Consider the following 574,799-nt stretch of genomic DNA (forward strand, 5'->3'; position numbering starts at 1 on the left):
TCTCACTTTATTGGCTGAGGGAGCCGGCGTACAGCTTCCAGGTCATGTGGCCAGCATGACCAAGCCGCTTCTGGCGAACCAGAGCAGCGCACGGAAACCCCATTTACCTTCCCGCCGGAGTGGTACCTATTTATCTGCTTGCACTTTGACGTGCTTTCAAACTGCTAGGTTGGCAGGAGAAGGGACTGAGCAACGGGAGCTCACCCCGTCATGGGGATTCGAACCGCGACCTTCTGACCAGCAATTCCTAGGCTCTGTGGTTTAACCCACACCACCACCCACGTCCCTTTGCCTCTTTGGAGGGTATCAAATATCACCTGCAAGGGAATGTGGTTCTCAAGGTGAAAAAGACTCTCTGCCCCTGTGTTCGAGGATCCACAATGGATCTCCTTTAGCACATTTTCTTCTTTCCTCTCTTGGTTCCTTCTTTTCTCCCCTCTCTTTTTCAAAGAGTGCATTAAAAAAAAAAGTTCTTTAATTTTATTATTTTTCACATAAAGTCCCCTGAGTACCCACGGGGGGGGGGGGGGGGGGAGTAGGGCACAACAGAGACAAATGCACACATCAAATCAGCCCTGCTTCTCTATCCACAAGACAGGATGAACTGGTTCGCCTCCCCCAATTAATTAATTAATAACGGCTGTTTGCAAGTTTCAGCAAAAAAAATGGGGCGGGGGGCGGGGGGCAAAGCTTCACATATCTGCAGTAATCTAAAGTTTCAGTTCATGAACCAGCTAGAATGGCCGTTATCAAAGATTCCTGGTAGACATTTTCCTGACAATAACTGGGCATCCTTCCCAGCCTTTTTTTTTTTTTAATGGCAGGGGCGGGGGGGGCGGTTGAGTGTGGAGTGGTGAGCTCTATTGTGAAGCAAACACCCAGCACCCTCTACTGGGGGAAAATAATCCTGCTCTTCGAAGCACCAAATTGCTACAATTACCCAAAAGATTCTGTTGCCAAGGAAACCATGCGTTCTGCTTTTTATCGTGTTATGAACATTTACTTTGGCGGTGTTACTCCTCTGCGTCTCAGACTCCAGAGCAGGGCTGAAGGATGGGGGGGGGGGGAATGAGTAACAGAGCTGAGCTGCTGCTGTGACTTCCAGGCTCAAAGACGCCATGCGCACACATGCACGCAGGCACACAAATCCTTAAGGGATTCCCAGGGATTTAGGGTGGCTTCTCAAAGAGTCTTTTTTTTTTTTTTTTTTGCACTGGAGTACACAGAGATGCAGGTATAAAATACAGGCAACACTATGTTGTTCTATTAATTATTATTATTTTAATTTATTGTTGCTTGCCAAATAAGTCTCCAGGTGACTTGTAAAATTTTAGGAGCATGCAAGGACACATAGGACAGAACCAATAAAGCTATATAACAGCCAAATATATATATATAATCAGTGCACGACAACATCACCATAATCAATCAAATTCCTGGGAGAGGAAATCAGGTTTTACCCAGTACTGAAATGATGTTAATGATGGCACCAGGCAGACTTCACTAGTTGTGAAGGACTTGTAGATATTGTCCATCAGTGGTCCTTTTTTAAAATGTGCAGAGGCAAGTACTATTTTTATTTATTTAGCTTACACACACACACACACACACACACACACACACCTTATCAGGAGGTCCATTCAGTATGACGTACAAACTTGGGGCAGATCTACACTCATGGTTTATAACGTTAAGGAAAATTTAAAGAACGCTTTTCATAACGCAGATAGACATATGACATTTTGCTTACAATGTTAATAATGTGTTATTAAAATGTGACATCAGAGGGTGCTGCAGGAACCAGCATCAGGGAAACTGCATTGATATGGACAAAACGAGATAAGGAACATTTTTTAATTTCCCAGTATGCCCTGTGACATTTTAGAACGATCATCTAATATTGTTCTAATAACATTAAAAAAAGATCAGTGTAGATCCAATCTTTAGTGTGGTGGCATCTAACCTTTGGAACTCCTTGTCATTACATATCAGACAAGTACCAACTCTCATTATCCTGTCAATGCCTGTTGAAGGCCTTCCTTTTCCTTTTCATCCCAACCTATAAATGTATTGGATTTGAAATTGGTTTTATATATGTTTCAATTGTTAGATCACTTCAGAATGTTTTATGGGAACTGATTCATAAATTTCTGTTCGTGTGTGTGTACGTGCTGCCCCACAAGACAATGTCATTTTTAAGCAGCTTACAAAATTAAAAGACAAAAGACAAATGTAACTGCAGCGTAGCAGCAATCAAAATACAACAATAGCCAACAAGTAGTGGCCATAGAGCTCCTTGGAAAGAAGCTTTGACTGCTAAACCACTCTGTAAATTGTAGCTTCAGGAAGGCAGCAGGGCTCACCTACCAACTCTCAGCGCTCTTAACAAACTTCAGCTCCCAGAATTCTTTGCGGGAAGTAATGCCTGTTTAAAATGGTATTATCGTGCTTTAAATGCATGGTTGGAATGTTGCCTGAGCCCGACAGTGTTCCTAATTTGGCCCGCAAGGCCATTTTCCCGAGAAACATAGGGCAGATCCACATGTATTTAAGGCACATCCGACACACTTTTAAAGCACATGACTTCCCCCCAAAGAATCGTGGGGACTGTAGTTTGTTAAGGGTACTAGGAATTGTAGCTTTGTGTTGGTAGACTGCAGTGCCCATAGTTCTGTGGGGGGAAGTCATGTGGTTTAAATGTGCATTGAATGCACTTTAACTACTGTATTTTTTGCTCTATAAGACTCACTTTTTCCCTCCTAAAAAGTAAGGGGAAATGTGTGTGCGTCTTATGGAGCGAATGCAGGCTGGGCAGCTATCCCAGAAGCCAGAACAGCAAGAGGGATTGCTGCTTTCACTGTGCAGCGATCCCTCTTGCTGTTCTGGCTTCTGAGATTCAGAATATTTTTTTTCTTGTTTTCCTCCTCCAAAAACTAGGTGTGTCTTGTGGTACGGTGCATCTTATAGAGCGAAAAATACGGTATATGGTGTGGATCTGCCCTTAGAGGGATTGGTCGCAATTTGAATTAATATGTGAACATTATATATAGCTAAATCCTGGAATGGCCGGATTGTGCAGCAATTCCCCTGCCCCCCATAACAACTAACCGCCGATGGCTATGGTCTGCCTCCACTGCCAGAGGCTGTATGCTTCGAAATACTAATCGCTGGAAACCACAGGTGGGGAAAGTACTTTTTGCATTCCAGCCCTGTTTGTAGGCTTCCCACAGGCATTTGGATGGCCACTGTGAGAACAACACACTGGACCACATGCGTCATGGGTCCCATGGAGACATCTTGGCAGGATTTGTCAGAGCGGGAGGAGGACTGGGATGAGAATGTGGAATTGGATCCTTGAGGAGGGGCCTGGAAGGTTGGAAGATTCTGATCCGGATCCAGATTGAAGGGCTGAGCAGACTTATCAGGAGAGAAGCCCACCTTGGACACCCGGAGTGTTATGTCACAGCAGACTGACGTGAATGCCTCCTATCAGCTAAGAGCCCTCTCTCCTGGAGAGGTGCCTGGAATAGATAAAATATTGGTACAGTGGTACCTTGGTTCTCAAAGTTAATCCGTTCCAGAAGTCCATTCCAAAACCAAAGCGTTCCCAAACCAAGGCGCGCTTTCCCATGGAAAGTAATGCAAAATGGATTAATCCGTTGCAGACTTTTAAAAACAACCCCTAAAACAGCAATTTAACATGAATTTTACTATCTAACGAGACCACTGATCCATAAAATGAAAGCAATAAACAATGTACTGCAGTCACACAGTCAATCAATCAGTAGCTGAACTGGGTTCCACACAGTCACAAAAACAAAACAAAAAAGCCGCAAAAAAACCCCCGGCAAAATAAATAGCCAAAACCTCAGGGTAACACTCAAAACGGAAGTGTGGCACTCAAAACTGAAGGGTGGCACTCAAAACAGAGCACGTTCAGCTTCCGAAAAAGGTTCGCAAACCAGAACACTTCTGGGTTTGCAGTGTTTGGGTTCCAAGTTGTCTGAGTACCAAGGCGTTTGAGAACTGAGGTTCCACTGTATGTCTCTATGTGACTCTCAGGAATTTGGCTGCTCTTCCTCCCCAGGCCACATTCCCTTACTGGCCTTGCTCTGTGGCCTTCTTGAATGCCTTTGCCTGGCCAGGATATAATAATGGCTCTTGTTAAGGGGAACAAAATCCATGGATGGAGGCTACAGAGGTGTGGGTGGAGAAACCTCTGACTTTGCATGGCTGAGATGTAGCCTACTGTGCAGAGCAGTCATAGCCCCTGTCCTACCGACTTTGTGCCTCTGGCCTCATCCACCACTGGTATGTGGGCCCCCTAGAAGATTGTTCACCAGGGAGTGTGGCCCTCAAGCTATAAAGGGACTCTCACATGGTCAAGCCAGTTCCAGGATCCTCTGTCTGCAGTCCTCTCTCTAGCATTCTTTGGCCTAAGTCTGTTTTAACTGCTCTTCCCACCAGTCTGCTGAACCAGAGATATTTTTTTTTCTACCTGAAAGGCAGCTAATGAGTTACAACAGGGCCAGGCACACAGTGTGAGATTCACAAGCAGGATCTCTTTCTGATAAGCGGAGGGATGGGTTTGAGAACTTAGCAGAATGGCCCAGCCAAGCCAACGGTCCCAAATCGATTCTTTCATGTGAGAAGTGCCTTGTGTCGCATGGGATGTCTTTATCGCTTGGGAGGGAAAGATCAAAACGACCAAGGCATGAAGCGTGCTAATAAGCACAGGCACTTAAATGCTTGCTCTGTCCTTCTGCCCAGCAGGTATTCATTTAAGCCAGCTGTCACGCTGACCTTCATTCTCTTACGGAAGGGTTTATGTCATGGGATAATGTGAAATTTAACGTCAGATGGTGATTCTGAGGCAATTTCAAGCTAACAAGGAGAAACGGAGCTCAGTATCTGGAGCTGTCACTCAAGTATATGCAGGGAGAGCTCTTACTAGCCCAGTGACTGACTGAACAATATAGCACACCCCACCACAAGGAAGGAAGGAGGAGATATGAAGCTACTGCTTCCATTCACCAGGCTACATGTGTATCTAAGGTAAACAATGGGATGCGGGTAGCATTGTGGTCTAAACCACTGAGCCTCTTGGGCTTGCCGATCTGAAGGTTGGTGTTTCGAATCCCCACGATGGAGTAATTATTATTATTATTATTATTATTATTATTATTATTAATATAATTTGTTATTAGTGGTTTTTTTAACATATCATTTTCAACAGTAATTAAACATACTTTTACATCTTATTCAAATTTTTGACTTCCATCAATCCTGTCTGAAAATTTCCCAATCTAATCTCTCAGTATGCATTTCTTATCTTCCCTATTACATTTCAAACTCATAACCAATATCTCTATCTTTTTATACTTTGTAACTGTCAGGGAACTGCCATCAGGGCCGGAGGGAGACAACGAGCTCCGGAGGGGTCCCAGAGAGCGTCCCGGGATGGGGAGAGGCAGCCCATCTTCTGGGGAAGAGAATCAGCGTAGCACCAGTGGAGAAGGGGGACAGATGGGGGAATCGGCGAGGCGGTCCCATGACTCCTTGCCAGGGACCAGCGGGGAGAGTAAGGGTCCTCCGCTGCCTACACCCTCCTTGCGCAGAAGGCTTCCGCGCAGGGAGAGTAGGAGGAGACTAGGCGTCAAAGAGCTTCTTTGCTGGAAGAAATTCAAGAAACGCCCACTGACGGATTCTGCCAGCGATTGAGACAGCCACGAGTGAGTGGCTGTCCAGACAGAAAAGGTTCACTCAGGCAACCCAGCCAGGTGTTGCACCGGTTTACGCACGAGCAACCCCCAGAACCACTACAGTAACCCTTCGTATATTTCTCCTTACAAAACTTCTTGTAGTCCTACTAGCGTAATTTGTTGATTATAGTTGCTCTTCAAATAATTCATATACATCTTCCAATCTTCTGTAAATCTCTGGTCCCGCAGGTTTTGAATCCTTCCTATCATTTTGTCCAATTCTGCATGGTCCATTAATTTCGTCTGCCATTCTTCTTTCGTCGGAATTTCTTCTTGTTTCCATTTCTGGCCTAATAATACTCTTGCTGCAGTTGTTGCATATAAAAACAATTTAACATCTTGCCTATTAATGTCCTGACCTATAATTTATGATTTATACCCCGTCCATCTGGGGAGTGAGCTCCTGTTGCTCTGTCCTATTTCCTGCCAACCTAGCAGAAAGCACGCCAGTGCAAGTAGATTAATAGATACCGCTATGGCGGGAAGTTAAACGGCGTTTCTGTGTGCTCTGGTTTCTGTCATGGTGTCCCGTTGCACCAGAAGCGGTTTAGTCATGCTGGCCACATGACCTGGAAAGCTGTCTGTGGACAGACGCCGGCTCCCTTGGCCTGAAAGCGAGATGAGTGCCGCAACCCCATAATCGCCTTTGACTGGAATTAACCGTCCAGGGGTCCTTTACCTTTACCTAAGATAAACATGCGGACTTCCCTCCCGCCTCAGGATCACAATGTATATTCTTGCCCTCCGCACTGAAAAATGGTGAAATGCCTTCCTCCAGTTCTCTGCCAATGGGATAGTAAGTTTGGAAGGGGGCATCTTGCAACCCAAAGAAAATGTAGAGGGAAATCAACTTCTTTTAGAAAACGAGGACAGCCCCGAGGAAAACTAATTCATGTGCGGATGAATCACTACTGAACTTTGCCAGGGAGGAGATGTACTCATGAGAGATGTATGAGCTTACTCAAGACAAGAGTCATCTGTAACTTCTGATTGCAGGAGCTCTGTGCTGGCTCTTGTAAGCTACGCCTAAATTCTCTCTAAGCGAAAGGAGGACTTTGATCAAAACACTCCACACGTTTGACATAACGAGGGGTCTCTGCAGAGTGCCATTAGCCATATAAAAGCAATTGAAGGGAGTTTCACAGGGACTCAGATTGTAGACTGATGCTGCTACTGTCACAGTCTCAGAGGAAATCATGGTTTCTCTTAATTAGCAACAAAGAATCGCAACCGCAAGGACAACATCAAAACATGATTCAGAAAAGATGTAAAGCGCCCGTTCGTCTGCTAATCCTGAGTACCAAGCTCCTGTGCCCAATGCAGGAACAGATGGAAGTAGAACTCTATCCTTTGGTCTTAAATCGTTGTTTCTGATGCTAAAGGGGCAACCAAAATTATCAAGGGACTGGAGCAACTACCCTATCAGGAAAAGTTACAATCTTTGGGGCTATTTTGGTTGGGGGGGGGAGCGAGTCAAGGAAGGCACAACTAGAGAAGGGGGAGAAATTTGATTCAGTTTGCATTCAAGAGCAAAACTACTTAATATCACTTTCCAAAACCATATGCCAGGGTTTCCCAAACTTTGATCTCTAGCTGTTTTTGGACTGCAGTTCCCATCATCCCTGACTACTGGTCCTGTCAACTGAGAATGGTCGGAACCGTAGTCCAAAAACAGCTGGAGACCCAAGTTTGGGAAACCCTGGCGTACGTGAACCGAAACACAGCTGCGCTTTGAAATTCACACTTGAAATTTGGCAAAGCAGTTTTCCTGTCAAGTAACGTGGACAAAAATGCACATACTAGGGTAAATTGTGCATAAAAGTTTATATATTCATGAAAGTTGCATCCAGAAATGGAATACATTCAGGAAATTATCAGAAAAATTAGCTGGTCATGAGGACTTAAATTGCAAACCAATGTGGAAATGTGGGGGAATGAACTTAAAAGTGAAGAAATGAGAAATAGAGAGAAAACAAAATGGACAGACTCGCCTAACTTAGACAGTGATGGATGTGCATAAAATTGTGCATGACACAGTGAAAGTGGATAGGGAGGTGCTTTTCTCCCTCTCTCCTAATGCTAGAGCCCAGGGTCATCCAATGAAGCTGAAGGGTTGGAGATTCGGAACAGATGAAAGGAGGTACGTCCTTACACAGCGCAAAGTTAAACTATGGAATTTAATCACAAGAGATGTAGTGATGGCCATTCATGGATGGGTGAAAAGAGGATTAGACCATTTCATGGTTGAGGCTATCAACGGCTACAGTGGTACCTCGGGTTACATACGCTTCAGGTTACAGACTCCGCTAACCCAGAAATAGTGCTTCAGGTTAAGAACTTTGCTTCAGGATGAGAAAAGAAATCGTGCTCTGGCGGCACGGCGGCAGCAGGAGGCCCCATTAGCTAAAGTGGTGCTTCAGGTTAAGAACAGTTTCAGGTTAAGTACAGACCTCTGGAACGAATTAAGTACTTAACCTGAGGCACCACTGTACTGGTTACTTCCAGTATCAGAGGCAATACACTTCTGAATACCAGTCGCTGAGCATCATGAACGGGAAAGTGCTATTGTGATCATGTGCAGCTTCTGAATTTTCCACCAGCATCTGGTTGACCCAGCAGGACTCTTTCTATGTCCTTAACCAAATTTCTAGTTTAAATTTCAGCTAGTGAACAAGACATAGAGAGGAGTAAAAAACAACGGGTTGGATCCACTCTGAGGCATACTTAGAACTAGAGGTGGGGGGTGAAATTTGATTAAGTTTACTTTTAAAGGCAAACCTACAGAATCCACACTTTCTGAAACAACGCATGCACTGAAACAAAACCATCTTTCAAAATGTGCACTTCATACAAGTGATGTGTACAAAAATGCATTCATATGGGTAAAGTGTGCATATGAATGCATGGTAACATACAAAAACACATGATATACGGGGATATTACTTTGCAAAAAAAAAATGTGTGTCTTAGGCAAAATTGCATAGAAAAATGTGTTTATTGGGAGCAATTTGTACTAAAATACCAACAAATTTGCATAAGGATTTTTTTTAAAAAAAAACACACACACACACACACAGATTGCTGCAGAAACACAGAGACCTGAATTTAAGACTGGAAAAATGAGAAACTGAAACTACCCCAAACTGACAGATCCATCCCTACTTAGAATTTAGATACTTGTTGAAATTGAGAGTCTGCATAAGTCATGCTGATTTCAATGAGTGTGCTCTAAACAAAACGAAGCCTAGATCCAATCCGGTGAAAAAAGCTTCCCTCGCTGTGTTATCCTGCAAGAGGTCCAGAAGCAAAGACCCTGTCACAAACGAGGAGGGACCCAAGCTGTCTCCAACTCATATTTCTTGCCTCAGCTCATTGTAGAAGAACTTCTTCCATTCCTCCACCATGTGGTGACTATTTTGGAACATGTCGCCAGTGCCCCACTGCCTCTGCCTCCGAGGCAGATATAGGAAGCAGAGGGAACTATGGAACTGGGATCCAAATTGTTGCAGAATAGGTGAGCAAGGGAATAAAAGGTAAAGGGACCCCTGACCACTAGGTCCAGTCGTGACCGACTCTGGGGTTGCGTGCTCATCTCGCTCTATAGGCCGAGGGAGCCGGCGTTTGTCCGCAGACAGCTTCTGGGTCATATGGCCAGCATGACTAAGCCACTTCTGGTGAACCAGAGCAGCGCACGGAAACGCCGTTTACCTTCCCGCCGGAGCGGTACCTATTTATCTACTTGCACTTTGACATGCTTTCGTACTGCTAAGTTGGCAGGAGGAGCAAGGGAATACAGGGTCCCAAATTAGCGTGTGGTACCTCTAGCTCCCATGTTTCATGAAGAGAAGTAAGGGAGGGTAGCAACGTATGTACCTGTCACACTCGGAAGGGGTACCAAGCAGGTGGGGGGGGTCCTTCTCAGAGTGAAGCATTCTGGGTGAGTTAACCAGGAAACTGCCTGAGATGCTACCTTGCCTCCATGGCTAGAAGTGCTTCACTGTCTTGGCCACTTTGAATACCTTTCTCTGAACAAAATGTGGAGCTGGGCTTTGGCAGTACTCAAAGTGTGGCCATATTGTGGATCTGTACAAGGGCATGATGATATGGTCAAGTTTATTTGTGATAAGTGCCAGATTTACGTATAAGCTAAACAAGCTATAGCTCAGGGCCACACTAACTTAAAGGTAAAGGGACCCCTGACCATTAGGTCCAGTCGTGGGGTTGCGACGCTCATCTCACTTTATTGGCCGAGGGAGCCGGAGCACAGCTTCCTGGTCATGTGGCCAGCATGACTAAGCTGCTTCTGGTAAACCAGAGCAGTGCACAGAAACACTGTTTACCTTCCCGCCAGAGTGGTACCTATTTATCTACTTGCACTTTGACGTGCTTTCGAACTGCTAGGTTGGCAGGAGCAGGGACCGAGCAATGGGAGCTCACCCCGTCGCAGGGATTCGAACCACCGACCTTCTGATCAGCAAGTCCTAGGCTCTGTGGTTTAACCCACAGCGCCACCCGCATCCCTCCCACTCTCTTAGGAACCCCCCCAAAAAAATAAAAGATAAAAACTGGATGTACATTTCCAAAATATAAGATAAAAAACAAATAAAATAAAACCTACATACAGCAACAGTGTGTTGTGTTGTGTAGGCTCCTATGATGTAAGTAATGGGCCCTGCCTGCTAGCCTGCTCCCTAAAATATCACTGGTTTGCTTCTTTCTATATAGAGGGTGCCTACATTCTGCATGGACTGGTTGTATGGCAACATGTGCAAATATGTTTAGATACCTATTAGGTCCATAAATTACCATATAGCATATATTCAACACAAAAAACAGCAACCATTTGTGTTGACAAAGGACAGCTGGACATATAAAGGGCCCCATTACCTTCAGTAGTTTAGGGCCTCATCAAACCTAAATCCAGCCTTGTTTGTGATCCCTTTTCTAATAATCCCTGGAATGGAATCCACTTTTGTCACAGCTGCTGCACTCTGGGGCTGACATTTTCATTGAACTAATCATCACAACCCCAATATCTATCTATCTATCTATCTATCTATCTATCTATCTATCTATCATCTATCTATCTATCCGGTTGGCAGCCCAAGAAACAGGGCCTTTTCAGTGTTGGCCCTGTCCCTGCAGTAGTCCCATGACATGTGCAGGGTGTGCATTTTGCTCCCTTCCTAGTGGTTTTAAAATGGGTTTTTAAGTCTTGGCTATTCCAGCCCTTTTAACTGAATAATGTTATTGAGATAATCATAACGGCTGGTATTGTTCAATGGCTATTGTTTTATGCTTTCCATTGCTTTATATTTTAAATTCATTTCATGCTTTTAATTGTGAACCATCCTGGGAGAACCCTTGACCCTGAAAGGTGGTATTGGTGTTGCTGGTCTCATACCGTAGAACATTCTTCCAGCAGAGATTCAATAACCCTCATTTATAACTTTCAGACATCTCTCAAATACCCTTTTATGCTGACAGGCCTTTGCAGCTGTTTCAATTGATATGGCAGTCTAGATATACTGTTAGAAATAAATCTAAATAAATAAATAGGGACAAAACTTGGTATTTACCACATATCGTACTGCACAAAGGCTCAAATTAAGACTGAAACCCTAAAAAACACCCGACTGAGTTCCCTTAGGCACCTTCTCCACATATAATCTAGACTTCACAAGTTGGTTTTTTTTAATGTTGATTCTTTAAAAAAGAAAATACTATGATAATTTAACAACATGGGCATGAATGTAGAAATTAACATGTTTTGAGAGTGAGAGAAAATTGCTGCACGAGGGACATCTGTGCTTGTCATTTTGAGTTTTTATAATGCAGATTTGCTTGTTCGTAAGAGAGCAGAAAATATTATTTCCACAGAGAATTAGGACTGCACGAGGGGGGGCGTCTAAATTCCCTTAGAAAGAATAGATGCCGTGCTTTCTTTCTTTAAAAAAAAATGTTTAGGGGTACTCTCGTTTTCCTACTCATATTGAAATACGGCCCCACAATGAGGCCAAACTTAGATTCACAAAATGTTTAGGAGTACATGTACCCCTGCATACCCCCCCCCACACACACAGAAAAAAACACTGAATAGATGTAAAATTTCTGCATGCCATCCCCGCTTTATTTTCGTCCCTTTCCATTTTGTTCCTCTCCTTTTTTGCACACACACCCAGATTCCCATTCTCTGTTTTAGATCATGAGCCTTTGGACAAGGAATATTTATACAACACTATTGCCTGCCACAAGCCCCTGAGACAGGCAGGCTGCAAATCTCAATGACTAAATATTCCCACATGGAGCACTTAGGATTCAAGATATATAAACAAAATAATTTGTTCCCTGCTGCAGAGAGATTCTTGGGAACTCTAGACATAATACAAAACTCTCACACACCTTTCTGAAAATTATGGCAAATTAGCACCAAAGCCAGTCTCATGGGTCTAGAGAAGTGTAACTAACTGGAGATAGCACTGGAAACGGATAGTCACACCCAGCCTCGCTCCCTCACATTTGGGTGAAACAGGATACATCCTTCCCCTCCTCTCTCTCTCTCTCTCTCTCTCTCTCTCTCTCTCACACACACACACACTCCTGGGTATTTACAGACCCTTTACAATCACAATCACAGGCACAGATGGAGGAACCGCAGCAAAGGACTCATAGCAGACATCCCAACAGTTGCTCAATGCTCTTTTCCCTCACAAGCGTCAGCCCAAACAGCACTGAGAGCTATGACTGGCACATGAAACCTTTTTCCTGTGGGCCTCTCCAGGTACGGATGTGAAAAGGCACCGTTTCCCATTCTGTCCTGTCAGTGGCGTAGCGTGGGGGGTGCAGGGGGGGCCGGCCGCACCGGGCGCAACATCTGGGGTTAGGGCAAATCCACGGGTTAGGGGGCGCAAATCCACGGGTTAGGGGGCGCAAATTACTTGCCTTGCCCCGGGTGCTGACAACCCACGCTACGCCACTGTGTCCTGTATTCATCACATGCAGCGTCGTTTCCATTCAGCTGCGATTTGTCTTCCCACCAAAATCTATGTTGAAGTTCTCTGCGGTCTGCTCAGGACCACAGATGGTTTTAATTTCTCCAGCTTTCCTTTCTTTGCGTATTTCCCACCACAGCATGGGCACCTAGTTCACAGATTTTGCTGAAGTCCAGTTATACAGTGGTACTTCGGGTTAAGAACTTAATGTGTTCTGGAGATCCGTTCTTAACCTGAAACTGTTCTTAACCCGAGGTACCACTTTAGCTAATGGGGCCTCCTGCTGCAGCGTCTGTAACCTGAAGCGCCTGTAACTCTAAGTACCACTGTATTGTTTTATGTTATAGTGCTACCTAGTGCTTCTGAGATCTGGCCAGCTCACTCCTTCAGAATTCTTGACTGAATAGCATTATTAGGCCATACTGACTAGAATTCATTTAATAACCAAATATTCCTCAGCGGTCTCTTCCTCCCCCCCCCCTTCCTTATTGACCTTTCCCATTCTTCATCCCCTTTCAAGCTACAATCCATGCACATGTACCTGGAAGCAAGTCTAATTGAACTCAATGGGACATAGCGTAAACATGCATAGGAGAATACTGTAAATGTCTCTTCACAGCTTTCTTACTTTACAAAGATTTGTTATTTTTGCCTTCTCTTTAGAGATCAGTCTTCCAAGTAGAAGTATGGTCCTTGCATATCTTTGTCTTTCTGTTGCTTCTAATATTAAAACATTTCTTCTAATATTGAAAAGATTTATAAAATATTGCCTGCTCATTGCAACTAATCTGTATCTGTGGCATGAGCATTTTGTTTTGACATGTTGCATATACTGTACTAATCTACTGATATTGGAAAGGGTGGGAAGACAAGGGAACATTGTAGGATGTTCCTAGCCAGGAACATAATAACCTCAGCTGAATCCTTGTTGGGCAATGCACCTAATCCGTTTCATGCTCATTGCATGTCACACACCAGGCACAGTTCTCTTCCTTGGCTGAATGTGTCGTTATGAATACAGTACTTCTTTTGGAAGCAGGGGACAGGGAAAACAATAGGTGACCAAACAGTCCGAACTCTTCACATGCATGCATGCTTCCTATATATAGGTGATAACTTGCAGAAAGAATAACCAGGGTGTCTAATGGGTAGAAATATTGTTAGAAACTCTCTGTATTATGAATAAAACAGTTATCGTTATTGTAGGGAGGGTGGTTGAAGTGATGGCATATTGCCTCACCTGTCAAGAGACCCATGTAGCTTTTACCGGTATATAGGGACACAATGTTTTAAGGACAGGAAGGATGTGGTGGGGAGTTTATATGGAGGATAAGTAGCAGACAATGAAAGTTATATGCTGTGGAGTATATCAGTTTATAAGCTCCCCAATGTCATTCTTATTAATCTTATTCCATGGTGCACCAAGAACCAATGTGATCTATCTGCTCCCCCCACCACCGCCACCAAAACACATTAAGGTCCCAGTTAATTCTTTCTATATTCTGGGGAAATGCAGAAAGCTGTTGTTGTTGATGAAGATGAGTTGTTATTGTTGTTGCTACTACTATTACAGTGGTACCTCGGGTTAAGAACTTAATTATTTCTGAAGGTCCGTTCTTAACCTGAAACTGTGTTCTTAACCTGAGGTACTTTAGCTAATAGGGCCTCCCGCTGCACTGCTACCGTGCAATTTCTGTTGTCATCCTGAAGCAAAGCTCTTAACCCATGATACTACTTCCAGGTTAGCAGAGTCTGTAACCTGAAGCGTCTGTAACCTGAAGTGGCTGTAACCCGAGGTACCACTGTACTATTATTATTAACAGAGGCAAACATTTCTGATAAGGTATGTTTCCAAATTAGTACTGAATCAGCCTTGCTGATATGATCCTAAGGAAAGGAAAGCAATAGAAGAGAATAAATGGACAGAAATCTGAAATAGCAATATTCCAAAACCAGTGGGGGACATTTTAACCTCCTGGACACTGTAACTGACCTTAAGCTGCCTATTCTGGAACAAAGGGAACTTCAAAAGGAGACAAAGTGAAACCGCCAAATTGCAATTCATCAAGACATCCAGTGAACTGAATTAAGAGGATAAATTTCCTAACACTATAGTGTTGGTTCTCCACTGCTAGAAAGTCTGTGCTATCAACAGCTATTTTTCCTTCTTCTTTAATTAACAACTTTCCTGCATTTCCTTTCCTTCTGGTCCTCACCGTTTTACCATCTCCTTTCCCCATCTGCGACTCAGGATAAGCCCATTTCTCCCTCTCACCCACGTCCCAAAACGTGTATGAATTAGAACATCTAATTTCCCAGGAATGAGGAACCAGAAAATTACTATTACTGTTACTATTGTTATTATTCATCCTAAATTCCCAGGGCAGAACTATCCTAAGTTCCCAGCACAACAATACAGGAGGGCAGGGTATTATTGGGTTATTGCTTTTATTTTTATTTTATATACTGTTGGTCTTTTTATGTGAACCGCCCTGAGACCCCCGGGGCAGGGTCAGATTTAGGTTTGATGAGACCCTAAGCTACTGAAGGTAATGGGGCCCTTTATCTGTCCAGCTTCCTTTGTCAACAACATATGGTCACTGTTTTTTGTGCTGAATATATGCTATATGGTAACTTATGGACCCAATAGGTATCTAAAGCCATTTGCACATAACAAAATATTTACATCATAGGAGCCTAAACAACAGAAAACACACTTGCTGTATGTAGGGTTTTTTTTTTCCTTTATTTTTTTTCGGGGGCCCCCAAGAGGGGCCCTAAGCTATAACTTGTTTAGCTTATACGTAAATAATAATAATAATAATAATAATAATAATAATAATAATAATAGTTTATTATTTATAAAAGTCTGGTAGTTGTTGTTCTCTTTGACATCTGATGGGAGGGCGTTCCACAGGGAGGGCGCCACTACCAAGCACTGAGTGGGTTATTGCTTTTATTTTTTATTTTATATACTGTGATCTTTTTATGTGACCCGCCCTGAGACCTCCGGGTATAGGGCGGTATATAAATTCAAACAACAACGCTACGTTAAAAAGCGAATGCAGCCGGGAAAGCAGAATTATCTGTGCGGCGCGATGGGAGGGTTGGAATTGTGTGTGTTTGTGTTGGGCCTATTTAACTGCCTCTTGTTTTGTGTGAGGCGGAGACGCGGCGGCGGAGAGGCTGTCGCGGCGGCGGCGGCGGCGGCCTTTTGAGGAGGGAAACGGCGCGGAGAGGCCGCGGACTGATGGTGCCGCCGCCGGGGTTGCAGGCGAGGCTCCTTCTCATCTCGGCTGTCGTCGTCTCAGCGCTGTGAAGCAGCGGCGCTGCTCCCGCCACCCGGCGCGAGGCGGAGGCGGAGGATGTCTGGGCTCTTTCCCGCTTCCCCTGACAGGCCGGGGCTCCCCGGCTCGTCCTGAGGCGGCAGGGGGCGGCGCTGCTGGGCCGAGCGAGGCTGGGCCGGGCGGGCTCCTTCCTTCCCTCCCTCATCCCCCCCACCCCCTTCCCCACCATCACCACCTCCCTGCGCTTCGGAACATGGCGGCGGCGATAACGGTGGCGAGGGAGTGAGAGGAGGGAGCCCCGGCGGCCGCAGGTGAGCAGCAGCGAAGAGGCCGCGGCGGCGGCGGCGGCGACGCTTCCAAGCGGGGAGGCCGCCTCGGCCTGGAACCTGCCAGCAGCGGGGCTTCGGAGCCGGGCACGGCCTGGCTGCCCCGCGAGGGGTTGGGGAGAGGGGCGCTGTGCTCCCCGCAGCCCAGCAAAGGCCCGGGCCCTCCAGGGGCAGCCGAGCCCATCCTGGCGGAGTGACAGCGAGCGGCCCATAGCGCTGCCTGCCGCACGCATCGTGGGCCCTGATTTTTCCCCTTCCTTGGGGTGATGCCTCCTGACCCCGCGGGCCTGCTGGGTGGGGTGCAGCGCCTCCTTGTCTGGTGGGTGCTGCTCGCTCGCTTTAACAGGGTGGTGTTGTTGTTGTGGTTGTTGTTGTGGCCGCTCATTGTTAGAATTATTATTCCAAAATCCCCTCCCCCCCCCGTTATACGAAGCCTGCTCCTCTATTCCTTCGCCTTCCTCTCTCTTCTCCAACCCCCCCCCCCCCCGCCATCTCTGGAGCATCCTCTGGCACACGAGTCTAATTAATTCATATGGAATTGGCTGCCATATGATGTGGCACTTTGTGTGTGTGGCCAAATCTATGGAGGAAGATAGATCCGGTCGATTTATCGAGGGCTGTTAGTCATGGTAAAACGGAGCCTCTGTGTTTAGAGGCAGTATACCTTTGAAATAACACGTGCTGGGGGAGGAGGGGGGAGAGCATATCAGCGGGCAGGATAGCTGCCTTCCTGACCTGCTGAAGGCTTCCTGGAGGCATCTGGCAGGATAGTTGTTGGAAACAGCAGGCATGCCGACTACTTTTCCATATTTAAGATGCCTGCCTTGCTTCTTAAGTTCTGATCCAATGTTTTGATATCTTTCACCCCTGCCCTTTCCTTCCCTTCTTTATCTCCTTTACCTGGGAATCCTCCCTTATCAGTCTTTTGGCTCTTCCAAAATAAAAGTTTACAGGAGGCTGTTAAACACACACTTTGGACTAACCCCCCCCCCCCTACTTCTCTTCTACTTTAATCCAGAATAACTCTATATTGAGTTGGGACTTGGGTGTTACCTGCACTTTTTCATTTGCTTCACTGTTTCCCCTTGATTGCTTTGAATCTGTAAAAGTGACTGAGGTTGTCACATGAGGTCATTTGTGGATTTTATTACCAGATTGGTTTTAATTATTGTTGTTTTGAAATGTGTTGAATTATTGATAGACGAACTTAGTCTGAACTTTTTCCATCCTCCACTATTATCCAGATGTCCTCTCTTAGCAATGTCTCACATTCAGATCCTAAACATAATGTCAGGTGGGGATGTATGTTCTGTTGGAATGAAATAAGTTTAATATATAAAAAGTTTCTATATAAAGTATATGGCATCAGGATAGTTTATAGAAATTAGGAAATAGCATAAAATAGCATAGTGTATTGTGTTATGAACAAATGTTGAATATAAATATATATCATTTGGTCTCTAATGTGTGTATATATTGCTTTGGTTGTTGGTATATATCTGTCATTCTTGCAGTTTTGAAAACTGAATGCACAAATAAACTTAAGGGGTTTCATCTTTCTACTTTGAGTGTAGTTCTATGTTACAAGTTACAACTTAAAAAACAAAAAAACATGACAGACATTTTGATAAACTGCCGTATTCCCTTCTGGGGAACGGGTTCAAGTTCAAAGTGAACTTTCTAAGCACATTACTAGTTAAATCTCTGAAGTAAATGAGACTTGCTTTCCGCAATCATTTTAGGAGTGAGGATGAATTATATTAAATGCTACCTGCAGAAAGTCCTGTACTATACTTGTCTGCATACTGCAGTCAGTTGATAGGCTTGCTGTAGCTGTTGCTTTGATTATTGATGCTTGGTCTGTCATGGTGATTGTTCACTCATCAGTAAACTCTAGAATTTTGTCTAGCCTGTCAGAAAAGGATGCATATAGTCTCTCCTCTAAAGGATTAAAATCTGGGCTAAACACATGTATTCGGGAAAACAAGGAGGGACCTAGCCATCTAAATGAGGCAATTTCATGTTGCTGAAATGGAGGCCATACAGATGATAGTGGCCCAGTTTGCATATTAACTCTAAGCCTAACTATGGCTTAGCAAATGCAAGCAAGCTTGTGGGTACCCAGAACAAAAATCTCATCTACTTCTATCCTCCCTAGGTCCTGCTGGTGCTGTGCTACCCACAGCTAAGCTAAGGCCTGACTTAGCATTGTGTGTGAACCTAGGTTTGTCTCACTCCAAACAAACCATGTGCTGTAACCAGTGTTAGAAATTGAGATGTGAAAGCTAGGAGCTGAATGGCACCTAAACCTAGGTTGAGGGCGCAACAACAGAATGTCTAGGTGTGCTCTTTTTATAACAAGAATACAAAGCTGAAAATGAATGAACTGTAGCTAAAATATTGTGTTCATTTTTCACATGGTCTAGTTCTTCCTCTGCACCCCCCCCCTAATATTCTTAAGAGGGTCTCTTCTCCAGTCTTCAGAGATTAGCTGAAGGTGGGGAGGCAGAAAAAGGTCCTCCTTTCCTTCCACACTGCAGTTTTAATCTGAAATCTTAGGCGCAGTACTGTGCCCAGAGCTCAGAAACTGTTCGTGCTGATGAAATTCCCTGTCGCAAAATGCGCCTAGAACAATGGGAGTTTCAAACACTGGCTGTAACCAAGGTTTGATATTGGTTTATCACTCATTGTTTGTTTGGCTCAGCATTACCTGCAAACAAGGCAAATATATTGTGTTGTTCAGTAGATTATAACTGAAATGCTAGGATATGCAACATACTACTGAATCATCTTTTGATGTACAGATGCACAGTAGCCAATATGTGACATAGTAAAGATTGTGTTTTGGGAAACATTTGGCACAGAGTAGAAATGTAACATATGTATGTACCAACGCCCCATTTTTATTTATTTTTTTTAAATTAAACTAACTAAAAAGCATCCTCAAAAGTCTGCAGTCTTGTCTGGAGAATAATCACCCTTTCCCTGCTGGTAATTTTGCCACTTAAAACTGGCCCCCTCCACTGCTTCCCCCTTCCAAATTCTAGATGCCTTTTTATAAGAATAAATGTATACTTGGCCTGAAGGCATGTGATGCAGCTGCCTTGTGAAGCTATGCAGGCCTGGGTCTAGGCAGTGTCTGGAAGGGAGACTGCCTGGGAACCTTATATATGCTGCATTGTGTTATATGTGGAAGAAAGATGGGGTAATAAATAAATAAAAATGTGCAACCGTCCATTAAGAAAGAGGAAGGAAAATTGTTCTTCTAGTTTACCAGATACAGTACTATAAGAAATAGTTTTAAATAAAGACCAGTTTAAGATAAGCATTAGCAAAAGCTATTTAAAGGTCTATCAACTCTAGAATAATTGTGAAATTGTCATCCTTTGGAGGTTTCAAAGAAAAGCTGTGGTTTTACCTGTGGGTAATTTTTCTGAAGAAAAGTGTTTGGGCTTAAGCTTTTCTAGAATATGGAAATGTTACCCCTCTATCCGCGATACTTGGAAACTGACCAAGTTTCCTTATGGCAAGAAAGTTTATTTATGCCTAGAGGTGTTGATTTTAAAATACAGTTGACTCACATCTTGCACACATTTAACTTGCGCGATTGCAGCTTTATATCCTTGGCAACTGGCCAGCTGAAAATGCATCCAAGGCGGGTAGCTTAAAAACTTAAAGAGCTTTTAAAATTCACAAACTTGCTTACCGCTTGCAAGATCTAGGACAGCCCCACAAGATCTCACAAGAGCCTCCAGAGTCTGCACAAGAGCTTGCCCTTTGTTTCAGCTCAGTGGCAAAAAGAGGAAAGTGATGTGGCAAACAGAAGTATGGAGGAGCTCTTTGAAGGAAGCTTCCGTTGGAAAGTGCAATTGAAATATGCTTCTTGTAAAATGAAACTTTGTCTTGGTATTTTCTTGCAAATATACCATTATACATGGTATGGAAGAAGTACATAGCGAGAACTTTTTGTTCCTTGCTCGTAACAGGAGAATTGGTAGTCAGTCGCCCAGTGAAATTGATTGGCAATAGGTTCAAGTGGGTAGTAACCAGGTTGGGCCAATGGAGGGGGTTGGCCCCAGTTGAAATCCTGGTTGGAATTCCACCAACCCACCTCCTGTGCCTGCTATCCACAATGGGAGAAAAGCTTACATTGGTACCAATGAGAGCAGGTGTGAAGGTGCAATTCTAAAAAACACAAAAAAACCAAACTAAAAAAACCCCTCTTCTCTTGCCACAGTCCTGATTCAGCTTAGCTTCCCCGAACTGGCTGTTGGCTTGTTTCCTCTAGCAAAAGGACACACAAGGGCAAACAATAAATGTTGCATGGTGCATCTATTTTGGCCCTGTATCCTATAGTTCACAAGCCAAGTTCAAAAAATGTAAATGTATCACTTTACAGTGTGCTGCCACTTGTGCCTTAGGGGTAGTTTTGCCTTTGATCTGCTGACTAGAGCAATATAGCACCACCAGAGAGAGTGGGTGTGTGAGAGAGGGAGACATTTTATCCCATGGCCACTTACAGTGCCTATGCCACTTATGGAACCCAGCCTGCAAGCTTCCCACTCTTACCTAGAAAGGGAAGCTTAAAGAAATATTAGATTGACTTGTTAAAAGCAAGGCTGTTGTAATGGTATATTTGACCATCAATTGTTTTTTGTCTTTTTGTATCATAGGAAGTGGATGTGGTTTCCTCTTTCAAGAGCAGCCACTTGAGATGCTGGTGAAGGCCACCTTTCTGGTTTGTATATATCCTTATGATGGACTTTGCAGAGGTGCTTAGTGCTTTGGGAGTACCTTCTTCCTTATGTTCCTCCTCTTTGAGTTCTAGGAGGGAAAACCTATTGGCATTCTCATAATCTATTAGTAGTGTGGCCAGCACTGAAAAATTGTTTTCACTGGTGGCCTCCAAACTATGAAATCAGTTGCTAAATTCAGCATAACAGATTCAGGAGATTGGCCCCTTTAAAACAAGTTGCCAAGATCTTTCTCTTTTGGCAAGCCTTTTATAACTACAGTATTGTTTCAGCATCACCTCTCTGTTTTTCATCTGCAACTTTTATAATACCCCACTACTATTTCTGTAATTTTAATAGTTCTTTGTTTTTCTTTATTTGTAACCTGCATTGAGAACAATTGTTGAAAAATGGCTCCATGATCTCCATAATCAGAGTGAGAATTTCCACAATTGTCATTTTATTGTTCTTGTTTGATAAGGGAACATGGGGAAACACTTTTCTTCATCTCAGAACAAGGCAAAGTTGTAAGACCTGTTCTCACAGGATATTCATAACTGTGCAACAGTATATGCAGGAGAGGCAGTATATCAACTTTAGAACTTAGTGACTTTTAACTCTCTTAATTATTTCTACAGTATTACTGAAAATGGTCAGTGATCATGGTGCCTGTTAGACATCAGAATTATAAATTCGCACAAACTCTCTGAGGTTACTCCCTCTACTTTGCTAAAGTTGGCACTTCTACATTCACCCAAAATGTTGGCTCCTGCTCTAGTTTGCTCTTGCATCTACAGTAGCAAAGCAGTCCAGAATCCTTTCATGCTGTGGTTTTTCTGGCATGTCACTGTAACCATGCAAGTATATGTGGCTGTTAGCTCTTCTCCCATTCAAAAATACAGTCTGTTCTATGGTTAGAACATCTGACACTGTGCCAGATACTACAAGAGACTCCCTCTCCTTTGTGATAACGCTATCTGAGAAACTACTCCAGTTTATAAATTGCTGGAAATGTTTGCTGCTCTCCTGTTGAACATGCTGAGAGCATAGTGTAGCATTTTCCCCAGAGTGTTAATGATGCCTTCAGTGTTTAGAAGGATGTCAATAAATGTTTGGGGAGGTGGGGGTTAAAGAGTTGATCCTGTGAGTACACATACCAATTGCTGGTGTAGGAAACCAGTTCCCTTAGAAGCTTCTTAGTCCTATGATTTATGCTTGGTCTCTCACAGTATATTCTGGGACATTAAAGATAAGACTTTTAGAGACAAGCCAATAACTTCCTTCGTATGCCTTGTAATCGTCTTCAGCTGACTTACAGGTCTAGGATCCTTCTTTTGCCTGTATATTCAGAAATGTCTCCCCTCTTTGCAGTAGCTTGTTCCTATCTCCTACCATCTCCTGCTTAGCAGGCTTGATTCCAGCTTGAAGAGCGCGCAGCCAGGTGACTTCTCAGTAGACAGGGAACTTATGCTCCCTGGTCACTGCCTCGTGGCATTTCTGTTAGCTCAGATCCTTTCTGGGCTGACTGCCAGAAGGTCTTTGCCCTGTTCTCCCCTTCCAGTGTCCCCTGCTGTTTTGCTCTTTTAAGAGGAAGCCAGTAGCCAGAAAGTAGGCTCCATGTGCATGGATGTTTTTCAGCTCAGAAGAGCTTACTGGAAGGTAAATATTCCCTGCAGTAAAGATGGGTTGCCTGCAATATAGAGGGGTGTTTACTATGGGACTTTGTCTCTATGTATTCTGCTTATTTTTTGGAAAAACTGTAAGAACACTTGAGGAAGGTGAGTTGGGGCAGGGGTGTTTTGGCCAAAGGCTAGAAGCAAGAGTAGTTTTTGAGAGCGGTAACACTTTCTATATTATAGCCACACTATAGTTATCTCATGGTTACTTCTTGCAAAGCAGGTTTTTCAAACAACACAAAAGTAAAATGATTGCACATGTTTAAGTTGCAAGCCCTCTTTCAAATCATTTTCATCTCTTGCTGGGGGGAAACAACTGTTCTCCTGCCACAATTAATTTTAACTTAGTACAAAATAACTTTACGATTAGTTAGCATTCTGTTCACTTGCCTGGGATGGGAGTAAGTCCTCTGGGACTTAGCATGACTTTTATTTCTAAATAAATTAGCACTGCAGCAGGTTGTAAATGTCTCTAACAGAGATCCACTAAGTGGGCACAAAATATTTTGTGTAATAAAACACAAATGGCTGGTGACTATAATTGTGCTAGCTTTATTTTTTCCCCCCTCCTAATTATTGTAACTATCAGGTCTGTTTGCTTCTTAAACAAACTCCAAGAGCAAAACCTTTCTTGGGATCAAATATAAAAAAAGCAGACATAGGATGTTCTTTTGAATTTATTATGTTATCAATTATACCTGTAAACTTAAAAGTTTGATGTTTATGGTGAAAGCAGTTGTTGAAGTAAACTGTCAGCATTTCATTAGTGAGTTGGTCCCTTGGCTGTTTCATAAAGTTGTCAGTTTATTTTTATTACACACCTTGAAGTCTCACTGGAAATCATGCAAATCTCAACTTTTTGTTGCAATGCTGCATTTCTGGCACTCATAACTTGAAAGCATTATTGCAATGAACTCAACCCTTAGAAAATGAGGGAGTTACAGTATATTACAATAATGATTTATTTTTAACAGAATAAATTATTTTTAAGTTGGCCACAATATTTTTGAGATATAAGTTGGTTAGAAAACATAATCACTCTTGATATGCCATCCCACTCTTCTAACTAAAAGGAGCCTTATGGTTTCCCACAGGCCAAAGGACCTGGGCTAAAACAGCTATCTGCAGTCTCCACTTTCTAGATCCATCTGTCCAGATAGGAATGGAACCAATGAAGAGTGGTATTGCGTGTTCCCATCAAAGCCAGGAAACCCAGAAGGGTATCATGGCTGATGGTATCAAAAGATCTCGAAGTAGAGTAGAGTACAGTTCTCTATCCATCTCTTGGCACAGATTATTCATTAGGATAACCTTTGCACTTTTTGTTCCAAAACCAGGCCCGAAAGCAGACTATAATGAATCCGAATCAGGTTAATTTAGGAAATCATGGAGCTGAGATTACTTATTTTCCTGTATATTGGTTGCGAAAAAGTCATGAAGTTCCTAAGAGGATGTAATATTTCATCTCTTTCCCCCCCTAGATAAATTCAGATTAGAAAAGCGGAGCCAGTTCCAGGGTGAGGACCTGTAAGAGGCAATATAATGCGGAAACCAAGCCCTCAGAAAGGTAAGCAGTAATCCTCAAACAAGGAAAGCCCATGTAACTGGTTCATTGATATATCCTTAAATATATTAATGGAGCCAGATATGAAAGCTATAGATGCTTTTTCAACCATCTGGACAAGCAAAATTATGGACAACATTTGGAAACCGGGTCCATAAAACTACCTCAGATTTCTGTGGAGAGATGAAATTAAAAGACATGCATATCCCATTTTGTTTTCTTCTTTCACACCAACAGATCTGTACATAAATTCATCCTTTTTCTTTCTTTTGTGAGTGTGTTCAGGGCTGCTTCAGACCAGACAGAACTAATTACACCATGATTCATTATGCATGATGAATGCATGCATGTGTCTCAGTGCAGTGGGGCCCACTCTGAAGTAAATCTCCATGGGATTTTCAACTTTATTGTGAAAGACCCTTCAAACATGGGATATGTAACAAATGTCTATCTACCCAAAGAATATTCACTGCATAGGCTGGGCAGATCTCATTACCAAAAGCCTTATTTCTACATTTATAATGGAGCATTTCATTCAGATGTTAGCACAACCTCTCAGCCATACAGTGTGATGAGTTGTTTTTCTTCAGATGCGTACATATATCCTCAAAACCAAACTTTTGTACATGATGATAAACAAGTACAACGTAGTTTGGTAACCTGACATTAGGAGCTGGGGATGCATGCACAATGAATTATCATTACACTGAGACTTGAGTAATACACAGGTGAAGGAGGAATGTTACCTTGAATTCTTACCAAACTTTTTGCACTTTTCATTTTCATTATCTGAATAGTTTTTTTGAGATGCAAATAGAGCAGTTCTCAGTGAGCAAGTACACAGCATATAGCCCCTTCCAAGATTGAGGTGTGTATAGCATGAGTGGGGAACCTTTTGAGCTGCATGGGCCAAATCCTTACCAGGATCACCCTGGTGGACCAAATTTGGCAAGTGGGTAGGGCCTCCCACTTGTCAGCCACCTGAAATCATGTGTAAGGTACTTGAAGCTGGGACCTCAAAGAGCCTCGCAAAGTGCTGCTAAAAGGGGAGGGTTTCTTTCTTCATCTTAGCCAGGGGTTGAATGGAATCCCCTGCTAAAACAATGATAGAAAAAGTCTCAATTTCAGCATGGGATCCTGATGCACACCAGTTGCTGAATCAAATAAGGGGGGCAGCCTCAGAATCTCCCATTAAAGGGTGAGTGTTCCCATCATTTTAGCATGGGATCCCATGCAAGTTTTCATGGAAACCTTTGCGAAAATAATGAGGAGAAACTCTTAGCAGGGGATTGCAATGCCAACCCCTTCCTGAATCAGGTAGGATTTGCATGGAATCCTGCAAAAGTGAACAGGATTTAACCTCATCAACTAATGAGCAGGCTTAAAATCTGCTCAGATTGGATACACAGTGCTGGGAACAGGGACACCCTGCTAGCACAGGATTTAACCCCACCCTGGTGCCTATCAGGTGACCACATTAGTGATGGCAGTGGTGGGTGAGTGTGATTTGAGTAAAAAAGCGTTTCGGGCCAACTTGTACTCCCTGGAGAGGACTCAGTCTTTTGTAAACATACTCCCATAGACCTCAGAAGCACTTAATGAACAATTTTAATCCTGATTGTGGGACAGAGCAGGGGATTAACTAGCACATCCTTGGCATGGGTGGAAGGTGGAGGCACTACCTTCTGATTTTCTGATCCACAGCTGTTGGCACCCCACCTTTCAATACTCCCTTTCTGCTGGCTGCCTCTTGCAGGAGAATACCTGGCAGTAGCTTGCCATCTGAGTGGGCAAGTTGGGTCTGCACTGTGGCTGAGCTCCCTCTTCAGCACCACCACCCCCAGCAAACCCCAGTGTCACTCCTCCTCTCCAGTGGAGACTTAACAGAGGAGAGACTATGCAGTATCCTCATCCACCCCATTCAACATCAGGAGGGTTTGGATTGCACTGCTCACTGGTATATATCTAAGGAAGTAATGGCTTGGTCAAGCTTAAGTTGGACAGCGGTAAGATTATTTTGTATGTTGCCTTGGCCACTGACATTGCAACGTAGTTGTAGCTGATACTGCACTTAGTTTGACTATGTTGCTTCGTGGTAGGAAGTGTTTTGGCTTCCATCAGCATAGACTCCACTTTTCTGCACACACACAGATGAACTTTCTGCCCATAATTACTTTTTAAGGGAGCCTAGCTTGCCATTCTGTTTACAGCTAGGCCAGCTGAAGGAAGCTCTTCTGAGCCTGTGTTGCTGCTTTGGCACCATCTGCTTATACTCCCAGCATGGTGCAAGCCGGTGCTGTGTTGGCAGATGCATCCTTCCCTTTAATGAGGCATGAAACCAACAACCAGCCTACCTCATGGCACTTTTCTCTAGTGACTATAATATTTTCTCCAACTGCAAGGCAAATTGTGATTGTGTCTGTGGCATATGCATTTAAGGCAGATTTTTCTTTGCAGCTGAATTAGCCTTTTTCTCCCTGACTCTGAGCAGTTGACTAGCAATTTTGATATAAAGGAAAGAAGGAAAGAAATCCAGCTAAGAAGGTAGTATCTGATTCTTCTTTCTATTCAAATATGCCATACAAAGTGCAAGGATTGTTCCAGGAAATTCCTTGTCTGATTTACAGTGGTGCTGCTACTCCTTCTCTCTCTACCACCCCACTTCTTTCAGGTTGTTTTTGCACCTCTAGTTGTTCATCTTACAGAAGTTAGTCCCTCTCTAGCACCACTTGTCCTTTTAATAGTGTGAAAGTAAATGGAGGAAAACAGAAGCCTATGTGAGCATGCTGAGAGGCAGCTGGAGAACTTGATAATAGTGATGCTGGTTGATTAGTCTGCAGCGTGGTTGTCTGGTCTTTGATTTCAGCCTTCTGTTCAGCTGATTATTTTCTTCATGGAATCTGTATCCTCCAGCCACTGCTACCATTGTGACCTCTGGTTATGAATATTATGCAATATGCTTCAAAAGCAGCACCTGTGCTTTTAGCCAGGCCGTTTCCTGTCAGTGCAATTGGCTTTCTAGAAAGCAGTTGAAGGTGTATTTGTTTTCTCTAATGGAATTATTTTATCAGTAGCTGTCGTGCACTTCCTGTGTGTCTTTAGCTCCCTGTTTTTCTTCTTTTTTTCATCTATTGGACCCTAACAAAGCTTTGTCTATATAAAAATTTAATGAAAAATTAGATTCCACTCTCTAAGGAATCCTAGAGAGTGTTTAGCAATCCTATTTGTGTTTACTCTGAAGTAAGTCCTATTGACTTAGGAGTGAGGAGATGGAACAACAAGCATCATTAAGGCATGTTTTGTAAATATTTATTTATATGCATTTTTAATAATTATGGCCCCTGGCCCCACAACTTACATTTCTACCATATAAGTATCAGAATCACTTTTGAATTATTTCTTGTTACTTTAGAAAAGGAACTTCTCCCCACAACCCTTTGGGCCAAAACAAATGTTGTTTGCCATTATGCGGTTTATTTATCTTCCAAAGATCTCAAGGTGATGTACATATTTCTCCTGCACCCCATTTCATCCTCACAACAACTCTGTGAGGTAGGTTAGGCTAAGAGATGGTGACTAGCCCAAGGTCACCCAGTGAGCTTCATGGCTGAGTGGGGATTCGAACCCTGGTCTCCCAGGCTGACCTTTATTTCTTTAAAAAACAGCTAGTGTGGTTAGAGAGTGAGCTGGTTTGGGAACATGGCATGGGAAGATGGGCTAAGGTATTGTCCCTGACATGGTGCTGATAGTAATTGCCTTCCCCACTATACCTGCTGTTCATAGTGGGAGGAAAACATCCATTGGTGCCAATAGCAGACCTAGTGGGGTTTGTCCCCCCTGGTCGCCCCTGCCCCCCACTACTTATTGAAGAAAAATCAGCTTCACAAGGGAATATCGTATGACAAATATTGCTTCCACTTTGGCCCTCTTTTACTGCTTAGTGCAGGAGTGGGGAACCTTAACCCAGGGGCCCATTGCAGTTTCTAGGCCTGTCTCTGTTTGGCCCTTGGGACTTTTCCCAGGCCTCACACCCTCCCACACGTCACACACTCCTTGAATGCCTTTGCTGGTTGGAATGTGTCCTTGAATTGTGATAACTCCTCTTGCTTGCCTGGAAGAAGGATGGAGGGGTGTGTATTTGTGTAGAAATCTCTGACTTTTGTATGGCTGGAATGTAACCCTAAAAGTCCCATCCATTGCTCTGCTCATTATTGCATCTGACCCCAAACACCACTGGTATGCGGCACTCAGAAGGTTGCCCATGAAAGAATGTGGCCCTCAGGCTCAGATAAAAGTGGGGAATGAAAATAACTTGATAGTGCTATTTACTAATGTGTGCTGTATATTTTGTATTAACAAGGTTGGAGGATATGTGATAAATCATAATAAATGTGGTAGTCTTTAAGGTGTCTCAACTGTTTATAAGGAAAACAGTTGAAATAGAAGCTGTTTTTTCAATTTTATCCCCCCCCCCCCATTCCCCCTGATTTTGCAACACCATTACTAGCATTTCAAGCACTTTTTCATGTTCTAGATGACAGTCAGTCTCCACAACTCTCCTGGCAATCCAGTTTGCTATTTGGCTCACAATGAAACTTCTGTTAATGTTTCAGCATCTTCATCAAGTGCTCAGAAGTTTGTGTTGGCTATATTGATTGATCAAGGCCTCACTTGATAAATTACTTAAGTCTCTTAATTCTGTTCTCTCCCCATCCCCTGACACACCACTCTCCTATTTCTGTGTGAATTACCAGAGGCTGCACAGGGAGGAGGACTGTAGGGTTACAAACTAGATACAGCAAAGTGGCATCCTGTTTTCATCAGCTTGCATCCTGTCACATCAGAAGGATATTGACTTGGCCATTTGGACATGGGCATGGAGCTTTTTCTTCAGTTCTCAGCAGTGTCTTTGCTGTGTTTTGCAGCTGGCAGGGATCAGACAAATAAGCAGAAACTAAGGAAAATAAATTTTCCCACTGACTGTTGTGACCTTTGTGGAAAAGGGCAGATCTCCTAATTTGAGGTTGGCCTCTGAAACTCAATATTTTAAACATCTCATTATATGTTAGCATGCAGTTGGTTTCATTATACTTCTAGCATAATTAGTTTGAAGGGAATTTTGGTCCAAACAGTGACACTTATACATTGAAGGGTAAATCTGCTTGCGGTTGACCAAGAAACAGTAGGCAACATGGAGCATAGTTTCTTGCTGATGAAGGAAAAGCTCTATGTGAGGTTATTCTCTCTCTTTGGTCTTAGCAATAGACTGGAAAGATGGCAAAAAGCACAAGTATGGGTGCCTGTCAGAACCTCCGTCTCAGTACCAAGGTATGAATCAGATCCACATTCTTTTCTGTTCCCCTTTGTTAGAAGAGCAGCTAGTGAGTTTTCTTCTGACCACAAAAGTGAAGGAATATAGAGAAGGTAATATAAACTTTTAATGGGTCATGTCAACATGTGAAGCTGTCATATATTGAGTCAGATCATTGGTCTTTCTTGCCTCAAGGTCTCAGGCAGCCCTCTTCCCTAATCCATTTTCCCGAAATCTTTTAAATAGAGATGCCAAGGATTCAGTCAGAGCAAATACCCGGCCAGTGAGCTATTACTCCTAAATCAAACCAAGTTGAAGGAGGGATATCAGCTTTTTAGTCCTAAAGAGCTTTGCACAGAGCAGCTGTGCAAAATTTGATAATTCTAGATCTGTTTGCATCTTCTTTATTAGCATACCTGATTATGCTGTAATTGCAGTGGGGCCCTTCTCTGCAAATAGTTTGTGAGAATGCATCCTTGCAGCACAGGTACATAGGACTGGTTCACGCATACATGTATGTCTCTGGTTGACTTGGAACTGAACTTACAGAGTAACTCCATCAAGAAGCAGTGTGTCTGAGGTGATACAAAATATTTGAGACTTGATGGATTTAGGATAGCTTGTTCACATGTGGAGGTCTCCATTTGATGTTGCAGTTATCATGTGGAACATGGCATATGTGAACCAGCCTAAAGAGGGATTTTCTTTGGTTGCTCCACAACAACATGGAATCTTGCTGTCCAAGATCATCCTCAATGTCTGGCATCCAAGGCACTGAAACACACACTGTTCAAAACCTAGATTTCAGTGAATATCAGCAGCGGAATCCCTCAGTGACAAAAGGCTAACTTGTGGCTAACTTTGAAGACACAGACAAGTCAAAGAGCTCCTAATTAATTTGCTGGTTATCGTGGCTTCACTCTGCTTTGTCCAAAGGCAGTAGTTCTGTCACGGTGGGACCTTTTTCAGTATAATCACTGTGGTGTGTTTCTGCTACCACTGTACCTCTGCATGCATGCTGCCTTTCTGTATAAATGCGATTAAACTTAATGAGTTACACTTCAGTGTTTCTGTGCTCAAACTCCTATGAGGATTCACAGTCTTTCAATCCCATGCAAGAGCATGATATGGCCTACAGCTTGTGCAGAATATGTGGCTTCTGAGGAAATAAAGGCAGCAGCAAAAAAACATCAATTGACAGGAATAAAAGCACCAACAAAATCAGTTTAAAGGTACCAGGTGAACAGGCCTAGAGACCACATGATTAGCAAGTTAAAATGGCTGCACCAGCCGTGCCAATTTTCCTAATTGGCTTTGCCAGTGTACCATCCAACTGCCATGATAAAGAATTAGTATTTTGTTCCTTTATTTCTCTGGTAATTATCAACAGAGGGGATTGTTATTGCCTGGTGAAAATCTAGTTTGCCTGAATGAGTTATAATATGAGTTATAAATTGCCTCAAACCTAGGTGCTTTCCAAAAATTAAAAGCATGAGTCATCCTCTGCCTGCACTCTTACAATCTCTTGAGATAAGAAGGGTGATAAATAAGGCAGAAAATGAAGTTGAAGGAAGAAATGGAGGGAAATCACTAGCTTATCTTGTACAGGCAATCCTTTTGGCTAACAACTCACAGTTAATGCCAACCTGGGACACTCTTGGATCAGTGAATAACAGAGTAAAGTTTAGCAAATGCAAACCCATTATCACTGAGTGGGGAAGAAAGCCCTTGACTTTTTAAAAATCAAATTAGTTGGTTAGCAGGTGATTTGAAAGACCTCTGCCTGAGATCCCAGAGAACTGTTGCCAGGCAGAGTAGACAATACTGGACTATATAGATCAGGGGTTGTCAACCAGATCCCTACCGCCCACTAGTAGGCGTTGCAGGATTTCAGGTGGGCACTAGGGGGTTCTACAGTACAAACTAAATCCTCCTTCCATCGAGCACTGGTGGGCGGTAAGGAAATTTTACCATAAAGAAAGATGCATTAGTGGGCGGTAGGTAAAAAAAGGTTGACTACCCCAGATATAGATAGACAAGTGGTCTGACCTGTTATAAAGTAGCTTCCTTTCCTGTGTATCGGCTGTTCTGCATAGCGAGTCACTGTAACATTAATGTACAATTGGTTTCTTCCATTAAATTAACTTTGCTCTCATCTCATAGTATGCCACCCTCCATGTGGCTCTGTGTGGACAAGTCCTCAGGAAAAAGGGGACCTATACAAAATAAGATGGACAGTTTATCAAAATACCATGAGGCTATCACATGAAACAAAATAGCATTCTGCTAATTGTTTAGTGGGCTAAAACAGGTTTTCTGCATTGTAAAGACATGTTCTAGTTGTACTGTGGTGCTCCATACCAGAGATGGGCCATTACTAAATGTAAAAAAGTAAAAGGGATTAGTTTCTTTGGTTTCTTTACCTAGGAATTGCTGGCAGGTGAAATGTGGGCATAATCTGTCTACAGTAGTGTGGCATGTGCAAGCAGTTTAAAAAGCTATTATGCCACTTGCAGGCCAGTTACTGTGTAAGACATACAGATAAAGGCTGCAATCTTGAATATTCTCTCTTGAAAGATAGGGCCCTAAATTGGTAGACTTCACTTTTTACAAAACATGCTTAGGATTGCATGTAAGAATCCTAGCATTTAAAATAAAAAAGAAAGGATCCCCCTCCGACTCTGTACTATATTTGTTCTGTTACATCTGAATAACCAAGAAGACCTCTGTTTTCACTGTATTGGGCAATAAAAAGGGAAGACTTTAGAGAGGTGCTGCTCAAACTAGCAGCTAGTTGTGTGTGTTAAGTTCCCTCCCTCTCAATCCTTAACATCTAGTTGCTGTGTTCACTGTTCTGACATCTGCGTGGCATTCATTTCTTTGACACTGGCTGCAGCAGCCAATGATATATGGAGGTTATAACTGGATATATGGAGGTTGTTCGAATGATGCCAGGGCCCTGAGTAAGTTATGAACAATTTGGACTTCACATTAAAAAGTGGAAAAGGGAAGGAATTTGACCGTGGCTGCTATTTTGGACTGGAGTTTCCTGTTCCTTATAACATGTAGCTGTGCCCTCTCCAGCTTGGCTGACTGACTTTGTCAGCTACTAAGTGTATGAGTCATCTTGAGGTCTCTTTGGCTTCTTAAGGCATGGAGAAAACCTTAAGAATGTTGAGAGAATAATGTAAAAGTGCTGCATGCAGTTCTACAACTGAAGCAAATGAACCATACTGTATGTCAGCTGCTGTGTGTGCCTGTGGGAGATGGAGCAAGATATAACTGCAGTTATATCCCTGGTCTTCAATTGGGGGATTGAAACCCACTAGTGGGTTGTGTCCTGATCCAAGCTAGGTCACAACAGGAGTGCTAGCACCATGCAAATATATGGTAAAAGATGCTTGTTTGAGTTAAAAGTGCGTCCTGGGTCTGAAAAGCTTGAAGATACGTGCAATACATGAATAGATACATAGACTAGGATTCAGGTACAAAGCTTTTGTGGTTGACTTTAGACTTAATTTAAGTTTCTATACCACAATTGGTAATTCTGTACTCTCAGCCCAAACAATTCATTGTGATCTTTTGAACTTGAAATTGTTATCATTGTGCAATTCATTTTGATCAGCTCCCCTGCCTAATAGCTAATACATTTATAGGTATTTCATTAAAGTTCTTATAAAGACTGGTCATTTTCCAGAATTATTCTCAAAAGTTCCATTGCAGTCTTTTTTTTCTTCTCCTTTACACAGGTCACTTTGCCTGGGATAGATACTTGAAAGAAACATGCTCCATCCCTGCTCCTGCCCATTGCTTCAAGCAGGTAATGGAGCATTCCATGTTGTAAAAGAGTTGGGATGAAGGGGTCAGCTTCTAGACAGCTCATGGACAAGTGTGGAATAAACTCCTGTACCTTCTCTTTGTGGGGGAAGAGCAACCGATGCAGGTACCCGGTTGTAAAATATATAACAGAACAGAGCTTTTTAAATAAAGGTGCAGTCACATGACCTTTAAGGTTGGTGAAATAGCTCAGGAACCTTTGTTCACAGGTAGGTTTGAACAGGAACATTAGATTTCTCCCTGCTTGGACTATGTATGTATCTGGATCATTGCATGTGCTGACATTAGTTTCCTTTAGGTCTAAAGTTAAAATAAACATTTGTTGTAGTTCCTTGAGTTATGAGATGATTGTTTGGGCATCATCTTTGGCTACAATTTTAAAATGCTTTCTAATGAAAGTGTCTGCCTTATAGGTGAAGCCTAGACAAAAATATGTGAATTTTGAAGGTAGCATAGTGCCTGGGTTTGATTTGCTAGCAAATTGGGTCGGTAGGAAATGGAGGTCCAAGAGTACAGTAGGACTCCAAGCCAAGTTTTAAGTATTGTTGAATGCACACTATCCCAGGTTTGATCCTTGACATGTGCAATTAAATTGGATTAATTTGGAGATAATTTGAAAGAACTCTGTCTGATAGCCAGATGCGTCAGCTTGCCTGCACGATTTAGGGGGCTGGCGACGTGCTGACATCACTAGTGTGTGAGGTGCTGATGTGCTGTGCGCACACCACACAGCTTGCGCAAGTGATGCAAAATACTGATGGGACCCAGCCCCCTCCTTGAAAATTTCAGGGGGAGCTTGTCCCGTTTGCCCCTTCTAGATGTTGATAGCCCAAAAAACTACCAAGGCAACCAAAGAACCTTTTGGCACCTTAACAGCCAACAAATTTCATTATGGCATAAGATTTTGTGGACTGAAGCCCACTTTGTCAGGTGCAAGATGAAAAGCTGCTGCCAGTCAAAGTAAGCAATAGTGGGCTAGATGGACTCAGAAAAGTCAGCGTCCAATGAACCCAAGAGTGCCTGATCAAGGAGATAAGCATAGTGCTGTGATGTGCAAGCTCAGGGTTAAGGACCATTAACAAAGCATGACAGGTTGACTTGAGCTCATTTAGATTTTTTAATAGACATAAACTTCTTAATCAAAAGGTTCTCTAAGCAATGTACTATACATAAAACAATATAAAACAATTATCAACAATCCACAGATAAAATCAACAAAATTTTAATAGAAAATGTTAAATTATAAGTGGATAGACTTGTTTAACTAAAAAGGGTTTTAGCAGGCATCTTGAACAGAATGGCAAAGGTGCCTGCCTAATGTTAATTCTGAAATATAGGTGCTGCCACAGAGAAGGCTTTCCATTTCTCTTGAATGGAAAGACAGCGGTGTTTTATTTCAAAAGCAAAAATAATGGGAAAAGAAGAGAATTTTGGGGTTTAGTGGCTGTAAATGAACATTTTGGAGGAGAATTTTTACCATGTTGATGACTGAATTTCTTTGACTTGTTCCTTACCCTTGCTTCTCTTTCATTGCCTACTGTGACATCCAGTTCTAATATGCTCTTGGCATTCAGGTGCTGGGAACAATTCAGGGAATAAGGAGGAGGTTTGGGAGGGAAGAAAAATGTATCACTCAAGTCACGCTGAAAGCCTTGTTCTCCTCAGTCGTACACCCCACCTTCCAATGAATTCAAGATCAGCATGAAGCTAGAAGCCCAGGACCCCAGGAACACCACTTCCACTTGTATTGCTACTGTGGTGGGATTGACAGGTGCCCGCCTCCGATTGCGCCTGGATGGCAGTGATAATAAGAATGACTTCTGGCGTCTGGTGGATTCTGCAGAAATCCAGCCTATTGGCAACTGTGAAAAGAATGGAGGGATGTTGCAGCCTCCTTTAGGTGAGTTGAAACCTTGTTTGCCCCAAGGGCTACATTTATGCTATAATCATGTCTTCTAGATTCCAAGTGATCAAAAGAGCTTTGGAATTGCAGTAAACAGTGATATGACATCTGAATATATGAAGTGCTCTGGAGAAGGGAGGCTTACTTAGAGGTATCTACTGTATGCTCCACTCATGTTTCTTCCCTGCCTGGTTTCCTCTAGGCCATGGGTAGACAAACTAAGGCCTGGGGGCCAGATCCGGCCCAATCACCTTCTAAATCCGGCCCACGGACGGTCCGGGAATCAGCGTGTTTGTGTCCTTTTATTTAAAATGCATCTCTGGGCCTGCCTGGTGTTTTTACATGAGTAGAAAGTGTGCTTTTATTTAAAATGCATCTCTGGGTTATTTGCAGGGCATAAGAATTCGTTCATTTCCCCCCAAAAAATATAGTCTAGCCCCCCCCCCCAAGGTCTGAGGGACAGTGGACCGGCCCCCTGCTGAAAAAGTTTGCTCACCCCTGCCCTAGCACTTGTTACTGACCACAGGTAGCCATGCTAGTGGCTCTGCATCTCTGAATTAAGAGCAGATTTAAATGTGCAGGAGGACCCGTAATACACTCTTCTGTACAAGTGTGCCTGAGGCTGTACAGGGCAGATCACTTGCTTTACTGTAGTTCACTGTCAAAAGTGACAGCAGCTGAAGTTTTCAGGAAAGTTCTTCTAATTTCCCAGCAGAATGGGTCCACAATGGATTACAATAAGAGGGTTGTGTTAGCTGTGATGTCATGATTAAGCCCACTATAAAACACCAGTTTACATTCTTAAAATACTATTGCATTTATTTCCAAGTTTTGCTTATGTTACCTATTAGAAAATCTTGGTATACTCAAGTAGTTGCATCAACAAAAAGTCCAACCAATAGTATGGTGCAAACTAAGCTTCCTTAGACTCTCTCAAGAGAAATATTCCTTGATTTTCAGTACATTTGCTAAATGTTATGATGAAGACATCAAGGTACCTTCATGATGGAAGGATGGAGAGAACTGAAAGCTGCTACTACGCTTTTTATGGCCTCCACCTCTGTTTGTTGCAGGGTTTCGACTGAATGCTTCTTCTTGGCCCATGTTTCTCCTGAAGACTCTGAATGGAGCAGAAATGGCGCCTGTTAGGATTTTCCACAAGGTATAGCCATTGTTCTGAAGACAATGTAGCTAGCTTTGATGTGCTTATGAGTTTGGTTCTCCATTTGCCTGGAAGGAGTGGGGGTTGAGGCTTTGTTCCACTCCTCCTCATTAACAGTACTTCTGTTCAGAGAATATAGATAGCAAGACTCTTAAGTTTCTGAAAGAATGGAAGTGAATGTTTGTATGAAGTCCCTAAGTTTGATGTGGTGGTGTCATGAATGGCACACTTAATAACTTAACAGGTGGGGGAGGGAGGTATGTTGGCCAAAGAGGTAAGTCACAGAAGGATTGGGTCTAGTCAGAAGGCAAAGGGGGATCAGATTTGGGGCAGGAGCAAGATGGGATAAGAGCAATATGAACATGAGCACAGATGGAAAGTAGGGATGTGAAACGGCAAGATTGAAAATTATATTTGTGGAGAGTAAAAGGGAGAAAATAATTCAGCAAAAGGTTGGCAGCAGGGCATCACAAGGTATGCCAGAGGACCAAGGTTTGACAGGATGGTGTAGGGGGCTAGAACTCTCAATGTCCCCATTTAGACATAACATTGAACTCTAGTTCAGTGTTTCCCAACCCTGGGTCTCCAGCTGCTTTTGGACTACAACTCCCATCATCCCTAGCTAGCAGTACCAGTGGTCAGGGCTGGTGGGAAATGTAGTCCAAAAACAGCTAGAGACCAAAGGTTGGGAAACACTGCTCTAGTTGTTTTTATACTGGGTGTAATCTTTCCCTGGTTACTGTAACGCTGGGGTGGTAAATATGTTGCATTCCAGAAGTTATTGGGGATCCCATATCTTTCCCAGCTAGCATGACCAGTGGTCAGGGATGTTAGGAGTTGTAGTACAGCAATATCTGGAGGACCTCAGGTTCCAGTGAACCAGGTTAATGTGTGATGCACAGAGTGCTACTCCTGCTACTGCATTGCACTATGTGCTTTCCCTCCCCCAGTAGTGTTCCATACAGCCCTCCTTTGTTATTCTTAACCAACCCTTCATCAGGGTAACTTGGCTTGGACTTAGGAAAGACAAGTGTATGAACTGCAGTTAGCAACTTCCTGGATTAAGCTCCCAATTTGAAAGCTAAATTGACAGTAGAAAATGAATGAAGGTACTGTTGTTTGAACGTAGAATTTAACCAGGTTTAAGAAAAATAAGCCAAAGTTCAACATTCCATCTGAACCTGGCCTGTGATGCAATTAAGTTCTATAAATTAGCCCACCAGTAGCCTTTATCTGATTCCTTGTGCAGCAGCTGCTGGGAAACAAGGGCTAATGGGTGCACTTCTAAGTCAGCAGAATAGGTCTGTAAAGTAAGCTGTGTGTGTACATGCACACATATGCGTATTAATAGAGTTGCATCTGGTCCTTTTTCTTGTACCTTCCCCCTCCTAGGAGCCACCATCTCCATCCCAGAATTTCTTTAAGATGGGGATGAAACTGGAGGCTGTAGATAGGAAAAACCCACATTTCATCTGCCCTGCCACCATTGGTGAGGTGCGGGGTTCTGAGGTCCTCATCACTTTTGATGGCTGGAGGGGAGCCTTTGATTACTGGTGCCGTTACGATTCTCGCGACATCTTTCCAGTTGGTTGGTGTTCACTGACCGGTGACAACTTGCAGCCCCCTGGAACGAAAGGTAAGAGTCCTATCAAAGCATTACTACATTTCACCCCTGAAATGGGTAATAGTTGGCTATGGACTGGCAACATATCATTGTGCTCATATCTTTGATGGAGGGTTATGTATTTTGGTTTAACATAGTTTTTAAAAAGTGAGCTAATACTTTGTTCGTGTTGTCTTTTGCACTCTCTGTTGCGGCATTGGATTCTGTGGACGTTTATCAAATGGGATGCTTTGAAATCTTCCCAGTATAGTCATGGTTGTGGTGGAAGCTATGTCAAGCACAAAAATATTTTGCCATGTCTCTGTGCTTTCTCTCTCTCTTTAAGCATGTTGCAGCTTATATTCTCCATAGATCCTTCTCGTTAAGGCTGGCTCCTCACAGCAGCTTCCCATAATATTGATTGTACATTACTGCAGTGAACTTTTGAAGCAATAGTTTGTAAATCTTGGCTTGGCTCAATCAGCCATTGTTTGTGGTAGTTATCAGCCTATTCCCTGCATCCTCTTAAAATGTGCAGAGAACATTGGCAGAGTGCATGAGTGCATGTGTCTTGCATTGCACTTTGGAGTAGGCAGAAGTAGTGCAGATATCTCCCTCCTGTCCTCCAAGTCCTTGGGCAAACATGGGGGAAGGCTGGTCAAATGAGCTTCAGAGAAAGCTGAAGCTTGGGTTATCTGCAATTTCAGATAACTTGGGGGAGAGGATCTGTGTGCTGTTGATGCCCTGACAAGGGCAGGTGAGTGATGGCAGAGGGCCTGAAGCATTCTTTCCTAGCGATTTGTGGAATCCTGGCTGGAAGCATGCCCAAAAAAGGATTGTACAGGACCATGCATAACTGTCTTCTTGTTCTATGCTGTCTTTACCAACCCTAATAATCCCATTAACTGTTCAGACTAGAGAATGCCAACATAGGAATTGCCCCTACAGTTACTTGTGCTTGTCAACTCTTCTGAACCAGAAGTTCAAGGGTGTTCTCTTCTCTTCCAAACTGGGCAGTGCTTCAAGAAAAATGCAGCTCTTTGTATATCAATGAGCTCTGTTTTAATTGTGAAAATACATCTGGTATCAGTTGAAAGGTGTGCTCAATGTTGCTTTGTTACTGCCCCCCCACCCCGCCCTTGATTTATATTCTGGGTTTCTAAGGGAATATCTGCTCCAGAGATGGGGAACTGAATCTGGGTGGTGGGTCAGACATGGCTGGTGGGCCAACCCTTTGGGAAAATTTGCAGCCTGCAAAGTGTTCCACAAGAACAGTATTTTTTGCCCTATAGGACACACTTTTCCCCCTCCAAAAATGAAGGGGAAATGTGTGTGCATCCTATGGGGCAAATGCAGGCTTTCGCTGAAGCCTGGAGAGCGAGAGGGGTCGGTGCGCACCGACCCCTCTCGCTCTGCAGGCTTCGCGGACCTCTCCGCAAGCAGCGGGAGCACTTCCACTGCTTGCGGAGAGTTGCCTGCATGCCGAAGCCTGCGTGCGCTGAGCTCAGCACGTCCAGGCTTCGCGGACCTCTCCGCAAGCAGCGGGAGCCAGCGCTGGGCTCCCACGGCTTGCAGAGAGCTGCCTGTTTGGGGGCTGGGGCGGGGGAAGCTTGGGCCTCCCCCGCCCCAGCCCCGCACCTGGGGGGGGGATAATTTTTTCTCCTTTATTTCCCCCCCAAAAAACTAGGTGCGCCTTATGGGACAGTGCATCCTATAGGGCGAAAAATACGGTAATTGTTTGTCAGATCTTGCAGAGTCCTTGCAGAGTGCTTTGCAATGGACTCCACAAGACCTGACAATTAAAGACCACATGACTGAGCCACTGCATGGCGTGTCACAAGACCTGATGATCAGCAGATTGTCAGATCTCCTGAAGCCCCTTGCTAAGCAGTGTGCAAAACCTATCAGTTGATTTTGGGGGCTTGCAAAGTCCTTCACACAAGGTTTTGAAGGTGGCTGCAAACCCCTTTTGACTATATGTCCCATACCAGAAGTTGCATGACATTGGGTGTAGGGCACGTGGGTGTAGTTTGGCCAAAATGGCCTTGCACACCAAATGGGAAGGCATGATGGGCCTTATTAGACCCATGGGCTGGTGGTTCCCCACTTCTACATCCTTTCCCAGACCATGTCAGTTTCTGGATCATGGAACCCAGCATACTACCAGTGGCTACTCCAGTCAGAGGCAGTATGCTAGCAAATGCAAGCTGGTGGAAACAGCAGGAGGGGAGAGTGCTCTGGGGCTCAGGTCCTGCTTTCCAAAGGCATCTTGTTGGCCACTGTGAGAAAAGGAAACTGGACTAGATGAGCCATTGGCCTGATCCAGCAGATTCTTATTATGTTCTTACGGAGAACATTTATTTCCTATACGCTAGGGCTACCTCAAATCCACATATGACTCCTCTCAAAGCTTCAGCTATTGCTTTAAGAGCTAATATTCCAGTAGCTAAGATATTAAAAATATAATGGCTAGAAAGCATGGGTTCTCAAGGGTTCTGGAGTTCTATATATGTGAACTTAATTTAACTATTTATGTTCTCAGCCCATCCCAATAACTTGACTTAGGTGTAAAAAAAAATCGAGTATTTTTGCTTCTTTAGCACTAGAGGGAGCAGAGTATCCACCTGTCCATCTTCCGCTCACGGGAGCCACCAACTTCAGATACATAGGCTGCATTCAGGTGTGGGATTTATTACGTTAGTTTTACTGATTATAATGCTAGTACTTCTGTTCTGGTTCCTGGTGTTCCTTTTATAGTGCATTACCTGTTGCATTATGGAACTGTGGCTATGATCAACATGCCACCATGTCATGCTATATTTCATTCACACCAGTATCTGTGGTTGTCACAACTAATATCGCCACTCTCCCACTCTTTCTATGCATATGCGCTTCTGTTCCCCTGTGATTCATCATGTAGTATGCCAAAATACCTGCCAAAATTTCATTACATGAGCAGTGGGGCATGATCTCTAAAAACTGCAGGAATCTTACAAGTCCAAACTCCCGTGATTTTCCAGGTTGCCAAGATTGCAAGCAGATTTTTTTCCCCCCTGGAAATAATTAACATGGAAATGAATGCTAAACATGGGCTAGATTTCTAGAATTGGCTTTTACATTGTGTGAAAGGTCATATAAAATGCCATTGTGTGAAATGCATAATTAACAGGTAAGGAAACATCAAGAAGATGGAGTCATATAGTAACCAAGTAGATAACTTTCTGTATCATCTAGGTGGAGGCTTTTATGTCCAGGGCCAATGTGTAAGTCTTTGTGATCCTAGTTCCTGATCCTAGTTCCTAGTTCCTGATCGTGTGTGCTTGTGTGTTTGCATGTATAATAACTACTAGGTTCTCCATTTAAGAAAATTCTGAAATTTCTGGAAAGTATTAGAAACCTCTGATCAGAAAGTCTGAAGAATGACTAAAGGATTTTACTAAGTCCATGTAGTTTCATCCTTGCTTCTGTCATCTAGTGGTGCATATCGTTTATTGGTACATAGCAAGGCACTTGCTAAATATTTAGAACATAGTCTTCTCTGACATTTAGGAGAATATTTGAAACCATTTGATCCCTTCAGAACCACTGGATCCCTTCAGAACATGATCCCAGTTATCCTCCTTCTCTCTTAATATGTAGCTAGTTTTGTCGGGTGGTCATTTTCAGAAAGAAGGGAGTCTGTCAACCCAACACCTCAATACCCATCTTTCAAAGTGGCCCATTATGGCAGCTGATGGCCCCCTTACACCCCTCTTGCATTGGCAGCTCTGGGCCTCATGGAGTTCTAATCATTTTTGGCCTGTGGCCACCGAATTCTAATCCCACCCACCAAACCCCTTACACCAAATTTACAATATTTTACACAAGGTTTTTGTCTGCATCAGTATATTTTCTTTACACGCCCTTATCTCTGGTGATACGCAAGTCATCTTTCTTTGTACATTTTTAATTGCCCATGGTGAAAGTTTCCAGCTCACAGAAATGGCATTGGACAATAGTGATAAAGAGAAGAAATCTGATGTAGCATGTGATCATCTGTGCTGTCTTGCACAGAGGCCTGTCTTGTCTTACATAGGGGATGGGGGGGGCGATTATAAGCAAACAATGATGAAATTAAAACAGTCACCTAAGGCAAGTGGTGGTGGTTGTCAGGTTTTCTGACATTTTTACCATTAACCTCCTAAAAGATTAAAAGGATAAAGAGTAACATTCACAGAGTTTCTGAATATTTGCCATATACACCATTGGACCACATCATAAAGCTTTACTTTTGGGAGTTAACATGACAATCTTAAACCCTAGTGGAACTGGACAGCACTAATGGTTATTATTGTATCTGTCTTGTTTTAATCTGTGAAAGCCGTGTTGAGTCCCAATTTGAGGAAAAGTTGGGAAATAAATAATATTACCATTACAATAATGGAGAGGAAGTTTCTTGGATACAGCAGCCGAGTGGCAGGACTGCAAGAGTTAACTGTCCTTGGGCAGACTGTGAGCCAGAGGCAGTCTTCCACTTTATCAGGAGATCTGGAATGCAGAGGAGTGGAGTTTCTGCCTTGGCACTATCCCAGCTGGCAGGAACGCACTAAGATCTTGCCAAGCAAAGGAGACCTAAGAAAGGATGCACTCCCTTCATTGCTGTGCCAAGGGCGATGAACGTTACTGTGGGTACAGCAGAGATCATAATTGCAGACGCTTGCCCCAGTTTCCTTTGTTCCCGTTAATGCAGTCAGCCTTTTCAACACAACTTTACTCTGCTCAGCAGGCAAGCAAAAGTTAATCGTTTTTAAGTTGCCATGGAGATGCGTTAAGTGGCACCATACATTCTTCTTGTATTTGTCAGCCATTTTTTTCCAAACAATTGTGTACAGATTAAGTGCCCGGCAAGCTTTACTTCATTTGCCTGGAAGGGAGAACAGCTTCAGGTAGAAATTAAGGAAAGTGGGATCTCTGTAAGAAGACCTGTAAGCGTCTACACCACCTCTTCCATTTAGGGTAGCGTGCCTTCAGTTGGACTACTAGGAGGTGAATAAGTCGAAGTGACACTGTAGAATTGCCTCTGACGGAAAGGTAACAGATTTTGACATTTGTTTTTAGTTGTATTTCTAGTGTTCATTGCATGTGTCCTCTTTCAAGCAGAATCTTGGGGGCTGGCTGACTTATGTGGGAGCAAAAGATTCAGTGTTGGGAGTTAAGTTGTTCTTTAGTCCTTCCTAGAAAGAGAATATCATTTCTAGGCATTTGGCTTGCAGCTGAATACGAGTGGGAATTCTGTGAACAGGCAGCTTTCCAAACCTTGTGGGCAACCTGTTGTCAGACTGTTTTGTACTGTACCCACTGACTACTTCAGAGAGTTAAGTCCTTGGACAGTGTTAGAATGACAGAGGGTATGGGTGTGTTTAAAATATTTTTATGCTGCCTTTCAGGGAAACTTCCACAGTAGTTTACAAAACGAAATACAAAATTAAAATACAATAAATTACAACATGCTTAAAGTAATACAGTTTAAAATAAGGGAGAACAGAAATGTCTTTAGCTGGTACTGACAGGATGTTGGCATCAGGGTGGCTTCTCTTGCAGTGGAATTCCACAAAGCAGGCTCTGCTCTTTAGTTGCTACCTGCCTTATCTTGACTGGTAGGGAAACTTGGAGCAGAGTCTCTAAAACAAACTCAAGGTTTGTATACAAGCAAGTGTCCGCTTAGGTACCTGGGTCCTAAGCTGTCTGGGGTTTTAGGACTAAGAAGCAGCACTTTAAATTTGTTTGGAAACAGACTGTAGCCATTTGAGTTATGAGTGGTTGCAATCAGCTGCCCAACATTCTTTAAAGTCAACCCTACATATATTGCATTACAGTAGGTGGTCCAAGATAGACAATGAAAAACTGTGGCCAGGCAGTCTCTGTCCAGCAAAGGCAACCAGCCTAAGCTTAAAAGGGGGGGGGCTGCTTGGCACAGAAGCTACTCAGGCCTTCAGTGTCAAAAGTTGGATCAAGGAGCCAGATCTGGAGTGAAAACTTTATCCATCTCTTTGAACAAACTACTTACCTAACTGCAGAACCACCATCTTGCCTGGATCAAGCTCCTTTGTTTGGCCCTCATCCAGCCCTCTGTGAGTGTGAGCAAAGGCAGAATTAGGGCTAGATATCATCAACATGTTGATAGCACCTCACCTCAAATCCCCAGGTGACCAAGGTTTCATATAGATATCAAAAAGCATGGGAGACTAGATGGAACCTGCAGAACCCCACAAACACCCTGAGGCTGAGAAGTAGTTCCCAGGCATAAACTTAAATCAGTGTTCCCATGGCACACTATGCCTCTTAACTCCCAACCCCGAGAGCCTATCCAGAAGTATGCTGTGGTCAGTGGTATGGAAAGACTAGAGGTCCAGAAGAATTAGTGAGATCTGACACCTCTGTCCTTCTCCTGTGTTGGAAAGGCACCTCTCCCAGCAGCTTGCTAAACTGCTGGGTGAAGGACCTCTCCACCCCTCCATATTAAACTTCACTGCAGGTGTGCTGGCGGGGGGCAGGTGCTTTGCACCTCACCTCTGCTAATAAGCGGCTTGCCTGGGCCAGCCGACTGTTCTTCATGCTGTAGTTGGTTTGGCTGCCACTGACTACAAAGCATCCGGAAACACTGCTAACTTCAAAACAAGTATTGTCAATAAACAAGCCAGATTCTCGAGTAGTGCAAAAGGATGGGGTCGTCGTACTTAGCACTAATTTCCATGATTCCCTTATATGTTGGAGGGAGGAACAGGTTTTTCATAACTTGCCTCTTTTTGAGCAGCAGAAAGGTTAGGAGATATAAAAATGCAGGATCTTGTAATAATCAGTAAAAGGAAGCCAACATTTAGTGCTGTAACCTTAAAGAAGCAGAAAGAAACCTCATGAGAATAATTGGAAAGGCATATGATAAGGTTGCTCAAAATGCAGCTAATAAAACAGGATTATATGAGAGTATCTTATCCCTAAAGTATGCTTCACAAATGATCCTGTCTCAGGGTTAGGGGGGGTGCTAACATAAGAAGAGACCTATTGGATCAGGCCAGAGACCTATCTAGACATGCATTTTGTTCTCATGGCGGCCAAATTGATGCCTTCGGAAATGTGCAAGCAGATGTGAATGCCAAAGCACTCTTGCTGCTTGTGATTTCCAGCAACTGATATTCAGAGCCATATTGCCTGCAACAGCATGCTACCTCCAAAATAGATGTTATGGCTAGTGAGCATAGGTCGCCCTGTCCTCCATGAATTTGTCTAGTGCTGTTTTAAAGCCATCCAATTTGGTAGTCATCTTTGCATGTTGTGGGAGCGAATTCCAAAGCTTTAATTGCACACTGTGTGAAGAAGTACAGTTCTGATCTTCCAGCATTCAGCTTCATTAATTAGCCCCAAGTTATAGTATTTGGGGGAGTAGAATAGTCCCCATCCACATTTGCCACCATAACTTTGCACACCTCTGTCATGTCTTCCCTTGCCTTTCCTTTTTTGAAAACTAAAAAGCCCTGAATGTTGTGAATTTTCCTCACAGGGAAATTGCTCAAGCCCCATGATGATTTTGATAGCTCTTTTGTGAACCTTTTCCAGTTCTACAATGTACTCTCTCTCTTTTGTTAATGTTGGAACTGCTTAGTAGGTGAACATTTGGGGGCAAGGTTCTCTGGTTTCCCCTTGTGATTTTCATTTCAGAAGAGCTTTTATGTTCCAAGCAGTCCTCTTGGAAGCTATAGCACCTCTGAACAACTATCTTAGAAAATACCATATTCTTGGATTAGTGGCAATTTAAACAAAATAAAGTTTTTCTGTAAATAAACATACAGTTTTCTTGGAAAGGAAATACTTGATTTTTTGTTGTGATTTATGTCTAGTCTTGCATAGACTTTGTTGTGATTTATGTCTAGTCAAGGTTATAGATTGCACTGGAGTTTCCGTATGGGCTGTATGGAACTTCATGAAAGAGTAGTTGAAACGGTCTCATTTTTCTTAGATTGCGTCCAAGAGCCTTTTTTATGAGCAAACTGCCACAGAAAATGACTTTTAGATGGCTGCCAATAGGAACTGAACTTTCGCCTGGCCTTTGAGGCAGATTTCGAGCGTTAGCAGTATATTGGACATGGCCCTTGGAACTGTCTTGGGGCTTATCTAAATTGCAATTTATCCCAGTTCAGATTGTACAATGTTGGCTTGCACCACACCCATATATTGGCTTGAAGCAATGTATAGTGACATATCTCATGCTGCAAGTCTAAATCACCCTCTTTAAAAGAAAATCACATAAAAATGTAGCATATGCAGCCAGAACAGCAAAGTCTGGTTACCTCTTAAAATGTGGTGTTGCAGAAGCTTTCTTGGGTCACGTGTAACAAAGTGGGCTGTGGCCCATGAGAACTTCTGCTCACTGTTTTTTTAAGGTGCCACCAGACTGCGTTTGCCGCAACCGATTAAGACTGCAGGTCCATACTCACATACCTGGGAGTGTGCCTCATTGATCTCTGCTTCCAGTGGATCTTACTTCTGAGTAGACAAGCACATAGGAAGTTGCCTCATAGCAAGGCAAGTCATTGATCCACCTAACTAGTATTGTCTAAACTGACTGACAGCAACCCCCCAGGGTTTCAGGCTGGAGTTTTTAACCTCAGGATGTCAGGGATTGAACCTGTTACCTTTTGCATATCAGGCAAGTGCTCTAGCACTGAGTCACGGCTCTTCTGTTGAGTGTACAGTTGAATACGCAGGTGTCCATGAAAGTGTTTTTGCATAAGGCTATGTTGGTACCTGATGGTCTTCTCTCTCCTTTTTTTGTGGTAGTGGTGATTCCAAAGAGCCCATTCCCCCCTGTGCCTGATGTGATCTCTGAAAAGGGCAGCATGCACAGTGGCACAAAGACTCTCCTGGAACATCAGCCTGGACAAAGGGGACGCAAACCTGGTCGTAAGCGAGGCCGGACGCCCAAGGCTCTGACCAACCACTCCACTCCAACCCCCTCCAAAGCTGTGGAGCCTTTGAAATTCCCCAAGAAGAGGGGACCAAAGCCTGGCAGTAAGGTGTGTATTCATGACTTTACAGTTAGTGTGTGCTTCTTCAACTAGGAGCAGTTCTACTTAGGTACCTTTCAAAAACTATTCAAGCAAATAGATCTGTAGAATCAGGGATTGGGGGCGGGTCATAGTTTGGTTGTTGATCACATGATTTCTTGAACATCTTACGTTCATTTCCATTTAAAAGCATCCAGTATCAAGTAATGGGAATGTCATCATATGAGAGACCCCAGAGTGCTGGGCTAAATGCACAAGTAGTCCAATTCAACTTTCCATCCTCAGTACTGTTTCAGGCTGGCTAGAGGTGCAACTGAGGTCTGAAAGTACCCATTTCATTTCTAAAGTGAAGGTGTTGGTCTGACCAGTACCTGGTTGGGAGGTTGCTTTTGATCTCTTCAGAGGTGGGCAGGATGGAAAAGTAACAATCTAATAAAGTTCGTCATTTTAAATTACCTGTCCCATTATCATTTGTAACTGAATTGTTCAGACCCCCTTAAAGGTAAAGGGGCCCCTGACCATTAGGTCCAGTCGTGGCCAACTCTGGGGTTACGGCGCTCATCTCGCTTTATTGGACGAAGGAGCCGGCGTACAGCTTCCAGGTCATGTGGCCAGCATGACTAAGCTGCTTATGGCGAACCAGAGCAGCACACGGAAATGCCGTTTACCTTCCCACCAGAGCGGTACCTATTAATCTACTTGCGCTTTGACGTGCTTTTGAACTGCTAGGTTGGCAGGAGCAGGGACCGAGCAACGGGAGCTCACCCCGTTGCGGGGATTCGAACCACCGGCCTTCTGATCAGCAAGTCCTAGGCTCTGTGGTTTAACCCACAGCTCCACCCGTGTCCCTTACTTGTTGCTATTATCTCAAGTTATCCCCACCCCCACCCCCAAGCACCATTTCCTCCTGGCTTCCTTGAGATTAGGTCCTCAGTGCGATGTTATCCACTTTGTTTTTTGTCCTTTTGCCTGTTTAGAATGATTTTTTTATTTAAAGTTTATTAATATTATCTCTTTCCTTTTTTTTTTTTTTTTTTTGCAGAGAAAACCTCGAACTTTACTAAATCCAGCACCAACCTCCCCTACAACAAGTACTCCCGAACCTGACACTAGTACAGTACCACAAGATGCAGCAACCATCCCTAGCTCTGCTATGCAGGCCCCTACAGGTGCGGAATGCATTTCATCCTCTTTCTTGGGTGCAGTATTTCTTTATGGGGGCAGGTATTACAAGGCAGTTTTTTTAAGGTAATATACAAACTAAAGCAGGTAATACATATATATGACCCCTTCCATTTCTGTCTATACTGGTGGAGGGAGTGGAAGACTTAAGAGGGGGAAATTGCTCAGTTTCATTTTACAGTCACATTTTTAAAATTACTGTTCTGTGATGAGAGCCTTTTGATGCAGCATCATAATCGGTCCTCCAGGACTGAGACCAGCCAGATAACTGGCCCTTTGGGTAAAAGGGTTTGGGAACTGTCTAACTCTGCAAGGAAGCCATTCAGAACATCACGTGATAGTTTTCAGTGGAGCAGACCTACCAAATTAGTAACTGCGCAGTCAATTACAGGCAAACCGGAGTCCAGTTATTAAAGGCTTCTGCCTTTCCCCCTCACAGTTTGCATCTACTTGAATAAAAATGGTAGCACTGGGCCTCACCTGGACAAAAAGAAAGTCCAGCAGCTGCCTGACCATTTTGGACCAGCTCGAGCATCTGTGGTGCTGCAGCAGGCAGTCCAAGCTTGCATTGATTGTGCTTATCATCAGCATACGGTCTTCTCCTTCCTGAAGCAAGGCCATGGAGGCGAGATCATTTCAGGTAAGGAGCCAGCCCTGTTTGTCTGCCTGCCCTACTCTGTTCTGAACAGTGTCCTCCAGGGGAACACTTCTACAAGCTACAGCCCAGTCGCCGTGTTCTCAAGACTATCTCAATGTATGCAAGAAAAGACAGTCAACTGCAATGTGGCTCCATTGGCTTCATTAGGCCAATGTACCCCACTCTTGCTGGGGTACATTGCAAGTATTTAAAGCAGTAAAACTTGCACCAAGAGGTATGTTGCTGTTTTTTCCCTTTGAGGCAGTAGGAATTCCTTTTCTTCCCACATTCCTGTGCAGTCTCTCTTGAAGTTGGTGGATCTACTTTCTTATTTTATACTTAATCATGAATGTCTACAGCAGTTATTCCAGGGGGTGTCGGCAAAGTGAAACAATGAAAGGAGTCAGTGGCAGGGTTTGATTAAACACATCCAACTAAGAAAACAAGTTCAAAGGTCAAGAAACAATAATATGAAATGTAATTGAGTGTAAGCTGTAATTATGAAAGAAAATTCGGTATAAAATTGATAAGAAAATAAGAGCATTTAGGTATAAGATCATAAAAATAAGACAACAATTAAGCAGAAGTAGTAAATATTTTAAGAACCTGAAGGGGAAGTTGAGGGAAGTCATGGAAAGGTTTTTTTTAATATGATAAATGTTATATTCTGTTAATAGGCTGAATATTGTAAAATTCAATAAAAAAATTATTAAAAAAACAACAATGAAAGGAGAAGGCTAGTTTCTCACAAAAACTGAGGAGAATTGTGCCTTCACATTTTGCCTTATAACTCAAGCTTTACAAAAGCTTTAAAAAGAAGAAGCAGAAGAAAGAAATCTGGGAATCTGGAAGTTATGGTTCACCTGGGAGAGGGAACCTCCCCGTCCCCCCATGGATGCTCATGTACTTACTTTACTTATAGATCACCTTTCATCCAAACAGGATCACAGGGTGGTTTGCAATGCAGTAATAAAGCAATAAAAATATAATCCATAAAACCATCAGCCACTGAACATTAAATAAAACCAGGTGTTTACTTGATTTCATTCAACCTGAAAATCTAAAATAATCAATCCAATTAAAAGCCGACCCCTGATGGAATCAGTTCTATTAGTTCAAAAAGTAAATTGGAATACTGTCATTGGGTGGTATTCAATTAAGTTTTCAAGTCTAGACATGTTGAAATTAATAGACCTAATTTAGCTGTGTTCACTAATTTCAATGGATCTGAGTAAAACTTATTTGAATGCCACCCATTGTATTTACTCATCTAAGCCATGGTAAATTCATCTACAGTTGCTGCAACTTCACATTCTGAAGGTGTTTGTAACCCTCAAAAAGCAAGTTTTAAATATTTGTGTTTGATATTTCAGAAGGCAGTTGTTCTCATAAGTATTTTGCGAAACCCATCTCTCTGCTTTCCATGCAGACAATGCTCCAGAGGTAGGTAGGTAGGTAGGTAGGTAGGTAGGTAGGTAAAATCTGCAGTTATTTCATAAAGATTGCTGCTTCCATAGTTGCTAGCTTGTGCTTAGTCTAGTGGAAGCCAGGAAAAGTTGTGGTTCTAGTCATTCAGTAAACTGAATTGCAGGAGGGGTCTATGTGATCCAGCAATCCCAGACAACCTGTTAGACTTTTATAATTTGTCTTTGTTCTCTTTCCTCCGCCAGCTGTGTTTGATCATGAGCAGCATACTCTGACCTTACCAGCAGTCAACAGCATCACCTATGTCCTCCGCTTCCTTGAGAAACTCTGCCACAACCTACGTAGCGACAACCTCTTTGGGAACCAGCCATTTACTCAGCATCATGTGCAGCACTCACGCGAGTACGACCACGACAGGTACCTACCAGGTAGGAGTTGGGGCTAAGAGTTGTTCCAGTATATCTCTGCAGATTGAGAAGGTTTTACCAAACAAAATGCAATAGCGCAGATATATTTATTCTCTGGGCAAATGCCTTTTGGGGTGTGTGATTTTTCTTGGGTTCATTCTGCCTGCAGGCTGCCTCTTTTGTACACTACTCCAAAATTTGAAACGAAAGTTTCATTAAACTTTTTATTTCCCCTGACAAAGAACTGGAAAGGTTTAAGAGCACTTCCTTTGTAAGCAGGGCTGTGTGGGCTGTGTGATGAGACACCTCAGATTCTGTGCTCTGAATACATTGTGGTAAACCTATAAACGTAGTGGTGGCCTTAGATTACTGTGAAGCATTACAAGGGTTTGAATGGTTTTCCTATGGATCTGCTACTCTCTGGATCCCCAAAACACCCATCGCCCATTGAGAAACTAGGTCTTTTGCTGAATGGTGCTTGCAGTCTGCATAACAAGAGCCACCCGGAAGTGTTACATTAGACAAGTTCTGCTGGCCAGTCACCATGTCTCGGAACTGCCATGGTAATTCATTGGTTACTTGGAAAGGTGGAGATAGAGGTTACTGTCAGATAGATAGATAGATAGATAGATAGATAGATAGATAGATAGATAGATAGATAGATATGCAGGAACTGGGGGGGGGGAAGCAAGGCTTAGGGCTATACATAATTAATTGTTCTTTTCCCTCTGCTAATTGTCCCATATGTCACTGGGTGGTTTCTATCTTTAGGAATTTGACACATAGGAGTCAGCACTGTGCAAAAGAAAATGTGCTAATGATATAATAGATGAGCTGTATCTATTTCTGTGGGTTTGAACACTCGTTTTTATCAGGTTGCACCTTTCCACTGTTCAGAAATGTCATACATAGTGAACTAATTTCACACTTTTAGTCATGTTCACTGAAACTAAGACACCCAGGTTCCCTACAGTCCGCCAATATATTTTAGAACCATTTTGAAAAGCACCGTCCAGCACATGTACTGCCACACCTGCAGTTGTAAAGGAGTAGAGCTGTGTGTCATCAGCATATTGCTGACAATGTACTCCAAAACTCCTAGGTCTCTGTGGTCTATTAAAACAGGGCTGTGAAAATTTTGAGCCTTGATTGAAAATGTTCAGCAGTTTCACATTCAGAAGAACTGAAGTAATATCATTTCTTTTCCTAAATTGCACACATGCTTAAAAGGTAAAATAATGGCTTGAGAACAGTATGTGAAGTGCCACTGTCCCTTTCATAAGCCTTCCTTTATTGAATGGACCAAAGTGCTGGCAGGTATTAATTATTTTGAACCAACTAGAGTCCAAAACAATGGTGCAGTTCTGCAGCTCTGATGTCTGTTGACTGAGGTACGAGCTTCCACGCATAGTGGAAGTTCTGGTGATCTTGGGCATGGCTGATTCCCAAGGAAGACTCTGATCCTAAGCAGGGCTTGTTCTCTCTTTCTAGACAGGAGCATTTCGTTAGATGGCTCTCTACTGGGACCAGGACGGGGTGCAAAGAGATATTTACAAGATTCCCCTCCATACAGTGCTCTCTCCCCCAAGTTACCAAAGAATGACCATCACCCTTTGGAAGGTGAGCACAGCATCTTTTTCCCAGCCTGGCTGTTAATATTAATTATGAATCAGCAGCATAGGTTGATGAAGATGTAGGAAGACATATAGCAGCTCCAAATCTAGCATGCTTCTATCCTGGTCATTCATTGTTTAAGGTAGCTTTTGCCAACTTGGTGGTCTCCAGATACTTTAGATTACAGCTTCCACCCCCCACCAGCATGGCTGTTCTGATTGAGACTGATGGGAGTTGTAGTTCAAAACATCTGAAGAACATCAGGTTGGCAAAGGTTGATTTAGGGCTATCAAGACAGTAACTTCCTGCCCTTTCTATGTCTATTCTTGAATCTACAATTAGGATTGAAGGAAGTGTTTCAGGGGAAGGGAAGTACCTCCCTTCCGCACCTTCCAGTGCTGGATTGAACAGCCTGCTTGGTCCCTGTTAGTTGTGTGCACCATTGAGGGGTGAAGCAACCCAACCCCACTCCTGGCCCCCCAGACTTTTCTGACCAGCTCTTCCTGAATTTTGAGAAAGTCAAGACAGGGGAAAGGGGAGTTTCTTTCCATCCCTTCAAGCAATCACTACATTTCCTGAAGCCTTCTGCTTTTTCTTGTACACAGTACAATTATCCAGTTGTCTTCAGACAATCCAAATGCAATGTTTACAACATGACTTTTTTCCACAATAAGTTTCGTTTGGCGTCATGCTTTGAAGCTGGAAATCTTCCTTAGCTCTATACCATCTTGTTCCTCACAGCAAATGCATGCAAGTATGAAGCTGCTGGTCTTTGACTTGCAAAGAGCTTTATAATCCTTGAGTAGCAATTGGAGCTGAATCTACTGTAACCCCTTATGATTATTCTAGCTTTTATTATTATATAGTTTTGATGGTTTTAAAAGTGTATTAGAAAGATTCATTGAGAACAGGCCTATCCGTATGTTCAGAAGTAACATACTGCTGAATGCCAGTTGCTAGGGAACAATAGCACAAGAGGGCTATTGCCTTCATGTCCTGCCTATGGGCTTCCTGGACAGTGATGGGCACAATTGACCCTTGTTATGACCCAGCTGGCATCTTATGGAAGTTTCTTTCTCTTTCTGGCAAGAGTTGGCACTGTAGGTGGGAGACCGTCTGTAATGTCCTGTTGAGTGTCCCACATCTGCCACCCCACTGGTATTGTTCCCCAGGTATACTGCCCATGGAACAATATTCCTGAAAACATTGTTCAGCTCAATGATGCTGTGGGATTATCAATACAGTAGAGGGGGCGGGGCTGGGGCGGTCCAGATGTTATGGGACTCCAGCTCCTGTCAGCCCGTCAACATGACCAGTGGTAAAGGATGATGGGAGTTGTGGTCCAACTACATATGGAGGACCAGTGGTTCCACACTCATGCAGTAGAGAATGGACAAGGCCCTTCTACCTTTTTTTTCCAGTCTGCAGTCCAAGTTTAACCCATTCAAGAGTCTGCTAGGGATTATTCACGAATGCAGATACTGAGCCGGTAGCACTCTCAGTAAACTTCATTTCTCATGATAGGATTTGCCAGGAAAAGCAGTCAGACAGAGGGTGGAATTCTGCATTACACTCTTCAGTCATTCAGTCTGCACAAGCATTTCAAGTTGCCAGATGGAACAATTCCACCTCACTATCCTCACCCCACCCCCATGTTGTTCTGGGGGTTCTCCCAAACACTACCCTGAACTCATTGCAGGGACACATGGGGCGGGGGGGGGGGAGCCCTGTTGCGCAAACAGAGGTCCTTGCACAAGGCTGCCACATACATAACTGGTACAGTGAATCCAGCCCAGATGCTGAGGGATCATTTGGACCGCACTTTGTGTACACCGAGTTTAGTAGCAAAAAGCTTGGAGTACAGAAAGATCACTTTTTTATCATTGTGGTAAAGGTTTCCCTCTGTCACCTGTAGTATTGTCTCCCCCACCCATCTGCCCACAGGATTTAGTTTAAAACTCTCCATATCAGGTTTGCAAGACTCTTAACAAGCACATACTTACCAACCACTGTGAGGTGTAACCCATCTCTTGCCAGAAGTCCTTCCTCAAGGAAGTGGAGACCATGGTCAAGAAGCTAAACCTTTCCTGATGACACCACCTGTGCAGCCAGAGGTTTACTTCTAGTATTGTCCTTTCCCTGACCCATGACCGTCAACAGGAAGGAGTGATGAAAAAACCGCCTGTGCCCTATGGCCCTTCAGCGTCCTACCCCAAGTTTTATAGTCCCTTGCTGAATGTCAAAGGCTGTGTGTGGCAGTATCGCTTGTACCCAAATGAATCAGAAGGAAAAAGTTGTGTTCAGTGGGCTTATCAAACTCAGCAACCTCTGTCACATTGTGAATTGTTGTGCCTGGAAAACAGCACACCTCCCAGGACATCCTGTTATCTCTGCACACTGCTGCCTCTGTCCGCCTCAGTAGGGAGTCACCCACCACCACCACGTCTCTTCCTCTTCTGGGGAATGGCAGGAATTGTTCCGAACGCTGTGCCTTCCACAGCCCCTGGAAGATTGACTCGAAGGGGATGCGGCCCTTGAGCTGGAAAGAGTTCTCTTCCCTACCCCTGCTATCTTTTTTTATGATGGTCAAACTAAATGAACATGAAATGTAAGTAGCAATAAGTTTGGATTAGTGAATGAAACTGGTAGAGAAGGGGAGGCCACCAAAAGGACTGGAACTCAGTTGTGAGCAAAGTGATTACCCCTCCTCCTTTCCTTTGTTCTTTTCCTGACGTTCTGTCTGGGCAGAAGCTGGCTGCTTCTGCAGTTTGGATGTTCTGGGCACTTTGCAGCATTGCAGCTGGTGGCTGCACTTCTCTCATTAGTTGGTTGTATGTCTTCCAGGTGAAACGTTTGTTTTGAGTGATGGCCTGCCAGGTCCCTTGGAGCCACGCCTAGACCCCATGGACTCCGCCTTGAATGCTGTCAGTGCATCCAGTCCCAGCAGGAATTCAAGAGACTACAGACTTCAAGGATACAGGCACCTTCACCAGCCCTCCAGTCTTTCACAGTGCAGTACCTCTGCCTTGCATAGACTTAGTGCTGGGGGTAAGGGCAATTAGAACAACTCTTCTCTCTAATGAAGTATCCCTAGCTCCATTCTTGTTTCCATGCAATGTATTATTTCCCATGCATGATGGAAGAGAAGGGGGGCAACTAGTGACATGCACCATTGTTCACATGAAAGTGGCTCTGTGCAAACTAACACTGACAAAACAGGTGGCAGTCTTTTGAAAAACGACCATCTGGAAAAATCATGAGCCCTGCAGTATCCTGTCATGCCAGGACACAAATGTGTTTGGGTTTTGTTGATTTGTTTCTGTTGTTCCTTCTAGGCTCTGACAGATACCTTGCTCCTCGAGACACCTCACGGTTGGGCAGCCGAGACCCATCTGGCTGGACAGTGGAAGATGTCATGCAGTTTGTGAGGGAAGCTGACCCACAACTGGGACCCCATGCAGACCTCTTCCGAAAGCATGTAAATATAACCAACACCATGGGTGATTTGTGGGGTGGGGTGTCTCTTTCATGGTCACTCTCTCCTCCTGCTGCAAGAATCATGGCACAAGCACTCACAGCCACCATGAGGCAGTCTTTAACAAAGAAGCCTTACTTTTTACCAAACTTCTTTTGTACCAAGTTCCTTTCCGCTTGGGGAGCTTTGGTCCTTGTCTAGTCAGAGGAAGCAAAGCTCCAGCAGGGTGGATGTGCTTGATCATCAGATGTAGAGCAAAGACCAAAGCACAAGAGATAATCTCTGCTGCATGTGTCTCACTGAAGGCACCGCAGGCTCAGCTTCACAAGTATTGTATGACAGCCATCTTGGTTTGCACGTCTTGTGCAGATCTGTGCAACTGCCCTATTGAAAGCAACATACCTGACTGGGCAAGAGTGCCAGCTTTTGCACAGTTAAAATGTTGTGTGTATACATATTGGAAACTGGTTTGCATCTTTTGTAGCTTTAGTTATTGAAAGCAGTTAATTGGTAATGAAATAATGGTATTTGCATATCCCTCCACATTCCCGCTTCAATGTCTGAAAAAGATGCACAAATTTTATTATATATTGAGCCATTTCAGTGAGGGAGTAGTGCAATAAGCGGGAGATGTTTTATGTAGAATGGAGGAACTGGGGGGAAAGTGAGACTGTGAAGTAGGAACATTCCTGGTGGCACTGAGTTGGCAACTGAGCCCAGGAATAGTGATCTATTTTTTTGAACTGAGTGCAGCCCTCTCATTTCCATTCTCTGTGCACCTTTTAGCAGGTGACTAATAGCTGGGATCTAATAAGGATCTGTCTGTTTCCCCTGAGGCCTCTTGGGATTTCACATATTTGGTTCAAGGAATAAACAAAACATCCTCAGCATAGATTGGAGGGGAGAGTTGAGGCAAGACTTGTTCCCACAGTACATAAAAGGCTCCCATGAAATCTCACTCCCCCCCCCCCCAAGTCTGGTGATAGCATCATCTTAGATTTCATTTTTATTCATGTGAGTATGTGCTGGTGAAGCAAACCTATACAGTTCAAGAAGGGGAGGGAGATGAGGTAAAATGCTGGTGGCGGGCACTGTCAGGAGAGAGAGAGAAAGCAGGCAAAGTTGACACTAGCTGATAGCCAGCATGAAACCTTGTCTGGGCTTTCAGTTGTGGCTCCCTGACAATCTCTCCTTTCAACCCAACAATGCAATTCAGCCTTTAAAGTATTTGGGCAAGACTGAAAAAGATATCCAGTGACTTACAGAAGTTGTCTTCCCTGTTTTTAGCAAAAGCAGAATTGTGCCAAACGACTTCTGTGCTTGCAGAATTTGGATTTATGTATATGCAAAAAGGGCATAACTGCCTTTGGTGGAGAGCAATTGGGTTGTGGGGAGGAACAAAAAATTGCTACAGGTCAGATTTCCCCCAAATAGCTATACTGGCTTTAGACAGGGAAGACCACCCTTTTCATCTTTTGGAATAGGAATAGAATGGGTGTCCTTCCAGATGTTATTGACTTCAATTTCCATCAGTTTGCAAAATCAGGTACGATGGGAAATGGGAGTCCCATCACTTGTTGCCCGTGCCTGCTTTAAACAATTGTAGTGTTGGCAGCAGGGCTGGAGCCGGAACATAGAAACATAGGAAGCTGCCTTATATTTATTCAAACCATTGGTCCATCTAGCCTAGTTTTGTCAACTCTGACTGGCAGCAGCTCTCCGAGGTCTTTGGCAAAGAGCAGTGTTACCTATCACCTGCTGAGCCTTTTAACTAGAAAGACCATGGATTGTACCTGGGACATTCTGCATGCAAAACATGTCCTCTACCACCAAGCTATTGCCCCACTTTGTTGCTAGCCTGCAACAACACTGTGTATATCTAGATGTGCAGCCACATAGTCTCAATATCCTACTGCAGGAGTGGGGAATGTGTGGCCCTCCAGAAGTTGTTGGACTCCATTCCCTCAGCCATGATGATCACTGCTCAGGGATGATGGGAGTTGTAGTCCAGTAACATCTGGCGGGCCACACATTCCCCAGGCCTGCTTTAAAGGTTGTATAGCTGAGATTTTGGTATGTGCTGCTTGTTATGCCATAGTGCCTTACAGCTTTGAAAAAGCAGCGCCTGGAACAAGTTCCATCTTCTATACAAGTAACCAGTCCACCAGCCCAACCATAGCATTATCTCAAACTAGTGCTAGCCCCACCTGTCTCTTTAAAGTTTTGCTTCTGGCCATGTTGAGGCATTATCTTGCTGTGAGAGGCTTGGCCAGACAAATGTGGTTCTCTCTGTTCTGTGTTTCCAGGAGATTGACGGCAAGGCCTTGCTCTTGTTGCGCAGCGATATGATGATGAAGTACATGGGCTTGAAGCTTGGGCCAGCACTGAAACTCACCTACCACATTGACAAGTTAAAGCAGGGCAAGTTCTGAAAAAGAATCCTCCTGGTGCAGTCTTGGCCAAAGTGGCGCTCTCAACTCCCCACGCAGGCAGGTATGCGTGCCTACATTCCTTGCCCGACACATCTCAGCACTATGAGGACACCTTCGCCAGCAGACAGGAGGTGGTTTCCTGGAGGAAGACCCTGGGCACCCCTATCAATCAAATGAGACTTGGCTTGTTGGTACAAAGGGATGAATGCTTCCTCTATTTTCTGCTGAAGGCGTTTTGGGACCGCAGTCCAACTTGTAAGGAAGAATATGCTTCTCCCTGTGTGTGTATGTGTGTGGCACTCTGGCAGAGCCACACTCATGTCGGATATGGTTGTTTTGGACCTTCTTACTTTTCAGATGCCCTGCCTTCTTTTGCTGCCGCCCTCAAGAATCCCCTTCATGCCTTATGAAGAGTACGGTTTGGACTCGAAAGTTGGCAGTGCCAGGCGGTGTTCCCTTTTTCTGTGCCATACAGGACAGATTGACTGCGAGAATGCAGCTCTGGCATATGACGAACAGTTGCTGCTAACCAGATTGTTTACTCCCTTGGGTGACAGGGGTGGGTGGGTAAGGCAGAGGACACACCACCCTACCATCTCTTCACTTGGTGCTGTTACAGCCTTTTCCTCCATGGAAGACTCAAGCTAGCAGTTTTACTGAGTTGCTGGCATGTGGGCAGAAAGCTCTAATATTTATTTGGAACAAGGAGGAGAAGGTGATTATGGTAGGGCACAGCAGTGGATCTGTGTTGATATCGCCATGTAGCTCTCTAAGTGAGCTGGGAAGAATGGAGAGGGAGAAAAACGTAGGTTCCCTTATCCTAGTGTCGCAGGGCACACAGCTGAACAACTCAAGCTCCCCCCCCCCGCCCCCCGATCCGGAAATGTTTTTTCTACTTGCTATGGGAATAGCAACTGTTTTAACCTTTTTCCTGAGGAATCAAATGTTTCTTATTCTACAACGGTACCGTTCAAATTACCCCTCCAGTCTGTCAGAGCTGTTCAGTTGTAGCTACCTGACCAAGTGTGTGGGATAGCAGATGGATGGGAAACAGGTATATTTAGATGGTTTGTCCTTCCCAAACTCAAATTGGGAACATGAATTGTTTTGTTTGTATGTATTCTGAAAAACGTTTTAATGTATTTATTTTTAATGGCACTTGGGCAGTGGCCTGCGTTGTCTCATAGTAGAGGGCGTTTTTTTTTTGTTTTTGTTTTTTTGCTGCTGGCCAATGAGAATGAGAAAAGAAGGTGGTTAAGCTGGTGCCCCAAAGCTCTGCCCCTCTCCGGGTCCTAGACTGAAACCTCCTTTGCTTTGAGAAAGCAAAGTAGTGTGTGTGTTTCCTTTCCTCCACTTTCTGGAGAGTAGCCTTAGCAACTTACCCTTTGGGATGAGGACAAATGGACCTTGAGATTCAGTTGTGCTTGGCTGTTTCCTGCCCTAAACTAATAAAGTGAGGAAGGGCAGCTTTAAGGTGCATCTCCTTGTAGGCACTTCTCTCTTCCTAACTTGCTACCCTTCAGTGGATGCCAGGCTCTTGCGGAAGAGTGGTTTCAGACTAGCCCAGAGAGATTAGAGACAGCCTAAATTGATAATGCAAAAAAACAAACAAACCCCAAGCAATGAAAATTCATAGGCAATAAGCCACTTCTAGGAAGGAGCCAGAGCTCACTGCAGTGCAATGGGGTATTAGTGTGACTCGGCCGATGTTTTGGGTTGTCTGGTGTAGCTCTCTTTGGTGGGAGGGGGGTGGTTACCTCTGTCTGCCATCGCTGCCTGGCTGCAGAATACCATTTCTGTGAGCACTGCCTGCTGCAGGTAACGGGGGGCAAGGGGCTGCCAATATTCTTTTCTGCACTTATTCTGTTGATTTTGTTTATAAATAAAAGAGTGGGGGGAAATAGGATAGGTGGAGCTGTGCTGTGATTCTCCGCTGATTGATTACATGAACAACTTAAGACACTGCAAAAGAGTGGGGCCAGGGATTCATCCATCCTAAATCAGTACTGGGTCTCTAGGCTTATCAGGAAAAGCTGAGAGAAACATCATTCCATCCCCACACCCTTAACAACAGAGTCTGAGATGGAGGCAGTAGAGACCACTACCAGGTTTTCCACTTGCAACCCTGTTTTTCTCATTCCCTACAAGAGAATCTTCCATTTACACATTAAATGCATTTAAATATGATCTAGCACAACTGAAATGCATACACAGGTAAGGGTTAGGGTACCTTTTGTATGTATGGTAGGCAGCTTTCCAGCCATGCAAAATTCGAAAAGAGATTTCTGCACATGCACTGTTCAATTTTCAATCCAGTTAAAACCAAAAGCATATCACTCTTCAGTGACACATTCCAGCTGGGCAAAAACACTCAAGGAGGCCATGGATCATGAAAAGGTGTGACCTGGGGAGAGTGTCAAGGACCAGTGGGAACAGACTGGAGTGCTGCATTTAACCCCTAAGACTTGGGTTCCCTACCACTGACACACCCTCAGTTGCTGCAGTCCGGGCATTTGCTCCCTGCAATTCTAATGCCTTCCTATTGCTGGTATCTTGAAACTTTGCTGTGGTATTTAAGCAGTTGTGTCCATCTTCCTTTAGGTGAGCAAGTACTGCTTGTCCACAGGAAGTATAGGCCTCCTCCTTCATTGTGGGATCCAACTGAACACAGGTTAGAACTGCAAGTAGCAAGGGCATCTATGACCTCACAATTTAAGCTCTATTAAAGAGACTCAGAGGAGACAGGCCAAAGAAGGGCCTACCTGGAAGCAGCAGGGCTTCTGAACAACAACAAAAATCTGTTCAGTCCAGCATGAGCACCACCTCCTTCCATGGTAACTTGATTTTTGAGGATGCTGCAGAGGGTAGGGAAACAGAAGTTATCCTTGGGCAAAAAATTAACTCTGGCAGACGTTTATAAATGGATAGAGAGAATGTTCTGCCTCTCATACATTGGTAGAACTTAGTATCCAATCAAGCTAATTTGCAATCAGTAGGGATAATTCTCAACATCATTTATACTGAAAGATACTGTAATGGCCACTTGCTGGGGTGGCTTTTTCAAAAGGATTAGCCATTGATGGGCACAGACCTTGTCTCCATGAATATTAGCCACTGTAGGTAAATAAAACCTCTTGGTACAGGAGCAGCATGCAGCCAGGGACCACATGCTGAAGATTAATAATGGCACCTGCTCTTGTGAGCTTCTAAGTGCATCTTCTGGCCACTTTGGGAATTAGAGTGCTATATATGAACCTTGGGTTGAACCCAGCAAGGCAATTATGTTCTTAAGTCTCATTGACCTACTCATAAAGAGAGGGCCAAGGAAAAGCAACCGCCTACTGGCAGATTGCAGTCCTTGCCTCCAGATGACATAGTGACTGCTAGAAGCAAAATTCAAGTTTATTGTGGGTTCTTTTCCCCCGTAGGCTTTGAAACCATGCCAAGGCCTTTTCCGCCACAGTTCCTGTAGCTCCCTGTTTCTTCATCAACCACAGAAACAAGCCAGAAACTAGTGACCATACATCAGTCATGTGCTAAGTAATAAGAGTAAGTTCAGCATAGAATTAGCAAGGCAGTCTGGCCTCCTGTACACCAGCCAGCATATACCCCAATGAGGGACAAGAGCAACTACCACCAGTCCCGCTTCTAGAATTTTTCAGACCATTTTTTAGGTCTGCAAATGGAAGCAACAACCGTTCCAGAGATCATAGTAGAATGTGCATTACCAGTTGGCAATGTTGACCAAGCCACAGAGCAGTCTTTGACAGATGCGAAAGCTGAGGAGGAGGTAGAAGAAGATGAAGATTCTGGGCAGCCACGTCCCTATGTTCTCTACGTTGGCAACCTGAACCCCAAGTATTCCCGCGAAGTTCTCTGCAGCATGCTCAAGGACATCTTGGGCATGGCTAGCGTCACCCTCCAGAGACACAACATTGAAGTGGTAAAGAAACGCAGGCAAGCCTATGCCTTTGTCCAGGTAGCCACAGACTCCAGCTTGGAGCATGTCATAAAGCAGCTGCTACTTGCCTCTGAGTCAGAGTCGGAGCTTACCAAGGAGCTTGTGAAGAAAGGGAAGAATCTCATTGTGGGACATGGCAAAACGTTTGCATTTCATGCCAAAGGTAACAGAGAGGTAAGGCTCCAGCAATGGGAACACTGAAAGAAAATAATAATAATTTATACCCCGCCCGTCCGACTGGGTTTCCTACAAAAGAGAATATTCATTAGACCTTCAGAATACTGTACATTTCTCGATACTGATCCAAGCAGTGAAAGGAAATAAATTAATCACCTACATTCCTGCCCCCATTTTTTTGATAGTTTCTGTAGTCAGACATCTAAGGCAAACACCCCAGATTTCACTTTCAAACTTCCAATGACTGTTTAATAATCGCCCAGGTCAACTTGTTTCATTACTAGATACACGCATTTCCTCTAGCTCAGCCCCTACCAGAGTCAGACCCTATTGCCTCCTTTTGCATGTCTCAGATGATGAGTTGTCTATCTCCCAGCATCAGTGTGAGACAGGAAGGGAGAGGGTTGTTAAAGGGGTTTGTAGGTCATAGCCATCATCTAAATGGCTCCCTAGTTTAAATGACGCTACCTCCCCCCACCCCCGAAGAATTGTATTTGCTATAGCCCATCTCCATGGCATTTGCCCTTACCTGTTTTTCCTTGTCATGTCTGCAGAGTGACTCTGTTGGCAGCAGCTCAGAAACTTTTCTGGGAGGGCAAGGGTATGAGAGAAGCAGGAAGTTGATTCTAAACGAACACCATCTCAACCGCATCAGAAAGTTTCCTCAATACTCCTGTATGGCAGAACGGCCGGAGGCCTTTCTGAGCGGCACCCGCTCAGACAGTGCCATTGTCCAGAGAGCGATCGTAGGGAAAGAGTGCCTATTCTATGGAGCTTCTATGGGCAGCGAAACCCGGAACGTGGAATTCAAACGTGGAAGTGGGGAATATCTGGCAGGTACCCTAAAACATCATGTGCGGAAGTATATGTGCGCATTTCTCAACAGTGAAGGTGGTAGCCTTTTTGTGGGGGTTGAGGATAACGGCATGGTACGTGGAGTCAGGTGTGACCACAAAGATGAAGACAGGATCCGGCTGCTCATAGATGCTCTTTTGAAAGGCTTCAAACCGCAGGTTTTCCCATCGGACTACACACTGAGCTTCATCCCAGTTATCAAAGCCGAAGACACTGGCATCTTCCTGAAAGTTATTCGACTAAGTGTTCATCCTCCAAAGCAGAACAAGCCTCTCCTTTATGAAACAGACCAAGGGGAAGTATACATGCGACGAGAAGGTAGTATTCAGGGCCCCCTTACTGGTAGCGCCATTCAAGAGTGGTGCCGGCAGGTAATTTTCAGTTTTTGCAGAGCCTAGCAGGATTGAAATCTACTGGTCTATCTCCAAATGATATGCAAGGCTTCCCCAATTGCTTTAACAATTGTTACCATTGTTAAATGGGGGGAAGGGCCATAGGTCAGTGATAACCATTTGCCTTGCATGCATGCTCAACTCCTGACATCTCCCCTGCCTGCAACCCTGAAGAGCAGCTACCAGCTAGTGTAGAGAATACTGAAGGGTGAACCAATGGTCTGATTCAGTATAAAGCACTTTGCTGTGTTCTACAACAAAAATGCTTTCTTCCCCCCCACCCCCCCTTCCTCAATTAGGCTGCTGAAATGAAAGGCAGAGAGGAAATCCCTAAGTGGATTTTTGTGTGTCACTTTGGGTCTGGATTTTGATACGTGGCAGCAGAGTGGGGGAGTTTTTATTTTGTCAAAATTATTTGCAACTTGGCTCAATAGGCATAGGGAAAGTTTAGCCACAAACGGGCACCTTCACTGCTTTCTTCAGAAAATGTTACACTGGAGCTAGGGGAGAATAAGAACTGACTTGTGAACTGCCCTGAGGGTATAGGGCAGTATATAAATTTAATAATAAATAATAATGACCTTTAAAACATTTAAGACCAAATTACTTTCCATTGGTTATCAGTGAGGAAGTGGACCTTGTAAAAATAGATGCCTCAAAATATGGATTCTACTATGGAAAAAATTATAAAACCTTTTGATCAGCTTCCCACTTAGTTCTAGCCCCAAAAAGCATTATTGACTAATTCTATCCCTGGTGGACTGACATTGTGGCAGCCATAGCAGGCAGATGCAATAAATCACATTATCTGCTGTCTTTGGCCTTTGATTGCTATTCTTTGCTTGATGATGCACACCGTAGCTATCACTTACTGCTGCATTTGAACCAAGCCAAACAGCCTGGCCTGAAATACATACTGCCAATTCCCTCAAATCTATTCACCCTTCTAGCAAAACTCACTGCCAGAGATCAATTTTGGACAAAAAGGTAATTTGGCAGCAGCTGCAAATATCTGAAAGGAAATAACTCCTGCTTTTTATAAATCTCCAGAAATGGACAGAGGAGATCAAGAAGTTGGAGGTGAAAGTAGAAAGCTTGCTGAAGGAGAAGGAAGCCTTCCAGCAACAAAATACCAGCAATGCTACCTGCTGTTTTTTCATGTGACAGCTAAACACCACCACAAGCCAACCAGTTACAAAACCTGCACACAAAGGAAATGTAGTCCAATAAAGAGCTTGCGTCTAACAGGTTTCTTGTATTTGTAGGTGGTTCGCAGGAAGAATTCTGGAGCCATGACTGGGTCTTATTCCTAAGTTGGGTACCTTCTTCAAGGCTATTGGAGAGCATTATTCTCCTTTGGCATCAAGACTGCACATTAACATTTTAACTCTGAATGGCACCACTGGATTTTGCTTCCTATGGAAAAATGCCATACATGGTGGTAAAGCTATGAAATAGTGGGAGGGAAATTTTGTGTATTAGCAATCTCTATAGATAATTAGCCCTTGCTTTCCAAAACACCATTTTTCTTCAACTACTTATCCAGGAAGTTGCTGACGTAACCCATTAGCAGGAAGGAGAAACAGGTATGAAGTAGACACCATCTTACAGCAAGATGGTGAAGGGGGCGAGTGTAAAATGAGTCCTCAAGTTTGATAGATAATCAGAACAGACACACAGATTGTGTTCCCCAAGTTTTATTAAACTCAGAAGTGTTTAGATATGCGGTACATTTTTTTAGTAACAGTTTCTCGTAGCTTGCTGGAAAGGCAGTTTACAGCCTACACTGGAAAAGGGGAGATTACAAACACTTGTTTCATGCAGCTCCCGCCTTTTGCAGAAGCCTAGCGTCGCCCTTTTCCTCTTCTTTGGGATGGAGTAAATATATTGCTGAGCACAGGCCACATATTGCATATGTGTCACATGACAAGTTCCCAGCAGTGTGGGGCCTCAGACTTTTTAGTCCAAGGCAAGTCTCTCAATGAGAGTTGCAAAGGCAGCTTCTGAAAAGTCACTTTCTTGTACACATGGCCCCCTTGATGCAAGGAGTTATGGCAGTCCAGGAAGCAGGACAAAAACAAAAACTGCCCATCGCAAGCTTCTAAAAGGGGTGTGGTGTTATACTCTATTTTAATTATATCACTGCAGCATAATACGACTTGTATAGGATTAGAATTAACCAAATACCCTAAGATTTGACCAGCAGGAAGAGGAATCTCCTGGAACAAAGGTTCAATGGTGGCACCAAATCTCACCACTTTGCTTCTCAATATGTGTCAAGTTATTCCCTCTTTGTGGCACCTCTCTTCCCACAATCCACCAAGAGAGTAAATACTGTAATTTAAACCAACCACAATGGAAGTGAACAGAAAGCCTAGACACATATACTCCTTGGCAACACTGACCATTTACACTGGTGTATCAAGGCTCTTCAGAAATCCAGAATTTGTCCCCCTCTTTGCTCTGCTTCTGAAGTTCTTGTTTTTAAGCTCACCATCGTGCACGGGTGAGCACCACTGTGTCAGCTTCTCAGAATACAAAATAAGTTTAAATGAACAAAAGAAGTGTGCCATGATTTTTCAAAAAACAATTAACGTGACGTGATTTAAGAGACTCCAGCAGTTCAACTATTGCATCAAAGGAATGAAGGATCTTCTGAATATTAGGCATATCTGGAATGGTGGGGAGGAGGGTAGATAAAAGAGACAAAAGGATTATTTTTTTAATAAAAGAAATGCATTTGTTTTAGTATATTTACATCACAGGTGAGAAACCTCAGGCCCAGAAACCACCCAAGTCTCTCCCATCTGGCCCTTGGGAGTCTCCCCAAGCCACACACCATCCTTAGCCACCCCTTTCACTGCTCATGCTCCATACTTTCTCGAGTATTTTTGCCTGGCTGGAAACTCCTTGAACTCTGACTGCCTCTTGTCTGAATGGAGGATACTCTCTCTGTGTGTATAAGTGCTAACTAGTCAAATGTATGTTTCCTTCTGACACCACCCACCACTGACATGGCCCCCAAACAGTTACTCAGAAGGGAATGTGGCCCAATTTACATGCTAGCTTTCTTTTAGTAGCATAAAATGTTTGCCGATTTCTCTCCTGACACATCTTTACAGAACAGGTTAGTCACTGAGAGGTAGTGATTGACATCACCCAGAGAACTTCATGGCAAACTGTGGATTTGAATCCCTGTCTCTTTAGTCTGGCACTTTAACCACTACACCACACTGCTTTTCCTTTCCACAAAAGGGCCCAAGGCAATGTAACTGGAAATGTCACTGCTATCAAGGCACACTAGCCAGGTTCAACACGTAGATCTCATGGTATATTTAGCTTTGCCTGTATTTGTGCACTATGCTCTGAGATGCCACTCCTCCCAATCTGAAAGCACTAAGACCAGACAATTTTTTCCCCATGGTTAAGAAACGCCCAGAGATTTGGCCCAAATTCACAACTGGGAGAGATGAAAGAAAGATAATTTGAAAGTTCAGATCATGAAAGGACAGCATTACCAGCAATCACTCATGATTCACCGCAGTGAATTTCAGTTCTGTGATCTCAGAGTCTGGTGAACTACTTCCGCTTCTGTCGCTGTAGGTATCCCTGTAACATTCAGACCATTAGAAAGATAAGCACTTCTACACACTGGCTCTGGTTCATTAGTTACAAATGCAAGTTCATCTAAATGATCTAGCCAGTCAGGAACTACAGCCTATGACAGACTTCCACAAAGCAGCCTAGCTGGTCCTTCTCAGAAAATCTGGCAGTGACAACAGCAACATTTTAATTTCTCACAGTGCCCCACAGCATCTGACCTAGTGTCACTCTAGGGTACAGAATGAAATAAATATGGTTTTCGGACCCGTCACTTAACTGGGGGTGGAAGGGGGGGCAGAGACATCAGTGCTGGTGGGCCTTGCTGGGCCACCAGAGTCCCAACAGCTGCTCTAGGATATCAGGTGCTGACACCAGGCCTGTTTTCCAGCCTTTGAGGATTATTATACATCCAATTTGTGGCTTGTATTGTTCTTTAAAATAGCCCAATTGGTTAAAAAGGCATGGCCCTTCTTAGTGCAGAGGGCAGGCACTGACCAGGTGACATTAAGGATTCTTGCAGCCTTTTATTCTAGGGGCAACTTCAAGTGCTGGGCAGACTAGCAATAAAGGATACCATGTGCGGCATACAAAGGGGGGGGGAGCATGCATTTTGCCAGAGGAAATATACAGGAGACTGCCACATCTCTAGAACACACACCAAAATGCAGGGGAGATGAATGGACTTCCTCCTTCGCTATGTTGAACAGAAAATGTAAGCCTTGTGCACATCCCCTTGCAGCTTCTCCGAGACAAAGCTCCTAGAGAGTGCAATTCTGAGTCTGGCAAAACTCCACAAGCCTTTGGCAGGCAGTACTATAGTGCCAGACTACACTGGGATGGAAAGCGGGGAGAGATTGTTTGGTAGCAATTTCTTTGTAAGTGGAATGATACCAGAAGACTGGCCTTAATCATGACAAAGAGCATTTAGGACACTGATACCCAAAATATGTGTCAGCAGTATTCTCCACTACTTAACGAACAGTATACTGATGTCAGCTGCAACAAAAGATAAAAGCAGACCAATTTTCCTAAGGAGGGAGATTAAGCCAGAGACTAATGAGCCACAGTAGAAGCACAACTCCCTACACTTTCATTCTACAAAGGCATTACTGATATTGTAGGCCCAAGTTCAAGGAAGGAAGATACAATACAGCCTTAAGGTTTTTATGCCTAACAGAAATAGGAGACAGCCTTTCATTGGTGCACCATGCTGAACAGAAAACACTGCCAAGCCGGCAGTTATACCACGAGCCAAGACACTCAAGCTGAACTTACCTGGGGGAGAGTCTGCATCCTTTCTGTAGATAATGTGTGAGCCTCCCTGCAGAAGCCAGGAGGAGGCCGAAGTAAGGAGGAGATGGCTTTATAGGTCTGGAGAGGAACTCTGGATGAAACTGAACACCGACAAAAAATGGATGCTCTAGGAGAGAAGGTGGTAACATGCTTTGTTTCTGAAGCCCTCTCAATCGGCAAGGCCAGGCCAAAGTACATAGGCAATATAAAGCTTTTCTGATTACCATCATCCATCTCTCTGCTGCATCTACTAACTATTGCGGTACTTGCCATTCATTCTCCCCATCCAAGGAAGCAAGAGTCCCTCTTTCCATATTTGTTGTTGCCTAAGACAACAATGTCAGTCTCCCAGCTACTAATTCAAGTGCTTACCTTCCAGCTCAACCACCTCCATTCGCTCTCCTTCGACATCCTGGCCCACAAATTTCAGACCGCTTTCTTCAAAGGTGTTTTTCAACTCTGGGTTTACCTGTGGAAGGGAAAGTGGTGTCATACAATCACTTCTCTTCAGAAAAGCCAATGTGGTGGCAGGGGTTGATAAATATTGCTGCATACCTCGTATCTGTGTCTGTGCCTCTCTTCCAAATAGTCACCGTCTCCATACAGTTTTCCTATCCATGGAGAAAATATGGCTGTGCTTATTACAGACTGGCTAAACACATTAACACCACACCTTCGCCTCCAAAAAATAAATTTCAGAATTCTACTGGACCACCAAAGAAGATAAAGAAGATACTTGCTGGACCAGTCTAGGCATGTCCAAAGTCTGTTTTGGGGACCTGACTGGCCCCCCAGCCATTTTTATCCAGCCCCTGTGGCAGTATATTTATTGGGGTCAAATCCTAACAAAAGCTCAACAAGTTCAATCCTAAAAAAAAAAAAAGCTCAATAACTTTGGTCGGCCCTCACGCATGTTCACTTCATCAAATCTGGCCCTCTTTAAAAAACGTTTGGGCACTCCTGATCTAAACCAACGTGCTACATCCCAGAGGCCAACCAGATGCCTCCAAGAACTTCAATGACATCAAGGCAATTGTCTCCTCCTGTCACTCCCCAGCAACTGGCATATCATCTCTGGACCTGGTTCTATTTAACCATCACGGTCAGCAGCCACAGACTGAGCTGTCTAATCCCCTTTAAAATCAAAACTACTGGCCATCACATCTTCTAGCAGTGAATTCTATAATTTACATATGCATTGTATGAAGTAGTATTTCTTGTCTACACTAAACTTGCTACCATTAAGTCCCTGTACCACCACAAAGTTTTGGTATGAAATGAGAGAAAAAGTCTCTGTTCCTGAAAAGTTTGTTCCAAGAAACTTTCCAGCTGGATCAACACATCTCTGCCATATTTATCCATTTTGTATTGCTTTTAAACTCATCTGTTATTTTTTTGTGCCGTTTTGAAACTGCTTTTATTATATGTTGTGTGCATCGCCAAGGGACATACGTGGAAGGAGACTGATCAATTAAAATAACAACAGGAGTGGGAGCCATTTAGCACAAAATCTTCCAGTACTTAACACAATAGATCATGCATTTGTACCATCACTGTTCACCAACAAGCAAAAGGAAAGTGGAATACAAAGGAGGAGAGATAACATAGGTCTAGGAAGAGCCATACTCATGACTGAGTTCTTGGTGTGAAAAACTGTCTTCCTCTTCCCAAGCCTCATGGTCCCACCCATTTGACCAGGATTATGCTCCGGCATGTCTACGATCTGAGGAAAGTAATTCAAAAGAGGACAATGGGATTGAAAAGGAATTAGAAGATAAGCATACATCAAAGGGTAGCTTTTGGCATAAGCAAAAGGCCATAAACATCAATCTTAATCATTTGTGTTCTACAAGTAGAAAACTGGTTTCATCACATTTCAATCAAGCCAAGAGATTACTTTAAAGAGTCATGGGGCTCTGTAGTGGAACGGCCTGGAATTTCCATACAAAACAGATAGTCATTCAGTTCTGTAGGTTGGCTGGGGGCGAGGAGGGAGAAGAGAGATGCAACAGACACATAGGCTCAAGGGGACCATGGGCGAGTCACTGTCTCTCAGCCTAAGCTTCCTCACAAGGCCATTGTGAGGATAAAACACGGAGAGAGAAAACCCTGTACGTCACCTTGAGCTCCTTGAAGGAAAGGTGGGCTATAAATGTCCATAAATTTTAAAAGATCAATAAAATAACATAAAAGCAGAAATATGGTGTTAACTGTAAATGATCCTACATCCTGGGCCTAGATGCATCAAATTTGACATGCCATATTGTAACATATTTGAACATTATGTCCCACATGGATAGAGAGGTCTTGCTTTCTCTCCAGGCATATGGGCCAAAACTTGTCATACCCAGAGTAAACCTACTAAAGTTAATGATTATGGTTACATTAGGACCATTAATTTCAATGGTTCGACTCTGAGTAAAACCCAATTGAAGACAACCTTGAAAGTTTTGACTTATACAGTGCAACAGAGATAGGCACCATAGCCACAATGCTCCATTCATCAATTTGTGGTTACATTCCATAAGACCATAAGGGGAGTATGTTTCACACCCCAGCCGTTTATTCTTGCCATTAATTTCTGTGCAAGCCAGCCAACGTATTTCATATTTTTGGTTCTCTATGGAAAAATGCTGAATGGTCTTGGCGTGCAAGAAGTAAAACCACCCTAGGCTCAAAAATTACATCATACTTACCACTGGATGTGTAGTTTTGGGGTCAAATTCTGTAGAGTTGGCATCTGCCAATTACAAATGTTGATCAGATACGGCTAGCAGTGCAAACCCCAATTTTCCATCAATCACTAGGTCTGCAGGATAGGTCAGCATTAACCCCAAATTGCAGGGCTGCAAGTGAGGGTTTGAGATCATGACCAAAGCATAATTTAGCTATGGGCTTATGGTTCACAGTCCAACCTTTAACTACTCACATCCCATACCATATAAGGCTTATTTTTTCAAAAAGGAGCCTCTAGGCACAAAACTCAGAAATATTAACATAACACACAGCTAAAGAATACTTTTCAGGGTGCTCATGATGTGAGTTGGGCTGTACTGGTCATGCTATCATGAATACCTGTGACCCATCCTGCAGACTTGATTCAGGGATTACGGAGACAATATGTCCCTAAAGCACTCTCAAGCTACACAGATCTTAACTATTATCCTGTGAAACTCTAAGATCAGTAGTGAATGCACTGGAAATACTGCCTCCTATTCCAGTCAGTTCAATTGAATACAACAGTTTGCATAGCAGATGTCTGTGGCTTGGAAAACAGTTACAAGGACAGAGTGAAGAAAAATGGGTGCTGTTCCCCTTTAAGGCTAGTCATTTTAAATGTCACTGGTAGTAATTTATACCAATCCACTAGAAACACCAGTCATTAGCAATCTTAAGTATTGGCACCCATAAATCCATCCCCAATGAAGTGTTTTTACATCATTGCATTTACCTTTCCAACCCAGGATATTGCGGGCGAATTCCACAACTGCTAGCTGCATTCCCAAGCAGACTCCTGCAGAAAAAGACAGCACAAGCACTCTCTTCAAGTCCCCAATAACTCTGTCATAGCAACCACTATTTGCATCAGGGGCCACATAAGCACAAAGATGACAAAAATGTTATAATGATGGGGGGGCGCTGTACAGGGGATGCTGATCTCTGCTTGTATGTCCCCCAAGCAAGCTCAAAGTCATGAAGAAAACAGATTTTGATCAGTGTAAACCAGAAACTCCTCTTGCCAGTTGCCTCTTACATTTGACAGGCTGCACAGCAACTCAATTACCTGATCCTGAGGTATTAGAGTGGATTATTGCCTAATGGTTAAAACCTCTACCTGGTGTGTAATAATAATAATAAATCATCTCTCACCTAAGAAGGGTTTTTTCTGTTTTCTTGCCCAAGAAATAGCTTGGATCTTCCCTTCCGTTCCTCGAACACCAAACCCTCCTGGAACCAAGATTCCACTGCATAAAAGGGGGGGGGGGAGAAATCCATTCAGTGACACCTGAAAGACTGTTACACTTTCATAGAATCATAGAATTGTAGAGTTGGAAGGGACATGAAGGGCCATCTAGTCCAACCCCTGCAATGCAGGAAGGTGAACAATCTGCATTCCACAAAGCTTTTCATTATTATTTTAAACTTCAAACGTCTACACAAAAACAGTACAGAGTGACTCAAAAATGCAAATTACACCACCAGGGTATACAAATTCATTCCTTTCGGGTCATATGCCCAGTGCATCTGCCAACAATCTATAGAACATGTCCATTTTTCAGCATATTAACTTTCTAACGGCTACCATTCTTCCTATATATGACATTAACTAATTTGTCCATTTCTTTCATGCATTTCATTAATCACTCTCAAGGGGCGGGAGTTTCAGAAGTTCAGCGAACACTCTTGGATCTTTTCCAAATAACTGCAAAGCAACAGCAGAAAGGCATGCTTAAAGTAAAGTATATTGTGCAGGGTTGCCTGCTGTGTCTGACCTTCAAAATCTCTTTGCTACTTAGCAGACATGCAGGTTTCCAGACAAAAGTCTCCACCAAATGTGTAGTTCCCCTCAAACAAATGTTTTACATTTATAGCTGTTGTTTAATTAGAGCAATCCTCCTGAAGCCAGGCAACTGAAGCATATAAAAGGGGACTGGCTTCAAAGGCTGAACACCATGGCTGTTTTGCTCCCCATCTCCAAAAGAGACTATTCAGAATGATTTAAGTGCTCTGCAGTATCAATCTATGTATGACAAGGGTCAGAGATGCACGTAGACATTCCTTCCAAGGAAGTGCAAACCTTCAACAGCTGCCTACAGTATCCTTGGAAATTTGGAGTGCACGACTAAAATGCAATATACACTACTTCTGATCATGTATACATGGGATAGAATTGTATACATATATTTGGTTTGTGTCCTACTCTATCTTTTTGTGGTTTTATTGTACTATATTGCCTTTGTTTTGTATCTTTTTACATAAACATTCTTTAAAAATATTTATTGGGGGGAAAGGGTGCATTAACAGCTAAAAAGTGAATCTCATTAATATACTCTGTTCCAGAATCCTGCCACCATCATCAAAGAATTATAAAGTTGAAAGAAACCATCTAGTCCAACCTCGTGCAGTGCAAGAATCTATGACCCAACATAGGTCTCGAACCACAACCCTGAGATTAAGAGTCTCATGCTCTACCAAATGAGCTATTCTTCAGAGTTATCAACTGGCATTCAGTGGCAAATTGCCTCTGAGCATGCAGGATCTATGTAACAATTGCAGTCAACTGCTATTGAAAGACCACTGGATATTAATATATAACTAGACTCTTATTTGTGGCAGTATGATTTCTTGCCGTTGAGTAACAGGATGTGTGGCATGTTGGGTTTTGTGCAACTAAGTTCTGCCCTGAGCAGACCTACTGATATTAATGAACCTAAGTTAACCTCATCTATCCATTTCCACGAGTCTACCCACTGTTTACTTGGCTCATAAGATAAAAAGGAAAACGACCACTCTAACTCTATATAAACAGGCCCAGCCAGACTAGAATACCGAGCCAACCAGGGAACAATAAAAGAAGCCTAGAATGATGCCAGTAGGAGTCACTGCGTCTCAAGGAGGAAAGCAAGGTTATGTATGCCTTACTCAGCACTGCAGAGTTTCTGCCAGGCCTCATGGTATCGAACTGGTTCTTCTTGGAGAGTAGCTGGTTCCAAGTCAGCAGAATCAATGTACTAGGAAGAAATCCATTTTTAAAAAACATGAGATTAAAGCAAAATCAGAGGTACCACTTTTTTAGCTCATTGGAGCAAAAAGCTTCTCCCCTCCCTCACTGCTAGTATTATTATTATACAACCAGATCAAACACTATCTGAAGACATTGACAAATATTTCTTTTTGTTTCCCCAAAACTACGTATGACACAACTGTTCCAATTAGTGAAGCACGGAATTTTTGCACCCATCAAAAAATACAGGTCTTGTATTGTAAAACAGATGTTATTTTTGATGGTCAATTTATTGTTCTGTTCACAAATCTTTACTGTTTGGAGCCAACAGGGCCTCCACCACCCCTCTCCAATACCCTTGGCGCTCTAGAATTGGAGGCCCAGTCTCCAGGTGCAGAATCTGCCTCGGGGTATAGTAAGAAATGCAAGAGAGAAGGATGGGTGGGATGCAAACAATCTTTTCTGAAACAATCAGATAATCCAACAGTTTGTGAAGGAAGACAGCCACATAGGCTGAAACACTTTAAGAGCCTTCCATTTAGTGGAGGGCTTCTGCCATCATGACAACTGTTGTCTTCTGTTTGCTCTGAAGCTCCAAAGATGGAGGTTTTGAGGTGTCACATTACATGCATGATCTATAGCAGCAAACCGTATCCCTCCAGACATTCTGGAACTCAAATCCCATCATCCTTCACCATTGACCATGCTGACTGAGGCTGATGATGTAGCCCAGAACTTCTGAAGGGCACCAGGCTGCCTACCCTTCCCCTGTAGTTTCTAGATCTGAATTGCTGCTTAAAGTAAACAAAACCTATATTCTGCTTAGTGACGTTCCTATCCACTTTTGTGCGGGGCAAGAGAAGAATGGATGGCCTCTTTCCCCTTCCATATATTTTATATGGCAAGCTTCCCAAAATCTTTTGTCCCCTGGAAAGTAAGAGTACCAAGCTGGGGATTCGAAACAGCATCACCATTATGCTTCTACCACCAATTATGTCCAATGGCTATGCAAGTAGCAGCAGGTTAGTAAGCTTTGTTATCCTCAGTGCTGCTTGAATGTAACATTAAATGGATTGTGTTTTTTTCTAAATACAGTAGGTTTTTGTGCATGAGTATTTTTGGGCTGGAAATATTGGCACCTTGGCTGCTGCTGAAGCACCATTCTCAAACAGGAAAGTACATCCTGTTTATTGCTGCTCTTTGCTTTAAACATGAATCCAGAGAAGACAGCGATTCTGCTGGGGCTAGTGGAAAAGCATACCTTGATCTCAAGCTTGTGATTGATAGCCAGGGCAGAATGTTCCAAAGCTTTGATGACAGAAGCATAGGAATCTGAAAACTTTGTGTATTTGCCAACAAGAGCAATAGAGCAGGTCTCCAATAAGCGATCATATCTGTGTGAACAAAACAAAAAAGCACAACACTGTATCTTCTATCTTTAACCTTTAAAAGCGCAAACTATATACTACAGTGGTACCTCACAAGACGAATGCCTCGTAAGACGAAAAACTCGCAAAACGAAAGAGTTTTTCGTTTTTTGAGTTGCTTCGCAAGATGGATTTCCCTATGGGCTTGCTTCACAAGACGAAAACATCTTGCAAGTTTGTTTCCTTTGTCTTGCAAGTTTGTTTCCTTTTTCTTAAAACCGTGCATTCACTTCGAGGAGCAACTCATAGCACGCGGTGTGGTAGCCTTTTTTGAGGTTTTTGAAGACTCTGGTGATTTTTGAAGCTTTTCCAAAGTCCGTGCTTCGCAAGACGAAAAAATCGCAAGACGAAAAAACTCGCGGAACGAATTAATTTCATCTTGCGAGGCACCACTGTATTAGCTAAAATAATTAGTTAAAAGATCAGACCTGCATGATCAAGCAGCCTCTCGCTTTGGCAGCACATATGCAATATTGTATATGTTTACAGCCCAGGCATACAAAGCCAAATGTTGAATGAATAATATGATTCAGCACGAGAATTCTCAGGCTCGTCTATATATGCAAATAATAAGATGGTAGATCCCTGAGATTGTAAAATTGATTCTACCACTACGGAATGAAGATATGGGGATAAGGGTTTTTTTTTTAGGCTTCTCTACATGAAGGCATGTCTACTGAGAAACATCCCATTGGGCTCAATGGGGCATACTCCCAGCTTGGTGGTATAGGATTGTAGCCTTAATTAAGTTTAAATCTTTCCCTTCTTAATTCCCTTTACTGGTGGTTTTTAAGCAAAGGTTGGATGGGTATCTGTCATGGATGTTTTAGTTGAGATTCCTGCATTGCAGGGGGTTGGACTAGATGACCCATGGTGTACCTTCCAGCTCTATGATTCTAAGTACTCATCCACATATTATAGCTACTTCAGTCCAGTTAAGATAAAACTATAAAGGTTAACACAGGAACTAGTATACAGCAAAATTTGCCAAGTTCTAACTTACTGTACCTGTAAAAAGATTTTTCTACAGTTTTTCTGTGAGTGAATAGTTAGGAAGAGAATCTATTCTTGCCAATATACTCTGGAGCTCAGGAGGGCTAAGGAAACAAGCTCTCCTCCTCTGCTAACACAGTAGGTCAGAATAGCACAGTTGCTTCCTACGAGCGAGCTCACCTGTCAGCCATCTCCTTCCATTTCATGAGCATTCTCCTAGGCTGCTTTTCAATGGGAAGGTCAAGCCGGTGTCGGAAATAATCAACCACCCCTTGCTCCTCTAGCAAAAGAGGTACCCGATAGATGGAAGAGACATCATGAACACAAATTACCTGTTCAATAAGAAAAAGAATACTCACTGTCACATTTATGAAGTGCATAATACACAGCTCTAGTACCTGGGAGGATTATTATTTGGGGGGGGACTTTATATGCTGTATATTGCAAAGAGAAGATTTTGCTACATGCACAGACCAGATCTATGACCTAAGTACAGTGGTACCTCCGGTTGCAAACAGGAAGTCCAGCTGTATCCCAAAGTTTTTGCAACCGGAGGACCGCTTCTGCGCACACACATGGAGGTATGACTGTACACAAATAAATGTGCCAACAGTATCAAAACACATACATTTAAACAATTTTTACCTGTTCTGGTTCTACATGACAGAACATGGAAATCTTCTCCTTTACTGAGGTATCTAGAGGCGTGGAGCATCTGCATACAATCTAGGATTGAAAACAGTAAGTTATCAAACTATACTGCACCAGGTTATAAACCTAACCTTTAGCACTTGGTAGGTTAATGAAATATGCCTTGTAGCCTTCTGCAAACAAAATGCTTCATGGCTATTTGTCGATATGGCATCATTTAAAACAACTCTCTCCACCCCATGACTTATGACATTTGAAAACTTCTATAAAACCAGCCGAGTGTGATTTGTACATGCCACAGCTAACTTACCAGATCTGGTGAGAGACCAAGACCCCGGAGTTCACGAACACTATTCTGGGTGGGTTTTGTCTTCTGTTCTCCTGTAGAGCTTGGCTAGCACACAAGCATCAAGAAATATGTATGAGAAGACAGTGTGTCAAATCTACAGCCTCCAAAGTATTATGTACTGCAGTAACATATACAGCCATCATCCAAGTTTTAGCAAATCTTACAAATCACTGAAGGAAACAGCAAGCAATAACAGCAAAATGAAGTATTTTTCACTGGTCCAGAATAATGTAAAATTGATTTTATCTGAACATCATTAGAAGACAGCTTCACATGCTATAATAAGGCTCGCTGAACAATTTAGTATTAAATGTGCCTATACTGATTAATTCCTTATCAGATGCTTTCAGGAACATGATTAAATGCTTCTATTTCGATGAGCAAAACTCACAGGAATTTGGGGTATTTTTCTATGCATACAAGTAAGGCTCCACTAAATTTATTACAATACAAATGGAAGAAGCTATCAATGTCATGGCCATATACTAAGATATATACTTACATTATTTCAGAAGCCAGTGATTTCTTAAAAAGGTACAGGTAAAGGGACCATTAGGTCCAGTCGTGGCCGACTCTGGGGTTGCGGTGCTCATCTCGCTTTATTGGCTGAAGGAACCGGCGTACAGCTTCCGGGTCATGTGGCCAGCATGATTTCTTACAGGATATTAAATACTTGAGTAATCAACTATATGCCAGCAACACTGCCACAAAAAGCTGACATAAAAAGAAATGTTTATGTGGCAGTAGCTCCTACCATTTCCGAAAGGATTTAATACTGTATATAAGATTTTGTAACCTAATTGTTATGATGACTATATCAAGTGAAGCAGTCATATTTGAGGTGCCAAAGCTGCAATATAAAGCATGTAAGAGGGGGAAGACCCACTGAACATAAGAAGTACTTCCACGTAAACCTGTACAGGACAATTCACGTAGTGCCTGGTAGATCCAGGTTACTTCTCCAGAGATAATCTATGCAATGTGATACAAACATCAACTAGTGTTTGTATTTCACAACATATGAAGATCACCTGAATTACCATATTTTACTTAATATTTTTGCCTTTATGGCTTTTTCGTTGTTGGTTTTTTAAGTACTGGTGTTCATAATACTAAAAAAAAAATATGCCAATTTCATTTCCCATTTCCAAGGACACACTTGTAATCATCTGATATGGAGCAACATCATTAAAGAACTGTAAGGTAAGACCTTACCTGTGGTACCAGACTGACATGAATATTACAAAACTTTTCCCGCTTGACTTTGAATTGAAATTGGCGGAATGCCTCGATGAAGGGCATACTTTCAATGTCTCCTACAGTTCCTCCAAGCTAAAACAGAGAGAACTAGAATTAAGCACCATACTCTGTTTTTAGAACACAAAGACAGTGTCAATGTCACTCTGTATAACTATCGACAGTTCACCTCAAAGTATGCTATGTAATAAGATGCTGGATGATGCAAGCCATAGGTTGGATCCAGACTAAATTACCTCCACTTCGATTTCATTTATTCCAATGGGTACTAAGCAATAACTAACTATCCTATCCCAGTTCTTTGAATGGAACTAAAGTTCAACTCATTCAGCCTGGATTCAAATAGAAGTGTTTCCTAACCAAGCAAGATCAACCCAGAGCAATTAGGTGTTTGACACTTTCAAATTTCCAGTTGACCCAACCAATATTTTTTCTTTTAAATTTCCTCCATATTCTGTGACTGCAAGCAAAATCTTCCCAGAAAATTAGCACTATATGTTATCTGGAGAACATATGAAAGGTTTTGCTCTCTTGGGTGGAAAGGCTACTTTAATGCAAACAAATCCTTAGGTGAACAAAGATAGAACTTGCTAAAAGGAGGGAGGGAATTGCTCTCAAATGCCCCTATCAGAATTCTAACCAGAGTACTGTATCAATATATGACATTTCCTAAAAAGATATTGGGTTGCATCCATCTACGTTTTACTCAGAGTAGACTCACTGGACTTAATAGAGCTAGGTTAATCATGTTTGTTAATTTCAACGAGTCTAATCCAAGTATGACTAAAATTAGATACAACTCTTTGGCCAAATTTGCATGTTACTCTAAAAAAATACATGGATTACTGCAAACTGATGACCAGAACAAGCTGCAGCAAATCTTGGGCTCGTATGCCACCTATCCCCCCTACTCCTCCCACACAAGGAGGAAGAGATCAGAAATTTTCACTTACACTTTTGCTTTGTTGTTTCATCCAAAATAGAAGAATACTGTTAATGTTAACTATGGTTTGTCTGAAACAAGCCAGCATGAAAAACAATGGCCAAGTGAGAAAGAGAATAAGCATCAGGCACAACATTCCTACAGCTCACCCACACTGCAGTACACTATGGTTTAGCAAGACACATCAACATTCAGCCTTTAACCTGTGGATACCAACCTCAATCACACAGACTTGAGGTTCTATGCCATCGTCATCTACTGGGATTCGTGCTTGCCTCATTACCCACTCCTGGATAGCATCTGTAATGTGGGGTACAACTGCAAAACGAGACAAGACAAGAAGAGAAGAGTTTGGAATATATTTCTCCATTTTCAAACTAAAAACAATAATAAATCCAGTATTTTAAGAGTTCACATGCTACATACCCAACACACAGAAGTACCCTATTAATCAATAGATATTTGTTGTGACTTGCACATAACATGACTAGGGGTGAAATCCTATTCCTCAGCTTATGTCTTAGTTTTAGAACCCTCTCAACATAGACTACTCTTCTTTTATATTTATTTAAAATAAGCAGACCCTGCCACTGGAAAACTGTTACCAAGAACCAGGGGCTACTATGTACCATATTTACCCAAATTTATTGCACATATTTTTTGGCCAAATTAGGGTGCGCATTGGATTTGATGGCACCAGCAAATACTTCTTTGGTTTCAAAAATTGAAATGTGCATTAAATTCGAAGGTGCATTAGATTCACGTAAATACGGTATATTTTTCTTTGATATACTTTATATATTTTCATTAATATACTGATTGAGTTCCCCTCTCAATATTCCTAATAAATACCCAGATGAAGTAGGAATTACCATAGCCTTGTCCTGTTAGAGTTCAGAACTTAACTGGTTAAGTGTTCTGAGGTGTGCGTCACTTTCTGACGTCAGCTTTAGAAGCTAAGGAGGAGCTTGTTTCCTGTACTTTCTGTTCTCTCTGTGTTTTTGAGTGAGAGACATGGCTGAAAGAAGCCCCGGTCTTTGATGCTGAAATGTTTCAATAAAGAGCTGTAAATAGACGAACCTGTCTGTGTATGCTTGCATGGAGAAAAGGAGAAAAAGACTGCTTTACACCGCTGTATGCTACTCTGCTAAGGCGTGACTGGGCGAAGCAGAATTTATTGCGCAGCTAAGAAGGAAGTGTGCTGGACGCTGTAAACGGCTGATTGAGATCGTAAACTAATCAGCGGTCACGCCTAATCGATCAAGCTGGAAGATCGATATCTCCACAGGTTATGGAGGTCAGTCAACGCTCGTAAAGCTGTCGGCTTTGAGCCACTGGAATGCTTTGAAGCTGGACGGAGGTTGGAAGCTGCGTTCCGTGAGTCTAGCCTGATGCCGGAAAGCAGAGGGAGTTTTTGCCTGCTTCTGAGAGGCAAGGGAGCTGCTGAGAGACAGAGCTAAAAGCTGAGAGCAGCTGGGCCGTTTCTCCACGGAAGGGAGAGCCGGAGGAGCTGGTGCTGAGTGAGTACAGCTTGGGGGCCCCTTGGGAGAACGGGAGAAGATGGCAGACAGCCATGAATCATGGTCCGTCCCATTCGAAAAATTCCCAGAACTGGGAAAAATGGTCCAGGAGGCTGAAGGCATGGCTGGTGGCGAAGGGGCTGTGGGAGGCTGTGCAGGCGCCCCCTTTACCCACACCGGGACCTCAAGCCACAGCGGCTGATATCCAAAATGCCCACGCCTCACAGAGACGCAATCACAAAGCTCTAGGAGCTATTGTGCTGAGCTTGGATGGCTCACAGTTGCCTTTGGTAGAGGGGCTGGAGAATGCGTGTGAAGCCTATCAAGCGTTGGAAAGGGTGCACCACAGAACCACTGCTGGGGCAAAGATACACACCACCAGACGCTTGTTTGAGATGAAGTTACGTCCTGGGGATAGCATCAGAAAGCACGTAACTGATATGATAGCTGTTTTTAATCAGCTGAGACTGTTACAAGTCAACTTTTCAGAGGAGCTGAAGGTGTACATTCTGCTCAGCTCTCTGGACAAGAGTTATGACAATCTGTGTCTAACTCTGGAGTCAATGGATCCCCAGAATTTGACTCTGAATTACGTGGCAGGACATTTGCAGGATGAAGAATTACGACGCCAGAAAGAGGGCAAAGCTGGCACCAGGAGCTCTGGGAGTAAGGGCGGAGCCAGGCCAGCGGAATGCACGGTCCAGGCCTTGTTTGTTCGTCGTTGCTACATCTGTAATTCACCAGACCATTTGCATCGCAATTGCCCCCACCGGAGCACAGAGCCAAGGCAGGATGTTGCCAAGGACACTTCCCATGGGAACCAGGCGGGTTTCCATGGCAACAAGCCTGGCCAGGCAGGAAGACGTGCAGGTGGACGTCGTGGTAAACAACAGGAAGAGTCTTATCAAGTAACTGCGAGCATGGCTTTGTTTGAGAACAGCTGTGTGGAAAATTCTGAGCTGAGCTTTGTTATTGACTCTGCAGCTAACCGCAACATGGTTCCAGAGACCCCTGCAGTCGAGATGTGGAATTGCACGGCAGTTCCAAAAGGACAGACTGTTAAGTTTGCAAATGGACAAAGAACAAATGTTTCTAAGTTTGCTAATGCCTATATTTCTGTTTTGCAGGAACAGATGGAGTTTTGTGTCGTCGCAGGGGTGCATCACTGTTTGTTATCTGTGCCTTATTTGTTGAAAAAAGGGTTCCAGGTTTGTTTTCAGGATGATGTCTGCACAATCTCCAAAGGGGAGAGGGTACTTGCCAAGGTTAAGAAGGGGCAGAATGATCTTTTCATTCTTAAAACGTCTCTTGGGGGTGAGGGGAAGGTTAAGAAAGCACAGGCGCTGCGTGCTACAATTCCCACTCATGTTCAATGTGCTTGTGTATGGCATCAGAGAACCATTCACAGCCCTGTAGAGGATTTGCAGGTTTTACCCGAGGTTGCAAAAGGGTGCAAGATTAAAAATTGTAAAAGTGCCATTAATTGTGACACATGCAAGCAGGCGAAGGTGAAAGGGTGCAGTTACCCAAAGGTGGAACGGGTAACCACTAAACCTTTTGAGCTGGTACACATAGATCTGTTCAATCCTGTGAAGGAACAGAGTCTAGGGGGAGCCAGGTATCTGCTAACGATTCAAGATGATTTTTCGCAGAACACCTGGACTCATGGTCTCAAATCCAGGGAGGATGCAGCACAGCTGATCAGGAGCAGGATTGAGGAGGTAGAACAGAGGTTCTCCACCAAGGTGAAAACAATCGTCAGTGACAGAAATGCTAGGTACACTGGTTCTGCTTTGCAGAAGTTCTTTCACAAGAAAGCGATACGTCACACAGTTACTTCTCCCCAGCAGGGGGGGGTAGCAGAGCTTAGAAGTGAAGCTCTGGTTAAGGCTGCACAAGTGATGCTGACAGAAGCTAGGTTACCTCCAAGGTTTTGGCTGGAGGCAACTAGGTGTGCATGTTTCACCTGGAATCGTGTCTACAACTCACTGGTAGGTGACACACCGTATTCTTTGTTGAATGGCAGAAAACCCCAGGTTCACTTTCTGCGAAAGTTTGGATCTCCTGCATTTGTCCCTGTGCCTAAGGCTTTGCAAGGGCCAGATGGAGCCAAAGTCCAGAAAATGATCTTCTGTGGGTATGAGCCAGAAGCTCGTGCATGGAGGTTTGCTTACCCGTCAGGTGATCAGAGTAAGGTGCTGATCAGTAAACACGCTGAGTTCTTTGAGCAGGATGAAAGGCCAAAGATTTCTGCACAGCGTGATGTTCTTTCAGAATGTCTCTCTGATCCAGAAGACAGTTCTGTTGAGGAGGAAGGAGAGGCTGAGTCTGCTGATGACGAACAGGTCACTGACCAAGGTCAGGAGCAGGATGGGGCGTCTCCACGAGTTGTTAGAAAAGGACAGCCCAAGAGTGAGCCTAGTTCTCCTGTGAGTGTAATGGAGAGGATTCGAAGACGCTTTAAGTCAGAGGGGGAATCCTGTGATGTAGAGGTCACACCTGCTGGTGACAGTGAGCCAGAGGAAACACCAGAGTTTGTGCCTAGGCGATCCAGTCGCACAACCAAAGGTATTCCACCTGAGAGGTACCAGGCCACGGGTGCGTGGGTAAGTTTCGCACAGTGCGATTCTGAGAGTTGTGAAGTTATTCCACAGATGCCTAACAGGTACGCCAAGGGAGGGCACAAGGCATTGGGGAAGGGATTGATCTCACAGGGTGTTGCTGAAGATGTTCCACAGGTCTTGTCAGAAAGCAACGCAAGAGGGGGTGTTAGAGTTCAGAACTTAACTGGTTAAGTGTTCTGAGGTGTGCGTCACTTTCTGACGTCAGCTTTAGAAGCTAAGGAGGAGCTTGTTTCCTGTACTTTCTGTTCTCTCTGTGTTTTTGAGTGAGAGACATGGCTGAAAGAAGCCCCGGTCTTTGATGCTGAAATGTTTCAATAAAGAGCTGTAAATAGACGATCCTGTCTGTGTATGCTTGCATGGAGAAAAGGAGAAAAAGACTGCTTTACACCGCTGTATGCTACTCTGCTAAGGCGTGACTGGGCGAAGCAGAATTTATTGCGCAGCTAAGAAGGAAGTGTGCTGGACGCTGTAAACGGCTGATTGAGATCGTAAACTAATCAGCGGTCACGCCTAATCGATCAAGCTGGAAGATCGATATCTCGACATGTCCCAAACACATTGTTCCCATGAAGTTGTCACTCCTGTTCCAAACAGTAGAAATACTGACAATAATATGAATCAAGGCAGAGATATTTTAGGTCAGCAAACAACATAATTTGAACTTCACAAGCCAAACCACAGCATAACAACAATTTATATATTGTCCATATATATGTATATATCAAGTGTTGTCATGCCTTATTTTTAGAATTATTTGTATACTTTTCTCAACTGTGCATGCCACCAAGAGAGTCAAGAACGAATGGGCAGAAGGGATAAATGTGAACATGCCCATCTTTGCCAGGTACAGATCAGAACGGCATTCAGCTGAAGTACACAGAGAACCAAGCATTGCCTTTGTGTTTCAAAAGGCACAAGGCCTGTCGTAATACTGGAAAGTGATATGCTGACCTCTATTAAAGCCAAGTGAACCCAGTTCCAATATCCTACCTTGAACTGTTTTCCCAAGATAGTCTCCCTTCCTTTCTTTGTTGATGACATACTGATATATCTTCCCTGTGGTCAGATTATTGTCTTTCGTGAGTCGGATATCAAGAAAGCGTTCATAGTTGCCCAGATCCAAATCCACTTCCCCTCCGTCATCCAACACAAACACTTCACCTAAAACCAAGTGACATGCATAAGTTAGACTTGCTTGAAGCAGTAACTACCTTCTTCCCTACAAATACTAACCAGTATTTCTATATTGTACCCTAAAAAAGTTGTCACCAACTCCATCTACAGCACTGGCAATTCCAAACCCTCATCCCAATGCAACAGTCAGAGTGCAATTATACACCACCATCCCTCAAAACATCCTCAGCATTATTTTATTCTTAATGTTTAAAAGTTTGCTCTTTCTCTCCATCTTACCATGCTCATAAGGAGAAAAGGTGCCTGCATCAATGTTAATGTATGGGTCAATTTTAATTGAAGTTACGTGCAAGCCACATGATTTGAGGATTGTCCCAACGCTGCTAGCAATTATTCCTTTCCCAATCCCAGAGATAACACCACCTGTTACCAGAATGTACTTCATTTGTTTTAATACCTGGAAAAGAAAAGAAAAATTAATTTGACAACACAGTAATAATAATAATAATAATAATCATCATCATCATCATCATCATCTCTGCCTAGATACTGGAACAATGGTGTTGTACTTAAATCCAAACATGGAAACATGAAAATGAAACAGAAAATGTTTTAAGTTTTTACAGAATAAATACACTAACACCACCTGCACAAAACTGTCAATGGTATGTGAAAGATCTTTTAACCAATTTATTTCTCTGAACTTTGTCCAATTAAAACTAATAAAGACAGAACAATTATACTTTAAACTTTATTTTCCATTTGGATGTTGTTGTTACACTCTAGGCTTAATTTATACATTTAATTCCATCCCCTTATTGCCTTAGGGAGCAATTCTAGACACACCTTCCTATATAGTAAGCCCCATTGAAGTCAACAGGATTTACATCTGAGTATTCTGTAATGAAGAAGGTTTTCTTATAATGTTGATTGTACTGTGTATTCTGCTGCTTTTAAAACCACTTTTTGCTTTAAACTGTTGTATGGTTTCACTGGTCATTTTGTTTCCATTTTAGATTGTATTTCTGCATTTTCACGATGTTTAATATATTTTGAAACTTACTTTGTTTTGTATTAGTTTTACCTAAGCTTTGTGTACTTTTTTGGCAGGCAGAGTAAAAATTAAACCACAACGCACCCGGCATATTGATAGCAGTCTATAAATATAATAATGTAGCTACAGTGAAAAGTAGAATAACTTGCAACAGCCAAAGCAAACCGGCAGTCCATCTAAAAATAGGATATTGACTTCCAAGTTCCCAGAATTTTAGAGACAAATTTGATACAAACTACATTGACTCTTCACAGTGCATAACAGGAACAACTGTATGCAAAACTTCTAACTCCATTTAAAAGTTAATGTAACACATTCTTTTACCTATAATTAACCTCATAAAATCCACTACTCATATTTATAGTGTATGCCTTGCTTAAAGGAACAGTGAGACAGCAAATCATAAATATGTCTTGTTCTGCGTAAGTAGGAGAACAAATCATAAAGGAAAGATAGACAGGGATGGGAGCCATCGGTCATTTATTTATGCTATTAATTTCTAATCCACCTTTGATATATATTTAAAAATTAAGGTTGCTTACAAAATAAAATTTATAATCTGAATAAAAACAAAAATAATAAAATAATAGTGTATAAACTAGCAGGAACATCCAGCAGTGCTTTCAAAAAAGGAAAATCTTCACAGATTAAAAGCCCTGGCATACAGCATGATTTTGCAGAGTTTGGGGTTGACCTCAGTAAGATCTCTGAAGAGGCATTCTGGTAGACATAATTCCTCCACTGCTGCCAGTTCAGTGTCCTCCAGCATGGAATTAGGGAGAATATAAATGTATGATAGTGGTAATGTGACTGGGTGGGGCCAAAAGGACTCTTGCATCACCATAAAATCCAGCATATTAATTGTGTCTTAAGTCACAAGCAACAGCAAACGGAATGAATAGCCTTAAAAACTAATAAATGTATCATGGCACAAGTTTCTGTGGACTACATTGCATCTGATGAAATCAACATTAGTCCACAACAGCTTATGCCATAATAAATGTGTTCAATCTTTTAAGAGCCAGATACCTTGACAACTGCTGTAAGAGACGTGGCTACTCCTGTGGGAAAAGAAATTTCCAGTGTGGCACAGTGGTTAGCTTCTTAGACTAAAACGGAGAGATATGGTTCCTCTGGATGATCCTGCATTGGTCACTTATCCATTGCAAGGATAAAATAAAAAGACATGAACCACTTACATTATCCCAGAGTCCTTGGAAGGACAGTACTGTATAGTAAAAGTGTCATAAACAAACGTATCAGCTTACACAGTCCACAGCCTACTTGCATTTGATGAAACTTACAACATAGCAATTCTGTTTGTCTATTGCAGCAAACACAGGGATGCGGGAAGTCTAAAGATTACTTCATCTGTTCATATGAAATAAAGTTTTGGAAAAGCTGCCATGGTACATTTAGTTGGAATGCATGTCATATCCAACACATTTGATGCCCCTCCAGGCACATTCCATTGTTTTTGCCCCACACACAAATATTGCAAGAAATGTAGGGGGGGGGAATTAATTGGGGCAGGGGAGGTTGGGAGGAAAGAGACCAGGGAAAGAGAAGATCGATGAGAACCAAAAAAATCTCAATCAGATAAAAGGGTAAAATATATAATCTTCATTTAAGTTTTGAAATATTACCAGCAATATCACCCCAATTTAGGGTATGGCTGGAATGCACATCATTAATAGGAACATCTTGAGGCACAGAATTCAACTGAGGATGGCATCAGAGGCCTTTCTTTAAGCAGGAGGGGCAACAAGAAAACAGAAGGAAGGGGGTGTACTCCTAATTTTTTTTTCCTTTCCTCCAAGCAAGCACACCTTTTATCCTCTCAACAACCCTGCGAGGCAGATCAGGTTGTCAGAGAAAGTAAACCTTCATGGGAGGGGGGAGGTCCGAGAATTTGAACCTGGGTCTCTGCCATTCCTAGAGCCAACACTTCAACCTCTCTAGGCCATGCTGACCAAAAACCAGCACCAACTGTGGGGCAGTTAGATAATCTGACACAACTGGGCTTCATGATGCTTCAGCTCCTTCCCTGACATGTATCTAAATACGGGGCAAAGCCACCTCTTCTGCACTGGGGGGGGGGGGAGCTCTCCTGATCCGTCTGCTGAGGGCTTTTTTTTTTTTTTAGGGGGTCGTCTCTGGACTCCAACGCCCACCCTCCCCCCCCCCAAAAAAAATCCAGCATCGCTGAGCATCTGTGGTACGCAAAGGACGGAGGCAGCCCCCTTGAAATAGAGGGACGATCCCACAGACGAGGGAGCCTATGGGGAGGGTTTGGCCGAGGGAAAGAGGCGACCCCTTTCGCTCGCCCTTCTCCTCAGCTCAGTCTAACCGCCTCCCCCCCCCCCGACTCTCCTTTCTGGCGCGGGGGGGGACCCCGACAGTTTGGCCGCCTCCTCACGCGGCAGCCTCGAAGCTCGCGCCCCGCGACCCCTCCCCAGCCACGACATGCTCGCGCGCGCGCGCGCTTTGCCCCCGCCCCTTTTAACGGCCGTTTCCCTCACCCGCGAAGCCGAGGAGGAAAAACGGCCCGCCCGCCTCGCCTGCGCCGAATCTCTCGAGGCCGGAACCGGAGGAGGGGGAAGCAGCGCCACGAGCGCGTGAAGCCGGCACCGCGCGGTTAGAACACATGGGATGGGGATGGGGGAAAGAGCAGGGAGGAAGAGGAGGAGCCAGGCGCCGGCGGGCTCCAGAACATGTATACATAGGCATATTTTCATGAGGAAGTGCGCCTGCGCAAAGCTTGGCGCGAGCACTCCGCCCGCCTTCTTCTCTGGGCCCGCTTCTGATTAGCTGGGGCTTGACAAGGGGCGGGGAGAAGGGCGGGCGGGCCGAGAATGAATGGAGTGAGTGCATGAATGAATGAATCGCCTGTGCGTTAGATGGGCGCCGAGGATGAGCCGTGGAGGCCGTACAGGCTCGCGATCGTATGCAGGTCTGTGGACGTAGGAGCCGGATCCTAGGGGACGAGGTCCTTTAAGGACTCCCAATAAAATATTTTTATATTTTCCCCAGTAGTGATGTACGGAAGTGAGAGCTGGACCATAAAGAAGGCTGATCGCCGAAGAATTGATGCTTTTGAATTATGGTGCTGGAGGAGACGTTTGAGAGTCCCATGGACTGCAAGAAGATCAAACCTATCCATTCTTAAGGAAATCAGCCCTGAGTGCTCACTGGAAGGACAGATCCTGAAGCTGAGGCTCCAATACTTTGGCCACCTCGTGAGAAGAGAAGACTCCCTGGAAAAGACCCTGATGTTGGGAAAGATTGAGGGCACCAGGAGAGGGGACGACAGAGGACAAGATGGTTGGACAGTGTTCTCGAAGCTACCAGCATGAGTTTGACCAAACTGCAGGAGGCAGTGGAAGACAGGAGTGCTTGGCGTGCTCTGGTCCAGGGGGTCACGAAGAGTCGGGCATGACTAAACGACTAAACAACAACAACAATAAAATATTTGAGGGGGCCGCGGCCCACCCCCCAAGTTGATGGGCATTGCTGCCCAAATGGTGTGCATGTGCCACATATTATGATCAGGGTGAGGCTTACCTGGGCTTCCTCCCCCCCCCAATTTTTTATTCAAGTTGGCACCCTTGTCTACAGAGACATGTGTTCTGCTGCGTTGCGCAAAGGCTTGCTTCCCAGTAAGTTGGCACAGGGTTGCTTCTGCTTTGGTTGTCTTCCTTGAAATCCTCCTGAACAACCCTTGCTCGCTGCATATTTGGCCATGCAACTGTAGCGCAGCCACCTCTAGCCTTCAGGTGTGGCCAGGCATCAGAGAGGGTACATACAGCAGAGGGAGATATGAGAAACAGGGCCCATTCCATTGACATCGCTGAGTGACAAGCTTCATTGGGCTCCTGATCATTCATGCTGGTCCTTTGCAGCAGGCTTTCCTCTTCCCTCCCCTTTTCCTTTTGTGTTGTAGCTTTTTGTTGCCATTGTTAGCCTGTACACGAGGGCTGTCTCGTTAAGCTCATGCAGTAAACATGCATTACATATAAAACAAATTGCCTTGCCCCTAAGTCAAACAGAATTACAGTATTTGGTTTTGCTAAGTTTCTATGCTGCCCATCAGTAAAGCCCCTGAGAACAGTGTACAACAAAATAACAAACAGTAACTATATAAAACATGTTCAAAATAGGAAAGGGGGGGGGGAATCTAGCCCAGTATTGTCCACCCTGATATCAGATCTGCAAAAGTGCAGCTGTCAGTTTGTTTCCAGTCATGGCGAATCTTTAACTGGAGATTGTACAGATAACAGAAAACACGGACAGTTGAAGCAGCTGACTTTCATAAGCTAGATTATTAAGAACATAGGAAACTGCCTTATATCTAGTAAAACCATTGGTCCCTCTAACCCAGTATTGTCAACTCTGACTGGCAGCAGCTCTGCAGGGTCTCAGGCAGAGAAACGTGTTACTCATCAGTTGCTTTTAGCTGAAAAAATAATGGTTTGAGCCTGGGACCTTCATGTAGAAGAACATGTCTCTATCGCTATTGCTCCTACTTTGCTGCTGATATTGTCAGCACTGTGTATATCTAAATACACAAACCCTGCAGTCTCAATACTGCACTGCTGTGGTGGGGGACCTATGGTCCTCTAGAAATTTGCCAGACTCCAACCCCCATAAGTCCCAGCCAGCATAGCCAATGGTAAGGGATGCCATCGCGGCTGCACCCCCCACGCTAGGTGCCACGGCCCCAGGACGCGTGCCACGCCCCTGCCAGCTCTCTGCGCCCCCCCCCGGCAGAGCTTGAAGCTCCGCCACTGGGTGATGGGAGTTGTAGTCCAGCCACGTTTCCTATAACCAGTGTAATCCCGTGCATATTTACTCAGAAATCAGTTCCACTGTATCCGATGGTGCTTAGCACTGCAGCCTTGTTGACAGAAATATGTTATTATTTCTTTCATATGTTGACAGAAATATGTTATTATTTCTTTCATTGTTTTACCACTGCCATCATTTCCTTCCCTCCCTCCCCCCCCCCCCCGTTGTCTGCCTAGTGTCTATTTTCAGACTGTGAAGTCTTTTGCTGCAGGGACCTGCCCTCTCGTTCTTGGTAAAACACAATGCACATAAGAAAGAGTATCAATAAACGAATAAATAATAACTATGTGTGCATATGGGAGGGAGGACTGTGGGGTCTTTTAAAATATATTTAATTTCATTTCCCAATATAACAAGAGAATAATTGACACACACACAACCCCATTAAACTGATGTGTGCCTGGAGACACTCAAGACCAGGACGAACATTTGACATACAGCTTGAAATTACTTAATTATCAATTTCAGAGGAGAACATCAAGATGTATTGGTGCATTCATGTGTTGTTGTTTTTTAAAAAAGCATAATTCCAAAATGATGGAAAGAAGCACTGGGGCCCTGGCAACTGCCTGAAGGTGTTGGATGCTGACACCAGACTCCTGATACTGTCCTAAAGCAGAGGTGGAGAATCCTTTTGGGCCAGCAAGACAGATCTTTATCTCCCTCCACCTGGGGGCTATGAAACTAATGGCGCTATGAAATTACTATGAAAGAAATGAAGCTTAAGCTTTGGGGCCCCAGAAGCAAATTTAGCCAACATTGCTTAAAATAAATTAGGTCTAGTACACTGAATTTGGGTCACACAACTCCATTTGATTATTGTGGTGTTGTAGATATTTCAACTATCTCAAAGTTTAGCAGCAGCACAGATGTTATAAAGGTGTGGTGATCTGTCCTGGAACAACCCCATTGAAGAAGATCACAATGGTTACCCACTCCTTGTTTCTGGTTGTGGTGCTATTGTTGGAATCCATCTGTCTGGAGAGACAATGGAGTGCGCCTCCTGGGGTGCAGTCCAACTCCTGGAGAATCACAGCACCTGCTGTGGCTGTAGAGATCAGTAACTTGTAGCTGCTGCTGTGTTAGCAGCACCAAAGTGACCTCTCCAGGGCACAGGCAGTGTGTATGGAGGTCCTGGGCTGCCCAGACAACAAGACCCCCCACTTGGCCTCACTGATGTCCAAAGGAAAGCAGAGCAATGCATTTGGCACCAGTTTGACAGCAGGAGTTGGTGGAAGGAGGCGTACAAGGCGCCATCCTATGCCCTCCAACATTTCTCCAATGAAAATAGGACATCCTATTCCATGACGATAATTTTACTATTTATAGCCCACACATCTTACTGGGTTGCCCCAACCACTCTGGGCAGCTTCCAACATATATAAAAACATAATAAAACATTCCTAAAAAACTTGGCAATACAGGATTGCCTTCAGGCACCTCTGGGGTCGAATAACTCCATACCCTGAACATTTCTCCAATGAAAATAGAGACATCCTAAGGAAAAGTGGGACATTCTGGGACCAAAACTGGGACGGCTTTTCTAAATCAGGGACGTTCCTGGAAAATAGGGACACTTGGAGGACCTGCCATCCAACTGAGCCTTTTCTTTTCCCGCAGATGTCCCACAAGGCAGTGAGTACCGATTATTCCTCAGGGTTTGCTCCTGAAGCCTTTCTCACAAATGAGTATGGCCACAAGGCAGCAGAGGTTTAGGATCAGAGTTTCCCTTCTCCCAGATGGGCTACCTTCCCAGGTTGACAAGCCCCTTCTGCCTTATATATGTATATACATGCATAAATATACCATAGAATAGGGGGGAATTGTACAATACATTAATATTCCATACAACGTATTGGGAACAAAAAATCAATACACCAGCCCATCCTCACATAACAGTAAGAAAAACATCAGCAATATGCAGAGAATAAACAAAGCAATGGCCCCATCTACTTCCTAGCAGATAAACATAAAAACTCCACAACAACAACACACACACAACCCCTAGTGTCGGATGGTGGCTTTAGGGTGGATGAGGGCAAATAGGTCCATAACAGATGCAAATCAGATGGAGGTATTATGGATAGGGGAAGTGATAGCTGCAAGGTCACACCACTGTGTTTGAATTAACATTTAGTAGGGCTTAAAAGTGAAAACCTTCAGACTGACCCAGAGAACAGAGCTCCTTTTATCGTAATAGGAAGACTGGTTTACATACAGAAAGTGCAAGTGTCATAATAGAAGGAATCAGAATGGTGCGCGTACAGAAACATAGAAAGGCCAGCCCTGTTACACAGAGGCGCAAACCAAAGAGGAACACTTGTCTAGGAGGTATCCATTATTCAAGTAACACAAGGCCTCTTTGTCTTGTATATAAAAGGCACTAGTGTGCATTAGGGGCTCTGCTCACTAGATGGCGGAATTAGACCATACAACATCACAAGGGAAACAACCGAACAAAGAAGTTGTCCAGCAATAACGCCTAATAACATTAGGCAACAGTGGTGCAGATGCACATTCTGCAGCTAGGAGGATTATTAGCAGGTTTAAAAAAACATTTGTCTGCAAATGCTCAAGCCCCTCCTGCAATATTTAGAGATTATGGACTGGAAACTCATAGCAGGAGCTTATCAAACTGTAATGACACCGGCATGGCTATAGAGCTGTAAAAGTAGAAGGAAATCACCTGAGGCCGTGGTTTTACAATACTGTAAAGCAGGGCAAAGACTGCCTCAAAGACTGAAACAACGCGGACCCTGCTATCATGATCTGAGGTCCTCCTTTGTGTTCCTCTTCCATAGAGGTCTGGAGGGTGGCGACACAAGAACGGGCCTTTTCTGCGGTGGCTCCCCATTTGTGGAATGCTCTCCCCAGGGAGACTTGCCTGGTACCTTCATTACATGTCTTTAGGAGCCAAGCGGAAATGTTTCTCTATAACCAGACCTTTAGCTGATTAACATTCTGTAGCCTGTTACATGTGTTTGTAGGAGAGGAGGGATTTATTAGTTTTCTTTTTGTATTTGTGTTATTTTGTATCTGTTTTGTATTTTTCTGTTGTGAACCTCCTTGTGATCTTCGGATGAAGGGTGATATATGCAAATTGAATAATGAAAATAAAATAATAACTAGCCCTGTTTCACATGGCATGACGATAGTGCACTTTGACTGTTGTTTTAATAATGTGGAATTTTAGTTCACTGTTCCTGTTAATACAGTTAACATTGTAAACCACCTAAAAGGTGAGTTAATGGGAAATTAACTAATTAAAAATAAAAACTGGATAGGATAATACATGCATGGTTACAATAGGGTCAGCTGGCCCTGCCCCAGACCTGTGCAGATTCACTCGGCTGTGTGAACAGATCCTAGCCATGTACAAAATTGTAGCCATATAGACTACAGTATGTGACCAACCAAAAAACAGGATCCCTGATTACCTATATACAATAGGGGGCCATTGAATTATGCGAAGATAAGGGGTGACCCCAGAAGATGTGCTCACATCTCTCCCCTCCGTTTCTTCTCCTCCCTCATGTACACGTCATGTTGCTTGAACAGGGCTACGGCCTTCTTGTCTCTCATTGATCCTTGTGGTGACCCTGCTGAAGTCAAAGCTTTCCATTGATCTGCCTGGTTATTATTTGTTACTTTGGTATGCATAGGCAAAGTCGGCCCTCCAGACGTTTTGGGACTACAACTCCCATGATCCCTAGCTAACAGGACCAGTGGTCAGGGATGATGAGAACTGTAGTCCCCAAACATCTGGAGGGCTGAGTTTGCCTATGCCTGACTAAGGTGAAGGGTGGTATTGAAATTTAATAAATGATGATGATGATGATGATGATGATGATGATGGTGATGATGACTCAAGTCAGCTGGGTGGGAGGCTGCCCAAATGCCATCTATACCAAATGCCATTTATTTTCCTTTTCCTCTCTCTTTTTAAAAACACAATACAGATATTTGTTCTAAAAACGCAGCGGCGCTTGCAATGCATCCAGGAAACAACAGATAAACATCTTGATTCTGCACAAAAGTAAAAGAAAAGAAAAGAAACCCCAGAGCTTATTCTAAGTCAACCTGGTTGCGGCTGCTATAGCAGTTCCACTTTGGAAGTGAACTTTCTCCAGCATAACAGATGCAGCACAACATGACAGCTCCATAAGAAACGAGTGCAGAGAGCTATCAACGAAGAGAATATTGACTCACTGGAACTGAAGTAATATTAGTGAGATCCGATGCCATTCATTGGCTGGGGGGGGGGGTGAGCGGGAGAGACGGCTCTCAGTCCCGGCGGCTGAATGATGACATTACAGCAAACCAAGCCAGCATTGTGCTTTAACTTGAGCTGACCTACTATTTATCCTGCTTACCATCTTCCACTGCAGAACAATCCCAGCCAGCCGGAGGCAATGATGCCTCAGCAGCATCTTTTGCTGTTCCAGAAGGACTGTAGAGAGATTCAGGCCCCTCCAATTGTTCTAGAAACCAGTCAGAAAGTAGCCCAGATCTGGCATGACTTAGAGGACAAAGAGTACATTCACACCGAGGCTTCTTTTTTTTTTTTTTTTCACTAAGAAAAGAAAATGGAGATGCCTTATTGACTGTAATTATCATTCACACTTCGCCAAAGAAAGCTGGTGCTGAATGGTGAGCTTCCAGCTGCAGTTGTTTGCTGTTGCTGGTTGCAGGCTCCACCAAATGACCTATTTATTCAGCACCTAGCCTCAAGTGCTTGCACAAAGCTTACGCAGAAGTTAGATGAGATCCTATCTTTATTGAGCATTCGTCCTGATTTGCTTGTGGGGCGCTCATATTTCTTCCCCACTGGTGGCTGGGGCCCACTGGGACTGATAGGGCAGAATGCAGGAGGTCCAACAGTAAGGGGTGCCAGAGCCAACTAATTCTAGTTCCCCCCCCATCCTTCTCCCTGCTGAGATCTACAAGGGACAGAGGAGGAGGAGGAGGAGGAGGAGGAGGAGGAGGAGGAGGAGGAGGAAGCTGAAAGGCAGTGCCACCACCTGGATTGGTTGTGAGTAAGAAAGCAGGCAGGTGGGAGTTGGCTGAGGGAGACCGAGGTTGGCGGCGCAGTACCCCATTCGCTTTAATTGATCAGCCTCCGAGGTTGGTGGCACAGTAATTGATCAGACTCCACTGGTAAAAAAAAGTGCTCTAAATCTAATGCCTGCTTTTTTGCCCTAGATGTTATCGAAAAGTGAATTATGTCCGAATGGATCACAAGATGGGAGTGAAGCCATTCGATACCCCAAATGCAAATGGCTACTTCCAGGGGGGTCTTGATCAAATTAACTAGCAAGCCAAATGAGCCCATGATTGAATTAGCTGGAAGGCAATGCGTCCCTTCTGCGTGTCACAGTGGTGGCTAATCCAATAGCTTAGTAAAGATCGCCAAATGTCCCCCTGAGATGCATTTGTGCTTCTAGGAAGAATGTGCATATTCTAAAAGGCCACGTCTTTGTTTCTTTGAAATGTTTCTCCCTGTACACTTCCTTCTTTGCAAACCCAGAGAGCAGCAGGAAGACCAGCTCTCTGTCATTTCTATTTTGCACACACCTAGACATGGATGGGGCATTTGGGGAGGGTGTTGTTGTTGTTGTTTAGTCGTGTCCGACTCTTCGTGACCCCATGGACCAGAGCATGCCAAGCACTCCTGTCTTCCACTGCCTCCCGCAGTTTGGTCAAACTCATGCTGGTAGCTTCGAGAACACTGTCCAACCATCTCGTCCTCTGTCATCCCCTTCTTCTTATGCCCTCCATCTTTCCCAACATCAGGGTCTTTTCCAGGGACTCTTCTCTTCTCATGAGGTGGCCAAAGTATTGGAGCCTCAGCTTCAGGGTCTGTCCTTCCAGTGAGCACTCAGGGCTGATTTCCTTCAGAATGGATAGGTTTGATCTTCTTGCAGTCCATGGGACTCTCAAGAGTCTTCTCCAGCATTTGGGGAGGGTAGCATCTGACAAAACCACAAAGCTCATTGGCTGCAAGTTGGAGCGTCCCCTGTTACTTACTTTCGGTGACAAGCAATTCATATGACTGCTTTATCCAAGTTTACCTGTGCACAACATGGTTAGGAGGAAGCCTGAGGCACCCTAAAACAAAGAGGCTGGCAGCTGAGATACAGGTATAAGTGACCCAAGGGGGGGGGTCAAGAGCCGCTCTCCGGGCAACCAGGGGTGGGCAAACCTGTCAATTACATTTCCTCACCTTGCCAATCTTAGGCTTTGTTCTCCATATTTCCAAATCAGCTTGCAATTAAAAAAAAAACCTTACGAAAATCCATTAGCATTTTAGTGCAATTTTCCCCTTTGCATGCAGGGGTTTTTTTTGCATGCAGTTTTGCCTTATATACATATTTTATGAAGCACGAGTTCCCTAATATTTATATAACATGAAGTTGTCACAGTAAGTGCCACATTTTTAATATTTTTAAGGTTCTGGTACACTGTACCATAGGGACGCAGGTGGCGCTGTGGGTTAAACCACAGAGCCTAGGACTTGCCGATCAAAAGGTCAGCGGTTCGAATCCCTGCGACAGGGTGAGCTCCCGTTGCTCGGTCCCTGCTCCTGCCAACCTAGCAGTTCGAAAGCACGTCAAAGTGCAAGTAGATAAATAGGTACCGCTCTGGTGGGAAGGTAAACGGCGTTTCCGTGCGCTGCTCTGGTTCGCCAGAAGCGGCTTAGTCATGCTGGCTACATGACCCGGAAGTGAGATGAGCGCTGCAACCCCAGAGTCGGTCACGACTGGACCTAACGGTCAGGGGTCCCTTTACCTTTACCTTTACACTGTACCATTGAGTAGCTTCAGGAAAAAAAGCACTACCTATATACAGTGGTACTTCAGGTTACATACGTTTCAGGTTACAGACTCCGCTAACCCAGAAATAGTACCTCGGGTAAGAACTTTGCTTCAGGATGAGAAAAAGAAATCATGCTCCGGTGGTGCGGCAGCAGCAGGAGGCCCCATTAGCTAAAGTGGTGCTTCAGGTTAAGAACAGTTTCAGGTTAAGAACGGACCTCCGGAACGAATTAAGTCTTGCCTGGATTCAGCAAAGCACATGGAAGAATACGAGGCAAGCAGCGATTTTTTTAAAGTTAGGGTTGGTGTTTGCTCTACACATCCAACTACACATCCATCTCCATCAGCAGGCAAATGAAAAAGGACGATCTGAGACAAGGAAATACGAAGGATTAAAATCCTTTGTTTAAGCTTCCCGCCACAGGATTCAAGGGAAATGACATCAAAGAGGTGTTCTCTCTAGGAATTCAGCTCTCTGTGAGTCTTAACCCCTTGACATACTTGTACAGTGAACATAAATTGTCATCAGAGCTGCAGATTTTCCCCACCAATTTGTAGTACACCTTCCTCACATCATTCAATTTGTATCTGAAGAAGTGTGCATGCACACGAAAGCTCATACCAAGAACTGACTTAGTTGGTCTTTAAGGTGCTACTGGAAGGAATTTGTTTTATCATTCAATTTGATTAGTTGTTCTGCGATGCTACCCCAGTGTTACTGCATTATTGCCTTGGCAGGAGCAGGGGCACACTTGTGCTACACGGCAACAAAGCGGGACAGAAGAAGTCGGAACCTTTGTGAAGAAGAAGAAGAAGAGTTTGGATTTGATATCCCGCCTTTCACTCCCCTTCAGGAGTCTCAAAGCGGCTAACATTCTCCTTTCCCTCCCCCCCCCACAACAAACACTCTGTGAGGTGAGTGGGGCTGAGAGACTTCAGAGAAGTGTGACTGGCCCAAGGTCACCCAGCAGCTGCATGTGGAGGAGCGGAGATGCGAACCCGGTTCCCCAGATTACGTGTCTACCGCTCTTAACCACTACACCACACTGTGGAATGAAATTGACGAGATTTCAGCAGGAAGCTATGGGACACTCGTCGACTGGAAACCAAGCAGTACGTCTGCCCCAAAACATTTACGGGCACAAATAGTGTTGAAAGTTGGGGGTCACCTATAACCACCCCAGATACCATCATGAGTACAAATCATCATGAATGCACAATAAAAAGAACCTCTGGAGGAGTCCAATTTAAGTGCGCAAACCCATAATATGCCATTGAAACCCCACTCTGCAAAATACTGACAGTTGTGTGGCACCCAGTGTCATGTAGCTGCCCCATAAAATGGGAGTGAATTAAGCATGGCAGCTCCCCACAAAATGCCTAGTGTGAAATCACCCTGAGGGTTAATATGACAGCTCTTGTCATATTATTTTTAACTTGAAATTTCCAGAAGCCCTCAAATAAGTTTACTTGGGGAACATATCAAGTCAGGACTTCGCTGGCAACTAGTTTAGGCAACTTTCTTTCTTTTTTCTTTTTTGCAGAATAGATGATTATTATCCTGGTCGTCTTCATCAGTCATTTATTTGTAGCTCTCTCGGCACATTGCAGCTGCTTCAGCACATTGTTAATTCCTACTTCTTTCTTTTGCAAAAAATAACAGAGCGGTTCTCTTGCAAATGACAATGCAGGGAAATGACTACAGTTGAGATATTAGCTAGAATTAACATTTGTAAAGAGGACGGAAGACAAAGGCAAATCTGGTGATGGGGAAGAAAATGAAATGGAAATAAAATCATGCTCATTATTGAGCTATAATATAGGATTGAGGCTGTGCGTCCCCCTGCATAAGAAGAAAAGCGCGAGCAGGCACCGGGCTGCCATCCATAATTTGTCCTGGAACAATTCTGTCCATGCTGAACTGAAAATGTGGAGTGGCACGATGCCTCATTCTTAAGAGGGAGATAAATCCCTTGCTGGAATGGCTTTTGCTAGCACATTGCTCAGCCCTCGGTCTCCAAAACAAGGGGGAATCAGAAACAGGCAGAAAACACCTGATTTCTGCTTCTGAAAATAGAGGAGAAATGAAGAATGCTAAGTCTGTTACAAAGGCAACAGCAGTGATCCTTCATTTTGTAACTTAAGGGTTAATTCTGTTAATGTTAAAGTCAACTAGTCAATAAGGGATAGAGGAGGTTTTTCCTTGATGTGTTTGATTGTATGTTTCCCTGCCATATACAAGGCCTGTACTGACAGTCGAAAGCTCTCTGTTCCTTTATCCTCAAATTATACACTGTTTTCATTCGGTTTGCTCAGTAAACAGCTATTGCGACTTTTCTCTCTGGACTCCATCTATGTTTTTAGTGACTTTGCTAACAAAGTCTTCTGTAAACAATGATGCTTTGTGCATCATTAGGACCTTCACCTCCCGTCACTGGTCCCATCACCTCCTGGCAAATAGAAGGGGAAGAAATGGAGGCAGGGAGAGATTTTACTTTCTTGGGCTCCATGATCACTGCAGATGGTGACAGCAGTCACGAAATTAAAAGACGCCTGCTTCTTGGGAGAAAAGTGACGACAAACCTAGACAGCATCTTAAAAAGCAGAGACATCACCTTGCTAACAAAGGCCCGTATAGTTAAAGCTATGGTTTTCCCAGTCGTGATGTATGGAAGTGAGAGCTGGACCATAAAGAAGGCTGATCGCCGAAGAATTGATGCTTTTGAATTATGGTGTTGGAGGAGACTCTTGAGAGTCCCATGGACTGCAAGAAGATCAAACCTATCCATTCTTAAGGAAATCAGTCCTGAGTGCTCACTGGAAGGATAGATCCTGAAGCTGAGGCTGCAATACTTTGGCCACCTCATGAGAAGAAAAGACTCCCTGGAAAAGACCGTGGTGTTGGGAAAGATTGAGGGGACAGGAGAAGGGGAGGACAGAGGACGAGATGGTTGGACAGTGTTCTCGAAGCTACCAACATGAGTTTGACCAAACTGCAGGAGGCAGTGGAAGACAGGAGTGCCTGGAGGGCTCTGGTCCATGGGGTCACGAAGGGTCGGACACGACTAAACAACAACAAAGGACCTTCCACTAGTGGTATCTTCATGATGGGAGCTGCTGAATGGCTCCAACTCATCTTCCAGATGTAAATATCAAAAGCCTCAGGCCATCTGGGAGGAGCTTAGCTTTAAGAAGGGGAAATGGTGACATGGCGAGCAGCTACAGTATGGGAATCTCCCATAAGGTGTGTGACTTTTGATGTTGCCTTCATGGGATGACACGGCACTGACTCTCAGCCTGTAAAAGCAGTGTTTCCCAAACTTGGATCTTCAGCTGTTTTAGACTACAACTCCCATCATCCCTAGCTAGCAAGACAGTGGTCAGGGATTATGGGAACTGTAGTCTGAAAACAGCTGGAGACCCACGTTTGGGAATCCCTGCAAGCACATGATAAAGGTAAAGGTAAAGGTACCCCTGCCCGTACGGGCCAGTCTTGACAGACTCTGGGGTTGTGCGCCCATCTCACTTAAGAGGCCAGCGCTGTCCGGAGACACTTCCGGGTCACGTGGCCAGCGTGACATCGCTGCTCTGGCGAGCCAGAGCCGCACACGGAAACGCCGTTTACCTTCCCGCTGGTAAGCGGTCCCTATTTATCTACTTGCACCCGGAGGTGCTTTCGAACTGCTAGGTTGGCAGGCGCTGGGACCGAGCAGCGGGAGCGCACCCCGCCGCAGGGATTCGAACCGCCGACCTTTCGATCGGCAAGTCCTAGGCGCTGAGGCTTTAACCCACAGCGCCACCTGCGTCCCCAAGCACATGATAGAAAGGTATAAAAATATACATGTTGTGGAGAAAGTGTGAAGAGTTGGTCTTCCACTCAGGTCCTGCTGTTGAGCTTTCCATAGGCATCTGTTTGGCAACAGTGAGAATCGGGTGCTGGACTAAACAGGACTTTGGCTTGATCCAGTAGGGCTCTTCTTACATTCTTATAACTTAAGATAGGTAAAGGTAAAGGGACCCCTGACCGTTAGGTCCAGTTGTGGCCAACTCTGGGGTTGCGGCGCTCATCTCGCTTTATTGTCCGAGGGAGCCGGCGTACAGCTTCCGGGTCATGTGCCAGCATGACTAGGCCGCTTCTGGCGAACTAGAGCAGCACACGGAAACGCTGTTTACCTTCCCGCTGGAGCGGTACCTATTTATCTACTTGCACTTTGACGTACTTTCAAACTGCTAGGTTGGCAGGAGCAGGGACCGAGCAACGGGAGCTCACCCCGTCGCAGGGATTCGAACTGCCAACCTTCTGATCAGCAAGTCCTAGGCTCTGTGGTTTAACCCACAGCGCCACCTGTGTCCCTTTTTATAACTTAAGATAGAAGCCATTTAATGTCGGAGGGAGGGAAGAGCCAGGTACAATGAACACAGTCTGTGGTTATGCTGAGCTCCATATTTTGCTGTCTGGCAGGATATCTATAGTACGGTAAACAGAACAAAGGCAAGCACCATCCCCATTTGACAAGGCCTACATTGACCTAATTAGCCTCTCTGACAACAAATAGGGCAAAATATCTGGAGTCTCTGGCTTCTTAAACAAATTTGCTCTCTCTGCATTTGATGCAGTGGCCCCCGGGACATGTTCAATGCAGGTGGCTCTCTCCTTCCTCTCCTCTCCAGTTCATGGGGTGGCAACATGCGGTCTTCTGACTTCATTAGCTTCCCTTTGGGTTGCTTTTTCCTGCATGCTCCAACCCTGTCAGTATGCTAATTGCTGCACAAAACTGTCTACAGGAATTTGTTCTGAGGACATTCCTTCGCCAGCCGCAAAGCTGAATAATCACTGGTGGAGAATGGGGAAAACATACAATAGATAGTGGAAGGGGGCAGAACACAGTGGGACTACTGAACAGCTGATCATCAAATCAGGGGCGTCTCAGAAAACTGAACAAAATAGGATGGTCTAATGATTATTATTTAACAGTGCAATTCTATACTAGAGTTATGTAGCTGAATAGACACACAGCATTTTATTCTAGAATTATTGTGTTCTAGACTCACTGACTACTTGTGGGTGTTGTTGTTTTTTACAAAGTCTCTACACAAGTAATACCCCTCCCCACCCTCTCACTATATATAAGGGTCTAGTGACTTCTGTTTCAGTGTATCTGAAGAAGTGTGCATGCACACGAAAGCTCATACCAATAACAAACTTAGTTGGTCTCTAAGGTGCTACTGGAAGGATTTTTTTGTTTGTTTGTTTCTACACAAGCTGAATTTGTTGCATAATTTTTTTTACCTCTGAAAAGAGCTTCTTGAAAAACCGGTTTCGTTCTGAAAATAAAAGCTCATTGTAAATGGATTCTGCATTACCCCACGGTGCATCTATTTGAAAACAGATTGAAGTGGTCCTAGCGATGGGTGGGTGTGTTCACAAATGCCCAATCATATTGTGGGTGGGCAGATACCAATATCACAATCACCACTTCCTTCTTCATTCAGCTGAGGCAAGTGTAGGGAGGAAAAGGCATTGATAAAACTGAATACAAAAGACATTTTGATGGGTCCCTTTGTGGGGAAGAGAGGGATAGGAATTAAATCAATTAAAATAACATAACATTATGCACAATCATATCAAGATTGCTTTTTTTCCCCCCACCATTCTATTTCCAGTTTTCAGGTGCGTAATGCAGCTAAAACAACAACCCCTACACACAAGAGGAAGGTGTCAGCAAAACTCGGGGAACCCTGAGGTTTGCAGGCACACAGTACCTTTTTTTAAAAAGGGGGTGACCCAAAATAATGTCAAACAATTGGGCGTGCTCAGTGGCCACAGAATGTTAACAGACTGCTGGTAGAGTGAAATGAAAAACCAGGTGGGGAAAATGAAATGGAATGGAGTATCAGCCCGAAGGGTACAGCTAACCATAACACTAAAAAATGGAACTAAGTGGCAGATTTCCCTTGTGTTTCATCAGTGCACATGTCAGAAATGTAGAGGAAGAAAGGAGATATGCTGAAGAGACTGCTGTGAGCTTTGCATGCTCAATGCTCTGTACATTTTTTTTAATGGAGCAATGGGTTGGTTGTGCTTTGGAAACAAGACAGGGTAATTCCAAAATACAGGGAGAAGTTGAGAGGAAGAGAATCTGGGGAGCATCCTTAATGCCAAATGTCAAATTCTTCCCTTATAAATAAATTCATAAATACACAAGGCAGCTCTCATCCTCTCCGGGGGAAGAGTAATATTAAAAGCTCCATGTTCTTGAGATTGGATCCTGCTGCCGGTAGAGAGGTAATAAAGTATGAAGACACAATGCAGAATGTTTGGGATTGGTTCCGGGCAAACCACTGCCAAAAGTTAAACTCTTAGCGCATTACCGGGGATATCAGCACTTTCCCAGGATAATGGAACATCTCGGCCCCCAAATTCCAACCCAGGAGGATGTGTATCGAAACCCTCTGTTTATAAAATGCTGACAAGGCTCTGCTATCACTCACTGTGCTGTGAAAAAAAGAAGAGCTGTAATTCACACCCCGAAGCTTGTCTTCCTCTGCTAGTGTTTATCAACATGAGTCAGTGGATATATTTGGAAGAAAGTAAGGCCCATGGCAGCCAATCCATCAAGAGACATCTGAGAAAAGGTGAGAGGGATTGAGCCTTGTTTAGGATGAAGCATAAAGGGCGGGGAGGAAGCAAATAAGAGGGTATTTTGCAGATAGCTGGGAAGACAGCCATCACACGTTAGGTTCAGGATGGACAATGGAAAATTCTTCTTCCAAAGCACTAAAAATTGCTTGTATCATGAAACAGTATCAAGAGAAAAATTGAACTGCATACCCTCCAGTATTTTTCCTAAGGAAATAGGGATGTCCTAAGGAAAAGCAGGACATTTCGGGATCAAATTGGGATGGTTTCTGTCAATCCGGGACTGTCCCTGGAAAATAGGGGAACCGTCCTTCACTGAATATCTGAGTATGCTGGTTGAGTACCACATTGTGGTTGGTTTTAGTTTACAGAATCCTATCATTACAAAAGTAGGCTTTTCCTCAGGATTTTTTACCTGTTGACAGTGTTACCTTGTGGATATCTTAATAATAATAATAATAATAATAATAATAATAATAATAATAATAATATACCCCACACATCTGGCTGGGTTTCCCCAGCCACTAAAGTCCCATTGAGTTCACTCCCAAGTCGGCCACATAGGACTTGCAGCCTTAGAACTTAATGGTGCAATCGTAGGCATGCTTGCTTGGGAGCAAAGTCCCATTTTACTCTGTGGGACTTTCTTTCTAAGTAGACATGCATGCTTCCAATGTTTATTTCTAATTTTTATTTGAACTACTCATATACAACCTAAATGCCAAAGTTTCTTAGGAGTGTACATCAAAAGTGTGTGGTTCTTTTTAATACAACGAACAAGCATGGGTGTAGCCAGGGGGGCAGTAAAATAAAATGAAATAAAAATACTTGACCAATTGTGTCACAAATAACTCAATACTGCCCCCCCAACATAAAGCCTACCCTCCCCCCAAAAAAACTAAATCCTGGTTACGCCCATGTGAATAAGATCAATTGAAATAACTTATAAATGATTTCTTTTAAACACATGCTGAAATGGAAGCATCTTTGTCCAGAGCCGGTAGTTCAATAGGGACTAGAGGATTAAAAATCAAATTTTAAAAATCTCTGTTGCACTGTTGTTTTATTGCTGTCATTTACAGATGACAATCTTGCATAGCAACACACTGTTGCGGTTTTATCAAATCTTCTCATATGCCACCCTGGGAACAGCAAATGGTGCTGAAGGTGCAGAGTGCAAATTTTGGAAATTTTATATACAAAACTGAAAGGGAAGCCCCTTTGGGGCAGACCTTTATCTCCCCCCTCCCAAGGAAGGGAATTTGCTTTGAAAGGCCACATTACTTATTTAAAAATGCCATCTTTATTTCACGCTGTGTCACAGAGCAGGCTCAGTAAGGAGCCTGAGCAATAGACTTCTGCATGCCCAAGTATTTTTATATTAGCATTTATCTTTCTCTCTCATTCATTCATTCATTCCTATATATCCCGGGCTGTTGAGATAGCTCTGACAGCCGCTCCTTTGAAGGCAGCTTTATCTCTGTTTGGAAGGACTGCACTAACAATGATCTATATTATTTCAGCAAACTTTTGATAGCGCATCCCAGGAGGCTAAGAAACAGAGTCAATATCTCTGCTCCTGGAGAAAAAGCCCCTGCCAGCTGACAATATGCTGCTAACAAAGCTGTCTGCTACTTAATAATCATGATCAGCCATGTGTGAAGGAAATCAGACAAATTCCAAGGCCTCTGTGCCCAGAGAAGATGCAAAAGGTCCAGACTTCTGCTCAAACTTGTAAGAAACCACTTGTCCTGGACTGCTTGGTTCCATCAGGATCTGGCATGATTTGGCAGCCCCAGAGAGAAGAGTAGGATGAGGAAGGAGAAGCAGCGATGGAGGGCTTTGTGTCAGGAGCTCGTCCTACACTCGAGTAGGACCATGGCAGAGACACATGCCTGACTGGCATGTTCTCTCCCTCCTGGTCAATCGTTCGGGAGCTTCAAAAGCTTTCTTCCGCCCGAACATCACAGCGACCGATGCCAACAGACATCGGCACACTTAGGAATCTGCAGAGTCTGTGCAGTTCGCGTGAAAAGACCTCAGCAACTCAGCATTTTGGCTAATCTACTTTATTTACATATAAACACACATGGAGCACTGCAACATGGCTCCCTCTTTCTCTATCATCAGACAGCAAAGAGAAAAAGAACAAAGGACAATAGTCCCACTTCATGGAACACAGTAACACAAACATCCTGTCTCCATCATTTCCCACTCTGTGGAGTCAAACATACCACGTCATGTGAAAGACAACAATCCCATGACTGCAATCATGGAGCAGGAATTCTAACACTTTGAAGGCTGAAGGATGGAGGCCCTCCACTTGTGTCTCCAAATATCTGAGAAAGGGAAGCAGATCCACTGGCTCTCTCACCATCACCCTTTCTGCAGAGCACAAAGCCTCATTGGGGAGAGGCAATGCTGGATTATCCAACAGGCAGACTAAGCAGAGCAGGGGCATAAAAAAAGAGAGAGATAATTTTTTGAAACAATTTCATGCCTGATATTTCAAAAAAGCATGGCTGCATCAAAGTAGATGGTAGAGGGAAATCAGTACTTTGTTAGACATTCTTCCACTCCACTCTCTTCCCCCGTTTTTTGTTCTCTTTTTATTACCCACTCCCACCTAAACCAGGGGGCATCCTACTGCCACAGATCAAAATAATGCAAGGAAATCAGATCCTTTCCTGTGTTGTGCATGAAATACATGCATGCACATCTCAACATTAGGGTTCCCATACATCCAGATTTTTCTGGACATAGCCGATATTCAGCCCCCCTAAGCAGTGTCTGGGCATGATAACATTTCAGCCCATGTTGATAGTGCAGATTTTGGCATTCTCATTTTTTAAAAAAGCTCAAAACTCATTTTTCTTGTTGAGATTTTGCAAAAGACTTTGTTGTTGTTGTTGTTGTTGTTGTTGATATTGTTGTTGTTGTTTTAAAAAAGAAGAAGCTCAACTCTTGTGTCCAGATTGTCACATTTTTGAAATATGGTATCACTTCAAAAAATAAGTTAATTATATGGTTTAGTATTGTTTATATTTTGAATTCCGTATGGGGAGCAAAATAATATTTTCAGTGCTAAGGGCCTCAAAAGGTTTAAATTCAGACCCAGGGAGGAGGGAGGGCTTCAATCAGCAAGTGGGAGGAGCTGAGGACTCAGAAGGACAGGACACAGTCTTGTTGCTGAGAACCAGGTGCTGACTCCATAGGTGGGATCAGACCCACTTGCCCAGGAGGGACATACATTTGAATGGTCTTATCTTTAAAAGCTCGGTGGGAGGGGGTTGACCAACATTGGGACATCTTCATTGCTTCCATTCAATCCAGCATCCTTTGCCTTACTCATGTAGTAGTAGAAGAAGAAGAGTTTGGATTTGATATCCCGCTTTATCACTACCCGAAGGAGTCTCAAAGCAGCTAACATTCTCCTTTCCCTTCCTCCCCCACAACAAATACTCTGTGAGGTGAGTGGGGCTGAGAGACTTCAGAGAAGCGTGACTAGCCTAAGGTCACCCAGCAGCTGCATGTGGAGGAGTGGAGACGCAAACCCGGTTCACCAGATTACGAGTCTACTGCTCTTAACCACTATACCACACTGATGTACTTTGGAACCATGACTTCTGGACCCAGTGCTTGTTATTAAGCCTGTACTGTTATTATCCTGAATAAAGTTCTCTTTCTCACTCTCAAGTAAGAGCCACTGTCATTGTGTTTTGGGACAGGAGAGGGACGCCACTTACTTCCACAGGATTTTTAAAAGAAGAGGTACCTACAACCTGTCTGTCTGGCTTCCATATTTGTAAGCCACCCAATAGCAATTTTTTTTTGGGGAGGGGGAGGCTTACTGTACCAGCTGGGAACCTCTGGCCCATGGGCCTCTTGAGGGCCCTCTCTGCCAATCTTGGGAAGGTGTCTTCAGGGATGGAAGCAGTCTTTGGGATATTTGAGGCCTAAAGTTTGTGTGTGAATTTACTCTGGGATACTTTCACAGCATTCCTAACCTGGCCGGGGAGCATTGGCGCAAAGTGGGGCAGAGCGGTAGATTGACCACTGTATCCTAAGCGCTGTCACTCATGCCAACCAGGGTGGAAGGCGGCGCTTTCTTTTCCTCACAGGGGGAATGGAGCAGCTTTGGATTCAGCATGGCCCCCTCTGCTCCACCCCCGCCCTTGGAGTAACGACACGGAAATATCCATCTCAATGCTCTCGACGCCAATCCATTAAAATGAATGGGAGCCTCATCATGCTTTCAATTATGCTGAGCAGCAAATCAAATTTATACCCACTGTCAGGAAGCCAGTGTGAGCCACCAGCTGCCATTATAAACTCTTGCATCTGACTCCCTGCCGTTTTATCATGACATCTTTACTCATCTGTCAGTTTTACGAACTTCATTTGCCTGCTTTTACAAAGAGGCCGCTTACTGTTTGCAGGGCCGAGGAAACATTTTCCATCTCTTGTAATTTTTTTAAATTAATTGTTTTGTAACAAACGTAACAAAGAAAGAAAAATGGGGGAAAGGGGGAAAAAGGGGGGGACATCAGCTTACTTTGAGGATACAATGACCGTCAAGACACCCACTGTAATTTAAAAAACATTTATAAGAAATGTGTTCAAATGCAGCAAGGTCCTCAGACCATTGAATATAGGCGTTTATAAGGCTGTTAGCAACAATAAAAGGTAAAGGTAAAGGGGACCCCTGACCATTAGGTCCAGTCACGGACGACTCTGGGGTTGCGGCACTCATCTCACTTTACTGGCCGAGGGAGCCGGTGTACAGCTTCCAGGTCATGCGGTCAGCATGACTAAGCTGCTTCTAGTGAACCGGAGGAGCACACGGAAACGCCGTTTACCTTCCCGCCGGAGCGGTACCTATTTATCTACTTGCACTGCGTGCTTTTGAACTGCTAGGTTGGCAGGAGCTGGGACCAAGCAACGGGAGCTCACCCCATCACGGGGATTCAAACCGCTGACCTTCTGATCGGCAAGCCCTAGGCTCTGTGGTTTAACCCACAGCGCCACCCGTGTCCCTGCAACAATAAGGGCTCACAAAATCCCCCTTTGTTGCCCTGCTGTAAATCCTCCTTTTACTTACTTATTATGCTTATAGACCACCTTTATCTTCCAAGGACCTCAAGGTGGTGTGCATGTTTCTCCCTTCTCCCCATTTTATGCTCACAGCAACCCTGTGAGGTAGGTTAGGCTAAGAGATGGTGACTGGCCCCAGGTCACCCAGTGAGCTTCATGGCTGAGTGGGGATTTGAACCCTGGCCTCCCAGTTCACTGTCCAACACTCTAATATTATTCTAATAAAAACAGCTGAAGACCCAAGTTTGGGGAACACTGTGCTAGAAGTTCCCTACCTCTGTCATAAAATAAATTGTAACTTGTTCCGGGTGCTGAGAGGGGAGAAAACCTCTCTGCCTTCTTCACACAGCGCATCCATTTTATAAATCCTTATAACAGCTTGAAAACCTGGTTGAATTATAGCAAGCCAACAGGTGATTAAAAACAGATTCAATAACTATCAGGAGCCTTGCGAAGGTGTATTTTGAACAGGCAGATGATATTACCAAGCACCTTTGCAAGATGAATTCCTATCCTGGGAGCGGTGGGTTTTCAAGGGCATTTGCATAATCTCGTTTGTTTACTGCCCCCAAGGCATATTTCCATAATCAAATAAGCACTTCCGTGATCAACTTGGTGATTTGGAATGTTTATTGTGTGTGACCACTGTAACATCTAGGCGAATGCGTTTCAACATTCGCACACCCACTCCCAATTCTACTGGAATCAGTAATCAAAATTAAATGTGATGGCATTCCTTTAACCAAGCAATCAGTCTAGGTTCTTGTTAAGGTAAGGTACCAAGTTAGTTTTGGGAGAGGATGTGGACCCCACCCAGCCAAAAATAATCACTCAAGATTCTATCAATTCATTCCCACTTCATTTTGATGCGCATAGAGCACCCAGAAGTCCTTATGTACAGTTGATTGGCCTCTATTTGAAGAATTGTCTTTTCTTGAAGTGCCTTGAAGATGTCCATGAGAGAGTAGACTGAGCAAGTCCATAGCCCAAGTGGTCACAGTATCCCCGCTACAGTGAAATGTATTTCTATTTAAACGAAAGAGGCAATTTCCCCATTTGCTTCTGTGCCAATTTTGTGCAAATCCATTCCGTGTTTTTGTCCTCTTTTGGAGTGGTACATTTGCTTATTTACGCTGATGCCTAAGTCGTGTTCTTCACAAGCAGCTTGTACATTAGGCAACATTGCATATAAAGTTGAGGTACATTAAGAGAATTTTGCACTAAAACGCTGGTGAATTTTCACAAAGGCCTTTTTTATTTTTAAATCATAAACTGATGTAGGAATGGAGAAATCAATTGAAGAGTGGAAAAATGAAAAACTGAGAGAAACTGATGCTGAAAGATTCTCCCATCCTTACTTTCAGTTTCATCTAAGGAGGCCTCTTACATTCTTAGGGCAAAAAGTATCCTGTTTCAGATGCTGACATTCTGGGTTCATCATATATTTCCAGAATGCCATGACTTGCACCTTCTTAAGCTTACAGAAAGTCAGGGGCTGCTCTCTCAGGCCATATACTTAAAGCTCACTTGGACCACTCTAACAGCCATGGCTTCCCCCAGAGACTCTTGGGAACTGCAGTTTGTTAAGGGCGGTGGCCTCACAGACCTGCAGTTCCCAGCACCATTGGCAAGCTATAGTTCCCAGGATTCCCCATGACTATTTAAGTGGTGTAAGACTGTTTCTAATGTATGATCTAAGCTGCAAGACAAAGCAAAATAAAGCCCACCCACCCCAAACTGGCTTTTGTTCTCCAACGGCAGGTGGGTAGTCACTTTTGCGTCACCAGAAAGAAGGACAAAAGGGAACGCAGATTTGCATGAAATGTGCGTCTGATGATTTGTATGTATAGATGCAAATTTAGAAATAATTACTATCATTTCAATAGAAATGCATCTCACCTGTACAGTGGTACCTCGGGTTAAGAACTTAATTCATTCCAGAGGTCCTTTCTTAACCTGAAATGGTTCTTAACCTGAGGCGCGCTTTCGCTAATGGGGCCTCCTGCTGCTGCTGTGCCGCTGGGGCGCGATTTCCGTTCTTATCCTGGGGGAAAGTTCTTAACCTGGAGCAACCACTTCCTGGGGCAAAGTTCTTAACCTGGAGCAACCACTGTACTGGAGAAGTCTTTGGCCAGGTGACTGCTGTAGGGTTGCAATATTCCAAAGCGCAAGACCCGGGGACACACACACACACAACACCCCACATTTCCGTCACTTGTCCCCTCCCTGCCTCTGACCCCTTCTCACCTTCTCCTTCCCTCCTCTCTCTTACCTTTGCTGTCTTTGGCTTCCTTCTCATGAGACGCTGCCTCTCCAGATGATGGGAGGCCAAGTGGCCCAGAGAGGGCCATGCAAGACCTGGCAGCCACCGGAAACAGCACAAGGCCGAGCACAGCCCTAGTGTGCCCCCCAAAAAACCAAAAACCCAGACATTTAATGTAAAATGCAAACATCTGACCACTGGCGCATGCTGGCTCCCCAAAAGAGGACATGTCTGGGGAAACCCAGACGTATGGCAACCCTAGTTTCTGTGCCGGCTTGTTCTTTTTTTAAAAAAAAAAATTTATTACATTTTCAATTTACAGAAAAGGAAAAAAGAACAAACCAAAAAAGAGAAAAAAGAAAAATAATCCAACTTTCAAAATGCATTTTTACGTTACTAACTGGACTTCCCCACATCTCCCTCACCCTGCGTTCTTTACAATAAACATATCAGCAAATTATTACCTTGTTTCGTATCTTGTTTATATCTTTCAAAATATTTTACTTCTAAATTTAAAGTACCTTTTGTCAATTATTTATACCTTAAAATAATACATAAAATAACTTTAAATTTCAAAACAAAACAAATTCCTTCCAGTAGCACCTTAAAGACCAACTAAGTCAGTTCTTGGTATGAGCTTTCGTGTGCATGCACACTTCTTCAGATACACAGTGTATCTGAAGAAGTGTGCATGCACACGAAAGCTCATACCAAGAACTGACTTAGTTGGTCTTTAAGGTGCTACTGGAAGGAATTTGTTTTGTTTTGACTATGGCAGACCAACACGGCTACCTATCTGTAATTTAAATTTCAACTTTTTCTTGCTTATAACTTAGGTTCTAACAGTTCTGTCTCTAATTTCGATTTTTCCACCTGGAATCCTATTTTTTTGTCCAACTTAAAAACCTCTTGAATTTGAGCATAATGAAACCAGTCTTGCACCCTATTCTTTAATTTTTCAAAGCTCTGCAGCCTCCAATTGTCTCCAGTTTTTTCTATTATTTCCCAATATTTCGGCCATCCGACCTCCATATTGGGTCTTTTTCGAACCTTGGCCTCCGCTGGTGATAACCACCTCGGGGTCTTACCTTCTAGTAAGTCTTTGTATTTTGTCCAGACCATAAATATAGCTTTCCTGACAATATGGTTTTTGAACATTTTATGAACCTTTACCTTGTCGTACCACAAATATGCATGCCATCCAAAAGCGTTATCGTGCCCTTCCAGATCTAGGACATCAGTGTTCTCAAGGAGTAACCAATCTTTCATCCAGCAGAAAGCCGCAGCTTCATAATATAACCTTAAATCTGGCAGGGCAAACCCCCCTCTCTCTTTTGCATCCGTTAGTATTTTAAATTTTATTCGGGGCTTTTTGCCCTGCCAGACAAACCTAGAAATATCTTTCTGCCACTTCCCAAAACACTCCACTCTGTCCACGATCTGTAGGGTCTGAAACAAAAATAACATCTTCGGCAATACATTCATCTTTATAGCTGCAATTCGACCCATCAAGGAAAGTTTCAATCTTGACCAAATCTCTAAATCTTTCTTAATTTCTGACCAGCATTTTTCATAATTATCTTTAAATAGATTCAAATTTTTGGCAGACAAGTTTACCCCTAGGTATTTTACCTTTTTAACAACATTTAACTCTGTCTTTTTCTGAAACCCATCTATTTCCAAAGGTGTCAAGTTTTTCTCCAGAACCTTAGTCTTTTGCTTGTTCAGTTTGAACCCCGCTACCCGACCAAATTCATAAATTAGTTCTAACACTCTCTTCGTACTAGATTCTGGCTCCTGTAATGTTAAAACCAAATCATCTGCAAAAGCTTTCAATTTAAATTGTTTCACTCCGACCTGTATTCCTTGTACCAACCGGTCTTCCCTAATCATGTTCAAAAGCACCTCCAGAACAGAAATAAATAACAGAGGGGATAGGGGGCATCCTTGTCGTGTTCCTTTTTCAATTTTAAACTCTTCTGTCACCACATTGTTTACTATCAATTTAGCTTTCTGCTCTGAGTAAATTGCCTCTATTCCATTTTCAAACCCCCGTCCCACTCCCATCCCTTCCAAATTTTTCTTCATAAACCTCCAAGAAATGTTATCAAAGGCCTTCTCCGCATCAACAAAAATTAACACTGATTTTGTATTGATGTTGGTTTGCAAAAGTTCCAAAATGTCAATAATATTCCTAGTATTATCAGACAAATGTCTTCCTGGGAGAAAGCCTGCCTGGTCCTTATGGATTACTTCATTTAATACTTTTTTAAGTCTACTTGCCAAAATGTGTGCCGGCTTGTTCTGATGCTAACCGCAGATGGGTAACTTCAAGGCTCCTCCTCTGCTTTCTTAGGAGTTTTTGTCTTTAAACTGGATCTGGGCCAGACAGCCCTCCAAGCAGAAGGCTCTGTCAAATAGAAGACTGCAGACCCTGCAAGGGTCCCTATTTTCCAGGGGCAATCCCAGATTTATAGAAGCAATCTTGGTTTCTGATTTTAACGCGGAATGTCCCGCTTTTCTTTAGGATGTCCCTTATTTTCGGAGGAGAAATGTTGGATGGTATGGGGCTGGCCTCTTTAAAGTCCATGAAATCCATAAATAAATATAAATCCTAAGGATTCATCTTCTGGTGTACTTGTAAAGACAATCAAGTTCCGCCACTCTCCAGAAAAGTGTCCTTATGTTTTGTTTCTCTTGCCTGTCATAAATTGTGTGTTAACTTTTCAATGAGGGCTTTTTAAAGGATGTATATCTATAGCTGTCTCTCTGTCTCTCCATCTCTTTATCTATATGGGGACAGGGTGTGCTTCTGCAAATTGTGGGTTTCCCCAATCTCTGCTGCGGTCTCTGTGGATGCTGCTGTTTTGGTTCCACAAGCACTGACACTCAATTCTGAAGACTGGAAATAGGAGGAATGCCTATCCCGATTCCCCATTCTGCTATTCATCTGCTTTCACCCTCTGCATCTGGCTAGTCCCAGCAGAGACCTATCCCACTGCAATGATACTCTTGTTCCATAATGCCTCATTGGGAACCTCCGTTTCTGATAGAAATGCTGTCTTGCTATGATCTCAAAATATATCTGGCAGGGCAAAAAGCCACGAATACAATTTAAGTTACTAACTGATGCGAAAGAAAGAGGTGGCTTCGCCCTGCCAGACCTGAAACTTTATTATGAAGCATCTTGTCTCTGTTGGATAAAGGATTGGATAATATTAAAAAACAATAAGTTATTGGATCTGGAAGGGTTTGACAACAGGTTTGGTTGGCACGCCTACCTATGGTTGGGAAAGAAGAAAGCTCACAAAAGTTTTGCCAATCATATCTTTAGAGGTGCCCTAATAGAAATATGGGATAGGTACCAAAATATTTTGGAACCAAATGTACCTCATTGGTTATCCCCACTGGAGGTCATGAGTGTCAAAAAGACAAACATGAGAGAGGATTGGATGACTTATGGAGACATTGTAATTAAAGAAGGGGGGAAATGGAAATTGAAGCCATATGAACAAGTCAAAAAACATGTATATGATTGGTTGCACTACTTCCAAACAAACGAAATGTTTAAAAAGGACTGCAAAGAGAGGAAATATATTGAAGGAGAGTCTAGATTTCAGAAAGAGATAATAAATAATGATTACAAGGTATTGTCCAAAATGTACAAAATGCTATTGGAATGGCAAACAAAGGACGAAGAAGTTAAATCGGTTATGATACATTGGGCCAGGGACTTTGGTTATAATATACAGCTAGCAGATTGGGAGAAGGTATGGAAGGAAAATATGAAATTCACTGCATGCATGACGATAAAGGAAAACATTATGAAAATGGTATATAGATGGTATATCACTCCCGTTAAATTAGCAAAAATGTATAAGACATGTAACAAATGTTGGAAATGTAAGGAAAGGGAAGGGTCATTTTATCATATGTGGTGGGAGTGTAAGAAAGTAAAAGGCTTCTGGGAAATGATATATAATGAGTTGAAAAAGATGTTTAAATATACGTTTGTGAAGAAACCAGAAGCCTTTTTGTTAGGAATTACAGGAAGAGAAATTAATAGAAGTGATTATAAACTTTTTCAATATGCAGTGACTGCGGCAAGAATTTTAATGGCTCAAAAATGGAAACAAGAAGAGTTACCAACATTGGAAGAATGGAGACGGAAACTGACGGACTTTGCTGAATTAGACAAACTGACAGGAAAAATTAGATACCAAAAAGATCACAAGTTCACACAGGACTGGAGAAAGTTTACGATTTATCTGGAAAATATTTGTGATGAACAGACAACGCTAGTTGGATTTAAAGAGGCTTTGTGAGGAGAAAGGGTATTGTAAGAGGGAAAAGAGCTGTAAAGATTTATTAACTGGCAATACAATTATAAAGGAAATGTGAATCAAATTTAAAATTATGAGGATTGTGGAGGGAGCGGGGGGAAGTCTAAAAGAATTTTGTATTATATTGGATACGAATGTGTTATTTAAATTTGTAAAAGAAAAATTTTCTTAAAAAATTAATAATAATAAAAAAAGAAATGCTGTCTTGCTGCTAGAAAACAGCAGGCTTGGTGGAGACATTTCCCCAGCTGAAGATGATGCCAAGAAATGGGTTGCTTTGTCAGCAGTGCCTTTTTCTCTTCCATTGTTAAAACCAGGCTAGCCTTCAGCCCCCACCCACTGGTGCCTTCCTGACTTTGATAATATAGCAGTTCTGGTGAATTTTATGCTGCTGTATGTTTGTTCTTTCGATGCCATCATAATTCCCCTTTACAATAAATCACGCCTGATGCACTTCCTTGTACTAACGTTGCTACAATTCGCTTCCTTCTTTTGGGAAGGAACTCTGGCTCAAACACACTCTTGAACTTTGCCATTTCCCTACCGTTGTTTTCTCTTCACTGACCTTCTTTTCGCTGGCAGCTCCAAGAGTTTTCTGAAGTCATAATAGTACTGTTTTGAAAAAAGGCGGACTGTGGTATATTCCACCACCAGCACCGCAGCTCAATGATGGCTTCCTTTTTGAGTCACTAGGGATGGGGGTGAAATTCGATTCTGTTTGCATTTCTCTCTCAAATCCACGCTTTCCAAAACAATGTGAGAACCGGAACGCGGCTATCCTTTGAAATCCACACGTATCTGAATCTTGCTATGCAGTTCTCCAACCAAACAATGTTTACAAAAACACATGTATTGGGGTGGGAGGTGCAAGTACATTCTCCAGATGGCTTGTAACAAGTTCGACTTTGAAGCTTCTTGATTGTTCCTATAGGTACCACTAGGAGCCATCTTCTACAGTGGGCAGGCCAGCATGATGCCCTCCAGGTATTGTTGGAGGACAATTCCCATCAGCGCCAGCCAGAATGGCCAACAGACAGGGATGATGGAAAATGAAGTTCACAAAATCGGGAGGGTGCCACATGGGCTAGCCCAGTTCTATATAATAACAATAATAACAATAATTTATTATTTATACCCTGCCTATCTGGCTGGGTTTCCCCAGCCGCCCTGGGTTGCTCCCACTAGAATATTAAAACCATGATAAAACATCAAACATTAAAAACTTCCCTAAACAGGGCTACCTTCAAATGTCTTCTAAAAGTCAGATACTTGTTTATTTCCTTGACATCTGATGGGTGGGCATTCCACTGGGCAGGTGCCACCACAGAGAAGGCCCTCTGCCTGGTTCCCTGTAATAATAATAATAATAATAATTTATTATTTATACCCCGCCCATCTGGCTGGGCATCCCCAGCCACTCTGGGCGGCTTCCATAGAAAGCAAAAATACAGTAAAATATCACACGTTAAAAACTTCCCTGAACAGGGCTGCCTTAAGATGTCTTCTGAATGTCAGGTAGTTGTTTATCGCTTTGACATCTGCTGGAAGGGCGTTCCACAGGGCGGGCGCCACTACCGAGAAGGCCCTCTGCCTGGTTTCCTGTAGCTTTGCTTCTCACAATGAGGGAACCACCAGAAGGCCCTCGGCGCTGGACCTCAGTGTCCGGGCGGAATGATGGGGGTGGAGACGCTCCTTCAGGTATACTGGACCGAGGCCATTTAGGGCTTTAAAGGTCAGCACCAACACTTTGAATTGTGCTCAGAAACGTACTGGGAGCCAATGTAGGTCTTTCAAGACCGGTGTTATATGGTCTCGGTGGCCGCCCCCAGTCACCAGTCTAGCTGTCGCATTCTCGATTAGTTGTAGTTTCCGAGTCACCTTCAAAGGTAGCCCCACGTAGAGTGCATTGCAGTAGTCCAAGCGGGAGATAACCAGAGCATGCACCACTCTGGCGAGACAGTCCGCAGGCAGATAGGGTCTCAGCCTACGTACCAGATGGAGCTGGTAAACAGCTGCCCTGGACACAGATTTGACCTGTGCCTCCATGGACAGCTGTGAGTCCAAAATGACTCCCAGGCTGCGCACCTGGTCCTTCAGGGGCACAGTTACCCCATTCAGGACCAGGGAATCCTCCACACCTGCCCGCCTCCTGTCCCCCAAAAACAGTACTTCTGTCTTGTCAGGATTCAACCTCAATCTGTTAGCCGCCATCCATCCTCCAACCGCCTCCAGACACTCACACAGGACCTTCACCGCCTTCACTGGTTCTGATTTAAAAGAGAGGTAGAGCTGGGTATCATCCGCATACTGATGAACACCCAGCCCAAACCTCCTGATGATCTCTCCCAGCGGCTGCATGTAAATGTTGAAAAGCATGGGGGAGAGGACAGAACCCTGAGGCACCCCACAAGTGAGAGCCCAGGGGTCTGAACACTCATCCCCCACCACCACTTTCTGAACACGGCCCAGGAGGAAGGAGCGGAACCACTGTATGACAGTACCCCCAGCTCCCAGCCCCTCAAGACGGTCCAGAAGGATGTTATGGTCGATGGTATCAAACGCCGCTGAGAGATCCAGCAGAACTAGGAAACAGCTCTCACCTTTGTCCCTAGCCCGCCGAAGATCATCAACCAGTGTGACCAAGGCAGTTTCAGTCCCATGATGAGGCCTGAATCCCGACTGGAAGGGATCCAAATGGTCCGCTTCTTCCAGGCGTGCCTGGAGTTGTTCGGCCACCGCTCGCTCAATCACCTTGCCCAAGAATGGAAGATTTGAGACTGGGCGATAGTTGGCCATCGTGGCCGCATCTAAAGATGGTTTTTTAAGAAGTGGTTTAATAACCGCCTCTTTCAGCGGGTCTGGGAAGGCTCCCTCACGGAGGGAAGCATTCACCACCCCACGAAGCCCATCGCCCAGTCCTTCCCGGCCAGCTTTTATAAGCCAGGATGGGCAAGGATCCAGGAGACAGGTGGTTGGCTTCACTCGTCCAAGCAGCCTGTCCACATCCTCGGAGGTAACTTCGCTTCTCGCAGGGAGGGAACCGCCAGAAGGCCCTCAGTGCTGGACCTCAGTGTCTGGGCTGAACGATGGGGGGTGGAGGTGCTCCTTCAGGTATGCTATAAGTTAAGGCAACAGTTGTACAGGGCCAACCTACCATTAGCTACATGGACACCGTTCCAACTTTCTGACACTGTAGAAGATGACTTGTCTGTTGCCTTAGCTGTTCCAGTGTTTCTTTTATTTGCCAGGGTGAGTCCAGTTATTCCCTCATATTTGTCAAAGAAGTAAAGGTATTACATAAAGCTGGTGCTTGGCAAGGGCATGAGCCAAAGACATGCAATTGGAAAATAAGATTGGAGAGGACATTAGAAGAGCATCAATCCAGGCATGGTGTGAATGGAGATGGAGGAGAGGAGGGACCAATTGCCTCTAGAATGATAGTGATGGAATACCTTCCTTCTGGAGGCACAGAAGGCCACAAGTTTCTTGGGAGTTTAATGGATATTTCTGTTAAGTTGTGGGTTGACATAGCAGACGACACAGCGATTTCTCCAAGTAGCTCTTTATTTCGTAAGCTGGAATAGAACTGACTGCAAACAGCTCAGCCGGCCTGCTTTTATAGGCAGCCGGCTGTCAACATTGTAACAACAATAGCCCAGAGTTCCCGCCTAAAATAACTGACGTGGACCTGAGTGAAAACTATTTACAGACCTGAGTGAAAACTATATACAGTATCCTCCTGCTGGCCCAGGGTGAAACTTCACTACATAACACCCCTCCCCACCGAGATAAGGTGTTAGTTACAATCGTAATGGTTTCCTTATATACAGCACTACGCGTAATGGTTCAATTAGGCACAAAAGCATATCGGTTACATTTCCCATACTTAGACCAACAGTGATACATGTCCAACAACATAGTCCTTTAAATAAGTCGGGCGCTTGGAAACTCTGCCAGACCGCCGGGGACTGGTAGCCAAGTCCGGAGGGCCACACAGTTCTTGCTGAGGCTGTGGTGCGACCCTAGGTGGCGTTGGAACCAACTCCCCTGGATCCGCTGCTGTGGGTGGAGCCTCTGCAAGTGGAGTGGTCTGAGTCTGTGGTAAGTCTGGCAGACCCTCTGAAGCGGCTTGGTTCGGCTCCACGCTGGCAGTTTGCGAGGGAGGTGTAGGTGGGGCCTCACCATCTGTACGTGTCTCTTCTGGAGCCGCAAGCGCAGTTGGGGGCACCTCGGTAGTGTCCAAGTCCCCAACCCTGCGCCTAAGCTGGTCTATGTGCCGTCGCCACAAGCGTCTGTCTTCGAGTGCCACCTGGTACGAGCGAGGTCCAGTGACTCCCACTACTGTGGCTGGCACCCAAGGAATGTCCCCCACATAGTTCCGGGCAAAGACCTGGTTTCCTGGGACAAATGACCGTGGCGCGTTGGCACAGCCTGGGGGTTCAGCCACGGCAAAGTCCGGGTGTAGCCGGTCGAGCGGCGACCTGAGGCGGCGGCCCATAAGCAGTTCAGCAGGACTCCTCCCTGTGGCCGCATGAGGGGTGATGTGTTGCACGAACAAGTATTCGGCGACCCGCTCATGCCAGTCTCCCTGGTCCAGGCGCGAGCGGTGCTTCTCTTCCATCTGGAAAACGGTGACCAAGGACAGCACCGATGCCAAAAGGTGAGGCGTCGCTGGCAAGGACCAGCGGCCTGGATTTACTGTACTGTACCAGCACACTGTCTGATGAAAGGAGAGCCTTGACCGCGTTGAAGGCCGCCGTCTCCCGATGACCCCAGGCCCAAGGCGTCTTAGTGCTAAGGAGTCGGTGAAGAGGCTCAGCCACTGTGGCTTTGTGGGGCAGGAACATGTTATAAAAGTTCAGCAGCCCCAGGAATGCCTGCAACTCCGTCTTGTTCTTTGGAGTGGGGGCCTGCTGGATAGCGCGGATCTTGGATGTGGTCGGGTGAAGGCCGGAGGCATCGATAAGATAGCCCAGGAACTCTACCTGTGGAACGGCGATCTGGCACTTCTCCCTCTTTACCTTGAGCCCGGCCTCTTGGAACCTGGTCAGCATGGCACGGAGGCGCTCGAACAGCTGCTGGTGTGAGTCTGCAGACACCAAGACGTCATCAAAATATGGTACCACGCCCGGAAGCCCTTGCAGGAGACACTCCATAAGGCTTTGGAAGATGCCAGGAGCCACACTCACCCCGAACTGCAACCGGCGGCAACGGAATGCCCCCCGGTGGGTGACGATCGTCTGGGCTTCAGCAGTGGCATCATCGACTGGCAGTTGTTGATAGGCTTGGGCAAGGTCCAGCTTAGCGAAGACCTTACCCTCACCCAGGGAATGCAGCAGGTGTTGGACAACAGGAACCGGATAAGCGTGCTGCTGAAGTGCCTTGTTGATCGTGCACTTGTAGTCAGCGCAGATTCTCACCGACTCATCTGGCTTGACAGGCGTGACGATGGGGGTTTCCCACTTGGCGTGGTCAACCGGCTCCAAAACTCCTTGGGCGATCAGTTTGTCCAGTTGTTCGTCCACCTTAGCCTTGAGAGCAAAGGGAACCCGGCGTGGCTTTAGCTTGATGGGGGCGACTTGTGGATCAAGGCTAAAGGAGATGGGCGTACCTGTATATTGCCCCAAAGTGCCGTCAAAAACCTCAGCAAAGTCTTTGACCAGACCCTCAGTCTCTGCGTTAGAGATGCAGTTGATGCCGGTGACTTCCAGGCCGAGGGCATCAAACCAGTCTAGCCCTAGGAGGCTTGGCCGCTGACCTTCGACCGCCACCAACCGGAGCAGGCCCGAAAAATCCTTGAAGGCGATCCGGAACCGGCCAACGCCTACCACGGGAATGTCGTTTCCCTGGTAGTCTCTCAGGTGTACGCGATGAGAGTCGAGTTGCCTTTTGGACACTCTGGGTACCAGTCTTTTGATGGTGCTCCATGACACGATGGACAGGGCAGACCCGGTGTCGATCTCCATGTCACATGGAGCTCCTTCAATGAGCACCGTGACGTTCAGCTTGCGTCGCGTAGGCGAGTCGGTTTGGCCAATCGTGGTTCCAGACGGGCAGCGGCAGTTGGTGAGAGCAAAACAACTTCCCTTGGCAGACTGGAGTGAAGACTTGGACTTGCGAGTCGATGAAGGGGGGGTGTCAGACGGAGCCGATCGGCAGACCTTAGCGATGTGGCCCCTTCTGGAACACTTCCTACAGATGGCGTCTCTGAATCGACAATTGGCACGGGAATGGTTGCCTCCGCAGCTGGCACATTCCGGTTGGCCCTTGGACTTCTGTTGGAACTTCCTGCGCTCCCGCTTTGTCTGGTGCACGTCATCGTCTTCACTGGAGGATGCCTCATCACTGCTGGCCTCTTCATGATGCACCGGAACTGGCTCCCTAGCAAGACGCGGGCTGCTGGACTTGCGGATCTCCTGGGCGGAGCGTTCAGCAGCTTCTGAGGCCACAGCCTCCTCAATGGCTTTCTGCAGCATGAGGTCTGGCTTGGCAAGGAGACGGCGTTGCAGATGGATGTCCCGGACCCCGCAGACGATTCGATCCATCAGGGCATCGTCTAAGTCTCGGAACTCACAGTGCATTGCAGCCTGTCGCAGGGTGGTGGTGTATTTGTTGATTGACTCCCCCTCTGCCTGGTTCCGGTGGTAGAACGCATGGCAGGCAGCAATCTTGGACGGCTTTGGTGCGTAGTGGTTGCGGAGCTTCTCTTGGATCGTGTCCCATGGTGTTGCCTGGACTGCTTCAGGCGCAACCAATGCTCGGGCCGTCTCAAACACCTCAGGCCCACAGAGGCTGAGGAATAGGCCCCGCTTTTGATCCTTTGATACTGCTGTCAGCTCGTTGGCTTGGAGGTAGCAGTCGAACCGAGCAAGGTAGGACTCCCATGATTCAGAGGCTGGCGCAAACGGCGGTAGAGGCACAAGTGAAGCCATGATTCCGATGCCGGCGTGAAGGGCGATGGATGGAACACCGTGCTCTAGCCAGAACAGTCAGCTCTGAATTGGTTCTGTCCAGTGATTTCGCTCTGGGTTGACATAGCAGACGACACAGCGATTTCTCCAAGTAGCTCTTTATTTCGTAAGCTGGAATAGAACTGACTGCAAACAGCTCAGCCGGCCTGCTTTTATAGGCAGCCGGCTGTCAACATTGTAACAACAATAGCCCAGAGTTCCCGCCTAAAATAACTGACGTGGACCTGAGTGAAAACTATTTACAGACCTGAGTGAAAACTATATACAGTATCCCCCTGCTGGCCCAGGGTGAAACTTCACTACATAACAATTTCCTTGTCTCTGTGTGTGCTGCTTCTTAGCTTTTTTGACCCTTGAGTCCATAGGCACGAAGTTCCAACCAACATGGGGGGGGGGCATCACACGCACATGACATCACATACAAGAGGCACACATTTGACAACACGCACATTGCGACACGCATCACAAGGCCCTGCGAGGCCCACCAGCACCGCAGCAAGGCCTGGCGAGGCCCTGTGAGGCCCACCACCATGAGGCCCAACCCCTCAAGACTAGAGGGACTCAGCCCCATCTGAAGAGACTTCGGGGGGGGGCTGAAGCCCTATAGACTTAGTGCCTATGCTTGAGTCTGTTTTTGTTATTTTATGATTGATGCTGACATTGCTTGTATTTTACTGATATTGCAACTACATTCTACCGTTTTAAATGATGTGATTTGCTAACTTGTATTTATTAATTCCTTTGTATTTGTTGTAGTTATATCTCAGCTTTTTCTCCATGCATCTCAAAGGTGTCTCACATAGTTCTCCTGCTCCTCATTTAATCTCCTGTGAGGAAGGTTAGGCTGAGAGGCAGTGACTGGCCCAAAGTCACCCAATGAGCTTCATGGCCAAGTGGGGAATCAAACCCTGGTCTCCCAGGTCCTAGTCCAACCCTCTAAGTACTGCACCACCACTGTAAGTGTGAGCCACTTTGAGCTCACTTCTGACAAACAGCAGTATACCAGCTAATTAAATAAACAAGCAAGCAAGCAATGCCAGAGTGAGGCAACTGCCTCAGGTGGCAGATGCTGGAGGACACAAACATCAGCCGCCCAACTGGTCCTTCTGAGCCCCCTCCAGCTCTGCATGCAACTCTGGAAGCTGGCCTGCTCTCCCAAAGCTTCAGGTGGAATAAAATTCAGCTGCCAGTCCAGTCCTTGGAGGTTTTGAAGCAGAGATTGGATGGCCATCTGTCATGGATGCTTTAGCTGAGATTCCTGCATTGCAGGGGGTTGGACTAGATGACCCTTGGGTGCCTTTCAGCTTTACGATTCTATGATTGTATGTACATGGCAACTTCTTGCCCTGAATCTCAGGCAGGACAGAATACTAGGTCAACACCCAGAAGGTTTCCAGGGACATGTGCCAGTAACACATTGTGTCCAGTCTGCCGCAAGGTGAATATGAACACCCCAAGAATTCATTAGCAATAAACATTTGCACATACTGTGCTATTGTGTTCCCTTTCTGGCTCAAAAAACAGTGTTGCCATCTGGATACGGTATGCTGGGACATTGGATTGGCAGGTAGAGGGGTACCTGGAGCTTCATTAGCAGAGTTTACAGAGAATGGCTTTTTAATAATAATAAAAGGAATCTGACGACTCAGCTGCAGGCTGTAAGATCTCACCTGCAGCAGCCCTGAGGCAAAGCAGTTCCTTGTAAGTCACTGACAGGGATTACCTTGCAGTAGCAACAGGACAAAATAGAGTAATTGGCTCCCTTCTACCTTTAATCAGGAGCCAATGGCTAGTGGATATCTCTACACCACTGATGGGCCCAGTAAGAGGATTGATGGGGTTATAAACTAGAAAGGAAGGAAGGAACCTATTGAATGCATCCACAAAGTTCTCCACCCAAGCATGAGAGCAACAGGCTAATTTAAGGGGCACAAGACACCCTGTGTGACATTCACATCTCTGTCTTTCCACACCTCAGTGTCATTGTCTGCCCCCAGCATCTACCGCCTGAGGCAGCCACCTCACAATGCCTAACAATAGCGCTGGTTCTGCATGAATTTGTGACTGTTTACCTTTTTTTTTGCTATAGTTTAGACTTTATTGAATTTTGTGGATATGATTAGGAACATGGGCCAGGGTGGGCAGAGGGTTGATGAGTGTCTTCTGGTAGATCTCTGGATTTTTCAGGTATATCATCTAGAATTTGTGATTGCTAATTACTTAACAGTTTCAACGATAAAATGATTTTCCCCCTCCCAACACACACATACACACACAATGTTGAAAAGATGTGGTGGTGATAGTCAACTCAATGTGGGTTTTAGTGTGGGAAGGCTGTGAAATCAGTTTGGTTCTGGTACACAAAATAAATTCCCAGGCTTAGAAATTTTTCATTCTAATATGGCTCATTCCCAATTGTAGGTTTTTATTCCTGTAAGACGCTCTGTGAACCCACATGGGGTTGAAAAGCAGGACAGAAATATCACAAATAAAGCATACAAATAATCTAGGGCTTGCCGATCAGAAGGTTGCGGTTCGAATCTCCGCGACGGGGTGAGCTCCCGTTTCTCAGTCCCTGCTCCTGCCAACCTAGCAGTTCGAAAGCATGTCAAAGTGCAAGTAGATAAATAGGTACCACTCCGGTGGGAAGGTAAACGGCGTTTCCGTGCGCTGCTCTGGTTCGCCAGAAGCGGCTTGGTCATGCTGGCCACATGATCCGGAAGCTGTACGCCGGCTCCCTTGGCCTATAGAGCAAGGTGAGCGCTGCAACCCCAGAGTCGTCTACGACTGGACCTAATGGTCCTTTACTTTTAATTTAAAACAGCAGGGCCAATTCAAAGCAAAAAGTCTCAGGAATAGCAGATTACCCTGCAATTCTCCAGTGGTAGACCAGAAGAAAGCTGGGTGGCTGATGAGAAAATCAAATAAGCTACACTTCTTCCCCGCCCACTCAATGGATTTAAGAAGACCAAGACCTTTTTTAAAATCTCTGCCAAGAAGAGCTAAATCAGGGCAAAGCATCTGCTTGACAAAAGTTCACCTCTCATCAGTGTGAGCTGTCCTTTCAATCCAATGATTCTTGGCTAGACTCAATACCTACTTCATGCACCAGTCACCTCTTGAAAGAATTTAACTCAGAATTTATTCAGTACAGACACTGAGGTCCAGCTCCGAGGGCCTTCTGACAGTTCCCTCACTGCGAGAAGCAAAATTACAGGGAATTACAGGCAGAGGGCCTTCTCGGCAGTGGTGCCCGCCCTGTGGAACGCTTTCCCATCAGATGTCAAGGAGATACAGAACTCCACAACTTTTAGAAGACAACTAAAGGCAGCCCTGTATTGGGAAGTTTTTAATGTTTGACATTTTATTAAGTTTTTATGTGTGTTGGAAGCTGCTCAGAGTGGCTGCAGCAACCCAGCCAGATGGGCAGGGTGTTGTTGTTGTTGTTGTTGTTGTTGTTGTTGTTGTTGTTGTTACAGGCATCTCCTGCTGACTGGAGCTGGCCCTCCCCATTTAGACGGTGAAGAATGACAAAGCACCTTGTCTTCTACCTTTTGTTATCATTCTTTGAAACAGCAAAGGCATGGGCAGGTTACCGCAACTAACCGTGAGGTGAGGGTGGACTAGATGGGATTAAAGGACTGTATCCGATTCCATAGCGGTGCGGGAGGATCCGAGAACCAAACTGCAAAAGATACTGTTGTGGTGTTTATATAATTGGCCTTGCTTATCGATGCTTTTCTAGGCGAGGACTTGCTAGGTGTTAATAATTAACCAGGATCTTGGGATGGCTAAAATAGCTGCGCCGCACGGTAGGAACACCACCTCAGTATTCAGCTTGTGCCTTTCTCGCTATTCACCTCGGTTACTGTGGCAACAGTACATCTGCTTCCACAATATCCTCCATTAATCATTTACATGCAAGGAGGAAAGGAACTTGGAGGAACCAGCCATTCCGCACCAAGTTATTTTTACTTGCCCACCCCCCAACGAGCAGCATGAATGCACATCTTCCTTTGGAAAGTTCCCTTTGCAAGACAGCGGTCACAGACTCTCCCATCTGAGGCAGACTCAAGGTGCTCCAGTCCTGGCCTTGTGGTTCCAAAGTCAGCCTGGGAATCCAGGGTTGGGGCATAGAATATGTGCATTGGGAACCACTGGGTTTGTGTGCCACTGTTGCCCCTAGTGGCAGGTCATCAGAATTACAAGTCAGAGTGACCCCTGGTGAGGGACAGGAGAGAGATTACATTCAATTTGCATTTGAAAGTTACCCAGTTCGCATTTGCCATACCTTGAAAATTCACGCTTCTCTGAATTTTGCAATGTGGTTCTCCAGCAGGTGCAAAAATACATATAATATGCTAAAGTCTGCATATGAATGCATACATTTGTGAAAATAACATACAATAACGCATTATATTGCATGAAATTGCTTTGCCAAAATCTGTATATTAGACAATGCTGCATAGAAAAAACACGTAGGAGGAATTAAAGCAAAATGCTGGTTTTTAATGAGGAACTTTTAATTAGAAATCACAAACTGATGTAGAAATGTGGGAAACTGAATTTAGGACTGGAAAAATGAGAAACTCAGAGAAACCAAAATTGACAGACTCGCTCATCCCTACCCCTGGGCAATAAAGTGTTCATATAAACATAGGAACATAGGAAGCTGTCCTATACTGAGTCAGACCATTGGCCAATGTAGTATTGTCTACACTCTCCAGTATTTTAGGTAGGGACATTCTCAGCCCACCCAGGAGATTCTGGGGCTCAAACTTGGGACCTTCTGCATGCAAAGCAGGTGTTCTCTCACTGAGCTATAGCTCTTCCCCAAGACTAAAGGGCAAACGAGAAGGCAGGATTGAGGGAAGGTCACTTCCAGACCACATGTTTACTCGGCACTCATCCTGATTTGTTTGCACAAAGTCTGCAATAAAAAATTACTGCTGCCACAATCACTGCTGCTAATAAACTCTGCGTGCTATATGTACCACAGTGTACACTATATTTTCAGATACTTGTTTGAAAAGTAGGCGAACCCATCCTTTAATATGATGCGCTCCAAGCCACAACTTATCTAAAGCCCTGTCCTCCAAACACACGTGTGCTTGGATAGAGCTGTGGTGGCTTTTAAACAATAATAAACGGCAGCTCCGAGTTGCATGATCAGCCCCTGTGCCTTCTCGCTCTGCAAACCTTCCAGCCAGTGGCTTTCAAGGATTCCCATTTATGGCAAAATTATAAAATAATTAAATGTAGTTTCCCTTCCCTGCAGCGCCATTCAACCTTTATATCAAACAGAGTCTGATGAAATACATCTGTGTTCTCCTGGTTGACTTTTTTTTTTTTTTTACATGAAATACTCCTTTTGAAAGCATTCCCATCTCTCTTTAATTTTTTTTAATGATGATGCACAAAGGCTAACAAGAAAGCTTTTGTATGAAAATATAATGCATAATGAATGTGAACTCATATCTTCGTGAAAGATTGTCAACTTAGATATGGTTTTCCATATGACCTGTTTCTCCACTAAACCCCCCTCCCCCACCCTTGATTATTGTATTTTCCTGGCTCCCGTTTCATAAACAGTGCCACCCCTTTCTTTCGCTTGCTTAAAATGAGATTTGCTTAATCTGTGACATTTCCTTTACAGACTTTATTCGCAAGCACCAGACAATCTGGCTTTTGTCAGTTTCAGATTAACCAAGCGATTGTTTTAATTATTGGAGGCATCAGCACTTCAGGAAAAAGACCTGATTCAAATTGTTCTTGTTTTACTTGAGAGAGACACAAGAGAGGGGGGAAATAAAACAAAAACACTATTGGGACACAATCAGAAAGTTGGTGCAATCAGAGATTAATTTGCATCTTTTCACGTTCCATTGTTCTGTTGCTAGTGAACTTTGACATCCCATTCCGCTACCACCCTCCTTCCCTGAAAAGGTACAGTTTTCGCCCAGTACATGCCTTCCACATACAATATGACAGCCAAAAGGTTAGGGAGGTTCCCTCCATACTATGGCCCTTCAGTGCCACTCAGACACTGCTATGCTACAGTAAGCTGAAGGCAACATTCCAACAAGGAAGAGTCATAGCTCAGTGGTAGCAGATCTGCCTTGCATGCACAAGGTCCTAGGTTCAATCCCCAGCATCTCCAGGTAGGGCTGGGAGAGAACCTGACCTGTAATCCTGTAGAGACAATACTGAGCTAGATGGACCAATAAAGCAGCTTCATATCTGCTATGGGGCTTTTCCTATGTTCTTATCCTGAACATTGCGAACCATGAGCCAGAAAGCCCCAGTTAATTCCCAGGTAAGCAATGAATCAGCTCTCCCACAGGGCTTTGGGATGTTTTCAAGAGATCTCATGGCGCTGTCCAAGTTCCTGCATGATCTCATGATCGCTGAGAAAGGTGGAGAGCTTAAAAGCTCTTTCCATGCCAGGAAAACCCTGGCAGTTCCCTCACTGCGAGAAGTGTGGTTACAGGAAACCAGACAGAGGGCCTTCTCGGTAGTGGCACCCACCCTGTGCAACGCCCTCCCATCAGATGTCAAGGAAATAAACAACCATCTGACTTTTAGAAGACATCTGAAGGCAGCCCTGTTTAGGGAAGTTTTAATGTTTGGTGTTTTATTGGTTTTTTTAAAAAAAATATTCTGTTGGAAGCCACCCAGAGTGGCTGTGGAGGCCTGGCCAGATGGGGAGAGTATAAGTAAAAAATTTTATTATTATTATTATTATTATTAAGCTTTTAAGCTCTCTGCCTTCTGCGCTTTTAATTTGTGTTATTTCAACCGGCCAATCTTCAATTGCATGAAGTTAAAATCGCACATGTTAAGCATGCCTAAGTTGTGATCATACTGTAGCTAATTCCATTAGATGCACTTAAGCTTATTTATTCTGTGGAGTGTAAGTGCTACCAACTCTGGGTCATTTTCTACATTGACTTAAGCCACCCAGTGTTCTCTAAGCCTCAGGGTTGTAGCCACCTACGTTCTACTCAGAGTAAACCCAGATGCACAAAGGCTTGCTTGCTATTCAAGTGAAGACATTGATCCAACGATGGCACGTCCATACAATTCTGTTATAAGGAAATGGGGCGGGCACAACTTAGTGTGGCAAGCGGTTCTGTCCCTTCACAAGCAATCTGGCACTCCTCCTGGAGGGTGGAAGCTGCCCCATCTGTCCACAGCTCCATTGTGAAAGACCTACACTGGCTCCCAGTACGTTTCTGAGCACAATTCACAGTGTTGGTGCTGACCTTTAAAGCCCTAAACGGCCTTGGTCCAGTATACCTGAAGGAGCGTCTCCACCTCCATCATTCTGCCCGGACACTGAAGTCCAGCACTGAGGGCCTTCTGGCGGTTCCCTCACTGAGAGAAGCCAAGTTACAGGTAACCAGGCAGAGGACCTTCTCGGTAGTGGTGCCCACCCTGTGGAACGCCCTCCCACCAGATGTCAAAGAGAAAAATAATTACCAAACTTTTAGAAGACATCTAAAGGCATCCCTGTTTAGGGAAGCTTTTAATATTTAATAAGTTATTGTATTTTAGTGTTTAGTTGGAAGCCGCCCAGAGTGGCTGGGGAAACCCAGCCAGATGGGTGGGGTATAAATAAATTATTATTATTATTATTATTATTATTATTATTATTATTATTATTATTGGACCAGGTGATGGGGCAGGTGTCACTGCCTCTTGAGATGAGGACAGGACACCACTCTGGAGATGTAGGGCTTCAGCGTCTGACAACTCTGGAGATGGAGTAGGTGGTGTGATGGGCACAATGGAAGAAGAAGAAGAGTAGAAAAGTTTGGATTTGATATCCCACTTTATCACTACCCTAAAGAGACTCAAAGCGGCTAACATTCTCCTTTACCTTCCTCCCCCACAACAAACACTCTGTGAGGTGAGTGGGGCTGAGAGACTTCAAAGAAGTGTGAATAGCCCAAGGTCACCCAGCAGCAGCATGTGGAGCAGCGGGGAAGCGAACCCGGTTCACCAGATTATGAGACTACTGCTTTTAACCAGTACACCACACTGGCTCTCTTCCACACTGGAAGCATCAGAGATGGCCTCTGACAACCATGGAGAGGAAGGTGGGGCTCTCAGCTCTCACCATGGTGACCGGAGAGGTGTGAGAGCAGGTGGAGAGAACCCCCCCCCCACCCACACACACGGACTGTCCCCAGGACCCACAACATTAGGTGCCCCTGAATCATGCAGCGACCTCCCAAGACTGTCACATGCACAAAACAGCCAAGTTCACACCAAATTCCTGCTTGGCATTCCAACGTCAGCGAAGGCTGCCACCCCCCAACTCAGGAACCCTCAGGGCAAGGATATTGTTATGTACTGAGTTGAATAGGATCCAAAATGCAGCAGTCTGATTGGTCCTAGAACAATAGGATCCAAAATGCAGCAGTCTGATTGGTCCTAGAACAACAGGATTCAGAATGCAGCAGTCTGATTGGTCCTAGAACAATGCAGCAGTATGATTGGTCCGCAGGAGCCACCCAATCCAGCTCCAGGTGGAAGTGAATCCACAACCTGATTGGCCTACAGGAGAATCCAGGAATTAGCCAATCATGTGCAGCCCATTGTGTAAATAATGTATATAAAGCAGAAATTTTGGGGGAACTTGCATTCCTCCTCACTGCTATGAGCTGAATAAAGAGCATGAAATCCACTCTTGACTCCGAGTATATTTCAGATATCTTGAGGGGCATCCAAACCGATAGAGCACAAATAGACAGACAGAGAGACAGATGGACGGGCGGATGGACGAACAAACCACTTCCCAAAATATATACGTAGAAGATAATTTTCAAAAGATTGAAATGCATCGCCGGGGGCTCTCTCAGTTCATTCTTTTCTCCCTACAATACAAGTCAGTTGAGAGAGAGGTGCTTGGTGTCATGGCTTCCAGCAGCTGCTGCTTAGTAAACGCAGAACAAGAGAAAACTCTGGCTGCAAAGAAGGGAACATCTCCCAGGGGTCACGATCTGGCTGCAGCTTTTTCAAACACAAGGACAGTTGCTCTGCTGGGGGCTTTCACTTTGTATCATTTGCAGCCCTTATCTGTTCTCTCATTGTTACCAGGCAGGAATTCAGCTGAATGCAAAAGCCACCGCTTGCTCGGGCTGTGAAAGGGTCTTCCCAGGAAGAAAAGATTGCCCTTTCCTCAGCCTCTCTCTGTTGAATAGCTCACAGCCTGGAGTCTGGAGCTGCTCAGGAATTTTAAAAAAAACCCAAAAGTTAGTGATTAAAATCAGTGTTGTTTGGATAGGTTTGGTCCACCATCTTGATTCAATATTATTATTATTATTATTATTATTATTATTATTATTATACTTGCATCCCACCTTTTCCCCAGACTGGAAACCCCAAATGGTGCATCCAATTCAATTATATCCAAACATAGATGAAAACCTGCTCCTCGATCTCAGGAACTACAGTGGTACCTCGGGTTACATACGCTTCAGGTTACAGACTCCACTAACCCAGAAATAGTGCTTCAGGTTAAGTACTTTGCTTCAGGATGAGAACGGAAATCGTGCTCCGGCGGTGCGGCGGCAGCAGGAGGCCCCATTAGCTAAGGTGGTGCTTCAGGTTAAGAACAGTTTCAGGTTAAGTACGGACCTCCGGAACGAATTAAGTACTTAACCCGAGGTACCACTGTATTGTGCAAAATTTGTTTCCGAATGTCTAGCAAACAGACGAACAACTTTCCAAAATATTTAGTAGATCTTCACAGCTCCCCCAGACAGATCTGACTCCTGTTGTTATGATTTTCTAAACCAGACATCACACAGCGAAAGAAAATTATATGGAGAGATTGGGCTATGAAAGGAAGCCAAACACAGGAGGAGGAAATGCAACGTGGTATGAATTCCACGTTAACAATGTTGATGCATGGCTCAAGTCATGTGAGAGAAACGCCTGTGTGTTTTTGAGCATCATGCACAAAAATGGTCTATGAAGCAGGTGTATTGCAAGTTCAAAAGCTAACCTTTTTGTGGGAGATGGGTTTTCCAAGGAACCCAAAACATTCCTCCGTTTCCCCATGGTCACTTTTTAAACACATATTTACCATACCCTTCCTGGTTTCTGTTTCACTGAAACCTCCTGCAAACTTCTTGCTGGGGATGTGATTAGGGATCCTACTGCAAATGTGGTGATGTCGTCGTGACACATCATTGCTTGATTTACCAGAAGGCCAAAGAAGGTCCCCATTCTTTTATTCCTAGTTATTATTTTGATACGGCTACGGTGGTCATAATTTGGCTAGAATTTTTAGAAGAATCGGGGTGGGGATTGTACATTTTGATCTGAGGCTCCCCTTCCTTCCCACATACACACCATGATTTGAGCATTGACATAATCGTATGACATGATCATGCTCTGGTTCACCAGAAGCAGCTTAGTCATGCTGGTCACATGACCCGGAAGCTGTCTGTGGACAAACGCCAGCTCCCTCGGCCTATAGAGCGAGATGAGCGCCGCAACCCCAGCGTCGTCCGCAACTGGACCTAGCAGTCAGGGGTACTTCTACCTTTATGATCGTATTACATAGCCTATTCAGAGCAATGGCAGGAAATATTGCTCTCACTCAGGATGGGCAAACCTTTTCACATATGCTTACAGATCCTCAGTCCCCATGGAAGAGGAAGAGGAAGAGGAAGAGGAAGAGGAAGAGGAAGAAGAAGAAGAAGAAGAAGAAGAAGAAGAAGAAGAAGATGAAGAAGAACAGTGGCGTAGCGTGGGTTATCAGCACCCGGGGCAAGGCAAGTAATTTGCGCCCCCTAACCCATGGATTTGCGCCCCCTAACCCGTGGATTTCCCTAACCCCCAGATGTTGCGCCCGGTGCGGCCGGCCCCCCCTGCACCCCCCACGCTACGCCACTGAAGAAGAAGAAGAAGAAGAAGAAGAAGAAGAAGAAGAAGAAGAAGAGTAGTAGTAGTAGTAGTAGTTTGGATTTGATATCCCGCCTTTCACTCCCCTTCAGGAGTCTCAAAGCGGCTAACATTCTCCTTTCCATTCCTCCCCCACAACAAACACTCTGTGAGGTGAGTGGGGCTGAGAGACTTCAGAGAAGTGTGACTATCCCAAGGTCACCCAGCAGCTGCATGTGGAGGAGCGGGGAAGCGAACCTGGTTCACCAGATTACGAGTCCACTGCTCTTAACCACTACACCACACTAGAAAGGGGAAGGGTTAAAGAACACTTATCCGTCTCGTGATTTGAGCTTCCATATACTGTGTGTATGTCCTCTAGATGATTAGCTGCTTTGTTTTCTCTCCTATGAACAGAATTAGAGTGGCGTTAACTCTTCATTGGCTGAAATGGAGCATCTCAGCCTGAAGCAAGACCTGCTGAGATCCCTGTTTGCAGCCCACAGAGCACGTGAATGGAACATGATTTCTATTCGCACACATGCAAGCTCTCTCTTGTCTGCATTGTTTTCGCAAAAACAAGACACGCAATTAATTGGGCTTTGTCCTCGCCACGTACTTCAAAAGCAAATTAAAGTGGTGGTGCGGCACTCATTCAAATAGTGCTAAAGCTGAGATTCGCCTTTGTCCCTAGGAAAAGCTGCTCTCTCCCTTCTATTTTTGATCTGCAAAGAACTTTGCACGGCGGCATTTCCAGATGCTGTACATAGGAAGCCTTTTGTGGCCACAGCTTTGCCTATGCAGCCATCCTTGTAGGTTTTAGCACACTGCAATTAAAAATGGGGAGGGGGAGAGGGGGGAAATAGCTTGAATGAAAGGAAGTTGATGGCATGCAAATATATGCAACAAATTGCTTCCACACAGATAAATGAACTCTCATTCTGGAATGCTCAATCCGGCATCCCTATTTTGTGTTAAAGCTGCTAATGGGATGAGTGCCATCGTAGCCATCTGAAAGCACATCTTTGCAGCTTAAATTGTCACCAGCACCTCCAGTTACACAAACACGATCTGTATAAGTGCTGGTTTTGACCTATAAAGCCTTAAACGGCTCAGGACTGCAATATGGCCTCTCTCCATATGAACTTGACTCCATTGACTACTGCAACACGCTCTACATGGGACTACCTTTGAAGGTGACCCAGAAACTGCAAATAATCCAGAATGCAGCAGCTAGATTGGTGACTGGGAGTGGCTGCCGAGACCATATAACCGGTCCTGAGAGATCTGCATTGGCTCCCAGTATGTTTCCAAGCACAATTCAAAGTGTTGGTGCTGACCTTTAAAGCCCTAAACGGCCTTAGCCCAGTATACCTGAAGGAGCGTCTCCACCCCCATCATTCAGCCCAGACACTGAGGTCCAGCACCGAGGGTCTTCTGGTGGTTCCTTCCCTGCGAGAAGCGAAGTTACAGGGAACCGGGCAGAGGGCCTTCTCGGTAGTGGCGCCCTCCCTGTGGAACGCCCTCCCATCCAATGTCAAGGAAATAAACAACTATCTGACTTTTAGAAGACATCTGAAGGCAGCCCTGTTTAGGGAAGCTTTTAATATTTGATGAATTATTGTATTTTAATGTTTTGCTGGAAGCCACCCAGAATTATTACTTACCCGAACCCTGAGATCACCCTCTGAGGCTCTTCTTCATGTGTCTCCTCCACAAGAGGTCTGGAGGGTGGCAACACGAGAAGTGGCCTTTTCTGCAGTGGCTACCTATTTGTGGAATGCTGTCCCCTGAGAGGTTTAGATGATGCCTTCATTATACGCCTATAGGCACCAGGCAAAATGGTTCCTTTTTAACCAGGCCTTTGGCTGACTGGCATCCAATGCCCTTTTAAAATGTGTTGGGGAGGGCAGGGTTATTGGATTGTTTCGTTTTTCTTTTTATTGTGCATTTTGTGTTATTTATTGTGATTTTATGTTGTGACCGCCCCAAGACCTGTGGGTATAGGGCAGTATACAAATTTAATAAATAAAATAATACTAATAATATAATGCCTGCCCCCAAAAAGTGAGCGATTTGTCATTTGAAGAGGAAGATGACCTTCTTAAAAAGTAGACTCAACATGGTGTACTTCTTAAGATACGATACGATACTCTTTATTCTCATTGTCCCATACAGAACAACAAAATTGAAAATTCTTCTTCCAATAGCCATTAGTGAAGAAGACCTAGTATGTGATAAGGGATCGTTCCACCTCATTTCTAGAGCCAGTGTGGTGTAATGGTTAAGAGCGGTAGTCTTGTAATCTGGGGAACCGGGTTCGATTCCCCGCTCTTCCACATGCAGCTGCTGGGTGACCTTGGGCCAGTCACACTTCTTTGAAGTCTCTCAGCCCCACTCACCTCACAGAGTGTTTGTTGTGGGGGAGGAAGGGAAAGGAGAATGTGAGCCGCTTTGAGACTCCTGAAGGGGAGTGAAAGGCGGGATATCAAATCCAAACTCTTCTTCTTCTCTTCTTCACTCTTCAGAGAAAGAAGCAAATATCCGACGAATACAGGAAGGTTAGGAATAAAAATCCAGAAGCTGTCTCATAATAGATACTATTAGACTCTTGAGAGTCCCATGGACTGCAAGAAGATCAAACCGTTCCATTCTGAAGGAAATCAGCCCTGAGTGCTCACTGGAAGGACAGATCCTGAAGCTGAGGCTCCAATACTTTGGCCACCTCATGACAAGAGAAGACTCCCTGGAAAAGACCCTGATGTTGGGAAAGATGGAGGGCACAAGGAGAAGGGGACGACAGAGGGCGAGATGGTTGGATAGTGTTCATGAAGCTACCAGCATGAGTTTGACCAAACTGCGGGAGGCAGTGGAAGACAGGAGTGCCTGGCGTGCTCTGGTCCATGGGGTCATGAAGAGTCGGACACGAGTAAATGACTAAACAACAACAACAATAGATAGTAATGGAAGGTTCTGGTCAAAGAGCAATGCAACATTGCGCAATTATTTCTCTAAAGAAAAGTGAATGTATATGAAAGCATATATTTAAATAAAGTTCCCTGCCACGTTTTACAAATGGGTAAAAAGGGGCCCTGGTTTTAGAGGCAAGTTTTTACAAAGGTGCTATAAGCATGTGCCCCACTGGACTAAATGGGACTTGCTTTTAAGAAAATGTGCATAGGTCCAGGGAACTGTTTTGCATTAGCTGGAGCCTCCAGATCAGGCCCAAGAGTAGCTAAACATGGAGTGCATTGCATTAATCAAGTATTGCGGTTATCAATGTGTGAATTACCATGGTCAGACTGTCCCTGGACTCAGCTACATTAGTCAAAAAATAGTGTTTTGAATGCACACCAGATGGCGCTGGAGAGCAAAAAAAAAATTCAGTGTGATTTTCCATAGTGTTTTTCCCCCTTTTGTTATAACAATTTGATTTCTGACTTATTTGTAGCATTTGTTTTCCTGTGTGTAGATCCACCCCCTGTCTAAACACAGCCGCAGTTAGCACACCAGCCGTAGCTGGTTAAACAGCACTCATAGCCACAGCAACAAAGATGGCTCCAAGAGCAACCCCAAACTTCAGAGAGAGAGAGAGAGAGAATGCAACCCCATCCAGAACAGAAATTTTTGATGCCAGGTGAAAATCCCTTTTTCTTTCCCCAGGCTTTTGAACCATTAAGTTTTCAATTTTAAGATCTGCTGAATAGTTTTCATGGCACCCTCAGTTACTCTGTGCTCTTTTCCTCTCTGTGGCTGCTGACATTATTTAACGCTGGGATTTTATTGTTTTTGATTCTGCAGTCATCTTGGCTGCACTGAGAGCCCTCTTCTTGGGTGACACACAGAGAGGCTGTTAATAAATTATAATGCGTAAATGTGAGTCTAGTTGGCTCCTGTGAGAAACAGGATACTGGACTGGCTCCAGCATCCTGTTTGTTCTGACCCAGCAAGGTGGTTCTTATATTCTTAAGTCACATGTAATTTGACCTCAGCAGACACACCCGTGACTTACGGAACCAGCCACCACTGGCCAAAAAAACCCCCACTCCCTCTTGCTATAATAAGAGATCCCTGCAAAATAAAACTGTACAAAAGGGGGAAATCTTTGTAATCTCTATGACTTGTGGAGGACCAAGACACTATTATGGCTGCAGGACTTAATGTAAACAGTTGCAGCCATTTAACCATACATGTGGTGGAAACAGGTTTCAAGTTACAAGAAAGGGGTTTCCGACGAAACATTCAGAAAAACAGTGAGAGCTGTTTGACAGTGAAACAGTCTCCCTCAGGAGATTGTGAACTCTCCATCCTTGGAGGTTTTAAAGCAGAAGTTGGATGGCTATTGGTCATGGATGCATTAGCTGAGATTCCTGTAGTGCAGGAATGATTCTGAAATATACTCAGAGTCGAGTGTGGTTTTTATGCTCTTTATTCGCCTCATAGTAGTGAGGAGGAATGGAAGTTCCCCCGAAATGTCTGCTTTATATACATTATTTACACAATGGGCCCCATGTGATTGGCTAATTCCGGGATTCTCCTGTACGCCAATCAGGTTGCAGATTCACTTCCACCTCGAGTTGGATTGGGTGGCTCCTGCAGACCAATCAGACTGCTGCATTCTGGATCCTATTGTTCCAGGACCAATCAGACTGCTGCAATTTGGATCCTATTCAACTCAGTACATAACAGATTCTATGATTTTATAATTCTATGTCTTGTGTGGAAGCATCATAGCTCAGTAGTAGAGCATCTGCCTGGCACATAACCACCAAATCACATGAGTTACAAAAATGAAATAGCTCATTTATTATTGTGAACTGCCCTGGGATCTTCAGATGAAGGGTTATAAAGAAATTTAATGAATAATAATAATGCAGGAAGTTCCTGGTTCAACCCCCCAGCATCTCCTGGTAGGGCTGGGAATTCCCTTGCCTCAAACTTTGGAGAGTTGCTGCCAGTCAGAGTAGAAAATGCTGAGCTAGAGAGATGGACCCATTTTCTGACTAGTTATAAGTCTTCCTATGTTCCAGTGATTCATCAAATGACCTCTGCATTGAGGTTGACTCCTAATACAGAAATCTGACTTTCCCAAGTCATGGTGAGAAAAAAGCCACAAGTGTTGCTCCCGGAGACGTCTTCCTTTCCAGAAAATTCTCTTCAACTCTGCCAGAGTAGGGCCCTCCCAGGGCATCCTGTACTGCTGGATGTGCAAGTTAATAATATACTGAAAAGGCAGGAAGAAGCACACCCATTGTGATGCAGTGCTTAGAGTGCTGGATGAGGACCTTGAAGACCAAGGGTTCAGATCCCCGCTCAGCCATGAAGCACACTTGGAAACCTAGGGCCAGTCGCTGTTTTCCTGCCTAGCACAGGGTTGTTGTAAAGATAACATGGAGACAGGGAGAACCTTGAGATTCTTGGAGGAACAGAAGGGTATGAATGTGACTGGCTGCCTACACATGGCACATTTAAGAAGAAGAAGAGTTTGGATTTGATATCCCTCTTTATCACTATCCTAAGGAGTCTCAAAGCGGCTAACCATCTCCTTTCCCTTCCTCCCCCACAACAAATACTCTGTGAGGTGAGCAAGGCTGAGAGGCTTCAGAGAAGTGTGACTGGCCCAAGGTCACCCAGCAGCTGCATGTGGAGGAGCGGGGAAGCGAACCCGGTTCACCAGATTACGAGTCTACCACTCTTAACCACTACACCACACTGGCTCTCCGGTGTGACTGTTAAAGCACATGGCTGTCCCCAAGAAATCCTGGAAACTAGTTTGTTAAGGGTGCAGGGAATTGTAAACTGCAGAATTGCCAGGATTCTTTCGGGGAAGCCACGTGGTTTGAATGTGTGGTGTGCATGCAACCATCATCACCACCTGCAAAAAGCAGCAAAGTTGAGTATTTGTTGTGTCCCAAAGCCAGGAAAGGATACACTGCCCCAACGATGCCACATCACACACATACACACACCGCCTTACTTTGCAGAGATGCCCCAAGTCACAGGTACCATTGTCCATTTGTGCACCTTGTCCCTTCCAGGAGAGGCAGGCTCTGGATTTGTGAGGTCCAACAGGCTTTTTTTCGTTGCCGCAAAGCGAACCTTTCAAAACAACTAATTTCAAAATAGTGGCGTGATTGGGTGGATGATGTGTCTGTAAGCTCATACACACTTTCGCTTCACCCATATTTCAATCGTATTTTGTTCTGATTAATTCCCCCAGGTCTGAGAGCTTTTCTCAGTGTTCCGCAGCTGTGCCTTGTGAAAATCTGATCTTGCCTGCTGAATCAGATCTTATCAGATGTGTGGAAGATCCAAAGAGAGATTTTGCTTAACTGAGGTTCAGTTCAGCAGGTAAGATCGGAATTTCGCAAGGCACAGCAGCAGAACAACAAGAAAGGATCTTGGACCAGAGGGAATTAATCCATACACAATATGATAAAATATGCGTCAAGCAGAAGTATGAATGAGCCTACAGACACATTGTTCACCCAATTACTCCAGTATTTTGAAATCAGTTGTTACAATCAGTGTAGTTTTGAAAGGTTCAGTTTGCTTTCTTGATTCAAAGTGGTGTCTAATTGTGTCCAAACAGACAAAAACCTGTTCCTTGATCTCAAGAACCATCATGCAAAATTTGGTTACAATATTTGGTTACAATTTGGCGTCCATATTCATAGCGAAGAAAATATACAGCAAATTATACAATTCATTTTAATAATTTTATGTCAATATCAAAGTCCCTTATGAAATTGTTAACTCTGCAATATTGCAAGATGAATAACATTAATCTCCCCATCACTGCTTATTTCCCAATCGTCAACAAAGAGGACTACAAATTTGGGGTTCTCACTGCCTCATTTGTTAAGACTTGTGCTAAGCATCAAGCCTTATTTATCTACATGTAATAACCTTGGCATTTCCCAGTTCTTTGTGATGATCAGACTTTGCTGCTGTTTGTAGGTTAGAGAGATCATTGGCTGATTTATCATTATTGTTTTACACACAAGAATGAAATGCTTCCAACCACATTGTTTTAGGGTCAAAAGTTAAATCACACCTACTTATTCTCTGAATATCTCTTCCGACCTGTTTCCAGGACACTTAAATATTTGGGCACAACCACTGTGATAGGCCTAAAAATTGCTGGTTGTAAGCCACATTTCCAACACATGCAATTATGCATGTTATAGGTTTTTTTCTTTTAAAATGTTTAAGCCGTCAGACGCTTGTAGGGTTTGCAGGTGTTGATGGACTCAACATCGCAGAGCATAAAGAGGGGTGTTGATGACTGACAAAACAATCCGTCTAGGATTGCCCCATTCTGACATATTACGAAAACAAGCGGTTTCCAGCGTATTGGCCTTTCCCTGGCATTCACAAAGTGCATGAGTTTGTGTGTTTCCTTCTGCCTCATTAGTGATGTCAGTGCAGGCAACCAAAGGAGTTTGGTTTCCCATTCATTAGCCTTGCTTTGTAAACTGGTATATAATTTCTGCTGTCAGGATGAGCAGTCATGCCTGCTCTTGCTCTTCTTCCAGGGAAGGGTGAGACGACCGAGAGAGGCAAGGCAGCAGAAGACTCCCTGCCAACACTCAGCTGGTGAAGGTGGGGTGGAGGGAGGTATTTATTTATTCTTGCCCATCTTCGGCAAAAGCTGAACAGCAGGCTCCTGGGCGTAATGCAATTTAGCTGACAGGGATAAGTTATGTCTCCTGCCCTCCAGGAAAAGGGAAGCAGAGGTGGAGCCCAACGCAGCTAAACATGTTTGTGCACACACAGGATTTGGTAATACAAGAATCTATGCAAACTTTGTGGGGGAATGGCTATGTTGTGTCTCCACTGTTGGAGGAAGCAAGCATTTGAATAGCCATTGCTAGGAATCACAGCTGTAGCGCACAGGTCAGGAGTTTCCCACAGGTTTCTTGGTTGGCCACTGTGAGAACAGGACGCTGGACTAGATAGGCCACTGGTCTGATCTGGCAGGACCCTTTTTCAGTTCCTGTGAAGAGGATTTGACCCAGACAGGGCCAGTCCTGGACATTTTGCTGCCTGAGGCAAAGGGCAAGATGGCAGCTCCTCCATTTCCACCTGTGCAGAATATTCCTAGACTGGCAGTTAGGGATCAGGAGAAATGTGAGTCGGTTTTGCATTTAAAGGCGAACCAATCTGATTTGCACTTTCCAGAACAATACACAAACGGAAAGACGGGCATCCTTTGACATTTGCCCTTGTCCAAATGTTCTGCAGCCAAGCGATGTGCACGAAAATGCATATACTGGGGTGATGTGTGCATGTTAGTGGAAATAGTATGCATTAGGGAAAACAGCTTTGCATAAATGCGTAGATTGGGCAATAATTGAGTTTGCAAGTGTGCACACGAGGAGGAAGTTGTCCTAAAATTCTGGTGAATTTTCATGAGGACATGAAAGAAAAATAATAATTCTGAAACTGGTGTGGTAATGTGGAAGACTGAACTTAAAATTGGAGAAAGGAAATACTAAAAGAAACTGAAATGGGCACCTATCCCTACAGCACAGCTGAATCTTAGGGCTTATCCATGCTTTTTAGGACTCAGTCAAAGGAAATGGTAATTCGGGAGCAAATGGCAATTTGAGTCTTCTCCAGATTGATGTTTGCTCCGATTTAGCACTAAAGGATTGGGAAAACCACTCAAACTCATCCTTCAAGTCACGGGGCCAGTGGAAGTGTAGACGAGCCCTTGCTCACAGAATGGTGGTCTAGATGGGCCATTGGCTTGATCCAGCAGAGCTCTTTATATGTTCTGATGGAATATGCAATGCACTTGACTCAGGAAGCCAAGGCATTTGGCCTTCAGGCCTCCTGGAGCTCAGGTGCTTCACTTGTATAACAAAAGACAGAGAGCATTCTAAACCCCTCTAATGACCTTGTTAGTAGCTGGCAGGCAGCCAATCCCTGCTGAGATAGGGCCAGTGTTGTGATTCGCTAATTGTAGCATTAAGCCGACCTATCACAGGCAGTGTGTGTGTTTTGCCTGGGCCGGTTTTAGGTGTATATATACTGGGCCATGCGCCCCTGTTTGTCATTCTTGTTCTTCTTGTTCCTGATGTTCCAACAAATCCTTTTTGAACTGAATCTCGGTCTTGGGTCATGCCTGAACCCACCTACACTTCAGTGGGAATCAGTCCCTTTCATTCTCCGAGGCTTAATCTCCAAGAGTGCTGATTCTTGCTCAAAACATTTCTCATTAGCTGCTCATTCAGGGAGCCCGGCTATTTCTGCCAGCTCAGCAGAACACATCGCACATTTTTGGCTCGGCAGCAAAAAGGCAGCCAGCTTTATTCCCTCGTATGTATCATCATGCCCTTTAGTTTCGCAATGACTAGGGGGTGTTGGTTTTACCAGGGGAGGAGGGGGTTAAGAATTTTTGTTGCTTCCTGGAAGGGAGTGTGTGGAGGGGGTCTTAATTCCTGCAAATTCTCTGCAAGCAGAATAAAATGTGGCAGTAAAAGAACCTGTGGAAATGAATTTTATTTGATGAGAAGTTGGACCTGCAAAAAAATAATGTTGCAGCATTAAAGTGCTTTCGGTCTGGTTTCCAGTTACTCCAATTTCATTCCAGGAGCAGGTTCAAATTCGTACTCTGCCATGAAGCTCATGGGGTGACTTTGGGCCAGTCACCATCTCCCAGACTAACCTACTTCACAGGTTTGTTGTGAAGAGGAAGTCTGTCAATTTAGGTTTCTCTCAGTTTCTCATTTTTCCGGCCTACAGTTCTCCACGTTTCCACATCAGTTTCTGATTATAAAAAAATAAAATCCCCATGAAAATTCACCACCATTTTAGTCGCAAAAGTTTTTATATGCAATTGTCCCAAATATGCACTACTTTGCAAACCAATTTATCCAAAATCATTTTAAATGTTATTTTTCATCACTGCTATAAGCATTTTTTATGCACACTTGACTCTAATATGTGCATTTTTGTCCAAGTGCCCTGGAGAATTCGTAGACGAGCGAATTTCAAAGATTGGTTAAGTTGCGTTTTGCATATTGCTTTGGGAAAGTGTGGATGAAGTAGGTTCACCTTTCAATGTGAACTGAATCAAATTTCTCTTCCCCCCCCCCCATCCCCAGTTGTGAAGATAAAATGTGGGAAGGGGAAGAAGCATGTTTGCCACCTTGAGCCCCTGAGAGACAAAGTGGAATATAAATGAAAATTAATTACTACATCTTAATTCATCCAGACACATTCTCTATATTGGTGCAATTTTTTAGTCATGGACCAATGCCTCTGCTCAGTCTTAAATGGAATCTTTTGGGGACTTTTCCTTGTGTAGAAAGAAATCTGCAAATTTCACCTGCTGCGCTGATACTTCCCACGTGCCCATGGATGGTGCTGTTTGAGCTACATAAACAAAAACACTCAGAGAACGGAGTGTGCTATTAGTTTAGCAATCAAAAGCTATACAGTGGTACCTCAGGTTACATATGCTTCAGGTTACACACTCCGCTAACCCAGAAATAGTGCTTCAGGTTAAGAACTTTGCTTCAGGATAAGAACAGAAATCGGGCTGCAGTGGCGCAGCGGCAGCGGGAGGTCCCATTAGCTAAAGTGGTGCTTCAGGTTAAGAACAGTTTCAGGTTAAGAACGGACCTCCGGAACGAATTAAGTACTTAACCTGAGGTACCACTGTATATATTTGAACCAACATGTGCTTTGTGGAGCAAATGTCTTGTCCTAATGGAACAACAATGCACTGATCGAATAATAACATGTGATCATGATCAACATGGTAAGGCAGGTTAAACTGACAGGTGAAAATCTCTGCCCCGAACAGATTAGGGGAGCAAAAGTAAGGGCAATACCAGATGGCTCAAACTATATACCCCCTTCAAAGAGCCTCAGCCTCATTAATATGCCTAAGGAATGCTAAGTGCATTCACAAGGACGAGTAAAAATACAAGCATGCTTCCCCAAATTATGAAACCTACATGATAGTGGAACTTGGACTACACACCTGGAATATTATGTCCAGTTCTGGGCACCACAATTTAAGAAGGATGTTGACAAGCTGAAATGTGTGCAGAGGAGGGCAACCAAGATGATCAAGGGTCTGGAAACCATGCCTTATGAGGAACAGGTTTGGGAGTTGGGTATGTTGAGCCTGGATAAGAAGAGACATGATAGCCATCTTCAGATATCTAAAGGGCTATCCCATGGAAGATGGAGCAAGTTTATTTTCTCCTGCTCTGGAGGGTAGGACCAGAACCAATGGCTTCAAGTTACAAGAAAGGAGACTCTGACTAGAACTTCTGATGGTAAGAGCTGTCTGACAGTGGAAAAGTCTCCCTCAGGAAGTGGTGGACTCTCCTTCATTGGTGGAGGAGTTTAAGCAGAAGTTGGGATGGCTATTGGTCATGGATGCTTTAGTTGAGATCCTGCATGGCAGGGGGTTGGACTAGATGACCCTTGGGGTCCCTTCCAACTCTACAATTCTATGATTCTATTATTATCTGCTGGAGGGAGCTGGAGGGGGGGGTCAGGTGAGCAGATGGGATGGTGGGGCTGCACCAACTGCAGTTCTGTGAATCACCACATGAGGCAGCTGCACACCTATCACCACATTTCCTGACAGTGAAGTGAGGCTGTGTGGTCCACATGGTCCCAAGATCGTGCTATGATCTGGTATCCAGTGGGCAGAGTTGCGCATATTTGGCTTCTACTAGACCATGAAAGGAACTGGAGCTCAAGGCGGATGGGTTCCATTTTCCTGCAGGTTGGGCTTGGCCTGGAAATGAGTATCCCGAACAGTTCAATAATAATTCTTTTAATCAAAGAATTGTGTTACTGTTCACAACAACAGCTTCAGTTTCAGGCCTTGCCCATACGGCTGAATTTAAACTGAAACCACAAATTAATGTCAGCATGTGTTTTAACAATTGCACACCACTGGGATTATGTGTAATTAGATCCTCTTAGTACAGTTTTCGGTGGGAATGGATTGCTATGAACAAAACAAATGCTTGATTTATGACTGGTTTTTCTATCAACGGCAGGAGGGCCTGCAGAAACTGCTGGCAGACCAGCTTCCTTTTAAAGGATGGGCAGCAAACACCTTCCTGTTAAGAACTAGTCAGAGGCAGATGGCACTGTGCAGGCATAGCTAACATGGTGCCTTCTAGATCGTGTTGGACTACATTTCCCATAATCCCTAAGCATGGGCCATGCTGGCTGGGGCTGATGGGAGCCTAACAGCATCTTGAGGGCACTGTGCTGGCTATCTCTGCCCTAGCCTGATCTACAGTACTATTTTAGGCAGTTTGACTCAGACGGAAGTCTGAGTTCAATGGGGCTTTCACCGCCACCCTCCTGACAGAAATGTCACCGCCACTTATTAGGGCTATAAGCATTTAGGATTTGTTTATAAGCCTTACTTCTTGAGGCTTCAAGTTAAGATTACAGACCTAAATAGTGCCATATTTAAGAAGGATATTGACAAGATGCAGCATGTGCAGAGGAGGGCAACCAAGGCGATGAAGGGGCTGGAAACTATGAGGAACAGTTGAGGGAATTGAGTATGTTTAGCTTGGAGAAGACTCTGAGGTGATCAGGCAGCCATCATCATATATTTGAAGGACTGTCACAAGGAAGATGGAGCAAGCTTGATTTCTGCTGCTCCAGATGGTAGGACCCGAACCGATGAATTCAAATTGTTGTTGTTGTTGTTGTTGTTGTTGTTTAGTCATTTAGTCATGTCCGACTCTTCGTGACCCCATGGACCAGAGCACACCAGGCACTCCTGTCTTCCACTGCCTCCCGCAGTTTGGTCAAACTCATGCTGGTAGCTTTGAGAACACTGTCCAACCATCTCGTCCTCTGTCATCCCCTTCTCCTTGTGCCCTCCATCTTTCCCAACATCAGGGTCTTTTCCAGGGAGTCTTCTCTTCTCATGAGGTGGCCAAAGTATTGCAGCCTCAGCTTCAGGATCTGTCCTTCCAGTGAGCACTCAGGGCTGATTTCCTTAAGAATGGATAGGTTTGATCTTCTTGCAGTCCATGGGACTCTCAAGAGTCTCCTCCAGCACCATGATTCAAAAGCATCAATTTTTCAGCGATCAGCCTTCTTTATGGTCCAGCTCTCACTTCCATACATCACTACTGGGAAAACCATAGCTTTAACTATACAGACCTTTGTTGGCAAGGTGATGTCTCTGCTTTTTAAGATGCTGTCTAGGTTTGTCATTGCTTTTCTCCCAAGAAGCAGGCGTCTTTTAATTTTGTGAAATCAGACTAAATAATAGGAAGAAGTTTCTGAGCTATTTGACCGTGGAACAGATGCCCCTTCATCGGGGATCTCCTTCATCAGAGGTTTGCAAACAGAGGTTGGGGGTGTCCATCTGTTGGGGATTGTGTAGGTGTGATTCCTGCATTGAAGGAGTTTGAACTGTTAGTGTCCCTCTCATCTCTACAACTCTGTTCCCTTACTTTTAGGGAACAGTGTTTTCCCTTTTCAGCTGACAGGAACCACCATCCCAGCAATGCATATAACGCTTTATTTCAACAACGTGCTCCAGGTTGCTATCCGGGGAGAAGGATGGCATCAATTATGATATTTTTCCTAAGCCACCCAACCCTTGTGTCACAATGAAAGAACAAAGTGTCCCAGAATATCAGAGCAGAAGGAAACAAACCCTCACCATGTTCCCAGATGTATTTGGGAGGTTGGCATCGCTTTCTGGTGCCTTGGACAATTGCCCACCTTTTTTCAACAGAATGCTAGCTAACCGTTCATTGTGATCATGAAAGCAGCCTTGAAAAGAGGAAAAGACAGACACCCCTATCTGGGGCAGTAACTCCAGCATCTATTTAGTTCATGCTCTTCTGCATTAGAGCTATTACAGTTCTGATGAGCAGGTTTTCACGACACAGTGTTATTTGTTATTAATTGTAACAAATAACCACTACTCCACACTGGAGAGCCAGTGTGGTGTAGTGGTTAAGAGCGGTAGTCTCGTAATCTGGTGAACCGGGTTTGCTTCCCCGCTCCTCCACATGCAGCTGCTGGGTGACCTTGGGCTAGTCACACTTCTTTGAAGTCTCTCAGCCCCACTCACCTCACAGAGTGTTTGTTGTGGGGGAGGAAGGGAAAGGAGAACGTTAGCCGCTTTGAGACTCCTTAGGGCAGTGATAAAGCGGGATATCAAATCCAAAACTCAAAACTCAAAAATGTGACAGGATGCCATGCACCTCTCTGCCACCCTTCAGAAAGTTGTGGGTGTTCAGCAAATCCAGAGATCTGCTGATATCGAGGAAAGACTTATACTAGTCATCCAAAACATGAACGAGCAGGGATGAGGAATCTGTGGCTCTCCAGATCCTGATTCCCACCAGCCGGCCATTTTTTGCACCCTAGTGGAAGGACTGGGATCACAGCAAGGCAATGTTTCTGCACCAGGGTCGTGGGTTGGAGTCCCTCGTTGGGCAAAAGACTCCTGTATTGCAGAGGGTTGGACCAGATGACCCTCGAGGTCCCTTCCAACTCTACAATTATATGATTCTTTGATTCTGGGGGTGGACAATTTCCATTTCTTTCCATTTCTCATGTTTCCAGCCTTCACTTCTCCATAGTTCTACAGCAGTGTGCTTTTTATTTTTATTATTGTTTTAAAAAATCTCATGAAAATCCTTCAGCATTTGATTGTGTTTGTATGCATTTTTGCCTAAAATACATTTTGCAAAGCAGTCTTCCTAAATTGCACGTTTGTATGTTATTTTCACTGGTATATGCATTTTATGCAAGCTTTATCCCTGTTTTAGCGACTTGGCCGGAGAATGGTGTTTCAAAATTCAGAGAACAGAAATTTCAAAGGATTGCCGTGTTCCAGTTCTTGTTTTGCAAAGTGCAAGTTAGAAATATTTACCTTTATATGTGATCTAAAACAAAAAACCTTCCCCATCTCTGCTCCGTATTCCAAACCAGCAAGGTGACCCAGAAAGAGACCATGGTCAATGGTTTCCCATGAACAGTGTTCCAAGTGACAGATTCCCAAATTAAACATTTTCTGAGTGCTATATCTCTAGATAGAACTGGGAAAGGCCCTGTATGAAGTCCTGGAGAGCTGCAATTAGCATCTACTAGGCTAGATGTGACAGGGACATGGGTGGCGCTGTGGGTTAAACCACAGAGCCTAGGGCTTGCCGATCAGAAGGTTGGCAGTTCGAATCCCCACGACGGGGTGAGCTCCTGTTGTTCGGTCCCTGCTCCTGCCCACCTAGCGGTTCGAAAGCACTCCAAAAAGTGCAAGTAGATAAATAGGTACCACTCCAGCGGGAAGGCAAACGGTGTTTCTGTGCGCTGCTCTGGTTCGCCAGAAGCGGCTTAGTCATGCTGGCCACATGACCCGGAAGCTGTACGCGGTTCCCTCGGCCAATAAAGCGAGATGAGCGCCACAACCCCAGAGTCAGCCAAGACTGGACCTAATGGTCAGGGGTCCCTTTACCTTTACCTTTAGGCTAGATGCACCAATGGTTTGACTCGAAAGAAGTCATCTTCAAAAGGCATATGTGTGAATACACCTTTTTAGAAGGGACAGCAGAAGTCCACAGTGCAGCCCTGACATTTTTGTGATTGCTTCCAGAAGGGGTTTAATATTGCAAACAGCTCATTCAGTATCACAAATACCTCTTTGTCAACAGTGTTTTTGTTTTGTTTTTTTTTAAAAAAAACTAATCAGATTTTCTGCAGAAAAGACAGATCCAAATTAAATTGGGTGGGGGGACTTGCTGGCATTTGGACGCTGCACAAAACTTGCATGCATGAGGAGTACCAATCCCTTTGAGTGCATAACCTCTATCCCTTTGCAACACATAAGCTATACCTTCGCAGGGCGCAGATCCCATAACTATGTGTGTTCATACGCAGGCGTTGTTCAGGAGTTCTGGGGCATGCACAGAGATCAGTGGGTTCAATCCTGTTCCCCCTTCTCCCCCCCCCCCGGCCACTCTCTGGACATTCATTGTACACTCCATGTTGTCCTTTAGAAATCTTCCTGGGCAGGATGCAAAATAAGAGAGGGAGGCAGGATAATGCTGGCATTAAATGAAAAGGGCAAAGTCAAAGTGCACGTTCTTAATAAAAGCTGACAGCAGAGTGGCCTCCTCCTTCCTCCGCTGCTTGGGAAGCGGCAACAGCACCCCAGGCTCCCTGGGATTCATAGGATTCTGCCTGCCTGCTGCGCGGATTGCTGCTCTGTTTGTTATTAGGCAACACGAAAGGGACATCGGTGTTAAGCACTGCCCCCAAGCCAAACACAACCTTTCCCGAGTGAAAGCGAGAGAACAGGAGGGCAGGGATTTATTGAGCCGCTGCTCTTGGGAGAGCAGGTTCTCACTATTTGCAGGTCGGGTATGCTTGTGCTGACACAGATTTCTCCATGCAGTCACGGCGCCATTCCCTAGAGATGGGCGAATCCATCCGTTTCCATTTCTCTCTTCTTCTCATTTTCTTTTCAGTCTTAAATCTTGTTCTCTGCATTTCCACATCAGCTTGCAATTTTGTTTGTTTGAAGTCCTCACGAAAAGTCATCAGCCTTGAGTGTGAATTTTTCCCTAATATCAATATGTTTGCATGCAATTTCCCTAAATGTACACCTTTTCGCAAAACATTGTCCTGTAATGCAATGCCATTTTCACTAGCATGTGCATTTTTATGCCACTAGTATATGCATTTTTGCAAACATTACTTGACAGAAGAACTGCAAGGGAAAATTCAGAGAAATGCAGATTTCAAAAGATGGCTATGTTCTGGTCTGTGTAATGATTTGGAAAGTGTGAGCTGGATAGACCTGCCTTTAAATGAGAATGGAGTTGAGTTTCTCCTCCATCTCTACCATTTCCTAATCTGATGTCATCCAGACGTTTTGAATTACAGATTACCTATAGGAGGGATCTGATCGCATGCAGGAAAATTATATTGGCACAATTAAAGTGGATTAAAGTGCTCTGGGACTCTGGTGCAACAGATTTTTTAAAAGGCTTTTTGCAGTTAGGAAAGTGATGGGGAAAATGCACTCAAATGTGTGGATAATTATAGAGTGATTGGAAGATGTGTAACCTAAGTAAAGGTAAAGGTAAAGGGACCCCTGACCATTAGGTCCAGTCGTGACCGACTCTGGGGTTGCGGCGCTCATCTCGCTTTATTGGCTGAGGGAGCCGGCATACAGCTTCCGGGTCATGTGGCCAGCATGACTAAGCCGCTTCTGGCGAACCAGAGCAGTGCATGGAAACGCTGTTTATCTTCCCGCCGGAGCGGTACCTATTTATCTACTTGCACTTTTGACGTGCATTCGAACTGCTAGGTTGGCAAGAGCAGGGACCGAGCAACGGGAACTCACCCCCTCGTGGGGATTCAAACCGCCGACCTTCTGATCGGCAAGTCCTAGGTTCTGTGGTTTAACCCACAGCGCCACCCACGTCCCCATGTGTAACCTACATGCAAGCAAATTGGAACAAATGCCAAGCAAAGGCTGGACATTGTATAACCTCACTGCCAGCTCTGTGCAAGCAAATCAGGATGACTGCTCCATAAACAGGTTGTCTGCAGGAGTACTGCAATTCTCATCAACCACAACCAGCATGTCATAGAGTTGCAGTCAGAAACATCTGGAAAACTTTAGGTTGGGGAAAGGTGTGTTGTGTTCAATGATCTTGGGAGACCAATGCTTCCATACAATCATGTTGTGCAGGTTCAACAACCTGCAAAACCAGACTTTTTTCCCAGAAAGGGAAGTAACAGGAAAATGTGCTGCACCATTGAAGCCCAAGAAGTAGATGCTCGCAGGTGGTGGTGTTTTTAAATAGCTTTTAAATACCATTGCAAATGGTTGCCCGCTTGAATTTGAAGGCCGGGGAACGCATTGAAATGAAAGCCAAGGTGCCCCAAGAGGCCAAAAGCTTTACCTTTCATATAGGCCAGAATGCTTCGAATCCGCTCCTTCAATTTAGCGCTCGATTTGAGACTTTCAACGGAGATAGGGTCGTCGTTTTTAACTCTGCTACGGGGAGAGAGCGGGATCTTCTCTTGGACCTGGGGCTATTCGTCACAGTAGCGTTCTCCTTTAACGCCCAAGATATGGTTTTGGAAGTATTCAACCGGCCAATTATTAGACTCCCAACCCCACCGGGAATGCAAGTGGTGGAGCACCTCGCTGTAACTGGTGATATTGATGTTAAATCCATCATGTTCAGCCATCTCTTTCTTGCCTCTGGAAATGGTAACTTTTTTAAATGATGACGTGATCTTCGATTCTTCCCATTAGTTCTTGCGGTGGTTAGTATGCAATGTAAGTTTCTTTTAAGAAAGCCGAAGCAGATTTAGCCATGTAAATGACTTGGGAAGTAGCAATGGGCCATATACTTGCTGACTTTTGTTACCACTGTTGCTTTTATTTTGGAATAAAGCTGCTCTTTTCTACCTCTCAAAAAAAACTAAAAAAAAAAAAACAAAACAGGAAAATGTGCTGTAAGGTGTGGGATAACAACTGCTTGATGGGAAAACAAATCGGAATCCATGCTCAACAAATCGCCAGCATCACCCTGCAAACTTTGTGCAAATTGATCAGGATGGATGCTCAATTGACAGGTCACCTGGAAGCGACCTCTGATTCATATCCCAGCAATATGTGTCTTGTGTGTAAATGAGTGGCAGAAAATACATGCCAGGTCATTCTAAGCAAGATGCCATGCCCAGACCCAGAGAGAGGGAGGGGAGAGGAGGAGTCATATTATGCTGAGACTTGTAAACAAAACAAAAATCTTTCTACCTTTTAGCGCCTGGGTTCTCTTTCCTGTAACTATTTATCTTATGTAGAATTCAGCTACTCTCCAACAACATCTCCTGCTTGCTCTCATTGTGGTGGTTTAGTTTTGTTTTTAAAGGCTGCTGCTTGTTTAGTTTCAGGCTGTTGTTTGATCAGTTCTGAAGGTGCTTCCTCCAGACAGGTGTTTACTGCAGGAACTATGCTCCTCGTGCATGCACAGTTTTTTTGCAGCATCTGCTAGGGATGGGCACACTGTCAATTCTGGTTTCTCAGTCTTCCACTCTAAAGTTCAGTTCTCTGTGTTTCATGCATCAGCATGCAATTTTTTCCGGGGGGGGGGAAAAGTCACCATTCCCGTGAGATGTTTTTAAATCATGGTATTTATTTCTATGATTGCCTCTTTTGATACAAATCATCATATGCAAAGTTTAGGCGAATCTGCATCCTCTTTTGCCCCATTTTTGGCAATGCACAAGGGCGAACCCTATCGCCATTTTAGGATTAGCGTGGCAAGCCAGTCCTGTCAGGGAACCTGACTCAAGCAGAAAGTCAGCAAAGCGAATTGTGCCCACATTTCCTTGGTACGAATTAGCATTTTCTCCAAATTGAAACCCCTTTCCTTTACCCACTCACCCGCAAAAAAAAATCCATTTCAGCAGCGATGACTCTCTCTTTCTCTCTCTCTCTCTCTCTCTCTCTCTCTCTCTCCCCCCCCCCTCTCTCTCCCTCTCTCTCTCCCTCCTTCCCTCCCTCTCTCTCCCCCATGGGCTTTCTTTAGTCCCTACAATGAAAGCTGTAACTAGTATGTGGCAGTTTGGTGAAGCTCCAGGATGTTGTTTCAGCCAACCGACTGCACCACCATTTCCTGTTTAGATGCACTAATTCTATTTGCACAGTTGCGAGGAAGCTGTTTCAGTGCGGCTCGTTACTGTCAACTGTGCGAGGAAGATCTGAAGAGAGGCAGCTCGGCTTCCGCATCTGAATTCTATACAATGTTAAAACAGCAGTTAAAACCTCTTCTGTTTGGCAAGCCACAGGTGTATCCATGGGGGTGCTCCACGTCGAACACAGCAACCCCAGCAGTGTGTGTTCCAGTTTACAAACTTTCTTTGGAACCTGAACATCCAACAGGGCTTCCGCGACTTCTGATTGGCTGCAGAGGCTACCTGCAGCCAATCGGAAGCCGTACCTTGGTTTCCTAACGTTTTGGAAGTAGAACGGACTTCCGGAGCAGATTCCATTTGACTTCCGAGGTACGACTGTAGCTCCTTGGACAAACCATTACCCTACACCTTTAGATGATGCGCCACTGATATCCTGAGGACATTTGAGGGAACAAATCTAGTGTAAAGAGTTTTTGTGGGTTTTAATATTCTCTGGCCACATTGTGTTAGTGGCACAGAAAGAATAGGTTACCACCACCGACAGCTAAGTAAAATTTGGAAGGTAGGCGAGAAGCGTCATCTTACACAGTTCGTCCAGTCAAGATAGGGTAGGCTTTTTAAAAAGGCAAATGGCTTCATTAATTTAATTTGTGGAAAACAATTACAATGTAAATATTGAGGAGTGCAATTCCCCCCCATGTGATTTATCAAAATAGTTAACACTTGTTAACATTGATAATGATAGACTTGTCATACCTTTTTTTTTAAAAAAGATCATATACTATTACTAGGAGCTGCTACCTCTGCTCACATCACTTGTCAACCCTGCCTACCTGCCAAAACCCCACTTCACCCCCTTGCCAACCCCCTTCCATTTACACCCCATCCCCTTCAAACTCCCTGTCAACAGTTCCTTCAACCTCCCCATCTGAACCTCCCCACACCTTTTCCAAATTCCACCTCATGCCCCAAACTCCCCTCTCCCTCCCTTACAGTTTGTCCCAATCCCAGGATCCCAATTGCTGCCTCCATCCTCAGGGGAGAGAGAAGGGGGATATTGGGATAGGGGCAAACTATGAAGGAGGGTGGAGTTGGGGCGAGCTGTGGGAGATGGAGATGGGCCACTGCTGCTCATGGGGGAGAGGGGAAAGAAGAGGAGGTTGCTCTCCAGCAGCTGCCCTGCTTTCCTGCCATTTTCTTCCACCTTGGTCTCTGATGCTCCTGAGGCCAAAATGGCAACATAAGTGTCAAGTGCACAGTGGCAGTAGTGTAAGACAGTTGCTTGCCTGTCCTGACTGTTCCTCTGTGGCTCATCTGGGTCACCTGCCATCCAAGTGGCTCTCTCTCCTGCCTGCCTGCATATCCCTGCCTGCTGTTCTATCTTCATGCTGCAGTTGGCTTGGCCACCTATTGGCAGCCAGGAGAACTGCAGCATGATGACTTACAAAAAATATTATATAGTAAGATATGTATGTGTATTCATATATTTGTGTAGGTGTCTAAATTTAAATTATTGAATTCTTTCAAGAAAGAAAAACCCTGACTGACTGACTTCCCTCTCCAGAGTCTGCAGAACTGTGAAGGACTAAAGTTTAGTTAATAACTACTGGTGTTTTTTATTAAGTCAGTCAAGGATTTCATGTTATTAACAATAGTCATTCTTTTTTTAAAAAAAAAATCATGCTAAGTGCGTTTAACTTCACTATGTTCTTCAGATGTTAAATATAAGCAATTTTTCTGGAAGGCTTACAGGACACACTAATCAGGAAGCAAGTCAAAAACTTTATTGTCTCTTTCCAAGAAAAACGGAACAGGAAACGACTGACCTAGAACTAGGTCCACTGCCACCTGGTGACGAAACTGTATAATGACACTGTCCACCCAACTGGCTGCCTTTCTCCAGGTCTTTGGGCATCTTTGCTGACTAATCTGAGGGCTTGTGTTGGAATCCCTGCTGTGCAGTGGTGGAGATGGAGATTTGTACTTGTATACGCAGACTGTCCCAGTATATAGCCCACCAGGTGAAGTAAGGGATTGGCTCAGACCCCAAACCACCATTTTAAACTTGGCTTTGGTTGATGGATGGCAGAGTTCTAGTAAAGTCATCATAATACATCCCACAAGACTGGAGTTTGCCCATGCTTGCTTTATAAATTACATCTTGGATCAGTCATCCTCAGAAGGCAAACTTCAGCAGTGTGTGGTAATAGTGAGAGGGGATGTTCAGGCAGTGGCCGCTGGTCTGAACATTGAGATGTTACGAGCATCTCCAAATTTTTGAGACTGTTAGAGGATACGTTAGAATAAAAGCTTGGGTTGCCAACTTCTTTTTGGTCCTGCTCCTGTGCTTTTATCAACTGCACAGTCAGAGAAGTTTGGCAGATCCACGCCTTGCTCCTTACCTCATCTCCATGCCAAGAGAAGCTTCTTACTTGCTAACCTATCTGCGTGTCAGACTGCAGTTAAAAGGCAAGGGAGCTGGGCCAGTGAGAACCATTGGCAACCCAAGGGAGGGCTCAAATACTGGGTGCTAAGCAGGCCTTGCAATCTGCTGTGTTAGGTGCTAGCTGGGCCTCAGTCCCATCCTGCTTATTAATCTGCCTGTACTTCCTTTGTGTTTAGCCTGTCTCTGCAGCTAAAAATAACACAACCAGCGGTCATAAACAGCAGCTGGTTATGAATGAAAGAGAATTATAGAGGAGATGGAAATTAGTAGAGGGTGGGGAGGAGGTTCCAACGAGAGTGAGAGAGATGCTAGCAGAGAGAAACTAGTAGCAACGTTGCAACACACCTGTCACAGCCACCCAGGTGGGTCCCAGCTCACGAGAGACCCTACTCCGTTATAGTTTACTTACAGGAAAAGTTTATTGAAGATAATTGCTTCTTTCACAGTTCAGCATTGTGGCTGTACGTCTGTCACGTTAGACCGCCGAAGTCCCCCTCTGACTCCTCCCCTCCTCCACACCAACTTAATAGCCTGGCTCTAGACCACCTCTTCCTCTCCTTTCTTTTCCGCAGGGTCTTTCTGCCCCCCTGGGTTCTCTCTTTCCGGGATTCGCCTGAGGCTGAATCCTCTGCCGCCTCCTGCCCCCTCCTTCTGGCTTTGGGGCCGGGCTCCTCCTCTGAGCTTTCCCCACTTCCGCGCGCCTCTATGTTTGAACTTGGCGCGCGTACGTTGCTTTTGACCTTTCCTTCGTCCTCTATACTGCCCCCTGTTCCACTCTCTACCCTTTCCGGCTGAACACCTTGCTCCAACCCCCTCTCTCTGTTTTCTCCTGTTCCTCCTCCCTCCGAGAGGCTGACAACTCCACCCCCTTTACTCCGTTCCGGCTGAGACCCCTCTGACAGCGTCTGTGCTTCACTGGGCTTTCTCCCCTCCTTTCCTGACTTTTCACAGCTTCTCTCTTCTCCTGCTTTTCGCCTGATCATGCTAGCTCCCTTTTGGGAATCCTCTGACTCACTGCTTAGGCTCATAGATTCCCTTCGAATTCCGTCATCTTCTTCCTCGTCTCTCTCTCCCTCCTCCCACTCGCTTTCCGTCTCCTCTGCCATCTCCTCACTTCTCCCAGAAACCCTGACAACACCCTTCCCTATTTCTTAATTTTTTCCCCACATTCATATCTTTCAAGACAAATCAAGAAGTATTATTGAACCTGAAGACCTTCACTTTTAAGGTTGCCAGCTTTTATATGGCCAGGCTCTACATACAACTGCATGGCAGGTAGAAATTCAACATGTAAAGCCCAGAGAGGTAGTGAAGTAGAAAACTTTAAACTAGGCATTCTTTCTACTAATATTATTGGTTATTATTACATTCCTTTATGCCTGTCATTAGCTGTAATCAACAGAGAGGACCTACCAGGAAAGAGGGATGAGAGCAACTTCACCAGGATGAACAAAACTCATGGAGGGGACGTTAAAAATGAAAAACAGATTTTTTATTTTACATTAGATTTTTAAAAGAAATCGTATTTATCATATCTCACTCTAACAAGTTATTTGGATGGTCAAAAAGGGAACTTGTTAAAAAAAACAATAAGGCTGCAAAGTTTAACTGATGAATCAGATTAATCAACTTAAAACCTTTTGATCAATCAACTTCAAGCATTTGATGGATTAAAAAGGTGCTTCTGATAAATCAGGCAGCAGATGTCTAAAAGAAAAATGTTCCTTAAAAAAGAAAAATGTTCCTTAAAAAAAAAAAGCGCACTTGCAAAAACCGAGTTGGCAGGCATTAAGAAGAACATTTCATCTAAAATAATGTTTGCTGTGAAGCACCTAGCATCAAAAACCAAAGTACATTTTCCCTTCAGAATTAACATTCATTTGCAAAATTATTCATGATGAATTGATTAAAACTCATACAACTAATCAGCAAAGATTTCTTTAACCAGGTGGTGGTCCTTGATTTAAAATGCCATTTATTTAAACAACCATATGAAAGTAAACACTCCTAATCCTTTAAAAACTAAATCCATCATTCTCTGCCAAATACAGTAAGTTGTTTTGTTTTTTTAAAAAAGAAGTGGTTCCTTTGTCCTGCTGATGGTCACATTCCCTTGCAGGTCATCCCATTGAGGGATGCATGCCAGCAATAAAAGTAAAGGTAAAGGTAAAGGGACCCCTGACCATTAGGTCCAGTCGTGACCGACTCTGGGGTTGCGGCGCTCATCTCGCTTTATTGGCTGAGGGAGCCAGCGTACAGCTTCCAGGTCATGTGGCCAGCATGACTAAGCCGCTTCTGGCAAACCAGAGCAGCGCATGGAAACGCCGTTTACCTTCCCGCCGGAGCGGTACCTATTTATCTACTTGCACTTTGACGTGCTTTCGAACTGCTAGGTTGGCAGGAGCTGGGACCGAGCAACGGGAGCTCACCCCGTCGTGGGGATTCAAAGCACCAACCTTCTGGTCGGCAAGCCCTAGGCTCTGTGGTTTAACCCACAGCGCCACCCGCGTCCCCAGCGCCAACCGCTTCCCCAATAGCCAGCAGCAAAAGTGGATGGGGCTAAAATCAAAACCAGGTGGAGATTAAGGTATTGCAGCATTGCAGAGCTTTCCCCTGTAGTAGCTGTGTCTACTGCCCCTGTGCTTTTCTCTCATACAAACATGACATGGCACGGAAGACAAAGCAATCCTCAGAGGAGTGGTCAGAACATCAGGAGTGGGACAGCATCAAATTAACACAGGAAGCTGCCTTAGACCGAATCACACCATTGGTCCAACTTGCTCAATATTGTCCACTCTGACTGACAGTGGCTTGCCAGGATTTCATCAGGGTTTTCTCCCAGACCTAACCGAGCCAAGGACTGAACCTGTGGCCATTAAGTTGTGGGATGTAAACACAGGAGCAGTCAATGACAACATTCCTAGAGTGTACATGTTAGAACATGGGGAGGGATGTCTGTCCAGCAAGCAGGTAAACTTCCTGGGGACGGACTTCCTCCGCATGTGACCAGAGGTGGGTGTGGCCTCACCTGTGCAGGTAATGATAAAAGCACAGGGCAGGCAGCCATTCTCTCTCTTGCCCCTCTTGCCTCTTGCCTCTCTGCCATCTTCATCTTCTGAAGGAGCAACATGCCCTCTTGGCTCCCAGCCAAGAGAGGACAGTACTATCTTGCTACAAGATAGATTCTAAGTGCATGTAACCTTTTTAAGCCTGCCTACCTTCTGGGATCATATTGTGAACAGAACGTGAGTAAACTCTTTTATACTTTTATAAAGACTGTGTCGTGTCTTGTATTTTAAGAGGGAACAAAGGGGAAATTACCAGAGTAATTATTATAGAGGTTCTAGCGAACCTGTGCAAGCGTTACCGTTGCGTACTTAAAGGGGAATGTCTATAAACTCTGCTGATATTTTGGGAACTTGTTAGCACAAGTTGGATAAGGATATAATTAGTCAATATATCCTCTCCTGCACCCCAGAACATTCCCACAAAGGGTTATGGGCCCCAGTATTGTATATTTCTGCGTATTTTTGAAGGATTGCGTTGGATTGTGATTTTGAGTTGAGTAGTATTTTTCTGAGTTAACTTCCTGGTAAGCACATGGTCCTTTGTTCCATTGTGCAGTGGGGATTAAGCAACCCCCCCCCTTCCCTCAGAGTTCACAGTGACCCAAGGCAGTGAAGATTTGTTTTGAATTTTGAGATTTTTGAGATTTTGATTTTAAAATTTTGAGAAATTTTGAAGAATTTTCAAATTTTTGGATTTTAAGATGGCTAGAGCAGCTTTTGATAGTGATGCAAAGCTAGGAATGCCTGTGCTGAATGAACACAATTTCATACACTGGAAGCAGCGCTTGATAGCATGTTTAGATTATAAGCACATTTTGGAAGCTTTAAACCCTCAACCTACGGGATCGTCTGAGGAAGCTTTAGCCAAGATAAGTGCTTGGAAACGCATGAACAGCGAAGCTAGACACATAATTTTGAGTGGACTTCGTGATGAGCAGCTATCATTAATAAATAGTACAGATGATGCATCTCAAATCTTAAGAGATATTGAGCGCGTGTATGGAGAATCTAGCATAAACTGCTTCAGAAACTTGGTGTGTAAATTAACCAGAGTGAGGATGAATTCAAAAGAGGAATTCACAGAGCACATCAACAAGTTTACTGAGATTATTCAAAGAATTGATCTGACTCCCAAAGCTTTTGATGAAGATACAAAGATAGCATTTTTGTTATCATCACTTGGACCACGCTTTAGCGCATTTGTAAGTTTGATGGATCATAGACAAGGTCTGACTTTTAAAGACTTGATTGGTTATTTAAAAGAAGAATGCAGAGATAGAGCTGAATCTCCAGTGAGAAATGCTAGAAGCAAAGACAGTAGTTATGCATCTAGGCAATTTACAAAGTCCAAAGAGATGCCTAAGAAAGTGATTTGTTTCAATTGTAACAAAGAAGGACACATTGCAAAGAATTGCAGGGCTCCTAAAGCCAAGAAACCCCACCCCTTTCAGCCAAAAGGAGAAAAGAAGGGGAAATGTGAATGCACATGGCTACTGCAAGAAAGGAATTTAACTGTCCAGAATCGTGAAAATAGACGTAATAAATGGATAATTGATTCAGGTGCCAGCTCACATTTTTCATATAAAGAGGACTATTTTAATGAGATAAATGATGAAGAAGGATCTGAAATTGAAATTGCAGATGGGAACATTGTTAAAGCAAAAGGTGCAGGTTCCATGAGGCTGAAATGCAATATAAATAATGAATGCATTGAGAACACAATCTCTAGAGTTTTGTATGTTCCAGAGCTGAGCTGCAATTTAATCAGCGTGTCCACTTTGGACAAGAAAGGTTTCCAGATCACATTTGGAAATGGAGAATGTAAAGTGACTAGAAATGGCAAAGTGTTTGCTCAAGCAAAGCTAATCAATGGTGTATATGAGCTTGATGTTTCAGAGAATCAGTCTGCAAAAGTGGCACATTCCAGCCAGAAGGATGAAGCAGATCTGGACCTATGGCACAGAAGGCTTGGACATAGAGACACCAACGTCATCCTGGATCTACAGAAAAGAGATCTTGTAAGAGGTTTGCAGGTAAAGCAGAGCAACAAAGCTCCAGCAAAGTGCATAAGCTGTATTACTGAGAAGGCTGTAAAACCTTCATTTCCACGTTGTGCAGAACAAAGAAGCAACAAAGTGCTTGACATAGTGCACACTGACATATGTGGACCCATGAATGTTCCCTCACTGGGAAAGAATAGATATATTTTAATATTTCTGGATGACTTTTCAAGATTTTGTGTTGTATATTTCCTCAAAGAGAAGAGTGAGACAGTGGACAAGCTCCAGGAATACATTGCCATGGTCAAGAATAAATTCCAAAGAGCTCCAGCTGTGCTAATGAGCGACAATGGAGGTGAGTACTGCTCAAATGAAATGCAGGCTCTCCTGGCCAAGGAAGGAATTGCACACGTAACCACAATTCCTTACACTCCACAGCAGAATGCCATAGCTGAGAGAAAGTTTAGGTCCATTATGGACATGACAAGGTGCATGCTAAAGGATGCATGTTTGCCACAGAAGCTGTGGGCCGAAGGAGTGTACACGTCGGTCTATTTGCAGAATAGACTGCCAACTAAAGGTGCAGAGCGCACACCATTTGAACTTTGGCATGGGAAAGCTCCCAATCTGTCGCACATACGTGTGTTTGGAAGTCCATGTTACTTCCACGTGCCCAAGGAACACAGACACAAGCTTGACTCCAGGGCAAAAGCAGGTATCCTTGTGGGATATGCCTCTGGAGGCAAAGGATACAGAATTATGGACTTACAAACTGGTAAGACAAATGCATACCATGCGGTTTATTTTGATGAATATGGAAAAGTAGACACTAAGAACACTGTTGTGGATTCTTCCGATAAGTCAGAAAGGACTCAAGAATTTGTATATTTCCCTTTTGAGACCCCACAAAGTAATAATCTGCCTTCAAGTGTTACAGCGCCCCCTACAGGCGACGCACCAGAAGACGCAGAGGACCAGAACCCTGGCGGCACCAGAGACGAAGATGAGGACTCAGATGGGGACATGCCTACGTTGGAGGAGGATGAGGAAGCTGATGCGGTCGCAGAACCAGAGGTCAGGCGCTCGTCCAGAACCAACAAAGGTGTCCCACCATTACGGTTGTCCTACTTTGCAGGGTCGGCGTTTCCACAAGAACCTTCCACTTGGGAAGAGATACAGGAGATGCCAGCTGCAGAAGCCAGTCTCTGGAGGAAGGCCGCGCAGGAGGAGATGGATGCACTGCATCAGAACAAGACCTGGACACTCACTGAGCTGCCTCCCGGTAAGAAGGCCATTGGCAGTAAATGGGTTTTCAAGGTTAAGAAGGGGTCAGAAGGAGAAGTGCAGCGCTACAAAGCTAGACTTGTAGCACAGGGATTTTCACAGCGTTTTGGTGAAGACTATGATGAAGTTTTTGCACCAACCGTGAGGTACAGCAGCGTAAGAATGCTTTTAAGCATTGCAGCCTCCAAGAAAATGAGAGTGAAACACATAGACATTGCAACCGCTTTTCTACATGGGCAGATTTCTGAGGAAATTTATATGAAACAGCCTAAAGGTTTTGTGAAACCACATGAGGCACATTTAGTGTGCAAACTGCAGAAAGGACTTTATGGACTTAAACAGGCTGCTAGAGCCTGGAACCAGAAGTTGCATAAAATGCTGACGCAACTTGGGTACAAGCAAGGCGACGCTGACAAGTGCTTGTACAGTAAGTCAAATAATGGACAATTCTCATATATCTTAGCTTTTGTTGATGACCTGATTATTGCCACAGCAAGTGAGAAAGACTATACACAGATAGTAAAACACCTTAGCAAAGAGGTGGAGGTCAAGGAGCTAGGAGATGTCCAGTACTACCTCGGGATCCAGGTGGAAAGAGAAGAGGACGGCTCATTTCTTCTCAGCCAAAGACAGAAGATCCACGAGCTGATTGAGCACATGCAGATGCAAGACGCACATCCAGTTGCTACACCGATGGCTACTGACTTCCTGAAGAATCAGCAGGATTCGAAGCAGTTGCCAGACAACAATGACTACAGGTCGGCGATTGGTAAACTTTTGTATTTAGTTACCACATGTAGACCTGACTTAGCAAATGCTGTGGGGATTCTTAGCAGAAAAGTGAATTCTCCCACTGAGCATGATTGGGCAGGTGTAAAGAGGGTGGTGCGATATTTGAAGGGTACCATGAATTGTAAATTAAGGTTACCAGCCGTCAGAGACCCTAAGTTGGTTGGGTATACTGATGCGGATTGGGCTGGGGATAATGCTGATTATAAATCAACAAGTGGTCATGTTTTCATGTTTGGTGATGGACCTGTTTCATGGGGCAGTTATAAACAGAGCTGTGTAGCATTATCTTCCACAGAATCAGAATACGTTGCAGCAACAGAAGCCTGCAGAGAGATCGCCTGGCTTGATCAACTCATAAAGGACTTTGGGTTGGTGAGAAAAGGGCCTGTCAGCTTGCTAGAGGACAATCAAAGTTGCCTGAAGCTGACGCAGAGTGAGAAGTTCCTGGCCAGAACAAAACACATTGGGGTTAAGTACCACTACATACGCCAGATGATCCAGGATGGACTTGTGGAACTATCCTACTGCAGCACCCAAGAGATGACTGCTGACATCCTGACGAAACCCCTACCAAGAGAGAGTTTCCAGAATCTACGTGTCAAGCTGGGACTCTGGGTGGTTGAATAAAGTTGTTTATGTTTTGTATAATGTTGTATTGCCTGAGAAGGGGTATGTGGGATGTAAACACAGGAGCAGTCAATGACAACATTCCTAGAGTGTACATGTTAGAACATGGGGAGGGATGTCTGTCCAGCAAGCAGGTAAACTTCCTGGGGACGGACTTCCTCCGCATGTGACCAGAGGTGGGTGTGGCCTCACCTGTGCAGGTAATGATAAAAGCACAGGGCAGGCAGCCATTCTCTCTCTTGCCCCTCTTGCCTCTTGCCTCTCTGCCATCTTCATCTTTTGAAGGAGCAACATGCCCTCTTGGCTCCCAGCCAAGAGAGGACAGTACTATCTTGCTACAAGATAGATTCTAAGTGCATGTAACCTTTTTAAGCCTGCCTAACTTCTGGGATCATATTGTGAACAGAACGTGAGTAAACTCTTTTATACTTTTATAAAGACTGTGTCGTGTCTTGTATTTTAAGAGGGAACAAAGGGGAAATTACCAGAGTAATTATTATAGAGGTTCTAGCGAACCTGTGCAAGCGTTACCGTTGCGTACTTAAAGGGGAATGTCTATAAACTCTGCTGATATTTTGGGAACTTGTTAGCACAAGTTGGATAAGGATATAATTAGTCAATATATCCTCTCCTGCACCCCAGAACATTCCCACATAAGTTACATTTAGAACAAACTAGAAGCACTAAAAGGTGCAACTTGAGGTCAGGCATAAGTAGAACCTCTACTTATGACCGCCTCTACTTGGGCCCGATCCAAGTCACGACTGCGGCAAACCCGGAAGTACCGGTAAATAACGGGTTTGCCGTGATTTGCACATGCACAGAAGCAGCTTCCGCCATTTACGCATGCGCAGAAGTGGCTGCTGCAGTTTGCACGTGCAAACAACGGCGCTTCTACCAGCGACCTGTTTTGCCTAAAGGATGGGCCGCTGGAACAGTTTATGGTGGCAAGTAGAGGTTCCACTGTAAAGGTAAAGGTACCCCTGACCGTTAGGTCCAGTCGTGGACGACTCTGGGGTTGTGGCACTCATCTTGCTTTATTGGCCGAGGGAGCCGGCATACAGCTTCCGGGTCATGTGGCCAGCATGACTAAGCCGCTTCTGGTGAACCAGAGCAGCGCAGGGAAACACCGTTTACCTTCCCACCGGAGCGGTACCTATTTATCTACTTGCACTTTTTGGAGTGCTTTCGAACCGCTAGGTGGGCAGGAGCAGGGACCGAACAACAGGAGCTCACCCTGTCGCGGAAAGTCGAACTGCTGACCTTCCGATTGGCAAGCCCTAGGCTCTGTGGTTTAGACCACAGCACCATCTGTGTCCCTTAGGTTCCACTGTATGTCTGTATAAATCTGGGGTCCCCAATGTGATGTTCGTAATGCCCTTAGACACCCGCAAAGGTCCTTTGAATCATAGAATCATAGAGTTGGAAGAGACCACAAGGGCCATCGAGTCCAACCCCCTGCCAAGCAGGAAATTTGCCCATCCAAGTTATTATTTTTATTTTAAAAAATAATTGAGAGGGTTGGGGAAGCCCAGCCAGATGGGCAGGGTATAAATTCTTCTTCTTCTTCTTCTTCTTCTTCTTCTTCTTCTTCTTCTTCTTCTTCTTCTTGGTTTTGTTTTGTTTTTGGTACCTGCTCTTTTTTGTGGGGGTTGCCTGTTTTTTTGTCTGTGTTTTGTTAATGGGGATGTAGATGTTTTGCCTGTTGTTTCTCTGTGGTAGAATTCTGAGCATTGCCGGGGGGGAGATTCTGTGAAATGGGTGATTGGTGGTGTCCCTGACTATTTCTTGGTTGCTTAGATTTCCTAATGTGTCCCAGGGCACAAAAATGAAACGTGGAATGAAACGTTTGCAGTGTGTTTTCACTAACCAAAAGGCCTGAAAGGAGCCAGCCATGCCCTCCTCCAGCCAGCCATTCCGCTCACATATACACACCATGTTTTGTTTTGTTTTGTTTTTCCCAGACACTCACAGCAATTGCGCAAACTCGGTCTACATAAGGTAGGGTTCTTGTGTGACCAGTGACGAGAGTAAGGCAAAAGAGCAGAGAGGCGCCTCATCTGGTTGCTGGTAAGCAGATGGAGAGTGGTGATGGGGGGGGCACTCAGAGAAGGCCCTGCAAAATCTGGCGTGGGAACTACTTACCTCACCTTCCAAGAAAAAAGATATGTGTGTGGAATTAGGCGGGTGAAAGAGGCCAGCTATGAGAATTTCCTGCCCTATTTATTTATTTTTTTAAAAAAAGAGAATTTCCTGCCCTAAAAAGAAAAGCAACAATGAGTGACGTTGGGAGAAACCTTTTCTTCTGAAGGCTATGCGATATCATCTTGGGAATGGTGCTGCAAATCTAGTTCTGCTTTCTCCGTGCAATGGAAAATGTGAGAGAGAATGTCTGCAAAGCAGAAGTGCAACGGGGCTTTCTGTTCATTCCTAGAATTCAGTTTTAGCACAAACAGAGGAAGAGGTGGCTATTGCCTCTATTTTAGCGGCCCTTGAAAGAGAAGCACAGAGACACAGACACCAAGCAGTTGACGGTTCCCAGGAAAATTGCAGCAGAGGGAGGCCCTAAGCCATACCTTCCATCCCCGTTGTGGGACCCGAGCTGTGTGTGAGTCCACCAAGTCTTTTATATGACTGAATATGGAAAGATCTGAAGCAGGTCTGACCCTACTGTTAGGCAGAGGGAGGCAGCTGCGTCGGGTGGCAGATGGGGCAAGTGATGACGAACAGAGCTGTGTGTGCCGCACCATCTGCTTTGTGCCTCCCTAAGCTAGCCTTCAGGTGCGATTGAGGATCCACCCGTCCAGTTGGCTTTTGCAGAAACAGCAGGAGCAGCCGGAAGGAAGGGCAATGTCACACATCTGGCCTCCTGTCTGTGACACCACTGCTGCTTCCCAGCTTGGAATCAGGGTCAAAGCAGTGGAGAAGTAGCCATTCTATGGGCATACTAGCAGAAGCCCAGATTGACTCTGCTGGTGACCCACACTATGCCGACTGACCTCCTGCCTTGACTTTCCCTCCCAGTAAGCAGCAACAACGCCACAGCCAGGCAGTCAGGTGCATATTGCTGTCCCTCCCCTCCAGATAATCCTGGAATGGAGAAGAAGAAGAGGAAGAAGAGTTTGGATTTGATATCCCGCTTTATCACTACCCTAAGGAGTCTCAAAGTGGCTAACATTCTCCTTTCCCTTCCTCGCCCACAACAAACACTCTGTGAGGTGAGTGAGGCTGAGAGACTTCAAAGAAGTGTGACTGGTCCAAGGTCACCCAGCAGCTGCATGTGGAGGAGCGGGGAAGCGAACCCAGTTCACCAGATTACGAGTCTACCGCTCTTAACCACTACACCACGCTGGCACATTGGAGGGAGAAGCCACCTCGTCCTTCACTTTCTGATTGTTGTGTTGGGGTTCAAGGCGAAAACAATCCCTAATTAGGCCTTCATGGTAAGAAAAACATAATCAGTTACGTATCTTTTGCAGACCAAAACCAGCAGCAGCAAACACCTTTGGGCCAGAATTCTCCAACAATTCTCCCGAGTCACATGATAGGCCCTCTGGCTTCTTGGCGTTAGCATTTTGGAAGAAGGTTGAAATGCTGTGCCCCTAATTCCCCTAGTAATGCTTTGGCCGAGTCAAAACTCTCACCTCTGTTTAAACTATTGGAGCAGGATGTGGAAAAGCTCTGTGTGCTTACTGTGTTCTTACTATGCTAAGAATAGCAGGAACATAGGCTGGGCTGAGAATAGAAGCTTGAACGGCTATGGTAGTGCTCTGAAGCATGAAAACTAGACTGTACTGCACATGTGGCCTTGAAACCTCTCGCACTGGTTCATGAACATTCCAAGTTGTCAGCAAACACACATGTCAGAATGTCTGCAGTCTGGATTCTCTGATACAAGGAAAGTTGTTCTGTTTGGCTGGGATTAAAACTTCATACAGGCCCCAACTTTTGAATTTAGAGTGAACCTGCAATGTGACAACACTTTGTTGTTGTTGTTGATTAGTCGCTTAGTTGTGTCTGACTCTTCGTGACCCCATGGACCAGAGCACGCCAGGCACTCCTGTCTTCCACTGCCTCCCACTGTTTGGTCAAACTCATGCTGGTAGCTTCAAGAACACTATCCAACCATCTCGTCCTCTGTCGTCCCCTTCTCCTTGTGCCCTCAATCTTTCCCAACATCATGGTCTTTTCCAGGGAGTCTTCTCTTCTCATGAGGTGGCCAAAGTATTGGAGCCTCAGCTTCAGCATCCGTCCTTCCAGTGAGCACTCAGAGCTGATTTCCTTCAGAATGGATAGGTTTGATCTTCTTGCAGTCCATGGGACTCTCAAGAGTCTCCTCCAGCACCATAATTCAAAAGCATCAATTCTTCAGTGATCAGCCTTCTTTATGGTCCAGCTCTCACTTCCATACATTACAACTGGGGAAACCATAGCTTTAATTATACTGAACATTATAGTTAACTATAACCTCCTGATATAATGGGCTGAGCTCCAACTCTACCCTTGAACTTTCCCTTCTCATTTTCTTTCATTTTCTGTTCATTGTACTTTCCAGCAATAAACCAGTGTACTTACTGCCCTTCAATAAAAATAAGTTTGTTGTATATGAGTAACGTGGCCCTGGACAACAGCACGTACAACTCATTGGTACCTTGCTTTTGGCCTGCACATTTATTTGCATTCTGGCCTGCACATTTATTTATACTATAAGCCATGGGCAAGGAACCTGTAGCCCACCAGATGCTGTGGGACTCCCAGCTCCCATCATCTCTGACCGTTGGCCATGTCCAGCTCGTGGCAATGAAAAAAACTTCCTAACACAATTTCTCTTATGACTTGCCCAGATATGTTTTTATTTGGTGGAGTGGGTGGGAAGTATATTCCTTTTTAGACTTCGATGATTTCTATGGCGGGCTGATTGCCCCCTCCTTTCCTGAGGGGAAGAAGAAGAAGAAGAAGAAGAAGAAGAAGAAGAAGAAGAGAGCGTTTGAACTTGATATCCCACCTTTCACTCCCCTTAAGGAGTCTCAAAGTGGCTAACAATATCTCCTTTCCCTTCCTTCCCCACAACAAACACTCTGTGAGGTGAGTGAGGCTGAGAGACTTCAAAGAAGTATGACTAGGCCAGGGCCACCCAGCAGCTGCATGTGGAGGAGCAGGGAAGCAAACCCGGTTCACCAGATTACGAGTCCACCGCTCTTAACCCCTACACCACGCTGGCTCTCGCAGATAGCACAAATGTATCTGTGAAAAACAGGTACAGTTGCTGGGCAGTGCTCTCATACTTTTCTTTACAGAGGTATATATTTTTTGCCACAGAAGCAGCGTACAAGATGCATGTGCCGCTATCATCCTTGGCTTCTCCCAGCAGCCCCTTCTCCCATTCTCTGCCTCCTGCTTAAATAGCAGCTCGCAAAAGTGGAACACCGGCTCCTCCCATTGGGAAGCCTTCCTTGATTTAGCGCATAAATTACCCTGTACCGAAACATTTGAGTAATGACAGGCAGCACTTCAACACAAAAGGTGCAATTTTGTTATATTTACTGCATTTTTAATGAACCGAGCTTTTTTCTTCTTTTGTGTGCTTTTCCAAGCAGCTTGGAACATCTCTGTTCGCAGAGGGGAATATGGGTGATAAATTTTGTTGAAAATAAAACAAGTCAAACCTGCAAAGGAAAGCGTTGCTCAAGGTTCCAATCAGCCATGACCTTCTCTGGGATATTCTTTTGTCCTGCTCAAGGTTCCGTCCAGCTTTACCCTTTTCCAGGATATTCCATTCCATTCCCCCACCCTCAACAGTCATTCAGCATGCTCAGTCCTCACTGGGCTGGTGGCCAATGCAGAACAGAGTGGCAATATTACTTTCCTTGACCTGGATACTATACTAATAATGTAAGGAAAATCAGATCCTGTCATGTGTCACAATAAATCTATGTTATGTTTTGTTTTAAAATTTTCATTTTAAGGTTTAATATTGTTTTTATTTTGGGTTACATATTGGGAGAGGCACCATAATAATAACCATCATGAACCTTCTGCTCATTTCTTTCACACAGAGAAGCTTCCAGAACCCTCATGAATTAGTTAGAATAGGAAATATCTCTACACATCAGATCAATACTTTCTGTACTAAGAAATGCAAACTGACAACCTCTTATTTGCCTTTTCATAGAATCATAGAATCATAGAATCATAGAGTTGGAAGAGACCACAAGGGCCATCGAGTCCAACCCCCTGCCAAGCAGGAAACACCATCAGAGCACTCCTGACATATGGTTGTCAAGCCTCTGCTTAAAGACCTCCAAAGAAGGAGACTCCACCACACTCCTTGGCAGCAAATTCCAATGTCGAACAGCTCTTACTGTCAGGAAGTTCTTCCTAATGTTTAGGTGGAATCTTTTTTCTTGTAGTTTGGAACCATTGCTCCGTGTCCGCTTCTCTGGAGCAGCAGAAAACAACCTTTCTCCCTCCTCTATGTGACATCCTTTTATATATTTGAACATGGCTATCATATCACCCCTTAACCTCCTCTTCTCCAGGCTAAACATGCCCAGCTCCCTTAGCCGTTCTTCATAAGGCATCGTTTCCAGGCCTTTGACCATTTTGGTTGCCCTCCTCTGGACACGCTCCAGTTTGTCAGTGTCCTTCTTGAACTGTGGTGCCCAGAACTGGACACAGTACTCCAGGTGAGGTCTGACCAGAGCAGAATACAGTGGCACTATTACTTCCCTTGATCTAGATGCAATACTCCTATTGATGCAGCCCAGAATTGCATTGGCTTTTTTAGCTGCCGCATCACACTGTTGGCTCATGTCAAGTTTGTGGTCAACCAAGACTCCTAGATCCTTTTCACATGTACTGCTCTCAAGCCAGGTGTCACTCATTTTGTATTTGTGCCTCTCATTTTTTTTTGCCCAAGTGCAATACTTTACATTTCTCCCTATTAAAATTCATCTTGTTTGTTTTGGCCCAGTTCTCTAATCTGTCAAGGTCGTTTTGAAGTGTGATCCTGTCCTCTGGGGTGTTAGCCACCCCTCCCAGTTTGGTGTCATCTGCAAATTTGATCAGGATGCCCTTGAGTCCATCATCCAAGTCATTGATAAAGATGTTGAATAAGACCGGGGCCCAAGACAGAACCCTGTGGCACCCCACTAGTCACTCTCTAAACCCCAAAGTCCCCAGCACTGACTTTTCTCTAAACCCAAAAGTCCCCAGCACTGAAATATTTCTTCACCGGTGACTTTCCCCACCCCCTTGATCATTTTGGTTGTTGTTTGCCCCGGCCGACTCAAGACCTTTTGCAGCCTGAGGCAAAAGACAAAATGAACCTCTCTCCCCTTGTGTGTACAAAAGCCAACCAGACTTGCAGCTGAATCTCACTTTGACACTGACAATGAGCAACATCTTCCACTGCCCTTGAGGGCTAACTTGGGGAGTGTTAAGTTAGGCAGCTCTTGTGACTGAGGCAGGGTAATGTGTTAATTTTCGTTTCACTCAGTGAGCAGATCAGTGTACTTCCTTCCCAGGGATATCCCATGGCCAGCCTGGGTGGACCACATAGTCCCATTTCATGAAGAACCCTGCCAACTGCAGTTCAGTGGTTCACCACACGGGGCAGCCACACACCGCTCGTGTGTGTTTTGCACAGGAAGCTGCTGACTCAGACCATTGATCCATCTAGCTCAGCACTGTCAACACTGACAGGCAGCTGCTCTCTGGAGTTTCAGAGAGGAGATATTCTCAGCCCTACCTGGAGATGCCAGGGATTGAACCCGGGGCCTTCTGCATGCAAAGCAGATTCTCTGATACAGAGTCACAACCCCAAGTGCTGGGGTATCTCATCCTCAAAGGTTTGGTAAAGGTAAAGGTACCCCTGACCATTAGGTCCAGTCGTGGCAGACTCTGGGGTTGCGGCTCTCATCTCGCTCTATAGGCCGAGGGAGCCAACGTTTGTCCTCAGACAGCTTCCAGGTCATGTGGCCAGCATGACGAAACCGCTTCTGGTGAACCAGAGCAGCGCATGGAAACGCTATTTACCTTCCCGCCAGAGTGGTACCTATTTATCTACTTGCACTGGTGTGCTTTCGAACTGCTAGGTTGGCAGGAGCTGGGACCAAACAATGGGAGCTCACCCCATCACAGGGATTCAAACCGCTGACCTTCTGATCGGCAAGCCCTAGGCTCTGTGGTTTGGAGAGGTACACAAATTCTTACTTTGAATGCTGTTGACTTTGGAAGGACACGTGTAACATTCAGAAGACCCATTAGGGTCACTGATGCATTTTGAGTCACTTTTGATCTAAGGATGGCCTCATATATCATTTTTGGTGGGCTTCTGTTTTCCTCCCATCGCTACTGACCTCTTAGGACTAAAAACTGAAAGTGGAGGCGGTGAGACAGGAGCCTTCGAGTGCTGAAACACATCCCCTCCACACATTAAAGTCCTCCACCCACCAGCGTCCCAATGGGGATTTCTCCCAAACAGCAGCTGAGGAAAAGGAGTGCTGATGTAATAATCACGTCAGCTAATGGTGGTTGTGGGGAGTGGGAGGGGGGTTGGTTCAAACTCTGCAGTCGCTAGGCTAACTTTGCATTACATTTTCTTGAAAACAGTATCAGTTCTTGTTTACCTCCGGAGAATGCAACTGAATGCAATTATGAAGCCGATACTGAAATCAGAGAGTCGGGAGAAATCCCCATTGGAGGAACAGCAAATTGTAATAAGCATTCCAATTAGACAAGGAAATATGCCCTAGCAAATCCAAAGCTGCTTCTTTCCTCTTGTCAGCTCTCGAATTTCCTCATCGCACCGAAGGATCAGTCCAAAGCCCATGAGTCATTCATCGTGACATCCTGAAAACAAGCGAGCTTCTTCCATTCGAAAATTCTGAGGAAAAGTTCTCGTTTTGAAGAAAAGGAGGGTGCGGATTTCCCAGCTGACAGACGTGAAAAAACAAACCATTCCGTCAAAACAGCATAGGTGTGTGAGAGAAAAAACAATTGGTGGTTAACTGCAAGAGAATTTCACGATGAACTAGCTGCAAAATTTCTTCCCTGTGCTTGGAAATCCACTAATTCAATCTACCACACGACAGTGCCACAAAAATACTTTTGTGGAAAGTTTCAGGGGTTTAAGGAGGAGTGCTATGTATTTACTTCTGGGGGTGTGTCTTATTTAAGGAAATTAAAGAAAATGACACCTATATTTTAAAGCCAATGCTAGCATGGTTCAAAATACATAAATAGAGGCAGATTTCTTTTCAGCCAAAATACTGGATTTGTTTTAAAAAGGGCTGCATCGTCTTCGAAGAAGCATGATTGTTGGTTTGCTCTCACACACAAGTCAACAGTTAATTCTAGTTGAAATGCTTCAGAGAATTCATCCAGAATGAGCATTCATTCTGATTTGGAGGTTAGATGACGTATCGAAGCATGTGTTGCCCCACAGCTTCCAGTGCAATTTCTCGCCACTTTCCTTACTGCAAAAAAATCAATCTTTTGGGGGTGAAGCAGGTTTGTTCCACAAGACTTCCCAATAGGCTATAATGACACAACCTGGATTTGCCTGTCTGTGGTTGAATCCCACCTGAAGATAGTCTGGAAACGCTGAACACCTCTTCTGAGATCATTTCTGTTGTGAAACACAAATGCGTCATCTAAAAACAAAGATTTTTTGTTTTTGTTTTTTTTCAGAATTCTTTCTGCTCACACGCAAGTTTATGCTAACATTAACTGATTTACGTCACATTGACACCATACATGAGGGAATGTGCCTATTGAGCTGAAAAATGCCCTCTATTCCTGCGCTACAACTAGGTAGCCATCAGTGTTTTCCCCAGGAACTGAAATTAGTGGGAAGGGTTGTTCAAATTGGGAGGGGGTGTGTGGCGATTACACAGGTTCCCCGGACGTTTGACAGTTTATTGACCCTGTGCCACCACTATGATTGCTTTCTTCGCTGCCACCAACCCGTTTCTCACGGGTATACACGGAGTCCAGTCAGTTGTTAACATTAACAAATAATCAAGTTTATTTATAGGTATGAACAAGCTTATGGTTTCAGTTAATTTTTCTTGTCAGTTTCTTAAACTTATTTCCTTAACTGTCCTATTCGTTCCTAACAACTTCAAACTGATTATCGCAACTAACTATCTGACTCCACCTAACAATTCCTCTCACTCTCTCACAACACAACTCGACCAACCCACAGACTATTCCTCCCTCTTCCTTCTTCAACTCCCAACCCTCAACTGACTTCCACAGAGCTCCCACTCTAATTCTAACTCCTCCTATCAGTTTCCACTGGCCAATCACATCACACTCATTTTAACCCTTTCCTTATGACCCACCTAGCAGGCAAACGCCACAGGGGGGAACAAAAACTATTTCAAAATCCTGGAGATTTCCTTAGGAGTACTTCAGGCCATTGCTATTTGCAGGTAGGATACAATCACATACAGGTAAATTCAGGGTGTGCAATTATACTGTATTGGGAGCTCTTGCACAAGAAGCCCACTTCTGCAAAAAAACAGCTTTTTGCAATAAGTGGCATGAAAGTGCACTGGCAAGTATGGGATAACACTTGCATGATGCAACATCATCTAACCTCCCTGCAGACAAACCAGAATGAATGCTAGTTAAACAGCCAACATCATCTGATCTCCCCGCAAAGAAATCAGGATGAATGCTCAGTAAACAGGTCACCTGGGAGCACCTTGGGATTTAAGTTCCCATTAAAGTTAGCTACTTGTACACCCTTCTTATGTTTACTTGCATGCAGGGGCAGATCTACTATGAAACTAAGGAAGCTTAAGCTGCAGGGCTCCTAATCCTGGAGGAGCCCTAGAAGTCATGTGTGTATACAGCAATTCCCTAATTCTCATCCTTCACTCATAACTTGAAAACTATAAGGCATAGGATTTTTTTATTCAGACCAGTGACTTTGACATGTGAGATAACTCAGTACAGCAAATTTAATCAAAATCTGAAGTGTAGTGGTTGATTTTAAAAAAAAAAAAATGTGGTGAGTTGTTGTGGAACAACCCTACTGAAGACCTCATTGCTAGTTGTGAAGGGCCCTCCATCACAGTTCAAGCTTCAGGGGCCCCAAAAGGTAGGTCTGCCACTGCTTGCACAACTCTGCCAGGGAACTTCTGTGGTTGTTTTATTTGTTTGTTTAAAATATTTGCACTCGGCAGTCACCCCAACAAACCCAGCAGGTACCCCATGGAATGGGGCTGGGAGGGACGAAGCTACCATAGCTGGTTTGCCACTCCTCTGGTGATTGTGCTTGCAGACAGCTGTCACCACCGGAAATGGCACCAATGGCATCTTCCTTGTGGGTGTCCAGCACGTCGACATGCGAGCATTGCTGGTTAGTCACACGAGCATTCCAGTCACCGGAGAAAGCCAACACCTGGAAGCATCCTTTAGAAGATTTCTTTCGACAGCAGCCACCAAATCCCTTGCCATGCTTACGTAATCCTGGTTGAGAAAAGAAGAAATGTGACGGTTGTGGAGCACGGTGTATTATGCAATGGATACAACCCTCCCTTGCTTTCAGAAAAATATCTGCTGCACATGGAACTTGTTGGTTAGGTTCTGATGACAAATCGAGGTGGGCAGACTGATACAACTGCCTAGTATTAGGGAAAGTCCCAAACTAGTCTTTCTTCCTACCAGGTACAAAGTACTGGTGGCAACTTCAGGGTCCCTGTCCTTCCTTCTTAGGGTCATAGCTAGATTATAATGGTGCAACTGGAGCAACTGCACTAGGAACCCTACTAGCAGGGGCCTAGACTAGTGAGTTTTAACTTTAAAAGGAGAGTGGAGGAAGGAGATAGGGGTCTCTAGCCATCCTGTGCAGAAAATTATGAAGCAAAATGTGCAGGCAACCTTCTAAGTGTGACACAGGTCATCCTTGCTGCTCATGTTTTTCAGTGGTTTTAGCTAATGAGTGAAGTCAGAGCTGTGATTGATGAGTAAGGTGCTTGGGCACCAGACATTAGGAATCCCTGGGATCATAAACAGCTTCTGTTTTCTCCTTCCCCTTGAATGCCTTCTTGCTTCTCACTGATTTTCTAGCCCTTGGAATGTCTATAGTTTCCTCTTCCTATCTTTCTAGCATCTTTCCTGTAGTGGGCTTATCAGAGATCGGGTACTCCCTACAAGCTATTTTCTGCCACTACACAACAAGGACAAATAGATGTTAGAGATTCCACCCACTCCACCCAAAATGGCAAGTGAAAAAACTGAAAATTTGTAGAGGCAGCTTAGGCATGTCTCCCTTGTTGCAGGAGCTGAAGTTCAGGCAGTCATTAAGATTTCACTGTATAACTGACAGTACATAAGTATACATGTCTACTCAGACATAAGGGTCTGCAATGAAGGGGGCTTGCTCCCAGGTAAGTGGGTACAGGAATGCAAAGTCAAATAATAAATTTAACACAATTAAATTATTCTTAATAAAACAAAAATTATTCTATAAATTTCTATAAACATGTAAAAATAATGTTAGCTATCAGAGTAGTTTCTTTTTGTTTATCAAGGTTGGGGGGGGGAGTGTGTGCTTTGCTGAGAGTTATGAAACCCCACAGTCTCCACAATATTTTTGTAGACCAAGAGAACTTACGCCATAATACTGTAAATATATCAGTCTTTAATATACCAAAATATTTATTTTCTGGTCCTTTCTGGATGAGAAGGGGAGCAATTCTAAGAACTGCACCGGAGTCCTTAACAATCTTGATCTGACTTCGCTTATGCTTTGTTATATCTAGGCTGGAATAGGACCAGGCGGCCACTCAAACAGAGAAGTGTCCCCTGCAAAACAGGACACCTTGTCATGCTGACACAGATGGGTCCAGGGTCACAAGGTTTCTGTTATGTTTTTCTGTTCGTAGATCTGTTTTGAGTGCATGCCAGTACAGTTCCTTTGCACTACCTAGAAATGTTTCTGTGAAAATCCCAGCTGTGTGAGTCAATTTGCGTCTCTCTCTCTTTTTCTGGTACATCTTAAACTGCAAAACAACACTCAAACCAGGAAGAGAGCTATTTATATCTCCCCTGGTGAGATATAGTCCATCAGAAACCCAGATACCGGTTTCCTGGAAATTTTGCCCCATGAAACAAGAAGCCAATAGCAGTCTTATCAACATCATTGACACAAACAACCTCAAAGATCAAGGCCCCGTCAGGCCTGCAAATCAACTCCTGCAGCTAAACTTGACCCGGGATGTAGCTGGAAGGCACATGAAACAGTGGAGCTCAGTGGCAGAGGAGCAGTTTTACATACGGCCACCATATGCCCAGACTTCCCCAGTTATTGCTGGGATTTCAAAGGCAGAATTGATGTCCAGGGGAAATTTCCAAAAGGTGACGCTTTGTCCTCGATCTTAGGCAAGTCAATTGGAAAATTGTGGGGATTTTTGGAGTTTCAGGGTGTCTGGGTTTTTGTTTTTTGAAATATGGCAACCCTAGTTTTACATGCATAAGGTCCCAGGTGAAATCCGCAGCATCTCCAGGTGGACCTGTGAAAGGCTGCTCTCTGAAATCTTCGAGAGCCACTGTCAAAAGAAAATACTGAGCTAGATGGACCACATTTGCACCATCCACTTCAAACATGAATTCATGAATTCAGAAGCCCCCAAAGTATTCTGGAAGCTGTTGTTTGTTAAGGGGGCTGGGAGTTGTTAGGCAACCCCTATTCCCCTCATAGAGCTACCATTGCCAGAATCCCCTGTGAAGAAGGATTGATTGTTAAAAAACACCGCTAAGATAAGTAGATCAGATGGGCATGTAACATACCGTATTTTTCGCTCTATAAGACGCACCAGACCACAAGACGCACCTAGTTTTTGGAGGAGGAAAACAAGAAAAAAAATATTCTGAATCTCAGAAGCCAGAACAGCAAGAGGGATCACTGCTCAGTGAAAGCAGCAATCCCTCTTGCTGTTCTGGCTTCTGGGATAGCTGCGCAGCCTGCATTCGCGCCATAAGACACACATACATTTCCCCTTACTTTTTAGGAGGGAAAAAGTGAGTCTTATAGAGCAAAAAATACTGTACTTCACAGAGGAACAGGGCCAGCCCAATCATTAGGTGTTCCTCTTGCCCGGTCCCCTCCACTGCCAGTGGAGGAGATTTCCGGCAAGATTTCACCAAAACAAGATGAGATCTTGCTGAGCACATGAGATCGCACCCCAAATCGGTGAGATCTCACCCAAAAGTGGTGCCTGCAATCAGAGAGATATCACTCAGACTGCGACGAAATATGTCTCTCTCGTATCAGTCTCTACAGCCACAGCAAGCGCTGTAAACTTCCAAAGGTTTGACTTTACCTCCAAAGGCACACTCCTCCATTGTCTCCTAAGACTGATGGACGGCAACAACGTACAAATGTGTGTAGAAAAAAACCTCCTCATCAGGACCAGCACTGGCTATCTAAAATATACTTAATCCATGTGTGTGCAGGGGACTATTTCCCTGTTATTTTCTTTCAACCATTAACAACCATCAGAGCTGCAACGGCAATGCAAAACACCTACCCAAATATTTGTTTTGAACATGAAGGGAGGTATCCAAAATATTCCTTGGAGTTTCCTCACCAGAGGAGTGCAGGTGTTTCAGATTGTGTCATTTATAGCTTATACTTCCACATTCCTTGGGAGGTTTTTAAGTAGAGGTTGGATGGCTACCTGCCATGGATGCTTTAGCTGAGATTGCAGGTTCCAGCTCTACAATTCTATGATCCCTATAAAAAGCACCTGGGAGGTTTGTGTGAAGTGAAAAAGGCCTGGTTCCAAAATCTACAAGGAGTCTTGCAGCACTTGATGCAAACCCTCCAACTGTCCCTATTTTCCACAGACATCCCTAATTTAGAGAAGCTGTCCCAGTTTCTGCTTTGATCCCAGAATGTACTATTTTCCCTTGTTGTTGTTGTTTAGTCGTTTAGTCGTGTCCGACTCTTCGTGACCCCATGGACCAGAGCACGCCAGGCACTCCTGTCTTCCACTGGCTCCCACAGTTTGGTCAAACTCATGTTCGTAGCTTCGAGAACACTGTCCAACCACCTCATCCTCTGTCATCCCCTTCTCCTTGTGCCCTCCATCTTTCCCAACATCAGGGTCTTTTCCAGGGAGTCTTCTCTTCTCATGAGGTGGCCAAAGTATTGCAGCCTCAGCTTCAGGATCTGTCCTTCCATTTTTCCTTAGGATGTCCCTATTTTCACTGAAGAAATCTTGGAGGCTATGGATCCAATCGCCGAGCCGTCTGAAGGCAATTCAGTATAGGGAAAGTGTTTGCCGTCCGAAGGCAATTCCGTATAGGGAAGGTGGTTTTTTTTAATGTTTAATGTTTTATTATATTTTTACATATGATGGAAGCTGCTCAGAGTGCTGAGGCAATCCAATAAGATGTGTGGGGTACAAAGAGTAAAATTATCATTATGGAATGGGATGTTCCTATTTTCATTGGAGAAATGTCGGAGGGTATGTTGAATGACATGGTCTCTCGTTCATGAAAGCTTGTGCTGTATTGAATTTGTTCGGTCTTTTAAGGTGCCACCTTGCTAGTTCTGCTGCAAAATAGACCAATTCAGTGACCCCTCTGGGAGTGTGTGGTATCAGATACACTGAAGTGCCCAGCCTTGCAAACAAAGGAAGCCAAGTTTCCTAGCCTGCAGCTATTTTCTGCTCCTACTAAGAACCCTATTATCTATCAGATTAGCAGCATTCTTGCCCCCAGAAATCAGGCATTCTTGGAGGGCCTACTGACTCTTAGCATAGGCAACTGAATACTTAAAAAGAGAGGGAGGAGTAGATTAGTCACTTTATGACCAAACAACAACAACAACAAAGCCTTCTTGACTTTCCTGGGTGAGAAGGGATAATTGGTCTCTAGTTGCAGTCATATAGCCGGGCTGCAGTGGGGTAGCCTGTTCTCAGTAATGTTGGAATTAAAACAGGGCTGTATTTCATGAGCACAAGTTCTCTCGCTTTCAAAGACAAAACGCAGTTGTGTGCAGATATCCAAAGATGCAACTCTATGCATTTACTACTACTACTACTACTACTACTACTATTATTATTATTATTATCTTGATTTTGATTAATAGCATCTCTATGCCACCCAATGGCAGTGTCCTCTGGGCGGCTTCCAAAATGGCAAAGCATTAAAATTCAATAAAAATTAGCGTGCAAGAAAAACCAGCAAACAAATTCAAACATTAGAATTCAGCGTTAAAAAAAAAAAATGTTGACGGAAATGACACGTTCTACACATGTAAAAACACACTCATTCCTGGACCGTCTGTGGGCCGGATTGAGAAGGTGATTGGGCCGCATCGGGCCCATGGGCCTTAGGTTTCCTATCCCTGGTCTATGCAATTCCCCAGTGCAGCTCATTTAGAAACTGAACATGTGCAGAGTAAGAAAGAAAGAAAAGCCAGCCCTCCTTCTCTCAGCCAGGAGCCCAGTATTGACACAAAAGAACAAGAGAAGGAACAGCCATTGATGCACATACATACACACACTGTCAATTCTACCCCTCTCCATAACAGGCCCTTCTAGGAATGTCTGGAGTTCCCCCCACAAAAAAAGAAAATCATCAAAGAGCGGCAAGCAGCCATCTGCTCAAAGGGCAGCCATCCTCCTCCTTCCTCCCCTCCCAGACAAAGGAATGAAGGACAAAAAGAAGCACACACAGCCTGCCAGGGACTGCGCCAGACAAAGGGAGCACTTTGCAGCTATTGTTTCTCAACCTCCCTCCTCTCCCGCCTCCTCCAAGTCATCCAGGGCAGGGCAGAGAACCCCAGATGCAGGCAGAGATGTGGCTTAGCCTTTGCACGAGGTGGAGTGAGGCATCTACCCCTCAGCAGGCAGATCCCAGGGTAGCGAGTGGCTGATATGTATTTCAGAGTTCCTTAGGATACCTCCATCCGGCTTTACAGCCCTACTCTGCAAGTGAGCAGACTTTGCCCCACCCACTTTTCCTTCTGGCCCCGCCTACCACTTGCATGTGGCCCCCAGAAGGATGCCTAGGAAGGAATTTGGCCCTCAGGCTGAAAAGGAGGTAGAGAGAAAGCTTCTGCTATCCCTGACCATTAGCCACAGGTTCCCCACTTGCGCTCCAGTGACTACAATGCAATGCTGTGCTCTAGTTGTTGCACTGCAATATAAGGAGCCTCACAATCAAATCTCCTTCAAGTCCGATCAGGGACGGAAAGGATGTGGTATTCATGTGGTGCCAGAATCATGGTTTCCAGAAATTCTTCTTGCTCTTCCTTGGTGCTAACCCTCAGCCTCTGCCCACTAGGCCACAGCTCCCAGAGATGGCCAAACGACACATTAGGTCATGGGTAGGCAACCTAAGGCCTGGGGGACGGATGCAGCCCAATCGCCTTCTCAATCCAGCCCACGGACAGTCTGGGAATTAGCATGTTTTTACATGAGTAGAATGTGTCTTTTTAGTTAAAATGCATCTCTGGGTTATTTGTGGGGCATAGGAATTTGTTCTTTTTTTCCCTTCAAAATATAGTCCGGCCCCCAGAAGGTCTGAGGGACAGTGGACCAGCCCACTGCTGAAAAAGTTTGCTGACCCCTGCATTAGGTTATTCAGACAATGCTGGCCCTACTGTTAGGCACAGGGAAGAAGTGTCATGAAAGGACAGCAGCAAATTATTAGGTATTTAATTTATTGTTGCTGTTTTAGTGCCAGGAACAGGGAGAGGTGCTGCCCACAATTGCACTGAGTATCTCCAGATCACTCCCTCCTCGTGGAGCTGCAGTTCCCAGAGTTTCCTAAGTAGAAGACCTGATTGCTAAACCACTCAAGGAATTGTAACTCTGGGGAGGCAATAGGGGTCTCTTAATGGCTCTCAGCCCCCTTAACAAACTACATCTCCCAGGATTCTTTGGGGGAAGCCATGACTGTTTAAAGCGGTATGATACTGGTTTAAATATATAGTGCAGATGGAGCCCTATGTGTGGGGTGTCCCCTTTGTTTTTGTTTCTTATGCATAACACTAATTTTGTTGGCAGACATTTATCTTTTTTTAAAAAATAATCTACTGTGGCACTTTCTTCTTCTCTACGTCTGTTGTCAAAACAAGCATTCTGCTAGGCACCTGTTTGACCCAGAATTAAGGAAACAAAATAAAACAAAACTGAATATACCTACAAACAATTTTTAAAAACAGCTTAAAAATATTTGCACTGTTAAACCAGTTCCACGATAAGGAGATATATTTAGGTAACTGTAATCAGTTAAGTGTTGTTATCAGTAGCTACATGTTTCTGTGCAGGCGAACAGTCCTGGAGCATGACCTCAAGCCCAGCTGGCTTCGCTTTCTGACTAGGGCAGCATGTTTGCTCACTTTCCAAACACAATCAACTTTGTTATTCCTGTTTGCTGCGCCTCTAAATAAGCTACGGTCTCCCACTCTTACTAATCCTTTTTTGCTACTTTCCCTGCTCCACTATGGACAAAAGGACTACACAAACACACACACCTTTCTTTTAATCATGCAGATGCAAAGAAATGGAAAAAAAGAACCAGCTTCTTTTCTCGGTGCCAGCCTACCTCCTCCTAAAAGCAAACGCCAAGTATTTGGGTGCCAACAATACCAAGCTACAGTACTGAAAACCATACCCCTGAAATTTGCAGATGTACCCCCAAAAAATAAAAAATGCAACCCAATTTGGCAAAAAAGTCCAGTCCGATGAGGACTGAGAATGCCCAGTAACCCTAGTCAGGTGGAAGAGAGAAAGAGACAATAGAAAAACAGGGTGGGGTTGAATAAAAACGAAGGTATTTGTGACATGTTTAGCAAAGTCCCTTAAATACACAAAGTCCATAGAGAAAAGTCTTGACAACACTCTACTGAACAAAACTGAAGGAAAACGGTATAGTCAGAGGAGGAATGAACAGCAACATTTTGTCTTTCTTGTCAATACTTGTTCTCATCATCAACCAAACATACAGGAGAAAAACTCCCTCAGAACTACGCAGCTTATCAAGGCATCTGCTACCTCAGCAAACAGCAGGTCACTCTGCTTGGTTGCTAAGCAGCACCTCCACCCACCCCCCTTTTGTCTAGCGGATGTTAATGAAATTAACCCTTCAGTTGCAAACTGAATGATCCCTGCTGTTGCACTTCCCGCACACTGTTGTAACTGCATAGATAGATAAGAGATAGATTAAAAATCCACTTTTTCAGACGTTCCCAGTGCATCTCACGTCAGTCAAAAAATGAGACGTAGGCCCTCAGGCCCTATGACTTACTATGTCAATAGACAAGAGACAAAATAGGAGGGGAGGGGAGAGTAGAAGGGGAAGGTCTAGTCTGACAATGCTGATCTTCTCTTGTTGCTGGTCTTGCTTGGACAAAGGAGCTGAAACTGACCGAGCAGCCATTGTTCCTCTGGCCAGTAGAGTGGCGGTGTGTCCTATTTTAGACAATTGGACAACTGTCTGCCTTGGGCTCATTCTCCCCCTGAAAGAGCAGGTTTGTAGTCTGGAGGTCCACCTGGATCCATCTTTGTCAGTAGAGGTCCTGGTGACCTCAGCGGCTAGCTCCTACCAGCTTCAGCTGGTAACACAGCTACAGCCATTTCTGAACCAGGATAGGCTGACCACTGCCATCCATGCATTAGTAACCCCCAAGCTGGATGGCTGCAATGCACTCCATGTGGTTGGTCCAGAAGCTGCCGCTGGTGCAAAATGTGACGGCTCAACGGCTCATTGGGGCAGGATAGCGCCGATATGTTGTCCCACTGCTGAAAGAATGGCACTGGCTTCCAATTAGCTACCAGGCTAAATTCAAGGTGCTGGTTCTGGCATGGAAACTCTTAAACAGCTTGGGACCAGAATATCTTTTCAAAAATTGTCTTACCTCTTTGATGACAGGTGAGAGCCTCATGCAGACACTATCAGCTGAACTGCCCTGAGATCTTTTGATGAAACACAATATATAAATCTAAATAATAATAGTAATAGTTACTATAATAATAATTCCATTCTGCACAATAGTGGACTTGGGCCTCTAGTGTTGTGGTACTACTCTTTGGAATTCCCTCCTCTTGAATATTATTATTATTCTTATTATTATTAATTTTATTATTTATACTCCACTCTCTCTGTTGCCTTTTTGGCACTTACTGAAGACCTTCCTCTTTCAACAAGCCTAGAGATTTTCCCCAGTCTGCATCCGTACTGGAATTATTTTTAAAGTATTTTTAAAGTATTTTGTCTTTTTGTTTGTTTGTTTGTTTGTTTGCTGGGCTCCTTTGGGAGGAAGAGTGGGATATAAATTTAATTAATTAATAATTGACTCCACCCACAAGTGGCCATTTTGCTTCACTGACAAAATTTTGCATCTTGCTCCAGTTGGTGGACCTTGGAATGCATGTAACAAAAAGGAAGGAGGTGATTCTTCTGTAAGCCCTGCAACCTATCAACTCCAGCTGTAAAGTAAAGGTAAAGGGACCCTTGACCATTAGGTCCAGTCGTGACTGACTCTGGGGTTGCGGCGCTCATCTCGCTTTATTGGCCGAGGGAGCCAGCGTACAGCTTCCGGGTCATGTGGCCAGCATGACTAAGCCGCTTCTGGCGAACCAGAGCAGCGCATGGAAACGCCGTTTACCTTCCCGCTGGAGCAGTACCTATTTATCTACTTGCACTTTTTGGAGTGCTTTCGAACTGCTAGGTGGGCAGGAGCTGGGACCAAGCAACAGGAGCTCACCCCGTCGCGGGGATTCAAACCGCCGACCTTCTGATTGGCAAGTCCTAGGCTCTGTGGTTTAACCCACAGCGCCACCCGCGTCCCATGGGGTTGGATAATAATTCTCTCCAAATCCGTACCTATCAGTAGGTACCAAGCAACAGGAGCTCACCCCATCGCGGGGATTCAAACCGCCAACCTTCTGATCAGCAAGCCCTAGGCTCTGTGGTTTAACCCACAGCGCCATTGCATCCCTGTACAGGCAGGCTAATAGCTCTGGGGAAAATAAACCTGCCAGTACTGTTCATAAGAGAAGTGGGCAGAAAGCCCGCAAATGGGAACCACGCCGGATTTTGCCAAGCAAAACTCAGAAGTCACAAACATATCAGAGCTTGCAAATGTACCCTCCTGTCCCTTTTTCTGCCTGCTTTCTACAAACACTGAAGTGATTGAGTTTTATTGGCACCGGTGTTGATAGAAAGTGAATTTCAAAGCGGCATGAATGAGTAGCCATGGAAACGGAATTTTAAGTGCACACGCGCAGGTATTTGTAACAGAAGCGCTCACCTGCCGGTCCAATCATCCAACGGAGACAACGGGCATGTCACAGCTAGCCAATCATGCCCAGGAACCCAACTTGAATGACAAGCAGCCCATAAACACATAGTATAGTGAACAGCACTCTATACAAGTGCAGGAAAGAACAGCCCCCTCAAAAAAAAAAAAAAAATCCACGTTAATGTGAAATTGGCATCTGTTGTTGAAGGCTCTCAAACAGCAAAAGGAACACGTCAGATTCATTGTGAATGATTACATTACATTATTCATTGGGAATTATTCACTCGGTTCTAAGGTAGAATTTTAAACCAGGGATTTCAGACTATTCTCGTTGCCCAAACACATATTTCTTTTTGGGGGGGTGGGGAGGGAAGGCAGGAAAAGGGATGGGGTGGTCTACCAAGAAGAGGGGAGACTGTGCCTGTTTAATCCTCTGCATCATATCTACACCAGCAAAATGCCAGTTCTTAGGAGAGTCGGAATGTGTGTGTTGGACAAAGGATTTTTTGTGCACAGGCACCCAATGGAAATCCTGTTGATTATTATTACTTACATTTTTGGACAAGGTGATGACTTCCACCTTGCCGAAAAGGGGAAATGCATCACAAAAAAATGAGGGCAAATGAGGACACGGATTGGCCGAAAATCTGCAAACCTTGGAAATAATGACTAAAATCTAAACAGAAATACAGTGCATCACACCTGAATGGGGAAGACGGTGGAATAGGGAATGGGGAAGATGTGCTAACTTCAAGGCCCCTTCCTCTCCATTCCTATGATGATCTTTAAACCAGATGTTGTTGTTTAGTCGTTTAGTTGACTGGTAGCTTCGACAGCACTGTCCAACCATCTCATCCTCGGTCGTCCCCTTCTCCTTGTGCCCTCAATCTTTCCCAACATCAGGGTCTTTTCCAGGGAGTCTTCTCTTCTCATGAGGTGGCCAAAGTATTGGAGCCTCAGCTTCAGGATCTGTCCTTCCAGTGAGCACTCAGGGCTGATTTCCTTAAGAATGGACAGGTTTGATCTTCTTGCAGTCCATGGGACTCTCAAGAGTCTCTTCCAGACCATAATTCAAAAGCATTGATTCTTCAGCGATCAGCCTTCTTTATGGTCCAGCTCTCACTTCCATACATCACTACTGGGAAAACCATAGCTTTGTTGGCAAGGTGATGTCTCTGCTAGCCATTCAAATAAAGAACTAGCCTCTGTTAATGCAGGGCACATGGTCACTTTGTCCACTTCTCCAAGCAATGAGATGTTCCAAGAGCTCTAGGCTTATCCCAGGGGTTTGTTGCCCTCTGACAGCCCTCTTCATATAGTGGACTGGCTTCTGTAATATAGGACATATTGACATCTTATTATTATTAGCATTATCCTTAGCATAATTGGAATGCTGTCAACTGCTTAACCCTGGCTGGCTGGGATCAGGAATTGTGGCAAGGAGCAATTACAAGGGGAATTGTCATCCAAGATTCGCCCAGTCAAGGGAGTGGCAGGCAATTGAGATTCCCACACTACATGGCATGACTTCATAACCTGCACAAATGAAAAGGAGGACTATCGACACCTTTCTGACCCCTCTCTTCGGCTGTGGAAGAAAGGCTAAATTATGAATAGCTGTGGTCATCAATCTTGAAGAGTAGCTGCCTCTCTGTGCACCGCAGACCTGAACGATACAGAGGTGATGCTCAGCATAAGAAGAGAAACAAATAATGAATACAGAAACTATTGCTAGGCATTACCTTGTAAACCTCTAAGCACTGATGGTACATCTCTGTTGTTGTTTCAGTGCTGGCTTTTTGGTAGCGTCCATGACTTAATAATGAAAATGATTAATAACAGCAACAACATACAACAATTTGTACAGCGCAAAAACTATTACAGCAGCAACAGCTACTGGTTATCACTAGGGATGGAATAGAAATTGGATCCAGATTTCATTTGAAGCTGAATCTATCAAATTCACAATTTCCAGAACCAAAGCACTGTGCGAACCATTCACAGATATCCTTCAGAATTCACACTTATCCCAATTTTGCTGGGCAGTACAGCAACGAATGTATACATTGGGGGGGGGATGTGCATAAAAATTAATAAATTGATGGAAGTAACACATACAAAGTGATAGGATGACACACTAGAAAGTGGGGGATAACACTTCCTTGATGCAACATTGTCTAATCTCCCTGCAAACAAATCTGGATGAATTCTCAATAAATGGGTAATGTGGAAGTGACCAGGAGTTGCTGAGCAAACTCAGGGCTCCTTCACATACTTTTTTATGATTCCTTATCTATGAATCAGACTTGGACGGTACTCAAATAGGACTCTCCTCTGACAGCTCTTTGAAACAGAGAGCTGTTCTCTGTAAAGTAGGGTACGTGGCCTTGCTACTGCATTTAGGATTGTGGCCTCTGTTTTGAACGTGGAAATTCTGCTAGACAAAATTTCATCATGAGGCACGTCAACGAGGTGACTGATGGGTTCAGTGGGGGGGGGTTTACTGGGTTGGGGGGACAAGGAATAGAGAGAGAAATTAATCACGTTGATGATGAATAGGAAACACCAGGCTAAAAACAAAGCTTCGGTTTGAGCAATGCGGAGTTGTGCAATTGTTTTGGGGTTGAATTCCTTATCTAGCTGCATGCATCACCCTTCTGCGCAAGCACGCACGGCCGCCCACCATTCAGCAAGGTTGTGCAAACCTCTGAGCTGCTCTTTCCAAAGCTTTCACAACTGAAGGCAAAGGCCCCACATGCATGTTGCACATCTTAATCAGGTGATCAGGGAATTAACCAGAGAATCCTATGGATCCTTTCGGTTACACGCCCCTGGTCTCTTTGTTTCCATTAGGCTGGTGCAGAGGGCACCTTCTGCTCCTGCATTTTTTATTTGCATCAAATTATTATTATTATTATTATTATTATTATTATTATTATTATTATTAAAATCAAATACACTGTCCTTCATTCGAAGATCCCAGGGCAGTTCACAACAGAAAAATACAAAATGAGAATATAAAATGCATAATGAAATAAGTAGGTTGTGGCTGCAACACTCAGGGAAGGGCTGTGGCTCAGTGGTAGAGTATTTGCGTGCACAAGGTCCACCCAAGTTTAATCCCCAGCTTCTCCAGGTAGGACTGGGAGAAAGTCATCTGAAACCCTGGCAAGCCACTGCCAATCACCGTATACAGTACTGAGCAAGATGGAACAGTAGTCTGAGTCGGCGACAGGCAGCTGCCTAAGTTCGCAAGCCCCAGTGAAGTGAATGGGACCTGCATTAATGGTCATTAAAAGGTAAAGAGACCCCTGACCATTAGGTCCAGTCGTGACCGACTCTGGGGTTGCGGTGCTCATCTCACTTTATTGGCCAAGGGAGCCGGCGTTTGCCCACAGACAGCTTACGGGTCATGTGGCCAGCATGACTAAGCCACTTCAGGCGAACCAGAGCAGCGCATGGAAACGCCATTTACCTTCCCGCCGGAGCGGTACCTATTTATCTACTTGCACTTTGACGTGCTTTTGAACTGCTAGGTTGGCAGGAGCAGGGACTGAGCAACGGGAGCTCACCCCGTTATGGGGATTTGAACCGCCAACCTTCTGATCAGCAAGTCCTAGGCTCTGTGGTTTAACCCACAGCGCCACCCACGTCCCTCTAATGGGCATTACTGTGCCGTTAATAAATCCCAGGCTAGAATTCCTATGAGTGTGTGGGTTTGGAACAACCTAGGAATCTCAGGGGTTTCAAGAAGGATCCGTATTTGAGGATGGGCTGTGAAGGCTTGCTCCCCTCGTGCGCATTCCAGGGCCCTCCCCAAAAGTTCAGCTTTTGTTTAAAAAAGAAGAGAAAGAAGAATCTTTGGCAACCATGGAGAAATAAGGGCAAGTATGCAGGAAGCATTCTACCCAATTGCTCATCAAGAAATGATTTAATTGTACAATTGCAATAGACTCAATATATACACACAGTATTTGGGCTGGCAAGATGTAAAGGGCCTCTCCTTGTGTATCACTAGAGGCAGTCAAGAGAATATTTTAGGGAAGAACCAGTTGAAGGGAGCCATAGCTTCATTCGTCTGGGTTGATTTACTTTCACATGGCATGGAGAAAGTATATCATCTAAATTATATAGTGCAATTATATAGGTTTCGTCACTAGGTGGCATTGACCTTAATTGCATCTGGGTGGAGTCTAGCATTTCCTGTGTCTGTTGTGTTCTTGTAGGAGAAGGTCAATAAAGTTCTTGTCTTACTTCCTGAGTGGTCTAAGCCTTTTAGGACACATAAAACACTTTTGGAAGATGAGATTATTCATGGAGCCAATAACTTTTGTCCAAACACATTCTATGTGAATGGGCATCAGTCAGAACAGACTACAAATCAAATTTACCTATGAGAGTCAGTGTGGTGTAATGGTTAAATGTTGGACTATGACCTGGGAGACCAGGGTTCGAATCCCCACACAGCTATGAAGCTCACTGGGTGACCTTTGGCCAGTCATTATCTCTCAGCCTAACCTATATCATGGGACTGTTGTGAGGATAAAATAGGGAGGGGAGAATCATATACACCACTGTGAGCTCCTTGGAGGGAAAAGTGGCATATGAATGTAATAAATCAACAAATTATGGGTTTGTCATGCACCGCATTCAAGCATGCACACCACTTATCTCCATCAAGTAACATGTAAGGCCATTTTTTAGAGGGGGTGGGTGCATGAGGGCTAATTGGCCTGGAACCCAAGCTCAACAGGAACCTCAGATTTAGACACTTGTTCATTTTTTGACATATGATAAGTTTCACACCTTGTTTTCATATGCGTCGGATCAAAGTGCGACACACTCTCTCAGCTTAAAGCTGTAAATCTAAGCAAACAAGAGATGTGATTTGGTAAAATACATACCTTCACCCTCGATAATTACTGAATTTGCCCAGAAAAGGGCTAGAAAATCATTCGTTAAATACAAAAATATTCAAATTATATATTCCTCTTTCTTTCTCGGTGCTTTATTTTGTTTTTGTGGGTTTGTATTTTATGTGCTATTGTTGTTTTAAGTGTAACTCTTTTTCTTTTTGGTGCCTTATTTTGGGGTATTGTTGTTGCTCTTACTATTACTATTGTTGTTCCTGAGGTCAGAAGCATCTCAGCCCCTGAGATTTCAGAGCCCTGGCACTGTCACACCGGCAGACCCTGGAGATTGAGGTTAATTGGTAGAGGGTGGTGGAGAAGGCTGCCCACACCCACACCCACACACACCCACACACATAGTCTATGCTATATTTTGCAGCCAGCTCTTGCTGAGCTGAAGCTTGCAAGCTACATGCACGGATGATGATGATGATGATGATGATGATGATGATGATGATGATGGACAACTGACACTCTCACCCACCTGGAGATTTAAACCCTCTGCCTGCCACCTGTAGAGGACCAGGCAAACCTGGAAACTTCAGGTCAAACCTGGAGATCTGACAACCCCAGATTATTATGGGTAGGGTCCTCAAAAGCTCTGAGAAGGACCTGTGAAAATGCATAAGAAGCTGCTTTATACTGAATCTGTCCATTAGTCCATCTAGCTCACTTTTATCTACACTGGCTAACAGTGTCTGTCAACACAGGGAGCTTTCCCCGCAAGGATCCTTGGAGATCCCAGGGACTGAATTTAGGACCTTCCGCATGCAAATGTGTGCTCTCCCCACTCTGGCTACATTGAATGTAAATGAGTTCCCAGGAACAAAACAGCAGGAAATGCCTCAGGCTGGCAGCGAAGGGAACTAGCGAAGCCGCACAAAGAGGAACTACAAGTCCAGCTTTTCTAACCTAGCCCATGTTTGCTCCAGATTCCTACCGGTTTCAGTGGGACGGACTTCCAAGTAAACAGTGTGCAGCATGAAGCAGACAGTGTGTAGCGTCCCGAACTCGTGATGTGGCAACGTGACCCACAGCCAACTCTAGGGAAGCAAAGACTGGAGCTGTTTATATCGGAAGTGCCAGGCGATCTTGGGCAGAGGCCTGCGCATTTCTCCTCGTTGTTGTTGTTCCGTCTGCTGCTGTTATTTAAAGCATTGATACCGCACCTTTCCTCGGCTGAGGCAACTGTCAACACTAAAGGAAGGCTATTTTCACCATAATAAAATAACAGTGAAACTATACTGAAACTGAAGAGGTTTTTTTTGAAAACAACAAAAAATACAAACCAGCATTAAAAATAATTTAACCAGACAGCTTCCAGAAGGTTAGAACAATTTAAAGACGGAGCAAACACCTCATGAGATGGTCATATGCCTTACTTTGCTTTTTCAGTCACCTATTATTATTATTATTATTATTATTATTATTATTATTATTATTATCCCGCCTCATTCCCAGCCCCTGGACAGCAGACTGTGCAGAGACAAATATTGGCATCCACAGGGTGGGGGGCGACAAAGGGACATTTCCCCTCACCCATGAGCCATAACCCTGATTCCTAGGTTTCGTTTTAAAAGAGAAAGCAAGTTTCTCGCATTTGTAGAACCTGAGATATGAGGCAAAATGTGCATTTCTTTTGTAAGAAGCCAGACTGCTCCCACCTTTTTATAGTATTTACTTTACCTCCCTGCCCCTCAGTGGAAAGATCCTCCAGACATTCATGGGTACACAAGTCACCTTGGTCTCAAGTTTTCCTCACTATTCTGTATTGTATTTTTATCTAAATCATAAGTTTCACCAAATCTGCATTGGTACGCATAAATGAGCACATGCAAATGTTATTCAAATCTGCATCGTCACCACCACCACCATTTTTTTGCTGATGCATTTTCTCTCTTTTTTGACAATGTTGCATAGCTATAATAGGGTTGCCCCATTTCAAATGTCAAAACTAGGACACCCCGAAAGGTGTGATGTCAGGGGGGAAAGTTGCACATATATGGAGCTGCAAATCTGGAATCTTCTGTTATTTGTTGCATTTTATTCCTACCCTTACTCCAATGAGTTCTTCTCCCTCTCCTCAACCAGGGCCAAGGCCTTTTCGGCTTTGGCCCCAACCTGGTGGAACGCTCTATTGCAGGAGACCAGGGCCCTGCGGGACTTGACATCCTTCCGCAGGGCCTGCAAGACGGAGCTGTTCCGCCTGGCCTTTGGTCCAGGCCTAGTTTGGCCCAGCTCTGTGGGACACGGGTGGCGCTGTGGGTTAAACCACAGAGCTTAGGCCTTGCCGATCAGAAGGTCGGCGGTTCGAATCCCTGCGACAGGGTGAGCTCCCATTGCTCTGTCCCTGCTCCTGCCAATCTAGCAGTTTGAAAGCATGTCAAAGTGCAAGTAGATAAATAGGTACCGCTCTGGCGGGAAGGTAAACGGCGTTTCCGTGCACTGCTGTGGTTCGCCAGAAGCGGCTTAGTCATGCTGGCCACATGACCTGGAAGCTGTACGCCAGCTCCCATGGCCAGTAAAGCGAGATGAGCGCGGCATTCCCAGAGTCGTCCGCGACTGGACCTAATGGTCAGGGGTCCCTTTACCTTTATGGGACACTGTAAGTTACCTCTTTGGCCCTTTTATCAGCTCATGTGGGACCAACATGGATAGATGGCCCTGATGAATACTTGAGGTTCCCGACCCCTATGGTTGTAATTCATGGGCAGTCATTTAATTTTATCCTGATTCTAATTTTTAAGCTGTATTTTAATCAATTGTTTGATTGTGTATTTGATATTTGATGTTAGCCGCCCTGAGCGGCTACTTACTTAGCTACTTACACTGTCCTCAAAACAATCCTGTGAGGTAGGTTATGTTGTGACGTGGGGTTTGTGATTTCAGCTCTCTTGACATAATATGCTGGAGACAGTTCTCTAGTAACGCTTCTTTATTAAAAGCAACAAGACTAAAACCTGAGGAGGGGAGAGCTACATTTATAGGGACAGGGAACTAGCTAGAAAGGATACATTTTGGAGGGAACAATATCAGGCAATCACAGTCCTGCCTTTTGGAGGCAACCAATAAGACAGAGGATCCAAATACAGCAGCTTAAATGAACCAATAGTAGCTGTACCCTCTGGAACCAAAAGGCAGTTACTTTACCCTAATGCAATTACAGACAATAATAATACAGATATAAAATCCTTTGACTCAATACACAACAGGTTAGGCAGAGGAGGAGGAGGAGGAGGGAGAGAGAGAGAGAAGTCCAAAGACAGCCAGTTAGTTTCAAGGTTGAATGTGGATGCAAACAGGGGCTCCTCATTCCTTGGCCACCAAAGTGCTTTCATTCCTTCTATTCCTGAAGTTCAAGTGTGAGTGTCAATGCTTGTGTAGCCAAGAGGGCAACAACTCTACATGGGAAGAAGGTATCAGCATGTTCTGGGAAACCCCAACACTTGCAAAAGTAGAAAAAAAATATTTAGGGGAAAACCCCTAAGACAGTTTGGAAGGAGATTTTAAAACAGTGAAGCTGATTTGCTCTAGAATCAAATAAAATCATATTAATATTTAAATTCAAGGGGGAGGGCCGCCAAAACATTCCAGTGAGCTTGCTCAGCAGTCATGACATGCTGCGTGACTCTTGGGGTGGAGTAGACAGAAAAACAGGGTGAGGGGATGGAAATGAGTGGCAAGGAGAATGTTTGGGTAAAGATTGGTAGGTTTTTAAATTCCTCCTGAAAGCCAATAAAGAGGAGGACATGCACACTTCACCCAGGAGGTTATTCCACAAATGGGGGGCTACTATCAAGAAATCCCTGTCATGGGTCAGTACCAGCCCGACGAACCCTCGTGGCAGCTCAAGCAACAGGGTCTACTGATTGCCAGTTCTGGAATTGTTGATAAATGGTTGGCCTTGCCTCTGAACCGTGTTGGGTTGCAGAAGGCCCAGCTGAGGTCCACTCAGAGCAAACAGATTGAAATCAATGGACCCAAGTTAGTCCTTTCAATGGATCTACTCTGTGTTTGACTAAACGTGGGGTACAACTCCCCTGGGTGTCGATCATTGTCAAATGTCGTGCCTCCCCATCCTCCACCACTACATGTAAGTGGACTAAAGGTAAAGGTAAAGGGACCCCTGACCGTTAGGTCCAGTCGTGAACAACTCTGGGGTTACAGCGCTCATCTTGCTTTACTGGCTAAGGGAGCCGGCATACAGCTTCCGGGTCATGTGGCCAGCATGATTAAGCCGCTTCTGGCGAAACCAGAACAGCGCACAGAAACGCCGTTTACCTTCCCACTGCTGTGGTACCTATTTATCTACTTGCACTTGGACGTGCTTTTCAACTGCTAGGTTGGCAGGAGCAGGGACCGAGCAACAGGAGCTCACCCCGTAGCGGGGATTCAAACCGCCGACCTTCTGATCGGCAAGCCCTAGGCTCTGTGGTTTAGACCACAGCGCCACCCACGTCCCTGTAAGTAGAGTATGCTTGCTCAATTTCTTCCTTTCCTGCCCATGTCTACTCCACCTGTTGTTTGAATTGCCCGTTTCAGATGGTGACCTCCTCAAGGACCTGCCTCTCCAAGTGATTCCTGCATTTTGGGGCTGGACTAGATGACCCTGGGTGTCCCTACAATTCTAGGGTTCTGTGGGTGCTCTGTGCACGGATATTGCTGCACGAACCATCATCCTCTTGGGAGCAAACCCTGGAATTCACAGATTAGGACATCAAATCTCTGTGCCAAGAGCAAGTCCAGGCATCAGGGCCGCCGGCTGGCTGTCGTTTTTTTGTTTCTGAATGCGGAGAAGCCAGGAAGTCAGAGCCCGCTGCTGTCAGAGCAGGCACCTGCTACTCTGTCCCTGATTAATGAGTGCAAAGGAAGGCCCTCCTTACCTCCTGCCCAGCCGGCCCTCTCTCACACATGCACACACACACACTCCATGCGCAGGGCACATTATCGGGTTTAAGCACATTTTTATGCAAACGACGCTGGCATTCTTTTCAAGAGGCACAAAGCAAGCCCAGACTAAGAGCCTGAATAGGGACAACACATGGATCCTGCCTCAGCTGCTCAGGCAGACAGACAGAAGTGTGGCTCCAAACAAAGAGATATGGTAATTGTGAACCGAAGAGATTTGGGAGAGGCAGAAAGGAGGGCTGAAGGAAGGGGCTGGCTGTTGTTGTTTTTTAACAACAGAGGCAAATCAGATTCCCTGTCCTCAAAGGCTGCCCATGATATCCAGGCCCCTGAGAGGCTGAGCATCAGATTCAATGGAAGAGCCATATGAAATAATTCCTTACAGAGGGGCTGGAGTAATTAGGCTATAATGAAAGGTTGTAATGTTTGGGGATTTCTAAGTTTAGGGGAGGAGGATGAGAGCTGGAGACACGACAGAAATGTCTAAAGCTATACCTTTACATCTCTGGAGGGCTCTCGTGTGAAAGATGGAGGCTTCCTGATTACTGCCTCTTTCTCTCTTGGAATTGGATTCCCCTGTTGGATTGCTGCCTGCCACACAGCTGTGGTGCACAGCCTCCTGGGACGTGCTTGCAAGGGCCTTCCCAAAGGATCTAAGCCATGAGCATGGACAAGAAGAACAACATTATTTGTTTAACTTCTACCATTATTGTTCTATTTTAAGCAGCCAGAAAGAGCAAAGTCCAGAGTCAGTATGTTTTTGTGGCTCTGCTCAGATTCCAGTACACCTTTGCTCTCGAATCAGCCCATGAAGGGGCGTTTCCTGCAGTATGTGCCAATGGATGGAGCTTCTAAATCTGCTTCCTGCATTAGGGTCAGTTCAGCTGCATAGCGGTTAGGTTGGGATAAGCAATTCCGGAAGGGCAGCCCTCCTATCTGGAGCACCCTCTAGTTTTTATTATTTTATTTTATTTTATTTTATTTTATTTTATTTTATTCTTTAACAACTCTGTGTAGTGGCCCTATAAATATTCCCATTGTACATATATGAAATCGGCAAGAACAGCTAGTGTGGAAGGTCCTGGCTTTCTGGCAGGGGAGTCACTGCTGCTTACAAGGAGGGGTGAGGTGTCCGGGAAGTCCGTGCCGTGTGCAAAGTAGACTTAAAGTGGCTTAATAGTGATTTCCTTGCCCCTTGGAACGGCTAGAACCCTGCATCAGGTAATTATGACTTTCCCAGAATTCCCAGCCCCCTTAATGAACTACAGCTCCCATGAGCCTCTCGGGGAAGTCATGTGCTTTAAATGTATGGTGCATATGCAGCCTAAGAATGCACAAGCTGAGATTCCTGTGTTGCAGGGGGTTGGACTAGATGACCCTCGGGACCCCTTCCACCTTTACAATTCTGTGATTCTACAATTCTGTGGTAACCATAGCTTTGATTCTGGCAGCCATCTGCGGGAAGACAAGTGAGATATAGGCAGGGTAGGAGCTACCATCTGAACTCAGAATGAGCCCCTATGGAAGAACATCTGGTGAGAGTTTATGTGTCTGAAAATGTTGGTAACTCAGATTAAAGGAATCAAGTGTCACTCAGACTAGCCCCAAGTCAAGATTGGGTTGTAGTAGCCACAGTAAAAGCAGGATGTGGGTGGGTGGGTGGGTGGGTGGGTGTAGATAGTGTGTTTCACTCTCATCAGTATTCTGGTAAGCCCCACACGCCATGAACAAACCTAGAGTCAGCAGATTTAGAATCAATATTGGCAGTGCTTTTTTGCTTTAAAAAAATGTTTAGAGGTACTCTCATTTTCCTGCTCATATTGAAATACTGCCCCTCAATGAGGCCAAACTTAGGTTCACAAAATGTTTAGGGGTATGCATACCCCTGCATCTCCCCAGAAAAAAGCACTGAATATTGGATTAATTGTTCAGAAGAGAGTAGCTGCTGGATAGATTGTTGAAGGAGCTAAGAGGTGGGATAGCCAAGTTGAAATTCTGCTCGACTGTCAACCTGATGGAAGTTGCAGAATCATAGAGAGTTAGGGCTGGGAAGAACCCTGCAGGGCATCTTCTTCACCAGAGCATAATTAACGGGATTTCCTGCTGCAAAATGCAGCAATGGCCACTGGCTTTAGACGGCTTTAAAATACAAATTCATGGGAGGATAAGGCTATCCATGAGTACGCACGATGCCCAAATAGATCAGTGACAGAAAGCCTCCGAATATCAGTTGCTGAGGTTTATTATTATTATTATTATTATTATTATTATTATTATCATCATCATCATCATCATCATCATCATCATCCTGCCTTTTTCCCAGACGAGGACTCAAGGTGGTTACAAATAAAAATACAAAAAACCCCAGATAAAACAGAAAAAGTTATAAACAGAGAAAAGATCATAATTAAAAGTAATTAAATGCTGATAGATTGATTTTTAAAAGAGTAGGGGAGGCAGGGAAACAGACCCATAAACAGACGTTATTATATGGATACACTTAATGGCTAAACCATCATTTTTCATACCTTTGCAGCAATAGCTATAATTTCTATCGAAATGACATATCACTCATTTATATAACTAAGCTGTCAAACAGCACTAGTGGCGGGCAAGTTGACTCTTCCGTTTAGTAACTGCTAAATTGTGCAACTTCCCCTGTTTCGCTGTACACAAGCAGTTTTCATAAGTAAGAAATAAGTAAGAAATCATAAGGTGTTTTCATTTAAAGGCATTTCCTAGGCAAATAGACTTATTCCAAGATACACGTTTTGGTTAGATTGTTGGATTGCTTTAGTTGCATCCTTGCCTATGTACCGGGATATATGCAAATATAAGAGTTTGTTATTTCTGTTTTCATTGGCCTTTCTGTTAAAATGATATGCATTTCCCCACCCCCAGAATATTATGGTGTCTCTGAGACGTGGTTTATGGCCTCTTAGGACTCACCCTCTACTTTTCAGAGTATCCCTGATGTGAGAAAAATCAAGAAGAGTGACTAGTGGGGTGCCACAGGGTTCTGTCTTGGGCCCAGTCTTATTCAACATCTTTATCAACGACTTGGATGATGGACTCAAGGGCATCCTGATCAAATTTGCAGATGACACCAAACTGGGAGGGGTGGCTAACACCCCAGAGGACAGGATCACACTTCAAAACGACCTTGACAGATTAGAGAACTGGGCCCAAACAAACAAGATGAATTTTAACAGGGAGAAATGTAAAGTATTGCACTTGGGCAAAAAAAATGAGAGGCACAAATACAAGATGGGTGACACCTGGCTTGAGAGCAGTACATGTGAAAAGGATCTAGGAGTCTTGGTTGACCACAAACTTGACATGAGCCAACAGTGTGACGCGGCAGCTAAAAAAGCCAATGCAATTCTGGGCTGCATCAATAGGAGTATAGCATCTAGATCAAGGGAAGTAATAGTGCCACTGTATTCTGCTCTGGTCAGACCTCACCTGGAGTACTGTGTCCAGTTCTGGGCACCACAGTTCAAGAAGGACACTGACAAACTGGAACGTGTCCAGAGGAGGGCAACCAAAATGGTCAAAGGCCTGGAAACGATGCCTTATGAGGAACGGCTAAGGGAGCTGGGCATGTTTAGCCTGGAGAAGAGGAGGTTAAGGGGTGATATGATAGCCATGTTCAAATATATAAAAGGATGTCACAAGGAGGAGGGAGAAAGGTTGTTTTCTGCTGCTCCAGAGAAGCGGACACGGAGTAATGGTTCCAAACTACAAGAAAGAAGATTCCACCTAAACATTAGGAAGAACTTCCTGACAGTAAGAGCTGTTCGACAGTGGAATTTGCTGCCAAGGAGTGTGGTGGAGTCTCCTTCTTTGGAGGTCTTTAAGCAGAGGCTTGACAACCATATGTCAGGAGTGCTCTGATGGTGTTTCCTGCTTGGCAGGGGGTTGGACTCGATGGCCCTTGTGGTCTCTTCCAACTCTATGATTCTATGATGCTAAGATTTGGGTGGGGGAAGACAGTGATTTGGAGAACAACATATGGACAACAGAGAATTAATGGAGATGCAGGAGAACTATATTAAACGACAATATGGATGAGCCCTTAATCCGGCCTTGGTTGGTGGCAATGATGGTGAGGAGGCAGACTCACTGAGGGAAGCAGAGCTGTGGAGGGTTTTTGGCCCACCAGACAGGTTAGCAGCATCTGAAGCAGATGGTTGGCCACTGTGGAAACAGGACGCTGGATTTCTGTCCTGAGTTAGCAGGTTGCTTCTTATGTACCCCTTATCCCCCATATTACAGATAGATGGACTGAGGCTGAAAGCTTGCAGCTTGCCAAAGGTCACCTTTGGCAGAGGCAAGATTCAGTGACTTCCTGGATTGCGGTTCACTCAGGTACTTAGCTATATTAGTTCTCTGTACAGAACTTGGTTCTCTTCTTCCCTGTGAACCATCCCTGATCGATTTCAGCTCGTTGCCCTATTTGTAGCCAAGTCCTGTCTGGAGGCAGCAAAAGGCCTTGCAATGTTTCTTGTTCAAGGCAGCTTTCATTAAAGGAGAGATCGTGGCCCGATTCTGCAGCAGCCCAGCTACTTCTTAATAATTTGTGGCACATCCACAGCCTGGAGGGAAGGTTGAGAACATACCTTCCAACATTTCTCCAATGAAAATAGGGACGTCCCACACATCTTACTGGGTTGCCCCAGCCACTCTGGGCAGCTTCCAATTTATATGAAAACATTAAACATTTAAAAAACTTCCCTGTACAGGATTGCCTTCAGACAGCTCGAGGGGGAGGGCTAGATAACTCCATATCCTTCAACATTTCTCCAAAGAAAATAGGGACATCCTACCATACCCTCCAGTATTTCTCCAATGAAAATAGGGATGTCCAGGATGAAATGAGAAACCGGGACAGCATCTCTAAATCAGGGACGTCCCTGGAAAATAGGGACACTTGGAGGGTCTGTAAGAATAGATAGCTATCTCTTTTCTAATTCACAAACACCTTCTTGGTTGGTCACCAGGAGGATGCTTTCAGTCACCACAGGTGACCAGGTAAGGGGTTGGTTTTGCTCTCATTGGGTAGCAGGTCAAAACAACAACAACCCCCAACTGCTTGCCAACAGTCTCCTAGAAAAAGAAAAGGAAAGAAACAGAAAAGAAATCTGACTTCCAGCCAGGCAGTAAAATGCCATCTGTCTCCCTGCTGGGGGTCCCATGTCTCACAGACAGACCTCTCTTTAACATTAGAGATGGAGCAAGCACATGGCAAGCAGACAGTTCAGCAATTGAATTCTGTCTGCTCCTCTGAAGCCCTTTCAAGGGGAACATGGGGGAGGAGAAAACAGGGCGGGGGGGGGGGGAGTTCTTATTCCAAAACATTTTTCCCAGCCCAGAGGATTTTTTTAAAAAAAGTTTTTGGTTGGAACATGTCACGATCAGAAAAAAAAGTTAGCAAAACACTTAAGAGGGTCCTGAAAACAAACAAGCAAAGATGACTTTGTAGACAAATAATATATCTTCAGTATATCTTCTGTGTCCACTTTTAAACACTCACTGAAAGCTTTTCTGTTTCAGCCAGGCCTTCGCAGGCAATTACGAATACATCTTTCCACTGACGTCTGCTTTTACCTTTTTTTTAATATGGTCTTTATTATATGTTTTAGGTATATAAACCACTTTGATATTTACTTTTTCTTTTTGTGACATAGTGGCATATGAATATTTTTTATAAATAAATAATAATAGCAAAGAAAATAAGGCATAAAGGACCAGCACTCACGGCAACTTATTGATAACCACAGATGATATATTTTACAGCTTACAGTTACGACACAAAAAACAATTGGAAAAATTGTACATTGGAAAATATACATGCTAATGTTTGATGTTATTCGATGTATGCCTATGAAAAGAAAGGATTAAAAAATAGGATTTTTTAAAAATAAAAAAAAATGTTTTGGATAGAGATGTAGTTCATATCTGAAGCGTCCCCCTCTGCTACCCACCCCCTCCCACTTGCGCAGAGTTACACCCCCAGGGCTCTAGCAGACGGGAGATGCTAAACTGCTGAGGCCAACAATACTGGACTTTGTACAGGAGGCTGATTGTGCAATAATGTGACTTTTCATTAGCGGGGAATCCCCGCCAACCCACCTGTTTCCTCCTTAGCTTTTATTTCTCTATTTACGTATTTGCTTGCAGAATCTCTCCAGGCCGCCCGACAACATGGTTAGTCTCTTGAGTGGCTCACAACTTCAAGTAATAAAAATATGATACTGTTTTGTTTCAAACAAACAAACAGAACTAAATTGCACGACAAAAATAAATGTCAGCATGGGAGGCAGTAGAGCGAAACTCACCGGAGAGAAAAAATAAAGCCAATTTTACCACATTACTAAAAGTACACAGGCTATTTTCTTGTTTTGCTGCTATTTAGTAACCGAGTTCTGAGTTGGATAATTTTGTTGTGGGTTTTACATTGTATTTTACTGCACTTTTTGTATACCACCCTGAGAACTGCGGCTGAAATATTACTGCTATATTATCATCGTCTGTGGCTCAAAACACTAAAGCCACAGATTTGTTAAAGGCCCAGAAGCTGGCATTACAATCAGCGAGTCTGTCTAGGAAAGGCTTTCCATAGCCATGGTGCCACTTCCAACTGATCTCCACCCATCTTGTTTTGATTGGCAGGGGTGCCCAGAGCAGGGCCTCTGAAGAGGGTCTCAGGATATGTATATGTGAAAGAAGGTGATCTTTCCGGTATCCTGACACCAAACTATTAAGGGCATTAAGGCTCAAAGCCAGCACCTTGGACTGAAAAGCCATCCTAGAAATCAGAGGAGAAATTGGCCAACAAGGTTCCCATTGTCTCCTTCTTTTACTCCCGCTCTTTAAAATGCTTCTTGAAAGGGATGTCTTTGTTGGTTAACCGTCTGTTTCTCAAGAGACATTGGAGTGAGCTTCTGGAGGGCAAAATCAAACTGCTGGAGAATCACAGCGCCCGCTGTGGCTGCAGAGACTGGTAACTCATAACTGCTGCCTCTCATGTTGTTTTTCCTGCGTTAGTAGCAACAAAGTGAGCTCTCTGGGGTGCAAGCCTAGGCAGTGTGTATGGAGGTCCTGGGCTGCCCAGATGACAAGACCCGCCCCTTGGCCTCGCTGATGTGGTCCAAAGGAAAGCAGAGCAATACACTAGCTTGGCTGTAGGAGTTGTTGGAAGGAACTATACAAGACACCACCCAACCATCCTGGGGACTTCACTCAAGATTTGTGCAGCCTTTTCTTTTCCCAAGGCAGAAGATGGAAAGGGGTATCTCAGAGGCCGTTTTCACAAGTAGTACTTAAATATAGGGCGGGGGGCATTTCACAGGCCTATATTTTGAATGTAAACTTCCTGCCTTTGGGCCTGTATTTTATGCAGGACAGTCTTCTATCTGAAGGGCTGCCCAGTCAAGTCAGACTGAAGAACCCTAAGAAGGGAGAATCCTCTTGTCACAGTCTTCCTCACTGTGGTGAGATGCCCTGGGGTTGGATAATAGTAAAGGTAAAGGGACTCCTGACCATTAGGTCCAGTCGTGACCGACTCTGGGGTTGCAGCACTCATCTCGCTTTATTGGCTGAGGGAGCCGGCGTACAACTTCCGGGTCATGTGGCCAGCATGACTAAGCCGCTTCTGGTGAACCAGAGCAGTGCACGGAAACACCGTTTATGTTCCCGCTGGAGCAGTACCTATTTATCTACTTGCACTTTGCCATGCTTTCGAACTGCTAGGTTGGCAGGAGCTGGGACCAAACAACGGGAGCTCACTCCATTGCGAGGATTCGAACAACTTGATTTAGGCACAAACAACTATAAGCATCAGTTTCATAAACACCCTTCCCTGATGGTGTGTACACACCAGAAGATCTCTATTGCCTTGTTCCACATTTTGCTTCTTATTGCCTTGTTTCTTTTCCCAGGGAGCAGTTGGCTTGTGAACTTTATTCTGTTTACAGAACGTAGCAGGCTTTCCCATCCTATGAGAACTTGGTCGGTAATAACTTGGTTTAGTCTCGCTGCAATCGCATACCGGCAAATTCAGGTTGCGCAATTATAGTTGACCGGAAGATCTGGGGCAACAAACTTGCTTCTTCCCAAAAAATTGGACTGGGGAAATGCCCTGGAAAGTACTGGATGAAATTTGCTTTGAAATCGTCTAACCTCCCAAGCTTACACCAAAGACTAGAATTGGAGAGATCTGGGTTCAAATCTCTACTGGGTGACCTTGCACCCTCCACCACCTCTCAGAACAAGTAATCTCACAGGGTTGGTGTATGTTTGCTGAGTAACCTTTTCAAATCAGCTGCATTAAGTGGAGAGATGGAGGTCTCCTTTTCAGAAAATAGACATGAACCTCTGTCAATGTGCTGCAATTTGTAAGAATTGCATGATGTGGAGAAACATGGAGAAATGGCTTGAAATCGGGTCCAGTTACTGAACAAAATGTATAATCACGCTAAGTGGTTTCATATCATGAAATGGAGAATATGTGCACATAATGGGAAATTTAGCCTAAAGAATAGGACTTACATCTCCTCCTCATACACAATAATCTAAGAAGAGTCTTGCTGGATAGAACAATACCTAGTCCCCCAACCCATCTCCCACTGCCATATTGTATTGTATTGTATTGTATTGTATTGTATTGTATTGTATTGTATTGTAATTCTATGCTGCTTTTCATCCACATAAATCACAAAGCGGTTTACAAACATAACAAGAACATAACAGAACATCACAAATATAGCGTCATATAGAATAATTAGCAAATAATCAGTAAAAAAAACTACGATCTATACAACTCTTAACAAAACAACTAAGAAAAATCTAAACTGCACGATAACAACAAAAGTCATATAAGATTCACAAGTAGGTATGGTTACTTCAGATGCATTTGAAAACCCTTCAATTGATTAGATTATCCACATATCTTCATCCCGGCACATGCCCAAGTTGAGGGAAGAAGGAAGTGGTGAATGTGATATTGGTATACAATCACCCACAACACTGTTGGACAGGTATGGATACACACACACAAACACACTGCTGGGACTACCTACAACTGTTTTCATCCATTTTCAAGTGGACACACTGCAGAGTAATGCAAAAATCAATTTGCAATGAGCTATTGTTTTCAGGATGAAACCCATTTCCCAATAAGTGTTTTTCAGGGGCAAAAAAGAGGCAACAGATTGTGTGCAGAGCATGTAGAAAAAACAAGTGTGTGGTTGCCATTTATTCTGGAACAGAGGTGTAGCATGGAGGGCTGCCAGGGCAAGCGCCCAGGTCCATGGGGGTGGGGGGGAGTGCTGCTCACGCCACACTGCAAGCCCTGCACCACTTTGCAAGGCTAGGATGATCCCAGCCTTGCAAAGTGGCTTGGGCTGGTGTCACTCCATCAATGGCAAGGGCTGAGCTGGCATGGGGGGGGGGCCTCCATTCATCCTCTACGTCCCGTCCCCCAGAGCTTGCACTCACCCTGGGCACTGGCAAACCATGCTATGCCGCTGTTCTGGAATACAATGTTGCAGGTACGCAACCTGAGTCCTATAGCACAGAGCAAAGATCTTGCAGTGGGCCCGACTGTTGGACAAAATCTGTGGTACCCAGGAGACGGGGGTGTCCAAGAAAAAAAATGTAGGTTCATCTCTTACCCCTCTGGTGTCCCTGAGTACATCCGTTTCCTTTCTCTTGTATAAAAGTCAGTGAACAGCTGCCATTCAGCCCATGGGGAAAATTAAAGCACAACACTTTGGGGAGGGGCATAGGGTTGGATTTAGCAAGAGGACACCTGCCTATACTTAACTCCCCCCCCCCACTGAAATCAAAAGGATTTAAAAGTGCCAGATTGCCTCCCACCCCCTCCCTGCTTTAATCAGTCTGATCATGTTATATTAAAAAGTTGGCTTTGCAACCTTTTGCTCAATATCTCCCTTTCTCCAGAGGCTTTTCTTCTTCTTCCAGAAATATGATTAGCTTATAGCAGGTAAGTCAAAACTGTAATTAACAAAGAAGGCATTGGGACCTTGCTTGAAGGGATGGGATGACTAAATACACCTGCAAAATTCAGCCACTATAGTTTGCAGGAGGAATAGCCTGTTGTCTGGCATAGGGCCTTGAATCTGAGTCTTGCCAAGGCACCACATAATCCCTGGCACTGCCCTCTGGATGGCCTCCCTCCTGAACTCAATGTGCCATTGTTGATTATAACTACAGCTAGGCCTGCTAATAATCTCAGGACTGTGCTGCTGAGTAGTGAGTTAATATCGCCAGGGGTCACTTACACGCCAGCATCAGGCCGTTTTGCTTAAAATACCGACAAGACGCACCCGTTTATTATAACTGGCATCAAAGCTCAAGTCTTGCAGTACGAAACCATCAAAAGGAGAGCTGGGATAAAAAGATCAGGAAAGAAACAACATACCACCCAGGGGCACCAACTATAGGGGGCTCTGGGTGCCTGAGCACCCACAATTTTTTTGTGGTGGGTGCTTAGCACCCACACTGCAGGAGCCCCGATGCAACTTCCAGCGCCTCACAAAGCCCTGGAAATCATGTCTGAGGCCTCACAAGGCCTTGGAGATGCTGTCTGAGGCCTTACGAGACCTCGGGACCTGACTTCTGTTGGCACCAGAAGTCAGGTTCCAAGGCCGGAGGGGCACGCGTGACGTCATGATGACATGTGGCAACTTGACATCATGACATCACGTGCATTGGGCACCCATAAACTGGAGCCCAAGTTGGCTCTCCTGATACCACCAAATGGTTTGTTTGTTTTTTTATGAAGGCCTAAGCTAACATCTTATAGCATCTTTAGTCATACTATCTCATTGAATTCTGTAGAGAGCTGAGTCGTGCCTTTCCAGAAAATGGGTTAGGTGTTTGTTTTTTTAACACAATGACATCTGAACCTCCAGCCCATTTGCTGGCACAAAAAACATATATATCTGGAGGAGCCGATTGGGTGGTGTCTACCCACAGAATAAGGCCAAGGAACATGGAGAGAGACCGAGTATCATTAGACTTTGACATGCCATGGACCAGCTGAATGAAGCTCACATGCACTCAGACATCTGCGTGATCCAAATCAGGATGCTTGTTTGTTTTTGTGTTTGTTTGTTTGTTTTGTCCCACACTCTCTTGGTGGCCAGCTAACTCGCCCCACAATGCTGGACCGAAAAGTGGGGCATCCTGGGATCTTTTCAGAAGCCAGGTGGCTTCTGTAATTCTGGAATGTCCCGCTTAAATCGGGACGGTTGAATGGGAAGAAGTCACAGACCACTGGACCTCCGTTTGGGAAGCCCTGCATTAGGGAAGCTGTTACTATCACTATGTTCATGCAATCTTACTTCCCCCTGCCCCGCCCCCGCTATGCAGGTTGCTGTAAATTTCCAAAATCCCCAAAACAAAGAGTATCCATAATAACAACAACTTAGGTTTATATGCAACACATTTCACCATGGTGAGAAAGATTGTGAGCAGGTTTCCTGGGTGGCTGCTCAATCTGCTGTTCAAGTACCAACTGCAGTATATGGGCAGCTTCAAGGCCCATGCTGCTCTTCCTTTCCTAGGGTTCTTTATCTTTAAAGCAGACCCTTGGACTGGACAGCTCTTTGGCTGGGGGAGTGCCCTCAAGTCAGGCAGGCGGCCTGTGCAATAGTAGTCAGCTTCCAATACGTTTCACCAGGGTAATGATTAGCCCGCGCAAAACTTGTTGTTCAAGGACTCGTCGTCAAAACAACCTTCCCTGCATTGCTTACACAGGTGCGGTTTGCACCTCAAGGACCTTTCTGGAAACCAACCTACTGTTTGTGTGATCTCATGGCCCGGGCCAGCCTAAGACATTTTGCTGCCTGAAGCGATGAGGCAAATGGCACCTCCCCTCACCCACACCCTAGTCAACGCTGGGATTCTTTAGGGGGAGTCATGTGCTTTAAATATGTGTTGTATGTGCTTTAAATGTATGTTGCGGGTCTGCCTTGTACCACTGCCTAATGCTAGGGCCGGCTCTGCACCTTATGAGTGTAGATTTGCCACCAGTAGCATTCGTTTCTCTTGCTACATAAATGGTGAGCTAGCCGTGCTGTGTTCCAGTTCATTCTTTCAGACAAAATCTGTGCATGTTTTTGAAATAGAGATGGGTAGCCTTCAAAGCACTGTCCTAAAATAATAAAATGTCTACAAAATTAAACATCTTGTTGGTATTCACCACTTGACAGCCTAATTTGGCTCGCGGGCAGGAGGTTCCCCCACCCCCGCTCTAGACCAAGAAGCTGGATTCCACATGTAACACAATTCAGGGTGTGTTGTGTTGTGTTTTATTGTGGAGGGGAAAGGACAAACCTCTCACAGCGCCTTCACACTGCAGGCAGTTTGAAATGAGATTTAACCCTGTTGCATAATCTGCAGAGAAGGAAATGCCCAGCTGAGTTTTAACACCTTATGGAAGAGCTTTGTAATGCATTCACCCAGGATGACACAAGCATGTTTTGTGTGTTTTGCACTGAGCTGCTCAAATGCTTTTCAGATTAAAGGCTTTGTTGCAGCCAGGTTGGTCCCAGCAGGCAAGAAGCACTGAGTAAGTGAAAAGGGGAGCCTCCCCCCCTTTTCCTTTTAATACTCTTGCACGAAATTAAAAGACGCCTGCTTCTTGGGAGAAAAGCAATGACAAACCTAGACAACGTCTTAAAAAGTAGAGACATCACCTTGCCGACAAAGGTCCGTATAGTTCAAGCTATGGTTTGCCCAGTAGTGATGTATGGAAGTGAGAGCTGGACCATAAAGAAGGCTGATTGCCGAAGAATTGATGCTTTTGAATTATGGTGCTGGAGGAGACTCTTGAGAATCCCATGGACTGCAAGAAGATCAAACCTCTCCATTCTTCAGGAAATCAGCCCTGAGTGCTCACTGGAAGGACAGATCCTGAAGCTGAGACTCCAATATTTTGGCTACCACATAAGAAGAGAAGACTCCCTGGAAAAGACCCTGATGTTGGGAAAGATTGAGGGCACAAGGAGAAGGGGACATCAGAGGATGAGATGGTTGGACAGTGTTCTCGAAGCTACTAACATGAGTTTGACCAAACTGCAGGAGGCAGTGGAAGACAGGAGTGCCTAGCGTGCTCTGGTCCATGGGGTCACAAAGAGTCAGACACAACTAAACGACTAAACAACAACAAAATGCATGCAGTGTGTGTCGGCTGTCAAGTCGCACAGAGTTCTTCTTCAAACTAGATAAAACCCTAAGGGGGAGGAAGTAGAGTTCCCTACTTCCCTACTTTGCATATACTGCAGATTGAATACCATTTGGCCAAAATGAAAGAAACACTGGTTCACTTGTTCTGAACCTAGGGGTGGGGGTAAATCACATGTGATAACAGCAGAACTGTATTCAGATCTCCTGATACGTTTTGGATATTAAAATAGGAGCAGGAGGCTCTAACACTGATGGGCGCAGTGGTGCCAAGAGATGATAAACTTAACCTTTCCCGTGCCTTTCCAGGTCAAAACCACCCCATGAAAACTGTTGGTCTCATGGTTGGAAAAACTACTGACACAAGCCCCCACCCTCACCCCTGAAATTGATAATAGCAGCTTCAAATGATTGTTTAAATCCAGAAAACCCACCCATCTCCTGGTCCAGTCAAAATTCACAGGCAGTTTGAAGTTAAAAAGCGAAAACCGTAGTGAGAGCTGTATGTGTATCTTCCAGTCATCTGAGCAAGATGGAGGTATACCAGTCGTAAGACGGCTTCCTTTACTTCCTTCGTTCATCCAAATTCATTCTCACATTTTCCCCAAAAATATTTGTCTTCTGTTTTAAATCTTTATTACCAGTGAGTGCCAAATGCCCTCATTTCCCAAACTGGCATGTCTGGGGTTTATTTTTACCTTCCATGTCACCAGCAGTCTAATCTCACCTTCTTAGGATAACAACTCACGGGTCTGGGAACTGAGAAAATACTGCTTTTTTTAACTTCTCGAGAGCAGCACTCCTGACAACACACAGAGCATTCCAGTTCAACTGGAAGTCAGAATATTATGGGATGGCACCAACTTCTGCTGATTCAAAGAGATCTTAAACCAAACTAACCTATGAGAAGACCATATCACGGCATCTAGTCTCTACTCTTTGTTGTATGTGTTTGTTTGTTTGTTTGTTTGTTTGTTTGTTTGTTTGTTTGTTTGTTACTAGTATTCATCTAGCTCTCTTCATATCACCAGGCAGGTTTACATAAATAATGAAATCATTAAAAATTGTTATTAGTATTAGTATTAGTATTATTAAAATGATAGAGCTAAAAGCCACAACATTGTAAAAGCAGCATAAAACCGCATCTTAAAAGCTTAAAAGCTCATGAAAATTAAAGGTCTTTGCTGAAAGGACAATAAAGTAGGTACCAATCAACTATATTTGGGGTAGGGAGAGTGTTATAAAATTGATATATAATGTGTAAGAATTAATTAATTAACTAATGGGGTGTCACAATGAAAAAAGCCTCGTCGTGGTTCCAATCTGGTCACAGACAGACACAGCTACTATTTAAAGTTTTGAGAATCACTTGATGCCAAACATATTTAACATAACATGGATGTAGCTTGAACTCTGCACCATCCACAAAGGTTGCAAACAGCTTGTATTTTTTCAGCCACTTGGTCGTTTTCATTTTGCATGACAATTTCGAAGAAGAAGAAGAAGAAATGCATCAGTAAAGAAGAGGATACAGATTTGCATCAAATTCACATGTGGTGATTTGCAGGTATAGATGCACATTGAGAAATAATTACTGTACAATAAAAAAGAAATATGACCTATCTAACTATGGCAGGGGTGACTGTGAACAAGTGACCTTGTGTGTCTGCTCTGCCTCCTGTCCAGGCAACTCCACAGCCACCATCCTCCTGCCCTCCCTAATTATCGCACTTTAACTTTAAAAAGATATTTGGACCAGACAGCCCTTCAGATCGAGGACTCTTTCAAACAGGGCACTGTCCCCTGCCAGCCCTACCAAGGAGGACACATGACCACCCTAGTTTTATTATTTTGACTTGTTACCTGCCTCTCGGGACAGGCCACAATATTTAGGAAAACAAGCAAGTATTAAAACCCATTTTAAAACAAATTACGATCTCAAGAACAGGGTAGGTCCTAAAATATGTACACCCCCCGTGTCAAAAGCCAGGATCAAAAGATATGTCTTCAACATATGGTGGTGCCAGATGCTCCTCTGCAGAGAGGGAATTCCACGACTTAGGGGCTGCCACAGAGAAGGACCTCTCTGCCCTGAGTTTCTGAGGGCAGTGGAACTACCAATAAAGTCCTTTCTGCTGATCTCAACACTGGAGAGGGGGCTATATTGAAGGAGGCAGTGGTGATGATGAGAGGACTCTACAATTCATTAAATGGGCTGCAACTGTTCTTTCCAGGACAATCCTATCACTGCTCTGGCAAGCTGCAAGGAAGGGAATGATAAGGTCTTTTTGGCGAAGATTAGCTTGATCCTTGGGAAATAAATCTGAAAGGATCGAATGGCTCCATTAATAAGGTCAATTGCCCCACCCCCCAAAACGTTATGCACTGCGGTAAACATGTTGTCAAATCCTGATCACTTCATAAGCTATTGTTACGCTGCTCAGCATGCACTAAGGTGGAGGCAGAGTATATTTTAAGTCGCCAAGTGTAGCCAAAAACCCTGGGGCTAATCTTCCATAGCAGTAGTTTGCAAACTTCCTTTTTTCACAGACCCCTTTCGGAGTTCTCCGCAGATCATTTAATAAACTTAATTTTTGTTCTGCAAATCAAAGCACATACATGTCTCATATTTTAATATGCTTCCCACTCAGTGTAATCAAGAAGCCCAGTATTGTGAAAATCACAGGCCTTGGACCAGCTGCTGAGAAGGGTTCTCTTTGGTTGGTACTTTTAAAAGGGAAAAATAGCAGCCTGCACCAAACTGCATTAGGCCCCATACCAGAGCTTGGTTATTTTGTTGATAAAAAGCAGCCCTGGTCAAAACAGCCTTGATATCCATCTTTTGAAGAAGGGAAAAAAACTCAGATGGAGGGCCAAAAACAAATATGCTCAACTGTTCTGCAACCTTTCCACAGACTACTTGCATACAGCTGGAGCATCACAACATCACAAATGACAATAACAAGAATAGGGTGGGTCTTAAAAATATATGTCTTGGGTGTCAAAGGTCAGGGTAAAAAGGTGTGTCTTCAGCATATGTAGAAAACTGAACAAGGATGGTGCTAGACTCACAGACCACCTGCCCAGACTTTATGGACCACCAGAGGCCACAGACTGAGAAAGTTTGCTGTAGGATGGACAGCTCTGTCAAAATGTGTACCAAAGGAAGCTGAATTCTATGTCCCATATAAATAATGCCAATCAAATACCATAATTTTCCGTCTATAAGATGCCCCCATGTATAAAGTAAAGGTAAAGGGACCCCTGACCATTAGGTCGAATCGTGGCCGACTCTGGGGTTGCGGTGCTCATCTTGCTTTATTGGCCAAGGGAGTCGGCGTACAGCTTCCGGGTCATGTGGCCAGCATGACTAAGCCGCTTCTGGCGAACCAGAGCAACGCACGGAAACGCCATTTTACCTTCCTGCTGGAGCAGTACCTATTTATCTACTTGCACTTTGACGTGCTTTCGAACTGCTAGGTTGGCAGGAGCAGGGACTGAGCAACGGGAGCTCCCCCCGTCACGGGGATTCGAACCGCCGACCTTCTGATCGGCAAGCCCTAGGCTCTGTGGTTTAACCCAAAGCGCCACCTGCCTCCCCGCCCCCATGTATAAGATAACCTCTATTTTTTGAGCCCAAAATTAAGAAATAAATATTTTAAACATTCCGTGTATAAGACGACCCCCAATTTTAAACATAAAAAATATGGGGAGAACATAGTCTTATACACGGAAAAATATGGTAATTCTTCATGCCTACCCTTATTTTCTATAATTTATTTATTTTTGCTGCTTTTTTGCAGGGCACAGAGCTATGCAAGCCACAACCCCCAGCCCACTAAACATTGCCCATATCTTCTCAGAACTAGAAACAGAGGATTGCTCTCTGACTGACATTCCAATAGAGGATTTCCGTCTGTAGAGCAGGGCACATGAGCAGGGTGCATCTGTGCCATACATTAAAAGCACTCTTATTCCACATTAAGCAGTCATAGCTTCCCCCAAAGAATTCTGGGAGCTGTCGTTTGTTAAGGGTGCTGAGAGTTGTTAGGAGAACTCTTATTCCCCTTAGGGAGCTGCAGTTTCCATAGTTCCCTGGAAGGAGGAACTGACTCTGAAAATTGTAGCTTGGTGTGGGGAATAGAGGCCTCCTGAAAACTCTCAGCACCCATAACAAACTGCAGTTCCCTGGCTTGTTGGGAGGAAAGCTGTGACTGTTAACGTGGAACGAGAGTGCTTTAAAAGTAGCTTGTGGATGTGGCCGTGGTCACCTGACCAGCATGTGACAAGCCAGCTGTGCTGCGTCTGGGGGTCCTCCTATTCTTTCTGGTGCTTGAACCTCTGGCTGCTACTCCAAGTCCTGCCCTGACAGCACCAACTGGCTTCCCTCTTGTTTTTCTTCCCTACATCGATGCCCGTCTGTAACTGGTAATTGTATCTTACAGGTCAAATAAGGATGATGGCAGTTCAGTAACAGAAGTCTCCTCCCTTTCCCAAGCACCAGGAACTGTGCAACGTGAACTGTTTTCATGCTCTTTCAAATGCCAATTGTGCTCAAATTGCGCAATGCATCCATGTCTCATGCTATCGAGATGTGCTCCATCAGGATGCATTCTTTGCTATCTCGCCTTGTAAACTTATTCCCTCCCTCCCCCTGTTCTTCAAGCCAGCGTCTTTATATTAATCTGCCACCTCTTGGGTATGCTTTCTGTACCAGAGGTTGTTGCCTACAAAACTGCTAGTAATGGACCCTAATTTGATGGTTTCCCCTTATTTTTATTTTTTTTTTAAACTTCTCCCTGCAGCTAAAGAAATTGGCCTGGCAGGGAGAAAATTTGTAGCCCAGATCTCTTCCTTCTCTGCTGCATTTCCTTCTTGCACAGAAGGAGGAATTGATTGTTAAAGTAAAAGGCAAGGGACCCCTGACCATTAGGTCCAGTCGTGACCAACTCTGGGGTTGCGGTGCTCATCTCGCTTTATTGGCCGAGGGAGCCGGCGTACAGCTTCCGGGTCATGTGGCCAGCATGACTAAGCAGCTTCTGGTGAACCAGAGCAGCGCACGGAAACGCCGTTTACCTTCACACCAGAGCGGTACCTATTTATCTACTTGCACTTTGACATGCTTTCGAACTGCTAGGTTGGCAGGAGCAGGGACCGAGCAACGGGAGCTCACCCCGTTGTGGGGATTCAAACCGCTGACCTTCTGTTCGGCAAGTCCTAGGCTCTGTGATTTAAACCACAGCGCCACCCGCGTCCCAGGCTTGATTGTTAAACAGCTTTGCAAATTGTAGCTCTGGGAGGGGAAAGGGGGCTTCAGCACCCTGAACAAACTACCACTCCCAGGATTCTTTGGGGGGCATTTGACTGTTCAAAGGGGCAGCATAATGCTTTAAATGTGTGGTGTGAACACAGCCTCCTGGCTGGCCAGTGTAAGTAGAGTCAGGACTCAGCCTCCTCTCAGGGTTTTCAATGACTGACAAGGTCTGCTCCACAAAGGATGTGTTTCTTTGCAGCCTGTTGCTCAGTCACCACTAGCAGAAAATGCAAATGGTGGAGGTGCCGCTCAGTGACCTCTCTCAGGTGCCATGGCACCAAGACCTTTAAGAAAAGAGATGTAGCTCAGCCATTGAGACTCCAGGTTCAATATCCAGCATCTGCAGCTAAGGGCTAGATGAGAAACCTGTCAGAAATCTCCGAGAGCCACTGCCAGTTCAGTGTGTACTAGACAATACTTGAGCTAGACAATGTCAGCGGGTGCAAGGCACTGTCCTATAGTTTTGTCACCATCCCTCTCTGATGTTCAGGTTCTGAGTGCAGTTGCTTATGTAGCCAAAACAGCATCACCACAAGAGAAGCAGGTATCTGCAGGCTGGGGGGGAACCTGAAGTCTGTAAAAGCATGGGGGGTGGAAATGTGGGGTGGGCTCCTTCAAACAGCCTAGAGAGGAGTGAGCATGCTCAGAAGGCAAGGAATGGCAGACCCTCCAAGTGTCCCTATTTTCCCTGATTTAGAGAAGCCATCCCAGTTTCTGATTTGATCCCGGAATGTCCCGCTTTTCCTTTGGTAAAGGTAAAGGGACCCCTGACAATTAGATCCAGTCGCGACCGACTCTGGGGTTGTGGTGCTCATCTTGCTTTATTGGCCGAGGGAGCTGGCGTACAGCTTCCGGGTCATGTGGCTAGCATGACTAAGCCGCTTCTGGCAAACCAGAGCAGCGCACAGAAACGTCGTTTACCTTCCCATTGGAGCGGTACCTATTTATCTACTTGCACTTTGACATACTTTCAAACTGCTAGGTTGGCAGGAGAAGGGACTGAGCAACGGGAGCTCACCCCGTCGTGGGGATTCGAACCGCTGACCTTCTGATCGGCAAGTCCTAGGTTCTGTGATTTAACTCACAGCGCCACCCGTGCCCCTCCCGCTTTTCCTTAGGATACACCTATTGGAGAAATATTGGAGAGCATGGAGTTATCCGACCAACCCACCCCACCCCCACCCCCGAGCTGTGTGAAGGCAATCCTGTATAGGGAAGTTTCTTTTTTTAAAAGTTTAATGTTTTATTATGTTTTTATATATGTTGGAAGCTGCCCAGATGTGTAGGGTATAAATAGTAAAATGATCGTCACGGAAAGGAACGTGCCTATTTTCATCGGAGAAATGTTGGAGGGGATGGAATGCTGAATGCTGGGCTTTTTTGTTGTTGTGCGGCAATAGAGTGGAATGGCTGGAATCCTGAACAGGGGTCACTCCATACTGCAACATTTTGTTATAGCCCCCCCCCCTTGTTTCCTAGATTTCTTCGGTGGCAGCGTGCAAAACCCTCACCGTTCCCTTGCAACGGGAGCGGCTCGGATCATCAGGGGCATCATCTCGCTCGGCCATGTGCTGTAAGCTGCACCCCAGACAAAGAGATCTTGTTCCGTCTCCTTTCTCCCTTTTCTTTCTCCCTCTTTCCTTTCTTTTGCCTTCATCTGAATGACAAAGGCTTCCAATTACAGTCCTCCCGGGGAATCAAACGGCAAGGCCTGCCGCTCACTTAGGCGGCTGGCAGATTAAGACAGATAAAAAGAGGGGGGTGAGGAGAGAGAGAGAGGGGGAAAGGGTGGGGGCACCAGGGGGCGATCTGTGCAAGAGTCCCCTTGGCTCTGTGCTGGGGTAAATTCATGCCCAGGAACAGCCCAGGCTAGTGATGGGGGCCAGGCAACATAAAGAACCACCAGCAACATTTACAAATGAAATCCAGGTGAAAATCCTCAGCTGTCTCCCCTGGGTGTCTTCGCAGCCGCCACCCCTGCCCAATTCACCCCCCCCCCCATTGCCGCTGCCACCTCCATTGTATCACTGAAGGGTCATAAATAATTCAGCCTTGCTCAAATATTTATGGAAATCAATTTCGTCCCCGGTCTTTCATTCCTCCTCTCTGAAACAACACCATGTCTCTCCCCCCTCCCACCCGCCCTCCTTCTGCATCTTGAGCCCATCAGAGACACCTAACACCCTTCCCTGCCAACCCGCCTTGGAACAGAACAGGCAAGCATTTGTCCCACTTGGCCTGCAAGCTTAGCCCAGCATCCTCAGAGATAACAGGGCCTTCGCAATAACAGGGCCTCTTGTCTCCTGGCAGACGTTTGTTCGGACATCTGCGGGCGCCAGTTATCCCAAGAGATCACCCTTTTCCCACAGATAAGAGATATTGATACAGATATCACTGGGGACGCATGCCCCCTCGCCGCAACACACCTTTCGGCTGTTTTGCAACTCGCCCCGTGTTTTGTGTGTTTTTCTCCCCAGTTTATACTGCACTTTTCCTTCCCCCCGTGTGAAGCGTAAAAGTGGCCAGCTACATTTAGCTTGTCCCAAAAGAGTTTTGGGGGGGGGTTGTCACAGCCTAAAGTTCTCAGGAAGACAGGAGTGCCTGGCGTTCTCTGGTCCATGGGGTCACGAAGAGTCGGACACGACTAAACAACTAAACAACGACGAAAGTTCTCAGAGTAAGGACATTGAAAGTAATGGTTAGCCCATTAATTTCAATGGATGAGTTTGGCTGATGTTGTCAGATGCCACCCCTGATCAATAAAACAAGCAGAGCATAGATCACAACAAAAGCCCTCAAGATGCCTTAGTCTATTATTATTATTATTATTATTATTATTATTATTATTATTATTATTATTAGCCACCCATCTGACTGGGTTGCCCCAGCCACTCTGGGGAGCTCCCAATAAAAGATTAAAAATGCAATAAAACACCAAACATTATAAACTTCCCTCTATGTGACTACATATTTTATTGCTATTGCAATTCATGTAACATCTGTTATTTCCTTGCTTGTGCACATGTCCCATTGACTTGGTCTGTGATTTTCGATACATGCATGGACTTAGGACAGAAAAGCTCTTTCCCCCCCACTCTTCCTCCCTGTGGAGAGTGTAACATGCACAACCGCCCTTTCATCCAATGGGAAATAAATCTTTCCCTCTATCAAGACTTCCCTGTTTACAGTATAGCCTTGCTCATGTTGACACAGATGTTAAGCCCTGCTGATGCTAATAGGACTTGCTTCTTAATGAGTTGTGTGTAGGACTACAGCTCTTTACCATCACATGATATTAACGGGGATCACATAGGAGGATCACATGCTGTGGAACACACACACACACACACACACACACACACACACGCCTTAATGAAATATCCTTTGTTGTCAAATATCGTCCTGGGAGTTGCATTGCTAGTTTGTATAGGCTGTTGCACTCCCTCAACAGAACTAAATTGGCTCAGTTCAACAACCTTAATTCAACTGGACTCTGAGTCCAAGGCTGTGTATGCACCATATATTCTCCCAAGCAATCCTGGGAACCAGGACCGGCCCACCCATGAGGTGTGGTGAGATGGCTGCCTCAGGCGGGAGGGTCCACAGGTGCAGCAGATCTGGCCACCAAGGTGTCAGGAAAGGTGATAGCAGCAATTGTGACACACTCTTTGGGAGTCTGGTTTTGCCACCTCCTTGGCAGCTCCCCCCATGGCGAATAGGGGGTGCTGCTGGTCTCCTTCCACCATTGTTCCCCACGTAGATCTTTATCCCCACCCCCCCACCCCGTTCCTGATGTAGATCTTCACTCACTCCTTCTTCCCTGGTGGGAGGGAGGGGGTGACATTTGGTTTGCCTCAAGCACCAAAATGTCTTGGGACAGCCCTGGGAACTGTAGATTGTAACAAGTACTAGGAACTGTAACTGTGTGAAGGGTAAATTACAGTTCCCAGTATTCTTTGGGGGAAACCGTGTGTTTAAATGTATAGTGTGTACACAAGCTGATTTTACTAGAACCCTGTTTCATACATGTCATTTTCTTCTTAATTTGAAAAGGGAAAAGGCAATTGCTTTGCATGCAGAAGGTCCCAGGTCCCGCCAGTCAGTATATGTATTTGGATTATTAATTAAATTTCTATACCACCCTTCAGCCGAGAATCACAAGGCAGTTTGTTTTCATATTGTAAAACAAATGTAAAATATGTTATTTATATTATATTATTATATTATATTATATTATATTATATTATATTATATTATATTATATTATATTATATTAATTATTATATATTATATTATATTATATTATATTATATTATATTATATTATATTATATTATATTATATTATATTATATTATATTATATTATATTATATTATATTATATTATATTATATTATATTATATTACATACCATAGTAACAAGCAAAAACAATTCCCCTACCCCCAGTTTATTTTATTTTTTTTAAAATGATATTTATTAAAGTTTTAAGTAACACATATAAACAAACAAACAAATCAAAAACAAGTATAAATTCAAACCATAATTTCTAATCCTAATTTCACCGACCTCCTCACACCTCCCCCTTCTGTATTCTAATCTCATTTATCTTATCAGCAAATCCATTCCCACATTTCCCATAGTTTTTATTAATTCTATTCTTTTTCCTTAAATCAATTCCCCTGCAAACCACTAATTTTTAAACCCATATCTTTTTAGCCTTCATTAATTTTGTAATGTTTATTAAGATAGTCTTTAAACTTCTTCCAATCTTCTTCCACTGTCTCTTTGTCCTGGTCTCGGATTCTGCCAGTCATCTCTGCCAGTCCCATGTCCCCTACCCCCAGTTTAAAAGGCCATAGATTGTTTAATTAGCCAAAGGCCTGGGAGAAAAGGAGTGTTTTTGCCTTGTGCCTGAAGATATGTAACGAAGGTGCCAGGCAAGCCTCCCCGGGGAGAGCATTCCACAAATGGGGAGCCACTGCAGAAAAGGCCCTGTTCTCATGTTGCTGCCCTCCAGACCTCTTGTGGAGGAGAAACACTAAGAAGCGCTCAGATATTGATTGCAGGGTCTGGATCAGTTCATTAGGGGAAAGGTGGTCCTTGGGGTACTGCTGTCCTGAGTCATTTTAAGACTTTATAAATTAAAACCAGCACTTTGAATTGGGCCTGGAAACTAATTAGTAGGCAGTTGGGCCAGGATTAGTGTTAATGCGCTCACACTCTTTGGCCCCATTGAGCAACCTGGTCACCAAATTCTGCAGCAGCTGAAGTTTCCAAACAGTCTTCACAAGCAGCTGTGTTGCAGTAATGGACAGAAGGGCACCACCAGGAGTGAAGCCTGCAGCTTAATCTGACAATACGTTGACAATCCTGAGTTAAATGGACCAATGGTCTCACTCAGTTTAAGACCACCTCCTATGTTCTTGCCTCCTAGAAGGTTTGTTTTGGTCACTGAGGGGATGATCTGCTCACCCTCCGCACCCATGCTCAATTATGATATAAAATCTCACCCAAACTGATTGGTCTTCATCTTCTTTACCCAGCCTGCCTTTCTTGACTCTTCATAAATTATTCAGCTTCCCTAAATATGCATAGGGGTCTCATTAACAACTAAGTTTGCTTATTTAAAACAACAGCATAATCAGACCTATGCTGTGTCTTTGTACTGAGAACCATGAAATATTCATGTGCTGGGAATCTGCATACACACTTATTGATTCTTTAAAGAACGTGTGTTTCACAGCTTGGGGGATGCATCTGGGTGTGTGTGTATGTTTTAGGCCTTCAAGATGTTGCTTGTAAGCCTGGATTTTGTTTTTAGACATCCAAGATTTTGCTCAGTAATCCCTGTAGGAAGGAAAGTCTGAATGCATTGTACAGAGATGTGGGCATGTATGAGTATGGAAAGAGAATATTTAGTAAAATATAGCCCACAGTTTCCACTGGCCCTGATTTGTAACACAAACCAAAAAAAGGTGTATTGCGGTGTCTTAAAGACCAATGGATCTGCAGAAGAATTCTGTGCAGTTCTAGGTAAACAAAAGGTAAAGGACCCCTGGGTGGCTAAGTCCAGTCAAAGGCAACTATGGGGTTCTGGCGCTCATCTTGCTTTCAGGCCGAGGAAGCCAGCGTTTGTCCACAGACAGCTTTCCGGGTTGTGTGGCTAGCAGGACTAAACCGCTTCTGGAGCAACGGAACACTGTGACGGAAGCCAGAGCACACAGAAATGCCATTTACCTTCCCACTGCAGTGATACCTATTTATCTGCTTGCACTGGTATGCTTTCAAACTGCTAGGTTGACAGAAGCTAAAACAAAGCAATAGGAGCTCACCCCGTTGCACAGATTCGAACTGCCGATCTTCTGATTGGCAAGCCCAAGAGGCTCAGTGGTTCCATACTGTGGGGTGTAGTGGTTAGTTAGAATGTCAGACTAGGACCTGGGAGACCAGGGTTCAAAATACCACTCGGCCATGAAACTCATTGGGTCACTTTGGGCCAGTCACCAACTCTCAGCCTAGAGAAAAGATACAAACGTAATAATAATTAGGCCCCAGGCCTAATTTCATGTGATTGGCAAAGAGGAGGAACCAGATGGAAGGGGTGGCCAAAAAGGAGAGGGAGGGTGGCAGAAAGAACAAAGAGGGGATGGCCCCACCCACTTTCAGTTCTGTCCCCACCCACTTTTGGCTTAGGCCCTGCCCACCGCCCAAAATATTAGCTTCAATGGAATACCGCCCTCAACTGAAAAACAGTTTTCCCGTCCCTGAAGTGTTTGTAGTGTACATAGTACATTCAGCTGTGTGCCTTCTTGCCTGAGAACGAAGAGAAATGAAGCGAGGAAGCTATTGTTCTAAAGGTTTTCCATAACCTCCTGTGTTCTAAGTGCCTGGCAGCGACTCTAAAGCAATGCCTATTTCAGCTCAAGGAGGCAGCCACAAAGCACTTCACTCCTTTCCCCCCATCCTGGTGCTGCCAGCAAGGCGCTCTGTGCTTCTGGATAAATGAATACATTCATTTCGGCGCCTTTCTTGCAAGCCCTTTGGGAGGCCTTGGAAAGGATAGGCAAATATTGTTTTAAACTTTGCATAAGTAGAAGTGGATTTCCTAGCCGGGCAAACATCAAATGACCCAGCTTCATGTTAATATATATTCGTGGGGACTTGCTGGAGTGTTTCCTTTCCTAGCTTTTAAGAGGGCTCGCTTGCCATGCTTTCATCTAGTCCTTTGCTCCATCGCTAAAGAGACGACATAGAGTAAAATTAGTTGCGCTTCAAGGTAAGGAGACCGCTTGCACATTGTCAAAAAGGAGTACGGCGATCTGCATAGAAGTTGCATACAGTATGCCAATCTGTACGCATAGATATAAATTTAGAAATCATTACTGTACTGTGATTTAAATAGAAATCCAAGGCATCTCACTATATTAGGGGAAATTGTGACCCATATACCTGCTGAATCTGCTGTCCATGTGCTCATTGCTGACAGGCACATTTTAGGCCCCCACTTTGCCTTCTTGGGGTTTTTAAAGTTTCAGCTGGCCTTAAATAAAGGACGCCTTCAAAAAGAGGACTGTCCTATGTAACGGACACACAGCCTCCCTGCTGTAATATGTTATGAATGGTTGTTCTTAACCCTGAGAGTCTTCATTATTATCAAGAGTCCTGTCCTCAGTAGTTCATTGGCTCCCTCTGTGTATAGGCAGCATGTGGCTTCACTGGCCAAATACGTGATTGATTGGCTTGGTGGTCTTTTCAGGGATGCTGTGGACATGTATGCTGCTTTTATATGTTCTGTTTGGGGTTTTCCTTCTCCCCTTTCCAGGTTAATCACACATTGGATGCAACCGTCATTCCAACTGCTTATCTCCCCCACCCATGCCCAACCGATGTAATTATATTATATTTTTTATTTATTAACATTCATATTTATTATTATCAGTAAAAACCATTTAAAACAGTTATTTTAAAAATTCAAAAAAATAACACCATTGCTAAGCTAAAAATATATTTAAACATTCTACATATCTGGAGAGGCTTGTTTAAACAGAAACGTTTTTAGCTGGCTCCGAAAAGTACACAGTGAAGATACCAGTCTGAAGGGAATTCCAAAATGTGGGTGCTGCCAGGGCCGGATTTAGGTTTGATGAGGCCCTAAGCTACTGAAGGTAATGGGGCCCTTTATATGTCCAGCTGTCCTTTGTCAACAACAAATTGTCACTTTTTTGTGTGTTGAATATATGCTATATGGTAATTTATGGACCTAATAGGTATCTAAAGCCATTTGCCAGTGTTGCTGTATGTCGGTTTTATTTTATTTGAATCACAGAATCATAGAGTGTGTTTTTTATCTTATATTTTGGAAATGTACATCCAGTTTTGTTTTGTTTTCAATTTTTGGGGCCCCCCCCCAAGAGAGTGGGGCCCTAAATTATAGCTTGTTTAGCTTATATGTGGGTGCTGCCACATTTGAATTCTTACAAATGTGGCGTATCAGATTCAGTGTAGAGGAGCTTAGGCCAACCTAATACATCCCAGACAATTTGGACTCCAGGTGGCCATGCAATTGTCACCTGAGGCTCTTGTCCATGTGTCCCTTCCATGGAAGTTCTGGAAAGTGGCAACACAAGAACAGAGTTTTTCAGTGGTGGCTCTCCACTCCTGGAATGCTCTCTCCATGGAAGCAAACTAGGCATCATCTTTATCTATTTTAAAATGTGAAGCAAAAACTTCCCTTTCCCCTTGGGCTTTTGGCCCTCAATTTGGAGGGTTTCAGGTATTTGTAGCCTCTTTTAATGTGGCATGATCTGTAAAAAGCTGCCTTTTAACTGTATAGCTGTTTTTAAATTGTGATTTGTTGCTTTATACTTTGTTTTAGTGTCTCACTGTTTTTGTAAGTGGCTTTTGGTCACTTTTGTGAAGAAAGAAACATACCGGTAACTATGATAATCATGTTGGCAGTGGCTGATGGGAGTTGTAGTCTAAAACACCTGGAGGGCACCAGGTTGGGAAAAGCTAGCATGTAAGATTTTCTGCTCATCGTATTTTTATCTTCTCCCACCCTAAAGGCCAAAAACAAAGACCAGTACAATGCAAACAAACAAACAAAAAACTCCACACCAAATAAATCCTAACGACAATATTAGAAGAACATTGAATACAGGAAAGAGTGAAATAGCTGGAACAATAGATCACCCAATCTACTGAGGACAAGGCAAGAAGCTTTAATCTAATTTTAGTTTCATAATAACGGGAGGCTGATTCAGGCAGGGCTAGTCAAAGACATTTTGGTGCCTGAGAATGAATAAGATGAACTGGAGCGGTGAAAGGGGAAGCTGCTGCTTCCTGGAGGTGATTCACTGCTTTGGAGAAGTTCATCTCTCCGTAGATCGCGCTGCTTCCAGTCATATCACAGCTTCCAGAATAAACTGCAATTAGCTCTCAGCTGTGAGTCAAATCAGCCTCCACAAAATGTCATCAAAGGGAGCAGACAGTTCAATGAAGCTTATGGACTTATTACATTTCTCTCCTGCCTTTCCTCTGAGGACCTCAAGGTTCTCCCCTTCGTTTTATCCTCACCACAACCCTGTGAGGTAGATCAGAGACAGTGACTGGCCCAAGATCACTCTCTGAGTTTCAAAGCCGAGTGGAGATTTGAACACTGGCCTCCCAAATCCTAGTCCAACATTCTAACCGCTATAGCACACCAGCTGGAACCTCTGGCTTATCATGATTTTCGGATGAACCTGGTCTGGGGTTCACCAGGATTTCTGAGGTGTGGCCAAACTTGACATCACTGACTTCCTTTTTTTATTTTATTTTATTTTATTTTATTTTATTTTATTTTATTTTATTTTATTTTATTTTATTTTTATTTTATTTTATTTTATTTTATTTTATTTTATTTTATTTTATATTTGTTTTAAAAGGGCAAGACCACTTTTGGGTGGGCAGCAATGCAGTCAATCTTATGTGGATACCATTATCTGTGACCCAATCAACAACTGGGTGAAACCACACAGTCCTGCTACTGGGAAGAGAACAGGGGTCTCCAAGCCAATGTTGGCACCCTTAACAAACAACATTCCCCAGGATTCTTTGGGAGAAGCCATGACTTTTTAAAGTGGCATGATATTTCTATAACTACATGGTGCAGACGGGGCATTACTAAAATAGGCAGCAGAGAACATTCCACAGTCTTCAGGAAGGGTCCAGACCCTCCAAGTGCCCCTAATTTCCAGAGACAGCCCTGGATTTACAGAAGCCGTCCTGGAGTCTGATTTAATCCTGTAATGTCCCGCTTTTCCTTGGGACGTCCCTATTTTCACCAGAGAAATGTTGGGAGGGCATGGAGTGATACAAGCCCCGAGCCAAGGAGATAAGTAACTATACAACTTTTGGAAGACATCTGAAGGCACCCCTGTATAGGGATGTTTTCAGTGTTTTATTATATTTTCATATATGTTGGAAGCCACCCACAGTGCCTGGGGCAACCCAGTCAGATCTACAGCGTATTATTATTATTATTATTATTATTATTATTATTATTATTATTGAATAGGAAGTCTCTATTTTCATTGGAGAAATGTTGGAGGGTATGGGGGTCTCTCTTCTATATATTACGTACGTAAGAGAAAACCTGCCACTAAACACACAGAATAATTGACCAAGCCCCACGCTGATCTTGTTCAGATGACTCAGTACAACAGTGGGACAGGAATTGACAAACAGACTCTTTTGAGTCATCCACACTTACACACACCAGTTTGCTTTTGTCCAGGCTGTTTATGTGTTGCTGATTTCCACAGGCGACAATAAACCACCTTTGAATCTGGCTATCTGCTCTGCTGAACAAACCCTCTGTTTGCACAGCAGAGAGGAAAGCTATTCGGTGTCAACAAAACTTTGAATGCAATTCCCCACCCCCACCCCACCCTACCTTCCTAGCTCATACAGTCATACCTCAGGTTGCGAACACTGCGGGTTGCACGTTTTTGGGTTATGGGCCACGCCAAACCTGGAAGTACTGGAACAGGTTACTTCTGGGTTTTGGCGCTCACGCATGCGCAGAAATACAAAATGATGTTGCACGCATGCACAGAAGCACCGAATCGCGTCACGCATGTGCACAGACGCGGCACTGCAGGTTGCGAACGTGCCTCCCGCACGGATCATGTTTGCAACCCGAGGTATGACTGTACTTTAAAATAAGAAATCTCACAGAGAAAAGTGTTGCAGAATTCATTTTGCAGCTGACAAATGTTGTAAACAAAATCTGCCCTTTTCCCCTTATCCAAGAGCCCGTATAGAGTCCTTATGTGGGCTCCCTATTGGTAGGAGAAAATAACAGAGGCCAACCAGAGAATATTGAGAAGCAAAGCAGCTAGTAAGCCTGATCTTTATTAAAGCAGTTGCAACAGGGTGCTCCCCTCACATGGAGGAGGACCCAGAACAAAGGTGTGCCTGCCCTTACATGACATGACATTTTAAATTCCCTGCCCTGGAGCTCAAGACCACCCCTCCATACATACATCACAGAAGGAGTGTAACCCAAGACCACCCCCCACAAACATCATACTTACTTCACAGAAAAGGTGGTCTACAACAGAAATTTGAATGTTGTTGTTTTTCCTGTCTGCCAGGTTTTCTGATAATGCCTTATCTGATTGCCTTTCCTGGTAGTCTGCCCATTCACTTGAAATGGTGATTACTAAATGCCAGTGACAAGGAAGGTTTTTTTCACCTCCTCCCTCCTTGCAGAGAAATATTTGGTCAGCTTGGGAGTCAAAATGGTTTCAGGACTGTCTTCCTGTGCTGCTTCAGACATGTGGATTATATATTTATGTACATGGTACTTGGTACATTTATGAACATTTATTATATACCCAAGACCTTAAAATTCTTATTACACAAACACCCAACCTAGAGCTCCATTTCTGCTCCAGCAATGCTCTTGTGCTTTAAGACAGGCAAAGGTTCACAACTGTGGCATTCCCACCTGTGCTGTTCTTAACTGTATACTCTGCCCACCTCAAACCACCCTCAAATTTTATTAATAGGGATATCCGTTTCCATAATGATAAGTTTACTATTTATACTCCACACTTCTTACTGGGTTGCCCCAGCCACTCTGGGCTGCTTCCAACATATATAAATACATAATAAAACATTAAACATTTTTTTTAAAAAAAAAAAATCCCTATAAAGTGGTACCTCCGGTTACAAACTTAATCCGTTCCAGAGGTCCATTTGTAAGCCAAAACTGCTAGTAACACAAGGTTCCACTGTACAGGATTGCCTTCAGACAGCTCGGTGGTCAGATAACTCCCTACCATCCAACATCTCTCCAATGAAAATAGGGAGGTCCTAAGGAAAAGTGGGACATTCCGGGATCAAATCAGAAACCGGGATGGCTTCTCTAAATCAGGGACGTCCCTGGAGAATAGGGACACTTGGAGGGTCTGGTAGAGGCAGGGCCGGCCTGTGCATGAGGCAGACTGAGGCAGCTGTTTCCAGTGGTGAAATCCAAGGGATGCTCCTGCGGGTGGCCTACAGAGAAGCAGCAGTGGCAGGTTCAGGCGATATCTTGTGAGAGCCCCGAAATTACACAGAGGCCTTGCATGACCTTCCCAAGATGTCAGTAACCATGTATAGGACAGCACCTTCCCATTTTGCCTCGGGCAGTGAAATAGGACAGGCCACCCCTGTCTACACTGCTAGAGCCCAAAGTACCAGAGAGTTCTTATTAAGAATCCCTTCCGCTGATCCACACCGAGGCAACTGGCCTGACAGGCTGCCATCGGGTGACGATACAGAGTCTGTAAGAAGTTCCCTTTGAATGAAATCAGAAGTGGATACTTTCTGGAATAGCCATCAAACTCATCCCACTCGTAACGGAAACACGTGTGGTCAAACCACTTTCTGACACTCACGTTTATCACGAGAGAGAACGTGTGCAATCGCTGAACGTGGGCCTTCCCTTCCCGTTTTTCTTCAAGGTGATTTGTGGAGAGACAGGATTGGGAAGAATATTTCTCACAGGATGGGCGCGTTTGACTGTAATTGCAGGGTCCGTATGACTTTCTGTCAGGGATCCAAACCGCCGCCTTTGCTCAACACCATCCCAGTAATGATGCCTGCCTGTCTCCCTGAGGCCTGAAATATTTGTGGCATGACAGAGCCGAATTCAACCTTTGGACCTAAACAAGAAGGTGAGGATCGGCAGCTTTCTTGGGAAAGCTGTTCAGACAGGCCCTTTTACACCATGGTCTTCTTCAAATACCCAGAGGTGCTGTTAGGTAATGTTTGACTCTCTAGATTTAAGGATAGGAACGAGGAGTGATGGGCAAGGCACAGGGTTAGACAATGAAGTGTATTACTTCACCTGAAGAGGTGTAAGCCAGCCCTGTTTTATTGGGGGGGGAGGCTTTGTGCTCATTCTGCTGAGTGGACCCCCCAGGTGCCTGCCCCAAAGCCTTGCCCTGATGCCACCCCCTCTGGTCACTCCGTTGTCCTAGGCATAGAGAATCTTCAATGGTCACCCCTCCACTATTTTAATCTTTGATTACCTTTTAAAATCTTGCAATCGTAATCCATTTCACAACTTGGATACATGATTGGCATGTGCAGTTTGTTTATGTCAGAGAAGATGATACATTTGAAGGCATGGCAATCACACACACAGGCAGGTTTTTGTGGAATGGGCACTGTTTATATCGTTGTCTAGAGATAGATAAACCAGTTTATTTCCACAATAATTTCACCCACAATCCTGTTCCATTTCTGCATGAATCATTTTTTTAATGCATATCTTATCTCAAATTACATATTGAAACGAGTGTTCTTTTCCTTTGATGCATTCAAACCACCAGGAACTGTGCCACAACTTTGAGAGAAGTGATGCTCCTCCAGGCAGTGATACAGGGAATGTGAAAACTAGGAGATAAGCAAATCCTTCTCCACACTGTAAAATGCAGGAGTGGGTGGCTCTAAACCACTGAGCCTCTTGGGCTTGCCAATCGGAAGGTTGGCGGTTCAAATCCACCTGACGGGGTGAGCTCCCATTACTCGGTCCCTGCTCCTGCCAACCTAGCAGTTTGAAAGCATACCAATGCAAGTAGATAAATAGGTACTGCTGTGGCGGGAAGGTAAATAATAATAATAATAATAATAATAATAATAATAATAATAATAATAATTTATTTATACCCCGCCCATCTGGCTGGGCTTCCCCAGCCACTCTGGGCAGCTTCCAGAAAAATATTAAAATACTGTAATACATCAGACATTAAAAGCTTCCCTAAATGGTGTTTCCGTGCGCTTTGGCATTCATCACAATGTCCTGTTAAGCCAGAAGATGTTTAGTCATGCTGGCCACATGACCCAGAAAGCTGTCTGTGGACAAACGCCACCTTCCTCAGCCTGAAGCGAGATGAGCACCACAACCCCATAGTCACCTTTGACTGGACTTAACCATCCAGGAGTCCTTTACATTTAAATGACATTTATACCCTTTAAGTGTCATGATTTCCTGGGAAATGCAGTTTACCTCTCACAGAGCTACAGTTCCTAGCATCCTTAGCAAGCCACAGTTCCCAAGATATTTTGGTGGGAAGCCACGTCTGTTCAAGCGGAACTAGGTTGTTTTAAATCTATGGTGTGCATGTAACCTAAATTTCAATCCTCACCCTGGCTCCAAAGGTGTGGAGTGGGACATTTCACATCGGAATTTGCAAAGACCCCATTCCTGAGGCACCCCTAAAAAAATTCCCACGAATTGGAGGGAAACCCCCACCAATAGAAACAGAATGTTAACTGGGCACCTCAGGTCAGTGTGCATCACACGCCATGCCCCACAAAAGCTAAATGCGACCTTCATTTTCAGAGGCAGAACTTCATTCTAGGCCAGTTGTTGGGGGACAGGAGCAAGTGCAGTCTGTTGCCTTTGTGCCCCACTTATGGGCTTCCCAGAGGCATCTGATTACCTGCTGTGGGAAAGAAGATCCTGGATTACATGGAGCTTTGATCTGATCCAGCTGAGCTCTTCTTACCTTCTTATGCCTCAGCCACCACTTTTCTCACAAAAAGCCTCAGTGTAGTGAACTGAATTCACACTCAATTTTTAATCATATCAGGGACGGTTCTTACTTTCCAATATAGCACTTTTAGGTACCTGAAACAGTACTATTGTGTGTGTTTTATTTGCGACTAATTCGACCTCTTCCATCCCAGTTAGAAGAAGAAGAGAAGAGTTTGGATTTGATATCCCGCCTTTCACTCCCCTTCAGGAGTCTCAAAGCGGCTAACATTCTCCTTTCCCTTCCTCCCCCACAACAAACACTCTGTGGGGTGAGTGGGGCTGAGAGACTTCAAAGAAGTGTGACTGGCCCAAGGTCACCCAGCAGCTGCATGTGGAGGAGCAGGGAAGCGAACCCGGTTACCCAGATTACAAGACTACCGCTCTTAACCACTACACCACACTGGCACTTAGCCATGCATCTGCTGTTGATGGGATGCTCAGAAGGCCAATTAGTAATGTACCCCAATTATTTGCTCAAATCTCTCCCTACATTATATGTGCAAAGATTGTAAATTTATACTTCTTTGCTTTGGTCACATTGGCGGATGTTAGGTACTAACCTTGGATCCTAGAACAATAAGCAAGTAGGATCCTAGAATGCAACAACTGATTGGCTTGCAGGAGAAGATCAATCAGGCTCCAGGAAGAAGTTAATCAGCCTATTAGGCTGCTAGGATCCTAGAATGCAACAACTGACTGGCCTGCAGGAAAAGACTGATCAGGCTTCAGGAGGGAAGCAGAATCAGTCAATCAGATGGGACTCATTGTGTAAAAGCCTGAGGTTTGGGGGGCAATTCAGTCACTGTTTTACAAGCTGCAATAAAGAGCATGAAATCACTACAGGACTCTGAGTATATTTCAATGGAGTTTCTCTGTTGTTTGGACAGGCTTCACCTGTTCAGTAGCTACTTTAAAATGCAAAGAAATTGTGGGAGGTTCAATCACAGATCTCGCACATCCCATATGTTTGTGGTCTGATATGCTAAGGCAGGCACCCCCAAACTTGGCCCTCCAGATGTTTTGGGACTACAACTCCCACCATCCCTAGCTAACAAGACCAGTGGTCAGGGATGATGGGAGTTGTAGTCCCAAAACATCTGGAGGGCCGAGTTTGGGGGTGCCTGTGCTAAGGACTCTAGCAAGATCTCACTCGGACTGTTAGGTTATAATCTGGAAACTGATAGGTTTCTGGAAAGGTATCAGTCTACAATTGACACCAAGCTTCCCTTACCTGGTGCCCTCCTAATGTTGTCAGACTACAACTCCCAGCAGCCCTAACCATTAGGCAAGCTGGGTGGGGCTGATGGGATTTCAACATAAAACATCTGGAGGACACCACTTGAGGGAAGGCTGATTTGGGGTCCCTCCAGACTGCCGTTTTATTGCATGTGTGCTCTGCAAAAAGTTCTGTCCTGACACAATGCTAGTACAGTAGTACCTCAGGTTACATACGCTTCAGGTTACAGACTCCGCTAACCCAGAAATAGTGCTTCAGGTTAAGAACTTTGCTTCAGGATGAGAACAGAAATTGGGCTCCGGTGGCACGGTAGCAGCTGGAGGCCCCATTAGCTAAAGTGGTGCTTCAGGTTAAGAACAGTTTCAGGTTAAGTATGGACCTCCGGAACAAATTAAGTACTTAACCTGAGGTACCACTGTACATTAGTGGCAGATTTATTCTGCTTTAGTTTGCTCTGTGACGCTCCCCCAATGCTACCGCATAATTGCTGTCTGGAGGGGATAGAGAACAATGAAAGCAGGACAAAAATAAACCAGAATGTTTGCGGTATTAAAAGTTACAGGATTTCAGCAAAGAGTTACAGGTTACGCGCTGATTGAAAGTAGTGTGACCAGCCCAAAACTTTTGCAGCACCAACAGTATTGTAAGCAGGACCGTGCAGGACCACCCCAATAGCATCATGAGCATAAATCATCATAAATGCACAAAGAAAAGGATGTCAGGGGGGAAAACAAGTGGGCTGCAGTACATTAGACAACAGGTAGGCAACTTCTATGATTAATTGCCCCTCCGTGGCTGCTTCATCTTCAGCTACAACACAGAATTTAAAATGTAGAACAAATCTTTCTACTGCAACCTGGCATCTGAGCGCCATGGGCCATGTATTGTATGTAGTTCAACAACATTTGGAGAGCCAAAGGTTACCCACACCTGGTCTAAAGGCACCTTGTTAAAGCTCACCTGGAATGGATCTGGTCAGGGATGGAATGAATAGCTATGTGGAAATCACACATATGCTGCCTTGGGTTCCACAATGGAAGAAAAGGTTGGATATATAAATGCAACAATTGCTTGAAGAAGCTATGCTTGTGAAACAAGCCTTAATTCTGAAACCTTAATCTGATGTTCCTAGTGATGGAAGAGACCTGTCTGAATGTTTCATCTGCTTTTTTGGGCTTTTTTATCCTACCCTTCCTCCAAGGAGCTCATGGCAGGACATATGCTCTTCTCCCTTTTATGTTCACAACAACCCTGTGAGGGCCAAGAGATGGTGACTGATCCATGGCCTCCCAGTAAGCTTCATGGCTGAGCCAGAGATCTTAACCCTGGCAGTAAGCTTCATGGCTGAGCCAGGGATCTTAACCCTGGAGTGTTTATTATAGCCATGTTAGGCCTTGCAAAATGAGAGCTGGTGGTGGAGCAAAGGTACAGTATGTCAGGGTCAAAAGTATGACTTAAATAGTGAAAAGAAGAAGAGGCGATGGTGTCACCTTCACTGGCTTGCGTTGCTTAATCTCTAACTTGTTTCTAGCGTGAGTTAAGAGCATTTTCCTGGTAGGGCAGAGGCTTTCTGAAGGAAAGGAGGGGAATTTGGACAGGAAACCCAGTCAATGGAATCCTGATTCATTCTTGCAACTTGCCAATAGTTCACCTGAGGAACGTGCCCAGAGGTCACCATCCCTTTATCAGCCCTTCAACAAAAAACAGGCTACAGTCATACCTCATGTTACGTCCGCTTCATGTTACGTTCTTTCAGGTTACGTCCCATGGCGACCCAGAAGTACTGGAAAGGGTTACTTCCGGGTTTCACCGCTCGCGCATGCGCAGAAGTGGCAAATCGCAACCTGTGCGTGCACAGATGTGCCGCTGCAGGTTGTGCTCTTTTCATGTTACAAACGGGCCTCCAGAATGGATCCTGTTTGCAACCAGAGGTACCACTGTATTTTGTTGTCCTCACTAACAACTAGGCATGACAAACCAGGGTAGGACCCGTACCACTGGATCCTAGTTACAAGAAAGGAGATTTTGACTAAACCTCAGGAAGAACTTTCAACAGTCTTCAACAGTCGAACGGTCTCTCTTGGGCGGTTGTGGACTCTCCTTCATTGGAAGTTTTTAAGCAGAGGTTGGATGGCCATCAGTCATGGATGATTTAGCCAAGATTCCTGCATTGCAAGGGCTTGGACCAGATGTCCCTTCCAACTCTACAATTCTATAGTTCCACGTATCAAAGCAGCGTACAGCCATTTCAAACAATCAGATTTCATTGACAGAGTAAGGCAAGAATAAATAACCAAAAGTTCAGTCTGCTAGGTCAGCTCCATCTCTGGAGAAAATACCCGGCAGCATAAAATATGTCACTAACAGAGAGCTATGGTGGTCAAGCTCTCTAACTACCACTAGTAAAATGTTGGGAGACTGTTGCAGTGTTCACTGGCGTAAGCATTCACTGTGCTTCAGAGAAGCCAACATAGGTAGAAGTAGAATTATGTTTGCCTTCACATACAAAAACAACAGCAGGGTTTGCATTGCTTTAATAACAAATAATAGGTTAATTGTAGCATATGCTTTCCTTGACTGCAGCCCAGTTCACTAGATAGATGCATGAAGTTTTAATCCTTAATTGGCAGGATATATTATAGGGGTTTGGGGGTTAGGATGTAATCTAGTGGCAATGAAATGCAAGTACAGTAGTACAGTCAATAACAGCTCTGTGTATGTTAATATAATATAACTATTCACAACAGCAGTGATTGATTATTGATGTATTTATTTATTTTAATTCTGCATTGAGGCTTCAATCCTATATACACTCACCTGAGAAGCCCCACCGAACACAATGAGACTCAGTTCTGTGTAGACATGTCTAGGGTTGTGCTGCAAAACCATTTGTAAACCACCCTTCCTCCACAAAGGTACCAGGGCGGTGAACAAAAACTGAAACGAAAACAATCAAAGCACAATACAATTAGCAATAAAAACAACAACATTATCATAGTAAAGAACAAAAGGAGACAGGTCAAACCAGCAGAACAGTCTAAATACTAATCAACTTTAAAATGCCTTGGTGGATAAATGGGTTTTGACCTGGCAAGCAGCCATAACACAGTCATCTCAGTTTTACTATAGTCATTAACACTTGTTTTGGAACAGGAGACTGTTATTGTCATTTGAGCCCAACCTACCTGAACCAAACTTATTAATTTGTTTTCATATACAAATTTCTGGATGTATGCATGTCTCAGGGAGATGCATGGAGAGTGGCAAAGTGCCTGAGCGCATGCTTGTCCTGGCTCCCACTAGACCAAGCATGTCCAACAGGTAGATTGCGATTTGGTTTTCCTAAAAAAAGCTCAACAATTTTGGGTAGATCACTGGCAGTCTTTTTACGACAGTGGGTAGATCACTGCCAGTTTTTTTATACTGTGAGTAGATCACAGTCTATTGGGAGTTGGACGTCCCTGCACTAGACGAAGAACTTGGATTGCAGTTTCTTCCCATATATTTAATGCTCAGATCAGTGCAATACATAGGCAAAACACAGTTCAAAGGTACAGCAGGTGCTACATATGGCTATGCAAGCAAAAACAATGATATAACAACAACAACCCTACAAACCCATTATAAAATAAGGAAAGGAGCTGGCACAGCTTAAGATGGCAAGTGGTTCTCATCCTGAGCCTGGGAAACCAACCTAGCACTTCTCTGAGAAGGCTGGACCAGCCTTGTCTGTTCATGCCTTCATTGGCATCTGCATGACCTAGGCGATGGAGGAAGGCAGGGTAACAACACACACCCTGGAGAGGCAGGACTGGACATGGTTTCTGATCCCTCTAGAGGTGGCAGCCCACTGGATCTCTCCCCAGAGTCATCTACGTGGGGCTACCTTTGAAGGTGACTTGGAAACTACAACCTTGGCCCAATATGCCTGAAGGAGCGTCTTCACACCCATCGTTCTGCCCGGACACTGAGGTCCAGCTCCGAGGGCCTTCTGGCTGTTCCCTCACTGCAAGAAGTGAGGTTACAGGGAACCAGGCAGAGGGCCTTCTTGGTAGTGGCACCCACCCTGTGGAACACCCTCCCATCAGAAGTCAAGGAAATAAACAACTGTCTGACTTTTAGAAGACATCTGAAGGCAGCCCTGTTTAGGGAAGTTTTTAATGTTTGATGTTTTACCGTGTTTTTAATATTCTGTTGGGAGCCGCCCAGAGTGGTTAGGGAAACTCAGCCAGATGGGCGGGGTATAAATAATAAAGTTGTTGTTGTTGCTGCTGCTGCTGCTGCTGCTGCTGCTGCTGCTGCTGCTGCTGCTACTGCTACTGCCAGGGACGCGGACTTATAAAAAATATTGGGGGGGCCCGGGAAAGCTCATGAATAATAAATAAGCTCATGAATATGCAAATAAAGTGGCGCCGCCTCCTCGTGAGCGAATAGGGGAGAGCGTGCTGCGCCTATTAATCAGCTCCAAAGGAAATTGGGTGGAGCTTTTGCTCGGGAGGGAGGGCAGGAGGCATGCAGCCCGCCCCTCCCTGTGCATTTTGGGCTGGGGGAGGGGCGGCGATGGCGCTCTGCTGGAGGGGCGCCGGAGATTATTGGGGGGGCGGAGCCCCCCCAAACGAATTTTTGAGGGGGCTCGGGCCCCCTCAAGCCCCATGGAGTCGGCGCCTATGGCTACTGCTGCTGCTGCTGTTGTTATCTGTCAGGCACTCCTCTGTCCTATCCCGGCCAGCTCCCCACACCTCAGGACCCATGACAACACATTGCAGAAACTCGCAGAGTCAAACCACATATCTCTAGTTAAATTATTTCCAGCAGTACCACAGGGATGGAGCCATGCCTGAAACTTTGCAGAGTACCTGGCAGTCAGAGCAGACAATAGTGACCCAGGTGGAGAAATTGTGTCCCTGTGTCCAACTCCAGCAGCGGGTTTGCTGATTTACTTTCTACAGATCTGTATTGCAAGGCACAGGAGATGCCACCAGTGGTCTGACTCAGAACGAAGGCAGCTTTATAACAAATTGCTGTGTGTGTACACATCCCAATGGCAGCTTCCTGTGATCTCAGCTGGGCACTGCATCACACAACCAAGTGCTCATTACAAGAAAGCGTCCTTTTGCCTTGATATACCAGTGAACACACCATAGGAAGTCAGTGTGGAGTTTGCAGACTTTAGCATGGACTGGCAAGCTTTGGGATCAGAATCTCTGGCACGTACCCACAAAAATGTTAGAGCTATCAGGGTGTGCCCAGAATAGTAAAGTTATTGGGGAATACATTGTTTTGAAATCTCAATGCAGAAGACAAGGCAGCCTTTCAAACCCTTAACATTCTCAGCTATGTTGGGGCCCTGGGTGATTGCATTTCCTAGTGATTTGCAAAATAACAGAGGGCTGTGTCTGCCGAAGGCAACAGGAATGTGCTCGGATGCTCAGCTAAGATCTCCAGCTGTGTGTTTTCCAAAGCACATTCCTCCCACCAAGATCACCTTCCCATTACAGCCTCCCAATGTGGCACCCTCTTCAGATGATGGCACCCTCTGTGAAAAGCAGTACATCACACCATCTCTTTCTTAGCCAGTGCCCATAAATCTATTTGCCTATTTAACCATCCATCCAGTCACCATTGGCATAGGATACATGACACAGTTCCATGGGTAAGACAGATAGGTCCCTGCCACAAGGATCAAACAAATCTTAAGATCATCACATTTTAGAGTTGGGGCCTTGGCGGTCTTCTAATCTGACTCCCAGTAAAATGCAGGGAGCTTCCAACTACAGCAAGGATGGGGAACCTCTGGATGTTGTTGGACTACAATTCCCATCAGCTGCAGGCCGAACGGTGAATGGCGTGGGATGATGTAGTTCAGCAGCATCTGGAGGGCCAAAGATTCCTCAGCCCTGTCCTAACATTTAGCCAAAATCTGCTTCCCCACAGCTGATTGGCAGCTTAAAAAGCCAATGCAATTCTGGGCTGCATCAATAGGAGTATAGCATCTAGATCAAGGGAAGTAATAGTGCCACTGTATTCTGCTCTGGTCAGACCTCACCTGGAGTACTGTGTCCAGTTCTGGGCACCACAGTTCAAGAAGGACACTGACAAACTGGAACGTGTCCAGAGGAGGGCAACCAAAATGGTCAAAGGCCTGGAAACGATGCCTTATGAGGAACGGCTAAGGGAGCTGGGCATGTTTAGCCTGGAGAAGAGGAGGTTAAGGGGTGATATGATAGCCATGTTCAAATATATAAAAGGATGTCACATAGAAGAGGGAGAAAGGTTGTTTTCTGCTGCTCCAGAGAAGCGGACACGGAGCAATGGTTCCAAACTACAAGAAAAAAGATTCCACCTAAACATTAGGAAGAACTTCCTGACAGTAAGAGCTGTTCGACAGTGGAATTTGCTGCCAAGGAGTGTGTTGGAGTCTCCTTCTTTGGAGGTCTTTAAGCAGAGGCTTGACAACCATATGTCAGGAGTGCTCTGATGGTGTTTCCTGCTTGGCAGGGGGTTGGACTCGATGGCCCTTGTGGTCTCTTCCAACTCTATGATTCTATGATTTCTTATTGACCAGTTTCTTACATTTATACACCACCTTTTCCTCTAAGGTGCTCCAGGCGATGTGAAGGGCTCTCCCGCTCCTCAATATCCTCAGCTTAGGCTGAGAGGCAATCATCTGCCCAAGATCACCCTGTGAGCCTCTTCAGGGCTGCTATATGTCCAGAATTTCCTGAAAATGTCCTTGATTTGTCAGTCGAATTTGGGCGTATGTTTTCTGACCACATTTTCACTTTCTGAAATTTTCTGACCACATTTTCACTTTATGAAATATGGCAACCCTAGCTTCTTGGCCAAGTGAGGATTTGAAGGTCTCCCAAGTCCTAATCTCACACCTTAACCACCACACCACACTAGCTTTCAGTTTCCACCCGCAACAAAAAGGGAATGGGAGTGGGAGGGAGGAAAAGAAGGAGGGAAAGGTGGTGAGGGAGAACGAATGTGGGGGAAATATATGTCAGGGATGGCCAACAGGTAGATTGCGATCTACTGGTAGATCGTGGCATGCCTGTGGTAGATCGTGGTAGATTATGGGACCCCTTCCACCACCCCCAGAAAACAACTTTGAGCTCCCCAAAAAAGTTCAACAACTTTGACTTCTCCGAAAAAGCTCAACAAATCTGACTTTCCTCCCAAAGCTCAACAACTTTGATTTCCCAAAATAAAAGCTCAACAACTTTAACTTTCTAAAAAAAGCCCAACAACTTTGGTCAATCCAGTGGGTGGATCACTGCCAGCTTTTTTATAGCGGGAATAGATCGCAGTTGCACAAGCCTGATATATGTCTTTAAAGCTTGATCACATTTGGAAAAGTGGGTTATAAGAATGTTTCAGTAAATAATAAAGTTGACTTTGAAGGTTTTGAACTCCACCCTTATTGGTTTTTAATGTTTTGTGTTCTGTTACAGGTTAAAACCAGCCTTCCCTAACCCAGCACCCTCTAGATGTTCTGGACCATTGTCCCTGGTCATTGGGCATGCTGGCTGAGACTGATGGTTTTGTAATCCAAAGTATCTGGGCAGCACCAGCTTGGAGAAGTCTGGTTTAAATTGATTTTTTGTGCTTTCTTTTTCTTTCCTGTTTTGTAAACTACCTTGGAGTTCCTTGTTAGGGCAGAAAGGAGGTAGGAAATTGGTTCTTACAAAGGGCAATGGACACAAGCAGTGTTATGTCTCAGTCATACACGTGCATCTAGCGAAACTACTCTTGTCTAGCTCTCCTCCCCAGAATGTCTTCTGTCCTGTTAGTCCAGTATAAAGCCTGGGATGGGCTGGCCTGCAATTAAACTGGAATACTTCTAGCAAGGATGGAGGAATGTGTCTACTCAAAGCTTGCATCTACCCGTGCAGCAGAGTGATGTGGAAATGAGAAGGCAGAATGGATTGCGCCAATTCAGATTGCAGATGGAGGATTGTTTTCTTGTATCTTAAATGCTTGCCTGTGGGAAAACTCACTGCAAGGAGAAAAAATGCACAAGGTGAAAGCTGGGACTGTTTGTTCTGATATGCTTGTTTGGTGTGCTTTTTTACCTGTAGGGTTTTTTTTGTTGTTGTTCTTTTTAAAAAATGGGAGAATATTGAAAAATTATGGGAGCATCCACACCATAGATTTAAAGCACTCTTCAACAACTAACAGTATGACTTCCCACAAAGAATCCTGGGAACCTTAGTTTGTCGTGTGTGCTGACCTCACAGAGCTACACTTCCCAGCACCCCTCGCAAAGTATATTTCCATGTATATTGTTTCCAAGTAGTGTAACAGTGCTTTAAATGTACATTGTGGTGTAGCTGCGAGCTGTATCACCCACCTGCAGTCTGAAGTGACACAGTCCATGTGTGTAGGCTAGGACAAAGATACCGCAAAGAAGGGATTCTGCAAGATCTGGTGTTCTGCACCTGGTTAGAACAGGTGTGGAGACCCTTTGGCCCTTGAGAAATTGCTAAACTACAACTCCCATCAGCCCCAGCCAGCATGGCCAATGGTGAGGGGAGTTGTAGTTTGTTCAGCAAATGTCTGGCAGTCCAAAGGTTTCCTTTACCTGGGTTGGAGTGCCAGACAGTTCAAATCATCATTCAGCCTTGAAGGTCTCTTTGGACAACTTTACGCCCATCTGCCTAACCTCAGGATTGTTTGAGGATAAAATCTGGGGAGGGAGGGAAAACCATGCACCCCACCTTGAGATTTTTTGGAGGAAAGGCAGGATAGATATTTATTTATTTATTTATTTATTTATTTATTTATTTATTTATACATACCCACTCTGGGCGGCTTCCAACAGAATATTAAAATACAATAACCTATTAAACATTAAAAGCTTCCCTAAACAGGGCTGCCTTCAGATGTCTTCTGAAAGTCTGGTAGTTGTTTTTCTCTTTGACATCTGGTGGGAGGGCGTTCCACAGGGCGGGTGCCACTACCGAGACTACCGAGAAGGCCCTCTGCCTGGTTCCCTGTAACTTGGCTTCTCGCAGCGAGGGAATCACCAGGAGGCCCTTGGCACTGGACCTCAGTGTCTGGGCAGAACGATGGGGGTGGAGACGCTCCTTCAGATATAGTGGGCCAAGGCCATTTAGGGCTTTAAAGGTCAGCACCAACACTTTGAATTGTGCTCAGAAACGTATTGGGAGCCAGTGTAGGTCTTTCAAGACAGGTGTTATATGGCAGGGGCGCCGACTTATAAAAAATATGGGGGGGGGGCGGGGGCCCATACCAACTTATAAAAAATATTGGGGGGGCCCAAGACCTCCAAACCGCTGCTGCTGGGGGAACGAAAGGGGCGAGCCCCGGGCTGCCCCGACCTTAAGTGAACCTGTGAGGGCCTGCCCTTTGCGGCAGCCGATTGGCTGCCGCCGTGGGCGGTGAATATTAATGAGCTAGGGGGAATCCCCGCTTCTTGCGGGGCTGACGCCGCCAGCCCCGCGAGATTGTTGATGGGTCGAGAGCCCGCAACCCCACCCCCTCTCTAGATCGGGAGTGGCTTTGTTTTAACTCATTACTGAATGTATTTTAAAAGGTAACTATCGTCAAACAAGGAAAATAAAAAATACCAACATAATTTTGTGATTTTACAAAGCATAATATAACTAATAATTTTCTTAAATTATTGGGGGGTGGAGCCCCCCAAATGAATTTTTGAGGGGGCTCGGGCCCCCTCAGGCCCCATGGAGTCGGCGCCTATGTTATATGGTCTCAGCGGCCGCTCCCAGTCACCAGTCTAGCTGGCGCATTCTGGATTAGTTGTAGTTTCCAGGTCACCTTCAAAGGTAGCCCCACATAGAGTGCATTACAGTAGTCCAAGCGAGAGAGAACTAGAGTATGCACCACTCTGGTGAGACAGTCTGTGGGCAGGTAGGGTCTCAGCCTGCGTACCAGGTGGAGCTGGTAGATAGCCATCCTGGACACAGAATTGACCTGTGCCTCCATGGACAGCTGTGAGTCCAAAATAACTCCCAGGCTGCCCACATGATCCTTCAGGGGGCACAGTTACCCCATTCAGGACCAGGGAGTCCTCCACACCCGCCTGCCTCCTGTCCCCCAAAAACAGTACTTCTGTCTTGTCAGGATTCAACCTCAATCTGTTAGCCGCCATCCATCCTCCAACCGCCTCCAGACATTCATATTTATTTCATTTGCAAGTCGACTGTGACAGAGCCACTTCTTAAAACTTCTTAAAACACAAGATTTATTAGCATGAGAAGAGAGGTAGCATTTGGCTGAAAGCCGGCAGTGGCATGCCTGGTGCTTTAGTTCATGCAGACTGGCATGCGGATTCTTTCCACTTCCATGCCACTTCCTGGCTGACTGATTGGACTTTATTTATGACTTATTTATGAAGTACCACAGCTCATCGTTAAAGCTATGGCATTCGATCCCACAGGAGTCAGTGATGGTAAACAAAGTTCGACTTAACCATTCCCACCTCTTCCTTCTACTGTAAAAACTCATGCATATATTTTTTTTGAAGGGTGGGGAAGTTTACAACTACTTTTGTTATGTTGTAGTTATGTATCTTTCTCATATTGCAAGCCACCTTCAGCATGCTTTGAAGCGTAGAAAGGTGGCATGCAAGTAAAATTATGCATGTGCAGAGAGTTCTGCCTCCACTATTGGAGACAGAATGCCAACTAGTATACTGGCAACTAGGAATCACAAGTTCTTACCAAGGGAAGTGGTGGGAACAAAGCACAACTCTTTGGGCTTCAGCCAAGTTGTTACTCATGCTGCACTGTTTCAACATGTGTATATGGGTTGTTGTTTTTTTTAAAAAAAGATAATTTAGCAGGGAATTTGTTGAGTCAGCAGCTGCTGCTCCTCCCTGTACATGACTTTGCTGTGTGATTCCCTTCCTCCCAACTGATACGGGAGGATTTAGAGCTGTCAGGACTTGACATAGCAAAGGGTTGGTCTACAGCTTTTTTTGGATCCTTCTCATTGATAGAAACAGTGCTAGACCTGCTTTTGCTGGGGAGTGGAGGAAATGTTTCTCAAACCAGGGCTCTCATCAACAGAGGCCCTGGCCCCTCCAGAGGTATTCCAACCACCTATTATTGTCACTCAAAAGAAACTGAACCATTTCTGCTAGGGTGTACCTACAGTGGTACCTCGGGTTAAGTACTTAATTCGTTCCGGAGGTCCGTTCTTAACCTGAAACTGTTCTTAACCTGAAGCACCACTTTAGCTAATGGGGCCTCCCACTGCCGCCACACCACCGGAGCACAATTTCTGTTCTCATCCTGAAGCAAAGTTCTTAACCTGAAGCACTATTTCTCAATTAGCGGAGTCTGTAATCTGAAGCCTATGTAACCTGAAGTGTATGTAACCTGAAGCGTATGTAACCCGAGGTACCGCTGTACTTGCTTGTGTGAACAAAGGTTTCAGAAAGCAATCTCTTGGGTCTCTATAATGGGCGGGCTAATAGATAATGAGTGATGACTTCTACCTGAGCTTGACCACAAATACAAAGTCTCTTGTTGCGGCCGTCCGAGACTGCAGTGGGCATCGCTTGGAAACACAGCTCAGTAAAGGCATTTCTTAAGGCAGCTGGTGAGAGTTTGGTCAGATAACGAGCTCTAAAATGCTCTGTTCTCAAAAGTGGGTACCAAGGGGGGAATTTGTTGTTTCTAATCAGTTGCAAGTCCCTTCTGAATTCTATCCAGAAGAGTCCATCCCTTAGTTGACATTTATTCAAGGTCAAAGCAGAGCTTAGTTCTGGAAAATAATAATAGTCTACAATATCTTGACAAGCTGCTTTCCAGAGTTGGGTATCATCCAATTCCATAAAGCACAGAGCAGGAAAAGGCTCAGTAGGCATAGTAGCATTTTTTTTTTTTTTAAAGCATTTTAACTGAGAGCAGTCTGCTCTTGCCTTAATTGTTGGCCACCTGGATTAGGTGCAATAGAACTGGAGCCAAAATAAAAACATTTTTTAATAGTTCTTCCAATTACTAAATTGAGCAGGTGGCAGTCTGCAGTGCCGATCTTCCTTTCTGCTGTGCTTAGGGAAGGAGGAAATCCCAGAGCCAGAGGAGCTTGGGGGGGAAAGACTTCACCAAAGGATGAGGAAAGGAGAGGAAATGTCACATTTGACCAGGGGTGGGAGAGTCTTTGCAGGCCAAGAACCAGCTGCTGGAAGTCTATGACCATGAGGCGCATTTACACAGGCACTTTCTTGATTCTATGAAGTTGGTGGTGTTGATGGTTATATTTCCACGAATAACAAAGGTGCATATAATGTCTTTGTTTTCAATTAATGGGACGCGGGTGGCGCTGTCGGTTAAACCACAGAGCCTAGGGCTTGCCGATCAGAAGGTCGGTGGTTCGAATCCCTGCGACAGGGTGAGCTCCCATTGCTTGGTCCCAGCTCCTGCCAACCTAGCAATTCAAAAGCACATCAAAATGCAAATAGATAAATAGTTACCGCTCTGGTGGGAAGGTAAACGGCGTTTCCGTACGCTGCTCTGGTTCCCAGAAGCGGCTTTGTCATGCTGGCCACATGACCCGGAAGCTGTACGCCGGCTCCCTCGGCCAGTAAAGCGAGATGAGCACCGCAACCCCAGAGTCATCCGCGACTGGACCTAACCGTCAGGGGTCCCTTTACCTTAACCTTTCAATTGACAGAGTCTGTTCTACATGTCAGTTACATTCAGCATGAGACATCGTTGTCATAGGCATCATAGCTATGTAGCTGGTTGATCTATTCTGAGCACATTGTTATACCATTAAAAAGAATTAGGAACCTGAGCTTGAAGTATCCCACTGGCTGCCCTCCACAACTAGCCTTTTCCTCTGTTATTGACACCATTTGTTCTCACACACCCCCAGCTGTTTCACTGAAGTGTTTTCCCAGTTGTTCGTCCCCCCCCCCACTTGCCCCCTCCTTTCCCTCTCTTTCATGTGCAGGTTTTCACTGATGCCTTTGGCTTCCAACAAAACCCCCGCAGCCCAAGCCCTGCATGCATAGACTAGCAAAGAGCAATTGTGTCACCCGGTAAAGAGTGATCTGCGACGTGGTTGGTGACGTGCTCAGTAATGCTGTGATGCCCTGCCTGTCTGAATTGCCCGCCTGTACACTGCCATGACCTGTTCTGCAAGGTGTCCTCTTATGCTGTTGCTTACTCAACACCTTAAAAAAAATGCTAGATGCACTACTACTACACCAATCCCTAGCAGAAAGTAGATAATTTAAATTTCCTTTTTTAGTGCACTTAAGTGCATGAGCAGGAAAAGGAAAATAATGCTCCAGGTTTTTTTACAAACACTATACTGTAGCTTGGAACAAGAGCTGCAGTTGTAATGGTTCTACAGCACCCAGAAGACACCAGGAGATTGTGGGTCTTTTGAGAAATCCCCAAAGTTGGGGAATCCATGCCTTGGAAGGTTAGAGTATCTCTTTTGTTGCCGGCATTCTGATGCTGTTTGAAACTGTCCACTCCAGCTTTTGATTTCTTGGCTGCTTAGCTTTTATTGTTTTAATCTGGCCATCATATTTTATTGATTCTTCTGTGTATTTCTGTTTTTTGATAATCTCATTCTTAATCAGAAATATTTGATGATTATGGATGATATCCAACTATATTGGGTGGAAACTCTATTTTAATGGGTCTATTCTGATTGACGTCGGATAGCACTTTATATTTTATTCTTTTATAATGGGGATAAGGAACTTGTGACCCTCCAGATGTTCCTGGACTGCAACTCCCATCACCCCTAGCCAGCATGGTCAGTGCTCAAGGATGATGGGAGTTGTAGTCCAGCAACATCTTGAGGGCCACAGATTCCTCATCTCTGATTTATAAGTATATTTAGAAACCAATTGGTTAAAAAAAAAAGCATAGCAGGCTCAGTTGGTTAGAGTGTGGTGCTGATAATGCCAAGGTTGCAGGTTCGATCCCTGTATGGGACATCTGCGTATTCCTGCATTGCAGGGGGTTGGACTAGATGATCCTCAGGGTCCTTTCCAATTCTATGATTCTATGACTGGAACAAATCATTAGGATATCATACAATACAGAACAAATGACCAACACTGGATAAAATTAATTCCCTACTAGGCAAAACAAGAAAAAATAATAACCAGGCGGTGCAGAATTGTAGGTGTCTATCTGATTTGGAACAGCGTCGCACAGAAACTATGCCAAAGCCTCAGTTCATGTAGAAACTAAGCAAATATGATAACATATTTGTTGTTAGTTGCTTTGGACATCTGTTCTGTAGGGGAGAAGTGAGGTGTACAATCTCCTTTAAGTAAATAAATGAACAAATAAATAAAGCAGAGTGGCAGAATTCATGTTGCTGGGGGAGATGTTCTTGCTGCATTTGTGTGCAGAGATGTTTGTTCAAAAAAAAGAAGAAAATAAATTGCACAGTGATTTAATGCACAGATTCGCTTGTGCCTGTGACCTACCTGCACAGGGAGCAGGGGAAGAGGTTTGTGAAGGGAATGGTCTGAAGGCTCATGAAGCCAACATCTTGTTGCAGCTAAGCAGGTCTGGGTCTGGTCAGTTCCTATGCCACTATGGGTTCTACAACAGAAGGGAGGCAGGATATCAGTGCAAGACAATAAATACAGTGGTACCTCAGAAATCGAACGGAATCCGCTCTAGAAGTCCGTTCGACTTCCAAAACATTCAGAAACCAAGCCACGACTTCCGATTGGCTGCAGGAAGCTCCTGCAGCCATTCGGAGGCTGTGGAAGTCACGACGGATGTTCGGGTTCCAAAGAACGTTCGCAAACCAGAACACTCATTTTGCGGGCTTTGGGAGCCAAAACATTCGACTCACAAGGCCTCTGGGATCCAAGGTACAACGGTAAAGTCTACTGGCTGCTATTGCAGCACCTAATTTTACTGCAGCCGCAGGATGGGCAATGTGGAATATTAACATGGGAAATGGTGCAATGGTATGGTTCTGGCCTACCCACCCAGTCTATCTCTTTTTAAAAAAACTACGGTTCACTCAACATCCATTTCCTAGAAGTGGACAGCCCACATAACACTCTGGCAAGTTCCCCAATACATAACTGGTTGTCTGGCAGGGAGACTGGGCAATTATAGCAGTAATTATCCATATGGCAGCCCCTGCTCCCAAGTTCTGTAGGAGGTTTGTCTGCCAACTGCTCCTGCCTTGTGTTTTTGTAGCTTGGTGAGAGTCTGGGGTGGAGTTGTCCAGGAACAAACCACAGTTAAGGAAGGCTGCTGGGTTCATACATAACACCATGCTATACTTAGTCAACATACATAGTTCATACATAACACCATGCTATACTTAGTCAACAACAAACCATGGCTTCAGGTGATTATGGTTTATTGGTAAGTCAACAACAAACCATGGCTTCAGGTGATTATGGTTTATTGGGTGTAAGCAAATCAAAGTTAAGACACTGAGCAGGGTTCACACATAGCAGTAAGCTATTGTTCAGTCAACGATAGTCCGATAAACCATGGTTTAGTGTTACGTGCAAATTCCTAGCAACCATTATCTTCGTTTTTCTGCTGATAGACCATGAACCATTATTATTATTATTATTATTATTATTATTATTATTATTATTATTATTATATTACCACCCTTCAGCCAAAGATCCCAGGGCAGCTTACAACATTAAAACACAATATTAAAAACAGTTTAAAATATCTTACAATCACAAAAATAAATCAGGTCTGAAATATGTACACCTCAAGTGTCAAAAGCCAGGGTACAGAGGTGCGTCTTCAGTGGAAGTTGTATGAAGGTGCCAGACATACCTCTGTGGGGAGAGAATTTGACATCTTTGGGGCTGCCGCCACCTGAGCCTCTGGGGGGCGGGTACTAGAAAGAGGGCTTCCTCTGCCAATCTTAGCAATGAAGTGGGCATATAGATGGTATTTCGGATATTTGGGACCCAAGTTATTTAGGGTTTTAAACACTAATGTAAGCACCTTGAATTGGGCCCAGAAATGAACAGCAGCCAATTCAACTCTTTTTAAAGCAGTGGTTATATGAGGTCTAAAGGGAACCCTACCCCAAAATCTGGCTGCCACATTTTGGACCAACTGCAGTTTCTGAGTCGTCTTCATGAGCAACTCCACGTTGAGCTTTAAGATCTGACGCAACTGAATTCCAATTGCAAAATGGGAGCAGAGCTACTCAGAAAGAATAACAACTTTGCGAGGGGGGAAAAATCAGTAAGATTCAGAAGGCGCTGGTGTTAGTTGTTTTATGATACAAATAGAGAAGTTGAGAAACCCATCGTGGTTTCTGTTTTCAGGATGGAGCACAGACACAGAGGGGGAAATGGAGACATCAGAAACTACGAAATCTGCCCAGAGAATCTAGCAGCCTCTCAGCAGAGCCGAACATGAAGCACTGGCCAGACTAGAAGCTTAGTTATAATGGCAGACCTTGCTGCGATCCTACACTCTCTTAGCTGGGAGTAAGCCCCATTAAACTCAAATGGGGCTTCTCAGGTGAACATGTGTAAAACTCTCAGGTGAACATGTGTAAGACTTCACTGAAAATGGTCAAGGCGTCTTAAAATGTAGGGACAGTGTACCATCTTCTCCTTGTCCCAGGCTCGCTTAAAATATAACTTTTGTCATAGGAAAATTGGTTCCCTGAATTAAATCTGGGTTGGGGACCAGGAACAGAGCTACATAATACAAAGTACAGTGGTACCTCGGGTTACATACACTTTTGGTTACAGACTCCGCTAACCCAGAAATAGTACCTCGGGTTAAGAACTTTGCTTCAGAATGAGAACAGAAATCGTGCTCCGGCAGCAGCGGGAGGCCCCATTAGCTAAAGTGGTGCTTCAGGTTAAGAACAGTTTCAGGTTAAGAACGGACCTCCGGAACAAATTAAGTATTTAACCCGAGGTACCACTGTACACCCAACACACATCACTCCCCAGCCCCAGCCCAATAATCCTGGAAACTGTGGTTTGATAAGGATTTGGGGGATCATAGCTCTGTGAGGGCTCTCTGATTCAGGCATGGTTTAAAGATAAGCATGCATAAAGATGGAGAGCAGGAGGTGGAGCCTTGAAGTTGCCCCTTAAGAGTCAGGATCACCTGGTCAGCACTCGGAGAGGGCATGCAAGTCGCTTCGCACCAGCCTCTATTATGGTGAGATGGATTGTTTTGTATTTCTCTTTACAAGATAGCCATTGTTTCCGAATCTGCATATGTGCACATACATTTCCATATGTAATTGGTGGGATCTTTTGCCCTCTTTTAAAAGTGCTATTTTTGGCAATGCATAACTACTCACTCACCTAGTAGCTGGCTGGCTCAAGGTCGCCCACTGAGATTCACAGCTGAGTGGAGATTTGAACACAGATCTCCCAAGGTCCTAGTCTCGCACTGTAACTCCTACCAAAGGAACAAGCTACTCCAGTGAAGCCATACCACATCTTTGCTGAAATGTCAAATCATTATGACAGAGAAGTTACGTTTTCACATGTAGAGAGCTGACTGCATTTTCCTTGCCACACAATGCCTCGCTCACTCCCAAAATGTGACAACTTCATGATTTATTTATTTTTAAACCGTGCTAGAGCCTAGCAGAGTTGCGAAAGTTAGCATGGCGTTAGACCACGCTCTATATTTGGGATGGGGAAGCTGTGGCCCTTCAGATGTTGCTAAACTACAACGCCCATCATCCCTCAGCCTTGACCATGCTGGCTGTGGCTGGTGAAAGTTGTAGCACAGCAACATCTGGAGGGCCCCAGGTTTCCCATCCCTCCTCTGCAGTCGCCAACAACCACATGTTCCCCTTGTTCCTTCCAAAATGACCCATCTATATCTAATGCAGCGTTGTTGCTTTTCTAGTTTTCTTGCAGCCTGCTTTTGAATTATGGTGCTAGAGGAGACTCTTGAGAGTCCCATGGACTGCAAGAAGGTCAAACCTATCCATTCTGAAGGAAATCAGCCCTGAGTGCTCACTGGAAGGACAGGTCATGAAGCTGAGGCTCCAATACTTTGGCAACCTCATGAGAAGAGAAGACTCCCTGGAAAAGACCCTGATGTTGGGAAAGATGGAGGGCACAAAGAGAATGGGACGACAGAGGACGAGATGGTTGGACTGTGTTCTCGAAGCTACAAACATGAGTCTGACCAAACTGCGGGAGGCAGTGGAAGACAGGAGTGCCTGGCGTGCTCTGGTCCATGGGATCACGAAGAGTCGGACACGACTAAACAACTAAACAACAACAACATATCTAATGCAGCATTGTTGCTTTTCTAGTTTTGTTGCGGCCGTTTGAGGTTTCAGGCTGCGGGCCACGTGCCTCTGTGTCTCATTCTGCAGCACTTTCTAGAGCAAACAGCAGCCTAAAGAGAAGACAGCAAGGAGCTAGAAACTTGGCTGCTGGTTTCACTTAACTTCCTTGCGGGGTATTTTCAGTTTTAAGATGAGTATGTTTCTTTTTCAGCATAACATGTAATCGGAAGCAAAAATGTGCCTTTCCTAATGACACAGGGCTCTGGTGGTGCAAAACCGATACAAAGTTCAAGATTTGTATTAGGTAGAATACAAAAGTGAAGGAGTCACTGGGACTGGAATCCCCCAGGTCGTTTTAGCCAAAATGAATACCCAGAAGCAATCTGGAAGCCAAGGAAGGTGGCCTAAAACCAGCATAATTTAGGCCACATCTGCACCTTATGTTTAAAGCACTCTTATACCACTTGAAGGGACGTGGGTGGCGCTGTGGGTTAAACCACAGAGCCTAGGACTTGCCGATCAGAAGGTCAGCGGTTCGAATCCCCATGACGGGGTGAGCTCCCGTTGCTGGGTCCCTGCTCCTGCGAACCTAGCAGTTTGAAAGCACCTCAAAGTGCAAGTAGATAAATAGGTACTGCTCCGGTGGGAAGGTAAATGGCATTTCCGTGCGCTGCTCTGGTTCACCAGAAGCGGCTTAGTCATGCTGGCCACATGACCCAGAAGCTGTACGCCGGCTCCCTCGGCCAATAAAGCGAGATGAGCACCGCAACCCCAGAATCGGTCACGACTGGACTTAATGGTCAGGGGTCCCTTTACTTTTTATACCACTTTAAACCGTCATGGCTTACCTCAAAGAATCCTGGAAGCTGTAGTTTTGTTCTGGGAGTTGTTAGGAGGCCCCCTGTTCCCTCACAGAGCTACAATTTACAGAGTGGTTTTGTGGGAGGGAAGTATATAGCTCACCGATGTGTGGAATAATTGATAAAAGAATTGGCTGGATCCCTAGACCCAGAGCATGGGACTAAACACACAGACCGCCCCCAGCAGAGTTTAAAAGTCACAAAAGCAAGCAGCAATATAGCGTAGGGCTGTAGCTCTTGCAGGGCAACAGGGCAACTCCTAACAACTCTCAGCACCCTTAACTACAGCTCCCAGAATTCTTTAGGGGAAGCCATGGCTGTTTAAAGTGGTATGATAATGCTTTAAAAGCATGGTATGAATGTGGCCATGGTCCCTCCTGCCAGCCCCAGACTACAATCTGAGGAAGGGTAATTGCTCAGTTGATGATCATCTGCTTTGTGTGCAGAAGTTCCCAGGTTTGAACCCCGGGGTCACCAGATAGGGTTGAGGAAGACCACTGTCTGAAACCCTGGAGAACCACTGCCAGTCCGCAAGGACAGTACTGAGCTAGGTGGACCAATGACCAGACTTGGCCTAAGGCATCTTCCAATGGTCCTATAATCTGGGCTTGGCATTCTTGGCCAATTTCATTTCCCAGACTGTCCCTATGGGCAGCCACCGCGTAGAGAGTGTAGTAGTGTATCGTTGCTGCAGTGTTGGCTCCTATCAGGACTGCAGCCCAGCCCCCTGTCCCCTGCCCTCTTCAGTGAATGGGCACGCCACCCCCGCCACCCCGGATCTCAGCCAGGATTGTTTCCATGAGAGTCACCCTCCGCTTCCTCCCCCTTCTGTCTAGCTCCATCGCATCGCAGCCTCTGCTGTCGTGATGGCACGAACCACATTAAACAAGTCCTCTGGTTTCTTTGTGGTGACAAGTGCAATATCTATTAGCAGCAGTAGCTGTGGCTCGTTTTATCATATTTCCCAGCCCTGAGTCACCATGACTGTTGAGTGGCTTAACCCTGTAGGTACCAAGTCCTGGAGGTGTCTACAAGAAAGGAAAGGAGCAGGAAGGAGGAAGGCATGGGGCAACATGGTGGAGAGGCATCTGTGAGTGGGTTCCATGCCTTGCCAGTTCAAAGGAGGCTCACAACTACTTTGAGGCACATGTAAGATCCTTTTGATCAATTTCATCTGTTTCTGTGCCCTAAACCAGGACTCTTCTTCTTTGGCGATCACTCGAAGCCAAGTAAGATTGTCTTCCATAAACACGGTTTTAGCAATGAGTCCAGAAGTGACTGTGGAGGCCAATTCTGGATCCACACGTGCTTCCACAATGGGGACATAGATTTCTGCAGCCCTACAGATGTTGTCAGGCTCCAACTCTCATCAGCTTCAGGCAGCATGGCCAACGGTCAGGGATGATGGGAGTTATAATCCTGTACCTCTTGAGGTCTGCAGGTTACCCATCCCTGCTATAAATCTCAAGACAAAGTGATTGGTGCCAACTTGATGTATTCAAAAGAAGTTTAGGTCAACTCATGGAGGATCAAGCTATCAATGGCTTCTAGACTTCTAGTCCTTCCTCCATGGCCAAGATGCAATGTGTATCCCTTCTTTGCCTCAATAAAGATTGAGTCCTTACTCTCAGATAAGAGCCTCTGTTCTCATGGTCTAGGCAGAAGCCAGGGCAAGTGGGATGGTGGCGGAGGCTCTCTCAAGAGGACAAGGGTCCCACTGAGAGCAACTTGCCCAAAGGACCTGCAAAACCAGCAGCTAGCTCTGTGTGCAAGGGTTTCCTTCTGCATTTTTCAACAGTCCACGTGGCATTTGTTTTGTATAGCTTGTCCTTGAGTCTCTGCTTATATCCAAGGGATGTGCAACTTGGTGCCCTCCAATTCCCATCAGCCTCAGCCAGCATGGCCAATGGTCAGGGATGATAGAAACTGTAGTCTGCCACATTAGATAGCACTGTTGTGAGGATGTCACAGTTCCCCAGTACAGTGGTGCCTCGGGTTACATACACTTCAGGTTACACACTCCGCTAACCCAGAAATAGTGCTTCAGGTTAAGAACTTTGCTTCAGGATAAGAACAGAAATCGTGCTCTGGTGGTGTGGCGGCAGCAGGAGGCCCCATTAGCTAAAGTGGTGCTTCAGGTTAAGAACAGTTTCAGGTTAAGAACGGACCTCTGGAACGAATTAAGTACTTAACCCAAGGTACCACTGTATAAGGTTACATGCCCACCATAGTCCAACTACTGGTCACCTCAGGATTGGATTATTATGTGAGGCTGCCCTTGGGCCTAGTCTGGAAGCTCTAGTATGTGCAGAAAGTAGCAGAAATCGTGCTCTGGCGGCGTGGTGGCAGCAGGAGGCCTCATTAGCTAAAGTGGTGCTTCAGGTTAAGAACAGTTTCAGGTTAAGAACGGACTTCCAGAACGAATTAAGTACTTAACCCGAGGTACCACTGTACTCAGACCATAATATTTTGCTCTTGGAATACGCAGCTCTTCTCTCAAGGTTCCACACTTGTTGCTGTTGTGACTGCCCACATGAAACGTGGTTCCTCTGGTGTCACAAACACCCTGTCTCATTAGCAAATCAGCCCACCTGCCGCTCACATTTTGATGATGTGAGCTCCACCTTTCCTGTGAAGGAACACACTATCTTACAGAGATATTGTCTGAACAGAACTTTTTGTTCTATTTTTTTAAACGCCGTCTGCTCTGTCCTCCTCAGTCTAAAGACAGGACCCTCCTCCTCCCTGATAAAACTCACATAGCCTACACCACAAACGTGCCACAAGCACCATGATATCACTGCTGTGTAGGCAAGTGTCAGTGTCTAGATAACAAGGTTGTTGTACTGAAAGACAAATTTCCACTTCCCACATTTCAAAAATGAATGTGGCCAGAAGTTCTACGAATGGTGATGTTGTCAGCTGTGAGGCAGAGCTAGCCTAGGTCCCAGCTTCATCTCAAAGGCTCCCCTGTCTTCATTTACTTCCTTTTATTTCAAAGCAGTAGACTGGCAGAAGAAGGAGAACAATTTTGTTTTTAGGAAGACCACTAGGATGACCAGAAGCAAAAGAGGACAGGGCTCCTACACTTTTGACTGGTATGTAAAATAAATAATTCAGCAAACATTCCCACTTCTATACAACTACTAAAGGGCAGGAGCTCTGCCCACCCCAGAGATCATGAAAGTTTCCAAAGAGAGTTTCAGGCGTCCCTATAGTATGATGTAACAATAACTAGTTCATCTTCATATTTTACATTTCATATTTTGATATGTTGATTTACACACACGTACACACACAAAGTTTAAGAGCTTAAGAATCTGCCTTGGAGCAATTCAGACCATTGGTTCATCCAGCTGTTTTAATCTCTTTTGAGTTTACTGCTAATTTAAATTGTCTTTAAATGTTTAAACTACTTGCTTTTGCCCATTTTATTGCTCATTTTAATTCACTGCAATCCGCTTAAGGTTTTATTGCAATCAAGCCTTATATAAATTTTGATAAATGGATAAATAGCTCCATATTGTCAACACTGATTGGCAGCGACTCTCTGGGGTTTCATGCAGAAGTCTTTGTCCCACTCAACTTGGAGATGCCTGGGATTGAATCTGGGACTTTGCTGTAAACCAGTAACAGGACTCTTAGGTAGCACACAGCTTAATAAAAAGCACGAAAATGAAAACAAAACCACCCTTGGAAACCGCAGCCCAAAAAAACCCAACAATACTAAAATAATCCAGCAAAGCTATGAAACAAAACAAAAACCGTTATGTGCCATTGCAGGGTTTCAGTACTGAGGGTCCCCCAAATATACTGAAACCGATGCTCAAATCTTCACCTCCAAATGAAGGTGGAAAATTGGGGCAGCCATTTTGGTAAACGCCACCATAAAAGATGCTGAATGAAAAGTTTTCACAAAGTGATAAAACGACGTTGTTTTTGGTAGCGGGTGCACTTATCTGGATCTGGGGAGGGCATTCCAAATTCATCATGCCACAACTGCAAAAAGACTTTTTTTCCTGTTGACCCACCTGCCAGACCTGAACTTTTAAGGCCCCATCTACATTATATATTTACACATCTGCCAACTGTCCTGGGGGGGAAAATGGCATCCTATTTATTCTTGTGAGAAGATGGCGGCCAAAATGGCCACCGCAATTTTGTGCAATTTCAGGCCATACTCTCGCCCTGGGGGAGGGAAGCACTTTTTCAGGGAAGTGACCTTGCATGGCACCCCAAAACGGGCATTTTTTGGCGCCATGTCTGAAAAAAGTACATTTGTGGGGGCTGCGATCTCACATGGGTCACATGACTCACACAGGCCCCAGAAAATGGCACCCCGGTTTGGGGCTGCTTTATACTAGACTAGAGGGTATGTATTTAAAACAGTATCATACTATTTTAAACAGTCATGGCTTCCCCTAAAGAATCCTGGACGTGGTCGTTTTTTAAGGGGGCTGAGAGACCCCTATTCCCCTCAAAAAGCTACAATTCTCTGTGGTTTAACAATCAATCCCTCTTCTCAGGGAACTGCAGCTTGTTAAGGGTTGCCAGAAATTCTGTCTTGTGAGGGATAAACTACAGCGCCCATAATTCTTTTGTATATTTTGTATGTACAATATATACAGGTATATATATAGTTTTAATGTGATCCCATTGAGATCTCAAGATGAAATTTTGCAGGTAGCTCTTAGAAATATTAAACAATCAATGCATTTTTTAAAAAAATGTTGTATCACATTAATTTTTTTAAAAACCTTTTTTTAAATTTTAAATTTTGTAACTTAAATTTAAAATTCAAAGTAACTCTATCTTGTGACATATCATATTGAAGCCCATGAAGTTCTAAAGAGATTTGTATTTTTAGTTTTGATGTATCTCAATTCTGGGCTGAGCTTTTAAGGTTTTTGTGTAGTCCGGCAAGGCCAAAATTGTCTGTGTTTTTTTAATTCCAAACCCTCATAACTCAAAAACGGGACAAGATAAAAAAAAAATAGATTTCAACTTAGTTTTGATCATTCAACAAGTGTACAAAATGTTAAGAAAATTGGATGACATGAAGTAAAAAAAGCTGGATCACTTGATATGGAATGACCCCATTGTGCTTTAAATATATCGTGTGTACACAGCCTTCGATGCCAAACAAAGACCTTTCTTTGTTATTCCCAGAGGCTTTGTACATTTTTATCTCCAGGCTTTGACCTTGTTATATAACTGCGTCTTTTGAAACAAGCAAATAAATAAATAAATAAATAAATAAAGGATTATGTACTCTATTTCATTGCACTGATCTGATTGCTTCTATATTTTCTCTGCAAAGCACTCTGGGAATCATGTTGGCTGAAGAACAATAAGGAATTGTTCACAACAACAACAAAATGAGTGTGAGTGTATGGTTGAGAGATTGTTATTGTTGGCATCCGTCTGTCTCTGGAGACAAAGGAGGAGTATGCCTTTGCAAGTGAAGTCCAAGTGTTGGACAGTTGCAATGCCAGCTGTGGCTGTAGAGATTGATGCGGGAAAGACATGTTTTGTTGCAGCTGGGGCAGATGAAGGCGTCTGGTTGCGTTGCTACAGATGCACCATGGCGTTTCTCCGCTCTGCGCTCCACCCAGCGGTCATTTCTCCTCTGGCCACTGCTATGGATACACAACCTGATTGTCTGTCTCCAGGCCCTGCGGTTGTCTGTGAGGGATTCCCACACGGCAGGTTTAATGTTGCCAGCATTCACGTCACATTCACAGACATATTTGTAACACAGAGCTCATATCCGTCAACTGTCCCAGGGGGGAAATGGAACAGTCCCGTAATTTCTTGTGAGAGAACAGTGGTCCCAATGGCCGCTGCAATCTCTTGTCGCACTCTCGCCCCCAGAAGGGTCTTTTTTCAAGGCGGTGATATTATGCAGTGCCCCAAAACATGCATTTTGGGGCACTGTGCCCCCCAAAAAGCGTTTTTGGGAGTCCGCAATCTCATGCAGGTCATGTGACTCACACATGTGACTCACCCAGAAGATGGTGTTCCAGTTTGGGGCCGTTTCATATTACTGAGTCACGGCTCCTTGGCGCTTCAAATACCCTGAGGGAAGAGGGGCTGGCCCCATTGATTTCAGTGAGGACAGCTGGTTGAATTAAGGCAGAGGAACCCAGTGAACAGCAGCAAATTTAAGAAATAGCCTTAGAAAGTCTGTGCAGACCCTTTCTAGTTTCTAGTTTAGCAGACGCTGGGCATATATTTTCAGATTCTGTTATTTGTGCGCGGGGAAAGGACAGCTGCCTGCTTCTGGGCAACCACATCCACGCAGATTTCCGGATCTCGTGATTATACAGTAGAATGTATAAGACCAAAGAAGGTGACTAATTTCCCAGCTTGCATACTTAGGGAAACTTCCCATAGTACTGCATGATTTGAACCCAGCACTGCAAGTTAATGTGAACTGCAGTTAGTGGAACTTGAACCAGGACTCGTTCCTTTTTAAAATGAACTTTCTAAACTCTGGCATTCATATGTACATAAGCAACCGTTCTTGCTAATAAACTGCGGGTGAGGCAAAAGAGGGCCCAATCCACATACAGTGGTACCTCTGGTTACGTACTTAATTCATTCCACAGGTCTGTTCTTAACCTGAAACTGTTCTTAACCTGAAGCACCACTTTAGCTAATGGGGCCTCCCACTGCTGCTGTGCCGCCGCCGCTGCCGCGCAATTTCTGTTCTCATCCTGAAGCAAAGTTCTTAACCTGAGGTATTATTTCTGGGTTAGCGGAGTCTGTAACCGGAAGCGTATGTAACCCGAGGTACCACTGTACTGTACACTGGGCCCAGGAAACCCTGTTAGCACCCCATAGCTCAAAATAAGCTGGCAGCTGGAGTTTGTGTCCCTCTTTTCCCCAACCCGAAAATTCAGCCTAATCTTGCATCTATATATGTCTATCAGCATATACAAATTTTATGCAGATTTGCACCATCGGCCTGTGCAGGACAGGAAGGGGACAAAAGTATCTTATTCATCTGGTTCGACAAGGAAAGGCATGGTTGGCCTTTTAAAAGCAGGAAAAACACACGATTGGGAGACCTGGGCTTAACGCGTCATCTCCATGTGTTCTTGCGTAGGAAATGGTTAAACAAGAACGGTGGACTCTGCTCTCCTGCCCTTGTGCTCAGCGCAAGAGGTTTCTAGCAACAAGGTGTGTGCGCACGTGGCAGATGGGTGAAGCCAGGTATGCTTGCCACATGCCACAAAGCAGGGATGGAACATGGAAGCAGATGCTGCCCATTCAAGGCCAAAATGTAAAGGTGTAAAGGTGAGGGAATCACCTTGCTTAGGGCACAAGGACTTTTATCAACTCAGCGGGCTTGTTGTTGCTTTTCCCTTCAATGACAGCAGATTTCATACACCTCAGTCATTTCTCGGGTGCTTAGGAATGACCAAAAAAAGAAGAGAGGAACCTGTAAAACAGGTCTCTGTGACCTCTTGATGGAACAGCTCCAGCTGGCCGTGAGTCACATATACAACTTACCCACTCCAGGTCTAGCAGAAGAAGCAAGCGCTACCAGGCGGGCTTAAAAACCTGCCTCAGGAGAGGAGGACTGCCAGGCTCACAAATGGCAAAGAAAGGAATTCAGCCCTGTTTGGGGTGGGGTGGTACTTGAAGAATCAGGCGTCTGGTTTTCTTCTTGATTTGGCCTTGTACCTTCATGCCCATGTAGCAGCTATGTGCATCTTTTACCCAATTTAGATGGGTGCACCAGCTGCTCCTGCTCCTGAGGTCAGGTGGGGCGACGGCAACTCATGCCTTAGTGACGTCTAGACTGGATTACTGCATTGCACCCTGCATGGGGGGGGGCTGCCTTTGGAACCTTCAGCTGGCCCAGAAGGCAGTAGCAAGGAATGTGATGTGTGCTGGCCTCGTGAGACAATCTCATGCCTATCCTGCAGTACCTCCACCAGTTTCCAGAGCAATTCAAAGACTTGGTAATCACCTTGAAACTCCTAAGTGGCCTGGGTTGGGGGTAACCAATGTGGGAGACATTGCTGGACTCCAGCTCCCATCAGACTCTGCCAGCATGGCCAATGGCCAGGAGTGATCAGAGGTGTAGCCTTTATATCTATTTCTATTTTGTTGGCATCTGACTGTCTCGAGAGACAATGGATTGAAGTCAAATCGCTGCATTAGCAGCACCAAAATGACCTCCCCCGGGGCGCACGACTGGGCAGTGCGCATGGAGGTCTTTGGCTGCTCAGACAACAAAACCCTCCTCTTGGCCGTGCTGGAAAGCAGAGCCACACATTTGGCACCAGCTTGGCTTCAGGAGTGCCAGGAGGACTGTAGGCGTACATGGTGCCATCCAACCATCTTAGGGAGTCCACTGCAGATTTGTGTTGGGTTTACTCCTAGTGGTTAAGAACGGTGGACTCGTAATCTGGTGAACGGGGTTCACGTCTCTGCTCCTCCACATGCAGCTGCTGGGTGACCTTGGGCCAGTCACACTTCTCTGAAGTCTCTCATACCCCCCTCACCTCACAGAGTGTTTGTTGTCGGGGAGGAAGGGAAAGGAGTTTGTTAGCCGCTTTGAGATTCCTTGGGGTAGTGATAAAGCGGGATATCAAATCCAAACTCCTCTTCTTCTTCTTATGCTGAGAGGCAGAGGGTGCTTCCAAAAGGGGGCATAATTTGCAAATGGGCCATTGGGATATTTTGTTTTTACTCTTATTGGGTTTCTCCTGGACAGGGTAAATCCTTAACTTGAGAAAAAGCATGGACTGACATGTCTTCCCCCGCCCCCAACAACATTGTGTGGACTTCAGGGCCAGAGTAAGACCTTTGGAGATGCCTCCTTTGAAAAATCAAATGTCAAATGCTTTTAACAACAACAACAAGAACCTCTCTTTTTTTTGTCCCTACTTTGTTAGTGCCCTAAGCACATGCTTAGTCTTATTATTGGTTAATCCAGCACTGGTGGGTGCTGCAAAAATGTTTGTGCACGAGGAACACCAATCCAAGAATAAACACAGATGTGGGAGCCCCTCCAGTCCGGAACACTGTGAAATGCTCATCTAGAGACTAGCCTTAAGCAGAGCACAGTGGGGAATGGGAACACTGCCAAATCCCTCAAGCACATGCACACACGTTTGCATCCATGCTAGTGGAAGATGTGTCTGCTGGTGCTGTTTGTGTTCTTTGGAAGTTCCTGCAATGAGCTTTGATTTCCAGTGTTGCCAATTATGGAGAACAATTGCACTGCTGCTTAGTTCACAGCCAATTGTGAAAGAAGCTAAAGGCGAGGTCTTGTGCAACAGGGGAGGTTCTGCAGTGCAAACAAAAGCCGATTCACACACTGTGTTTAGGCTCTGCCCCACCCCCTTGCAGAATAGTTAGCCCTTCCCATAAGCAATGCTGAGTTGTAAATTTGTAAAGAGATCAAGGGTGGTGGGTGACCACTGGGGCTGGTGGGGTGGAGGGCAGCGAGCCCCGCAGTAGGTGGAGTCACAGACCATAACTGACAGAGCCAACTCTGTGTAGATTTGTCCTTATCCCTGCTCCCTGCTGAGTTCTGCAAGGCCAGACCAAGAAGGAGGAAGCTGACAGGCAGTGCAAGCCCTTGGGCTCCTTGTTGTAAACAAAAAAGCAGCCTGGTATGCACTCTGCAACATATTAACTCCCAAAACCAGGCCACACATCTTCCCAGCCATGTGACCCATGCGAGATCACAGAGTGGTGGTGGTAAAGTGTAGTAGAAGCTTGTCATGGTGGTCCTCAAAGCCACACCCACAAGTGCAGTCCAAAAATGCAGGCCCCTGTGTTGATGTATTCTATACATGCATACATATATCCCAAAGAGCATTATAGTTCATAGCATAATAGCCAAACTTATTGTGATCAGCTGACAGTTGTAGAATAGTAAAGTGGCAAGGGTCCCTCTAGCAGAATACGATCTGTGCTGACTAGCAGAAGCCCTCCCTGGTTTCAAGCTGTTGATGTTCACAGCCCTAATCTGGAGATGAAGATTGGACTGGGAAATGGAGATCTTCTGCATGCAAAAGCAGAAAGGGCTGCAGCCCTTCCCCCCATCATATTGACTGGTAAGCCTGGGATCCACATCCCTGACCAGCCACGAAGTTCACTGGGCCCGTTGCTGTTACGACCTGTGCCCACCTTATTATGAGATGATTATGAGGCTAAATCAGGGCGCCTCACACTCATAGATGCCACCTTGAGTTGAGGTGCTCCAACAGATAATGTCATTTGCTCCTGCTGCTGCCGGGGGGGCGTGGAGGAGTCCTGACACTGTCCTCTTGCACATACCCCTCCTGCCACACCAAAGCCAAACCAGGTGAACCAAGGGAGCAACCCAGCCCAAGACAAGCCCAAATGACCTGTGCCCAGCATCCATGAGCTCACACTGGCTCACATGTTATATGTCTCACCCAAAGCGGACATCTCCACCCAAATCAAGTCTATATAATAAACAATAATAATGGCCTGCTAGAACATCGGTGGTTGGCCACCCGCCAAGGGGTGAATGGGAGAAGGAAAAAGGATTCTGCCCATGACACAACAGTGAATGTGTAGTAGTGAGTGTGACTAATTATGCCAGGGTCGTAATAGAAGCAGAACTCCTTTTGACAACAGCTGCCAAAATGCAGAATCCATTGACGCCAGCAAAATCTCTTCCACAATGTTGTTTTGTCTAAAAATTAGGAACAGATAAATAGATACGACACGTGTACATTACCTGGCATTTCAGAGACGCAAGTCCCTTTGTTCTTAAGGATATTGAGCTTTGGCTCAATAAAATCTAAAATATCCTACATGGCACTGCACAGATGGCATGACCCGCAAGCACCCTCCAACACAATGATTCTAAGTGTTTTTCCTTAGCTTTGTTCCTGTGCTCCACAGTGTGTTTGACAAAAATACAGTAACAAATCATACAGCATCTAGAACAGCACATTAAAATTGCTAGGGCAGGCAAAAAACCCCAAAACCCTTAAGTGGTCTGCCAAGCACTTTTCAAGTGGTCTGTGGGGGGGGGGAGTTTGGGAACCACTGGTGTTGATTTTTATTTATTTATAAGATTTCTCACCCGCCTTTCGCCATAAGGCCCAAGGGCAAGCTACAACATAATATATAGTTATAAAAACAAATAAAACAGTTGCAATCATTAAAACAAGTAAAAGCAGATTAGAAGAATATTGATTCAGCAAAAGAGATGGGTCCCAGCAAAAAGAACTTTCACTGCCGGTAGGTCAGGATAAAGAGGTGTGCCTTCAGCATATGGCAGAAATTGAATAATGGTAGCGCTAGATCTGTGAGGAGGGAGTAACACAATTTAGGGGCTTCCATAAAAACAGTTCCCATTCCTCACATTATCAAAAGTGGTGGAACTAGCCAGAGAGACTCCTCTGCCAATCTTAAAACCAGTCTGTAGAGATGGAGGTGGTTTTTCAGATATTGCCGCACCCACATAAATTCTGAATAGGTGAAAGGTAAAGGACCTCTGGATGGTTAAGTCCAGTCAAAGACAACTATGGGGTTGCGGCGCTCATCTCGCTTTCAGGCCAAGGGAGCTGGTGTTTGTCCACAGACAGCTTTCCGGGTCATGTGGCCAGGAGGACTAAACCACTTCTGGTGCAACGGGACACCGTGACAGGTGCCAGAGCACACGGAAACACTATTTACCTTCCCGCTGCAGTGGTACCTATTTATCTACTTGCACTGGCATGCTAGGTTGGCAGGAGCTGGGACAGAGCAACAGGCACTCACTCTGTTGCGGGGATTTGAACCGCCAACCTTTTGATTGGCAAGTCCAAGAGGCTCAGTGGTTTAGACCGCAGCGCCACCCGCATCTGAATACATGATCAGGAACACTGCAAAAAGCAGGGTCCCCAGATGAACAGAGCCAGTGCATGAAACAAGTTGGGAGGTTTCTGTTCACAGATTCAGCTGAAACATGCAGAAGCATCCCACGCCACATTCGGACTGAAGGCAGACAGTTCACCGGGTGGGGCTGCAGAGCTTTCTCTTCCAGAATAAGGTTAACCATGTAAAGTTAATCTCAGCTTAACTTGACAAATGCTCCTTCCCACAGTGGTACTTCCTGGCAGGCCTGTAGCTGTAAATTTTGTTGTCTGGGGCCTTAAGGGATGAGGAACCTCCTTAGCAGTAATATTTCAAACATTCCTATGCCGCCTCTTCACTGAAGTCGCTATAATAAAGATAAAACAATGTACAAAAAAGAAAAAGCGCAAACAATATTCAGTTTAAAACGCAGTTGCAGTGTGGAAGAAACAGAATTGGAATGGCACAGCTGCAAAGGCCTTCTTAAATAAGAGTGTTTTAAGGAAGCGCCAAAATATAATCAAGATGACGCCAGCCTGAGTTCACAAAGCTCAGTGCTTCGAATCTTCACCAAAAATCCAGAACGCAGAAATAGGCAGAGTCATATACAGTGGTACCTCGGTTCCCAAATGCCTCCATTGTCAAACGTTTCGGTTCTCAAACGCCAAAAACCTGGAAGTAAATTTTTCCATTTTCGAACGCTCTTTGGAACTCAAATGTGCGCCGCAGCTTCCGCTGACTGCAAGAAGCTCTTGCAAACAATGGGAAGCCGCACCTCAGTTTTCGAACGTTTCGGAAGCCGAACGGTCTTCCGGAACAGATTATGTTTGACAACCGAGGTACCACTGTATTTTAAAATGATTTAACTGCATCACATAGGCCAGGTGTGGAGAACCTTTGGTTTTGTCTCCAGATGTCGCTGAACTAGAACTCGTATCAGCCCAACAAGCATGAGCAGGGATGCTGGGAGTTGTGTGTGGATGCAACCGAGAAGCAGCCCTGAGGTGGTCAAGTTTGGTTCTTAGTGAATGGTGCTCAGTAACCTATATCGATGCTTGCCCTGCATAATTAAAACGGTTAGAGATTTTCACTTTTCATTTTTAAAAAAACAAATACCATACTTTTCTGTTTATAAGACGCCCCCATGTATAGGACGCCCCTTATTTTGGGGGACTCAAATTTAACAAAATGGGGGGAGATGGCACAGAGTTGTTGAGCAACCAATCAAACGTCTACCCTATGCACTACACATGTACAGTATAAGAAGACCCCCACTTTTTAGCATGATTTTAAAAGAAAAAAACATACAGTGGTACCTTGGGTTAAGTACTTAATTCGTTCCGGAGGTCCATTCTTAACCTGAAACTGTTCTTAACCTGAAGCACCACTTTAGCTAATGGAGCCTCCTGCTGCCGCCGCGCTGCCAGAGCACGATTTCTGTTCTCATCCTGAAGCAAAGTTCTTAACCTGAGGTACTATTTCTGGGTTAGCGGAGTCTATAACCTGAAGCGTATGTAACCCGAGGTACCACACAGTGGTACCTTGGGTTACATATGCTTCAGGATACATACCTGTTTCAGGTTAAGAACGGACCTCCAGAACGAATAAAGTACTTAACCCAAGGTACCACTGTAGTCTTCACATGCCCACAAACACACACTCTCTCTCGTATTGACACAGTGCACCACATGCTCCCATGCCAGATCCCTGGCACTTAAAACAGGCTTCAGATGCCAAGCCCTGTGAAGAGCTGGTTCTGAAGCCCTTTGCTGAGGGCAGGAGAGGTGAAACGAGCCCATCTTCTGGCTTGGCTCCTGTTGAAACTACCAACAGGAGTAGACCTCAGCTGCACCCTGTCCGCGCTCTCTTATTCCAGCAGGTATTACAAGCCTTTCACATCCTCCTCATGGGGGAGAGGTGTTTAATTAGACCATGTAGGAACTTGCTGTGCATGTTTATGTCAAAGCAAAGACCAAGGATGATGAGCAAAGACCAGCTAATTACGAATAGCGCTCCAAGTTCTGAGCAATGTTGGGGGTAGTGGAGCAAGCCTCCAAAATGGCTGCTCTCCAATAAACGGAGCTAAATTGACTCGGGTCTCCCCTCAGCTGCCTCTTTTGCTTTTAATTAAAAGCAAACACCAAGGCAAGAGAGTGGGAAGCGTAGCAGGAAAGCCAGTCAGCAAAGCCAGCCTCCAAAGGCCAAGAGAAAAAGTAAATACAAGAGAACAATTCAGGAAGTTTGCACTTTTATTTTGCTACTTTTAAGTCTGGAACAAGCCGGCAAGGTGGGATGGGGCCACAGAGTGCTTTTCCTACGCCCTCGGCAACAACCCAAACGTAAATGTTGCATAAATGTATAGAGGGGAATTTGCACAGTGTGTGGCTGGCATCACTTTTCGTTCATTTTTACGAAATGGATTCATATTTGCTTCACATATGCCTACTGAAGTGCTTCAGTCTGCAGAACTTGCACTTTTAAAAGTGAAGCATGGTGCCTTTTACGTATTTGTAAGGAATTGATCTTTTAGTGCGGCAGCTTCTACACTGCGGAACTACCTGCCTCTTGACATTAGGAAGGTACCTTCACTGTATCCTTTTTCAACACCTGCTAAAAACTTTCTTGTTTAGGCAAACCTACCCAGACATATAAAGCTGACATCTGATTTAATCTGTAATTGTAGCTTATAATGCTCTTTTGACAATTTTCTTTATATTCTGTTGGAAAAAAAAAAACCTTGTTTTTAATTTTGACTTCTATTGATAATCTCAGAGCGGTTTAACAGTCATTCCCTCCTCCCAGGAAACTCTGGAAATTTTAGCTCTCTGATGGAAATAGGGGTCTTCTAACAACCGTTAGCACTCCCAAGAATCCTTGGGGGAAGCCATGACTGTTTAAAGCAGTATGATACTGCTTTAAATGTATTGTAAACTGCTTCGGTTTTGTTCGTTTTTTACAGCGAAGCAGGGTACAAATTTTATTAAATAAATGAAATGAAATAACATAAAAATGTATAATGCAAGTGGGGGCCTCAAGTGACGCCAAGCAATTGTTGTACGTTTTCCTACCATTTTCTTGCTCACAAAAAAGCTCCATTTGGAAGTAGGTTTGTGGTGCAAAGAATGCCAAAGTGACTTCTACTGCGTACTTTGAATTTGACGATCAAGACAGTCTAGAAGCTGCCTTACATTTATGTGTTAATATGTTGGTCTTTCAGGGTTCTTTGTTTTGTTTGTTTGCTTGGTTGGTTTTTTGTTGCAACAGACCAACACCACAACCCCTCTCAGAATAGGTAACCTTAGGTCAGTCATTATATATCAACTACCTCACCGGATTTTTGTGGAGATAAAACTGGTGGTGGGATATGAACAACAACACCCTGAGCTATTTTGAAAGAAGGGTGGGATTGAAATGTAAGCAATGAATAAAAGTAAAGATATCTCGATTCTTTCTTAACCATTCATTCATCCACTGATTAGATTTCAACATTCCTCAGCTGGGAAGGTAGAAAGATTCTCCAGCCTTTCCCAACCATCAGTAATAATCATCCAATCTCCCCCGAAACAAAAATACAAGGCACTTGGCAACTTTGCCAGAACTATTAATAAATCTAAATCTCTGGCCAAGTGTGCCTCAGGTAACCTACATTGATGGGGGGGACCCATTCACAGAAATCTGATAGAAAACTCATAACATTATTTTTGGAACAGCTTCTAGCAAAGGCCATTTGCTGAACAGCAAGCTGGTCCTCCCCACCTACTTTTTCACATGTGACTTTTTGGGGCAAGTCGCATCAATTCATTGTGACTCAGTGCAGACAAGGTGACTTTGGTTCAGCTGCCAGGGCAAGCCAAGGACATCCTACCCGCCCATGAAAGTGTGGAGCTTGTTCCTGTCATGATTATATGGCTCTCTCAGAACTGCCTAGATAGATCATTTGTTTGTGCTATGACTAGGGCTATGTGTGCTCCGTGATTCGGCTCAAGCAGGCCCACACCTCAGCAAGGGAGCCCACGGCCAACCTCCAGACAGGGAAATGGAGCGTGCTCCTTCATCTCCTCGTGCTAGTCACTGCTTGCGTGCTCAAAGAGGACAGGCGATCCTGCAGCAGCAGCAAGAAAGAGGAGGAGGCCTCTTAGTTCACAAACTTTTAAACTTTTTACTGGCTAGGTGCTCCTTAGGCCTGCAAGTTTTTCGCAGCATCCGCACAACACTGTTAGCATCAAAATGTGGTCTCTGTGGCTGCATTTTGCCGCTTCCGTGCACATTTTGCCGCTTCCGTGCATGCGCGTGACGTCATTTTCAGCGTCTGTGTATGCGCGAGCAGTGAAACCCAGAAGTAACGCACTCCGTTACTTCTGGGTTGCCGCGGAGCACAACCCAAAAGCACTCAACCTGAAGCACATTCAACCCAAGGTATGACTGTATAATATTACTTGCCCACCATAGTCCAGCTACTGGTCACCTCAGGATTGGATTATTATGTGAGGCTGCCCTTGGGCCTAGTCGGGAAGCTCTAGTGTGTGCAGAAAGTAGCAGCTAGACTGCTGCTGGGTACAAACAGTTGATAGCATATGACACCTCTGCTCAGGGCCGTAGTTAGGGAGTGAAGAGGTGGGGCCCCACCAGGGGCACAGGTGATGGGGGAAGCACAAAATCGGCTAAAAATATGTCCATAAATATAAATATTGATTATTGCCTCATAGGAAATGGTTTTAAATAGAGGGTGAATTGAATGGGTGGAGGGAGGGTTGGAGGAGAGGCGGAAAGAAGAGCTAATTTGTCCGTGGCTAGGGGGTGTAATCTGGCAGTTCTGCCAGGGGCGCAAGATCACCTAGCTACAGCTCTGCCTCTGCTAGAGCATCTGAACTGGCTGGGTTCACAGCTCTTGTTTTTGTTCACAATTGCCTGAAGCACTTGGGTCCAGGATACCTTCCAGCTCAGTCTGAGATCATCTGGAGGAACTGCCACCAGTTACAGAGGCCCAGCTGGCCTCAACTACAATTTAGGCATCTAATGTCATGCCAGTCCCATGCCGTGGAATACTCTTCCAGGACAGATGCAACACGGCACACTCATTTTGACTTTTAAGCATCTCTTGCAAAAGAAGTAAGTCTCTTGTTAAGACCCCATCTACACTACACATTTTAAATGACACCATACCACTTGGCTTTCCCCCAAAGAATCCTGGGCACTGTATCTTGAGAGTTATTGAGGGAACTCTATCCTTCTCATAGAGCTGCAATTCCCAGAATTCCCTGGGAAGAAAGATTGGCTGTTAAACCGTTCCTTGAGGGGAATAGGGTTCTCCCAACAACTCTCAGCACCCTTAACAAACAGCAGTTCCCAGGATTCTATTCTTTGAGAGATGATATAGTATAGTTCATGGGGAGACAAATTAAGGCCCAGGGGCCGGATCCTGCCCAATCACCTTCTAAATCCGGCCCACGAATGATCCGGGAATCAGCGTGTATTTACATGAGTAGAATTTGTGCTTTTATTTATAATGCATCTCTGGGTTATTTGTGGGGCATAGGAATTCGTTCATTTTTTTATTTAATTTTTCAAAATATAGTGAGCCCCCCCCCAAGGTCTGAGGGACAGTGGACCAGCCCCCTGCTGAAAAAGTTTGCTGACCCCTGCTATAGTTGTTTAAAGTAGTATGTTACTCTTTTAAATACATAGTGCAGATGGGGCCAAAGACACAGCTTTGCAGGGCTGATTCAAAGTGCAGAAGTAAGCTCAGCTGTGCAATCTCTATCACTTCCATGGTCAGGGCCGTGCATGGATTTGCATCCATGGGTGTGTGCGCACATGTACTCCCTCCACAGGTATACATAACAGAGCTGCACACGCTGGATTTGGCAAGTCCACACTGACAGTTCCAAAGTTACAAACAATCATTACATAATTAAGCAATTAATTGACTTAGTCATCGCCTGTTTGAAAAGCCAAAACCCCTCCTTCTAAGCACAGCCCCTGAGCACCCAACCCAACCTCCTGCTGGGGCAGGCCCTGTGTAAACAGAAGGAATCCTCCCAAATGTGTTGAAGCTCAGCAGTCTCTAGCTCCTGAGAGTTGTGCAGGATCTCATCCAAAGTGGAAAGACATCCCCCACTGCCCTTTTCTAGTGGCTGATGATTTATGGGCTGCTACTATGGAGTCCGTTCCCCCAAACTGTCTCTCAACTTAGGCCTACAGTCAAAAATACTAGGATGACGGAGCCTACAATTCAAAGCATACTTACAAGGGAGTAAGCCCCAGTAAACGCGGCATTGTCTTACCTCTGAGTAAACACGCAAAAATACAGTGCAAGGCGATCATTAAGTCAATGCACAAAACAGTAAAAACCTAAGTATAAATCACCTGACATGTTTACATTCCAAGCGGAATGGTTTTAAACAAGTTAATTGTTAATTAACTATGGGGAAATGGCAGCTGCCTGCTTAGAAGCATACTCTGGCATACTCCAACCTCCTGCTCAGTACTGGATCCCCAATCTTTATTTTATTTTGTTACTTATTGCATTGGGGGGGGGGGGAGAGATCTGAAAACTCTCCTGTTTCCACTAGCTTTTTCCTAAAAGCATCTCTTTATTTGAATTCTGCTGCTATTGAGCTTGGTCACATTCTGAAGCGACTTTTGGCCAGGCATCCCTGGGGCAGCTGTCTGTCTTTTTAGATCCTGGTTTGTTATCATTTTATTTGTGAATATAGTGTACATTGGTGATTTTTATTGGAAGCCATCTTGAAAGGGTATACTCCTAAACATAGCCTACAAATATTTTAAATAAATATATGGTAACATAGCTGTGTTCATCAGTTGCCTCAAAATTGGGTGGTGTTTTGGTATTTTTTACCAAAGTTGTGGAACTTTTCTTATAGTTTTTGAGCTATTTTTAAGTAAATTCGCCAAAGTCTAGCATGTTGTAGTACATAAAATTGGATCCAGGCCAAGAGTAGAGCAGAGCAGGGGTGAGGAACCCCATGCCCACCTTCCCCACACCTGATATTAGGTGTAGGGGCAGATAAAGATGTGAGTTGTGCATCCAATCAACGAGAATACACTTCTTCGTATCTGAAGAAGTGTGCATGCACACGAAAGCTCATACCTAGAACTAACTTAGTTGGTCTTTAAGGTGCTACTGGAAGGAATTTTTTTATTTTGTTTTGACTATGGCAGACCAACACGGCTACCTATCTGTAACAATCAACGAGAAAACAGGAATAAACTCTGTGTCAATCAGCATTTGGTTGGGGAGTCCAATCCTGTTTGGCTCAGCAGTGCCTTTGTTCCCTGTGAGGAAGTCACTGGTGCAGCCAGACTCTGCAAAATGCAGGATTGAACCTGCCACCCACCAACTGATGGGCAGGGAGTTCAATCCTGCCAATGAATTCTTCAGGGGAACTTTCTAGCGCAGCAAAACCCTACAGAAAACAGTAGACCTGGCAAAATCATCTGACACTGAGTTAATCATGGTACTGTAATTTCCCATGGATTTCAGTGAGCTTTTTTTCTAAGTGTGACTTAGACCTTGATTTCTGAGCAACAGTTATAGGCTGTTTTGACTGTACCATAAATCCTTATTTGTCCCCTGTAAATATTTCCATCTTCTTAACAATTGGCACTCGGCAGCTAACAATAAATACAGAATCAATACTTTATCCAATCCATCTTCATTTGTCCCACCCCGTATCCCCAGCAATGCTAGCGAAGGGGTAGGTATCAGCTCTTGTTTGTTATTAAATCAGTTTCTACGAAGACATGGCTGAATGGACCCATGCGTGATGTTCACAAGTAAGAAGGGTGCATGAGTGTGGCTTTCCCCCCTTGTACTCATTCAGGAAAAATATCCTGTGTTAAACAGTATTAGGGATGTAGAGAAGAAAGAGAGTTTGCCTTGGCGGTGAAGAAGAGAGGCTGAAGCAAGAACCTGCTGATTTTGGAGCTGGGGGCAGAGAGGGGGGGAGGAAACCACATGGCCCAGAAACTAATCTATAAATATATATCCCCTGGGGGTGGAATGTGACCTCATACTCTACTCATGCAACCACGTTCCCTGTGGGTGAAACATGGGGAAAGTAGCATTGTAACTGGTCCACAGGGAGTGTTGAAATATTTCACACACTGTAAACACAAGGAAATGAGGGGTAAATAAGAGGGTAGAAGAACGATGGAGGGCTGAGGCCATGAAGGGATGCCTTGTAAAAAAATCCCTGGCCATGAGAGCAGCAACACTGTTTTAGAAAAATGGCAAGGGCTGAAATATTGTGAGGTCAGGGCAGGGGCTGTAGCTGCCCATCCCCACTGCCTGTAGGAAAATACTGGGCCACTTTTGTGGAATGTTCACCTTTTGGAATAGTAAATCTCTTGCCCTTTGGGGTACCGAGATTAAAAGGGGGGCATGCATGCATTTACAATAAGGAAATATTTGGGCTAGATAGCAGGTTTTATTGCATTACAATTTATGTTCCCTAAAATTCAGTTGTAGTGTTATATGTGCAACGGAAGAAACAATACAAATATTCTTAGAAACCATGTAGCATCTAACACAGCACAGAACAATTGCGACAACAGGCAGGAAAACCATTCAGTGGTCCTCCAAGACTGTCAGCAATTTTCAAGTGGTCCGTGATGGGGAGTGGAGTGGATGGGGTTTTCCATGGTTTCAGGCAGGTGAATTCCTGACCCAACCTGGAGATACCAGGATTGAAACTGAGACTTTCCGCTTGCAAGGCAGCTGCTCTGCCACTAAGCTACCGTATGTTCCTTCCCCCATGCATGCCTACTACACACAGAAGGCTGATGAAGGAGATTTGTTCCCTGTTCTTCCAGAAGGCAAAGTACTGATGGGAGGAAATTCCAGGGAAGCGGGTTTCTGCTAAACATTAGGCAAAACATCCTAACAGTAAGAGCTATTTGACAATGGAACAGAAACTGCCTGATTAATAAATTGATTATTACATTCCCCCCCCCCCCATTTTATGCTCCCAACAACCCTGGGAGGTAGGTTAGGCTGGCCCAAGATCACCCAGTGAGCTACATGGCTGACTGGCATATTGTGATCAGACAGACCTCCATCTGGAACTCAACTCCTCTGAGTTAGTTAGTTAGTTAGTGAAAGAATCTTCCAGCCCTGCGCTTCAACTTATTTATCTACACATGAATGAGCAATCAGGTATGATTACATATTATTAGTAGGATATGTTGAACGATACTCACAGACCCAAGTTTATCGAGGGCACTTATAAGTGGGGACTTGAACCCATGTCTCCCTGCTCTAAGGCCAACATTCAAGGTATTGCAATAAACTGGCTAAAGCAGTGATGGGGGAATCTGTGGCAACGAAGGTGTTGCTGGACTACAACTCCCATCATCCTGGACTGTTGACCATGCTGGTTGGGGCTAATGGGAGATGGAGTTGAAGAATATCTGGAGAGCTGCAGAATTCCCATCCCTGGGCTGAAGGCTTCCAGATAGGAGAAGCATTGCGTCCAAAAGGGCCCTCATTCACTGAAATCATCAGACAACAGCATCCTGAACTATGAATCATTCCTAACCTTCTGTTTACGTTGCACTGCTGTTTGTTTTCCAGTGAGTGAATCCACAATGACTCCAGAATCTATTCCCTGAGTGGTAGCAGCCATTAAGACTCCAGCAATCTCTGCATCCACAGGGGAAGTTGGGATTATTTTTCCCAACCTTCATCACTTCTGCACATTGCCTCATCACAACAGAGCCCGCGTCTCATTTCTAATTGCATTGCGCAAATCCCCTTTCCTTTGCCAGCCGCCCTGGTGCCAAAATCCGAGATGAAGTCAAACTTGTTCTGCCCCACAAATAAATCCACAATGCAAAGAAGAGGTAGAAATAAAATGAAACCTTTTGTATTTTGGATATAAACCACCCACTTTTGGCTGAGTTGGATAAGACCCCTCATTGCTCACAAGGTTATTTGTATGCAACATGAACAGGGATCAAATCATTTTCACCAGCCCCTATGAAATTCTCCCATGATCCCCTATCATTTTGTTTTAACCATTTTTGTTTTAAAGGGTGGGTCCAATCCCTCTGTTCTGTCAAGTAAAGGTGGAGATGTGTGGTTTGTTTTTCCAGGGACATACAACTTTTATCCATCAGTTATTGGCTGCGTTCACATCATACACTGAAAGAAAGCACACGGCTTAAAAGCCCTGGGAACTACGATTTGCCACCCACAAAGTTAGAACTCCCTGCACCCTTAACAAATGACAGTTCCCAGGATTCTTTGAGGGAATTCAAGCACCATCTATGGTTACATCCATACAATACATTTAAAGCATATTTAAATCAAGTGGCGCGTCCCCCAATAACTCCAATTTGCTAAGACTCCTGGGAACTGTAGCTCTGTGAGGGGTAAACTTCAAATCCCAGGATTGGGGGGGGGGCTTAAGCCATGTGTTTTAAATGTATGGTGTATTTATTGATGTATTTTTCACTGAGCCTATCACTATGGACCTCAAGATGGTTCCCCTCCATTTTATCCTCACAACCACCTTGTGAGGTATGTAAAAGAGACCCAATGAGAAGTATAGTCCAGGCTGGCTCCAAGTTTGAAGTAGACCTTTGGAAAAGTGGGTCCTCTTCTACATCAGTGGGTTCACCTGGCGGTGACAGCATTCTCATCAATGGCAGACAGCAAGGGGCTATCTAAATTTCCCATAATGCCCTGGAGCCATGCCACATCAGGGGCATTATGGGAAACATAAATGATAACTGCCAACCCCACAATGGGTGGTGGGCAGCCATTTTAATTTCCCACAATGCCCCCAGAACAGTGGTGCATTGTGGGAAGTGGAGCCGACCACCCAGCCAGCACCAATCAGACATCAGCAGCAGGCTGTGCCACAGCGCTGGAGCTAGTAGCTACTCAAGGATGCTGTGCTGTGTGGCACCAGGCCTGAAAACAGCAGGAGGAAGAGCCCAACTGCTAGAACAAAGTTCCTGGGCCAAACAGAGCTGAATTGAAGTCAATATTTGGTGTGTGCTTTCCCAAGCCACTTAACTCCAAGGAAGTGGCAACAGGTCCGCATCACATGCTATTTTTGTATACCTGAGAAAGAGGAACAGAAGATTCTCATCTGCTCCATTTCGCTGCTACCCAAAAGCAGAGGCCTCACATCTAAAAGTGGAGGTCTTTTGCACAAGGATGGGAAATGCATACTTCTCAGTCCTTCCCAACCATACAACCATACCATCATCATTGCGTTTATTTGTATGCAACCTTTCCTCAAGAATTGTGTTTCTTTATAACCAGCCTTTTTCTCACACCAGGACTCAAGGCAGTTTACAGAAATAAAAACAACACGGATAACATACAGAAAGCTGAAAACCATATACAGGATCATAGAATCTTAGAACTGTAGAGTTGGGAGAGGGACACTGAGGGTCACCAATGCAGGGATTTCAGCTAAAGCAGGCATGTCCAAAGTCTGTTTCGGGGGCCTAATCCGGCCCACTGGTCAATTTAATCCGGCCCCTGTGGCAGTTTATTTCCTGGGGTAAAATCCTTTAAAAACCCTCAATAACTTCAATCCTAAAAGAAGCTCAACAACTCCAACTCTTAAAAAGGTCAACAACTTTGGTCGGCCCCCACGGCCCTTCACGTCATCAAATCTGGCCCTCTTTGAAAAAAGTTTGGACACCACTGAGCTAAAGCATCCATGACTGATGGTTACCCAACCGCTGCTTAAAATCCCACAATAAAGGGGAGTCCCCACCTTCAGAGAGAGTCCACCCCACTATCAAACAGCTCTTACAGTCAGAAAGTTATTTCTTGTGTTTAGTCAGAATCTCCTTTCTTGTAAGGTAATAGTAATTAAACTATATAAAAATTATAAAACCAAATCTATTAAAATACAGACAGTAAAAACAGCAAAGCACTATTCGAAGTACTTTCCTTTTTTAAAAAAGAAAAAAAGTTCCCAAAAGCTTTTCAGAAGAAAATAGTCTTCTCCTGCCAGCAGAAGGACAGCAAGGATGGAGCCGGTCTAGCCTCTCTAGGAAGGTAATTCCAAAGTCTGGGAGCAATTTAAAGAGCCTTACAACAATGCAGTGGTTCAGTTACACTATATTTCTCAATAGAAATATTTTGTAAAGCACAATTTCGTAACAGTAGTAGTAGCAAAATAGTAGTAGCAGCAAAAAAGCAACAAAGAACACAGTGTGGAAAACATTTCAATATTGTAAATGTACGCTTCAATATTGTTAATGTAAACATTGCACTTCTGGCAGTAGCAGCAGCAAAAATAATAATTTTGAACAGTTTTACCCTGCTCCTAGATATTCTAGTAATGCAATTCATAGGATTAGCTTTGTCTTAGCAATATGAAAAGGTCAAATGAATACAAACTCCAACCAAACAAATGTACAGTAATACCATAAGAATCCTTGGTTTTAGCCTAGTTTTTGAAAGGTGAATTTTGTCCTGGATTTTGCCCCAAAGGGAAACCCCCTCCAGATATTCCAACCCTAGGGAAGAGAGAAAAATCCTAATCTTTGAGATCTAGCAACTTGATACTGCAACCAATCTGAAATTAGGCTGTTTTCATCACACAAACATGTGGGCCAAAGTCTCATTTGTTGCTTCAGTAAGTAGTCGATTAAGTGCGTCAGGTACATAGGCCCTGAGCAAAGAGACACAAAACTGGAGGCAGGCTTTGGAAAGTGAAGCCAAAAGGTCAAGCAATGGAACAGATAAGGAGTGTGTCTTTCCACTATGTCCAATCGAACGAATGCATAAGCCAACCAGTAGGGACGTGCCCCACTTCTAACAAGCAGGCCCTGGTGATAGGCATAACAAGAGCAATATAAGGAGGAAATAGTAGAAGTTATATGGCAATCGGAATGGGGGGGGGGGCAAGATGGAACAATTCAATTAGAGTTTGTATGCAAAATATGCAATGGCCCTTTACACCTTCAGAAATGCTGAGTCAATCAGCATGTAAGGTGGGAAACCATTGTCTGTATTCAGGCCCAAACGAAAGGAATTGAATTTCTTGAGAAGTTCTCACGCAGCAGCTTCTCACTGCAGCCTCCCTTTGAAGTTCCTTTGTTATCCTTTCAGGTGTTAGCAGAGTTGACGCGTAAGAATGAAAAGCAAAGTGGGGTGCGCAGAAAAATAAACCCCCAAAAACCCAAACAGCAATTCAGGGGACGAGTCACTCAGATGCCCTTATGAACAAAAAAGTTTCCTCGCTTTTCTTGGAAAACGCTTGGGAAATTAGCAGCAGGAGGAAGGCACCGCGCGCGCGCGCGACCAGCGGGAACGCGCCGTATTGCGCCACCCGCTCCTCCCCGTCCAGCGCCCTGTGGTTAATTGAGCCATTCGCGAGGGCCACCTCTTTCCAACCGCGTGGCAGCAGATTAACATCCCCTCTGTATTTGCATAACAAAAGGCAGGTCAGGGCGAGGAATGCGCTCCCCACCGGGGCCCGGGAGTTAATAATAAACAATGCGCCTCGCAATATCTTGGCCGGCAGCCGGCAGCCATCCCTCTGCGCCCTCTCACCCGCTCACGCTTCGCCAATCGCCAGGGGAGAGCAAAGGCTGCAAGAATTCTCTCCTCGCCACCCCCTGCTTTCCACTCTCTCCCTCTGTCCTCGTGTTTGTTTGCATGCATACACACGTTACGTGCGCGCACGCCACCGTGTGCAAGATGAGCGCCGGCAAAGAGGGCTGTTAGGCGAGCCGGTTTGGAGAGGGAAGGAGGAGAGATGGAGAGATGGAAGAAAGCAAGCAGGCAGACAGGCAGGCAGCGCTTCCCCCCACCCGTCCTTTCCTCCTCCTGCCTTTGCATATGCTGCAAACTCCCGCCATTGTGTTGCAATCCCTCCTTCTTCGGAGATGAAACAAAAACAGGTAGGCGGGACCCTGCGATTCTTCACCTCGGCCCCCTCTTCGCCGCTTTGGAAAAAGCATCCAGGCTGGGGAGGGGGGAGAAGAGCCATTTGGGAGAGCTGGACCAATCAGAGGCGCAGGGGCGGAGACTTTGGCTCCGCCCCCCTCCGGCTTCTCCCTCTCTCTCTGTGTGTATGTATATATATTAAAAAACGCTGAAGTTTAACCTACTTGCAAATACACACAGCGGCGCCTGCGAGGGTTCGGCTGGGAGCCGGAGAAAGAGGAGGCGGAGGAGCAGCAGCAGCAGCAGCCGCCGCCGCCGCCGCCGCCGGAGGAAGGACCCGCCGCTTGGAATTGATGCGGCCGGGCTGGAGGTGCCTTTGCAAGCGCGGCGGGCAGGCTGGCCAGCTCGCTCGTGGGAATAGCAGCCGCGTGTAAGGAAGGAAGGGAAGAAAGGGGAGCCGCCGCCGCTTTCCTCCTCCTGCCGAGGTGACTTTCTCAGCCGGGCCATTTGCGAGTTTGCAGCCTTCCCTTCGGATCGCCGCCTTTGGGGTATGTAGCCGAGGAGGGAGTCGAGGAAACCACGGCGGGGAAAGGAGGGTGACATTGGGCTTCGAGAGGCTCCGCAGAGACGGCCACGATCGGAAAACTATTATTATTATTATTTATTTTGCATTGCCTGCCGTTCGTCGAGGTGGCCAGGAAAACGGGCTTTTTCTTTCTCCTTTCCAGCCCAGCACCAGCCCGAGTCCTCATTTGCGCGGAGCGCTCCTTCGGCGGCATTGTCTTTTGCTCGGGAGCAGGCAGGGAAGGGTTAAACTTCTGTGTTCAAAGTGCTGATCTTTGTGCTGGCGGAATGTGCCGGGGCGGGAGCTGCCTGGAGCCGGCAAAGGGGGGGAGGAGGAGGAGGGGGGAGAGAAAAAGAGAGGGAAGCGGGGAGGGGGGTTGGCCATGGGAAGCGGGTTAGGGAACGGGCGCGCTGCTGCTTGCATTCTGCGGGGCATATTACCAGCGCCGGGTTCTGCGATCCGACAGCGTTGGGGAGGTTGCAACAGACTTTTTATTTTCATGCACAAGGTCGCCTTCGTTTATCCGGGATGTAAAACCCATTGCATAAATCCTCTGTTCGCTGCCAGCGGCCTGCTTTCGTATTTGCAAGCTGCTTAAGGTGTCCCGGGGTTGGGCAGGAATGACAAATCGGTGACTTAGGGAAGGTGGCGAGGTAACCAACCTCGATTTCATTGCCTACTGCGTCCTTAGGCGGATCTTCATCCTCCCGTGCGCTAGGGGGCAGTATTGTCGTTCCCCTGTTGCTCCTCTAGGGGGCGCCGTGGAGCCTCGGCTTGGGTTAAGAGGGCCACCAGCTTAGATCTGTTTTTAAAAGGGGGTTGGATAAGTGCATGCCTGGCCAGTCTGTTAGGATAGGGCAGCACATCCTGATAATCAGATCCTGTTGGCTGAGTGCATGTCAGCTGGGAAGTAAAGGGGGGGGGCATCGGTGGAGAGAGATAAAGGTACTTGTTTCTACATACTTGAAGAACAGAATTTTAAAACCTCAGCCTAAGAGTTGTGAATTGAAAGGAGAAGGGATGTATGCTGTGAGCTTAAGCACCCATTATTGCACTTTCAAGAACCATGATACATACAAAAGGATTTAGGCTGACAGCCCAAACCTTGTCCCTGAAGCACTAGATAGCCTTGCGGGGGAAAGCCATGGGAAGAAGAGTCTCCCCCCCCACACACACACCTTTCTTTTCCTTTTCCTCCCCCTGGGAGGCCTAGGCAGAACTACATAACCTTTGCTCCAGGGTGACTGTGGTGCCCAGGACGGGACTATTTGTTGGGTGGCGACCGTACGCTGCAACATCATGTTGCAGTTCCCCACTCCAACCCATATGGAACCTCCATGTTCAGAATCTCAGAATTGCCAGTTCCTTGGGAGCAGCAGCAACAAGGAGAGGGTTGTGTTAAACAGGCTGTGTTTAACAGCCTTTTTGGAGGCATTTGGTTGGCTGTTGTGACAAATGGGCTGTTGCATTTGTCCTGGCCCAGGAAGGGCTTTGTGGTCTCTTGTGTCCTTGGATGTGTGTCCCCTTCTCAGCTGGCCATGGCTGTTGGACAGTTCTGCCTTAGTGGACACTGTAGCTGCCTCCCATTATAAACTTTTCCTCCACCCCCAAAGCCTCTCTACCACATGACCTGTTAGGGAAGGGGGAGTCCCTGCCATCTGCCACTGTAGATAAGAGAGAGGTTGTAATTCTATATGTGCATGCGCGCACACACAAAGCACAGTTTCCTTCAGTGCATTGGCTCTAGGCCGTTGCCCTAGCCATGATGGGCACAATCTGGGTCCAGCCGGATGTTGCCACACTTAATGCTCCCATCACCCTAGACATTGGGCCATACTGACTGAGGCTGATTAGAATTTGGGGGCAGGAATACAGGGAGGGCCACACATTTTCCACCCTGGCTTTAGAACAGTGTTACCCAAACTTGAGTCTCCATCTGTTTTTTTTGGACTACAACTCCCATCATCCCGAGCTAGTAAGACCAGTGATCATGGATGATGGGAATTGTAGTTCGGGGGGAAACGGCTAGCGACCCAAGTTTAGGAAACACTGTTTTAGAGAAACAATGTGCACCTGTTAACTCGCAAACCAGGTTTGCCTCTCTGCTGAGTTCTTGGCCTAGCCTACCTTGTAAGGTGGTTGAGAGGATGAATGGTGCAGAAGCCGTGTGTGTGTCACTATGAAACACCTTGTCGATACCTACTCTGGAAGAATGGCAGACCAAGGTGACTGAATTTATGGGACTGGCAGAGATGACCGGCAGAATCCGTGACCAGAAGAAAGAGACAGTGGAGGAGGACTGGAAAAAATTTAAAATCTATCTTAAAAATTGTTGTAAAATTTCGGAATGTTAAGATGTCAGGGGATTGGACACTAAGAATTACAGCTATAAATCGAAATTTATAAAGCAGAAACTCTTTTTAAAGAGAATTAAATATAAAAATGGGATGAAGAATTGCTAAAAATTTTGAAATTTGGATGCAGTGAAGGGGAGGTTTGGGGAAGTCGCATTATGTTTGTTTTGTTTTTTGTTTATGTTGTAAAATCAATAAAAATTATTATAAAAAAAAAAAAAGAAACACCTTGTCGAAAAGATGTATACAAAATATAACTTCTGGAGCAGGGGAAGGGGGCACTTGGGAGCCCCATACCCTCTAGAATGGGGCAGCCCAACTTTTCACACCAAGTGGCTGCAAGAGTACGGTGCGAGGCTCTGGCAGGGTCCCTCCTCCTTCCCAAATGTGGGAAAGTGCTAAGGAGGCTTTAGGAAGGAGGTGGGAATACTCTGGGACTCTGTCAGAGCCTCACACCGCCTTTCCAAAGCCCACTTCCTTGCTTACCAGCTTTGGGAAGGAGGCACCAAGGCTGGGGGCTGCCAAAAAAGGCCTTGACCACCCCACTCTGGACTTATGTGTTGCAGGCTTGCATATGTCGTGGCAGCAGTGTTAGAAACTCAGGTATATAAGCTAGGCGCCAAATGGCCCCTTAAACCACAGTTACAGTCGCCAAAACAGAATGTCTAGTTGCCATTTTTGGGGAGGCGGCTCTAAAGTCTTAATTTTCAAATGATGGGCTGACTGTGATTGATTCTCAGTTGAACATCTGGCTAGTTCAGAGGACAACCTTGAGCTAGGTTAATAATTTGGAGAACCTGAAGAAGAAAAGTCACTTGATCCAGGGACAGTCCACATGTATTCCTATTCCGACCTCTTTTTCTTAACGGTGATTGCTGTTGCTCAGGCTGCACAGAAAAAGCGTTTGGGGTTCCTGGAATTCATTCCAGTTTGTGCAGGTTTAAAAGATAACAACTGAGAGAATCCTACAGGATGTGGTGTTAGCATGTGGTCGTATGATCCCCGGGCACGCACCTTTCCAGGTGGCAGAGATATTGGGCGCTTTCCAGGCTCCTAGCATCTTCACTTGGTCGCAAGCGGTTGATCGCCAGGGTGCAAAATGCGCCTGGCTAATTTCAAACACTGCATGGTTTTTGGGGGGGACGGGACCCCGTGCCGCCTTGTACGTGACCCTCCTCCTTTTGTCTTCCAGTGCCCAGCTTGTGATGGCTGACCACATGATGATGTCGATGAGCCACGGGGTGAACGGGATGCAGGGCTACCGGATAGGCATGAATGGGATGCAAGGCCCTCCGCAGCAGCAGCAGCAGCACGTGCTAAGGACGCTCCCAGCCAACCACCAGATGATGCAGTACGGAGGCCCTGCCCTGGACGGAGGCATGAGGCAGAGGCCCAGCATCAATGGACAGATGGGGCACCACCAGGTCCCAGGCGCCATGATGTTCAGCAATCCGAGCCAGCAGCAGCAACAACAACAACAACACCAGCAGCAGCAGCAACAACAACAGCAGCAGCAGCAGCAACAATATTTGGGACCGGTGGGCACTCAGCAGCTCATGGCTAGCATGCACTTGCAGAAACTGAACACGCAATACCAGGGCCACCCCCTCATGGGCATGAGCAACGGGCCCATTGGGGCAGGGGTGCCGCAATACAGGATGGGACCCGGGCAGCACCTGGGGATGCAGCACCTGCCCTCTCCGGCCCTGACCTTGAATGTTATGGACACGGATCCCATCGACGAAGAGGTCTTGACGTCTCTGGTCATGGAGCTCGGCTTGGACCGGGTTCAGGAGCTGCCCGAACTCTTTCTGGGACAGAACGAGTTTGACTTCATCTCGGACTTTGTCAGCAAACAGCAGACCAGTGCCATCAGCTGTTGAGGTGGCTCTGCTGTGGGAGCTGGCGCTTCTTTTTGTGGCTTGATCTCCACCACCACCACCACACGCCCCTACTTCCTGATCTTCCCCCTGCACAGATCTACAGGCTTTCCCAGGTCGCCCTTGCCCCCACCTACTGGAAATAACAATGGACAATCATTTGGAGGCTTCCCCTCCCCCCCCTTTTTTGCTTTGCACTGTTGTGCTCCTCTTGTGTAGGGGGAGAGGGGAGGAATCGGAAAGGTGTCTGTGTTGTTGTTTTTTGCAGACAAGATGGCGCAGAGATGGAGTCGTGTCCTCGGGTTGTGCCTATGGCAGCTACAGAATTTCAAGAAAAACAAAATGGCCTTTTTTTCACCTGCATGGCCTTCTCTCTCCCCCACCCTGCAAAAAACAAAAACAAAAAAAAAACTACCGTCTTGAGTTTGGCCTACAAAGGGGGGCAAGTTGCTGAGAATCCACTCCGCTGTTGGCTTTGTCAAGAAAGTCTAGCAAGCCCCTCTACATTCAGTGTCTGGTTTTTATTTTTAAGCCATTCTTTCACTGAAAGAGTGGGCAGGAGGTAAAAAAAAAAAAATTTAAATGGCTTGCTCTTCCTTGTAAGCCTCAATCTCTTTATTGCTCCTCAGTACTGTGGAATTAGCAACCAGTCTCTCTCCTTGACTTGAAGAGATCAGTGCCCTCAGGTTGTGTTTTGTTCTGTGTTCTTTTTTACTTCCATCTTGTTTTTGTTTTGTTTTGAAAGCGAAACTTCAGCGGATGACATTTTGGGGTTCGGTGCAGGGGAGAGTGGGATTAACCAATCGGTTATAAGATCCTTTGACTTCCTTTTCCAGCTACTACAAACACTGGCTTTTAAGATGCCATCGGAGCTCTTCTTTCTCTGCCTCTGAAACCAAATAAAATCCTTGTAATTGTGTATATTACTGATTCTTTTTTTAAAAAAAAAAATCTTATTTATCACTTGTGTGTTTCTAGTCCCTATTTATTTGGAAGGGCTCGGATTTATTTGCCTTCTGAGATTATTGGGAAGGGCTAACAATAAAGGCTGGGGAATGCATGCCCCTCCAACACTTCCATGGGGTTTTTGTTCTGCTATCAGTAACTGAGAGCAAGGCTGAAAAAAAACCAAAAACCAGACCCTATCTATCTCCCTCCCTCCCTCCTGGGGCTCAAATGTAAATTCTTAGTTCTTAATTGTGTTTCTCGGAAAAGAGGAAAATAAGGTTGCGGCTGAGCAGCTTGTTTCCTTTCTCGGTCTCATTTCCAAAGGCTTTTGGAAAGTTTGCTGCTCAGGTTGGCAGGCCTCTGGAGCTTCTACTGTCCCCTCTTGTCGCAAGCACACGGTAGCACATCATTGTTGATCGATGAAGTGAGAATGTACAGGTGATTTTTTTTTTCCAAAATAAAAGCTAAAACCTCAACACTGAACCTGTTTTGTTTGGGTCGTGCCTCTTGCTTTTTAAACTTCCCTGTTTAGAAAATGCAGCGTGGGTCCTGGAAGTGGTTGAAAGTCTCTGGGTTTCCTGTCTTTTTTTCAAAAATGTGACTTGGGTGAGCTTATGTGTCTCTTGGACAACCCTAAGTCGTCCCGTTTTCTCTACGAAACCACAGCACATGTGCAAAGCTAAGCGAGACTTTCTCGCTTGTCTGGAAACAAGAGGAGGGACTGTTTGCTCAGCACCTCACTTGCACGCAGAAATTCCTAGGTTCAGTTACGGCAGATCCCGTTAAAGAAGGATCTCCAAGGAGCAGGTGCTGGGAAGAACCTCTGCCTGCTGGCCTGGAGAGCTGCTGCCAGTCCGTGTACACAATGCTGGGCTCAGTGGACTAGTGCCCTGGCATTGCATAAGACAGCTTCCAGTACATTCAATTACTTCACATGAGTTGGAAGGCGGGGGGGGGGGGTGTCAGCTTCAAATGTGTGTCTTCTATATAGAACTGGCAGGGTAGTCTCTCTGATCTAAATAAGATGAGTCAACAACATTTTGGCGTTGGCGGCCAGACTAAATTTAGGTTTTGTTGGTGTGCCTCGAGTAAAAGGGAAACAGAGATAAACTAGCAGTTAACTGCGTTCCTGTATGGTTTGCCAATGTACACAACTAGTAACTCAATCCAGCGCCAGTTCTTTATTCCTACTGTTGTACCACCTGCCGCCAAAAAAAACCACCTATCGTAATTGTTGATTAAATTTAGCATTTTAGTTTCTTCCTGTGATAATGGTTTAGTGAGGAGTTGACTTGCTTACCTCAGCAGGTTTGCTGATTCCTGTGTGTCTATATGCTCTGGAATACAAAGCCTTTGTTAACTGGCTGCCTTAATACTTTGTGGTGAAGTGTTTCTGGAGAAGCAGATGGGACAGAGATGTAGAATTCAGAGCAGAGCGAAACAGGGTAGATTTTCGGTCGTTCACATTGAACAGCAAATTAAAAATTTCTCCTGACCTGTCTGTACCCCTGTCTGTGCTGCCATTTTGCCATGCTTGTAAAATTTGATCTTATTGCAACTTCTCAAAAACTGGACACCCCATGTGTCTCTTATGCAAAGTCTAGTGGTGACCTCTGATTGTGTTTTCCTAGGAGCATAGCTTTAATTCCACTTATATCCCTCCTTCCCTCTGAGGTGCTTAAGGTGGCTCTCTGACCCTCTCCACATTATCCTCACAAAAACTCAAGATTTTGGATTCCCCCCCTCCTGTGGGCCAGCACAGCTATATTTTGTGTGTGTGTGAAATGTATTTATTTTATTCATGAAAACCTCCAAGTGGTTGCATAAAATAACCAATGAAAGAAGATGTTAAAAAACAAGTTAGCCTAGCATTTATTAAAATAAAAACAGCTGTGTTAGAAAAATGAAACAACATATGAAAATGAACACAGCTTCTAATGTATAGTTCAAAACTGCTGATTTTACGCAGTGTACCTGTGATGAAACAATACAGGTTTGTGTTGTGGATAGATCTTCAGTCAAGCAGGAGATAAAACAGTTTTCCTGGATTTCCAGTAAAAAAATGCTATTGGCTCCTAATATTGGCCAGTGTTATGTAGCATTTCCATGCGCTGCTCTGGTTCGCCATGCTGGCCACATGACCCGGAAGCTATACACCGGCTGCCTCGACCAATAAAGCGAAATGAGCACCACAACCCCAGAGTCGTCCGCGATCAGGGGTTCGCGGTCAGGGGTACCTTTACCTTTATGTAGCGGTTAGAGTGTCTGGCTAGGACCTGGGAGGCCAGTGTTCAAATTCCCGCTTCGCCTTGGAAGCTCACATGGTGACTTTGGGTCAGTCATCGCCTCCCAGCCTAACCTACCTCACAAGGTTGTTGTGGGGATTAAATGAGGGGGTGAAAACGATGTACGCCACCTTGAGCTCCTTAGAGGAAAAGGTGGGGTAATAATAAAATTATTTCTATTATTATTATTATTTGTAACCAGCCCATCTGCTGGGTTGTCCCAGTCACTCTGGGCAGCTTCCAACACACACAAAAGCTTAATAAAATGTCAAATATTAAAAACTTCACAATACAAGGCTGCTTTCAGATGTGTTCTAAAAGTTGTGTGGTTCTTTATCTCCTTGACATCTCATGGGAGGGCGTTCCACAGAGAGGGTTCCACTACCAAGAAGGCATTCTGCCTGATCGCATATAAATGCAATCAATAATTATTGTTCAGATACAGTTACCCTATTACATGCTTGCACTGGAGCTGTAAAACAACAGCTTGGTCTCAGAGTATGACTGAAGCAACTTTCTCCAGCCTGATACCATCCAAAACTTCTAGAGGGCACCTAATAGGGGAAGGATGGCCTGCAGGAATGTGATGCGAAGTTCTTGAAAGTAAGCAGCTCTGGGACGGCTCAGGGTTTGGACAGGAGGCAACAAAGAAATAATTCTTGGTTCCTAGATGTAAAGTATTACGTGATCCTGTGTACAGGGCACAGCGAAAAGTGCAAAATGGGCTGTCAAGAAGTACCAAGGGTCTCTTTGGGAATGAGCAGTTGGACCTCTTAATACCTGCAGACAAACAACATCTGAAAGAGGAATTGGAAAACAACCACCACCAGGGATATATTCACATTTCCAGGAAGTGTACAGTTGTTGCAGAGGAGACACTGTGTGTGAGAGAGAGAGGGGGGGGGAAATACAGTGGTACCTTGGGTTACATACATTTCAGGTTACAGTCTCCGCTAACCCAGAAATAGTGCTTCAGGTTAAGAGCATTGCTTCAAGATAAGAACAGAAATCGTGCTCCAGCGATGCGGCGGCAGCGGGAGGCCCCATTAGCTAAAGTGGTGCTTGAGGTTAAGAACAGTTTCAGGTTAAGAACGGACCTCCGGAACGAATTAAGTACTTAACCCGAGGTACCACTGTAACTTCCAACTTTTGTCATATTTTACTTTGATATATGGCATCTTCCCTCTGTCAGATGAGACCATTTCTCTCTCTAGCCCACTCCAGGATTTCAGGGAGAGAGAGAGAGAGGTGTTTCAAATGGCTTGCAAAACTGCTTCTTTAAACAAAAAAATAAAACCCAGTTCTGGCACCTCTCAGGTGGACGCCATTCCAAGAGAACGAGGGAGGCGTTCATGGTGAGTTCCAGAGCACCTCTTTTTCTAGAAAAATAGCACTGCTTGTAACTTTAGAACTCATGGATTTCCGATGAAGCTGAACGTGGAAACTTTCAGGGCAGATTTTACAAAGTATTCACGCAGCACATAATTAGACTATGGAATTGGCTCCCACGGGAGGCAGCAATGGCCGCCAATTGGGTTGCCTTTAAAAGAGGATTCAACCAGTTTAGGGGTGGGATAGGGCTATCCATGGCTACTAGCTATGATGGCTGTGCTCTGCCTCCATGGCTGGAGTCTGTATGCTTCCAAATGCTAGGAGCTAGAAACCACAGGAAGGGAGGGCGCTTTTGCTCATGGGTCCTGCTTGGGGGGCTTCTCATAAGCACCTGGAGACCCATTGTGAAACTAGATGGGCCATTGGCCTGATTCCGCAAGGCTCTTCTGTACTCAGATGGAGCGATGATGACCTGACTTGCTAGAAGGCAGTTTCCGATGTTGTGTCTTGGCATGTTTTAAGAAGCCATAGCATCACAGAACAGATGCCAGCGCTGAATCCTGGCTTATTAACACCCCTGGCAGATCTGTGAACAAATGTTATGACTCCCGAGCTGCCTCCTGCTTTCAATTGCATCATGGATCGTTCTGAGCCCGGTCACCTTTTCTCAGCGGCTGACTAGCGGTCAACATACACAAACCCCAGCCTGCTGTGCAACAACAGGAAACGCTCATGACAAAGGGCCACTTCATGCACTTCTTGGCCTGGAACAATTGTTCATTGATGGGATTATTCTCTGCTCCTCTCACATGAAGAGACTACTTCTCCAAACAGCGTTTGGCTTGCTCTAGTTATTGCCAGGTATGTGAACTGCAGCTTCTCTCCAGCTCTTAACAGCTTGCTCTCAGCTTGTTGCCATGATCTCTGTGACTGGGCGCTCAGCACACATTTAAAGCACATGACTTCCCCAAAGAATCTGGGGAACTATGGTTACTTAAGGGTGCTGGGAACTATAGCATTGTGAAGGGGAAAGTACAGTTCTCGGGATTGGGGAGAAGCTTTATGCTATAACTTGTTTTAATTTTTATTATGTATTTTGTGGTTTTATATCTTGATTTTATTATGTAAACCGCCCTGAGACCCCTGGGTATATATAACAATAATATATTATTGTTATTATTATTGTTATTATTATTAACAACAATCAGTGCTTTTTCTGGGGGGACGCATACCCCTAAACATTTTGTGAATCTTTGAGGGGCAGTATTTCAATATGAGTAGGAAAATGAGAGTACCCCTGAACATTTTTTTAGAAAAAAGCACTAGTAATAATAATAACAATTAAAAAAAACATGATATCAATGTATGGTGTGTACGCAACCTGTATCCCACTTCTTCCACTGACATCCCTCCCAAATGTCTGCAGAGATGAAACACACCCCCTGCCCCCCAGTTTAACATAGTTTAACAGCAACAGCAGTTTAACAGTTTAACCACAACAGCTCATCATACGCTGAGGAAATAGGTGGATTAATCCCTCCTCTTTTCTGGATCTCTGCTATGCTGGTAATATCCAGCTATGCTGGTACTATCTAGGCTAGTCCTGTGACAGACTATCAGGGTCCAAGAAGAGGCTTCTACGAAGGTGTGAAACCCACGTTCTTTGCCAGTGGGGAGATTCGAGAACTGAAGCAAATCAGAATAGGGCAGGATATCAGCAATCCAACTTGCATTTGAGTGGCGGATCACAATACAGCACATGCAAAAGGTCCCAGGTTCAGTCCCTGCCTAGCATCTCCAGTTCAAAGGACCAGGCAGCAAATGATGGGGGCAGCCAGAGCAGACGCTGTTGGCCAAGACTGACAGCCTGATATGGCAGGGGCGAAACTAGGCTTTATTTCACCTCGGTCAAAGACTCAGTTTGGCACACCCCATGCACATTTGTGTACACACACAGGCTGGGAGCCTCAATGGCGCTCCTCTGGAGGCTTCACCCCAGGCAAAAAATGTGGCTACAGCTCTGGATATGACATAGGGGGAGACAGGTATGACCCAGTGTATTTATTCTGAGAACAAGAGGAGAGGGCTATATATTGTTTCCTGGAAGCCTCTCGCTGGTACTTGAGTGAAACATGAAACTGAGCAACATGGACCTTTTGCCTCTTACGGGGTTCTTAAGTCATGCTATCCCGATTTCTTCCCTGATCTCCAAGAGCCAGCAAAGCTGAACATCTCCAGAGAACTCTTAATGCCAATCCGCAGGGACAGGAAAAAAGAGCTTCTACCCTATTGAAAAATAAATCCAGAGGGCTGGGGTTCTGTCTGCTCTGCAAGATTGCACAATTTTATATTATTTTTACACTGTGTACAGCCTGTGCGCACTACCAGCCTGTTCTTGTGCCCTGTTTTCTTTTGCTTTCTTCCTTTTGCTCCAAGGCTCATGTGTGGCACATGTGTGCACATGCATGCACACGCCTAGCTGCATGTGCATATTGACACACAGTGCCTGGGGTAAACAGAATAATTGGACTGCCAGGAATTAACTTGCTTGTCATACCACTAAACATTTTTTTTTAAGTCTCGTGAGTTGCATAATTAGCATTAGACATTGGGTGTTGTTGTTTTAAGACTATGCTGCCATCTTGGGGCATGCTTCCTTTTGTTTTGTTGCTAGGGCTTTGATATGCTGCCTCAGCACAGAAAGCCCTTCAAGCCCTTAAGATGCTAAAAAACCTTCATAGCTACACTTTTGGAAATTGGAAATTGTCATTCTACTCAGATCCGTGCATAATCTTCTGGCAGCAGGACAGGGATGCAGAGAAAGGAGACTGAGAGTATGGCCGTAATATTCATAATAATGATAAATTAAACTATTTATTCACATTTATATCCCATGTTTTCTCCAAGGAGCTGAAAGTGACACCCATAGTTTTCCCCTTCCTATTTTCACTTCACAACAACCCTGCAAGGGAGGTGTCTGGCCCAAAGTTACTAACAAGCTTCTTGGCTGAGTGGGGATTTGAACAAGGGTCTCCCACATCCTAGTCCAGCACTCTGGCAGCCTAGTGTAGTGGTCAAGAGTGGTGGACTCGTAATCTGGTGAACCGGGTTCGATTCCCCGCTCCTCCACATGCAGCTGCTGGGTGACCTTGGGCTAGTCACACTTCTCTGAAGTCTTTCAGCCTCACTCACCTCAAAGAGTGTTTGTTGTGGGGGAGGAAGGGAAAAGGAGATTGTTAGCCGCTTTGAGACTCCTTAAGAGGAGTAAAGGGATGTGAGTGGCACTATGGGTTAAACCTCAGAGCCTAGGGCTTGCCAATCAGAAGGTCGGCGGTTCAAATCCCCGCAACGGGGTGAGCTCCCATTGCTCAGTCCCTGCTCCTGCCAACCTAGCAGTTCAAAAGCACATCAAAGTGCAAGTAGATAAATAGGTACCGCTCCAGTGGGAAGGTAAACGGCGTTTCCATGCGCTGCTCTGGTTCGCCAGAAGCAGCTTAGTCATGCTGGCCACATGACCAGGAAGCTGTACGCTGGCTCCCTTGGCCAATAAAGCAAGATGAGTGCCGCAACCCCAGAGTTTGTCACGACTGGACCTAATGGTCAGGGTTCCCTTTACCTTTACGGGGAGTGAAAGGTGGGATATCAAGTTGAAACTCTTCCTCCTCCTCTTCTTCTTCTTCTTTCTCACTCAGTAGGGTAACTCGGTAACTCTCAAAGCGGTTTACAGACAATACAGCACAGAAATAAAACAGAAAGTGCAAATCAACACGTCAATGAAAGTGCTTAACATCCGTAATAAAACAAGAACCGATTACTATACAAATTGAACGGGGGATCAGCAAGGATACAGCTGGTTCCTGAACAGGGTGGCAAGGTTCTGAATGAACAATGGAGCTGGGCAATTTGTTCAGATAGTCACTAAAGGAGCTACACTGATTGTCAGCTATGTTTCAGGCTAGAGCCATCAAAGTGCATTAGGTTCTCTCAAACGGGGGTTTAACAAGCTGCAAAGTGGCAAGCCCTGAAATCATCCCTAAACTAGCAAACGCAGGGCGATAATAGGAACTGCACTGCCAAAAACAACTGTCTGTAGGTTAAGCGGCCTTCATTCTATATTTGATACCTTAGAATTCTTATGACACAAGCTACGGCTGCACAACCCTAAGCAGCGCTCAAATACACAATGCTGTTATTGTTATTGTTGTTTTGTATTGTTTGTATAAGCACAGGATTCAGCAGCGGGCACGAAACTGAGCACGCCAACGCTGTTTTTAATTTGTTTGCTTTTAAAAAGCAAGCTCCTAGCCCTTTCTGCTTGGAAACGCGTGAGTAATACCTGGTGAGGTTTCAGAACCAGAAAGAGGACTTCCAGAGACCAGGGAATACTCCTCCTGCACTCCTTACCCCTCCCTATGATGAACGTATTAGGCAAAGTAATAAGATATATGCACTTTGGAGTCATTTGCATTTTTAATAGGTGACCCAGATTTCAGAATTCCTTGGTCCTTTGGAACAGAATCCTGACAGCTTTAGCTAGAAAGTAGGTCTGCGGTTTTCACAGTACTGTACATTTGGGCAATGGAAGTTGTTCCGTAGGGCCAAGGGGCCATTGTCCCCAAAGCCATGGCCTGCCTTCAGTCAGCCTTTACCCACCTGCCTGCCTTAGAACCAGTCCATGGGGTTTGCCCTGGCTGCCACCTTCCCCCTCCGTAGACTCAGCCTTGCCTTTGTAGAACACAGCAGGGAGGAGGATCGGGTCGAAATTAAAATTTGTTGCCTCTGCCTGCAATTGGCTCTGGCTCCCCCTGCAATTGGACTCTGAAATATACTCAAAGTCGAGAGTGGATTTCATGCTCTTTATTCAGCTCATAGTGGTGAGGAAGAATGAAAGTCCCCTCAAAGTATCTACTTTATATACATTATTTACACAATGGGCTGCACGTGATTGGCTAATTCCGGAATTCTCCTGTAGGCCAATCAGGTTGTGGATTCACTTCCATCTGGAGCCAGATTGGGTGGCTCCTGCAGACCAATCATACTGCTGCATTGTTCTAGGACCAATCAGACTGCTGCATTCTGAATCCTATTGTTCTAGGACCAATCAGACTTCTGCATTTTGGATGCTATTGTTCTAGGACCAATCAGACTGCTGCATTTTGGATCCTATTCAACTCAGTACATAACAGACTCCTTGCTTTCTGCCCTTCCAGTTCCAATGGGCACCACCTACCACTGCAGTTGAGTAATGTGCCAGAGTAAGAATGGGGCAGCAGAGTGCAAGCAGTGTTTTTCAGAGGCAATTGGTTCAGGTGCCATATTAAAGCTCAGCTCCTTCCCATGCAGCTGTGCTATGTTGTTGTTCAGGATGACATAAAAGGGGAGGGAAATGTCTCGAGTTAAAGGTACGCACTGCTAGGCTCCATGCCCTCAGATGCTTGTCGGTCAAACCACATTCTCTGCTGCCACTGCCAAGTGAAGTGAGATAGGGGCCTCCCAAGGAGAGAGCCTTTTTGGTAGTGGCACCCCAGCTGCATAAAAGACTCCTCAGAGAGGTTCATCTGATGACTCTGCAGTGGTTTCAATTTGAGGCAAAGACCCAGGCTTTTAAACTTTGTAGGAAACTCTGTTGTTTGTAGGAAACTTCGTTTGTTGTTCCCCTAACCCAGGTTGTAAACTGTGTATAGCACTGTCCTTGCAGCAGCAAAGGTTTACACACTCTCATACATTTGTATTTTATTGTTTATTATTAATTTTAATTATTGTATTTTATATTGTCAATATTTTCTTTCCCCTCCTTCCCTTCCTTTTTATGGAAGGCATCCAGGGAATATTTACTGATGGGTGACTATACAAATTTAATTAACGTATAACAAAATAAACAAACATATGTCGATACAGCTGCGTGCTGAGCAGCTTACAGAATGGAAGTGGTATGGTCGCCTACTTGAATGTCCTGCAATCTCTGTAAGAGGAACAGGCAGCATTCTTGAGTGGTTGCTTTAAAAAGTGCTGGGAGCCACCATATTTATTCCCCACAATGCCCTAGGGCAGGGGCGGGGACCTATTTCATTCCCTTTTCATCAGATAAGAAGGTTCTTCTGGAGAACCTTCTGAGAGCAGCATCCCGGTGGTGGGTGGGGCTGCAGGAAAAAATAGGAGGAACAATGCATGACTGTTATACAGTGGTACCTCGGGTTAAGTACTTAATTCATTCCAGAGGTCCATTCTTAACCTGAAACTGTCCTTAACCTGAAGCACCACTTTAGCTAATGGGGCCTCCTGCTGCTGCCACGCCGCCGGAGCAAGATTTCTGTTCTTATCCTGAAGCAAAGTTCTTAACCTGAAGCATTATTTCTGGGTTAGCAGAGTCTGGAACCTGAAGCGTATGTAACCTGAAGCATACCGGTATGTAACTCGAGGTACACCACTGTACCTTTGTTATGGTAGGCTACTTTCTCTGCCATGGGTGTAGCCAGGATTTATGTTGTGGGGGGCAGGACACCCACCTGTCATCATCCTCTGTCTGGATTTGTCCAGCAGATTCGGAATGAAATGTCTCAAAAACAGTTGTTTTAAATCACTCTCTTTTGACCCCAAATGCTGGAGGTTACAGCAGGTCAGGAAAGGCTACACATAGGACATTTCCCCCATAAAGTACCTATAGAAGAGGATGGAATAGCTGTGCATAATTGGACTACTCGGACCCCACACTCCACCTTCTTCATCCCACAAAGTTGGCTTGGTTTTCTTTTGATGCCACTCCTGCAAAACGGAGGAAGATGCGTTTCAAAACACAGAAATGTTGTGAATGGTTCTCCGTTGGGTTGCCTCACAGGCAAGCCAGCAAGAAAAAACAGACAGCTCTTCATTTCCTGTCTCTGTTGCAAAATCCAAGCGGAGTTGCAAGCCGTTCCCCCCAGCATGGAACTCACACCCACCTTCATAAGCCCCTGTGGGGGGGGCGCTGGCACCCCCGTTAGTTGGCGCTCTGAGTCCCTAAAGGTAAATAACTATTCCAAAGGTAAATAACTATTTACTTTTAATAAAGGTCAACAACTTTGGGGGTTCTATCCCTAAAAAAGGTCAAAAGGACAACAACTTTGGGGTGTCCCCCCCTAAAAAATGGTCAACAACTCTGGGCAACCTAGGGGTGCTGGGCAGATCTTTGCACCCCAGCGCCACATATGCTTAAGACGGCCCTGTGTGCATTTTACAGCAGGTTAGTTTCTTCACACACTGACACACATCTTGGCCTTCCACCCAGGCAAGGACACATTTCTAGCCAGGCAAAAGCACCAAAGAGGGTGCAAAGTAGAGCCTGGAAGTGACCCAGGAAGGTGAGGATTAGTGTAAGCAGCTTAAATCAGTAGTGCTTTTGCACTTCACTCAAGGTGCAGCAAAAAAATTAAATTTGACCTTGGCCCTGGTCCTCCCCTCAAAGGGCCAGGATGGGCTTCTTCACAGAGTTGCGCTTTGGTACTCCAGCGTTTCTTACTGTATGAAGGCGGCAACTCAACCCTGCATTGAGTACCCCTTGTGTAAAAGGCATTGCTCTGTTTTCTGTTCCGAAAGATGAATGCAGCTTTGTGGATCTGCATGGGTGGGTGTGTTTGTTTGACTTGACTGTTTGGCTTGGGTGACAAAATCCAAAGGTCTTTTGTCATCTTCCCTGTGGTAGCACATTGCGCAGCCAAGATTTGCAATATAGTCAAGAATATCTGTTCGCTCAGGCCAGGGACCCATCTAGTCTTGTATTTTCATGCAGGCTAACCAGGGCATGAGCAAAACAGCACTCCTGTTAATGAGCCCCAGCTTCTTGCACCTGCCTCTGTCATACTGCCCTCTGATACTAGACTCCAATAGATAACTCTCATGAGTAGTAGCCACTGATAGGCTCATCATCCAGGAAATCCAAAGCATTCCTGCACTGCAGGGTTTTGGACTAGATGACTCTCAGGGTCCCTTCCAACTCTATGAGTCTATGAATTTCTCTAATCTTCTTTAAAAACTGTTCAACATAGGAACATAGGAAAAATAGGAATCTGCTCTTATACTAAGCCAGACCATTGCCACATCTAATTTAGTACCAGGCAACTCCCCATTTCTGCAGGGGTTGCGTTCTCGGTTAAAGTACACATTAGCGGAGCATGCTTAAGCCTGCCCTGCCCCATTCCACCCCCATTCCTCCCTCTTCCAGGTCCAAAACAACCCGTGCAATTGGAATGAGTTTATACAGAATATAGTATGTTATTGATAATCATATATGTATATTTGCTCCCAGTACATTTCCGAGCCTAATTCAAAGTGTTGGTGCTGACCTTTAAAGCCCTAAACGGCCTCGGTCCAGTATACCTGAAGGAGCGTCTCCACCCCCATCGTTCTGCCCGGACACTGAGGTCCAACGCCGAGGGCCTTCTGACGGTTCCCTCCCTGCCCTGCGAGAAGCCAAGTTACAGGGAACCAGGCAGAGGGCCTTCTCAGTAGTGGCGCCTGCCCTGTGGAACGAACGCTTTTAAATGTTTGATGCATTACTGTATTTTAATATTTTGTTGGAAGCCGCCCAGAGTGGCTGGGGAAGCCCAGCCAGATGGGCGGGTATAAATTAATAATAATAATAATAATAATAATAATAATAATAATAATAATAATAATAATAAATTATTATTATTATTATTATTATTATTATTATTATTATTATTATTATTATTTTAAGGCTTGGTCTCTCCCACAAATGCAAGATGACTCTGGCTGTTAATTATTTCAGATTTATTGCTAAAACAACAAACTAAGACGGAGCTCCTCCACTCATCATCCTCCCCAAAGATGGAGTTGCCCAGACTGAGCTCCTTCCCCAGCACAGAAGCCTCCACCTTCTCTTCCGGTATCTTTCACGCATCTCTGCCACTTTTGAAATCCTACAAGATTCGGCAGAGCGTATTTTCTGTATTCCAACATCTTGCCCACTATCGTAGTTCTCACACATCTGTCTGTCCCTTTGGTCAGAGCTCAGATTACAGCTGCTCTCCCCCTCCTCTCTGCTTTCTGCTGCTAACTGTTCTCTCCCTATGCCTGCTCCTTCTTCTCCTGTCAGCATCTGAGCTTCGCTGACAATGCATTAAGACAATAATAGTACTTTAAAAGTTCTCTTTCCAAAGTTTCCCAATTCCCGGAGCATAGGAAAAAAATCACACATTCCGTAAGTTGAAATTGGTTCACTTACAAATTCTTCAAAGGTCTGGTTCATGTGTTTTTCCATACATCAGTAAAAAAAAGTTGTGTTGGCAGTAAAACTTAGATCTTACAAAGTGATCAAAGTTCCTAAATTATTGGTGGCTGGTGATAGCCATGCAGTCTGAGCAGGAGCAAACAACTCAAACCTGTTGACACAGGTTGCTTCTCAGGGTAGACTGGAGGAGAACAAATGCTTTATTATCTAGTTCCTCCCAAGGTGCAGGGGGACATAGCTAAGCCTGGTAGGACAGCTTACTCTATGGTATTAACCCCTTCATGCATTGCTTAGACTTAAGCATGTTAGTTATATGAAACTGGTTATCTCATAGGGACCACAGTATTAACTGGGAACAGCTAATACAAGTGGAGAGCAGCAGTGCCTTTTCCCACCCAGATTCATGGGTGCCAATTTCAAATACTGGTTCCTGTGCCTTGGCATAGTAGCAATCATAGATGCTTCTCTTTCGTTCTTCATCAAAGGAGACCACTAATGCTGAACTAGTGCAACGGCCAGGATAATGAATTACATCATCATTGTCAGACATTTCTTGTACCAGACAAGATGGATAAAGGAAGAGAAACTGACATTCATTCATTCATTCATTCATTTATATATCTTTTTAGGTCACTCCTGGCGATAAACTCTAGGCGATGCGCAGTATGCAAAACAATTAAACAATTAAAACACTTCAAAGACTACAGAAGATCTTGATTCACAAGATCCTTGTCATCTTGGTTTTTGCAGTGTGGCAAGGTGACCTCTTCAAGGTAGCAGTCTTCAACACAGCCACACATCATTGTATTGCAGGCATGCCAGCTCCCCGGTATCTTCTCAGAGCAGACAACACAGATAAGATGCAAATCAGATGCGCATTACAAATGCATCAAATCCACACTGGTGGCAGCTGCAGATGTTCGCTCCATCTAAATGTGGAGGATAGGCAGAGAATATGCATCTGGTGTGTGTGTTGAGGGAAGAGCCCTATAATCTTTGAAAAAGAGTCAGGCAGTGTATTTTAATTAGAATTAATTTACAACCTTAGCATCTCCATTCTGGAGTTTGCAATCAATTTTGCAAAGGTGTTTGAAGAAGCCCTCAGGCACTCATCTATAAGCTCAGATGGAACACCAGACCATTTCAAGGCACAATATATTGCTGTGTATGCACTTTGCAGCCCTCCAGTGATACAGATCTTGCACCCAAGACTGTGCCAACCTTTGTAGACTTGTGGGCCAAAATAAATTGGATTTTTGAGCCGATGCTGTGGGGGCACCACACCCTCAGGTTGTGCCCAAGAGTGCTACCTTGGTGCTCACCTGTTCTGCTATATTCCTATAGTGCTAACAACTTGCTAGGCACTGTGCAGGAGAATGTGACAAGTGCCACAACACCTTCCCAGAAGGCTTGCAGTCAAGAATGGGCATAACAGACAGGGAAAGTGGGAGACAGATCACAGATCTGCAACGCACGGGGGAGTGAGGTGGAAGTAAAAGCTCACTGTTGTGCCACAGTCAATAGACTCTCCACCACCACCACCCTGACCTCCCCCCCACTTTATTGCACATATTAGTTGCAACATCAAATGCAGCTGAAGACTAACGCCGCAGACCGTTAAACAGATGGCTTCAAATATCACAATGCAATAACAGATGGTAACCACCAACCCCTGCCTCTTCCGACCAAATTGTTGGATTCCAAGGAATGAGCTTCATTTTGAGCCTGGGCAAAACAGGGTTCAACCATAGACCCTGTTTTCAGCGCTGGGTTTAGCCTGAAAACGCAGGCATAAAGAGAGCACGCCTCCGAGTGCAGAGAACTTTCCCCTTCTCACCAAACAACTACATCCCTTCCAACATTTCACAGCTAAAGATAGAAACAAGCTTTTAACACCCTCAACACCCACACCAAGGGCTACTTGCCCAAGCCTCTCCAAGGCCATTTACACATCTGCTTTCGTGACGTGATCATTTACTCTGCAACAGCAGGTCCTGTGCTATTTTAAAAGTCAATAAAGTGTGCAGTCCTTTGGTTAAATATGTGTTGGAGAGGGGAGAGGTTTGTCCAGGGGTAGGCAAACTGATGCCCAGGGGGGCCAGATCCAGCCCAATCGCCTTCTAAATCCTGCCCGCGGACGGTCCGGGAATCAGCATTTTTTTACATGAGTAGAATGTGTCCTCGTATTTAAAATGCATCTCTGTGTTATTTGTAGGGCATAGGAATTTGTTCTTTTTTCCCCTTCAAAATATAGTCCAGCCCCCCACAAGGTCTGAGGGACATTGGACTGGACCCCTGCTGAAAAAAATTGCTGACCCCTGGGTTTGTCCTACAGCAAGGATAGGGAACTCTGACCATTGGCAATGCTGGCTAGAGCTGATAGGATTTGGAGTGCAAGAACATCTGGAGTGCAACAGGTTACACAAGCCCTGTCTGACAATCTGCTATCAACAGTTCAAAAGGCTGTCTTGGAATCAGGCAGAATGGCAAGCTGTGTGCAAGTGTGTGTAAGTCTTCACCTATGTGCATTTACATGCATGTCAGGGAGAGAGAAGTTAAAGTGAAAGGGAGGGGGGAGATTAAACTGACTGAGATGCCAGGGTGAGAGCCAGACCCAGGAGAATGCCATCTCTAGGAACTCACACCAACAACATTTTTACCAGCCTGCCGTCACTGGAGGTAGGCTGTCCTTCCCTGGCAGCATTTACTAAGCAGAGACTGGATAGACATCTGTCAGTGCACTAGGTTGGAGGCTAGATTAGATGACCATTGCAAAAACAGGGGCAGTAATGTCCGCAAAATAGGGTCCAGCCCTAGTAAATAGGGCCGAATGGAACATATGTAATTGCCAGCACTCAGGGCGTGAGTCCCTTGGTAGATAGTGACTTATCGGAACTGTTCCTTGCAAAGTGCCATGTGCATAGTTTGTGAACAATCAAAGTAATCACAAATAGTGTAAATGGTTAAATATGAAGACAGGGGAGATACAGGTATAACTCCTCACCCAGCCAAGAAGCTGGGTGACCTTGGGCCAGTCGCTATATCTCGGTCACACTTACCTCACAGGATTGTCGTGAGGATAAAAGTACAGTGGTACCTCGGGTTACAGACGCTTCAGGTTACAGACTCTGCTAACCCAGAAATAGTACCTCGGTTTAAGAACTTGGCTTCAGGATGAGAACAGAAATCGTGCAGTGGCAGCAGGAGGCCCCATTAGCTAAAGAGGTACCTCAGGTTAAGAACAGTTTTAGGTTAAGAACGGACCTCCGGAACGAATTAAGTTCTTAACTAGAGGTACCACTGTAGTGAATCTCCACAGCTGCCAACTTGAGCTCTGTGGAGGAAAGGTGGGATATAAAAGTGATGAAAAAGCAAATGATCAAAGTACTCACATAGCTGGGGGTCAGAGGGTGTGGCTGCTGTGGACTCCCTGCAAGAAGCGGGATAGGGAAGCAGTGACATAAGAAGAGCCTACTGGATCAGGCCACTGGCTCACCTAGTCCAGCACCCTGTTCTCACAGTGGCCAGCCCACTGCAGGAAACCTGCAAGCACGACCTGAGCAAAGGTCCTCCAAATGTTGTTGGATATCAGCTCCAATCAGCCCCAGGCAGCCAGTGCAGCCAACAGGCAGGGAACACAACATCCAATTGGTCCCAGCTTCCCCATCTCCATTTTTTTGAAATTCAGCGTTGATACGTTTCAGTACCATTTTAAGGGGGGGGGATAGCTAAGAGGCAATCAGTCATCACAGCAGAGAGGAAAACACATGCACACACACAAACCCTGCACAAATGTTTGTGGTTTTGGAAACCATGCTGACTGCGAGGCAGAGATATTTGAAACTTAATTAGATATTCATTGGACTTTATTAAACTCCCAAACAAGGACATGAATGCCTTTGTTCTGTTGAATGCCTGCAGTAGATCATAATCAAGCTCCATTTTCTTCCACCCAGATCTGAAACATCCTTGAGTGAATAGAAAGCAGGGAGAGAGAATAACTTTGCAAGCAATCATGCTGGCCCCTAGCATGAGCACCAGCAAGTTCTTGTATATAAATAACCAGGTTCAGGAAAAGGCACTTTCCGCTTGGCTGTCAGAAGAACACAGTGTGAATCAACAGCTTTTTGAGCTGAAAAAGGGCCGCCTTATCCTTTCGGTTTGAAAGCCTTGCATCTGGTGCACTTTGACAATGACTGGACTTCATTCATACCCACCTGGCTTCACCCATTTCAGATGCCAGTCTGTCCTTCACACACACACACACACACACACACACACACTGCTGAAGGGGATGCCTGGTTTCTTGCAGGGAAGCAGCAGTGCTCAAATTATGGAAGGAAAGGTAGAGGAGCCCTTACTGAATTTCACAACTTCTGACTCCCCCAATTTCTTAAGAGCATTTCTAATCCCCTTCTCAGGACAAATGGCTCCCTGAACAGCTTACACCGATCAGTTAAAGCAGAGGTGGGAAACATCTGACCCATGGGTCAAATTTGGCCCACCAGCCATCTGCATTTGTCACACCAGGCTGTTCCCTCCCAAACCACACCCTCCAGCCCCATACCTGATGTCATATATGAGATGTCAGGTAGAAATGCTAATGCAGCTGGTCTGGGCAAAAAGCAGTGTTGAATTCCCCACCTATCAGCTGATGGATGGGGAGTTCAATCCTGCTTTTTTCACTATCTTTTTCGCCCCGCCTTGCAGACCAACTTTGACAGATGCGGAAGGCCAGCCACCTCTCAATCACCTGATGGCATGTGATTTGCAGGTGGGTTAAGGTTGGTCTCTGGGGACGCGGGTGGCGCTGTAGTCTAAACCACAGAGCCTAGGGCTTGCTGATCAGAAGGTCGGAGTTCGAATCCCTGCAATGGAGTGAGCTCCCATTGCTCAGTCCCAGCTCCTGCCAACCTAGCAGTTCGAAAGCATGTGCAAGTAGATAAATAGGTACCGCTGTGGCGAGAAGGTAAACGGTGTTTCCGTGCGCTGCTCAGGTTCACCAGAAGCGGCTTAGTCATGCTGGCCACATGACCCGGAAGCTGTCTGCGGACAAATGCCGGCTCCCTCGGCCTATAGAGCGAGATGAGCGCGCAACCCCAGAGTTGTCCACGACTGGACCTAATGGTCACGGGTACATTTACCTTTACCTAAGTTTGGTCTCAGGGTGGAGAGGAGATGAAGCTCTGGTCACAGAAGTCTTTCCCACCCCCAGCCTCTGCTCAGGGGCTGACAATCTAAAAAGACAGGACACAAAAGGAAAAAGGATTGGAGATGGAAGCCGGGGGAGGCAACTCGGACACCAATTGTTAAAGATAAAGAGTAGTTCTAATAATGACCAATTGTTATAGAAATTGTTCAAAGATAGGTAGAGCTGTCCAAGAGATGGGCGGGGTATAAATAATAAATTATTATTATTATTATTATTATTATTATTATTATTATTATTATTATTATTTTACTCACACCATGCCTTCCTCCCTCAAAAGCCTTCTGAAGACAGCAGCTACAGGGTCCATCACAGAAACAGACCTCCTCCCACTTTAATTCAAGTACTGAAGAGAAGCAATGATTCTTAGTTCAACCCAGAGATGCTTGAGGAATTTTACCTCTGCAAATCGTGGTGCTGACTGATCTGATCTGCACCTTCTTGATGAGTGTACCTAAGGGAATTTTCTACTACCTTCCATGCTTCCCAAATGTTGCAAACCTGTTCTTGCTTCAAAAAGGTATCAACATTTGTTTAGACATTTGAGAATCTAAGCTTTACTCAGAGTGGTACAGTTGGAATTAACGGACCTAACTTACTCATGTTCATTTATTTCAGTGGGTCTGATGCTGTGAGGAGGACTAGCACTGGACACAATCCTTGGAAAATACAACTATGATGCAGTCCTAAGTGTGATTATCCACCACTTTCAATGTTCTGCTGCCAGAACATTGGGAGGTGGGCTGAACTTAGCTCCCTACTCCCCTGTTTGCATTTTTCTTCCATTGGTTCTGATCCCATTCTGGACTGGTTTTATAAGCTACCCTTGCAGGTAAGGCCATGAAAGTCCCAATGCTACACCCTCGGCTAATAAAGTGAGATGAGCACCACAACCCCAGAGTCAGCCATGACTGGACCTAATGGTCAGGGGTCACCTTTACCTTTATACTATACTGGACCATCATACATCATTCTTCTTTATTAGTCGTTCTGAAATGCTTCCCAGAGTGGCTGGGGAAACCCAGCCAGATGGGCGGGGTATAAATAAATTTATTATTATTATTATTATTATTATTATTATTATTATTATTATTACCAATGTTATGGCATCACTGTAGTCTAGAGTGGCACTCCAGACCTATAATGCAACAAAAGTGGAACAAAAACCAAACAAACCCCAGAATATTTGCAGTATGAAAAGTTACGGGGTTTCATCAGGAAACCAAAGGACAAGCACTGTTTGAAAACAAAGCAGTATTCCTGCCCCCCCAAAATGTTGCAGCTACAAGCAGCTTTGAAAGCATGTATTACCACCCCAACGCCATCAAAAGCACAAATTTGTATGAATGAAATAAAGAAACATCTGGAGGGGGCCTAAATGTGTCTTTAAGGTATCACATGATTCTTTGCTCTTGCAGCAACAGAGTAACACAGCTACTCCTCTGGAAATAATTTTTAAAATTTATTATATTTATGTCCCACTTTTCCTCAATGGTTGTCGTGTGTGCCCGCCCCCCACCATTTACCCTGTATTTTAGTCTCACAGCAGCCCTGTGAGGTAGGTTAGGCTGAGAGATAGTGACTGGCCCAAGGCCATCCTGTGAGTTTCAAAGCTGAGTGGGAATTTGAACACGGGTCTCCCAGGTCCTGGTCATTGTAATGACTAGCCTCCCAGAAAAGAGCAACGGGGAAGAAAGGAAGAAAGGAAGAAGTCTCAGAAGTGGGTGAGTGCTACTTCTCCATATGAAGTGTCCAATTTGTTGATCTTTTATTAAGGTATGCTTAGTTTCTGGGCTTAACACAAAATACAGGTTTTGAGCTATAAATCTTCTGCAGCTCAGGACCCCCTGTATTTTGAGGACTGCCTCTCCCACATGAACTAATCTGGACACTACATTTGTCATCTGAGGCCCTTCTTCATGTGCCCTCTCTGTGGGAAGAGTGGAAGGTGGCGCCACAAGAATGGACCTTTTTAATGACTGCCACTTCTGGAATGCTCTCCACAAGGAAGCATGCCTGGCACTATTGTTGTTTGTCTTTAGGTGCCAGAGAAAAATGTACTTATTTACCTACTCTTTGGGTTTTTAATTGGGAGGGTAGTTAGATAGGTCACTGGTCTTAGTTCTGCTCATCTTTGAAGTGGGGTAGATAGGACTTGTTCCTTTTAAGTATATTTTCAGATGAGTATTCTAGCTTTCGTTTACTGTTGTTTTTATATTTGATTTTAATGTCTTTGCTAATTCTATTTTTAATGTGTCACTGTGAGACACCTGAGTGCCAAAATAATGCCAACAAATAAATAGAAATATGCTACTTCTCTAACATTGCTGGTGTTACATACTAATTTTAGCAGAGCAACTTTTAAAGCAAGCAATCAGAGATATATATATTTTTAAGGCTTCAGAGGTATCCCTAATTTGGTGGCAATTTTTTTTTTAAAAACATGCCTATCATTTTTAATACTCATAAAAAATGCAGGTGGCAGGCACCCTCTTGCCACACGCTGCAGATGATAACTGCTACAACGCACATGTGTAGCACTTAAAAGACGAATGAAGTATTGCAGAATTTTTTTTTAATTTGCAAATTTAATTAGCTGAGGGTGCAATCCTATGCTCAAGTTATGCCAGCCGCAGGATATGGCAGCATATCCCCTCACACAGATGTAACTAGACTATAGGATTTCGTGATCCAGCTCATAGGATGAATTGACTAAGATGTCTTTATTCAGGTGGCAGCCCTGATCTCGTTACCTTTCTAACCACCCTGAGAGCCCAGATAAATAAGACATGGTTAAAATACTAGTGCACAACTTAAGACAGCTTGACGTTCAACCTCATCTTTCCAAAGCCAGCCCACTCAGAGAGCTCAATAGCAATTGCAGACTTTAGTAAGCATCTAGCTAGGAGAAGCAAGTTCTACAGGTGAGACAGCTATCAAGAAGCCACATCTCTCTAGGGCTGTCATATTGTTTTATGGACAGAGACCATGTGATTTTAACAGCTGAAGGGTAGGCTGAAATCAACAGGTGAAGCTTTTTTCAGTCCCTGCTGGGGAAAGCTTCATGTAGCAAGTTATAACTGTATAACTGTTAAAGGCCCAGAAGATACGTTGTCTATTTATATATTTTAAAAGTGTCTTCCCTATATGAACTCTGCACACAGACAAGTTGGATCCTAAGCAGAAGATATTTCAGGTTGAGACTGAACACCGCAATGGGGCATAAAGGAGGCAGTGGTCTCTGGCATCTGAGTTATTAAAAGCTTTGCAGGATAACAACAAGCCCTGCTTACTTTGAAGGTCTCTCTTGTGGTGGGGAGGGTAGTGGCTTTCAAGAGCAAATGTGTCACTGACACATGCCCTGAGAACCAGCTCCTGCTATTCTGAAATTTAGCCAGCAAAAGCAAATAAACAAAGAAAGGAAGCTTGCCATTTCATCATAACACTTAGCAGTTCTGAGCTCTGCTTATCAAGTGCGCCACTGAAAAGCTTTCACGGGATGCTGCTGCCCCCTGCTGCCTGTTTTCTTCCAAAATGCAATTCTCTGGCAGCAATTCCAGATCATGGGTCACCAGCATGCTCCTATAGGGAGGAGTCTTCCCTGGCACTCGCAGAATGTGCCCATCCCCCTGCTGAAATAAGGCTTGTAAGAAGCATTCCTCTGTAGCCAATAAAACAGGTTGCGGTATGTGCGTAGTCATCACTGCAGTTTCTCTGGCTTGCAAATGTGTCCACAGGCACCGAGAGAGCAGAGACCCCTTTTCCAGAGGGTTTGTGCCAATTAGACTTCCTGCGTATGATCTGAGAACAGCTCTCCCAAAACTTTCTTTCTTTCTAGGTATCCATATTTTACTTATCATAAAAGCCAAGTCAGCCAAATAATATTTCAAATATTTCTGTACACCCCACCCCAACTTTTAGTGCATTGACTATATTGTGTCCAAAGGTTAATACTTATCCTGTGTGACCTGTTTCTATTGTTGTCCTCTCTGTTATCAAGGCTAACAATTATTTTCCTTCTGGGATCTGACAGAGAATTAAAGGGAATTGCCCTAAAGCCATTGTGCTTTGTTAACATGGTGATCCTCAACAAATGCACCCATGGACCCAAACAAACACAACTGGAACCTCCCACCTTCCCAAGTTTATTTGTTAAAAAATTAAATTTAAAGCAGCTGCAGTATGCACAGGAGTGTCACCGGGTGCTCAGAGCACTCAGGCCTGCCACAAATTTGCACAAATATTTGGGGTCAATAAAAATAAGCTGTGCACACATCATATGTTTTAAGTACATGACAAAGAATCCTTGCAACTGTACTTGCTAAGTGAGGTATAAACTACAGTTCCCAGGATTCTCTGGAGGAAGTCATGTGCTTTAAATGTATGGTGTGTATAGAGCTGGGGTAGGAGGCTGGGGTCTCAGCACTGCATTTTGCAGTGTGCTCAGTGTTTCCAAAGGGAAGGAAGGGGGCAGGATAGCTAAGCCCATAGGACCTGGGCGACCACCCTATCCAGGCAGCCTTATTGATGCATAGCAAATTGCTCAAAACAGAGTTCCTTCTGTTCAGAATTTGTTGTAGGCTGCTGCTAACCTGGGAGTCTGCCCTGTTAAACTTAACAGGGACTCAATTCTGAGTAGAAACGTATAGGTGCATCTGTCTCACTCATTATTAGGTATATAGGAAGCTGCCTTATACTGAGCCAGACCATTGATTCATCTAGCTAAATATTGTATACAGTGAACTGGCAGCAGATCTCTTCTAGCATTTCAGACTGGGGTCTCTCCCAGCCCTAAATGGAGATGCTAAGGATTGAACCTGATAATTTTAAAATGCAAAGCAGGTGCTCCCCTACCCCAAGGAAATTTCAGGATAAATTTAAAAATGTTCTAAAATGTCTACTGAGGCATTTGATGGCTAAAAGATACCTTAACATTAGTAACAGTGGGGCACGTGATCACTTTCAAATGTTTGTAATGTTCTTTAAATTGCATTATTTTAACATTTTGATGTTTGCCACCCTGGGCTCCTTTGGAAGGAAGGGTAGAATAGAAATAATAATAATAATAATAATAATAATAATAATAATAATAATAGGGTTGCACTTTTAGTCTGGGTTAAAATGGATGTTACTACAGAAAGACTTATTGGCTTGAATATAATTGAAGATTATTGGCTTGAATATAATTGAAGATTCTGAGTGTCAAACTAGATGTTCCATGATGAGAGGAAAGAGATCTAATACTTTCTCCCATGCCGTGACCCAGATCCAAAGCACACACACATACATCAAAGCTGCTGTTATCTGTGAAGAGAAAATATATATACAGGCACCTGTACTGCGCCTGTCCGCCTGGCTGGGAAGGATATGAATTCAATCAATCCCCTCTCCCCCCTATGCTGTGGCCCTGATCTAAACTGAGCCCCTTGTATCTACTTTTAGAAGATGAAAATTGCCTCAGGAGATCCAGTCACAGCACAGCATCCCTCACTGTGAACTCACAAGGCCTACAGAGGCATCCAGAGACAAGGCTCCTTCTTCCAAGTCAGACAACAATGCAGAAAATTATCAAGGCTGGAAAATTTGCACAATAAAGCAGGCTAGTCTCACAGGGGGCTTTCTGATTGTCACCTCATCAAATCCCTCAGTATGCAAAGCAGAAGGCAACAAAAAGATCCTTTTTTTGTCAAGTCATTAAGCTTCAGGAAAAGGAAAGGAAGTTGAATTTCATCAATAATATACAATGCTGAAATGAAGCCCTTTCAGAAGACTGGATGTGTCCTTCAATCAAACAACTTCAATGTCATTTTCATATCTTGCTGTGATTTCTAGTGATGTGTGCAAACCCATGCTGCCTGGCCCTCAAATCCATTCAGGCTTTTAAAGCTGGACCCAGTTTATTAATTTAAGCTGTTTATATACTGCTTAGTCACCAATGTTTATAAGTGGTGCACATAAAGATTACAAAAAAGCATAGAGTGGATAAAATCAATTAAAAGGAATCATACAAACAGTTCAAAATAAGGCTTACACAGTTAGGATGCAATCCTACCCAACCCATCCCACACGCTGGAGAGTGACACAGCTGTGGCTGCTTCTTCACAGGGGGTGGTGGGGGTGGTAGCAGAATGACTAAGCCCAATTTGTACCAAATTGGTATACAGCTCAAAATGGGTGCTGATGCCACCACATGACAGCACTGAGACCAGCTCAGAATCAAGCAGATCCTCTTGGCTAATTACGCTGAGATGTGATTGTTTGAACACAACTTCATTGTGTGTTTATAAATCAGGTCTGCCAGTGCTTGAGAATCCCAGTCTGATGAAAGAAAAGTACTCAATTGAATTATTACTTTACTGTGTATTAAATTTCTATACCGCCCTTCATCCAAGGATCACAGAGCCGTTATAACATAAAAAAGACAAAAATACATAACATAGTAACAAACATACACCCATTTAAAAGCCCAGATTGCTTAATTGGCCAAAGGCCTGGGAGAAAAAGTGTTTTTGCTTGATGCTGAAAAATATATAACGAAGGTGCCAGGTGAGTCTCCACAAAGGGGCACCCACTGCAGAAAAGGCCTGTTCTCATGTTGCCACCCTCTGGACCTCTCATGGAGGAGGCACAGATGAGGCTTGCAGGGTTGGTTCATATGCAGAGAGGCGGTCCTTGAGGTATTAGAGTCCTGAGTCGGTTATGGCTTTATAGGTCAAAACCAGCACTTTAAATTGGGCCCAGAAACTAATTAGCAGCCAGTGCTGTCGGGCCAGTGCAGTTACTGTGGCAATCCAGATGTTGCTGGAATACAATTCTCATTTTCCCTGACGGTTGACCACGCTGGCTGTGGCTGATGGGATTTGGAATCCAGCAGGTTTCCCATCTCTATACTCTCATTTTTTTATTATATCACTTATCATAGACGTGATCCCTAAGAAGAGATTCTAGGGCTAAGTGCTGCTATAAATTAAGCCTTGCGATACAACCAGTTAACAAGGAATTTGGGGGCATTTTAAAGACTCAACAGATTTATTGTGGCATAAGCTTTCATGGACCAGAGTCCACCACATCAGATGCATTCAGTTGGCAGATATATACATAAATGATGAACAGGTGGAGCCAAATGGAAACGAGGACTTCTACGCCTTCCAATTTGCATGAGTAATGACTGCACCTCTCACATTTTATGACCTTTTTGGCTCTGTTTTACAACTCCCCATGCAAGCATATATCTGCCACTTCATGAATATGATTTGACACTAGCTCACAAAAACTTCTGGTGCCACAGTAAGTCTATTAAAGGTACTATGGACTATTGCTTCTGCAGCAACAACTAATAGTGCAATATTACACCCAAGGCAGCAATCCAATGCACACCATCCTGAATACAGGGGGATTTCCAATTAATTAAACTTATAATGAAATGTGCTGAATGGGCTGCTATCCTGCCTAAGCCTACTTCCGAGGGAGTCTTGCTGAACTCGCTGCTAACGCATGTCAGTACTTGGAATAAACAATCTTGTTTCTCAGTAAATTTGCAGAGGATTCTTGCGCCGATGCAATCCTATGTACATTTACCTGGGAGCAAATTCCTCTGAGCACAGTGAAACTTGCCTCTCAAGGAGCACGCACAGAATTTCGTGGCAGAGATGCAATCCGGTGCACGTTGATCTGGAAGCAGGGCTCCCTGCATACACCGACAGTTACCCCCAGGAAAATATACCATACGGATAATCGTGCTTTTGACCGGGAGAGGAACCTTATCACAAGATGCCTGGCAAGGCGCAGCTGTAGCCAAGGGCCGCCCGCATAATCTGTAGGGGTACCAGAAAAAATAGTGAACGACGGGGCGCAGAAGGGGCAATGTGTATTTCTGCATATTAACGGGTGCGGGACGAGCTACATCCGCCCTTGGACGTACAGTACATTCACTACAAAGGCGTCGCCCGCGGTTGCGGCCTGCCCCAAAGCAGCGACATCTCCGAGCCGCATCCCGTTGCCATGACGCCCAGCCTCCATTTTTTCAGGCCGCGCGCGTCTCGGTGGGCGGGGCGAGGAGGGGAACGCGACGCACGCGCAGAACCCGCCTAGGAAAGGGGAAGCCGAAGGCAGGTCGCGTCGCAGGCTGTCACTTGCGGGGCGGGTGCGCGCATTTCTTCCCCGCGCCTGCGCGGAGCAGGGGGAAAGAAGGCAGGGCCTTGTCCTTTGCGCGTGCGTCTTCGTGAAGGCGGCGGAAGCGGCGCTAGTCAGATTGGGCTGACCGTGACACAGATCCTGTGTTGTTTATCGTGTGTTTTCCCTTCTTTCGTTTTCTGTCCGGGTTTCAGGCTCGGCCATGTCGTACGGCCCGTTAGAGACGTACCGGCCCGGGGGGCTTCCGCCCCGGGACTTCAGCGCCATTATCCAGACCTGCAGCACCAATGTACAGCGCCTGGCACAATGCAGTGAGTGAAAACCGCTTCCTCCCCTTCCCCACACGACCCGCTGTGTCTTAAGTCTTGTCCCCTCAGGCCTCCTGAATTCTGTCCCCCGACCGCCTAAACCATCTCTGTTACCGCCCCCCTGTCATGTGCTCCACCTCCCAACGCCGCCTTATCCTCCCTAGATTCGTCTTTTTTTCCTTTTAAGGTCCCGCCTTTCCGTTTACAATACGTTCAAGGCGGCTCACCGCTCCCTAAGGCAATTTTTCGACCTTCTGCACACTTGATTCCTTTAGCTGCAGTGGCAGGCAGTTCCAAGGGCCCCCATTTAGCGCAGGGACTGCCCGCTCTCTGCCCCGATGGTCAATTAAAGACAATATTTTAAACCGATAGAAAGCCATTATAATCCCTCACCCCCATGGCTTTCTCTCTTTTTTTTAAAGGCCCACTTTTCCGCCAAAAGGTCCGTCCCCCCTTATCTACATCCCACACCCCGCCTTTCCTCCGTGTTTCTGTCCTAAGGATTATTTTATTTATTTGGTTTGGTCTGCATCATAAAGTATTGCTTTCAAAAAATACAGTAAAATAGACCAACAAACAAGAGGAAGCAAGACCTGTATTTATAAAAAGAAGAAGTTAAAGCCACAGGCAGTCTCATTATTCATATTCATTATGAGTGGGAGAATTATTGCAAAGGGATGAGTCAATCTCTGCTCATTGCTACCTTGCCCATGCTTCACCTAATAGCTTCCTAACAATTATAAGTATTATTGAGGCCACTTCACGTGTTCTTTGTTGACTAAAAGGCAGTCACTTCATTGTAGTCAAGAGGTGTGACCTGCATATAGAATATAATGGCCCTGTGGTTATGTATTTCATTGTGTGTCTTAATTCTGCCAAACCATTGACATCTCTTCTGGTTTCCCTATGTGTACATGTAGCAAAATACACTTGCATGTGATCACTGCGTAACAGTCTCTATATATTGTTTCCAGCTACACAAAAGTGCTTTTGAGGAAGGCAAGAACAGTCTCTGAAATTGTCTTGAGTCTAGTTAGTAAGGGCCCATCCAACCTCATCTTAATATGGAATATGTACCCTTTAATTCCCCCTCATCTATACAATCATCAACAGAGAGAGCTGCTGTCCCAAACTTTCTCCTTCCTAAATCTGAAGTTTCCCTCTCCTTCAAAAATCCAAAAAGGACATATGCTTCCTTTTAAAAGTGTCCCTGTCAGCTTGGGGCATCTTTGGTTCTCTCTTTTTTTCTCTCTCTCTTTTTTTTTTTTTAGTGTGAAGCAACTTCTTCAGAGGTGGGGTTGCTTGAAACAGCATATAGTGGAAAACAGAGAGAATGGATGCCAAAACTTTGGGTTTAAAATCACATCAGAATATAAACTGCTCAAGTATAGATTGCAAGAGGACAAAGCCCTTATGTAAAACGAGCATTTTGTGGGCAAATTGGGATGGGCCTTAAGAGACCTATTTGCCATGTCGTCTCTTTGACTTTTATTTACGCCTAGAACTCACCCAGTCATCTGACAACAGTGCCTAGAAAATATACATAGTTACCTGTCTGATCCCATTCTTCTGCTCCCATTTACAAATGCTACAGAAGGAAGAAAGGACAGACTTCTTGAGCTTTGACAGACTTTCCAATTTTTATGTATAAATTAACATCTGAAGTGCAAATGTAGAGAGGAACACAGCTACAGTCATACCTCGGGTTACAGCCACCTCAGATTGCGTTTTTTCGGGTTGCGGACTGCCGAAACCTGCAAGTACCGGAACGGATTACTTCCGGGTTTCGGCAGTCGCGCATGCGCAGAAGCACTAAATCGTGCTATGCGCAGAAGCACCGAATTGCAACATGCGCAGACGCAGGTTGCAAATGCTGTGGGTTGCGAACGTGCATCTCGCACGGATCACATTCACAACCCGAGCGTCCACTGTACTACTTTTGTGGCTGGGGGAAAAAATCTTGCAGCTCCCACTCTACTGCACTGCAGCCTTTCAACTAGTCCTAATCTCAGGTGCTGTGGAGCTAAATAAAGGCTGGGGGGAGTAGACAATTTGCATAAGCAGTTAGTTTCAAGAATTAGCTACCTTTAGTAACATTTGTGTCTGCTTTGATATTGGTAGGTATATATATAAAACAACCTTCAGAGGTTACATTTTGCCTCTGTAGTTCGTGACTGGGAGCATGAGAAGTATGCTAGAAAAAAGGCAAGCGCCCTTTCCCCAGATGCATCCCATGTTTTATTTTTTAATATTGTAAACCACTCTGAGTTTTTAATATAAATAATGGTGTATAAATATTTTAGTAAATAAATTAATTGTTACATATGTTTCTTGTCTTTCTATCAAAAAATGCCCGAAGCAGCTATTACCAAGGCACACAAAAACCAAGCAATATATCACAACAAAACTATATAAGATCAGGTTAAGGTGTTCAGTGTTAGGCAGAAAAAGGTCCTCCTTTCCTTCCACTCTGCATTTTTAATCTGAAATCTTAGGCGCAGTATTGCGCCCAGATCTCAGAAGCTACCCACGCTAATGAAATTCTCTGGCGCAAAATGTGCCTAGAACAATGGGAGTTTCGAACACTGGGTGGCTCCATTTGGCGTCAAACAGCAAGGGGGACAAAACTGAACCCTGTAGGAAACCACAGGTCAACTTCTATGGCACTGAGCAACAATTGCCTGATGCTGTTCCCAGGAAACAGTCCCAGTACTAGGAGCAGACCCACTGTAACATGGTATCATCTACTTCCCACTCACCGAATCACTCATGGAGTTTACTGTGGTTGATGGTATCAAAAGCTGCTGAGAGTAAGAGAACCAGCGGGGTTGTCGTCCTCCTGCCCTTCTGCCACCTAGGTGTCCAGTGCACTTTAGGTGTTATAGCTGGACTTGAAGCTGGAATGAAATGGGCCTAGATAATCCACATCTTCTGAGCAGACTTGTAGCTGAACTGCAGCCACACTCTGAAGCTAATTGATTGATTAGGAAGCTGTGGCCCAGTTTGCACATAATGCTAAACTGTGGTTTGATGAGCCTCTGTGAGCACAAACAAAGTGTTAGGCTTGCATGCTTCTCATCCCATGCAGCCACAAGATGGGGAGCAGCAGCATGCGAGCATGACACTTTCTTGTGTTCATAGAGATTTGTCCACCTAACACTAAACCAGGATTTAGTGTTATGCTGAAACACAGTCAAATGTGCATGCTCTGCCAGACTAATATTCAAGACAATTGTTCTATGATTCTGCACAAGTAATTCACAATTGCAAGATTTTTGATATTTTCGGGCTTTATTTAAGCATTGTTACAGACTAGCTTGATCTCATCATGTTCACAACCTAGCACAAGCAAGCCGTGAGTGTTAGGACTATATATACTGTATTTGCTTATAACTCTCAGAAGGTGTTTATTATGTCTGATTTAATTATCTGTTCTGTGGTTTACCGACATAAGGCCAAAATAAGCATCAACCTGGGACTGAACAGTTTTGAAATGTGAATGCAGAATAGTTCTCTTCCTGTCTCTGTCTTTGGACCTGTCTCTACCTCATCTCAATTCATCTTTCAAAAAGTTGCTAATTTGTACAAGAAAAAAGGAAGGAAGTCACTGAAATATATATTAATATTAAGTTCCAAAGAAAGACTTCCTGCCCATTCCAACGGAAATTTACGAGAAGTCAGTCCCATTGAATTCAATGGGATATCATTTATTAACCTGATGCTCTCCAGTTATTTGGGTCTACAACCCCCATTGGCCATGTTGGCTGAACATGGTTGTTGGCTGTGCTGGTTGGGGCTGATATGAGTTGTACCCCAAGGTACCTAGAGAGCACTAGGTCAGTGAAGGCTACAATGGGGCCTCCCAAGTAAGTGCGTCTGTCTTCTTTTCCCCAACCTCCCTCCCTTTGTATTTTAGATTTAACCTTTGCACTGTCACTTACTTGCTTTATTGCTGCTTTGCACTTTGTCACTTATTGCTGACATGTAGTGATTTCAGAAGTAGTTTTTTAATCGATTGAAGTTTTCTTCCAGTACTCTCTACAGTCATAACAAGAGTCTGTTAGATTTTTTTTAATTAATTCATTGAAAGACAACTTTGTGTTGCCCCAAATAATGTCTCCTTCTGAAAATAGTGAAATCCCCTTTAAATTCCTTTTGAAGCTTTAGGCTAAACACACCACTGAAATGGATGTAACCTATCCTCAAGTAATTATAGTTAGGATCAGGCTATGATTTCAGCAATGGTTTTTTCCCCTGGCAATACCTCCTTAGAGGAGAACTTTTATGCTCAATGATAACGCACAATCAACTTTGCTTCCACAGCTTCTCAGATAAAGAACTTGATGAGTCAGCTGGGAACTAAGCAGGACTCCAGCAAACTGCAGGAAAACTTGTACGTATGACCTGAGCAGTTCTTAAAGTGCACATTACAATGGCAAACCCAAATACCTGGATAAATTTTGAATATCCTGCATGGGCAGTAGAATGTGGTTGGTTGAAGAGATGATGCCACTTAAGTCTGCAAGGGGAGGCATAGCATTTTTTAATACTCCCTCCTGCTCATGTATCCCACAAAATAAAATAGCTATAGTATTTTAAGGAGAGGGGTTCTAGCCCAGACTGCTTGTGCTAGTACACTACTTTGGGTAAGTTCATATAAGGCAGGGATGGGGAATCTATAGATGCTGTTGGACTTTTAGTCCCATCAGCTTCTGCCAGCATGGCTAATGTAGCAGAACATTCATGAATGTGATTCTCCACCTGCAGTCTAAAAAACTGCCCATTCTACATCAAGACTTCCCCATCTCATGTGGCTGCATCTGTAGGCCATTGGACACAGTAACAAACTGCTGTACAACTTGTTAATACCAAAGAGACTAGAAATGCTTATGTGGAAGGAATGTCTATTCACTTCTGGGGGGAAATGAAATTTTAATATTGGGAGGCACCCAACAAGAATCATGTGGCTGTCCTAAATTACTGCATAACCGAGTGAATGAAAAATTAGATTTGTGGGTATCGTAGTTCCTGTTTATGTGCTCAAGCTTCCGTTTTGAAGAGTCTAGAAATCAAAGCTGAAGAATGCATTCTTTTTTCATAGACAGCAGTTGCAGAACACAGCAAACCGGCTTGCCAAAGAGACCAATGAATACCTGAAGGAGCTGGGCTCCCTGCCACTCCCCTTATCTGCATCGGAACAGGTATGTGAGTCTTCTGTGCTGCGATAGATTGGAAGGAAAGCTTAAGGAACTCCTTATATCTGCAATTTACTGGCACATGGTGGTTTTTCCATTGGAATTTAATTAGTATTCTGGGGAAGAGGGTTAATCCCTCATTTCCATCTGCTGTAGTGAGTGAGGAAACAACAGATGGTTGGAGGCAAGGGAATCTTTCAGTATCTGCTAGTGCATGAAATGGATGTAAACACTCAGTTTTAGGACTCTAAATGCTAGTCTAAAGCTGAATGTTATCTAGGCCAGTTCTTTTCCCTTCCCAGGCTGCTAATGTTCATATATCGAGCCCTAAATGCAGACTGGTATTTGCCTACAGCAGATATGAGATGCTCTGGGTGTCTAATAACAAGCAAGATCTGCTGCTCTCCTCAACACCTGACAAGCAGATGAGGTGACTAGCTGTGGGCAAGACACAGTGCAGAGAAGTGTTTGAAATGATAATAGGAAGATTCAGCACATGGGCTAAAACTAATACTAAAGTTAGGAGGCCATCTTTTAAGACTGCCTGTGCATTGCCTGTGTACCTCTGCTTGTGTGTAACAAGGCTTTATCCACTTCTGTATTATTTTGCTTTGCAAACCACGGAGGAAGGGAGAAAGAGGTTAAATGGGGGGGGGGGAATCACTTCTCCTTAACTATGACCTATTGATGAACTGCTGCACCAGCAAACAAAAGACAAGTTGTCTATGGAGCTGCAAAAAAAAAGTTAAATAAATATGTACTCCACTAACTTCAAAGGAAGATGGAATGGAGGCTGGGCAAAGGAATCCAAGCCCTTGATGTGCTGTGCTGGAGGGGGGTTGGATGGAGCGGAGGTCTCCTTCCGCCCAGCCCTGCTGGGCTTCACCAGCTTTGTCTAGGGGAGAAGCTCCAACATCAGCAAGGGAGTTCTACTGGTGAGGAGCACCTCAATGTACCCATCTGCCCAAATGTTAGACCAGAGCTATTGAACTGGTGTGAGCAATTGGGCTGATCAAGCATAGCCAGAGATTAGGATTGCAGCCTTAGTCCACTTTGCTCAGTTGCATTTCTGTTGTCAGATGCCTATAAACTACAGTATAGACCCAGAAACATGTACTGGAAATGCTGTGGTTTGTGTGTCTCCTCCCTCACAGTTTGTGAAGCTGTACTTTGATCTGTGGAACAAGGTGTTACAGTGGTGCCTCGCAAGACGAAATTAATTCGTTCTGCAAGTTTTTTCTTCTTGCGAGTTTTTCGTCTTGCGAAGCACGGTTTCCCAAAGGAATGCATTGAAAATCAATCAATGCGTTCCTATGGAGACCGTCCGAGGACAGAGGGGAAGGCGCGCGCCTTTCCCTCTGTCCCCGGACCCCTTTTGAACCAAGGGAAGGGGCAGCAGGGAGAATCGCTTCTCCCCGCTGCCCCTTCCCTTGCTTCAAAACAGGTCCGGGGACAGAGGGGAAGGCGCGCGCCTTCCCCTCTGTCCCCGGACCCCTTTTGAACCAAGGGGCGGCAACGGGGAGAAGCGATCTTCTCCCCGACGCCCCTTGCTTCAAAAGAGGTCCGGGGACAGCGGGGAAGACGCGCTGCGCTTCCCCGCTATCCCCGGAGCTTGCGGGGCAAGCTTCGTTTTGCGAAGCAAGCCCATAGGGAGATGCGTCTTGCGAAGCACCTCGAAAACGAAAAACTCCTTCGTCTAGCGAGTTTTTCGTCTTCCGAGGCGTTTGTCTTGCGGGGCACCACTGTATTTCCACCTTGGAAATAACCCTTGGAAATCCTGTTGGATTACTGTTACAAACAGAATCCATAAAAGGTAGAAATAAGGCATATACACTTTCCTTGTTATTGGATGCTCCTTTTTGCTGTTCTACAGAATAAGCCATGGACATAATTTGTGTTTTCTAGCGCCAGCAGAAACTTCAGAAGGAACGTTTAATGAATGACTTTTCCGCAGCCTTAAATAACTTTCAAGCAGTGCAAAGAAGAGTGTCTGAAAAAGAAAAGGAGACTGTTGCCCGGGCAAGAGCTGGTTCTCGTCTTTCTGTAAGTTGGTCAGCCAAGCCTCTCCTAAAGAAAAAGGCTGTTACAGGCTCCTTTCAAATGTTTTTTTTTAAGCATTTAAATGTTTTGCATTATATCCTGTAAACATGACAGTTCTTGACCCTAGTTTTAGCTAGGGTTCATAACAGATCCTATACTCTGCCTATTCTGTGAGGTTGAGATTACTCTTTCAGCAAACACAGTACCAAAATATAGTTGAAGTGTGTTCAGAATACACCATGGTTCCCACTTGGAGGCAATACATATAACAACAACAACACCCACACCCCCTGCCACAAACAAATTTTAAAGGTCAGAGATTGTTTAATCAGCCAGGGGCATCAGGTAGGCCATCCTACCAAGAACAGACCTCTGATGTGTTGTACTGATCTGAGGAGCCTACCAGGGTAAGTGCTTTGCTGAGAGGAAATTACTTCCTAGGACTATGACTCAAAGCCACCCCTTGGACCACAGTAATTAGGCGAATTCTCCTATCTTTATTTTTAAATGTTGAGTAAGGTTCCCGCTCCCACTAAAACTCTTCCAAAACACTGCATTAAAATGGTTTCTCCCCTGCATTAGGGAGTTTGTCCCTCCTTCAGCATTGAGGTCAGCATTGGCCAAGTTGGTTGAGTAGATAGGAGTTTGACTAATTCTCGTATTTAAGGACAGGAAGTCATGTGAGTAGTGACCCTGGATTGCATACGTTTCCCTTGCGCACACTTGTGGCACACACAGGATTAAGAGGATTAATTATAGAAGTTGGGCAAGTGAGTGATCATGCCGTGCAACAGAGGGCTTGACTGATGAGATCATTGTTGTTGTTTAGTCGTGTCCGACTCTTCGTGACCCCATGGACCAGAGCATGCCAGGCATCCCTGTCCTCCACTGCCTCCCGCAGCCTGGCCAAACCCATGCCGGCAACCTCGAAAACACTATCCAACCATCTCATCCTCTGTCGCCCCCTTCTCCTTGTGCCCTCCATCTTTCCCAACATCAGGGTCTTCTCCAGGGAGTCTTCTCTTCTCATGAGGTGGCCAAAGTACTGGAGCCTCAGCTTTACGATCTGTCCTTCCAGTGAACACTCAGGGCTGATTTCCTTAAGAATGGATAGGTTTTATCTTCTTGCAGTCCATGGGACTCTCAAGAGTCTCCTCCAGCACCATAATTCAAAAGCATCAATTCTTCTGCGATCAGCCTTCCTTATGGTCCAGCTCTCACTTCCATACATCACTACTAGGAAAACCATAGCTTTAACTATATGAACCTTTGTTGGCAAGGTGATGTCTCTGCTTTTTAAGATGCTGTCTAGGCCTGTCATTGCCCTTCTCCCAAGAAGCAGGCATCTTTTAATTTCATGGCTGCTGTCACCATCTGCAGTGATCATGGAGCCCAAGAAAGTAAAATCTCTCACTGCCTCCATTTTTTCCCCTTCTATTTGCCAGGGGGTGATGGGACCAGTGGCCATGATCTTCGTTTTTTTTGGTGTTGAGCTTCAGACCATATTTTGTGCTCTCCTCTTTCACCCTCATTAAAAGGTTCCTCCTCACTTTCTGCCATCAAGGTTGTGTCATCTGCATATCTGAGGTTGTTGATATTTCTTCCGGCCCAGCCTTTTGCATGATGAGTTCTGCATATACCGTATTTTTCGCTCTATAACACGCACCTGACCATAACACGCACATCATTTTTAGAGGAGGAAAACAAGGGAAAAAACATTCTGAATGAAACAGTGGATGTATCATTTTTGTGCTTCATGCTGTGGCCACAGACATGTGATCTGATGGTGAATTTGGGGTGACCCAATGCAAAATCCTGAGAATCCCTGTGCATCCATGGTTTGTAAAACCACATTTTTGCACCATTGCAGCTCCAGGCAACAGGGGGTGCGTGATTTTGGGGGGGCAGGCTGTAGCCATGGACATGCTATGTGATCTGATGGTGAATTTGGGGTGACCCAATGCAAAGATCCTGAGGATCCATGTGGATCCATGCTTTTTAACCACATTTTAAGTGGGGAGGGAAGGAAAAACACAGAACGGACAAGGAGCACGCGAGGGGTGTGCAGAGAAACAGCTGGCTAAGAATGCAGGAGAGGGGTATAACGGGAGGGAGGAAAGGAAGGCAAAAGTTCTCCCTCACCTACCCACCCAAGCCAGCCAGCTCGCGCGCGCGCTCTCGCTCTCTCGCTCTCTCCCTCCTGCATGTTTTCAGCAGCAAGACGACACTCTGCTTTCCCCTCTGCTTGCCTGGAGGGGACGGGCTTTCCCTGCTCTTTGTTCCGTTTGAGCAAACACAGCAAGGAAACAGAGATGGGCGGGCAGTAAGACCCTGAGGCAGAATGCAGGAAAGCAGCCACTTCCTCTTTTCAGGTTTCCCTTCTCCGAGACTTGCCTGATTTTTTTTGCCTCCCCTCACACCATTTGGCTCCAGGGACCACATATTCGCTCAATAATACGCACAGACATTTCCCCTTCCTTTTTAGGAGAAAAAATCTGTGTGTTATAGAAGGAAAAATACGGTAAGTTAAATAAGTAGGGAAACAAAACACAGCCTTGTCGTACTCCTTTCCCAATTTTGAACCAATCAGTTGTTCCATATCCAGTTCTAACTGTAGCTTCTTGTCCCACATAGAGATTTCTCAGGAGACAGATGAGGTGATCAGGCACTCCCGTTTCTTTAAGAACTTGCCATAGTTTGCCGTGGTCGACACAGTCAAAGGCTTTTGCATAGTCAATGAAGCAGAATTAGATGTCTTTCTGGAACTCTCTAGCTTTCTCCATAATCCAGCGCATGTTTGCAATTTGGTCTCTGGTTCCTCTGCCTCTTCTAAATCCAGTTTGCACTTCTGGGAGTTCTCGGTCCACATACTGCTTGAGCCTTCCTTGTAGAATTTTAAGCATAACCTTGCTAGCGTGTGAAATGAGTGCAGTTGTGCGGTAGTTGGAGCATTCTTTGGCACTGCCCTTCTTTGGGATTGGGATGTAGACTGATCTTCTCCAATCTTCTGGCCACTGCTGAGTTTTCCAAACTTGCTGGCATATTGAGTGTGGCACCTTAACAGCATCATCTTTTAAAATTTTAAATAGTTCAGCTGGAATATCATCACTTCCGCTGGCCTTGTTATTAGCAGTGCTTTCTAAGGCCCATTTGACTTCACTCTCCAGGATGTCTGGCTCAAGGTCAGCAACCACACTACCTGGGGTATACAAGACATCTATATCTTTCTGGTATAATTCCTCTGTGTATTCTTGCCACCTCTTCTTGATGTCTTCTGCTTCTGTTAGGTCCTTTCCACTTTTGTCCTTTATTATGGTAATCTTTGTACGAAATGTTCCTTTCATATCTCCAATTTTCTTGAACAGATCTCTGGTTCTTCCCATTCTATTGCTTTCCTCTATTTCTTTGCATTGCTCGTTTAAGAAGGCCTTCTTGTCTCTCCTTGCTATTCTTTGGAAATCTGCATTCAATTTCCTGTATCTTTCACTATCTCCCTCGCATTTTGCTTGCCTTCTCTCCCCCGCTGTTTGTAAGGCCTCATTGGACAGCCACTTTGCTTTCTTTCATTTCCTTTTCATTGGGATGGTTTTCGTTGCTGCCTCCTGTATAATGTTGCGAGCCTCCATCCATAGTTCTTCAGGCACTCTGTCCACCAAATCTAAATCCTTAAACCTGTTCCTCACTTCCACTGTGTATTCATAAGGGATTTGATTTAGATTGTATCTTACCGGCCCAGTGGTTTTTCCTACTTTCTTCAGTTTAAGCTTGAATTTTGCTATAAGAAGCTGATGATCTGAGCCACAGTCAACTCCAGGTCTTGTTTTTGCTGACTGTATAGAGCTTCTCCATCTTTGGCTGCAGAGAATATAATCAATCTGATTTTGATGCTGCCCATCTGGTGATGTCCATGTGTAGAGTCGTCTCTTGTGTTGTTGGAAAAGCGTGTTTGTGACGACCAGCTTGTTCTCTTGACAGAACTCTATTAGCCTTTGCCCTGCTTCGTTTTGATCTCCAAGGCCAAACTTGCCAGTTGTTCCTTTTATCTCTTGACTCCCTACTTTAGCATTCCAATCCCCTATAATGAGAAGAACATCCTTCTTTGGTGTCACTTCTATAAGGTGTTGTAAGTCAATTTCAGTTTCTTCAGCACCAGTAGTTGGTGCATAAACTTGGATTACTGTGATGTTAAAAGGACTGCCTTGGATTCGTATCGAGATCATTCTATCATTTTTGAGATTGCATCCCAGTACAGCTTTCGCCACTCTTTTGTTGACTATGAGGGCCACTCCATTTTTTTTACGGGTTTCTTGCCCACAGTAGTAGATATGATGGTCATCCGAACTGAATTCACCCATTCCCGTCCATTTTAGTTCACTGATGCCCAGGATGTCAATATTTATTCTTGCCATCTCATTTTTGACCACCTCCAACTTACCCGGGTTCATGGTTCTTACATTCCAGGTTCCTATGCAATATTTTTCTTTACAGCATTGGACTTTGCTTTCGCTTCCAGGCATATCCGCAACTGAGCGTCCTTTCGGCTTTGGCCCAGCCGCTTCATCAGGTCTGGATCTACCTGTACTTGTCCTCCGCTCTTCCCCAGTAGCATGTTGGACACCTTCCGACCTGAGGGGCTCATCTTCCAGCGTCATAACTTTTATATGCCTGTTGTCTTTGTCCATGGAGTTTTCTTGGCAAGGATACTGGAGTGGCTTGCCGGTTCCTCCTCCAGGTGGATCATGTTTGGTCAAAACTCTCCACTATGACCTGTTCATCTTGGGTGCCCTGCTCAGCATAGTTCATAGCTTCTCTGAGTTCTTCAAGCCCCTTCGCCACGGCAAGGCAGTGATCCATGAAGGGGGATGAGATCATTATCCCTTCCTATTTAGTTTTGCTCTGTTCAAGTTATTGGTGTTTTATAGAAACAAAAAACACCCAATTTCCTGTACTGGTTTATTAGCCACCTTGGAAGCTTAGTTTGAAAGGCAACCTTAAAATCTTTTAGTTAAAAATAAGTTATCTTCTCTTGACTATCACAAAGCCTTTTAATCTATCGTTCTTTGTCATGCCCATTGAAATCAGCAGGACATGAAGACAATACTGATAGTGATCAGGCATTATAATGCTTCAGTGTTTCATCACATCCTCCAGCCTACTTAGTACAAACCTTACCCTGTTGACTGATGAGAACTAAATTCTTTTTTCCAGGGAGATGACAGGTCCAGGGAAGAACAGCTGGTCTCATTTGACAGGTAATGTTTCCTTCTTTAAAGTGACAAATCATTTTTATCTCTTCAAATGCAATCATATCTCTTGACTTGGGGGAAAATGGGTGGGGAACAGGAAGAAAACGCAGGCATTGGTGAATTAACAATGTGTTCCAATAGTACATAAGCTTCTTACTCTTGAATCAGAACAAAAATGGCCCATTTCAGATGTCAGGCCGGTGTGCTCCCTCGATATGCTCCCTGATTCCCTCAGTTACTTCCCAGTTTGCATCAATGACGGCCAAGACCTGAACCATGGTTTGTATCCAGACTTTGGAAATTGAGTTTGAACCACGGCTTGAATTCTGGCTTAGAAGCAAACTGGTTTGTGAGCACTTGTTCATGGCATCTGGTTTGAGCAAGTAATTGTTAACGCAAACCAGGAGGAGAGAGAGGTAATTTGGGAGGGTTAGGAGGGAGTATGCCAGTCTTGGACACAGCTCTGATTGTCAAACTATGACTGAGCTGTTACATCTCAGTCAGACCTGTTGCACTTAAGTATAAATACAGATCCTGACTTTTACCAACATTATTTTTACATTTGACTGTTGGGGGCAGAGTTGCAAGAAAACTCTGACTCTCTATGTCATAGGACATTTCAAATTATTTTCTTGGTACTTTCAGTCCCAATGAACTATTAGCATGCATACGGTTGCCAGTATATGTATTTTAATTCACTTTCAGATGATGTGTGCAAGCTTTTGAAACCTAGGTGGCAAAAATACATCAATAAAATACCTATAAAAACAGCTTCAGATTTTTCTGGAGTAGTAGACTCATGATCTGAGCTTAGGAATTTTCATTGGAGAAACGAATAAAAACAGACAAATATTTTTGCAATAAATTGTGAAATAGGTAAGTGATTCATTATTTGGAGAGCACTGTCCCTCCTTTAATACAAATCAGGTATTTAGGTGAAAATCCGAGTGAGTATTCAGTAATAATTGGAATAGCAGACTGTAACATAGCATTCTCCCTGCAGCAATGAAGAGTGGAATCAGATGCAGTCTCAAGAGGAAGACGTAGCAATAACAGAACAAGATCTTGAACTAATTAAGGAGAGAGAAACTGCCATTAGGCAGTTGGAGGTGAGTGGATTAGGACTTGAACCAGATGCAAAGTTTTAAAAATCGCTTTGTTATATTTAAATAGGTCTGAGCGAGGACTTCAAGGTTCTTCTGAACCACACTGGTCCCATCTGTATTTTCTTTAATTGCATACTGGGATATGCTGTAACTCAGCAGTGGGGAACCTCTGACCCACAGGAATCTTGACCTGCCAGGGGGTAAAATTTGGCTCATGGGGCCATTTTTTTGGAAACCATGCCCACATGCCAATCATCGGATATGCGGCGTGGTGGTGTTTGATTCTGCATTAACTGTATGCTCCAGTACCCCGTTGGGAATGGGTGAATACAACCAAAGCAGAGTTCCATGCTGCTTTTTGAACCTCTGAAAGCTACAGGTTTAAAGATCAATTGGGTGGGGTGGGGTTTGAAAGCCCCTTTGCAAACAGTCCCACACTGCTTTTCAAACAACCCTGTACTGCACGTTGAAGTCCTGACAGTTGGGGCAAAGTATCTGTAAAGTATCAGTTCAGCTGAGCTACCCCCTGGGAAGCTGTCAAGTCTCAACCTTTTGTTCACCAGTATACAGTATTGCCTTGTAGAAATACTTATCACAAATTTATCACACACCCCTAGTACATACACAATCAAAGATTGGGGCAAGTGTTCAGAAAACATAGACTGTGGCTCTCTTGAAGTTGCTGAAAGGGAGGAGTGAAGGATGTGGCTATCCCAGGCTGGAAACATATGTAGGAGCTACTAGGAAAAGGAAGGAGATCTGCTTGAAGGAGGTATAAGCAGGTCAGGTGGGCAAGAAGCCACACTTTGGAATATAGGAACCAGACAGATGGAGCCAATGATGTTTCTTTGGTGTTGAATGGGGGATAAGTTGTAGAAACTCATCCAAGTTTTGAAGACAGAGACCTCTTCATAAATTCTGGAAAATGTGGTTGTAAATGTTTCATTTCAAAGGGATGTGAGGACTCTGATCCAAAAATAAAAATGTAATTTTAATTTTTGGCATTTTTATACACCCTATAAACTATGTCATCTCAAAGGTTTGTAAATAATACTAAGACAGTTTCCCAGGGTTCACTTTTCAGGGGATCAAACTACTATAGCAGAAAAGTGGGCAGGAAAGCCTCATCATGTGGGTGTTGCTATTTAGATCTAAACCATAGTAGAGTGGATGTCCATTTGTGTTACTTTTTCAAATGGGTTCTGTAAACATGCAGTTTGGAGAGAGTAACTCTTCATGACCTCCTTCCTTTCAGGCAGATATCCTGGATGTGAACCAGATATTTAAAGATTTGGCTATGATGATCCATGATCAGGGAGACATGATTGGTAAGATGATACCTGTGTTTGTATGACAGTTTCCCTCCAAATTGCTGATTGTGCAACTTTTTATGGATGCTTATGGTTATATGTTCAGCCTATGGTGTGTTACTAGCTGAGAATTCATATTGGAGATCTTTGAAACAAATTGAGTGTTCTTTGTGCCAGGCAGTGTGCTCTAAATATATCATTTTTTTATCAAATATATCTTTTTTAAAAAAACTGGGCAAAATAGAGGCATTTTTTACCACTTCAGACGGTGGGGCCGTAAGTACTTGTTCACGCTATACCTTTTGAAAATGAGCTGGTAGTAGTTTGTCAGTGGATTATGAGACACAGTATATCAGGGCTCACAGCATCTGTGATTTTTATGATAAAACCATTTTATATACTGACTAAGCAGGCTTTATTTCAAAAAGTGAAAACCTGGACACAAAAGTTGTTGGGGTTGCCATACATCCGTATTTTCCCGAGATTTCCCCAATTTCCACCTGGACACTGCTTCTGACTGCGGTATGTCTGGGAAATTCTGGACATATGGAAACCCTAATTATAGCAATGTTAAGGGATGGGAAAGCTGTGTTCCTTGGTCTTATTTCATGTGGGTGGAGGGAGAATAGAAAGGTGGGGAAGATCAAAATGGTGCAAAAAAAATTGAAAACAGATGGAGCAAATGGAAGGATCGGGTGAGGAGTTCTTTGCCAGCATTGCCTGACCTCTGGCAAAAGTGATCATTCCCTGCCCCCCCCCCAGCCCACCAAGCAGGCAGGAAGGGTGATGGGAAGAGAAGCAAGTGACCCCATCCAAGTTAGTTAATTAATTAATTTTATTTCATAAGATTCAGAGTTTAGCTCTGGCCCCACCCACCACCACTCCATAGGTTACTCCTGCAGGAATGGAGCCCTCGACAGAACAAGATTCCCAATCATTGATATACAGGCTGTTGTTGTTATATATACAGGCTGTTGTAAGAGAATTGTATATCTGTGTGTGCTCTTCTTCCCTATAGATAGTATAGAAGCAAATGTAGAAAATGCAGAAGTCCACGTGGAAAGTGCCAATGACCAGTTACAAAGAGCCGCTTATTATCAGGTAACAATGTGTGCACAACCACTTTAAAAGGAAGGGAGGTGGGAGCGGAATCAGTCTTGCTAAGTTTCTTCAGAAAAGAGAAAGCAAAGCCTCTTGAAGCCGACGGATTGGATTCCAGCCAAGTTCTGTTCAGAGCAGACCCTTTGAAATTAATGGATCTAAGTTAGTCTTGCCCATTAATTTCAGTGAGCTGGCTTTAATATTGGATACCACCCATGGTTCTTCTAAAACGAAAGGAAAATGGTATCTACATACTTCTCTTTTTCAATTCCTTGTGACACCTTGAAATTCAAACTGATGGAAAAATGCATAGCTTTTAATGGAGAGATTCTTCCAGTGAATTTAGCCTTTGCACAATCTAGAGGCAGTAAGCACAACTGAAGTCTATATATGAGGACCTGTAACAGAGTGGTGGAAAGCTAGAATTGCCCATTGTTGAACCCAGGACCTTGTGTACATCAACATCCTACCCAATTGGCTGTGTCCTTTCTTCTCTTGAATTTCTAACACATTCTATTTCTATCTCCCGGACTGTGTGGCACCATCTTAAAATATTAATGTTAAAGCTACATGAAAAGTGCAAATGATACATGGGCCAATGACATATTTATTACAGGTAGTTATGTACCGCGCTTTAATAACATTTTGCATGTGGTTTAGCATAATATTCAGTAATTAAAATGACAGAAATAACTATAAAAACAACTAAACTATAAATCTCAAGTAGAATAAAACAAGGGGGGAAGCCCGCCACGGGACACTGAGTTTAAAAGACTTAAGAAAATGATATCTTTGCTTGGCACTGGAGTTATGAAAGAGTGATGTCTAGCAAGCATTTCATAACTGAAGCACCAAGACTGAAAAGGCTCTGGTAGCCATTTACATCATTTCAGAAAATTTCCCTATGTTAAAAATACAGAAGCAAAATAAGCCAATATCCCCACACCTATCAATAAAGCATTTTTTAATCTGACAGTCATGATTATTATATTGCTAGCGATTCAGAAATGTGCACAGAGCAACCTATGCATGAACGGGCATTTTCATTGTCTTTCTGAACAGCAGCATTTTATTTATCATATGCTGAAACCTGCTGGTGTATTTAAACTGGGGAATTGGAAAGGAGCTTTCAAAGCAGTATGGAGCCTTAATGAAAAGAAGAAGGGGGAAAGCCCCAATTCGTGCACAAATCTACCTGGTTGTTTCTCTCAGTCAACACCACTAGCAATAAATTTGTACCTTCTATTGCTTCCTTTTAAATACATGTTAAATATTCAGCCTTGATTGTTTAAGCACTCTTTTGACAATTTCTGTTGTTGCCCTCTTCTTGTTGATATCTTATTCCTCTTTGGTTAAGTATTGCGTCCAAACACATCCCACCTTCCTATTGTACAAATATTAATGAGCTAAATGTTGTTTTCTTACCATCTTCCCGGGGTAAATGGATTTTTCCCTATTTGTTTTCTTTTAACAGAAGAAATCTCGTAAGAAGATCTGTATCCTGATTCTTGGTCTGTCTGTGGCTGTTCTAATCCTGGGACTTATTATCTGGCAGGCATCAAAATGAAGCCCTTATGTGGAACTGAACTAATTGCAGAGTTGTTGTTTTCCTCCCCAAAGGGAAAACAAGTAGACAAACCCTGTGGAATGAATTGATTGAGAGATGAAACACAAACTGGTTTTCCTCTAGTAATTATAATATATAGAAACTAACATGAAGATAACTAGTTATTGGATTTAGTGAACCATGAAGACAGTATTTATCAGTTAATGTAAAATTATTTTATGTAATAAAACTTGTGGGGGTTTTTTTGTTTACTATACTATTGCTGTCCTGAATATAAAGTGTTGGAGAGTGTGATTGGTAACCTGTTAATTGACAACATACACTACAAATTTAACTTTTTAAAAATACATACTGCTTTTATAAGCAACTTGCATAGGAATAACTTCTGAGAACGCCAGAATTTCACTAACTAAGCAACTCTCCAATGAATTTGTTGCTGTGATCCAGAGATTTGCTTTAAGAGTGTGCGGTGAGCTGCAACTCTTTTTCAGTTCCTCTGCTGCCTTGTATACCACTCCTGAAACTTCCAGAAGTTGCTCATCATTGCAGCATGGTAGTCTTGTGATTAAAAGTCCAAGCTACACAGTAGCCTTTGTTTTAAACTTCTCAAGAGAACTTTAAACATCTCCCATCTTTTTTAATGGTATACCATGAAAAATGTTTTGGTCACTTGCATTTGGAACCGAGAATGTACTCCGTGATTACTTTTCTGAGCTAGAGATATTTGTATCTAGTATTCAGTAAGAAGTTTTCTCCTTGATCCATTTTTGTGGTGACAGTGAATCATTTAGCAGTGTGTTCCCTAATGAAGCTGTATTTGATGGTGGGCTGCTTTACTCTTGTCTTCCCAACTTGTACCTCTAAGCCCATATATTATACATTTGCAGCACGTAAAAAATGCAGCACAGAGCCTGTTATGGGTAAACAATGGAGGGGGCATAGAAAAATAGTTATACATTTTGTGAGCAACTATGGCAAATCTGTCTTTCCAAGAGAAGATTTTCACCTTTGCAGGCTAGGAACGTTATTTATCTCCTTTGGCTGAGAGATCTGACCTAGACCTTTTGTCTGCTCTGAATTGCTGGGTAGAGCTCTTAGGTCTATTCCACTCCTGCAGGATAACTGATGTAAAAAAAGGCTGAAAAGTTGACTTGTTTATAGACTTGTAGCAATTTCTTGGGTAGAATTGTAAATCTTTTTACTGACACACTCACTATTCTTTTTCACATTTTACTTATTGAAATTACTAAACTGTGAAAGTTGGCGCTGGAGAAGATTGATGCCCTCAGTTGCACATCTTTCTTTGCACTATTGCTCCATCATTCCATCCATTTAACTGTCAATAAACATTTTTTAAAAGTGTTTTGACATTGTGTATTTTCTTCAGCTCAGACCTAAGTGCAAGGTTCAAATCACTTTCAATGCCTGGAGAAAACAACTGTCTTTGGGTAAAGTCTTTGACATTCCGATAATTCACTATGCTGCTAGTTTTTGCTATACTGGACTCCTTTGGGAGGAAGCGCATAATATAATTTAATAAATTTTATAGTTAATGCTTCTGACGTGAATTTGTGTCTGGAAGTTTGCATCATAATAAATTAGTTTTTAAAACAAGTGACAGGAACTTCTGAAACACTGTTCCTGATATAGTGTATGCCCCATTCTGTGAGGGGTTTTTTTTATAAAAAAAAGAAAAGTGAAAGTGGATAATATGCACAGGGTCATCAGCAACTGGGAACCAATGGATTAGAGCTAATAGTTTTATCAAAATCTTGCTCAGGAGATGCCAGTGTTACAAAAAGTTAGATAATTTAATACAATGACTGATAACGTGCATCACGACGCTTCTTCCCCTTTTATGTGTAATGTGCTTATACCATTTGTAATACAGTAAGAAATGAATTACACATCAAAAATAAAAAAATTCCTTCCAGTAGCACCTTAAAGACCAACTGAGTTAGTTCTAGGTATGAGCTTTCGTGTGCATGCACACTTCTTCAGATACACAGTGTGTATCTGAAGAAGTGTGCATGCACACGAAAGCTCATACAGTGTGTATCTCATTCAGATACACACTGTGCATGCACACGAAAGCTCATTCAGTGTGTATCTGAAGAAGTGTGCATGCACACGAAAGCTCATACCTAGAACTAACTCAGTTGGTCTTTAAGGTGCTACTGGAAGGAATTTTTTTATTTTGTTTTGACCATGGCAGACCAACACGGCTACCTATCTGTAACATCAAAAATAGCTGAAGGGGAGGAAAATGAGAGTGAAGCCTGCAGATTGCAGTTAAGGAGCGGGCCGAGTGGGGAAATGAGACGAAGCCCAGCGCTCCGCATTGGGCCGTTTGGACTTCTGCCGCCAACATGGCCGCTGCCGCCGCGGCATCCCACGCGACTGACAGACATCGGAGCTGAAGCCTAAGCGCATCGCCAGGTTCCCGCGCTTTTCGTACCGTCGCTTTGACGTCGCTACGCAACGCCGCGCTCGAGCTTCTCTACACCAGACCAGACGCGACCCGCGCTGCTCCCTCCTCCACACACCCACCTCGCCGCGGTGCATCCCGGGATCGCCTCCCGCCCGCCGGGTCTTCCAGCTTCCCGGCGTGCCCCGCGCCCAGCTGAATGGGGGCAGTCACAAGATGGCGGCGAACGCGAACTCTGCCGGTGGTGGCGGCGGCGGCGGCAGTGGCGGTGGCGGGATCCTCCCACTTTTTGACTGCCCGACCTGGTGAGGGCGGGGGCCTGTGGCGCTGGAGAGCGGGAAAGGGTCCCGCCGTGCAGAAGGGCCTATATTTCCCCCGGGGAGACGGGAGCGGCATCATGAAGCGGGGAGTGGGCCTGGGTGCAGCAGCCCCTGCAAGCGGGGGCAGGACCGGGAAAGTGCTACGAGCCCTGGAATGTTATGCACCTATATATATTTAATATATATTAAAAAATCAATTTTTAAAAAACCAACGGAGGGTGCTTCTGAGCATGGACAGAGAACGTATTTCTTACACTGCTGTGTGGAGTTAAAAGGGCGTCTCTGAACATGAGCAGAGTGCCTGTCTCTTAGTGAAGGGAGGGTGTTTCTGCGCCTGGAAGGCAAGGGGGAAACGACCCGTTTCATCACTGAGCATGCCTCCCAAGTAAAACAGTTTCATTCAGTACTGCTAAACTCGGAAATATGGGAGTGAGTGCTTCTAGTCATGTTTGATCTGCACCTTAAGCATTTGTGGCTGTGTGCCCCTGCGCAGAGGCACATTTTAATCCCGTAGCTGCGATGCTTTGGAGGAGAGACAACCTTATTGCAAAGAGGAATGACGGTTTGTTAAGGTCTGAGTAGCAGGTCATGTTTATGGCTGGGGCAATTAAGCAAAACTTGAAACCTGGGGCTCTCTGGAGTTGTGTTGAAAGATGTGCACAGTGACCTGCATCTAAGGGATATATTCTCAGTATTGCCTATGTGTGCTTTTCGCTGTCAGGTACTGGCCAGCACTGTGAATTCTGTCTTTGTTGAGGTGTTTACATGCTAACTGCACCTAGGTGTCCAGGAAAATTCTTTGTTTTATTTGAGAACTAGGTCATGCAAGTATGTCTAAAATTCAGAAAACTTTTTTTAAAAAAAGTGTTAGTATTGTGGGATGGAGAAGCAAAAGAAAATGTGTCTTTGGGGGATTACTCCCTGCTGGAAATGGATCATTCGTTTTGCTTGTTCGGTATTCTGCTTCAATGGGTGTTGAGTCTACTAAGCGTGTGTGTCCTGCAGTTTCTTCTTCATACAGAAACAATTTTCTTCTGTGCCAATTCTAGGAGTTACATAGGTAACTGCACTTGTGTTTTCTGGGAATTTGTTTTTGAGTAAGGATTTTTATGACAAAAAACAGTGGTCACTGTGGTCATAGTGAGCCCCTCTGGCCAAACTGATGACCCTTCACTTGGAGCAGTTGCTACAGATTGTCCCCAAGTCTACCCATGTGCTTGCCCCAGCTGTCTGAAACTATGCTGAAGGACTGAAGGGAAAGGACGAGTTTTTGTAGTATAACACATTGGAATGCATTTGAGTTATAGAATATGCCCTTTTCATCCTAATATGTACATACATATAAAAGTGACTTAGAGGTTAAGTTTCTTCCTCCCTCCAAAACAGAAGGTGTAGTGTAATGTGGTGTGCAACCCACTTTGCCAAAACTGGTCTTGGAAGGACAGGTTTTGATGACAGGACTGGAAGTATGTCATATATGTTCACAGTGAAAGGATTTTGGTAACTGCCCACAAAGGTTTATCTTTTGGTACAGATGTCATGTTTCAGTTTTTGGTTAAACAATGAATTATATAATTAATATCCTTTGAGAGTCTAATGAACACATCTTCCTTTATGATGACGGGGTTGCTAAATCATCAGAAGAGCTCTCTGGGTTGTGACTTAGCAAAGTTTTACCTTCTGTGCTAATTATAGCTGGAGCTATCCACTGTGTCACTCTTTTTTTAATGACAGAAGGAAGAATTATAGTGAGTGGAAGATAGATGACATATTTTTCATATAATCAAGTTCCAATTTATCTTTTTCTTTGGAAGGATATTGTAATATTTCCCCACCCTTGTTGTTAGATGCTTTTTCTTCTCTCTTTAAAAACTATTTTTCCAAAGCAGCTCACAAAACAGGAAATATAAATAAATAAAAATTACAGTTTCACACAGCAAAAACAGCAGTATAAAAATCTAATCAGCAAAAAACCAACCAGTCCTAAAAAGCCTGACAATAAAAACAAATTCTAAAAGACCATCTAAAAATAGGAAGGGAGTGGGCTTGTAGGATTTCCCTAGGAAGAGAGCTGCACAATCATGTCACCACCACCAAGAAGGACCTTTCTCTACCCACCAACCTGAATTTTAACTAATGACAGGAGGGCCTCTGATGCTAACCTTGGGGCTCAGGTAAGTTCATATGGTTGCTTCTCTCGGCCACACAGAGGAACAGTGCCCCTGGGTATTGTTCTCCAGCAGTTAACTATTTAGCAGTGAGTTCTTGTACATATTTGGCACAGATTGGGCAAGAAATGCTTTGAATGCAGAATGTCCCAGGTGCAATCCCTGGAATCTCCAAATACACTGGGAGAACCCCCCACCTGAAGCTGGAGAACCACTGCCAGCCAGTGTTAACAATATTGAGCTAAATGGACCAATAGTTTGACTCAGTATAAGACAACCCCTGGTGTTCCTAAGGCATTGTGACATGCACTGAGTGAGCTTCATCTTTCTAATGGAGAAAACCTAAGTAATGGACTCTGAAAAAATTAAATTAATAAGACCTTGTATTGTTTTGAGTGTTCAAAGCACTTCATATACATTATCTTGTTATCCTTACAAATACCCTATAAAGCAAGGGGCGAAGAACCTCCAGCTCATGGAACTAATTACCGTATTTTTCGCTCTATAACACGCACCCGACCATAACACGCACGTTTTTAGAGGAAGAAAATCCGTAGGCATGCCACCCGTAGGCATTCCCTCCATAACACGCACAGACATTTCCCCTTACTTTTTAGGAGGAAAAAAGTGATTGTTATGGTGCAAAAAATACGGTAGGCCTAACAAAGCCGTTTTCCCCAAACTACATCCACCTGCCCCACACCTGTCAATGTGTGTGATGTCACGTGTGAGACAGGTAAAGATGTGGCTATAAAGGAACAGTTGAGAACCTGATGTGAGCTCCCAGTTGTTGCTTTGCAAATGGGGCTCCTTGATCCGCGAGCCCCACTTTGTCCAAGTGCAGGTGAAATTTGAATTCATACGATGCCCACAAATGGACTTCAAAAGGGCTCCACTGTAATGGTGGTCAAAGTGAGCCCCTTTGAACTTTGGCAGGTGGGCAGCTGCACCCACCTGCTAAAGTTTGCTGACAATGTTTGGAAGAAATACGAATTCGGCCCACTGGCCAGACCCAATTCCTCACTCCTGTTTTAAAGTGAATATTATCCCTATGTTGTAGATGGTGTGAGACACTAGGCGGAAGCACTAGTGACTTCATAGCATATTTGAATGGGGAACTCGCAATTTGTAGCTCACTCTCTTAGGCCACTACAGTGGTACCTCAGGTTACATTCGCTTCAGGTTACAGACTCCGCTAACCCAGAAATACTACCTCGGGTTAAGAACTTTGCTTCAGGATAAGAACAGAAATCGTGCAGCGGCAGCAGGAGGCCCCATTAGCTAAAGTCGTTATTCAGGTTAAGAACAGACCTCCAGAACAAATTAAGTTCTTAACCTGAGGTACCACTATATTACAAACAAGCCCCTCTAAATGAAGTATAATGACTTCTGAATAACACAGAAAACCTTAAGTGTTTGCAAACACAGTTTTTGTTTTCCTCCATACTAAATTGCTTAAATGAGATATCCATTACTGTAGAGGAGTTCTTATCAAAAGGGGTGTGCCAGTAGGTCTTACTTCACTGAAGGTATGCGTAGCTCTCCATGCTTTCAGACAGGAGTTTTTCCAACCCTACCTGGAGATGCTGGGAATTGAGCCTGGGCCCTTTTGCATGCAATGTGTGTGCTCTGCCACTGAGCTATGGCTCTTCTCTTAATGCAGATTCTGGTCACTATTGTTGCCAATAGTCATGAGTAGGCCTGGCCCAATCTATTCCACTTTAGAGCCATGTAAGCTAGTGACCAGCATCTCGTCTTATGGTAGTGCCATACTATACATTGTCTGAAGACCCATGTACACAGCAGTGTCCTAAACGTGCTATTAATTTCACTTAAGCTCATACTTTTTGCACCAATTTCCTGTGTTAAAGTCCAGGTTTTCCATCTATCTAATTTCAATGTGTTGCAGCATTTATGGTTAACGTACAGTGGTACCTCGGGTTACATACACTTCAGGTTACAGACTCCGCTAACCCAAAAATAGTACCTCGGTTTAAGAACTTTGCTTCAGGATGAGAACAGAAATCGTGCTCCAGCGGCACGGCGGCAGCAGGAGGCCTCACTAGCTAAAATGGTGCTTCAGGTTAAGAACAGTTTCAGGTTAAGAATGGACCTCTGGAACGAATTAAGTACTTAACCCGAGGTACCACTGTATTGCTTAAGAGAGAAAGTATGAGAGTTGGATTTTGTTTTTATGGCGACTTCAGATCAATGGGTAACTGTAGGGGTTCTAAATGTGACTTCATTCCAAAACAAAACATATTTCTGTTTTTGTTTCCTAGGGCAGGAAAGCCTCCACCCGGGTTGCACCTGGATGTAGTCAAAGGAGACAAACTTATTGAGGTATGAAAACAAATTATCCTGGACCAGGAATACACTCCTAGTACTGGGTAGCTATAGAAATAATCACAAGCATCAAGCACAGCAATAAAATCTCCTGCATCCTTTCCCCTTTTTCTCCTGCTATGTCTGCTGAGCACTTTCAGCAAGCTCCCCGAGTTGCTTCCCATTTTGCTTGAATACCCACTATGCATCCAAGTATTCCAAAGTACCTTAGAAGCAGATGTTGGTACCCAGTGCTTCCTTCTGGCATCACTTTTTAACAGGTGACAGTTCAGAACTAGAAGGGCAAACCTATTTTTTGCTGTTCTGAGGGGGTTGTGTTAGTTTTCACAGTAACTGAATCCCAGATATTTCCACTTTACAGACAAGTATGACAAAGTGATATGCTGAAGGGCTCCCGGGTCCAAGTTCTGTTGTAGCATGCCAAGGATGGAATGGACTGTGTTGACACAAGAATTGCCCATATCTCTGCTTATTAACATGAGATATTTACCTCCAAACTAAGTGCCTGTCTATTTGAGCTGTAAGCATCCCCTAGGATGGAATACCTTTCGAGCCCCACAAAGCTGAAAGAAGCACATTGTAAATTGTTAGTTGCAATGTACACATGTTGTTCAATTCACACAGGTTTCTTAAGCACTTGATACTAACCAAGCCATCTTTACCTTTGTTCTTGTTTCGAGTTCAGAGGTATAATTAGTGATTGGCTAGGTCTAAAAAGTGCAACATCAAAATAAGCCATGAAGTAATCAAGCTCAGTGTGTGGAGGATCACACTGGGTTATAACTCAGAGGCACAAATGCGTTCTTACCCGTCTTGTGGCTTCAACAGCAGTGGAGCTGATCCTTTGTTCCCATTTCAACTTGTAAAAGCTGTTTGTATCTTTACCAATAGCATTGAATCAGAAACATAATTGCGGCATGGAGTATCATTTTTAATTTGTAACTGAATATGGCCACTCCTCTGGCTACCGTCTGAAAGGTCTAGCACAGGTATCCCCAAACTCGGCCCTCCAGCTGTTTTGAGATTACAACTCCCATCATCCCTAGCTAACAGGACCAGTGGTCAGGGATGATGGGAATTAGTCCCCAAACAGCTGGAGGGCCGAGTTTGGGGGTGCCTGGTCTAGCAGCACTGATAAAAAAAATGGATAAGCCCTTCCCTCTGTTGCTGATAGCTCATAGTCTTCTGTAGCAGTAGCAGTCATGATGGAAATGTCTTCTTTTGGTGACCTTATGTTGCTGTCTGTCTGATGTCTTATCATAGAAACTGATCATTGATGAAAAGAAATACTATCTCTTTGGGAGAAACCCTGACCTGTGCGACTTCACCATTGATCACCAGTCATGCTCTCGGGTCCATGCTGCCTTAGTCTACCACAAACATCTGAAGAGGGTTTTTCTTATAGACCTCAACAGCAGTAAGTTGATTGATATTTAACCAAGTAATATACAGGGGTGGGTGGTGCAGAAGGAATGCTTGGGGTGAATTTTCAAGAGATCTGGATTTGTTTATCCTTACATTTAGCTGAAGTAGAATAAGGCTTCATTATAGGAACCATGGTGGCCAGTGTTAGAAACTGGGATAGAAAAGCTAGGAGCCAAATGGCTTCTGGGACCTGGGTTGTGGGCACCAAAACAGAATGCCTAGTCCCCACTGGGGAGGGGGGTTGGCAACACTTTTTATTTATTCTTTTGAAAAGCATGAACTAATACACAATTCATATAAGTGACACATTGTTAATATCACATTTTTAGCAGAAATTGTTAATACATGTTAATTTGGTGTTTACAATAAAAATATTGGTACCATACTTCAGTTTTCAAAACACTCTACTCTTTATCGTTAAACTCCTTACCATATTGTCTGTCCTTAATAAATACTTCGAGGCTTCAAAGCACTTACATTTCAGTAATCCTTGAGTGTCAGCCAGGTGCAAAAAATGGCACCTGGGCTTTTTGAGGTGCTCGCAAATAGAGAATCTTTAGGTGCAAAATGCACCTGTTGCCCTGCTAATTTCAAACCCTGATGGTGTCATTTCCAAAAAGGATGCCCTGGTGGTTTCCACTATAGTTTTAAGATTCCCATGGCAGTGGGTGGTGGAAATTGGAGAAGGTGCTGTTGAAACAGTACTTTTCTGAGCAACATTCTCAAGTCATCTTTCTTCCCCATAGCTATATTATTATTACTATCATTACAGGGCCTTCACTGCAATTGCTCCAAGGCTTTAGAATGGCCTCCCTAGTGAGGTTCATCCCTGATCTGTTCTTGTGGCTTTTTCAGATGAGTTGCTGCACTCAGCTCACACTCAGAAAGGGACGCTGTGGTCTTGTGTTGCCACTGTCAATTTGTATTGTATATTATTGACTTGTGTTCATTGCTGTTTTAAGGGTTCACAGATTTTAGCTGGTCTTCGTCCCAAAGCCAAAATTTGAGGGTGCCAGAATCCTCCCCCAATTACAAGCTTACATGTTTGTCAAGGATATTCACTTCCCCTCCTCGCCAGCTCTTAAGTTTGGAGCTGGAGCGGTTGGGGCCAACCCCATAGTTGTGAAAACCAAGAGCAACTTCAGGAACAATCTCCAGCCCCTTCCCTAACTCTGAATTTGGATTTGGGAGGAGGAGAGTATATTGGTAACGCGATGCTGAGGCCCTTTTGAATGTCTTCATCACCAAAACAGCCAGCCTCACCCTTTGCATTGAGAGCACTGGGCAGGCAGGAAAGTGCTGCTGCTGCTGCCACGACATGTGCCAACACAGCCAGCCCTAGAACTGCAGCTCCTCCTGGAAGCATAGCTCAGCTGTGGTCTGAAGGCACATGAGCCTGCAACCTTACTGAACTAAGCAGATATAGTCTGATCAGTGCCTGGATGGGAACACCTATGTACTTTACTTCATATGTATATACCTCTTGATTGTAAGGAGGGAAACACAAAGCCAATACACCACATTGAGTTCTGTAACGGAAGAAAGGTAGAACAGAAATGTCTGAAAATAAACAAACAAAACTAACCTCTTCAAGCTGAAGAATTACTCTTAACCACCCAAGTTCCTTCTGACTCATACCAGAGGCCAATGGATTGTTTGCCATAGCGAGCAAAATTGCAGAAGACTGGCTGTTTAGTGCTACTTGTCTCTTGGAAGCAGTTTCAAAAGCCTTGGAGAATTGGGTTGCAAATGTTTCATTTAATCAACTAATTCAGATTTTCCTGGAAGAACACAGTGAAATAATTTCATACACTTTCAGTGGGGCCCCACATCTAGCTTTGAATAAACTGACAGCTAATGGATAGTTTCTTCTTTTTTTATTCCAATATTCCCAGCACATGGCACATTTTTGGGTCATATTCGTTTGGAGCCTCATAAACCACAGCAGATTCCCATTGACTCTACAGTTTCCTTTGGTGCCTCCACAAGGGCCTATACTCTGAGGGAAAAACCTCAGACGTTGCCCTCTGCAGTAAAAGGAGACGAGAAGATGACCAGTGAGGACGACGAGCTCAAGGGTTTGCTTGGACTTCCAGAAGAGGAGACAGAATTAGATGTGAGTTCACCCACAGCATGACACCCATTTTCCCTTGTGGAGGGAGCACGGGGTTCCTTGGCTGGAAGCATGGCATAAGCAACAGCACCAGAACAAAAGTCTTCTGATCTTGCAAATGTTAGTCTGTGCTTGTGTGTGACATGCCTACTTTTGCAGCCCCCCATGGTCTGGAAAGTATGGCCAGACCTTTTCATAGAATTGCAGAGTTGGAGGGTCTGTGAATGTCATCTAGTCCAACCCCTTGCAAGGCAGGAACATTTTGCACAAAGTGGGGCTCCAACCCACAACCGTGAGTCTTGTGCTATTTCAGACCACTAGACCAAATTCCCATTCTCCCCCGGCTAAAACAGGTGACTGTTCAGGCAGGCTACCAGCTGACTTGCAGTTGGCTTGCTCCTATGATATTGTGGGCACCTTGAAGCCTGTCCAATCCTAAATGCTCATGGGGGCAGGAGATGGGGAGTTTAATCTTTATTCTTTGTTGGTTTTTTAGAACCTGACAGAATTTAACACAGCCCATAACAAGAGGATCTCCACGTTAACTATAGAAGAAGGAAATTTGGATATCCAGAGACCAAAAAGAAAACGAAAGAATTCCAGAGTAACATTCAGTGATGATGACGAAATCATCAATCCAGGTGAGCACTGTGGATGTGTTCTATGAAGGCCTCACTGCATATTGCTGTCTGTTCCGTGAGTATTAATGTATAGAGGTTTTGCTGGTGGTAACCTTTCACTTTGAGAAAGCTGGCATTAAATCCCCTTCGGTGCTGAATACACTCTTCAAAATCCATTTTAAAACTAACCACGGTATTTCAATCTGATTTACCCATACAGAGGATGTGGACCCTTCTGTTGGACGCTTCAGAAACATGGTACAGACTGCAGTTGTCCCAGTGAAGGTATGCTTCTAAATGAGAAAACAGCCTGTTAACATAGCCTGTGAAAACTGCTATCTTAGATAGGGATAGTTGTAGCCAGGATAATATTAGATCCAGATGTTTGGTTCTTTTTATTGCTAGACCAATAGAAATACGTTTATAGGTAAGACATGTAAATAAGACTTGCAGCTGTGTCCTAATGACATTTTACCTTTGCTTTGTACTGTGGATTACAGTTTAACCTTTTTAATTTATTTTTTATTTAGAAAGACATGGTTAAGTTATAAGTAGTCAATTTTTTTAATGCAACAAAAAGGCTTCTGGCAAGCTCGTGCTGTGCTCCTTCCTCGATCAATGAGTTGTTTCCATTACAGTGGTACCTTGCGTTAAGTACTTAATTCGTTCCGGAGGTCTGTTCTTAACCTGAAACTGTTCTTAACCTGAAGCACCACTTTAGCTAATGGGGCCTCCTGCTGCTGCTGTTGTGCCGCTGCTGCACAAATTCTGTTCTCATCCTGAAGCAAAGTTCTTAACCCGAGGTACTATTTCTGAGTTAGCAGAGTCTGTAACCTGACCCGTATGTAACCCAAGATACCACTGTACTTAGAAAGAAAACATCAAAGGCAGCCACCTCAAGGCAGTCACAGTTGCAAGTGACAGCCTTACATAGGCCTGTGCCTTGGAATTCATGAACTCAGGAAAGATTTGGATTGTCAAAAAAGGAATATGTTGTTAATACCACATCCTGCTGCTCTATAATGCAGTTGTATTCTGTGCAGCTTCCTAGGTGGCTGTAATATGTTTCCCACTGTTCTCTGCTTTTTGTCCTTGCCAAGTGACATTAGGTTCTGGTAGGAAAGGAGAGTTGTTAGGTTAAACCAGATAAAACAGATAACATCCTTAGAACCTCTTACTGTGTTGTGACTAAGCAACCAATTCCCTGAGGGTATTACTCCTTGCCAGGTTCATTCCAGCAAGTACTTAATGAAAGTGATGATGGAACAGATAGGAATGGGATTGATGCTACAAAGTAGTTGCATTAAGCAACTCATTGCATCCACCCGAGGGCCACATCGAACATGAAAACCAAGCCGATTCAGGCACTAATTCTTCATACACCATATAAATTATGAAGATTTAATATATACCAATGAATATTTGGGAAGAGGGAAGCACAGATTCCTCTGCAGTGGTTTGTATTGGGAGGTTGTTTCAAAAATTAAATAGTTGCCCTTTCTACTGCAGAAAAAGCGGATGGACAACTCCGGTTCCCTGAGCGCGGATGAGTCTGCCACGCGGCGCATGCAGAACTTTCCCTATAGCGGAGGATTGTACGGCGGCTTGCCTCCCACTCACAACGAGACAGGCGCCCAGGCCCATAGCATTCACGGCACTGCGCTCATTGGAGGCCTGCCAATGCCCTATCCTAATCTTGCCCCGGATGTGGACTTGACTCCGGTTGCACCCTCAACGGTCACCATGAACCCAGCTCCAAACCCTGCTGTCTTTAATCCCGAAGTTGTGAATGAGCCCAAGAAGAAGAAGTATGCAAAAGAAGCTTGGCCAGGCAAGAAGCCTACCCCTTCTCTCTTGATCTGAGGAGCAGAGCTTGATCTGTCCTGGGAGACAGGAGCACAACCAGCCAGAGTGGACAAAAAACTCTTCCAAGTGCAGCACCCACAGCTTTCAGAATCGGGGTCCTAACTGTGTGTCATAGCCAGGTTACAGGGGTAAGCTCCCCTACAAAACCAACCTCTGGAAGAACTCTACAGGCACCTAGAAAAGAGAGGTGTTCTCCCTCCTCCCCCCCCCCAATCTGCGGAACCACACTGCCTAACAGCCTTTTCTTCTTTTACTCAACCCTGGTTATTTTTATCCTAAGGTTATTCATGAATTTAAGGGGCACAAATTTAAGGGGCACAATGGTTATTTTTATCCTAAGGTTATTCATGAATTTAAGGGGCACTGTCAGGTCAAAATTAACAACTCTGTCTTGCAGAGTTCAGCTTAACCAGCTGGTCTCAGGTGAATATTCATCCTCAGAAGTGTATGTGGACCTGATCAGTTTTCTAAAGAAGCACCTGGTTTGGGTATAAGTAGTACTCATGTAAGTCAGATAACCATAGCTTGCTTTTAAACATGCAGATCATGAAGTGCTTTAGTCTAGGTACACCCCGTTGTGCTTGCCTTGTAAGTGAGTATCGTCTTGAAGGCTGGAAGCACAGGGAAATGGTAAGAAATAAAAATCAAGCAGATTATTTGCTGCTTAGCATTCTAGATTGAATGCACCAAGAAGGAAAGGAATATCAAATGAGAGCTCTTAAGGTACTTTTAACAGTGGCCCTTCCAGAGAAAAAGCAGTGTACTTGCATAACACTCCGTGTGGGTTGGTTTCCTATACACAAGCAGAATTTGTCACACAGTTCTCTTTTTTTTTAACTAATCCCAAAGCCCATGAAAGGTTATCCAGTTTCTTAAGTGCATAATGACTGCAGTTCTGTCAAATGGGGATATTGCATGAGCTAAAATAGTTTCTGGATCTCAGCTCCACCATTGTGCGGTTTGACCTATTGACTTCAGTTTTTCGTTGAACCAAAAGTAGCTCTAAGGCTCTAGTTCCAGATGTTTGGAATCAAAAGACATGATTGAGATGTGTATATTGTACACACTAAAGTAACTATGGAAGCAGAGTTGTATTGTCTTTGTTTGAGAGTCTTATTATCCAGGCTCTTGGCACTGGGCAGGCTCTTAATCACACTGCTTGATGGGTCTCTTCTTGGTTCTGTGTACTTAGATGGTTAGCATCTCCAGTGGTTTACTGTTCCCTGTAGTACAACATGGCAGAACAGTGGTCAAAGCTCAGCCAGAGTCAGGCACATCCTGTTTGGTTTGGTTTTTCCCCAGGGGGGTGGGGAGTTAACCACATTCTTAAGTCCTCCAAATGAACCAAGTGGGATTTTAAAAAGCTAGATTGTGTCTGTTATTGCAGAAACATTACAACTATCCAAGGTTCCATTTACCACCTAAAGTATTGAGCAGGACAGAGATTTGGGGCCAAATAATTCAGGATATCTGCTGCTGCTTTAAAAAATGAGACAACGTATTCTATCATGGGGGGAGTCTGAATGGAATGTCTTGAAGTCACTTCACTTCCACACAATCTGCTTTTCTCTGTTTCATCTGACGGTGTACATAGGACCCTTTTGTGAAGATGAAGTTGTGTCTATATTGTGTAGTTATATAACATCATAATCTAGGTTGTGATGAAATGGCTTGTGAGCTGTAGGATTCCATACTCCAAATCTTCTGTAGCCTCACTTGCAACCTCTCATCTTTGGGATATTTTTAGTTAACTTTTACCCGGCTATTAAGCAGTCTTCTGGTATGGAAGGCAGCTCTTCAGGATATGTGACCAGTTTAAAGCAGTTAAGGTTTCCCTTGCTGGATTTTAAATGATTTTTTTTTTAAGTGACTTGTTTTGCAAGATGTTTCCCTTGGGATTTTACTGATTGCTGGTCTTGGCCCCTCACCTCCATGGGATGGTGCAGACTTTTAATTTCAAAGTTTAAATTTCTTGGAAGCCAGTTCTGGCCAACATTGAGCATGGGGGAGGATGAGTGAAAGGTGTGGGGCTCTGTACAGAAGTTTGTACATTTGTGTAATAGGCCTTTTCACACTCTGTTGAGCTTTTTACCTGTAACCTTTACTACACTGTAAATTAAATGACTGTTTTGCCAAATTGAGAGTTCAATGTGTGTCCCAAATCTTAACAGCGCAGTGGGCCAGGAAATGATCCTTTGCCATTTCTGGTCTATTTGTTTTAAATATTTCTTTTCCCAAACCAGCATACAGTATTTTCTGAAGCAGCTTAATCGTGTTTTTAGAAAATCAGGAAGAACATCAATCCGTGAACAAGCTAACAGAAAATAATAAAAACAGCAATAAGCAAGAGTTCAATAAAGAAATTTTTAAAAAGCCTAGGAATATAAAATGGCACCTAAATGACAGAAGCGCTAGCACAAAGCATGGTGTTCCAAACATGTGCTTGCAGAAGTCCTTTCTCATGTTGCCATCCATCTGACCTTGGAAGGAGAGGGGTACCCAGATCAGGTCCACCAGCCAGGATCAAAATTGGAAGCAAGCAGCCTGGGGCCACCCAGATGCTGGGTTCCCATCAGGTCCAGCCAGCATAACCAGTGGTCAGGGATGATGGGAGTCGGGAGTCCAGCTGCATCTGGAGGACAACAGTTTCCCTTCCCCTGATCTAAGTAAGCAGGTAGGTTCATAGAATACAATATATGACTACAGTGGACCCAGGCTGTTTAAACACTTCATGGATCAAACCCAACACTTTGAAGTGCATCCAGAAACATACTGAAAACCTGTATAGCTCTTTCCGCACAAGCAGAGCATGTTCATTCTGACAAATTCCAGTTAGAATGGTGAACTGCCATATTGCTGGGCTTGCATGACTGATGTATCAGATGGTCCGGGTTCCTGCTGGGGGGGTGTAGCTTCAATGGAAAGGAGAACCAGGAAACCCTGTTTTTTCTTTTATGAGAGTGGGCCTCTAGAAGCAGGCTGCTTTAATTCCCACTCATTCCTTAAAGAAACCTGACTCTTGGTTTGCTGCGTTTTTGGCCACCATGGTTGCACCAAGGCCACTCTGCATGCCTTGGAGGACTATACTCTATGACCCCCAAAGTGCAGGAAACTGCAGGATGTTGGTGCGTTAAAAGCTGGGTGGCAGGGTGAAATTAAACAGGTGTGTGCAGCCTTTCCCACTATGGAGGTGCAGTGATGGTGGGAACTCTTCATCTGTAGAATTTCAGCCTGTTATAAGGCTGTTGATGGTGCAGGGGGCAAATCTAGTACATTTTGTTTCCCAAGTAAAGAAGGGGTGCTCAGGTTTTGCGGCTCCATCACACCCTGCTGAAGGAGAGAGCCAGAGCTTCAGCCCCTACGGATAAAGGTCTGAAAACCACCTATCTTTTGAATTTTTCCAGCCCCTGGTCCTCCTTGTTTCCCCTCAGAAGCCTTACTCAAATGTAGAGTTTTCCGTCTCTGAAAATAAAGGCGCATAGTCAGGTTGCATATTTCATTATAAAGCCAGATGAGGTTGCAATCTTATCCTGTTTACCTAGGAGTAAGCACCACTGAACCTGATGCATAGGGTGATGCTGAAAACAAATTGGGGTGGGGTTTTTTGGGAGGGGGGTTGTGCTTGTGGCTAAACCTGATTTAAAGGGTGGCTGAGGGCTATTTATTTTTGTACTATATTTTGTTGTGCAAGTTTTTAATAGATTTCTACTCCCTACCCCTGCAAAAGAAATGATTCCTGATCTTTTATCAGGAACTGAAAAGGTACTACCTCCTGATAAATTGAGAATCTTACAGGAAATTAAAGGAAAAAACCAACACACACTTTGTATACAAACTATAGCATTTCAGAAAGAAACCTTAATTTTACATCCTGCACTGTATATGTATGCTCCTGTATTAATTGGGACTTCCAAGTTTTTTTTTTGTTTTTTTTTTTTGTTTTATTATTATTATTATTATACATTTTATACCACATCTTCTCCAAAGAGCTCAAGATGGTGAACATGGTTCTCCTCCCCATTTTATCCTCACAACAACCTTGTGAAATAGGTTAGGCTGAGAGATAGTGAGTGGCCCAAGGTCACCCAGCGAGCTTCGTGGTCGAGTTGCGGGGGCGTGTCCAGCACTCTAGCCACTATAGTACACTGGCTCTTCATACATAGTGAAAGAAAACTGCTAGCACATTTGTAAAGCCAAGTATGTTAAGAATTCCCTGAATTGCAGGGGATTGAACTAAGACTATCATTGGGGTCCCTTCCAACTGCACAATTCTATTACAGTGGTACCTCGGGTTAATAATTTTATTCGTTCTGGAGGTCCATTCTTAACCTGAAACTGTTCTTAACCTGAGGTACCACTTTAGCTAATGGGGCCTCCCGCTGCTGCTGCCACACCGCTGCCACACAATTTCTGTTCTCATCCTGAGGTAAAGTTCTTAAACCGAGGTACTATTTCTGGCTTAGCGGAGTCTGTAACCTGAAGCGTCTGTAACCCGAGGTACCACTGTATTCTAAGTTTTGCGGGGTCTTTAGAACTCTGGCCGTTGCATAAAGCACATTGGGCTGGTGTTGTGAATAAGTGCATTAAGCTGCCTAATTAGCCCCTTTTGTGGTTGCAAATGAACGTGTTAGGCCACTGCTCTGTTCACCCTCCACGGGGGGGGGGGCAATACTAGCCCCCACCCTGTGGACGCCAGCAACCTACCCTAAAGGGACCCCGACCGTTAGGTCCAGTCGTGGACGACTCGGAGGTTACGCGCTCATCTCGCTCTATAGGCCAAGGGAGCCAGTGTTTGTCTGCAGACAGCTTCCGGGTTATGTGGCCAGCATGACTAAGCTGCTTCTGGAGAACCAGAGCAGTGCACGGAAACGCTGTTTACCTTCCTGCTGGAGCGGTACCTATTTATCTCCTTGTACTCTGACATGCTTTTGAACTGCTAGGTTGGCAGGAGCAGGGACCGAGCAACGGGAGCTCACCCCTTTGCAGGGATTCGAACCGCCAACCTTCTGATCGGCAAGCCCTAGGCTCTGTGGTTTAGACCACAGCAAAGTGATAGCCCCAAGTACCATGGATAGCCAGTCATACCACTGAACCTCTATCCTGTAACAAGGGTGACCAAAACCGACTCACTTTTTTTGTTTGTTTTAAAGCCATTATTGAGTTTACAAAAGTTGGTCATGAATGTGTGTGATTCTGCCTGGTGATGCATGAAAATAGGTGTGTTGGGGGGAGGGGAAAACAAGAGTTTCAAAAAGAAGATCTGAAAGACGTACATGTGTAAAGTGAGACTTCCAGGAAATAGATCTCAATAGTCATCAGTGACCAGACTCTGGAGAAGAACAGGCTTCCCGTATGTAATGTATTAATCTAGTTACTTAGAAATTTAGAAACTGACTCACAGCCAGAAGCCATCAAAGCTGTGTCCAGCAAGATAAAAACGAGATAAAATACCCCTGGAAAAGTTCAAGAAACAATTGAAACCATTCATACAAACTCTAAAAGCAATAAAACCATTTCTATAGATGTACAATTAATAAATTAATAAACGACTAGGCCTTCTTTAAACAAACATTTCCTCAGTAGGTTCCCTAAATGTTGTGTTGCTGGGATTCTGCTGAATTTTCAGCAGATAATTGATGTTGGGGGCCAAGGCATTGTCGGAATAGCATTTTCCACAAAGTTCTCTTTAAAAAATAAATGAATAATAGAATGAAAACAAAAGCTTCATCACTTCATAAGAGGTTCATAGAGAAATTCTAACAAATTATGCATTTGCATCAAACTTAGCTTTCATTTTCAACCAGGCTATTCTTTGAAAGAGAAATTGAAGCTGAAACTTTAAAAATTGTGCATCAGTGGGGTTTTTTAAATCAACTCATCATTTTTTTCCATTAAAAAACCACCTCTGTTTGTTGTTTCTCTATCCAACTTCAGTGGGAGTGTATCTATGAGATGCTACTTGCTTGACTGCATATTGTATCAGTGTTGCTGTATATGTGTGCATACGTTTTGATTTTAAAGTTAAAGATTCCAACTGATTAATATTTCCTTCAGGTTAAGTATCTGTTGTTCTGAACCTGCATATAACTTCATCCTCTAGGGAGTATTTGTTGTTTGAAAAGGTGCCTTGAGTGCATTTCTAAACATGACTTAGGCTGCATTTGCACCATACATATAAAGCACATCTCCCCCCCCACCCCAGTGCAAGGTGGAGAAGGGAGGGGGGAGGAGGCTTGGGATGAGGAGAAATGACCTGTAAAGGGGAGGGGGTTGGTCATGTGTAAAGGGAAGCAGCCCCTAGTAACTGTATATCAGCATAAAACCCTTGCTAGATGTGCAAAAGTTGGTTTGCAGCCAATGTGAACATAGGAAACTGCCTTATATCAGGTCAAGGCATTGGGCCACCCAGATGAAGACTGTCTCCTCTATAGGGGTGGAATGATCTGTCAATTTCAGTTCTCTTAATTTCTCATTTTTATGAATGTTAAATTCAGTTCTCCACATTTCTGCAGCAATTTTTAAAAAAATCATGTAAATTCTCCAGCACGTTTATGCAGATTTCTCCTGATCAACACATTTTTGCATGCTGCTTTGATTAATGTACACAGTTTTGCAAGCAATTTCTCCTCCTGATAGATTGCATTCTTGTGTGTTACTCTCCACCACAGTATATTCATTTGTATACATACTGTCCCCTAATAATATGCCTGTTTATAAGCATTGGTTGGTTGGAAGAACTGCGTTGCAAAATTTGGATGGGTGTGGATTCTGAAAGGTGGCTGGCTGTGTTTCAGTTCTCTGGCTGTTTTTGTAAGGCATGAGTTTCATAGACCTGCCTTTAAAAGTGAACTGAATTAAATTTCTCCCCTATCCCTGCTCCTCTGTGGTTTTCCAAGGTCAGGCAGAAAAAGTCTTCCCCATCAGCTGCTACCTGATTCTTTTAACTGGAGATACCAGGGACTGAATATTGAACTTTCTGCATCCAAAGCAGGCATGTGCTCTAACACTACATCATGATCCCTCCCTGAACCTGAGAACTTCCTTGTGCGAAAATGTACATTTCCTGCAGGCCTGCTTCAAAAAGGTGCAAAAGCACTCTTCTGCCACTTCCAACGGGGCGGTTTTGGTGGGTGACACCACTCGCATCCATGCCATACAGTTAAAGCACACTTCTACAGTCATGGTTTCCGCCCCCCCCCCCAAAAAAAATATCCTGGGAACTTTGCAAAAGGTGCTAACCTCACATATCTACCATTTCCAGCACGCTTAACAGTTCCCAGGATTCCCCATGACTGCTAACATGATATAAGAGTGCTTTAACTCTTTATAATGTTTTTATAATGTTGCACTGTTTTAGTGTTGTTAGCCGCCCTGAGCCCGGCTTCGGCCGGGGAGGGCGGGATATAAATAAAATTTATTATTATTATTATTAACTGTAGGCTGTGAACATGTCCCAAATCACCCAGGGACTGCATTATGATTTCCTGTCAAACTCGACTACAGTACTTTAAATGGCAATTTGGCCACCAGTAGGATAAGCTCAGGTGACACAGCCCATTTATGTGGTGCACTGTCACCACAATAAGCCACTACCTCTTGTCTGTGTTGCACTTCTTGTTAAGTGCCAAGCATCAAACCTAGTCTTGGGAAGCCTACCCCTTTAAGACAACCCTTAAAAGAGGAAGTGAAAATCACAGCTGAACATACACAGCACAGCTGTCCTGCAGAGCAGCAGAGACTCCCACACACTTCAGCAGCGCTGCCTGCAACAGGAGTTATGGACTCTGTTTCCTTCCACCAGTACATCTGCGATCTGGATCTTTGCTCCTTGCCTAGAGTGGTGAAGATCTGCTCTGGAGTCTACTTCCAAGGTGAGAGCATCACTGACTGCTTCTCTCTTTGCCGCCAGCAGATTCATCCTAAAGTTGGGAGGCGGGAGGTGAAGACAAGTAATGGAGCTTTTTGAGCATGCTGGTTGTAATTAAGACAAAGCTTCAGCTGCAATCTTAAACCAAAGCCAAGATTGGCCTGGGATGTGAGTCTTGTTCTTGGCAGGACGGCATAAGGTCAGCAAGCCCCTTCTAAACTTAGCCCTCCGAGGTCCAATGCAAGTGTCCCTGGCTGCTTCCCCTCTGCCCAGACCTGTCCAAAGCTGTTAAGATATGCCAGGATTGATTTGCGTAGCCATTGCGGGTGAGATGGCCAGTGTTCAGGGTTTGGGGAAGCAATGACTGTGTTGCTCACTGTGAAAGAGTCGTGCGTGAGGACTCCTTCCACAACTGTGTCTAAGTGGGGAAGTGGGAACAGGAGACGTCGCTGATCTTCCACCCAGCTTTTGGACTTGCCAAAGGTATCTGCTTGTCCACTATGGGAAATGGAAACCTCAGTTCTGATTGACCCGAGCTCCTTGAAGAAGACATTGGCATGTTTTTCCCCCTGTTCTTATCAACAATAATAATAATAATAATAATAATAAATTTTATTTATATCCCGCCCTCCCCAGTCGAAGCCGGGCTCAGGGCGGCTAACAACACTAAAACAATACAACATTATAAAACATTATAAAAATGAGTTAAAAACAAAATTAATGGCAACCATAAGCTAAAGTCTTGAAAAGATTGCCAAAGGAGGGAGTCAGGCTGCGCCCTAACAAAAGGCCAGGTGGAACAGCTCTGTCTTGCAGGCCCTGCGGAAAGATGTCAAGTCCTGCAGGGCCCTTGTCTCTTGTGACAGAGCGTTCCACCAGGTTGGAGCCGCAGCCGAAAAAGCCCTGGCTCTGGTTGAGGCCAGCCTAACCTCTCTGTGGCTTGGGACCTTCAAGGTGTTTTTATTTGAAGACCGTAAGTTCCTCTGTGGGGCATACCAGGAGAGGCGGTCCCGTAGGTACGAGGGCCCTAGGCCGTATAGGGCTTTGAAGGTTAAAACCAGCACCTTAAACCTGATCCTGTACTCCACCGGGAGCCAGTGCAGCTTGTATAGCACCGGATGAATATGATCTCTAAGCGAAGACCCCGTAAGGAGTCTCGCTGCGGCATTCTGCACCCGTTGGAGTTTCTGGGTCAGTCTCAAGGGCAGCCCCACGTAGAGCGAGTTACAATAATCCAGTCTGGAGGTGACCGTCGCGTGGATCACAGTGGCTAGGTCAGGGCGAGAGAGGTAAGGAGCCAACTGCTTAGCTTGGCGGAGATGAAAAAATGCCGCCTTTGTTATAGCTGCAATCTGCGCCTCCATAGAGAGGGAGGTATCGAAGATTACACCCAAACTCTTAACGGATGGTGCTGGCACTAATTGCACCCCCGCAAGAGATGGGAGTTGCCCCCTCAGTCCCAAGTCGTCCCGTCCCAGCCAGAGGACCTCTGTCTTCGAAGGATTTAACTTCAACCGGCTCCCACGAAACCATCCAGCCACAGCCTCCAAGCATCTGATCAGTGTGTCTGGGGCCGAGTCCGGGTGGCCGTCCATCAACAGATAGAGTTGGGTGTCATCAGCATACTGATGGCAGCCCAGGCCAAAACTCCGGACAAGCTGGGCGAGGGGGCGCATAAAGATGTTAAAAAGCATCGGGGAGAGTATTGCACCCTGGGGCACACCACACACCAAGGAGTGGCGGGATGACAATTCCCCCCCAAGCGCCACCCTCTGTCCCCGACCAGAGAGAAACGAGCGCAGCCATTGAAGGGCTGTGCCCTGGATCCCCACGTCGGCAAGGCGGTGGTCTAGGAGTTCGTGATCGACCATGTCGAAGGCTGCTGACAGGTCTAGAAGAATCAGCAGCCCCGACCCGCCTCGATCCAGCTGCCTGCGGAGATCATCTGTTAGGGCGACCAGAGCCGTCTCGGTCCCATGACCAGCGCGGAAGCCGGACTGGAATGGATCCAGAGCTGATGTTTCATCCAGAAACCTACCAAGCTGTTCAGCAACCGCTCTCTCAATCACCTTACCCAGGAATGGAAGATTCGAAACCGGGCGGTAATTGGATAGATCTAAAGGATCTAATGATGTTTTCTTTAAGAGCGGGCGCACCACTGCCTCCTTCAGTTCCCCTGGGAATGTCCCAGCGCCAAGAGACAGATTGATGATATCCCCCAGGGGGCCCCGCACCTCGTCTGGACACGCTCTAATCAGCCAGGACGGGCACGGGTCGAGAGGACAGGTGGTGGGCTTTCCAGCTCGGAGGAGTCTGTCCACATCAGCTGGGGATATCCAGTCAAAGTGGTCTAATACTGAACCCGAGGACAGTCGAGGGGCCTCCAGTTCCTTTATTGTATCCAAATTGGCAGGGAGGTCATGGCGGAGCAACAAATTGACGGTATATGTCAATCAGTGACTCCTAGTCACTGCTAGTTCAGGGAAAGTATACCTTGAAATGTTTGTTGCTGGCAAGCGAAAATGGGAGAGGGCTGTTGCTTTCGTGTGGGCCTGTTTGTGGGCTTGCCAGAGGCATTTGGTTGGCCGTTGTGAAGAACAGAATGGTGGACTAGGTCAACCTTTTTTCCTGTCTTCTGAGGGCTCTTCTTACCTTCCTAAGTGACTTGAGCAAGGCTGTTCCTGGATGTGATCAGGAGCCATGGTGCAGCATTTATGCAACAAATTTACTTGGGAGGATGGAAGGTCAAGGTTAATTGATAGAGCTCCATTGCTAGCACTATAGAACAGTGGTCCCCAAGCCTTTTCCTTCCACGGACCACTTGCCATGGGCTGGCTGGATGCAGAGGAGGTGGTGGGAGGCAGCAGCTGTGGGGAACCCCCAAGGGAAGAAGACTCAGAGCCCAGGGATTGGCGGTGGGATGACCTTGAGTGGCCAGAGGGAGAAGAGATAGCAGACTGGGAGGAGGGGTGTCGGAAGCTGAAGAGGTAACAGGGTTTAGTGAACAGGAAGAGTCTGTGACCGAGAGCAGTTCAGAATCGGTGGCGGAAGTGGAGGCTGGAGAGGAGGGTGGCCTTGGGGCAGCAATGAGTCAGGCGGGTTAAGAAGCTGGATCTTGAAGTGGCATGACTTGACTTGATTCAATTTATTTTGTTTTATTTCTATGCCGCTTTTCATTCACATAAATTGCAAAGTGGCTTACAAACAATGAATAACATAATAGAGCATCACAAATACAACACAAATCATATAAAACAATTAACAAATCATCAGTAAAACAATTACCATCTATAAAACACTATTAACAAAACAACTAAAAAAATAAGCTAAACAACACAATTACAGCATTCACAATGCACTACAGCATTCATAATACATTGGTACCTCAGGTGACATATGCTTCAGGTTGACAGACACTTCAGGTTACATACACTTCAGGTTACAGAAATAGTACCTTGGGTTAAGAACTTTGCTTCAGGATGAGAACAGAAATCGTGCAGTGGCAGCAGGAGGCTCCATTAGCTAAAGTGGTGCTTCAGGTTAAGATCAGTTCCAGGTTAAGAACGGACCTCCGGAACGAATTAAGTACAGTGGTATCTCAGGTTACATACACTTCAGGTTACATACGCTTCAGGTTACAGACTCCGCTAACCCAGAAATAGTGCTTCAGGTTAAGAACTTTGCTTCAGGATGAGAACAGAAACCATGCGGCGGCAGCAGGAGGCCCCATTAGCTAAAGTGGTGCTTCAGGTTAAGAACAGTTTCAGGTTAAGTACGGACCTCCGGAACGAATTAAGTTCTTAACTAGAGGTACCACTGTATATAAAACAATATTAACATTAACAAAATAGCAAATAAAAAATAAGCTTAAGTTTTGTTGAATTCACACCCCCACACTCCCCACCCCCATGACTAATAATCTTCCACTCTATTCAGTTTGTGAAAAGACATCTGCAGATAATGCTCCTAGGGTTGGTTGATGGGGCAAGGCAGGTGGAAAAACCCATTGCCCGATGGCCAGCACAAAGTCTTTCTCCTCCACATTTCAGGCTATATATATATACTAGGTAGAAAAATGGTGTTAAGACACCAAAAGCATCCAGTGAGCTTCTACCTGAACATTGCATTCTGATGCCACAATTTGGGAAGAGGAGAATGAGCAACCTTTTTAAAAGACATATGTAATGATAATCATCTTAGCCTCAAAGTTTTATTGGAGTAAATTTGGAAAGTGAAATAAAACATTAAGAGATGGCTAAGATGGTGTTAAGATACTGTTTTGACGGAATACTATTTTGCTATTATGACCAATGTTGTGAAGACACCTTTATAATTGACACAATTTTGAAAAATGGAAGTTTCTGTGTCACAACAATCACGTGTGCAATTACATCAGTGTTTTGGAGAAAGTAAGAAAAATAAAAGTTTGAAGAAAGAAACCTGTTTTCAGCAAATATGTGTGAGTCCAGAGTGCGTGGGGATTCTAAGTGTATCTTAGATTTTATTTTATTTTTAAATGGTGTGCGTTTGTGGCATGCATGCTATTTGAAACTGCTGCTCAGGGTTCCTCTTTATTGTTTCCTGCTGACTTGTTTACTTTGCCCGCTTTTTTATCAGAGCCTTTATCTGATCCTCCAGACCTTTGCGCTGAATGTGGATAGGGCTAAAGCAGAGATTGCCCATGAGATTGCCCATGATGGCCTTCCTGATGTTGCTGGACTACAATTCCCATCTTTTTTTTTTTTAATGATATTTATTCAAAATTTCAAAAATACATAAGTATATTAAAAAAAGACGAAAAAGGAAAAAAGGAAAAAAAACCCAAAAAAATACAACAATAAACAGAAAAAAGAATAAATAACATAAATAACAAAGAAAAATACACATCCAAATTACATCCTTTCGTTTACTTATTTCTTGGACCTCCTCACACCTCCCTTTTTGTATTCTAACTTAATTCATTATTTCAGCAAATTCTTCCCATACTTCTCAATTTTTATTTAAAAGTAATTTATCTTAACAATCTCTTTTTTTTTTTTGTTAGCTCAACATATCCTTTCCAACTTTTACTATATTCTGTTATTCGATTTACCGTTAATTTCTTTAACCTTATCTTACCTTATAAACCTTAAAATTTCAAAGTTTAAACCATATTTATACATAACTCCTTCAAACCTTTCTACTAAAGCCAATTAATTCCTTTCCAGCATATTCCCTGATATTTAATTAGTATCACACTAATTCCAAAGATAAAAGAAATATAAAGAAAAATTCTCTTCTAATTTAATCCAACGTCCCCTCTTCCTGGTTTCGGGTTATGTCAGTCCTTTCTAACCATTACATCCAGTCCATCAATCTGGTGTTCTAATGTCCGAGGCTCTTGGGTCTCTTCTATGCCCCCTCTGCAGATTTTCTTGTTCCTGTTTATACTTGCACCCTTCCCTGTCCCTTGTTGGTTTCTTTCATATTTTCTTCCCTTTCTCCTTGAGGAGTGGGTCTCTGGGGAATTCCAACCTGTAGTAATCTCAATTTTCTTTCATCAAGTTAGCCCATTCCCCACAGTCCCACTCCCCTATGTTAATTTTGTAATCCAAAATATAGTTATTCCAAAGATAGTTGTCAACTTGTTTCACAGTCCCACCAGAGCTAAGAGCTTCCTTAACTCCAGACACTTCCAGACACACTCCAAATTCAATCTTCCAATGCTGCGGCTTTTGGTCATGCAGGACTTTGGATCTCTCCCTTTGTATCTTTTGAGGTGCAATCGCAACCTCTTCCATCTTCATCTGCCCTTGGGCTTGCCCTGTCGAGCCAGTTTCCTGAGTTGGTTGTTGTAAAATTTCTTTATCTTTGTTTCCTGTTAGTTCATATTTACTGGCTACAGCAGTCATAAAATCCAACTTTTCATTCATCAAGTTCATTTTCTCATGCAACTGCTTCAGCATAGCATTTGTTTTGCCAAGGGCAGACGCTAGAACTTCCTCCCTGCACATTTCTGTTCAAGGTCAAGCAACTGGTCCCACGGTCTAATTCTCACAGCTGTAAAGTCTCCCTGTAAACTGCAGCAACAAACTGACAAGCTCCCTCTAGGGGACACAATTTCTATTAACGTCCATCTTTAAAATGTATCCAACAAAGGGAAATTTACTTTTGATTTTCAAATACTTTGTTTCCTTAAAATACAGAAGTGCAGAAAGCAGCGTTGAAGTTAATTTGTTTCTCTTTTTTCAACTATCTGTCAAAGGTGTTCCGTTCTCAATCAATGGACATCTCCAACCATTTCTGTCCTGACGCCCCGTCCCGAGGTTTGGGACGATGGAAACTTATATTCCTTTACTCTCTCTCTGCAGGCTTAGACGGTCGAAGTCCCCCCCCCTTTTCTCCTGCTTTCAAGGGGGTTTTATTGGTTATAAATGCAGGAAATTTCAATCTTTAAATCAATTTTCCAGGCTATTTAGCTTGCAAAATCTTTGCTTCAGTCTATTTACAAAAAGCGGAAGGCGGACTTCCTGTTTAGACCTTCCCGCTTCGTTGCCTAATTCATGAATCTCATAAATTTCTTAATCAAATCTTCCATTTTTACTCACGGGTACTTGTTTAGAGTCCAATTGTCATCAGGAAAAAGTCAGCGCTCTCCGGCGACGGCTGTGCGGCTTCCCTCCGCAAAAGTAGCAATCGGTTCGCAACACCGCGCTGCTCACCCCACTCCGCTCCGGAGCCCCAAAGAGGGGTTTCCCCGCGAGTGGGGGAGGCACTTCTGGTGCTCTGCCAAACCCCACGTTCCCAGGCTTCTCCGCCTGGGATTTCTAGCGGGTCCCCGCCTTCGCCGCGGTGGGAAGACCCAACTTTCACGGAGCCCGTTCCTCCGGTCGGAGGAACTCCGCCATTCGCCGATGGTGCTGACCCGGAAGTCCCTGGACTACAACTCCCATCATCCCAGACCACTGGCCATGCTGGTTGTGGATGATGGGAGCTGCAGTCCAACAATCTCTCTGGAGGGCACTTCTTTGACTATCCCTGGTCTAAAGTGGTATTCACGTGTGGAGACATTGAGAGCAGGGCTTTGCTTTCTCACTTCATTCTCTCACACATTGATCCAGCCAGGGCTCCTGTGTTGTCTCCTGTACTGAATCCTGTTTTATTTGTATGGGTGGGTAAATCTGCCAATTTTGGTTTCCATCAGTTCTCTCTCTCTCTCTCTCTTCATTTTTAAGTTTAGTCCTTCAAAGATCCAAATTGGTTTGAGATTTCACTTATTTAAGTCCTTATGAAAATTCATCAGCATTTTAGTCTGAATTTCTCCTATTATACACAATAGTATGTCACTTTGTCCAATACAGTGGTACCTCGGGTTACATACACTTCAGGTTACATACGCTTCAGGTTACAGACTCTGCTAACCCATAAATAGTGCTTCAGGTTAAGAACTTTGCTTCAGGATGAGAACAGAAATTGTGCAGCAGCGGCACAGCGGCAGCGGAAGGCCCCATTAGCTAAAGTGGTACCTCAGGTTAAGAACAGTTTCAGTTTAAGAACGGATCTCCAGAAGGAGTTAAGTTCTTAACCTGAGGTACCACTGTATGCACATTTTTGCAAAGCAATTTCTCCTTATATAATGCATTTTTGGGTGTAATCATCACTAATATGCACACTTCACCCATATCCTGCCTTGTGGGACCTCTTCTGGAAAAGAAAAGCCTAAGGAGTAAAACCTACTCAAATCCAAAATGGAGTCCCCAAGATGGCTGGCTGCAGCCAGGTTGGTGCCACATCAGCAAGGCTGAGGGGGATGGGTCATGTTGTCGAGGCAGCCCAGGACCTCCATATACACTGCCCAGGTGTGTGCCTTGCAGAGTTCACTTTGGTTCTGCTAATGCAACAAAAACAAAGCGAGAGGCAGACAATACTGGTCTCTGCAGCCACAGCAGGCGCTGTGATTCTCCACTGATTTGACTTCGCCCCTGGAGGCAATACTCAATTGTATTTCGAGATAGATTCTAACAACAACCCATATGCATTTTTGCAAACATTACACGGCTGAAGAACTGCATTGCAATAATTCTGTGAAGTATGAATTTCGAAAAAGGGCGGTTTCAGTTTGTGTATTGTTTTGGACACTGCAATTTTGGTAGTATGCATTTCAGATTATTTCTCCCCCATCGCTAATTGCATTGGGCTTTTTCTTTCTTTGGCCTGAGCATGGAAGATATTAAGGGAAGCTATAAAGCAGAAGGGTGAAACTACACATATTGCGTCAGAGGAGTTGAAAAGTGGGAACTGGTGATGTTACCGGGAAGACAAAATAGATTGGGTATGTGAAATCAGGAAGTTCTTGTGACAGATTGCAGGGCCTTGGGCTAAAGAAGGGCAAAGCTAAGCAGAACCCTTCAGAGTAGCTTGTATGGGGGTGGGAACAGCAGAGGACTGGTTTATTTCAGGCCCGGTGGGCTTCCCCTTTCTCTCCCCTACTAAACAGACAGCAGAAAGTGGCATAGAGTTGTGTGCAGTGACGAACGCTCAGAATAGAGAATACCAACTTGAGGATGGCATGTATACAAATTAGGAACATGTAAATTGGAAAGGCTAAAAGCATCATAAAGAACTTGGAGGGTTGTTTTTTTAAAAAAACAAGCAGCGTACAAATTTTATGAGAGAGAGAGGAAGATGTGAATCAAGGTTTAATATCTGCAAAGGACTCAGATTTCATTGGTCTCATGCAGGGGTCAGCAAACTTTTTCAGCAGGGGGCCAGACCACTGTCCCGCAGACCTTGTGGGGGGCAGGACTATATGGGGGGGGGGGTTTGAACCAATTCCTATGCCCCACAAATAACCCAGAGATGCATTTTAAATAAAGGGTCACATTCTACTTATGTAAAAATAACGCTGATTCCCGGACCGTCTGCGGGCCATATTGAGAAGGCGACTGGGCCAGATCCGGCCCCCAGGCCTTAGTTTGCCTACCCATGGTCTCATGCTTTCAGGGATCATTTCCATAGTACTGAGCTAGGGAAGTCTGCTTCTAACCCCGTTTTGCTCAATATCCTTTTTCCCAGCCACCAATACTTTACATTTCTCCCTGTTAAAATTCATCTTGTTTGTTTTGGCCCAGTTCTCTAATCTGTCAAGGTCGTTTTGAAGTGTGATCCTGTCCTCTGGGGTGTTAGCCACCCCTCCCAGTTTGGTGTCATCTGCAAATTTGATCAGGATGCCCTTGAGTCCATCATCCAAGTCGTTGATAAAGATGTTGAATAAGACCGGGCCCAAGACAGAACCCTGTGGCACCCCACTAGTCACTCTTCTCCAGGATGAAGAGGAACCATTCATGAGCACCCTTTGGGTTCGGTCAGTCAGCCAGTTACAAATCCACTGAGTGGTAGCATAGTCAAGTCCGCATTTTACCAGCTTCTTTACAAGAATATCATGGGGCACCTTGTCAAATGCCTTGCTGAAATCAAGGTAGGCTACATCCACTGCGTTCCCTTCATCTACCAGGCTTGTAATTCTGTCAAAAAACGAGATCAGGTTAGTCTGACATGACTTATTTTTCAGAAATCCATGCTGACTATTGGTGATCACAGTATTCCTTTCTATGTGCTCACAGACTGTTTGCTTAATGATCTGCTCCAGAATCTTCCCTGGTATTGATGTCAGACTGACTGGGCGGTAATTATTTGGGTCCTCTCTTTTCCCCTTTTTGAAAATAGGGACAACATTTGCCCTTGCTCACCTGTGTGGCTTTTTACTTCTATCCAGTCCTGAATCTTGAGGCTGGCTCTGAGTCAGACACACACCTGTGCCATCCCTTCCCTCATTTGGATTCTGCATGCACTTGATGAAGCAGATGTAGGCTACCTCTTTTCCAAGGGTCATTAAAAAGAGGAACAAATAATGCTATTTGAACAGATTCGTTTCCCCCCCACTCCCAAACCTGTAAGGAAAAGTTGCATTACATCTCCCACCTAGAGTGGCTGTGTGCCCTTCTTCTATCTAGGTTAATAATAATAATAATCTGATCTTATAATAATAATACTTAGCATTTGTAGAATGCTTTTCATTACTTTTTAAAATCTTTACAGCATTTCTGAAAGGTAGGACAATACTGCTATTCCCAACATTAGAGAGAAGAGAGGGGGCTCCTAAAACTGAGAGACAGCAGCTCTTCAAAGTACCTCCCTGGATTTGAACTAGGAGCACCACAGCTCTGGTCCTACACTCTACCCACTAGACCATATTGTCTTTTATAATTAATTAATTAATAATGTTTTTAAAATATTTTTTAAAAACATTATTATTATTATAAATTATTTATTATAAATTACTTTAATAATGGCTGGATTTTTGAGTGCTGTCCATGTAGAAAGACTAGGCCATTATAAAGAGATTTAGTGGTTCTTAATTGATCAGTGATGTGGTAGTGTTGTATTGTATTATTTATGCAAATTGATTTCCTCTGGAGTTACAGATCTGACTGGGACAAACCTTGTTATGCTGAGCTCGTATTTTGCACAATTTGTATACGGTGTCTGTTTGATAATGTGTGGTTTGCTATGCCTAAAAAAGGATATTTGATGATGACTAATGTTTTTACAGTATTGTCTTTTTAACCACCCTGCTAGCAGTTTGGCTTCCTGAATACTAACTAAGACCTCCACTTTCTCCAGGATCTGTTTATGAAGTCTCTGGCAATGAATGCTGCTTATCAACAGGAGATCTGATGAAAATTATTGATGTTCAGCTGCAGAACATCTCCTGCAAGAATGTGGAGAATGGGCACATATATGAGCTGCCACTGGATTTTAAAGGTATGTGCATTGTTTGCTTGTTTGATTAAATTTGTACTCTGTCCTTCAGCTGAAGGTTCCCATGCTCTCAAGGCAGTTTACAATACAAAAAAGTGTTCTCTGCCCTTTTTAGTAGTGCCCACAGTGGAATTTTCACAGATCATGGGTCTAGCATGTGAACCTTCCTGCATGACTGGGTGTGTGTGGATTTTTTATGTTTACTTTTACAGTGGACTTCCGCTGGAACACACGACTTGTGAGCCACTTCTGCTTCCAGTCTCTCCTTATATAACTTAACATACATGATGTCATATATAATGTCAGGTGCTTTGGGCAGGTAGGCATGGTTTGGCTGAAATTGCATTTTGTTTAGTTAGTTATAACAGCATTTATAAACCCACCCTCTTGTAGAATATTAAGGCTGTGTACAGCAATACAAAAACACCTTTCAAAAGCAGTATGAAACAATTCATGAAAATGACTGGCTACTCAAGAAAATATTAAACAAGGGCATAGTCCTGTCAGCAGGAAAAAGGAGCTTTCAAGAGACGCCTCGAAGAGTAAGGCAAGGATAGAAATTTAGTGACTCAGAAGGAAGGTACATACAGTGGTACCTCTGGTTAAGTACTAAATTCGTCCCAGAGGTCCGTTCTTAACCTGAAACTGTTCTTAACCTGAGGTACCACTTTAGCTAAAGGGGCCTCCTGCTGCCGCCGCGCCGCCGGAGCACAATTTCTGTTCTCATCCTGAAGCAAAGTTCTTAAGCCGAGGTACTATTTCTGGGTTAGTAGAGTCTGTAACCTGAAGCGTATGTAACCTGAAGTGTATGTAACCCGAGGTACCACTGTATTAAGAGAACAGACACCAGGAAGTGGCTTAGCAGAAACAGTATCGAGACAGAGAAGAGGGCCATGGGCCTAGTGACACCAAATACCCGACTTCTGCTTAAGACAAGCTGCAGCTCTATAATGTGGGCAACAGCTGCCATCGCTACTCTGGATGACCTCAGTGGATTTATATCCCAGCCAGATGGGCGGGATATAAATGTTAAAAAAGTATTATTATTATTTTATTAATTTTATGGGTGGCCAGTGCAGATGTCTTCGCAGAGGTGTTGCATGCTGTCAGCCATCTGCCCCAATCTAGCTGTTGCACTCTGCCATACATTGGGCCATAGTTCAGTGGTAAAGCATGGGCTTTGCATTCAGGCCCCAGTTTTCATCCCTAGCATCTCCAGGCCAAAGGACCGGGACTTCTGGCGACATTAACTCTCTCCTCTTCAAACTTCACAACAATATGAATCTCATGAGCCCTCTCGTAGGGCAAGGAAACAGAAGAGCCTGGCGCTTTTTCTCTCGGGAGTGAATATGTCATCTGCAAGAGCAGGATTTGCCAGGGGTTTAGAAGACAAGGCAGGACCTGGCACACAATCACTTTGTTAGGTAGACCAGGCTCAGGATGCGTATACACACCATACACTTAAAGCAAATAATATTGGGAGCTGTGATTTGTTGAGTGTGCTGGGACCGGGAGTAACTACAATTCCCATCCAGTAGCACCTTAAAGACCAACTGAGTTAGTTCTAGGTATGAGCTTTCGTGTGCATGCACATTTCTTCAGATACACTGAAACAGAAGTCACCGGACCTTTCTATATAGTGAGAAGGTGGGGAGGGGTATTACTCAGAAGGGTGGTGGGAATGGGTGATTGGCAGATAGCTGCGATGAGCCTGTTGACGACTCTTAACGACTGCAATAGGTCTAACAGGAAAAAGCAAGGGGTGAGAAGGTGAAAAATGGCTTTGTCATGTATAATGAGATAAGAATCCAATGTCTTTGTTCAAACCAGGTCTCTCCATAGTTTTAAGTTTGGTGATAAGTTGCAATTCAGCAGCTTCTCTTTCCAGTCTACCATGGCAGACCAACACGGCTACCTATCTGTAACTACAATTCCCATGATTCACTGGAGGAAGCAATGTACTTTAAATGTACACTGGGCCCCTCCTGATGACCTGTGTATTCAGCATTCAATGTGATGTACTTGCACAGAGTTTATGCTTAGACACGGGTGCCAACACACCCTACTTCCACTGATGAGAGGCACTATTTAGTGGGCTGTTGCTGGGGTCTGACACCCACCCAAAATAATTGTTTCCCCAAAATAATTGTTTCTTACTCACAGGTAAACAAATAGCTGCAGTCATGCCTACAAGGGACTGGTTTCTAGAACTTAGGGAGGGTGGGCTACTAGTGGGAACAGGCACAACAAATAAGTAATAGTTTATGCAAGTCTGGTTTGTCAGAAAACTTGTACCCTATTAAAAAATTGGTCTACCTGCATGCATGGCCACAATGAACATTAGGTTCCTGGAATAGGGAGGGTGAAGAAGTACAGTACTAATTGTGGGGAGGAGACAAAAACACAGTGTGGAAATGCATCCCATCAAGTACCACCCACGTTTGTGAATGGGAAACACTGAGATTTGAGTTCAACCGAAAGTGCTTGTGTGTGGATGATGGTGCACAAAAGCCCATGTGAATTAACACTCTGGCGTGTACACAGCTCTTGCCTTGTATTTTATTGCTTTAGAAATAGCTTGTAATGAAAGTGGCGTGTATAGAGCTGTCATATGTTTTGCTTTACACGGAACAGTGCTAGGAACAGGTGGGGCAGGACTCTCCTCCTGACACTGCCAGCGCTGCTGCTTACCTTCAGAAGACATCTGAAGGCAGCCCTATTAATGTTTAACAGACCACTGTACTTTAACATTTTGTTGGAAGCCACCCAGAGTGACCAGGGAAACCCAGCCAGATGGGTGGGGTATAAATATATTACATTTATTTATTTATTTATTTATTTATTTATTTATTTATTTATTTATTATCTAATGCGGCAAGGCAATAGTGTGGTTGGGGTATTGCAGACCACCAGCAGAAGCACCCAACTGGCTCTGCAGCTGCACCAGCCCTGCCTGCAACCTCGCCATTGTCCTGCCCCATCCAGGTAACCTGGTGTCAGGCAGGCGGCCACAACTCACCACACTGGCCATTCCTCTCTTTGAAGGGCTGTTCAGTCCAAGTCTAGTTTAAAGATCAAGAGCCCTATGAAGAGAGAGCAACAGACTTGGAGTTGCCCATAGACGAACTGAGCAGTCGCCTGAGCCACCTGGTCTTTCCTGCTTTGGTGAGATCGTACTGTATTCCTATCAAAGCAATAGGAATTACTTATAATTTGGCGTCTGTACATATAAATTAACACTTGATTGGAAGCCGCCCAGAGTGGCTGGGGAAACTCAGCCAGATGGGCGGGGTATAAATAAATAATAATAATAATAATAATAATAATAATAATAATAATAGTTGTTGTTGTTGTTGTTGTTGTTGTTGTTGTTGTTGTTATGCAAATCGGTGTCCTCTCCATCACCGCCACCCTGGCAATTTGCAGATGGCCCCTTCTCAGGATATAGCTACTTAAAGTAACAACTCTAATTTTGCATACCCCACCCAGGTCTTTTTCAGCCCAGTTCAGAACTGCCGCATGGAGCAAAGAGGAAATCTATCTCTCGGGGCTCTCCCTTCCGCAAGGACAAGTTTTTGGACTGCCAACAGCCACAGCACTACACGATCCAGGAGGTCCTGCGGTCACCAGTCTTGCGGTGGAAGAGGCTAACCTGCCCGGAAATTGGCAAGAGTGAGGTCCAGCTCTACCCAACGTATAAAGTGAAAGCGATAATGCATTGTAAGTATAGACTGAGCTGCGGCTTCCTCTAGGCTGGGAAGGCGTGGTGGAGGGAAGAGCGTGATTTGGTTTGTCTTTGCAAGGCGAGGTGCATGTGTACACATCTGCCAAAATGTCTGCTTGGGGAACATACCTTCCTGATAGAGCATCTTCTTTGCACACGGGAAGTTCCAGGTTCAGACCCCAATATCTCCCTGCTTAAAAAATCTGATAGCAGGCAATGGGAAAGCCCATGCCGCTTAGGGGTTACAAAAATGGTAGCTGTGTGAAATTCAATTCAGTTCCACTCTGAAACCTATCTAACTGGCACTCTCTGAAGAAATAGGCAAACTGAAACACAACCATCCTTCAAAATTCACAAGTTTCCAAATTTTGCAGTGCAGCTCTCCAGGCAAGTAAATGTTTACAAAAAGTTATATACTAGGGCAAAGTCTGCATAAAGATTCGTAGACAAGTGAAAAGCACATACAAATGCATTCTTTGGGGGGAAATTGTTTAGCAAAAATGCATATATTAGGCAAAAGTGAATACAAATGTGTATATTAGGAGAAAATCGCACTATAGTGCTGATAAATTTTCATGAGGACTCTTTAAAAAGAAATCAAAAGTTGATGCGGCGATAGGGAAAGCTGACCTTAACACTACTGAAATTAGAGAGAGAAATCAAGAGGCAGATTTGCTGTTCTTGCCACCAATGCTGAAGAATTTTGGTGCATGTGGCAAGTTCTACAAAGACAGAGATGGTTTCCATATTTATACCATTTGCAGATCCATCCGAGTACAGCCATAGCAGCAGGTGATGGGATTCCCCTGTAGACTCTGGAATGCCACTGATAATGAGTCTACGCTTCTATGAGTCTATGTCACAGGAAGTTTCCTTATACCGAATCAGGCCATTGATTCATCTAACTCAGTACTGTCTACACTGACTGGTAGCAGCTCTCCAGGCTTTCAGGCAGGAGATGCCAGGGATTGAACCCGAAAGACATTCTGCATGCAAAGCAGATGCTCTTTGGTGATCTAAGGTCCTTATCCTTCTGACTGCTGTGAGGCAGATGGGTACAAAAAGCAGGCCCCCTTTTTAGTCATGGCACTGATGCTTTGGAATGCCCTCCCCAAGGAAACCACCCTGGACCCATCGCCATATACATTCCACCAGCTGGTTGTAGCACAGCTCTTCTGGGAGGCTTTTGGGAATTGAGTTTGATGGCCAATATATTTCTGCCACTGGGATTGTAGTGTGCATCTACTGCCTGTTTCATGGTACAGTGGTACCTTGGTTCTCAAACATAATCCGTTCCGGAAGTCCGATCCAAAACCAAAGTGTTCCAAAACCAAGGCACACTTTCCCATAGAAAATAATGCAAAATGAATTAATCCGTTCCAGACTTTTAAAAACAATCCCTAAAACAGCAATTTAACATGATTTTTACTATCTAACGAGACTATTGAGCCATAAAATGAAAGCAATAAACTATGTACTGCACAATCAATCAATCAGTAGCTGAACTGGGATCCACACAGTCACAAAAACAGAACAAAAAGAGCCGCAGAAACAAAAAAGCAAAATAAATAGAAACAAACAGACCTCAGCGCAACATTCAAAATGGAAGTGTGGCACTCAAATGGGAAACGTAACATTCAAAATAGAGCACATTCGGCTTCCGAGAAAAGTTCGCAAACCGAAACACTTACTTCCAGGTCTGCAGTGTTTGGGTTCCGAGTTGAGTACCAAGGCGTTTGAGAACCAAGGTACCACTGTACTGTTTTATTATATTTATTGACAGTTATGTGTTTTAAATTTATTGTCCTTATGTTGGGCTTTTGAATTGAATGGCAGTAGTAAATAAAATGCAAAGCACTAGCAATATCATTCCTTCTCTTTTCAGTATTCAACCTGTGTCATTGGTTATACAGCCAATATACAATGTACAAGGGAGGTGTTCTCAGTGTGCTTGGAGATCTACAAAAAATACTTTAAATTATTTGTTACATTAAATGCATAGAGTATTTCAACTACCCGGGAGTAGTTTCAAGCTGCAGAAATGATTAATTTTTTAAAGGCTGGGGATGATTGAGCAGCATAAGGATTATTTGCCTGTGCAACTGAAACCCCTTCTATACCCCCTAAATCTGTTCTGGGGGTTCCCCAACACACTGGAACATATTTGGAATGGGCAAAGGGAGAAGAGAGGGGAAGTCCCACTACACTAGCAGCAATTGTTGCGCTGATGGCACATGGCAGAATACTGCATGCAAAGCAGATGCTCTTTGGTGATCTAAGGTCCATATCCTTCTGACTGCTGTTTTCATGCCTCATCCTTTTAAAATAGAAGCCTGTGTGGTGCAAGGGAAGGGCTTTCGCCCATACAAAGCTCCTCCTGCTTCTGAAAGTGCTATTTGGCACAGGAAGAAAGCTGCTGAAGTATGAAATCAAAACAGGGTTGGTAAACTGTGGCCCTCCAGATCTTGCTGGAATACAACTCCCATCAGCCCCAGCCAGCATAGCCAAGGGTCAAAGATGATGGGAGCTGTAGTCCGGCAACATCTGACCAGTTGCACAGGTTCTCCAGTCCTGAGTTAACACTGCAGCCAGACGGTGGAACTGATTTCTTGCAATTTGCTTCTTTCTTGTGGCACTGCTAAGCCATCCTTGCCAGAAAAGGATTTGATTTTTCTCTCAAAGGCACCAGACTGGTGCCACTCTTTCCCCTTCCCTGCCCCCAATCCTTCACTTACATATTACCTCTTTGTGCTTTATTTTGCCCTTCACAACTGACTAAAACCTTACATTAGTAACGCACTTTTAAAAAAATTAATATACTATTGAAACAGACAAGAGGCACAGGTAAGACAATAAATGCCAGGGGAGAAAGCAGCAAAACAAGGAACTCAATATAACAGTAAACTGGGCAAAGGGGGACAGCATGAAATATCATTAAAGTAGTTGATGGGGAAACTGTGGCCCTCCAGCTGATGGCAGCTGAAGTCCTGCAGGAGGGAGACAGGTTTCCTACCTCTGCATTACTGGTTTGAGATCAAGATTGGCTGTCTTTGGAGTCTAGACAACAGGTGGATACACACACACACACACACACATATATATCTGTGTGTGTGTGTGTTAAGTCCTCTCTCCCTTAAGCCTTCCACCCAACTTCCAAACACAGCTTCCACAGGATATCTCAACTGATGGTCAGGTTCCTGTTTGTGGGAATCTTTCCCAGGGCTCTTCATGACCATGTGGTGCTTATTTCTCCAGTTCGAAATGACGTTGTGCAAATCAACTCTACCCTGGATGTAGAGGTGGTCGACGTCACCAAGGAGTCACGGCACATCCACTTTATTAAGCCGCTGATGCTCAGCGAGGTTCTGGCAATGGAGGAAGCCCTGCCAGCGGAGGCAGAGATCCTTGAGGCCCCAGAGAGCCTGCCTGTCTTCCAGAGCGACTGGTTCTCCCACCTACAGAAGGGCTGCCAGATTCACATCCACAGCAAGTCCTCAGCATGGAGGGTCCTGGCCTCTTCTCGCAAAGGCAAGACCCGGACCTGCTACTTCCTCCTCTCCAGCAGCTACCAAGGCCGCTTTCGCCGATGCCCACGCCGATTTAGCTGCACTTCGGAGCTGGCCCTCAGTTTAGCCACAGCCAAGAAACTGCAGGTCGTTGTCACCAAGGACTGTGAGACCAGCGAAGGGGAATTTCCTTTGTTCAGTGTAGGAGACCGGCTAGAGGTGCTGCGGGTCATGAGAGCCAACAAGCATTCAGCCATGGACATGCTTGTGTGCTGCAGGGACAATGGAGATGAGGACAGAGAGCAAATCCATGTGCCCCTATTCCTGGAAGCTGGCTTTGTAGAGGATGTCCGTGACAGCCGGAAATATACCATCTCTGAGGCAGTGGAGCACCTGCAGCTGCCCTGTGAGGTCAAGGTGCTTAGCACTGACTGTGCCTCTGATCCTCTAGGCTGCTCCTCTGTCCTGACCCTGGAGACCAGGATCGACTTGCAATTTCTCACCATCAGCCTGGCTAAGGAGCCAGCTCTCACCTTTGACATTCCTCCACAGTGGTTGGACATGTCTCTCTTCTTCACTGGAGGGCCAGCAAAGGCCACCCCTCCCACTTCCAGTCCGGCGGTGGAAGAGTTGACAGAGGCCTTTTATTATCGTTTGCTAAAGTTACTCCCCAGCAATGCATCAGCACCTCCAAGACCTCCAAAGCGAAAGGACTCCAGGTGCAACATGGACCTCAGAAAGGCCAAAGGAGGAGAGAAGAATGCAGCAGAAACATCTAAGGTAATAAGGAATACGGGAGAATTAGAGACATACAGCAGGGGCAGGATGTGTTCGTGCAAAGCATTAAATACTAGGACTGGAACCGTTTAGTCAACTATAGTGGCACCTTGGCTTAAGAACAGCTTAGTTTATGAACAACTTGGATGAAGAACACTGCAAACCCGGAAGTGGGTGTTTTGGTTTGTGAACTTTACCTTGGAATAAGAACATGTTTTGCTTCCTGTTGAGTGTGTTCCATTTGTAAATTGAGTCCCCTGCTGCTATGAGAAAGCACACCTTGGTTTAAGAACGCTTTGGTTTAAGAACGACTTCCGGAATGGATTAAGTTCGTAAATCAAGGTACCGCTGTAATGCATTTCCAAAAAACTGATTGATGAAAGAGGTGCCACTGACTGAATTTATTATTTCGGTCACAGACCAGTTCCAGCCCACAGTATCAAGGAAGTCATAAAACACGATAGGGATACATTTGAATTTGCAATTAGGTATAGCAGGGACAATACAGATATAGCAAGTTAAAATATATATAAATTAAAACTTGGCCACTAAAATATAACCTAAAATTATCATTTACTTAATCATTATGATAGCACAGCTTGTTGCCACTGCTTAATAAGCCAGCAAGTTTTTAAACAAAGAATACTTATTTGTATTTTGTGGCCTTAAAAGTTTATAGATTGCAGGTATCTCAGAAGAGGCATTCTTTCATTTGGGAATGCTTCTTCTAAAATTGTGTCTGCTACGACACAGGTACACATAATCTAAAAATGAATAAAGATAACCCTCACTCGTTCAGAACCAGTTTCATCATATTGAAAGATTGGGAAAGCCAAATTGTGTGCTGTCCCTAGGAGCAGACAAAATAATACTGATGTAAGGGCAGAACCATCTCCAAACCTAGTTATGTCTCCCAACAAGTTGTGCCTTTTGATTCTCCTCTTCCATTTGTTCAACTTCTGAATGGCTTTTAAAAAATTGTATAGGTGGCCCTTTCATGACTTGGATGCATGAGTTGAATGAATGATTAATTCCTAACACAAGGTGCTAACTTTGCATGCATGGATCTAATCACAATTGTGCTCGCCCCCTGCCACCCACTGATTTGTTAATTGGGCATGGATATCATGGGCGCGGGTGGCGCTGTGGGTAAAACCTCAGTGCCTAGGACTTGCCGATAGTATGGTCGGCGGTTCAAATCCCCGCAGCGGGGTGAGCTCCCGTCGTTCGGTCCCAGCTCCTGCCCACCTAGCAGTTCGAAAGCACTCTTAAGTGCAAGTAGATAAATAGGGACCGCTTTATGGCGGGGAAGGTAAACGGCGTTTCCGTGTGCGGCGCTGGTGTTGGCTCGCCAGCTGCAGCTTCGTCACGCTGGCCACGTGATCCGGAAGTGTCTTCGGACGGTGCCGGCTCACGGCCTCTAGAGCGAGATGAGCGCACAACCCTAGAGTCGGACACGACTGGCCCGTATGGGCAGGGGTACCTTTACCTTTACCTTTTATCATTTTTCCAGTGAATTAAAAAAGAAAGAAAAGGAATGTTAGTACGACATTGGCCATGCAGGTCAGAGTTGCCAACTTGACAAAATAAGATGAAATGTTTGTGTTATTTATCTCAGCTGTTGAGGGGATAGCTGAATAGACAGAAGGTGGCAAGCAAGAGCACCATCTGGTTAAGACTTAGAATAATGGAATCATACAATCATAGAACCATAGAGTTGGATGGGACAAAGGGGATAATCTAGTCCAACCCCCCACAATGCAGGAATCTCAACTAAAGCATTCATGACAATGTTCACCCAACCTCTGCTTAAAAACTTCCAGGGAAGTAGAGTCCACAACCTCTCAAGGGAAACCATTCCACTGTCTAACAGTGTTTACACTCAGAAAGTTCGTTCTGACTTTCTGACAGTACAGAGGATGGCAGGGTAGATGGCTCAACACAATAAACAGGAATGGTCCAACAACAGTTAGGCAAAGTAATAACTTCAACCCCTGTAAGGCCATTTGAAGTCCAGGAAGTACAGTGGTACCTCTGGTTGCGAACGGGATCCGTTCTGGAGGCCCGTTCGCAACCTGAAAAGAACGCAACCCACGTCTGAGCATGCGCAGGTCACGACTCGCCGTTTCAGCAAATGCGCGTGACATCATTTTGTGCGTCTGCGCATGCGCAAGTGGCGAAACCTGGAAGTAACCCTTTCTGGTACTTCCGGGTCACTGTGGGACGCAACCTGAAAACGCGCAACCTGAAGCAAACGTAACATGAGGTATGACTGTAATACACATTACTATCTTAAGCATCCAGTTAAGTGTAAAATTAACTAACTACACAGGAGCCCCACCTCAACCCCACCGCCTTGCTTCCTGAGCCAGACACCCACTTCCCACTTTGGCACTCTAGGAGGGCACTTTCCACAAAATCCAGCTCTGCCCTCAACTATTAACACACTGCTAAAAGATTCTTCTTAGCCTGCTAGCCTCTGCTTATTTACTGTGCAGTAGCTTATCCCACAGGGGCGTGGGTGGCGTTGTGGGTTAAGCCACAGAACCTAGGACTTCCCGATCAGAAGGTTGGTGATTTGAATCCCCACGACGGGGTGAGCTCCCGGTGCTCGGTCCCTGCTCCTGCCAACCTAGCAATTCGAAAGCACGTCAAAGTGCAAGTAGATAAATAGGTACCTCTCTGGTGGGAAGGTAAACGGTGTTTCTGTGTGCTGCTCTGGTTCACCAGAAGCAGCTTAGTCATGCTGGCCACATGACCCGGAAGCTGTACACCGGCTCCCTCAGCCAATAAAACGAGATGAGCGCTGCAACCCCAGAATTGGCCACAACTGGACCTAATGTTCAGGGGTCCCTTTACCTTTACCTAGCTTATCCCACTGGCTTCTGAAGCAATCATTAAGTTTCCTTCTTAAAGACAGAAGTTAAGGGCTGGGTTTTGAGTAGGTTTATTAAACTGGCCTTAGCATCTTAAGATATACCGTAAATTGCCTTCAGGGGGGAAAAATACTTGTTCTGTTTTCCTGTACCAGTTACCTTCTGGCAAGTCAAGCAGCACATCTAGAGAGCCTGCAAAACTTCCCTTCTCTGGACCTGAGCAAACAGGCGCAAGTGGGAGTGTCCTGAACAATCTTAATGAGTACACCATGGAATGCGAATGTCAAAGATTCCAGGAGTGTTCTAATCCCGGGAAACAAACCACAGGTATAATTACTTTTTGCTTGTGAACAACTACAGCAGGGGTGGGGAACCTTGTTCAGCCCAAGGACCAAAGGAAAAAGTGGGTGGAGCAATGAATACTTTGTTGAGTAACCTAGCTTCTACATACATTCCTCATTGTCTTCCATCCAGGAAAGCAAGTCATTTATCAGTTCAAGGGTACACTCCAGCCAAGCAAAAACACTCAAGGGCGTATGAAGCTAGCCTAGAGAGGGCTCTGGCCTGGGTAGATTGCCCAGGGCCAGACAGTAAGGCTTAGAGGGCTGCATTTGGCCCCTGGGCCTGAGGTTCCCCAGCTCTGAATTACAGTGAAGGCACTGAACATATCAAACCAATCAAATTCTCCCTAGATCTCCCAAATCATTAGCTCAGTATTCTCTGGAAAGGGGAGCAAACAGGCTAAGTGGGAAAGGGACCATAACTTAAAAGAGCATATGCTCTTGTCAATCCCGGCTAGCTGCAGTTAAAAGATCACATAGCAGATGACGTGAAAGACCCTAGTCAGAATAGATGGATTGGGAGCACAGGGGTGCAGTTTGCCAGACTAGCACAGATGTTGAGAAAATGAGGATAAAAGTCCAAGAAGAGGCTGAATGCTAGTACTTTTAATGATATCATTGCAAGACTGAATCAATTAGAAATGCAAATGGTTTAGAAATTGAACCTATGAAATCAGATTACTCCCAAGAAATTATGAAAAGGATGGACACACCTTAACAAGTAAACTGTTCCAATTGCACCTGTATTCAATAAGGGGAAACCTTGTGCATCAGAGATTAGAATGGAGTTTTAAATTATAATGTAGTTTAGCAGCAAGGAATCTTAGAAATTAATGGAATCAACAGTAGAGGTCTTCACCTGCAAGTCCCGGGATATCAACACTAGGACAACAGAATAAGTAGATAGAAATGATTTGTATTAATTGCATGACTCCCTTCAGTGTATTGATGGTAGAGTACTGGACATAGCCTGAGAGAGACCTGGCTTCACATTCTTGCTGAGGCAACATTATCCTTCTTTACCTGCCTCGGTGTTATAAAATAATTTACCTATTTATGCTGACCAGGGCTGCTTGTGGGGAATAGTGAGTGAAGTTCCTGCTGCAGGAATCTGAAGGCCTAAGTTCATGCTGGGTATACAGGTGTCAAACTCATTTTTTTAGGCTCATATGGCAAGTGATCCTTATATGCCTCTTTAAACATTGCTGTCAACATTCAGATTTGAAAATAAGGGATCAGCAGCCTCACCTGTCCCAGGGAGTCTACGGGATATCTAACAATCTGGGATAGCAGCGGGAAATGGCACTGAAATAAGGGAATTTCCCGCAAAAAAGGGAAGGTTGACAGCTATGCTCTTTAAATCATGATCCAAGGTCCTGTGTTATATTTCCTGTCTGAACTGCCAACTAGCTAGACTAGGCAAGACACAGCCATTTCTACAGTGGTGCCTCCTTTGTGAAAATCTCACCTGACTCATCAAACAATCCTACACAGCAGGTCAATGTGCAGTTAATGCAGAACACTTGAGGATATAGAATAAATTGCCCTGCAATGACTTTTTTTACATTTTCTTTTGCTGCCTTCAGTAAATTGTTGCTTGATTTGAAGTGTGTATTATTATTATTATTTTATGCTACCTTTCAGAATGCGAAAGTACCATAGTGGGATATAATAAATATTTTACATGAATTATTTTTCAGGCACAGCTTTCAGTGATGATTCGGATCATGACTATGAAGAAGTTAAGGAGGTTTATGAAATGACTTCCAAACTGCAAAGAGCTGTTATTAAACACTGAGATACCTGTCTACAAAGCCACAGTGCTAGGCTAGGTCTTTCGTTCCCCATTTCCATGGTCAGAGCCAGTTCAGGAATGAGGGGAATTCTGTATTTTTAAGCAAACAGATCAACTTTACACTTCCTGGACTAATATACCAATCAGAATGTCATACTGCACACTTCACTGAATTTATGGACGCTGAGCTCAAATACATATTCAGATAATCATGTTCAGAGTTTCTAGTTACAGGTAGGTAGCCGTGTTGGTCTGCCATAGTCGAAACAAAATAAAAAAAATTCCTTCCAGTAGCACCTTAGAGACCAACTAAGTTTGTTATTAGTATGAGCTTTCGTGTGCATTCGTGTTCAGAGGTTGATGTAGAAATGGGTTAAGAATGGACTTGCGAAAGAACACTTGTGAAATTACACCAGAAACAGATTTGTCCATCCCTAGGCCAGTATAACAAGCTGCTTGTTCTTTTCCCATTATTTTTGCCCAGCAGCAGCCTTGCTTTTGAGCCCAGTGCCAGGAGAGACTGTGTGCGACTGTAATTATAACTTCCAAGCCCCAAACTGGCAGACCATAACCACTTTCTCCATTCTGAAGAAAGCACAACGTATGAAATGTGGTCTTTAGAGCCTCACATGTGTCCTTATGCTTTACCTAAAGGAAGTCTGGTTCCAAAATAAGTCACCAGCACTGCAAGGAATCAACATTACCAAAGACCACCCAGGGTGAAGAAACTGCAATCTCCTTGTTTCAGGAGACTTAGCTTTGGCAACAAAGAGGGTTTTTAAGAGTACTGTTGCCTGTCCCCACCCTTACAGTAAAATGAGGACCTGAAGTTAGGCTAGAATAAGGTTACCAGATGTCCCCATTTCCCGGGGACAATCCCCAGATTTACCAATCGGTCCCCATACAAAATCCATTAAAGTTGGAAAGAGTCCCCAGATTCATTGGGGGGGAAAATGTGGTAACCTTAGGCAAAAAGCAACCATGCCAAACACAATGCAGTACATAGAAACTATAAGGGGTCCCTCCTATCTGGGCTGCCAGACTCCCTTGGAGATGACATATTTCTGGGGCCTAAGAGCTACCATTAAAAAAAAAGTGCTAAAGCATAAAATGATATGGGTCTGCAATTCAAATGCAGCTGTTTTTTACCAGTGTACTGGGAACACAAATATGTTAAGGGTTTCAACATAAGACTTTTGCCTATTTCAAAACTGCAGTTGTATTTGCATTGTGTATTGACAACAGTCTATTTTAGCCTAACTAAAATGCAAGTGCCACTGTATTCTGCTCTGGTCAGACCTCATCTGGAGTACTGTGTCCAGTTCTGGGCACCACAGGTCACGAAGGACACTGACAAACTGGAACGTGTCCAGAGGAGGGCAACCAAAATGGTCAAAGGCCTGGAAACGATGCCTTATGAGGAACGGCTAAGGGAGCTGGGCATGTTTAGCCTGGAGAAGAGGAGGTTAAGGGGTGATATGATAGCCATGTTCAAATATATAAAAGGATGTCACATAGAGGAGGGAGAAAGGTTGTTTTCTGCTGCTCCAGAGAAGCGGACACGGAGCAATGGTTCCAAACTACAAGAAAGAAGATTCCACCTAAACATTAGGAAGAACTTCCTGACAGTAAGAGCTGTTCGACAGTGGAATTTGCTGCCAAGGAGTGTGGTGGAGTCTCCTCCTTTGGAGGTCTTTAAGCAGAGGCTTGACAACCATATGTCAGGAGTGCTCTGATGGTGTTTCCTGCTTGGCAGGGGGTTGGACTCGATGGCCCTTGTGGTCTCTTCCAACCCTATGATTCTATGATTCAAGTGGCGGTTAAATTTTGAGGCTTGACTGACTTTCTTTTTTAATGTCACTGAACTACTTTTTATGCCACACTAAAAAAAGCCTAGCTTTTAGGTCTTATCAGTACTGCAGTAAAATATATATGCCACGCTAGATTCCAGAGTCGCCCAGACCGAGAAGTTCCCCACCCTTGCGTTAGCTATATATAGTAATTGCATGATCAACTATTCTCAACAAAAGACAAAGAAACACTGATGCAAAATAAAAATAGCTTTATTGAGATAGGAAATATTTCTTGAAAAAAGGCTACTTGGCATTCAAAGTACAGTGGGGAACAGACGTGTTCAGAATTAAAAAAAATATAACTCTAAGCATTTTTCTTCTACCTACAGAGAAATCTGACATGCCATTTCCAAACCATGGCAACCAGTCAAGGGTCACAGCTGGGTGGAGTGATCACTTCCAAAATTGCCCAAAATATAACACGATCAAAGACTTATAAGTTTGTATGTTCTTCCCATCAAGCCCATTTTTCTCTTCTGAAATACATACACTTGCTTGTGTATCCTTAATACTATTATAAATTTGTGCACTACTTATGTCTATCCAGAATAGTAAGTTCGCCATCAACAGATAGATACTACCTTCTATAAATGTACAGCTTGTCACTTCTGCATTATCATCTGATGGTTGATCTGGGCAGAAACCACTTATTCCATAACAGTCAAATTCAAAGGACACTTCAGCTCAGTTCAGACATGATGATCTTGGTCTAATAGTTTACTAGACCAAGGTATTATATCTAAACAAAGCATTAATCGGCATCTGTAGATTTAAAGTGTTCATCATCAATAGTGGAATAGATATGTCCCTCGCTGCTAAGAAATTCAACAGCTTTCCTGGAAAAGAGAACAAGAAATAAAAGATCCAATTGGAAAATTGAGATAAACACTGGGTAAGTTCTCCTTTCAAAAGCCTAGGCTGCCTATATATACGTACTTCAGTGTTGGCAGATTAATACTACGCAACTGGGACTGCAGATCCTGAAGACTTATCCCCTCAGCAGATGTGGAGCTTTTAATCAAATTCAGAATCTTGAACAGAAAGAAATAAAACAGTGTTACCCAAACACAAATAGCAGTGCAGTATAGACTTCCAAGACTAATATTCAATCTGCTTTAAGAAATACGTTCAATGCACATCACAATTTTAAGAAAGAATGTTATTCCTCCTGTTGTCATGATGAACATAACTGCTGAAATTCTAAACAGAGGTGTGGCAAAAGCAAATCAACTTTCAGCAGTGGAATAATATACTAACTTTAACTGATAATAAAGAGGTTAAACTACTACTGACAAAGACTACTTGCCCATTTTTAGAGAACAATTCAAGGCCTTCCTGTTCAGGAAGGTCTTTAGCAAGCTGTGATCCAAACAGGATTTTATTCTGATATTCTTTTTATACTATGATGGATAGTTTGGTATTTCATACTATTACTGTGTGTTTGTCACTGTCACATCAAATTATAACATTTTAGCTGATCATATTCATTTTTTATTTAGCTGCCTTGATTATTAACAAAAAGACAAAATAGAAACGATCAAAAATAAGTGTTGGAAATAGTATGTATTTTTAACAATAATTTTGCAAAAGTAATATGCAGCGTTCTGTACTTGATCTCAGGGGAAGAACACAGCAAGAAGTGTTTTTACTCTACCTTAAGCAATGTTTACATGAAAAAGAAGCAGCAAGGCCCTAGCTTATGTGAATCTCCTCTGTTGCAATTCAGTTCATTCTTAGGGTTTTGTTTTTGCCAATCAGGGAAGTTCCCCACTTTCTAAACAGCCAACTGTCACTCCTAGAAGGCTGCTTTAGTGTTTTATGTTGCTTGATATCTAATGTTAGTCTTATTCATGAGTAGACCCACTGAAAGGGCTAGTCTTAGCATGACTAGAATTGGTTATCACCCACTGCATTTATGACTAGACTGTATGGCAAATTCCCAAAGTACAATAAATTGTGTGCATGACAGAAACTCAGAAGAGGCAGTCAGCCTCTGTAGATATAGGGGCTGAAAGCAATGAGTTCGAAGCCAGGAGTTTTTATTCTCATTAGAAAAGGCAACAAAAGTGACCCAGATCCCAAGACCTCGGGCAAAGCAGTCACTGGAAGACTGAGATACAAGAAATCTGACACGCTGCCCAGAATTGTCCTGTCATAGAATCATAGAATCATAGAGTTGGAAGAGACCACAAGGGCCATTGAGTCCAACCCCCTGCCAAGCATAAGGTATCCTTATGCATACCTGAGTTTGGTGTGCTGTGAGCCCACTCACTGGCAAGGCGCCATTTCCTCCATAGCTTGACGTGTTGCCCATCCCCATCAAACCAACTGGTTGCGGCATCTTCATTGACATGGGCTAAGATACATGAAAAAGGAACAACCACCAACTTTGGTTATTATATAATACTACAGGTGTGAAATTAGAAGTTTTAGAACTGGGAAAAAACATTTGAAAGGCAACTACAAGATTCTAAAAGATAGGGTTGTTGGGAGGTTGTCTGTGCCACTAAAAAAGACCCAAGGCCCCTCTGGCTGCGCTAGTGCAAACCTCCTGCTTGCTAACACTTTCTGTGCTGCTCAATCAAATGTTTCAAAGTTGTTTGCCCTCCATGAAAAGGTTAGTGTGTGCCTTGTTTCTACATGTACCATATTGCCTTTTCTGAGGATCATATGGGCATTTACGACTTCAAGCAGGTGCGTGGTAAATTCGTTCATATCTTCAAGCGGCACGATCTTGAATGCAACCAGGCTCTTCTTGTTCTGTGATAAAGGAAACAAATGACATCTCATTGAACAGTTATTGCCCAGGTATTACTATTATATATTTATTTATACCCTGCCTTTTTCCTGGCAGGGACTCAAGGCAACTTACAGATAAAATGTTAGCTTCTAAATTTTTTACATTAGTGATAGGGGGAAACAAACTTTAAAAAAAAAATGTAAATGTGCTCCCTGCTAATTTTAGTGGCATCTTAAAACAATGGTTGAGTGCATTTTCCTAATTATGTTCATGATCTTAAGAAACTTTCACTCTCCCTTTTAAAGCCAAAGCTGAAATTTTCAGCGTTTGTGGAGGACTAGCCCCACATCTTAAAGAGTCTTCTGCATCCAAGAATACACTGGTAAATGAACCACTACTAATCAACATTTTCAAAGAATTATAATGAATTTGGTACACCAGAAGTTGACAAATCATATTCTCTCTCTAGAGGGAATATTGTTTTCACATATGCCAAATCCACTTGTTCTGACACTATATTTTATATAGTGGTGAATAAAATGGGGAGGGGTATATTAGGCTTGGAAGCATGTCTTCCATCGCAACGAAGCTAGAGTGTATCTACTAATAAACTAAATACAATACAATTCCCAACCAAGGAGGAACACATTTCAAATTAAGTATCAAGGACTGATTTCACAGGAGCACAGATCCTTCCTACTTGAGTAATTAATAGTCACACAAAAAATGAACAGGACTCTGTACAGCAAGGCTTAGTCCTTTTGGTGTGTGGGAGGAAAGAGTAATATTAGTAATGGATAATCTTATCTTCTTACCTGGAAAGATCGCAGATGGCCTAGAACTTTAACATATGTTCCAGGAGGCACCACAACATTCTCACTACCTGCCTCCTGTATAATAAAATTGAGAATAGGATAGTGGTTTCTTGGCCTTTACCAGCAATTTGGTAATCAAACTTGAGAAAAGTGTTTTAACAACCATCATATAGAATACATATAACAATACGGGTAAAGCCATTCAAAACACAATTTCTCACTTTTCCATAATTATGGCACAGTTAGAGAGATGACAGTAGTTTGCATAGTCCAATCAGAAGGGCTCCTCTTGTTTTTATGACTGCTTCCCTACAAGTTTTTCTGCTGCAATGGGTACAAGCAAGAATACATCATTGCCTGATCACAAACCTGTGGAACAATCATGGGCAGGGACTGGACAGACACTAGGCCAAATTAAAAAAAATCTGCACCAAATGAAGTTAAATTCTATGTAACTTGCATTAAGAATTCGATCAAGCAAATTTGAACTATTTACCTATTTTAAATTATGTATTCTACTTCTGCTGCACAGGAAAAGGAGGGAAAGTTAAGATGCCAGGCAAGTCTCCTACCACCAAGTCTCCCCAGTTCTAGTCGGGACCTCTAACGATAACATTATGCTGGCTCTCTTAGTTTAGACAAACTGATATTTACATCTGCATCAACCCACTGCCTGACATCCATCGGGGCTGCGGTCATGTCATCCACTTTGTAGAGAATGTTTGTTGGTGCTTTTTCTGCTTGCCTGATTATGCCAACAACAATGACCTGCACAGAGAAACAGATGACATTTCTTACTGACACAACCTCTAGCTTCAAGTTGTATCACGAGCTTAGAAACTATCTCAAGGGCATTTAGTTAAATAATGTAACATTCCATATATTATTAACTAATGCCCACAAATCTATCCACCCCAAATGAATAATAGTTTGCCACAACCAGCAGAGATGTCTCATGATTGAGAAGAATGCTCGATTTAAGGAAGCAGGTAGGGAAATTCTGAGGAGTACTTTAGTAAAACAATCCAAGTGGCACATGGCAGATTTCCTAAATCCCAGAACAATATACAGCAGTGTGGCTGGCCAGCTTACCTGTGAAAGCTCAACATCTCGGACCCTGAAAGCATCATCTACCTGTTCAGCAGAAAGTAACTGGGACACTGTACAGGGAACAATATTTTGTGATCTTGACCTCTGCAAAGACAATATTTTAAAATTTTCATCTTCAGGAACTTGCTCTTTGAAAAGAAAAATATATATTGCAGAGTTCAATTAACAAGTTTTGTTGCAGCTTGAAAAAAATATATACAGAGAACAGCAAGAATGCTTAGAGGAAGAAATGAGAAACTTTTATAAAAAATAAGCAAGAGTAGTAAAAGTGTTCTAATTAATTATCACTGTACTGCTATGGATCACTGCAAACAATTAAAATGAATGCATAACAAACTACAAAGCCTGTAAAAACTCCTAAAATATGATCCACAAATAAACTGCCACCAATAGAAATCACAGTTTACCTCTTTCCACATAAATTAAGACTGCCATTATCAAGTTTAAATGTTAAAATGTCAATTTCTAGCTTCGAGAGAATGGGATTTTTGTGGTGCTAACTACTATAACTGTTATACACCAAGAAGCCAGCTATTAAAACCTGCACATAAAATAAACATGCTAATGAGTCATGAGGACCAGTACAGCACAACTGGCCCACACAATACATTTTGCTGCCCAAGGCAAAGAACAAGATAGTGCCCAAGCCCATTCCAAATATAGACACCAATCAGACTAGCAACTGACTCTTACTTCAACAGTGGTGATGGAACAATGTCTGCACCACTACACCCAAGGGCAATAGGTTAGCCTAGCAGCAGCAAATTCAGCTCTGTCCTCAGATGAGGGGAACAGTTGTGATCCAAACATTATTTCTGTAACAAAGTGCATTTCATTCTATGAAACCAATACGACAACTCTTTCAGAAGGGAAGCAAATAATAATAATAAAATTTCAGAAGTGTAACAGTCCTCACTTGTTACAGGCAATTTACGTACCGATTTTCTTTCGCCTTGGGTTGCTGAAGGTGATGCAAACCCTCCAGGTGATTGTGTATATCCACTACCACCATAACTATTGTCATAGCCACCTGGGAATGAGATCAGAAAAAAATTAAGTCGCAAAGCTATTTTCACACTGTTAGGTCGCTGAACTTAAAAAGAGCAAAAGTCATCCAAGTGAATGGAGCAAAATCTATCAAAGAAGTTACAGAACACTTTAGGGAGAGTTGACAGACACAATGATCCTAGAAGCCATTAGTTGCAGCTTCCAAGTAACCCAAAAAAAAGCCCACCACACTGTCCTGGTTCACTGATAACAATAATAAAGCATGCTCAGAAATAAACCACAGCTTACTCACAAAACTTGGCTTTACATTACATGTGAACCAGCACCCAATTTTCTTTCCACAAACCTTAAGTGGAAGCTAAGGTTTGTTCTTGGCTTATTACTCATAAACAAAGCAGCACTGGTTCATGTGCAAAGTTAAGCTAAGCTGCATGGCCAGAGGTAGGTGACAAAACACCTGAGCAGAAGGGAAAGAGTTGAAGGCACGGCCCACCAGTCATTTTAACCCACACCTCTGTCTTTGAGGATCACCCGCAACATTCTATTCCACACCCAGATATTTTACACACAGAGCTGCCCTCTTCCCACTTTGATACACCTTTTACCTCCACCTCGCCAATTCATTAAAATTCAATAAAATCATAGAGCTGGAAGGCTCATCTAGTCCAAGCCTCCGCAATGCTGGAATCTTAGCTAAAGCATCCATGACAGATGGCCATCCAACCTCTGCTTAAAAACCTCCAAGGAAGGAGAGTCCATACAATTTCATTCAAGTGATGATGAGAATCCTACTGTGACATGGGGTGGTGATTGGGTGGTTTATTATCTTCCCCACCTCCCCCAACTTTGCCTGGCAAAGCCAAGCCATCAGGTGCATTAACTGAAGCCTCAGAAGTGTGTGGAAGAAGGCAACCGAGGAAGAGGCCTCATCCAGAGTCATGGCATTAAGCCACCTAACTCAGTACAGTCCACACTGACTGGTAGCAGCAGCTATCCCGGGTTTCAAGGCAGAGGACCTCTCCCAGCCCTACCTTGGAAGCTGAATGTGGGACCTTCTGCACAGCAAAGCCTTCCCCCAAAGCCATCTCCCTTCCTTGCAGGCATAGCCACCCAGCTGCCGCCACCAGAAATGAAAAGGCCCCTTTGGCCCCCCCATCCCAGCACTAAGCATGCTGCAGCAGCAGTGTCAGTGGCCAGCTTCTCCAACAGTACAGCCCCCCACCACTGCTCTCTGTAATGCAGGACACGCATTGGTGCTTTCTCTGGGCATGAACCTAGCAACCCCGCCTAGTGGTTAGGGCAGCCCTGCGTAGCCAAATGAACTCAGAAGGGAACGAAAGCTACTTCTGGTTGCTTTAAGCAGCCCCTTGGCAACTCGGTCGAGCCGTGTTGAATCTCTTACCCCAATGCACGTGCTTCTGTGCCAATATCTGTGTACCTTTCCACTGTTCCTATTTTGTTAAATGACTTCCCCAATAAAAGTCTTAGTTCCTCCAGCAACCTTGTGACTCAGTACCACTAGTTATCTGTGTTGCTCAACGTTTAACAGCTTTTTCCTTATAGGATTAAGAATGCAATTAATATTAATAATGAAATCAATGCAATGCAATGTTAAATACAAAGAAGACGTAGGCTGGCTGGTTGCATAAAGGAGGCGCGAAGCTGCTGCACAAATGGTGGTTTTTTGCTTGTGGGGGGAGGGAAGAGGCTCCCTAAAATGTGGGCACGCTGCCTAGTTTACCCATGGTAGCCAGCCGTGGCTCAGGGGTGCCGCCCCAAAACTGCCCCCCCCCTCTATGGACGTAGCCAAGGGGGGAGGACAGGCCCTAAATCATTTTTTTTAAAAATAACTCAATGAGGTTCTGCCCCTCCCCCCCCCACGCAAATCCTGCCTGCTCCCGTGCCCCCCTCCCTCCCTCCCTCCCTCGCCGGGGGTTTGGCAGGCCTGAGGCGAGGCACGTCGAGGAGACTTGGATTGACTCCCAAACTCTGGGCTTGGAGAAGCGGGGCCCGAGGGAGGAGGGGGAGCCCGAACCCCCCACCCCGGGGAAGAGGCTCCGCGGCGTTCCCTGGCCAGCCGCCTCCGCGGAACGGCGGGTCCCCACAAGCACGGGCACCGCGCGCAGCCGCTCACCGGCCCCGCCGAGCCACATGCCGCGAGGAGGAGGAGGAGGAGGAGGAGCAGCGCGCGCCGAGAGAGGGACCGTTGCGGGAAAGCGGCGCCACGAGCTCTTCTTCTTCCTCACCAGGCTCTTCCCCTCTCGCGCCCCGCCCCATCCCGAGCGCGCTAAACGAGCGCTCAGGATAGGCCAGCCCACTCGAACGGGCCAATCGAGGAAAGGCAAAGGGGAGGTACTCGCGGGAGGGGCGGGTCCTGTTGACGCGCCGCGCGCGAAGCCTCGGGAGTATAGAGGAAAGGGTCTTGCGGAGAAGCGCGACGCTGTAGGTACTCGTGCGAACGCCAAGGCTGGCTGGTCGGGCTTTCGATGGCGGCGGGCTAAAGCTGTCCAAATCGGTGGCTGCCTCTTATGCGCACGCTAAAGCAATATGCAAAGCCAACAGCGTTTCAGGAAGGCAGGTGCATCATATGCCTTCAGAGTAGACCATTGCTTATTAATTACTCACCACAAATTTCAATGTAGGGGTGGGTGGGAGTTAGAAATTTGCATTTGCACAACTGCACTCCACCCTGCGAGTGCATTTGGACTGGTCCGCCATGATTGATTCGAGGCTTCATGACTCAAGGAATGCATGTGAGTAGAGTTCCTTGGAGCACTTCTGCTTCTCCATTCGAACAAGCCAGGATTCAGCTATTAGCTATAGGTTTCCATTGCATTGCACACCTAGATACTACGGTTAACGTCTGGCAAGCAAGTGGGGATATGAAATCATTGTATAGAGTCTTGTGGCACTTTAAAAATTAACAAAATCTATTATGGCATGGGCTTTTGTGGGCTACTACAGTCTAAAGTGGAATTGTAATCAGTAGGCTGTCTTTCTCCAGGGTTTGTCCTTTTCAGTGCAGACCCACTGTAATTAATCAACATGGCTAGCTTAAGTCCATTCATTTCAATAGATCTACTCTTGAGTAGGACTTGGCAATACAACTCAGCGGGTTCAGAGGGAAATGAAATTCAGAAAACCACAGATAGTGATCATTACATAGTTAATGGCTTACTTAGAGGTCCTCCTGATGTTGACAAACCAAGTAACACCTATGAAGTGCTGAAACTCCTTTGTCTATGTTCAGTCCACAAGTCCATTGAGCCTCCTGATTCAGTAGCTTCACTTTGCAGCCTCCTTTAGGAATTCCTTTGTTCCAGAATCGCCACTTTAAGACCACTTACAGAGTGTCCTGGGAGAATGAAATGTCTCCCACGCTGTTTTTTTGGATATTATATATTTTTATTTATTAAATTTATACCCCATCCTGCTTCCCAAAAGAAGCCCAGGACAGCAAACAGTTCTGTAATTACACTTACACATACACATACATGAAATAAAAGCGTATTTTAAACACCTGAAAGCTATTTAAAACTTCTAAAAGCTATTAAAAACATATTAAAACATCTAAATACAACACAATAAAACATCTAATACAAATTTAGGAACAGATGCGTCCAACTCATCAACTCATCTGTCTGGGTCTGCCAAAAGAAAAGTTTTCAGCAGGTGTCTAGAGGAATACCGTAATGATGCCTGCCTAATATCAAGGGGCAGGGAGTTCCAATGTACAGGAGCTGCTTCAATAGACTCCTTAAAAACTTGCCAAATTCTGTTATTTTCCCTGTTTCTTTTTATTGTTGTCTTCATAACAATCATGTAAGGAATACAATACGATACAATAATCTTTATTGTCATTGTCCCATACAAAACAATGAAATTGAAAAAATCTACATCAGACATTCAAAAACTAACAAGCCTGCTATCGCAACCTGGTTAACCCCCTAAAAACTCTGATACCCCATAATTAAATACAATATACTCCCATAGAGACTACCTTAAGGCTTACACTGTATTTAAAACCAAAATCGCATTTGGATAGAAACTGTTTCTCAGGCGGCTAGTCCTAGTCTTTATAACCCTGTACCTTCTTCCAGAAGGCAGAAGCTGAAAGAGATCATTTCCAGGGTGGGCACTATCCTGCACTATCTCTGTAGTTTTCTTATGACACCTGGAAGCATAGATTTGAACCAAGGTGGGAAGAGTGCACCCAATAAAAAGGAAGCATTAAATAGGTCGGGTACAATAACAGCAACCCAGGCTCCTCCCTGCCAGTAAAGTTCACCTGAACTTGCATATTCTTGACGTAGGGAGGAAGGGCCACAAAGCTTGAACTTCCAACTCTCTGCCATGCCAAGCTGGCCCTTGTGCCAAGAAATTAGAAGCGAGCCAACTCTTCCCTGCTGGGTCAGCAATGTATTTCAGCGACTGAAGTCCCAGAGTAGGAGATTCCAAAGCAACGCAGTTGCCAGCTTAGCTCACTGCCTCCTTCAGCGTTCTAGCATACACCTTTGGTAAAAGCCTACAAGTCTCACACACCTTTTTTAAAAAAAGTATTGCAAACCCTCTGCTAAACAGGAAGATACAGTTCTGAATCAGAGCAGAGTTGCTGCAGCAGCAAAAGGAGCCTGTGAGTCAGAGATCTGATAGAGGAACCGGCTAACTCTTCCCAGAGCTGCGACTACAGGCGTGGAACTTCAGCCAGGGATCGCTGGCAGCGGAAGATGGGTCTTTTGGGAGTCCTGTTGTTCTTGATGCACTGCAGAGCTGCAACCGCTGCCTCAGGTAACTTACCCTTTTGGCTGCACAAGTTGGTAGTTTGAGAGGAAACAACTCAGCCGTGGGCGGTTAAGGGAAGAAGGCAGGTTGGTTGTTTCACAGTTAGGCTGGACAGCCATGGCACTAACTCCTGGCTGCACAGAGCCAACCTATGAGGTTTTGCTGCTTGAGGACAAAGATAAGGTTGCGCCTCTCACACCCATGTTTTATGTAGGGATGGGGGGGGGTGGAATTTAGTTTTGTTTGTATTTTAATAAGAAATTGCCCAATTCCCACTACCTCAAACCCACAAGTGAACTGAGACACAATTATCTTTTGAAATTCACATGCACCTGAATTTTACAATGCAGTTCTTCAACCCGATTGTGTATACTGCATAAAAATGCATCTGTTAGGAGAATGTGTGTATTCAAATGCATACATTAAAAGCTTACAAAAATGTATTAATTTGGGGGAAATTGCTTGCAGAAATCTGTATATGAATCAAAGCTGTGTAGATTAAGAGAAAATTGCATTAAAATGCAGATGATTTATTGTGGTCAAAGTTGATGGGAACTGGATCCCTAACAGCATCAGAAGGGTGACAGGTCCCCCACACCTGGTGTAGCAGCTAGTGTTGTTTTTTTTTAATTGCTGTGTTGTTTGATTAAGGGATTGGTTTATTGCGTATTTTAATTATGGATGTTTATGTTTTAATGCATGTGTAATGGGGCTTTAAAAAACATTTAGAAGCCTATCATGGCAAGATATATGAATTGATAAATAATAATAGTTTGCCCTCTGACAGGGAGCTCAGCTTGTACTTTGGTCTTCTTTTAGCAGATCTTATTGCAGAGGAAGGAGCTACAACTGTGCGCCTTGCACAACACAAAAGCTCCTCCCCCTCCCCAGAATGGCTGGTGGGGAGGGGAAGGATCTAGTGGGCTGGATGAAATCTGGCTGTGGGCTCTATATGGCCCAGGAGTGCATACTCCTGCTCTGGATTTCACTAAGCACTTCCTAAAGCAAAAGCAGAACCATTTCATAAGACTATCAATGGCTGGATCTACATTGATTAAAAAACGCTATATGAGCTCTCAATGCAAAATCCTATTGGCAATGGATAGCTGCTCTACAGTGCCATCTGGTGCCACATGTTTATAACACGGTTATAACGATATAATTGACGAGTGTAGCTGAGTCCAATGGCTAGCTACTAATCCTGATGACAATATTCTGCCTCCACTATTGGAGGCAGTAGGCTCCTGAATACTAGTTTCTGGAAACCATGGTGCAAGGGTTCGGCTGTTGCTCTCAGGTCCCACAGGTACTTGGTTGCCCCGTGATAACAAGATGCTGGACTAGATGGGCCCCTGGCGTGATCTTGCAGGGCTCTTAGGTTCCTTTTTAAATTTTTCCTTTTGTCCTTAGCAGGTTATTTTTGGCACATCACAGACCTTCATCTGGACCCACAGTACAAAGTGAGCCCAGACCCCTTGAAGGTGTGCCCGTCCGCTGGCGTCCAACCGGTGGCCAATCCAGGGGCTTGGGGAAATTACTTGTGTGATGCTCCATGGATTCTTGTCAATTCTTCTGTTTATGCTATGAAGCAGGTCCTCCCGAACCCAGACTTCATTCTCTGGACTGGGTAAGGAAGTGCTTGTGCATTGTTGTTTTTTGCCGTAAACAAAACAAATACAGTGGTACCTCGGGTTACATACGCGTCAGGTTACATACGCTTCAGGTTACAGACTCCGCTAACCCAGAAATAGTACCTCGGGTTAAGAACTTTGCTTCAGGATGAGAACAGAAATCGTGCAACAGCAGCAGGAGGCCCCATTAGCTAAAGTGGTGCTTCAGATTCAGAACAGTTTCAGGTTAAGAACGGACCTCCGGAACAAATTAAGTACTCAACCCGAGGTACAACTGTATGACTTTCTTCTTTGCCATTTCATTGCTCACTCAAGTTTGGCCAACCTTTGTATCAGCCAGGTGTGGAGATCCTTTGCCCTTCCAGATGTTGCTGAATTGCAACTCCCACCACTTTAACTCTCCCACTTTAAACAGGCATGGCTTCCACACACAAAAATCCTGGGAACTGTAGGTCGTTAAGGGTGCTGAGAATTGTTAGGAGGCCCATATTCCTCTCACAGAGCTACAATGGTCAGAGTTCCCTGTGAAGAGAGATTGATTGTTAAACCGCTCTGGGAATTGTAGCTCTGTGAGGGAACTAGGGGTCTCCCAACAACTTTGTCCACCCTTAACAAACTACAGGTCCCAGAATTCTTTGGAAGAATCCATGACTGTTTAAAGTAGTGTCATTGTGCTTTAAATGCATGGTGTGAATGTGGCCTACTAGTTATGATGACTACATATTACCTACAGGTAATACCAGTTGCTGGGGCCTATGATGGAAGGGGGCTATTGCCCTCATCACCTGCTTATGGGTTTCCTGTAGGCATCTGTTTGGCAACAGAATATACAAAATAAAATTAAAAAATAATAATAATAATGTTGGACCAGATGGGCCTTTTGGTTCCTCTTATGTTCTTAATTTGTTAACTCCTCTACATCTATCCAGGGACTTGACTTTTCCCAGTATCTCTGTCCTCGAACCAAATAGCCTTTGTGCTGTTTTCCAGAGACGACACTCCTCATGTAGCTGATGAGAAACTGGGTGAAGATACTGTGCTGGAGATAATTGAAAACCTAACCAACCTGATCAGACATGTATTTCCAGGTAGGGTGTGCCAGAACAATTGGGCAGTAAGAAGGCTGTGCCAAAAAAATAACAACCCAGAAACAGAAGCAATGGGTTTTGAATTGCAGGAAGGAAGAGTTAAGGCTGGCGAATGTCTTCAGTCTCCTACGTGTTTCAACAACGGAGCCAAACTGTGGAATGTAGTTCCTTGAAGAGTGTCAAGAACAGGCAGGGCTGAACCCATAAGTGTAGGTAGGGTTGTGTATATTTTGTATTAGTAAAATTAATAAATTCAACACCAAATGATTCTATGATCCAGGTAGTTATTTTACGGCGGGGGGGGGGGGCGCATTTTTTCTGTAAAGGTAAAGGGACCCCTGACCATTAGGTCCAGTCTTGACCGACTCTGGGGTTGCGGCACTCATCTCGCTTTATTGGCTGAGGGAGCTGGTGTACAGCTTCCGGGTCATGTGGCCAGCATGACTAAGCTGCTTCTGGCGAACCAGAGCAGCGCACAGAAACGCCGTTTGCCTTCCCACTGGAGTGGTACCTATTTATCTACTTGCACTTTGACGTGCTTTCAAACTGCTGGATTGGCAGGAGCTGGGACCGAGTAACGGGAGCTCACCCCGTCGCGGGGGTTCGAACCGCCGACCTTCTGATCGGCAAGTCCTAGGCTCTGTGGTTTAACCCACAGCGCCACCTGCGTCCCACCTGCGTTTTTTCTGTAGTGGCCTGCAATTCCCTTGTAGGTAAGCTGTTGCAGGTTGGCAGAGCCAAAAGTGAGTCAAGCCACCCTCTTCTTTCTCTTTCTGACACTTCCTTCCCCTCCCACTTTTCATCTTATCACTTGCACCAGAGTAAGTCAAGGATCACCTGCAGCCCCAGGGCTCCTCCTTGCCCACCCCTGTTTTACATAATGATATTTAGATCCTAGCTTGTTCCCATTAATTTCTTCCCACATCGGAGTGACAAGCAGGATTTACGTAAGCCTTTCTTGCTCTACACTTTCCTCACTCCCTGTAGCATAGCTGTAGCTCAGTTGAATCATCATGCTAAACTATGGTTTGTGCTAACCATTGTTATGAACCCATGTTGTGGTCTGGGCCTGCAGACTCAGAGCTGCTTGCCTGCTTTCTTCTTCCATCTGCTCAGCGCCCTGCTTCAGAAGTTCATAAATGCAGTCCTGTGTCCATGGTGCTCTTAATGGCCCTTAACCATTAATTCAGGCAGATCTGCAAACCACGATTGGCCCAAACTGTGATTTGTAAGCCAGCTTCAAACCATGGCTTGATATGCTGGTTTGGCAGCCCTCACACAAGCTGCCATTTGCCAGCTGAATCAAAGTAGATATAGTGTTTGCCTCTCTTGCATTCTGCCTGACATTATGATTTTAGGACAATGTTGTAATGTTAATTGTTGCAAGCGACAACAAAGCAGGTTCCAGATAGTGCCAGCTTTGAGCTGTTTGTTCTGCAGTCACCTCCAGCCTGTTTGGATGCACAAACTCTTCTCTTCCTCTGCCTCTAAACCCACTGCACTGTTGTTTTCTTGTATTCCTTCCAGAAACTCAGGTCTATCCTGCAATGGGCAACCATGACTTCCACCCCAAAAATCAATTTCCAGCTAAGGAGAACAGGATCTACGATGTAACTGCAGACCTGTGGCGCTCCTGGCTCAGCAACAGCTCTCTGCAAACATTCAGAGCAGGTGCGTGCTAGATCCAGTTGAGGAACTGATGAGGGTCATGGGAGGCTGAAGAGGGATCCAGTAGGCTGAAATGAAATGCAGGTGAGAAGAAAACTAAAAGATCACAAGCAGGGGGATGTCAGAAGCTGCTTTGTATCAGGCCAGATTATTGCCTGTCTAGCTCAGTATGGTCTACTCCAGGGCTTCCTTGGGTCTCCAGCTGTTTTGGGATTGCTGTTCCCACTATCCCTGACCACTGTTCCTGCTAGCAAGATAAGAGCTATCCAAAACAGCTGGTGACCCAAGTTTGGGAAACTCTGGTCTACTCTGATTGCAAATGGATTGGCATGATATTTATCTTCACCTGCTACCTGATCCTTTTAACTGAAGATGTCAGAGAAGTGTTGTAGCTCCATGGTAGAGCAGACCTGCTTTGCACACAGGAGGCCCCCAAATTCAATTTCTAGCGTCTCCAGGTAGGCCTCATGGGAAAAACTCCAGCTCTGAAATCCCAGATTGCCATTGCCAGTCTCTATAGAAATACTGAGCCAGATGCGCCAATAGACTGATTTCAAATAAAGCAGCCTATGATTGAACCCGGCACCTTCTGCATGCAAAAGCCCGTGCTCTGGCATTGAGCTATCACAGTTTTAATTCCATCATTTTTTTGTCCTGGAGGGAACAGGCCTGTTCTGGGTTGGACTTCAACTCCCTTCATCCTTGAGCATTGACCATGTTTACTGGGGTTAATTGGACATGGAGTCCAACAGCATCCGGAGCACCACAGGTTCTCTATCCCTGAAAATCTAGAGCAATGTTTCCTAAACTTGGGTCTCCAGCTGCTTTTGGACTACAACTCCCATCATCCCTAGCTAGGTCAGGGATGATGGGAATTGTAGTCCAAAAACAATTGGAGGCCCAAGTTTGGGAAACACTGATCTAGAGGGTAGCTTATCTTCAGTTCCGTATAGCTTCCATCTCTTTGTTTTGTGATTGATCCAGTTGGTTAGTATCTATTTGACAGATCAGTAAGGCAAGGTGTTAAAATTTCTGTTCACTTGTCATAGACATGTGCTAATCTGTCCATTCTTCAAAAGATAGTTTGCTGGCTTTTCAGCAAAAAGAAAAAAAAGCATTAACTAAGAGGGTTCAAATCTTTTTTAAGGAAAGCCAATGCTGATTAAAGTGATCTGGTACTGCTTTAAATGTATAGTGCAAATCAGATGGCACAGGGAACACAACAAAACTAGATGGAACTGTGTTACTGGTTGTTTTGCAGGTGCTTTCTACAGTCAGATGCTATCTGGTCTTGGCCCGGCAAGGCGGATGATTGTCCTCAACACAAACTTGTACTATGACAGCAATAATCAAACCAGCAGCCTGGAAGATCCAGGAGGCCAGTTCCTTTGGCTGGAAGACATGTTGACCAAGGCAGCAGAAGCAGGAGAAAAGGTTCCTTAAACCCGCGTTCTTGTTTATGGATTAATAAGCTTACCCGGTTGAAAGCTGCATGACTGCTGAAGGCCTTACTACAGATTGGTCACAAAAACAGCATTGGAGTTTGGGGGGAGGGGCAAGGTTGCATGATATCAATTATTATGGATTGGGATCAAGGGAAAGTATTAGGAGATGAATATGGTAGCTAGCCCAGCCAATCAGCAGAGCTTCTTGTTCTGAGGCGGCCATTTTTATAACAGAGGACCAAGGTAGGTGTTAGCAGTAGGTCTTGTTTGGAGTGCCGATAGCTCCCCAAGGATGTCAGGTGTATTTTAGATAAACTGCTTTGAGATTTCTACTGTTATTGTTTAGTCATTTAGTCATGTCCAACTCTTCATGACCCCATGGACCAGAGCACGCCAGGCACTCCTGTCTTCCACTGCCTCCCGCAGTTTGGTCAAACTCATGCTGGTAGCTTCGAGAACACTGTCCAACCATCTCGTCCTCTGTCGTCCCCTTCTCCTTGTGCCCTCCATCTTTCCCAACATCAGGGTCTTTTCCAGGGAGTCTTCTCTTCTCATGAGGAGGCCAAAGTATTGGAGCCTCAGCTTCAGGATCTGTCCTTCCAGTGAGCACTCGGGGCTGATTTCCTTCAGAATGGATAGGTTTGATCTTCTTGTAGTCCATGAGACTCTCAAGAGTCTCCTCCAGCACCATAATTCAAAAGCATCAATTCTTTGGCGGTCAGCCTTCTTTATGGTCCAGCTCTCACTTCCATACATCACTACTGGGAAAACCACAGCTTTAACTATACGGACCTTTGTCAGCAAAGTGATGTCTCTGCTTTTTAAGATGCTGTCTAGGTTTGTCATTGCTTTCATAGTAGACATTTCTACTATGTAGTGTGTGTGTATATGTGTGTGTGTGTGTGTGTTTGTATATATTGAAAAATATGTGTTTTTAATTGTAATGTTTATTAACACTGTAGTGAGCAGGCAGCATCTTAAAAGAGACATTCTCACTTCTCTGCTACAGAGGAAGGAAAGCTGCTTCTATAGTTATGCCTGTTACCCTAAAAGCAAAGAAAGCCTGCTTCTTGCATCAGACATATGGCTTTTACCATTATGCAAATGTATGCTCATATAATCAATAAACCCATATGATTAAAATGTCAGCTCTAGTTTTCAGCATTTGAAAAGAAATGTGGGGGATCACTATAATTCCCATTGCACAGATGAGGCACTGAGGCTGGGAGGTTATTTAGTAACCTATGGCTACCTGGTGGGCTAGTGATGTATGGAAGTGAGAGCTGGACCATAAAGAAGGCTGATCGCTGAAGAATTGATGCTTTTGAGTTCTGGTGCTGGAGGAGACTCTTGAGAGTCCCATGGACTCCAAGAAGATCCAACCTCTCCATTCTGAAGGAAATCAGCCCCGAGTGCTCACTGGAAGGACAGATCCTGAAGCTGAGGCTCCAATACTTTGGCCTCCTCATGAGAAGAGAAGACTCCCTGGAAAAGACCCTGATGTTGGGAAAGATGGAGGGCACAAGGAGAAGGGGATGACAGAGGACGAGATGGTTGGACAGTGTTCTCGAAGCTACCAGCATGAGTTTGACCAAACTGCGGGAGGCAGTGGAAGACAGGAGTGCCTGGCGTGCTCTGGTCCATGGGGTCACGAAGAGTCGGACACGACTAAATGACTAAACAACAACAACCTGGTGGGTGTTTGGGCTGTACAGGAATGTATTTCCAAGCAGGTCCTACTGCTCTGTCCACTCGGACCTTAGCATGTTTTCCTCCTCCTCTTTACAGGTCTATATTATTGGGCACGTCCCTCCTGGCTTCTTTGAGAAGAAACGGGGCAAGCCTTGGTTCCGAGAACACTTTAACCAGAGATATACCGAAATAATTCAGAAGCATCATGGAGTGATTGTGGCACAGTTCTTTGGGCATCATCACACTGATAGCTTTAGGATGTTTTACAGTAAGACAGGTACATTCCCCCTGATGCCATAGCTCAGTGGTAGAACATCTGGCTTGCCTGCAGAGAGTCCCAGGTTTAATCCTCAGCGCCTCCATATAGGACTTTGAGAGACTCCCATATGAAACCTTGGTGGGCCACTACCAGTCGGTGTAGGCAATACTGAGCTAGATAGACCAATGGTCTGACTCAGTATACAGCAGCTTCCTATGCCTACAAGTTCAGAAATCCACTGTAGGCTGTCAGGTTGTTTTTAAAACAAAAAATTCCTTCCAGTAGCACCTTAAAGACCAACTAAGTTAGTTCTAGGTATGAGCTTTCGTGTGCATGCACACTGAAGAAGTGTGCATGCACACGAAAGCTCATACCTAGAACTAACTTAGTTGGTCTTTAAGGTGCTACTGGAAGGAATTTTTTGTTTTGACTATGGCAGACCAACACGGCTACCTATCTGTAACAGGTTGTTTTTACACTGCTTTTCAATAGAACCAGGATAGGTTGGCATCAAAGGTCCAGCATGGTTTGGTGAAAATCTGCTGTGCCCCCTTGGATCTGCTCCTTTTTCACCATTTTCTTTTCATTTATTTTATTTGTATACCGCTTAACTGCAAATTAAACCTCAGCGGTTTACAAAAAAATGATAACATATACATCAGAATAATCAGTAACAGCCAAAGTTAGAAGCAAGTTTTTAAAAATTCAAAATATAATTAAAACCAGCAGTTTAAAAGTACAAATGAGAATAATAATTTAATGCCATTCTGTGGACATTGCTATTGTGTTTTAAGCTGGAAGTGAAATAGCGACCCTGCTTCCAGATGTCTGTAAACAAAACAACAACAACAACAACAACAAAAATCTGTAACGAACTGGGCACTCCAGCCCCAAATGCTGGAGAGGGCCAATTTTCTTTGGGACTGAAAAGGGTTAAATACTTCGCCTTGCTGCAGTCTCAAGCATGATTGCCCCACACAGCAGGGAGGGCAGAATGAATATAAGACAGTATTAGTTGGGAATGCAATGGTTAAGGTGATAGAGTTGTGTTGGAAAGAGGAGTTGCAGACCATAAAGAAGGAAATGCCTACAGCACTATCTAGTGGTACCTCGGGTTAAGAACTTAATTCGTTCCGGAGGTCCGTTCTTAACCTGAAACTGTTCTTAACCTAAAGCAACACTTTAGCTAATGGCGCCTCCTGCTGTTCTTATCCTGAAGCAAAGTTCTTAACCCGAGGTACTATTTCTGGGTTAGCGGAGTCTGTAACTTGAAGCTTCTGTAACCCGAGGTACCAAAGTACAGACAATTAACCCCCTGTCTAGGCTGAAACAGCTGTACAAAGGGGTTGTCTACACTTGGAAGAAATGGTTACAGTTCTTCCATTGCGTAATAAAATAAAATGAAGTTGGCGCTCTGAGCAGGAAATGCCTGGGAGGAGGATGCTTTGATCACTATATCCTGCCAGCACCTCATTAAAAGAGTGACCAGAACATGCCTGTTCCACCCCAAATACCCAGTTGTTGGGAAGCAGTCTAATTTAAGTTTAATAATTGCCTTTTCTTCCAGGTTCTCCTACCAGCGTCATGTTTTTAGCTCCAGGAGTAACACCATGGAAGACGACCTTACCAGGCGTGCACAATGGGGCCAACAACCCTGGCATCCGGGTCTTCACATATGACCGTGACACTCTGCTGGTGAAGGTAGGGGGCACCGTCATTTGCTTGCATTTGTCTCTAGTAAAGCAAGCGCTCATGTCAAGGGTGACCTGGAGGGAGAGCATTCTGGCAGAGTTATTAATCCTGCCCAGTAAAGACCAGAGAAGTGGATCAGCCTTCTGCAGAGATTGGCTGGGACTATCTTTTGCCCTGGATTGCATTACATAGTGCCAGCAAAGCAGTAGATGCCATGAAGACAGCAGCAGCTGGCACAGTCCTGCTAATGTGGGCTTTTAATTACCGTATTTTTCGCTCTATAGGACACACTTTTTCCCTTCTAAAAAGTAAGGGAAAATGTGTGTGCGTCTTATGGAGCGAATGCAGGCTGCGCGGCTAAGCCCAAAGCCAGAACAGCGAGACGCAGCGCTGCGCAGCGCTCCGCCTCGCTGTTCTAGCTTGGGGATGGCTGCGCAAAGTCTCCGCAGGGCAGCGGGGTGCCTTCACCCCGCTGCCCTGCGGAGGCTTCAAAGGCTGTCCCCAAAGCCAGAACAGCAAGAGGCTATCCCAGAAGCCAGATCCCTCTTGCTGTTCTGGCTTCTGGGGTTCAGAATTTTTTTCTTCTTGTTTCCTCCCCCCCAAACTTGGATGCGTCTTATCGTCCAGTACGTCCTATAGAGCGAAAAATACGGTACCTTGTTTCTTGCATTAAAATACTTAAGCCATTATTTTTAATTACCTTTTTCTTTTTTCAAAATGCACCTGCATGTTGCAACAGACACCATCTTAGAAAAAGGTCGTTGGCGTGTATATGTTTGTTGAGTGAGACAGAGACAGGGAGATTTTTTTTACTGTATTTTATTGTACAGTGGTACCTCTGGTTAAGAACTTAATTCGTTCTGGAGGTCTGTTCTTAACCTGAAACTGTTCTTAACCTGAGGTACCACTTTAGCTAATGGGGCCTGCCGCTGCAGCGTGATTTCTGTTCTCATCCTGAGGTAAAGTTCTTAACCCGAGGTACTATTTCTGGGTTAGCAGAGTCTGTAACCTGAAGCGTTTGTAACCTGAAGTGTTTGTAACCTGAGGTACCACTGTAAAAACTTTTAAAACAATAATGGCAGCCAGCTTCTTTTTTTCTTTTAGCACAAAGAACATACAAAGCAGCTTAGGATAAATACTGATAACATAAGGGGTTTTTTTTGTTGTGGGGTTTTTTTTTTTTTTTTTTTTTGCAAGGCTAACCATAGCCCCATGTCCAGTAAGCCCTTCCAAAAGTTTCCATGAGTCTGGGGCAGGGAATACCTTTTCTAAAACGATCCCTGCTGATTGTGTACGTTCTTGTGTTTTAAAGAGTTCAGCATTTAGTCGGTCAAAATAAGTTTAACCAAATACCCACCTTTGACCCAATGTCTTCTCTTCCATTTCAGGATATGGTAACTTATTATTTAAACCTCACGCATGCTAACATGGGGGCCCCTAAATGGGAGAAAGAGTACAGCCTAACAGAAGCTTTCCAGATCTCAGATGGTTCCGCCCACTCCATGCAACTGCTGGTGGAGAAGCTTGAGAAAGACCAAAGCTACCTACAGAAATACTACCAGTATAATTCAGTTCAATACGACCTTTCAGACTGTGATGACGCCTGCCAGACCGACCACATCTGTGCCATCAGGGAGGTTGATTTTGCAAAATACCACCAGTGTATTCAAGCCAGAAGTGACACAGCAGTGCCTTCAGTCCCCGAGTTGGGTCTGCTGTTCTTCTGCTGCGTGATGGGGCTTGTTACTCTAGGCCTTTGAGAGCCTTGAATGAACCATGATACGAGCATGGGCACCTGGCTTCTACACAGAAAAAGCACAGGATGCGACCACTGCCACAGGCCTCAGCATCCTAAGGAGATCACCCTTCTTGGGGTTTGGGTTTTATTCGTTTTGGCAAACCTAGGATTGAAAGTATGCATACAAATGGCTGACTATTGTAGCTCACTGTCCTTCCATGGGCTATTGGACCGTCTGAGCACAGGATTATGACAACATCATTCCAGCATCAGGCAAGATCATTTTAGCAGAATAAGAAACAAAGCTTAGCGTGGTCTCCTCTTGCAAGGAGTTCCCAAAGGATTTCTCCAACTGGGGGAATGGGCAGTGAAATGGCAAGTGGAATTCAATGTAAATCAAGTGTAAAATGATGCACAGTGGGGCAAAAATGTCTAATTTCACATGTATGCTTTTGTGCTCTGAAATGGCACTGAATGACCAGGAACGAGTGCTTGGGTCATAGCACATAGCTCGATGAAGACGTCGTTGACCCAATGTGCGGCAGCTGGGGGGGAGTGCATTCCACGCAAGGGGTCATTAGGAAATAAAATTGCCAATATTCTACTGTCGTCATACAAGTCTTGTGGTGCGACTGCCGCTTGGAATGCTGCCTGGGGAAAGTTCGGAAAAGAGGAAGTGAAATGATCACGGGAATGGAACTCTTGTGATGAACGGTTACAGCATTTGGGGCTTTTTCGGTTTAGAGAGAAGAGAAATAAGAGGTGTCATGACAGAAGTGTATAAAACTATGCATAGTGGTGGCGGGGAAGTGGGGGGAGAGGGAGAGAGGGTGGGGACATCCAGTGATGCTGAATGTTGGAAGATAACAGAAATAACTTCTTCACACAACACAAAGTTAGTGGGATTCGCTCCCAGAAAATGTAGTGATGGCCACTAATGTGAATGACTTAAAAAAGATTAGACAAATTCGTGGGTGATAAGACTATCAGTATCTACTAGCCAGAATGGCTATGTTCTACCTCCACGGTTCGAGGTGATACACCTCTGAATGCCAGTTGCTGGAAAACACAAGTAAGAAGAGTTGTTGCACTCAGGCTTCCCACAGGCATTTGGCTGGCCAAATCTGCTGGCCAGTCTGCTGGATTAGATGAGTCTTGGCCGATCTAGCAGGGTTCTTACATTCTTAAAAACTTATGTGGGACACCTGTTTACCCTGTGGGGAGTATATTATGGTTCCCAGGATTTGGGAAGTTATGTGCATTAAGCCCAAGACGATAACCAAATATATGTCCTGAAGCTCCTAAGAAAATTTGAGGTGCTGTGTCCTGTACTATCATTTGAAGTTTCTGAATACTTTTAATTCCTCTGGCCTTGAAATTCTGCTGTGCACAACTATTCATCTGCTCCCTATTTATTTGTTTTTCCTGGATAACGAGATATCCTCTCCTAGCAGGCCCATAACGTCATTAAGTCCAAAGTCTAAAATAACCTAATTGCACCACTGCCTGTGCAACAGGGGTGGGGAACTGCGTCTGCCTGGTGGGCCGGATTCTTATCTTTCCCTGCCCAGGCCAGGTTTGGCATATGGGTGGCGCTGCCCATAAATCACCTGGCATCATGATTCCAGGTGACCTGTTTTTGTGGTGCTTTGAAGCCCTGGCAATCAGCAGAACACCAAGAGGAGAAACCTCCAGGCTTTAAGGCTGTATTTGCACCATACATTTAAAGAACAACTTCCCCCAAAGAATTCTGGGAATTGTAGTCTGCTAAGGGTGCTAGGGATTATAGTGAACTATGGTTCTCATGATTCTTGGAAGGGATGCGCTTTGAATTGGCCACTGTTAGGCTAGATAGGCCATTGGTGTGAAACAAAAGCTCTTATTATGTTGTTATCATGTTCTAATGGTGTGTATGTAACTAACCTGGGAGTAGTCGGAACACAAGGAGCAAGAGAGTGTAAGAAACTAAAATGCACATCTCCAAAAGCTAAATATTATTCTTTTCAGCAATGTCTGTAATATATATGAAAATTAATATTTGTCTGGTAATCGAAACTAAGAAAACAAATACAAAGAAGAACAAGCGATTGCCTTGTTTCTGGGGAATGTATCAAGAGTGATTGGAACAGTTTGAATACAGGATGAATACCTTTTGGTTTGACTTTCTGCTTTTAATTTACCCATGTGCTGCCTACTTTTCAAGGGGGAATATAAACATGTGATAGAAGGGTGTGCCATACAAAGTAAAGGGCAAAGTGCCACAGTTTTTTTTTAAAAAAATGATGCATTACTCTCTCTAATAACAAATGTAGTTGGTAAGTGCAAACACAAATGGAACCAAAACGGAACCATGAAGGAACAAGAGGGAGGTACCCAAACGCTTGGGTGAATTCTGAGGTTAATAGAAGGACAATCTTTTAAAAAGAAGCAAACTTAAGAGTAAAATGAGGCTGGAGCATGCTCAGTATCCATGGAATGTTGTGTCAGAAGGGAAGGATGGAATGTAGTATGTTAGAGGACATGGCTGACTGGCAAATAGGCCTGGAACCACATGGATGGGGCATAAATTAAATAAAATTAGAGAGCGAGCAAGCAAGAGAGTGAAGCACTCCTGCAAGGTGAAAATACACTGCAATATTTTGTTGCAGGTCCCACTTGTACATTTTAAAACCCAAACCTTGTGTTTTTTTTTCTCGTCACAGAGACTGCAAGTTTAAAGTCCAAGTCAAAGGGTATGTATTGTGACATCTTACCACATAGGCTTATTTGAGACCCAGGTTTAAAATGTGTGGTCCCTTCCAACCCTATGATTCTTTGAGTTTCCATGTACACTACCCTCCGTTAAATCAAAATATACACTTATAAAAATAAGGAAAAAAAACATTGACGTTTCGTTCCAAGTACAACCAACTTGATTTTTATTGCATTTTATTTTTTAGACGTTGTAGCAATAATCTTTCTACAACCTCTACAAAATAAAATGCAATAAAAATGAAGATATGGGCATGAATGCTTCACATAACGGAATCTCAGCTAACGGAGCCATGACTTATCCTTTTTTAGCCTGGTGTGTGATTTCCCCGAGGCCAGTTGCACAAGAACCAGCAAAACAAGCACGCCTGTTCCAGACTAGACGGCGAGCGGGGCCCTGGAGAGAGAAGGCGGCCTGCCCTCTTGCTGGGCGGGTGATGGGCGTGCTCCGTCCCGCTTGCTATGCCGCCTCTCCGCCCAAAGAGGCTCGGCTCGGCCCGGCCCAAGGAGGGCTTGGAAGCCGGTAGGAGGTGGAGGCAGCAGCCCGCTCCGTCTGCAAAAGTTTCTGGTAGGCCTGGAGCGCGGGAAGAGACGAAAAGAGGAGGAGGTGGAGGAGGAGAAAGGCGGGCTGACGGTGCCATGGCGATCGGCCGGCGACCTACCCAGAGCGAATCCCCTTCCGTCGTCGAGGAAGGAAGGATCCTGCGCGATCCAGGGCTGCGGAGGAGGAGAACTGGGGAGCATGCAGGGTCAGCTAGCCGCGGGGAAGCCGTCGGAGGAGGCGGAGCAAGCCGGACATAGCGGCTCAGAGAGACGCCCTCGGAAGAGTCCAGGAAGGAAGGATTTCTTGGAAGTTGTAGGGGATTTTTTAAAAGGGGGGTTGTTGTCCCTGGAAATATCCCTTTCCTGGACCCTATACCTCCCCCAAAAGACGACTGGGAGGGAGACCACCCACGTGAAAGAAGGAGACATTCGGGCACGCCTTAGTTAAGTTGCTCTCACTTGATTTTAGGGGGGGGGGGAAATGATGCACTTGAGGTGGGGGACCTTTGTCCCTTTTCTAAGTGACTAGCAGCAGCGAGGTTGCAGACCGTCCCCTTCGGAGTTGGCACTAGGGACCGCAGACCCACTTTGGACTTGTTGGCCCCCAAACCATGGCATGGTCTGGCTGTGGTCCCAGCTGCAACACACCTTGGCCGCCTCGGTACCGTTATTGGGACCTAGCCTTTGCCTTGATGGGCACGGCTGCATTTCTGGTGGACCTGGGCGCTGACGCGTGGGTGGCCGCCAGCTACTTGAAGGCCGGGGACTACCACTGGGGTGGGTTGGTGCTGGGGCTGTTGGCCTTGTCGTCGCTGGCAACGCAGTTTTTCAGCTGCGCCTGGTACTGGAGTGACCCCCCAGACCTGATGGAAGCGCTGCCCACACGGCGGACCCTCCTTGTGTTACACATCCTACAGCTGGGCTACCTGTACAGGTAAGGGCAATCAGGGATGCTGTGTCCCTTGCTGTAAGGTACTCGGGGAGCAAGTACCGTGAAGTTCTGTGATAGGATGTGAGAGTCCTCTTTTCCTAGGAGCCAAGCTCCCCACCCCTCATTTAGGTCTGTTTTTAGTTTATGGAACCCAGCAAAATAATCTGTGATTCTATACAGATTACAGGACTCTCCTGCATGTGAGTGTCTGAGGGCCCTGCTCCTTCCTGCCACTCACCATCTGGCCTGGGGCGGGGCCTGAAGCCTCATAAAGGACTGCTGGACTCTGCTGCCCGGGAGGACTCTCCTGCATGTGAGTGTATGGGGTCCTGCTCCTTCCTGCCACTCACCATCTGGCCTGGGGCGGGGCCTGAGGCCTCACAAGGACTGCTGGACTCTGCTGCCCGGGAGGACTCTCCTGTATGTGAGTGTCTGAGGGCCCTGCTCCTTCCTGCCACTCACCATCTGGCCGGGGGCGGGGCCTGAGGCCTCACAAGGACTGCTGGACTCTGCTGCCCGGGAGGACTCTCCTGCATGTGAGTGTCTGAGGGCCCTGCTCCTTCCTGCCACTCACCATCTGGCCTGGGGCGGGGCCTGAAGCCTCATAAAGGACTGCTGGACTCTGCTGCCCGGGAGGACTCTCCTGCATGTGAGTGTCTGAGGGCCCTGCTCCTTCCTGCCACTCACCATCTGGCCTGGGGCGGGGCCTGAAGCCTCATAAAGGACTGCTGGACTCTGCTGCCCGGGAGGACTCTCCTGCATGTGAGTGTATGGGGTCCTGCTCCTTCCTGCCACTCACCATCTGGCCTGGGGCGGGGCCTGAAGCCTCATAAAGGACTGCTGGACTCTGCTGCCCGGGAGGACTCTCCTGCATGTGAGTGTATGGGGTCCTGCTCCTTCCTGCCACTCACCATCTGGCCTGGGGCGGGGCCTGAGGCCTCACAAGGACTGCTGGACTCTGCTGCCCGGGAGGACTCTCCTGTATGTGAGTGTCTGAGGGCCCTGCTCCTTCCTGCCACTCACCATCTGGCCGGGGGCGGGGCCTGAGGCCTCACAAGGACTGCTGGACTCTGCTGCCCGGGAGGACTCTCCTGCATGTGAGTGTCTGAGGGCCCTGCTCCTTCCTGCCACTCACCATCTGGCCTGGGGCGGGGCCTGAAGCCTCATAAAGGACTGCTGGACTCTGCTGCCCGGGAGGACTCTCCTGCATGTGAGTGTCTGAGGGCCCTGCTCCTTCCTGCCACTCACCATCTGGCCTGGGGCGGGGCCTGAAGCCTCATAAAGGACTGCTGGACTCTGCTGCCCGGGAGGACTCTCCTGCATGTGAGTGTATGGGGTCCTGCTCCTTCCTGCCACTCACCATCTGGCCTGGGGCGGGGCCTGAGGCCTCACAAGGACTGCTGGACTCTGCTGCCCGGGAGGACTCTCCTGTATGTGAGTGTCTGAGGGCCCTGCTCCTTCCTGCCACTCACCATCTGGCCGGGGGCGGGGCCTGAGGCCTCACAAGGACTGCTGGACTCTGCTGCCCGGGAGGACTCTCCTGCATGTGAGTGTCTGAGGGCCCTGCTCCTTCCTGCCACTCACCATCTGGCCTGGGGCGGGGCCTGAAGCCTCATAAAGGACTGCTGGACTCTGCTGCCCGGGAGGACTCTCCTGCATGTGAGTGTCTGAGGGCCCTGCTCCTTCCTGCCACTCACCATCTGGCCTGGGGCGGGGCCTGACGGGCCTCACTGGAACAGTTGCTGTTACTGCTGGAGGGGTGCAGAGTGCTTTTAAAATGTTTTAAAATTTTAATTTTGAATTTTTTGTATGTGGGGGGGGGGTGCGGTGGATGTTTATTGGGCCTGGGAATTTGTTTGATTTTATGTTTTTGTAATTTTTGTAATTTCTATTGTTTTTTGTTTATATTGTCTTATTTGTGGGTTTTTTTTGTTTGTTTGTTTCTTAAAGGGGTTATTTTGTTCTTAAGGGGAGGGGTCAGGGCTGCCGGGGAATGGGCCCCAGCCCATAAAATGGCTGGGATATGCTTCACAGGGGGGAATGCACTGGGACAACCGATCTCAGTGATCACGGGTAGGAGGAGGAGTTACGCTAAGACCAGACCATGTCATTACAGAGGAGGCAGGTTTAGTCGTTGTCTGAGGACTATCCCTGCCTCTGGGTCTGGTCCTGACCGGATGAATACTAGAATCAGCAAGGGATACCCACATGACCTGAAAGTGCTGCTGTGCAATGCCAGGTCAATGACTCATAAGACCACTACCATCCATGACTTGATCATGGATGGAGGACTTGACCTGGCATGTGTAACAGAGACTTGGTTGGATGAAGCAGATGGGCCTGTCCTTGCCGCTGCTTGTCCACCAGGTTTCTCTTACGCACAGCAACCCAGGTCATGTGGGCGGGGAGGGGGGGTTGCAGTGATTTTTAGGAAGTCATTAGTTTGCACCAGGCGTCCTATTGGGAAGACCCAGTTTTCTGAGTGCATGTTCTGGAAGTTGGGCAATAGGGGCAGTACAGGATTCCTTTTGGTGTACCGACCTCCCCGCTGCACCAAGGATTCCCTGCCCGAGCTGCTTCAGGTCGTGGCGGATGTTCTCCTGGAGACACCTAGCTTGGTCGTCCTAGGGGATTTTAACATCCATGCCGACACGACCTTACAAGGGGCCGCTCGGGACTTCGTGGAAAGCATGGCCTCCATGGGGCTGTCCCTGAATAAGTGTGGCCCAACCCATAGCCGCGGACATGCCTTGGACCTGGTGTTTACCTCTACGGATGTTGGTGATCTGACACTAAGTAAAAGCGAAACGAAAGAAGTGCCATGGTCAGATCACTTCCTGGTGCAACTGGACTTCTCCGCGACCCATCCCCTCTGCAGGGAGGTGGGACCGATTCGGATGGTCCGCCCCCGCCACTTAATGGATCCAAATGGTTTCCAGAGAGTGGTTGGGGATGCTTTATCCCATGTTGATGGCCTTTCAGCCGATTCCCTGGTGGCCCGCTGGAATGTGGAGTTAACCAGGGCTATTGACTGTTTGGCTCCGAAGCGCCCTCTCCGATTGCATGAAGCCCGGAGAGCCCCGTGGTTTTCCACGGATCTGAGGGCAATGAAACAATCGTTGAGACGGCTAGAGCGCCGGTGGCGGATAACTCATTCTGAATCTGACCGGACACGGGTTAGAGCTCAACGTCGAGCCTACCAAGTGGCGATAGCGACGGCGAAGAAGACTTTCTTCACCGCCTCTATTGCATCTGCAGAAAACAGCAGCAGGAGACTCTTTCAGGCGGTTCGCAATTTAGCGGAACCACCTGTAACATCGGGGCCCAGTACGGGCCACATGTTCTCCTGCAATGATTTTGCAAATTTTTTTGCAGATAAAATCGCTCAGATTCGGGAAGAAGTAGACTCCACCGTGGGAGCAGGGCCGGGGCGGGAGAGTGCTAGAGTCCTGTCTGGTCAAGTTGTGTGGGATCAATTTCAATCTGTTACCTCCGAGGATGTGGACAGGCTGCTTGGACGAGTGAAGCCAACCACCTGTCTCCTGGATCCTTGCCCATCCTGGCTTATAAAAGCTAGCCGGGAAGGACTGGGCGATGGGCTTCGTGGGGTGGTGAATGCTTCCCTCCGTGAGGGAGCCTTCCCAGACCCGCTGAAAGAGGCGGTTATTAAACCGCTTCTTAAAAAACCATCTTTAGATGCGGCCACGATGGCCAATTATCGCCCAGTCTCAAACCTCCCATTCTTGGGCAAGGTGATTGAGCGAGTGGTTGCTGAACAACTCCAGGCACGCCTGGAAGAAGCGGACCATTTGGATCCCTTCCAGTCGGGATTCAGGCCTCATCATGGGACTGAAACTGCCTTGGTCGCACTGGTTGATGATCTCCGGCGGGCTAGGGACAAAGGTGAGAGCTGTTTCCTAGTTCTGCTGGATCTCTCAGCGGCGTTTGATACCATCGACCATAACATCCTTCTGGACCGTCTTGAGGGGCTAGGAGCTGGGGGCACTGTCATACAGTGGTTCCGCTCCTTCCTCCTGGGCCGTGTTCAGAAAGTGGTGGTGGGGGATGAGTGTTCAGACCCCTGGCCGCTCACTTGTGGGGTGCCTCAGGGTTCTGTCCTCTCCCCCATGCTTTTCAACATCTACATGCAGCCGCTGGGAGCGATCATCAGGAGGTTTGGGCTGGGTGTTCATCAGTATGCAGATGATACCCAGCTCTACCTCTCTTTTAAATCAGAACCAGTGAAGGCGGTAAAGGTCCTGTGTGAGTGTCTGGAGGCGGTTGGAGGATGGATGGCGGCTAACAGATTGAGGTTGAATCCTGACAAGACAGAAGTACTGTTTTTGGGGGACAGGAGGCGGGCAGGTGTGGAGGATTCCCTGGTCCTGAATGGGGTAACTGTGCCCCTGAAGGACCAGGTGCGCAGCCTGGGAGTCATTTTGGACTCACAGCTGTCCATGGAGGCACAGGTCAAATCTGTATCCAGGGCAGCTGTTTACCAGCTCCATCTGGTACGTAGGCTGAGACCCTATCTGCCTGCGGACTGTCTCGCCAGAGTGGTACATGCTCTGGTTATCTCCCGCTTGGACTACTGCAATGCGCTCTACGTGGGGCTACCTTTGAAGGTGACCCGGAAACTACAACTAATACAGAATGCGGCAGCTAGACTGGTGACTGGGAGCGGCCGCCGAGACCATATAACACCGGTCTTGAAAGACCTACATTGGCTCCCAGTACGTTTCCGAGCACAATTCAAAGTGTTGGTGCTGACCTTTAAAGCCCTAAATGGCCTCGGTCCAGTATATCTGAAGGAGCGTCTCCTCCCCCATCGTTCTGCCCGGACACTGAGGTCCAGCTCCGAGGGCCTTCTGGCGGTTCCCTCACTGCGAGAGGCCAAGTTGCAGGGAACCAGGCAGAGGGCCTTCTCGGTGGTGGCGCCTGCCCTGTGGAATGCCCTCCCATCGGATGTCAAGGCGATGGACAACTACCTGACATTCAGAAGACATCTGAAGGCAGCCCTGTTCAGGGAAGTTTTTAATATGTGACATTTTAGTGTATTTTTTATCTCTGTTGGAAGCCGCCCAGAGTGGCTGGGGAAACCCAGCCAGATGGGCGGGGTACAAATAATAAATTATTATTATTATTATTATTATACAAACATAAGTTTGGAGACTGGGCTACGCAAGGAGGATTGATCTTACCTCCTAGAATGTAGGGTGATTATAGTATCTGTTAATCAGACAAGTAAAATATCGGCAGGTGAGGCCTGTAACACAATTCTGCAGTGTGGCGTGCCCTGTCCTATGTTCCAGACAATCAGCTTCCCTTCCCTTCTCTGCCCAGTTTCCATTTCCCCCCAACAGTCAATCAGCATTCCATGCTCACTGAGTGTGATCATCCTTATTTAACTTATTTGGATAATAATAATAAGAGGTCCAGCGCCGAGGGCCTTCTGGCGGTTCCGTCATTGCGAGAAGCAAAGCTACAGGGAACCAGGCAGAGGGCCTTCTCGGTAGTGGCGCCCGCCCTGTGGAACGCCCTTCCAGCAGATGTCAAAGCGATAAACAACTACCTGACATTCAGAAGACATCTTAAGGCAGCCCTGTTTAGGGAAGTTTTTAACGTGTGATATTTTACTGTATTTTTTGTTTTTATGGAAGCCGCCCAGAGTGGCTGGGGAGGCCCAGCCAGATGGGCGGGGTATAAATAATAAATTATTATTATTATTATTATTATTATTATTATTATTATTATTATTATTATTATTATTTGTTGTTGTTGTTGTTGTTGTTGTTGTTGTTGTTGTTGTTGTTGTTGTTATATGCCACTCATGTGACTGGATTCCCTCAGGTCAAAAACCCCGAGTGTTGTTTTCACCTATGCAAAAGGTTGTGGGGTTTTTGTACTTTTTGAAACCTCGGGGTTCCCTTGAGTCTGCTGACAGCTCTTTCTTTCGTGTGGGTGGTGTCATTCCAAGGAAAGTGAACCGTAGGTAAGCGTCTTGAATCTCTCACCACTCACTGCTTGAATCTCTCATCACTCGGAGACTGGGGTGGCATGCAACAACATTTATTGCATTTTTATGACCCGCCCTTCACACGAAGATCTTTCCTGTTTTTTAGCCTCACAACAACCTCATGAGGTAGGTGAGGCAGAGAGAAAGAGAAACTACCCCCAGGTCATTCTACTGTACGGTTTGGGGCCTTGTGAGGATTTGAGCTGGATCTCCGCAGTCTATAACAGCCTACCTGCCACCCCCACATTGGCTCTCCTTCATGACCCACCCTAAGAATTTTGTGTTGCCTTCCCTTTGCACAGGTGTTTCTATGTTCTGAAGGTGGGCTTCCGCGTGTGCCGGACGAAATCAGACAAAGATATTGCTTATGCTGTTTTCCTGTCACATGACATCAGCTTCTTGCGCCTCTTTGAAACCTTCCTGGAAAGCGCCCCTCAGCTCGTCCTGGGGCTCTACATTATCCTATGCACGAAGAAAGCAGAGATATTTCAGGGTGAGTGTCCGTCCAGAAGGGCGCAGGATAAAGGACTGGTTTGTTTGGTTCCAAAAGTTTCCTTGTGTGGTTTGTGTAGCTTGTTTCAGTTTAAATCCAATAAGAAGACAAGAAAAGGCTATTAAGTTCCCACTGGTCCAGCATCCCGTTCTCGCAGTGACCAACCAGGTGCCTGTCTCGAACCATGGCTAAGAACAGGGCAGGCCCAAGACATTTTGCTACCTGAGGCGAAGAAGAAGAAGATGGGCCTCTCTCCCATTTCATGTACAGAATACAAATGAGCTGGAGGAAAACAACGAACTAAGGGCAACAGACTAGTATTTAAAGCCCTAAATGGCTCAGCCCCCAAATATCTGAAAGACGGCGTTCTTCCCTCTCAGATCAGCAGAGAGTGAGTGCCCTCTTGGTAGTTCCTCCACCCTCCGGAGTTTGTGGTGGCTTGGTGGCAAGAGAGGGCATTTTCTGTGGTGGCCCCTGAGTCGTGGCATTCCCTCCCCGCAGAGGTGTGTTTGGCACCTTCATTATGCAGCTTTTGACACTCAAGATGTATATTTTGGGACCCACTGTAATCATGATACTGATTTGTTTTTACTGTTATATTTTATGCCCTGAGACCCTATGGTGAAGGGCAGGTATTAAACCTAACAATTTATTTATTTAAAGATAAACAAATAAACAAAAACATTCCAATGAGGTCACCCCACCCACCTTGCTTTAACACCCCAACCCACCCTGCTGGGGGAAACCCAAGGCATTTTGCTGAGGCAAAGGACAAGATGGCATCTCCCATTCCTTGTGGAGATGCTGGGTGGGTGGGCAGCTGAAGCTTACTTCACACCTGAGGGCAACAGTCCAGTTTAAAAGGTACAGAGAAAATAGGACCACCTCAGGTGACTCGTATACATCACATGCACTAATAGCAAAATTATTATTGTTTATTAAATTTATATGCCGCCATTCATAGGAAGATCAGAGGGTGGTTTACAGTAGAAAAAACACAAAATGCATAACATAAGAACAACACCTCACTAATACACCATTTTAAAGGCCATAAACATACATTTGTTGGCCCTTATTTTTGGCTGCTTCTGCTAGTTCACACTGTGTATGAGATAAGGGCAGCATATTCTCTTCTCTTCCAGCTTAATTTTTTTAAATCCTCACAACCACCCTGCAAGATGGGTTGGACTGAGAGACAGTTACTGGACTGAGACCCAACATCACATAGTTTAGTTCAGGGCACTAAAAACCTGTCCCAAGACTACAGGAGCTTATGAAAGTGGTCGTCTGTCATTGATGCTTTCGTTGAGATTCCTGCATTGCAGGGGGGTGAACAAGATGACCCACAGGCCCCCTTCCAACTCTACAATTCTGTGGTTCTATCAGTATCCTCTGTACACTCTGTCACCCACCCTGGCATCTCAGATTTCGACAAATATAGTTTCAAATGCATCCTTTCAGTCTTAAGGACTGGATTCTTATTATTTTTACACCCAATTTGAGAATGTCAGCAGGCCGCATGTTCTTCCTAGTAGCACCAGTGCCTGTCTTTGTGTAGTGTGGATTTGATTGGTCTCTTCCTCCTCTCATTTCAGTGCTTGGGATTTGCACCTCTTTCCTGTGTATCGCCTGGGCCCTCTTGGACTATCACCAAACCCTGCGCAGCTTCCTGCGGGAAAAGCACAAGCTGGGCCGCCAGTCCTCCACCATCTACTTCCTGTGGAACTTCCTCTTGGTGTGCCCTCGCATCCTGTGCCTGGCGCTCTTCGCGGTGGTCTTTCCGAGCTACGTTTCCCTCCATTTCCTGGCAGTCTGGTCCGCCATGTTTCTCTGGGTTACCTTGCAAGGTACAGACTTCATGGAACACTCCGCCTTTGAGTGGCCTTATCGGGCTGTGGTGGCCGTCATTCTCTACTTCTGCTGGTTCAATGTGGCCGAGGGGAAGACATGCTACCGCTCTGCAATCTACTACACGTTCCTCTTGGTTGACAGCACCATCCTTGCCGTCTCATGGCTCTGGAACACCGTTCCCTTGAACTACGACTCCCACCTTGCGGCGCATGCGCTCTACGCAGCCCTGCCCTGCTACGTAGCCGGGATCCTTTTGAGAAGCGTCTACTACAAATGTTTGCACCCTACTTTGCAGGCTGCAGTCCCGGTCACTGGTGATGAAATGGACAATGGAGATCTAGCTGGCAAAGGCGTGCCAGCTTTTCGGCAGCTGGTTGTACGAGGACATGGTGACCAAGAGGCTATACGAGGATATATCAACCGCCGGGCATATGGACTTGCTCAAAGCTTCTTTGCTGGTGCTTCAGAGGTTGCACAGCGTCAAGGAAATGGGACTCTTGGGGACAGCTGTTTGTGAGCCCAGCTATATGCTGCATCCCATGTGGCCAAGACTTTCTAGTAATAAGGCGAGAGGAGTTCTGGGCTGTGTGTACCCATATTTTGGTCTGTACCTGTCAAGATGATCCCAGGCCTTTGAACATTTTTTAAATCTAAGAGTTTTTTCTAGCTTCGCAGGGACATCATACAGGGCAAGCGGGTTGGGGGGAGATGGTCAATCCCACCACCATCATTTATTTTTCCCATGTGGTATCCCTCTTACGCCTGGGGTAGACAAAACGTTGTGCTCCAGATATTATTAATTCCAGCAAACATGGCCAACGGAAGGAGTGATGGGAGTGGTAGCCAGCAACATCTCAAGGGCACTACGTTGGCTATCCCCGCTCTAAGGAATTCATGTCATCACATGCTGACCTTCACAGGAGTGTTGTTGGCCCCATTGCAACTCGTGCATCATCTGGGGTGGGGGCACAGATACATGGTAAAGCTGCCTCCAGGATCACCAGCATAGGCTAAGCCTAGAAGATGAAGTCAGGAACATGGCTTCCATGCTTCTTGGCCAGAGGCGGGTAACCTGTGGTCCACCAGATGTTTCTGGACTACAACTCTCAGCATCCTTGGCCATGCTGGCTGGGGCTGATGGGAGTTGGAGTCCACCAACGACACGACTGCTACAGGTTATCCATCCTTGCAGAGGTTCATTTCAGATAGAGGTTATGGTTGCTACAGCCCTTGGCGCACTCTTAGAAAAAGACCCCATCCTGTTTCTTTTATCTCCTGTGACATCCCATATTGGCTGGGAAGAGTTGTATGTGTGCAAGGCATCCCTCAGCCTGCATACCTGGTGCATTCTTCATTGTAGCATTAAAGGAGAGGAAACTACAGGGGAAGACTGTGGCGCTGACCTCGTCTCTGTAGCCAATAGGCTTTATTTCGTCTCTTCAGGAGACAGCTCAAATAATATTGTAAGCTTCATTGCTTTAGCTGTCCCTTGATTGAGTCAGGTGCTATCTATGCAATAACATCTTAGCCATCCCTTGTTGGGAAACAGGATCCTAGAACTTGAACCTTGTTAGGCCGTAGTTAATTAGTTTCTAATGTGCTTTTGGAGTCTTCCCTTCCTTCCCTTGCTGGTTCCTCTCTTGTGTTCTGACGTTCTTGTCCCACTGAGTGACTTAAACCCTTAGCTTCAATGAAGCTTCTACTTGCTGCTGGCTTCATGTAGCCAAATGGCCCATTCTCAAAGAGCCGGTTCCATGAACAGCCCTACAAACTGAGTTCCTTGGCACACCAGTCCCAGGTTTTTCTTTATAGGAGCCACAAATATGTGCCCTACATTTCTAGGTGGAATTATTCTCCCTCCTCACTCACCTGATGTAGTTGAAGATAAAATGCTTCGAGTGTTGTTACAGCAATGTGTTTCAGATGTTCAAATTGTTGAGCCTGATTATTGTTATTATTTTTTTTAAAAAAACTGATCTAGGGCTCAAGTGCAAGCAGATTTTTATTCAGCTGGCACATTAATTGTCTCCTGTATTTTCTTTTTCAAGCGAAAAGCAGCTTTGGGAGGCTGCAGGTTTGAGTGGAGGGATAGGGGGAGGGATAGTGAAAAAGAGAGAAAGAGGCTGCTTAATCCTTTCCTCCTCAGCTGTTTTTCTTCTCAAACGTTATCCCAACCTGCTTTTTCACTCGTAGGGAAAAGGATATGGGTATTGTGGCATTGAACCTCCCTCTCGCATTCCTTCTCCTGACTCACAGCCTCCTGCAACTGTTTTTCATTAAAAATTGGATGTGCCTTTCCTGCATAACTTCAGCCATATTCCCGAGTTATTTGGGTATAAAGGGCACTCACATATTGAAGCTGGAGCAGGGCTGTGTTGTGGCGCCACCCTCAACATAACATCCCCGGGGTAGCCCCCTGCTCCCATGTCCTTGCAATCAACACAGTTGATGGATTGACAAAGGAACTTTTATGCATGAGCATCTGCTCATGTTTAGTGGGTTGGTTTGAAGACACCCATGTGTTGGGAGTGTGTGTGTATGTGGTGGGGGGGTTAATCTGAAGGTGTGCCATCAGGAGCAGGGGAAAGGAGCACAGCCCCATTCCTTACCCACTGGAATACCCAACACATGAGTAACGCATGAGCAGAGCTGCTGAGTTTGGCCTTCAGTTTAAAGCTAGTGTTAACTTATTGACATTGTTGAAGTTGTTTAGAAGAATAAAGCGATTCAGTTCTTGTTCAAATCTTGTTTTATCAGCAGTTATGCGAGAGGAGCGCAATCCCAAAGCTTGCTAATTTGCAGGATTTTGAAGTGCTTCCACGAACCACAGTTTGAGTAGGCTTCCGTCTTCCTCTGTTCCTTAGGTAGCTGCTGGGTTTAGTGGATTTTCTTCAATTAGCCACACCAGTTGTGAAATGTTTGACACGAGATTTACTTGGGCAGAACAGCAGCAGCCCACAAAAGTGGAGTCCACAGGCCTATAAATCACGCAGGCTTCTAGAGAGGCATTCGCTTGCCTTAGCTTTGCACATGCACAGAAATGAAGCCACATAAGCAGAGTTGCAGTCAGGTATCTAGGCAATGACTTTATCAGAAGAGCTAAAGTAACTTCACAGGGACGGGCTTGAGGAAGAACAAGGCCATAGATTCCTCTATTCGTGTCAGCAAATTCCTCCACAGCTTCTTCACAGACATCACAGCTCTTTTACAACACCCAACATTGTCTTCATGCTTTGTTTTACTGCCTGTACACCTTAGGCTATCTAAGGGATAAATACAGCATCACTTTTTCCACCACACAGGGATGACAGTTGTTTTTTAACCGGGAGCCCCACTAAAGCATTTTCCGCTACCCATTCATTCTCTCCGCTTTCAGTCACGTACAGCATGCATTAAATTGGCTATATTGATGAGCAGGGATCCAACTTACGGTTGAATCCCTGCTTGCCTAACAACAAATCTGCTGATGCCATTTTCTTGTGGGTAGTGCTGTTTTGGTTATGCTAAGGCTCCATATTTGCAGAATGACTTCGCCGTTAGTCTGCACAGAATGTGGAGGGAATGAGCAGAGAATATTTTCTTTCAGAATGCTAGAGCATGGGGTTTTTCTATCATAAGAACATCAGATGAGGCCTTGCTGAGGCTGCCCTGCACTTTATCTGTCCTGAATCTTCTAACCTTTGGATGTCCATGAATTCTGGTGTCACAAGAGGGAGAAAAACTTCTTTCTGTCCACTATCTCCATGAAGGGAAGGCCACCAGCCAGACACAAGTCCAAAAGCATCCTGTCACTTCTGCTGTGATGCTGCCACAGATCTGAAATACTAAAGAGAATGGAAACTTCTGACAGGAAGTTTGCTTCACACTGCCCATTATAAAGTAGAGAGCTTTATGGACATTATGCCTTGTTTTCACGTTTCCTTAACAGCCAAGTAGTCTCCAAAAAGAGGAAGAAGCCTTTTAATAGGACTTCTACCTTCCTCTCTCCAGCTTTTCAAACCAACCGCAGTGTGATATAATATGGAACGTGCACCTGAGTTATCGAGTTTTTTGTGCAAATCAACAGTAGGTGATGCTGTCGGCTGCAAAGAACACACACTGAGGAAACTATTAAGCCTGAGAAGAATGAACTTGCCCTTTTCTCCCAGTACTCAGGCAGATGAGTTCTTGAGGTCCTTATCTGCTCTGATAGTAAAGAATCCTTAGATGAGTCATTTGAAAATAGACAAATGCCCATTTGTTTCAATGCAGCCAGCAAATGGTATCCCACAATTGGGTCATGCAAGATAAGGCTTTGTATTCTGTTTGATTGAATTTGCATTACTGCTGGCGTCCTGAACACCACTGAGTGGAACAGCAGGGGCCTATAAATAAATAGTTAACAGAAAAGCCAATCAAACAGTTGAAAGCCTAGCATGATGTTGTGAGCCTGTGGCACAACTCATATAGGTTGGCACACTTATGGGCTAAACTCCAGTTGCTATTTTCCATGTGTTTCAGCAAGCATGTTTAACCTGGCTACTTTTGTTTTGGAGCAAAAGCAGTCACGGGGCCCAAGTCTGGAACACATTCCTGAGCTGAACTGGGACCTTGAACAAATCTGCTGAAACTCTCCCCTTCCCTCCCAGCTGTTTTTCCTGTCTCTCCCCCCCCCCCAAATAAATTTGTTTGCTTCTGTTTTAAAATGAAACATCCAGAATAAACATGTGACTAACGTTATGAATTTGACCTGAAAGATGGGGCCGCTTTTGCAAACTTTGAAGCCCCAAATGCCAATAGCAGCAGCCACTCATATAATCTGGGAGAGGCTGAAAATTTTTTTAAGGCCTGGGAAACTAAGAAATTCATGTGCCAAGAGGCATGTAGGCCCAGGGCAAGCCACTCTTGGCAAGCAGTTCTAGAGTTGCTGGTTGCAGCACCTCAGTTCAGTGAGGGCATCAATAATAATAATAATAATAATAATAATAATAATAATAATAATAATATCTTTATTGTCATTGCCCCCTCTCGGGGACAACAAGATGAAGAATCTCCAACAATCTCAGGAAATGGGCAGGCTGATGCAGAGATAGACAGTACTCCCAAGCTCCTCCCTGAAAAGTGTCAATGTTGAAATAATATATGTGGGTTAGTGGGTGCAACACATGGCATCCACATGGCATTTCTGAGAACAGTCCTTTCCCTTTGAAGCCAGGTCACCTGTGCTCATTTCTAAGGGTGGAGCAGCTCTCCTTCAAAGGAATTTTAAACCACTGTTCTAGGTATTTTAGAGGCGGGGAGACATGTTGGCTTGGCGTGACTAATCGCTAAAAAAATGCAATGCCAGCTTTGCTATGAGGCTATGGACTGACACATTGGGAGTTCCTTATCTTTTGATCGTGAGCACCACAAGTCTGGGGCTGTGCTTCATATTTCGGGAAGGAAAGTGTTTATCAGCCTCCTCCACATCATACTGGTGGCAGCTGTTTCTCTGGGCTCGCAGGTCTCTGCATCACAGCAGATAAGAGCTCTGACCCAAAGGCTCTGGCTGTCTGCCAGGCTTTCCTTGGGCTGTCCCTTGCATTAAAACTACCCAGAGCATATGCATGTAACAGGAGCCACGTCTCACCAAGGGGATGTGGGGAACTGGTGGCCCTCCAGATGCTGTTATTGGACTCAAACTCTCATCAGCCCCAGCCAGGATGGTCAATAGTCAGGGATAATAGGAGCTGTAGTCTGGCAATATATGGAGGGCCACACGTTACCCGTCCATGGTGTACACTGTTTTGAGCAAATTGCAGGCAGTACAGGCCACAAACATTTGAGCTAAGGGCCACATTTATCCAGGGATAAGCTAGGGGGGCTGGGGGGCATATCTAAGTGTAAACAAGGGCATGGTCAACTTAGCCTTTTAAAAATAAAGGTTGTTGAGGGTTCGGTGACACAAAAAGCTTATTACGGAATCGCAGCAGGGGAATGGTCAGTAAAAAAAATCGAGAGGAAAAAACAAATTTTGGGGACCCACAAACAATCCTTTGGCATCATAGAATTACCTATGGTAATTAAATAAAATTTAAAAATAGGAAGAAAACATTGGGGCAGGGGACTTATCAGAATCGATAAAAATGTTTTTAAGCCTTCAAGTGGAAAATGTTTGGTGGGCCTTGGAGGATCATGGCATCACAGTGGGGGGAACCATAAAACCAGTATGGGGAAATGGGAGGGGGGGGAAGCATAGGGGATTTTTTTTTAAAAAAAAAGGAATGACAAAATTTTGGAAGGGCCACAAAAACCTCTTGGGCGTCTGGCTATATAAACAGTGTGGCTTATAATTAATAAGGCTTGCAGCTTGAATGTGAGATATAAAGTCTCAATACAGTCGTACCTCGGGTTAAGTATTTAATTTGTTCCAGAGGTCCGTTCTTAACCTGAAACTGTTCTTAACCTGAAGATCACTTTAGCTAATGGGACCTCCTGCTGCCGCCGTGCCGCTGGAGCATGATTTCTGTTCTCATCCTGAAGCAAAGTTCTTAACCTGAAGCACTATTTCTGGGTTAGCAGAGTCTGTAACCTGAAGCATATGTAACCCAAGGTACCACTGTACATACGAATCCACACACACCAACTTTCCTTGCACCGAGAGTGAGCTTGGATCGAGTTTTCAGAAAGCAGGAATAGAACAACGGTTTTTTTTATACAGAAAATAAAGACTTTATTTTTCCAGTTCACAAGGACAGTTCCCATTACACAGAACATGATGCTTGAGGAAACCTACAGCCGTTAATGCCTTCTAATCATAACCATAAGCACAGCTGATGCCCATTCTGGACACCTGCAGGACTTCGAGGGTGAATCAGCATTTCTAATCTACACCAGCGCATGCAGCTGCCTCTGGTGCTTGGTGGGATTCAGACTGCAATGGAAACACAGGCAGAGTTGGAGCTGAGAACGCAAGACTCCCAAGCTCACTGCAGGGACGTAAAGGATGCGGAGAGCCCACGATTGCATTAGAAGGGAACTGGCTGGTGCTTGAATGCTAAACAGTGGGGAAGAGTAGGAAGGGGCAAGGAGCCAGTTTCCAAATACTGTATGAAAACCCAAGAGAAACGCAGCCAGTGAGTTCAATGATAACAAGAGCCAGGACAATCTTTATTAACGTTAACACAGAATATGTACCATCCCCTGAGTGGGTTAGGAAACATCAGAGAGGACACTATATAAATATTGGTATCTGATGCAAAAACAAAGCTTCACACACGTCAGCTAAAGGTCTTCTGAAATCTTGAAGGCGTTCAGAACAGTTTCGCCAAGTAAAACAAAACTCAGGGCAACAACGGTCAGTTTCCTGGTGGCTTAACAAATCCCTGCCCGCTACGCTTTCTGCAAACACTTAAAAAAACAAAAACAAAACACTAGGTTAATTTAAATGGGGGCCAGGCAAGGTATTCCCCTACAGTTGCTGACATATCCAAGAGTTGCAATGGAAGTTAAGGCACAGAGTTGATTCCAAAGTCAAGCACAGCCCACACCGATACAGTAGGAGATGACTCAGGAGTGGCTGCTCAGCTAGTGACCTTTCTGGCCTTCGCAAAGGAGTTAAAAATTCGCAGAAAGCTGGAATTACAAAAACAGGGTCTCTTTTAGAAGTGAGTTTCCTTTCTGAGGGAGTGGGATGCATTTTCATCCCAAAGAATACTGTTATGTTGCCTTCTGTAAGCTTGCAATAAACGTCAGGAAACAGCAGCTTTCTGGCACCTTGTACGGCTTTCTCTGTGGTGTATGTTCCTCTGCAGAATCTACCCATCTATTATACACTATGTTCTCGCAGGGAAAGAAAACAGAATTCTGCCTACCTAGCAAGAACTTATTCTCCACCTGCTGGTATGAATGGAACTATGAGTCCCTACAGTTCCTGCCTTACTACTTAAGGAGTATGCAGATAAAGCACTGTCGGGTGGGTGATCAGCAGTAGGTACTGCATGGTACCAAATGCAATGGGGACTTTTCTTGGGACATGAGAGTCTTTGACTGGGACTAAAAAATAAATGCATCTGCACCTGTCAAAGCCAGATGCAAAGAACTTGGCAGGGTCCCTAGCTTCAGCAACCCATTTTGGAATTCTGAATATTAAGTGGCATATAGTTGAAATAAAAATAATGAAATAAATTGTTGGAGGTTCCTCCTTGAAACCTTTGGGGGTTTCCACCCCTATAGTCATTAGCAATTTGCATTTTCTGCTCTGCAAGTGAGTACAGGTGTCCCTACTTCCCTTCCACTAAGCCAGTGCTTGACCCTGACACTATGGTAACTATCTCCTATTCTGAATTAAAGAGAAGATTCGCAGACCTGCAAGTTGCCAGACACTCCATTCTGCCCAACTCCCCCCACCACAAAAAAATTGCAAAGAGGCAGCACTCTTGAAGCAAAACGAGGAAGCTATAAGTTCCTGCCAAGTTGGAATATTGAATGCAAATTTGGCAGATCACACTAAAGTATTTGCAAAGGAGGTGTTTTCCTAGCTGGATTTTCTCTGCAATCTGGGCAGCTCCTATCATTTCACCCTGTGCTGCCTCTTAAAAAATCCTGCTTCTACTTATGCAAGTCAGCTGTCAAAAAGAAGGAAGAAATTGTGTTTTCCCCTTTTCTGTCACTCAGGTAATCTGACCTCACCTGCACCTAAATGTCATGCTGCTGCTTGGGAGTGGAGAGACAGAGAGACAGATTATTCAGAAGAACTGGCCCCAGCCACCCCTTCTTGGAGTCAGGCACTGAGGGGATGGCTGCCTATAATCAGTACCCCAGCAGACACTGGGAGAACTTCTTCTGCCCTCTCAACACACAGAATTGTTTTGTGGCCTTTCCATGAAAATCTACAGCCCTTTCTGGCTTTGCAGGAAGGGAAATGTTTCTGGACCCTTTTCTGTAAAAAAATAAACAATCAGTTCACTTCTCTTTATGTTCTGAAAGCTCGAGAAAGAGTACTCTACAGAAAAACAAAAAACAAAAACCACAACCCACTGCTTTTTCCCTTTCCTTTTTTTTTTTTAAAGAAAATGCATAATATTATACCACCAAAGTTTGCACAGTGGGTTAGGTCTGTACTGCTGGAGATTCCTAGCCAGGGTGCTCTGTTTTGGGTCTCCTCCTCAAATTCCCTTTGCCCAAACGCAAACAGCAGTGAAAGGCTTGGGTGGCTCTCCTGGGGGAAACGACGCTGTGGCGCCTCCTACTGTACACTTCCGTTAGCTACATTGCTCTGTCTGGATGAAAAATGAAGTCCCCAAGTCGGCTCTTGCCAAGACAGGGCTGTCGGGAGCCGTGCCGGACTGCCTGCTGCTCAGCTCCTCACAGAAAGTCCAGTTCGAGGGCCTGGTGGAGAGACACCAGATCGGCGTGATTCGTGATTCTCCAGAAGGGCATGTTGTGCTGCAAAACAAAAGAGGTGGAGGGGTGTTAAGAAACAAGCACATAAACAACTTGTGCGGCGGGAATGGAAGTCAGTGCTCTGCAGGAGATGAGTGAGGAAATTGAAAAAGAGTCAGGAAAGGTTCACAGGCAACCAGCCAATGTTGCTATTTTCAGAAGAAGAAGCAGCACGCAGTTGACAGCAGTTGCTAAAGTACAGCTAGGCCACCCTACCTAGCGAGGGTGAGGCTTTCCCTGGGAGCATGTTCAAAATCCCCTTTGACATTGAGGTCCAGCTCTGAGGGCCTTCTGGTGGTTCCCTCACTGTGAAAAGTGAGGTTGCAGGGAACCAGGCACAGGGCCTTCTCGGTAGTGGCGCCTGCCCTGTGGAAGGCGCTCTCATCAGATGTCAAAGAGATAAACAACCATCTGACTTTTAGAAGACATCTGAAGGCAGCCCTGTTTAGGGAAGATTTAAATGTTTTATGTTTTATCCTGTTTTTAATATTTTGTTGGGAGCTGCCCAGAGTGGTTGGGGAAATCCAGCCAGATGGGGAGGGTATTTTTTATATATAAAAGGGTATTTTACACGGGAAGACACCCGAGGACACCAAAACCTGCATTCCTGTACCCGTGAAAATCTACGAAAGCATATATATATATATATATATAAAAAATTGTTGTTGTTGTTGTTGTTGTTGTTGTTGTTGTTATTATCTGTGGAGCCATCCTTCCGCCTTCTGAAGATCTCCATTTGGATATGCTGGGTCATCCACAGACACCCCAGGCAAGCTCCAACACACTGCAAAATGAAATATACGCAACAAAAAAGGGGGCAAAGGACACCCAAGGATGCTATGGCTGTGTTGTCTCTAAGGCAAACAGGCTCCGGCCATCTGGCAGTGCCTGCAGGAGGAAGGGAGGCAATGGATTATTACTGGGGTACAAAAAGGGAGCCCACTCTTCTCAGGAAGGGTGCTGCAAGACAAACGTAGTCAACAGTCTCACCTGTTTGGCTGCCATCTCTTCATCACGCCCATCTCCAATCACCACATATGTCACCTTCTTCCCAAACCGAGAGATAATCCTTTCAAAACAGCTCTCTTTACCTGTCAAGAGATTACAAACACACTGGAGCTTATGGTCAAAGGAAAGGTACAGGCCCCAGTGGGGCTGGCGTCAGTATGTGGTACCTGTGGGCAGCTGTTTGGGCCCCAGCACCATGGCAGGGCTCGCTCTTCCCTTAAACCCTGAACCTTGCCTGCAGGGCCTCTCCAACAGCTTTGTTGAAAGGCTCAGCAACCTTTGGCTCTTCTCCAAATCGTTGCCATTCCTACTGTTCCCTACAAGATCTCTGTAATTTAGAATGCCTGAGCTTGCTTTTTTCCTATTCCCTCCTAGTTCTTTTTCTTGTTGCATTGTGTCTCTTAGTGAACTGGGGCAGGGGCTGTCATATCAACGATTTTTGTACGCCATTCTGGAAGCCCTGCCTCTGGAAGGGCAGGATAAAAATGCCAAAACTACTACTACTACTACTACTGCCAATGACCTTTGCAAATTGATCAACATTGTAAGACACTTAGAGAACCTTTTTAAGAAATAGTAATAAATAAATAAAATTATGTAGCTGATAGGAGTACTAAAGCCCAGTTTATCCACCCACTATAGAGATTGCAACAGTATCTGAGAGAAACAGCTTTGCTCCAAAAGGCTTTGAGCCAACAAAGGTCTTTTAAGGAATCATGCAGAAAGTGAGACATGTGCTGTAGGGGTTGCTTTGATGCACTGAAGTCTCCCCCTCTTTCCAGGGAGGTTGTACAAACCCAGGTTGTACAAGAGGGCCGACTCCCTACTGCCACCCAAGACAACTGCCAAAGAGAGTTGGAATTTGATGTCACCACCTACCTATTTTTGTTGCGCTATAAATATTTTCAATTGGGAACACGTCACCTAATCCATACAGCAGAACTTTGGCCAGAGCCGGCACCAGCTGAGTAGTCGTTATCAGAACATTCACACAATTCTTTCTAGAAGGTGGCAAGAGAAATGGGTCAGGGTGAGGAGCTTGCTTATACAAAGTTGAAAAAGAGGTGGGATGCTGCCGGCCTCATATTTGCAAGCACTAATGGAAGGAACAAGAAATGACATAAAACTCAAGACTGGATCCTCCCCTTTTATGCATTACAGTATTTGCTATTCTTTGTACCTCTCATCCATATTTATATTTCAAATGACCCTAGCTCTCTGGGGCTGACATTTGCAATGGTTCAGTGTTAAGGCTGGTCTTCGCTTCCAGTTATTCAAACAGTGATATTGTGAAGCAGCAAATTAATTGCAAAGAGTTTGCCTGATAATGCACTACAGATCCATTCAAAACAATTAAATTAGGCACATACAGTGGTGCCTCGCAAGACGAAATTAATTCGTTCCGCGAATCTCTTCGTCTTGCGGTTTTTTCGTCTTGCGAAGCACGGCTATTAGCGGATTAGCGGATTAGTGCTATTAGCGGCTTAGCGGCTTAGAAAAAGGGGGGAAAAGGAAAAACTCGCAAGAACTCGCAAGACGTTTTCGTCTTGTGAAGCAAGCCCATAGGGAAATTCGTCTTGCGAAGCACCTCAAAAACGGAAAACTCTTTCGTCTAGTGAGTTTTTCGTCTTGTGAGACATTCGTCTTGCGGGGCACCACTGTAAAAAGGCAAGAGATAAAATCATGTTTAAATGTAGATAGGTATATCCAGTGCTTTTTTCAGGGGATACTTAAGGGTATGCAGTACCTCTTTTGTTGTTGTTAAAAAGTGTGGTACTTACTATAACAACTTCCTAGGTGAGTACAGGCACCTATTTTTCATTTAAAAAGCACTGGGTAGATCTACAGTGGTGCCTCGCAAGATGAAATTAATTCGTTCCGCGAGTCTCTTCGTCTTGCAGTTTTTTCGTCTTGCGAAGCACGGCTATTAGCGGCTTAGCGGATTAGTGCTATTAGCAGCTTAGTGGCTATTAGCGGCTTAGAAAAAGGGGAAAAAGGGGGAAAACTCGCAAGAACTCGCAAGACGTTTTCGTCTTGCGAAGCAAGCCCATAGGGAAATTCGTCTTGCGAAGCACCTCAAAAACGGAAAACTCTTTCGTCTAGCGAGTTTTTCGTCTTGCGGGGCACCACTGTATATGTGCATCTCTCTATCTAGCTAAATCTAAATATGTGTGTGCATGCAGGCGAACTAATACCAGTGTACTGGAAGAAGCAAAGATCACAAGTATTGAAGCAATGATCCTTCAACATCAACTTCGTTGGACTGGTCATGTTGTGCGGATGCCTGATTATCATCTCCCAAAGCAACTATTCTATTCCGAACTTAAAAATTGAAAGCATAATGCTGGTGGTCAACAAAAGAGGTTTAAAGACTGTCTCAAGGCAAGTCTAAAAAAATGTAGTATAAATACTGACAACTGGGGAACACTGGCCTGCGGGCACTCCAGCTGGAGAATAGCCTTTACCAAAGGTGTCATGGGCTTTGAAGACACTTGAACTTAGGACGCAAGGGAGAAACATGCTAAGAGGAAGGCATGCTTGGCAAACCCTCACCGTGATCAACTCCCGCCCGGAAACCAATGTCCCCACTGTGGAATGACATGTGGATCCAGAATTGGCCTCCACAGTCACCTACGGACTCATTGTTAAAATCGTGTTTATGGAAGACAATCTTACTCGGCTACGAGTGATCGCCGAAGAAGAAGACATAAGCAGGGCACTGAAATTGCCCTCCTTCGCTTCTGATGATGGGGCAACTGGCAAAAGGTATCTGCAGATTACATCATTAAACACGTAATGGGAAGCAGATTGCTGGCTGGGGCCAGCAGTGCATATGCACTAGCAGAGCCAATCTAGTACTCCTGCTGGTGCTATTGTACTGCGCTAATCACCCCCCCCACACACCTCACCCCTCTCCTCCTGTGTAAGCAGTAATGACCCACCCATCAGGAAGCAAGTGTAGCAATGCCGTTCTACCCAGTGAGCTCCTTCTGCATGTAATATATTATTGTGTGCATGTGGCATGTACTATGATCAATAAAAAAATAATCTAATCTGACAAATGCATATTTCCTGTACACCTTAATGAGATGCAAATTATCCCATTTCTCTTGCCCAGCTCCCCTGGCCTTTAAGTCTTTGACTGGATAAAAGGCAATGCAGCCGTGTGTTTGGGTACCAAGGCACAAGGATCTCCACCGAAACATTGTAGTTGCATCACAATTCAGACCATATATTTCTACCCAATGGTGTATGAGACACATCACTGTAAAAAATGCATAGCAAGCATCTCATTGCACTAGAGCTGTAAAATATGGCAGCTGGCAGAGCAGACACTTCTCTCCATACCTTGACTGGATGAGCAGCAGGGACTTTAACGCTGTTCCCAACCAGGAATCTGTTAACATTTCTATGTCTTCCCTTAATCTCTGCAAAGCCTCCTTCTTTTCTGGGCTGAGAAGGGCTGCAAAATGCACACAAATTACATTGGTCAGAAAGCAGAAACATAAGTATATCAAGTAACGGGTTGTATCCAAACTAAGTTCTGCTCAGAGAAGACCCACTGAAATTAATGGACCTAAGTTAGCCATTAATTTAAATAGATCTGAGTATGACTCACATTGGATACAACCCTATATTATCGGTGCAATCAGAGGAAGGGCCCAGCTTTGTGATTTCTGGATTCATTTCATTTGGAAGTGTTTCAGTACAGAAATGACATTATGAAAACGTCAAGTGAAACATTTTCAACCCCAGCATTTATTCATTTTGGAATTTACAGGTTGCTTTTCTGCACTCAAGATGGTTTGCAAATGGTTACATATAAAACATTCCACACTGCACAAAAACAATCTTGCTCTCCATTAATGGGACTCATTTTTGAATTGGCCCCTCACAGATACATTTATGCTAAAATACAGTGATAAATAACCTATTGTAAAAAGGTGAAAGATCTCCGAGTAATCTGTTTTACCTCTTCAGGCATTTCACCAATGTGGGAATAGGTATTTATTTTATAAAACGGGGGATTTCACAGACATGGATTAGCTATCTCTTTTGCCTTCAATATGTCTTTCAATTCCAGACAATTCAGATGTCAAACTGTTAAGGCAATCCAGTTTATCCAGTCTGGACAAAATGCTAAGCCACAGTTTAGCCTTATGAGGATGAGCTGCTGCAAGCCTCGGGCCCCCATGTGCATGGCTACAAGAAATCTAGAATCTTTCCCTGGTGTTTTAGATTAATCACAGCGAAGGGAAGTCAAGAGTATGGTGATGTTATGGTTGTATATACGGATGAGCTAAAAATTATGGTTTGAAATTTTGTTTTGATTTTTTGTTTGTTTTTTGTTATTATAAAATTAATAAATTGCATTAAAAAACAAGAAAAAACAGAAGCCCTGGAAGAGTGGAATGCAAGTCCCAGGCTCAGTGCAACTTTTCCTCATAACAGTAAACCCCTCTTGGCATTACATGTGAACCAACCCAGTTACTAAAATGCTGGCATGGTCTTTAAAGACAGAAAAATGAAACTGCCCCACCCCAGTTTTCAAGGTTGGTTGGCTGATTGTGGCCCCACCTCTCCAACACGAAAGAGCTTAATAACGTCAGAAGAACTCTACCCCTGCAGCCTGGTGCCTATACCCTCAGGTTGCAGCAGGAACATGGATGCTGCTCACACTCACCTACTACGTTGCTTTTGTATTTGTCATAGACCTCGCGCACCTTCCGATAGCGGAAAGCCAGCTTCCTCATCCAATCCACTCCACCCTGGACTCCCGCTGAACCATGATTGGCATTGTTTCCTGAGCCACTGAAGCCATCCGTGGAAAAATTGTAGTTGCTGAGACAGAAAATGTTGTATTTGTATTATACCTACTGGCAACTTCTACCTGGATCATTGTTAGATGGATGACTCAAGTCCTCTTGCATAACCCACAGCAGATCTCCCTGCACATGAAAATACTCAGCTCCATTCCCTGCTGATCTGCTGCTCAGAAACCTGAATACCAGTTCTAATTTAGACTTTGTGTACTGAGGGTCTGATCACCTTATCATTATCACCAGAACAGGACAGGTCCGCCCTGAGATCTACAGGCATAGGGCGGTATACAAATTTAATAAATAAAATGAAATAAAAATAAATACAGTGGTACCTCTGGTTAAGAACTTAATTCGTTCCGGAGGTCCGTTCTTAACCTGAAACTATTCTTAACCTAAAGCAACACTTTAGCTAATGGCGCCTCCCGCTCCCACTGCGCCATCAGTGCATAATTTCTGTTCTCATCCTGAAGCAAAGTTCTTAACCTGAGGTACTATTTCTGGGTTAGCGGAGTCTGTAACCTGAAGTGTCTGTAACCCGAGGTACCACTGTATCTTGGGCTCAGTTTCTTCTTGAATCTTAAGTCCCGACAGCTGGGGGAAATATGGGGTTCTTCATGGACAAGTTACCCTGGAATCTCTGTTAGCAAGTATTGTTTCTTGAGCTGCTTTCAGAAATGCCCCTATTCAAGAGGTCTATAAAGGAGAGACAGCAGCTCAGTGGTAGAGCAGATGTTATGCATGCAGTTCCAGTTCTAATACTTGGTTCCTCCAGTTTGAAAAAAATCTCAGGTTGCAGGTGGAGGAGGAGGAGGAAGGGGGGGCAGGAAGTCACTGTGACTGCTTCCTAGGTAGGGTGGACAAAACGTCACCTGTTTGAAAGTCCCATAAAAACACTGTAAGGGATCCTTTCTGTTGCCACATTTTAGACCTTGGAAGCAACCAATACAAATGTATCACCTTAAATCTTGTCCATTGTCATCTGATGCAACGTCTTCCACGTGAACTTGGTCACACTCCTGCAGTGAGAGAAAATTAAGTTTAGGAAGCTCCCTTATACCAAGTTGCAGGGGGTTGGACTAGATGGCCCTTGGGGTCCCTTCCAACTTTACAATTCTGTGATTCTAAGTCAGACTATGTGTCCATCTAGCCCAGTTATGGTCTGCCCCGTGAGTAGGGAACTTGCCACTCTCCTAATGCTGCTAGACTTCCAACTCCAAGCAGCCCTAGCCAGAATAGCTAGCAGCAGGGCATGATAGGAACTGTAGTCCAGTAACCTTTGGAAAGTTCATGCATTCAAACTGGAATTTGGAAGAGAACACATACCTCTAAGTCATTGAAAAATAAGTGTGTGTCGGCAACTTCAAAAATCATTTCTTCCATGGTCAAACCAGAGCTAATCACTAGAGTTGGATCCTAGAAGTTAGAATGGAAAATAGAATGGAAAAGAGGAAGAGGCCAGTATTAAACTGCATTGAAGTAAAATCGGATATTTTAGAACATGAAGCTCATTCTACAAGGTGTGGCCGGAAAGTTTGGTGAATGGTCACAGAAATTGGAAAGCGAGAAATATTTGAACGTACAATTGGCATTGGAAACCCACAAAATGCTCTCAGTTGTGTACAGAGATGAAGCTGTAACTCAAAAGACAGTGTATAAGTGGTTTAAGTGTTTTCATGAAGGGTGGCAAGCCATTGAAGATGACCCTCAGTCTGGCAGACCATCGACTAGCAGAACAGCGGCAAATGTCAACGGAGTTCATGAGTTATTGATGCAGGATTAGCATCTGAATGATGGCGGAAGAATTGCATATTCAGCATGAAATCTTTACTGAGGTTACTGAGTTGTCCCACCCTCCATACTCTCCTGATCTGGCCCCACCAGATTTCTTTCTTTTCCCAAAACTGAAATCTGCACTGAAATGGTGCAGATTTCCCAACATTTCACACATCCAAGCTGCTTTGACGAGGGAACTGAAAGCAGTATGAAAAGAGGACTTCTCCAGAAGTTTCCAACAGTTCTACAAATGCTGTCAACGGTGCATTGTATCAGAGGGGGCCTACTTTGAAGGCCTGTAAGGTATGTATGTTCAAATATTTTTCGCTGTCTGATTTCTGTGACCATTCACGAACTTTCCAGTCACACCTTGTATGTAGAGCTGTCACTCAATGAAAGATACACTACAGTGCACTCTTATGCATGTCAGAAGTAAATCCCAGCAAGTTCAATGGGCCTTACTCCCAGGTCTATGGGACTGCAGCCATAGGCTTACCTAGGAATAAGGCTAGGTCTGAAGCAAACCAAAAAGGAGAGAGAATGGGAGTGTGGATCTAACGACATCCCATCTCTGTAACAGGGCCAGATAAAAAGTTTCTCATATTTCCTTCTGAGCACTATCCCTGATTCACTGCTACTAGATTTGCAATCAGTATTTATTAGCTCAGAGCAAAGATCAAATAATTCAGAAGTTTTGCAGTAAAAGCAAAAACACTAGTTACCTTCCCGTATTTCTGGGCATATAATCCTGTTAGAAGAGAATGAAATATTATGATGGTCTCATCCAAGTCCCATAGGAACACTCGCTGAAGAAGAAAGGACAAATAGTAGAGGTTAGCTTGCTTTTGTTCAACTGCCTAGAAAGTCCCCCCACCTCCATTTTGGAAGCTTAAAGAGGACACCACAGATTAAGTCTGCTTTTGAAAAAATCTTAAATGTAGCCGAGGGAAGATCACCCAATGAAGCTCTACAATAGGAGATTCAGCAGAGTCAAAAGGAAGTCCTTCACACAACACATACACTATGGACTTACTTGCCACAAGGTAAAATATTTGCTACCACCTTGGACACCTTTAAAATGGGATTGGACAAATTCATGAAGAATAAGGCTACTAGTCATGATGGCTATGTATTACATCCAGTTTCGGAGATAGCATGGCTCTGAATACCAGTAGCTGGGGAAGACTTGTTGGAGACGGCTATTGTGCTCATTTCCTGCTTGGGGGCAAACGGTTGGCCTTTGAGAGAACTAGACAGGCCTTTGATCTGAATCAGCAGGGCTTTTCTTATGTCCCTAGTAGGGTTTTGCGTCTTCTGTGCAGGAATGATAATCGATGACACTGCATCTTGAATGTATAAATATGTTTATTAAGAGACACTGCCAAAGACTCTGGGGCTTGAAGTCAGAGGCTGAGGCCTACCATAGTAAACCACTGTGAGCTGGGATGTGACCAAGTTATAAAGCTCTTTTCAGTTGCAGAAGGTAATGTGTGGGCAACATCAGCTCCTCTAATTGGCAGGCAGAATGCCGCCTTTCAATTGGCTAAAAAGTAGACGCCTGCCCTCTGCCTTTGCCTGGTCAGCAGAGTACCTTTACTGGGAGGTTTCTTTCATCACCACAGATGACTTCCAAGTCCTTCTAGTGCTACCATTTTGAAGTGGGATGAGTCTATAAGTTACTTACTAAGCAGACAAGATAAAACCACACATCTTGTATGGGCAGTAATTTAGTTTTACATACTTCCATTTACATTTGTACAACTTCTATTTTATTTCATTTTAGCCATTTCAGTATTTGTTAGAGTAAGAATCACTTCTTTTTAAAGGGGCAAGGTGTGATTTGCCATTTCAGCATTCTAAGTTTGTTTATGTTGTAGTTTAGTTGTGTCCAACTAATCTATTCTGTCTTACTTTTATATTGTTAAACTTTGCTTTGCAATGGTCTATGGCCTAAAAACACAGAGGTTTGATCTGATCTACAATACCAAACACAGTGCTAAAGCTTTGGAGAGAGGGGAGGGAGAGAGCGAGAGAGAGCGAGAGAGAGCGAGAGAGAGATGTGTGATAATAGCTGGAGACTAACTTCAAGCTCGTTGTCCTGTGGTGAAGAAGCGTCTGCTTTCCTCTTCCCCCTGTTTTTCCCAGTCACGCTTTTCCTGGACTGATCCTCTACATCTTTACTAGCTGTCGCTCTCAGCAAAGATGGACTTGTAGATGGGTCTCCTGGAAAAAAGGGACAGCACAGACTTGTTATTTTATGCCTCAATATACCAACCCTCAATACATTGCATTTCTACAGCAGCTGGTGTAACACAAAGAATAGAACAAAATGCAGAGTAATAAACATGGCACCCAAAACAACAAAGGAGGCAGCAGTATAACACACCTGGGAGTGAGAAACATTTGTGGGTGGTACAAAACATAAATGAGTTTTTAAAAATCACAGTAGGCACCAGATCAGTATCCCAAATGTGAATCTCTCCCCACCCGCCACATTTCAAATGGTGGAGAAACCAGCTAGAAGAGGGTCTTTGTGTTAGTATTTCATGCCTCCGATGCTGCAGAAGAGATTGGTGTAAATCACATGCCTGTCTGGGAAGAGTGTGGGAATGGAAGACAGTCTTATCTCTTCCATTGTATGTACTATGTACTGTACTTTTGCTTTTACTTCTGTCTGTTCTTCTCTTGGAGCTGGAGAGAGAAGATGCCATGAATCCTTTGCCTGTACATAGTGTGTAAACAAATATGTAGATTAGCTCTATGATGTCTCATGCTTCTTGCTGTGTTATGCTAGAAGATTATAGTGGTACCTTGGGTTAAGTACTTAATTCGTTCCGGAGGTCCGTTCTTAACCTGAAGCACCACTTTAGCTAATGGGGCCGGCTGCTGCGCCGCCAGAGCCCGATTTCTGTGCTTATCCTGAAGCAAAGTTCTTAACCTGAAGCACTATTTCTGGGTCAGCGGACTCTGTAACCTGAAGAGTATGTAACCTGAAGCCCATGTAACCCGAGGTACCACTGTAGTGTGCATATATCATTTAATATATGTTGCTGAAGTGCACTGGAGTAAGAAGGGAAATGCATTTTCCAGAGCTGCGCATACCGGAGGAAGCTCAGAGTTTGGGGGCTGCAGGGGCATCCCAGGGCGTTTTCCAACACTTTGAAGGTGGCCTAAGTGTTCAGGCAGGTTGAGGTGAGATAGGTATTCCTTCAAGTATCTGGGTTTCAATTTGTGTAGGCCTTTAGCATAAGATTTAATTCACGCTCTGGGTCCCCCTTTATTAGGGAGCAATTCTGTGTGTCTCTGGCACATCTGGATGGCGATTCATTGGCTACTTGATGGAATTCACTGGTGTAAGATGTGCGGACGGCCACTCACTTGGACGGCTTTAAAGGGGGACTAGATGAATTTGTGGAGGAAGAGGTGACCAGTGCCTACAAGTCATGGTGTCTATATGCTACCCCCAGAATCAGAGACTGCATGCTTCTGAATTACCGGTTCCTGGGTTCCGCAAGCAGAATAATGATTTGCCCTTATACTCTGTTTATGGGCTTTCCATGGACACTGCAGGGGGTTGGACTAGATGACCCTTGGGGTCCTTTCCACCTCTACAATTCTATAATTGTATGAAGAACATGTATGCCACCTTGTATACCTTGGGGGAAAGGTGTGATGTGCAAATAATTAAAAAATAAAGTGGAAGTTGAGACCTTTTGGGACTGAGGGTTGGGGCAGAAGGCAATCGGTAGAATAGCAAAAAATAATTTCCCAGGGATAAAAGCAAATCAGACCAAGGTGCACTAAGGCACAACTTATTGTATAGGTGAGTCCCCCACCCCTTCACCCCAATATGCACACACATAAGCATTTCCATACAAGCAGCATGAGCATATAGGGGCATTCTGAAATCAGTATCCTTTTCCCATCATATTACCAGAGGAATGTCTCTGCGCCGTCTGAGTAGGCACCATGGCATTTGGTTTTTCAGAAGGATACGTGGTTGTTGCTAAGGTGGGACTCTCTGTGCTGCTGTCTGCTGGTGCTACAACTCCAAAGCTTGAACTTGAGTAATATGGCTGGTATTGACTTTGGCCAAGAATTGTATATGTAGGATACTCCTATTCAAAAATAAGAGGGAAAGGGACAGCAAAACAAAGTAAGTCTTATTCCAAGTAAACATGGCTTACTATTGCCCTGTTAGCATTCAAGCATACAGTCTGAAAAATAATAAAAAGCTTCCTACCATTCAAAAACGAAAAGCATGGAGTAAAATAAGTTTGATGCAGGCTTATTGCTATGGGAGGAAACCATACCTGTTGAGAGATGCTGGCTACTGCTGATGCTGAAATATTGACAGCAGGTGAGGTGGTGGAAACTGAGTTGGCGTTGGTACTTGAAGCTGTAAAAATCAAACAGATCGCTATGTGTCAATCTGTTAGAAGTGCAAGCAGCAAAGCCAAATGGCATTGGAGCAGGGAAACTGCAGTGCTGGCATTCTTAGCGTCAAGTGTGCTTTCCTTAATCGAAGGTGGAGTTTGCAAAGACTGAGCAACAATGCTGCCCCACGGACATCCTTTTGCTAAACAGGATGGAAGTGTCCTCAGTTCTGGAAGCAATGCTTTTAGATTCTGCCAGATAGTAGTAGTTTTTTAATTTTTAAAAAAAAACTACATGAAAAAGATTGTTCCTTCCATACATAAAAGTCGGGAAACTATAACTTCAACTGCATAATATTACTAACAACAGACTAAGTTATCTGCATTTACCTTTCAGGAAAACCAGTGTGAAAAATTAACCAACATATTGGTTTCAAGTATGAATAACACTGTCTGGATCCAACCTAATCAATCATCATCTTCATCACTATAGAGAACTATGGTGATTGCCAATAGGATTGGAGCCAAAATAAGGCTACTGAAGAACATGCAAGTGATATCAGTGTGCTCCAGGGAACTCAGAGGTTTACAGAAACACAAGTCTTTATAAAAAGAAGCAAAACCAGAGACAGCCCAAGGAGGACTGAGAATACTCAATAGTCACAGAATGTTGGGTCAGCTGGAAAAGAAAAAAGGAAAGGGGCGGGGAGTGGAAATAAGTACCATAGAGCAGCTTCCTGGCTAGAAATAAATAAGAATAAGAATAAGAATAAGAATAATATGTTGATCCTCTTAAAAACTAAGGCCAACATATCATTAGGCATGGTGAAGCCGGCTGAAATCAAGGGGTTTAAGCATGCCTCACTCTATGCTGTATTTAAGCCTGGGTGCTGGGCTGAATAATTGTCCCTTTGCAGGAGAATTTCCATATTAAACAAACTGGCCATGAGCTGAATGTGAGAGGGGGCTCTGTCACATGCCACAGCTGAGCAGCAGCCATATAGAGATGCTCTTAATGGAGTTGAAGCAAACAATTTAATCCCCCAGAGTGAATGACCTACTTCATCAAAGGCAATAGAAAGTTACTTAATTCTAGGAAATCAGCTACATTAGCATCTGAAATCCTTCTGGGAGCTCCTTCCAGCTTGTGTGCCTATTGTTTTATAGTAGACTGTTTGTGTGATAAGCAAAAAGCTTTCAAAGCTAGTTTTTTTTCCAGTGGTGCTGTATTGCAGCTTACAATTCTTAATGCAACTGACAAAAAGAAAAGAAAAAGAAAGCTGCACTTAGGGGTGATAGCATGCTGTTGTTTTCAGTCCAGATCTACCAGCTGCTTGGCTGTGGCTCTCCTCATCTTACTTATGTGACATTGTTCACAGCTTGTTTTTGATCAATAAGCCTGCTATGCGTCACAAGGACATAAGATCTGTATGAAAAACACCAAATCTATCCCAGCAGTCTGCATTTCCACCTTATCGGCAAGCGGTTGGGTCTGCATTTCTTCCCAGGTCTGCTCAGTGATACCAAAAGTGAGTTTTTGAAATTCATGTACCCGTAGTACACACAATGTGCCAGAGTCGAGCTTTGGTTTCTTGTTTTGGAGACAGCTGCATACTGATAACCAGAACATTTAGATCACACTCTTCACTGCTGGGTTTTTTAAATGAACCCAACAAAAACCCTGTGAAATATGAGGATTCACACAAGGCCAGCTGGGTGAATACTATATGTTTTTGAGTAAAAAAACAGAGGTTATTATACCTACTTGAATGTGCTACAAAACTAAGCTTTACTTCAAAATCAAATGTAGACAGGCAGTATGATTCTGTTCATTTATATAAAATCTGGTTAGGGTCAAACTACATTTTACATTAGTTTAAATGCAGGCTTTTTGCACACAAATGGCCAGTGTGAGGGGCCCAGTCCAATCAGGTGTGGGGGAGCCCTGTGCCTGCAATTTGCAGTGGAAAAAACTACTCCCATTTACTAGAATGGAAGCACTTTTTCTTATACAAACTGCAGGTGTGGGACCTGTTCCTCTCACCCCCACCCCTCCAAATCCAGATCAGGACTATATAAAGGCAAAGAGTTAAAAAAATAAATTCCTCTCCCACTCCATGCTAGGGTGCTGATCTGGATCAGGGCCCCCACACTGTGTGTGTGTGGGGGGGGGAATACCCTATACTTAAAAGAACAGAGAAGTAACTAACGTTAACATGTTCATTGGCTCTTAGCTTTAGTAGCTTGAGACCAGCAGCCCTCTTCCAGCCGAAGAGAAAGGAGGTGGCCACTTTATATTCTAATTGAACTGTTTGGCATGCAACAAACCATGATTCCCAGTCTGAACATAATACTAAGCCAGGGATCATTGTTGTTTCCCCCAAACATTTTCAGGGAGGAGCAAAGCAAACCCAAATTGATGAGTTCATGGTAATACGGAATACTGTGACATGCGAACAAGGTCAGTATTGGGGTGGAGCATAAACCATCACATGCAAATGTGGATGGAAACAGGTCACTTGCTGCATGTGTAACAGTTAAAACAGTTGTGTATAGCAGCTCTAACAACATGGGGAGCTAATCATCTGTAAGTGAAATGAGCGTTAACCATATTCCCACCACAATGTGAGGAAGCAGCAAGTGGCTTAACTTGAGTCAGCCAGATAACAGCATGAATGGGCTTTGGGCCCAGATACTCTCTCTTCTTCCTCCTCCCTCCAGAATTTGTTGTTACATCCAAACTGGATAAGCTAAATGCCAACATAAAACAGATGGCCTGCAAACCACGGTTGGAACAGAGTTTCCAATTCTAGTTGAGAGGTAAACCGCGGTTTGCAGCAGTAGCTACAGTGTGTTTAATTCAGAGGCAACAATATACTCTGGTAACTGCAAAGCAGGCCATGAAGGAGGGAACTGGAGTGTATATGCAGCCACTGGCCCAAAATAAGCAGCTTGTAGGAGATTCTTCCCTGTCAGAAAGTACTCTAACTGCCAGGTTACCAGGACTGCAGCAGTGTGGGGAAAAGGACACATTGATCTCTGTCACTAGCTAGGAAAACAAGAGGCATTGAATAGCTATTTCCTTTCTTAATTGTTGCAATCTGCCAGAGAGACCATTTGATCAACAGGCGGGGTACAAATCTTTAAAATAAAGAAAGTAATAGTTGCTAGCTCTTAACAGCTAGGCCCCTATGCATTCTGATAGCTTGAGCCCAGTGATATTGGGAAACGAACACAGACATGCTGAACAGTGGCATGCATTTGATTTCTGTAACCCATTCCTCCCTTTCCCGAACAGTCACCCTCCTGCCTCTGTGAGAGTTTCAGAAGCGCAGCAAAGTAAAATTACTCTTACAGACAGCGGATCTCGGCAAATCAGTGAAAAGGGAAGGCTAAGGCAAGGTGGGAGGGAGGGAACCATGACTCACAAAGCACAGAGAAGCATGCACAAAACAAAGACAAAAACGTGCTGGCCTCTTCGCGGTTTCTAGACCGGGTTACAGGGAAGAGGTACGTAGATAAATAACCATGCTGACCTTTACCTTGAATAGGATAAGAATAATGTGCTGGGCTGGATTGGCTTGTGGTTAACCCTGTAGTGCAGGTAAGAACACTGTGCTGACTTGGAGATGGAGTCTGAATTAAACCACTCTCAGGTTTCATACCTGGCCACAGTGCACCTGAATCAGATAAATTGCACCAGTTACAAACAAAATTGGTGTTGGTCAAGCCAGGCTTCCCACTGAGATTCTTTTTGCCTCCAAGTACAAGTGACAAAACCCATCACCTAAATATGGAAGGTGGTTAATGTGCAAATTTTGAGGCACAAGCCTAGAGAAAACAGCAAAGAGGAAGAAGATGGGGAGAAAAGCTAGCCAAAATTAAAAGAGGGAGAAGAGGTATGGTAAGGTTAATTTCCAAGCCTTTGCAGGGGGAAAATGTGCTGGCGTTTCTAATGAAACTCTTACTAGACTGATGCTAAGGAGCTGGTTGTCACCCTTTCGATTCCTGCACAGCACTACAGGGAGCTGGTTGTGTGGAGGATAATGTTACCAGCATTTGTTTCCGTTCTGAACTGTTTCTGTGGCACACTATCCACAGGAATATTTCACTGACACATTCAATGAAAATTACTGCATGATGCATTTAAGATCAATTACCAAGAATATACATGAGAGATAAGCACAAGAGAACAGCACACACACTTGATGAAATCAATTTGAAAAAAGGTATTTATTTTGCTCAAACTATCCTCTTGTCACGTACAAGAGCAGCTAGACCCGACTCTCTGCTACTGTGCTCCTCTGTAATCTTTTATCTATTGTCAACTATGTTTAAAATGACCCAGATTCGAGGTAACTCTTCATTTGTCAGAACTTATCAGATGTGTTGGGTAGAGAGGGAGACCACAGGTCAGTATGTGCTTTGCACAGAGAAGATCCCAGGTATAATCCCTGGCATTAAACAGATCAAGTAGCAGTTATGGAGAGATCCTGGAGAGCCACTGGCCATGATCACGTGTGACAATAAGCCAGATAACAATGACCAACATCCCAGGGAATCTGCGAGAATTTCTGAGGCACTCCTAGCTACCAGAGACACCTGCACCTCCAGTGACAGAGCTTGATCTAAAAGTACCTGCAGACTATGTACCTGCCCTTGAGGGAGAGTGCAAGCTCATCCAGGGCAAACAACTGACTAACTTCCTGGACCCAGGAACTGCTCCCTCACAGAGCTTCCACCTTGCCAGGATTCAAGCTGAGCTAATTAGTCCTGATCAAGCCCAACACTGCATCGAGACACTGGTCCATGGCTTTCATAACCACTCCTGATGTTACAGAGAAATAGAGTTGGCTACCATCAGCATACTGATGACACCTCACTCCTAATGACCACTCCCAACATCTTAAAAGATATTTAAAATAGCACCCGAGATGCCATAATGCCCCGCAGCACACCACAGCTCAAGGGCCAGGGGCCCAAGAAACACTCATCCAATACTGACTTCTGGAAATAAGGATAGAACTGCAGAACAGTGCCCCAATACCCAAGGCTGATGGTATCAAAAGCTGATGAGAGATTGGGCAGAAAGAGCAGGGACACTTCTCATCCTTTTTCTGATAAAGGTCATCCATCCTAAAGCCAGATCTGAACCCAGACTGGAAGGGGTTTAGATAATTCATAATCTCCAAGAATGCCTGAATTCTATTGCCATGTCCTTCCGTTTCAGAGTGTGCCTCTGAGGGTAAGGTCAAACTGCTGTGTTAGCACCAAAGTGACCTCCCCGGGTTGCAAGCCTGAGCAGTGTGTATGGAGGTCCTGGGCTGTCCAGACGACAAGACGCCCTCTTGGCTTCACTGAGGTGGTCCCAAGGAAAGCAGCTTGGCTGCAGGAGTTGCCGAAAGAAGGCATACAAGGAGACATCCAACCACCTTAGGGACACTACTCTGGATTTGCACAGGGTTTACTCCTTGGCCTTTTCTTCTCTTGAATATATCCTGCAAGGCAGCAGAGGTCTAGGATCAAAGTTTTCCTTCTTCTAAACGGGCTACCGTCCTAGGTTGTTAAGCCCTATCTGCCTTACTTTCTTGAGTAGTGTGCCCCAAAACATGGTATTTAAGACTAAGTGGTAGGAGTTGTTAAATAATCGGTTGTTTTTTTCAAGAGAGGCTGCACCATTTCCTCCTTCAAGGCGGCAGTCACCACCTCTTTATGCAAAGATCAATTAACCACACCCTGGACCCATCCAGTTATGCCCTTTCACATTGGCTAGCTTTAATCAGCCATGAAGGTTTGAGGGAGAATGTGGCTGGGCATAAACTTGCATGTCACTGGGCTGCAAAAACTGAAAATGATCCTGCAAAACAAGGCTTGATGGAACGTTAGAAACCTGACGGAGCTGTGATAACCATGGCATCAAACTAACTATGGAGGTGGGTGACTTTGACCTCAAAGTGCTCATCACAGTGGGTCTCCCAAGGGTTCTGGGCTCTGCCTAAAGTTAGAAATATCAACAGCCAATGGACCACCCTGAAGAGCTGGGATAAGATGAAGGCAGCAAAGTACACTGTTACATCTTTGCTACTTTCACCACAACCCACACTCCAGATGTCATCCGGCTTGTTTCTTAACAAGCAGCTCTGCAGTATACCAGGAGGCCAAACACATTCTGCAGCACCAGAGACTGCACTCAGGAGCAATTGTATCAATGCCATTCCACATCTTGCCATTCCACTGCAAAGTGAGAGCCTGGGAAGGATCACCAGCATCGAGAAAGGAGTATCAAGAACTCCATCAGAATCCATTAAGTATCTGGGGTTGGACCATCTTAATTGGTTCTCCACTCCTGTGGGGGGAAACTGGTAGCATTAGCCCAAACTTCATCAAAAAGTGTCACAGAACTGCCCACCCACCTTATTTCCAGGCCGCCAAGCGTGCCACCAAGGGCAAAACCCAAACTGAGCGTGTACCCTTCACTATGTAACAGGTCAAAGACATCTTGAAACAGCTCTGTGGTTGACATTGAGGTCATGAAGTCTTGAGTCAGACCACTGAGAGCAGTTTCAGCATGGATGTTGAAGTCACCCAGAACAATATTCCCAGGATTCTCCAAAACCATGCCAGAGACCTCCCACATCAGTTTGGTAAAGAAGGCTGCTGGACAGCAGGTTGGGTGGTACTATCACAACAGTAACAGGATAGATAGTGCCTAGGTGAATTTCACCAAAGAAATTTTTAAAATTGCCATCAAATTACTAGAAAACTCTCTGTGAGCAGCTTGGTAAACCATTATGAAAAAGTTAGTACGCTAGGGTTAACACACCCACACCCAAAATTAAGAATGCCAAATAGCTTTAGAAAATGCATGATGCTTTCACATTCAATAATTCAGGCAATGAAGCAAGTACAGTTTCTTATGTAAGACTCATGTGTCTCATTCCAGAAACATGTGTGGCTTCTTGCATTATATATATAAGAAGAGCTGCTTATGGGTTTCCCCTGGTATCTCGCTGGACATTGTGAGAAGGAGAAGGCTGGACTAGATGAGCCTTTGGCCTGATCCACAGCAGGGCTCTTCTTAGGTTCTTATGAAGGAAAATAGTACCGTATTTTTCGCCCTACAAGACACACTTTTTCCCCTCCAAAAATGAAGGGGAAATGTGTGTGCGTCTTATGGGGCGAATGCAGGCTCCTTGGCTTCAGCGATAGCAACACGAAGCCTACGAAGCCTCCACTCCGGAGGCTTCGCATTGCTTCCGCTGAAGCCAGGAGAGTCTGCTCTTTGAGGCTGGCGGTGGGGAAAGCAGCGCTTCCCCCATCGCCAGCCCCAGAGGATGGGGGGCAGCAGGAAGGCACGCAACACCTTCCTGCTACTCTCCAACCCTCCTGTGGGGGAATTCCCCCACCTCCCGCAAAAGCAGGCAAAAGCCGTGCGCTCTTTAAAGGGGCTCCGCGGCTTCTGCTGGCTTTTCTACGAGGGGGGGGGGAATTCCCCCACCTCCTAGAAAAGCTCGCAGGAGCCGCGCACCCTTTAAAGAGCACGCCGCTCTTGGGGGCTTTTCCCCAAGGAGGGAGAAGGGACTGACTGGCCGTTTCAGTCCCTTCTCCCTCCTGGTCGAAAAGCCCGCAGGAGTCACGCTGGGCTCCTGTGGGCTTTTGCGGGAGGTGGGGGAATTCCGCCACCTCCCACAAAAGCAGGGAGAAGGTCTTGAATTAGCGCACAGGCTGCGTGCAGCCTGTCCACTGCTGCTCCCAGAGCTGCGGGGGGGGGGAATCATATTTTTTTACTTGATTTCCCCCCCTGAAAACTGGGTGCGTCCTATGGGCCGGTGCGTCCTATAGGGCGAAAAATACAGTAATTTACATACACAGTTTCACAAAATACCTTTTACTGTAAGAACTCTGGCTTACCAAAAGGAGGTAGTCCATAGGCTTGGGTTGTCTGAGGATAAACAGCGTATGTCTGCGACTGCTGCAGTGCTTGGTACTGAGTCTGACCAGAATAAGAGGCCATCGTTTCCGATACAGGTACAGAAAGAATATGTGCATATGGCCTGGTTAAAGAAAAGAAAAATATTGCCATTAAGGAATGTTAATAAGTAACTAGGTAAAAGGGTTGGGTAAGGGAGTGAAGAGTTTCCCACTCCCAAGCTCAACCTGTCCCTCAACATATATTCCCTATAAGTAGTATTACAGCAGAAAGAGAGAGTATGCCTGGGGTACATGGAATTGCCTCCCCTTCCTGCTTTCCTCCCGATAGCACAAAGCTGCCACAGGCTGCACACTTGCTCCTTTGGGGAGAGAGAGGAAACCGCTCCTCGCTTCAAAGCAACCTCGTCACAGCCAGGGAACTCAGGAGACAATGCTCATCTCTTATGACAGGCACGTCCAACACTGAGGAAGTTGTGATCTGTAATTCAATATCAAAAACTGGCAGTGATCACAGCCAGAGCGTGCAGGGCTTCTCTCTCTCTCTCTCTCTCTCTCTCTCTCTCTCTCCCCCCCCACACACACACACAGCATACTCACTCCACCTCCAGCTTTCCCCTACTGTTGGTTTTAAATGCAGCTGACTTCGTGTCAGTATCCCCAAGCCCTTATTCCACCTCTCTTTCCCCTAATGTTGCACGTTAAAGCCTTTCCCTCACTCAAACTCATGGAGCGCTATGGGGGCTTTCCCCCGTGTGTTTTGTTCTTTGCTTCCCTCGCTGTTTGTGGAGGAGGGGGGCTCCTTTCTTATTTATTTCTTTGCTTCTGAACTAGCGGGCAAGCGGGCAAGGAGCTTTTCGTTCCCTGCTTCCCCCCTCCAGTTTGTCAAACACGCAGGCAATGCAGAGGGGGCAGCAAGGAAGGAAGGCGGCTCAGATGGAGGAGGAGGAGCTCAGACTTACATGAGACTGGCAGCAGCAGTGGCTGCTGCTGCGTCCGGCTGCAGAGAAAGGCTTTCCTTTCTCAGCCTGCGATCAACGAAAATCAGTCTACAGTCCCTGAGTCGATCGCGATCGACGTCTTGGACATGGGGGTCTTATGAGATTCATGGTCTCCTATTGCTCACATTCAGGCTTCTGGGGTGTATACACCCTCTAAAAGACAGGAGCATGTGGTCTCCAGATTGCTACATGCACTTCTGTCGCACAGAAGGTGTACACATCAGGCAACGGAGGAAAATATATTTCTAGGTGCAATGCATTCGCCCTCACAGTTTAACAGGTATTTCTGACATGGGAAGAAGGACTGTATGGTGTGCATTTTTTAAGGTCAACTCTTCCAAGGAGGGGGGAAAGGGCAAGGCAGGCTTTCAAGAAGTCATGCCCATGGCTGATTGCTCCCCGTTCCCCATGTAAGCACACAATCCTTTTCATTGCAAGGAGGTGGTCTCTCTTGCCATTTAAAGTATTCTTTAGCTATGGGCAAAGTTGCTACCGATCTGAGAGTGAACGCTGTGTTGTCAACGTAAAGTGTCTTAAGACGAAAACTGGGCCCAAATCCCTTCACCGACTGAGGTAGTAGTGTCTGTTGTGAAAGTGGAACCCTATTGAACACTATGGAGAAACAAACCATCAGTTGAGCCAAACTATTCAACTTACTTTGCAGAATACATCTGTGAGGTATATTCATTTGATGACCTTGAGATGTAATCAGTGCATGGCATAACTGGAAAATATATAGAGATTGATAAGTACATGTATATTATTTAAGAGAACAATAATTTTGAACATATCAGCGCAAGAATCACAAAGTTGTAATGTTCACTGTTGTATTTAGAAGACATATGCATTCCAGTGTAAATAATACATGGAAGTGGGAGTTAGGAAGTGGGAATTTTCACCCTCCTCTCTCATGAGGGAATACGGAGATGAGGTGAGCAGTACTAGACCTTGAGCCTCACTGTGACTCATTCACAATCATCCAAGGCATGGCTTAGAAGGCATCTGGGTCCACCAGATGCTGTTGGACTCAACTCTCCTCAGACTCAGTCAGCATGGCTAATGGTCAGAGATGATAGGGCTTGTAGACGAGCAACAGATACATGGCCAAAGGGTCTTCACTCCCGGTTTAAATGATTCTCTGAACTAGGCCAACATGGGAGAATTATTAAGCCAGAGAAGCATTACATAGAAAAGAAGGAATCACAGCAAGAGCTAATTCTAGCTGTGAGAATGTGTGTAGCAGCTCACTAAAATGAGCTACTTTGCTCAAGCTTTATGCCAGAGGAGGGTATTCAAGGACAGCTGTATGGTTAGTTCCACGTGTTCTGCATGCTGTGCTTACAGAAGTAACTGTATATTCCTCTGAGAATGCCCTCCTCCTATATTACACAGTGCTTATCTATAAGCAGGCAAGTCAGCAGGCAGTGGGGGTAAGTCCTAGAAATTACTTATATAATTGCTTTGTATAATTAGAAGTCTTCAATATACTACCATACACCCTTTTCCTTCTTTGGGCTTAGTATACATCATACATTTAAAGCACATCCTGGGAACTGTGGTTTATCCAGCACAGAGCTGCAATTCTCAGCACTACAATCTACAGTTCCCAGAATTCTTGGTGTGTAATGTGTGTATTCTTAGAGTCCTATGGCTCTTTTCCTATGTTAGGGAGATAACAATCTGGCTAGTGTGATTGCATAGCATTTCAACGATAGTATCTGAAACTCAACAACTACAGTGGTGCCCCGCAAGACGAACGCCTCGCAAGACGGAAAACCCGCTAGACGAAAGGGTTTTCCGTTTTGGAGGCGCTTCGCAAAACGAATTTCCCTATGGGCTTGCTTCGCAAGACGAAATGTCTTGCGAGTTCCTGCGGGGTTTTTCCCCCTTCCCCCCCCTTTTCCTAAGCCGCTAAGCCGCTTATCAGCTAATCCGCTAAAAGCCGCTAAACCGCTAATAGCGCTAATCTGCTAAGCTGTCAATGGGCTTGCTTCGCAAGACGAAAAAACTGCTATACAAAGAGCCTCACGGAACGGATTAATTTCGTCTTGCGAGGCACCACTGTACTTCCCAAGCTACCAGTTTGCAACTATACTTGCTATGGGGGTGGTGTGCCCAGGACAAGATCCTTCCCTATAGGTTACCTAAAGTTTGGATGGGTTTACTATAATTAGTTGTGTCCCATAGGAAGCTGCCTTGTTCTAAAGTCAGACTAAAGCCCATCAAGTTCAATATTATCACCACTGAACTGACTGTAGCTCTGTAGTGTTTCAGGCAGGATTCTTTCTCAGCCCTAACCTGGAGAAACCAGGGACTGAACCTGAAAACATGGTTACTCAACTACAGCCCTTCCCACCATTGCCTTTAAGCTATGAGCAGTAGTCTCTTGGTTAGATACCCAGGTTAGGACCAAATGCCAGCTATGGCTGAACCAGCAGGAGAGAGCAAAAGGCAGTTTTGGTATGCTTCACCTGACATTGTATTGACTGTCACCAGAATGACCCAGCCAAACAATTAAAGGAGCAGAGAGATTTGAGAGAATACTGTGGTGGACACCCCTTCTTAAAAAAACAGTGTTAGTGGCTCACGGCTTTCATTTTCATTATTAGCATCATATGTTCTCTCCTGTTGCAGCAGCCCCTTGATATCATTGCTCAGAAGCCCCTCACAAACAATAGTTTGTAAAGAAGGTGCAGGTGCCAACATTATGCCAAACCATGGTTTTACAAACCATGATTAGTGTTATGCCTGAATTTAGCCTTTGAGAGACCTAGGGGACCTTCAGCCAGATGCTTTTACACCCCCAAGTGCATGAGGCAATGGGGCTAATACCATCTCCATCTGGTTCCTTTGTGGTTACAGAACAGAGAAAAGGGAAGAGGCTGTAGCTCAGTGGTAGTGAATCTGCTCTGCCTGCAGAAGGTCCCAGGTTCAATCCCTGAAATCTTGGAGGAGCCTAGACAATATTCAGTATATTGTCAGCATAGACAATATTGAGCCAAATGATCTGACTCAATATAAGGCAGCACCCTATGTTTCTATGACAGAGAGAGGTAGTACATTTTCTTCCCCATTTGGTTTCACTGACAGGCAAGTTCAAAGGAATAGCTTAATGGCTCGTTGATTCAGGAAGCCTTGCATTTTTCTGGTGTGTGGGTGTGTGTGTAGATTCTCCTCAGAAACCGGGAAATTCTAAGGACTTGTCTGTACAATTCAGGCACACAAACTTACCCAGTTCTTCTACTCAACTATAAAGATAAAGAAGGCACTTACTTTCATTGGACATGGACAGGTTTGAACCAAGGCTTGAGGATTCAGGTTTCTGATCACTATCGTCTGTGCTGTTCACTTGCCTGAAAGGATCAATACAGAAGCAGGAGCTGTTGCTTATCTCTGCAGCACAGAAGCACTGGCTCAATTTCAACATCAGGTCAAACTATAGCTTGCTCTCTAAGCACAGTTAAGAAGACAAACCAGAAGGGATGAATCATTGCAAACTGAGTGGGGTGCCTTGCACAAATGGAGCTCCACTTGCACAAGGGGCCTCCACCCAATTTTGGGAACACTTCTCCTCTGATGGTCCCACATGGCCCACCCCACACCATGCAGGAGGATCTCATACCATCTAGGAAGACTTGAGGGGTGCATGTTCTGGGGGGCAGGAAAGTCCCTCTCCATGTTCTTCATTCCATTCCCCGTTTTCACAATTGAAACCGTTGTGAAGTTAAATACTGCATTCCTTATCCCAGTTCAAGACAGAGAGCCATGTTTAATGCTGCAGTTCTGTGTGTGCAATGGAACTTCTTCCTCTCCTGTCCCCACAGCCACCCTCCACCCATCCATTTTGTGTTGTGCCTTTTAGATCTTGCTTTTAATCTGTGCACAGTGCTTAGTAGACATGAGGTGCTTTAGACATCATCATCATCATGATAATTTTTTATTAGCACAATGTAGAGCAATGGTTTTATCCCTAAACAAACATTTTTGGAATATTTGGTAGGTTGTGGGCTCTCCTTCCTTGGAGGTTTTTAAGCAGAGGTTGAATGGCCATCTGCCATGGATGCTTTAGCTGAGATTCCTGCATTGCAGGGGGTTGGACTAGAGGACCCCTGGGATCCCTTCTATCTCTATGATTCTATGAAAACATGTGCTTTAACTGGGATCTAGTAATCATTTGCCCACAGCTGAAAATTGTGTATGAAGCTTAACTGTGGCAAGTATGTTTTCCTAGTGAGAGGGTACACATATTAAGTTTTCCCTTAGCTAAAAATCCTGAAATGACTATAAAAACTCCAATTTAGAGATGGGAAGGGTCATAGCAATAGAGCAACTGCTTGGCATGCAGAAACTCCTGGCTTTGATGCCTGAAGTGCTGGGGTGCCATTGCCAGGCAATGTAAACAATACTAAGCTAGATGAACCAATGATCTGCCTTGGTAGAATACTACTTTCTATGTTGTTGTGTGTTGTTAGAAATGTTATTTGCACTCAATATAATGTGGAATTTGGGGGTTTCCCAGCTGTAAGTAAAGTAATGCTTTCAAAAATTTTCTAGAATGCAACATTACACACAAAAAGCATGCAGGATGTAGCATGCAGTGGGATCCAGGAAACAGTTACGCAGAAGCTATCTGTAAAACATCATATTGTTATGAGAATGAGCAATTGCAAGCCTAAAGTGTTCATGGCTCCTTCTTCCCTCCCCCTGTGTGGGCAGAGACCGAAAACTTCCTACAGTTTGAAACAAACCACAGTTTTCCATTTCAGAATATGGGAAACTGTGGTTTGTGCAAACTATAGTTGGGATGCAAACTAGGATCAAACCATGGTGCAATATTCTGATTTTTACAAACCAGCCTCCCATACTCAAATAAAATAGAAAACTGCACTCCCTTGCAATCTCTTCCTCTTTCGTGCAAAGAGGAATGGGTGTGTGTGTGCAGTAGCCTGAGGCTCAGAGATTCACATTCTCATAATAACTAAGCTTTTTCTTGTCCCGGGGCACTATACTCAATGGGACTTCCCCCCTCTCTGAATTTGGCTCCAATCCCTACTTCATGAAAGCCTTGAAAACAAATGGCTCTTTTAAAAGTTCCTGATCACCATCTGTGAAATGTTAATAACAGTGACCTACTTCACAGGGTTGTTGTAAAGATTAGTCAAGTAAGATTTGTAATGTCCAACAGATACTAAAACGAAGTACAAATATAAACTGAGTAATAGCTCTTTCTTTTAAACAAAATATACAAAACCCCCACAGAAATCTGACAAGTGCAGTTAAAAAACAAATTCAAGAATTACACACCTTAACAGCTGTTCACCTGATTCCTGCATCTTGGCTTTTTTCATCTGCAAAGAGAAATATATTCAGTGATATCAGGTTAGCCATGTCATTAATACAACTCTCAACTACAAAGAAAGGGCTGCATGCTGCTGGTAGTAAATCAATATATTTATGTTTGCCTAAATATGAAAAATAGCATACGAGTCACAAAGGTTTGGCTCAGACATTATGGGGAACCACGATTAAGAAAGCAGCCAAAGTACCCTAGAGCTATTATCCAAAAGATCTAGTTTTCATAAATTGGTTTTTCCTATTCTGTAAATATGGTGAGGAATATGTTAAAAGCGGGATCTCCCATCCAAGTTTAGAGCCACTGGAACCTAACAATGTGAGGCATATAAGGGTAGTTTGACCCTCTTCTAGTGCCCTTACTGCCATTTTCGCTTGTTGGTTTTCTTACAATTTTTTAGATTCACACCTTCCTTGAGTGTTTTTGCCTGCCTGGAATATGTCTTGAACTGTGATCAGGCCTTTTGCTTGCCAAATGAAGGACAGAGAAAGGCGTGAGGGTGTGTTAAAACTTGCCTATTGTCTGAGGTAAATTTTACATTGCTCCACCCGCTTTTGCCTCTGGCATGTCGCCCCCATAAGGGAATGTGGCCCTCAATCTGAAAACAGTTCCCCACCCATGCCATTAATTATAGCTTGCCAATTCAGACTTCACGTTAGGGCCCATGCTCAGGGGAAACATCCAAAGTGAGCCTGTATTGTCTGCTTCTACCTTTCTCCTCTCTCTAGGGAAGTGAAAATGAAAGACCAGCCTCACATCTGGAAAGATCTGCCAATGCTTTGCCATTAAGCCTTGAGCTCTAACAAGCGCAGATAAGAAATTTTAATTTTCCTGCAAACCTGGCATGCGGCACACGTCTACAGCACTTGTAATAAGATCACTTAGCACGTTTTAACGATAGCCATCTGTGCTGAAATAAACACTGGGAAGCAACATTAAATTATCTAGTCTGGGTTACTATGTCAATAACAGGATACAATCTAACCTTTAATGTAGAGCACTTACATAAATGTTGCGCACAGCGCAGCCTAAAGGAGCAAGCGGAGACTTTATTTTCTTCCACTGCTCTGCCAAAACAGAACTAGCTGATTTTAGTATTAAAAGTTCCTTCCTCATATGAACTTCACTTGGACAAGGGCCACAGCACAGTGGGAGAGGAGCTGCCTTGCACGCAGAAGGTCCTAGGTCCAGTCTCCAGTTAGGAGAATTCAGGCATGCCCCTGCCTGAAACTGCTGCCAATCGGTGTAGACAATATGGACCAAAGTTCTGACTTGGTGTAAGGCAGTTTCTTGTGTTGAAACCACTGAAAGCCCAACAGCTTCCATGATTTGCTAACTCCCTACTGCAAATATTCTGACAGCTGGAACTTTTTCAGTGAAAGTTTATCTTGTTAACCACCCTGCAGTATTTGGATGAAGGGGGGGTATATTATTATTACAGTGGTGCCCCACAAGACGAATGCCTCGCAAGACGGAAAACCCGCTAGACGAAAGGGTTTTCTGTTTTGGAGGCGCTTCGCAAAACGAATTTCCCTATGGGCTTGCTTCGCAAGACAAAAATGTCTTGCGAGTTCCTGTGGGTTTTTTTCCTCCCCCCCCTTTTTCTAAGCCGCTAAGCCGCTTATCAGCTGATCCGCTAAGCCGCTAAGCCACTAAAAGCCGCTAAGCCGCTAATAGCGCTAATCCGCTAAGCAGTCAATGGGCTTGCTTCGCAAGACGAAAAAACCGCTAGACGAACAGACTCACGGAACGGATTAATTTCGTCTTGCGAGGCACCACTGTATTACTATTATTATTCAGCTGGTGGTGGCAGAAAAGCTAACAATATTTTTAGGGGGGCGCATACATTTTGTGGCAAACAGGAGATTCAGTAGTGGCTGAAGAAGTTTGCCAAAAAGTGAAGAATGTCCATACATTAAATGGTGTAAGGAAACATGACAATTTGGTGATCATTTGTTGTTGTTGCTGCTGCTGCTGCCGCCGCCGCTGCATTAGATATGCTTTTATAACAGCAAGTCACTTTGAGACATTTTTGTTGTAAGTAGCAAATAAATGTAATAAATATTATTATTAGTAGTAGTAATAGTACTCACTGAAGGATAGAAGATTTACATGTGAAAGTTCACAGTGTTAAATTGCTTTATTACTTAGTGTTAACAATTATTACTTTATTACTAATTGTTAAATTACTTTGTGACTTTACTGAAAAGAGTTTGATAGCTACCTTTGTAATACATAAACTGCTTTGAGATTTTTTTTGTTGAAAAGCGAGATATAAATACTCTGAACAAATAAATGATATTAATTTCAAGTAATTATAATTTATTGATTTATATCCCACTGTTTTTACAAAAATATTGAGGAAGTGCCATAGCAAAACACTGGACTGGCATACAAAATGCCCCAAGTCCAATCCCAGGTAAGGTTGGGAAAGAATCTGGCCTGAAACTCTGGAGAGCTGCTGCCAGTCTGTGTTGTCAGTACTGAGCAACTTGGACCAATGGTCTGACTTGCTATATGGCAGCTTCCTAAGCTCCTTCCCGTGCAAAAAAAAAAGAAAGAAAAAGAAAAAGAAAAAAGACTAACTGCATCAAAACAAAAGCACAATTTTGTTTTGAGACAAAAATCTGTCAATGGTGTGTATAATAACCATTTTACAAATCTGACATTCAGCAAAACTTCCTTAAAAACCCCCACATTATTTCACAAATAAAACTGAACAGTGTACAAAACAGAGAGTTAAAGGGTAAACACGCAAGATTTTAGAGAAGCATTAAAAGTTTTCTGCCTCACAAACTACCCAGCTTGGTCTGGGACTGGAGGTGGGAGAGGAGAGGTGGTCTGCTAGGCACCTTGATCCCAAATTGTTTAGGCTTTTACATTTCCAGAAGATGGTACTATCACTGTCATGATCAGTTGGGTATAGAACAACCTACAACAGGAATCAGCAAACTTTTTCAGCAGGGGGCCGGTCCACTGTCCCTCAGACCTTGTGGGGGGCCGGACTATATTTTGAAAAATAAAAATAAAAAGAACGAATTCCTATGGCCCACAAATAACCCAGAGATGCATTTTAAATAAAAGGACACATTCTACTCATGTAAAAACAGGCTGATTCCCGGACCATCCACAGATTGGATTTAGAAGGTGACTGAGCTGGATCCAGCCCCCGGGCCTTGGTTTGCCTACCCATGACCCACAAGGTCTCCTTGAAATATTTCAAATACCAGCGTGGTCTGGGACTGGAGGTGGGAGAGGAGAGGTGGTCTGCTAGGCACCTTGATCCCAAATTGTTTAGGTTTTTACATTTCCGCAGTAAAACCTTCAACTTGGCCAGGCAACTAAAAGGTAGCTAAAAGGTATGCTTTCTTAGCTGCTGTGAGTTGTTTGTTATAATGGAAAATATGGGACACAGCTCTTTGGAAGAAAACCCATGTAGGAAATGCCTTGCTAAATCAAGTAAACTATTCACCTGGTCCAGGTCCCTGATGCCAACAGTGGTACTGGCCAATCAGAACAGCCAGAATGAAAGTTCCCAAGCAAGACATCTAAGGAGATGCTGAGTCCCAGCATCCTATGACCAGCTGGTCAATTTTAAGCAATTGTGGTTAACAGTAATAACAATGCCCCATTTTAAATAAACCAATAAAAATAAACAAATAAGACACCCCCTCTCCAAATATTAAGACAATGGGTGATATCCAATTATCATGCCAGTGGGTGCAACAAGACTTCTCCTTCCGCTCCTCAAAAAAAATTCCCTGGGCTGTGTGCCCCGCAACCACCTCAAACAGATTTTGGAAGCACCCAGGGGCTGGGGGGATGGGAACAGATGTTCTTATGCAAGCCAGATGATCGTATTTGACATCATCCTATGTAATGCATCTCCAGGCACTCACATCTTTTGTCTCTACAGCCTTCTGCATCCCTTAGCTAGGATTCAGAATGTTTCTCTCATGCGCAAAAACCTCCCTCTCAGTTGTTATTAAATTACAGTGGTACCCCGCAAGACGAACGCCTCGGAAGACGAAAAACTCGCTAGACGAAGGAGTTTTTCGTTTTCTTAGCCACTTCGCAAGATGCATTTCCCTATGGGCTTGCTTCACAAAACGAAGCTTGCCCCGCAAGCTCCAGGGATAGCGGGGAAGCGCAGCGCGTCTTCCCCGCTGTCCCCGGACCTCTTTTGAAGCAAGGGGCGGCGGGGAGAAGATCGCTTCTCCCCGTTGCCAGCCCCGCAATCTCCGGGGACAGAGGGGAAGGCGCGCGATTTTCTCCCCTCCGCCCCTTCCCCTCTCTCCCCGGACCCCTTTTGAACCAAGGGGCGGCAATGGGGAGAAGCGATTCTCCCCGCTGCCCCTTCCCTTGCTTTAAAACAGGTCCGGGGACAGAGGGGAAGGCACGCACGCCTTCCCCTCTGTCCCCGGAGATTGCGGGGCAGGCAATGGGGAGAAGCAATCTTCTCCCCGCCGCCCCTTGCTTTAAACAGGTCCGGGGACAGAGGGGAAGGCGCGCGGCGCTTCCCCTCTGTCCCCGGACGGTCTCCATAGGAACGCATTGATTGATTTTCAATGCATTCCTATGGGAAACCGTGCTTCGCAAGACGAAAAACTCGCAAGAAAAAACTTGCGGAACAAATTAATTTCGTCTTGCGAGGCACCATTGTATATGTTTCAGCTGGGAAAGATCCATAGATACATTTGGGGGGAGGATAGTAAAAGTAATTCATCAAAATATTTCATTTTGTTTCCTAACCCTTATTATTGAAAAAAAAAATCCAAATGCATGTCCATAAAACAGAAGAAAAGTACTTTGAAAACACCACGTTTCTGAACATCTGCCAAGAAGAAAACATGATCCCCAGTCCCTATAATAATCTTCAGGTTCCCAAGTTTAATTTACAAAGCTCCCTCTTGTTTGGAACCTCGTTGTCTTAGAGATCTGACATGATACACCTTCATAAGAATTAATATTCCTCCTATGGCTCTTGCTAATATTGCCACATTTTGACATCAGCATATGAGTGTTCGCCACAGAAATCTCATCCTTTAATATTTCTATACCTCCATTCTCTTATCTGTGTTCCAAATTAGGGACCTTCAGGAGACAGTATAAAAAAGTGATGGGATGAAGGTCAGATTGGGAAGCTATCTGAAGTTCTTGTATTTTTGTTGTTGTTGTTGACTGCATTGAGACCACAGTTTCACAAAATGCTTTAGGTAGCTGCCTCTTGCATTTCAGTTGTGTAGAAATGCAAAAAGAGCTGTTTTTGAATGAAGAATTGCCCCAAAGCAGTATCTATGGAACAGAAGGTATATATATAACTGTGATGAATACTTCTTTAGATTTATGAGGCAAACGTTTTTTGCATGCATTTGTATGTCAGAAGTTCCCAAGTCAAATTTCAGCTTTCAATCATCAGCAAATGGTGCACTCTAGATAGATACAGTTGAATTTTAAAACTTCGTTTTCCCACAGCATCACAGAAAATTGAGGTTAAAAAATAATGCTGAAATAACTGCTTCTAAAATTTCTTTTCTGGCAAAAATAAATTCATTAAAATATTATCAGTGAACTCTATGGTGTTACAAATATCCTGCCTATTAACCACTGGGTTCAGATATAAAATTCTCTACTTCTTTGTTTTCTATTCCTGCAAGCCAAATAGGACACAGAATCAATGTACCGCACTTCAGAAGACTCACTTATTCATGTCTATAGCTGTTGCAGTTTCTCTTATATACTCACAGGCTGTTCCGCTAAATCTTGTACCTCTTCCATGGATGTCTTTTCAAAATGCTCCAGTGGGCAGAATGTGTGTCTTCCTCTGCTGTCTTCAAAGTCTGGAACAAAAGATGGCCATAGCTTTATGTACTTTTGGAAGTGCTTATCATCTAGGCTATCAGTGACTACACTCATATCTAATGTGACAGTTTTAAAAACAAAACAAAACAGGTGGGCTTGCCCAAAACAAAGAGACACCACATTCACGTAGGGGAAACAACAAAGATTTACCATTAAGCCCCAAGGTACAATAGATAGGGCAAGATAACAGAGACTTGTGTATGTGTGCACACCGCGGCACGTGGCACATTTCCACAACATTTCCCTTGCAACATAGCCTGCACAACAAAAGACAGCATTTCCAGTACTTCAGAAGAGCCACGTGTGGGGCACTTGCAGAAATACTTCAGGATTACCAGAGTTACATTAAAATGATAAAAGTGCAGGCCATGTTGTTAGTGAACGCTACGATACAATCTAACCTGCTTTAATGTAGAGCACTTACATAACCGTCACACACACACATGCGCAAGCACATATCACCAACGCAAAACCAGGACAAAAGTTATAGTCACAGCTGCACAAACAGGTAAATGCCACTAGTATAGATGGCCTTAAAGGAGGGGGTTAGACAAATTTCTTGTTTGTTTATTTTATTTGCCACTTTTTTTTAGTTGCTCTAATTATTTTCCAAGAATAACAACACAAATAACACAAACAATAACAGGAAAAGACAACTATCAACTTAGAAAGCCACCAACAGCTGAAAGTAAAAAGAGTACATTTTGCAATTTTTGTAAACAAACAAACATTCAAAACAGGGCCTTTTCAGTGGTGGTTGCATGACTAGACAATTCTGATGAAATCCATCATGCCTCTTTTCTTGCAATCTCTGGGCATGTTTTAAAACTTTTTTGTCCCGCAAAATATTTAAGGATAAAGCCTTTTTGCCTCTGCAGCGGCTCTTTGATTCTGTTTCCCGTTTGTTTATTTTTATGATAATTTTTAACCTGCCTTTCTAAAATGCATGCATAATCCAGGGTAGCCTATAATATGTACTCAGAATTAATTTTCCATTGAAAATTTCACACATTAAAATAAATGGAAAGAAGAGCACCTTGTGTCGATTTATCCAAATGTTCCTTTTAAATAGTGCCTATACAAAATGCTTCCTTGGAAAGATATTATGTACCATTTTTTAATTTTTTAATTTATTTTGACTGTGTCAGACCAACACAGCTACCTACCTGAACTTATATTACATCGTTTTCATTGTTCTATAATTATTAAAGACTCTCTTGATAGGATTTTGGCCTGAAAGGCAGCATAAAATAATACTTGTCTTAAAAAATGCACAGGTTGCATATACTTCAGTATAAAACGGACAGGAAAAAGTATTCTCTCTAGCCACAAATGATAAACAGAAACAAGGTAAAGATGAATCAAAATTGCTGGACTGGTTCAATATAGTTTTATATAGTTATCTATTTATGTAAAATATTACTATACTGCTCATCATCAAAAAAGGAAAAATATGCTACATAAACTAAAAACAAAGAAAATGACAATAAAGAGTCACAACAACATTAAGATAAGCCAGCAGATCACTTTGTCATAAGCAGATCTAAAATGCATAAAATTCCTTGAAGAATAAAAATATTTTTGCCTGGGGGGGAAATGATGATCATGCAGAAAACCTCCCTGGGGTATTCCACAGTTTATCCATAATTTTCGCCCCAGTGTGTATATTTGTTATGGTGCTGTGCCTCACACCAATTCTCTAGATGTCATACAACAAATTCATGACAACAAGATTAAAAGATCACATAAGGATACAGTCAAAAGTAAATTCCAAAGCCAGTACAAACAAATAAAACCAATACCAACCACAATCACATTATTTAACTCAGAAGGAGAGAAAAAATTCAACCAATTTCCATTACTAGCAGAGGCTAATGGTGCCACCACAGAAAAGGTCCTCAGTCAAATGGCTATATGCTTGATGGGAAGGCACAGAGAGAAGGGCTCTGGCAGATGGCTAACAACAATTTCTTAAAATAAACGGCCAGAAGATAACATAAAACCCAACAGCAACTAAAAACTGCATTTGGCACTGAAACTCTCCATGGAAAGGTTAAAATTTAACAGCAAATGATTCTGCTAAATGTTAATGTTACTACCTTTTTGCTCTCTACTCTCACTCTGTCTTTCTGCGGCTGCACGAGGATTTGTAAGATGGTTTATCGCCAATACGCGCCTGCACTAGGATTTGTAAGATTGTTTATCAACAACAATGTCCAGTGTGCATTAGCATTCGTAAGATAGTTTATCAACAATTGGCTTTCAAAGGTTAACTCTTCCGTGGAGAATTTCATGCACTTATTTTACAAAACGTTTGCATATATATTACATGGAAAACATCTTTGCAACTTTGGCCTTTAATCTTTCTAAACTTCCTAAAGCAGACTTAGCTGTGCAATCCTGTATCTATCTACTTACCGCTAGGGAATTGTGTATCTGATTGTAGCTTTACTTATGTGATGAAGAAACTAATTCAATCTATGAAGAAAAGATCTTGACCACATACACAAATTTACTTAGAATTAGGTATGTCATATACTGAAACCGTAAATTCCAAAATGTTATTTATTCATGTGTTGTTTTCTGTATTATAATAGAAATGCAATCCTTTTTGCATTTATGTTCTTGTGTTTCTCATATTACAACGGTTAATTTACCAAAAAATAAAGCTCCTAGGTGAGAAAATTTTAGGAGCCAGGAGAAAATCTGTCAGTGCCAGCCTCCAACAGTGTTGGCTATATTTTCTTAGGTTCCAGCATCACATTTTAACCTTCTCCAGCACTATTAATGAGGAACAAGTTAAATAAGCTTTAGCTTTCTAAATGTTATGCATTACCATCAAAAAGTAAATATTTCTGAAGATTTTAATTCAGAACTGCAACACAAATGGCCTAATAGCTCCAAACAAAAAAATCAATTCTAGGCAAGAAAAATCTGCTTCGCAGTTTAATGCCTTTCTTCCTCACAAATTCCCCAAGAGAGACTCTTTTGCATAGAAAACTAAAAACACAGTCCAGAAAAGCAAAGAGCACATTTATTCTAAGAAATACTGAAATCCACAGTACATAATTCAATGCAAAAATTACTGCAGTGTGATTTCAAGTCACATTTCCTCCAAGCAGTATAAAGTTATGTCTGGGCTGCAAACTGCAATAATTTCCTCCTCATTTTTTAAAGAGGGCTCACATGACTAAATGCTCCTTTTTAAAAATCATATATGCTAAGGAGAAGGCTAGGCTAGGACCTTCTCCCTGCCATCCTGGTTTTCTACATGGAAAGCATTTTTTAAATTATTTGAACCCTTGCAATCTGAAGTGGCACAGTCCACATACAGACTTACAATCTAGGTGGCCAAATTTAGAAAATCCTTCTCAGGATAATAAACCACGGCTTAATAAACTCCTCTTTCCAGTACATGATAAATATTGATCCGTATAGATTTATGAACTTTTTGATTTCCCCGCTCAGGAGTTACCTTAGTCAGTCTATTTCACCATATATGCCACAACCCTTTTCAAAGAAACCAGTAAGGAATACTGAGAATAAATGTGGGTGTCCCCCTTCCCCCAGTTATAGGAAACATTTTACACTAAAGGTACTAACAAGCTTGATACAAATTTGATATCTTACTTTGGAATAAGGGAATCCCTTTTAATTAACCCAGCAAATGATACATATTTTGACAGTAAACATTATCAAAACCTGTTCATCTATTTATTTTAGATCTCACTAGTTTCCCCACATATTTTAATCTTAGGCCCCCAAAACAAAACGTAAGTCAACATTGATGGGGTTACATCTCCCAAAATTAGCCATTTGATAAAAATATTTTAATGTAGCAGTATGATAGCTTGGTAACACATTTTCTTTGAAATTTGGACTAATCATGGTGTGTATAATCTTATTCGAAATCCATTATTCCAAATCTTTATCAAATAAAACAGATAGTAAGTCTTTCCTTCTTAAAGGTACATTGTGTTCAAATCTAACAGCAATGAATAAGTATGCCCAAGCCCCAAAACCCATGTTTAGACATTACCAGATTTTAATTTAATACCCACTTCATCCTTAGATGAAACAAAAACAGAATCATGTTGGTGCTCTGAAAACAAATCTTGATGATGCAAAACTACGGTAAGTGATTAGAAATATTGCTTTCAATATTTTTACTCTACCCAACTCTACAGTTGCATCCGTAAAACACAAATCATTTCATACAAACTACAAGGTAAATGCCTGTAATCTGAGAAATATACCAGCATCATTTGCACTCAAATCCTCACTGCATGTTTTAACTGCACTCCAGCCTATAAAAAGGCTAAATGTGAACGTATGTTTTATTTGGTATTTTTGAAAAAGGCTAACATAATGCACTCCTGGAACAATGCAAAAAAGGGGGGGCTACCTTATAAAATTAAAGAAATTAGTAAGGAGATGTTGTAAGGGCAAAACTAAAACATTAAATGCTTCAAGGCAGATCAAAACACTAAAAATAATCCCAGGGAGAATAAAGAAACAACAGCATTGTCACTGGGCATTTATGTGCAAGTAGGCACTTCTGCAGAAGGGTTTTTATACCTTATAAATCCAAACAAACTATGATGAAATTATTAAGAGCAGTTCTCCACAGGTGTGTGTATTCTAGTATTGTAGAGGGATTTGGTTCCGGCTACAGAATTCATCGTAGCCCAAGAATCTCAGCTTTGCATTTGCAGAAAGTGCCACATTTCTAGAATTTATGACTGCAACTTCCAGAGGGGTTAGCCACCTTATCTGACACAGCAAAAAATATTGCGGCATCTAACACATTTATTATGTCATAAGCTTTCGTAGATTAGAGTGCATCAAATGAAACTTTATAGCTGAAATAATGGGCCTGAAAGTGTCCAAGCCAGCAGTCTCCAACCTGGCTCTCTCCAGTGTTTTTGGACCACAATTCCCAACATCTCTACCAACTGGTTATGCTGGCTGGAACAGACAGAGGTTGTAGTCCCCAATATCTGGAGCTCACTGGGTTGGGGAAGCTGATATAGGCAATACAAAGTATGGGGGGGGGTTGATTAACAGGATTTCCGGTGGCCAGGGGGTGGAGTTCAGTCCCTTGCATAGCTTCTTAAACATCACCAGGACTATAAACAGATAAAAGCATACAAACTGCACACATTTAGTTCATATTCCATGCAGCAGACAGAAATCCCATTTCCCTGATGCAGTATTTGGGTTATTTTTTGTTTTCTTGTACAGCCCCCACCCCACTAGATTTATCTGTCAAGAGAAAAGAGTTTTAAACCGAGAACCACGAATAAGAACAATAATCTCCCTTTGATCCAAATAGTAATTTTGATACCACAGCTTCCTGGATGGTCGGTTCCATCCCACAGAAACCCAGAAAAATCAAAGAATCCAAAGGCCTCGTTCTCCAAATTTGCCACTTTTCAACAACTTTCTCTCTTTAAATGGCAGCTTTAATGAAGCATGTGCCACCGTTTTCCAAACCCAACAACAACGTTGTATAAATTTCCCTTGCTACAAAGTGTCATTTCCTATTGCTTAGCAACGTTTAATGCCCATGCCAATTGTTTTCTTAGATCTTCAAATTACTTAAATGCTAAACCCTCACCGCATCTACAAGCAGATGCATGTGAAACTGTGCAGAGCAAAAAAGCAAGCTTCATTAATCAACCTCTGCTTGAACGAGCTTCCCCAGAAGCTGTACAGAAAGAACACGACAAATTACAAACACATTATAGAGTGCATTTCGCTTCATTTCATTTAACTCTGTCTCGAGACTCACTGAATCAAAAGGTGGTTATCAAACAAAAGATACAATTTTTGTGCTTCTATAGAAAGATACCATGACTCAACACTTACGCTTTTTATTATTGCCATTAATAAACATTCAAAGATGAGACCAACCTCACATTCTGTGTCAATCTGTGCTAAAATCAGTTAAGTGAAGATGATATAACTATTTGTCATAATCCATGGTCCGTTTATTAAGGAAAACAGAAGTGGGTATTTTAAATTAATTTGAAGAATGAACAGTCTATCAATTTTATTAAAAGCCTTTATGGTACAGAGTTCCTTTTTTAAAAAAGGAATGAGGTTTGCCTTTTGCATTTGAAAATAATCAAAGACACACGTCTTCTCAATATATCAAGGACAGTGACTACTTTGGGTATCTGTCCCTTCTTCCTTTAGGCTTCAACCATTTCTTTTAGAAATGACATCGAGCAGATCCCTAAATCTGTAATAGAACTGGCTGTCATACAAGTGTGCTTAGCACTGTAATCTAAGACGGGATAATGTTCCTTTTAAAGAAATGAAAGAGACAAAAACATTAACAAACTAGATAATAAAATATATAACATTTATCTATGTTTTTGAATATAAATCACACTGGTTCCATGCTGTTTGTTTCGTTTACTTCCAAGACTCTGATAGTGTTTTTTGGTTCCAATACCTAATATATATACCGTATTTTTCGCTCTATAAGTCGCACCAGACCACAAGACGCACCTAGTTTTTGAAGGAGGAAAACAAGAAAAAAAAAAAAATTCTGAATTTCAGAAGCCAGAACAGCAAGAGGGATCGCTGCGCAGTGAAAGCAGGAATCCCTCTTGCTGTTCTGGCTTCTAGCTGCGCAGCCTGCATTTGCTACATAAGACGCACACACATTTCCCCTTACTTTTTAGGAGGGAAAAAGTGAGTCTTATAGAGCAAAAAATACAGTATATATATATACTACAATTAAAAGAGCATTGGGTTTTTGCCTTAGAAATCCCTTCCAAAATTTCCTATTACAGTATACATTGTTTTAAAAATTAACGTTCTGTGCCATATACGTCTTCCCCAGTCTTCTTATAATGGGAGTTGTTGTGGTTTCCCTTCCCCTAGTTTCTGACCAATAAAGATGCTTCTTACTTGTTTAGTGTGACCACAATTTAGTACCATTGTACACAATTTAGTACAATTTCAGGTGCACAGATGTATGTGCAAATTGCTGAGTGTTTAGACTTCTTTTTCCAGACAGCCTTTCATATCCTGTAAAGCAGGAGTCTATGGCTATTCAGATATTGCTGCACTTCAACTCCCATCATCCCTGACCATTGGCTATGCTGCCTGGGGCTGACAGAAGTTGGAACACAACAGCATCTAGAGAGGCAGAGGTTAACCAGTGGAAAGTAGAGGGGAAGAACCACAACTCAGTTCTAGACCATCTGCCTTGCATGCCATATTAAATCCTTGGCATTGCATGTAGGGCTGAGAGAGATTTTTCCCTATTTAAAATGTTGGAAAGCCACTGCCAGTCCATGCAGTAGGCAATACTAATCTAGATAGACCAATGGAAAGACTCAATATAAGGAAATTTCCTGTGTTCCTAAGTATACTAACAGCAAATTCTCCAAGCATGAATCCTTATACAGTGGTACCTCGGGTTACAGATGCTTCAGGTTACAGACTCCACTAACCCAGAAATAGTACCTCGGGTTAAGAACTTTACCTCAGGATGAGAACAGAAATTGCACGGCGGTGGCGTGGTGGCAGTGGGAGGCCCAATTAGCTAAAGGTACCTCAGGTTAATAACAGATTCAGGTTAAGAATGGACCTCCAGAACGAATTAAGTTCTTAACCTGAGGTACCACTGTATTGCCAAAGTGGTGCCACCAATGCATAAGAGGGAGGTGTCAGTAGCTTTGGGGAAAACTTATTTTTTTAATGCTCTTAGCATGCAGTTATTGCAAGGTAAATTAATACAGCAATCAAGAAGGAGCCATCCACAATGAGTAATATTTAAGCAGAGTATGTACTTGGGAATAATCCTTTGTGTCAGAATTGAGGCATTATGAATAGATAAGGGCACCCCCCATTTTGTTTGTGAAATGTCAGAGGGTATGCATTCATGGCTGCAGTCTGCTCAAGCAACTGGCTGGTATGAGAAAGAGATTTCAAAAACAATCTAGCTTCTATGGTGTACTATAGTAAAGTTTAAGATGTTAAAAAACACCCCCTCACTGACTAAGAAACAAAACTGATGCCTTTTAAAGAAAAGAGTCTACTTGTAAGACTGGAAATGACAAAAGCATAACATAAAAAGGGGGGAGAGGGAGTGAGGTAAAAACTAGGGCTGACCAAAACAATCACCAGTAAGAAATTCACTATTCTATTCCATCTGCAGCAGCAAAAAAATGGTTTGCAAGGAAAACAAAGAAAAGAAAACCACCACCATTCTAATCACCCCTTTACTATTTATTGAACAGGATTTATATACCACTTAATCATCAGAAGTGATTTACATAAAATTGGTTTACACAAAAACCTCTTTTACATATAACCCTGAATACTTTGGCGAATTTATGTATTTATTTATGTTTGCATTTGTTTATTATTAATAAATTTGGTGTAGTGCCCTTCATCTGAAGATCACAGGGCGGTTCACAACAAAAAATAAAAAATGAGAACACAAAACTAATTAGCAGCCAGTGCAGTTGTGCCAGGATCAGTGTAATATGCTTAAATCATCTTGCCCAGGTTAGCAACCTGGCCAACAAGTTCGGCAACAGCTGAAGTTTTTGAATCATCTTCAGACAGTTATTCCCTATGTATACCAGAGCATAGATGACAGAAGTTAGGCTATCCCTGTGTGGCTGAACCACCAACTAAAGCTGATGTAAGGCACTCAAGTGACAGCAAAGAAGTACCCCCAAACTACATATCCGCTCCTTCAGAGGGAGTGCAACACCATCAAGAGCAGGCCACCTCCCATCCAACCATGCTAGGGGAGCACCCACTAACAGTGTCTGGATTGAGATTCAGTTAGTTGGCTCTCATCCAGTCCATCACCAGGGCAAAACAATGGTCCAGCACATCCACAGCCACACCTGCCGATGTAAAGGAGAAGTAGAACTGTGTGTCATCAGCAAATTGCTGACAACATACTCCAAAACTCTCGATAACCCCATTCAGTAGTTTCATGTAGATGTTAAACAGCATAGGGGATAAAATTGAACCCCACATTGAAGGCTCCACAAGGCTAAAGAGCACTCCTCAAGCATCACCCTCCGGAAACAACCATCCAAGCACACCTGAGGGCTGGCTGAAAGGACAACCACAACTCCTCAGGTTGGAAGAAGGCTGGCACACAACACAGTTGCTAACTGTCTGCATGCCGTGCGCCCCACCTGCACACAATACCTCCCCTTGCGCAGAACCACATCAATTGGGGTCATCCCTGCTCTCCCCAGCTCCTCTCTTCCCAGGCACATCTTAGGTCCCTTAATTTAAAAACAACAACCCCCCCCCCAATTTAAAAACACACAAGTTAAAAATTCAAGTAAGCATTCTCTTTATTAGCCTTCTTTGATGTTTAAACAGCTGGATTTTAACTGTTTATTCATGATTTGTATTTTAACATTTTGCATTTTATTGATTTGTATTGATTTTTATAAACCTGCATCCATTTATTGCTTTTTAACTGGGTTTTAAAAATTGATTTGCAGGTGTCTTTTTATTGGGAGCGGCCTCAAGTACACTTTGGCGTAGAAAAGTGGGAGAAGAGTCATTTAAATCATAAATGAATGAAAAGCACTTCAAAAAACAGTATGAGAAGCACTGTATAAATTGGGAGATAGTGAGAATATAAAACTATTTAAAATACATCCAATGAAAATTCATGTATCTCTCAATTGCCTCCGTTTTGAAGCACAGCTACCCCAGGAGACCTTCACTATTATAATGTTCTGTTTTCCCATTTAGTATTGATTTCCTTCTTTCTAATACTCCTAGCTTGTCTTTCAATAAATACGTTCATGCAATAGTTAACAAATGTTAAAAATACATGTATAAAAGAAAGCTAATCAAAATAATAGAAAACATTAATTAGTACTCATTCTACAACTCTGAGGCAACCCAAGAAGAGGCCATACTCCGTGTTCCTTCACACCTCTGTGAGATTTGCCAATTGTACCTTTTAAGCCAAATGAATAGAGCTGCAGGTTTTTCTAGCTTGGGGGGGGGGAGTATGGTATTTGGGTTTATTTTAACCGTGCCAATACTTGAACACTCCCAGAAGTGCAACAGTACAGTAATGGGAGTGTGCAAAAAAATGCTAAAGGAGAGACAATGAAAAGAAAAAGATGTTCCAGGTAACATCCACATACAAAACGCAAAAAAAAAAAAAAAACAATGAGAAGAGAATATACGGTATATCGCTTTGTGAAGACTGCCGAAGAGGAAGGCAGGGGGAAAGTCAAGACCGTTTTAAAAAAGAAAACCTAAACAGAACTCCAACAAAGGTTGATGAGATGGGAATAGAACTACAAAATGAGACAAAACTCTGAAATGCTTCTCCACAGTAGCATTTCTACTGCAAAAGACAAACACGCAGGCTGACTCCAAAATTATGTGGTATTCATTTTCATGTTTTATAAATTCAAAAACAAAGCACATATAGAGAGAGGTTATTTGCTTCCATTCAGTGTCTTGAAACAATGGCTTTTCATTAATTCAAACACAGACAGAATACAGCATTTGGTTCAGTCTGCAGAAAAAACGGATTAAATGAGAACAGATCACCGAAAAATTGGCTGGTGTGGACACACCTCTGGGGAAAAGCAGGGATTTCTGAAGTTGCTTTCTCACTCTTATGCAACCACTTTAGATAATAAATACAATCAATTACTAAAGTAACAAAGAGTAATATCTGTTAAACAACTTGTAGCCTGATCTTAACCATGTTTACTCAGAAATAAATCCTGTTAGCATGCTTAACAATGAAGCTTGAGATTTATTTTTTTCTGGTCTTATAATTACATCATATGACCTAATTTTCCTGGAGGCGTCACAAACAAATTTTCAACAGCACTGCCTGTTGCTTTTCCGAAAAAACCTTCATGTTTGGAACAAATACCCTTTAAAGCACAGTGTACTTTATTTTATTTTATAACAATACTCAATATGAAATCTTTTTTAAAAAATTAAAATAATTCTGGCATTCTGGCCATAAGCACAACTTCAAAGTGCTATAATTTATTTAAGATGAGCTTGCATTACAGAGCTGACTGTCTATGTTGCCGTTTTTAAAAATATTGTGAAGCCAGAATGAAGGAACCACAACATTAAAAAAAAATAATTAAGCAATAAATTGTTAAAACTTCTATCACTAATCTAGCTATTATTCAACATATCTTACATTTCCTATCACTGGGAAAGAGCCAAAAAAACCACACAACTAGTTCCACGTTCCCAAGGTAGCCCTGGGTTTGAGAGCCAGAATACCGTAGTGGTTAAGAGTGTTGGAGGACTTGGGAGAACAGGGTTGAAATCCCCATTTAGTCATGAAGCTCTGTATCTTGCTGTGGGCCAGTTACAGTGGTGCCTCGCAAGACGAATGCCTCGCAAGACGAAAAACCCACTAAACGAAAGGGTTTTCCGTTTTTCGAGGCGCTTCGCAAGACGAATTTCCCTATGGGCTTGCTTCGCAAGATGAAAACGTATTGCGAGTCTTGCGAGTTTTTTTCCTTTCTTTCCCTTTTTCTAAGCCGCTAAGCCGCTAATAGCGCTAATCCGCTAATAGGGATGCTTCGCAAGACGAAAAAACCGCTAGACGAAGAGACTCGTAGAACAGATTATTTTCGTCTTGCGAGGCACCACTGTACTGTTTCTCGGCTGAACATAATGCAAACAGTGTTTCTGTGAGAATGAAATTTGAATTGGGGAACCACATACACCACTTTGAGCTCCTTAGGGGAAAGGTGAGAAATAAATGTAGTATCTGAAAGACTGCTTGATTCCTCATGCCGCTACAACCTTGATCACTGACAACTTCTGACTGGGCACTTTTGGGCAATCTTTCTCAGGAACTAACCATTTAGTGAGGCAGACCCTGCCTTGTGGAACTCATTGCCAGCAGAAGCTCAGCAGGAGTCATCCCTGCTTTCTTTTAGGCATATTTTAAAAACTTTGCTTTCAGACATGCCTTTGGAATAACTTCTAACGCAATCAACTTTTACTGAGGTGTTATGTTTTTTAACTGCTTTAAACGGCTCAGGACTACGATACTTCAAGGACCGCCTCTCTCCATATGAACCTATCCAGACCCCGAGATCATCTTCTGAGGCCCTTCTTCATGTGCCTCCTCCATGAGAGGTTCAAAGGGTGGCAACACAAGAATGGGCCTTTTCTGCAGTGGAAGCGATGTTCTGCACTTGCAGAATGCTCTTCCCAGAGAGGTTTGACTGGTGCCTTCATTATACACTTTTAGGCACCAGGTGAAAACATTCCTCTTTAACCAGGCCTTTGGCTGATTGACAGCTAATGCCCTTTTAAAATGTGTTGTGGAAGGGGAGATTATTGGGTTGTCTCTGTTTTTGTTTTTATTATGTGTTTTGTGGGTTTTTTATGGTGTACTTTTATGTTGTGAACCACACTGAGATCTCCAGTTATAGGGCGGTATACAAATTAAATAAATAATCATGATCTGATGGAATCAGAAATCCAAATTCTGAAGCAGAATGCACTGTTTTTCATGCATAATCTAGCAGCAGAGGGCCCAGACACAAATGGGAATTCAGATGCCATGCAAATGATTGGGCACCCCAAAACCTCCCCCCCCAAAAAATCAAATCAGCGTTTTATTACGTTCTTATAGATAGAGCCTCTATGTCCAACCCGTCGATCCTGATCGATCCATCGATCACAGGGTTGATCTGGGTCGATCACTGGCCCAAGGCAGCCGGAACACAGCAGGCTCCTCAATAGCCATAAAGACAACGGCTTTAGGGCATGAAGGAGCCAGGTTTCTGATGAGGGAAGGCAGGATCAGGACCAGCAACAGCATCGCCTCCGCAGGAGGGAGGCAAGGGGAGAAGGCAGGGTCAGCATCAGGATCACCTGAGTGGCTGTCTTTGACAGGGAGGGGTGGAGGGAGGCAGGGGGAGAAGGCAGGATCGGCATCGCCCACCCACCCTGCACCAATCCCTGCCCCCTCTGGGGAAGCAGCCAGCAACCGCCCACCCACCCTGCTCCCATTCCTGCCCCTTTGGGAGAAGCAGCCAGCAGCGTGCGCCCACCCATCCCTGGGTGGTAGATCACTGCCAGTTTTTATATTGGATCGTTGGACATGCCTGTTATAGAGGGCTTTAAAAGAGAACTGAAAGAATTCTTGGAATAGCAGGCCATCAATGGCTCTTGGTCAAGAAATCAATATGTTACCTCCAAGTTCAGAAACTCAGTACAGGTTCCCAGGGAACAACAGAGTGAGTGTGTGATAAATTTAGAATTATCTTAAGATAATTATTGTTGCTGTTTAAAAACTGAGCATACCAACAAACCAAGAATTGCCACTGTAACATTCCAGGCTGCCAAACTGATTCACAATTTAAAACCCCCCGCCAAAAACAGATGTCAAGGTTTGTACACACACACACAAAAATGAGACCAAGACTTTGCCCTACTCCTTGTGTCAAAATTACAGCTACAACATTTAGTCTATTACTTAGCCAGGTAAACCAATTTTAAAACTTTTACACTGACTATAAAGGAATTCCCATTTATCAGGCAGCAGATATACACAATTTCTTAGTACAAGTGCTTAAAAACTGCAGCATCTTAAATGAAGCATTCTTGTTTCCAATGAAAGATAAATGACTAAGGATGATGTTTACTATGGTATATATGTACATAATCTAAAAACAGAGGAAGAATGTCCTTGGCTTCAGAAATGCTGTTTTTACCCATTGACAGATGAACTGATTGATCAACCAACTAGTATCTATGAAAAATCTGTTAAAATCTCTTATGAACACCTGCAACTACAGTACAGGATAATTAAAAGAAAAACAATCAGCTTTAAAGAAACACATTGGCTGCAATCTGACAAGGGAGGATGCCAAACTGAACACAGCAGGACTTACTTCCATGTAGACATGGACAGGATTGAGCTATTGGTGATGTAATCCTAAGCATGTTTACTCAGAAGAAAGTCTCGTTCAGCAAGTGCACTGAGGACCGCAGCCTTAACCTTTCTGTGTTGCTAGCAGTTGGCTGACAAAATCAAAGCACTAAACAAGAGTTGTATTTATTTAACTAAGGCTGCCATCAGTCTTAATTTAGTTAGCTAAGCCTTGCTTCAATTACCAGCAAGAGCAAAATGTTCCAAATGATATGTTGATATGTTGGGCTTAGATATGTTGTTGGGGGTTTTTTGTCAGTAATTTTTATTCGTTATCATAGATTTGTAAGTAGACAATTAAACATAACAGTTTCACATGTTGACCACTGAAGGCCGCAAGATTCTGCACATCCTGCCTGTATAGATCTCTAGCAAGATCTTTTATATTTGTTTTCCAAAACATGTTTAGTGCTTTGCATTAGCCTATTCCTCTGACAAGAACGCTGTTCAAAGCAAGAAGCAGCCATGCCATTTGGCATTAAGCAACCAGGTCTAGTGCTTTATGCTTTAGCAACCATGTTACCATGGTAACAGGCTCAAAACAATGCAGATAAAATTTTTTTTGAAAAAAATCAAGAAAATCAGAATTTTACTGAAATCTAATTTCCCTTTAAGTTTTCTTTTAAAATCATATTTTCTCTTTTAAAAAAAACTGATATAAACGAAGATCTGAGTACAAGGCAAGTGTACGCTCATAATCTCATGACTATCTATCAGTGTGTCTCACTGTTTAACAGTGAGTTAAAGCCTATTTTACTGTGGCCTGAAGAGAATCCTAGAGCCTCATTTGGCCCCATGCTCCCCCACCCCTGGCAAGCTCTTGCCCTACTCCCAAACTTGGAACTGGGGCAAAGAGCAAAGAATCCACTTAGCAACTGCTCTTTAGATATTCTCTGAAGTTTGGACTGGCTTCAGAAACAAGGCCCTGCCACTCTGCCAAGTTGCTTGAGGAAAGGAATGATTCTGACTAAACATCAGGAATAACTTTCTGGGAGGAAGAGCTGTTTTGACAGTGGAATGGACCCTTGGGAGGTGGTGGATTCTCCTTCCTTGGAGGCTTTGAAGCAGAGGTTGGACAACCATCTGTTATGGATGCTTTAGCTGAGATTCCTGCATTGCAGGGGGTTGGACTAGATGAGCCTTGGGGTCCCTTCCAACTCCACTATTATATGATGGGGTGGTTGTGTTTAACATTGTGACCATTTGTGTGAATGCTCCACTACACCATAGGCATTGTCAGGTGTACCTTACAATCTCCTAGCTAACCCAGATTTCAAAGGAATCCAGGTTTGTCTATATAGCATGCAAGATCATGTACACAAATGGCCACCACCTCCATTACTCAGTTATTTTACCTGAGTCTTCATAGTTAGCTTCTGGGTCTTTCTTTCTGCTGCTGCAGGATCTATTTTCTTTTTGCTGTTGTTTTTATTAGAACCTCAAGATCCACCAACTGAAACCAGGTGTAAAAATATAGCCGAGGGGAGAAATATTCCTAGAATTAAGAAACAGGGTACCTCTGGTTACATGCTCAGGACAGGAATTTGTTTTCAATCCCAGAACTGAGCTGTTCTTTCCCACAAAAAACTACAAGTATACCTCACAGAATATATTGTTGGTTCAGTTCTAGACCACTACAGTAAAGCAAATTTTTGCAGTAAAGTGAGTCACTACTTTTTTGGTTCCCCCATGCATATAAAAGTTACGTTTTACCTACGGGACCACCTCTCCTGGTATGACCCACGGAGGACCTTACGGTCTTCAAATAAAAACATCTTGGAGATCCTGGGCCACAGGGAGGTTAGGCTGGCCTCGACCAGAGCCAGGGCTTTTTTGGCCATGGCCCTGATCAGGTGGAACGCTCTGTCACAAGAGACTAGGGCCCTGAGGGACTTGACATCTTTCCGCAGGACCCGCAAGACGGAGCTGTTCCGCCAAGCCTTCGGCCAAGGCACAGACTGACCCCTTCTCTCCTTCTCCCTCATAGAATAACTCAATGGTTGCCATTAATTTGATTCTGAATTGATTTAAGAATATATTTTAATTAATTGACTGTGTGATTTTATGTACACTGTGCTATTTTTACTTGTTGTTAGCTGCTCTGAGCCCGGCTTTGGCCAGGGAGGGCGAGATACAAAAAAAAAATTATCATTATTATTACACTATATTGCAGTCTATTAAACCAGACACCCTCTGGGTGCAGGAGTTGGAGGGGGGAAACCCTAGCCAGTTCCACTCCCATGGCCAAAAGAGGGGCAGCAAGGGGCTTCCTTCCCCCATGTGGCTGGGCTGCTTGCAATTGCACTCACAGTCTCATAAGGAGCAATATTCCGTATTTTCTGTCCCATAGGACACTCCGTCCCATAGGACGCACCTAGTTTTTTTGGGGGGAAATAAAGGAAAAATTTTTTTCCTTTATTTCCCCCCCCCCAAAGCAGGTCGGGGAAACCGAACCAGGTCGAGGAACGGCGCAGTGCCTCCCTACTGTCCCCCGAGCTTGTGGGGCTGGCCGATGTCTGCCTCAGGTGGCAGACTGCTATCCGCAGCGTGGGGAGCCCTGCGGGGAACTCCTGCAGGGCTCCCCACGCTGCGGATGTCTGTCCGGCGCGTGGGGCGCTCTGCTTCAGGATGCCCCGCCTGCCGGGCGGCAGGCTGCTATCCGCAGCGTGGGGAGCCCTGCGGAGAACAGGGCTGCCTAGGCTGCGGATGTGTTCCTGAAGCGCTGGGTGCTCTGCTTTCAGGGCGCCCGACGCTCTGGGAAGCAGGCTGCTATCCGGAGCCTAGACATCCCTGCGGGACCTCCTGCAGGGCTGCCTAGGCTGCGGATGTGTTCCCGAAGCACCGGGTGCTCTGCTTTCAGCGCGCCCAGCGTTCCGGGAAGCAGGCTACTATCCGCAGCCTAGACAGCCCTGTGGGAACTCCTGCAGGGCTGCCTAGGCTGCGGATGTCTTCCTGAGGCCTGGAGAGCGAGAGGGGTCGGTGCGCACCGACCCCTCTCGCTCTCCAAGCTTCAGCGAAAGCCTACATTCGCCCCATAGGACACACCCAGATTTCCCCTTCATTTTTGAAGGGGAAAAAGTGCGTCCTATAGGGCGAAAAATACGGTATGTGAAGAGCAATAAAGAATGTATGCTTGTACCCCCAATCTTTATCTCTTCACTCCACTTTTATTCCTCTCAACAATCTAATTTAAAAGAAAGATGCCTTTTATTTTATCTTCTGCAAATAACTTTGAAATCCAGGAATAGGCATCAAACCACATTCTCCATTCCCATTACAAGCACGTACTTCAGATCTCAGAACAGTCTTACAGGTTAATGTTTGAATATTACATTACCCAAGCTGAACTTACGAGAATTGCCTGTTCCTGTAACATTTTTGCAGTTGAGTGAATAAAATAAAAAATACTAGATAGTCCATGATGGAGCTCCAATACCTTTTGTAGCCATTAGAGTTTAAAATTAATTATTTTCCCCATTTTTCTGGTTCAGGTCTGACCTATGTCCCTTTTTCTTCAAATAGCAATAGGAAGTTGGTTCAGCGACATGTATCATCCCATTTTGTATTCCTTCCTAGGGATGTCTTAATAATGTTTTGATATGACAGTTATTTTTGAAGTGTTATTCCTGGTATTACTCCCATTGCAGTTCTGGATCCAGTATAGTTGATTTAAAAGAACGTCATGTGTTGAAATACCGGTACTGTACAGCATTTTGCCACAACTGTTGTACCACTGTCCATTTGTGCCTGGGTTCAGGAATCCTTTCAACAAATTGAGATTCCCAGGGTCCACACAAGGGCAATCAAAGAACACACACTTGGGAGTTGAAATTAACTTGGGGTACATAAATGGCAAAACAGATGCACAACTCCATCAACTGTGACCAACACATGCACATTTAAATGGTCACAGGTTTCCCTATCTCAAACACAGAAGCATAGACCATTCCTGTTTTGATTTCATTTGCGTTTTTCAGCTTCACTTACGACTTCCAACCACCCTTCTCCCCTTTCAAATAAGCAGTGAACAAATAAGTGGTACCTCGGGTTACAGACGCTTCAGTTTACATACTCCGCTAACCCAGAAATAGTACCTCGGGTTAAGAACTTTGCTTCAGGATAAGAACAGAAATCACGTGGCGGCAGTGGGAGGCCCCATTAGCTAAAGTGGTGCTTCAGGTTAAGAACAGTTTCAGGTTAAGAACAGACCTCCAGAACGAATTACGGTAAGTTCTTAACCCAAGGTACAACTGTAAAGCTACAGACCAGCAGAGAAAAGGCCCAACAACTACAACGGAAGACCGCTGAGCTGATATTTTACTTGTTATGAGTCCTATATTATTAGACTCATATCTTCTTTTAAGGTAAAGGGACCCCCGACCATTAGGTCCAGTCGTGGCCGACTCTGGGGTTGCAGCGCTCATCTTGCTTTATTGGCCAAGGGAGCCAGCGTACAGCTTCTGGGTCATGTGGCCAGCATGACTAAGCTGCTTCTGGAGAACCAGAGCAGCGCACGAAAACGCCGTTTACCTTCCCACCGGAGCGGTACCTATTTATCTACTTGCACTTTGAGGTGCTTTCGAACTGCTAGGTTGGCAGGAGCAGGGACCGAGCAACGGGAGCTCACTCCGTCGCGGGGATTCGAACCGCCAACCTTCAGATCGGCAAGTCCTAGGCTCTGTGGTTTAACCCACAGCAATTTTCCTCAGGGACCCAACTACCCCTCTATAAGAGGTACTTCAAGATCAGTCCAAAATTCTTATCTAGCCTAGAATTCAGACTGGCCAACCAGATATGGCCAAGGGGGCAGGCTGCACAAGCAGAACTTGAAAATAACAACCCTTCCTCCACCTGGGTGCATCGCCACTGTCACACGGTATTCAGATACACTGCCTCTGAACATGGTGGCTCAATTTAAGCCACCAAAAATCACAATGCAAAGCAATGCCGTTGCTGTGTCCTCCTCCTCCTTTCAGAGGACCACACACCTTCTTCACCTTTGTGACTCTCGTCTGACCTCCCCAAAACCCCTATCAACCTTCGAAATATGCCTTTAGCTGCACGAGTGAGAAACCTGCAGCCCACCAGACATCATCAGCCTCCAATTCCCGCCAGCCCGCCCAACGGTCACGGCTGCTGAGGAGCTGTAGCGCGACACCATCTGCAGGGCCACAGCTTCTCTGCCCATGTTTTAAAGCCGTCACACGCATGATGTGGCAGTGAGTTCCACAGGTCCGCCACGCCGTTCCTGGGAGCGAGCAGCTCTCCCTCCCACCGCTCTCCTCCCCTCCCTCCCTGCGCTGACTGACAAGGTAACCGGCGCGCGAGGGGGGAGGAGCCACGCCAACAGCTGCCCGGGCCACGCCTACCGACCGCGAGCCGATCGCGCGAGAGGAAAGAGGAGCGGGGGAGGTGGGGGGAGGGCGGAGGAAAGGAGGCGGAGTAAGAGCTCTTTCCCCTCTCACCGTGACGAGTCGTTTGCGCGGCCGACCTCAGCACTGGGCGACATGGCAGCGGCGACGGACCGGACTCTCAGGGAAGAAAGGAAGAAAAAAGGAAGGGAGGGAAGGAAGGGACCGAGACCCGCTTCGGCAAACCTCGGCTAGGCTTCACACCCGGAAGCGGAAGTTCTGTGCCGGAAGTGACGAGAGGGGAAAGCGGGGATTTGGTTGGCCGAATCTTTGCTATGGATTTCTCTGAGGCGAGTCCTTCTCTCTCCCCCCACCCCCACATGGCGCTTCGTTTCTGCCTTTCAAAGTGACCGTTGGTAGCCGGGGGCGGGGGAAGAGAGGAGCTTGGGCTGCGTGACTGTCAAGCAACCGCCCGCTTAGCTTCGCCCGCCTTCGCTCCCCAGCTGAAGAGGCCGGTCAATGACAGCGCATGCGCCGCTTTTTTGCGGACCCGACCTTCGCCAAAGGTTAGCAAAGGGCGGCGGGGAAGCAGCGGCCGTCCGCCTGCAGATGTGGCGGCGTTACTCGTCTCCGCCCCTAGGTGTCGCTCGCCGCAGCGGCTGCCTGCACGCCGTGCGATGAGAGTACGCGGCTTCCCTCAAGGGAATCCTGGGAACTGTAGTTCAAGAGTACTGGAAGGTAGAACTCTCGAGTGTGAACTGCAATTCCCAGGATTCCTTGTGGGAAGTCGTGAGCTTTAGATAGTTGGTGTGCACGCAGCCGATTGTACTAAACATAAATGCATGCATGCAGTTTTTATTACGTTGTGCACTGCCCTGGTTTGCTTTAGGACATAGGGCAGTATATAATAACTTTTTTATTATTATTAGTTAGCCTACACAAGCCATCCTGAAACTCTTGGCAGGTTGGATTTTAAACCAGAGATGAAGGACCTGTGGCAGTCCAGAACTGGCTGGATTCCAGCCAAGACAGCATAATCTTTTATCAGGGGTGATAGGAGTTACAGTCCCAACAACTGCAGGGCCACAGCAACCCCTGCCTTAATTGGAGCAGCTGTTCCAAGAGTTGGGCAATGAGGTGCCCTATTCTAGCACACTCCTAAAACGAAGTATTTGGACCCATTGCCTATCGCAAGGGTTCAGCTTAGAAAGTATTGAGTTTTTGTAACTTTCTACTTGTATAATCCCTTCCTCTGTAAAGTTCAGAGGAGCCTTTTATCCTCACAAGAAGCTTAGGCTCTGAAATGGTGTCTTGCCCAGAACATCTAAGTCTGCTAATCTCCCTTACCCATACTAAAAGTACTGTATGCCAGTCTGGGCAAAGAAAAACTTAAGTGAGGGCAATTACATCTGAGGGGTTTTGGCTTTCCCAGTTTCCAGCTTTTCTTCAACTCACAGGATCTTAGAATGATGTGTGTGGAGTTGCCAGATTGCCTCTCTTCCAGTAATTGCCAAGATGGGGATTTGCCCATTGTTCCCTTACATGTGGCCTCATGTAACATATTTTCAGGCTTTTTTCTAGAATCCATGCTTGTGTAAAAACAACCCATACTCAATGTTCATTTTTTAAAACCTGAAGATTCAAATGCATTTTTTGTGTGAACTTAGTTTATTTATTTTAATACAATAAAGCCTTTCCACAGAGTCTTATTAGTCTTTTCCAATTTCTCTTGCCCTTAACATTTTTGACATTTATAACACATCACTGTAGCATCTCTGTAAGCCTAGGTACAACATCTGGCTATAGAATCTAACCACTTATTTGTAGTCTTCACACTGTACGAAAACCTTCCGTTTCTTTGCTGAATGGCTGTCACCATGATTTGAACTTTATAATACTAGTTCAATTAAGTTCAATTAACTTTATAATGCTATGAATGTAAGATAATAGGGTAGTGAACTAACAGAGTGTCTTGATAATTCTTCAGTTGCCAAGCTACTTTAGAAGAAATAACGTATTTTAAAAGGCATCCTCCCATTTTTGCACAGAAAATCACACAATGATTGTTAGACACCGGAAAATAATTTAACAGCTGTAAGGTCCTATTGATCCCATTTCTCCTCTGAATTCAGTGGAACCTAAAGGTAAAGGGACCCCTGACCGTTAGGTCCAGTTGCAGATGACTCTGGGGTTGCAGTGCTCATCTCTCTTTACTGGCCGAGGGAGCCGGTGTACGGCGTCATGTGGCCAGCATAACTAAGCCGCTTCTGGCGAACCAGAGCAGCGCACGGAAACGCCGTTTACCTTCCCGCCGGAGCAGTACCTATTTATCTACTTGCACTTTGATGTGCTTTCGAACTGCTAAGTTGGTAGGAGCTGGGACCGAACAACAGGAGCTCACTCCGTCGTGGGGATTTGAACCGCCGACCTTCTGATCGGCAAGCCCTAGGCTTCCCTGTAATTAGGGAATTACAGGGAATTCAATCTACATTTACATGGCAGCAAGTCCCACTAGTTTCAGTGGAACTGACTTGCAAGTAAGCATGCTCAGAACTGTAGTTCTGTTTTAAAGGAATGAGTACATCTAACATCTAGATGGGTTTGATTTTATTACTGTGAGGCTACTGATGTGCTCTGATTAAGTATCAGGATGGTAAGGCTTGTTCTGTACTAATACAGAAAGTTTATGCAAAAAAAAAAACCCTTTCCCAAATAAAAAGTTTGAGAGCAAAAGCCGAAACCCCTTTCTATTATGATATGGACATATTATAGATACGGTACTTCCCCACAGCTCTTGGGACGGAGAACATTTCTATCCTGTAGATTGCTGAAACCAAGATCAGAGGTCACCTCCTGCAATGGTCTTGTTGAACAGCAAAGGGTTAGATGAGGATTTTAAGTCCTGGTTGCGTGTGGCCGAAGTAGCAACCATCGTTTCCTCAGACACTCCCGGCAAGAACTGTCTCATCTTGCACCACCTGACCTGCTATATTTGGCTCTTTGTTAAGAAAGTACTTGGCCCTTTGCCTGTGCAACAAAAATATCTGTTGCTTTTTTAGCTTCCTGGTATTTGATTTTCTCGCCTGTGCCGCCCCCTTCTGGTTCTTATATTCCTATCCTTCCATTCCCCTCTGCCTGGTTCAAATAAACCTATTGGTTGATTTAATAACACTTTACTTCTGAAAGCACTCAAAGAATCTATATTAAAAAATGAGTAAATATGTTAAAATGTTAATGTTGCTACTCAGGTTCCACTTCCCTCCTGAGGGTTGATTTCACCCATTGAAGCTGCTGGGCTGTGTTTCGAATTGTTGACAATACACTGGAGGACAATAGTATACTGTTAACTTCAAGAATAAGCACATTATTGGCTTTTAAATCCATTGGGACAAAGCTACCGCATAATAGATTCAGCAAGCAGCATAGAGCACCAGTGTGTAACGTAGGGACACTGCAGTGGTAACCTTTATGTGGCGCTATGAGTATGGCAATCATGTCTGTATTACCATCTATGAAATGTTAAGACAGTATCCATTTGGCTCTCCACTTTGTCTCCTTTCATTATACATTGGTGAGCCCCACCCCAACATCATTGGACAATTTTATATTCACAGAGGGTCTCTCCTTTAAGGGATTGAATTAACCAGGTCTCCTGACCATAGAGTTCCCTAGAACAGAGGTTGATAACCTATGCCCCTCCAAATTTTGGCTTCCTATAATCTCAGACCATTAGCCTTACTGGCTGGGATCAATTGGCACTGAAATCTTAACAACATCTCAAGGACCACAAGTTCCCCATCCCTGCCCTACAATGTCATTCAGCCTTCCTGTTCTATTGAGGAAGTTTGAGTTTCAGTGCTCAAATCTCCCTGGATTTGACAGCAGGAGGAAGTGTGAGGATTCATCCTAGTGGACCCAGAAGCTGCAGTGTAGCTCTTCCACATCCCAGACGTTCCACTTGGTGGTCTTCTGTCTCCCATCCTGTTCATGTTTTCCTGCCCCTCTCTGGTGTTCTCAGCCCATGGGTAAAAGTCCCTAGCCTAGAACCTGCTATTCTTTTCCACACATCTGTACTAGTGTGACCCTCAATATGATCCTACACCAAAAAAATCTACAGACATGCCCACTGGGCTGAAAGTAGCAGTGCTGAATAGCTATAACGGTTAGAGCTGTCGTTTTTATTAATGAAACTACTGACAAGCAACAGGTATACAGCTTTTCAGGCTTTCCATGATAGTGTATGGTGTTAGCATAGTTTTTGTATATGCAGTGAATAAGCATGGTATTTACAGTGGCTTCTCACTTTTACTTCTGAGTGCCATTTCATTGGTGCTGTGGTTTGCCAAGCAGAAAAATGGATAATCTATTTGGGTAGGGACCAGCCCTCTATGATCTAGAGTAGGCATTGGCAAACTCAGCCCTCCAGATGTTTTTGGCCTACAACTCCCATGATCCCCAGCTAACAGGACCAGTGGTTAGGGGTGATGGGAATTGTAGTTTCAAAACATCTGGAGGGCTGAGTTTGCCTATGCCTGATCTAGGGCTTTCTCCTACCCTCCTCACATCACAAAAGCAGTGATGTGGAAATATTTTAAATACACGTTAAGCAGTCTTATATCCAATCTGAATATTAGCCAACACCTGCTATCTGAACTTTTCAGCTAGAGATGGCATGAATTTGACCTTGGAACTTCTGAATGAGAAGCAGCATTATTTTTTTATTACTTATTAAATTTTTATACCATCCTTCATCCAAAAATCACGAGGCGGTTCACAGCATAAAAATACAAAATGAGAATACAAAATAACACAATAAAACAAAAACAAACCAATAACACCCCCCTCCCCACAAAAACATTTAGAAGCCCAGAGAACATTAATCAGTCAATGACCTGATTATAGCAAAAGCATGTTCTCAACCCCTGAGCTATGGTCTATTCCTGAACCCATTCCTTTCCTCCCCTCATTTCCTGAAATTTCTACCATGTGTGCATTGAATGCACACCTGAGACCTGCAGGTAAATTTACGCAAAATCTCTGCTCTCAGATTATGATGATTTCTGGATGACAGCCTATGGTAGAGATGGAGAACGTGGCCCTCCAGTTGTTGCTGGGCTCAGCTACCAGTAAGCATGACTAGTGATCAGGGATGATACATAGCTGTCAACTTTTCCCTTTTCTTGTGAGGAATCCTATTCGGAATAAGGGGATTTCCCTTAAAAAAGGGGAAACGTTGACAGCTATGAGATGATGGAAGATGTAATCTATCAAAGTCTGGAGGGCTATTGGTTCCCCTTCCCTGTTCTATGGCCACTGAGTGTTGCAATAGTCCCTGTTGCTTTTGAAGCCCAAATAGTATTAATTCAAGAGTGATTGGGGGAAGTGTGCATGTTTTAGGTTAGATGCCTTCAGTGGAGCCTCCTCCCTGACAGGCCCACCTTCTCCATGCCACTGTCACAGTTGCCAGTCAATTATCCTCTTTCTCTGGGTCAGGGTGGCTGGTGCCCACTGGGTGAAAGTCAGGGAAACCAGCAGTAGGAGCCAGAGCCATCCCATGGCCAAGTGTAAAAAAGAAAGCAGGCAGGTGGGGGTAGGCTCAAATTTGTGGGGTTGTGCCCCATTTGCCTTTATTGACCATCTTTTCACTGCTGAAGGCCCAATCTGAATGGCTACTGAAAGGAGGAAGCTGAGCTGAGCCAACACTGATGTTCCTTTTTCTTGTTCATTTCACAGCTGAGATAGCTCAGTCACTCTGGGGGGAATAAGTAGAAAGCCAGGAGGCTCTAAGGGTTGGCAGTGGGCTTTGCGATGAGAGGCAGATCTCAGCAGGTGCCCAAGGATCCCCATCCCTGATGCCCAACCCTCTCCTGAGAGTTCTGAGCTAGCTTCAGGATGAAATTATGGAACTAAATGTCACTACAATCCGGATCCGAACCAAAAAACGAATGTAATGCCCATCTTTTTAAAAGACATCATAAGTGATTCCAAGCATTTCCCTTTTGTTACAACAACAAAGGACAACTTAGACAGTCCGCGTTCTCTCCTGAGTCACAGTGTTCTAGCTCTCCTAAGTGCATTCCAGTTCCTGCCGTTGCATCTAGGGAAGAGCTGGAAAGCTGTGTGCATCTGCCAGGCTCTTGATGAAATGCAGAGTCTGTGCCAGTCACCAGCTTGTATTTGCTGCTGCATAAGCAGAAAAGAAGACTTTTAAGGTTTGATGGAGGCATGGAAGCCCTCTTCCATCGCCACCATCCCTTCCACGGTGGTCTCAGTTGTTTGCCTGGAACACTTTCGACTGTCCTTTATGTTTTTCAAGTTCTCAGAAAGGTGTTTCCTGAACTTTTTGGTGAGGAAGCAGTAAATGACAGGATCCAGAACGCAGTTGGCACCCAGGAGGAACAGGGTCACCTGATGGATGTGATCCCACCACCTTTTGCTCCTACAGCTTATATCCCATTTGCCCAGAACCATCAAGGTCCAGGGAAGGTCCACAATGTGGTGAGGCACGAAACATACCACAAACACAATCATGACAGTGCACACCAAATAGAGCGCCCTTTGCCTGATGTGGGCGCTCTTCCGAGCTTGAGGTTTTTGGGCGAGCAGTGTTCGGATAATGGAGGCATTGCATACCACGACAATCAGGAAGGTGATAAAGAAACAAATGCAAATGACGATGTGGGAGGCAAGGACAGGGATGTTACTGCTTTCTGGGTCGTAGCGCTCAAAACAGCGTGTCACATGCCCTTCTTGGGTAGTGCCGCTGCCAAACAGGAAGTATGAGGAAGGGCCCGCGATCAGGACCCAGATAGCTATTGTGACATAGATGCCCCTTCTCCGCGTGGTAGACTGAGCTGCCGAAATGGGCTTTGTGACTGCTTGGTACCGATTGTACGTTATGACTCCCAGGAAGGCAACTGAGCAGTAGGTGTTCACAAAGAATAAGTAACCAGCCAAGTTACACAAAAAGCTGGGCATGATCCAGTCTCCTCTGTAGTGGTAATATACGATCCACATTGGCAACGTGATCAGGAAGAGCAGGTCGGCTGTCGTCAAGCTGACCATGAATATCTTTATTTCGTTTAGTTTCTTCGTAGCATAAACCCGTGTGAAAAGCCACAGGACGTAGCTGTTGGCTATAAAGCCCAGAATGAAAATGATGCTATAGTAGACAGTGAACAGGGTATATCTGAACTCGGAATCCACGTGACAATCTTCCTTCACGACGGGAAGCGATGAAAAGTTGTTACTTTCACCCTTTCGGGACATGGCTGCAGCAATCACGTTATTCTTTTAATGAAGCTCTGTTTTTCTTATCCTGAAAAGAGAGAGAAGGAAATGAATAATACAAGAGGGAGGCAACATTCAGCAATGAAACACAATGCTTTGTATGCAGAAGTTCAATCCCTGACAGGGAGGTGGTTAACCCCCGCTGTCCTGAGATGGGATGAATAAGCAAACTGGCATTTCAGTTCCCATTTCCATTTTTGATGGACTTTAACATCCCTAGCTTTAAAAAAGGTTTTTGAAAAGTGGGGGAGGGATAGGAGATCTGGGGCCCAAATGAAAGGACCTGGAGTTTGGGGGCCCTAGACTAGCCCCTGCAAAAACCCGGAATGGCACCACACCTGTTTCTGAACAGAAGAATCATTTGACTTTTTCAGACTACACAGCTTGATTGACACTTTGTAAAGCAGTGTGACTATGTTAAACCTCTTACTGCTTCCTAAGAGGAAGTGAAAGCTCTGTAGAAAAGAGACATCGGCAGAAGAGGATCTTGCCCCGTGAGATTGAGAAGTGCCCACGGGTCACATTAACCACAGAAAGAATTGTGTAATTTGGCAATGTGGTGTGGTTAAAAAAAATTAAAATCCCCTGCTTAATTTGTTCGTGTTTTCTTGGATAAAACAACAAGATGCCTATGCTGTTATTTTTTTAAAAAAATAAATAGATTTGAAAACAGCTATTTTTATGAGGCCTAATGCTGCCGGCGGAAGCTGAGGCTCCAATACTTTGGCCACCTCATGAGAAGAGAAGACTCCCTGGAAAAGACCCTGATGTTGGGAAAGATGGAGAGCACAAGGAGAAGGGGAAGACAGAGGACGAGATGGTTGGATAGTGTTCTCGAAGCTACCAGCATGAGTTTGACCAAACTGCGGGAGGCAGTGGAAGACAGGAGTGCGTGGCGTGCTCTGGTCCATGGGGTCACGAAGAGTCGGACACGACTAAACGACTAAACAACAACAACAATGCTGCAGTCCTAAGCATGCTTACTTAGGAACAATAATTTATTATTATATTATTACAGCATAAAACTGTACATATATAATATAATAAAAGTAAATAGTAATTGTAAAAGAGATACCACTGCCAACTCATCAATTAACTGGGTTTTAACATTTTAGGATTCTGCCTTTCACAGGATGTAAATTGAGTCTCAGGCTGAAAAAAAACCACATTCATTTTTCAGAAGATAGAATCATAGAGCTGGAAGGGACTCCAAGGGTCATCAAGTCCAACCCCCTGCAATGTAGGAATTTCAGCTAAAGCATCCATAACAGATTGCCATTCAACCTGTGCATAAAAACCTCCAAGGAAGGAGAGCCCACAGCCTCCCGAGGGAGTCTGTTCCACTGGCAAACAGCTCTTCCTGTCAGAAAGTTTTTCCATATGTTCAGTCGGAATCTCCTTTCTTATAACTTGAAGCCGTCGGTTCAAGTCCTACTTTCCAGAGCAGGAGAAAACAAGCTTTCTCCATCTTCCATGTGACAGCCCTTGAAATATTTGAAGATAGTCATCGTATCTCCTCTCAGGTTCCTCTTTTCCAGGCTAAACATACCCAGCTCCTTCAACCACTCCCTGTAAGGCTTGATTTCCAGACCCTCTTATGGTGTACATACCTCTTTCCCCATACTACTGTTTCTGTTCAAACAGATTTAGTTGTGTGCGTTTTTTGTGTAGTAAGAAAGCCTGCAAAACTCATTTTGCTAAGGAGTGAAAATGATTTGAGTACAGTCATCACAAGCAACTCATTCACACTGGAGTTTAATGTGGATTTTGAAACTGCTTGTGTCTATATTTTTTTGTGTTGTCCACCTAATGTCCTCCTCACCCCCCTGTTAAATTTAGATTTTCCCAATCTGCGGGTAATCAGACCGGGAACAAAAATCTGATATAAACTTGAACATTACCCAGCTGTGGACATACGAAGTGAAGCATGCTGTGTAGACAGATATTTTTACATGTGTGGTGGCAATTCTGTTGTCACACAACCTCTGCTTCCATCAGCCCAAAGGAAAGGATGTAGCCTGTCCTTTCCTACTAGTTGTTGCGGAACTTTATTTTTATTCTTTTAGCAGAGCTCTTGTGGAAAACTACCGTTTGCCAAAATATCTGCATTGAAAACAAAAATAACATTTACTCATGCAACTACAGGATGTCAGAAAGGAAGAACGGAAGACAGAAAGTGGCGGCCTTCAATACAATCAGCTCCAAATGCTTGCTTGATTTGAAGTGACTCATATTTATTTACTTATCTTTGACTGCTCTTTTGTGCGGATCTCATATATGGGAAAATGTTTTTTTTTTAAAAAAATAATGTGTAGTCACAGCTAAACAAATACCTGCATGCATGGCCAGCAGGCATCAACCAGGCATTGACTCCTGAGGAGACCACATTTGGACATTGCCTGATCACACCTCCTGTGTGAGAAGAAGGGCAGGGCACATTCCACCTGCTACCTAATGGCAGAGAAGGAGCTTAGCTGTGGTACCTTAGGCAGAAGGAAGGAAGGGGAGACAGGGAGGATGTAAAAAGCACCAGAGGGAGGGGAGAAGAGGAGGAAGCCTAGTGGAGACACAGGGAACAGGATGGTTAAGCTGAATGCCTAAATTAGATACCTCCACATAAATTAGGTGGTCCTCACATTCTTCAGACTGTTCCCCTAAGCATCATGGGGTGAGGCCAAAGGGGTGAGACCAACAGCCCATGTTCATCTAGTCCCCCTGCATCCTGGGGAGGCATAGAATCACATAGAATCAACCCCCTGCAATGCAGGAAAGTGCAGCTGTCCCTTACTGGGATCAAACCTGCAACCTTGGTGTTGTCAGCACCACAGTCTAACCAACTGAGCTATTCTGTGAGGCCTGGATTTAAGCGCTGCCTAGAGAATTGATACAGAAGACCCCTGTCCACTTTTGGGGGAGAGCCTCCTCTGGAATCCTGAGGCAGCTCTGGTCGGAATTGACTGTCCCTGTGGTTTGGGACTTACTCCTGAGGAGACAATATTGGAGAAAGGAGAATTTGACACTCTGAAGAAAGCACGATGCTGAAGTAGCCCTGAGAATCAGAGGTTTGCTGAAGGACTTGGTGCCTGGAAGAATCTAGGCCTGAGGTGCAAGCTGATAAAGTGAAGCTGCATTTCTGGAATAAAGAGTGACTTACAGCTGAGCAGACATACATTGCTGCCTCTGTTTTGACCTCTTATGGAAGTCATGGCGCATGCTCCCTTTGAGGTTATCCTTCCCTGGGGGTCTGGCACAAATACCTGGGTGCATGCCCAGAACAGATCTCAGACTCGAGGAACTTAGGGAAAGTGGGGAACTGTTAACTGAGGGGAGGACACAACATCCCGAATATATCCCAACAAGCACCACCCACTAGGCTGGATGGGAAACACTGAGAAATTTCAGAGGCATAAAACTGAAGGTGCACAAACACACACATGAAAACCCTCGTGTGGACACAGCCTTAAACCAAGAAGGGTGTGAGAGAGTGTATTGTAGTAGTAAGAACAGCTTTGTATTTAAGCACTAGCTTAATACCCACAGGTGAAAAGAAATTGCAAGCAGTTGATTTATTGGAATTCTACACAGGTGGGAAGGCTGGAAAAGGATGGGCAGACTGCTCTGTCTGCCCTCTGTGCTCAACGCCAAAATGAAACAGGTTGTTGGAGGGAGGATTGAACAGGAGCAGATATTGGTCTTTCAAATTTCAATGGCACCCTGTGCAAGGCCAAAATTCAGTTCACCCTCCTGCCCCTCACCTTCCGTTCTGCTCAGTTCACCAGCTCATAGTTGCAATGCCCTGTGCAGTTGGGACCGGTTGCACTGCCCTAAATCTGCCTCTGGACTGGACTCACCCTCCCTTCTTTTGCCGGCTCCCAGCAGGGTAGTAAAAAAAGCAAAAAATGCAGACTAGTAACTTTATTCAGAAGTCTGGGTTACAGTGCCAGATTAGCATGGGTGTTACATGGGCCCAGATTTTATTCAGCTACTGTATTACAAAGATCTCATTGGTAGACTTGGAGAAAGTCTCTATCTCTCTCTCTCTCTCTCTCGTTAATCTACCTTGCAAGATTGCTGTTAGGATTTTAAAGAATAAAGGAAGAGGGGGGGAGACACCCACAAACACTTCCCTGTTCTCCTTGGAGGAAGGGTGGGGAATTAGAGTAATAAGTAACTAAGTGGAAAATAGAGAAGTTTGTGCCCTTATTTGGCCCTGGCATGAAATATTTTTAATGTGTGTTTTGGGGTTGTTGTTTTTTGCTGGTAAGCTCCTGTTTCTTCAGTTGTGTTGCTTGGAAAGAGGAAGTGGAACCACAAACACCTTTTCTTTCTTAGAACTCTGAGCTTCCTCCTCCCACAGTCATATTTTACCACTTTTTCCAGATAAGGTCATCTGCCCATTAACTTTGTGCCATGCTGCTTGATTAACTCTGGAAGCCTCTTTACACTTTGGGTGTCTCTTGTCCTTTAGAGCAAGGATGAGGAAGCTTAGGCCTGAGCAAGCCTAAGAAATTTTGCTGTCTGAGGCAAAGAGCAAAATGGCACTGACTAGGGATGGGAGCAGGAGCGTTCAGTTTGGTATGCATTTAAAGCCTAATCTTATCAAATCCACAGTTTTCAAAACAATATAACAACCGAAACACAGCTATCCTTCAAAATTCACACTTAGCAGAATTTTGCAATTCAGTTCTCCAACCGAACAGTGTTTGCAAAAATGCATCTATTAGTGGAAACGTCTTGCAAAACTGTGTACAGAAAGCAAAACTGCATGTAAACTGTTTATTAGGAAAAACTCTCACAAAACTGCTGATTAATTTTCATGAGGATTTAAAAAAAAAATCACAAATAGCTGCAAGATGTAGAGAACTGAATTTAAGATTGGAAAAATGAGAAAATGAGCGAACTGAAATTGGCAGATCCTTCCATCCCTGACATCCACATACCCATTACATTTCATGTACAGCATACTTCCTTCAACACTGCACCCAAGTGTAGCAGTTCACATTTAAAGGTGAACCTTCCTAATATGTATTTTTCAAAATAATATGAGAACCAAAACACAACCTTCTGTTGAAATTCGCACTTTGCAATGCAGTTCTCTAGTGAAGTTTCAGTTACAGGTAGGTAGCCGTGTTGGTCTGCCATAGTCAAAACAAAATAAAAAAATTCCTTCCAGTAGCACCTTAAAGACCAACTAAGTTAGTTCTTGGTATGAGCTTTCGTGTGCATGCACACTTCGTATCTGAAGAAGTGTGCATGCACACGAAAGCTCATACCAAGAACTAACTTAGTTGGTCTTTAAGGTGCTACTGGAAGGAATTTTTTTATTTTGTTTTGACTCTAGTGAAGTGTTGTGTAGAAAAATGCACATACAAATATGTGTTTATTGGGAGAAATACACTATAGAAAGCTGGTGAGTCCTCATGGGAAGTTTTTTTTTTTTTAAATTCACAAGGATATGTGGAGAACCAAACTTAAGAATGGGGGAGGGGGGGCGGATAGAAAGCAAAACTGATAGATTTGCACATCCCTGAATTCTGAGGGTGCCTCCTTATAAGCCAAGTCTATCCAAATCAATGGAACTTCAGAGAAAAAATGTTTAGCATAGGAGTGTGAATACAGTGTCATTTCCCTTTCAGAAGTCTTTAAATGTGGGACAAATCTTTCCTCCTTTCTCTGCTCTCCCTCCCCTTATCCCATCACCACCACCATAATTGAACTTTGGCCCTTCTCTTCCCGCTCTAGAATTCATTCTCCAGGTGCTGTTAACTCCAGGTTGCCTCCACCCCCATCTCTCCCTTCTTCGAGTTATTTATCTTTAAACAAGGCTTGGACTGAACAGTCCTACGGATAAAAGGAATGTCAAGGCGGGCACATGAGCACTCCAAAGATACTTCTGAGGGAGTAATTTGGTAGAACAATGCCTGCAGTCAGGTCTTCTTATCTCTCCACACAAGTTCAAAAGGCTGGTGACTTAATTTGACTTGATTTTTTATTTAAATGAAAGTTGGATGTTTGGGAAATTGCTGAGGGGACTTGTCCGTCACATGCCCACCTTAGTAGGTAAAGGTAAAGGTACCCCTACCCGTACGGGCCAGTTGTGACCGACTCTGGGATTGCTCGCCCATCTCACTTAAGAGGCCGGGGGCCAGCGCTGTCCGGAGACACTTCCGGGTCACGTGGCCAGAGTGACAAAGCTGCTCTGGCGAGCCAGCACCAGCGCAGCACACGGAAACGCCGTTTACCTTCCCGCTATAAAGCGGTACCTATTTATCTACTTGTACTTGGGGGTGCTTTCGAACTGCTAGGTGGGCAGGAGCTGGGACCGAAAGACGGGAGCTCACCCCGCCGTGGGGATTCGAACCGCCAACCATGCGATCGGCAAGTTCTAGGTACTGAGGTTTTACCCACAGCGCCACCCACGTCCCACCCAATGCAATACATTGCACCCACCCAATGCCATACATTGAAAGGAAGTTTAAACACCCTATCTGCGGACACACCAAATATTTAAACAGCATAACTTCCCCTTCCCCAAGAATCCTGGGAGCTCTACTTTGTCCCTCACAGAACTACAATTCCCAACACCCTTTACAAACTACAGTTCCCAGGATTCTTTGGCAAGGGGGAGTCATGTGCTTCAAATATGTTGTGTGCATGCAGCCTCCAGCTCATAGATGTAGCATAAGTAGCCAGCATTTTCGGGCAGCAGAACTCAGTCAGGGCCCACCTGGATAATGCTATTGGGTTGTTGTTTTTTAGCCCTCTCCCTGCCCTCCTGCCAGACAAGGTCTGGTATTACTTAGCAGCAATGGTAGGTGGCTGAGAAGCCGCCATTTCAAAGTGCCCACAGTACTCCAAGCAGCTGTCTTGTCAGTGCGTTGTGAGTAGTTACAACGGTGGACAGCTCAGAGCTGCCCACCACATATAATGGCGCTGCTGCTGTATATCATTGCCTGTGTGCTGGTTACCTGCAGAAGTTCATGCCTCATACTCATGATGTCTTATAGGGAGCTGCCTTAAACTAAGGCAAACTCTTGGTCCACTCGGCTCAGTATTGTCTACACTGATCGGCAGTGGCTGTCCAGGGTTTCGGGCAGGAGGCATGCGCAGCCCTACCTGGCGATGCCAGGGGTTGAACCCAGGACCTTCTGCATGCAAAGCAGAAGCTCTGTCCCTGAGGCATGGCTGGTCCCCTGCCCTCTCTTGGACTAAGTGAGCAGTGACAGGAACAACCTCAGCTCACCCCACCTGTTCTCTATGAACGCTTATTCACATTGGGCCCAGAGGAAGAGGGCAATCTTTGGATCGCAGGGACAGTGGCAAAGAGGAGGGGAACAATCAGGGAGGGACCCCCTGAGTGCATCATCATCATCACTGCTATTATTATTATTATTATTATTATTATTATTATTATTATTATTAAATTCAAAATCTTTTACTTCTACCAGAAGAAGCATACCAAAAAAGAGAATTTTTGCATTTGTAATAGACCATATCAAAGTACACAACGTTATTAAGCATACACACAGACACACACACACCATTTGGTGAGAATAATATTATATTTACACCTCAAGCGCTATGATATTACACTTCTAAACCTCTTTTACCCATTGTAAGAGAAAGTAGTCCATTCAGCCTCTGGATATTCTCAGTTCCCTTTTTTATGTAACTGGTTAGTAAACACCATTTGCCAAGTTGCTATTGATAGTTTCCTCTGTTCTTTAACATAGTTGCTAATGTAATCAAGTTTTATTGCTCACCATTTTCCCTCGTTATATCTGATTTGTATGGTTTATGGGCTTTAGCATACACCAACCTTGTAGTATTTACTATGTGTAGGATTTGAATCCCCTTCATGGATCACTGCCGTGTCATAGCAAAGGGGCTTGAATAACTCAGAGAAGCTATGAGCTATGCCATGCAGGGCCACCCAAGATGGACAGGTCATAGTGGAGGTCCATGGGGTCACAAAGAGTCGGACAAGACTAAACGACTAAATGACTAAACGACTAAACAACAACAACAGGATTTGAATTCTATATGTTTGTAATGGTTAATCCTTGACACAGTTTAAGAGACAAATTAAAAAGTCCAATGGAAGCCTGACCTGAAAAATAATAATAATTACTTTAACACTATTAAATATATTTATCATCGCCATTATTTCTTTTGAACCAATTTTAATATTAAGCGCAGAAACAAGGTCTGAAACCTAGTGGTGAAGGGTAGGAAAGAAATCAAAATATAATCACAATCACAACAATAATTGTACTTATTGTTCAATGGAAATGCAATGTTGTGAGTGCAACCAAGCTCCTCTGAGCATTTTGGGAAAGGGCTGCAAAATCAGAAGATGTTCCCAGCAAATGCCCTAAGAATTGCATCTGTAAGAGCAGCCTCCACTTACCAGAGTCTAGAGGAAGGATATTCTCCACTGAATCCAAGCTGATGGAGGGAGTTCATCAATAGGTGAGTCTTGGGTGCTTGCAAACGAACCCTCTGCCAGTCTGGAGCTTGAGGCTCTTTGCCACGCTGCCAACTTCCACAAACCAGAAGGACCCCGCAAGAGGCACCTGCGTAGTCATTGGGAGTGAAGAAACAAGGGGTGTCATCACTGCCACCAAGGAAATGCAATGTTGAGTAAGGCTAAGAGGAAGACAATTAACTGCAAGAGGGCAGGAGAGCCAAGAAAAGCCATTGCTAACCTAGATTTGCTTCTGAAAGGCTCTTGTGACCGAGCCACAGTCTGTCTGCTACCAAAGCTCCAGGGAAAGAGCTTCTCGCTATCATTAGTCATAAATCTAATGACAACGTTTAATGACTTCCTTCCAGTTAGCACAGAAAGCCATTGCCCCAAAGCTGCAAGGACGCCTTCATCTGGCCTTTGCAAGTAAAATGTCAGTTTGCAGCAGGCGGACAACCTCTCTCCCCACCCCAGCTGCCCTTGGAGTGGCACGCTTTCGCCTGCAACGACACGCTTTTCTCACAACAATCTCAGCCACTTCAGCGGGTAGGATTCAAATGGAACCAGTAAAACATGATGCAATGCTCACAAGGCTTCCTGACAGATATTGGAGAGGGTCAGAAGCAGGGCACATAACTCCTGCACTGGATCATACCTCTCTGTACACAGGATGTCAGCAACATTTTTCAGTCTCATATTTTTTTGATCTCAAGATCAGTTCTTCACATTTCAACACCAGTTTGTGATTTTCCCCCTTTAAAGTCCTCATCAGCATTTAATTGCAAATTTCCCCAAATATGCACATTTTTGTATAAATGCACATTTCTGCAGAGAAATTTTATTTAGTATAATGCTCTTTGGAATGTTACTTTCACTAATATATGTGTTTATATGCACAATTTATGGTAGCATATGCATTTTTGTACACATTACTTGACTGGATAAATTCATTGCCAAATCCGAAGAATAAGTGTGAATTTAGAAGTCTGGCTCTGTTTCGGCCTATGTCTTTTTTTCAGAAAGTGTTCACCTTTAAATGCAAATGGAATCAAATTTGTCTCCCATCCCTGTTCAAAAATAGACAACGTGCGGGTTTCTTGATGTTATATTGGACCACAACTCCCATCATCCTTGTTAATTGGTCATGCTGGCTAGGGTTGGTGGGAGTTGTAGTCCAACAACAAAGGGGCCAGCCCGCCCCCAAAGTTAATGAGCATTGCCATTCAAGTGGTGTGCATGTGCTACATATGCAGGGTGGGGCTTAACTGGGCCCCCCAATATTTTATTCAAGATGGCACCCTTGCCCACTGCCCCATTGGCTGGTGATCAATACAATAGCAACAAGCCTTTTAAAACCCTAAACAGCCTTGCTCCTGTATACCTGAAGGAGCGTCTCCACCCCCATCATTCAGCCTACACTGAAGTCCAGCTCCGAGGGCGTTCTGGCAGTTCCCTCATTGCGAAAAGAGAAGTTACAAGGAACCAGGCAGAGGGGCTTCTCGGCAGTGGTGCCCACCCTGTTGAACGCCCTTGCAGCAGTTGTCACGGAGGTAAATAACTAGACAACTTTTAGAAGACATCTGAAGGCAGCCCTGTATAGGGAAATTTTTAATGTCTGGTGTTTGATTATATTTTTTATATTCTGTTGGAAGTTGCCAAGAGTGACTGGTGAAACCTAGTCAGGTGGGTGGTGGGTATAAGTAACATATTCATATCAATATCATCATCATCATTCCCCCTGCCACCCATCAAACAGAATTCTGTGCTATCTTGCATGAAAGTACAATGTTATGTGTGGTGAGAGGTACTAGGCCAAAGAACTCTGAGCTTGTAAGGATGAGAATGACCATAATTTGACTTATGACCGAGTCTAGATGTGCTTGAAACTTCAGGGCGGCCGGATATGAAAACAGATCAGAATCTTAACACCACTGCTGAATAGGGCTCTGAATCATCAGGAGACCTTGTTTCTGCAATTTCCTTCTGATCTCAACAAACCTGTTCACCCCACACAGTCTGGCATCAACTAATTGCATCATACCTTCTCTCCGCACAAGAAAAAGTTGTATGATATAAATCACAGCATTGCTAATGGGGTGTAAAACAAAGGGTCAAGCAGGCATGAAGAGACCAGGGATGATAATTGGATAATAATAATAATAATAATAATAATAATAATAATAATAATACCCTTACCATCTGGCTGGGTTTCCCCAGCAACTCTGGGTGGCTCCCAACAGAATATTAAAAACACAATCAAACATTAAAACTTCACTAAACTGGGCTGCCTTCAGATGTCTTCTAAAAGTCAGATAGTTGTTTATTTCCTTGACATCGGATGGGATGGCGTTCCACACGGTAGTTGCCACTACCGAGAAGGGCCTCTGCCTGGTTCCCTGTAACTTTGCTTCTCACAGTGAGGGAACCACCAGAATGCCCTCAGAGCTAGACCTCAGTGTCCGGGCTGAACGATGGTGGTAGAGATGCTCCTTCGGGTATACTGGGCCAAGGCCATTTAGGGCTTTAAAGATCAACACCAACACTTTGAATTGTGCTCAGAAACATACTGGGAGCCAATGTAGGTCTTTCAGGACCAGTGTTACAGTGGTGCCCCGCAAGACGAATGCCTCGCAAGATGGAAAACCCACTAGACGAAAGGGTTTTCCGTTTTGGAGGCGCTTCGCAAAATGAATTTCCCTATGGGCTTGCTTCACAAGATGAAAATGTCTTGCGAGTTCCTGCGGGTTTTTCCCCTCCCCCCTTTTTCTAAGCTGCTAAGCCGCTTATCAGCTGATCCGCTAAGCCGATAAGCCGCTAAAAGCCGCTAAAAGCCGCTAATAGCCGCTGAAAGCCGATAAGCCACTAATAGCGCTAATCCGCTATGCCGTCAATGGGCTTGCTTCGCAAGACAAAAAAACCGCTAGACGAAGAGACTCGCGGAACAGATTAATTTCGTCTTGTGAGGCACCACTGTATATGGTCTTGGTAGCCACTCCCAGTCACTAGTCTAGCTGCCAAATTCTGGATTGTCGTTTCCGGGTCACCTTCAAAGGTAGCCCCATGTAGAGCGCATTGCAGTAGTCCAAGCTGGAGATAACTAGAGCATGCACCACTCTGGCGAGACAGTCTGCGGCTCCAAGGTACATGAAGATAGGTGGTGGTAGTAACTTTGCCTCGATTAGAGGTGCTAATGCAGGGGCAGGGAACCTGTGGCCCTCCAGATGTTGTTAGACCACAACCTCCATCAGCCTCACCCACCATGGCCAGCAGCGAGGGATGATGGGAGTTGTAGTCCAACAATATATGGAGGGCTCTAGGTTCCTCCACTCCTTCTCTAACTGTAACAGAGTCTAAAAGAAAACCAATGATTTTCAATTCCATATGAAATAAATAAACACAAGGGAGTGGGTGTAGGGGAAGTGAGTGAAATCACCTCCCCTTTCCCCAACACGATATATAGGGACCTCCAGATTCCCAGATTATCCCTGTACCTCTAACCTCCTGAGTTAGGATAGACCAGGAAACATTTCTATCCAAGTTATGTTCATCCTACAATGAACTACTTGGATATTTTTATTACTCTACAAACATCACTGTGCATGGCTGTGATTGCAATGAGTGAAGTCTACTCTTTAAGGTTCATTTGCCAAATGTTGCTCATTCCACATGCAAAAGGGGTTCACCCAGTTAATCACAACAGGACCCATGGAGGATGTCTTGCTTGAGGGTCTTCCAAAACATGGTGCTGCCACTGCTACTCATGTTCTATTTGAAATGCGCAAACACACACACACAATTACATGTGGAAATAAGTGTCTCTTGGAGAGTAGTAATCATAATCAAGAAACGTTGGAAGCCACCTTGTATTGAGTCAGACAAATTGGTCCATTGAGCTATATATAGACTAACTTGACTGGCTATCCAAGGTTTCCAGTAAGGAGTCTTTCCCAGCCCTCGTTGGAAATGCCTGGAATTGAATCAGGAACCTTTCGCTTGCAAAGCAGATGCTCTACTATATGAGAACAAAAACACAGCCCTTCTTCGAAACCTATCCCAATTTTGTGATGCGGTTCTCCAATCAACGTTTGCCAAAAATGCATATGTCCAGGAAAAGTGCACATAAAATTTAACAAATTAGTGAAAAGAATAGACAAAAATGCATTGCATTAGGAAATGTCATTTGCAAAAGTTGTGTGTATATTAGTCAAAACAGCATACAAAAATGTGTTTCTTAGGAGAATTTCTCACCCAAATGCTGATGAATTTTCATGAGGATTTTTTTTTTAAAGCAAAGTGCAGCAGGAATGTAAACTGAATTTAAGAATGAAAACATGAGAAACAGAGAGAACTAAAACTGACATTCTTCCATCCCTTCTTATGAGGCAGTTCTTCATATGTGACATAAATAGTTCCTTGTTATGTTCAACAATATGCACATCCTGGCTTTTCTCTGCTCAGCACATCTTATGCAAAGGCCAGGGGTCTGTACCGGAACTTAAAAGAGTAAGCTCAATAAAAGCCTGAAATACAAAATGCCTTGTCTGTCCCAGCATCCTCCTCCCAAAACATTTGATAACTCTGAATTGGGAGTTTTAGGGTGAGGGAATAATAATGATTAGAAAAATCCTCTTTGCTCTGTTTGCATCATTAACTATCTGAATCTCTGTCATGCCAGCAACTGATAAAGAAAGTAAGAAAAGAGATGCTTGTCAGGGAAGGAGACCTCCACTACTAGCCCTCACAAATCTGAAGTTCAGGAGGAGCCAGTGGAAACCATAAATTGCCTAAAGTTACACTTAAGGAAATCAGCCCTGAGTGCTCACTGGAAGGACAGATACTTGGGCCACCTCATGAGTAGAGAAGACTCCCTGGAAAAGTCCCTGATGCTGGGAAAGATGGAGGGCACAAGAAGAAGGGGACGACAGAGGACGAGATGGTTGGATAGTGTTCTCGAAGCTACCAGCATGAGTTTGACCAAACTGCGGGAGGCAGTGGAAGACAGAAGTGCCTGGCGTGCTCTGGTCCATGGGGTCACGAAGAGTCGGACACGACTAAACGACTAAGCAACAACAACAACAACACTTAACTGACCAGGAAGATGCTTCACTCAAGGGGGTTACAGATTTTAGGGCTCCGTACCACTCTGACTGAGCCCACTTCCTACCTTTGGATCCTTCAAATTCATACAAATGTATTCCATCAGGGAACATTGTTCTTCAAAAATGTGTCTATTAGGCAAAACTACATGTGAATGTGTGCATATTAGGATAAACTGACACAAAGTGCCGATTAATTTTCATGAGGACTTAAAAATAATAAATCCGGAAATGTGGAGATTGAATTTAAGGCTTGAAAAAAGAGAAACTGAGAGAAAGTGGAACTGCCGGATTCACCCATCCCTATTTAGCGCCACCTCAAAACCAAGCAAAGGTCTTACCCCTTTCCACAGGATATAGATCAGCCCCGGTCCTGGACCTTCTCCTCAGGCTGCTTCTCAGATCCTGCTCCACATTCTCCCACAGCTGAGGGAACGTCTTCCTTGGTAGGGCTTGGGAGGCTTTTACTGGGCTTTCTTCCTGTCAGAGGTGCTCTGTGTGGCTTTTTACTTATTCGGGAAGGGAATAATCACTGGTTGAAAATCAAAGGGAAGCTTTCCCTGTGTAGAAAGAGTAGGGTGCCGGAAGCACCGAAACGCACACACACTCTCTCTCTGCGTGTTTATGGATTAAGCCCTGGGAAATCCCATCATGTTGAACGTGTTGCCCAACTCATTTACTAGTAGTAATAGCAGGAAGCAAAAAAAACCAAACACGCCGCAGAGGGAGTGGACTCTCTGGGGAGTGAGTCACAGCCCCACAACATGCTTCAGCAGGTCTCTACTTCTAATTTTATTCTGGTATCACCTTGTGTCTGAGAGAGCAACCCATCTAACAAATTCTGTATCCCATTTTTTAAAAATCACTTTCACTGCTATTTTCCAGCAACTCAGGATCTACAGTCCCATACAACACAATTTGAACAAGGACTCTTCATCAGAAAAACACCACACACCAGCTTCAGCTTTGGGGACCCCCATGTGATGTTAGCATTTCCCTTACAGCTGTAGCATATTGCTTTATGACAGAAGGTAAAACAAACAAAGCACAGGTTATTATTTGCTACGCTATCCACAAGTTGGCATACACCTTTGAGATTACAGATAGGTAGCCGTGTTGGTCTGCCATAGTCAAAACAAAATAAAAAAATTCCTTCCAGTAGCACCTTAAAGACCAACTAAGTTAGTTCTTGGTATGAGCTTTCGTGTGCATGCACACTTCTTCAGATACACTGAAACAGAAGTCACCAGACCCTTCTATATAGTGAGAAGGTGGGGAGGGGTATTACTCAGAAGGGTGGTGGGAATGGGTGATTGGTAGATATCTGAGTAATACCCCTCTGAGTAATACCCCTCCCCACCTTCTCACTATATAGAAGGGTCTGGTGACTTCTGTTTCAGTGTATCTGAAGAAGTGTGCATGCACACGAAAGCTCATACCTAGAACTAACTTAGTTGGTCTTTAAGGTGCTACTGGAAGGAATTTTTTTATTTTGTTTTGACCTTTGAGATTGGTCTTTTACTTTCCGGAATGTTTGTGTACGTACTGTAATATTCCTTTTGCTAATTTCAGTTTCTGTGTTAATTTCCGCATGAGAGCTACTTTATCTGCCATGCTCTCTTGTACCAAGATGTTAGGGTGGCTCCCTTGAAGTCCTTCCAAAACATGGTGATGATCATTATTACATCCTGCTACTAGTGGAAATCCAATTAGGACTTTGTGCTTCTGGTCCTGGTTTTACTTCAGAAACAAATTCAATAAAGCCAGCACTGGGGTTCCGCTGCTGTATTTCATTTTTAAAGGAGGGAACGCCTCACAAAGAATCATACAGAGTGCTCAAATTAAACCCCATCAAAAATACAAAAAAAACAAAACAAAAAACCTTTCTGCCCTGTCATGACACCCACATCAACTCCCTGAGGAGGCCGATGATTCATAACACTCTGCCTAATGGTAGGGCTGGCCCTGAGCCCAGTACTGATTTGCAAAGTTGTGTTCCAATTCTGTGTTACAAGCAAGCCGTCCCCTCAGAGAATGTACAAGTATATATTGAAAAGGCTCTGGAAGTGATCCACTGGACATAGCATGAAAGGGTAAGTCAACATGCAGTTGCCTAATCCTGGAATGCACCCAGGACGCTTATCACAGCAAACAGCTTCCGTCTCTGCAGAAGAATAACTGTGCAATAGCAATAAAAGTGACACCACCAAAGGTATTCTGTGTGTCATCCTGACACTTAAGCCCATGGTCCTCCTGCATGCAACAATCACCACTGATGTGATGGACAGGCATAGCAATTCCAGGCATGAAAATTCAATAGAGACCAGTTAGGTATTGACTCCAGTCTTCTCAAGGCTACCAGGTCTGGCTTCAGCTGGAGCAGATCTTGATCAAAGTGTCCTCTATTGGACTTGTTCCTCCTTGCAAACTTACCTTGCCTGCCCGCCTCTGCAGTGTTGGCTGGCCTGGATCTAGTGCCATCTTGGAGTTACAGACTGCACTCCCTGCTGAAATATGGGAGGTCCCCTCTGTATTGACATTCCACCAGCTTCTGAAGACATTCTTCCCTTGAGGCTGCTGGCCCACAACAGAGCATAATGTGGATTTGCATCGGCCTGTTTACCGTTAATGCTTGAGGGAGATTTGCGGTGATGGAGCGGCAGGATGAGAAGGCGCTGGAGGGCCAAAGCGGGGACCCCGAGGAGGGGGGGAGGAAGAAGAACTTGTGGATCCTTTAACTACTCTAAGGGAGCATTGTGAACAGATTGAGAAATGTGTGAAAGCTCGGGAACGTTTAGAGGAGTGTAATGCTCGAGTGTCATCCAAGTCCCATACAGAGGAGAAGTGTACAGAGGAACTCTTTGACTTCTTGCATGCTAGAGACCATTGTGTGGCTCATAAACTCTTCAGCAAATTGAAATAAATGTTAATATAAGCCTGTGTCGTCCTCATGCATAGCTGATGAAAACCTGAGTGTTCAGTTTGAGTAAACATGCAGCTCTGCACATGTGATATGAAAGTGAATGCAACTAGCTCTGTGGTAATTCTGGGAGAATTTAAGAGTTGTCATCAGGATACATCTGTTATGTAGAAGATTTGTGGCTGCTTAACAAAGTGTTTCTGTAGACTTCTGATATTAAAGATATTTCCTGTCAAAAAAATAAAAAAATAAAAAATATAGAGGCATCCCCATGATGGTCTCCCCTATCCCACCACTGTCCTGTGCCCTTTCCTCTTTAAATGTGGCATTTTTTTTTTATTCCTGGAAGAGTTTGTGCCAAGTAGAAGTCTACCATGGCAATCCAGTGCTCTTGGCTTCCACTTCCTGTGGTGGGTACATATTGCAGTTCTAGGGACCAGCAGAGATCAGCTCTCAGTGCAATCCTCTTGAGAGAGTGTTGACGTAAGGAGCAGTGAGTGGATCAAGGCTCAACTGCAGTTGCTTTGATGGAGTCCTTGAAATCTGAAGATGATGGTAATGTGATCTTAGGTTGGGGAAATAGTGACAGAATGACATCCAACAGTCCCTCGGGTTCAAGGGCGCTGCAGTAAATGGGGCCACCTGGGGTCTGCGCTGAGATCGAATCCCTCTTCCATTCTTCATTTTTCTTGGCGCTTATGGCCTCATTCCTCAAGTATGGAGAGTTTGCCCCAGGAGCCCATGACATCAAGTCTCCTCAGACCCGGTCTAACATTCTAGCCTTGCTCTTATACCTTATACAGTGGTACCTCAGGTTACATACGCTTCAGGTTACATACGCTTCAGGTTACAGACTCCGCTAACCCAGAAATAGTGCTTCAGGTTAAGAACTTTGCTTCAGGATGAGAACGGAAATTGTGCTCCAGCGGCGCAGCAGCAGCGGGAGGCCCCATTAGCTTAAAGTGGTACCTCAGGTTAAGAACAGTTTCAGGTTAAGTACGGACCTCCGGAACGAATTAAGTACTTAACCCGAGGTACCACTGTACTCAACTGCTGTTACCACAGTTTGATGAATCAGGGATTAACCTAAATTAAATGATGGGTTTTCATAAACACTGCTGTTGGTCCACACTATTCCGGTTAATGTGAAAAATGCTTGTAAAGTGACAACATAAACAGGAGGATTTCCACACTTTCTGGTCAAATTGTACATTTTCCAAGCAATGCTGGATCACGCGTGCAAATGGTCTGCAACATTCGCTATTGACGCTAACAGTTGGTAGGCATTCTTGAAAGGTCAGTATTTGGAGAGATAAATCAGTTTAATGTGCTGGGATAGTATTCTGTTTTGATGGTTGTGTATGGAGATCTAATGCATTTCCCCCCCCCCCCCACTTTTTGGCATTATTTTTTATTGTTTTGCAACCAAAAGAGCTGTGTACATTCTCCATGTCTCTGTTTGCAGGAAATATCCCTTGTGTTTATGCATATTAAACAGTAAACTCAATCTGACAGCTTCACAATCCAGGGATTACAAGCACCATCTTGTGATTATTTGAATATAATGACTCCTAGTTTCTTTAGGGTGGAGATGGAGAACCTGCAGCCCCCCCCCCCCGATGATTCTGGACTCCAGTGTCCATCATTCCTGACCAGACTTTGGGCTGATGGGAGTTGGCATCCAAGAACATCTGCATGACCAATGCTCAGGAATAATGGAAGTAATCATCAAAAAATATTCAGAGGGCCACAGGCTAGACCTCACCCTTGGTCCAGCAAATATCTTGCTGCAGGTCTGCAGAGCCCCAACCACGGACTATCAGGGTAGGATGGGACAAGGGGAGGGCAGGAAGGCCATTTGGCCTGGGGCTTCAAGCCAAAGTAAAGGTAAAGGGACCCCTGACCATTAGGTCCAGTCATGACCGACTCTGGGGTTGCGGCGCTCATTTCACTTTATTGGCCAAGGGAGCCGGTGTACATCTTCCGGGTCATGTGGCCAGCATGACTAAGCCTCTTCTGGCAAACCAGAGCAGTGCACGGAAACACTGTTTAGCTTCCCGCCGGAGCGGTACCTATTTTTTTTTTTTTTAAATAATATTTATTAGAAATTTCCAATTACAAAAGAAATAAAAAGAACAAAACATCCCAATTTAAAATCTTATTTTCAGTAACATCTTTCCAGGACTTCCCCTCCCCTCCCCCTCTTGTATTCCAATTTTTACAAATAAATTCAGCAAATTCTTATCCCAGATTTTGAACTTATTATCATTAGCCCAGTTTTAAAAATATTTTCCCATCCCCTAAAATCGACCTGTTCCCTTCCGCGCGTTCCCTCCTTTAATATACAATACAGATTAAAATAATCAAATATAATTAATTAAAATAAAATTGTAAAATATAATTAAGATAATCAAATATAATTTTACGCCCTTTGGATTCCAAATTTCCCTCCCCCCTTTCCCGGTTGCGTTCCCAATGTTCATCAACGTCTGATGTCTTCCTGGAGCTCCCACATCTATCTAGGCCATAGTCCTTTACCAGTCATCTTTAATTTCGAATGTCCAATCTTGGAAGGAGTCTATCTCAAAAAGGCCCATTTCTTCCATCCAGATTTTTATATTTAGGAGTAAAAACTCCAATTTTATTTCTTAGACTTTTCAAATCTGGATGTCCCAAATGTTCCCACTTCCTTTTTTTTTTTTAATTTTAAAAAAATATTTATTTATACAACAAGAAAAAACAAGAAAACACACACACAAAACCCCCCCCCCACAAGTATCAAATTACACACAAATTACAAAAATAACCATAGACGCGTAATTTTCTTGACAAACAATAAAACATCTATTGGTCTTAACACTAAAGACCCAACTTCCCGTCTATTCCATATTTCAAGTTCAAATTACTTATTGCCAATACACATTTTTTTTCATAATTAAACTTATTCTCAATAAATCTAATTTCTTCTCTCTACCTAGCAACTATTACTGAAGTTCCTCGAATGCTGCAACAGAATTTAAACTACTATATTTGTTTTTCAGATATTCTTTGAAAACCTCCCATTTAGAAACAAATTCCTGTTTGGATTTATTCTTTATTTTTTCTGATAAACCATCTAATTCGGCATATTCTGTCAGCTTTTGGATCCAATCTTGTATAGAGGGGATTTCATTACTCTTCCATTTTGCTGCGATCAAAACTCTTGCTGCCGCCGTCGCATATAAAAAGATACCCTTCCTCTTTTGTGGAATATCCAAATCTGTTATTCCCAGGAGGTAGGCCTCTGGTTTTTTATTGAATGAGATCTTTAGAATTTTTTGCAGTTCTGCGTGTATACTCTCCCAGAATACCTGTATTTTCCTACATGTCCACCACATATGGTAGAATGTTCCTGAGTCTCCGCATCTCCAACAATTGCTTGACACATTTTTATACATTTTTGAGAGTTTCCATGGTGTTAGATACCATCGATGTTGCATTTTTTGAAAGTTCTCTCTAATCGTGTAACAATTTGTGAATTTCCAGTTGATCTTCCATAAATTTTCCCATTGGGCCATGGTTATTGAATGGCCAAAATCCTGAGACCACCTCACCATTGCCACTGTTACCTCCTCCTCCTTGACTGTCCAAATGTTCCCACTTCCAACTTTATCCAATTCTTGTTGTTCTTGTTAATCCCTCTCCTCCTTTTTTTTTTTCCTGCTCTCCTGCACAAATGTTCTAATTCCAAAAGCTTCTAATTCCTCTGCAGAGGCTCTGTTATTCAGGAACAAAACATTATGCCAAGTCCCTTCCATTCTTCAATAGATAAATCTATTGTCTCCTTTAGTGTGTAGACCTCTGTAGACAAAATAGTGTTCCATTCCTGCAGTTTCCCAGGAGATAAAAAGTTCTATTCAAGTTCCAAGCCAACAATACTTGTAATATCCCTCAGCTCCTCTAGGTGGATTGCAATAACTCAGTTCCCTTCCAGATCACGCCCACCAGTCAAAATAACTTGTTATTCCTTGTTTTAAGCAATTTGTATCCAATTTATAACAAATGTAACCGGCAAAGTCCTCGTAACAAAGTTCTCATTTTTGTTCTTCCGCTTTGACAGCTCTTTGACAGCTGTCAAAACCTCTCTTTCTCTTCTCCCGGCGCTCTCACAAATCGCTCCCAGGATTCCGGGGGGGGGGGGTTGCTTTTTAATTCAATTCCACTTTTCTCCTCCAGCTCAGTCTTATAATTTTCCATCGCGAAGTTAGTAACTTTGTCAAAATAGGGTTGCGCTCGATCTTAGTTGTCAAATCCTTTACTTTAACTCCTCTACAACAGGGGGGGGGGGCTGACTTCCTTTTTGCGCCTCCCCCGCTCGCTCCGAATTTTTTAAAAAACTTATCCCCCTTTTTAGTCCAGGTTCCAATTACTCACGGGTTATTCTTTTAAGTCCAAATTTTCAATAGAAGAAGTCAGCGCTCTCCGTCGAATGGCATGCGGCTTCGCTCGGCAGGGGAAGCGGAGGACTCAAAGCACCCCCCCGTCACCCGTTCCGCAGCCTTTAAAAAGGCTCCTTCGCGGGTCGGGGGGGCGCAAAAGGTGCCAGCCGAGTCACCATGTCCATGGGTTTCAGCGCCCATGGTTTTTGAGGGTCCCCGCGTCGCCGGCGCGGTAGGACCCAGCCCCTGCCGAGCAGGCTCCCTCCGGAGCTCGGAGGGAGTCCGCCATTCGGCGATGGCGCCAACCCGGAAGTCCGGTACCTATTTATCTACTTGTGCTTTTGATGTGCTTTTGAACTGCTAAGTTGGCAGGAGCAGGGACCGAGCAACAGGAGCTCACCCTGTCGTGGGGATTCGAACTGCCGACCTTCTGATCGGCAAGTCCTAGGCTCTGTGGTTTAACCCACAGCACCACCCGCGTCCCACTTCAAGCTCAAAGGGGGCTTCAAATTTACATACACGTTATTATTATTATTATTATTTGCATTGATAACGTTCACTGCGTGTTTTTATGCACATTGGACCAAAATCTCTCACACAGCTTAATTTAAGCAAATAAGATTTGTGATTTGGCTGATTGGCATCCGTCTGTCTTGGGAGACAATGGAAGAGTGTGCCTCTGAGGGTGAAGTCAAACCTTTGGAGAGTTAGAGGCTTAGTTGTGGCTGTAGATGTCAGGCGTCAGGGAATCCAATCCACACACCCCACCCCGGTAGGCAGCCAGAAATAGAACGACAAGGGAAGCTCTTACCAAGGTCTTTTAGTCAATATTCACAGAGAGAGGCTTAGAAATGCCACCTCTTGGAGTAATAGCATTGCTCCAAGTAAACTCCACCCCACCTCTCTCCTCAACCATCAACAGCACCACCCACCTTACGGTGGCTGCTTAGGGCCATTTGACTACGAGCCCTTTGCCATCCTACTTTCAATGCTTGCCAGGTTTTGGGAGAAGGGGGGGGGGGGTCTGGAATGCTTCCTGGTGATGTCAGCCAGCTCTGCTTCCTCCCCCTTCCTTTCCCATGACTTCCCAACTCTGCTCGTCATCTACCTCTGAGCCGTGACCTTCCTCAAGCCACTGTTGTAAATCTACAGTACCATCTTCCTCTTCTCTGGAAGGTTTAGGAGCGGGAGGTGGTATCCACCATTCCTCCTCTGTCCAGTCCAACATCGAGACCGATATGGGAGAGACATGTTTTGTTGCAGCTAGGGCAGATGAAAACATCTGGCTGTGCTGATGCAGATGTACCACAGTTTTTCTTCTTCTCCTCCCAGTGATCATTCCTTCTCTGGTCACTGCTGTGCACACAAACCCGGACTGTCTTGTCTCCAGGCGCTGTGGTCATCTACAAAGGAGCCCCACATCACAGGGTTAATGTTGCCACCCTAGTAAGCGGCTAGGGAGAATGGGCAGCAGCCTTCACTTGCCTTGCCATTCTTCTGGACAGTGATGGGGACTGAAACAGAGAAGGCCACTGGACACAGAGAATATTTGACAAAGAGAGACGCCCAACCACTTGGGTGGAGGGCCCCCCAGATGTAAAGCCAGCAACACTCCTCTATGAACTCCTTGGAACAAGGGCAGCACAGAAATAAAAGCAAACTGAAATATTGAGATCTGCCCCCACCCCTTCCTCAATTACGATGAGGGAGATTGTACTTGTTCAAGCCTTTTTGTGCTTAAGAGTTTGGATTAGATATCCCGCCTTTAAGGAGTCTCAAAGCGGCTAACATTCTCCTTTCCCTTCCTTCCCCACAACAAACACTCAGTGAGGTGAGTGGGGCTGAGAGACTTCAAAGAAGTGTGACTAGCCCAAGGTGACCCAGCAGCTGCATGTGGAGGAGCGGAGACTCGAACTCGGTTCACCAGATTACAAATCTACCACTCTTAACCACTACACCACTGCTTCTTCAGGCAGATTCATACCATAAACTTGAAGCACATGACTTCCCCCAATGAATTACAGGAACTGTAGTTTGTGAACAGTTCTGGAAATTGTAGCTCTGTGAGTAGGAAACTCCATTTCCCAGCATCCTTTGGAGGAAAGTCATGTGCTTTAAATGTGAGTTGAGGAACTACCCTTCTTAGTTTCACATGGATGCTTCTTCTCCAGGCATTTGTGCTAATGTGTGGATTGCAAAAGTTCAGCAGGAGAGGGAAGGGGGGCCGCTTTCGCAGTGTTGCAACAAGAGCTCTCACACGTGTTCTGAAATCACCACAGTTGCTCAAGCTCTAGGGAGTTTCCCAAGACATTAAGTAGCAAGCTGGCGCATAAAAGTGTGCTGCTTTTTAAAGCTGGGATTTGTCAGAATGTTGCTGCTCGTACAACTCAATGAGATGTCATTAACATAGCATCAAAGCAGCACTGTGGATTGGGGTGGGGGGTTACAGAAGCCCCCTCCCCCACCTCACACACAACACTTCAGCAAACCTAAATGGAGATAAGTCTGCTTTCGTTCCTTACTGCATTAAGGACACTAGCAGCCAGTTAGTCTAGACAAAGCAAGGAAGCTGGATAATTATTTTTAAAGCAGAAGTTTCTGAACTACAACTCCTATCGTCCCTGATAGGATGTGGTCCAAAGGAAAGGAAAGTAAGAGTTGTAAGCATGTGCTGTGTGAAGACAAACTTTCTTTTGTCTGTCCTGAATCTTCCAACATTCAGCTTCATTTGTTGTCCCCGAGTTCTACTGTAATGAGAAAGGGAGAAAATCTTTTCTTTATCCACTTTCTCCGTGCCACACATCATTTTATATGGTTCCATGTCTCCTCTTCTCTGAACCAATAAGCTCAAATTTTCTTATTTTTTCCTCATAGGGGAAGCTAAACTAGAGGAACCTAAGCTGTGTACAGATGACCGACTCCCTGGAGGGGGGGTGGCACGTACTGAATGTGTGCCTCTGCTTCTTTGCATGTTTGCTTATCAGGCATGGCCAAACTTGGCCCTCCAGCTGTTTTGGGACTACAATTCCCATCATCCCTGACCACTGGTCCTGTTAGCTAGGGATGATGGGAGTTGTAGTCCTAAAACAGCTGGAGGGCCAAGTTTGGTCATGTCTGGCTGATATGAAAGATTGAATCCCAGAATCAGAATAGGTGTGTCAGCTGAAGGTGATGTTACATGTTGGAGGCTTGCTAAAGCTGCACCCTGCGGGATACCTTCTTTGGAAATGTGTCCCATTTGTATAGTCTGACCTAAAATGCCTTAGGGTGTTTCCACTGAGGACTTCCTGTAGCAACATTCATGTTCAAAACTCATGCCTGCACTCAGGCACGAAGTAAGAGGAAAGATTTCTGATGAAAGTGCTTGACTATACAACCATGAAGACTGATATGCATGGCTGACAGCATGTAAACGGCTAGTTGGGTATTACCTGATGACTAAAACCCCTCACTAACAGCCCAATAACAAGAAGTGGTTTGCATGTGACAATCTTAGAATTTATTTCTTAAGAAATCACAAAAGCTTGCTGAATGGATGCACTCAGGACAGCTGCACTCTAGTATGCTTGTGAGCAGCTGAGCCACAACCCCAAATGTGTTAGATCTACTTCTGTGTTACAACTATTTATAGATGTCCTCTAGCGTGCGATTGTTGTTCTGGGGCGGAGCTGGAACTGCAGCCAACTGTCTGGTGTGTGAAACTTCCTCAGAAAACAGGGTTGAGGCCGCACTTGGCTGTGTTATATCTGAAAGGCCCTGTCAGGCACTGCTAGTGCAGCATGTTGTACTCCTAGTTAGGGGAGCAGTTTGGTAAGCCATTCGGTACGTTGGGCAGTAGAGGCAACCTTCCACCAATGCTAGTTAAACAAATCAAATGCAGTTTCTTAAATGAGATTAAACGTTATTAGAGCAGGCAAATCTCACATTTCAGGAGCGGCTTGAGCCATCAACACCAAAAGGTTTTGGGTAAAAATTTATTTTACATACTGAACATTGCCACTAACTGAATATTCAATGCAAGACTTTTTATTTACAGGGGGGGGGGGGAATCTGGTAGTCTAGTTGGCCAGTTAACTCATCTGCAATCCTGGAAGAAAGGAGTTGCCAAGCTGCAAGTCAGAGCTGGGGCGTAAGTTCAGCTCCATGCAGTTGAGTTGGGAACTTTTGCAAAGTCCAGCTATCCATCTCCATGGCAGGCTCCAATTTTCACTACTGACAGTGGAAACTGATGCAGACAGAAACATGACAACCGGCCTAGGTGAACAAGGGAGTCACCAGGCATCTGATTCTCCAGCATCTGCCTTAGCTGGACACTCACAAGTTAGGCCTAACGACGATTTGAACAGCAACATCCTTGGAATACAGAACATTAAATTACAGGGACTATGAGGAAATGCAACAGCAGTTATGGTGGGGGTCTTCCTAAGTTAGCCAAGTGTTCTAAGTGCAGTAGGCTTGGCCCTGGACATCACATCATGAACCTCAGGGCAAATGGGCAGGAGACAGTAAATACTTTGACCAAGATTCAATCATACTGAAAACAAAGATCCTACTGGAAAAGCAAGAAAGGGTTCAACGTGACGGTAATGGGATTGTCCGCTGGAGTCTGAAAAAGCCAGGCTCATTCACGCTGCTCCATCTTCACCTTGGGGGGCCTCAAGAAGGTTCTGTTTTTCTTCTCTTTCTTCCCTTTTGTATTTGCCTGGAAATTTCTCCAGCTGTCCACACGTCCATCCCGACTTTCCTACGTATGAGGAAGATGAGAGTGTAAACAAGAAGCAAGTGCCATGACGCCAGAGTGTCCTTTCCTGTTTATATCAAAAGGGAAGCGTTTCCTGAGACGCCTTTCAAGGAGCGCAAGTCGCCAGAAGTAGGGAAAGGGCTTCAAAGCACTAAAAGGGCAGGTTGGTGGAAGAGATTTTGTAGTAGTCTGTCTTAGTAACAACAGCTAGGGCTTGTGGGAAGAACAGAAAAGCCATATAACGAGCAGGGGGAATGTATTGGGAGGAACCACAGCTCAGTGGCAGAGCACATGCTCTGGAGTCAAAGGCTCTTGTTTCAGTACATGCTATCTCAAGTTAACAGGATTTCAGCTACCAGGGATGGGAAAGGGGCATCAGGCTAAGAGTTTGGAAGGCCACTGCCAGACATGACAGCTTCAAATGCAAAAGAAAAACTAAACTATACATTTTTGGGGGCACCCTGGTGGGTGTTCCTAAGCTTCTAGAATTAATATCTGAATCTGCAGGGAATGCTGGGAGTATCCAGAACAAAGCTGTGCACTTTGGTAAAAAGGTCAGGGTGTGCAGGTAGGTAAGCATACATACATACATATATACATACATACATACGTATGTATAATAACCCTTTTAACACAAGCCTTGCAGCACAATCCTAAGCACATTTGCTCACAAGTCTGACTGAATTCAGTAGGACTTGCTAGAGAATAAGTGCGCTTTGAGATTAGACTGCTAAAATGCTGATAGGACAGCCAAAGCTGCAAATAACAATTACCTCAAAATTCTTCTGCCACTCTCGCTCACGCTTGGCTTTCTCTTGAGCCTCTATTTCTTCTTCTCTTTGCCTCTTCCTAGAATAAGAGCCAAGGAGAAAAATTAGCATTGCATTCCCTGTGAGTAAAATGGTACAGTGGTACCTCGGGTTACATACGCTTCGGGTTACACACTCCACTAACCCAGAAATAGTGCTTCAGGTTAAGAACTTTGCTTCAGGATAAGTACAGAAATCAGGCTCCGATGGCGCGGCGGCAGCAGGAGGCCCCATTAGCTGAAGTGGTGCTTCAGGTTAAGGACAGTTTCAGGTTAAGAACGGACCTCCGGAACGAATTAAGTACTTAACCCGAGGTACCACTGTACTGGGGAATGGGGGCCAGGACTACATTAAGGATCAACGTTGGTCAGCAAGGAGACAGGATGAGTTAAGGGAGATCAGCTGGATGTTTCCCTCGACAAGGAGACAGAACAGATGGGAGAAATCTGGGAAAGGTATCCTATTTGTGTATATGACTCCCATCATCCCTAGCCATTGGCCATGCTGGCTGGGCTGGTGGAAGTCGAGAGCCCAACAGCATCTGGAGAGTCAGAGATTCCTCAGTATATCCACATCTCTATGCTATGACCATCCATGTATCTCCTCACCACCACCTTTTAAATTTAAGTGTGTGCCTCTGAGAAGGAAACAGCATATTACCCATACCAAACCCTTAGCAGAGGACAGGGTACGAATTTAGAAAATATGACATTAGGCTTCTATATGACAAGCCACCCACACTGTCTTGGATAAAGCCCTTTGGAACAGCTTGTTCCTGCTATAAGATGACACTTTTGAAAATGGGTTGAAATCTGGCATATTTAACGCTTGCTGCAATGAAAAGGGCCTTGGGTGCAGAGTGCTGGGGTCCAAATTAAAATGCAGGACTTGGATCCGCCCAGAGGAGACGCACTTAGTACAAAAATAAACCTGGCTTCAGAGCAAAGAAAAGGGCAGAAAACACATTAACTGGATCTCTCAGCCTACAAACCTTGTAAAACAAAGACTGCCACCTGGAGCTCCCATCTCGATATTACAATGCAAGAGCTCTTTTCCTCATATACCTAAATTATGTATTTTCTCCTAGTCATCCTAGATTATTACTTTTTCCAGTGCATGAGACACACTGCAACCCACCTCATCACCTTGAGAATAACTTATGTAGTGCAATACTCTTTTTCTCCTACAAAACTTAAGTTTGTGGTATAAGTGGGCAGAGCACTGGTTTCGGGCATATATTAGGTGAATTCAATCCCTGCTCCACAATACAGCTCAGAGGGCTGCATAAGACAAGTATCAATCCCTTAATGTAAGATACATCATGTGCTAAACAAAACATCTTGTGGCAACTTAAATAATAAGAGATAGGCTCATGCATACAGGCATAGAATTATTTATTTTAATAGTGGGACAAATGCCTGTAAAAGACAAGAGTACAAGTACAAGTAAAGGTTAAATCTATACAAGGTACTACAGTCACCATCAGCAATAGGTAGAAAAATGAATTCTAATCAAAACAATTTCCTAGTTTTGGCATATTTTATCTTGGAAGATTTATGAACTACTCACATTATAGCATGCTATGCTATCACCTATTTACAGCTGTTCATAAATGGTCACCATGCCTGCCTTGTATACGTTTAAGCTTTCTGTAGAATTGTGTTGTATTTCTTGGCCATTTTTTCAATTTCAAACACAAAGGTAGGTGCATGTGTGTGATATAGATTTATATACCCACACAAGAAAAAAGTAAACTGAGGGTAACAGTTCATGCATCTGATGAAGTAGGTTCTAGACCACACATGCTTATTACACAGCAATAAGATGTATTAGGGTTCTTTTTAAGCTGTCAAAAGCCTCTTTGTTATGCTTCTTGCAACAGATTTAACATAGCTGTCTCTCTGGGAGCATGTGTAAAGCTGCTCATTGGGTTAAACCAGGGGTCAGCAAACATTTTCAGCAGGGGGCTGGTCCACTGTCCCTCAGACCTTGTGAGGGGCCGACTATAATTTTTTTTTGGGGGGGGGATGAACAAATTCCTATGCCCCACAAATAACTCAGGGATACATTTTAAATAAAAGGACACATTCTACTCATGTAAAAACATGCTGATTCCTGGACCGTCCGCAAGCTGGATTTAGAAGGCGATTGGGCAGGATCCAGCCCCGGGCCATAGTTTGCCCACACATGGGTTAAGCGTTATAAAAATGCTTAATAAAATAGCATTTTCCTCCGCCTAAGGCTACTTTTGGAAAACCGCAACAACTCAGATTTCAGATGCTGCGTACATGCTCCACGATTCCTAACTACATGGGCTTCAAGAAAAGCAACACCAAACACAATACCCCACTGCTTCTCCTACCTTTCATGCATTTCTTTTGCTTCTCTTTCTTTCCTTTTAATTTCGAGTTCTGCAAAGAGCTTCATTGTCTGTTTGTACACCGCTTGTTTGAACTGTAAGAAACACAGGTTTAGCACTCATACCAAGGGCCCAGTTGCAATGTAACCTTTCATTTAATAACCCTTGGGCCTGGAAAAAATGAAAAGCTTTATACAAAACTCCTTCCCTCAACCCCCCCCCCTCCACAGGACTGCATGCACAAAAAAATGACACTGCAGCACACACTAGTCGGACACTTCAGAGGCCGGGACTTAAAATACTACATCTTCTACCAACCCATCACGCCACTAGCACATTCCAGTATAATCTTTCAAATGTTTATACAAGACACCACCCTGTAGTAAAGTTCTTAAGAATGGAATTGCTTTCGAGTTTGGGAAAGGTAACAGAGGCTGCAATCTCTGAGTAGACATGGTTAAGGCTATCCCATAAAACTGCAGTGAGAAGCAGTAAATCTCAGCACACGACAGTAAAATGAGGACGAAATAATGAAAAGGAAGGGAGAGCGAGCAGGGACTTGGCAAATATATCTATATCTGTTGGGAATACTTCCATATTACCTGCTAGCCGAGGTTTCCCAAGCAGGTCACAGTATATTTAAAACACGGTGAAACAGACCGGGCCCAGCATCAGCCGCCTGAGACAGCTGGGGCACCCAAGCCACCTGACAGTGTCCCCACCTTCAAACCCTCCCCAGCACACCAAGTGGCTGGGTCTGAGTGAGCAGGTGGTAAGCATATTGACATTAAGGGAATAATGGCAACTAGGCCATACATATCAGGCACCAGGTCTGGGAGTGCTGTCATTTAGATGTCCCTCAAGTAGCACTGTGGGGAAATTTAAATAGCAACAGCCTGGCTGTCCAGCACTCATAGAGTGATGTTGCATCCCACCAAGCCTACTGGGGGCCCACAAATGTAAGAGGGGACCCAAAAGGCACTCAAGAGACACTGAGGAGGTTGACAAGCCTCCAGCCTCAAGGCCTCAGATGTTCCAAGATGTGTATTGCTCCCAAATCATAAACCAACGAAGTACACCCCAGGCCTGGGAGAACCCAGCCCTGGCAACCAAGTATATCCTGTTAGTCAACTTACTACTTCTTGATCATCTTCTTCTATGTTGGTTGGCCTGCCTTCTTTCTTTAACTGTTTCTTTTTCTCTTTTGCCTAAAAAGGTATCACAGGTAAGGAGCACAGAAATCTTACAGAACTCTGAACTGCACTAGGCTCGTTATCACTTCTGCGGCTCATTCTGACAGCCATAAGATCAATCAGCACAGGCACTGATGTCATGGGCCCTGAGTGAAAACAGATTTCCAAATTTGTTTACTTTTTACTGTCTGGATATCCAAGTTAAAAATATAAAAATGCAAGTACAAGGAGACATGATCAGCGATAATGCTACAGGATTATTTTTTTAAAGAATAGTTTATAGTTATCCTGGCTAAAAGGAGGCTAGCTAAAAAGACTGCAAGTTGAACAGAAGTTGGACACTCTATAACTTTCTCCTACTTCCCACATATATGTCATTATGGTCAGGCCCTCTCCAGCTTTTGGGACCCCTAGCCATAATAATAAGAATAATAATTAAAAAATGATGACATATGTGGGGAGGGAGGTATAGAAAAGAGCGGTGGTTGGTTGGCTTGATAGTCACCTGATCTTAAGAGAACATGCTGATCTGTCTAATTTTGTGCCATCAGAACTGATATATTTTTATTCATATCTACAAGTTACAGTTCTTAAACGTGGCAAAATCTTTATCAGTTAACAAACAAACCATGTCTTTTACTACATCTCATCTCTTATTTGCTTAAAGATACATCTCTAACCTGAGAGTGTGTCACATCTGGGTGTGATGCACATTTTTAAAAATTCCAAACGCCAAAGAAATGAAAAGCATCTAAAATTCAGGCACAGGCCAAATGCATCCCCCCCCACCCCCCTGGATTCACCCTGAGTATGATACAGGATTCTAGTTCAGTCCCAAACAGTTTCCCATTTGCTTTTAACAGAGCTCATTTTCTAGCTCTGCAATATTCTGCTTTTGGGGTTGGTTGGAGACAAAGAAGAGGAGTGAGGAATTTAGACAAGCATGGAAAATTAGGCGGCATTCTAATCCCTCTCTAAGCTCCTCACCCATCACATACTCAAAGGTAAAGTGGCACAGCAAGAATTCCATCTAATTCAACAGCAAAAATGTGAGCAATGTGGGAGCAGAGAGCTCTGAAGGGATATGGCCTAGCCAAACTAAAGCACTGAACACATGAAAACGTTTAAACAATTTAACATAATCCACTCAAGCTCGTGTCTAGGATGGTATATGGCAGAAAGTATCATAATAAATCAATCTTATCTCCCATCAGCAAAAATGTTTAAGTTACATTTTTTTCCTAGCAGAATTTTAATAAGACAGCTTCAAAATAAGTTTAAATGATCTATTAGATTTCATCTGCATAATAATTAACATTTATCAAATTCCAAGCACCAATAGTTACATTTGGTATGCCTCCCTGTTCCCATTTCTAATATTTCATTCTAGTTATATTTGCAGAAAATCAAAATCATGGTGGAATAAAATATAGAAAAGCTCTGTTCTAACCTGAACTATGATGAGGAAACACTTTAGCTCTAAGCAAACATAAAACTGCACCCCCTCCCTAGGCATCAAGCTCAGTCGCTTAATCCCCTCCCTCAAATCAGAGGCTAGCTGTCACACACCCACGGTACTTACAATGTGCTCTACATATTCCTTTCCAGCCTGTATCACGTCCAAGGCCCTCTTCTTTTGTTCCTGGTCCAGCAACAACTTGTATGCTTTGTCGACAGCTGACAAACCAAACATTTCTATCAGCACACTCAACATAACTTGAATGGTCTACACTGCTTATGCGATCAGAGCTTGAGAAAACACTAAGCCGTGTTTATTTCCAGAGATCCAACAGAGCAGCAGTAGGCAGCTCTCTTTCCAAGCTCTAGCATCAAACCCAACCGCATTCATTTGGTGCAATGCTAGCATCTGGAGCTTTGGAAACACAGGAAAATCAGCGAGGTACCTTCAAATGCCTTCTGTGCCCTTTCAGGATCATCTTGGTTTTTGTCGGGATGCACCAATATGGATAACTGTAAAGGACAGCGTAAAAATGTACTTTTATCAAAAGGTGTGCTGTTATCACAGGGCTACCCATAACATAATGCTCTGCATTGGCTTCTCTGCCTTGTTTATTAATAAAATGGCATCAAACATTTGCCACTCAGTCTCCTCTTTTTGGAATAAGCCCTTCATCTGGATTCCCAGGCCTCCCCAATCTCAGCAAAGCAGCTGAGTAGATCAAATGAAGAAACCCACCCTAAATAACTACGGATTTGTGGACCTTAATACTGTGAATCTTTGTATAGATATTCAGTTAGGACAAACTAATTTCCTAGAGGGCCCTCAAATCTTGCTCCCCTGCAATTTATTCAAACTGTGAATAAAAAAACAACACCAAAGTGTTCACATCTGTGATTTCACAGTGCAAGACCAGGACTTGTTACCTGGTACAAAATTTGGCATTTTGAGAGTCTCAGCTTCAATTTCAAATAAAACAAAACAACAACACACAGCTTGCATACTATTTAGCTGGAAGAGAAAGCTTGCAAAAAATGAGTAGTCTCTGATGCGACCTAAGTCAGAACTGAACTTCCAGTGCTCAAGGAATTAGAATGGCGGTGGGGATGGGGCTTCAGGGTTACTTGCACAGTCCCAATCCATGACACATGGCACATCCCAAACCAATACAATGGTACCTTGGTTTTCAAATGCCTTGGTACTCAAACAACTTGGAACCCAAACACTGCAAACCTGGAAGTAAGTGTTCTGGTTTGCAAACGTATTTCAGAAGCTGAACGTGCTCCATTTTGAGTGTCACGCTTCTGATTTGAGTGCCACACTTCCTTTTTGAGTGTTACTCTGAGGTCTGTCTGTTTTTGCTATTTATTTTGCATTTTTTGTTTTTGCGGCTCTTTTTGTTTTTGTTTTTGTGACTGTGTGGAACCCAGTTCAGCGACTGATTGATTAATTGTGTGACTGCAGTACACAGTTTATTGCTTTCATTTTATGGATCAATGGTCTCGTTAGATAGTAAAATTCATGTTAAACTGCTGTTTTAGGGGTTGTTTTTAAAAGTCTGGAACAGATTAATCCATTTTGCATTACTTTCTATGGGAAAGCATGCCTTGGTTTTGGAACGCTTTGGTTTTGGAACAGACTAAATTTGAGAACCAAGGTACCACTGTAGTAGTAAAAATAAATAAACTGTTAAATAACTAGTTCTCTAACAAATACTCTGGCTAGGCATGTGTATATGAACATACAGGATGCCTAGTAATCAGTAGGACATGAAACCAAATTTGGGTATAATTATGCCACCAAGAATACATTCTGGGAAAACAAACCCCAGGTTTTTCTAGGGGAAGCTCATATCCAACTTCAAAGCCATTGTTGTTTCTCTGCAAATACTAGGGGAGAACACTTTTCCTCCTACTTCTGCCATATCCCTGCTAAATTGTCTTTGAAGGAGAAGTACTTTCCCCTCTCCTCACATGATTTGCTCCAAGGCTCTTTGTATTACAAAAATAACAACAGATGCATGTACCTGACGGAATCTCTTCTTTATCTCCTCATCTGTAACTTCAGGGTCCAACTGCAACACCTGGAAGAGACCAAAGTAACATCATCATAAGCAGCTACATTCTGAGCCTTTCTGCAATCTGGAAACTACATAAAACTTTCGTCAGCAGAAGGGTTACACTCCAGCAGACGAGGCTGTGATAACATGTCATGCCAAAACTCATGCTCTTTCCCATGCTTACATCTTTGGTTATGCAACTGGATCTAGGCCTGTGTGTGCCTAAATGAGCATTTTTTTCTTTGGTACACAGAGAAACTGACAGAAGTGGCTTCCTTGAAAGAGGACTGCCTCAGAAAATCCTATATACAAATAAACTCATTTTCCAGGTGATGACAGATATGTAGCCCACATCATCCATGTTTAAGAGGTAGACACCAACAGGCTCAGAAAACAATGTTTGCAAAAATATAAAACCTTGGGTCAGGGGGCTTAGGTGAAAAAGTCCCCAAACAGCCCAGTGACCATTGAATGTTCACTGGCTATGGATATGTGTGTGTGTGTGTGTGTGTGTGTGTGTGTAAAACCAGGGCAGAGCGGAGAATGGAATGGAGTATCCTAGAAAACAGCATGGCTGGCAGGCGCAAATAATAAGATGTAATAAAAAAAATTAAAGGTATAAGAGTGGGACAGAGACAATATTAAATTAAAAGTATTTGCAGATGACGTGGTGATATCTGTAGAACCAATGGAGTCAATCCCAAAAGTATTACAAGAGATCTAAAAAACTGGAGATGTAGCAAGTCTTAAGATTAATAAAGACAAAACCAAACTCATGGTAAAAAATATGAATGATGAGAGTTAAAATAAATTACAAGATGTGTCAGGTCTAAAGACTGAAAGGAAGGTTAAGTATCTAGGTGCATGGTTAACAGCAAATAATATAAATCTGCATAAAGATAATTATGTAAAAACCTGGGAAGATATTAAAAGAAATTTGCAAATTTAGGACATAAAGAGGAGTAAGTTGAGTTATGAAATATTAAAATGATTGTGAAACTATTGAAATGTGTATATCTGAAAATCATAAATAAAACATCTGAACAAGAGCACTCTACACTGCAACACTTTGTGGCAGGTACTCTTTGCAGGTGCAAACTCAAGAGACAAGTATGACATTGCAGCTTCCATCTGCCATAAAGAAAGTGCTAGCTATGAACTGAGCATGACTGTCAATCACACAATAAACAAATTAACAGCTGTAAAAAAAATCGTTTGAATGAAAATGTGCTTGGACTTACCTCAAATGGATTCAGATTGAAATAGGATGATCCAGGTCTAGTAAGCCTCTCAATCTGGTTTTTTGACGTTAGAACAGAGTCCCGCTTTTCTATTTGTTTCACCTGCAGAAATTAAACAGCCATCTATTATTAGAACTGTACATTATTAAAACATATGTTGAAAGGAACATCTGTAAATAAAGGTTATCTTCAGAGCCCAAGAGCAAAGCATCATTATGGGTTGGATTCAGAGATGCACTCAGAGAAGTGCTGCTCATGCTGGAAGGAGTGGAAAGCAATTTTGACTGATCCCTCCTCCTCCAGCAAGCCCCTGCCACCTGAACAGCTGCCCCGGAGGGTCAGGAGACCTTTGCAGCAACATGAGAGGCAGTATGGGGTACTTCAGGGAAAACTGGTACAAACTGTCTTCCCTGTCCCTTCCTCAAAAGAAATTACATTGCTGGAAAAAAATATATTTTCCAGATGTGTGAATAATATATGGTGCATGCCAGAACCATATTTGTAGTGCAAAAGGTTTCAAAATAAAGGAGATGGATCGGTTTGTGAATTCAGTGATAATAGTATAGGCTTTCTTTTGAGTGTATATATTATTACAGTGGTGCCTCGCAAGACGAAATTAATCCGTTCCGCGAGTCTCTTCGTCTTGCGGTTTTTTCGTCTTGCGAAGCACGGCTATTAGCGGATTAGCGGCTATTAGCGGCTTAGCAGCTATTAACGGCTTAGCGGCTTTAAGAAAAAGGAAACAAACTCGCAAGAACTCGCAAGACATTTCGTCTTGCGAAGCAAGCCCATAGGGAAATTCATCTTGCGGAACGACTCAAGAAACGGAAAACTCTTTCGTCTTGCGCGTTTTTCGTCTTGCGAGGCATTCGTCTTGCGAGGTACCACTGTATCATTATTTCATCCTGCTCTTACAGGAGGTTCCAAGAAGTCTCCCATTAAAGGAGTTAACCAGGTCTACCATACCTGCTTGGCTTCTGCAATGTTACAGCATCAGGTGCTGCCAAATGACTAACTGAACCATGGTATAGACATTTATTATAATGAAGGCTGATATTCTCTGAATGACAATTTCTGTGCCCGATACCAGTTTCTGCATTTGCACATTGAAATCATATGGTACAATCCTGCACCAAGTAAGTGCCAGTACTCAAACATGTGGATCGGACTGTGAGGTATCAAATTCCAGAGGGCACACAACTGCAGCTGCATTAATTATTCCAGGTGTGCGCCGACAACTGTTACTTACTTAGAAGACTTTACACAGGATGGATACATTAAACCAGGCATCCCCAACCTTTGGCCCTCCATATGTTTTGGACTACAATTCCCATCATCCCTGATCACTGGTCCTGTTAGCTAGGGATGGTGGGAGTTGTAATCCCCAAAACACCTGGAGGGCTGAGTTTGCCTATGCCTGGGTTACAGGGAACATGTTACTCCCCTGTTAAAATAACTTCACTGGCTACTGGTCCATTTCTGGACACAACTCAAAATAATAGTTCTGACCTAAGCCCTATTGGGCTTGGGCCCCAGGCTGCCGTACAGACTGTGCTGATCTTCACGCTGCTGCCAGGACAAATAATATTTTAACTGCTGCATTTACATACACAAAGATGTAATTTTAATTATCAGTTTTGTGCAACTTATGGTTATTATACTGTAATTTAATAAACAATGCTTTTAAATGTTGCAAACTGCCTCGGATCCCCCACTTGGGGAGAAAGGCAGGATGCAAGTAAATGACACCCAACAAGCCCTGCAGTGTGAGTCAATGTGTCTTATCCACAGGGCAGTGGGTTAGTGGTCCCAGATAAGCAGAAATAGGACTACAGCCACTTTTAAGAAAGCCCTGTAGTTAACAAAGTATGTGATGGCCACAGTATGCCCTTTTTAAATGTGTTGAGGGGTGTTATACTGGGTTGTGGTTGCTGCTGTTATTTTGATTATGCACTTTGCAGTTTTATATTCTGATTTTATCCTGCGAACCGCCCTGAGACCTGAGGGTATAGGGCGATATATAAATTCAATTAATACTGTAACAACAACTCCATGCACACAGCGCCGGATTTACATATAAGCTAAACAAGCTATACAGCTTAGGGCCCCACTCTCTTGGCGCCCCCCAAAAATGTAAAGAAAAAAAACCTGGATGTACATTTCCAAAATACAAGTTAAAAAACAAATAAGACCTACATACAGCAACAGTCTTTTGTGTTGTGTAGCTCTTATGATGCAAGTAATGGGCCCCGCCTGCTAGCCTGCTCCCTAAAATATCACTGGGTGCTCATTTCTATATATAGGGTGACTACATTCTGCATCATGGACTGGTTTCATGGCAGGTGCGTGGCGTGATTTGGTGTTTGTGCGCATGCGCGAAGCGCAATTTAGCACTACTGTGCATGCGCAAGCAGCAAAACCCGGAAGTAACCCTTTCCGGTACCACGGGATGCAACCTGAAAAAACGTAACGTGAAGCAAACATAACATGATGTATGACTGTATTCAACACAAAAAACTGCGACTATTTGTTGTTGACAAAGGACAGCTGGATATATAAAAGGCCCCATTACCTTCAATAGCTTAGGGTCTCATCCAACCTAAATCCGGCCCTGCATGCACACCAGATGAGGAATGGGTCCCTCTGCCCCTTCCTTCACCATTAAAGACCCTCCCCGGGGTCCCCGCAAAAACACCAGATTGGCAACCCCAGGCAGCCATAGCCAGGACAGTCGGGGGGGGGGGTTCAAGAGAGGCCCTGGGGAACCGCCGATGCTCTAGTCATGCACCCCGCAGTAACACCCATAAATGGGCCCCTCCGCCCCAGGGAGCGGGGGGGGGGTGAGGTGGGAAGGGCAGAGGGAAAGGCGCGTCCCTGCCGCCCTCGCGGGACAGGAGTCGCAGGGAGCCCCAAAGGAAGAGGCCAGGAAGGGAGGGAGCGCCTTGTGGATCTCCCCCCGCGGCCTAGCCAGCGCCAAGGCCCGAGGAGGGCGAGGGAAAGCGGGGGTCTCGAAGCGCAAGGGGGGGAAAGGGGCCCAGGGACTCCGCACCTCCGTGTAGAAAGTGAGAAACGCCTCCTCGGCGCCGCGGCCCGCCTCTCGCTCCGCCGGGGTCGCCATCTCTCGCGCCACGTGACCCTCCGCTCGACCTTCCCACGTGATACGGACCCCCTTCCCCCCCCTCCTCGGCTGAAGCCGCCGACACGTGACCGGCAGCTACTCGCCTTGCCTCAGAGGGGACGGGAGGGGCTCTTAAAGGGCCAGTGCGCGGCTGCAGCAGCTGTCAGAGTCTTATGTCGCAGGTTTCTTGCCACCGGCAGCAGGTGTGCTGTAGCAACCAACGGGGCTAAGCGACATGGCAGCTTTCCCCCTCCCCCTCCACAAGGGATGTTGTTAGCCTGAGCTTATGGTCAGTTCTCCCTCTCTCCTTCCGCCTGCCTCACAACAACCCTGCACACACACACACATATTCCAAGTTTGGGGCAAGTACTCCTGGGTGAGAATCCCAGCAGAGAAAGTCACAAAATAGGCAGTGAAGTAGGGTGTGGAAATATAGGCTGTTAACCCTTCCAAGTGAGTTTTAAAATGTCCCTCTTCCCACACGCAGGAAAAGGCCACACGTTTGGCAAGTTACAAATTGGTTTACTTACCACCAAACCCTTCAAAGGTCTGGTTATGTGCTTTTCCATACATCAGTCAGAAGCAGTAAAACCTTTTTATCATTACAAAGTAGTGAAAGTTTCTAAATTATTGGTATAGGAACACAAGAAAGGCTGGTGAGAGCAATGTGGCTGAGATGGAGCAAACCAGCTCAAAGTTTTTCACACACTGAGTTCTCTGGTAGACTAAGAGGGGAGACAACACAAATGCTTTATTTGCCTATCTGCTCCCACCAAGCTAAGGGAAAGTGACATAGAACTGCCTGGCAAGACAACTTACTCTATGGTACTACTGTGGTTCAGTTTAAGTAAGCATAAAGTATTGTGCAAACATTCTAACTTCACATACACATGAGCTGGTAAAATATATCCCCAATATCTGAAAAAGATACTGGGGTCATTTGGATAGCTCAAATGAAAATGTCAATGCAGTATGCAGCTGCTGTGAAAAAGTGGATTTCTTGCTAGGAAAAACCAAAGGGTTATACACACACACACACACACACACACACACACAGAAACCCTTTGCATCCAGGCAAGCAAGAGGCATTATTGTAGTTCAATGATACATTCAGCCAGGCAAAAGTACCTGAGAAGGGTGCAGAGCAGTGGCAGTATGGAATATGGCTTGGGTCAAGTGTGTATTAGAGAAACTAGGAAAGGAGGGTGCTTTTGGCCACTTTTGTGAAGCCTTATTGTATTCTTCTGCCAAGCCAGTTGCCTTTCCAACATTTAACACATTTTAACCTTTTTAACTCTCTCAGTTTAAGAAACAGCTTTAGAAGAGACTTCCCCAAAAATGCTCTCTTTCTTTCTAGCTAAATGTTTTTCCTTCCATTTGCTCCTGGCCTTTCAACCTTAGAAAGAAGATCTGGCTCATTTTACTGGGAGGCACATTAGTATTATCTTTCCCCATTCCTAATGGTGTTTTCTCAGCCTTGGGGCAGCATATGTAATTCTCCCTTTTTATGACTTTGAGAATTGTTTTTCTACTATAAATCAATGGGGCCCTTCTTGTCTTAGGAGGAAAAACATCTTGCCAAGGTTCTTTTAGGCAGCTGGTCTTTTGCCTGGCATGAAACATTTGAAAATCCTTTTTTTAAGCTCATTTTTAAATACAAGCCTTGATTGAAATATATAGAAGCTTTGATAAAAATGCAGGCTTATGATTAGATGCCTCATTCCCCCCTTTCAAGCTCAAGGACCTTCATCCCAAGTGTCCTTGATAGCTTGACCTTCATCATATTCCTGAGGTAAAGCTCTGTATAGGGCCATGATATGAGGTAGAGTTTCATTTGAAACCATCTTGCTAATTGTACTTCTAAAACATGAAATGATACATGGCATCATACATAAAACCAATACTACTACTGTCAAGAAAAACAAGCAAGACAATAGTATCCCTTTGAGTCCTGTGACATTAGGTAACCAATTGGTGAGCCATCCCATATCCCATCCTTCCCATGTTTGTACTGGGACATGTGCTATATTCTCCATCTTTGTGGCCAACACACGGATTGCCTCACCATTATCAGAAATGTTAAAGCAACAGGCATTCCCTGTCAAGTTCAAGACTCCACATAGGCCTCCCTGCCTGGCAAGTACATAATCCATTCCCATTTTCAGCTGCAAAATGGCGGCTCTACTTTCATCCAACTGTTGTGCAATAAGTCTCAAACTCTGGGCCGTTGCATTGGTTACAAGTTCCACTACTGCTTGCAATCGAATTATTCTGTTTAGATTATAAATAGGATCCCGTGCCCCTTGTATGAGCTCACCAGGATTCCAGGAGGCAGGATCATAATAGGCTATAATGCGCTCTGGTGGCCAATCATCAGTACCGCTCCAACTTTGGGTACTTCCTCCTGCTATATGAGAAATATCAGCATTCCTTCGTGTTCGCCTGGCCGAACTAGTGGGCATAATCCACATTGGTGGTAATACCCAACCCAAGAAACAAGTCCCACTCCATTTGGAAGGGAGTTTCTTGTACGCCCATTCTCCACATATCCACCACAACCATCGGGTCTGAGGTTTTTGGTACGGGGAATACAGAAGGCGAAATACCAAAAGGGGTAGAGAGTTCACAGTGCAGTATGTTAGATTGCCTTCTTCTGTCACAGTTATGTTCCACACCACTTTCCATGCATGAATAAAAGGAGGTGCACAGGGCAAGGCATTCCGAGTTCGATAGGTAGTACCGTGTGCCCAGGTATGACTATTCTTCTTATAATCCCAAGTATAGTGACAATGAGAAGAGCCTATCATGGGAGAATCAGCTGCATCTGATGATTTATGTACATAGAATTCCCCTTGTACAGGTATAACTCGTAATGGTTTAGTTGAGTTCCATCCGGGGAAATTCTGTATTTCAGTTTGGTGTGGCATTTCGCTTACCATACCAATGGCATCTAATGGTATCGGTAATAAGGGCATACCTCCCTCTGAATCATCTGGCCCAAGAGAGCAAACAAGGCAATTGGTCCTATTTGCAACATTAGCTACCATTTCAGCTAAACCTACCCACATATTGTGGTCATGGCTGAATCCATATTTAGCCAATTTGGTCAGATTCAAGGACCCTTCCCCTTCCCAAGGGATCAGGATTAATAAAATCATGTTGATGTCTAGTATATGCATTCCTTCCACAAAAGATTACCTTATTATGATAGCAAATAATTATTAGCCCCAATATAATTCCCCCAGTGACAGAAATGGGGAACCACCAAGACCAAAACATATATCCCGAGGATCCCCAATGAGTAATATCTCTGATAATTGTTCCACAAGGGGGGCAGTCAATCAATTGTATTAGAGAATCTTTCCGTTCACAGTCGCTGGTTCAGACGCTCCTCAAGCTTCAGGCGTGCGCAGGTCAGCCAGCTTCCAGGTTGTGGCTGCAGCAGGCCGGTCGTCAAATGTTGCCCGTGACCTAGCCCGTTCCCGGTAGGGCTAGATACAGGGGTTTTTGGAGAGAGTTAGTTTTAAAGGATTAGAGGGGTCACCTTTGCACGTCCAACTGCCTTCAGACTTCTTCAAACGAGAGTGATGAATCCAGGGGGTCACCTCAGCTACCTTCACCGCTGTTGGAGTAGAGAGCAAGACGGTGTAAGGTCCACGCCACTTAGGTGCAAGTGGATCACGTTTCCACTCTTTCACCCATACGCTATCGCCAGCCTGGAACTGATGAATCGGCTCGGCAATGCTGCACGGCGTGCGCTCGAGGGCCCACCTGTTAAGAGAAACAAAAACACGGGAGAGAGATTGCACTTGTTCCTGTGTCACATGGTCTCCTATTTGTTTAAGGTCAGCTGGAATATCCTGAACAAAGGAGGGCAGTCTCCCATACAGGAGCTCAAAAGGTGACAACTTAAGTCTTTTTGTGGGTGCACACCGAACACGAAACAGTGTTATGGGTAACACATCTACCCATCTGAGACTTTAGACATATTAGTGGGCTTCTGGCATGCCCTGCGGATACCTTGCACAAGTGTCTGGCGGTAGGTGGTAAGTCTGGCCAGGTGAATTGCATTGTTTGGATCCCAATTAGGATCTTCCAAGGGAAAGTTATCTTGGAGATGACGGTCAATATTATAAATATTTCCCGCTCTGGCCTGCTCACGCAAATATATCTGTGCCTTTTCAATTATGTCTCTCCTTTCCTCAGTGGTGAACAGAGTATTCAGGAGCTGGCGGCAATCTGTCCAAGTAGGACTATGAGTATTTACTATTGAAGTCACCAAGTCCATCATAGCCTGAGGTTTTTCTGCAAAAGATGGGGTGTGTGTTTTCCAATTCATCAGATCTGTAGTTGTGAATGGAATATATTGCAGGGTCGAAGTTCGAGGTGGCCGTGGTCCGGGTTGCCCATTAACCAGCGCAGGCTCCTCAAGTGCATCAAATACTCTTCTAAGAGGGGCTACTACGTGATCTTTCTCTTCACTTTGCTCTAGGGGCCTCAAATCATAGGGGATGGTATCTGTCGCAAGGCGTTCTTTTAGCAGCTTTATACGCCTGGCTGTATTGCTTGCTGACCGAGCAAGGTCTCCCTGTAACTTCTGTAACATTTCTCTGGGACTTGGATGTACAGGGGTTTGGGGTGGGCAATCAGTTGTTCCACTAAAGGAGACTGTAGATGGAGGTCTATTAGGAGTCACAGGTGGAATAACCACTTCTGCTTGGGCTTTATTATAGAACTCCAATGCCTCCTGAAGATATTTATCATAATCTATCAAGGAATCAAGCTCTGTGACTCCACTCCCATTATTCATTCCAGTTTCTTGCCTTGGGGTTACAACTGGTGGAGTGTTTGGATTAAGCTCCCTTCGATGTGGAGCATAGGGTGGAGGTGGAAGCACCTCTTCCTCTGGCCCCTCAAAAATGGGTTTGAGTTTATTTGGCAAGATTCCTTTCCTAGCTTCGGCTTTTACAGCCAATAATTTGCATCGTTTGACTTTGCATTCCCTTATCCATGGAGGATTTTTATTTAATGTGCTCAGCCAGGAATCTATATATGGAAATTGTTCTGGGCACCCTCCAGTTTCTTTGGCGATATCAGTCCAAAGTTTGCTTACTAAATTTATATCAAAGGTTCCCTGGGATGGCCATCCAGTAATTTGTTTTGGCCATTCTAGTTCACATAACGTTCTCAAGCGCTCTGGCGTCATTTTGACTCCATATGCCCCTGAGAAGGCTTTCTTAAAATTATTTAACATACACTCAAGAGGTGTATTTTCCCCCTTTGAACCCCCAACTCCCATTGTATGGCCCTGTGAAGTATCCACTCAGTCACTCACAGACGCGCTTCGTGGGTTTCCTTGCCTAGTGAAGTCGGCCTTACTAGGAACCGAAGTACTGCCCACTCCACACTCAGGTCAGCTACAGATTGCTCTGTACTTTCTCACACATACAATGCGCTGGATACTTCACCACACTCTACCTCCCAATCCTTCCCTTTCCCTACACCAGATCACCATCTGATGTACCCAACCACCTAGCGTACTCAGTTTCCCCTTACTGAGACGCAGAAGTTTGATCAAGACTTCTCTTCCTCCCAATTAATTGGAGGGCCAAAAATCCCTTTGTGCACTTACCCTTGGTTGGTTCCCTGTTTCCCCCGGTCCGTCGCCGCCAGTGAGCAGGGTATCAGACAGACGAGTCTTCTGCGTTCCCCCTGGAAAAAATTACCAGTGCGCGCTTTGGGTAAGCAGTTGTCCTCTCTCTTGTACCCTGCCCAGTAGGGCGAAGGGGCTGCGTTCCAGCAGACCACTTATCCGAGTCACAGGGCACCATAAAATGTAGCACCCTGCTTGTGGTTAACGCTTAGCTGGAATGAAATATTCAACGCAGCAATAGAGAAATTAAAATAGTAATTTATTTGTCAGACAAATAAATAAGAGGCTCAGTGGTACGTGGTTACCAAGCTCTGGCCTGGCCTCCTGCCATTCTGGCCAGCACTTATATTCCCTTAATCCAGCCCCCTTTGCTCCTCCTGTGGCTGCCTCTGTCCAATCAGCCTGGTTGAAATTCCTATTGGCTGTTTGCTAGAACCAATCACAAAAGATACACCCACAAAAGATACACCCACTTCCTTGCCCTTATAAGGGAGACAAAGAGCTATATATATGACATATAAGTAATAATATATCTTACATGGAATCTTAATTACCAGCTCACCTCTTGCCCTTCTTGCCCTATTGCCTTCTAAAACAGATGTTTAATCTTACATTTTTATGTTCAACAGATGTCAAGGATCTTGAGTTTCACATCAACATTGAAAGATTTCCTTCATTTAATGTTTCTAAACAAATGCCTGACAACCATATATCAAGACTGCCCGGATGGCGTCCTCTGTCTGGCAGGGTGGGGGGCTGGTGGCTGACTTAATTTCAGGATAAATACAACTCTTACAACCATATGAAATAAGAATCTAGCATTCCTTAAATCCTTTGCATAATTACATTTAAGCCAATATATTTAAGCTAATATATTTCATACATTTATCATAGGTAGCCTCTTAAAAGAATAAAGCTTTTCAAAGTGAAAAGGAAGGAACTCAATAAAACACAGCTTTTAAAAGAAGCCTCTTCAGTTTGCACCTCCCCCTTTCCCCCTCCTCTCCAGCCTCAAAATAAAATAGGAAGAAGCTGCTTCTTCTGCCAAGCCAGTTGCCTTTCCAACATTTAACACATTTTAACCTTTTTAACTCTCTCAGTTTAAGAAACAGCTTTAGAAGAGACTTCCCCAAAAATGCTCTCTTTCTTTCTAGCTAAATGTTTTTCCTTCCATTTGCTCCTGGCCTTTCAACCTTAGAAAGAAGATCTGGCTCATTTTACTGGGAGGCACATTAGTATTATCTTTCCCCATTCCTAATGGTGTTTTCTCAGCCTTGGGGCAGCATATGTAATTCTCCCTTTTTATGACTTTGAGAATTGTTTTTCTACTATAAATCAATGGGGCCCTTCTTGTCTTAGGAGGAAAAACATCTTGCCAAGGTTCTTTTAGGCAGCTGGTCTTTTGCCTGGCATGAAACATTTGAAAATCCTTTTTTTAAGCTCATTTTTAAATACAAGCCTTGATTGAAATATATAGAAGCTTTGATAAAAATGCAGGCTTATGATTAGATGCCTCATTATAAATAAAATGAAATATTATGCACGGTTCTGGTCACTGTATCACCAAAAGGATATTGCACTGTTGGAAAAGGTGAAGAAAAAGGCAACAGATTGGTAGGACAGAGCCACTCCCTTATGAGAAAAAAGTTACATTTGGGATTTTTTAGTTGGGAAAAAGACAAGTAAGGGGGGTATATGAGAGAGGTTTATAAAATTATGTATGGTATGGAAAAAGTAGATAGAAGTTTTTCTCACTCTTTCATAACCTAGACGCTGGGGCTATCCAATGAATTTGAATGGTGGAAGATTCAGGACAGACAAAATGATGTACTTCTTCACACAGTACATTTTTAAATGATGGAGTTTGCTGCCATGAGAAGTGGTGATGGTTTCCAATTTGAACAGCTTGAAAAGAGGTGCCTTCTAGTCATGTAGGATGTACTACCTACAGATTGAATTGGCTTTTATGTTTCTGTTTTTACTCTGGTCTATGGACTAATGCAATCTAGCTCTTTTTATGAATCGGCTTGCAACCTGCATTTTATATGTCTACAGTGGTACCTCAGGTTACATATCCTTCAGGTTACAGACGCTTCAGGTTACAGACACTGCTAACCCAGAAATAGTATATTGGGTTAAAAATTTTGCTTCAGGATGAGAACAGAAATCGTGCAGCAGCAGCGAGGGGCCCCATTAGCTAAAGTGGTACCTCAGGCTAAGAACAGTTTCAGGTTAAGAACGGACCTCTGGAATGAATTAAGTTCTTAACCCAAGGTACCACTGTACTCATAAGTAAATTCCATTGAGGCCTACTCTATTCCCAGCTCAGGAATGGAAGGCAAAATACTGGTGGACAACAAGAGGTTTAAAGCCACTCTCAAGGCAAAAGAAAAGCAGTATAAGCACTGAAAATTGGGGAAAACTGGCCTGTGAGCGCTCCAATTGCAGAATAGCTTCTACCCAAGGCATCATGGATTTTGAAGAAACATGAATATTGGACGAAAGGGAGAAATGAGCAAAGAGGGAGGCACGTCTGGAAAATCCTCAGTGTGATCAATTCCCACCTGGAAACCTATGTCCCCACTGTGGAAGGACGTGTGGATTCAGAATTGGCCTCCACAGTCATGTAGGAACACACTGCTAAAGCTGCATTCATGAAAGGCAATTTTACTTGGCCACTAGTGATCGCCAAATATGCCCAACACAGTACTACTGAGCTCAAGGCACGTGTGCTGGGGATGGCATTAGGTCTATGTAACCCCAGTGCTTTTTTCTGGGGGTACGCATACCCCCTAAACGTTTTGTGAATCTAAGTTTGGCCTCTTTGAGGGGCAGCATTTCAATATGAGTAGGAAAATGAGTGTGTCCCTAAACATTTTTTAACTATCACTACAGCGCACGCCTTGCAATCTGATGCCGGAGGTTCAGAATGTGAGCGTCCGTCGCCTTTCTTCCCCTCTACATTTCATATCTCTATGATTTCGCCTTCCTCCCTTTCCACTTCCGCATGACCTTCAGGGCGAAACGTCGATTGGTCCGCTTTGTCTCGCTCCTTCGCCCTGATTGGCCCTTGATTTACTTTCCCCCCTCATTTCCGGTTCCCAGGCAGGAAGGCGCATCATCAGATTTTGCTGGGGCTGGTTCCACGCCCCTCGACAAGGGCAGACTTGAGATGGCTGCGGTGGGTTCAGTCCTGAGGTGCGGTTTTCGAGGAGCCCTGGCGTTGCCCCAGCAACAGCGGGCCTGGAGCTCTGGCGCCGACCAGGTACTGGGCTGGGGTGAGGTGGGCAGCGGAGGGCTTCGGGGCCGCGAAAGGCCTCGGCAGGCGCGGTTGGAAGAGGGAAGCGAATCTGGAGCCTGATCCTCCTTTTCTCCCCTTGTTTCCCCTCTTCCCTCCCTCAGCTGGGCGAGCTGGGCAAAGGTGCTGGGAAGGGCGGCGGCGGAGGCGGCGCCGTCCGTGAAGCTGGCGGGGCCTTTGGGAAGCGGGAAGCCGCCATGGAGGAGCGCTACTTCAGGTACGTTGCCCCTTGCATGTCGACATCTTCTTTCCTCCCTCCACCCCGCCATCCTACCTGCTGCCTAAATGTACTGGTGGAAGCGTCACGCCTAGTTCTGGGTCGTGCCCACGTAGTGTCTACTAAAAGCCGGATCTGCAACTTGTACTTTTGTATTTTTGGATATAGTTTTTGGAGAGGAGGCGTTCGTAGGATTTGTTCAGCTCCTCTCTCTCTTTTGGCCTTGTGTGCCAAAATGAACTGACGAATTGTTTTAGGTTGGTGGATTATTATTTTAGTGGATTGTGTTATTTACCTAAGTGTTGTGTGTTGATTTTTTTTTGTAAATTTTTTGTTATAATGTTTTAAATATTGTTTAAAACTTATCATGTTTTTGCCACTTAAAATGCAGGACATACATTTATTACAGTGGTGCCCCGCAAGACGAATGCCTCGCAAGACGAAAAACTCGCTAGACGAAAGGGTTTTCCGTTTTTCGAGGTGCTTCGCAAGATGAATTTCCCTATGGCCTTGCTTCGCAAGATGAACACGTCTTGCAGATTTCCTTCCTTTTTCGTAAAACCGTTAATACCCGGGCAATCCGCGCTCCACAAGACGAAAAAATCGCAAGATGAAGCAACTCGCGGAACGAATTAATTTCGTCTTACGAGGCACCACTGTAAAGGAAATGCCTGTCCCTTTCTTTCTCCCCTGCTTTTGGTGACTCAGTGGTGGAAGCAAACTAATGGGCTTTTTTTTTTTTTTTTTTTTTTTTTACACAAAACAGTGACTTTGCTTTATGTACATTTTGAACTATGCACAGAAATGCCATAGACTCCACTCCCTGAATTGTACGGACGTTTAGCCCCATTGATCACATTTTTGCTCTGTTTGTGTAAATGAGCTACCTGCTCCTCTATTAAGAATAGCACTTCACTCATCCGATGTTGGATATAGATTATAAAAGCTTATAACACAATAAACAAATTTTGTTATTGTACTATTTTTTTTCTTTTAGTTTTTGTTTGTTCTTTTCTTCTTAGAGTTAAACTGAAACATAAATCATGATGGTTCATCTTTCTCTTCTTCCCCTGCCCCAGCCTTTAAGGAGATGGGCTGAGGTGGAAATGTGATTTGATGCAGAAAAACAGCAGAAGGGGGAAGATTGAGCCATTTTAATTTTTTTGTCTTCTCAAAAAATTAATAATCATCAGTTCAGGGCTTTTATTACAGACAATTTATTGTAATATGTAGCTTGGCATGTGGCTGTAGTAGTTGCAAGCATCCTCAGAGGCTTACTTAACTCAGTGGAACTTGTGTAGAAGTAAATGTGGAAGGAATGCTTAGTCTGTTTATTCCATTGAAGATACTTAATGACAGGTACTATCTTAGAAAGTTAACCAAAAGCCAGTGCAGTATACTGGTTACACTAGAGAATTGGACTAGGAAGACCCAACACTATTATTTCTCAGCCTAAGGTGCAAGATTGTGATGGGAAAGAACCATACATAGTGGCTTGAGCTCTTTGAAGGAAAGGCAGAATATTAATGTAGTAATAGTAAATATTACAGGAATCAAACTCCGTGGCAAACCTTGGAAAACAGCGGTTGCTTAACTGCCTAACTTATGGTTTGTTTTGTGCCCTCTGAATGAGCTGGACTATTTCTATTATATTGCTGTATCGGCTGACTGGAGTGTATGGGGTGTTAGAGGAGGGGTAGTACCTCTAGTGGTTGACACACTGTGCTCCTTCTGGGGTAGGTTGTCCATCTTTGGTCCCCACCATGCACTCAATTATCTGTGGCTCCTATAAACTGTCAGCATGCAACAACAGCCACAGCCCTGGAAACAGCTTCAACTGGTCAGCTAAACCAGGTGTGGGTAGCCAATGGGTCTCAAACCGTCAGTGGGTTATGGACTTCCCCTGCATGCGAAGACAGGCTCTGGCAAATAGGGCATACAAGACGTTTAGAGTCATCAGCAAGACCAAGAGGGAGTTTTTGTTGTCTGGGCAGCCCAGGATCTCCATACACACAGCCCAGGCTTCCGCCCCGGGGAAATCACATTGGTGTTGCTAATGCAGCGCAATCCATTGTCTCTCAAGATAGACAGATGTCAACAAGTATCTGCTGAATATGGGTGAAGGTGTGAAATGGTGAGGCTGCACCTACAATTGTACACATCTAATAGGCTTGCTAAGGTTGCATATGTAGATGGGGGTACACTGTATTGCCCTATCTTTTGTGCATTGTCTTTAGCTGAAACTTGAATGATTAGCTGTGGTAATCTTCATTATTAATTCATACCATACTATTGCAGGGAGAAAGAGAGAGAACAATTGGCAGAATTGAAAAAACATCATGAAGATGAAATACAACATCAGAAAAAAGAAATAGAGCGCCTGCAGAAGGAAATTGAACGTCATAAGTACAAGCTCAAGAAGCTTACTGATGATGATTAAGTAAATTCCGTCCTTATTGGTGTGAGATGTATCTGGCATTGCTTTAAAAATGGTGTCTGCCGACATCCAAGGTCTTGCTCTTATCACAGTGTGAAATAAACAACTCACTCTCTTCCTGCTCAGTTTTTTTTCTTACTTAGCAGCATATCTAGCCATAATTATGTCTACTGAATCTTCCCCTCCCCCAGGGTGAGATGGCAGGGGGTTACATTAAAGGTTGCTAGCAAAGTCTCACATTGAGAAGCAATTTGGGATGTAATGATTGCATTACCAAACCATTTTTCTTACTGTTTTGTGCACCTTTTTCTTGTAACTGTTGGCAAATATAACACTCCCTTTGCATTAGTCGGGGAGTAGTAATAACTGGTCACTTGCTACTACATCAGGAGTGGGAAACATGTACCTCTCCAAATGCTGTTGGACTTGAAACTCCCTTTACTTCCAGCCTGTGTGGCCAGAATGGTGTGAGCTGACATCCAGCAACACAATTAGTGCCATAGAATGAATGTGGACTGTCAACACTAGTGAAATTATAGCTAAGAGAAACCACTTTTATATCAGAATCCAGTATTTCTCATCAAGCCCAAATGATTATTCCCAACAGAAGCATTTTGCCCAGTAAAGCAGGGCCAGCATCAGAACCTGGTATCCTTGGACAGTTGCCTCAGAACCCTGCTAGATGTCTGATATAGGCTGCCTTTAAAAAGGAGAGGTTTTTGTCTCAGAACCTCTAGTTTTTGGAGGATCAAAAAGCAGCATGGAGATGTTTGAAAAGGGCTTTCAAAAAACCCATGCTGCTCATTCTAGTTCTAATAGTTGGGGCTTCAAAGTGTTGTGTCAGCTGCTTGATATATTGGTGACTGCCCACTAGTGATCAGTAGCCAAGATGGGCATGGAACAAGCACAGGCAACACCAAATTGCTAAATTGAGTGTGAATAAACTACTGGAATAAATTCAATGAAATCAAAGAGAATGAAAGATCGGGACACTTCCGCTACGGTTTCTGATTTATCAGTAACATCCAAGTCTGAACAGACGCAAACCACCCCTACAAAATTATATCAGCATGGCAAGTATGCCTACCAACCACATTTCAGACAGGATGTAATATAGCCTTACACAGTGCAAAAAAGAGAAGGGTTTGTTGAAAGAGGGCATGTTTTGCATTCAAAGTTTCCAAGTCCAAACTTTGGCAATTCCAGATGGAGCTGGGGAAAATACTTTCTGAAACTCTAGTCAATGCACTGCAGATGATGCTGAGCTTAATGAATCAATGGTCTGATTCGGTACAAGGCAGCTTCCTGTATTTCTAAACACAAGTGTGCCACTAAGAATAACTTTGCCACCATTACTGACACAAAATAGGCTTTGAAATGACAACCAAGCACCTTCAACTGGATTCATCGTGGGTTATTTCCCATTTTGTTTCCTTCTTACTGAAATGATAAACACCTCTTAGGCTGCATGTACACCATGCATTTAAAGGACATTTAAAGTGTGGTCCAGTCCGTGAATCCTGGGAACTGTAGTTTGTTAAGGGTACTGGGAATTGTAGCTCTGTGAGGAGGTAAACTACAGTCCTCAGAATTTGGTTTTGTGGGAGATCATGCTTTAAATGTATTATGTGTACACAGCTAAAGTTGCATCCGTTGTGACATGTAGTTCAGGTGTGGTTTCACTAATTAATTGAAACATTTATATTCCTTTCATTAAAAACGGCACTGGAGGAAGATGACAACCACAAAATGTAACTGGATATGTTACACCACAAATTATAACTTAATAGCCTAAGGTCATTACAATTCAAAATTAAATAAAAATGGATCATCAAGAAATATACAGTCAACAGGTTAAACACAAATAAAGCACATGCCTCTAGTCTTTACAAGTGTTTAAATGTTTAAAACTCAAAATAACTTCTAATACATTAAAATTAAATAAGCAGTATAAGGACCAAGCAGCCCACAATTGTTTATAATTTATATTACACATAATATATAATATAGTGTAACGTATCATATAGTATAGAAAGTTGAAAATCCACAAACATTGTCAACATATTGTGCAGCCCTATACATATCTACACAGAAATAAATTCCACTGAGTTAAATAGGGGGTTGAAACCTAAATCCAGTCCAACACAAAATCAACAAAATAACGCACTGCAATATATATATATTTAAAATTAAAGGAAAAAAGCCACTGTAATATAAAACGCTAATGCCCTATCTTCTTTTCTTTCGAATAGAAAGGTTTCAATCCATTTATTAAAGGGAATTAAGAAAGGGTCCTAGTACACAGACGTCTTTGGGAAGAAAGGACGTGATTTAGAGGCTACAACCGAAAAGGTCCGACCACTGCCTCTGCTGCAGAAATACACCTGCGCCCCGATAAAAGGGTAAGGATAAATCCCTAAATCTAGAAGAGGAGCGTGTCAGGAAGAGAGAATCTGTACTAAACTTCTTGCGAAACTAGGCTTTGTTTTTGGTTTTTACTTGTGAAGGGATTTATTTTGTGTGTTTTTCAAGAGGGAGCCTTCAAAGACGTCCAGGCTGAAGTACCGCCAGATACCTCAACAGAGAGGCCTTCGCAAGGCTGAAAGAGCCAGGCGACCAGCGAGCCTCCTTTGTCTGCAAAAGAACTACAAAAAGCGGGAATCGTCCGCTCTTTTTTTTAAGCGCTGGATTCCTTCCCTCTCTCTCCCCCTCCTCACCTCCTCCCCCGCCTAACTCTACCGGCGCGCCATGGCTTTCCCAGCCGTGCGGATTGGCCGGGGCTCTCCTCGGGCTCTGATTGGCCGCGGGGGCCCTCCGCCTGCTCCCGCCTCCTGGCGCCGATAGAGTCTCCGGCCTGCCTCTCCGAAACGCCTCCCCCGGATTGGACGCCGGGGAGCAGTCCCTGGAAACAGTTCCGGGAAACCCCTCGCGTTGCCGGGGTCGCTCCCGCCGTCCATGAGGGGAGGGAAGAGGAGGAGCGCGCGCCATTTGCAGCCGCTGCCTCCAAGCCGCGCCGCGCAGGTCCCGCTCCGGTGAGTCTGTCCGCCAAGGCCCGCCTGGCCGAGGAACCGGTAACCGGGGGGGGGGGGCGGGGAGAGAAGGGATGTTGGCAGGGTGGGAGAGAGGAGTGCGCGCTCTCGTAGTTGGCGGCGGCGCGCGGGGGGGGGGAGAGAGAGAGATGCCCAGGCCCGCGCTCTCCGAGGCGCCTTTTGTGGCCGCGGCGCGCCTGGCGGGATGCGTCTGGGCGGTGCAGGCCCCGCGCCGTCGACGTGGGGGCGGGGAAGGTAGGCCCGGCTGCGTGCGACCCCCCCCCTCCAGAGGCGCCTCCTCAGCTGAGTGCGGAGGGCCCTGATCCGCCGCTTTCCGGGAGAGTGGGAAAAGGAAGGAGGCCTAACCCCGTTATCATGACCTGGGATGGGGAGGAAGGAAGAAGGTGTGTGGGCGTTTAAAATCAATGCGGCGATTCCTTTTCGAGCGCCTGGCGTGTTTGCAGGGGGTTTCCATTCCCTTAGAAATGGAAATTATTATCATTATTATTATTCCTGCCTTTCCCCCTCCTCCGGTTTGCGAATTGCCGCCTTGAATGTCGTGGTCCCTAAGGGGTGTTTGCTTGGAGAGTTGAGGCCGGCGGGCATAATATTTCTCTCGGATAAGCCTTAGGCACCTTTTGAAATCCGGGAATGAGTCCCATTGGAAGCCGGCAGGGCTTTTTAAAGTTGCGGGCGAAGCTGTAACTCGGGGATCGAGCTGCAGGGCTGCATTCCTGTGCATCGCCGGCCTGCGGAAACACAGCACGGTTTTTAGCTTCCGAGCATATGTGCCTTGAGTTACTGTCCTTAAAAACAAAACAAAAAAACCACCCATCCGCCAAACGTCCCTTTTCCTAAGGGGAGCCTGGATTCATCCCCATTTTTTATTTTTGCAAATGGAGCATATCCCTGCCCCGCCTACAAGTACCATTTGATTTGAAACTTATCACAGTGCTTTTTCGTGGCGCTGTCAGAATCAGATTTGGTTGTGGTAAGGGTTCTTTGTTCTTTGTGAAAGACAGTGATTAATTGGGAATTCTGGTTGGTGAGAATACCATAGGAGCTGTTGACAGCTGCTGATACTTGTTTAACTTTGATGGTGGAGGAAATGGGGTGGAATGTTTTAACTGTAACAGTACTACACTTGTGAAGTTACTGTATTTGTAGCACCATCCATGCGACCTGTAGGCTAGCTAAGTTCTTTCTGCAACATGTGCTATTTTCAGGAATTACTTCAATGTCCTGTTTAGGTATGTTAGGTATATGGTCCATCCTGAGTGTGTGTGATAATACTTGGTTTACTCTGCCAGGTGACTTGTAATTGTAGGTATATATACCTATTTTACATATGCAGAGACAGTGTAGAGTTTATTGTGAGTTTGTGGTGACATATAGAATCATTGGAGAGCTATAGCTTTCATTTTTAAGTTCAGAAAATAACTGGGTTATTTCTGAAACTCTCATTGAAATCTTGATGTGAGTTAGAAGGGATTTAAAAACTCCACATACAAAGATTGCAGCTGTGCTGTGTTGTTAGCTTGTAAAAACATAGTAACTTGCTATGGAGTGGGGAAACTTGCTGAATAACTTTTCAGTTACAAAAAAATATACACAAATAATTTTAATGTAGTTTGCTAAACAGTAGTCTGTAACATTTTTGTCGTAGCATTTTGTCATACCTATATCCTCTTTCAGAAGTTGTATAAGGGTGTCAGTAGTACTGCAGTAGTTTAAGTTATAATTTAGCTTCTATTATAGATCAGTATCTGTGGCTACAACCCTGCAACTCTGTACTGACTCACTTTCCTGGGAATAAGCCCCATTAAACTCAGTGGGACTTGCTTCTTTATAGGATTGCACTATACATGTCTCTCATTTCTCAAATTTCAGTAGAGTCTAGTGGGCTACTCTGGTAACAATAAATCTATTTTGCTTATTTGCCTTCTCTTGAAGTAGGATATAAAATTCCAGTGTAAGAACAATGTTGTCCGTTGGTTGTGTGCCTATTTTAATTGATTTTAACTATTGATCAAACTTTAGGATAACTTACTGTATTAAGATTTTTGCTTGGTATAAAAATAGAAACACTAAAATAGAATAAACCTCACATTACTCTAGTGTAAAATGTTATTCTATAGTCTTAGAATAAGTTTATTTCTTGAGTCATAGTCATGTCAGGAAGCAACTGAGCTGATTAGGGTCACAATTAAGGAAGCAACCCATGGTGAATACAGTGGGACTTGAGTGCAAACAAGCTTAGGATTGTTTTGGATGTGCCCTGCATTAGTGTGTCTGTAAGCCCTGTTCCTACACACCAGTGCAATGAACTTGGGCAGCCCAGTTCAACACCTAGAACTATAAAGCTTTGCAGCAGTTCCAAGTGGATAACAGTGTGTATAGGAGGCATAAAATTAGTTGGCCCTCCTGCATAGGATGCTGGAATTGGGACCCTAACTGGCACTAGTGCAAGGCTACACTTTTGAAATGTGAATGAGAACTAAATGCATAAGACTAATATCCAAGTGCAGGGGCCCATAGGATAAGCAGCACATATACTCTATTCTGCACATAAGAATTTACAACATTCATGGTCAAAAGAAGATTCTTCAGTATGTCTCATACAGCTGCCCTGTCCTGCTGTCATTCCACAAATCTTTGGTCTAACACATTGGAGCAGGTTGCTAGAACATAGAATAGGGTAGCAAATATATCTCACAGGGGTATTACAAAAGCCACAGGTGCATTGACAGAATATCAGCCAAGTACTAGTGCAAAGGAATCTTGCATGGTAAAAGGGTAAAGTACCCCTGGATGGTTGTCCAGTCAAATTTGACTATGAGGTGTGGCACTCACCTCTGCTTTCAGGCCGAGGGAGCTGGTGTTTGTCCGCAGACAGCTTTTCCAGGTCATCTGGCCAGAATGACAAAACTGCTTCTGGTGCACCGTGCACAGAACACCATGACAAGTGCAAGAGTGCATGGAAACGCCGTTTGTCTTTCTGCCGTACCTGCAGTACCTACTCACACTGATATGCTTTTGAACTGCCAGGTTGGCAGGAGCTGGGACAAAGCAGCAGGACCTCACCCCACTTGGACTCGGTGGTTTAGACCACAGTGCCTGGACTCGGTGGTTTAGACCACAGTGCCACCCCCTGTCCCTGCTCTTGCATGGAGTGATGGCTGGAGCATAAGATGCAGGTTATTTTGCCTAGGTGAAAGCAAAAAAGTAGTGTTTGAGAAGAGCCCGCAAATGTGGGGCTTTGGTAGCCAGCCATTATTTATAGTCACCTCCAACCCTGGCCCCACCCCTACCCCTCTGCACAGAGTGTCTATATGTGTGTGCTCCATCTCTGACACTATACAGTGTCATGCAGTGTAAGAGACCGAGCTTGGAATAAGGTTAATAGGTGGGAGGGTCTCACCCTTGATTTCACACTGTGCCTTAGAGGCATTCTGAGTGCCTTTAGCCTGAGTTCCAGACTTGGGGCAGCAGGAGGTAGGGCAAGTCTCTTTATCTTGCTTTGGAAGTTTAGTGACTCGAAAGCGCAATGTGAAGTCAGAGTCTAGGGAAGATGGGTGGTTGCCATGGTAACTGCGATGAGTGAATCTGTGGACCTCTGAGCATAGCATCAGGCTTTTAGTTATATGCATTGCTGTATTTGCAGCAACCTGTGCTTGGTGGTGGTAGTAGTAATATTAGAGCAGAAGGCTGAGAAGAATAGCCTGGTAAATACCCAGTTTCTGTAATTATTTGTGTAACGAGTTAGTTTAGTTTTTAAGTTTGCCATAGTTTGGTATATTCAGAAGAAATTTTATGCCTTTTATGGAAAGGCAGAACAGAAGCTTGATAAATGTGTGAGGAAAATTCTTAACTAATTGTATTGGATCATAAACTGTCTTATTGAATTTTTTTATCTGCATTTGTAAATTCAGTGCGAATGAGTCCATTATAGTGAGTTGTGAAGGTAAAACTCAAAAACAATAGTAGTACTGGATCATGTGAATTTGTTGATGGGTTTCGATTGCACAGTGACTTAGTTTATTTTTTGTTCTTCTCATCTTTCTAAAGAAGGTCAGGGTGTCTTAACAGCAACTATAAAAAACAAACACGATAAAGCAATTTAAATCATCAGCTGTCTATATGAAGAACTATAATGCCATGTAGTGAAAAATAAACAGTACATTACAGTAAAGAGTTAGGCTCCATACCAACTGTGTTCCAAAAGCCTAGACATAAATGTTTTCAGTTTGGTGCCTGAATGTTATCAGCATGGGCCGGGGGGGGGGGGGGACAATCACATTTCCTCCAGAAAGGATTTCCCTGGTCCCAAAAGCTTACTTCATGTCAAAGCTTGTATGCAGTTCTTCCACAGCTGCATGCAGAATAGAACAGTAAAATATGGAGACAAATCTTGAGTTTTGCTTGTTCTGACATTCTGCTTATACTGTATATAATTTTCATACATGAATATTTGTTAAGTAATTTGTGTAACAAACTGAACTGTGGTGAAGGTGTCATTTCCTTGGGATTGATATATTGTTGTTTTTTAATAGGTTATTTAGTACACTTACCTTCCTTCTCTTGTGACACTTAAAAGTCAGCATACATAGGATTCCCATGGAGTCTCTCATCCATCCACTGATCCAACCCAGACTTGTTTAGCTTCAGCAAGGTTACTGCTTTGCTAATAATGCTGTATTAGCATATTTCTAATAATGCTAATAGCTAAGTAGTTCTATAAAATATGAACCAACCAGCCCTTCCCCATAAACACTCTAGACACTGATTCCTTGTGGAATCCACACCTGTCTGCCGAAAAGTGAAGCTCTGCCCAGGAGGGCCAAGTTTCTTTTTCATTGTGCTACCACCTCTGAAGAGAAATTAGAATGGCCTTGAAGTATTTTCTAGGAATTCTATGTACATAGGGTAACTAAACTTATCTGTAAATATCTTAATCAACCAATCATCTTTTTATCACTAAAACATCGATAGACATACTTGTGTCTTCTGTATTCTTTTTCAAGCCCTTGAGAGATGTACTGAAGTGCATTGAGAATCTTTATAAATGTCAGCTATATGAACATTCTCTTGCTTTGAAATGACAGTATTTAGAATAAGAAGTAAAAGTGGTGTTATTTTTTGTTTGGGTGCTACATATCCCCATATCCCTCAAGTTGTCTTTGCTTTGGTAGTGTTGGCATTTCATTGTTAGAGATAATCAAGCCCAAGTTCCTGTGATCAGGCGAAGGGTCCCGTCTGTACTTTCTATTTAAAGCAGTACAGTATTATATCACTTTAAACAGTCACTGCTTCCTCCAAAGAATCCTGGGAAGTGTACATTGTTAAGGATGCTGAGAGTTGTTAGTAGACTTCTATTCCCTTTAGAGAGCCACAATTCACAGAGTTCTATGGGAAGAGAGGATGACTGGAGGTTGGAACTCTGTGATGGTAGCAGGGGGTCTCCTAAATACTCTCAGCACCCTTAATAAACTAGGAGTCTTAGGGTGAAGATGCTGTTTTTAGTGGTCTGATGCTGTTTTAAATATACAGTGGACCCTCTGGATACGGATTTAATTTGTTCCAGTTGTCTGTGCGCACCCCGAAAAATCTGTAACCAGAGGCACCGCTTTTGCGCATGGCGTGATAGAGCGCTTCCGCATATGCGCGAGTGGCGAAACCCGGAAAAATACTTTCAGGTTTGCCGCTTTCGCAACCCGAAGATTACATATCCAGAGAGGTACGTAACCTAAGGGTTCACTGTATAGTACAGATGAGGTATCTAGAAACAATGAATCTCCCAAAATGGGTTACATTTGTCCCACTAGCCTTTGCTTGGATACAATTTTCATTAGAAAAATGGCTTTGTGTGTGGCGGACCTACTTTTTTCGGTGTTGTGTTCCCCGCAAAGGAAGTAACACGTGACAAAGCAGAACTGGAACCCATAAAATGCTGCATGTAGTGTGGATGTAACACTTCTAAACATGCTTTCACTTGAGGGGGGGCAAATGAGGTTTAATATAACCAGACTAACCACTGAGAAATTCTTTGGGGAAAACTTGTAGCATCATAATCCCGTGTTCAGGGTGCAGTATTTGCTAAGAAGCCACTGGTCTTAATTCTTTGTGGGGTTTTGTCTCTTCATGCACCACTGCTGCTTTTCATGTAAGTGCAGAGGTATTAAGGAGCAACCTCAAGAAACTAGAAGGCCTCGGTTTTGTGGATCACCAAAACAGTTTTGATCAGCTTGAAAGCTTTTTGTGCTTTTGGTCTTAAAGTAGGACATGTGCTCAAAAACACGCAGTAGCAAAAAATTCAGGGATTTTATACAGTATGTAGTAGAAAGGAGTGTGGTGGCATCTGCTACAAAAATGGAATAGTGTACCAGTTATTCTGCACAAGCTACAGTATGGTCATAGCCCATTAAAGTACTCATTGACCTTGAACTAAAATGTTTTGATGGCAAAACTTCTGGAGTGGGACATCTTCTTTTGTCTTGCTTTTGATACATTAATTGTATTGCATGCTTTTAATTGGATGATTATCTTAAAGTTGTATCTAGTATTTGAAGGACTAGTTTTAGTGTTCTGCGCTTAAAACGTTTTTAAAAAATCTTTGTTTCATATGTCTTACTGAGTTTTCTGGTGAAATCAAGAGTGATTTGCCTCTCTGCTAATATGGCACTGTCAACCAGCCCTCTTCCTTAAGTAGTTGTTTATATCACCTGTGCTGTCATGCCTGAATATTAAGCACCAGTTTGTAATCAGACACATAAGATAAGTTGGCAAAATACCTCAGTATTTGTTTGAGAAGATAGTGCTACTTTTTTTTTATTCATATCTCTGCAGTCTTCTTATTGACTTTCGCATCAAGTCTTTCTCACTGATATGGAAAATTGAAGGTGCTGCCTTTCGTTTAAACCTTTCATTTAAACTCTAATATCTGGAATAACATGCTGTGCTATGATATGCAGAATTTAATACAAGTTCATCTTGCTGGTATGTGACATGCAATTCGTTTATCGATTGTTCCACTTGTGCAAAACCTAATGTGGCATGTTGTTGTTGTTGTTTTTTTAAAAAAAGTGTTCTGGCAACTAGTGTACATTAAAGCAGCATGGCTTCTCTTATGTAACAGGATTTGAAGGAAGGTATGGAAATAAGCCAGTAAACTATGGGAAAGATGGAAAGCAAGTATTGACATTTGCATATTAAGCTGCCCTGTAGGCCTCTGCACATTGACTTAAAATCTTTTTGAGACCAGGGTAATAATGGCAGATGTTCATGCATTTCAGTATACTCCCCACCACTAAGATCACAGAAATTAATGCCAATATCAAAATTAGATCTGATGTACATGAAGTGCTTAAAATTGTGCGCTATTCCATGTACATGTTCCACAGTATTTAGAACTGTACTTATTTAATGTAGGTGAGCTGCATTCTAAAGGCTTTAAATAATAGGTTTAATTCAAGTCACTTGCAGCATGTTTACAAATTAGTTTAGATAAATGCATTGTCCTACAAATTAGTTATTTCTGGCTTTATGTAATATAGCTCCTGAATTTTTTCCAGCAGCATAATAAAATGGCTAATCAGGTGAATGGTAATGCGGTACAGTTAAAAGAAGAGGAAGAACCAATGGATACTTCCAGTGTAACTCACACAGAACACTACAAGACACTGATAGAGGCAGGCCTCCCACAGAAGGTGGCAGAGAGACTTGATGAAATATTTCAGACAGGTATAATATGCATTTCTTGTTTCTGATTGGTTATGAAAGTGAAGGCAAACGATTTTCAAATTTTTAGGTTTTAAAGTTGAAAAAATTTACTTGTGTTTTGTACTGTGTAGCTTTGAATGTACAGCTGCTTTCACTTCTTTGAGGTCAAATTGGGTTTGACATGTTGACAGTATCTTAGGTCATCAGGGCACTTAACTGTTTCATAGACACAAGTAAAAGTGGACATTCCAGCTTACTGAATTATAAGTTTCCTCTATAAAATAACCATTTGTTTCTACCTTTCTACCATCACCAATTTATAGTTACTGTGTTAAACACTTAATATTTCAATAGGTGCTTGGCTTATTGAGGGAAATAGCTTGCTTGCTTGACTTAGGGCTACGTTTGAATTCCAGTCTGTAAGTGAATTTCATGTTTGTCCAGCTCCTAGTGAATATTTCAGTCCATATCAGTAATTACACTGATGTGTTCAGATTAATAATTATTATTTGAATTACGTTTATCTTGCATGGAGCAAGTGGCTTATTGTGTATTCTAAAGAGAGAGAGAGAACACATGTTCTGCTTAGGAAACACATATTTTTTGGGGTGTGAAATAGAAACTTCCTCTTCCTCTTTAGTATGCGTGTTGTGAATATATTTAGAAATATAAATGGAACTGCTTCATGCCCTTATCTCAAATATTTCAGTGGCAAGATCTGCTTTATCTTTCCCCCCTAAAATACTCCAAAAGTTATGTAAGTTTAAGGCAGTTCAAAACAATACCATATCTGTCTTCTTTATGTTGATATTTTGACTCATGTGGCTGATCTGTCTTGAATGACAGTCCCAATGAGTGCCTGCCAGATAGTTTTTATTTCCTTAGGGAGATACTTCTCTAAGGCGGTGCTATATGATGATGTACACTTAGTGGCTTGAGTGTAGGTGTCTGAGAAATGCATGTACAGGATTTTAGAATGTGTTGCAACTGAGGTTGTGTCATGAGGAGTTTGACATTTATCTAAACTTGTTAAAACATTTTACTACCTAGTATTCAACAATATTTGTACAACTATCTTCATGGTTAAACTTGCCCCACTGGTGTCCGTTAGTAGTGTTCGCTACAACTAATTTTATAATTAAACTTGGGGCTGAACTTCATTACTTTTAAAACCTCTGCTGAGTTTTGTCCCAGTACAAAATATGCCTTCCAAAATGCAGGATCAATTCTGAAATGCAGTCTTTGTGCACTGCTATTCTGTGTGATAGAGAAGAAAGATGTTTTCAGTGCTCTTTAAAATCCTGAAGTATTCAAAACACTCTGGATAGTTATTGGAAGTTGGTACAAATATCTCAGCACCTTACCATTTAATACTGATGGAATTAGAAATTTTCTACATTTTTCATAAACTTCTATTAACTTTAATGTAAAAGAAAGTACTTTATGCTTCAGAACTGGTCCTACTGTATGTGGGTCTGCACCTGTAAGCTTAATATTAGTGTACTTGATGTACATAACAGGGCTTGAAATAATGTCACTGGCTGGAAAGTTGTGGCAAAATGGTATTTATCTGTAGTAAAAAACATTCATTGTAATCTCCTTTTTATAGAAATGGGGATAATTTTTCACTTTAGTTTTTTTTGAAGGGGAGAAGTTGGTTTTATAGGTTGCTCGAATAGCTGCTGTAGCACAACTGTTGTTAGATTATGTAGTGTTTATGCATCGTTTGTAATGGCTCCATCTTAAAGAAATATCCTAAAAGGGAATGTGAGCCAGAGTTCATTGTTTCAAACCCTGATATGTAGTGTTGCTTTGCGCAGCAGAATATCCACACAGTTCCTCAAACAATTTTGTTTCTGGATATAACTTTTTAGTTTGCCGTAGTTACCTTGATGTACTGAGCTCAAATTACTTCAAATTTAGCAAAATAAAATAGTGTTTTTGAATGAAATTGCCTCTGTATAATTAAATGGGAATCTGTAACTTTTTTCTATTTTTAATTTTTTAGGATTGGTAGCTTATGTTGATCTTGATGAGAGAGCAATAGATGCTCTTAGAGAATTTAACGAAGAAGGAGCCCTCTCTGTATTACAGCAGTTTAAGGAAAGTGACCTGTCGCATGTACAGGTAAGGTAAGAGCTCCTGTGGTGTGAAGAAATAGGTTCACAAATGTAGCATTCTTTCTAACATGACTATAACAAGCACCAACAAAGGTTGTCATACTTTTTTCTGAACTCTTCTGCACTGTGTCTTTTTGACAACCTTACCCCTCAAACACTGCATTTAGGCTGGAATCCTATGCTTCCTTAGTTGGAAGGAAATCCCATTCAACTCTGTGGGGCTTACTGCTGAGTAGACATGTATAGGGCTGCACTGTTAAAGTCTAGAGTTGCATGCGTGTAAAAAGACTCTCATATTCAGAGTCCATGGCCTGATGTGGTGTTCAATGGAGTGGTTGTTTGTGTTAAATAAATTGTACAAAGTGATTTATTTTTTTTAAAGCACTCTACTTAGTTCTGTCAAAAGTTGCAGCAGTTGAGTGTTATGCAAGGTTCAATGGCTTCAGGTTTCTTTTTATGCCTTCCTCTTGAATGATGTCATAAATTGTATCTGCAGAACAAAAGTGCATTTTTATGTGGAGTTATGAAGACTTACAGACAGAGAGAGAAACAAGGAAGCAAAGTACAAGAATCAACAAAGGGGCCAGATGAAGCAAAGATTAAGGTAATGTATACGTATGCTGAGTGTACAGGGGAACAGATAAAGGTTCTTCTGAACTTCTATGTAGATATTTCTGTATTTAAGTAATTAATTGCATTGTTCTGATGTTGCTTTAAGGACTTGTACTGGAGGAAAGAATCGTATTGAGGGGGGAAGGCTTGTATGACATTAAATAGTTAAAATCATGACTGTTGCAAATGCGTAATAGCAAAAGAGCCCTATCTATATATAGGAGAGAAACGTGCCTCCATTATTATTATAATTATTATATATTTATTAATTTATACCCCACCCTTTTCCCTGACAGGGACTCGATGGCCGCTTCTTTCCTCAATCACTTTAGCATGTGCAAGCTACCTCTTTCTCCTGGGAGAAAGAGGCAGCCCTCCCCCACCCGTCCATGCAAAGGCGGCAGCGGCTGATGCAGGCGCACGGACGGAGCATTTGTGAGCCTTCCTCAGTTGCCTTAGAATGGGTGGGAGCTGGAGGAGGAGGCGACTTCGCCCTGTTCCTTGCATGGTTGGGTTCCTTCCTCCATGTGCCGTGCACTGGAAGAGGTGGTTGCGGTTTTGGAAGAGGCAGAAGCTGTGCACAGTGACACTAATTGTCTCTGTGGCCGGCAACTGCCTGCCTCCTCCCCGCCTTCTTTCCAACATCGTAATATACCACCATATCACAATGTTTAGCTGTCGGTGTATTACGATGATGGCAAGCAGGTATTACCCAGCCCTAGTCATTAATTTCAGTAAGCCTACTCTGAGTAGTACTTAGTTGGATACAACGCCTAGTCTGTGGTCCCAATAAGCAGCAAGATGAAGAGCACTTCATTTAGCTGGGTGCAGCACCGAGTTGTTCGCGTGGCGACACAAGAATGGTCCTTTTCTGCAGTGGTTCCCGTCTATGGAATGCTCTCCCCAGGGAAGATCGCCTGGCGCCTTCATTATACACCTTTAGGTGTCAGGCAAAAATGTTCCTTTTTAACCAGGCCTGAGAGCCAGCATGGTGTAGTGGTTAAGAGCAGTAGACTTGTAATCTGGTGAACCAGGTTCGCTTCCCTGCTCCTCCACATGCAGTTGTTGAGTGACCTTGGGCTAGTCATACTTCTCTGAAGTCTCTCAGCCTCACTCACCTCACAGAGTGTTTGTTGTGGGGGAAGAAGGGAAAGAAGATTGTTAGCCACTTTGAGACTCCTTCAGGTAGTGATAAAGCAAGAATATCAAATCCAGACTCTTCTTTGGTTGATCTTATTGACATCCAACACCCTTTTAGAATGTGGCCTTTTTGTGGGAGGTTATTGGGTTACTGCTTTTGGTTTGATTTTATATGTTGTGGTCTTGTTGTGAACTGCCCTGAGACCTCGGGGTATAGGGTGGTGTATAGGATAGATACATACATAGATAGATAGAATATGCAAGAGGTTCTGTGGATGGGGCTCTTTCTGGTTTGTTTTTCTGTCTTGGTAAAGAATGTGTTGTTGAATGCCCTTGTGCGATGAAAACATCTACTTCTAATTCTTCATCCTTTATTCAGGCTTTGCTAGAGAGGACTGGTTATACTTTGGACGTGACTACAGGCCAGCGGAAGTATGGTGGCCCCCCTCCAGATACGGTCTACTCAGGATCCCAGCCTGGCATCGGCACAGAGGTTTGTATGTACATACTGCTGCACATAAATTGCCGATACATAAAGATTGTCCTTACCTAACAATGGTTGCCTATTTCATCTAATAAGACTTAAAAACTATTATTTAGTTTTAGCTATAATGAAAATAATTGTTAAGCTGCGTTTTCCAACCAAATTTTGACAGGAAACACTTTGAAAGCCTGTCTTTTAACTGCAGTAACATTCAGAGCTGTTGTTCATTTGGCTAACTTGTGGCCCTCCAGGTGTAATAGAAAACAGTGGTTTACTCACTGCAGCTTTGAGCTACGGTAAGCGATGAGCTCACATACTCTTCATCGCACCCCCCTGCAAATAGGAGATTGAAACTTCTGCTTTCATTTTTAAACTAGCCTTGGTGCCCCGTGACAGCCCAACTTGGAACTGTGGTTTGTTTAAACTAGGGTTAGTGACAGCAAGTCAGGATCAAATTAGGTTTCAAATCCTGATTTGTTCACAAAGCAGGTGGGGAACAAATGCGGTCATTTGCCTCTCTTTTTCCAGCCCATAGGACTCTCCCCAGGCCACACCTCTCCCTGACCGTGTTCCATGCCCTCCCAAGTGTTTTTGCCTAGCTGGAATGATTCCTTGAACTATGATAATTCCTCTTGTTTCCCTGGATGGGAATGGAGAAATGTGTGTGTAGAAACCTCTGACTTTTACCTGACTGGAATGTAGTCTATTGTGAAGGTAAGAGTCCCATCAGTTGGACTGCCCCTATTGGCTCCTGGCCTCACCCACTTGAAAAGGTTGCTCAGAAAGGAATGTGACCCTCTGACTGAAAATGGTTCCCACCGCTGGGTTAAATGACCAGAGTTCCACAAATTCGCCACCACAGGGAACTGCGGCTAGTTTAAAATTGAAAACAGAAGCTTTTGCTGTCCTTTTGGGTGGGAAGGAGGGGAAGTGCATAAGCCTAAGGTTGTGTAGTGGGAAACCATTGTTCCCTGTTACATCTGAACTGAGCCAGTATTTGTGTTGTGTGCGGTGATTAAAGAAAGGATATTCCTAAAGTAGCTCTAGGTATTGGCCCATGTGCTTAGAGCGGGAGCTTCTCTGTTCTGAGTGTTTGAAAAGGAAGATCAACCATTTTGAAATATCACCTCACACAAATCTATTGCGTTTTTCTTAATTGAATTAAGAATTATTTTTTTAAATGTCATTTACTAACAAACAAAATATTTTTTTTCTTTTCCTCACCAGGTTTTTGTTGGTAAAATTCCTAGGGATTTGTATGAAGATGAATTGGTACCACTATTCGAGAAGGCAGGCCCAATTTGGGACCTGCGGCTCATGATGGATCCCCTCTCTGGCCAAAACAGAGGCTACGCTTTCATCACTTTCTGTAGTAAAGATGCAGCACAAGAAGCAGTCAAATTGGTAATTATTATGCTATGCTATATATTTTGGAGGATGGAATGACTTCGCTGTGGTCACAAACTGTAACTCATAGATACTTTCTTTGCAGGTGGGCTCCCATAGTATTCTAGATCACTCAATCATGAGCTATAAATTAGCAGTTAGCTAGTTATAAACAACTAGTCATTAATTGCTGCTACTTAAGGCACTTCTCAATTTAACCATGCCATCTGATGTTAATAAGGAAAATTGCAGGATGAATCTGACTTGAGTTCTCCTTTTGGACCTTGGACACAGAGTTATTATTGAGACCTCCTTGATAGCTGTTTTTCAGCCCAGGTAAATTTTAGTTGAAAACATGAAATAGCAAGGCATCTGCAAAGGCTTGGTTAACATTTTTTTAATTATTTGCAGTTGTAGGTAAGGATGGTTGGTTCCTCACTGAAGCTCCTAAGGTTTGATAGAAAAGGGACAAAATGATGGATAAAACTGGCTAAAAAGGGGCAAGGGAAAATTAACTAATAGTTTTCTGAGTACAGAGAAGTTTTCCAAGTACAGAGAAGGCTCCCCAAGGATCTGTAATTGATCTGTAATTGATGGTACAGTGGTGCCTCGCAAGACGAAATTAATCCGTTCCGCGATTCTCTTCGTCTAGCGGTTTTTTTGTCTTGCGAAGCAAGCCCATTGACGGCTTAGCGGATTAGCGCTATTAGCGGTCTAGCGGCTTTTAGCGATCAGCTGAGAGGCGGCTTATCAGCGGAACAGCTGATAAGCGGCTTAGCGGCTTAGGAAAGGGGGGGGGAGCGAAAAAAAACCGCGGGAACTCGCAAGATTTTTTCGTCTTGCGAAGCAACCCCATAGAGAAATTCGTTTAGCGAAGCGCCTCCAAAACGGAAAACCCTTTCGTCTAGCGGGTTTTCCGTCTTGCGAGGCGTTCGTCTTGCGGGGCACCACTGTATTTATCTTTCATAAATTAACTGGAGGCACAGTTAATTGGTGAGTTAGCTAAGTGTGCAGATAATAGCAAATTAGGATTTTACCAATCGGGCACTAACACAATCCTAAACTAGTCTACTCAGAAGTAAGTTCCTTTGAGTTCCGTAGGACTTACTCTCAGTAGGACCTACTCTCAAGTAAGTACCAATTGGATTGTTCCATAAAAAGCTCTCTTCAAGCAGAGCAGAAGCTGAAATGCTATGTAAGAGCATCTTGAGTGATGTACTGAGTGGGTAAATGGGAATACTAACTTCGCTGATACACTAATGGATTGTAAATTGTTGGTAACAGCCTAAAAAAAACCCCTTAAGGAGAAAGCTTACTGAAAATGTTAGTGTGTACCAGCAGCGATAAAGGAAAATTCACACTTGGGAAATGGATTGAAAATAAAATGGAAGTATAATAGTGATGACTTTATATAAGTTCTGGGGTGTTCACTGTCATAAAAATCTCCCGAGTCCAGGCTGCTTGATCTGAAAAAGGATGTTTTATCGATAGTGAAGTAACAGTAGATGATGTGCTTAGGAATGGAGCATCTTTCTTTTGAAGATAGCCTTCAGAGCTACATTACAGTGAATTGTACTAACGTACACAGTTCTTGAATAGAGACATTTATGAATAACAATGACCATGATAACTAAGAATCTAACCTCCATGTTCAGAATCAGTGTACCCCTGAGTACCAGGTACTGGGATGAAACAGGAGATTTGTGCATGTGAGCCTCTCAGACATCTAGCCTGAAGTTTGTGAGGCTGGATTTAGCATTCTAAACCTGAGAAGTCTCCATAGACAGTGTACTTTGAGCTGGCAAACGCCTATTATTGCGAAATGAGCTAGACTACTGGAAACCTTAAATCTTTCCCAAGTGGGATGCAGGTGTGAAGCCTTCTTTTTAGTAGATAGCATTTTATTTTGAGATCTTCCCCACTGGAGCAGGTGGAGAGTTTGTTGATCTGTGTACCATTAAATTGGAACTTTATGATGAGTGTTCAGCTTAACGTTCTTTTCAGTGTGACAACTATGAAATCCGTCCTGGTAAACACCTTGGCGTATGCATCTCTGTGGCAAACAACAGGCTGTTCGTTGGATCAATTCCAAAAAACAAGACCAAGGAAAACATACTAGAAGAGTTCAGCAAAGTTACAGGTAAGGAGTTGGGCATATGACGTGTTGTAAGGCATTAACGTTTCACTCATGAAACAAGCAGACTAGTGTTGATAATAAACATGCTTGTTAAGACTCTGAATTTATTTAGTACAGTTATATCCTCTATCTTTCAGAATATAAACCCTTCTAAGGGACCACTTAAAATGCACACACGAAACAATATTAACCTATGAAACACCACCCAGTTCCTTTTCATAGGGCCTGAATGGTATCCAGCTTGAAGTGGCTGTGCAGTTAAATTGCATTTTACTTGAACTTCCAGCAGACATTTTGTAGGAGTCGCAGGCACTCATTTGGACTTGGGAATTTCAGGGTGTTTGAAGTCTAATGAAAATTGAGGTCTTTGAGAGGGTTGCAGGCTGGGCTTGCTTCTCTCTCTTAACCCTAGGACCACTGGTACTTATTTAAAACAAGTTTGCTTCTCCCCTCCTTTCCGCTTCCATTGGCTTAAAATAACTGGGAAGGGAGAAGGTGGCAAGGTGAGAATCTATACATTTGGGTGCCAGTGCTTTCCCACTTTTAGAGAAAGTGATGTGCTGTACCAGGTGCTTCTTTGCCTTCCTGTAATGGCCAGAAGTGGTTTTGATAAGGTGGGGAAGCTTCCAGGTAGCAAAGGAGGGGTGAGAGTGTGCAAGGAGTGGTGTACAATATTGAACATCCAAGTTCAAATCCAGTCAGGACTGGTGATCCCTTGAATGCATGTTGAGGTCATCTATGGAAAAATGAGTCTCCCAGTGGCAGCAAAATGAGAATGTCAGTACCATTTGCAGGGCTGTCTTAAGCATATGCAATGCCGGGATGCAAAGATCTGCCTGGCACTCCCACCCCCCAGGTTGCCCAGTCTCAGGTGTGCAGGAGGGCGGAGCCAGCCGGCCACCTCAGTGTCTCACTGGCTCGGTCGCCCCCCGAACTTGCGGTGCAGAGCCACCTGCAGCAGTAGAGCCAGCTGTGGCACTCTGACCGACGGGCGGGCTCTTCCCCGGACTCAACTCTTGGGTCCCAAGAGTTGGCCTGGCGTCCCTGAGAGCCTGGGTGCCCCACACCCCTCAACTCTTGGGTCCCAAGAGTTGGCCTGGCGTCCCTGAGAGCCTGGGTGCCCCACACCCCTAGCACCTATGGGTAAGACGGCCCTGACTATTTGGAGCACTGCCATTTCATTGGAGGAATCTCCCTCCGCCCAGATGGCGTTAGATTTGGTAGATGGTGTCATCTTTATGGTCATTGGTGCAGACCTTGCAACCTGGGAGGCCATATAAAAGAAGAGGAATGGCAGCCCTGGATCAGATTTTGAGTGCTGGGCAAAGAAACATTACTTCTACCATCTCTTCATGCTAGAAGTAAGTTTATGTTCAAAAGTTGATGGAGCCAGTGCCTAGAGAAGGGAGAACTTAATTGTGTGTGTATTCTGGCACTGCATCATTTGAGTGTGCTGAAGACTTGATCTGTTTATGCTGAAGCTTCTGCATTCCAGTTCGCATTTCAAGCCAGAAATAGGCTTCTGTGTTACATCCAGGTGTCTTGTTCTTACAGAGGGTTTAGTGGATGTAATCTTGTATCACCAACCTGATGATAAAAAGAAGAATCGGGGATTCTGCTTCCTGGAATATGAGGATCACAAATCAGCTGCTCAAGCTCGGCGTCGGCTGATGAGTGGGAAAGTAAAAGTCTGGGGAAACGTCGTTACTGTGGAATGGGCTGACCCTGTAGAGGAACCAGATCCAGAAGTCATGGCAAAGGTAATAGAGCAAAGGCTGTACTGCTGAAGTGACTAACTCCAGATTGGGACACAGATCCCACCCCCCAAGATCTCACAAATTTGGGGGGGGGGCAAGAAAAAGGAAATAAAAAAGACACTATGCTTGGGTGGGTGGACCCCAGCACCCTGATGGGGATACAAATTGCCTTCTCCCCAGTCATCGGATCAATCATTTGATGAGCCTGGAGGGGCCAATAACACACACCCCTAAGCTGATTGGCGTGCATCAACTGAGGTGTGGGAGACAACGCCCATCACTGACCTGGACACCCCAGAGGGTTTGGCCAAGAATGAACATGCAGCCCTTTTGTGCCAAAAGTAGTTTGCCATTACAGTAGGGTGGCCATGTCTGCGATGATACTTTGCCTTTCCCCCTCCCTGGGGTGTAAGAATTACTGAAGTATACAATTCCAGGTACATCCATGCTTTTCCTCCACCTGGCAGTAGGGTTAATGTACTGATGCTGGTCAATGCCATCCGTTCCCTGGGAATCTTACAAAAAATAAGCAACATGGAATTGTGCCTGTATCTCTTAAATGGAATCTTGAAAGTAAAAGTTGATGGGGGCCTAATTCAGAAGCCAACACTGAAACATGCTGTCAGTGGTCCATGTGTGTTAGTTGCTGTTTCAGTTTCAGTGATAAAATTAATGCCTCTTGTGATACAGAGATAAAGCCATCTTTTCCTGGATGGTTATTTAGTGCACTCTTGCATCTGAGCAAGCATGTATTGTAAGAGTTACTGGATTTCTGAAGCTGATATCAAAATCCCACCCCCTTTTTTAACAGGTGAAAGTTTTATTTGTGAGAAACTTGGCCACTACAGTGACGGAAGAAATACTGGAGAAATCCTTTTCAGAATTTGGAAAGCTGGAAAGAGTGAAGAAGTTAAAAGACTATGCTTTTGTTCATTTTGAAGATAGGGGGGCAGCGGTCAAGGTAGGTATGCACAATTTCATTATCTAGGCCAGTGGGTGGGGAACAGTCCCTGATTATGCCTGGCAAGGATCCTCTTTCAGCCTGTGAGGTCGTTTCCCCCAAGCCACGCCCACCTGCCCAGCACATGAGGTCATATATAACATTAAGTGCACGGTAGATGAAAACAAAGCTCCCAGCCAAAACTGGAGTTTGCTGTTCCTTTCCCTGTTTCAGACTGCATGGGCAAAGGAAAACTCTTCATTTGATGTCGTGGTGATGCATACAGACCTACGTTATGCAGCAAAATGGTAGTTGCAGTCAGCTTTTGCAGTCAGCTTCTACCTGACTTCTCCCTCCCGCTACAGCCTGTACCTCACATCTCATGCCTTTCTTGAGCCTCTTTCCTAACTTCAGGAGAAGTTTTTTAGGGCATACTGGCAGGAGGAGTACAAGCATGGTATTGGATGCAATCCAACGTATATGCTTTGAACCCCCTAAAAATGCTCTATAAATGCTGAATATTGTAATTGGTTCATCTAGTCTGATACTTTCCATTTAAATCTTCTTGCTCTCCCTCACCCCCCACCCCACCCCCCCGTACGTTGGAAAGGTTTTACCAGTGCATTGTTCACATCGCATATGTTAAACAGCATATGCTGCCCTGTATTAAAAAAGTTCTCTCCCTCCCACTAAAGACCCCCAATCTTTTCGTCCCGCTTCATCTTCGGTGGTACCTTAGTTCTCAAACTTAATCCGTTCTGGAAGTCTGTTCCAAAACCAAGGCATGCTTTCCCATAGAAAGTAATGCAAAATGGATTAATCTGTTTCAGACTTTTAAAAACAACCCCTAAAACATCAACTTAACATGAGTTTTACTATATAATGAGACCATTGATCCATAAAATGAAAGCAATAAACAATGTATTGCAGTCACACAATCAGTAGCTGAACTGGGTTCCACACAGTCACAAAAACAAAGAGCCACAAAAACAAAAATGTAAAATAAAGAGCAAAAACAGACAGACCTCAACGTAACGCTCAAAACGGAAGCGTGGCACTCAAAATGGAGCATGTTCGGCTTCTGAAATAAGTTCGCAAACCAGAACACTTACCGTATTTTTTGCTCTATAAGACTCACTTTTTCCCTCCTAAAAAGTAAGAGGAAATGTGTGTGCGTCTTATGGAGCGAATGCAGGCTGCACAGCTATCCCAGAAGCCAGAACAGCAAGAGGGATCGCTGTTTTCACTGCACAGCAATCCCTATTGTTGTTCTGGATTCTGAGATTCAGAATATTTTTTTTCTTGTTTTCCTTTTCCAAAAACTAGGTGCGTCTCATGGTCTGGTGCGTCTTATAGAGCGAAAAATATGGTACTTCCGGGTTTGCAGTATTTGGGTTCCAAGGCGTTTGAGAACCAAGGTACCACTGTATTTGCTTTCCAGACTTCTCCTTCTTTAAAAGCAGCTCAAGCAAGAAAAAGTGTTTCTCACTGTGAAACACAAATGGAGACTGTCTTATCTTCCTTCCAGAAAGGGTATTCAGCCTTCAGTCCAATGCCCTGTTTTAAAACAAAGAGCTAGTAGTAGCTCTTCATTGTTACAGAAGTCTCTCCTACACCAGAGTAGACACACAGGTGTTCTGTTCTTGTCCCAGGCAAATTTAAAGCGATTCACTTCATAAAACATTCAGTATGTAAATATGCATTGTGTTGAAATGGAATTACTATGGATATGAGAATATCAGAACTTAGAAGAGTGGAAAGGTGGGAAATCCTGAAGGATTCTTCTCTGCAGAATGGAATTTAAACTTCTTTCCCCTTCCAAACAGGCCATGAACGAAATGAATGGAAAAGAGATAGAGGGGGAAGAAATTGAAATAGTATTAGCTAAGCCTCCAGATAAGAAAAGGAAAGAACGCCAGGCTGCCAGACAAGCCTCCAGAAGTACTGCGTGAGTGTTAACTTCATTAACTGTACCGTAGTTCAAAGACGGGAGTTTCTGTCTGATAGCAACATAATAAAAATCTACTTTAATCTGGCATGCTGAACTCCGCTTGAACTTTTAAATTGAGAAAGCAGCATGAACTAATGCTAATGCTTTTTTCCTGCTCACTAGGTACGAAGATTATTATTACTATCCTCCACCTCGTATGCCACCTCCAATTAGAGGCCGAGGGCGTGGAGGGAGAGGCGGCTATGGCTATCCCCCAGATTACTATGGCTATGAAGATTATTATGATGATTACTATGGCTATGACTATCATGACTACCGTGGTGGCTATGAAGATCCTTACTACGGCTATGATGATGGCTATGCTATAAGAGGAAGAGGAGGAGGAAGGGGTGGGCGAGGCGCACCTCCACCACCTAGGGGGCGGGGAGCACCACCACCAAGAGGTAGAGCTGGCTATTCCCAGAGGGGGGCACCCATGGGACCACCAAGAGGAGCCAGGGGTGGGAGAGGGGGTCCTGCCCAGCAGCAGAGAGGACGTGGTGCTCGTGGAGCCAGGGGCAACCGTGGGGGCAACGTGGGAGGCAAGAGAAAGGCTGATGGGTACAACCAACCGGATTCCAAGCGCCGCCAGACCAACAACCAGCAGAACTGGGGCTCCCAACCCATCGCTCAGCAGCCGCTTCAGCAAGGTGGTGACTATGCCGGTAACTATGGTTACAATAATGACAACCAGGAATTTTATCAGGATACGTATGGGCAACAGTGGAAGTAAGACAAATAAGGAGGGCGTGGGAATATTGGAAAGATAGAATTTGGCTATAGCTCTACATCCTTCCAAAAATTAATGTTTCATCCTTCAGTAGTGATTGGCTGCCATTTGTATTGGGCTGAAGAATCACTCTATTGTGTATATACTCAAGTCTTTTATTATTATTTTCTTTTCTCATAAATGCACTTGGACATTACTGAGCTTGCAGAATTCCCAAACACAGTTTTGGGAGACAGTGCTTTTTATCGTTTTAGGCTTCATTTTAGCAGTTTATCAGCAGGATGGGTGACACTGTTAAATCATGATTTTGCAGACCTTCTGTTTTTGGACAGTTTCATTTTTTCCTTTTTCTTTTTTGGATTTGGAATAGACTACATAGGCATATGCTGTACATAAAGTAAAGCTAGTACTTTGTCTCCGTAGTTTTAAGAAATTAAAACAAAATTAAGTTTTCTTGTATTGAAAATAACATGACTGTATGTTTTGCATTCCTAGAAGTAGGTTAACTGTGTTTTTAAATTGTTATAACTTCACACCTTTTTGAAAATCTGCCCTACAAAATTTGTTTGGCCTAAACGTCAAATCCGTGGCAATTTGTTCCTTGATGTGATTGTATTTCCAATTTCTTCTTGTTCATGTAAGATTTCAATAAAACTCAAAAATCTATTCAAAACATTACCTATTTCAAATTCAATTGTGTCCTAAAACATTTTATTGGTAATTCTTGCAAGAAACATCTTTTTTTAGATATAAAAAAACTGCCTATGTGAGTGATCAAATTCATGCAAATTTCTTGCAATTTCCAACATCTGGCACTTGTGGCATATGAGTCAGAGCTAGGTCTAATCATAGCATCAAATTGAAATTTCATAATTGTTAATCTAATCTAGTTGCATTTAACTTTCAATTGGTTGCTTTCTTAACAGCTTCAAGTACATTTGTAAACTTGTGCAAATTGTTTTTAGTCATATGATTTTAAGTCCCACTGTCTGGATATATGAGAAGTTTCATGTAGGAAGGCAGTCAATAAACTTATCCTGTTTTTATGCTACTAATATGGATAACATCTAATGACTTCAACTCAATTTGATAGTGTGCAAACATAAAAACAGACAATTATGTGCTCAATTTTAATGTTGTTTTTGTTTGCTTTGAACAAAGATATGAGGATGGTTGTAAATTCTTACAAAGTACAGTGAAAATGTAAATAAATATTTTATGCTCTAGATAACAGAATTGCTAATTTGATTATAATATTAGATTTTACACCCTTCTGAATGAATGATTTAAAGCTCAAATTCCCATTGATTTGAGATATCTTCAGAGTCTAAAGAACTTTTTGTACAAACTCTATTTTTGCCATATTTTTAATATTCATTTGACTCTCAATTTATGATGTTTTACCTGTTTGCATCTTTTGCACTGTGCTAAACTGCAGTGAAGTACATTTGCATTCTAGGAAATAAATTCAAAGGTCTTAAATTTACAGATCAGATTGGCCAACTTGAACATCCATAATAAATAATTAGCCCCTAATTTATGAGTTTGCCTTTGATTAGAACATAGTGAAAAATAACAAGTCATTGGGAGAGAACAAGCTGCTTGTCTGAACCTCCATTAGTATTATCTGTTTGACAGAATTACATTGTTGTGCGAACAGTGTTCATTCTTCCTACAATTTTGTATGCTGTGAGTCAGGAAGATAATTTTCGTGGGTTTGTAGCTCTTGACTCATTGAGGAAGCAAAACCTTGTAAAAATGGCTTTTCAGTCCAGCCAGATATTTGGGGTACTATGGTAACAGTAACTGACCATGGTTCTGATAAAAGAAAAAATCCTGTAGCTCTTGGTCATATAATATGTCTTTGTTTTGTCTGAGTAAAGCTGCAGGATTTGTCTTGTGAAGCTTATCTGGCTTTTAGGTCTAGTAGAAGTGGCTGGCTTTCTAATACCTAAATCATACACACACACACTCATCCAAGTGCTTGACAATCAACTCCACAGCTTAACAGTATTTGGTGAAACCAAATTTGAGCCAATTTAAAACACTTGCCCATGTCCTAAAGGGCTTTAAAGTTATCCTTTATGATGGAGCATACACAAGGACTGTCAAGAGAGGTAAAAAGCAATTTTGTATTGATGTGAAAATGTCTATGTCAGAATCTAGAAAGATTTGGAAATGTAACACACACACATGTGCTTGTGCATAATGAGGAATCTTGTGATGTGTTTGTTAATCTTGCCCAAACACCAAGTCTGTAAAATTCTTATATCCAAAATGCAACTAAATTCTGGAAGTTCTTTCAAGTAGCAAATTCTGCATACAAAATTAGCAGTCCTACCTGTCCACAAACATCTGTTTTAAATTCCATCTTGAAAGACAGCAGTATTGTCCAGATATCTTAGTGGTATGTATACGCTATGAAGAGGACAATTGTGTTTCAAATTAAATACAGAACACAATCTAATTAGACATTCATGGCTTTAAGAAACTTTGCTTCACAAAAAAATTAAATATAAAAAACGCACTCCAAAATATATTTTGCTTCATCTGTGCCTTGACCTTTTATTCAGCAAAGCAATTCAGAGGGACAAAAACCCTGTCACAGAAGAATATCAATCCTTTGTTCTTCAAGGTGGGGACGGAATCATGAAATGGAATTCAATATTTGATCACTCATTTATAGCAGTTGCTTCAATGTCTCTATTGATACAAAGGTGACTTTGAAAAAAAAAAATGATGCCAGAGTTTTGGTACTTCGGAAACCTATATCAAAAGATTTCTACAAATTCCTAATTACATAGATCTAGCATTGCATTGCAAGCCAGATTATACTTCAGAGTTAGCCACTTAACAGAACCATTCCCATTTATGAAGGAAAATGTCTAAAACTTCTAGAGGTATAGTAATTGTTCTAGGCTTACAGTTCCTTCAGTAAGGTTTGTTTTTTCTAGCTGAAGATATCAATCTTCAATTGTTTAACTGTTTTAAAACATTTTTTTCTGTTAAAATCCAAACGTATTGGAGGTATTAAGTTTAATAATCGGCTATATGAATGACCATCATTTATCAAAGCCTGATTATATTTTCACCTTGTCTGCATTTGTATGCCATTATTTGAACCTCATTTGCATTTTGAACATTAAATAACATGCTTGTAATAAGGCTATTATGAGCAAAGCAAAGAAATGTATGAAAATATTTTGATAAAAGGAGTCCAAGGGGATTCTTGGAGTCCTTATGCAAGCAAATCTTGGAACTTCAGTAGGGCTTTTTTTGCCTGGCCAAAGCATGAATTGGATTCTTGCAACTCCTAATATACGAGCCAGATTTTTCAAACCTTGCACATAATCCTTTGGTTTAGATTGAAATATTTGTGTGAATGAGTATTTCGTGAATAACTGAAAGTGGGCACAAATAGATTTTCTGTGGTTAAAATGAAAGCTTGAAGCCACTAAAGTTCTGTGAGCTTTATAAGATGAGCACTCTGGGCTGTATTTCCCATTTCTCTGAAAATGGGAGCTTCTGTTAACTTAGGGCTAAAATAAAAACTGCTTTGCTTGATGAATTTGATAACAAAATCCTACAAAGTACAAACTTGCTCACCAAGGTGCACATGTTTAACTTTTGCAGCTGTTGGAATAGGAGGGAAAAACCCTCAGTAGAAATGGGCTATTAATGCCTCTGATCTTCATTACACAATGAAGTTATATCATGAAAAGTATACCTGGGTATTGGTTAGAAACTGCCAAAAAACTATTTTTGTTTCTGTTTAATTTTCTTCTGGAGAAATATATTTTTAACACCTTGTAAGGCGGTTACCAGAAGCTCTGAATGACAGTTCGGAATGTATTGCATTACATTTTCTGATGTTATCCAGAAATCTGCAAACGTAACTTCTATTTTAACTCCTTCCTTTTATTACCTGACTATCAGGGAAGCGTGGTTGAGGCTGCCCTGACCTGACATGTCACGATGTCGACTTGCTAGGTGGGGTTCGCAGGGGACAGTAACCATTGGAGTTATCGGTAAGAGAACTTCCTTTCTCATTTTTCTCGAAATAACATGAAACGGCTGGCTTTCTTCTGGGTGGCGGGAGGATTGTGCTATTTGCCTTCTCTCTCTCTTACTAAACTATTAATTGTTTTGGGTTTCTTGTTCAAAAAAGCCCTTCATTCTAGTAGAGGAGTTGACTGTCTGTGGGAGGTGAGTATGAACGAGACCCTGTAGGTTTTCTGGAGTTCATAGGTTTGAATTATATGGGAAGAAGATTATTGAAGGTGTTTTTTGTTTTTTTTTAAAGCCTTCCGTAAAACATGGTTAGAAAAGCAGTTCATAAGAGTAATAGACCCAAAAGTGCTTTCTGCTTGTGGCAGGACAGTTTTGCATCTCACACTAGAGCAGTTTAGTGAGGAAAGTGAAACAATTTCCAGATACATTAGGATGTCTCCAGTGCAAGTCTTGATCAGAGTAGGCCCATTGAAATTAATGAACATTACTAAGTTAGGGCCATTAATTTCAGTGGACCCATTCTACATAAAACCTAGCTGAATACAACCAGGGATTCTACTTACACAGCCTTTTGAACAGTTAAAAGCATGAGAACTTCTATTGGACCTACCTGCTGTAACACTGCATGAACTCCTGCAAGCACTATTGGGTATTTTCCTTCTGCTCATAGTTCTTTGGAGCCAAAGCATAGAGTTACTTGAACAAAGGAGGTTCGGAGCTTTGTTTCTTGAATTGTAGTCCATCATGCTACACGGTAAATGTCCCCCCCTCAAAAAAAGGGCACCTCCCCTCCCCTCCCATTAACTTCCAGAACCCAGACGTATCAGTCCAATAAAAACACTTTCAACAAACCCAGCAGTCTTATATTTGCTTCTTACGAAACGAGTTTTCTCCATTTAAGTGACTCCAGAGATGCTTAAACCACATGACTGTACTAGAATTTGATGGGCCTTTCTGGGTGGCTGTTCTTTCTGCTGCTAAAGAGTGCAAAATAAAGTCTCTGCACATGATACCTTGCTTATCTGATGGAAACATGTTCAAGGTTTTTGACACATTTCATTTTAACATTTTATTAATTTTGAGTAGGCAGTACCTCCCATAATTTCCTGTTTGGGAATGAAACTGGCAAACCATCTTTCTTTTCTTTTTTTGAAAAATGGGGAAATTTCAAAAGCAGTTTGTGATATGGCATGGTAGTGTGCTCTTAAAAATAAATAAATAATATCTGGGTACACACAAGTCCCTGGACACTCACAACTAGCTCTTTCGATTGGTTTGATGAAAATATAATCTGATTTCAAGGTAACAAGAGTGACAAACTTTCTCAGTGCCTGTAGATCTATTGGAGCCAAGTTTTTGGTTAGGAAGAACGATCTCTTGGTTCCCTAAGAAGAATTGTGGTTTCATCACCAGACTTTAGTGGAAACTTGACCCTTTACAGCATTGCCGTAGTTCATTCTTCCCCAGTCTGGTACCCTCCAGTTGTTTTGTACTATAGCTGCCATCAGCTGTGGTCTGTATGGTTGTGCTTTGTGGGGATGATGGGAGTTGTAGTCCCAAAACATGGAGGATGCTAGATGAGGGAAGGCTGCCCACAGCTAAATCTAGAATGCTAATCCAGTTTGGAGGGGAAATGGCCAGATTTCTAACAACCAGGAATGGGGAACAGGATGTTTCCCAGAGGGTTGGATGCAAAGAGAGAAGTTTTATACCGGAGTTCATATTGATGCTCTATCTCAATTACCACGTTCTCTTTTGGCAACTCATGCTTTCAAGGAGCTGTGTTTTGAACATGACGCAGGTCGGCTTAAAAAGAGAAGCAACCTCCACATTAACAAGCTGTTTTTGAATTCAGATAAACTGAAGCTTTGCTGTAGAGTGTTTAACAATCCCATATTCTCTTGACTACTTCATTTTAGCTTACTTCATAAAACCTTAAATGAATTATCTAAACATGCCAATAAATTTTCTTTGCCTTCCTTTGTTTTGGCACAGTTAACCTTTTTTCGCCTTACCAGCTTGAGCCTATTTCATCCTTGCCTTCCTAGGTTGCCTAATTTCTACTATATGTTTGCGATTTCTCAATGTAAAGGGGACTTTACCTAGATTTCTGCTTAATCCTGGAGTTCCTGGGTTCCTCCAGCTGTACTAAATTTTAGAGGAGTGTGCATAAACGAAATACCTTCTTTCTAGTCATTGGCAAAGAACTTCTAACTTCGACAGAAAGGATCCAGTTTTTCTGCTAAGAAAATTGCTTAGGATATAGCCAAACCAAGTTTTTCTCTTTCTCCTTAATGCCTTGTACCACATCCTTCCTGGGAATCTTCAAGGGCCCTTCAGAACTACTACAAATTATCATTCAACAGTGGCATATATTCCAATGAGAGGTGGTGGTCTCTCCTTCCTTGGAGGTTTTTAAGCAGAGGTTGGATGGCCACCTGCATATATTATTTAGTTGAGATTTCTGCATTGCAGGGGGTTAGACTAGATGATCCTCGGGGTCCCTTCCAGCTCTACAATTCTATGATTCTAAGAGTTCCCACAGACTTTAGACCAAGGCAGGATTTACCAAAGTGGCACTCTCCATTTATTCTTGGACTACAACTCCCATCACCTGTGGCTGTTTACCATGCTGGCTTAGGTTGGTGGGAATTTGAGCTGGAAGGCATCTCATTGGAGAGATCTGGACTAAGACTAGTTCTCATCCTGAGCAAAAGTTGTTGTTTTTAATGGAAACAAATATGCAAGTACAGGTGACTTACACAGGGGTTATGTTCCAGGCCCCCTGCGTGCATAAGTGAAATCATGTAAAGTGGGGAGCGCCCTCTAAACTCCCTGTCTGCTACTCTCTCTTCAATCCATTCCAAAATACTGTATCCAAAAATATCTACAACTAGAATGGAAGCTCTGGGGCTGGCAGGAGGCTACAGGACGTGCGGTAAAAGGGCTGCTGCGCTACCTCATGTGTCAGCTGCTAGGTGGGGAGGCTGAGCAGCCTAAATAAAGCCCTGCTGCACCTCCGATCTCTTTGGGTCTTCCTCCGCCTTCACTAACATCCTCTTTGTGCTTCGGAGTGGGTCTCCTTGCAAACCACGAGGACTCTTATCACTCCCGCCATTTCCAGGTATGAATTGAATTAATGAATTATTTCCTGGTGCTGTGCATACACATGGTTGTGCGTGAGAAAATCACTTGTAAGTGGGGGGACGCCTGTATCAGTCAAATCCAAAAGTTCTATACAAGTAATATCCAAATTTCTCCTAAAATTGCAGGGTGACTTTGCTCTTTGGAATGCTTCAATCTTCTTACCCCCCCCCTCACTTTCTCTCAAATGTAACTACTTATCTTTGCCACTTCTGTAGTTTTACAAAATCTTAGCTAACCAGTGCTTCAAAGCAGGTGGGTTCTGTACATTGTTTGCTTGACACCAGTATTTTTGCAGTAATTAAAGCATTCTGTTTTAATGATGATATTCCAGTACTAATCTTATAACCAAGCATAACAAACAGTAGATCATGAGGAGCTGCCAGAAAGATCACCACCACATACTACAATTCCCCCCCCTCTAGATATATAATCCATTTAATCAGGTGGGGTAAGAAACCGTTGAATGGTATTTTGTAACATTTCTCCTTAAGCTTTAACAAGGAAAAAAAAGGTTTTAACTGAAATCATAAACTCTTTCAGTGGAGATAAGTGGCTGAAAATGTGTGTGCTGATAAATGTTGTGTGTATATATGTATAAATTGCATACGGATAGCTCCTCATTTCTAAACAGTTAATAAAACAGCGAAATATGAATGAAATAAAAGGGGCAGGGGAGGGGAGGAAGATCTTCATAAAGACTCTGATGTGGGTAGCTGCATTTAAAAGGGGCGTGAGCTGTGTTAGGAAGTAGTGTGTTTGTGAGCTACACAGTCCTGAATACAGGAGCAGAGTGGAAGTTTGGTTAGCTGAGAGAAGAGGAACATCTTTGCAGTTGACTGCGGCAGATCTTTTTGGAAATGGCCCTGCTTCCATAAAAATATGCAAAAGCTCTGGTTGGCTTGTATTCCTAATTGCACAGTATGTCAACTTTTAGTAGAATTATTTGAGCCAATTTTCTTGACAAAACCTTGCTAACTTTATAGGGTTGTTTAGAGCATTGCCGTCACATTTTATTTTTTAGTATCCAGTGACAAGTCACTTCCTCCTTGTTAAATCTAACCTTGCAGGAACTGATCCATCCATCAAATGTTGAATTCCACTGGTATAGCTACATTACATGGAACGCTTTCTAGTAACAACTAGTTTTTGTCAATTGAGATGTGTTTGTAGAACAAGTTTCAGCTGCTGAAGAACTTGCAGAGAACATCGTAACTCCTGGTGTCCAGCTGGTCAAAGGTGCTGTCAGTTTTCAAGAGGAAGAGATCACAAAGCAAAGGCGTGTGTGTACTGGAAATCGAAAGGTAAAAAATTAAATAAAAAGCCACCATAAAGGCTTCGTACTGAATTGGAACGTGGGTTTAAATGGGGAGAATTGCTGTACATATAAAAGGTACCATTTTCCTTGGACTGAACCTTTTAGACTGAGGGCTTATCCACACTTTTGCATGCTCCCCGTGCCTAGAAACCACGAGTCCAAGCGGTTTTCTGTTTGTCCCACCACTTTCCCAAAGGAAGCCTGCTCTCTAGTGCTAAATCGGAGCAAACATCAAATCACTTCTAAATAATGAGTATTCCTGGAGGGAAGTGGTGAGACAAGTGGATGAGCTCTGGGGACAAATATGCTGTCAACAGAACCAGGGCAGATTTCACTTTGGCTAGACTTTGTTTGAAGGAATCCATTTGGAAATGTTAGCCTAGTTCTGGCTAGATGGCAAACTTCTCTTCCTTGTAGTCTTTTCATAACTCAAGGCTGGTATTCAAAGTAAGAGAGTATGAAGTTACTTTGCACAGTCAGTCTTTTGGTCCATTTAGCCCAGTACTGTCTATTCCCCGGTTGATGTGCAGAAAACCTCCTGGAACAACAAGGGGTTATATTCCCACTACCCCAGGGTCATGTGTTCTAGATAGAGATAGCTTTTTTTTACTGGATGTGGAAGCATTTAATGAATGCATATCATATACTTTGCCCAGCTGTCAAGAACTACACTGAGGCCTTCTGGATTCTAATGTTTAGAAAGATCAATGGAACACTTTTTGTTTGTATAATAGTTTTTATTAATTTTCAATACAATAAAAGCCACATTATCACATTACCAAATTACAGTCCAATTAAAAAGAAGAAAAGAGCCAATTATTCAGATACAAAATTAATCAATACTTTTTGCTAAATATATGCTAGTATTCTCAATGACTTGCCTATGTTGAACCTACTGCTAAGTGAAATCCACCCTCTTGTCATTCAGTAGCTAGCAGAACCAATCTTAAATCATGATGCTTGCTGGAAAAAATTGCCCAATTTGTTCCACAAACTACCAGTGTCTTTGCGGTAGAGCACTTGTTTTCCACGAAGAAGTTCTCTAATCCCTTTCATCTGGAGATCACAGGAGTAGTTGCTGGAAACCGCAGGAAGGGAGAGTGTTCTTGTGCTCAGGTCCTTGTGGGCTTCCCACAGACATCTGGTTGGCCACTATGAAAACAGGACACTGGACTAGATGTGCCAGTGGCTTGATCCAGCAGGCTGTTCTCTTGTTCTTATCCCTAGCCAGAAGGATCTGTGAGACTGAAAAGTGCACTCACGCATGCACACACCTGTGACTCAGCCAGTCAGTTTAGACCAGTAGTAGGAAAAGTTTGCCCTCCCTGCCCAGACGCTCTTGGGATTACATCTCCCATCAGCTCAGCAAACATAGCCAGGAGTCAGGGTTGATCGGAGTTGTAGTCCCCCGACAGCTGAGAGCCAAAGGTTTCCTGTAAACTACTGAGCTAGCTAGCTCAGTGGTCTTAACATTGTAGAAGGTGACTTCATGTGCTCTTCATATGTTCAAGCATCAGCCTGGAATTTATGAGCATTTTATGGTTAATGGTTGAAGTAAATAATCATTATTGCTTCCTGTTTCTCCATTAGGTATATTTCTCCCAAATATTTGACATCTGGAAGAGCTACATTTTACAGCAGGGCTGTTCTGTTAGTACCGTTAAAACTCTTGACTGCAATTCAAAGAGTTTGGCTCATGCAGTGTGCTTGCAGTACTCTGGTTTTTTTATTTCTTTCTTCAGTAAGTTTCAAAAGCAGTTTGCCACAAGGCATGGAAAGCTGCTGTTTGAGGGAAATTGGAACCTTTTCAGCTTAGGCCACTGGCTTTACTGCTTATTGGATTCTGGCCAAAGTAATCCACTCTTAGCTCTTATTAGTATTATTATTATTAGTATTATCTTCGATACCTCCCTCTCCATGGAGGCGCAGATTGCAGCTATAACAAAGGCGGCATTCTTTCATCTCCGCCAAGCTAAGCAGTTGGCTCCTTACCTCTCACGCCCTGACCTAGCCACTGTGATCCACGCGACGGTCACCTCCAGACTGGATTATTGTAACTCGCTCTACGTGGGGCTGCCCTTGAGACTGACCCAGAAACTCCAGCGGGTGCAAAATGCTGCAGCGAGACTCCTTACGGGGTCTTCGCTTAGAGATCACATTCATCCGGTGCTATACCAGCTGCACTGGCTCCCGGTGGAGTACAGGATCAGGTTTAAGGTGCTGGTTTTAACCTTCAAAGCCCTATACGGCCTAGGGCCCTCGTACCTACGGGACCGCCTCTCCTGGTATGCCCCACAGAGGAACTTACGATCTTCAAATAAAAACATCTTGAAGGTCCCAAGCCACAGAGAGGTTAGGCTGGCCTCAACTAGAGCCAGGGCTTTTTCGGCTGCGGCTCCAACCTGGTGGAACGCTCTCTCACAAGAGACAAGGGCCCTGCAGGACTTGACATCTTTCCGCAGGGCCTGCAAGACAGAGCTGTTCCACCTGGCCTTTGGTCAGGGCGCAGCCTGACTCCCTCCTCTGGCAATCTTTACAAAACTTTAGTTTATGGTTGCCATCAATTTTGATTTTAATTCATTTTAATTCATTTTTATAATGTTTTATAATGTTGTACTGTTTTAGTGTTGTTAGCCGCCCTGAGCCCGGCTTCGGCTGGGGAGGGCGGGATATAAATAAAATTTATTATTATTATTAGTAGTAGTAGTAGTAGTTACAATGTTGTGGAAAATAAAAAATGGGCTAGTAATATTTTTTGCATGTGAGGTGCCCTGGGTTCAGGACTTAGATTATTAAAAAAAGAAATTAAGGACAAAGACCTCAACATACTAGCAAATGCTGGTGCATCTGCATTTAATTCCAGGTCCTGTCATTGATTTGAAGGTGCGCCTAAGGTTCCCCCCCCCCCATGCAAAAGTAAGTACCTTCTCAGATTTCCCTTCCATTTAATCTAAACCAGCGTCCTAGCACATCTGTCCTCCTGAGCCTCTAAGGTAAGAGCTGTTCCCCCGCCCTTAATAATAATATACTTATCCTGCCATCTGTATTACTGGAAGGGGGGAGAGAAGGGGTGAATGCAAAATCCCTATTTTTGTACTCTCCACAAAGACAGCTCAAGCCCACATATGAAGATGGTACAGGCAGCTTACATTATTAATGAAATTTATATATTCATTGTTAAGAACATAAAATTCAACAAGCAGCTTAAGCTCTAAATAAAAAATTGCAATGAGCATCTCAATCCTGGAAGAATAAGCACATGAGAATAGCACCAGGATAAGGAGAAATAAACAATCAGAATATAACAGGTACCCAATGTAGGGTCCTGCAGATGTGGCTTTCAACTCTGTGCCAATTGGCTATGTTGACTGGAGCTGATGCAAGATCATCTGAAGGGCACTGCAATGGCTGATCCTGAACTAGTGCAGTGGACACTGGTTCAAACTTACTTCAGATTCCCACATTCAGTAGCAAGCTTTCACTTAGCATGAATGAATCATTCCTTTAAAGAGGCCCATGCCCTTCTCCCTGGAAGTATTTCAACTCAAGCAACCTGTAAAGCAGGGGTAAGGAACATGTGGCCCTCCAGATATTGCTGAAATTCCCATCAGCCCCAGCCAGTGTAGCCCAGTGGTCAAGAATGATGGGAGTTGTAGTCCAACAACATCTGGAAGGCCACAGGTTTTCCATACATGCTGTAAATAGCTCTCTCTTCCAGTGGTTGAATGGGCAACCAAACCGCAGGTAAGTGCAAAGTGTTGCATATTCGATTTTTAAAATCCTGAGTAGCTCTGAATATAAATGAAAGTGGCTGTGACTATCAAGAAGGGAGATCTTGAGGTTGCGATGGAGAACTTGCTCAGAACCATCCTTGTGTTCGGAAGGGAATTGGAAATAACATGACAAGTATAATGCTACTGTATAAATATATGGTGAGGCTATACTTGGAATAGAAAGCCTAGGCGTACACATTTAATGTTGCAAAACGGGCAGAGGTAACTGTATGCAACTTGGGAGTAAGTCACGCTAGTTCAACGGGGATTGCTCACAGATAAATTGGTACAGAATTGCAGCCTAAGGGTTCAGATCACTTTCGCTATGAGAAAAGGCAAACTTCATTTACAGCTTTTTTTGGTTGGGGGGGGGAATGACAGGTACAATAAGAAGCTATACAATTATGAGATAAGTTTTCAATATAAGAACTCAAGGCTCATTCAATGAAGTTGATTGGCAGTAGCCTCTGGACTGACAAAAGAAGGTATTCTTTCACATACTGCATAATTTCGTAACTTGCTACCATGAGATGTTAGTTGCTTATAAAGGAAGGAAGAACTTGGAGACTTTGCCAGAGGCTGCTCTGTTGGAGCCAACAGACTTCTCTCACTTGCTCAAGGGCTGGATATGACTCCCTAAGGCAGAAAATCAGGAGTCAGCTAACCAGCTTTCAGTGTGGCAGAAAGGTATGTAAAACCAAAGAACAAAAGGCAACCAGAGGTATGCTTGCAGGAGTGTCAACCTGGCCCCAGGGCTGTGGGTGCGATGCAGTGTGCATGGCCCTGGCACCAAAATTTGAGGGTACCCGGCCCCTTCATGGGGAATTTTGTGGGTGCTTGGGCACCCAGGGTCCCAGGACTTGGCACATATATATGCTTGTGAATATATGCTTCTGAAATGGATGGATTTGGTGGCATCACAACCCATGAGCTTTAGAGGCAATCAGAAGAGCTGCTTTTGCTTATTGAAAACACGTATGCCTTTATAATTCAGAAGATTCTCAAGGCAGCTTACAACATGACTAGTGTGCCTATTCCACGCTTCTTATAGACTGTTCTTGGTATTGAGCAAAAAAACAACAAAAAACTGGTAGCAGGTCATATAAATAACTATTACTGAGCATTCTGCTTTATGCTGGCTGGCTGTCCATTTAAACTGGAGCAAGATGAAACTGTACAAAGCATCCAGTATTTAGGGGGGAAATAGTTGTACCAGAAGAAAGATGAATATCCTGGAGTCTGTTTCTAGTCCATCTAAATTATAAACATTTGCTGCAGATTTCAAAACAATAATAGGCACAGCTTGATCAAAAGAGTTCTACTTTAAATGGTTGCATTTTCTTTTTGCTTATGGACATTTTCCCAGACGTGCCAGGTGCCTTTCGTATAACTGCTTTGTCAAACTGGGATTTAAGTGCTTCCTTAACTTTTAGTGATTGACCCAGTTTCTTAATCCACAGCATAGCTTACTGTGTCTTGTTTCATTTACCTTTAAGGACCATTGCTGAACAATGGCCAAAGAGTTCATCAGTAAAGTAAGAGCAAACCTAACACGGAAGCTTAACTAGTTGGAGGTTGTGATTTATTTATCTTTAAAGAAGCCAGAGGCTGCATTGTCTGCTATTGGTTCCTATTCCCCTACATGGTGTACCCACTTACCTCTTCCAACTAACTTTTTAAAACCTCAGCTATCAGACTTGCTTGTGATATCCGTAGTAACTAATCTCTAATCAACTGACTCCATTACAGTGGTACCTCGAGTTACAAATGCCTCAGGTTACAAACACTTAAGGTTACAAACTCCACTAACCTGGAAGAGTTACCTCAAGTTGAGAACTTTGCCCCAGGGTGAGAACGGAAATCATGTGCTGGAACAGTTTCAGGTTAAGAATGGACCTCTGGAACGAATTAAGTTCGTAACTAGAGATACCACTGTATAGGGAAAAGCAAGACCATCACATTTCTAAAATTAGTATCTATGTTCTTTTGTAATCAGATAGGCATGATAGATACTAGAGAACAAGAATTTATAGCTTTATATGTTGTCTGATCAGACATGCGTGAAACACGGGCAGCTTGTATGGCTTGGAGAGAGGCTCCCCCCTCTAAAAAAAATACAGCACTTCATACTTATTTTAAGTAGAGGCTATATGGAAAACAAACCTGTTAGACATTTCAGGTTTTCCTGAGCATCTGAAGAATCTTTGGAATTAAGTTCACTGACGCCATACTAATGTGAAAAGAAAGTGCAACATTCCATTGCAAAATTGTTGTTTAAAATACTACTAATATTTTTTTTGATGGCGAGGCATTAAAGATATTACTTGGAAAATCCCAGATTTTATACACTGAAGTTGCCCACTATGAAGCTGGTTTAAATATTCTTTTCTTTTGGGATTCGTCCACCACGGCCACCATTTCTTATGTGGACACAAATTATGCATGTTCTGTTTTCAACTTTCCTAGCCTGTCTGGAAAACGGCTAGAATTTAATCAGTAAATAACTAGTAGAATTAAAGTAACAAATTAAAAGTAGTTAACTCTCTTGTTTCCTTAGAGTGGCATGTATAGTTGAATAAAGACCACAGATCAGGTTTGTTTGTATAATTGCAGCTATATTGAAAATTTCTTGCTTATGCTGTGAAACCCTGAAATTTCAGAAGTGTCAAATGAGGAAGACAGAAAGGTCCCTTTGGGGATAGTATGCTGCTATGATTCCTGTGATTCTGGAATGATGACACCACCCAGACCTGGGAAGACAAAAGGGGTGAGTTAGCTACTGGGTTGACTTCTCGGTGGGTGGAAGACACCCATCCCAAATAGGCGAAGTAAGTGTTGGCAGGACCCCAAAGAACCAACGCAAAATGCAGACCCGGGACAACCCTGATTCTTGGCTTTTGAGTACACATCTGATGTCAAGGGTTATAGGGTATTGGCCAAGGCTTGTCAGGGGCCCACTGCCAGCTCCCCCAAGTGAGTAATGACAAGAGCAAGGAGGAGAGCGGCTGCCTCTGCTTACATGCACACTTTGTACAAATACAATTCATGCATCACATCATTTACCCACTACTGAGTGGTGCCAGGCATCATGGATGTGATCCTGGGAGTCCCTGGATGCGAATATTGGCGGCCTCTGTGTAGCTTAGGCTAGGATTCTCTCCCTGACTTGCTCATGTTTCATAGGCAGCATTGTAATAATGAATTTCTACCCACCCTCAATCTCCCCAAAGACAAATTTTATTCTATTTTTCTGAAGGTGCACATCAGAAAAATGAGGTGTGCATCCTAGAACAGTTGGAGAAGGTTTTACACCATTAGCCAGTTCAGGTGCTCTTAGTCTCCCAGCTACCGTCACATGGACCAAGTAGGTGAGTTGGTGCTCCCGGTTTCTGACAGTGCATTCCCTGCTCCCCCTTTCCCCCAGTCCTGTGCTGTGGAGGGTGCTGTTACACCTAAAAGGTGGGTGGCTGGGTGATTGAAGGCCTGCTCTTCCTACTGCAATGGTAATCATGCTGGTAGCAATGCCTGAATAAGGCTTCTGTGAAAATAAGAATTGGTTGCAATAAAAGTATCCATTTCTGAATCACTTCAAAATTGGGCATTGCTGAGTATTAACCACCCTTTTAAACATAGGCCGTTAGGCTCACTTGTTTAAGAAGTGAAAGCATGCATCTTGTTTTATATATATTTTTTGAAGAATACAGGGTATTTTAATACAAGGATGGGTGGTGCAAAAAACAAATTTACATAGGACAGATTGCCTTGAAAGATACGACATCTTCCAATTGGGTTCTGGAGTTACCGCAAAGTGCAAGATGGGTTTAGTACCTCCAGCAAAGAAGTAAGAATTAACTGCGGGAAAGAAATTTATATTTTGTGTTTCATTTGCCTGCCTAACTCTGTGTAATTGGCTTGTTTTCCTTAAATAAACACTTTTCCGAAGTGAGTGTGTTGTGGTCTTTTCCGAGAGTCTGCTTGTTCCTGCTCAGAGAACTTTACAAGGATACACGATGCAGTTCTGTTGCTGGAGATCAATAAGTTTGGTGTGGGAGACTGGGAAAAGGTGCACATAAAACACTCAGCCCTCGGAGGAAGAACAGGATAGAAGTGAAAAATACATGTCACGCTTTCTGTTGTTGGCATTCCCTTATTAACCAAGGGGAGGATAGAAAATGCTGCTTGCATTTTTGGGGCTGGCTGGTGGATGCAGGGACAGCTGCTCAGAGATATGCTCTGATGTGTAGGAGAGGGGGCAGGGGGTGCTCTGTTGTTAGTGCCATCGGAAGCCCCCCTACAAAGGAAAATAAAAGTCCTTCGGGCAGATGCTTGTATGCTCAGGATGTGGGTCTTAACATTTTGGGTTTTGTTTCATCATTGGCTCAACTTGGCATCTCAGAAGTGGACAAAGGCTACTTAAGGCTCTGTATAAAAGCTGAGGCTCAAAAGTGATGCAAAGCAGCCTTGTGTGCTTAAAGTGTCTATTTAAAAAGCGTTTTTTAACAAGTTGATGCACATTGGTTTAATTAACACATCAATTGCTTTGCATATGTTTTATCATAACCGCTTGTCCACACAATGCTGCATTAGTTGTGCAGCTAGTTTGATTCCGCCCCCCTTTTTCGTTTTCATAGAGAGTACTTCAAGAGCTTTGAATGAATAAACAATAAATAACACTTGCATCACAAGAAACTTGAGTGGGGCAGCTTTCTGTCTCTTTCCACATACAGGGAGAGGTATATGGAAATGGTAGCTCATTCAGTTTAACGTCTACTTGAGTGGCAGCCCTTATCCAAACAGTTTAATTTCCAATAAGGTAAATGAAAACGGTACCATTTTGCTCAAGGTAGATTGGAATTAAAATGTGCTTTTCCTCCGAGGAATATTTGTCGGCACTGCACTGCAAAGAAACAGGATGATTATTTCCAGTCTTCTGTTAAAGATTTTTCTTTCTTTTTTGCAATGCTGATGATCCTTTTTTAAATTGGAGTCCCCTTTAAAGAAAGGTTATTGAAATTATTGAAATACTGTTTCTTACATGGCTGGCGTTTTTATAAAGCTATAACCAAACACTAAAAACCTCATAGGGGAATGAATTGATTTGTTTTCATTTAAAGTGGAAGTGCAAAATGGGAATGGATTTGGTTATTGTAAGAGTAGGGCAACAGAGTGTGTTTAAACAGTGTTTAAAGGCTGGTTAATGGTATAAAATACTGGAGAGGAAGAGGTTTGTTTGTTTTTTAAAGGAGAGCTTGTTTGGAAGAAATACCTTCAACACTTTTGGTAGAGGATTGAATACTAACTTGTTCACAAGGCTATGGGTAAGTGAAACAAATTTTCAGTTAATACAATTTACACCAAGCACAGGGCAAAATTACCTGTTGGTCTCCTTTTAAGTTCCAAACTTATATTTCCCTGAGATGTGAAGCGACAAAAAGTGCAGTAGAGAATAAGTACTTAAAATTTGCAGCAGGTTGTCCTGGAACTCTGCTGCAGGTTGTTTTTGTTTTAAATTTTTGATTATTCATAAATAAAGGATAAAAAGTATGGAATAAATAAACACAACAAACTACAATTGAACATTGCAGCTGCAGTCTTCTTGTATGCTTTGTGCAGGTTGCCAAAAGTGGCAACTGCTGTAGTTTTTAGTCAACAGGGGTGAATAATAGGAAGTCACAGCGAGTGGAAAATTCAAACTGTCCCTATTTCTCCTCCATACTTGGAGTGGAGGGAGGCTGGGGACTTTTGCTAGTTCCAGATACAGGCCAGGGAACATGTTGACGCTGCTTCAGCAGTAAGGCCTGCATGTACACACTTAGAGTGCATATGAAGGATGTCGTAATCAGCTTATCATTGGTCTCTCTGGTTGTACAGCACATTTCTGTTACAAGTGTATATTGTTGGGAAAAGTTTCCTTGGTGCAATTGATGGCAGACTGGACTTCCTGCTTTACTCTGCTGTAACCAGCTACCCAACTTTAAACACAAACAGATAACAAGATGTATGCGGGAGTGCGTCAAACGTAGTAACAGAAAAGAGAAAACCGAAGCTGGTTTAAAGTGCAAAGGGAATCGCTGGGCCAGCTGAATTAGTTAAAAGGGGGTGGGAATTTGCTTAGCAATTCAGCTGCATAATCTCTTAGGCCCACTAGATGGTGCCACAGTTCTAGTTAAATGCTGCTTAGTCTCCTGAAGGTAAGTTTGGCTTTTCATAACATCGATTCACATCGTTGATTTGCTACCTTTTCAGCCATTCAGCTGCATTCCTGCAGTTCATGGATTGGAGCATTTCTTGAGGAAAAGCGAAAAGCCATTGGCTGTTTAAAGATGAGCATTCTACCATTGTTGATAAAGTTGTCCTTTGTACTTAAAAGACGGCAGCTAACACGGCTGTTAAGCTTCTACGCACTACTTGCCAAACTGTTCCCCAAATAATAGCTGCTCAGAAAGGGAATGGGGTAAAGGCAAAGGTGTACATCATCATAGAATCTCCATCATGTAATTGTAGAGTTGGAAGGGACCCTGAGGATCATCTAGTCCAACCCCTTGTAACGCAGGAATATTGAACTGTCCCATAGGGGGATCAAACCTGCAACCTTGGCATTATCAGCACCATGCTCAGTCTGACCGACTGAGCTATTTAGGTTTATCCTCATTTCCTACCCATCAGACTCTTATAAGAGAGTTAACCTACATGACTTGAGACCACTGTACCCCAGATAGCAAATGGACTCGGCACATCTTTCAGTGTGTGGTGAAAACTGGCCTAGTGACATCTTTAAAAATAATAATAATAATAATTTTTATTCAATTTTTAAAACACATAATTAAAAGACAAACACATCACAAAACACAAACAAACATAAACAAATCTAACATAAATAAATTCATAATCTTATTTTCTTGTAACTTCTTTCAATCGACTTCCCCATACCTCCCTTTCGCTGCATCCTTATTTTAGAAAGAATTTTTTTAGCAACCCTTTAGTCAATTTATCCATTTAGTTCCCTTCATTAAATTCCCATAAATTTGTTGGTTACAGCTGTAATTCTCTGCTTCTTACCCCTTGACATCTTAACACCCCTCAATTTTACAACAGTTTTTAAGATATATTTTAAATTTCTTCCAGTCTTCTTCCACTGCCTCTTTCCCCTGGTCACGAATTCTGCCGGTCATCTCTGCCAGTCCCATGAAGTCAATCACCTTTGTCTGCCATTCTTCCAGAGTAGGTAGTTCTTGCATCTTCCAATACTTTGCCAGAAGAATTCTTGCTGCAGTAGTAGCATACATAAAGAAAATCCTATCCTTCTTTGGCACCAATTGGCCAACCATGCCCAGGAGAAAAGCCTCTGGTTTCTTAGTAAATGTCCATTTAAGGACTTTCTTAATTTCATTATAGATCATTTCCCAGAATGCTTTCACCCTCGGGCAGGTCCACCATAGGTGATAGAAGGTACCTTCATTCTCATTACATTTCCAACATTTATTATTGGGCAAATGATAAATTTTTGCAAGCTTGACTGGGGTCATGTACCACCTGTAGATCATTTTCATTATGTTTTCTTTTAAGGCATTACATGCCGTGAACTTAACACCAGTGGTCCATAACTGTTCCCAGTCAGCAAACATAATGTCATGACCGATATCCTGTGCCCATTTAATCATAGCTGATTTCACCGTTTCCTCCTGTGTATTCCATTTAAGCAGCAAATTATACATTCTTGACAGATTCTTAGTATTGGGTTCTAACAGTTCCGTTTCTAACTTTGACCTCTCCTTCTGAAATCCTATTTTCCTGTCCTCTTTAAATGTCTCATTTATCTGGTGGTAATGCAGCCAATCTCGAACTTTGGACTTTAGTTTTTCATAGCTCTGAAGCTTAACCCTTTCACCTTCATATTCTAAGATTTCACAATATTTTGGCCATTTAGAATCCATATCCTAGTGACATCTTCTTACTAGAGAAGTACTTTGCCTGCTTAGACAAGGAAGTTCAAAGCCTTACGCTGAAAGAAAAAAAAAAAAAAGCCATTGACTTTCAAATCATTTCTTTGCCGCTTTGGTTCCCTTAAATTGTCTTGCACAAAACAGGCCTTGAACACATCGTGCCGTCTGAAATGTCAGTGTAACTGCAAACAGGAAAAATCTTATGCCCTCTAATGCAGCGGTGGGGAAAACCTTCAGCTTCACAGTTTCTGGAATAGACCTGCCATCTTTTCCGATCGTTGGCCATGGAGGCAGGCGGGAGCTGTGGACTGCTGACCTCATCCCAAGAGCCACAGCTTCCCTATCCCTTCTCTTAACGTTTCACAGATATAACACCCTTACAGCCACCAAGGATTGTGGCTGAAGGGGACTCCTCCATTACTCATCAGAAATTTGCCATGCAAAAGGCAGAGGAGACTTCCCCCTGTTGCTCCAGGGGGCAGGACTAGAACAGGTGAAAATTGCATGGATGCAGATTTTGGCTACAGGTTGGGAGATGCTTCCTGTACAGTAGGAGCTGCTTGACAGTGGAATGGAGACTGTCTTGCGATGGGGAGATCTCCTTTGCTGGAGGTACTTCAGCAGAAGATGGGTGGCTGCAGGATTCCTATGTTGTCCAAGGGCTGAACTAAGTGACCGTCAAGAGTCTCTTCATTCTGTAGGGTTCTGTATTTCTTTTAGAATAACCTGCCCACCACTGTTTCAAAGGGTTGCATTTTTATGTTTCAAGATTTGGAAAAAGAATGGCCCCACGTAATTTATTATTGTTGTCCGCTGTTCAAAATCAGCCTTGCTGCCCTCTCAAATGGTAGACTGTAATATAGGGCACCTTAATGTGCAGGTGTATGGTTTTACATCAATGATGAGGAACCTCGGGGTGGGGGGGGGCTACATGAAGACCAATGTTTCTGACCCCCTGCACACACCTCGTTGACCCTGCTTTCTGCCCTTCTCAAATAATTTTGCCAGGTTAGAATGTTTCCTTGTCCCTGAAGGGTGAGGATGCAAGCCTGGTTGGAGTGTGTGTGTTTAAAAACTTCAAACTTTGCATGGCTGGAATACAGCCTACTGGACAAAGGTAAGGGTCGAATTAATTGCACTGCCCACTGCTAGTGTGCAGCCCCCTGGAAATTTGCTACAAGGAAATACAGTCCTTGGATTGAAAAAGACTTGATCCTGGTCTACACAGATGTGCATTAGCTGCAACACACATCCCTCTTCCCCTTTCGAGAGACCTAGAGGAAGGAGCTAGACTCAAGAAGACGCACCTCAAGCAATCTGTATTGGTGAAAGTTGTACTGAGGCATTCCTTAAAAGGCAGAAATAGGGACTTGAAATGTACGGAGAAACAGAAGGTAAAAACTCCCTGATAAATGGAGGCAGTTTGAGCATGTGGACACAATGGGGCCAATGAAAGAAAAATATGACCATACTATGGCATCCTTTCAAGAAGGATGCTATCTTCTTTCCCTTATCTTCCCCCCCGCCCCCAATCCCTTCTGCTCCACAAAAATAGACCAAGGTTCTGTAGCATCCGTTAAGAAGGGAGCAAATGCCGAATTGGTAGAAAGCCAACCTATTTAACAAGGTTTGCTTAACAGCATTCACTGATTTTAAGTGGGCACTGGATCTCTGGAGGTTTTGCAGCAGCGGACTTTGCAAAATTAGGAATATATATAGGCCCTGTATAAGTGGGTAAGAGATTTGGCATGGTGCCAAACTTGCCTCATCCTGTCTTCTACAGCATGTGTTGTGGGTCAAGTGATTTGCTGAGGCTGATGGCTGGTAGGCTTTCATTCAGACTGCATTTAAGGATTCTACAGCAGTTTGGGTGACACCTTCCTTATTTTTAGCCCACTATGTTCATCTTAAAAGAAGAGCCCGTTCCAGCATAACGCTGTACGTGTGATTTCTTCCTTCTTTAGTATATTAATCTTCGTGCCCACAATGTACACGCTTTGCTCGCTGTGAGCGCAAGCCATGCAGATGAATCCCCAAATTAAGCTGGTGATGTGTTCACAGGAACAAAGGCAAATTACAGAGAGTTCTCCTTTAAAAGGTTATTTGGAATGAAGTCTTCTAAAAGAACGCCTTATTACTATCTTTTTTTTAAAAAAAAGTATTAATGCATTTGATTAATAATCCAACACAGGCAGACACCTTTTGAAACATTTGTGTGTGTTTCTCCTTAAAATGCAACTGTTGAGCAGAACGTTTTATTCTGAAGTTCAGAGAACACTAACCACCAAAAACTTGTCAATCAGATCTATTGGTTTTTCAAAAGTGTCTGTGTGCACTCAGACTTTTCCATTGCAGCAATGCAAACTATAATCTTGAAGGATTTTAAGGATTTGATCTGCTTTTTGCTGCTATTTGAAAGATCAGGGATGAGACGCAGTTGGACTAAAACTCACATCGTTCCTGACTTTGATGTTTTGGGCTGATGGGAGTTGCAATCCAACAACATCTGAAATGCCACAGGTCCCTACTCTTGGAACAGTCAAGATTATTGTGTTGGTACTACCTGGATATTTGTCTTAATTTCAGACACTGCTCATTTATAGCCCACTGTTTTCAAGTGGGAATAAAAATTACGTATTACAGTGGATATTGTATGCAGAATTTGGCAGGGCTGAGTATGTTGGCATATCACTATACAGACAGACAGACAGACAGACACACACACACACACACACACACACACACACACAAGCGGTTTACAACAAACATCCAGTGATACAATAAAAACCATATAAAACTAAAGCCAGAGAACAACCACCTAGTATAGAAGGATATTTTCTTTTTTCTCCCTTTTTTCTTCCATTATAAGACTTTTTAATTACGATTTCCTCATAATACAGTCAAATTACAACTACAACAGAAAAAAACACAAAAGAGAAACTGAAAAAGGGACAATAGAAATAAAGGAAAAAGAGAAAGAGGGCAGAATAAAGAAAAAGAAACAGCAAAAAAATTCAAAAGAACTTCTGATTTTTCATCTGCCGGTAACATTTTTAAAAAATATGATAATTTAAAACCTTTGGTCCATGCGAACATCCATATTTCTTTTAAGTCTAGGTGTCTCAGAATCATTCATTTATTTTTCCCAGGACTAGGATATTTCCTGGGAAAAATAAATGAATGATTCTGAGACACCTAGACTTAAAAGAAATACTGTTTAACAGAAACTGGAGAAGATCATGCTGGACACATGACCTGGAAGCTGTAAGCCGGCTCCCTTGGCCAATAAAGCGAGATGAGCGCTACAACCCCAGAGTTGGCCACGACTGGACCTAATGGTCGGGGATCCCTTTAGGATATTTCCTAGAAGAATATTTTCTTAACTGCTGGCTGACACTTGGTGGCATGAGGCATGAAACAGAAGGTGCTGGCTGAATATCTACAGGCAGAGCATTCCCCAGGACTGGGCTGATTATACGAAAGGCTCATTTTCTTGTTACTGTCAGATGAGCCTTGCCAACTTGGAGAGTGACTACTGGTGGTCCTGCAGATGGTATCAGTGACTTGAGATAGGATATAAGGATTTAAGTGGTCCCACAAAGTACCCTGGACATACAACCATTCAGAGCAAGTGTTGAGAGTCTAGGTGGTGCTGGACTCTAGCTCCCATCAACCCCAGCCCAGTAGGGACAATTAGGCACAATGGGGGTTGAGGTCTGGCAATGTCTGAAGGAAGAAGAAGAGGAGTTTGGATTTGATATCCCGCCTTTCACTCCCTTTTAAGGAGTCTCAAAGCGGCTAACAATCTCCTTTCCCTTCCTCCCCCACAACAAACACTCTGTGAGGTGAGTGGGGCTGAGAGACTTCAGAGAAGTGTGACTGGCCCAAGGTCACCCAGCAGCTGCATGTGGAGGAGCGGAGACGCGAACCCGGTTCCCCAGATTACGAGTCCACCGCTCTTAACCACTTCACCACACTGGCTCTCTGGTTCCCTACATCTGAGTCACGGGGTGGGGGTGGGGAGGCCTTTCCCTGTAATTGGCTCTGGCTCCACCTATTGTTGATCTCTATAACTTCCAGCCCACCAGCACCAAGGACCACTAGCCGCTACTATTCCAAGCTGCACTGCCTGATGAATAGTTTCCGAGCGAGACTTTTGACAGTCTGCTCAAGGGTGAAGAGGCCATCTGGTGGTACCTAATCACCACGGTGATTAGAGGTTCCCTTCTTGGTATGCAAATAAATGTTTAGACAAGAGTACAAATGACTCTTGAAATCACTGTTGGGGTATTCTAATGAGCCCATGGGAGCAGAAAGCTTTGAAAGCTCATTTGCACACTCAGTTCTATACGCTCATCCTTGACATTCACCTCTGCATGACTATTCTCTGCACCGGAGCATGTTGAAACAGGGCTGAATATTAATGTCGGCGTTCTAGGCAAATCCCAGCTCCTGTCCTATTTTCTTTTTTTTTAAAATAATTTTTATTGGGTTTTTACATTTTATAACAACAGACACACACACAAAGACAAAGACAAACAAACACACAAATACAATTACATACCCTAAATTTCTTTACCCACTTTCATTGACTTCCCCCCACCCCCTCCTCTTACATCCCAATTCCAAAATTAATTCAGCAAGTTCTTACCTAACCTCTTAAAGATATTCACATTGCTTTTAAAGATTAAATTCTTTTGTTTATCTATATTCAACTATCCAATTCTCTTATAATCATTAATTTCTTTTTTTTTTAAGGTCGATCTAACTTCCCCTTCACAAATTTTCCCTTTATTATATTAATTATAGGTCACATTGACCAAGTAAAACAAAACATAACATTTTATAGTTCTATTCTCTCCCCCCCCCTGCCCCGGTTTCTGTCCCTTCCTAGACAAATGTCCAGAAAACAAACAAAAAGTAGTTCTAGCCCGGATTCCTCACGTCCGAGGCGTCTGATTCTCTGTCAGTCCCTCTCTGCCAACTATATTGGTAGTCCTCTTTGATGGTCCTAAGACCCCGAAGGAGTTCAGTCAGAGTCACATCATATTTTCTTTCATCCAGAATGTTGAAGAGTGTTTGCTGCGAAAGACCATCTAGTTTTCCATACTCAAGAGAAAAGTCCCAATCATGTTGCTTTGTTCTTTCTAGTTTTAATATTCCAAGTACTCCAGGGGCTTCTCTCTTCTTCTTTCTCATCTTTCGCAGATCTGTAATCCAGAGGTCTTCTTGCTCATACTCTAACACTGCAGATTCCTGGTTGATATTTTCCACTTGTAGTGTCTGAACTCCTTCTTTTTTCTCTGTCAATTCCAAAGGCATCTCTTCCTGCTCAGCTGCAGAATTTTTATCATGCGTCTCCTTTGTGCATTCAGCAGAGTTGTTTGTTTCAGGATTCAAGGTCATAAAAACTTTACTCAGAGCCATACTCTGCTCCTGCAGGATTCCCACGAGAAAAAACATTTTTTCTATCTCCGCCAGTAATTTTCCCTCTGCAGCCATTGTAATGTCACTAATTCCCCCTAGGGGGCTTTCAGTTATTTAGTAGTCCTTTTCCAATAATCTGTTACTTTGTTATTATCAATACTTTGTTTCCAATCGCCTCAGTCCAAATGTATCAGCTTTAATTCCAAGAGTTGTTAAATAGCAAAATTCTTTACTTTGTCCGCCCGTTTGACAGCTTCTTTGACAGCTGTCAAACTCCTTTCACTTCTTCCTCCGGCACCCAAATAGGACACTCCCGGGTTTTTTGGGGGGGATACACACAAAGTTCCAAATTCCCTTTCTCTCCAACACAAAAATCTTGTTCTATCAAATTTGTGAGAAACTTTTAAATCATCAAAACAGTATTCATTCCGCCTTAATTCTCCGTTCCTTGCTTGGAAACGTCTATAAGTAGAGGGGGTGCGGACTTCCCTTTAACACATCCCCCGATCGTACCAAATTCACAGGATAAAAATTTTAAAGTCCAAATTCCACTACTCACGGGTCCTTTGTTATCCAGTCCAAATTTTGGGAAGAAAGTCAGCGCTCTCCGGCCATGGCTTGCGGCTTCGCTCCACTGAGGTAGCGGTCTACTCTCAGCACCACGCCACTCTCCGTACCCTCTCCGCAGCCTTTAAAAAGGCTCTTCGTGGGTCGGGGAGGGCGCTTAAGGTGCCCACCGAGTCACCAAGTCCGCAGGCTTCCGCGCCTGCGGTTTCTGAGGGTCCCCGTGTCGCCGGCACGGCAAGACCCGTCCTCAGTAGAGCCGATTCCCTCCGGTATTTTCAATGCTGTAACCTGCAAGCTAAACCTGAAAGGGGCCAAGCAACCTAAATTTGGTTTCATGCGGTGCGCTGATGGCGTACAATGTGAAGCTGCTTTTACGCATGGTAAATAGAAGAAGAGCCCCTAGGTAATCCAATTAAGGCTCCAACTAGTTGGCATCTTGTTTGCAGCACTGGCTTGGCAGCGGAAGTCCTCTGTTTGACATCAGTATGGAGTATTCAGATATACTGACTTTGAATAGGGAGGTTCTATATAGCATTTTTTACTAATCCTCAGCATCGCTGAGTAGGGTTGGGAGAACACCTTTTCTAAAACCTTGGAAAGCTGAACCCAAGTCAGTGGCAGCAGTACAGAGCCATATGAAACAAAGGCCTGCATAAAGCAAAAACTTAGAATTCCTCCCTTCCTGTTAGTTTCCTCCTTTTTCTTCCTAGCTTTCAGAAGTGGGCTTTTCCTTTCCTTTCTGTGTCATTTCAGACACAATGCTTTATTTCATAAAAGTAGATATACTCCCTGCCGCCGCCCCCCCCACCAGTTGTATGACTTGGGGAATAATTTCCTTTCATTTGTTTTCCAGACTAGTGGCTGGCTATATTGGTCTGTTCAACTATTTTTTATTTTAGCACATCTCTGCATACTTATTTGATAGCAGCCCCATTAAGACCAGCGAGGCTTACTTCTGAGCAGACCTACAAAGGATTGGGAATTATAATCTGTGGCAGCCACAGCAAAAATTTGATTCAGGATGGCCTTTATGCGGGATTAGTTAATCCAGAATATATTCGTCTCTGGCTCTGCCCATCATCAACTCTGGCCCCGCCTACCATTGACATGCCCCTCCCCTGGTAGATTAATTCCAGGGAAATTCAGCCCTCAACAGGGAAAAGGGGGGGGGGGTCTTCATACCTTTTATATTATTATTATTGCACATTCCTGATGA

The 574,799-nt window shown here is 44.2% G+C and overlaps 15 protein-coding genes, 5 long non-coding RNA genes and 1 pseudogene across 40 annotated transcripts; 13 read left to right on the plus strand and 8 right to left on the minus strand.

The window, feature by feature from the left end:
* Nucleotides 1-15,947: 15,947 nt before the first annotated feature.
* On the plus strand, nt 15,948-60,275 carry SCMH1 (Scm polycomb group protein homolog 1). 5 transcript variants are annotated; one of them, XM_081868969.1, is made up of 16 exons: nt 15,948-16,352; nt 21,041-21,105; nt 24,258-24,343; nt 29,600-29,668; nt 33,401-33,471; nt 35,154-35,388; nt 36,465-36,553; nt 37,946-38,189; nt 46,971-47,206; nt 48,240-48,366; nt 48,819-49,019; nt 50,687-50,869; nt 52,340-52,468; nt 55,307-55,510; nt 55,798-55,940; nt 58,244-60,275. In XM_081868969.1, the coding sequence occupies exons 3-16, from the start codon at nt 24,319-24,321 to the stop codon at nt 58,367-58,369; spliced, it is 2,082 nt and encodes a 693-aa protein (XP_081725095.1). In that variant the 5' UTR covers nt 15,948-16,352; nt 21,041-21,105; nt 24,258-24,318; the 3' UTR covers nt 58,370-60,275. The 5 variants fall into 5 exon arrangements, with proteins under 5 accessions (XP_081725095.1, XP_081725099.1, XP_081725097.1 ...); XM_081868973.1 differs by lacking the exon at nt 52,340-52,468; XM_081868971.1 differs by lacking the exon at nt 29,600-29,668.
* Nucleotides 60,276-60,582: 307 nt separating this feature from the next.
* Nucleotides 60,583-66,475, plus strand: SLFNL1 (schlafen like 1). 2 transcript variants are annotated; one of them, XM_081869265.1, is made up of 4 exons: nt 60,583-61,203; nt 61,798-62,504; nt 63,062-63,680; nt 64,805-66,475. In XM_081869265.1, the coding sequence occupies exons 2-4, from the start codon at nt 62,052-62,054 to the stop codon at nt 65,017-65,019; spliced, it is 1,287 nt and encodes a 428-aa protein (XP_081725391.1). In that variant the 5' UTR covers nt 60,583-61,203; nt 61,798-62,051; the 3' UTR covers nt 65,020-66,475. The 2 variants fall into 2 exon arrangements, with proteins under 2 accessions (XP_081725391.1, XP_081725392.1); XM_081869266.1 differs by having other exon boundaries at nt 60,592-61,203; nt 63,062-63,733; nt 64,805-64,999.
* Nucleotides 65,436-89,038, minus strand: CTPS1 (CTP synthase 1). 3 transcript variants are annotated; one of them, XM_081869008.1, is made up of 20 exons: nt 88,850-88,988; nt 87,357-87,482; nt 85,553-85,730; nt 85,130-85,300; nt 80,213-80,313; nt 79,011-79,127; nt 77,757-77,840; nt 77,441-77,521; nt 76,976-77,127; nt 75,637-75,769; nt 74,294-74,382; nt 72,521-72,615; nt 72,102-72,164; nt 71,347-71,390; nt 70,277-70,373; nt 69,206-69,261; nt 69,023-69,119; nt 68,633-68,777; nt 67,273-67,363; nt 65,436-66,426 (listed from the first exon to the last, which is right to left on the minus strand). In XM_081869008.1, exons 3-19 carry the CDS (start codon nt 85,716-85,718, stop codon nt 67,279-67,281), a joined length of 1,776 nt encoding a protein of 591 aa, XP_081725134.1. In that variant the 5' UTR covers nt 85,719-85,730; nt 87,357-87,482; nt 88,850-88,988; the 3' UTR covers nt 65,436-66,426; nt 67,273-67,278. The 3 variants fall into 3 exon arrangements, with proteins under 3 accessions (XP_081725134.1, XP_081725133.1, XP_081725135.1); XM_081869007.1 differs by lacking the exon at nt 87,357-87,482 and having other exon boundaries at nt 88,850-89,038; XM_081869009.1 differs by lacking the exons at nt 87,357-87,482; nt 88,850-88,988 and adding an exon at nt 87,632-87,698.
* Nucleotides 89,039-175,310: 86,272 nt separating this feature from the next.
* LOC309346306 lies at nt 175,311-267,312 on the minus strand. 2 transcript variants are annotated; one of them, XR_014158588.1, is made up of 3 exons: nt 267,269-267,312; nt 232,855-232,974; nt 175,311-175,584 (listed from the first exon to the last, which is right to left on the minus strand). It is a non-coding gene; the product is annotated as an uncharacterized lncRNA (long non-coding RNA). The 2 variants fall into 2 exon arrangements; XR_014158589.1 differs by lacking the exon at nt 267,269-267,312 and adding an exon at nt 244,490-244,572.
* Nucleotides 267,313-275,083: 7,771 nt separating this feature from the next.
* CITED4 (Cbp/p300 interacting transactivator with Glu/Asp rich carboxy-terminal domain 4) lies at nt 275,084-281,099 on the plus strand. Its single transcript, XM_081869698.1, has 2 exons — nt 275,084-275,417; nt 278,981-281,099. The coding sequence occupies exon 2, from the start codon at nt 278,994-278,996 to the stop codon at nt 279,669-279,671; it is 678 nt and encodes a 225-aa protein (XP_081725824.1). The 5' UTR covers nt 275,084-275,417; nt 278,981-278,993; the 3' UTR covers nt 279,672-281,099.
* Nucleotides 281,100-289,855: 8,756 nt separating this feature from the next.
* LOC309346241 lies at nt 289,856-299,393 on the plus strand. Its single transcript, XR_014158513.1, has 3 exons — nt 289,856-290,367; nt 294,089-294,232; nt 299,287-299,393. It is a non-coding gene; the product is annotated as an uncharacterized lncRNA (long non-coding RNA).
* LOC309346257 lies at nt 297,219-306,735 on the minus strand. Its single transcript, XR_014158534.1, has 3 exons — nt 306,247-306,735; nt 298,610-298,696; nt 297,219-297,427 (listed from the first exon to the last, which is right to left on the minus strand). It is a non-coding gene; the product is annotated as an uncharacterized lncRNA (long non-coding RNA).
* Nucleotides 306,736-306,878: 143 nt separating this feature from the next.
* On the plus strand, nt 306,879-326,037 carry STX12 (syntaxin 12). Its single transcript, XM_081869550.1, has 9 exons — nt 306,879-307,112; nt 311,433-311,502; nt 312,211-312,310; nt 314,210-314,347; nt 319,553-319,596; nt 320,594-320,699; nt 321,952-322,024; nt 323,025-323,107; nt 324,582-326,037. The coding sequence occupies exons 1-9, from the start codon at nt 307,004-307,006 to the stop codon at nt 324,672-324,674; spliced, it is 816 nt and encodes a 271-aa protein (XP_081725676.1). The 5' UTR covers nt 306,879-307,003; the 3' UTR covers nt 324,675-326,037.
* LOC309346298 lies at nt 310,382-324,619 on the minus strand. 2 transcript variants are annotated; one of them, XR_014158579.1, is made up of 3 exons: nt 324,533-324,619; nt 319,517-319,661; nt 310,382-311,147 (listed from the first exon to the last, which is right to left on the minus strand). It is a non-coding gene; the product is annotated as an uncharacterized lncRNA (long non-coding RNA). The 2 variants fall into 2 exon arrangements; XR_014158580.1 differs by lacking the exon at nt 310,382-311,147 and adding an exon at nt 311,518-311,628.
* A 1,231-nt stretch (nt 326,038-327,268) lies between the features above and the next one.
* On the plus strand, nt 327,269-340,097 carry PPP1R8 (protein phosphatase 1 regulatory subunit 8). Of its 3 annotated transcripts, none has more exons than XR_014158609.1 (8): nt 327,269-327,407; nt 331,873-331,933; nt 333,200-333,353; nt 335,257-335,477; nt 335,971-336,115; nt 336,315-336,379; nt 337,604-338,240; nt 338,301-340,097. XR_014158609.1 is itself a non-coding variant. In XM_081869983.1 (8 exons), exons 2-8 carry the CDS (start codon nt 329,559-329,561, stop codon nt 337,955-337,957), a joined length of 1,038 nt encoding a protein of 345 aa, XP_081726109.1. In that variant the 5' UTR covers nt 327,437-328,553; nt 328,627-329,558; the 3' UTR covers nt 337,958-340,097. The 3 variants fall into 3 exon arrangements, 2 of the variants coding, with proteins under 2 accessions (XP_081726108.1, XP_081726109.1); XM_081869983.1 differs by lacking the exon at nt 327,269-327,407 and adding exons at nt 327,437-328,553; nt 328,627-329,596 and having other exon boundaries at nt 337,604-340,097; XM_081869982.1 differs by having other exon boundaries at nt 337,604-340,097.
* Nucleotides 340,098-345,667: 5,570 nt separating this feature from the next.
* On the plus strand, nt 345,668-370,590 carry THEMIS2 (thymocyte selection associated family member 2). The gene is made up of 6 exons (XM_081869073.1): nt 345,668-345,831; nt 356,490-356,630; nt 360,117-360,347; nt 363,607-364,637; nt 367,666-367,837; nt 369,552-370,590. Exons 1-6 carry the CDS (start codon nt 345,738-345,740, stop codon nt 369,647-369,649), a joined length of 1,767 nt encoding a protein of 588 aa, XP_081725199.1. The 5' UTR covers nt 345,668-345,737; the 3' UTR covers nt 369,650-370,590.
* Nucleotides 370,591-371,693: 1,103 nt separating this feature from the next.
* On the minus strand, nt 371,694-379,458 carry RPA2 (replication protein A2). The gene is made up of 9 exons (XM_081869556.1): nt 379,307-379,458; nt 377,103-377,194; nt 376,147-376,248; nt 375,709-375,822; nt 375,055-375,129; nt 374,146-374,259; nt 373,742-373,855; nt 372,436-372,530; nt 371,694-372,335 (listed from the first exon to the last, which is right to left on the minus strand). The coding sequence occupies exons 1-9, from the start codon at nt 379,323-379,325 to the stop codon at nt 372,251-372,253; spliced, it is 810 nt and encodes a 269-aa protein (XP_081725682.1). The 5' UTR covers nt 379,326-379,458; the 3' UTR covers nt 371,694-372,250.
* A 143-nt stretch (nt 379,459-379,601) lies between these two features.
* SMPDL3B (sphingomyelin phosphodiesterase acid like 3B) lies at nt 379,602-393,768 on the plus strand. 2 transcript variants are annotated; one of them, XM_081869232.1, is made up of 9 exons: nt 379,602-379,925; nt 381,754-381,960; nt 383,365-383,581; nt 384,576-384,673; nt 386,201-386,344; nt 387,603-387,775; nt 389,575-389,755; nt 391,305-391,438; nt 392,818-393,768. In XM_081869232.1, the coding sequence occupies exons 2-9, from the start codon at nt 381,900-381,902 to the stop codon at nt 393,187-393,189; spliced, it is 1,380 nt and encodes a 459-aa protein (XP_081725358.1). In that variant the 5' UTR covers nt 379,602-379,925; nt 381,754-381,899; the 3' UTR covers nt 393,190-393,768. The 2 variants fall into 2 exon arrangements, with proteins under 2 accessions (XP_081725358.1, XP_081725359.1); XM_081869233.1 differs by lacking the exon at nt 379,602-379,925 and having other exon boundaries at nt 381,676-381,960; nt 383,368-383,581.
* Nucleotides 389,771-390,580, plus strand: LOC309346281. The gene is made up of 2 exons (XR_014158562.1): nt 389,771-389,989; nt 390,204-390,580. It is a non-coding gene; the product is annotated as an uncharacterized lncRNA (long non-coding RNA).
* Nucleotides 393,769-393,832: 64 nt separating the features above from the next.
* Nucleotides 393,833-408,495, plus strand: XKR8 (XK related 8). Its single transcript, XM_081869267.1, has 4 exons — nt 393,833-393,929; nt 396,231-397,395; nt 403,711-403,901; nt 405,497-408,495. Exons 2-4 carry the CDS (start codon nt 397,073-397,075, stop codon nt 406,267-406,269), a joined length of 1,287 nt encoding a protein of 428 aa, XP_081725393.1. The 5' UTR covers nt 393,833-393,929; nt 396,231-397,072; the 3' UTR covers nt 406,270-408,495.
* Nucleotides 408,496-412,851: 4,356 nt separating this feature from the next.
* Nucleotides 412,852-466,852, minus strand: EYA3 (EYA transcriptional coactivator and phosphatase 3). Of its 4 annotated transcripts, XM_081869097.1 has the most exons (19): nt 466,696-466,844; nt 462,586-462,725; nt 447,163-447,257; nt 441,369-441,412; nt 439,338-439,417; nt 436,722-436,788; nt 435,046-435,188; nt 430,677-430,814; nt 427,072-427,157; nt 426,693-426,876; nt 424,842-424,981; nt 423,481-423,564; nt 422,309-422,398; nt 421,943-422,001; nt 420,847-421,004; nt 419,511-419,625; nt 417,042-417,163; nt 416,145-416,245; nt 412,852-415,157 (listed from the first exon to the last, which is right to left on the minus strand). In XM_081869097.1, the coding sequence occupies exons 3-19, from the start codon at nt 447,193-447,195 to the stop codon at nt 415,077-415,079; spliced, it is 1,725 nt and encodes a 574-aa protein (XP_081725223.1). In that variant the 5' UTR covers nt 447,196-447,257; nt 462,586-462,725; nt 466,696-466,844; the 3' UTR covers nt 412,852-415,076. The 4 variants fall into 4 exon arrangements, with proteins under 4 accessions (XP_081725223.1, XP_081725222.1, XP_081725224.1 ...); XM_081869096.1 differs by lacking the exon at nt 462,586-462,725 and having other exon boundaries at nt 466,696-466,852; XM_081869098.1 differs by lacking the exons at nt 462,586-462,725; nt 466,696-466,844 and adding an exon at nt 466,219-466,250.
* Nucleotides 466,853-470,738: 3,886 nt separating this feature from the next.
* On the minus strand, nt 470,739-488,100 carry PTAFR (platelet activating factor receptor). Of its 2 annotated transcripts, none has more exons than XM_081869376.1 (3): nt 487,776-488,100; nt 482,282-482,447; nt 470,739-473,899 (listed from the first exon to the last, which is right to left on the minus strand). In XM_081869376.1, exon 3 carries the CDS (start codon nt 473,848-473,850, stop codon nt 472,789-472,791), a length of 1,062 nt encoding a protein of 353 aa, XP_081725502.1. In that variant the 5' UTR covers nt 473,851-473,899; nt 482,282-482,447; nt 487,776-488,100; the 3' UTR covers nt 470,739-472,788. The 2 variants fall into 2 exon arrangements, with proteins under 2 accessions (XP_081725502.1, XP_081725503.1); XM_081869377.1 differs by lacking the exon at nt 487,776-488,100 and adding an exon at nt 482,580-483,029.
* A 1,970-nt stretch (nt 488,101-490,070) lies between these two features.
* Nucleotides 490,071-490,369, plus strand: LOC309347133 (cytochrome b-c1 complex subunit 6, mitochondrial pseudogene; annotated as a pseudogene). Its single transcript has one exon. The product of its transcript is annotated as a cytochrome b-c1 complex subunit 6, mitochondrial pseudogene (transcript).
* Nucleotides 490,370-498,732: 8,363 nt separating this feature from the next.
* Nucleotides 498,733-511,828, minus strand: DNAJC8 (DnaJ heat shock protein family (Hsp40) member C8). The gene is made up of 9 exons (XM_081869643.1): nt 511,683-511,828; nt 508,634-508,735; nt 507,360-507,416; nt 505,779-505,845; nt 505,457-505,551; nt 503,818-503,889; nt 502,685-502,776; nt 500,287-500,362; nt 498,733-499,516 (listed from the first exon to the last, which is right to left on the minus strand). Exons 1-9 carry the CDS (start codon nt 511,749-511,751, stop codon nt 499,394-499,396), a joined length of 753 nt encoding a protein of 250 aa, XP_081725769.1. The 5' UTR covers nt 511,752-511,828; the 3' UTR covers nt 498,733-499,393.
* Nucleotides 511,829-520,508: 8,680 nt separating this feature from the next.
* Nucleotides 520,509-523,471, plus strand: ATP5IF1 (ATP synthase inhibitory factor subunit 1). The gene is made up of 3 exons (XM_081869821.1): nt 520,509-520,669; nt 520,807-520,919; nt 523,218-523,471. The coding sequence occupies exons 1-3, from the start codon at nt 520,577-520,579 to the stop codon at nt 523,357-523,359; spliced, it is 348 nt and encodes a 115-aa protein (XP_081725947.1). The 5' UTR covers nt 520,509-520,576; the 3' UTR covers nt 523,360-523,471.
* Nucleotides 523,472-526,262: 2,791 nt separating this feature from the next.
* On the plus strand, nt 526,263-548,075 carry HNRNPR (heterogeneous nuclear ribonucleoprotein R). 4 transcript variants are annotated; one of them, XM_081869045.1, is made up of 11 exons: nt 526,268-526,388; nt 533,960-534,125; nt 536,113-536,231; nt 536,721-536,828; nt 538,356-538,469; nt 539,688-539,864; nt 541,851-541,986; nt 543,538-543,743; nt 544,552-544,701; nt 546,507-546,628; nt 546,794-548,075. In XM_081869045.1, the coding sequence occupies exons 2-11, from the start codon at nt 533,969-533,971 to the stop codon at nt 547,401-547,403; spliced, it is 1,899 nt and encodes a 632-aa protein (XP_081725171.1). In that variant the 5' UTR covers nt 526,268-526,388; nt 533,960-533,968; the 3' UTR covers nt 547,404-548,075. The 4 variants fall into 4 exon arrangements, with proteins under 4 accessions (XP_081725174.1, XP_081725171.1, XP_081725172.1 ...); XM_081869046.1 differs by having other exon boundaries at nt 526,288-526,388; nt 533,957-534,125; XM_081869047.1 differs by lacking the exon at nt 526,268-526,388 and adding an exon at nt 533,240-533,381.
* Nucleotides 548,076-574,799: the final 26,724 nt, after the last annotated feature.

Source organism: Podarcis erhardii, assembly GCF_964252035.2.
Source record: "Podarcis erhardii genome assembly, chromosome: 7".
Lineage (NCBI taxonomy): Eukaryota > Metazoa > Chordata > Lepidosauria > Squamata > Lacertidae > Podarcis > Podarcis erhardii.

What these genes read in the sequence shown, in the direction of transcription:
- EYA3 (XM_081869096.1), bottom strand. Translation starts at nt 447,195, where the DNA reads ATGGAAGAGGTACAAGATTTAGCGGAACAGCCT. An exon ending in TAGCCAGCATCTCTCAACAG is followed by an intron (nt 426,877 to 427,071) that starts GTATGGTTTCCT and finishes ATTTTTGAATAG; the next exon opens with GAGTATCCTACATATACAAT. An exon ending in AAGAGATGGCAGCCAAACAG is followed by an intron (nt 415,158 to 416,144) that starts GTGAGACTGTTG and finishes TTTGTTTTGCAG; the next exon opens with CACAACATGCCCTTCTGGAG.
- SLFNL1 (XM_081869265.1), top strand. Translation starts at nt 62,052, where the DNA reads ATGGAAGCAACAACCGTTCCAGAGATCATAGTAGAATGTGCATTACCA. An exon ending in ATGCCAAAGGTAACAGAGAG is followed by an intron (nt 62,505 to 63,061) that starts GTAAGGCTCCAG and finishes TCATGTCTGCAG; the next exon opens with AGTGACTCTGTTGGCAGCAG. An exon ending in AGTATACATGCGACGAGAAG is followed by an intron (nt 63,681 to 64,804) that starts GTAGTATTCAGG and finishes ATAAATCTCCAG; the next exon opens with AAATGGACAGAGGAGATCAA.
- HNRNPR (XM_081869045.1), top strand. Translation starts at nt 533,969, where the DNA reads ATGGCTAATCAGGTGAATGGTAATGCGGTACAGTTAAAAGAAGAGGAA. An exon ending in GTGACCTGTCGCATGTACAG is followed by an intron (nt 536,232 to 536,720) that starts GTAAGGTAAGAG and finishes TTGTATCTGCAG; the next exon opens with AACAAAAGTGCATTTTTATG. An exon ending in CAAGCCTCCAGAAGTACTGC is followed by an intron (nt 546,629 to 546,793) that starts GTGAGTGTTAAC and finishes CCTGCTCACTAG; the next exon opens with GTACGAAGATTATTATTACT.
- SCMH1 (XM_081868969.1), top strand. Translation starts at nt 24,319, where the DNA reads ATGCGGAAACCAAGCCCTCAGAAAG. An exon ending in CTGTTAGGATTTTCCACAAG is followed by an intron (nt 36,554 to 37,945) that starts GTATAGCCATTG and finishes TCCCCCTCCTAG; the next exon opens with GAGCCACCATCTCCATCCCA. An exon ending in GCAGCCCCCTGGAACGAAAG is followed by an intron (nt 38,190 to 46,970) that starts GTAAGAGTCCTA and finishes TTTTTGTGGTAG; the next exon opens with TGGTGATTCCAAAGAGCCCA.
- CTPS1 (XM_081869007.1), bottom strand. Translation starts at nt 85,718, where the DNA reads ATGAAGTACATTCTGGTAACAGGTGGTGTTATCTCTGGGATTGGGAAA. An exon ending in ATCACAAGCTTGAGATCAAG is followed by an intron (nt 74,383 to 75,636) that starts GTATGCTTTTCC and finishes ATTTCTTCCTAG; the next exon opens with TACATTGATTCTGCTGACTT. An exon ending in CAATATCCTGGGTTGGAAAG is followed by an intron (nt 71,391 to 72,101) that starts GTAAATGCAATG and finishes TGTAATTGGCAG; the next exon opens with ATGCCAACTCTACAGAATTT.
- SMPDL3B (XM_081869232.1), top strand. Translation starts at nt 381,900, where the DNA reads ATGGGTCTTTTGGGAGTCCTGTTGTTCTTGATGCACTGCAGAGCTGCA. An exon ending in TCTGCAAACATTCAGAGCAG is followed by an intron (nt 386,345 to 387,602) that starts GTGCGTGCTAGA and finishes GTTGTTTTGCAG; the next exon opens with GTGCTTTCTACAGTCAGATG. An exon ending in CAGCAGAAGCAGGAGAAAAG is followed by an intron (nt 387,776 to 389,574) that starts GTTCCTTAAACC and finishes TCCTCTTTACAG; the next exon opens with GTCTATATTATTGGGCACGT.
- PPP1R8 (XM_081869982.1), top strand. Translation starts at nt 327,319, where the DNA reads ATGGCGGCGAACGCGAACTCTGCCGGTGGTGGCGGCGGCGGCGGCAGT. An exon ending in CTTTTTGACTGCCCGACCTG is followed by an intron (nt 327,408 to 331,872) that starts GTGAGGGCGGGG and finishes TTTGTTTCCTAG; the next exon opens with GGCAGGAAAGCCTCCACCCG. An exon ending in TCTTATAGACCTCAACAGCA is followed by an intron (nt 333,354 to 335,256) that starts GTAAGTTGATTG and finishes CAATATTCCCAG; the next exon opens with CACATGGCACATTTTTGGGT.
- DNAJC8 (XM_081869643.1), bottom strand. Translation starts at nt 511,751, where the DNA reads ATGGCGACCCCGGCGGAGCGAGAGGCGGGCCGCGGCGCCGAGGAGGCG. An exon ending in TCAATCTGAATCCATTTGAG is followed by an intron (nt 507,417 to 508,633) that starts GTAAGTCCAAGC and finishes GGTCTCTTCCAG; the next exon opens with GTGTTGCAGTTGGACCCTGA. An exon ending in AGGAATATGTAGAGCACATT is followed by an intron (nt 503,890 to 505,456) that starts GTAAGTACCGTG and finishes ATACCTTTTTAG; the next exon opens with GCAAAAGAGAAAAAGAAACA.
- XKR8 (XM_081869267.1), top strand. Translation starts at nt 397,073, where the DNA reads ATGGCATGGTCTGGCTGTGGTCCCAGCTGCAACACACCTTGGCCGCCT. An exon ending in CAGCTGGGCTACCTGTACAG is followed by an intron (nt 397,396 to 403,710) that starts GTAAGGGCAATC and finishes CCCTTTGCACAG; the next exon opens with GTGTTTCTATGTTCTGAAGG. An exon ending in GAAAGCAGAGATATTTCAGG is followed by an intron (nt 403,902 to 405,496) that starts GTGAGTGTCCGT and finishes CTCTCATTTCAG; the next exon opens with TGCTTGGGATTTGCACCTCT.
- ATP5IF1 (XM_081869821.1), top strand. Translation starts at nt 520,577, where the DNA reads ATGGCTGCGGTGGGTTCAGTCCTGAGGTGCGGTTTTCGAGGAGCCCTG. An exon ending in GGAGCTCTGGCGCCGACCAG is followed by an intron (nt 520,670 to 520,806) that starts GTACTGGGCTGG and finishes TCCCTCCCTCAG; the next exon opens with CTGGGCGAGCTGGGCAAAGG. An exon ending in ATGGAGGAGCGCTACTTCAG is followed by an intron (nt 520,920 to 523,217) that starts GTACGTTGCCCC and finishes ATACTATTGCAG; the next exon opens with GGAGAAAGAGAGAGAACAAT.
- PTAFR (XM_081869376.1), bottom strand. Translation starts at nt 473,850, where the DNA reads ATGTCCCGAAAGGGTGAAAGTAACAACTTTTCATCGCTTCCCGTCGTG.
- CITED4 (XM_081869698.1), top strand. Translation starts at nt 278,994, where the DNA reads ATGGCTGACCACATGATGATGTCGATGAGCCACGGGGTGAACGGGATG.
- STX12 (XM_081869550.1), top strand. Translation starts at nt 307,004, where the DNA reads ATGTCGTACGGCCCGTTAGAGACGTACCGGCCCGGGGGGCTTCCGCCC. An exon ending in CCTTATCTGCATCGGAACAG is followed by an intron (nt 312,311 to 314,209) that starts GTATGTGAGTCT and finishes TGTGTTTTCTAG; the next exon opens with CGCCAGCAGAAACTTCAGAA. An exon ending in CTGCCATTAGGCAGTTGGAG is followed by an intron (nt 320,700 to 321,951) that starts GTGAGTGGATTA and finishes CCTTCCTTTCAG; the next exon opens with GCAGATATCCTGGATGTGAA.
- THEMIS2 (XM_081869073.1), top strand. Translation starts at nt 345,738, where the DNA reads ATGGACTCTGTTTCCTTCCACCAGTACATCTGCGATCTGGATCTTTGC. An exon ending in AGTGAAAGCGATAATGCATT is followed by an intron (nt 360,348 to 363,606) that starts GTAAGTATAGAC and finishes TTATTTCTCCAG; the next exon opens with TTCGAAATGACGTTGTGCAA. An exon ending in ATGCAGCAGAAACATCTAAG is followed by an intron (nt 364,638 to 367,665) that starts GTAATAAGGAAT and finishes TTCCTGTACCAG; the next exon opens with TTACCTTCTGGCAAGTCAAG.
- RPA2 (XM_081869556.1), bottom strand. An exon ending in GCCATCTGCGATCTTTCCAG is followed by an intron (nt 374,260 to 375,054) that starts GTAAGAAGATAA and finishes CCTTTATCACAG; the next exon opens with AACAAGAAGAGCCTGGTTGC. An exon ending in ATTAATCTGCCAACACTGAA is followed by an intron (nt 372,336 to 372,435) that starts GTACGTATATAT and finishes TCTCTTTTCCAG; the next exon opens with GAAAGCTGTTGAATTTCTTA.